We start from the raw sequence: 576,716 nt of genomic DNA on the forward strand, positions 1-576,716 counted from the left end.
CATATACTTAAGGAATAAGAATTAGTAATTCTTTTAAATATTTTGCGACTCTAAGTATTACACATTATGAGATTTTTCTTTTAAGAAACTAATCAAATTAATCTCGCATTTCAATACAACTTTTTTTTTTAATTTACTCAGCGTGTTAATGATAAATTATTTAATTTAGATTAATTATTAGTACATTATTATTTTAGAACATTTGCGAAATATACGTTATTTTTTATTTTCTGATTTATTATTACTCATAAAAGTATGGCAGGTTATAATTATTTTTAAGCAGATACTGTAAATCCTGTAATAAATAAGTGACAGTAATGGATTTGATAAAAACTTCACCAATTATATTTGATGTAGCACATTTTAATATTTTATCATTCACGAAAAGCTCTCATTTTTAAAACAAATATTTATTTAGAAGTTAGAGTAATGACATTTTTTAATCGACTTTCTATGGTATTCTCGTCAACTCAGCGGCTCTAGACAACTGCCTTAGTTATCTAGATGGATAAGAGTGAATGGATAAGAGTGAAATTACATCGACTTGTTAGACAAACTTTACTCAGAAGTTAGATATAGCAGAAATTTCTGTTTAATGCTTCCATGACGACATATGTATCCAATGGAAACAACATATGTATGCTATTAACATAATATGACTTAAATATCTGTCATTAATTTTAAATTAAAAAAAAATCTAGGCTAACCCTTATTATAAAGTTATGTATAAAGATTTAATTGAAATTAAACCCCAATATTTCTCATTAGCAACTAATCATCACATATGGCTGGTTTTAAAATAAGGTGTCTACAATTATAATAAAAATCTATATATTTTAGGAATTTTTAACATCTGCAGTTAACTGACAACAACAGATTTTAATTATATATTGCTATTCAAGAAAAAAATTCAGTTTTAGGCAATTAAATTTCTTGTTTCTTAGTTTTTTATATAAAAAAAGATTTCTCTCTCTTTCTCTCTCTCTCTCTCTCTCAATCTATATATATATATATATATATATATATATATATATATATATATATATATATATATATATATATATATATATATATATATATATATATATATGATTATATATATATAACAAAAAAATGATTTATAAATTCATAATTTTGTTTGGAATCGATTATTTGAAATCAATTTATAGTTTTGTAGAAATTTTTCTGCAGAATACACAATTTCTACAAAATATTTTGTTTAAACTATATTGCCAATTTTTTGTCAGAATAATTCTACGATGCTAAAGCGTAACGTAAAAATATGGCTTTTAATTCAGATGAAAATGTTATTTTTAGCAATTGCATGTTTAATTATCTTTTAAAATAAATTAGTGAAAAAGGCACTAATTTACATATTTAGTGAAGCAATTATTGTTAAAGAGTCATTATCGTTGCAAAATATAAACGCTGTTTCATGTTGAAATTAAAATAAAATGTTTTTAAGCGCTTCATGATAGTTTACACAATATTTTTTTAAGGATTTTAGAAGCTAAATTAATAAAAAAAAGCGTGGGTAGAATTTTTATAATCGAACACTTAATAAAATTAATGTGCTTAGATATTTTTAATTTGATTTTTTTTGTAAATGTTTTTGTTGAAAATTGTGTAGCATAAAACATCTATTTGCTTTTGATTCATGTCTAGGATAATGCAAAGAGAAATACAAAAGAATTACTTATTAAACACTTTTTTTGAACATGTTTAAAATATCACCCGTTGAAACCTGAAAAAAAAGGCGCTTTATTTATTAAGAATTGAGAGAAATAAGTCATGTCATTAGATGAAATTGATTTCAAAGAGTTGATTTCCAGAGTGTTTTCAAATATTTACTCAACAAGAAAAGCATTCGCTATATGCTAGCTTTTCTAAAGCTTTACAGCAGCAAATAAAAACAAACTAATTTTGAATTTCTGATCTTAGAAAATTTAGAAAATACATTGAAATATTTTATATAAAAAATCCTTGGCACATTTTAAAATTAAATAAGAAATTGATTATATGGCTTAAAAGAAAGCTAAACTTCTTTGAACTAAAACTCCTTTCATGATCTAAATTATTTTTCTCCGTTTACAGTAGAAATTGGTTTCTAATTTTGTATGAAATGTTTGCAGATGTCCTTCTGTTTGTTCAAAAATGCAAATATTTGGTTGGGAAGTCTTGTAGAACTCATGAGGGTCTGAAATTCTCATTTTTTCATCTATTCTAGTCATAGAGAAAATCCTCAAGGGTTAGAAGTTGGAATCTTATGATGGCCTCGAACTGGTCGATAACATTCTATAAGATCTGAATTATAAAAAGGATCCTGCGCTGAACAAATATTTCAATATAAATGGCAATTATGTCGCAAATTAATAAATTGTTAATATTTTCCTTTCTTTTTTATATTGCAATTCGTTGATTTTTTTATTATTGTGTTTAAAATTATTTAATATATATAAAATTATTTACTATATAACTTTCAACAATTAATTTCAGCCGAACATAAAGATTGAATTAATGCACTATTTGGATATATTTCAACAACAAAAAGCCCCTATTGGTATACGAAATGATTGGAAAATTACGTTTTATAAATATTTACCTATTTCTCGGTAAGAATTAAATTTTCTTACTGCTTATATAGTATTTTATACTGTTTTTAAGACACACCGCTCTCTTTTAAAAAATGTAAAAATTGAATAAAAGTTTTCAACATCATAAAAACAATTTTGTTGCAAATAGCACTTTTATACCCCGATTAATAAATTTTATATTTAATTTTAAATTTCATCTAAGTCATATTGGTATGCATTGTAATGATATAGAAAGAAATAATTCAGATAAGTTTCACTTAATCATTTCACATAAAATCTAATTTGTTCTATGCAGCCCCCCCCCCTCCACCCAAAAAAGATATTTTTTGGAATGAAAATTTTAGCTACCTTAAAACACTACATTTATATGCCTGGTGCAAATTTTATTTAAAAAATACATAAAAAATTTTATCATATAAAAAATAAAAACATCTCTATGTAAATCTTTGCTATATTTCTTTTTAGATTCCATTTTCCTGAGCAAAGATATCAACCGTCTTGAGCCATTGCTTTTCGAAATGTCCACCCCAGCCATGTCCAAGTGAATGACGAATGATGTATTTTCTGAAATATATCCCTAGTTTGAATTTCATGGCTGGGCTTTCTTTTAGGAATAGAAAATAAGAACAACTGCCATTGAATTCTCTTTTAGGGAATTTCCATGTACCTAAATAAACATAATAACAGCTTAAAACTATTTTAAATCTTATGCATAGGGAATATTTCTGCATTGTTCCTTTTTAAATGCATTTCAAAAGATTTACAGGGTGTGCAGTCTTATCATGGTCCAATAACCGATTTCTTAAGCTTTAGAGATTGGTACATATATTCAATTGAAATAATATTTAAAATATCTAAAAATGGATATTTTATTTTATTTGAGCCATTAGAAACTCTGATAATATTTACAGAATAATTCTTTGATTTTGTGCAAAATGTAAACATTTTTAACATTAATAAAAAAATAACAAATTGATTCACAAGTAATATAAAGGGAAACTGACTTTTACGCTAAGGACTATCTTGAAAGTATTTCTAATCAGCATTGCAAAAATGAATCTAGATATATTAATATCTATTCTATATTTTGTTCTATACTTAATTTCAAAACCTTTAGATACAGAATAATACTTCTAGTTGAAAAAATGATGGTTGATTATATTTCAGCTTGTTTGAATCAATAAACTTACCAAAATAAATAAGAAATCTTACATTTCATATAGTATTCTGGTCTTATTAAAATTTTTCATAATATGTAAGTATTTTAAACAATAAAGGATACTTTTAGTTAATAGACTAAAATTATATCCAATGGCTCAATATTAAAATATCAATATTTTAGACAATTTTTTAATTCTCCTTGGGAACTATTAAACTGATTCACTGATTTACAGAAAATAAAGAAATTCTAAGTTTCATAACTAAGTCAAATTTAGAAAAGAAACACCTGAATTTTATTTTTATTTAAAATGTCAGTGCCTCAAAATTGTTTCCCTAATTATAGTTTATCGGATCTGGGACTTTATAAAAATTTAAATTTCGTAATTTTTAGATAATTATTTCAGTGAAAGATTTACTAAGTGAAATGACATAAAATATAATTGCTCATATTATTTAAACCCTTTTTCCTCTTTTGAAGTACAGCTTTATTTCCGATGTTTTACAAATTAGCTGCAGAGCTCTATTAGAGCAAATCTGCTGAATAATTCATAATCATTTGAAGTTCACTAGCATACAAGCTACATAATAACATTTATTTGTCAGATGGTTGAATTCCTCAATGTTTTTACTTGGAAAGTAATTTAATGTTATGGATACACTTTAATGTTTTATGTGAATAAAATTTAATATTTTGAAGCACATGTTGAGCATTTGAAAATTGCAAAAGAAATAAATATTAATATATGACTATTTATAATTCTTAGTTCCAGTTTGGAAGTTATATAATGAATAAATTAAAACTGGTGTCAAGAATTTACAATATTTCAAAATTTTGCATCACATATGTTTCAGTCTTTCCTCTCTAAAAAAATATTACTCAATGAAGACAGTGTAAAAGGTCTATTTTTGTCGAAATAGGATCAAATACTTTTGAATGTTCAGTCTAGAAGCTGCCGGTCTTCAACTTTGATCTTGCTTGCATGCCATTCCGTTTCAAGAAAATTCTGTATTAAATGTTTATACAAGTGATAAATGTTATTAGCTCTATGAATTTATAGAAAATATTTGGAAACATTGAATACTGAAGCAAGCTGATGGATTTAAGATATTATAAGTGATATTTTCTGTTTACTTTAATAGTTACTACATATCCTTTCATTCATTTATTTACTAAATATTTCTTGAATTTCAAAGGCATTACTAAAATTCTGTAGTTTCTTTCAAGACATAAAACAAATTCTGATTTCAGGCGAATTGATGCTTTTTATACTTGCTATTCAAACATTGGATGGCATGCTAAAGTTTGTACGTCTTAACAGCTTAAGAATCCTGAAACCAATTTTTTTTTCCTCCTTGATAAAACAGAATGTAAGAGTGCATAAATTTTCATTTACTTTTAATCAGTATCTGAAATTTTACAACAAAGTAAAATGATAGACTGTTGCATGAAAATATTTATCCAGAGCTTTAGAGGAGAAATATTGTAAAATCAATAGAAAAAAAATACTTTGAGAGCAGAATTTATATTTATAATGTATATAGGTTTAAATAAGTCCTCGGAAAACACGAAAACATTTTGATTTAAATAAAATAGTCTTTTTGTGAAAAGCTGCTAAAACGGTATGGATTTAATATAAGAAATAATAGCTGCAATTTATTTTCAGAGATTACGGACAAAATACAACAAGCGCGAAACTGAAGTAAAAGTATTTTATCTAATAATATCGATCTGCATTACTTTTTTTTTTGTTATGAACGTGAGCTTCATTGGGAATTGAATAGCCACCAACTAAGAAATGTAAACTCCTCTTCGGATTATAAATAAGAAAAGAATAAAGTTTGAAAACAAATATATATGATGAAGTTACTTCTGGTCTTGCATATATAATTTCACATGTATAAAAGTATTGATATCTATCTAGTGAACTTTACATTAGATATTTCATTGAAAGAATGCACTTTTTCTATGAACACTTCTTCATAAAATGCATCAAAATTTGGAAATATAAAATACTCATTTCGAAGAACCAGTGAAAAAGTATGCCGACTTATATTATATAAGGACACAAACATGAATGATGCTTCTTTTTTACATCTACGAAGTTTTACTAATTAATTTCTACAATATTTGTGAGTAAAATTACATTTTTAAAACAACAAAGTCTGAAATAGGAAATACATTGTCTTCCATAACAAAATCTGTGAAACGATTAAATATCATTGTCATTCATAGAACATACTCTAACGGAAAATGAAGCTTTGTAGACAGTAACATGTAAATAATTTTCAGTTACTATTCTAATATAAAAGCCTTGAACGACTTCATAAAATATTTCTAACTGAAAACATTTTGTATCAGATATTTAATAACAAGGTTAGTAATTTTGAAGAAAGTTTGCTATTTTTATATTAGCTAATCTAAAACGGTATAAAGAATACATGCGTTTTCAATAAAATAATGTATATTTATAATGATGCAACTAAGAGATATTAAAAGAAACCATGTTCACCTAACAACTAGAATATGTTGCTTCTATATCATACGAAGTATTTATATGGATAACAAAATGGCTATTAATATTTCACGTTTGACTGCTGATTTATTGCAACTTTTTTGCTCACCAGTTTTTAGAATATTTCTGATTATTTCAGGAAAATGTATTGACGCAATAAAATTTATAAATATCATTATTAAAAAAAAAAAAATCTTATGAACCAAGTTAAACAAATTTATTGTATAAGAAATGTAGAGAATAAAGGAAACATTCAAAATTTGAAAACTAAAAATAAATTATAGTACAGTTCCTTCAAAATAATAACATAATCAAAACGGACGGCTTATTTAAGTAGATAGAAAACAGATAAATGCAAAATTTCATTTTTTTTTGTTATTTATGCAGTTTTGCCCTCTCTATGAAAGGATATAAAAATAAAGCGCATATATTTTTCAAATAATGTAAAAAAATATAAATTGTGGACACCAAAAGAAAATTTTTGCTTGCTTTCATCCATATGCGAAGAATATTTTTGCTGCCTCTTTTCCATTCAAATCTCAAATATCAGTGTTCTCTTAAAATCTGTAAAACCAGAAACGAATAAACCGAAGAAAATTTCGAATGCATTCTTGGACAAGAAATTGTGCAAAATCAATCATAGAATAAGAGAATGTGTGTTTCATTATTTTCCACCTCTGCTTCCTTTCTATTCAAAAATCAAGCTGCCAAATAATCCACGAATAACAAGATACTTATTTTTTTGTAGTGAAAGGGATGATAACAACATACCTTTGAAAGTTACACAGATTGTTATATTATGAAAAATCTAATAAATATAATCAATGCAACACTTCCAAATTTTAAACACATTACGATAAATAAATGATGATGACTCCTAGAAGTGTTCCTAATAAAAGCTATTTGACAGTGTTGTTATTATATATCCTTTATTTTAAGTAGTTTTATTTAAAATCATATTTAATAATGCTGTTTAAATTTCTAGTTTTTTTTCATAATTAAGTAAAATCAATGATAATTATGTATATGAGTAGATTGGTAATACTTTTTAAAATACGTAAAATAATCTTGTAGCAGCTTGTAGTAATTAATGAATTATTTTATGTCTTGCTTAGTTTAACTGATATCTTGAAACAAACCAGGGTCAAATTTTAATACTAGAAATGTCAAACTAAATTTTCTTTCAGACACTATATAGCAATATCAAAATTATGCTTAAAAATATAAAAATATTACGAAATAAAATATAAATTTAAATTTAAAATTTTTCAATAATAATCATTTCTCATTCATTTCGTTTCTTTTTCGAGGAAAAAAAGTCGGTATATTTACCTAAAATAAGATTTCTTTACATCAATCATTTCAGGTCTTCATTATTAACAAATTAATTAATTTAATGCTAAAAAATTACTATTAATAAAAGCTCCAAAATTAGAAATTACTAAAGAAAAGTAAAATCACGGTTGAATGATGCATGACTCAAAAGGTTATTAGTCACATTAATAAATATATTTCTGTTGTGGATAAAGAATGAATTTTAGAAAATACCAAATAAAGATTTGAAATATCAATTCCTATTGTTTCGGTTAAATTGATTCATAGATATATCTACACAGAGTTCCTTGATTCCTGTTATTAATTAATATTTTAGAATTAGGGAAAAAAATCTCGAATAAATATTAAATTGAATTGAATTTTTTTTCTCATTTTTTTTAAAAATTAAGAAACGTAATTTATGAAACTATAGAAATTTACATTTCAAATTTTTCTAAGAAGGCCTGTAAAAGACCACACTAATATTAAACCTTTGACGAACTTAGTTTCAAATGCTAAAGTCTCTACATAAAGGAGCGAAAAAATTGGAACACAGCACGAGATGATTTTTATATTCACTCTAAGAGGTGATGAAATTTCATTAAGTGAATGTAAATCCAGACGTCAAAATGAAAAATCTCAATTTTTAAGTTTGGCATCATGGAATCTCCTATGCAGGTACTGCAAAAAGGACATATGAGACATTTTTATTAAAATTTCTTTTTAAAAGATAGGGAGGAAAAAAAATCAATAAACCTGACATGGCGATTTCTTTTTAAATGAAGGAAACCTCACAACAGGAGTTCTCCAATTTAGCTGGTTGCAACAATCCTTTATAAAGAAAAGATCACATCCCACAAAAGTCTTTTATTAGTCTTTATAAAAGCGCCATCTATGTGATAGCTCGGAGGCACATAGATTATTTGTTTAGAGTAACGAGAAATGTAGGATGTTAATTTAATAATAGAAGTGCGGTATTTCATTACTAAGATTTTCATTTATTTTTCTGATGAAATATGAGACGGGTAAAAGCAAGAAATTCAGAAGTACTATTAGAAAAAAGATCTTTGGTGACATTTCAGACATAATGAAAACCGCAGGTTCAAAAAGCCTGTTCTTAAAATATGATTAATTCAAAACATAAAAAATTCCAAGAAAGGCCAACAGTTCATTCATCGAAAATAAGCGAATGAGTAACGGTCCATGAATATTTATTGTGTTTACAAAGTTTCATGGAGGTATTGGGAATTCAGCCGAGTGACGCAGGAAAGAAAAATATGTTTTCAGCATATATTTGAAAAAAAAATCAAAATATATAAAAATATTACCCTTTATAGTCATTTGATGGGAATGTTTAAAATGAATGCATAATTATTTTTGTTATTAAAAAGTATACTGGATCATTAATTTCTACTTATTTATAATATAAAGCATATTTAACAAAAAAATCACCAGAGTGATATATTATGAAGGAAACCAATAAACAAAATTCACTGAATAAACCTTTCTTATTGATTTATATAATATTCCAAAACTACAATGAATAATAGGGTGATTTTGATTAAAATTATTTTAACAGTTATTTGAAAACATTACTCAAAATTGAAATATTTAAACAAATCAATAAAATTCTAAAAAAAATGTGCATAATTTTTGGAATATTTTTTATTATGATTATTTTCTTCTTCATTTCTCTTCTTTGCCAAATAATTTTAAATTTACTACATATGCCAAGAAAATATGCGTTCCAAAGGTTTTCTTTAAGGAAAAATTTGCAATTGAATATATATTCGATTTCCACCACAATCTTTTAAAAATAGTTTAACGACTAATGCATTTTTTGAATCCAGCTATACGCTTTATGATTGCATAAATTTTAACATTAATCATTCAAACTCAAAATCTTCTTTCACATTTTCCTTAAAATATTTTACATTAATTATCCAATAAATTTTACGCATAACTATAAAAATTCTCTTTTTATATAGCAAATAAATATTTGTAACCATAATAATAATTATAATAGTTATAACATTTACTAAACCATTACGGCATTTCTTATTTTATTAAGTAATATAGAAATGAAATATTTTCTTTATGTTTATAGGAATTAAGGAGAATTTATTTTATTTTTTACAATATTTTTTTATTGAATTTGAAATATGAATTTTAGTAAAAGTCAATTCCATTGACATTTAGCAGATTAAATCATATTTGAAAATAAAACCTTTTGCAATGAGAATTTAATAAAGTTCCTGCAGGAAACATTCCTGCATTTTACCTATTTGTTAAATTATCCATACTGTAAAAATATATTTTACATATCACGATCAAACACTTTACATATTTTAGGATTGGATTTTTATTAGCAGTTACGAATTTAGCTCTTGCACTATGAAATCTTAAAGGTGCAAAATAAAATAATCAGCATTATATTATGAAATAGAAGAGCACAAAATAAAATGAATAATTTTAAATATAAAATTTTTTCGCAGCGAATGGATATGAAATGACTCAGTTTTCATAGTAGAAATGAAAACGTAACAATGTTTTCTCCATTAAAACAAATTTATTTAGTAGCTTTAAACTATCAGATGCTTTTGCACTCGCCTTAGCTACTTGTTACATATGATAAGACACTGCTCAAAAATTATTTAAATAGGCTCAGTAAGCCATCTTCGATTTTGGGAAGCTGTCGAAAGAGTAACCATATTTTTCCAAAGGATTAAATTTTTGGACTTTGTTTTCATAATAGAAATAAAAATGTAGCAATTTCGTCCCCATGAAAACAGAGTTCTTTGGTAGCTCAAATTGTATAGATTATAGTAGATTTACACTATCCGATCATTGAGTATTCATCTTAGCTACGCGTTACATAGCATAAATTACTGCTGAAAAATATGTAAAAAAATGGTCAATTTGTAGTCCTCTATTTTGAAGCTAAGCTGTTAAAAGAAAAAAAAAACTTATTTTTCCTAAGGACTGCAGTTTTTCCCAAGGAAATCAGAACTATTTTTTAGCGAAATTTATATTCAAACTATCATAAATATTTTTGCAATTGCCTCGGTTATGCATTACATAACTTAATATACTTCTCAAAGTACTGATTACAAATATTCTACGAGCCATCTTCTATCCAGGAACTAAGTTATCAGATAAGAAATCATATTTTTTCTCTATACCAAGAAACATTTCTGTTTGTCATATTCGCCCATATCGCCACTAATTGTACTTCTGCTGTGAAAGGTATGGTTCGTCCTCTGACAGTTATGCTCCTTAAATGAATTTGCTATACTGGGCATTTAGAAACCGTTTCTCCACTTGGCTGTCTAATCGTACACAATGCACTGTTTCACCAACAGTAGATAAATTGATTATTTCATACTTAAATTATGAATTCAATGAATTCCAATTTCGTGACAAAATATAATTCAGTTCCATTCCCATAGTTATCGGTAAATACCACTTTTTATCTTCATTCATTTGATAATTATTGGTTTTTAAAGTTTCTCAGATTTTGAATCTTTCTTTATATAACGTAAAAGACTAGAATTTCTGTTGTGTTAAAAAAAAATCTTTAAAATGATCTAAGAAAATCAATACTTACATAAAATGCCAGACAACTTAATTATGCAATGCATAATCTCCAATAAAAAATTGTAGAAATTCTGGACAAAAATGTTAATCTTCATAAATTACTCTTAATTTCATTTCTTTTAACTATTGAATACTAAACGCATTTCCATAAAGAAAAGTAAATGATGAGGATAAAAATGGTAATTTATATCATCATTATAACGGATTTAATACATTGTGGTTTATATTCTTAAACAAAGACTGATTTATAGCTGAAATTAAACTAACATTGAAAGAATATATTATATTTAATTCATGAAAACAGAATTTTGCAACAATTGTTTTTTGATAGAAACATTATCATTACACTTTCCATCGAAAGTTGTTAATTTGCATATTTTAAAACACGGATCAGCTTAAAGCTACACGATAGAAAAGATATCTTCATGTATAGTAAACACGTGGATATAATTAAAATACAGAAAGAGGAAGTAAATTCTCATTTTCAGACATTAATTCTAACTTTAAAACTTAAAAAAGTCATTTTGCTTTCATTTCTTTACTAAATTCTCAGCTTATTATTTCTGAGATACTACTAGTGGGCGAAATAAATGTTTCATAATGGAAGCACAAAGAATTGAGACATAACTTTTAAAAGTTTGAATTAATTTCTCTACATTTTTCGCATTAACGAGCATAATTTAAAATTTCATTTCAGGCGCAAACATGAAACCAAAACCAAACTATTTAATTATTTTTTTTCTATAAATTTGTAAGATTTAATTTTCTTTTTTTCCTTAAAGCATCTGGTAAATATTATAGAGTTTGTTTTATGTTTATTAGACATATTTTTACTATACAGTCATTTTTAATACAAATCATTTATTTTTTTTATTTGAAATAACATTAGTGGACACAATTGAAAAATTATAATTTTGTGGTATATTAAACGTTTTTCAAATTTCGCGAACAAAATAAAACTATGAATGAAATTGAAGAAAATTTTTCTTCACTATAATATATTTTTCAAAAGCTCGTTACACTTAAGTAATTTTATAAAATTCTAAATGGATAAAAATTTAAGAACTAATATGAAATCACATACTTGGTAAGTAAATATTGACGAAAAATTGTAATTTAATATAAAAAGATGGTGAATTAGGTTTTTATTATGAAAGGAAATTGTAATCTGAATCGATATAAGATCATAGAGAGTTCGACTCAGTGAGTTTAGAAAAATTATGACAATTTTCTTAAGATTAAAAGAGAAAAATATATAAAATTAATGAGTTGGTAAAAATTTGGTAAAAAAAAAATTTCATTCTATTCAAATAAGAAGAAGCTATAAACATAAAAACATCTAGCTTTGTTCTAAATATTTACAGGCATAGGATAAATTATGTAGATAATTGTTCATAAAAATAGCAATAGAACATTTTTTAAACAACATTTGGAAACAAATAAAATTACTTTTTTTTCTATTTTCCTTAAAAGTCTTCTCTAGTGGATTTGTGTATGCATTCTTTTTCAATTTTAATATCTCGCATTTTTTGCTTTTTTTAATATTTTATTATATATCTTTATGTGTTTATAACTGTAAGGTATTTGCTAAATATACACATACTTTTCGCTAGTCTAATCTTTTAATCTAAATGTACCCACATTTTAACCAAATTATTTTATACTATTACTTTATATACTCCCTTTCCAGTTGAATAGGAATTCATATAGTCAACCAAACATTTCAACTATGATAGAAACATGTGGGTGAAATGATATTCAATTCACTCACAGCACACGGAGAAAAATTTATTATAATATATTTTATATCCGTCTGGGCGATCATGGATTCAGCTGCATGTTATATTTTTCACACCAAATAAATTTCTTATATTGATAAAATTTCGGATAAAGTTATTTCAAATTCATATTGTGAAAAACAATAGCATCTTACTACTTTAGAAGTCATATGTTTATAGCCCGCCTGGTCGTCTCTCCACCGAGCTGCAAATTGTTTAAGAAAAAATAAAAGGCATTATTTTAAGATATAAATCTATTATTTCCCCGCATGCGATTTGAAACTTTATTAAAAATGAAATGGATTTAAATCGAATTAATCAACAGTATGTTAGCTTTACTGAAACACTTGGTTATGCAATTTATCATATAGTGTAAAGCAGAATTCAGAAAGAGTTTTTTTAAATTAAAATTCTGGTGAGGCCTTTTAAAAGAGAAACGCTTTGGGGGAACTCTTCTGAACTTCTCTGATTTGTTCCTACATTCTAAAAACAGCATATCCAAATGGATAAAATACAGTGTTAACTGGATCGAGATAGGCATATATGCAATTTTTCAAATATGTAGGTAGCAGAATTCAGAGATAAAACTTTTCACATTTTTAAATAATTAAATACCAATGATAAGTTTCAAAAAATAACTCTTTGGGGTACACGGCTCTACTTTTAAATGCATTTTACTCTAAATGCTGCTGCTAAAGTTTAAAAAAATCATCTTGTAAATCACTACTCAGAAAATATAATCTACATATTCGTCCGCTCGAAGAAACTTTTCAAAAACACATGTGGCATTTCAAGTTTTTATATTGTTCTATTAGATTTAAATGTAACTTTTAGATTTTAAAAATAAATATCAATACAGATAACAATGCCAATAAAATTTAAACTAATAAATTCATTATCTCTTGGTGATTCAGGGAAACAATTATCCCTTTAAAGGGAAATTCTAGCGTGCATTTTCCCTATCCAATTGGGAAATTTCAGTCATTGAGACAGATTTCTTCAAACCTATTGAGTCTGAATTCGGCGAATTACCGATTTGAAATGGATTTGGAATTATTATGTCTATGTGTTTGAAATTTTTATATTTTCTTAAAGCATTGTGATGTTGCAATAAAATATTTAAAAATGTATAAAGGACTTATTATTTAAAATGCATAAGAATACCACGTGCTAATACGTGTTAAATACGTGCTAAATACCACGTTAACTGAGTGTAGAAATTAATATAATAAGAAACAAATATTGTTATGAAAAGCTGCTACGCTCTGAAGATATTTCAACATTTTATTTAACAGGGTGAATTGGGGTTATTCTGAAGTAATTAGATTCTACAAAAACATTTATTTTCAGTTATATTGAAAAAAAAGTGACAATATCTTTTGGCATATTTATATTGAATAGAGGTGACATTATCTTTTGGCATATTTATATTGAATAGAGGTGACATTATCTTTTGGCAAATTTATATTGAATAGAGGTGACATTATCTTTTGGCCTATTGTATAATAAATGTATTTTTCTTTCCTTTAAATATTATCTTCTTCTTGAAGTGAAATATTTTAAATATGTTCTAACTGTTATTTAGTTTATAATTTCTGCAATGAGAAAAAATTATACAAGTTTTTTTAAAAAATGAATGAAATACATTTTTTTCCAGGCATTAAATATTTACAAGTAAACCGGAAAGAAGACTGATGCCATTGTAATCAAGGAAGCACATGGAAGATCTTGAATGAAAAAATTATTGCTGTTCTAAGAAAACATAAACAACTCCTGTTTAGTAGACCCAAAAATAAACATTGCGTCAAATTTTTTTTATGGGTGCAGATGGACTGTAAAACTTTTTGATATGTTTTTTCTACCTTCTTTTCTATTTTTCAGTTTCTATCTTAGCTAATTCTGAGGTTTTGTGCATTCATTTTTATTTTTTATTATTACGAAACGAAGAAAGAGATTACAAAATAAAGATATCTTAAAAAAACTTTGGCATGCCTTCCTTCTTTATTTAAATCTTGTTTGCACACATTTTTAAATCAGTTTAGTTGATGCATGGATATGCGCAGGGTTTTGACAATAATAATAATAAAAACAGTGTTTCGAGAACAACATCTGAATGTCTTGAAAAAACATAAGAATATTTTTACAAAAAACTTCCTTTTGTATAACTTTTTGAAAATGAAATTTGTTTTTAATTAAATATAAAAAAAGGATTAAATGATATGATTCGAATTTCCACCCATGGCCAAAAAAATATCTATAGTAGGCGTGAATTTGGTTTTTATAACATATTGATTGTTCAGAGAAAAAATAATAAATCCTTACATTAAATATTTGTAAAATAAAATAAAGTTTAAAATTCTGGAGGTTCCAAAATTACTAAAACATTTTATTCCATCAGGCAAAAATTCTTTTTGGAAGTCATAAAAGACATTATTCGAGTAGACATGATACTATTAAAATTTAAATAATTGTAAATAATTTGGAATAGCTAAAATTACTTTCGACTATTTACTAGTAAATATTCTATGTAATAAGTGCCACATAGAAAATTATAAAATATTATTGATTTTCAATAAAATCAAGAAAAACTAATTACAATTCTAGTTTAAAAATGAAATCTATATAACTTATTCTTATAAGAACAAATTTTCTAGCATTAGAATGCTTTTTAATTTTATAATTTTAATTACGATTACATGGATTTAACTTACAAAGTTAATTTAAATCCTATTAGAAGTTGCCCACTTTAAAATGAGATATGATCCCTTTTACTCACATTAAAACGGTGGAAGAAATTTCAGATATAAAAAATATTATTTAAGGAATAAAGTGCTTTAGCAAGCGGATTATCAATAAAAGGTATTTAAATTCCTTTCAACTGTCGGCTTCGAATACAGAATAATCTTCTTAGTTAGGCGGTCGAAACTACATGATGCTACCTATGGAGTTATTTCTAAAATTTCAATCAATATCCTTGTTGAAATACTTCTAAACCTGTTAGGTCTAAGGATAGTTTAAAGATTTCTTCTTATAAGGATTAAGTCCTTTATTTTATTCTTTTAGGACACGAGAAAATATTAATCTAATTACCTTAGAGTTTAAAACATTAGCATTTAAAGATAATAAGCGAATTTTTAACATCTTATCAAATCTATGAATTTTTAAGAATATATTTTAATGAAATGTTGAATATATATAAATATGAATAAATTTCTTCATGGTTTAATTTAAAAACTAAAAAGAAGTCAGTTTTGCACTTTAGAGGTCTTTAGTTAAAATATGCTGGAGTTCGTTATTATTATGTATATCGCTATTAAAACAACAATTTAAGCTTAATATAGAAAAATTATTGTATCATTTATTAAATTATGCAAAATATATATTTTTACTTTATCGTCCTATTCAGCTTTTATTATAGCTTATATATTTCTTTTTCCTTAGAAAAAATTCTAATTTATGATTCAGAATTTACTTTATTTATTTTTTTATTTACATTTATTTTTATGTACAGAAATAATTCTGATTTCATGTTTAATATTATTTGAATTTGAATTACAACCGTATGTCTTAAAATATATAAATATTTGTTTATATGGAATTTTTATGTCTTACAAAATGTATAATGATTCTGAAATTTGTATTATCCTTTACATGCAGTAAAGTGTTTTTATAATTAAAAAAATAGATAAATATGAAAAAAACAAAAAATATAACTAAAATTCACGAAAAAAAAAACCCATTTATTTCCAAAGTGTAATATGTTTATGTGTGAATATGTTTTGATATTTGATTGCTTTATCATAAAAAAGATTTTAAAAAGCAGCAATTTTTTCCTATAGTTGTCTCAGTATTGTTCATTTTATTTTTCAAGAGTCACTGAAGAAATAATTAGTTTAAGTTAAATATTATAAAACCCACTTTAAATTTTATTAAAAAAGAGAAGCATAAAATTCTGTACATTCTACATACAAGAAAAAACTTTGTGAAATTCCAATTCAGCAATTAAAATTTGTAATTATATGAAAAATTTCTCTAAAGACAGAAGAATCATAAAAAAATTCCTTCATGTATTCCCCTATTTAGGAAGATATCCTTTGTCTGTGATATTATAATGTACTATTATATATACTATTCATAGTAATTATCAATAGTTTAAAATAAGTAATTTTTAAAATATTTATTTTTGATAGAACCAAAGTTAAACTGCCAAAGATTTGAACATATAATCAAGAGAAAAATATTCGAATAGAGTTACTTAAACTAATAGGATAGAACATTAAGAAGTACTTTTTCTGAAATCTGAGAAGTTCCTTTTCATTTGATGGTAAATGGATCGATCAGAACCATTTAAGCTTTCCCTTGATATTCAGCAGTTTTAACAAGATTTCATTTTTATTAAAAATTCTAAACTGAAAGCTGAGGTCAGAAATACTTTTGGGGAGGATTTTGCTGAAAGCTACTTTAAATTCCAAAATAACACTTTTTAAAGTTTTGCTTGTCTTTTTACTTTCTGAATCAGAAACTTATTTTGCGCAATTTCCTTTTTTTGGTGCAACGCTTTCCGGACGCTTGGTAATTAAACACACAAGAAGATTTTTCTCTTGGCTAGGGGAATTTTCAAAAGCTGCTTTATCTTATAATGTTTGAATTAGGAAGCGGAGTCAAATCTGTTTTTGAGAAAGCCAAAATTAACATTCATTCAGAAAGGGAGTTCCTCTCTATCTATCTAAGAAGCTTTTAAGTAAGAAAAAAAAAGGAAAATTGGAATATAAAATCGTATATTAAGAAAATTAAAAGTTAAAAATGTTGTGGCAAATAGGCGGAGAGAAATGAATAGTTTAAATTTCTTGAAAATTACCATAAAAATGCATGCATTTTTTTTTGCTGAATTTTAAATTTAATTGAATTTTAGAAGCGAATAATAAACCTTGTTATTTCCCTCAATTATTTTCTAATCCAATTTTGTTTCTAAAATGTAACTCTTAGTTCAATTAGAACAAAATTTAATTAATAAAAAATGAGATTTTTGTGTAAATGCGAAAACTATTATACTGTAAAAAATACTGTTTTCGAAGTCACAGAGCTTCTAGTTAATATACACAATTTATCTTTGAATTTTAATAAAATTTTAGAAAACTTTTCAAATTTATAAAATTAATTTTTTACAGACATAAACGTTATTATGGCACAATTACAAATAAGCTATTTTTGTTCATTTAAAAATGTGGATAATCAATTCTATTTTAATCACTTATTTTCTAATTAAATCTTCAATTTGACATTCAAAAATAATTTTTTCATGAATTATAAATCAAAGAACAATATAGCATGATACATTTCTTCCTTTGCATTGACCTACAGCAAATCATGTCTTTCATATATTTTTTTTAATACATAGACAATTTTGTCATTATTTAGACTGCAGTTTACTCTTTATGCTTTATATATATATAAACATTTTGTTTTCTTTTTTTAATAAGTTCAATGGGCTTTGTTTTATGCTTTATGTTTGTGAGCTTTATATATTTCTTTTTAAAAGGTTCCCCTATTTCAATTCTATTTTATTAAAATCTCTATTTCCCTCTGAAAAATCTTGTGTCTTTATCCCCATTTTCTATATCGACACTTTTTGATTTGTATGCAATCTTATTTTTTTTCTACTTTAAGCATAATTTGACCCATTGATTTATGATTTGATTGTTATTTCAAGCCTTGTGGTACATACAAGACGTGATATTCTTGATGCACATAAAGTATTTTAGTTGGAATTTAAAAAAATGCATTTACATTTCATTGTACCATTTGGATTTCCAATTTATTTATTTTTTAGGTTTAGAAATATTTTTTTATATGTGTTGAAGTAAAATATAGAACGTGATATTAGTAACAATAAAAATCTGTCATTTATATAAAAATATTGTTTAAACTAATGCAGAAAGGATAAACGTCAAAAGAAAAACGAAACCTTCAGTATTTCAACAAAACTATAAATGTTAAAAATACGATTTTATTTTCCAAACTGTAACTACGTTACTTAAAACAGACAGCATTATAAATAGTAGCGAAATAATTTTATCATTTCCTACATTTTCAAGGATAAATAAATATTTATCTATATATAGACACACACCTAAGTGAAAGCCCTTTTAATCTCTTGTTCGAAACTTGGCTTGCAATCCTAAACCAAACATTCTTATAAAAACATCGAGATCTCCACTTGCCGACGAGCAAAAGTAGGCATAAAAGCAAGAAAGGTAGTAAGAAAAGCGAATAAAATCTTCAGCAGCGGTTATTTGAGCTGCGAAATCATTTGCTCTGATGAATCAACATCGCACATTCAACAGATGGAGTGAGTCCCACCAGGACCAATAAGAGACATTTGTCCACCTTAACAACTTCTACGCCGCTTGGTAGGACCCATTAAAGCTCTATATAGGGGAGGGAGAGGGGTCATTTCTTGTTCAGCGGTAAGTACCTTCGTATCAGACAGAGAACGAACTAGGTGCTCATGATTAGATAAGATTCCATGAATGAGACTCCAGAAAATGGAGGCTTTTTTTTTTCTATTTGGAGTAAAAAACTTTTTCTCCTCTCTATCGCACCCTCATTTCAGAAGATTCTTAAGGAAAAGGAAAAAATCTATACTAATGTCGAGAAAAGAGCAATGTCACTATTTTGAAGATGCCGTTGTTGAATTTTGAGGACTAATCAAAGTTTTGAAATGAACGTATGTTAGTCTTCCCAAAGCGGTTTTATCAATAAATCACTTCTTTAATAAAATTAAATATCATGAAAGTATAGAAATTTTCTGTTTTGAGAAAAATTATCTTTTCTTTCCCTTTTCATGTGAGGAAAAAAAAATGCATATATCTATTTTAATGTCGAAAAAATGTCCACGCTGATATTTCAGACATCAAGAAAAATAATATTCAATTCATAAATAAGAAAATTAAGATTTTTTTTTAAATTTTTGAGTAAAAGAGCAATTTTTAAATATTTCCCTCAAATTGCTTTAAGGAAGGTAAGTCTATTTTAAATTTAAAAAAAAGAAACTTATTATGATTTCAAGCATGCTCTTTTCTTCATTTTGCTGAAGAATTAAGGATCTAAAGTTGCTTGAAATACTTTGTATATGAAAAATAAATTTCAGTAAATCCCAAAATATCTCCAAATTTATATTTTATCAGAAAACGCATCCTTATAAAAATTAATATTCAGTTGAAATTCATGAAAATATATATTTTTAATTTTAACTATCAATTTCTTCGCTTTCTCTTTTGAGAGTAAGGAAACTTACCAGAAAAATATCTATATTAAATAAAGTTAAGATCAAAGTTAAGATTTCGCGCATATAATTGCTTGAATTTTAATGATGATTTAAAATTCCTTAGAGTTATCGCATGATGGATTAAAAAATAAAACGTGGGCCTTCTCAAAATATATTTTTCCAACTGATTGCAATGGTACTACACTTAAAGTATGATGTTGTTAACTTTTTTATTATGTAATCACTTTTAATATTTATATAGGAAATAAAGAAGATTTGAAAATTTTTCTCACATTAAAACGTGAAATTATTCATTTTAAATGTTTATCTGAGATCGCATATTATTCTATATTATGAACTACTATTAATTTTTTTATATAAATGATTAAATTCCATATTTTTTCAACAAGTTAAGGATGTAATGAGGGTATGAAGTTGTATTTTAATTTAAGTGCAACTGATGATATAAATAATTTAAAATACTATCAATATTTATTATATAAATTTCTATATTATTTCTGCACAGTATTAAGAAATGTGTAACACCAGAGTTATAAGATAATTTAAAATTAAAAACTACTAATTATCAAATTTGCATTCAATATGAATCAATATGGTAATAATAAAAATACATTTTAATTATCTACTAATGAACTATTTTTTTTCTACAACATATTAATATTTTATTATTTATTAAATGTCATAATATTTTTATATTCACCAGATATTATTATATTAATTTTTTATTATTTACTAAAACGAATAGAATATATACTTTCTATTTTCATAAATATGGAATTGCACAAGCAAATATATCATATTTTTAATTTATCAAGGAATTGTAATTGTAGCGAATAAAGTATATAATATAAATGAAATGTATTTATATAAAATTATAATTTTTTTATATAAAATTATAATTATTATTATTTATAAATAATAATAATAAATTATTATTATTGATATTAAAGTTGTTTGTTATATATAAAAAAATTCTGGACCCTGCTTATAAAAACTTTGTTTATTGAAAAAACGCAAGAAAATTATTTTATGGATATTGTTATTTATGGATTCAAATCTGAACAACACTGTAATAAAAGGAAATATAATAAATTTAGATATAAAGGAATATTTTATTATTTAATGAAATATTATTAATTACTTTATTTGTTGCACAGTAATATGAAATTAAAGTCTATATTAACCTTTTCATTAATGATTTGGATGTTTTCATGTTCAGCTTAAGAAAATTCTTTAAATATTATTAATTAAATGAACAGAAAACTACACGTAATTATACATTAATGTTACATTTTATTATTAAAATTATTAATACACGTAATTAAAGAGTGTTTTAATTATGAATTTCATTTAACGAAAAAGTATTATTTAAAGATATTTCTGAGAGTAAAAACTATAAGTAATTGCTAGGACCATATAAACTAATTCAAATGAAAGGCTAGTTTCTGTCACCAAAATAACTTTCTAAATATTTTGACAACCTTTATACTAAGATTTTAAATTTAACTATCACAATATTTCAAAAGTTAGGTTTTATCATCTATGGTCAATTTGCTATACTTCTAATATGCCTTTGGCGAAAATCTAGAAATTTCATTATAAAAATCACTGAAGTGATTATTTTACTGATTCTCATTTCATAATATTAATAAGATTTTATAGAAAAATAATGAATACAGAATAAATTTAATGAAATATGGTACATTCAGTAAAAGAATATTATTCTAATTTTAGATTTATATAGAATGTAACGTTTACTTATGCCCAAAAGACTGAAAATTCTATGCCCAAAAGACTGAAAATTCAACTAGATAGATTAAATAGCTCTTTCACAAAATAATAACACCGTTAGTGAGTTGGTTGGTATTTTATGCTTGACTAATTTTATGTAGATCTCTTCATAATAGTAATCGAAAGATTTTCAAATAATAACTTATTAAGTTAATAACGCCTTTCATATTATTACAAAAGATCTGTTATCGTAAGGCGAATCTTATGAAAACCACATAGAAATCATATTGTCTCATCTACACATCATATCACTTGATAAAATTTAATCATCATTACATCTATAAATGATTCTCTGAATCAGATCTGGATTTTCCATTTTTGATGTCCTTTTTTCAATCTACAAAGGATATATTTTATTAAAATATGGTTTATTGCACTTTTATTACTAAATATAGATTTTTGACAGCAAGAATATTGCCTTTCTTGTCTAAATTGTGAAACTAAAATATTTTCAATTACATTTAAATTCCATTAAAGTTTCAATGACGACAATTCCACAAATAAATGTGAAGAAACTACACGGAATTAATTGATATTGGAACATTATATGATTGCTATATTGCATGAGATTTATTTTGATATCTAAATTATCATCATTTTCACCGGATATTATTTAGTTCTAATTATAATTTTTATCGAAAGGTTTTCAATGTAAGTAATATATTTTAATAAGACTAATGTCTGGTTTTATATTGTTATGCAAGCTCTGTATCGTAATGTTCCATATTTTTCCGATATTTATGGCTGATATTGTTTTCAAACCTAATTGTATGTCTAATATATAGATCATAAAACATGAGAATGCATACTAGATTCAATTATCTTCAGATCATTCGATGATTTAGGGAATCAAATTTCAAATCTGCATGTTTCTAAGCTAAATTGAGCAGCCTTCTAAGGATCTTTTTGGCTAAAAAAAGTTTTCCCAAGTATTTTTTTTTTTTTAATCGCACTGTCATTTTGACAGTAAAATCCTTCCACTCACATGAGAGAAATTGAATTATTAAAATGTGGAAAACAGAGAATATAGAATCTGTGTAAAGTCTTTTTTCATAATTAGTGAAAATGAATTAAGTAAAGTATCCACACTTGCAAAAAAATATGAAATTTTATAATTAAGACAACTTTCATTTATTTAAAATGAAGAAGCTGAGAGTCATTTATAATGTTTCAAGAGTCGAAGATTAATATCTTATTTGTCTTGGAAAAGTTTAGTGTTTCAAAATTTCACTTCTTAGCTGTGAGCTATTCTTCATTAGGATACACAAAGGATAATGTAAATAAGATGAAATAATATAAATAATATAAAGGAGCAATATAAATTTTAAAGTTATATGAATAGGAGAAAATAAAATCGATGACGTAAATGAATAAACTTGATAAATTTTTTTTTTTTTTTTTGTGAAAATATTGAAAATCCTTCATGCTGCCTTTAGGATGGATTAGAGGCAAATAATTGTATTCCACAAGATATTTGAAGTATATTTGGGCATGGGGTTTTTGGAATATGACGTTGATGATAAAGCATTGTTCCGCAGGTGCGGCGGGGAAGTTTGGAGAGACAAAGTATGATTCAGGTGCCATCCAGTCTTTCTAACCAATGTTCAAAATGCTGAAGAAATTCCAACACTTCATCGTGTTGTTTCACAAAGGATTGCTAATATAATTAAGATTCAGAAAATTAAAAAAACTGCAGTGTTCACGAGATTTTCTTAAGGAAAATAAAATCATAGAAATTAAAATGGAAAGTCAAAATGGCTTACATTTTATGCACACATTGCTGCTAAAAAGTTAACGTATCAAAAAATTTAAGTATTATATATTGCTTATAATATAATACACTTTTTTTTTCTTTCACTGCAGAGTAAGCGGTATAATAATTAAAAAATAAATATTTTTATGCAAAATATAATAAAAAATGCATATTTCTTTCGCCCAGTTTGAAAGGAATCATATTTTTTATTTACTATATTTCTTGAAATAAAAAATATCTCTTTTTTAATGTAAGAATCATACGAATTTTCAGCATACAAGCTAAATTAGAATAAAAAGTAAAGTGGTTTTCTTATCTTATTGAAAATTAGAAAATTATTGGTAGCAGCTGTTTATCTGATAATGATAATAGCGAACTAAAAAAAATATTTTTTTCATAGATTATTCAGTCAATCTGAAATTTCGTTCACTGAAAAATTGCATCTTAATATTTTTAAAGTTTTTTTATTCACTTTTAAACACTTTTTAATATTATTCAATAAGAAGTTTTGCTTAAGAAAAAACTTTTATGATTTCAAAATAAGATTAACAAAAACTGAAATATGCTGAGCACAAATAATATTTATTTTTAAAACTTATAACTTATAATATGCAGAATATTTTCATATAATTTATAATATGCTGAAAAGTTTTATTAACAGATTAAATTTTGAATTTAGAACACTTTTCAATCATTGATTTAGATTTTAAAAATCTAAAACTTCCTATTTAGATGGATTACAAATCATAAATAATTTTTCTAAGGTTAGTTTGCAGTTTATGAAAGATATTCTAAGGGTTGTTTATGTAACATTGGATTATCGCAACATATAAAAATATTAACACTATTGTTTTCTGGAAAATATTTATTTTCCAGAAAATTCTTGTTTTAAATGTATGTTTTAACTCTTCATCCCTAGTTAAACATAGGAAAAAGGTGAAAGATTGTCTCCTCAGTTTTTTTTAATACTTTTTTTTATAAATAATATAAATATTATTTGTAGTGAAAATAATTTCTGAGGGTACAAGAAAATGGAGCTATTTAAAATACAAAAAAACTAGGTCTAAAATGTGATTGCAAAACTTTGTGGATATTTTTTAGAAAGATCTTTTATTTAAGAAAATAATGTTTTCATGAAACTCAACAATCTAAAAATACTTAAAAATTCATAATGCCTTCAATATTTCTAAAATTAGGTTTCAAACATAAAAATGAATAAGCTTACTAAATAAATAGTTTAAAATTTTATATCTTTGATATTTATTAAAATTTATTTTTATTAAAGGTATTGGTTTTATTATTTGGATATCATTTAACTTTATTTGAAATGTTAATAAGGAATGTTGGAAAATAATAATAATAACAGTACTAATGGCAAAAAATAAAACAACCAAATTTGAAGATCATTGATTAGCTGTTCATTGATTAGAATTAAAATCATTGATTAACTGTTCACGTAACAGGAGATAATCACAACCAATAACGTCCCAGTTGAAGTCAAGACCAGAAATTTAAATCCAACATCCATAGTTCACGTGCTGAAAAAAATATTCTTCTTCTCTTACATGTGCATATCGGTATACCTATCTATGAATAAGGATACACATAAATATGGGAGAGAAAAAAAAATAAAGATATTTCTAATTAAAAAAAAATACTTTCATTAACTTGTTCTCTTTTTCTTTCTTTCTTTCCTTTTCTTTTCTTTTCTTTCGTTTTTTAGGAAGGAGTCTAGAAAAATATGTGAAGAGCACATCTCCCCACACGTGAATTTAAGTGTCGTCTTAGTGTATAATACATTTTCAATACACTGAAGGATTTTTGGATTTACTGACGTTAACTTTAACTGATCCCTGTGTCATTGTTCACTTATCACTCTTGGTCCAATGTAGTCAGTTTTCAAGCCATTGGTTATGGTCATTGAATTTTGTTTTATATTCTGAATTAAAGATTTCATAGGTAACGCTGCGAAATTCGACAACGTTTAACTCTGTCTATTGCGTCTTGGAAGTGTTTCCTGATTTAGCACTGTTATGTGATTCTGAGCGTGAAGCATTTGTGCTGAAACACTCTATATTAGAATTTTGATAACATTTGATTTTTAACTGATACATTCTGAGTTCAAAAACTCTTTATTCTGAAGGTCGGAGATGTTTTAAAAACTGATATAGTATGTGTAAGACCCGCTCCTCCGCTCCCAACGACGAAGGTTGCAAAACCAGTCAGGAGGGGAAAGGTCACGTGGAACCAGAGGGGATGAAAACCAGGAGAGAGGAACAGGAAGTGACTAGATAGACACAGATAAGGACGAGGGGCGACGAGCGAAGGTGGTGTGGTTCGCCATGAACAAGATACTTGATTCACTTTTATGTTTTACATTTTAATCCGTTACTGTAAATAATATAATGATCTAGAATATGATGGGTTCCTGTATTTATTTCTACAAAATCAACACGACTGAACCGGCAATTGCTAAGATTGAACTGGATATAAAACGACCACTCAGGCCTAGACGTAGAATAGGTGCCAGCCGTTAAGGGAATAACTACAAGAAATACACTTTGGATGTGTAAGGAAACTTTACTGTATGAAAGAAAACTATGATATTGTGATATTTTTTTTTTTTTTTTGCATTATAATCTGTGTGCTATTAATCCTAAGTAATGTTTTGTATTTTTTTTTAAAATGTAAGTAATGTTTTGTATTTTTGTAAAATGTAAGAAATATTTTGTATTTTTTGTAAAATGTAATTAATGTTTTGTATTTTTGTAAAATATTAAGTTTTAATTTTGTAAAATGTAAATAATGTTTTGTAATTTTGTAGAATGTTTTTGACTATTTCGTCTATGCTAATATAAGACAGAATATCATCATTAGGCTTTTAATATTTTTCTTTAATTTCTAATACGAATTTTATAAAATATGAAACTAAAATATATTTCCTTCTGTATCTATATCGATCTAAACATTACAATACTATTAAGCTACATTTTTTTCAAAACTACGACGTCAACGTCACTGCTGCAGAAATCAATCTATACATAACTATTGGTTTCTATATTCCATCTCCATTTTTCAAAGCATAAAGGTAAAAAGAAAAACATTTTTCAGAATAATATTCTGTCTTAACGAATTTCCAACTATTGTAAAATCATTTTCTATACTCGAATTTCATTCAGATTTTGAAAAAGAAACGATTTAGAATGCATTTTCGTTTAATTTTCCATCATTTCCATTTCCTACAAAAAAATAAATAAAACCCGCAGACTAATGCGTTCTTCCAATCGAAACGTAGGATGAAATAAAAGCAGGAAAAAAAAACAATTTTTAACCTAGAGCAAAAACTTTTTTTTTCATATCATGAAACATTTTTTTTTCCTAATCATCAAAGAAAATGTATTTTGAAACGCTTACAGTAACCAGTAATTTGCATAAATTTATAAATTACAAATAATGATTTCCATGATAGGATTGTTTTTAAAATTACCTAAAATAAATAGTTGCCTGATAAAATTATTCTTTAAATTGTGTTTATAATTTTGTGGTTTCAGGAAAGAAATGAATAGCTTAATGATTCGAGAGGTTTTATTTTTAAAATAGATAATTCCTTTTATTTTGTAACACTATACCAATGTTAAATTTTATATCGGATTCATTTTTATCTCACAACATGAAAATACCTAATCCATATTTAGTTAATTTTAATTTGCTTTTTTTATTAATAATAATACCTAATGTATGATCTAACTAATTTAATAGAAATTTTTATTCATAAGTTGATGTGGACAATTTCGATTTCTATTGCATTTATAATATATACTGATTACTGCTTCAGAAAATATATACTGATTCAGATTATTGATATCTGCTTCACAAAAGAATATAATTTAAACTTTTGCTCTGCTGAAGTTGAAAAAAATTTATTTTAACAAGTTTGTGTTTGAAATTTTATTAAATGCTTAAATTTTCGAAACGAAATTGTAATACCTAGGTGAGTTTGCAATCTACTTTCAAAATAAGGGATTACTTTTAGTAAACAAAATATCACTTTTAATTTTTGGCATTTTGAGGATTATTATTATGTGTCTTTTCTTTTTTTATTTTATTACTTAGGATTTTTGTTTACTGATATATATATATATATATATATATGATCACTAAGTTTGCTTATTTGTGCATTATCATAAATTGAAGCCTCAATTAATTTTTTTCAGTCATTTATTATTATTCTTAAATTATTTTTTAATCATAACATATTTAGTTTACAATTTTGTTTGGATGAAAAAAAATTAATAATTCTTTTATTTGTATTTTTTTTTATTAAAATGTCACTTTGTACATCTAAGAACATACCACACTGCAATGCACTTGTGTCGTCATTTCAAAGTAATTAGATTAATCGTTCAAGAACTAAGCTCTATTTCTTAAAACCTCTAAAAGTTTATTTTTCTTTAATAATCAGAATTAGAATTGTTTATATTTGATCTAGTTAAATAAATAACATAGAAAAAACCATCAGCAGCTCAATAACTTTTTAAAAGATTAGAAGGTTGTGTTGCAGAAAATTCCTAACTATTGATTTACATATTTACTAATTTTAGAGCTAAGTTTTTATTGGACATAAATCCTGATTTCATTTTAATTATCAAGCTATATTCTTATTTAAACAATATATTTGACCCTAATTCTCATTACTCATTTCTAATCATCATTAGAAAATATAATACATTTGAATTCAATATATTATGTAGGACTAAATGTAGTCTAGTTGCTTAAGATGAATTAGAATTTATAAATGTTGTTAGTTATATATTGATACTGTAGACTGAAGAATGATATTAAGTTAATTTATATTTTACTTATTATTAATCGTTAAAATGAATCAAATGCTATTAGAAATATTTATCGATATTCTATATATTCATCGATATTCAATATTCTATTTTATAACCAGTATGATTATAAGATGTCCAATGTTAATTAAATAATCAATAAGAATTTGAAAAAAAATTATATAAATTAATATTTGTTTGGATATTAATGAAAAGTGTTTTATAAGTATTAACTGATTTAACTTGTGGAAAAACAAAATGTATATTATTTTAATATAGAATGAATGAATGGTAGCATTAAAATTATAACAGTTGTAAATAGAAGAAACATTAAAGAGGAAAGCTCATTGCTTTCTGTTAAGAGCAACATATCAATGAAGTTAATTTAGAATGACACAAGTCAAGAAATTTTGCTACAACGTCTTCAAATTATGAAACAAAGAATCCCCTTTGAAAGGAAATCATATAAGACTTGGAGCTAAAAATCAATATGACAGACAAAGTGATGTGTGGCATAGAAAAAGCGTGAAATATCTAAGCGTAAACTTAGGAGTTTTATGGAAAAGCATAAAATTCAATCAATGAATTTTAGTAGACCAAGGACAAGAAGCATGAAAAATGTCTCACAGAGCTTAAAAGTTTTGAGAGAATTTGATGCAAGAAAACTGAAAAGTGGTGTAAAGCATAGATAAAGGTAATTTCAACTGCTTTTAACAAAAAAAGCCTTACAAAGTGAGCAAATTTTTGGTATTCCTTGTAAAAAAGTTATTATTTGATTACAGCATATTTGCTTTCCTATTTATTTAAAAATTATAATTTTTACTTTTCATTCTTTAATTGCTTCCGTGCATTGAAGTTAAAATAATTTTTATTCAATATTAAACTTTGAAAGAACTAGTAATCGTATTTCGTCTATAGCAATGAAACATTTCATGGATGTATAGTGATGTCATATGAAAGATAGAAATTTAGAATCATTCCAGTGTTTATTATTAGATTACCAGACTTTATTTTCAAGCAGGGACATCAAATGTCATTGGATAAAAATTTTTAAAAATTGAATATCAATCTGATTACTTTGACGAACATTGATTCCAATAATTAACAAAATCTTCATTCTATTTTTAAATATGAGTCACTGACCTAAATTTCATTACTATAAAAAAGTATTCCCAAATCGGAATTTCATTGAGTGCAAAAATTCAAAACATTTATAACAGATTGATTACTTTGAAAACATAAGGTAAGTACATTATTAGATAAGTGGAAATGAATTAAACTTGAACGCGTCACTATAACGAATGTGAACTACTTTGAAACATGTCACTACAACATGAATTCTTTATTTATAAATAACATAAAACTGTATGCATGATAATAAGATATTTTGTTATATTTTTATCCTGAGAATGAAAGACGGATTATGAATACCTTTATAAAAGTTTTTTAGATTCTCCCTAAGGAAAACTAAAATGGAAATTTTTTAAGGTGATAAAAGACGTCATAAATCTCAGCATAAATGATGAGATTCTTAATTGAGAGTTTTTCAAACGTTTTGAAATCAATTTTAAATCTCAAATTCGATATCCACGAATTTCAGGGAAGGACCAATAATTTAATAGCAATGACTTATTAGTCATTGATAACAGTGGAACATCGATAACCAAAATTTCCTCTTATATATAAAACAAGCTAGAAACTCAACCTTAAACCATAATCGCCTCATTCCTGCCACAAAATAGAACAATGTCAATAATATAAAATAATTTCGTAATCTTTTGAAATGTTATCTATCTGTGTGCTATTCACCTTTTTGTACAGGATTGAATGCTTCAAGTGATAAACTTCCACTGAATTCCTGTATTCCATTGAATTGCAAATTGTTTGAGAATTATTCTTTTTTGGATTAAATGAAAAACAAGATGTCTCTCAACAAAATGATTGTTTATAAAATAACCTTAAATTCGTGATAAGGTATTAAACGACTGTATAACAGAATCGAAATGAGCAGACGATGCTCAGTATTGTTGGTAAAAATTTAGTAAATACGCAGACCACAATGATTTTTGAAAACAAATAGTAAGTGCTCGGAACTATAAAGGTCGTATTTTTATTAGAAATAAATCCTTTTGTCAATGTTTAAACAATAACAACATTAGCATCCGTCTATTACTACAGAACACTATTTAAAAAGAATATGATACCGCTATGTATTTCATAGTTTTCAAACCATCTCTTTATTATTGCTTCATTAACCCTTTAAAGGGCCATTTTTTTCTAGTCATATTATGTTAAAATATTTTTAGGCTTGGAATTAAAATAAGAAAAGGGATTCATTTAGCTTATTAGATAAATTTCATTTGATTCATTAATTATTTTGGTTAATTAATAATTAAGTAACAAATCAAGACACATCATTTTGTCTGAGATAAAGAACTGCAACATCTAAGTTTCTGACTTACTAAAAAAATTTGTCAGAACTTATGCCAACCTACATAATTTCATACAAAGATTGGTACATTTGGTGGGAAGCATACTTCCCACGGTCCAGAAAGGGTTAAAGAGCAATTTCACAAGGAAAACAATATTCGTTTTTCTATTCCATCATTATACATGCCCCCTGGCCTTATTTTTAGACAGTAGGGGCCAGTCAACAATATTTTTAGAGGATTGATGATAATCTTCCTTAAAAAGTAAATGGACTTTCCATTCTTTTATTTTCTGCTTCTAGCTGTAAAGTTTTGGTTTATACAATAACAAATTATTTGTGTATAAAATTAAAATAGCTTTTACTATAAATTTTAGCAGCATGATGATAATATATATTTATAAAATATTCCGACATTAAACTGACCTCTATAATTTACTGTTTCCTACAATTCCTTATTTTGACGATAGTTTAATTATAAAGTAACTTTATATGTGGTATCAGGTAATGTTCTCTAATAATTTAAGTGTTATTGTAGATGACATAATTTGTCTTATTTTCTTGAAATTGAGATGCATGTGCCTTGCCATAAGCATTTTCCTTAATTTCTAGAAACAAAAGAGTATGAATAACTTTTCGATTTTTTTCAAACAATTCATTACTAAAATAAAATTGCAGTATTTAAGATTTGAGTTTCTACGTATTAAATTTTAAAGATAAAGCGTATGTATCTCGGAAATTTATTGTGTGTTTATCTTTTGATACTCGATTAATTGCAATAAACATATATTGCGAAATTATAATTATTATTTGGCAATTACGTCACTTAAGGGTATTAAAGTTATATATTTTTCATAAGTATTAATTATATAATTTTACTACCTTTTCTATGGTTATTACCATGCCAAATCTAACAGGAAAGTGATCAAAGATATTACACCATTATAATCCTATATAAAGGAATTTAAAGGTTTAAGAAACATCTGGAAATGTGAACTGTATTCCTAACGAATTTCTTTATTTCTTACTTAAAATAATCCGTGAAGTTCTCAGAATATTAAATTTAGGCCATATAGTGTTCTTATTGAAACAGCTAGTATATATTCTGCATAAATATACAGATATTTCTGTTGTTGAAGAACTGTTATATTTTATGTCATATTATTTGTTAGATGCATTAGATAACTGTTTATTCAACGTAACGCTGAATTAATATTCTTAAAGTGTGTTCAAGCATAGCAAAATTCGATAAATATTTCTATAAATTATTCGAAGTCATTGTGCTACACATAGCACTCGAACTATAATTAAAAATCCACATTACATTCATTTTTATTTACTTTTGAGGAATGTTTCCTTATTGTTAAATGGTTATCTCCGAAACTTTACGGAATTAGGAAAATTTAAATTCTAATTTGAAGTTAATAAGAATTATATAATATTCTTAGAAATTATTTTCAGTGATCATATCTTTAATTTTAAAACTTGCTTTAGTTTACTCTCCCTTTCTTATCATCATTTAAAATTAGTTTTTAATTAACAATTCAATACTGAATTTGCCATTATTTGGATATGGATGACTAATTAATTATTAATTAATTAGGATAGATGCAATGATAATATTATCTTAGGAACTTCATTTTATGCATTTAATGCAGCTTAAAATTCTAATAAAATAAAACAAAAGTTTTGAAGTTTTGCCCAGTATTTTATTTACAAAAGAATTTTGCAAGAACCCTGATGAATTAAATAATATTTAACGCAGTATGATTATGAGAAATCTGGTTTTTATAAAAAAAAATCATTTTTTTTATGTTTTTCTAAACTTTTAAACGTTTTACATTTGTCAAATAATCACTACCATTTGTTTCTATTAATCTCCTGTTTTATATTCTTCAGAGGATTACTTTTACATAAAAAGGAAAAGATATTTAAAGTTATAGTTAAAAATAATTCTTTATTAAATTTTATTTTTTATAATATTTTTCGAAACTTATATCACTGAGCAATAATAGTTAAAATATGGACATTTTTATTTCCATTTAGGTTTACAGTTAAAAAAAAACAGCTTTGTTCCAGAAATCTCAAAAATGTTAACATAGTAACATAGGTTTTATTTATTCCGTTACATAATATTTTATTTTCACATGAAATGTTTGGGGAGGATTTTTTTATGATGAGCGTCTATAATAGTTTTAAAAGTTTATAATTTCCCCATAAGGTAAACATATTTTTTTATACTTTATTATAAGCACTTTTTCGGAAAATGTATAATGTCTAGTATATAAAGTTTTGCTACATATGATAAAAATATATGACATAAGTGAGCTGATGCTAAAGTTCTGCTACAATGCGCATCCGGATAAAAGTAAAAATATAATTTTACTTTATAATGATATAAAGTAAAAAGTATGAATTTATTAATCAAATTTTATTACATCTCCTTCAAAGTAATATCCTCCATTTGCAATGCATTCTTTTCCTTTTTTTTCCCCTTCTTATCATCAAAATATGCCTTAAATTCGAATTTTGTGAAATCTTTTCAGAATTCGTAGAAAATTTCCCCTCCTCTAATTAATGAACGCAGAATGGTCACCTCCAAGAGGTAATTAGTACCGTGAAAAAGAAAATGTCACACACTGACATGTCAGGCGAATGCGGAGCTTGTAGAGCCACATTTAATGATTTTTTGGAAGAAATTGACGGATAATAATGACATTGTGAATAGAAGCGTTAGAAGTTTGCAAATTTCATGATTTATTCCTCCATAGTGTTCGTTGTTTAATATATTTTCTGCATAGAAATATGTCCAGTAATGCCTCCAATTGTTAGTGATGAAGCTATAATTATCTGATCTGATCGATGTATTGATGATGAGATGAAGTGGATGACCTTTCAGATTGTGATTTTATCTATAGCAGATTCTCTACCTTCTTTAAACATCATACGAGTAACGGATATTCCATCAAATACAATGCTTAAAGAACACCTTCTTTTCTTGTCTTTTAAGTTTTCAGCTATTTGGTAATTTACATTTTCAGCTACTTTTGTCACAATAATTTGTTTGGGAAAATATATTTTAAAGGATATTCTTTACTAAATTACATTCGCCATTTAAAAAATTTAAATTTCCTATCTCTTTAGAAACAATTTTATTTTCAAATGATAAAAGGAAATAAATTCCTGACTGTTATCATCTGTTAATAGCAGTCCAAAAATGTTTGATAAAAGTTGGAAGATCGTGTGTAAGATAGAGGTGTTTTAAACTAGCTATTCTGAAAAAATTTTAATAACAGTATTAATTCTTATAAATGTTTCAAAAATGCTACTTTTTCCATGCGTAATTTCTATCTACATAAAATAATAAATATTGCTCGGTCCTATTTATAATTCATGCAAAGATATCTTTAAAAAAGTGGTATTTTTGAAGTAAATTTCTAATATTTTATTTGGCAATTAACTTCTAATCTGTTATATTGTTAAAAAATAAACTATTTGTTTTACAATATTAATATGCATTAATGAATTAAAGAATTTATTAAACAAGTAAATATTAAAGAAAATATATTTTCTTCTTTATCGGGCTTTTGTATAACAGTCTCAATGATTTTGTTTTTATTGAAGATAATTTTGAATATTTTTTTTGTTTATTATGATATATTTATTTTATGTCGGTGATTTTTCAAATGATTAAAAATAAATTACACTCTCCTTTTTTCTGGATTTTAATGAATTAAAATATAAAAAATAAATTTCTTTGATTATTTCGCATTTATTTCTTACCAGCAGCTGTTGATTCTGTCAGAAAAACTGAGTTCTTCTTCTGGATTCAGTTTCAAATATTCTCAAAAACTGATTCTCTCTATTTTTGAATTCATTTTGAAATATTCAAAAAATGTAGCTGTTTTTCTGAATTTGAAATATTCTGAAAAACTGAGCTTTTCATCCTTTTCAATTTACATTGAATAAATATTTTATAGAAAAAATTACAGTCTGCATATGTTACAATGTTTTTACAGTGACTCACAAACATTTAAAAGCAATTCTCTTGTCGTTGGATAAAGAAACAAATATTTTGTAATATACATCCAAAAATTATAAATGGGGAAACATCATACAAAGTATAAACATTTTAATAAATTTTAACTTCTCTTTTAGAAACAAAATAGCAATTATTTAAATTTCAGATTAAAATTTTTAAAAACATAACAAGAAAAAAATAATCGATAAACTTATATAAAAATTGGGATTTCATATGGAAAAATTATAAAAAATCGTTTGGCGGATAAATAAAATCAACTTTAGTTTCTTCAAATTTTGTCAAAAAAAATATTTATTATTCCTAAATTATCTTAGAAAAATAATGCAAATATATATATATATATATATATATATATATATATATATATATATATTTTATCATACAAGAATTATGGCATAAAAAAATTTCGAGAGAAACCTCCCACGCGCAATATATACATCATCCCCCTCAAAAGAAATTCTCCACAAACAAATCAATCAGCTTCCCGCTATCATAAAGCTCAGGAACGCAAACTAATAAATAATTAACAGCCCAACAAACCTTGAAGGGAAAAGAAGATAGGTTATTAATATACAGCCCTACTAAACAGTCTCCGCACCCGACTCTATTTAAAATGATTTTATTAGCTTCCCTCTTACTTCCGACGTAATAACCATTTAGATATAAATCATTTCTTCAGCAGTGTTATTGGCGGCTGATTGGCGTCATTATTTTTATTGGCGGAATTCGCAATTAATTTTGGCAAGATAGCTGCTGAGTAAGGCGCAGTATACGACTTAGATGAGCTAAGAAATCTCGGGGGAATTCATAAAAATTTTGAAGTCAAAGTAGATCAACGAATTAAGTTAGTGAGGGTATCGAGTATTTACTTATAATTGGATTGCTTTATACATTATTAAATGTCGTTGTTGCAAATCTGATTAAAATGTTTATTTTTAATGTGTCCAGCAATTTATAGCCAAGTAAAAGTTTAGGGGTTATATTTTATTCCTACTTTCTTATTGTAGTTTATCATGATACAGATAAATGGATCTATTTATGGATTTATATTTATAGGAGCAGAATTTGAAATGAAAAAAAAATATGAATATTATATTGTCAATTACAAGACTAAACTTATGATTGTATCCCCTTATATCACCATAAATATAACCAATTTTATAATTTTATTTTATAAGGAAAATTTTTCAAAATGCATACATTAAACAATACAGAAAGAATATTTAAAAAATGATTACATATTTAAAATGTAATTGGATTAATTTAATGAGTCATTATTTTTTCATGTCTTTAGGTCTTTAATTCTGAATGTAAAATATGCTTATTTTGTATTCATGACTAAAACTTTGAATAGATTTTAAAACGATATTTAACAGTGAAAAATGAAGAGAAACACATTATTATAAGACTTAGATTAGAAACAAAAATATATATTTGTGAAAATAAAGGACAGTATCAGCATTATCAGTAAAGAGTTTTCATTGAATGACGAGTTTCCGACTATTAACAGTTTGAAGAAATATTCATATAAAAATAAAGATTATATCATGACAATCTTCTAAACATATCTATCCTTTCTATTTATGGGGTCATGATAAAATATTAAGAAATTATAAAGTTTGTAGAATATGGAGGTTGTTGATAAGGTATAAAAGTAATATTTCGTACTAGCGTGTTGCTCTTCTGAAATTGTGGATTGTGGACATTTTAAGACTACTAATATACCAACATCTGGTTCCAAAGATATCCAACTTTCTTTCTTTTGAAAAACGTATGTTTATTGGAATATTTTATCTTAAACAAAGAGTCTTATAATATTGAACTAAACTCTGGGAAGAATTAAAATGATGCAAGAAAACTATATTACAGCTATTCATGTACTGAAAAAAAATGAGGAATCTGAAGCGTATTGTGCTTCAAATCATTTGTGTATGCAATATTATAAACAGAAGATAGTTATATGAAAGAATCAATTGTTGAGAACGTATGTGAATTTGAAGCTTGTCTATTTCTTATTTATTTTCTTTATTACTATTATGCGAGTAAAATGATTTGGAAATTTCTGAAATATTGCGAATTTCTGAAAACGCAACAAGAGACAATTACATCGAAAATTAGAATTTTTATACTTTTATTTTGTCTGAAATATTTCAAGACTTATTTATTCTAATATTTAAGATTTTAACTTTCTTTGAAACTTATTCAGTATTTAGACCTATGCGTTTAAAATAAATTTAATTTGGGAAGTTTCAATCATTCACAATTTATATTTGATATTAAAATAATTTTGATGTTTTTATTGGTTGTGACATTTATAAATTATTTCAGTGGTAGAAAAACTGGGCATATGAAGAATATATTATGAGTTAATAACACCTTTATTTGTTTAAGAATCATGATGTCCCCTTGAATCGTAACAAGTTTTATGAAAGAAAATTAAAATCTTGATCATAGTTTTTCAAAAATATAGTTTCTGCATTAATTTGCAGTTTCTTTTATTTTGAAAATAAGAAGAGATAATTTTTTCAGAATTTGTTAAATAAAAATGTATGTTAAGCTAAATTTAATTATAATTTAAATAAAAATCTATTAAATATGAACATTTTCAAAATGAGCCATGATGTAATAATCGACCCATTGTACATTTTGAAATATTCCTTGTTACAGCCAAAGAAATTCGAGGCTCCTTCATAATATTGATATTGGTTATTTGATGCATTCCTTTGGTTATTAATGCTAAATATTAAGGAAGTTTGAACAAAGCAATATGTTATACATTTAATGGTACGAAAATTTTTCAGGCTAGTAATATATCATTAGCATTTTTCCTAAATATTGTAAGAAGAAAATCACACAGAAGAAAGAAAATTATTTTCAAGTAAACACATAAGTTTTGATGTAACATCTATTTCACATAAAATTCTGCAAAGACATCATGATAAATTATGAAATATATTTTAAATCTGGCTTAAATTTGCATTAAATGCTAGGAGAAATTGAAAAAAATATGAAAGATGAGAAATTGAAAAAGTAAGATACAAAATTGCATATGAAAAAATCCGAGATTATCTAAAAATGAAGAATAACTAAGCAGTATAAAAGAAAAACTAAAATATAATTTTATATAATTCCCAGATCCTGCAATTCATAATTAGCAAAACTTTCTTAAATCTGTAAAATTTTAAACTCAAATGCTCTTTTGTAACCAAACTGGTGAGCTTTGGAGCTCTCGAATATCAATTTTTAGCTCATTTCAATTATCGTTTAGAAAATAATCGAAGAATCACATAATGAAGCGGTCTCTCATTGCTTTAAAAATGAAATTCAAAATTTTATAACTCAGTCAGTGTTAGTCTCAACAGAAGAAAAGTGTTTTACTTAAAATTTTAGTCTGTCAAGAAAGTTTTACTGAATGTGATTAATATGTTAGAGTAGGGGTATAAATATTTAGACTTCACGATTTTTTTAATAAACTATTTATTGGGTTAAGGAGCAAAACATAATAAAATACAATTATTACATTTTACTAGGCATTTTTTAAAATTTGAAATGTATGTTGATTTCTCACAATTCATAAATTGATATTGATGCCAAATTCGATTGTGCATTCTTTGAATAGTGTTATGAAAATAAAACTATGATTCAATTAGCATTCGCATTATCATATTTCAATCAACGCAATTAGTATTATCAACTTTTTTAAAATTATCTATTTATTATGAATATATGAAATCATGGTATCGATTTTATTGATTAAATGAGTTTCTGTTTCCATGTGTATTTGCATGATGAAAGTAAAAAAGCTGGCATAAGCAGTAATATGAAAAATTAGTTTTAATTTTATTGAAAACGATTTTTTTTCTTCCTTTTTAGCAAGAAGTAGTTGTCATTTCAAAAAATGCATAAGCAAAAAAATTTCATTTGTTAATTACTAGACTTAATAAGATTATCTTTAAGATAAGCAAAAACTTCTGCACCAATTTCACAAAAAAATAATAAGACAAATTGAAAATGATTGCGGGGTCAGCACGGTCCAAAAAATTATCCAGAAGTAAAGTACAAGATGACAACTTAATTGAATTTACAAACAAAATGAAAGGAATTGATGAGATAGACAAACTGAAAAAAAATGAGGGAAAGATATTGAGCAAAATTCTAGAAAGTAAAAACTAATTATACCACAATCAAAGATCTACACTAATGGTAATTACGAACAATACTTTATAATTATTATAAAAAATTCTAGTTCTATGCGTTTATTATCTTTTTTTTATTCTTAGTAATTTCTGATATTAAACCATTTAAGTTAATTGTATGAAACTATTTTAAGGACTAATTAAGAATCTTTTGATAGGTCTTGAAAACGAAAAAAATATCTACTGCACGACAAAATTTTTGAAACATAGCCAAGTTTTGAGGAAAATTGAGTTTTGCAGAATAAATATTGTTGTATATCGTTTGGCTTTTTTAAGGCGCTTCTTAATTCCTTTTTTTTTACCAGTACTTTAAAACATGAATGAAACTTAAAAATTATCCAATCATATTCATCGTATAGAAATTTACGGACAGCATAAAATAAGCTGAAATATTAAGACTGAAAATCCTCAAGTCCATTCGCTTTCAAAATAAATTTAAAATGAAAAATATATAATGTTCATTTTTCTTAACAATGATCTTTTCAATATGCTTTTCTTATTTTCAATTTTCTTGGAAGAAGGATACAAAAAAAATCTTTACAACTGTTTTTGACAAGAAAAGAAGAAAATTCTCTTACCATATCTCAAATAATTATGACAAAAAAAAACACAGCAAATTCTTTAAGTTAGAGTTTTTAAACGCTATTTTGTATTATTCTTCTAAGAATATTATTGAAGCAACTTTAATAGGCAAAATGTAAATTGTTAATCAATATGTATTAGCATTTAAACTATAAAATTTGAGATCAATTTGAATTTTATTTTACTAAAATTGAATATTTCCATTTCCATTTGATTTTCTTTTATAAATCTGAGATATAATGCAATTTTTCAAAGTTTTCAAATCTAACTACCATAGAATTTTTCTTTAACTCTTTTTAGTTTAAAAATTTACCAAGCAAATTAATTCATTATTTCAAAATTCACATATAAAAAATATATTTGTTCAGATGTAGTAAGTATTTCTTTCTTTCTGAATAGACACATATTACAAACGTTAAACTGTATCATAAATATAGATTATTTTTTGATAACCACTTGTATTAAGGCTTCATAGAAAGTTTTCTGTACTAAATCTTTTCAACTTTACCAACCGACCAGAATACCTTTGTCAAAATTTTATTAAACCTCAAATGCATAGATCTGAAAATATGCAGAATCTTTATCTTTCAGAAAAAATTTGAATAGACTCATTATTATTTAGAAGTTAATACTATAGGTGATATATTTGGTGCAGGCAATAGAACTTATTTAAACATTTAGAAGAATAGTTATATAAGCTAGATTAACTGTTTCATTTTGTCCAATTAAACAAAATTACATGGCATAAAAACAATTGAAAGACATTATTAATGAAAAAAATATTGAGCCATGATTGCTTCAGTAAATTCCCTGAATATATCATGAACTATTATCTTCAATAATATTTGTTTTTACGTATTATAGAATATAATTTTATGTTGAAGTCGCAAGCATGATCACGGGATAAGTGCTCATTTAAACAAAAAAAAATTAATTTTTTTTTTAAATACAGATTTTTTTTATTAATAAAAAATTGATCCAATACCCTATCAAAATTATAAAGGTTGACTTATTAAAAGAGAACTTACAAAAGAAGTTTTATGAATGGAAATAAAAAAACTGTCCCTATATAGTTCAAAATCGCACATTTTACATAGTAAATTCTTGCAAGAATTTAATTGGCGTTGTCTTTGATGGCCATCTGGATTTGTCACTAATGCATTCTCACGATTTAGGATTCAAGGAGGTGAAGTTCTTTGTTATTTTGTAGCATACCTCTTCGTCTAATGTTTTTTCTCGAAATTGTTTCACCAAAGTAACTTATTGTTACTGATTTGCGAAACGTTAATAAATCGTACATATTGTTAGAGAAAAATAATTTTTATATTTCCCAGGCTGAGATGAGTGCAGTTTCAAAGTAATTCACGAAAACTACACAGTACCACTTTTTTCCTTGAATAGAAATAAAATAATTTTCCATATGATTGTCTAATAAGTCAACTCCATTTTTATATTTCATATAGGAAGTAAGACAAAATGGTACATATTCATCCTTTCTGCCTTTTTTCACACGATGCTTTACTTTGCTGTGCACTTTTGTAAATTTGTAAAATAATTTGTATAATAATGTAATAATTTAAATTTCTTAGTAGTGCAACTACACAGTTACCCTTCCAGCTATTACGGTTATCATTCAACAACTGTGTTAGTATATATATATATATATATACTAACACAATCTATACATACATACATATATATATATATATATATATATATATGCTGTGAAGCCGGATTTTTCACAACAGAGAGCAAAGTTTCCATAACAAGTTGAAAAAAGTTCATGAACATTTCTTGAGAGCACCTTGATTAGGAATAATATTTAAGAGATATCCTTTATAATATGTCAAGATCCATAACTTGTATCCAAATTTCACATTTCACAGGCTCATTTTTCATGCACATCTTACAAGCGTGTCTGCTAAAGTAGTATACCATTCTTTCATTCATTGTTATATTTTCTTAAAATAACTCAAATTGTTGCAAAGCGGTTCCTCTTTTTTGATGGCCAGATTGTCTTTCAAATGTCAGTTAGGTATCTTTTTATGTCACTGTAACGCTTCATGGACTACATCGTTTCTATTCACTACGGTTTTGTCTGTGTCTGAAGCAATTTCTCAATCTATTTTTTTTCATATGTTAAAATATGAGACTGTAACCACTATAAAATAGGATGCCTATAATCTTTTTAATATAACTTTCGTTGATATCAATCACTCTTCTTCACTGCCTATCGATTAATCTTTGCATCTTTATGCGATATCATATTATTAGCTATCATGTGGAAAAGTTCAAAGGAAGTTATACTTGATATCATTTCATCTGCAATATATTGATCTTGAAAAGAATAAGAACATAGTTAGAGCGAAATTTCTGGTTTACATTCTTTCCATTTAAGACATTTGACAAATCCTCTATAGTTACAGAAGTGGTCCGAATTTAAAGATCCCCACATGTTTCAACTAATTACAATTTGTGAAACAATCGTCTATTTCTTCTTCTTCACTCACCGGATTTGTACTGGTGGAATAATTATCATTTGAGGCTCTCAAATTCTTCATCGGATAAAGAACTCATATGTTCTAGAGTTTCCACAGTTGTCAGAAATTTCTTGGCCATTTTACAACAACAATGACAGACTCGAAACCACAAAATAAAGAAGTAACTGAAATAATGGAACGATAAGAATGTACTCAAAATTAGTTTCAGAGCCATATGTGCAATAGCATATACAAAAGAATCATTTGACGAAGGAGACTGATATTAAGAGATATTCGAGAACTTTCCAACCTTTAGTTGCTCCCCAACTCCTTGCAAAAAAAAAAAAAAAAAAAAAAAAAAAAAAAAAAAAACGAAACGAAACGGTTGCATTGTTTCCTGAATTCAAGGAATGCGATCTAGAAATATGGATGATTTGAGAAAAAGGTGTGTATTGGGTTGTTATAGGACAGTTAAGAAACATGTGTCAATTGCCTGTAATATTTATTTCTTCATGAGCATTTTTAATGATTTCAACAACAATGATGATCTACTGAAAAATTGAATGTGTTTATATAAGAAAAAAATATTTTTATAAAATGGGTTAAAATTGTGACATTCTTTTAAAGGTAAATGTAAAACAATTTGTTTTAATTCTTTTTTTAAAAAATTCCTTTTTTTCCAATGAATTTATTAATTTTTTCTATTTATAATAATTTACGAAAGGTTTTATGTAGATTTTTATTATTTGTTTTATTAAATTCAATTGTCCTAAAAAATAGGGAGCTATTCAGTATGGGCTAAAACAAACACACACGCATATATATATAATCCTTCCCATGTTATAAATACTAGGGCTTATAATATTTACAAATATAATGCTGTTAAACATAATTCTGTTCACTTCTGGCGATTAATACATTTTATGATGGTATTTATAATAAAAAATATCATATTTTTCAGTCATTCGATTTATTTGCTATTCAATAGTAACTTATTTTTATTTTAAGTGATTTAAAATTGAAATGCATTCAAGGAATTGTTGAACGTGTTTCTACATATTATACTAATTTTTATATGAATTCACATAGAAGATTGTTTTAAAATCTGAATATAATCTCTTCTTGTTATATAATTGTAGATTATTGCCGTAGAATAGTTTCGATAAGCTTTTAAAAATAATCATATTTTAAGACACTAATACTTGTATACATTTTTAAAAAGAAAATAAAACACTCCTAAAATACTAATTCGAAAGCATCATATATTTTTACGGATTACATTGTATAAGGAGTAAGTGGCGTTTTATGTATTCACTTTCATTTGTAGATATTATACACTCTTTCTTGTACATTGCTCATTCCTGTAAATTCCTGGTGCAATTTACGAATGTTTCAGAGTTCTGGTGTTTTCCGTTGATAAAGAGTAATATGATTTGCAGAGAATGAGTTATTTACAAATATGCTTAACTTAACTTCTATTGCAGTTTTTAATTTGAAAATTTCTTATTTACAATTGAATTACCAAGAATTTTCGTTTTCAATTTTTTTTAATTGAAAAATCAAGGTTTGCGTGAATATAGTTCTCTTATCAAATTGTTCAGTTATTAGAGAAGAAAAATGAACTGTAAAATCCTTATAACTTCAGCCCCGCTTCCATAATCTTCTCAAAGTGCACACATAAAGTTTATAAGTTTGTAAAAAAACTGAGATCAAAAACGGAACTCTCTGAGAAATCTCAGATAATCTTCGAATACTACGGTGATTTGAATTCATCTTATATTTTACTTCAGAAAAGCAATCTAAAAATACCCAGAAAATCTGAGAAGTCTTTAAAAACTCAAAGATTTCTCATGAAATCTCTTTATTGCTTGATTTATTTTACAATCCAGAATTTTCTGCCAAACTAAAACACATAATTGATCATAAAATAAAACTGGAATGCATAAAAAAATGTATATCGAAACTTAAAACACGTATTGTAAAATTAACCTTTTGGTGGAAAAAACAGAACTGAGTTTTATGCATTTCATTGATTTTTTTTTTTTGCTCTTTCGTACATCTATTTCTAAAGATAAATTCCTAATCAACGCATATGCTTACATTTTATCGAACAAGTAGCAGAACTTAGTAGAGGTATGGATCTAATCCAATAATGACCAGGAAAAACAAGGGATAGCTTGTTCTCATTAATTACGAACAATTATTAATATATTTCCCACAGGTCTTAGGTAATTGAATTACTTTTAAATCGATATGCACTTAATTGCTGTGAGTGCTTTGGTATTTTATTATTTCATTTTTCTCCATACATTTCAAAAAGCCCGTAAATAAATTTGCTGTGCGTTTATAAGAGATTTAATTCTTTGAAATAATTTTACATTTCAAAAAATAATTTATTTATTATATATGTCTAAAAGATAAACAAACAGGGTTTAAGCTAATTATACAACTGAACATCATGCAAAAAAATCCTTTGAAAAAAATATGTTGTAATGTGACATACGCCGATATTGTTTTCTGATTATTAATCCTGGCTTGAGTAACAATGTTTGATTTATATTTTATAGCTTTAAATTAATTAATTCTTCCGATGGATGATTGATAATAAACATATTGCAAAAGTAGTAGATCGAGATGAATATATTAAATTATTATTTTTGGTAGTTTCATGTTCTTTTAATAGATAAAAATATTTAGTGCTATGTTTGTATTATTTAATTTCATTTTATCATAACAACAAATATTTTGAACTGCCACAGTTCATAATAATATATATTTGAGATATATATTCTTCTTTTCCTCCAAAATTGAAAGAAATACAATCTGTATACAGGTGTTGTCAGATGTAATAAAAATGCCAGCCGTTGAAACTGAGAATGAATAATTAACAGAAGAACGCAGAAGTTAATACGAAAGAAATGTTATTCATCATTTTAAATCTATAATTCATCAGTAATAAAAACAAATATAACTAACACTCACTTTCTTGGAAAACTTATATTGGATTTATGTGTAAAATATTTGCAATTAATAAAAGAATTTTACTGTTTTGAAAAGATTTACTTAAGACAAATGTAAAGTAGCGAAATTATCTTCCTATTTTAAATATGTCGATTATATTATAAGCGAAATTTGTAACATACACACACACACATATGCACGCAGGCACACACATATATATGCACAAATACATACATGCATGCATATACAAAGAACATGACAATGAATTTTCAACCCCGCAACTAATGTAGACTGAAAAGACATTTAAGTTCAAAAAGACGATTTTTTTTTAATGCAAGAATAAAATAAAGAAACGGAGACATGGTAATGTATCCCATATAATTACTAGATTTGAAGTTCTTGAAAGTTTAATGGGAAAAAAATTGTTTTCGCTATACATTCAAACAAAAGGAACGTGTTTTTTATAACTTAAAATTAAATTTACAGCGGGTCGCAACTTAAGAAAATTATTCCTTGACATCATATAATTGACTCAACAATCAAAAAGCGATGGAATGAGAGAGAAATAAAATTGAAGAGTTTCCCTGAAATTTTAAATGGTAAACAAATAATAATAATGTGTATTGAAATTTTTCTGGTTTTAATTATTGGTCAATAAACTTTCATTATCAATAGAGCTGTCATCTCTTAAGTCAGTTAAGAAAAACAAAATTTTGTTTGTTTGTTAGTTTAATGGCGCAGAAACGATATTTGGCCATAATGCTCCTATTTAAAAGTGAGAAAGATTCAAAGAAATTGAATCATAAGTATTCTCAGACATTATGGTATGAGACAAGATAATATTGAGAAATATTTAGCTTATAAAGATAAAAAAATAAATTTTCTCTGAATTTTTCATATTTTTTTAAGGAAATTTAGGGAACTAAACAATTTAAGATAAATATTACTATTTTCATAAAACTTATAAGTTTTAAAATACATACTTTTTTTGCATTTCCATCTTCATTTATATAAAAAAAACGAACTATTTACATTATTCATTTTTCAGACAATGTATTCGAAACACATTCAGATTTCACATGCTAATTAGCATATGAATTGAAAACTCAGCAATCCTGCAAAGACTATATGTATTGAGTGAGTTTTACAGTTTGTTCTTTATCTGAATTACGATAACAAATCGGGTTATTTAAAGAATAAAAAAAATTTGTTTACAATATTTTTTATAAAAATGTAATTTAAAGACGATAAAAACGAGCTGAAGAAAATAAGAATATTTTGTCAGCAAAAAATTGTCTAGATGGATGTAGAAATTAAAATTTTTTCAGTTCATATCGTTGTTTAGTCATTATATGAATTATTGTTATTTAATATGTTTATTTAATTACATTAGTTTTGTATTAATTTTTTCGAAATTAATATTTTTTTCTGACAGATTTGCTAGATTTAACACTTGATATCAATCCACAAAAAAATAATTATCTCAATTTATTGAGAAAAAAAACTGTCTTTAAAATTATTTTCCAGCTCCTGTTGTTACATTATGTGCATATTTCTAAACTATACTAAATGAAAAATGCATTTTTTTTCTTCGGAAATTATATAATTAGTCTGAAACAATATAAAGTTTTTTTCTTAAAAAAAAAGAGAAGAAGAATTCTAAACAGCAATTTATTAAAGACATAAAAACAGTAATTTATTGACATAAAAATTACCAAAGTTGAATGTGCTTTTTTAGACTTATAAAATAAAAAAATAAAAATTTTCGGAAATATTTATTTTTTATGTTTTTAATGTATATTAATTTGACGCTTCAAATTTAGGCTTTTATAAGATAACATTTTAAAGGTTATTTATTAATTTCATGCATATTGCTTTGTACATTGAATGACCACTTACAACATTAAGTTAAATTACTCAATTTCAAGATTTCAGATCATGACATCAAATCGTGAAAAACTGCTATGTCAAAAATGTATATTATTTTTTTATTTTCAATCGTAATTGCTTGAATGTTCCTTTCTCTTTCAGGATAATATTATGAAATATTCTTACTATTACTAGTGCACTATTTAAAGCTATTACGTTCATTGAGATTAAGTTTATAGTCAAGTTTTGCAGAAAACCAATAAAATTATAGTACTAACTGCCTGTTAATAAAACGTATTAATATTACTCAGATTGTTTTTTCTTCCTCCTGTGTGTTCCATCAACCCATTACATTACCGTAATAATATGACTGTTGTTTGTCGAATATATTTTACAACGAAATACACAAGATTTATAATAAGTAGATAAAGGAGAATTGTAGAAATAATGAATATTTACGCAAATAATAAGGATTTATGATATATCTCTGAAAAAAAATGTGGAAATTCTGCTTTCAGGTAAGGAAAGATCTGAAGAAGATGTCCACAGATTCCCTATAAAGCAGACCTCCACAGGCATTCTATAAAATGGGATCTTCTGGGACATGTTATTATACACACTTGAGCCATATATTTTTTTTCCTTTTAAGTTTATGCTATATTTCTTAAGAGTTGTGAATTTGAGACTTGAACGCAACGGAATTTCATCGCCGCATCAACACATGGCGTGATGGTATGATTATGGATATCAATTCCATTTTTAAATGATTCTTCGAGAATAATGATAACCGTATAGTTAAATTAGAATCCACTACATACCCCATCAGAAATTCTACGTAATTTGATTTACATTGTAGCCTGATATGGAATTATTCTGGATATTCTTTAAAAATTATACATCTTAATATGTTCTTTACTATGCATATTCCAAAAAAAAAATGTTTTCATTCCAGAGCCTCAGACATGAAAAAAATATATTAACGTAAGTACTTTCGTCGAAACTGGTTCAATGTCACATTATATAAAAAAGCTCACTGTCAGAGGCAGATTTTCGCATAGGCAGATATGGCTGAGAAGAGTCCGTATGCATGTTGAATAAAAAGTTTTATTTCCCTACTTCGTAAATAAATAAATTTGTAAAAGATACATATTGTTAAATTATGAAATATTAAGATAATATTAACATTTTATATAGAGTATAATTGGCTAGATTCCTATAAGGTTTCATAAAACTCACTCAGTTATCAGAATACTTGCAAACACGGAACATCTGTTTTAATAATATTGAGTAGAAAGGAGGATACCTGCAAGAACTGAGTCAAAATTGGTAAATAAAAACTAATACATTAAAAAAGAATATAAAAATATTAATTTAAAAGCAATCATTAACGTGTTACAAATGTATAGAAATACGAAACTAAATTTATTAAAAGACTTACCCCTGAGTTTGCACTATTTAGGACCAAAAGATTTCTAAAACCAATACTGATTTTAGAAATTATAAATTATAAATACCTCGCTTCTTTATTTAGAAGGGCAATTTAGAACAGGACAATTGTTTCAGTGATAATGATACAATTTTAATGCACTCTCAAATCTTTCTTTTTATAAATAGCTGAAGTAAATAGATTTACGGTCATTTACGGATTTTGCTTTTCAGAATAATTCTTACTTTCTTTTATTAATTTATTATATTATTATCTTTGTCTGTTGTTGATCTCATTTCTTTCAGATTAAAACCATACCTGAATACAATAAGCTCCAAGGCTCTCAAAATTTAATTTATAAAACGTTTTTCTTCTTTTTGGTTCATTTAATTAGTAACTCTGACATTTTCGAAATGATTTTTTCATTTCCCCTAATTACCTGCTTTGATCAATAGGACAAGAAAAATTGGTTATGAGAGGTACTCTTTCTAACCCCACCCATCTATCAGATCAGTCCACCTGAACTAGTCGATAGGCAGAGGGGTAGGTTAGTATTTATACTCATATGAATGGATTTGCATGAATGTTGTTCGAAATACATTTCCAAATCGGGAAAATAATCACTTTGGATGATAAAACATGCTTCTTACCTCTGCATGGATGCATCATGTTTTACTTTCGTATTTACATGAAATTGCATGTGAAGAAATCTTGAAGTTTGATAGAATTGAAAACCTCAATAAGAAAAAAAACTGATATAGTTTATGAAAAAAGTTTTAAAATGTAATGAAAGTTGGAATAACGGCTTCAAATACGTGCTTAGGCATATTATCGTCAATTGAATACTATTATTTTTTTCGCTTATTTGCATGTCATGTAAATTATTTGTCCGACAGTAACTGATCATATGCTTGAAGTAAAATTAATATTAAATATTTTGGAAATAGCGATTAAACCAAAGGGGTTTTAAGGGGTGTTTGCGGCCAAGGGCCCAATATCAGATTTATCATTTGAGCAAAAAGAGAACATGCATGGGGGAAATTCTATAAGAATTGGTTTGAAACCCGGATCCAAAAGCCACATTTTTCTTAGACAACGGGACACTCCCTACAAAATGATCGTGAAATATAAAGCCACATAAAAAAATTGGTCAAGAATAAACGTAAAAAAAATTAATTAATCTACAAAAAATTTGTCAGAATTTTTATACTTGCATTATTAATTCTCAAGAACCTTCCTAAGAAATATTCCAAATAAACACAAAACGGACATAAACTATGCAGTTAAAAAATATTCTTGAATAAGGCGCATTAATTTTCCCTTGAATTTAATAAATCGATTAAGCCTAATTTATAACGAAGTAAAGAAAAGATTTTCTAAAAATTCTCCTTTTCATGCTAAATAAGAATATTTCATTATACTAAAACAGTCAAAATGATTAAAAAAAATCATTTATATTTTTTGTGTTTCACAGGAAACACGTTAGGAAAGTTGCAGACTCAGATTAAGGGTAATTAAGTCATGAGTAATTAGAAGCAAGAAACTTTCTTGTAAAATCTCTGAAGTTATATTCCATTAAATTTGCCTTCAAAGATTTATTTTTATAAAAGAGTTTAGATACTTTTTTTCATTAATTACTCTATATCGTTAATAATTATTATAAAATAAGAAATTTCCCCCTACTTCTTACAAATTGTTCCTGGATGAGAAAAGTAATTTTATCAGAAACATGTTATTCTTTTGATGAAAAATTTCGAAATAGTTATTAAAATTATGTATTTGATACCTTTTTTTTGTTTAAAATTATTGCTTGCTAAATATTTTATGATGCAGAAAGATTTCCAAGCAATTTATCTCAAATAAAAAAAAATTAATCCTGTGATTTTGCTTCTATTAGTTCTTTATAGAGCTTCAAAATGATTTAAAGTTTAAAAAATGCATATGTTTTTATTTTAATATGTATGTTCTTCCTTTGCTACTTGAATAAGTTTTATTAAAATCCCAGATTCATATTCTCCATATTTTCTTTCTGATAATACTTGTATAATGTAATATAAAATAGTTCACAAGAACAAACAATATTAACTTTATTTTTATAATAATAAAATAAGATTTATTTTATTTTACATTATAAGTATATATTTTATTCCAGATAAACAATATCAAATTTGAATTCTCATATGCATTTAATATATGCATACAATTTCAATTATTTTAGACTTATAAATTAAACTAGCCGCCTTTGGCGACCAGCCGGTTCGCCAATCTTAATGTTCGTTAAAATTTTAATAATTAAATATTTTATGCAATTCCAACTTTAATAGATTCTTCAGCAAAATATTTTAAAACTTCAAATTTTGATAGTCATATAATTCACTCATAATATTATAAAGGCCTTTAGTCATAACGTGATATGTATCTCTCTCATTTTCTGTAACCCCTCGTAGAATGTATGCTTTAAATTAAAGTGTAAATGATTAATCTGTAATTAATATAATAATATTTTTTTTTACTGAAACAAAGCATTTTTTTAATAATATTATTACTGATAATAGAGTCACTGAGCGTTTAAACTTTATGGGCACTAAAGAATATCTTTCTTAATTTATGTAATATCTCAAGAATTTGTCAATAAAATTTTCTCAGATTCATCATGAACAGATCGATTCATTAACAATGTTTCATTTTAAATGCATCAAACACTAAGAAAATAAAATGAATCGTTTAAAATAATCGGTCTAAAACAGGTTTAAAAAAACTACTTAAAAAACGATGTACTTAAAACTATAAGCTTATACAAAAAATATATATAACTAACATAAATACAATTTAATTAAAAAAAGCATGCAACTAACCTAAAAATAATTTAAATCATTGAAAACAGGTTTAAAAAACTACTTAAAAAATGATGTACTTAAAACTATAAGCATAAACAAAAAATATATAACTAACATAAATACAATTTACTTACAAAAGCATGCAACTAACCTAAAAATAATTTAAATCGTCCATTCATAACGGTTGTCATGGCAACAATCAGAACACAGTGCGCATGCGTGAATTTTCTTCGCCAGTTACGTTAACACAAATGCGTGAATTTTCCTACGCCAGTTGGGGTAACGCTATGCAGATTTTACATTTTTAATTTCCTTTATTCTGTGTTATTTTAATTCAAAAGTACTTTAGAATGAATCTGAAACATGGATTAATTAAAAATGTTTAATTTTAAATGCATCAAACATTAAGAAAATAAACAGAATCGTTTGAAATAATCCGCCGAAAAATATTAACCCTAGCCTCATTACTGTTGGGAGAAAATAAAACGGAAGCCTTAGTCATTTGGCGGTGGAGAAAATGGAAGATTTTTTTGGCGGAAAAGTTGGCAGTGGGGAAAATGGAAGATTTTTTTGGCGGGAAAGTTAGTTTTTAATTAATAATTAAAATTCTAATTAAAAATTCGAAAAAAGGAACCCCAGGTGCACATTCCCGACCTCCAAGGTATACATGTACCAAATTTGGTAGCTGTAGGTCAAACGGTCTGGCCTGTAGAGCGCCAACACACATACACACACACACACACACACACACATTGAGCTTTATTATAAGTATATAGATAATATAAATACATTAAATATCAATCATTGATGAACAATAAATGATGAAAATAAAATATATATATTTTTTTTTTCAAAAATGCTTTTTCAATAAAATGCTGGATTTTTTTGAATTATCTCTACTACTTAAACTGTTCTTCAGATATTACTTTTAAAAATATCCGGACTCTTGCATACATTTAATGTATCCAGAAAAACTAGTTTAAGAATATATAAAATAAAGGCAATATTGATTTTTAAATTTATTTATATACAAAATTACTTATTTGTAATATGTTTTTATGCAGAATTATTATAGGTATTCAATTTATGTTTGCTCCCCTCAGTATAATAATAAAATAAAAAACACAAATCTGAGCTATCTAAATCTATTTAAATTTATTAAATGTCAGAAAAAGACATAATTTCAATATTTTTAAGGAAATGTTTTAAGTGTATTGAAAATATACGAATTGAATATTACGAATGTTTTTCTAAATGACAAATAAACAAATAATATCAATCTATTGTTTTAAGAATATGTATTAACATCATGTAACTTAGCCATTCTGAAATGCCAAAATAAATCATTCTTTTTCCATCTTTCAAGTTATATGAAATTGTAACACTGTTATATGAACTTTGATTTAATTTTATTACATTCAGAAAAAGGATATTGGATATCTTGTAATTCAACAATCGTCTTTTAAATGCATTCACTACCATTAAGATTGGACGTAAATCTATCTACGCAAATTATATAAAACTTTAAAAGGATATTATGACATTTTCGCCTTATAATATTGGAATGTTATTTATCTAGCAAGATTAGTTGGATATAGTCCCATGAACTAGAACAACAAGATCTGACAAAATTATTTAGTTTTCCAAAAACCATCTTAAGAACGTGTAATGAACAAACGATAAAATATATTTAAGTATAATAATGTTTAAGCAAATAGAAAAAAATAGTTCCATGGTTCAGTTTGGTAAAAGTATATCAGTACACTAGGAAAAGTAAATTTAACATAACCTTATAATTATGCTCGGGTTTACATTTAACCAAAATTTTATTGAAATGCTAATGAAAAAAGACTATATTTATTTCATAATTTAGTTTAAAGAATGTTATGTTATTTCTCTGAAAAAGATTTTCTTTTATATATATATATATATATATATATATATATATATATATATATATATATATATATATATATATATATATATATATATATATATATATATATATATATATATATATATTTGCTCTAGATTAAAAAAAAAAATCCCTGCCCCAGAATTATGGCGTGTGCTATTAAATAATTAATGTGCAAAAGAAGGCCCATCTTAACTAAATGTTACCAAGCAAATGTATTCTTGGACGTCCTTTGAAAATTCACAGAATACCTTCCTGTCTCTAAAATACATCTGAATGGGCAAAGAAATCTCCATAGGCATTCAATCAATCACATTTAAGCAAAAGCGGTGGAAATTTTGAAGTGATATTAAGGGCCCCAGATGTCAGCCGTAGTTCTATTAAACGGGCGTTTGGGGTATTACAGTATTGACAAATGTAAATACATATATTATGCATTCCGATTCTTCAGCTATCCGTCGACTTTTCCTATTTTTGTTTTCGAAAAATTAATATAGCGATTCATTAGGAATTATTGAGAACTATATTAATTGCTTTCGTTATAATTTTATTCAAATAAATAATAACGGAAGATAAACAATTATAGAAAAGAATATTCGATTTATTGTAGTGAAAAATCCATCGTGGTATTAATAACTTTAAATAACTTATTTTGTCTTACTCAATTGAAATACATATACTTTTAATTTTTTCTTGCCTTCAATTATATTTTTAATCTACACTAATAAGTTTGTTAATTCCCCAAGACGTTACACAACTTTACAAAGGGTATACATTCAATGATCAATTTACCTATTCAAACTCTTAAATACCAAATATTAAAATAATTAGTCATGTAGTAAATATTATATTTAACAAGCACCAAGCAGTAATATATCTTCCCTAACAGAATAAATACTCTCACGTGATAAGAATTATTTAGATATGCTATCGAAAAGATATAATTTATCTTTGACTTGACATTTTCATTTACTTCGAAATATTCGTGACTAGCACTAAGGCATTCTCACTTTCAAAACACAATAGAGAATTCAGTATAAGCATTCAGAAACAGATAGGAACAAATTACAAATTTCGTCTAAATTCCACCGCTGTTACTTGGGATTCCTCATTAACTTCGCGCTATTGTGCTAGGTGAACGAGATTGTGGTCTATACCCAAATCTCATTTATTCATGAATTTGTGAAATTTTTGATGAAAAGCACTAGTCTGTTATCAAGATGAGAATCTTCTGTTATTTTCGTAAAGCTCAGTCTTCATTATTCTCCGCGACAACAGACGAAGACTTTCACATGTAAATTGCATTGTATATTTCAACCATTTCGCATTGTGTATTCTTTCATAAATATGGTATCTCTAGACTCTTTGAAACAACTCGTGCCTTACTCGAAAATAGATTGTTACTCCCATATTCCAGGTACAACACAGAACATTATGCATAAAGTTAATCCAGTATTAGCAGACGTTAATACATTTTCAGTATTATTTGCTAAATGAGAAATAATTCTTTATGTATGATGAATAACGTACATTTTTCTCAATGTGCTACTTTTTTGAAATTAAAAGCTCTATAAATAACAAAAAAAAAATATATAAAAAAGAGAAAAAATTGAATAATTTATGACAGAAATTAGAGTAGCACAGTAATTACTTATAAGGAAAAAAACAGTCTCGAAATTTTAACATAACCTATTTTGTATTTAAAAAGGAAAATATAAAGGTACTGTAAAGACTCAGCTCAATAGCCCTGAAACCCTGGTGACCACTGTGGCGTCCCTTTTTCCCACACTCGATAATTAGTATTTCCAGCTAGCTGTATCATCAAGGTGTAAAACTCCCACAGTGTTGAGTGCCTCCAGACTGCCAGATGGGGGATCTCCTTTTAAGTACGGTCATCTGATCAATTAGTGTGAGTCCATATAAGGAACCACACATGCGTTTTCCAGGGAAATAAATCGTGTCTTCGAAAGGGGAAAGTGTCAAACCCTTTAAATGTCAATCTTCATTTTTCCCATTATGGAGGGTGGATCATCAACGGACATTCCCACGGTTGACCGGAGACCATTCAGGTTTGTTCTGAACGGTGATTGGGTATCAGGGAGTCCAAGTGTACCAATGTGGACATGAGAAGTAAAGTCTGAGAGAAAAATAAAATGCGAGATTTTTCAAAGGAAAAAGGAGAAGAGACGAGGAAAGGAGAGAAATTTCATGTGAATGGGACTTCTGAGTAAAATTTCACCCGAAGGAAATTCAGTGGATTCCGAGAGCTACCCCTTTAGTAGACTGAAACACCAACAGCCTGTTAGATGTTCTTGTGATGTTGCTTTCTCCGAAATTGTTCAAGGAACTATTCTTGTTTAATTTTCGTGTTGTAAATAGCATCATTCATTTAACCTGGATGAGAAATAGTTTTTTTAATGTAAATAAGGCTGTAAATAAATTAAATTGTATATAAACGCTACCCTTTATTTACATAAAGCATTAATCAATATCTCAAAGTGTTCAATTCATTTAAAATGTGATTTATGATGAAAAGTTGATGAGAGCATATAATGATTGATTAATAACTCTAATGGAAAAACCTTTATATATATATATATATTTATATTCGGTATTCTTAATTTATTCACATAAACCTTATAATCCATAAGTCGGTAAATTGTTTTAAAAAATTGATGAATGTGATGATTGTTAAGAAATTTGATGATGATTTATCAAATAAATTAGATTCACATATGTGAACATTGTTGGGAATATTGCATATTTTGTCTTTTAATAATAAAATATTTTAAATTCTTTTTCAATTGTTTAAATAACCTAAAAATAAATATGAAAAAATTATTGTTCCATATGAATAAGCTTGTAGCGAATGTCACATAGAATATATGATTTTTTTTTCTATATAGTTTAAAGCACCTTTTTTGGTTATCATTTCCATTTTTGATAGATATTTTTAAAATTTTGTATGTCATGTCTATAATGATTTTTTTTTTTTTCATTTCTATTCCCTGTATTAAAATTCTGTGTAAAGGCAAAAAGCCTGATTACAAGAGAGCATAAATTAATAAACGTTTTTCATTAATTTTATCAACCCAGATTTATCAGTTAATAATAATGAATAGTAAATGACCAGAAATTTTTATAATTTTCAATAATATAATTCTATCTTTTATTATAGTCAAATAGTCGAAAAGTTTTTACTGTATAAGAAATTGGTTTCAAAGTTAATTCACTATTTACACAATACATCATCTTTATATAAGGCTACTTTTTAAAACCCATTTTTATTTTTTTCTAGACATATTTCGAATTATGTATTTCGCATTTAAGATATTTTTGTCATTGCTGTTCGCATTACTAATATTTTTAAAAAAATAATATAAAACATGATTATAAATATTTCACATTTATCGAATAAATTATCTTTGCAGAGAATATATTCTCAGGCAGCGCAGCTTATTGCACAATACTGTATAATATTATTTAATATTTAATAATATCATACAATAGTTTGATTATTTGATATCATACAATATTGTACACTGTACTAGCAGGGTTGCCATGTCTATTATCATCATGTAATATATGCGTGAAATAAAAATGTTCTGGCATTTTTAATTGTCTGGTAGTCTAATTAAAAGTTACTATATCAGATAAAAACTCTGATCACCAAAAGCACATATATAACGCATATATATGTGTTTTACACACACACACACACACACACACACACACACGCACACACACACATACACACACCCACACACACACACACATATATATATATATATATATATATATATATTCTTTCTATGGCATAAAAGAGTTTTTTGAATAGCATTTTATTTCATAGACACTTTTCGGAATTTGAATAGTAGGTCTTGTTATAATTACCATTGCTGAAATTCTCGAATAAAACACGGATAGAAAAAAATTACGCGAAACTCGCACTAGAACGCAAAAATTCTAAGATTCCAAGCTGATGCAACCTGTCCTACATTGGGTTTTTTCGGCATAAAATCATTTATCAAAAGTAAGTCACAAATTAGATTTCAGCACTTTAGAAAGCTTTTACGTGCTTGTTTTTTCGCAGCTGCAACAGACATAGTGTGATATATCAGAAGAGAGATATATTTTTTTTTTCTTTAGAAGTAAATTTTTTTATTTCCGCATTTTGTAAAAGCTATAATTTTAAACTGAATATACGCATGAAGGAAATAGCTTTATTGCTACTTAGTGGAGTTCCATTATAATTCTTTCACAAATTTAAAATCTAATTCCGACGTCGGAAATTTCGAAATAAAAATTTTTTTAGAAAACTCATATAAATTGAAAGTGAAAAATCAAAAAATGTTAACAAAAAATTGTTAATAAATATCTAAAAAATGAAGCAATAGCAACATACGAATAACAAAATATATCTCATACTTCTTACATTGTTGAATATTAACCTATATCTTTCCTATATCCAGTTTGACTGCCTGAATGCATCGTTTTCACATTACGCTCGGACAATGATTATTTTAAAAGTCGTATATTAGCAAAATCTTTCATATTAAGTTTTATTAGTTATAAAAAACCTACAACTATTTCTGAGATTTCTGAAAGCTAAAAGAAATCTTTATACTCACATATATATAATAAAGCATCTTATTATAAGCAGTGAATCTAGTGATATCTTATTATAAGCAGTGAATCTTCGAAGTGATAAGAGAAAAATTAGCAGCGAATTCTTTATTATCAAGTGTGCTAGTAATTCCAAAAGTGAATTTTGATCATTTTATTAGGTAATATGCCCATTTTATGCATGAAAGGAACAATTCGGAGGTTGTTTTTTTTTTATTTCAGAAACTATTTTATAAAATATGACATAAATATATTTTTAATGAATGAAATACAACTAAAGGTATACCCATCGAAATATATTTTCTTATGTAAAATGTAAGGATATTTCATAACAGTTTAGGCTGGTAACGTGAATATAGCAATAGAAAAGTTTGGTATTTTACATGCCTTAGAAAATGTATAAAATTTTTTGGACATGGTAAATGATGGCATAATTAATTAATTAGCTGAAATATCAATGATAGATTGTATACACCAATCTTATAGTTATAACATTCACTATGCCTTTGCATAAAAAAATCAGAAAAAATTATCATATAGGATATAATAATTTTATCAGTACTTTTCACAAATGAAAAATATATTTTCTATATTTTCTCAGAAATGTGAAAAACCTTCAACAATTTTACTGTGCATCTATGATTCATACTGAGTATTTATATTTTTTACATTTTAAAATACTTATTTATTGACGCATTTAGATATTTAAAGTTATTCGGAATAATATTTAAGTATTTATTTAAATATATGTACTGAATAATTATAAATGTACTTTATTTTCTCATTGATAACAGTACAAATCAATGCGATTTTCATTTGCCTTCATCATGTTTAAATTTTCTTTTCCATTCTTTTATTGTTATTACGTATTATTTGCTATTTTTTTTAATATAGCTCTTTGTTGCATTCGACATTACCCCATAATCCCAAATCTAATGTTTATTATGTATTGGGCATTGTCATGACATTATCACTCAAGTTTAAAAAAATATTTGTATGTTTTCAAATTTTTATATGTATATGCTAAGTATTATCATTAAATTAAAAAGGGGAGTCTATTAATAAAAAAAGGAAGTTCAGCTGTACCGAGTGTATCGGAAATAGACTTAAATTGGTAAAATACCAAATTACTTAATACGTCCCGGAAAACATTTCAAACAATATATATATATATATATATATATATATATATATATATATATATATATATATATATATATATATATATATATATATATATATATATATATATATTATTTTTGAAACATTTTTAAAGCAAGTAAATTATTATCATTTAACTCTAAATACTTTTAGCAAATCTGTTTGTAGAATAGCTCAATTAGCTAGTAAAAAGTTAATGTTTATAGCTACGCATTTTACAAACATCGTTCCATTCGAAGAAAGATTAAGATCAAGACTGAAAGTTAAGTCATATTTTTAATAGAACGATGGAAAATAAAGATTTCAAAATCAATCAAAATCGAGTATATATATTTCATCATATTTCTTTTAAATATTTGCTCTCTCCTTTGGCTTAAATATTTTTTTTCATATTATAGATTACTATATAGATATTTTAAATGCACAATTTGCTTTTTTACAGAATGACATGTTATATTATCACCTGCATTTTAAAATAACATGGAAGTTATATTTACATTTAAATTAAACGAATTTATAATGATTTAAGACGTGCAGAAAAACATTCCAACACAAGTATATTGAAAAATATCAATAATTTTTAATGATAAATTTTATTTTGGATCAAGAAACTTTTTATGGAGGTTGGAAATCAAAATTAAACATTACAGCATTCAAACCTTATTAATAACCTTAGATTAAATCAATAAAAGTCTTCCTCCAGATCATAAGGGGATTGGCATTGTTGAAACTCGTAGATTCAATTTGCATATTAGGGAAATATGTAGTAAGACACTGGAAGCCGAAACAAAACGATTTCATCATATGGATGCATTTAATAAACATATTTAAAAAGAAAAAAGAACATGGACTTTTGAATTTATAATTTAGAGAAGTTAGCAAATTCCATCCAAAAAATGATAAATGCTAACTCCAGTAAATAATTGCATTTATTTATAATGAACCATTCATAAAATCCAGGATAATTAAATTTATCAAAGATCCAGTTAGTATATAATATTTGTTACCCGAAAAAAAGTTTGTAAATACGCAACTCGATATTTGCTATCATGCTTTACGCAACGACGTCAGACATCAATTTGGAATATTTTAAATATATTTTATCGTTTTGTTTTTGTGCAACAATAAGTAGTGGTAAAGGTTTTTAACATCTTAAGGGAGGGTGTTATTCTGATGTATGCAAATAACTTCTAAATTTTATTTATAGTAAACATATATCTTATTGGCTATGTAGTGTTACATTGGTATCATATAAAATTATATAAGATATTTAATTATAATGAATTGTATACTATTCGATAATGTTATGATTTATTGTTAATATATAAATTTGAAATGTGTATTTAACATATTTTTAAATGGGCTTGTTATATATATGTTTAAATTTATGGGCATTTTTTTTGGTTATATTGTATTTTCTTTATATTTATTGTATCAATGTGCTTTGCATTAGTCTCATACTTACATAGAGAGTCAGAAATTACTTTTGATATACAATACGGCTGACACTTGATCTAGTAATTCATTTACTGGAGATATATTATAAGATTATCGTCAACAGAAATATAAAGTAAATCCCTTATTTGATCCTCAGTTTAATGTCTGTATTGCTGATGGAAAACAGAAAATAATTGAAATTCGTGTAAATATAGAACTCGAAGGGAAATTAATATCTTTAACTAGTATCGCTTTCCCATCAGCTAAAGGTAATTGTTCTATTTTTGGAATTGATTTCTTTCGCAATGTAGATCCATACGTTCCATTCAAAGGAAATAGTTGTACTTAGATGATAATTCATGGAAAAGATTCTTTAGCCAGTAGGAAGAAGACATCTAAGTTTCAAAGCAATATTACTGAACCAGTAGGCGGGAAACTGCAACAGAATATATAAAAAAAATGTAATCGAGACCTTTGATTATTTTCGACCAGAAAATGCCATGTTAAATAGATTGAAATTATCCAAGTTTATGTGACATAGATTACTTTGATTTTGCGACCTGAACCACGAAAAACGCCATTAAATTTTGAAATATTCTTAAAAATGTGTTGACTATAAGACATCATATCATATGTCACGTAACTAGAAAGAAATTTTACAAGTATGATAAAGGATGTGATAAAAAGGAAAAGCAGAACAGATGATTATGATTGTTATAACATATAGTCAGAAATTTTCAAATTTTCAACAGAAACAACAGCAAATTCCATGACCAGTAGGACCAGGTTTTATTCAAATTCGTATAAAGAGCAACCAACTTCAGGTATAAAAATTATAGTTACGCATTTAAAATATAGAATTATTATTTAATAAAATGAATCTCGCAATAGAAGCGTATCAATTAACTAGTTTAAGGAAATTTGACAGTAGGAAACATTTACGATTTTTTAATTAATAATATTACTTTTCAAATAGGGTGACATCTGTGAATGATAAGTAAAAAAAATCAAATTAAATCCTGCTAATAAAAAGGGATTAAGATAGGAAATTTTTTGTATTTCATTGGCTCCTAATGGGAACAGCTTTTTCAAGTGTTTTATCTAATATTTTTCTGCCTTACTATGATAAAATAACAATAAAATATAATATAATAAAAGGTTAGTGATAGATTGAAGATTTACTTTTGATAAACATAGATAATGCTAATGCTATTATTGATTACTATCCAAAAGAATTAAGGTTAATAGAAAAAAACGAATATCAACATAAAACTACATGTTTCGATTTAAACATAGAAATTTGTAATGGAAAAATTTGGTGGATATTTACGACAAAAGGGATGAACATAACTTTAAATTAATTAAACTTAGTAATTACCATTCTAATTTAAACTCTAAATTTTCAAAAATTTGATTTTCTTACAATTCAACAGGATTAAAAAGAAATCTGTAAAAACAAAAATTTTTATATAGAAGCTTCAAACAATCTCATTAAAAACATAACTTAATGATTTTCCAAAAACTAATGTAATAAAGAATTTTAATAAAATAAGTGTATCTATTTTATAAGCTATATTCTCATATTTTCACAATTAAAGGCATCTTGCTTGTTTTTTTACAGCTCAATAGATGGCGCTGAGATCTATCAATTTATTTCATTTGGAGATGTGGCACCTTGGCCAAACGTTGTAGGCGTTTCATTTTTAAGCGCGGGAAAGTTGAATTTAGTTTGATGTAATTGTTTATAGTGATAAGTTTAATTTTCTTCATAAAAATATTTTGGAATTCAACTGGTAAGTTCATTGCTTTTGTGTTTTATCGATGTTTTTTGGTTTTATAGTTTGATAATGGTCTTGAAGTGGTTTGTTTAGATTCAACTTTGCTGTGGTCCTGCTTAGATTCGAATTTTGAAATAAAACTTTGCTTATTATTATTGCACTATTTATTATAATTACTTTATTGATATTAATTCTTGTCTTAAAAAATCTCAATTTCTTGGAATTTTCGGGTCACGAGGGGGTCAATAATTGGATGCAAGTCAGACCCCTCTCAGAAAGAAATCCCTGGTTTGAATCCCTGGCTTAGTGTGATCTTTGATAGAGTCTTCGGGCCGGATTCTCCGTTACCTTCTCTCTTTTATTCCATTTAATTCAAATTATGTTTTAAAACATTTATTTCCAATTTGAATAAGTTTATTTCTGTTTTAGATGTAGCTACATTAGCGAGCTCTAAATACAATGTATATCTCTTTTCACAGTTTTTTACTCAGAAAGTATTTTCTTTTAAGTTAGTTTCATAAAAATTACTTTAATTTTTGTTTGGTAGTTTCTTTTGAAGGTAAATAACTTCTTAATTTAATGAAATCAAACATATGAGTGTATGACTTAAAATACGTCAGATTTGAAATTATTTTAGTTAATTGGGCTATTCGAGAAAAATTTTATTTAGTATATATTTTATTTATTAAAAATATTTATTAAATATTAAGATATATTTTATTTATTTAAAAATATTTTTGGTAAATATTAATATGCTCCCATATAAATGTTACATCCTGAACAGCATTCTGGGAACAAACATAAAAACTTACTGTATCTAAGCTTATTTGTAAAAAAAAAAAAAAGAAAAAAAAATTACTGTAAAAACAAAATTAATATTTCCTAACTTAATTTTCCATTACGAAATCGGCACATCATTCTTATATATTGTTTTGTATTGGCAAAACTGTTGTACCTTGTTCATAGTATATCTTGGATCACCAGCCCTAATATCGATATACGATTTCACCTTCAAACAAATACTTTTTTTTATCTCAAGAAATATTCCCTAATATTTGCTAGAAGTCTGTTGATATTTATCATTCAGGTCTTGTTTATAAATGTAGTTATGAAAGATATATATATATATATATATATATATATATATAGTAAATTATTTATAAAATTATATTTTTAAGTTACAGAATTAGAGGATCATTTAATAATTTTAACTATATTCCAGTTTGTGACTTTGATAAGTTAAGACTAGTTTGTGTAGCTTATATAGCTCCAGCATAATCTGTAAAATTATATAAGAATTGTAGCTATTCACTTCCTATATCGTGGGTTAAAAATACATCTTGCATTTAATAACGCATTAGATATCTATGGAAACCTGTCCAGTGAAACAACTGTAAGAAAATAATTGAGACTATTTTTGAAAATATGCAAAACTTATACACCAGAAAGACAGAAATGAAAAGTTTAAGGACAGTAGCTTTCAACTTTATCGATATTAAAATCTTTTATAAAACATAAGAGACACATAATAATTATGTTTTTATTTTTCATCCAGAATCAAAAGGAATAAAAAAATAACAATAAACACAAAATAATATAAGCTATAAAATGGTGTAATGTTGGCTGCAGGACAATTTTATATCACGCATCACTTTGTATATGAAAAAGAATTTTCTTTTTAAATTAATTTCCATGTTCAAATTTGGAAATGATGAAAACTAAACATGAGTATTTTTTTGAAAGAAATAGCAAATCCATGACTAAAATGAAAATATTAACAATCATTTGTAATTGCATAATGGAACAATTTATTAAAAGCATACAATTACTCCAAATACTTATATTGGAATTAAATAACCAAAGAATAAATAATACTAAACTATTTTCTCTAACATCAAATAAGTTTCCAAAACTAGTTGACAGAAATCTAACTTTTTAAATAAATATTAGTCTACATGAAAAAAAAATATATCAATATTTTTTCCAAAATGGTTTTAGAAAGGCTGTGAAATTTTTATTTCTATTGATGGTAGAGTAGAACAAAAACTTACCCTTAGATGAATGAGAAATATTTTAAAACCCACAATCAATTTCTATTGCATAATCATAGAGAAAATTTAACTCGGCTATACTTTTCTTATCTTTGTTGTAATTGCAGATGATTACAACAAAGAAAAAAATGCTACCCATACTAGATTAGGAATGTATTATACACATCACGCAATATTTTAAGACTATCCAATCAATTTTAATACTTTCTTTGTTTAATTCTTTCTTCCGTAACGATAAAATTACCATCTTTACACAAGGAGGTTCGTGTTGCATAAAATATTCATCATTGGTTAATTAATAATACACCTGCATTGTGACTACTCACTGAAAAATGAGTACACGCCTTTGTAGTTTCAAAGTAGAGAGAATATTAATGCAAGTTGGACGAATTTTTGTTGAGGAGATAGGTTTAAAGTTATGCTTTCACCTCTCAACTGATTAAGTATTAAATTGCGTAGAAAGGTCCATTAACATATTTTTAAAAGAAAAGATTCTTCACTGATAACTTTTTTTTATACGAAGGAATAAGATAGCTGTTTTGAAATGTGCGAGTTCTTTTCTTTTAAATTCTATTTGTTTGAAAACGTTGATTAAGTTCCGTTTCTAATCAATGGCACTTTAAGTCTGATCCGTTCTTTTTGAAACTTTTGCTATGAAAGAAAGCTGCAAAAGTTTTTTTCGAATGCGCCTTTTGAAACACCCTTTTAACATTATACGAAATACAAAAAAATAGACTATACCCAATCAAGAATAAAAATAACCGATAGTATTGTATTTTAAGCATTGGAAAAAAAACGCTTGCTTTAAGCTATACATTTTACTTTTATAATCATGATTAATTTGAATAGTTCATTTTCATATTTTATAAACTATTTTTAAAATACGTAACTGGTACGTACTGTATTTTAACGATTGGAAAGAAAACGCTTGCATTAGTCTATACATTTTATCGTTATAATCATGATTCATTTCAATTGTTTATTTTTACATTTTATCATCTATTTTTCAACTCTGTAACTGACATTTGGGCATTACTTTTTATAAATAATCATGGGATTATTTTATATTCATATTTTATAAACTGTTTTAAAATACGTAATTGGCACGTACTGTATTTTAAGTATTTAAAAGGAAACGCTTGCATTAGACTATAATACTTTGCTTTTAGACTTTGCTTTTATAATTATGATTCATTTCAATAGTTTATTTTTATATTTAATTAACTATTTTTAAACTCTGTAACTGACATTTTAACATTAATTTTTATAAATAATCATGGAATTATTTTCCATAAATTATCCACTAAGCTTTTCAAACCGTTTCTTATTTAATAAAATTTTTCAACGAAAATTATATCTATAAAAAGTTAGTTACACACTAAAAATATATCATAAAAAAATTCCTAATGGAAACCTCGGGACAAGAACTCGTTTTAAATTTCAAAATAAATCCCTTTACCTGTTAAAGTAATTGTGTCAAGATTCACTGAGTTTTAAATATAAATATCTGATTATTTTCGGAATAACGAAGCCTTAAACTTAAAATAGCCTTAAAAAAGCAAATGCATAGGACTTTAAGCTTTTGAAGTGATAATATGGATTTGTGTAATGTTGGAAAAAAATATTCTCAAATCAAGACACAGGAATTATTTAAGCGAAGATTTAGTTTCTTTCTTATTATCAGTTCTCTTTATGACAAAAAATGACAGAAACGAAATACATTTATCTTCAGAAGTTAATATTGATGCTCATTAAAATAGCTAAATTTCCTTAAATCTCACTTTTTTGAAAAAAGAAAAAAATGCATTAATTTCTCATAAAGTCTTCATTATCTTAAGAAAAACCTATTGTAAGCCAGATTAAATGATGCGTTCTGATAATACTTTAAGTCTCCTCAATTTGCAAAGGTATTATCGGCAAGTGACATCTCATGGACACCTCTCAAAACATTAAAAGTGTTGAAATGAAGATTGCGAAGAAAATAACCAATATAAATGCATGCATTTGTCAAAATCTACATAATCTGATAAATCTATAATCTTCTGTTTCTATTTTCGATAATTAGTCTTAATTATTCTTCCGCAAAAGATATCAAAAATATCTGAATCGAGGACAACAAAAAAGAAGAGATACATTTATGTGCATATATACTAGCTAGTTTAGAAAGGCTGATAGTGTAATTTAAATGTCATACCATGAATGGTTATAATACAGTACTATTACTGTTAGTGTTATTTTCTTTCTTTTCATGAAATAATTTTGAAGTGATGATTTGAATTCAATTAACATTTTGTTAATGTATTTAAAGAGTTTGAATCATTTTTACTCATATCCATTCTATTTGCATCCTTATGATCGAATTTCACTGTATTGTCTATTATTTATTTTTTGTTTTATGCTCATATAGTTTAAGCTTTTCTATAATATGATTTAATTTTTCATATATTTTCAAGCAAACAAAGCTTTAAAGGCATGGACATTTTATAAAAATTTTAATTGAAACAAAAAAAAAGCGAAACTTCATGAAGATTGAAATTTCTTTAGATATAAAGAAAAGAACCAAAGTGAAAATTAATATGTATTATCTGTGCGACTAGTTAATTATATTTCTACAGTATGTTGAGTATCCCATGTAAAACAGTATCATATCATTATTGTAATTTTTGTTAGGATTTTTTTGTCAATAATTACAATCAACACCAGGAAAAATGTATTTCGAAATATTTCATTAATGTTTGATTGTTAACGAATGGAAGTGAATGGCATCCAATTTGAAAATCAGAGAAATAATCTTTCATTAATCAATATTAGGAAGCCTTGGCAATGTGTAACATTTTCAGTTTGTTGATGTCCCCTGTGGACACGCTATCACATCAGCTAGATATATTATAAATATATGCTTCTGGAATTTATCAACACTTGGTTTCCACATTCACTAAAAAACATTTCGCTTCAATTCTTGCCTAAATTTTAGAATTGTATGTCTCCAAACTCAAAATTTTTTTATGAAAAATCTGCACTTGCCATGAATTAACAGTATATAATTTTTTCATATCTCGCTTTTTATAAAATATAATTTTAAAAATAAACTCTTATATAATATTATTTTTCAAAATTTAATCTTTTATGAATCAAATTATGGTAATCAAAATTCAATCGGTTTATCAGGTTTGGATTAAATCAATAGACATTCCAGAAAACCGTCTCTGCAGCCGTTGTAAATAGCGTACTATAACTATTTTCTCATAAATTTTAATCACATTTTTATCCGACAATGTTCAGTCAAAGTTTCAACAGAAACTTCTTACACTTTCCATAAAAATCTGTTAAATGAGTAAGTTAGGGAGTGGGGGTAAATAATTAAGAAGTATTTGGAATTCCTTTTAAACAAAATTTTTGTTCAATATATCATGTTCTTTTCGCTGATGCCATGCTTGAATATTGTCACCTATGTTTAATTCAAGGCTATTTTAGAATTTCACATTCATATTATGGATATATGTAATGTCTATGAAACTCGGATAAGTCTTTATTGTAAAAATATTGCAATTCAATTTAAGTATTTTTAAATATAAATATATTCAATTCTGAATAAATAAACAACCTTTTATATAATGTCACAATTGAAATATATGAAATGAACTTGCACAAGATTAAAAGTAATAAGAATGAAGGGATCAGAATTTTAATATCCTTCACAAAGGAAAATAAACTGTTTCAGAAGCTTCTGCTGAATAGTTAAGGTGCATTTTCTTCGATGATTTTTCCTTTCCATGATTTAGTTATTACTGTCTTAAATGAGAAATATATGGAATAGAATTTTCAAGCTACATTTTCATCATTGTTGTATTGTCATCTTTATTTAGAATGATATTATAAAGATCGATTAGTTTTCTTGTATTCCAGTAAATTTGTCTTCAACAGATGTTCCTTTGTTATTATTGGTAAATTGCTTGCCCAAGCATTTTAAGCTAGTAATCAGTTTAAACCATCATAATAACAGATTTAGAGAAAGAAAATGATCTAAATAATGTTTATGGCTATTAACTTCCTCGAACAATTTACATTATGGGACTCTTACAAATTAATGAAAGTAAGTTTACGTTATAGACAGCAGAAATTGATCTTTAAATTTTCTTATCTTTTAAATTACCAGAGAAAAATAATCACTCCGAAAACAGCTGGTGTTATTTGTTCATAAATTAAAAAGAAGTTTACTTCTAATAAAGGGAGGTTCAACATTCAAGAAATCAAACGTGCAAAAATTCCACTGAATATTCAGGAAAATAGAATTGTATAACATTTGATTTTTTTTTTATTAAATATAAGGAATGTGGGCAAATGCCCTATATTTAATACATTTTACATACTTTCTTTCTGAATATGATTGCAAAGAATTTAAGAAAAATTTTGTATATATTTTTTTAAGTAATTTACTTACAGAAAAAAATTAATATTATTTCTACTTTGACATTATTCCAAAAGCATCGGTGATAACTAATATTTTAGTTAAATACGAATCAATGCATTTTTAGTATTTTTCGCTTGCATACTAATTCACAAACGTTGTGATATTAGTGTAAGATTTTGTCTAGTCTCTATTGAAGAACCGTATTAATTCAGAACTATTTCACGAATCATAAATTAATTTATCTACAAATTTCGTATTTATTTTAATCTAAGAATCAACAGAAATTCTATTTGTAAATATGATTGTTTAAATCTTCAATTACTGCAATATTAGTGTAAGATTATACTCTAGATTTTAATGAAGAGAAGTAACACCTTTTGAAATTTTTTACGAACTCTTATTTTAAAATTCAGTCAAAAATTATCTAATCTAGAAAAGAATAGTATTTACTTTATTCTAAGAATCCATATGAATACTAATTATAAGTATGAAAATACAATAGTGCAAAATTATTAGAATAATACCTTTTAAAGTAAGAAAGTAAAAGAAACAATAGTGTTCACATGTGTATTTCTCATTAAAACATTTCAAATATGAAATAAATATTTAAAATAAGAATCTTAATTTCATAGATAGAAAGAGACTGTAAAGCATTGATGATATGCACTGATGTGATGGATGAAAGTATGAACGTAGAAACGAATATAGAACGAACATACTTTACTGTTCTGAAAGTATTTGGCAATTTTTTTCAATATTAAAATATTTTAACATAATGTTCATATATTGGCAAATTTGAGCATGCTTAAAATAAATCCTGTTATTGGCTGCGTTGGTATTGGATTACATTCATAAAAAGTTGACATTCAATAATCAGAAGAAGAATATTCAACTTTTTATTTTTTATTTTTCATGAGCCAAAGTAAATGCAATCGGAGAAAAAAAAAAAAAAAAAAAGAACACTAGCAACTGATAACGGATTTTTATCTTCTATAATGATAGATCGGGTATTTTGTCATTGGAACAGAGGAATATGGTTTCATAACTAAAAAGTTTAAATAAAATAAAGCATGATCGTATGATCATACTTTGAAAAAAAAAAAATTCCGTTATAAATATGTCAAAATATGTTTTTTAATCCAAAAGTTAGAAATTTTTCTCTTTTTAAAGTTTTTAAACTGTTGTTTATCAAGTTTCTGAAATAAATATTTAGAAGAAAAAAAATATTTTCTTAAAATTCTTTCAAAATGTAATATCACAAAGCTTTGATGGAGCCTCTCTCAAGCCAGACAAAGAATTGACAAAACTTCCAGCAAAGAAATAAAGGAATATATATTTAGTGGTATAAATTTCGTCAGGCAAAAGCAATATAGTGAAGAAAAGTTAAGAAAAAGAAAGAATGGATCAAATTATCGAGTTTCTTGTTAACTGGAAATGAAAACAATTCCTTCGAAATATAAGAATTGGATTTTTTTGGAGGATGCGTTTTCTAAGGTTTCACTATTACTGACAACGGTTGATTTTGTCTCGATATCGTTTACCTTTTTTCCTGCAGTTTTATCTTAAAATTTGGTACAAAATATTTCCGCTTAATTCTGATAAATAAAAAAAAAAACTGGTAAATAATACAATGTATTTACTCCAAAGGACTTCAGTGTAAAAGTTTTGCTGTTTACTTCGTTTTTTTAAATTTCATATTTGACTCCTCATTTTATTTTATAAACAATTTTTAGAGCATTAACTAACAATTTCAGTTTCATGATATACATTAAACATAAGAAAAAATAAAACAAAATTATCAAAATGTTGATAAAAAATATTTGATGATAATAATTCACTTAATAGTATAAGAATATTATATAATCATCTCATAAATGCATGGCAATTATTAATATATAGACGATTTTTTAATAGGACAGGGAAATAAAAAAAAATATTCTAAAGTCAATTTGATGACATTGTCAAACCTCGAATCTCTATCATGAGGAATGAGACAAAATATTCATACGCAATAGATAGAATTCAAAATATTCATACGCAAAGATATTTGAAAATTCTGATATTAATCTCATTTTGATATAAAATTTTGTTCTGCACATTTTTTAATGATTTAATGATTCTTAATAGGACATTGATGATTTTTCAATTGACAAAATGTTGACTATTTTTTGATAGAACACAAAAAAAATGTTCTAAGGTCAATTTGATGACATTGACATCATGACATCAAATCTATAAGTCTTTATCATCAGGAATCAGACAAACAGAATGATATATAAGAATCAAAATTTCAAATGAAAGGATATTTGAAAATTCTTATGTTCATTTTATTTTGATATAAAATTTTCTTCTGCAAATGTTTTTGATGATTTCATGATTTTCAATAGGTATTGATGATTTTTTTATTTATATAATTTTGACGATTTCTTAATAGGGCACGGAAATGAAAAAAAAGCTCTGAAGTCAATTTGATGAAATTTGCAGTCCTCGAATCTGTAAGTCTTTATCATCAGGAATGAGATAAACAAAATGATAAATAAGAATGAAAATATTCAAATGCCAAGGTATTTGAAAATTACGTTGTTTATTTTATTTTGATAAAATATTTTCTTCTGCGAATTTTTATCAAAGAGGAAAATAAAATTGTTCTTTATATAAATTGTACTAATTGACTCAAATTATAGTTTTTCGAAATTATATAGGGAAACACATTTTATCTCATAATACATAGTCACAAATTAATTATCTGCTTAGAAAGGTATTTTATTACATTTTCTTAAAAGAATGTAGATTTAATTTGTATAGGAAAATTTATAAACCACCAGAAAAATAGTTATTTAAACATGGCGTATTAAAAGTACTTCTAAATAATAAGACTTTTAAAACTGCAATTAAATGAAACATAATTGACATTTGTGTAAAGCGTTTTAGTAGAAAATTACATTGTATATTCGATTTTTGACGAATATATTAAATCTTGTTATTTAATATTCTTAATTTGTGAACAATTTTCTTTATAAAATAGTTCTATTTTATTTCTACGTTTATTGCTTGAAAAGATTCATTCATTTTTACAATTGCGTAACTTGTGTTTTAATGATATTTTCTCACATTCTAAATTTTTGTAGAATCGTCCGATAAAGAACATCGTACATTAAAATGTAATTAATATTTTTTGTTCCCATTTCGTATAAAGCATTTCCATTATGTTTTATATTTTCTAAACAGAAGAATAAAGAGTATCTCTAAATAAAAAGAATTTTCTGTTACTTTAATGTTTCATAATTATTATTATGAATTAAAATATCCATGTTATTTATCAGTCCAACCCCACTATTCAAAGATTCGATAGAAATTTATCCAATTTATTATTTCTCAGTTTAATTAATGTATCTCTTAAGTCATTTGTAAGCTTTTAACACTTCATTCAACAGATACTTAAATTAGCAGATTTTTGCTTTATAAATCTTTATAATAAACGAATACTATTCATAAAACACTTTTGGCTTTTAATTGCCACATTTTTGTTTTATAAATGTTCATTTACCTGCTTTATAAATAATACAAAAATATAAAGAAAATAATAATTTTTCAAAAATTTCATTCCAAAGATATCGCTTAAATTGAAAGATGTGCTTTGTACAAATGTGTGATATGAAAAATGACTATGACTTCAAATTTATTGACAATAGACTCTTGAGTACACAAATTTAACATATGGTGAGACAGATTTCCATTAATGTGTATTCATACAAAATCTGGTTTTTTATCCATAATTAATGAAAGTATACAGCATTTTACTTAGTCAAAATGGATGTCTCTTATGTACATTATCGAATAGATCGTTCAATAATGTGTATAAGAGGCATCGTTGCATCCATTTTGTCTAGGGTATTGTCAAATATAAGAGGATGTTGCCAAATTTAGACTATCTAAATATACTTTTAATGTACAATGATAGTGAAGTAATTTTAATGAAAATCAGGGGCTTTTTATTTTATTAATTCATAAAAGAATGAAATTGATGTTTTAGAAGCTTTTTAAAATCGAAACAAAGCATAAAAATTTTGTATACGGACCAGAAAGAAAATGTTTTATATATACAATTAATTTTCTATAAACAAAATTAGTGCAAGAGTTTTGTTTGGTTACCAAATTCACATCAACGCAGAATATGTGGACAAAGATAGGATAATTTATGTCCATAATCATTTTCTTCTTTCTCCTTTGTTTCCTTACATATTATTAAAGAAAGAAACATCATGACATTTTTGTTATTTTTAAATAATATATTTGGTATTACAATGTCTTTTATTTCTTTTCCTTTCGGTAATTCATTTTCAATTTATGAAAAATGGTATTGAGTGTTTTCTGGATTAAACCTCTAATTCAATTCACTAATAACTACAATCCTACTGATTCTAACAGGTAAATTACTCAACATAGTTTAAGTCAAAAAATGTCGGTCAAGTCTGGGTAAATTTTTCACACCAATGAATCAAAATTCTAAACATAAATTTAAACTTAAATTGTTACATTAAATTACAATTACTAAACAAGTTTTTTCATTGAGAATATATTAGCAAATATTTCAGTATTGCTCATTCATTATTTACATATTATTAAAATAAGGATAATTGACGTTGATTTTTAGTCTTACTTGTATAAAAAGTTTATATTAAAATAATTCATTTTCAATTTTATTACAATTATTTTTTGTTTAGGTATAATGAAAAATATCGTTTTGTGTAATTATATTAATGATACTTTGCTGACAACTAACTACAACTAACTGTTAGAGCAAGAAAGTAAACAACTTACAAGAATGAATTTATGTAGATACTGAGTTGAAGAAACGAGTTAAACTTGAAATAATTTAAAGAAAAAATTTGGCTTTCTGTATAAATTCCGAAAACTATTGATCTGTATTTTTGATTTCTGAATAACAGGAAAAAGTGTATTTGACTTGCTTTGCTAGTTGAAGTTTCAAAGAACTTGAACTTCAAACAAATTCTTTGAAGCATTTCGGCAGAAAATATGCAGTTCAACTTGAAAGCAAGAAGGCTTAATTCTTAAACATGCTCTGTATACCTAGAATTCTGACATGTTTATTCACAAATGAAAGATATCATTTGTAATTGCATAGAAATCACAAAAAATTGAACAAGAAATTGTAACAAATAAATAAATAAACTATTATTTAATAATTGATAAGAGAAATTATATAATTAGGCGCACTTTATTAATTCCAACAGAAATTATTGTTGAATGAAATTAACATATTTATCTCCATCAATTCATAGTAAATACTTTTAAGACTAATTATAAAATTAAATATTTTGCCTAAAATTTTTTAATTTGTTATTAATGTAAACAAAAGATGCTGCAAACTATGGAAATTAAAAAGAATAAAATACCAGATGTTTGTTAATTTTACATTTTTAGTGATTTAACGAAGATTTTCTTGGCAATTTTCATTAATTAATACTTCTTTCAAAATTATTCATACATAAATTGTGTAAATAATTGTAAAAAGTAGAAATAAAAACTCCCTGATACTTCAGCTGTTATGTTACTTAATTAAATTCTAAAACAAAAATATTTGTACCTCAACTTTATTAATTCTTTTTAAATCATATTTCAACCAACAGAATTTAACCCTATGAGCTCTGACCTCCCGATATCGCCCCGTTCGACATAGGTCTGAATCAGGCACTTTGAGGTGGTAAAATAAATTTAAATGAGTTTAAATGAGCGCTCGTCGAGAAATACCTTTCAGCCCTTAAATTCATTTAATTTTCCCAAAGCGCCTAAGATAGGCTCCTGTCGAACGAGCGATATCGCGCGGTCAGGGCTCATAGGATTAGTACAAAAGCAAATGAAGAAATTTCTATTCATTAGCATCATCCCTTTATATAAATATAGATTAATACACTATATTAATGAAAGTAAATGGAATAGAAGTAGTATAAGATAAGAAGTTGCAAGAGAAATAAACATCTTACTTTATTTGTTGATGAAGTTCCCTCCATTCCAATGACAGAACCTACCTCCTAAGGGATAGTTGAAACATAGAAGGGAGTACGGCTGTTTCATACGAGCCCCCAAGGATTCTAAATTGAATCCTTAAATTTAGTCCCTAAATTGACTCCTCCGACTATCGCTACTAAGTTATTTTAGATTACTCTGTATGCCTAGTTATGATAAGGGTAATTCAAATATAATTTGTCATATGCACAAAATGCTTTACTTCAGATTTATGTAGATTTAAATAGATTACGGCCTCACAAATTTAAAAAAAAATATAGATCTAACGTCATGTTTGTCCTCAAGATTACATTACTTAAATTAATGTCATATTTATCAGAGAAGAATTTTATTTGGTAAAAACTTATATCTGAAGAAAGACTGAAGGGCGCAGTAAAATATCTGGAATATCAATTTATCAATAACAGGTGTTTCTTGATGCTGAAGGGAGTGCGGCGGTGATACGCTTCTGAATTCTTAACGGCCTCTCCATTTATCGGTTTCCTGTAATGAAGTAACCTTAGTTAAGTATATAATTTTATAGATCCATACAAGTAGTTTGGACTTAATGAAAATACAGTTTTTCTAACTTTTATCATACTAAATCATAAGTGTTCTTCAATAAAATCAAAAATTCTATGATATTGGAAAGGCATCTTTAAAAGCAGACTTCACATTAAATATTTAAAACTGAACTCACATATTGTTTGGTTAAGTTGAAATTGTACCTATTTGAGATGCATAAAAAATTCTGAAAGAAAGGCTTGCGAGAAAATGAAATACATTTCCTAAATATTGGCTTTATTTTTTAAAAATTGAGATATGACAAAATATCAATTTCAATAAATCTGAGGAACGGTTATGATGAATATAGGAAAAATAATGGATTAATAAATATTTTTGTGTTTTCTGTTAATCTATATATATAAAAAAAAACTACAACTGATATATAAGGAGTGTTCAAATGAATAGGTACGAAACGACTCTGTGGGTATAAATGAAGACTTTATTTAAAATATACACCATAGGCCTGATCACAATGATCCCATTGATTAACGAGCCGATGGATTCCTTGTTCACAGAATTCCTGTGGCCGTGACGAGACTCAGTCCTTCAGAGCATCCTTCAGTTCGCCGTCCGAGTTGAAGCGCTTCTCTTTCAGATGTTTTTTCAGGGGACCAAACACAGGAAAATAGCAGGGCAACATGTCCGGTCTCTAGGTGGTCGAGCTGTTCCCACTTGAACATGGCCAGTTCTGCGTGGAAACGTGTGGACACGCGTGGACAGCTGGAAACGTGTGGACAAGCGTCTTCGAAGTGTCTTACAGTGCACATTGGAGTTAATGGTTCTGAAAAAAACATCTGAAGGGGAAGCGCTTCAACTCAGATGGCAAATTCAGGGACGCTGTGAAGCACTGGGCCTCGTCATGGCCACAGGAATTCTGGGAACAAAGAATTCTTCGGCTCGTTAATCAATGGGATCGTTGTGCTCAGGCCTGTGGTGTATACTTTAAATAAGGGAACTGGGTGTTCTCAACAACGAAAACTGGCAAAATTTCAGTTGTAAACAAAGGAGATTTTTTCCAAGTAAAAATTTAAACTAAATTAATATATTGTACAAATTGAAGGAGTGTAATGATGAAATTATAAAATAACTCAAAAATAATTATTTCTTAAAGTATTTTTCTTTTAATAACATATCGAAAATGAGTTGTGTTGCCGTAATCTTTACATATATATATATACACATTGGTACGCTCGTAAAACATATTTTTGTCTAAAATCATTCCAAAATTAGTATAATATGTCAACAAAAGGTCTATAATTGCAGTGAACTTATTCTCATTTTAATATATTCAAAAAATTAAAAAAAAATATTTACGATCACATATGAGGAAAATCTCAAAAATACGTGATAATTTTTAATAAAAAATATCACCTAAAATTAATATTACTGCTCAAAAATTTATAAAACAAGGTTTAACATATGCCTAATGGTTATATATATCATATTAGAAAATTTGATGTATGTGTAATGTAAGAAATGTTTTCTAAGCGTACCTAAATTTGGAAAAAAGATGTTTTGAGAAATCAGCAAAAAACTTATATTTACATGTAAATTAAAATATTTTCATTTTTAAAACTTTCCTGGCCCATACTCATCTTGCTGTAGCATTTCTTGAGCTTCAGATATCCTTTTTTTATGTCTTTTAAGTGTTCTAGCTTCTTTACTTTTTGGTACATAATTTCAGCTTCTTTAATGCGTAAAATGACGATTTTTTCAAGGTCTCACATGTATTTCTTCCAGGTGTAATACCCAAGTGTTTAAGGACTTCAATTCGACTGGAAACACCATCGTTAAAACACAGCACGGCATCCATAACTTCTATTTTCAAAGTATTAATCCCTACAAATGTGTTTTTGGGAATTCTTTCCCATATAATTCCCATATTTCACCATTATTTGATTTGTTTTTGCATGTGAAGCAATACTTTGATAAACATTCAAAGTCAATCACTTTCCCTGCATCCAATGATGTAGCTATGATGACACCATTCATAGATGAATGACCACTTTTTTTGAAGGTACCATCTAATGCCACCGATATATCACGAACATTATCATTTAATGACATAGCACCTTCAACAGCTTTCATCATTGATTTGGAACAAACCTTTTCAAGTGCAGTAGACAACGAATTGTAGAAACGTTCAAATTTTGCAGGTGGTGTAGGCAGATTCATTACTTCACAAAATGTACTAGCAGCAGTTTTGCCCTTTCCAATACATCTAAATGCATACACTAAACGAGTACTTATATCATAACCAGTCGCAGACATATTGGAAGTCATTGCACTAGTGGAATAACCACACTATTTGCAAATATAATGTAAAGTAACAAGTCCTTTGCGACTGTTTACTTCCTCAAGAACATCAAAGCGATTTGAACTATTACATTGCTTACATTTTGAAATTGCATTCAAAAGTTTTCTCTAAATATTTGTCTACTATGACATTTGTATTTTGTTCATAGCATAAATAACCGCTGTTCTCCATCTTCCAAAATCAAATTTTCACCGCTATTCAATTTTCTTTTCGACGTACTTGCATTCAACAACTCGCAATCAGTAGGCATGACATTCTGTTTCTTTTCAGAAAACTGATTAGGGTGCAATTTCCGCTTTCCAAACTGTTTACGTCTAGGCATCCTTATTACTTATGTTATTTGAAAAACAACTAGAAATATGCACGTAATTTGATGGAAACAATCAAGGCCAAATAACGTAAGAATATCAAAAACAAATGAAAGTCAAAACAAAGAAACAAGCACGATGTAAACAAAATAGAAGTTCACGAAGCTTGTAAACTTCGAAGTTACTTTGTTGAGTAATTAGTATCCTTCATGGAAATGTAGAAATTTAAAAAAAAAAATGTCAAAAAACCCAAAATAATGCCTTTTTTAGCGTTCTTATCAAATGTAGTCCCTTTAAAAAGGGACGTGGCACCTTTGTTTACATTTTTAAAAATTTAATTTATGAGCTTTCTATATTTCAAACCTTTACATATTATACATAGCCGGAATCAGCACAATTTACTCTATTTTTAGGGATAAAATTGAAAAATCTATTTTTTTAAGGTAATAACGCCCCAGTTCCCTATGTCTTCATTTATACCCACTGTGTCGTCTCGTACCTTTTCATTTGAACACTTCTTATCCTCCTCGCAGAAGATAAATTATAAGAAGTAAGTATCATTACTGCTTATTACTTATAATTTCTCGTGGAATGATATACCACATTATTTTACGACTATATAAAAAAAAAGTTATGCCCTGATATATGTAAATTAGTCTCCTGCGATACTTGCACAGTCAAATGTTTTTTGGTTGTGCAAGAATTTATTATATGAAGACATATATATATACTGGACTTTGCATGTTACTGGCAACGAATGCACATCACAAAGAATCATTCTAAATCATTAATTTATTCCACATATTTTTAATTTCCATACTTGCTACACTTTTTTAAGCTAATATTCGTCCCATATTTTGCATCTTCTGATATGAAATGAAATTTTGAAACGATATATTAATAGAAATAATTATTACTTATACAATTATGAGAATAATTATTTTCTTATGAGAGTAATTAATAATAGGATGCATTTAGGTAATATCCAGTTTCATAATCCAAAATTTATATTAGTATGTGTAATTTTGTGCCGTAAAGTTTGTAATTTTTGTATTCATTCTTAAAATCTTAAATTTCTGTCAAAAGGATCTAATAGCAATGCTTTAAGAGCGCTGAAACAAAATTATTTGACTAATCGTGTTTGTTCATATAATTGAGTTCAAATGAAAAAAAAAAAAAAAAAAACGACTTATAATATATTCTTAAGTAACGGATCTTTCAAAACAGTATTAACTTAAAAAATATTTTATACGAAAGTAAAAATTCTGAAATTCTTGGAAATTTTGAATTTTCCTTATTTCAATATGTAGATGGTACCTTATGAAATTTTAATAGTTTTTTAATTCCTTTCGATTGATATACTTTATGCTAATGATGCCAAAATAAAGCTAGATGCTCCATTTTTTTTCTCCTTGATTTACTTTTCCCACACAATTGTCTATTGCTTTTGTTATTATTGGCATACTGAAAGCAATAAAATAATATTTGCTTTTCTCAATCAAATTTCGAATTTTAATTATTTGGCAATTATTATTTTTAAAATTTTTAGATGCACATATTATATAGGATGTATAATATAATTTCGAAATTTTGGTTCATTAATTTAAAATTAATTAATTCGAAGAAATTTATTTTAATTATTACGTGTATGAAGGTATGTCAACCTATAGAGTCGTAGATCTCCCATAAGAGCTAATTAAAACATATGTTGCTTCTGAGCAAATGTGCCAAATAAAGAGATAAATAATGTTTATGCTTTTTTCTATGAATAAAAGGTAAAAGATAAAACTATTTTAGTTAATCAATTTAATAAATTGAAGTTTTTTATATCAAAAAGAACATTAGGTAATATTTTAACTAAGAGATAAATTATATTCATTTGTGTATTTTATATCCTTTATGTTCTTAATTTTTTCTATTTCTGAATTTAATCAAACAGTCTGAAAGTTACATAATACATGTGATAATTGACATATATTTCATATCAATGCATTATTCGGAAATGAAGCTATTACTTCTCAATTTAACAAAAGCTTCAAATCAATAATAATTTTTTTAATTCCCTATTTCATTTTGTATTTGAGGAAATATTCCTTGTAAACTTTGTCCACAACATTGCAAATCAGATTACATCTGTAACAGTTTTGAAAATTGTTTTCCATTAAATATGGGATAATTTATTACAATTTTCTTGAACATTTATTTAAGTTATACTCCAATTTTAACAATTTTGGGGTAGTTTCTCTACAATAGTTTTTTCTTACTTTTTGTAAATGTAAAAACAATAAGACTTATTTGATATCCGCAACAGTCTAACTGAAAAGAAAATTTATATCGCAAAATAACACTATCAGTCTTCTTCTTTACATAAAATGTATTCTTCTTAAAAGCTTATTTTAGTACTTTTTCTCCGACAATTTATCTATAATCCTTTATTTTCTGTAATGTTATTTGCATAACATATAGACACCTTAGTTTTTTTAAATATACAATGTAAATAACATTCAGTTTAATTGATTAAATTCTTGAAAATGTAATGTGGTGATTCTTCAAAGACTATTTTGTATTTTATTTTTCTCGTTGTTACAAAACATGAAATTCAGACCAAAATAAATATTATGGAATGGAATCTATCTTGAATATTATCAATGAATTGTTTGATATTACAAATAAATTAAATTTTTAAAATGTAATACTCATTACTAAAATCTTATTTGACAATTTAGTTAAATTTTGTTTACTTAAGTTTACAACTTTACTTTACTTTTGTTTACTTTTCAACGATTTTCTAAAAAAAGAATAACTAGCTATTATGTCAGAAATTTGTACCATTTTAAAAGGACATACATCTGTTTGGAAATTGTTATGATATTGAAATTGCCTTAAAGCAATTCAAAGATCTTTCGAATTCTGCAAAAAATAAAATATTCAAAATACCATTATTCGAAATTTTAATAAGCTTTGCCCTTTCGATACATTCACTCATAACAATTCAGGAATTTCACTTACAGGTAACATTAAGAGATTATTTCTTTATAATTTAAAGCCTTCAGGAAGTAGAATCGTGGGTGGCCTGAAGCTGAAAGCCAGTGAAGTGTTATTTTAATAACCTCACGAAGCTCTAATATTATATTACTTTCCTGGTCATACAATGAAGATAAACATTTACTTTACCATAATTAACTTACAGATCCAGTGTAAAGTCATGTGCAGCGGAATCTCGTACATTTTAGGTTCGTTTCATTCTTTAGTTTCTACTACGTTGAATTATATGAGGAAAATAATAAAAAAAAAATATTCAATGCAAAAATTTCAAAAACAGGAATTCTGAAGTTAAGAGCATAAGGAGATATAATTTTGACTTTTCAAGTATTTTTTTTCAAAAGTAAAATATTTTGATCCAAATTGATTGAACAAATTTTAATAAAAAATTTCTAATTTACATGAATTACATAGATATGGAATATAGACATTCAATTATTTTTATTAATTTATATTTATTAAATTCCTGAAGCATTTATCATTTTAACAATTTTCGAAGTAAATATTAATTTAAATCTTTAATTAGAATAACAGTATTAATCTAAATCAATTATTTTGTTTAAATATTTACTATTTTTCTATTGAAAAATTTCCTTTGAATATATGTTTAATATATATATATATATATATATATATATATATATATATATATATATATATATATATACATTCTTATATCATATGCATAATATTCACTCAAAACTATTAAGTTTTGAAATATCCATAAATTTTTAATTTAAATTATATGAATTTAAATGAGTAGAAAGCTAGAATTTTCATAAAAATTAATTACGATCTAATGTCGAAGCCTTCACAATGATTTCAAACAGTACAAAGCACACTAAGCAGGATAATAGCAAGAAAGAAAAATCATAAAAATATCGATATGTATATATAATATATATAATATGAGTAACATATAAAATTATATAAGTTTTATCATTCAAATGCTAAAGAAACTCGAAACTAAAATGATAATGTTTGAAAATAAGAAATGCCGCTGAAATGAAAAGTAATTTTCTTCCTCCAAACTAAATAACTGTTAAAATTATTTTTGACAACTTGATTAATTTTTATTTTCATATTGAAATATATTTGTTTGCGAAAACAAAATTAGATTTCTTATCATTCTTTTATTCTTACATATCAGTATAGTAAACAGTGTATTACAAATCAGTATAAAAAAGTATAAATTATTTAATTCTTTTAAGAAATGAATAACCAGAATTCTGATCATTCATTCTATTAACAACATATGAAAATTAAACTATCACACAAACTTGAATAGATTATGCATGTGTGTGTACCATCAAAATATGAAAGTTCACTGAACATTTTCTTTTAAATGCAAGAGAAACATCATTATTTTAATACAAGTTAATCATTTCGATATATATATAATTAAATAGCTTTCAAAAAATATTTATTTTCAAGAAAATTCAAAATTTCAGCCTATATTATAAAATTGGAAATAATGATGAATAGAATATGATTAAATAATGATGAATAGAATATGAAATTAGAAAATACAATCATTGCTTCAACTATAATGAAAACAAATAGAATTTGACTATTCCAAATATCTTAAAATTGACACCATAAACACTTTTCTGTTTAAAATTCTTCACAGGAATCAATGTTTATTTACTTTAACTCTAGGATATGGATATATCATTGCCCCGCATTGACGTATATTTCGTTTTCGAAAGTCAGTCAAACTATACCAATAATCTAAATTTGTTTTCCTATTTCGATATGCCCTAGATTTAAAATGGATTGCTTTAACATCAGAAATTCTTCCTTTAACAAACAATATTAAACACATTTCTGCGGTATAAAATTTTAGTTTTTCCTTAAATTGTGAAATTCGTGGATAGAATATGAATTTAAAGTAAGCCGACTGCATTTTGATACCTTAAGAATAAGGTTTGAAATCTGTTTAATATTTTATAATGTTTTGAGGAAATTTAATGTTCTCTATTTCTCAGTTAGCTGAGAGTTTTCATTTAGCTATATAATAACTGTTCAACTTGTGGAATTTTTCAATCTCATTACATATTACTTTTTATATGGATATATTGAAAGACTTTTTATTATTCTAATTGAAATGTTTTCATATGTTTAAATAATTGACATAAATGATAAAAGTAGTTATCTCCGAAATTTTCACACATAATTTTAGAAACGTACTTGTGCAATATTAACCGCATGCCAATGGTGAACAATACGTATGAAAGAGCTAATTATGTTAAAATCTTTGGCGACTAACCAGTAGGATACCGTTAATACATAAGTACCAGAAAATCGAATATGTATGTGGTGATCCAGATTGATAGAAATCGAAATTTGGCATAGAACTGCAATTGCAGTTACAAGATTTTATATGAAATTTCATATATTTTAATAGTTTGCTTCGCGTGTATGTACTTGTAAAAGAACAGAAAATCAAGCATTCAATGCATCTTGAAAGATTCGGTTTTAAAATTGCATTTATCTACATTTTTGATGTTGGATTTGTGCCCTAAATATTATACAACCGGCTCTTTTAGTTTTAAAATTATATTAGGACATATAGACTTTTTCTGAATGGATCTCTCTCAAAATTTGATAAGCTCATAATAGAGATAATGTTCGTGTTGTATTCTGCAGAATATCAGAATGGTTGTTATATTAGGGAAATCCGATAATATTATAAAAATATTACAGGCATATAGCACAGTGTTGAAGCGAATTGCATCACTCAGTACTTTTTGGAATGTAAAACTATAGACAGAAGAGTCGCTTCTTTCAAGATGCAATTGAATTTATTTGAAGCAAAGAAGTATAACATGCCTCATATGAAAATATACTGAAGTTAACATACAGCTATCAGATTTTTGCACTCCAGAAGAATGATTCGGGGAGAAATTTAAATTCAAAATATATGTGTCTGTGTGAAAAGCACTCTTTGACATGTTTAATTTCTAGATAATAAATACTGTAGACAAGACGATCTTGATGAGATCTTTTAACTGAACGAGGAACTTTCAGTTAGACTTAGAAACAAGTTTCTTGATTTAGGCTTAACAGCATAAAAGTTTTTTAAAAATAATTATTTTTTCAAAATATGTAGAAAGCTGGTAGATGAAAAACTAAAGGAAAATATTTACAGGGACACCAGTATGTGGAAATGGAATAAATGAAAAGTTTCTGATTCCATACAATTTCATTTACGACATAAATTAGCAAGGCTTGATCATCGATCAAAATGAAAAACTAAGTAGTTCAAGTCAGTTCAGTGGTACAGTGAAATTTATGCCTGACATTCGGCAGCTTTATTTCCATTTTTATCGACTCTTAATAAGAAATGTATTGAGAAGCTTGAAAAATATTGTACAAAGAAGAAGATGGCTCAAAACTAAACTTAAAATCACACACAAAAAGAGATAAAACAGAAAGCTAAATTCATGAAAACCATGACAGTACTAAAAGACAAAGAGTAAAACTTGTTCAAGGAAATTTAAAGATCAGAATATCTCTGAAAAATTTGCTGATATTTGTTTTCCTCTTACATCTTCTATTATATCAAAGAACCAAAGGAAAGAAAGTGGTCCAATTTCCATTCATTCCTGGAGTTGTTCATGAAATCTTAGGTGCTTTTTACAACGAAATAGACTATGTCCTATGTCCTCAATTTCATTACAAGCATCGCATTTGAGTCAGACCAAGACTATACAGCTGTTCATGGGATGGAGAGGTGCCAGTGCGAGAGCGTGTGAGTAAGACATCTATCTTTCGATTGGGAAGATATCAACGATGTCTTGATTTGGTGCTTTCCAATTGATAAAAATATTTACTATCGTTATTTTCTTTCCATTCTTGGTATTCTATACAAAGAATTTCCTTTTTGGTGTACCGGAAGATAATTTCGGGAGACATCCATCTCACAGCTACAGAAGTTTTTGCTTTTTGAGTTAAACTATCCTCCTTTACGTTTTTGTGGGATACAAGCATGAGGTGGGGTCCAAACAAGCTCTAGATATTTAATTTGATTTACAGAGAGAAACAAATTTTGCTGGAGAAGAACAATTAGCCAAAAGGATTTGTTATTAATATTCATAAGAACTGATAAAACTGATAATCCGTGAGTAAGACATAATAATGCATTTCTACAATAAACTGGGAAATTGCAAGAAATATTACTAGACAACGCATGCAAAAACACTGTTAAGATTAGAGACTGATCTGTAAATCTGGTGCCCTGTTGTCGTAGTGATAGCTGTCAGTGTAGATAATTCCTTGCTTTTTGTGCATCCGTTTCAATTAAAACTTTATTAATCCACGCAGATGTTTTAATGAGCTTGAAAAAGCTTTCTTATAGCTTCATTCTGTAAATTTTTATTTTGAAGTAGTAAATCGTATGTGATCTTTAACAACTCTTCTTGAAAAGGAATGAACGGAATGATAGAGGCATGAAAAATTTTAAGATTCGAAAAAGGAATACCGCAGAAATATTGAACTGAAACTAGTTTCTTTAATATGGCGGGTTGAAGAAGATGGGTTAAGACTGAATTCTCACCAAACATAGAATGTTTAATGTAAAATTGCAAAACTAAAATTTTGAATCTATGGTTTAAAGCAATTTGAGCGACCTCTCAATACAGTAGAGAAATTAGTATCCAACTTGTTAATCTAGTGTCAAGTCGAAGTCCAGATCAATATATAATTTCCAGAGGAAGAAAATTTGAGTTTGAGGAAACACAGAGAATGGCAAAATTAGGTAACTGATTTTAATTTGAAAATTTAAATACACAAAGTTTGCCAAATTCGTCAAAATAATATATATATATATATATAGAGAGAGAGATAGATAATAAAAATAAAAAGAAATAAAATAATAATTCCTGTGACATAAAAAAAAAAGTTTGCTACAATTAGCTCAAGAGCGTCGCCACATATTAATATTAATTGTCGTAATATTTCTAGCAATTAACTATGCCGGTTGAATTTCTTTTCATCTCTGAACCATGCTTTTTTCTAGAGTATTCTTTCCTGTGTGATATCTATCGCATTTCTTCTTGACTTTTAGATATTTTTGGAGCAATTTTGGTCTTGCAGTAAACGGTATTGTCGAAATAGTGAGTCTTTTTACGAAATAATGCACCATAAATTTTGACTTTGGTGAGTATAGCTGTCTAACCAAAGTGTATAAATTCCTATTTCATAGAGGATAAAACCGAGCAAACGATGTGTTTGCTATAATATTTCGCAAAATGTTGTTTACAGCATTATAGGATCTGTTTAAAAGTTAGTTCTTAAAAACCCAGATTCTATATACTATTCAATATTCTACACTAGAATATCAAATAGAGTATCTGCACTAGATAGATACTCTATTCAATTTTCTACACTTACTTAAATTCATCATTTCTTTTGTGCTCAATCAACAAAAGACTGCAACAATGATCCATTTCGCTGATGATTCCTTCAGCCGATCCATTTACGTGATGCTCAAATCTGTTCTAAATTCTAAAGCAGCCAGCGTAATCTAGCAGTAAGATTTGAACTACGGTATTTATGCAAATTTTATGGAAAAAAATATATTTTGGTTCAAAGAATAAAGGTAGATTTATCTTTCCAAAGCGGTCTAAAAATAAAAATTGGCATAAAAAATGAGTTTTTTTTTTAAACAAATTTTCTCTTAAATATTTATAAGGATTGTTATATAAGTATTCTTACTCTCAATTAAGAATTAACTTTGAAGAATGCTTTTAGACATAATATTTCTAGTCAACGTATGCATATTGATAATCTAACAGCATTTAATTACTAAACATTTAGTAGCGCTTGGCAGGATACTTGTTCTATGGTTTTCTTTTTCCCTTAAGAACATATAACTATCATTTTCAAGCAGATTTCTTAAATTTAGAATTCGAAGTATTAAATAATCTATGTCTTGTTATTTAAGATGAATAAACATCGATAGATTTATTATTGATAGATTCATTGGTAGAGTATCCAATATTTCTTTTAAAACTAGAGAAGCATCGTTTTCTATAGATTATTTCGAATCAGTATTAGAAAAAAATAATTTGAAAATATACTCAACTGAGAAAAGTGTCATTATAAAAGAACAACATATTAAAATATATGCACTAAATTTTGTTATACATTATATTAGATTTATCTTCTCCTAGTAATAATTTTCTTTTTAATGTTAATAATCTATAAATACGGCTATAAATACCAGACATACAAATGGGACTTAAGCAATGTTGGGACAACTTTTTCTTCTTTTACTCCATGTACGTAAGCAAGAAAAGTTGTTTGGTTTCTTTAACATTTTTCGCAGATACACAAAAATTTTTATTATTAATTTGTATATATTTCATTCTTTCGATTTTTGTAAAACAAAAAAAAGTATTGCTTAATTTTTTAGGGAGTGGTTTTTAAGGAGATAAATTCCAACATTTTAACAATAATTCGTTGACCATTATGATGTAAATAAACGTCTTTTAGAGTGATCACAGGATATTATCTTTCTGACAAACAATATTCCATGGCATTTACCACTTTCTACTTTTTTCCGGTTTTCGAATGGGAAATGTGTTTTATATTTATAGTATCTTTATATATAACGCCATATATTATGCAAATAAATTAGAAGATATTACTTAAATGTTGATTAAAATTTTTAAACAAGGCTCATAAAAATTAAATAAAATTAATTTAATACTAATGTTTAAGTTATTAAGTGAGGATTATTTTCAAAAGTGCAAAAAAATTATATTTAATATTTATTACAGACTATTAAAGAAATATTAACATTTTTATCCTCTAAATTTTAAGCTTTAATTTGTAACTAACAATGTTTAAAAGAATATAAATGATTCTTTAAAAAAATCTTTCTAATATTTGTTTGCTTTAAGGTATAAGAAAGTAATAAATGTCTTCAAACGATTTTTTATATTAAAATATTGTCAGGAAATAAAACATGCATTTTTATTTTGAAAGAAAAATACAAAAGGTCATTTTTATAAAAAATCTTTATGCCTTGTTTTATTTAGTGCAAGATTCTGTTAAAAAAAGGAATGAATTGTTTGAATAATTTTTTTTTTTTCATTTTTCTCTCTGACAACTATAAACTATAAGGACAAAACTATAAACCAAGGAAAAGTTTATCATATTTGCGTCTCTCCAAAAAGAATTTTCAGAGTGCATAGAAAAAAATTCTTTCTGGTTTCCAGCGTCGCCTGAAGTTCAATTTGCAACGTGAAAGTTTGTTTTTGGCTGTCAGAAACAGAAGGCTGAATTTTCCCTAAAAATGTTGGAACGAAGTTCTTGTGTTTTGCAGATAATAACAGTTTAATATAAATGTTTTTCGCTTCACTACCGAAAAAAAGGAAGTTAGTGATTATCTCCGAATAAACATTGTCAAAAGTTGAAATTTTCACTAAAATGTTTGTATATTGTCACTGATATCAGATTTCGCACTCTTTATTGTTAAATAATATCTCGTAACATCTTACAATTAAAATGCAACTTTATAACTAATATGATATATATTTAATTAAGATTGAATTACTCTAGCATTTAAGAGAAAAATATAAATTTGATTGCCGAAAAATATATAGATTGACTACCAAAAATGATATGGTTTGATTACCAAAAAACAAGAAATTAGTGATTATCTCTGAATAAACATTGTCAAAATTTAACATTTTATCTAAAATTTTTACATTATATCAGATTTCATCTTTTATTGCCAAATAATGTCCCAAACATTTTATAATAAAAATGCATCTTTACAAATTATATGAGATATATTTAAATAAGATAAATATTCAGTTACGATACTATTTAATAGAAAAAAAAATCATTGATGCAATATATATGTGAATTATTTGAAATATACAATCATTATCTCAAAAATACATTAGTTCTCGATACATTTTGAATTAATTTGCTTCAAATACACATTTTAGAAGCAAATAATAAAGGGATTTAGCCAGTCTGAAATGTGCAAAAAGTGCCTAAGTTTCTATTGTGCCACTAAAAACTTGACATTTGCAGGAGCTTGCATTTGTGGCTTGTTAAGATTATACATCTTCATAAAGTTGCGAGATTTTTTAACCATATTTGTTCATCAACATATAAATGCTGATCAAGAACAACTTTTTTTCTAGATTTTGTTTATCATTTCAGGAAAGGTCTAATTCTGAATTCCCTATCACGATCAGGATGGGGAACAGAGAAGTTTCCAGTTTGTTTAATGAAGGAATCCCCAAAATCATTCAATCTTATTCACATACCTATCTTATTGATATATTATTGGCACATCAATAATATCGGAGAACGTAATGTTGTATCTAGATCTCAAATTTCTTGTGGCACAATTCCTGTAATATTTCACTCTTGGAAGATGAATTACCGACATGAAATAAATAATGCTAAAAAACTATTGAACATCTAATATTATTTCAACAAATGGTGCATTTGGATTTTTCTGAATTTTTACAAATTTGCGTCTTTTTCTGATGATTACAAATATTCGTGGCTTAAAAAATGAAAACAAAATGATTTATCTAGATCACAAATTTCTGGTAGTAACTTAATGTCATCTAAAAATAAAAGTTGCTTACCATTCAAAATCAAATTTATTTTTCTGCATAAAATGACTGCTTCTTCTACAGCTTTTTTGAAATTGAATGAGCATGCATCATTGATATGAATATGAGCATGCATCATTGATATATATATGAGCATGCATCATTGATGGTATCTAGAACAATAAAGGAGAGCCTTGGAACACTTTCATCTGAATAAGAAAAATTTACTTTTATGCTAGAAGCTGTTCTGATAGGAATATTGACCAGTGAATCTTGTTGACATTTTCTATCACCATCATATGAATAGTTATTTGTGGAATCACTTTCATCAGTTTCCAAAAAATTGATCGGCGCTATAAAATTTGAATCCCCCAAGTTATCGTCGATATTTCCAGTTCGTCTTCACTGTTTGGCTTTTTAAATAATATTGAATTTCTTTAAGTATATGACATCTAAGTCTGAATACCATTCTAAAAAATAAATATTTGGCAAATTTAGAATAAATTCAAAAATAAAGTTGATGAACAGCATTATTAATAAGCAATAAATTGCATGTTTTTTCGTTTAATAAACATACAAAAAAAATTTATATTTCTAATGCTAAACATCTCTTAAATCTTCGTTTTTTTATAATTTATTTGCATTTTTCACATATAAAAAAATAATTATATACACATCAGATTATCTTTTCTCTCTTTACAAAATTCAAACACTGAAAAAATTACTTTCATACACCACATAGAATTAATTTTATAACTTTCTTAATGAATATTTCAAAACCTTTAGTTGTAAGGAAGCAATTACCTTATGTTAAACTACAACAAAGTGAAAATTACATAGCTCCAATATGTTTCATAATTTTTCCTATAAATCATCTTGATGCAAAGAATTATAATTTTATCTTTTTGAAAAAATATTATTTTGCATCCTTCCAAACTTTTTAATTTTCCAAAATTTCGCAGCATTTTCAAGAAAAAGCACGTCGTGATATTTAAGCCTTAATTGAAATTTTGGGCTTAAAAATAACTTTAGTAGTGCGAACTATTGGATATTATATGAATGATGCTTGTTACTGTAACATGGCAGAATTACAGTAACGAATGATATTAATTTGAAAAAATATTATGAAAAGTACTCTGACATAATGAGTTCAGATTCAGAATTTGCCAAAAATTTATTTTTTGTAATATCTTTCGAACTTTTAGAGAACCAGGCGAATTTTGATGAGATAACTTTATGATCATTGAGGAGATAATGAGTTATATGAAAATTTTGAAACTCTGTATTTTGACTACGGAACACTACTAGGTTTTTTTTCCTTTTTAGAGAATGTTCAATAAAGTTGTTTTTGATCTTTTTCTCAAAAATATGAGGTAGTATGTGACTGATAAACAATGACTGATTTAGGGTTCCAGCAATCGGAACTGTGAATGGAACTCGGGGATAAGTACTTGAATTTTTTCGATTATTTTAAACATATAGATGAATTTTTATTTTTTATACCAATAATACGCACATTGTTTAGATGAATTTTTATTTTTTATACCAATAATATGCATATTGTATAAATGAATTTTTATTTTTTATACCAATAATATGCATATTGTATAGATGAATTTTTATTTTTTATACCAATAATATGCATATTGTATAGATGAATTTTTATTTTTTATACCAATAATATGCATATTGTATAGATGAATTTTTATTTTTTATACCAATAATATGCATATTGTATAAATGAATTTTTATTTTTTATACCAATAATATGCATATTGTATAAATGAATTTTTATTTTTTATACCAATAATATGCATATTGTATAGATGAATTTTTATTTTTTATACCAATAATATGCATATTGTATAAATGAATTTTTATTTTTTATACCAATAATATGCATATTGTATAGATGAATTTTTATTTTTTATACCATTAATATGCATACTGTTTAGATGAATTTTTATTTTTTATACCAATAATATGCATATTGTATAAATGAATTTTTATTTTTTATACCAATAATATGCATATTGTATAGATGAATTTTTATTTTTATACCTATTATATGCATTTTGTGGAAATTTTTATGCATGTTAAGAGGATTACTTGCTTCATATCATTATCATCTAAATAATATTTAGAATTTCTAAATCTTGTATAAAAAATATCGGGTTTTTTAGCATTTTATGAAAGTTGAGCTTATTAAATTAATTCATCATTTTACTTAAGATACGCTGAAATTGAGTTGTTTTTCTTTAGAGTATCTGAATATATAAAATTGCAAAACAAACATTACATTAATGAATGTAAATATTTTGCGATATCATCCAATATTTGAGAAGTATACATTATTTTTATTTTTTTTTAATAAGAAAGACTTCAAAATTAATTTTTGCTTAACTGTTTTGTTGAGAGAGATATTAATATTTATTTGGCTTTCGCTTTCTTATACATATGTATTTTTCGAAGTCACTTTCCCCGATGCTCAGCGTTACAAAGTAATGTCGATAAAAATGCCCAAGGCAATCTTAACTTACAAGAAGTGTAAACCAAATATGTGCTAGACGTCTCTAACTCTGTATACGAGGTGAGATCCTCCGAGATTTGTTATGAATAAAATGCAAATATTTTAAACACGGTTGCTTCGTATTTTTTATGAAAATTCTTTTGTACGAATATCTATTAATAACAGCAGATATATTTCTATTCAAATAGCCTGAAGATAATTTCCTTTACAAAATGCGTGCTATTTGAAGCTTTTTTACTCATTTCTGCATTATATAAATATCTTTACTGCTTTCTTTGTAAAAATGCACGAAGATATTTTACACTCGTACATTGGAATGTCGGATGGAATTTAATATTTTTGCGGATAAAATCCATATCGAGAGTTTTTTGCTACTGCAAGCATGTAACAACTCAACCAAAGTTTGATTTTTTTTTTCTTTCGGACATTTACAAGTATAAAACGAAAACGATAACATCCGTGTTTTTAGTTCTAAGAATGGTTGCATAAAATAGTATATGGTGCAGGCAGATTATTTAAAATCTCAATGGAATTGAATGCATGATATTTTTACATAGGTGTTTTGCAAAATATCTACAGTAATGGCCAACAAATGTCCATATTTGTATTTTTTTAGAATTTGGCAATTTGTATATAAAATAAGCAAGTAATACTATTAGAAATAAAATAATGTTGATCGGTTTGCAATAAGTGGGCTTGATAGAATGCATTTGATATTTCTTCTTTCTTTTAGTGATTATTTCAACTTCTTGAAACAAATATGGAAAATAGTGTAGTGTGTTAATAATGACCATTCATAAATGCATTGATTAAAATTCACTTCACCTTTCACATATAAATTTAATTTATCATTAATTTAAAAAAATATATATATAAAACATTTTGGTTTGGGAAGTGACTACCTGTACTTATGCAATAATTGAATTATCATGAAACTTCAAATATGCAGTTTTATTCTGTATAAACCTTATGCAAATTTAAATTGATATTTTTAAAATTCTTAAAAGTACAACTTTTTAGTGTGTCTACTTACTGAAAATTAATAGCAAATTCTGTAGGTGATTTTTAGCTGCAAATTTTTTTGACATTCGCATATACCTTCAGTGTAAACAAAAAACACAGTGCATTTCTTTTTAAGACAGAGACATGAAAGTTCTGTAATTTTGCAAGTAAATTTTGAACTCGGGTATTTACAGGAAAGGGAAAACAAAACAAAATAATTATTAAATTGCTAATAAGCCTTTTGAAAATAAACCTTTGGAAGCCTTATAATAAAACTTCTTAAATAAAATTAATTTTGAAAGCTCAAAATCTTTATAAATTATTTCAAATATGCATATTTTACTTTAATATGCAAATAGAAATTTAAAGAAATTATTAATATTACACAGTAGTAGTTCATTCATTTCTTAATTAATGTTTTAAAGCTACAATATTGTCACTACTACTGTCAATGCAAATATATTCAATTCTCTAAATATACATTTAAAATAATAGCTTCGTAGATTCTTAAGTAATAAATACATTATGCATATTATTAATTAATACTATCTTGTAATCTTTATATACTGTCTTTTTGCCTCGTCTGTGTTCTTGCATGCTAGAGCAAAATTAGGAAGCAGGAGTTTGGGTAATTATTATGATTTTTGCTAATTATCTAGATAATTAGCAACAGTTCAATTATAATAACCTTCAAGATGTACATCAAGGTGTTTTATCATCTTTTATTTATCTTGCAATAACTATCAACTAAAATATAATCCATTTAACGTAGACTCCCATTTTGCGACAGTCTTTTAATATATTTCTTTAAAAATAGAGAAATTTATAAAAAGTAATGGTAAAATGTACAGACCACTCAACAATGATCCGCTTTAAAAGATACCAAAACGTCTCTGTCTCTAATGGAAACGCATTATTTCGTGTAGAGACTAGAACTAAATGCTTGCATGGAACGCAAGTAAATATTTCAGGTATTGTATTTCAACTGTGTACGAGTTTCTTTTATGTGTCTGTATCTTAACTTCAAAACTGTCAAAAGAAAGGACCTATTTTATTTCTTAAGTTATTGTTGTTAAATATAGATAGAGAACTATTGAACGGAGTCGTAACTGAAGAGCAGAGAAACATATTTTATTTAAGATACAAAAGAAAAAAGTAGGCGTATTTCTTTTTTTTTATCAAAAAGTGTTTTTGTTAAGTATCATCACATGCGTCATATCTCAACTTGTTATTCACATGCTTTTTTTTAAATGTTATTCGAAGAGAAATTCATTTTAAAAATACAGCAATTTTTAAATAAAAGAATATAATTATTACATTTTTATGATAATAAAAATAAGTAAATAATTTTGTATCAAATAAGCAAATATAAAATAAATTACAATAACAGTCTAATACCATGTCAGTGAGGCGGTTGGGCAATAACTGATCACATTCCTACCTTGATAAATGTATATTTAGGAGAGTACTTAGAATATAAAGCTAATCATTATGATTAATAGTAAACTTGCATTCCTTTTTGCATAATGTTTAATAACTCTTTATACTAATGCTACTTTATTTCAAAAATGATACATTAAATGAACACATTAAGCTAATATAGATTTATAATTTGACTTTGTTCTTATATGTATGTTATGGGCTTTATTAAAACATTCATTTATTTTTCACACCCGATGATGTAAGAAGGTAAAATATTTTTGTCTGTGTGCAATTATGATACTTTGCATCGCGATCCCTTAAAATCCTTTATCAATGGCATTTAATCAGTAATATTGGTCAATCTTTACGTCATTTCTCCACTTTATTTTCAAATTATTGCATGTAATGAGATTTGACATCAAAGAGGAGGTTTGTTTATTATGTATTTCAAAAGGTGTATGAAATTTTATATTTTCAACAAATATCTATGTGTGGCAAGGAACAAAAATAAATACTTGAAACTGAGGCGATTCTGGTGTTACAGATTATAATTATAATAGTTTGTAGTTAAATAATAATGTCTCTGTTATGCTAAATTTAGAATGTATATCTTCTTATTCAATTTAACTGATAAAATATCTAGATTGATTTGGCCTCAGCTAAACTAATAAAACTTAATTTATTAAAATTGTAATAAGCCATATTTTTCATAGATTCATATTTATTTGGATATTAGATATGAATTTAAAAATTACAATCTAGTGTAATTTACACTCACAAACGGGAGTATTTTTCGTGTATATGCTTGTGTGTAGTGTTCTAATTAATCTGTAAAACTTACAGCACTAAAATTTAGTACACATGCAGTCCTAATTATGATTCAGTAGATCTCGACATCCGAATTTAAAATTTTAGCCTTTTCGACCCTAATGTGCATATTCGTCTTATATGATAGATAAAAAAACACGTAAGATTGAAAAACAGTCATAGGAAGGAAATAAATTTATTTTAGAAATATCTAAAGAGACACATGTAAAGATATCTTTTCGAAATTTAAAGAAAATGATTCGAAAAGTGAAAAAAACTTTTTATTCCATTCTATAGTTCGATTTCGTTAAGTTAGTTTTACCTCTCACTTTAAACCAACTTGTGTTCCATTTTTGGTACGAATCTTGTAATTATGAACTGTGTATTCGTCACAATTTTCTTCTGCCAAAGTAGTACCAAATGATTTCTTACTCAGTTTATTGTTAACTCTCTAATATAACCATTATAAAATAAGTAATAGTACATTTTCAAAGCATATAACTTATTTTGTGGCTTGTATTATGAATCAACACCAGAATTAGGAATATTAGAGGCAAAATGATATCATTGTAGAATGAAAATTAACGGACATTAATATTATTTTCTAAAGAATTAGGTAAACTTTGTTTTAACTATATCAAACCACCTTAATCATAAGTTTTGCATTATCAAATAAATAAATAAATGAAATCAAATATTTGGAATTTCAGCCATAAATTATTTCACATAAATTGTATGTATTTGTACTGAATGTAAGTTATCCAATATTCTGTAAAATTCCTGATGCATCTCGGAGTACCTCTGCACTTGCATAAATACCAGTACCAGGTTATTCAACAATCTCCATCGTTGTTCCTTACACTGCTGCTTTTATATGTCGCTAGAAAACGAAAAAAAAAGTATGATTCTTTGAAAATATAAATAAATAATATACACAGTTATATAACACATTAATATATATAAATAATATACGCAGTTTTATTGTGTATATTATTTATAAGTTTTGAAATTATTTTTATTTCTTTTTTTATTTAAATGATAAAAAAAAATCCTTAAAATTTCAAATCATAGATTAAGAAAAGTTACGTTTATTGAAAATTAATTTTAAAATGTCGATCTTAAAAGTAACTTGTAAATTAAAAGTATAATATCTTATGTAAATCAAAAATATAAAATCATATGTAAATTAAAAATATGAAATATTATGTAAATTAAATGTATAAGAGTATTTTTCCATATTCCAATTAAACAATTAGTTTCAATTAAACAATTATTTTTATAGAAAAAGATGTAAAAAAATATCGATTTTTATTGATAGTTTTCTAGCTATATGTATACAATACATTTTATAAGCTAGAACATATAGTGATAAAAATATGTTTCTTCTAGGAAATAGCTAGTGTAATGAGAATAAAATGAGATTCTTTTTGACATTTTTCGAATTTTGATTGAAACGTTCTTATCTCAAATAAGCAGTTCGGAATAGAGCCATGGCCAATGAACCTTCAAGAGATAGCAATTTTCTCAAGAGTCTCTGACATTTCAAACGACAAACGATCTTAATAGTTAAGCTACAAGAGATGAAATTATTATGCAATCTTCTGCTTTATTTATGTTTTGATTAAATAACGAGTTGCTTGTCATTTTTGTTTTGACCAAAATATTATATTCCTGATATTTTAGAAAAATGGATATGTTTCCGAATTAATATTTTAAAGGTAAAAATTGTTTTTCTTAGCTTAAAAATATTTTCGATTTTTCATTGCAACAAAAATGTTAATTAAAACTGATTTGAATAACACTATATTACGTTCACGGCATCTCTTATTTCTTTTTTTTTACATAATGATGAATGATTAAAATAATTGCTAGTCTTTTATGAAACCTTATTTACTTATAAATAAAATTATTATTTAAAAGAATAAATGTATACTTAAATTCAAGCGTGTTGTTAAGCGTCCAAATAAATAAAAATTAATATGTAAAACCAAATATTTGTTTCATAGAAATATAACCAAATATTTGTTTCATTAGAAAAATATATATTATTATCAATATAAATTTGACTTTATGGATTTAAGTATAATTTAGATTATATAAGAAACTCCGTACAATAAAATAAAATAAGTCTGCACCAACGCAGAATCATTATGCGTTAGCATAATTTTAAGAACAAAAGTGATATTCTTGCCAAAGTTTCATAAACTTCTACAAAGAAATTGCACGTTATGTCCTTGAGCAAATTCCAACTATTGTATAAAGTAATATAAAGAATGCATCCAACTTTTAAAGTTTAATCAGACAGCTTGGCAAAGTAAGGCTTCTACTGATTAAAGCTTAACTATTGGAAACCTTAAAAAATCAATCAGAAAATAATTATATGCATCGATAATTTTTAAAGAGATGTAATTAGAGTTAGTAGGGATAATTAGCGAAGAGATTTTCAGAAATAGTAATCTTATTCAACTTGAAACGTTAATAGGAGGCGGGTTTATTTAAAAGGAAAATATAATATATTTGTAAAAAACGACATGTTGTTTGACCTAAAGTAACACGGGTCATCATTTTCCAGGCAGAAATGTTAAATCTAGGATGAAGTCAGACAGCAATTCTAAAGTGCTCATATAAGCCTCTAATAGAAATATTTGTGCAAAATTTATTACTGAATACAAAACATTTTCAAAATAAAGCATGTCTAAAACTGAATTTTTATTAATTATTAATCATTTATATCAGAAATAGAACATCATAGTAACTCCCATTTAAAAAATGCTTGCAATGTAATTAGTTTCTTCCATTATTTTTCCATCGCCTTAACTTATTCAAATAATCACAAATTATTTCTTTTTCTCATGCTTAACTTCTAAAATTAGATGTGAAGTATTCTGACAGTGTGGATTGTTAATACGTCTTTGGCATTAAATTAAAAAATGTAACAAATAAAATTTACAAAAAAAATTTCTTTGACATTTTCATCATATGATGCATAATAATTTAGTATCATATACCTCTGCATTTATTTCTCTTATTGCAAATATTCACAAGAATATGTGATTTAATTACTTATTATAAACCAAGAATTATTTGCATTGATATATTTTTCAAGTAAAGAAATTGCAAAATTTATCTATCCCATTTTCCCTAAAAAATTACTTCAAAAATATTTCTAACATTTTGGTAAAATTGCCAGAAAGATAATGAAATTAAAAAGAACTTTTATTACATGGTAATACTTTAAATGTTAAGTGGAACAAAAATGAACAAAACTTAACTGTCTTAATATGAACATGTATTTTTATTGAGTATTGTTTCCTTTTTCACGTTCCTTTCGTAAAACGATCAGTTTTCTTAGCTTACAGAAATACGAAATTTTTGTATATCATCATTGTTGTTTTTATCTCCTGATGGATAATTTTGACACATTCGTTCTGAAAAGACGAGTAAACCCATCAATCTTTTCATTAAATTAAAACTTTTTTGCTACATTGCTAAAAGCTTTCCGACGTTTTACCAAATGATAGGAAAAAAAAATCAGTAAATGCTAGAAATGATTAAAAAAAATAAATAAAAAAAGGCAAAACAGTGATGACGCGTATATTCTATAAAGAAAAGATAAATTGATTTTATCGAAAAATAATTATTGAATGCAGTAATTCCATTTAGCAAACTAATGAGATAAACTAGAGATAGAAATCTGATGGCTAGATTTCTTTGAGAAATACAATTATATTTTTTTTTCACGCAATCATAAATGACAGTGATAATTAAAAAACCATTACGCTTTTATGTTTCTGTGTAAGTAACTAATTCTATATACATTTATATATAAAATGCTTATTTTTAATATTGTTAAGACTAATCAAAGAAAAAAAAATGTCAATAAAAATAATTCTTTAAAGAGATAATACTGAAAGAATTCAAAATGTCTGTGTATAATACCAACAATTTAGAAAAAATGAAAAGAATTATATTTAACAGAAAAATAGAAGAATTGTGAATTCTTTAAACTCTCATATAATTTAAAGTAAAAATGTATATGCATATTTTTATTTTTAAATAAGCTCAACTAAAACTGACTTCAACGACTAAAACTGACAAGGTTATAAAGATCTGAATTCCATTAGATGCAACCATTTGAATGATTATTTGGAATAAACTCTTTTAACGGGTTATATTAAACTGCTATTTTGCATTAATGAATTAATAAGTTTTGTTTTTATTTCGATTACTTGGCATCAAGAGGCATTAGATAACTTTGAAAAAACACCTATTATATCATTACGGGGTATTTACTAATTTATATATATATTTGTTGATAATAAGATGCAGGAAGACAATGAGTGAAAGTGTCGATTTTAGCACTTTTATTTATGGAAGCACGAGGAATATTCATCTTTTGTGAATTAAATTTTAAGGACTTAATCATGTTAATTCCATATTTAGGGAATTTTTATTTTAAATAGCATAGTCACTTAATCTATGGGATATTTTAAATCTCTCCTGATATTAAATGAGAATGTATGTTTGTTTGCCTGTGGGCCCTCTGTAAGACCATTTAATTTGGAGTTATAAATTTGGAATAAATATACTTGAGAGGGTAAAAAGTGCATACCGAAAAAATCATTAATATTTTATTGGTTTAAAATTTAGAGATTTTTATCATTTTTTTAATCAATTATGAAATTACTATTATATGAAAATAATGTTTGCTCAGTTTTGAAATTTACAAAAAATATCTTTGAATGATATCAATTTTGATTTTGTAATTTTTTTCTTAAATTTTGACAATCTTTATTTTTTTTGGGGGGGGGGTATGCTTTAAATATCTATTTCATTATTGCATAGAAATTCAGACTATCGTCATTAAATTTTACTAATGTTATTTTCTTCCAATGTCGATAGTTAAAGAAGGATTCAGTTTGATATCTGTACACCTGACAAGTATAATAAGAAAATGATACTCGAGTAAAGCAAAAGACTATGTGGGACTGGAGGACTGATTACTTGGAATGTTATATTTTAGTAGTACTGTGACGTCATGGAATTTGACTCTATTAAAGTGGTATACATCCATAGTAATCAAAATATGAATAAATGTATTAAAATAGTATATTTTTCTATCTATTCCTATTTTATGCTTCACAAAGTTCGTTGATGGAATCATGAATATCAATTTATACATACGAAATTTAATTTAAATCAAATACAACGAATATTCGTGGCGAGTTAGAGGCTAAAGCTTATCCTGTGGCTATTAGAGAAATTTTGACATATATCATTGTATTATACAAGAATGTGAGGAAATCCATTGTCGTCGATTAAAATTGTTTGAATCTAAAAGTATCAATTTAATAGTTAATTTAATGTTAATTATGTACCCATTTATTATTGTTGAAAATCCCTCATATTGTGCACATATTTCAAATATGTAGCTATATTAATATTTTGTGTAGAATATTGAAGAGTAATTTTGTTAGGGTATACTTTATCTTCTACATAATGCGGAACTATTTTATGCGGACCATTATCTGATTAGTGGGAGGAGTTCGTTTTCCAACGGAATTTGTCAAGAATGTGATTTTAGTATGACGGAGTACCAGTTCACTTAGTTTCAGTGCGCGTGTCCTTGGGCTTCTTAAATAGAAGGTATTCTGTGTAATGATCGAATGTTTAAGCTTGGACAATGAAGAACCATAATCATTAAAGTACCGTGTTCTTGTTCTGGCTCAAGATTATTTTGTCCATTCATCGCGTAGTTGTAAAATATGATGCTGATTCATATTATCGTGAGTTGTAATCATTTCCTAGAAGTACTCATCAGGTATGGGCTATATTCCTATTAACAATATCTTGGATATTATTGTCACACATTAACAAATAAAAGTTAAAGCAGAAAATTACAGACACAACTGTAGAGTGCTAAAGATTTTTTTACATATTTGTTTTCCATAGCAATTTAGATTCAAATGTATAAATACATAAAATATTTTGTTTCCTTGCAATTTATTTTATAAACATTCAAATCAAAACCAATAACTAAACTCCAGTTGAAACTAATAATGATTTACTAACAGGAAATGCCAATTCAATGCCAAATCTATACTAATAATAAAGATGAAAGTGTGTTATATGTGTGTTTGTGACGACTTAAAAGCCAGAGATGTATAGATACCAAACTTCGCACATGTAGCCTTGGAGAGTAGTAATGTACACCTTTGAAAGATTATTTTGAAATTTTTATTAGAATTTTAATTAATTAAATGTTAAGCTGAATTTCGACGTTTTTTTCGCCATTACTTCCCAATATTTTCTTTTTAATGATGCCGACTTAATAATTGTGGGAATGTTTGCTGAATTTTAGGATTTTTTTTTTAATTCCCCAATTTCCACCAAAAAAATAGTATATTTTTGCTCTGAAATTCAAACCATCACCATTGTTTTATCAAATAATTAATCCCATGATTTTCTTCCATCGTTGAAAGCTAAAAAAAGAAATATTCTGTTTAATATCTATATTTGTGTAGTTTACAAGACAGATAAAAAAAATGAATTTACATTACATTGGTATATCAGAATATCAATTTATGAAACTCTTAAAGACATCAGGGTATCATGCATATTGATAACTCTCAGCAAAGGAATGGACTTTTTTCAACACATGCTATTTTTTGACTAATTTATTTGAAACAATTTCACTATTCTGAATCTGCTTCCTCTGATTTGGTTTTAAAAAAGTTTAATGTCATTAAATCATTACTTTATTGAGATAAAAAAAAGACAATACATCTGAAATTTACATTGGAACGCATTTTACTTATTCGTGTAGATGCCTCATTTCAATCTTAATTATCTTAATATATGAATTATAAATAATTATGAAATCTTTTGATAATAAATACCATTTTGAATTGAATAATTTTATATTAATTATAATAAGTTATCTAAAACTAATTAAAACAGACTATCTTAAATATGAATATTTCATGGCTAATTTAGACAAATATTATAATTCTTTAGATAAATTGCATAATTAATAATACCGCAATTCTCCTGAAAAAAGTAATAAAAGGAATAAATAAGAAAATAAAATTAAACTTCTTTTTGTTCTTACTGTGACAAAACAAAGAAATAGTTCTTCTGATTACCATTTAAATTTTCCCATGCTCTATTGTATTTTGATGTTTCAGAAATATAACTAACATCGTTTATAAGATAAGGAATTATCTAATATCAATGAAGATAATTTCTTAACTATTGACTTAAACACACTCAACTTGAAAATTTTGTTGGTAAATATATCTAACTTAATTCTGACATCATGAATCTAAATTAAAAGAAATGAAAATATTAACAGTTATATAGACAGTAAGTCTAGTGTAAAAAAAAATCCAAGGTATGTTCTTTATTACAGTTTTTGAAGTTATTGTGAATTCTATTAATTAGTGTGAATACAACATTGGTTTTCAAGATCGCCGAAAATCCTAATTTATCGATAGAGGCGATAGTTATTTTATCTTCACATTTATATTATTTAATAAGTTCATAATTTTAAACAATGCACACTATTATATACTCAAACGTAATTATCATGAATGTTTTTTTTTCTTAAAAGCATTAACAAAATCATATTTAAACATCTAGCCATTATAAAATTACTCAAATGTTTGAATAACATTAAACACGACAGTGTTTTTTTAGAATCTGAAAACCTTAAACTGCCATTACCATGAAATAAAATTCAGAAATAGAAGTCATTAAGTTTCCTTTATTTCTTTAATTATTCAGTGAGATATTTATGCAAAATCTGAAAATAAATCGAAGAATGTGTTTCGCCATATCAAGAATTTTCTAAGTAAACAAAATGCTAAAGATCAATGTAATCAGGATCTTGCTCCACTATACTAATAATAATAAATGAGTTCTTGTAATTATATAAATGCACCAGTGGTTGTAAGAAATGTATTTAAATCCACATATTTAATTCATCAAAAGAAAAATATATATATGTATTTACTATTTGTACTGATATGTCAGACCCTGTATGACTTATATATGAATCTCTTACACTGCAATTTTGTGTATTCTAATTTTTATTTACTGAATACTATTAATTCCTATATGATTTAATAATGGAGAAATCCTCACTGTAAAAAGTACAAAAATTCAGTTATTTTCCCTTTTTAATGAAAATTACAAGCAATTTGTATTTTTGATTTAATATAATCAATGCTTTATTACACAAATTAAGTCCAAAGAAAGGTAGATGTATATGCATATAGAGAAATACGAGTTATTTTTTCCGTAATTACGTTGCGATGGCACTTTTAAATAATATATCATCCTTAAAATTCCTAAATATTTAAGATTATAGTGTTTAAAAGGGAAAGATAACGTCCATGGGAGAGGGGGAAATCGAAATATCTCGAGTAATTAATAACGAAATATAGCATTAATAAAATATTAAAGTTTGTTTTAAAAATGTAAATCTGCTTAAAAGTATAAACTCATATAGCATGTTTACAAAAATGAAAATATTTTTCTCCGTATAAATTGTAAAAGAAGGGATTTTAGACCTTTATTATAATTGGGAGGAAAGAATTTGGGTTTGCATAGTTTCTTTTGGTAATCAATGTAGTGGAAAGATGGCAGCACATGTTTTTCGGAGCTGTGAAGGAAAAGTTGTATTACTGTAAAGATTTTTTATTTTGCCACATACTTCCGCAAGACCTCGATGTGCAATAACATTTAGACCTGTTTTTAAGAGGGAGGAGGGAAGAGGTGGACTTTGATTTGATTTATTAATTTTAAAACTACTTTTAAATTTATATATATATATATATATATATATATATATATATATATATATATATATATATATATATATATATATATATATATATATAATATAATCTCATTTTATAAAATTTATCAAACAGTAGCATGACAGTTTTAATCTATTTAACCAAAGATTTCCTACATACAGAAATTTCTCATCGCTGTTCTTTAAGCTGCAATTATTATATTGTCTAAAGTGCTTCAATATCAAACTGTACCTTATTTTTTTTTATCTCTCTGTCTTTTTAATGTTCGTTTTCAGGTTTGATGCTATTTGAAAATGTGAAATAAAAAAAGAAAATAAACCTTGAAAACATTGTCATTTTCAATTTGAATTACAGAATTTTTCCCTTGCAGTAAAATTTTCAATTTTTGCATTTATCATCTTTCCAGTTTATAATCTCTTGCTTGGATTTCTGTGTGTGTGTGTGTTTTTTTTTCCGAAGTCCTTACAATAACCTGAAGAAATTAAAGAATAACGTTTAATATCTTATGCTAATAAGTTCTTGATGCTACTATTATATTTAATATTATTACAATTATAAATTTGATTGAATGGAGTTTTTTAATGCACTTAAAACTGCAAACATTATTCGCTTTAATTACAAGTTACCCTTGCTGAGCAACTTGTGATCTCTTCCAATTTCACAAACAAATGGTGAGCATACTGACATCTTCATTTCGAGCATTATTTCGAATTTAATGACTTTGAAAAATTATCGAAATGCTAATTCACATGCAAGCCACGTTCTTTATAATATTGAGTTACACAGAAGTTATTCACACACACATACACATTTTTTTACAAACAAATATTTTAGAATTTTTATCATAGATTGTCTAATATTAATCTTCTTGCAGTCATACATAATTTTATTAAGAATTCAGTATTTTTGTGAACATTTTTAACTGTATTCTCCTCCTAATAAATTTTCTTTATTGGTTTTTCAGATAAGGAATGGTGTTTTACAATTATTATAATTGAGTCCAGGCTTCATTTTGCTTTCTCTTATCTATTTGTAGTCAAATCCTTTTGTAGGTACAACAACAATCACAATATATTTCTTTCACTTAATTAGAGCAAATGTATTTAATATGAATGAGTGAAGACGATAAATAGTAACCTACCAGATCTTGGAAACGGACTTTTATCTTAAATTCTTATGCTTTGATACAGTTGAAGTAATTTTTTCTAATATTTCCACCAGATCTTCGCTTCTAAAGGAACATCATTTCGTAAGTAGTTTTTGATAAATGAAAAACAAATGTAACTTATTACAAAACTATTGTCATTCCACTGATTTTATTCATTTATAACTAATGTAATAGTTGGTTTTATGTTAGACATCTTCTAGTTGCTGGGAAATTCTAGGAAAATTATATTATATGCTAGGACAATTATATTAGCAGGCTAGGGCTTGCTTAATTATGTTATACCTAAACATTTCTGTAAAAAAACGAATTAAATTATCCCTTTTAAAGCATTTCTTTTTAAAGCTACAGGCGGTTTTATTTTAGAGACCTTATGTTATTTCGAATCGAAGACAGCAAAGATTTCTGACCAGGAAAATTATTTACATTTAAAGACTGAAATTTTGTTTTTGAAGCATTTTTTATTGCATGAAGCATGGTTTTGTTGTTGCCGTTTTAAGATATTGTACTACGACCATCGTTTCTATTATCAAAAAGAATGAATGCACTCACTAGAATTTCTGTAATAGTTCCCATACAAAATTCTCAGAGAAGTAAAATAATATTAATAATGAATTTGCATTCTTTCAATCAGTTATAAAACTTATGCATTGTACAGAATGCATTATCAATATTCATAGATATCTGATTTTATCTAAGATAATTTATAGAAAAAAAAAGCTATATTCCTCGATTGTATATGCCTTCGTTAAGTTTAAATTTCTCATTTATAAGTTAAATTTAAAAAACAATTTACACAAAAAAGAAAATTTCTTTATTCAATCCAAAAGGGTACTTTTTTATAAAAAATAATTTTAAAATTAATGAAATAATTATAAAAATACATGAAAATAATGAAAAATAAATAAAATATAATAATTATTAAAATGTGTATAAATAATGAAAATAATAAATATAAAGTAATAAAAACTAATTTTTGAACAAGAATTTTATATTTTATGATGAATTCTTTTCCAGGCATGTTATCATTTCCTCCGAGGACTCAAAACTTCTTTGAATGCAATTTTTTCCCACTAGGCCATGATAAAAAAAAAAAAAAAAAAAAAAAAAAAACTTTATCACAACACTTACATAGCATAAGCAAAAAAGGCAATGTGTAATAGGAGAAATTTCAATGAAAAAAATAATAAATTTTTTCCATTGTAAAAGTTAGGCTTCTACTCTCCTTCCTAATTTACTTTTTCTAGAAATAATCTCAGTATTATTTACCTTCTCAAAAAAGAATTTTTCTCTTAAACTAAGAGCTTTATTAATTATTTTTTTTCAGACTCCTCACTTTGTTCAAGATTAATTAATACGTTACGAATCAAATTTCTCAAATTTATGATTAAGGTTATATGAAAAGAAATATTGCAGATGTGACTTTGCTTTCTGTCAACCAAGAAAAATATGGTTCTCGCCTTTGATATAAAAATTCTTTTCTTTAATATTTTCTATGCGACTTTAGAGCTTTAAAAAACGATCATAAACAGTATGCAAATATATATATATATATATATATATATATATATATATATATATATATATATATATATATATATATATATATATATATATATATATATATATATATATATATAATATTTGATTTGAATTTAATTAAAAGATCGTTCAATGAAATTTTTGGCCAATTTTAAAATTGCTTGGTAAAATTTCATACTTATTTAGAATTTAACTATCCGAAATATTTTTATATAAAAACATTTTGACTGAAAGATTTTAAAAGAAAAGAAATTAAATGGAATCTAATGAAAAAAAATCATTTTTAGTGTCGGTTGTTTTGTGCTGCCATCTATAAGTGCGAGGAGTAACAAAATGTCAATATTCCAGTTAACCACATATTTCAAATTATTTAATATTTTTCAAATACTTTGAACAGTTCGAATATCATTTTTATTGACAATAATTTAAGAGTTGGCATTTTAGAAAAATTTTACAAAGTGCCTGCTTTATGGGAAGTAATTGTATTGATGAAACTTTTGACATTTTCAATAATATAAATGTTTATTACTAAGAATGTGCTGCCATCTGAAATGCAATGCAAAAATCTTTATTTCTTTTCTTCATTTATAAATCTGATTTTCCTACATACTCTTTGCAAATATGAAGTTTATAAAATATTTTTTGACTAAACAGATTGAAGTTTTGATTTTCTCAATCGTTTATTAATCTGATTTTTTTTTAGCATTTCTTTACAAACATAAAATTATGAAAATATTTTTTTTTTGACTAATCAATTTGAAGACATTTACAGAATAATACGTATTTTTTTGTACCACAGAATAATACATACGTTGTAATATCATATTTTTAAGTTGTTCTGTTGTTGTACTCCAGCCATATCTTTGTTTTTATAAAATTTTATATAACCTGTTTTATTCTATGATCGTAAATATGCAATTTCTTATTCGATTGTTTGCTCTGATCTGATTGTGCTAAAAGAAATATTTCATTTTTCCGTGCTAAAAGGAACTTCATTTCTATGATTTATTTTCGTTAAAAGGAATATTTCATTTGTCATATCTACTTGTGCATAAACGAATATTTCACAACTCTAACTCATCAGATATGTTAATAATATTATAAAATATTGTAAGATGTAAAATATTACTTTTAGTACAAGTTAACCTGCAATTCGTAGCAATATAATCATGATATCATGCCGCATTCAGAATATCTGACGACATTCTAGAGATCGTACAATATAAACTCTTAAGAAAGATGCACATTCAATAAAAACAAAACAATATTCATTTCTAAAATTATTCATTCATTTATTAGTTGAATAATAAATTAACTATATTTGCTTATTAAATATTTCGAATTTAGGGTACTGAAAACTAATACTACAAAACCAATAATAAATTTGTGTAATCTCATTACACACTGACATTTCATTCATTTCCACATTTAACTAATAATCATAACAATTATCAGATTTCATTAGAATATTCAATTAGAAATTTATGCTGAATGCTTAAATTTAATTTCTTATTTCATATATGATCTTTGTATAAAAACCACCAATTGTGTTTTAGAATATTTCACATATATACAATTAAAAATAATTTTTTTAAACAAAATTAATTTTTTCACATTTAGGTTATTTATTGAAAAACGTAATAAAGGAAAAAAAAAGCTTGAACCCCATAATAGTTATTTATTAATGTGATTAATAGATTTGTATTAATAAGGACTGGTAAAAGATATTAATCGATTTATCACATTGAACTTTCAGTAGAAATAAATATTGATACACATTATCAATCCTTTTATTATATTTACTGGCTAATATTAATGGTAACCAATTAATTCAATTGACCGTACACACATATATAACTTGTGTTCGAATAATTCATCATAAGCTTCAAATCGAAAAGTAGAATAAACTATTATTCACAAAATGTCAAATATTGTTACATGATGAACGGAGGAATTGCCCTTAATTATATTTTTCAAGTAAAAATAAATAAATCACAATAAAGCGCACCCAAACAAGTAATACATAGGAAAAAACGATCCCTTGTATGAAAGTGATTAATGGATTAAGATGATAAAGGCAAATGATAATGGCAAATATTAAATGGATGAAAAATACCAAAAAATCTATCCTGAATTCGAATACTAATGTATTAACCTATTTCATTTGTAAAATTCACGATGAAATCTAACCAAAGCAACAATTTTGAAGAAATCCACTCTTTAGAGAAAATGCTTGCTATCACGGCTGATTGCTTTTAATAAAGATGTTTGAAAAGCAAAAGTTCTAGTTCTCTCGTGGATCGGAAATTTACTGTATTAAGATTAAAAAAATCATATAAAATTTTTCACCAGACCGGTCTATAACTCTATGCTAGGATTTACCATACACTCAAATTATTATATAATGTCTTTTTATTTTAAATGACATTACTGAAGAAAAATTACATTTTTAACATTCTATATGTTGTTGATGGAGACTCATTATCTGTCTTTATTATGTATTTTATCCTTTAGTGGGGTCTACCGCCTTTTATTAATCCCCCTCTTTTATACCACTTTGATTGATGGCTTTAAGAAAAATCACACTCCACAAAATAGAATACGAGTCTGGCGCCTCTTCTGTTAGCTTGTGCAAGAAAAGAACAATAAAAACGGATACAGTCATTTCCTTCAGGATTTTCTCTATAGCCGTTTACTTTTATGTCTACACATAAGTTAAAAATAAATGCAGGGTTGTATAATGTATCTACTCACAGAGCACATTCTAAAAACCCAGCGTTCATGAATTTATATAACTTTCAAAATCATCCAAAATATTAAAATTATATATTAAACTAAAATTTTTATTAGAAAACTGTGTACATATGTTACAGAATCAGATTTTTTTAAAAGAGTTTTCAAGATTATCTTAATTATCTTACTGTAATTCAAAATTAGTTGTTTAAGTTGTTTCCAGTATGTTTGTTTGTGTAGGTAACATAATTTATTCTCTTTTTTTTTTTTTTAAATATTAAGGATTGTTTGAATTCTAAACTAAATTTGAAGTTTTATAATCAAACCATTCAATAAAAGTTGCATTTTATATATTCTAATTTTTTTTAAGTTAAAAAAATTGCATTATTCTACTGGCCTTCTAAATTTTTTTTTTATTTATAACAGTGCTTATTTTGTAGTCCAGATAGGCTGTTTTGTAGCATACCACAAAAGTATGAACACTGGCTTGATAATGCAGATATTTTCACAGCGGATTTCACTCTGTTTAAATTTATGTGCACACAAATAATAATCATACGTCCTGTTTATTATCTATGCTTATCTCGATTCGCCTAATAATCGACATTTGAGATACAATTTAAAGTTTAATGCTCATCAAGGCCAATGGGGAATTTTCAATAGTAAAGAGTTCCAAAATCATTTTGATAAAATATGAATGTCAAATATTTGTCGTCAAATCATCGCAACACTCTAGATATTATAAAAAAAGGGGAATGTATTTATTTGGATAAGAATAATCTATGAAAATATTATCATTTTGGGAAAACGAGATGCTAAAAGAATGATGAGTCATATTGGTTGTAAGCAAAATGTCTTTTGAGAAACAACTGAAGAATCTCCAGAATTCACTTTCAAAAAGTTCTGAAAAATAGTTTGGCAACTTATCCTTTGAATATCGATAAGCTACAATTTACTATCGTCCATTTTTATATTTTTAGGGTTTCTTATGAAATTCTTTTATTTTCTTTTATGCGTATGCTATTATAATATTATATGAATATTATTATTGAAATTTCAATATAATTAGAATATTTGAAAATAGTTATGAGTACATATATCATCGTTGAGATATTTTTTTAAAATTTTTAATTTTTAACTTACAAAGTTTTGGTTTATTTCTTAATTTCGGCATAAATCTCGAATTTGCACTTTTTCTTTGCACATGTCTTTGAAGCTTTGAGTATAGAAGAATATTTGCTTTTAATTTAATCTATTCAAAATATGAAATCTAAAATATCATATTTTTACTAACTTCCACATAGAAAATGACTAGAGAATTTTTATATGATATTAGCTGAACAGTATCTCAGTTTATCTTTCACTATAATCGAATAATGGGTATCAAATACTGAAGAGGAAGCTTGTAGGGCTTCTATAATCTAAACTATGGCCAACTTTCCTTCCCAAATGAAAATTTGATGTTATGTTGAAAAATTTCATTTTTTACATCTATGGATTACCTTTTTAAATATTTCAATTTCAATTAGATTAAATATGGTATTCATCAATAATTTCCAGAGTGGCCGATAAAGGCTGGATACACTACAAATGTATGTAAACAAATAACTGTAATAGAGATAGAAGTTTGATATCACGTATCACTTATACGATAACTAAAATTTTGTTCCATGCCATTGATGTTCTGAAAATCCGATGGATGAACTGAGAAGTAACCTGATGAGGACTTTCAAAATTTCAATTGATTGTCATGTTATTCTTAGAATGAAAGGCGAATTCCATATATCTTGGATTTTTTATTTATGTGAATATGTCCAGAAAATTATGCGCATCAGGTGCATTGATCTAATTTGTAAGAACTTAAACAGCATATTGTAGTCAATCCATAAGTTCTTGAATGATTAGAAGTACATTACGCGAAATTGGGTTTCACTTTGATATATTACGGACAACTGAGAATTTTCATATTGATATTTATTATTAGTCATACTGATATTATTTATTATTAATTTACCATAGGTTTGGAAAAGTATTTTAATTCTTTAAATTATACTTTTTAATATATTATTATGTAATTTGTTGAAAAATTCTCGAACATTCTGTATATCACATAAAAACTTTTTTAAAAATAATTATTACAATATTATATAAAGAAAATGGATGGAATTAAAATATCACTTCTGGCATTTTAATACAAATTTTCTTAAAAGAAAGGGAAAAAATGATACAGAAATAATCTGTATATATTAAAGTGAATTAAAGCAACCAGAGATATGTCATTTCAGAGACTTTAATTACCTGAGTTAGCATATCAATTCCCTTAGGTAAAATAAAACCAAATTACTCTTAAAAGAAATGGATAGATGATTGCTTCAATAGGTCTTTACAGCAAAGGTACTAAGTCCGTAATGAAACACGTTTTACAGTTCACTGCAATTTAAAGCATTGCAGAAAAGAAATGAGTTTGTCTAATTGCCTTCAATAAAGACGAAATAAGAATCGATAACCACAGGAACATTTCGGAGAGAAAAATAATGTGTTTCATTTATGAAAATTGATACATAATATTGTATTGGTGAATTCAGAAATTTTAATAATAATTTCAATTGTTCTTTGAATTCCTCGGTAATTCTGAAGATCTTATGTTGTTATTTGGCATCAATCTAATGTTATTTGCAATCAATATTTTATTATTTAGAAAAATAATTATGTAGCGTATTTTAAACAATTAGTCTTTAATTTCCAATGTATTTTGTGTTTTTTATTAACAATGGATTAATTATTTTAAAACAAATCAATACATCCTAGACAGTATTAAAAAAAATGGCTCTTACATAATTTAAATTAATTCGAAGCAAATAAAAAAAAGAAATGATTTTCCCAATCATTAAATTAATAATAAAATTTAAAAAAAATATTTTTATAATTGTTTAACTAATATAAAGCCAGTTTTTCGAAATCTCCGATTCATTTTATAACCAAATCCGGGGCTATTTTCAATCAATTTCATAAGTTGAATTGATCATGAAATATTTATTTGTAATTTAAGACATCTAGAAATAGGATGAAAAATTAAATTTTACTTGGAATATCGAAATCAAATAAAAATTAAAAGCCATTTAAGTAATTATTAGTTTAAATTTTTCCTTTATTATTTCCAGTAGCATTAAAAATTATCGTATGCATAAATCTTTGCAATAAACCTAAGATGTAATGCTTTCATAATTTTTCATGTCAAACGGTTAGTAAACGTCGAAATTTATGGTACGATTACGAACGTTAAAATTATGATAAGAAATTATACGGGACTAATAAATGGCACCCGTATTTACGACTCCCTCTCGACATTTATCAACATCCCGCTTCTAAGAAAACACGAACAGATAAACTGGGCTGAGGTTTAATCCGGTATTGTAAGGATCTTAGAAAAATATGACTGAAATCTGCTAAGATTAGAACTCATTGGCTTGTTTCTTTTAGGAATTTATGCATTTTTTTAAACTTCTTAGGGAAAAAAGTTTATTGCTTTTTTTTATCTATTAAAATTCTTGCAATACAGAAAAAAATATTTTATTGCTTGTCTCTTTCGACATTTATCAACATAAATGTCGAGAAGTGTTCGTAGAGTTAAATGTCGAGAAGTTCAACATGAAAGTCGATATGTTCATGGAAGGTAATTACATTCAGAAATATTCTTTTACGGCATTTTTAAACAATAATTTCTTTGAATGAAATTGTTTGTTTTCTTTGAATTTAAGAGAAAAGTGTTAAATTACTTTATAAGGAAGATGAAACTTATTGTTATATGTATGTAGTTGCCAGTTAATTATAATAATCTTTTAGATTTGCGAATATCTTTGGAAAGGCTAGATGAGTTTTCCTTGAACTTCATTTGTATAGTTAATATATTCAATCTCACATATTATAGTAAATATTCCATCATTAGAGCATTTAGGGAAACTACCAGGAATTAATAGAAAAATATTGACTCACACAGTTTCACTGAAAGATCATGCTGATTTACTAAGTTCATCAATGTATTTTTTTGTAACGTTTAATGCTTACAAAAAATTTTGTAGTAAACAGCTCATGTCTTTGAAATGTATGAAAGTCTTTCTCTCTCTGTAAACGAGATATGGAAGTCTAAAATCATTTTTTTTATAATATGCTCTTTCTAATAACATGCGAAATTTCCACCAAGTCATACGAAAATGATAAAATATTTTAGAATATTCTAACAGAGCATTATTGTGAAATATAAAGTAAATATTACATATATTTGAAGGGAAAAAAGCATTAGTCAATTACTTTAAACTAACTAAATGCTCGAAATTGTTATTTTTTCTTTTCATAAATTCAAAGCAAATAAATAGGGTAGCTTATATAAGAATTCATTTGAAGCTTACATAAGCTTAATTTCATCATAAAAAATAAGAAAGATATAAAAATTATAGAAAGTTGGATTTCAGTTGCGAAGACGCGAAAGATCTGATTCTAAATGATACGAGTTTTACTATATATTAATATTTTTTTAACTTTTTCTTTTAATATCCAAAATAAATGATTTAAGTGAAGATCAAGAAAAATTCATCGAATTTTTGGGATATTTTTTTGTTATTTTATTGTTCGACGTCAATGCAACTGTGTAGTTCGCTATTGTGAGTTTGTATTCCTTTAAACCAGTACTTCTGCCATTATACTATACTATGGCATTATAGTGTATCATTTCCGTTTTGATTAATTCATTAGCAAATATACCCAAAATGGAAATGCTGTCGTCATTTGTGGTGGCTACTCCATATTCGATTTCAAAAATGAACAATATGTCTTCGGATATCAATTGTCGTTCACCATATTAATAATATTAACTTAATCGTAATTTTGATATCATTTTTTGAAACAAATTAAAATATTTTTTTTAAATTATGATTTCACATTAAATACAGAACATGCTGTTTGGTTTATTATACTTTCAAAAGTACTAAAATTATTTGGTGGAATCTGTCTTGTTGCTGAAGATATGTTTTCACTCGGAAACGAAAAGCAGAAGAGGAAGATCAAATATTCATTGACTGTCTTGGTGTCATAAAAGCTCATGCGAAATAAATGTTAATAAAATTGGATCAGTGATTAGGATTAAGGAGATGGTCAATTTATTAAATATTCAAAGTAACAACAATCTGCGTTAAAGAGGGTTCCGATGCCTCAAAAGGTATTTATTGGAGTAATGGGAAATTTTCATAAAAATCTAATATCATATTTTCTTTTGACTTTCAATGACTATGTACTCAAATTCATTTAAACTACAATCAAGGACAATTTAAATTTTAGAAAAATGTTCTTTTAATGTTTTTCAAGTTTTCGAATTTATCGACAGAATAATATAGTCCAATCTTTTCCGCTGTTGACTGACTGATACACTTGCCAATCGCTTCAGCCAATTTTGTATTAGAATACTTAATTATATTAAAATATGCTTTGTCTTTTTGTAGCTTTTTATTTGAAGTTACATTTAAATTTAAAATCCCAATGTTTTAAGGCATTACTGAATTTTGTTATCTTGAAAGTAATAATTGCTTAAATAGTAAGCCAATAAGCAGAAAAATTGCAATCATAGAAAATTTCGAAACTGAGGTTTAAATGATTCTGTGTGTTCCAGACCTTCATTAGTTTAAACATCCGAACATCTAAATTTTAAAACTAATTTATGCCTGCGAAAATGATAATTGTTTAAAAATATAGCTAGATTCATGAAAAATGGCATGTGGTATTTATATTAAAATAGATTTAAAATCTAAAACGCAGAACTTAATCAAATTTTGAATCAAATCTGTCAAGAGATTGACTATCTGTTAATCTGTGCATTTCAAGGCATGTAAACATTATAACTCTAAAATGTAACAATCAATCTAGTACACAGTTTTAGCATCTAAATAGATAATTTTTTAAATTTAGAATCATACTTTCAAAGAATTTACTATTTTGAGGGAGTCTGTATTTTTGCATGAATATAAATTCGATAATTCAAAAGAATAAGGATAAATTGAATTTAATGCAAAATTTAAGCGTCCAATGCATAGATCAGTAACAGTTTATGCATGCATTAAAGTTATTGAAATGTTCCTAATCATGTTAATATGACACATAAAAAATTACATTTATGTTAAAAAATATTAACATGAACTTAAATAGCATATTTATTACAGCTTATTGTAATCTAATATAATATATTTTCATTACTTTGAAGCATTCAGAAAAGGCAGAGAACTTCATTTCTGCATTAATAAATATTCTGGATTGGAGTTATTTCTAATTATTGATGCAGGTGAATTTCCACGAAAGGGAATGGTAATGTAAGGTAATGTAAGGTAATGCTGATTGTAAGGTATGTGATTTCAATACCCGAGAGAGAATCGAACACACTATAATCTGAATTAATACGGAAATTTTGAAATAATTGTATTTTTGAATCGATCTTTATAATTGTATTATTCTTATTTGAAAAAAATGAGAATATTTTGAGCACTTTATTTATTGTTGTATGGTTTTTTTAGGTAAATATAAGTTATTTTAATTCTATTTTATCTTAAGGGAACGGCAAAATTTATTAGGCATTTTTGAGAATTATTCATTTAGATATATGAAATGTTTCATGCATATATATGAAAACATAAATGCGTCAAATATCTTAAGAAACCTGGAACATTTTAAAGATATGTAAATCCAATTAAAATACCGTTTAGAGTAAAAGTCGCTAAAAATATATTTATTCCTATAAATCTTACGAATATTCATTTTATTAACATAATGTACATCTTAAAATTTTACTTTAATTGAAAATAACCGTATACTGTATTTGATGAAACAATAAAAAATAAGCTTCATTTATTTTATTTTATTTTATTTATTTATTTATTTTGCGATATTTCAAAATATCGCGTTTATTAAATTATGTATGTATATATATAATATAATATAGAGTTGCTCAAAAAATTGAGAGCACACCTTACTTTTATTTGATAAATCCGACTTTCAATATAAATAACACATTACTGTTAAGTGCAAACATGTTTTTATTTTTACACATAACAAACGGTTTAATTTAGAGTAAAAATAAAGAAAAATCAACGAAAAACTTCTAAGTTGAAAAGTTTCAGAAGCATTCTAAATAAATAGGCAAAATGCGCAGTATTTTGCCTCAAAAAATTGAGAATACACCAATGAAATTTTTGCAATATCACGCATAGAAACAAAGTGTCACTATTAAGTTGCATATCCTTTGGCTCTTATAATGGCCTCTAAACATCATGGTACCGATTCGACCCATTTTTGGTGGTATCTGAAGATATTTTACCCCATTCTTCTTGCAACACTTGTTTTAAATGGGTTTTGTTTCTATTTTTGTTTTTTGAACCACTTTTACGAGTATGGCCCACGAATATGCAATGACATTGAAGTCGGGGTAATGTGGTGGTGTATGTAACTACTTTTTACAATGAAACAGACTCCATATTTTGACGTCACGTGCATTCTATTTGGGATCGTTGTCCTGCTGGAAAATGGAATTTCCCTCTAAACCCGAATTTTTAACACTTTCCTTTAGATTGGTCATATCTATTTGAGGATATGACCATATGGTTCAAACAACGTGTTGCAGAAACTTTTTAAATGATAAGCAGAAGTGTAAATGCTGAAACTGTGCGAAATGTCATTAGACAAGCTTGATATAAAAGTCGCATTGTTAGAGAGAAACCGTTCATCAGCTTGCAAATTGAGATAAAGCATTTGAACTTTGCAAAAACTCATCAATTTAAGACCAATAACCTTTGGAAGAAAGCTATATTTAGAAATGAAAGAGAACTCAAAATTTTTGGCAGTGATAGCTATCGTACTGTATGGAGAAAGCCTAATACTGCTTTGGATCCAAAAAATTTACTTCCTACAATTAAACATGATGGTAATTCCGTCATGATTTGAGGTTGCATGGCTTCATCAGAGGTAGGAAATTTAATTTTTATAGATGACATTATAAACATATGGTTTACTTGGATATACTTCGCAGCAATCTAGAGGAAAGGGCTAAAAATTTGGGTTTAGATGGAAATTTCATTTTTCAGTAGGACAACGACCCCAAATAGAATGCACGTAATGCCAAAAGATGGTGTATTTTTCATTGTAAACAGCAATTACACACACCACCACAGTACCCCGCCATCAATACCATTGAATATCTGTGGGCCACATTCAAAGCAATGGTCCAAAAACACAAAATTAGAAACAAAATAATTGAATATTTATATTTTTATAGTATTTAACAATATATGCACTAATGTTACACTGGAATTTGAATAGATATATTTGTACAAGTATCAGTTCACTATTCAATTCTTCAATTAATATTTGCTTGAGTGAGAGATAAGCAAATAATAGAATACGTTTCCCAATAAATGATTCACAATTATTTTTTCAATTAAACTGAAGATTTGGATCCTCTAATTGAAGAAAAATGGTATATATCATCCATTTTCAGAGTTAGCTCTGAATTCTAGTTTCATTTTCAGAATTTTTGTTCGCTCTATCAATACAACATAGATGGATAAAAATACAAGAAATAAAATTAGACAGAGAGGAGGGATAAGCAACTTATTCACATAATCTTCAAAAACTCCTTCTTTTCCGTCATGATAGGCACAATAAATCCTTTTCTTTGTCGTATTTATCAACCTCAATCCAAATGGTGAAATCAAACAGAGATTATAGTTCTTGACAACTTTAATGACCACAAAGCACCGGGACTGTACCTTTGATTATAATAAAGCATTAGCGACAGGAGATGAATTTTCAGTTTCCATTTTGATTGCATCATGCTGATGGACATTTGAGGATAAGATTACGAGTTTTAGAGATATGGATCTATTATACCTTGTTTTAAATATGCAAGAGCATGTAAATTTATTAGTAGTTATATAATATTTTCTTTTAAAGGTTTTGGAATGTCTAATATTTGAACCATGCATTTTCATTGCATCCATGCACAAATATCTATTCGGGAGACATTTTAATGGATTCATTGCTTTCTACTTTTGTTATGGAAATGACGGATTGTTTTAGAAAGTCAATAAATGACAGGGAATGTCCATTTGGCACTACTAAAATTTCAAAGAAATAATTTATAGAAATTAGCATTGGCAAATAAGTCAAATAATTTTATGAAATGAATCAAGATGATCATATTTCATTTAAAATAAATTATATATCTTTGGCAGCTTTTTTTTATTTATGACCAAAATACAGAATTTCTCTTGTTTTGCTCAAATAAATGGCAAATAATTTTTAAGGAATTACTTTAATAACCTGAGTTAGATTTAAATCAATTCTCGAAAATTTCCATAATTTACTGTCGCATTGTTATCATAATACTCAATTTAAACCGAAATGGCAAAATACCGGATATTCTAACAAATATTTTTTATACTTTTGGTAATTTTCTTATTAGCTTTTCTATTAAAAACCAGATAATATGAGTCTAGACTACTTGCGCAAATCTGACGTCATGGTCTAAAAATTGACAAACAATAAAATCAGAATAGAAAAGTTCGCATAAATTTCAATTTTGTAAGTGTTGTCTTATAATTGATATTTCCATGAATACATAATAGTTTTCAAGGAAATACCTCAATATTTGCTTCTTTTTTCTAATATTGGCTTCTTTTTTCCCCCTTTCTTTTCCTATCTAAAATTAGAATGATGCATGTCTCGACATTCAGGAATTATTTTTAACTTTGAATTTTAATTAACATATTTTATTATAAAATCATGATAATAGAACTGCTCTTAAATATAAAAACAAATAAATGCTATGAATTTATTAAGAATTTATGTGTATTGAAATTCGTAGATTTAATTTACTACTTTTGAAATGTTGTGCATACTTTTATCTGTCAAGCATACTAAATATTTTTGCTGCATTATCAAAGTAAATATTATATAAGTATTTAATAATAAAATAATTAATTATTTCAAATTGCAAAAAAATCTAATAATAATAATTGTTTCGTTAAAAATGTATTCAGTAATTAAAACTGTATTGTAATTATTCAAGCAGAGTAAAAGTATTTAAATATATAAACATAATTATGAAAAATTTCTAGAATTTTCTGGAATCAGATTTTTTTTTATTGAATATGAAGATGGTAGAATGATTTGGTTGCTAATGCAATGAAAGTATACAGTGCATTTTGAAAGCGCTTCTATTTTCAAAATTTAGCACATTTTCTGCATTTGAATGCAAGCTTCTTTAAATGACGTGTGTTACCATATTTTTAATAAGAAACTTTTAAGATGAAACAATTTTCATTGCTTCTTTCGATGAATGATAATTTGACACGGTCATCAAAATTTTCCAAATAATTAGATTGTTGTGCATTATTTAAAAAAAAAAAATATTTTTAATTGTAAATACCTTAGAAATCCATTTATTAATTAGATGAATCACTACTTAAAAATTATTTTATATATTGCTATTTATTATTAGTTAAATAATTAATTAAAATATCTATTTTGCCTTCAACTGATATCTATTGCCTATGCTTCTAATTTTTACGAGTTCCTTTAGGAAATGTGGTCATTACATGAAACTTTAAACTTTTGATTAATACGATATTTTCCAGTATTTGGATATAGGGATTAAATAGGTCCTGAAATTGCAAGAAAAAAGACAATTTTCAATGTAATTTATTCGGCAGTGTTGAAAAATTTATAAATGTTTTATCATCTTATAAAATAATTTTTTAATTAGGGAAAAAATATTCTTTTTTCTGCACCCCACATATAAAAAAAAATTATGAAAAATATTTAGTTTTCTCACAAAAAGAAAAAGAAAAGAAAGAAATATCATCAAGCCTTACTTTTAAAAATTGTTTATCCAAACAAATTCAGAACCAATTTAACAATCTGTGTGAAATTCTTTTAATATTATGAGAAAAAATATGAAAAAAATAGAAATAATCATTTCTAATAATGATAGTGAAAATGTTTTTTAATTATCGAAGCATAATTAACAGCATTTAGCTCCGAGCTATGAGTAATGCCTTTTTAAGGGTAATGAAAAATTAATTTTCCTCACAAAGTGCAAATGCATTTTTATTTCCCTCAAGAAGAGAGAAACTTAAATTTCTTGTTCCTATCTAAGTCTTCCAGCTGTTTTAAAATGAAAAAGAAGAACTTTTAGAAATTTGCTTATAAAAAAGATAGAAAAGAAAAAAGAAATGTCCAAATGACAGAATTTGAAATCGATTATTTTAAAGATCAAAATTTTAAATTTGTTAATGATAAATTAATTGGAATGATTCCATTTATCAAAAGGTAGTAAAGAATGTTTCGTTGATCGTAGTATATTTTCATTGTAAAGATGAAAAATGAAATATCTTTATATAGTAAAACAAAATTTAAAAAAATAACCTATTAAATTAAACTTAACAAATAAAAGAAAAGAATTTTTTTTAAAAAAACATTGTTACGAAAGAAATTGAAACTTTTTTATGTGACCGGCATATTTTTGTTTCAAAAATAATATTTGTATATAGCATTTGAAATACTTAAATCTGAGTGATTAATTTTTTTATTAAATCAAGGATTAAGAGCCCTTGCACGAACATAAAATATAACTCTTAATTAAATTTATACTTTTATTAATATATAGCTTAATATATAGTTTGTGTAGAATTAATATTTTATTAATATTATTTGAAAGAGAAATACGCTTTAACATAGAATAATTCTGATTCGAATTTAGCGATAACTGATGTATGATTAAATGAAAGTTAGAACGCAGTATATATTAAAAAAATATATATTTTTTTTATCATCTGTTTCTTGAAATGAAGCTCAGAAATATCAACAACTAGTGAAGACATTTCTACTAGACATCAGGTAAATAAATACTTTCTCATTTCCGGTACACTGAAGTATTAAACTTATTAAATTTCGCCTCCAAAACAACGTATGTTTCAAATGTATTTGCTTTTTTTTTCTTTCTGTAGTGGATTTTCGAATGTACCCCTGTTTCTTTGGATGAAAGTATGGAACTTTCCATCAGATGTGTATTGGTTTTTCTCTGAAAGATACAGAGGTAAAAAAAAAAAAAAAAAAAAAGAAATCACATCTAAAAATTGTGTAGAGTTCACGATCGTTGGTAGATAAAGGAAAAATATGTAATATTTATTGACTTTATTGATTTCCCTTGCAGTATATAACGTCTGAGTTCTTCTGATACTATTAGTTTCGCTACAAAAAAGATGTTACAAGCAGTCATTTGAGATATTTTGGTGTCATTTCTTCCTCTAACTTTGGGGCTTTGAAATTTATTGGATATTTTTCTTTCTTTTTCCATGTCTAAATGATGTTTGAACCTTTTTTTGTGCTTTTAATACCATTAGCTTTTCTGGTCACTCTTGAGAAATAAACCACAAATTATTCCATTCTTTTTTATAGAATTTTCTATTCCCATGTTGGGTGTTTGTACTCTTCTGGGTTTTCTTTCCCGATGAAATTATTTTATTTTTGAGTAGTTGATTCTACCAATGATAAAAAAATTCCTTTGGCAACAAATTCATATTTATAATGGTTATAGCAATTGCCCTTTGTTGATTATTTTATTCATCGATCAAAATGTATCACTTATTGAATCAAAAATCAAATTTTAATATCAGAGCAGCTAAATATTAAAAAATGTTGTGAAATAATAGATTGTATTTTTTTAGGAAACTAAATTACAGTATATTTAAATATCATGTTATGAGACCAATGGAAATCACTACGTTTGCCGATTTCGTGTGTTGCATACAAATACATATGAATTTTACATAATTGTAAACAAGGATTTGAACAACAGTTACTCATTGTAAAGATATGCGATAAAGAAAATTTTTCACATATATTGGTAAGGTTACTATAAAAAATGAAAAAAAAAATATTTCACAAAATAGCATTATCTTATTGATGACTATCTAAATGAACAAACTTGTTTGGAGATGCAAGAACACTTTCATTTCATAAAATTTAAACACAACTAATTAATAATAGATTCCTCCCTTGTTTGTACATAAATCATTTCTCATTAGATTCTACAGTGTTGATTCTAATGTGAAAATCTTTTTTGAAGTGAATCTTATCCTATTTGCAATTGACTTTTACTTTTTGGTAGAATTTGGACTATAGTGTTTTTGGATTATAGGGATTTGTTTGTGTACACCTAAGAGCGTATTGGTTTCATTCATGTATTATGCAAATCCGAAAACTTATTGACATCATAATCATACTTCTAATATACAATTTTTGAACAAATTCTTAATTGGATGGTGATGCAACATTGGCAAGTCTTTCGCATTTGCTGACTTCCAGTTGTGGTTCCTGTTAATTTTTGAAACTGAATATACATAGTTTCTTTCTACCCTAAAATTAGGACTAATATCATATAATATAATGGAGAAACGTATGAAAATCTTGGGAAGGTAATGAACCATATGATTTTGAATTCTAGAAATTGGAATAATGTAAATTTAGGGGTTTTATTGTAATACTTTTGGGGCTTATAATAAGGCACATTATTTGTTTTCCCATGTGCTTAACATTTTTTTTTTAAATCTTAAATAAAGCTTTTTTTTATTTTCTGGTAGTTACTTTATCGCAACTTTCCACCTGACACTTTCAGTTGTTTTGTTTCCATGCTATGCATTTATATGTAAATTGTTTTCAAAGAATGGAAATTAACCAACTTATTCTAATCCAAGAGGTAACTAAATTTTTAAATATCGCTTTTTGAGGCTATTAAAGGAATTTGATTTTGATGTGCCAACGAGTTATGGTATACATTTATCAGTTCTTAAAAGTTGTTAGGTTATTTAGGTTATTCATATTAGTGCTTATCAGTTCTTTTTTATTATATATTGAAGATTCTCAGTTCTACCCAGTTGTTAAAATGTTCATTATCACATGATTACTGAATGCATTTGATTGAATTGAATACATTTTAAATATGTAACATATACATCTTAATAATAATTAGTAAAATAAATAATTCAGTAATTAAAAAGCACACATTTAGAAGTTATTGTTGATACCTGTTATAATAAATATAGATTTGATTAAATTAAAAAAAATAATTAAAAATAGTGTTTTAAATAAAATGATAACGGTTTTATTTATGATTAGGAGGAAATTAATACAATGAAAAAAATAACAAGCCAAATCCTTTAAAACCCTCTTATCAATAAGGTAAAACTATATTATTAAAATAATCATCATTATCTATTACATAGATTATTAGAATATAATCTCCATCATTATGATAAATTCAAGAAGCCACAGACATGATCAAATCCTATTTAAAATTTATTTTTTCTAAATTTTAAGTTGTTTATATATTGCTGCAAACTTACTTGACCGCGTGGCTCCTTTGATTTTATTTCAACAGCAAATCTAATCATTTAAGATAACGTACGATATACAAAATTGCGTCTTAATAGCTGCACTTTCGGAATATTTAATGTAAGTCGTTAAGATTTCTTATATTCATATTCAATTAAGCTTTTAAAAGCTGCAGAATTTCAAATGAAAGTTGTCTTTACCTTTTTTTCTTTTGGTATCTTACAAAATATTTGAGAAGGGTCAGTTTCTCGAGTTTCTAGCTCATTTTAAAGTCGAATTTTTTCCTCGCTTCGTAATTGCCATGCAAATTCTTAAAATGCATTTTAAATACAAGATGTGGTAAATAACTGAGAATAATGTTAGAAAAAAATGAAAGTTTATAAATATTCAAGAAACTAAAACAAAGCGGATCATATATTAAATATGTAATTCCATGATTATTTTATTCATTATTTATGGTTTAAGAGACACTAGAAAATAGCCTATTTTATGTTAGAGAATAGCCATCCACTGTAAAGCAAACGATGAAATGCTTTACAGTGGAATAACTTTTTTTGACTTTACGTGGGATTTAGACACAATCTTCATATACGGTAAAGACATAATTACAAAGTAAAATTTAAAAACGAATTCTTATATTGGAATAAAAGGTGGAAGTTCTTGTTTCTTTTTGCTATATTTTAACTAATGCAAGATTAAAAAAATATGGCATGATTATTTCATTCATTAAGAGACATGTCTTTGATAGAGAATAGTTTTAGAAAAACAAGGATTATAAATGATGAAACTCTTTACCATAGAATAGTTCTTTGATTCTACGAGGAATTTAGAACAGTCTTTATATATGGAGTACAGAAATAATCCCAATAATTTTATTCAAAGAAATCTTCGCTTATTATATTGTAATAAAAAGAGAAATAAGTTCCTGTTGTTAACTGAATTTTTTATTTTAACAATGTAAAATCAAAAGTATTTCTATAATACCGTCTTGTCCTATGTAATATCGAAAGACTAATCACTTTCTATATTAATGAAAACAAGACTATTTAGTTTATTATCAAACAAAATATAAAACTATGAATTGAGGAAATGAGATTTAAATTTAAAAATAAAGAAAAAATAAGATGCTAGAATCAGTATTATTTGTTTATCATTTATTAATTTATTTTATAATCCTTTAAGCAAAAAATTTTAAAATAATTAAATTAAAAATTTTATTAAAGCCTTTAAGGGATTAAAAAATGTTTAAGGAGAATGAAATTAGATTTTATGTAACTTGTGAATAAATGCAGGAAAACATTGAAGATTAAATGTTTATAAAGTAAGTTTTTATATGTATAACATATGCATTTTTTAAATCAAATAAATGCCTTTAACTCCAAATAAATCAATGTTTCTTTTTGCAATTCATAAAATTATGTTGAGAAATCACTTATCTAAAGAAAGTAATAAGATTTTGCTAAGACTATATCATTATTTATACCAGCAATTCCAGTATTTCAAAAACAATTCTAATAATTAAATTTCAAAAGAATAAACATTTTAAGAAAGTAATCATACGTCAAAAATAATGATGGAAAAGGTGAGAATTCGGAATAAAAATGTAACTGTCAATTTTGAATCCTTTTTCCATTTAAATCAATTCCAAATATTTTGTTATCAAAATCATATACACATTAAAAAAGCAGAAGCGCTAAAAATAAGATGATGGAATGAAAATATAAATATATAAATAATAAAAATTCAAAACCATAAGTAAATAGATATAATTCAAAAAGAGTTCAAAATAGAAATGAAAGAGCATTTTCAGAATTTTTTTTTAGTGTATAAATTTTTTGCATATTTAAATCTTTTTCATATATACAATTATATGTTTCGAAAGAATTTTGTTTTCTGTAACAATTTATTTTATGTTAATGCCATATTTATATAAATATTTCATCAAGATTTTACAATAGTAAGTATTCTGAAATTTAACTGACAAATTATATGCAGAAACTGCCAAAAATTAATTAAATGCAATAGCCTATTTTATATATAATCATTTATTTCATGATGCGATGCATATAAAACATTTAAAGTAGCTTGCGTAAACTAAATAGAAATCGAACTATAAAATATATACCAAAAGATAAATAAGGAAATTGTGAAAAATAAATTATAAAAAACTTAATTCAAATGATTAATTGTAAGTATATATATATATAATTTGTAAAATAATATTACAAATTTTAAAATGCTGTCAGGGAAGAAATATTTGTGTGGTACGAACTTCAAATATTAAAGCTGAAACTGGGTCTCTAAAGATTAGCTGGATTAAGAAAACTTCAAGATGGATTTTTAATATCAGTAGCTAAAAGTCAACAAAATCTAGGAATGTACTTCTGTCAAAAGGAAAACGAAAAATATTTTAAGAAAGTATCAATGGAGATTTTGGAGACAGTTCTTTAAAGTGTATTTTTTATGGGAAAAGCACAGCTTTAGCAGAGTATATAAAAATAAAAAAATGAAAAATCAAACTGGAAACAAATTATTAGAACGCATTACCGAAATATATATATATATATATATATTATAAAATAATGCTACACGGTAATGTTTCAAATAAGTAGAAATTAAACTTATTTAACTTCATATTATAAAAATTAAGAAAAAAAATTATATGCATAAATATTATTAAACATCGAAAATTTCATCGAAACCTAAAAATAAAATCATATTTCCATCTTAAAATAGATCTCATCCATTTTTCTGATCACCTTCCCTTTTCTAGAAATATCCTTTCTTTTCTTTTTTTTTCAGTTTTATGTGTTTTAATTTTTTGCAGCATTAAAATTATTGCAGTAGTAAATTTTTTTTTGAAAATTTCCTGTTATATATATCAATTATAATTACAACATTTTCAAAAAATGTTTTAAATATTTAAAAGTAAAATTGTTTGCTAATACAAATATAAATATTTAAATATTTTTCTTAGAAATTAAGCGCACATATATGATTAGGTTTATTGTCTTTTTATGTAAACTAAATGAACTATTAAATGCCAGTAGTAAAATTAAAGATTAAGAAATATATTGATTAAAATATGATATAATGTTAAGCATACATTAATTAAGTTGATGTGCACTATTCTTTGTTTATATTGTAATTTTACTTAGAAATATATTATAATTATTGAAAGAAATTATTTCCATGAATTTTATATAAAGGGACTGCTGAATGGAAAATATTTTATTGTCATTATTGTTTCGAATGAAATATCTACTAACATATTAAAATAACAGTTTTTAAAATTCTTCTTGGAATATGCATCCCCCCCTCCACGAAATGATGATTATTAGTTGTTATTTATCCATATATATATATATATATATATATATATATATATATATATATATATATATATAATATGATTGATTGAAAAATTATTTAATCTAGCAGTTATTGAGCTCTATATATTTAATTTTAATAAACTATATATTCAAGGTATATATATTCTATATATTCAAGAGGTATCTTTTTATCACTTTTTAATGTGTTATCTCTTTCATAATTTTTCTGTCATGAAACAATTAGAAAGAAAATTTAGTTTGAAATGATTTTAGTTAGATTTAATTCATTCGATTTAAAATTCAATTGTTAGCAAATAATTATTTTACTTACCTTTAAAGAAGGCATATTATCAATTGCTTTCATCTTTAAAAGGAAAATGATTCAATACGAGAGATTTAATACGTCAGTGTCATCCATAAAAATACGTGTATTGGCTAACTACTAGCGTTATAATTTTTATGCTTTATCGTTACACGATATGGCTTTTCGCATTTAGTTTACGACTATGACATCGTTACATTTTTTTATCAAAAACACACAAGACTAAATGACTGTAATGAATCACTCATGGGCTATCTTTAGCCATTTGAAGCTTATTATAGATAGTCATGACCAACATTTTATAAATCCATCAAAGCCTTTCATATGTTTTATAGCCTAATAATTCCTTTCAGGAATATATTTAGATATGAATCATAATTTAACTCTTTATATATCATTGGCAAAAATATGTAGAGTTAGAAAGACTAATTATTGTATTTAATATACAATAATATATTTATCATTTCTGTTTCTTCTATAATTTTTATTGATAATTTTCATGAATTCTATAAAACCCTTCCAGCTCTGTTTCAATGAACAGCAATTTTTTTAATTGAATTAATCATGTTCCCAGGAGTCAATGATACAATTTCGGAATACAGTCATGTGATACAATTTCGGAATACAGGGTCGTAAAGGCTGATAACTTCCCTAGAACATCCTGCATTGAGACTGCAAACATAGCTGGAATGTCAAGAAAAAAAGTTTGGATTTTAAATAAATATTTCAGTTTGGTTATTCATTTAGTTATTTGGCGAAGAACGTCTCATGTCCCTTTATTTAGCAACAGCTAAGATATTAACATGGCAAGCAAACAATATTCAAATTCGTAAGACGCATTTTAGTATTGTTTCTTTGTCACTTTAGTATCATCACTGGAAACTCATATTTACAAATATGTAGCAATATACAAATAAATCTATACATGAGCAAATTAAATCCGTTCCAAATGCAAAACTCTTTTTAAATAAATCAATATCAAAAGTGAGAACATTTTGCACCTGCTTAGTAGGATGAAAACGAATTAAAATAATTTTTAAATAATAACTGTTTGCAATTAAATCTCAAGTGCTACAATAGAACTTTTATGGATATTTAAACTGATATACTAATATAATTGCTGCCAGAAGTTTTTCGAAAATTTTTATTTGATCATTCCTTTAATCTTGCACATTCAAGGAAGACAATTTGATTTTATTTTTTTTCAGATGCTTCTATGGCCCAGTATGAGGAGAAATATCATTAAATGTGAAATAAATTGCAATTTCTGTCAACAATTAAAAGCACATAGTCATTCGAAACCACCTCTGAAACCTTTCAATTATCATATATCAATGTATCGATGCACATATGTAAGTATTAACATATGTACATTGGTATAACAATCATTTGCCTTTATCATGATGAGAAAGTTAATGTCTGATCGCCGTGGATGATATCCTATCGAAGTTGTGCTAACTATTACATAATTGCAAAAATCATTTATAATAAATTGTTAAATGGTTGGGGTTGACATTTGGATGTCCTTCCACAGTTATAGATCAAGTCGAATAATTAGAACAATCTTTCTATAAAAAATTCTAAACTCATGCATCTTCTTGACGGGATTCAAATCAGAACAACTTCATACCATCCTCACGCAAGACTTTCAAGCTTCCTTACAGCCTGGTCAGAAATTTCCAGTGTACCATGAAATGTTTTTTAAAGAGTAATACACTTAAATGGGCAAAAGTATTTCCAGTAAACTTTATGTTAATTAGAGTCGTGATAAAATTAAATCAAATCTCACAATGTTGATTCTTTTCGAATTTTTAGATAATTTTTGATTAGAAATTCTTGATTCCTTCATGTGTTTTTGTAAAAATATTTTTTTAAATAAAAGCTGTCGCATTAAAAATTACCTAATATCAATTCTGAGAGCTAGAAAATTTTTTGACAATCTAATTTTTTAAAATATAAATGGGATGTTTTCTTTCGAGTGGCCAAACTACCCTGCCATCTGCCCTGTCATATACTTTATTCATGAGAACAATATTTTGAAATATTAAAGCAATATTAACAAACTTGATTGGAGAAAATAAATATTTGCTATTTGATAAGGTAATACAGCCTTTTTTAAATGAAGTTATTAAATTTCAATTGTGCTCAAAATAGTGCTGGTGACTAAATTAAATATGCGTGTTTCAAAAAGTTATATCACTAAAGCCATTCGACACGCACAATTTAGTAAACGTTTTTAATAAAAAATAATTAATTTACTTTCTTACCTCTTTTGAAGTAATATACAACACATATTTTTATTTCTTTTTAATAGAAAAAATTATCATTTATTGATGTTTCATAAAATGAAGAAATAATATTATTTTTTTATATTATCAAATATAGTTTCCAGATACTAACTATTGCATATTTCAATATATGCGTAACACTATTTTTTTTGCAGTGTATCCTTTTAGTATTATTGAGCATTCAATTCATTTTATACTTATGTAATGCAGATACATTCTGATTTCTTTATGCAAATATATCAATATACTAGTAATAACAATTACTCATTTAGAGTACCATTCTATCATTTATTCGCCTCATTGTGAGAGATGCTAATGCAGTGAGTGGATGGCAATTGATGTCATCAGCAACATTAAAGGATATTTTTTTTGTCATTCACAATACAATATATTTATGAATGTAAATATTATTTTAAGTAGATGCTTCGACGTGTTAATGAGATACAATACTATATTTTAAATCATTGTTTTTATTTTTGCAAAGTTTCAAATCCTTTATATTATTTTTATAAAGGATAAAATGATAGTATTCTTTATAAAGTTTGAAATGCAATTGAAAAAAAGCAATAATTATCTATAAATCATTTTTTAAATATTCCTTTCAAAGTTTCTGGTAATCAGTAAATATTAGTAAATTTCTTCTTCATTTAAGTTGGTAAAAATCTGACAACATTCGTTGCCATTATTTTTAATATTATTCGCATTGACGTAAAGAAAGCAATTTTCTTTTCTTTTGTCAAAGAAAGAAAATTTGAAGAAAACTTTTTTATAACTAGAATTTATTATGTCTTTTATTTGTTGGATTTATTTCTACATTTTAAACAATCACATGTGGATCACATGTAATGCATCTAGTTTTGTGTTTCCAATTTCTTTTTTTTTCTTTTTCATCATTAGCTACATTTTCAGCTGGTATTCTGTTTATCATCTTTTCATTGCATAGTTTTCCTCTTAGAGCAAATGATAAGTCTGCCAAAAACGTTTTTTGGGTATGATAATTATACATATAGCCAACTAACTCAAGGAATAAAAATTCCTCACCAAAGTTTACTTCGCCAGAAACTATGTTGTTGAGGGAATCACAGACATGGCAAAAGTACTGCATATAGTGCTTTAATTATTGATTACAGGATCTGAATAGCCAAGAAAGTACACTAAATTCGTTTCAGCATCTCCTCTAATTGCTTTTGTCTTGAATCCAACAAATTGAATTGTCTTTCTTTTTGATGCTAAAAATGGATATGGATTTCCTGTGTATGATAAGTATTGTCCTGCTTCATATACACTCAATAGAAGTATTTCAAGAATTCATGGATACTGAATATAAGACAAAAAAGGAAATTATACGATTATTTTACCGTATAATTTTCTCTTTTACTCTTACATGGAAACAATTCAGAAATAGAAAACATTTTATGTTAATATTTTCATATTATAATTTCATTGAATATTATAAAAAACTATTTATATTTTTTAAAATTATCATTCAAGATAATGTAAACTATTGAATGTGGCAAATGCATTTGCAATGCTTTTATGGGACAATCTTTTTTTCTGCTTGATGCACTTTCGAATTGATAGTAAAAGTTATATTTCTTTAAAAAAACAAAAGAATAAATTTATGGCTAAACTTTCTATTTTTAAAATCATTTAAATAGTTTAAATTGCTTAACAAAGCTGTAATATTTTTATATGTTACATATAACTTATTTAGCATCAAAATTTTTACAAGTTTTCATGTACATATTTTAGGTATTAAACGATTTAATTTTATACTATAAATCTTTTAATTGTGTAATAATTTGCTTTTTCTGAGTCACTTAGGTGCACTTTGTTATTAGATTTATATGTACATATGCTCTAAAAATAAATTCAACACATTAGATAAAGTAAATATAATTTTAAATGCATTAAATTTTATTTTCTCTTACATTTAGGCAAAACATATCATTTGACAATAAAACGGCAAAATTAAAAAAAAATCTTTAAGATAATTTTAATCAATAGCATTTAACTGAGGTATTTTCAAATTAAATGCAAAATATTTTTATCATTGAAGTTATTTGAAAATTATGGACATCATAAGAATAGTAGGTAGAAAATGTACTTCGGTATTTTAATGGTATTGTTTTAGTTTAGATTTCTTCGTTAAGACATATACGTGATTTCTTCAATATTGCAAAATTGAATAATATCTAATGTAGTCACCGAATTACATCCAGTATTTATGCAAGGAATTTTGATATATATAATTGATACAGAAATATATGAAAATGCCTTTATTAGTAATGTCTGATTTCCATTAATAAAACAAGAATTTAAGAGTGATTTGGAGATCAATATTCACATAAAAATTCTTGTTTCACTTCATTTATCTGCGAAGGCTGGAGATACCTATTAATCTAATTATGGATATGAGATTTTAAGGATCAAATTTGCAGGCTGAATACCGCAAAATAGTCCATTTGAGTATTTGAGATGTGTCACATTTCTTCTGATGTTTAACTATTATATTGGCCCTACTATTGAAGAAAGTGAGACATTTTTTTAAAAAGGCAAATAATTGCTTCATCATAAGCAATAAAGTTTCCATTTAAAATTATCTGAGATCGGCATAGTTTCCAATTAATCGATATATATCAGCCACTCCATCCAATCCCCTGCAATTTAAATTTGGTATGTGATATCTAGCAAGTAATCGCAGAAAATACCTTTTTCATAAAACATTAATTAGGAAAGATAGAAAAAAAGAATGTTGTCGTATGAAGTTAGAAGTGGAAATGATGATTGTGGAGGCATGAAATGTTCTTTTATTTATTTTTTCTTGCTATTGAAGATAGACGATTTGAATAATTTTAATTATTGCCAATTAGATCAACAGTTTTACTAAAATATCATTTCTTAATACTTGTTATTCTTTAAACTGGATATCTCGATACCTTCCTTACGTCAATATCTTCTTTCTCCCAACAGTTATTAATTTCCAACCTCTGGCTGGAAATCTGTGATATTCACAATGTTTTTACCACTTATCAGCCCAGTAGCTTCTCCATGTAATAAATTAAGAATGTGATGGAAGTAGGAATGAAAATATTTGCCACTCTTTAAACTAGAAATAATGATGGCTTCTTTACATCATCTCCTTCTTCGAATAGCTATTAATTTTCAAACATGTTATATATTATTGGAAATTTGTGAGTATTCGCAATGTCTTTTACCATCGCTCAGCCAAATAGTTTCTAAATGTAATAAACTGAGAAAGATGATGGCAGGTGGGATGAAGTTTATTACTTATTCATACTAATGGAGTATGTTGCTTTGCAAGCTTAAAATTGTTCCATGAGATGCTGCTAGTACCAATCAATCCATCGAGTTTAGAACTCTCATGTTTTCCGATCGGTGCAACAGAAATGAAGGACCATTTGATATAATACTTTTTTCAATGACAACCGTATTTGGATCATATATTTGCCTTTAGTAACTTGTAGAGTTTCCGTAATATGTAACGAACAATGAGATCAAGTTTAGATGCCTAGAAATTGCTCATTTTTATGAAAATAATATCCTAGAAAGTTTCATATGTAGTTATTTATACCTCTGAATATTTAATAATATTTTTTTTAAATTATTTTCATGTTAGTAAATGTTATTTTTTAATTCTTTTAGTTAGGAACACTATATTATAGACATTTAGGTGCTGATTCTCTTCCAAGACAATGTGATACTAAATAGATAGTATAATGTTAACCTTATGCTGATTATATACGTATTAATTCAGTTCTAACCATAATTTAACCTGTCAAAAAAACCATGGTTTGGCACATCATAGTCAAATCTATCTCTCTAGCGCCAAAAAACTCCAAACAAAAAACAAACTAGCCTTAACATCATGATAGATTATCGTTTCTTTCTGATTTAAGGGGAATTGAATCTTGTACTTGCAGTTTGGCAATATCATAAATTTCCAATACTAATAAAATTAAATACAATATCTTTTAATGAATCACTTTCCCAAAGTGAAAGAAAAAATGTCCAGTGACAGAAATCATCTAAAATATAGTTTATGGCCATGATTATGGAGGTGAATTTTGACGTTCATCTTCATAACTATGGGTTTTTTGTTGTTGTTTAATTAATATTTCTCTCATTTTCCCATCTATCATATTGAGTAGATTTATGAAATCTTGCACAGTTATATGTTTTCCATGACAAGATGCTAAATAACTATTTTTCAGATTTAAATAATCAATTGTTTCAAAAGTAAATTTGAGTATTGTTTTCATTCGAGTAGCAACGCATAGTAGTGAATCTGGAAGGAAAGTGATAACAATATCCTATTATATATCAAGATGAATTATAATTAATTACTGGGAAAATATTAAAAATCAAAATTTTATTTTTCACTAAACTATTATGGACTTTTAAAAATGTATTTAATTTACATCAACAAGATAATAAATTATTTACAAAGATAATAAATGCTTTCTTTCTTCTCGCTATTAATACAGTACACATAATTTATTTTATTATTTATAATAATAAAAATAAAGTTAAAAAATTATTATCAACAAGCCTGAATTATTGAGATTTAACTAGTGAGTCATTTTAAACTGACCTTAACAACTTTTTTATTTTTAATCGTAGGATAATTTAAACTTGCTTATTTAGATGTTGTTTTCGATTTCCTGTCACTTAAACAACTAAAAGACAGTAGGAAAGAATTCATTATCTCGCGATTCTAATTTCCGTTTCTTTGGACAGCCCGCAATTTTCAGCTTCCAAGTGGAAATGTTTACCAACTAAATAGATTTTAATTTTGTTGATTTATTTGGTATTTTTAGAAAAACTAATTATTTAAATACTCTGTTCCTGTTTACTCGTTCTAAATGAAGATCAGCTACAAAATTTTAAAATTAAAAAATCTGTATCTTTCGCACTACAATAAAATCGAGAAAGGATAAAAAGAAATTTTATTTAACTTCTTTTCATTTCAGAATTTGAATATCATTCTGTCGACAAAGTATTGCCATCTACGTTACATAAATAAAACTTACTATACCTGACAATTATCTTCGAATACATTTTATATTTATTAAAGTTCTATAAATAAACTTAACTTCAATTACTATTTATTCAGCCGTGACCTTTGGAAAATAAGAAATTTTCTTTGTCGTAAAGGGAAGAATATTCATGGTCCTTGTTTTCAAAATGGCTTAAAATATATGGTCTTTAAATTCACAGGAGAGAACCCGGAACATAAATCAGAATAGAAAAGGAAATCTTAAATATCAATAATAGATAATATCACTTGAAATTAATAAACTTTTGATTAATATCAAAATTAATAAATTTTTTCATTAATAATGTGTAATGGAAATTCTCGCAGAAAGAAATGGATTTGGAATAATAATTTAATAAAAAATCTAATTAGAATGATAATTTATTAATAGAATTTATTTTAATAGTTTACTTGCAAGTTTAACATTAGTTTTACTTAGTTTCATAATTTTATTTTATGCTTTGTGGTTATGATTCTCTGACATTTATCATGTCTTGGGCAACACCGTAGCGTTCTGCTAGTATATGATAAGCATAGCTCTAATGATTACCTTTAAATTATAGCTCGTTTTATTTCACTAAACCATGACATAATGTTCGTTTTTCATCTGAAAGAAGTGAATTTGATTCAAAAATTAATCTGATCAAGCACACTAAATATGTTTTACATGCATCAATGGATTTCTGTTCAAAACACAGTTTGGAATATCGTAGTTTCTTATAGTACATTCTTTAAACTTTTAGAATAAATAAAATAATTTTACATATTTAATCACATTTTTGTCTAATAGAATACAAGATAAATATAAAAGAAAGATAAATATTAATATAATTAGCTTTAGGGTGAAAAATGTTTGAGAGATCTTATTTATTAACATACAAATTCGACAGACTTCAACAGAATTGATAGAAGCATTTGAATCTGCAATTAATCAGAGGCATTTAGATGCGGTAATCTTCACACATTGTAATCTGGCAATTAGGGAAACAGTTATGAAATGCATTTCTGAATTAATTGGGAATTTCGAACTAAATTGTTGAAATAAAATAATCTATGTCACGCGTGCTATACAGAGCAAAGTATTAGTGGAAAGTGTTTGTGCTGCTTAAGTAATTATCTGCGTAGCGCATTAATTGGCTTGAATTGCAAAGGAGATAATTTTTATGTAACGCTTCCAGTAATTTTCCCAGGGGCTTTGACTATTAAGCAGTATAATTTAAAGGAAGTCATTTTATTTTTCTGGGCGAACAACTCATCGGTAAATTCTTTCAAGCAACACCTAAATTAAATATGAATTTTTGGATGCAGTAAGTGAATAAGAGTCTTTAATAAATGGAAATTTAATTTCCATGCGTCATTTGCAATAAGCGGAATTTCCATACATGTTCATATTTAAAGAGAACTGTATATTTTAGTATATGTGCCAAAATTTTTCCCAAAAATAATTTTGGATGAATATGTTCAATGCTAATTAAGACTTTACTTATATATATATATATATATATATATATATATATATATATATATATATATATATATGTATTGAAATTGCTGATTATTATTTTTTTTTCATTTTTATGCATCGAAGATTCATAAAAGAGAGAAAATGTTATTTAATGATTTAACGTAAATGGAAATATAAACACAGTAATTTTCTAGGTATTCATGCTTGATAGATATTTAATTTAGGGTTTTGAAACTTACGATTAACAAATTATAATGCAAATATTAATTTGAATTTAATTATATTATTATGATTTTGTTTTTCTCCCCTGTCAAAGCAATGAAAAGTATTTAATAAATTCTTTGAAATCAGAAGATTTGAAATAAGTTTTCTAAAACAATTTTGCGCATTAATTAAATAAATTTGGAATAATTTGTTAAACAGTATTGATTTTTCTCTTACCGAAAGAATATCAAATGAATTGCAATATTTAATGTTATACTTTCTGCATGAGTATTTATTGCAGCATTTATTGCTATTCTTTATGTATTGTTCTTGTAAGTATTCTTAGAAGGCACGGGCCATAGTGTTTATTGAATAAATATTATAAGTATTTTTTTAAACTTTACATATAAAGAAAAGAATTAAAGAATCAATTGACATAAATATGGAATAAAGATCTTTATCACAAAGAGAGTTTAAAGACAAAATATATTGTTAAATGTCTACTCAACTGCCATCTACCGAACATACTGAGAACAGCGAAGCAACAATATGCATAGAAATATATATAATCTTGCATACAAAATGTACGATTTATATTCAGTTAGGTTTATTTAGATAAATGGCACAAAAGTTATGACTATGCTATTCCAAATATGTGATAGAAGGAAAACGAAATTGCAAAGCATATGTTAGAATTGAAATGGATGGGAGTGATGCATATGTAACTAAAATCATATATATTTAATCAAAAAATAATTATGATATTCATAATATTATGAAAGTTAATAATGTAATTGAAAACACTCTTTTCAAAGCACGTTAGTGTGAAAAAGTCAAGAAGTGTCCAGAAGCAAAAACCATTAAAAAAATAAATCAAGCATCAAGCAAACAGAGAAATAAAATTGCAGCCCTTTAACTTGGTGTATTATTTTAGAGTTTCTTGTCTCAGACGGAGATACTTAATTTCGAATTTAAGAAATAAATAATAAAATAAGTTTATCGAAAAGATTTTTAAAAATTTCTACTTAAGTGCAGTTTTATCAGAATTGCAAAGTTTATAAAAAGTTATTGTTATTTTTACTTTTTAAAAACAGGTTGAATTTCTTCAATAGCTTTCTAATATATGGTTTTCAATTATAGGTGATTCAACTTTATTTTCCTTTTTATTATTGGGAATATAGTTTATTAGCATAGATTCCGAATGCAGGAGAATTAGTTTCATGAAGAAGTTTTGAGTGATTTGCCATATATATTGTTTAGAAGAATAATCGATCTGCATAATAGCAAAATTTGAAAAGTATCAGTATAAATATAGATGTTTATTTTTCTGAATTCGATTCCCTTTGATTTTTTTTTTTTCAAATTAAGGCTTAGGATCCTTTTTAGCAGCCTATGAATTAGAAATATCACAATCTGAATGTGTTTTAAAAATATATATAAAAGATATTTATAGCAATAAAATCGTTTCTTATGTTTAGCGGTTTTGAGTTCTTATCTTAGTAAGTGCATCCAAAAATAAGCGATTTGACAAGTTTCAAGATTTTAGAATAAGTAAGAGCTTTTTTAATATTGTGCTGATTTTTTTCTAGTTTTCAGTGAACTAAGATATGAAGTATATGTACATAAAGAATTCAAGCATTTCTCTACAGAATTACATTGAACACTGTTGCATTTCCTGTAACGCCGATGCATGTCAGTGTCACACGGCAAGAAGGATTTGACTGTCCGATGCTTTGGCATTTGAAACAATGAAGTGGTTCGGAGATATACAATTAGATAGAGTGATTGCACCCTATTTTTTATTATTTACTTAGACAACTTCATAGAATTTTATCTTAAAATTAAGCGCTTAGAAACAGATCATTTATTAATATTGATATATATCTTATCTTACTGTCTTGTCATAAGGATTTATTTGTATTTCTTAATAATTTGATTTATTTGGATATTATAGTTCTTAATAATTTGAATTTCCTTTTAAATGGGACATTTAATTTTCCTCAGATATAACCTTTTGAATGAATTCAGATACATATGGGAGAGATGGTTTTTTGAATATTGGAAATTTTCTTAAATTTGCTGAGATTACTTTGAGATTATACTTTGAAAAGTAAGTCACCAAAATTGTTTTGAGTGCATGTTACCTTTAATTTTTTTTTCAAAATATATAGTCTTCAGATATGGATGCGATATGCGAAATGAAATCACACATTTATTATCGAATAGGCATGGAAAAAAGTCTGAACTGCAAAGTGATGCTATGGTGATAATTTTCATCAAATTATTCTTGGTTATATATTCTCTACTGTTGAGCAAATTCATTCACGTATTTATAAAATAAGATTTGAATCCACGGAATTCTTATTCTGATTCTATGTAAATTTTAAACTATTTGCTTTGTTCTTATAAATAAACCTTAAAAAATCAACAGTCGATTGACTATAAGTAAACATTATCCGAGCTCTATATACATTATTTTTTAAAGATTTTCTTTTTTCAGCAACACGTTCTACAGTCAGTTCTGTGGTAAGAAGCAGAAAACACATTCAACGATATATATCTTTGTTGGGTTTTTTTTAAATTAGTATTACTATACAAATTTAGAAATATGAAATATTATATGTTGGAAATATGTCAGATGGTCAAAATTGTCTTTTCGTTTGTATAGTCAATCAGTCTTTCTGAAATATGTCATTTCACTGCTTTTGCATCTGTAGGGCACTAGAAGTAGTTAATATTTAGTTATAAATAAATGAATTACTGATCTATATCGAATGCAATTTTGATAAATGAAACAAATGACCGTCTGGTAATTCAGTATGCCAAAGCTAATTAATAATAATAATTGAATCTAATCCTTAATGCAATGTTTCAACACCATTTCTTCTGTTGTCACATATTGCTTAAATAAAGTCAAATGCATCTATAATCTGATGTTTCAACATGTAAACAGAAGATGCACACATTTTTCTCTAACATACAATGATATATTCAATTTCCTTTGAGAAAATAACTTAGAACACAATTTCTACCACTTTAGAGAATCAGTTGAATTGTTTCTTTTATTTGTAATTACAAATAATTCACATTTAGATTTTTAGAAGTAAATTTGACCTAAAATGAATTTTTTTCAACTCGGTGAAATATCCTTTCAACTTTATTTTATCATTTTGTACAGTGGCTGCATTTTTAATACAGGAGAGTATTTTTGTTCAAAAGTGATTCTCATTCCTTTAGAAATTATTCATATAAAATTAGCTGTATTTTATCGAGATATGTTTCATGTATTATAAAATATTTCCTCTTGTATGATAGATGCAAAATATGATGGGAAGAAATGTTTTTAAAATCAAATAAATAAATATTTAAAAGAAATAATGATTTTCAAATACTGAAAAATTTGTAATAAACTAAGAATCACTCGAATTTGAAATCAAAGTGAGAAGTTAAGTGACTAGAAAATATGTATCATAAATAGATAACCAAAGCATATTTTCTCTGAAAAAGAATTTGATTTCTCCTATTTTATCATTATGAAGAAATAATACAAAATAAAAACCTCTACACCGATTTGCAAATTACTTCTGTGATGATAAATAAAAATAGTACCTTCTTATTTTTAAATCCAGTTAATGAAATAATTCTAATGATAATCATAAACCCTCTTCTTTCACCAAATTTCTTTTTTTTTTCGCTGAGAATGATAAATTAGAAAACTGTGATTATCTTTGCGAATAATACCGATAAATATGTGCACAGTTCGTTAATCAATTTTTTTCTTTTTCTTATTGATCGGAATATATTTTTCTTGTGTATATATTAGATTAATATCATCACTTTAAATTGTTTAACGAACCAATATGATGAAATGATATCTTCCACTTAACTGATATGGCATTTTTTTTTTTTTTTTTTTTTTTTTTTTTTTTTTTTTTGCTAAAAGGAAAATGACAGTTATATATCTTTATGCATGTTCTGGTTATAATTGATTTCAACAACTAAAAGAAAATCAATAAAGGGAAATTCAATTCTTTTTATTTATCCTACATTAAATCATTATTAATTAAAAAGTATTACTGGAGATCTACTTTATTTAAGATTTAATGTTATCAGTACTTTCATAAGTAAATCATCAAAATCAGCAACACATACCTATGATAAAAGAACTGTCTGCTGAGAATGTTCTAATGTTATTGGTTTTAATTTCTCGTACACGAATTATACAAAAAATATGTTAATTCTCAAACCTGAAATCGAACCTTTATGAATCCCCACGTTTCGTCCTTCCTTCAGTTTGATAAGCATATGTTTGGCATTATATTTCTCTATCTGGGATTGTTAAAAAATGCTTTGAACTAGTCAGATGAAATTTAGTGCATGGAGTTTAGATCAGATTTGAAAATTCTTATGTAATTTTGAATAAAATCCATTGAGAAGAAATTTGTCTATCTGGTTGCACAAATACAAGTCAGCTCAATATTTTCAAAAAGTAAGGAAATATATGTAAAGTTTAGAATAGAGGTTTAGCATCCAAAATGTAGATTATCACATTTGAGCTAAATAAGTGAAAGGCTTGACTCTCTATTAGTCTGTACCTCAGTAGACACGTGGAATAGTGTAAATAAAATCAAAGAAAATAGGTTTGTGATCTTTTAGCTATAACAACAGTTCCGTTGGAAAAACTGCATATAAAATACATATACGTACGAAAGATTCATTAAATATGCTAGATCCAAGCTTTATATCTCTACTACTCAAATTATACTCAGTAACATGATAGCCCATATGGGCCAAGGCCTACAGTACCTATATCTGCTTTCTTGACTTAAGATGCAAAGCATATGTCTCGGTTAGGTCTTCAGCTTAACGCATAACACCCAGAGTTTAGTTCCTAAGCATGCTTGGACTTCAGTTTATCGACCCACTGAAGGGATGAAAGGCTGAGTCGACCCTGCCTAGCACGAGAATCGAACCTGTGCTTTGAGAGCGAGAAGCGCTACCATTACGCCACCTCGCTTCGCCTTATATCTCTATTTCATTACTATTATTTACCAACCGCATGCAAGACATTCGTAATCCTGTTCAATATCCGCAATTTCTATTCTATTAGAGGAAGAGGATTCTTTATTGGAGAATGTGCGAAATAATTACGAAGAGACTATTGCTCTGGTTTATATTGAAAACAGGGCCGCATCTATCTTATAATCATCCATTTATAAAAAAGCCTCAAAATTTGTTAACAGTTTCATCTTAAATCATTGTTCTGAATGTTTCGGACAAAGGATTGTTATTCCTTGTTTCGAAATAAGGATTTTTAGGAGCAAGAAGGTATTTTATAAATTTCATGTATCATACATTTCATTTAGAATTAAGTTGCCAGTGAATAAAGAATAAATTCACGAAGGTATTAACTAAGAAAGAACCTATTATATGTAATGCTAAGAACGGAGAATGTCTGCTTGAGATGTTCTGCTCTTCTATTCTGCAGAATTAGATGACTGCTTTGTGTCAGATTGTATCCTTTATCTTTTTTTTTTATCTATGAAATATTATATTCGCATTTTTTTCGTATATTCGTATATTTAGCTATGAAGTATTATATTTGTATTTATAAAAAAAACTATATTAAGGTTTTTTTGTTTTGTTTTTTTAATTTCCAGATTCTGCTTTAATATAGACTGTACACGTCGAGCATGTGTCACTTCACCGATTTTCTTCTAGTACATTTGAGAATATACTGATAAAATATCATCAAAGGGTCCTTCTATATTCTATGAAAAAATTGAATGTTTAATTTTGTTGTGGATTTAAGAGGCTGAATCACATTATTCAATAACATATTATCTTTTTTCTGTTGCGATAACAATTAAATAAAATTTGGATTAAGTCCAACATATTCAATGCAAGAAGCAAATTTGCCCCTTTCGAACAACAATGAGTAGCAGGAAGGCAGAAAACCACATTGATAATTGATATTTTTAGTACATGCGATATAAAATTTTTAAGTCTAAAAAAAATGGAAATTATAACATTTAAAAAGACCCCTCATCCTTGACCTAGCCTTGAATCCGATTCCGATCTCTCCAAATGTTCTAAGACGAAGTAATCCTTTTTGATGATTTAGATACAATGGCAAAATCCAAAAGAATATAAATTTTAATTAAGTGTATGCCTCTGGTAGCGATATAAAGAATTTTCACTTGGCTAGAGTTAAATGTTTCTGGAAGAGTTTGGAGTTTCTTTAAGATAAAACATGATCTTTATATTCCACATTTAAAGAACAAATTACTGCCTTCCAGCATCATTTTTCTGGTGATAAAGAAGAAAACAAGTTCTATCTTAAATTCAAAATTATATGTATCTTGAATATAAGATAGAACTTAAGATAAAGAACTGGAGAGTCAAATTCACCTCATCAATATAAAAGACGGAAAAAAATGGGAAAGTATGCTAAGTTTATGAACTTTCGAGGAAGGAATTTTAATGAAAACTACCAGAGCAAATTAATTTAGGGTGTAATATTCACATAATACAGCAGCTTAATGTTGGTCAGTTAGTTAGTTACATAAATTAAGTAGTTGCATAAAGTTACAGAAATTAAGCTCTTGGAAATGTGTGAATGCTAAAGACCTTTACAACTTTGAAGTTAAAATTAAGATGAGTTTTAATTTTTAATTAAATAATATTGAATGTAATTATATATATTTTTCTATCTTTGCCATTGTTTTTTTATCTATTTATCTTTCCAAGATCTGTATAAACATTTTTAATTAATCACTGGCTGTTAAGTAAAATCTCTTTTTGTATTTATTTTCAATAACTTAAGAAGCACATGATATACCAGGCATGTCAGAAAAAATATTTTGAAAGCTTTCTTGAAAAAATAATTTTTTTAACATAATGACATCTTGCCATTTTATGCAAAAGAATAACAAACCATATTTTACTGCAATTATTTAACATTTCAGAAACGCTATGTATGCATAGATCCAAACAGCAGTATTTTTTACCTGGTGTTACGGTAAAAGAAAATGTAAAAATAAAATTGTTTTTTACAAAGAAAGCACTTAATGTCCTTTTGTATAACTTTCTCGAGAAACAAAATATTTAGTAATGGACCAAATAGGAATAAGTATTCATGTCACCATTAGAGTACGTAATTATGTAACATGCTAATTAACCATTGAAAAACTCTGATGGTAAAAAAATTTTTTTTTAGAAAAAATAAAAAAATCAGGATTTTTTTTCGTACGCATATATTAGACAAGCATTTACAAAACATATTTGTTTTGTCACTTGTTTTAAAAGAGCTTAAAAGGTAGCTTGTTTATTTACAGAAAGTTGAATCCAGCATAATAAATTATCTGGAAAACAGATTCCATTTTATATTTCTAGTATGTATATTTGTCACATGTATTTTGTCCATAGCTAAATATATCTGATATCCTTTCCTATGTTATATTTCGCTAATATATATATATATATATATATATATATATATATATATATATATATATATATATATATATATATATATATATATATATATATATATATATATATATATATATATATATATATATATATATATATCTTGTTGCCTTTCTGAGTGCATATGTCATTTATTATTGTTATATTTATAGAACCTAAATGCTGATTAAATCTACCGTTTTATATGCAATCAATATTATTATATACTAGGGATTATAATCGTTTCAAATGTCATTTAATTTGATAGGATATTAACTGTTTTGTATTCTTCTGACTTTTCTTGTTCAACAGTATTTACAAATTTTGTATGGCAATCTGTGTTTAATTTTAAAATTTATCTCAGTACATTCCTTTGCACGCTACATAAGAAGACTTTATTAATGGCATTTGTATTAATATTTTTGAAAACCTATTACATGCATTTATGTATATAAATAAAATTTGTGAAGATATTTAAAACATTTGTAAACTACTATGTATTAGTTTTTTACATGTGTGTTAGGTATTCAAATTATTGTTGATAGTCTATAAGGATAGTTAGGGTTTTAGAAATAGTCCTTTTTACGATACAGAATTAGATCACAAAAAAGTGAGACCGACTGCTACAAGAGATTCTTTATCATTGGACTAATTAAAAGGACTGCAGATAAAATTGTTAAGAGAGTTTAATGGGTAACACATTTACAACAGGGTGTATGTTTAGCTACAGATAAATAAAACCGTTTAAACGCTGCCTTTAAGGTCCATGAAAGTTTGTTGTTAATATCGCAGATTACTTGCCAGTATTCCGCAAATATTAGAGAAATACTGGCTAGATTCGAACACTGGCTATATTAGCGAATTATTATTTCTACTTATTATTGGCAATTCTGTTGCTGCTTAATTTTTAATTTTTATTCCATTTAGACTTTTTATTTTATTCTATCTCACTTGATTTACTATAAACTTTTATTTTCATTAAATAATTGACATAAAAAAACCTGTTGCAGTCGTCCTTATGCATTTATGATTTTATCGTAAAAATGATTAGTTTACTTGTGTATGGCCTAGCCTTTAAGTTTGTAAATGGATCTCTTACTTGCCTTTTTACTCGCGGAGTTGATTGAATAACTTATTAATTTTTACTTTGATGACTTCGAAAGCTGAAAATATATGTGATACAAAGTTTCATCGTGTAAAATTCATATTTTGTAACTATTCATCATATCAAATGATTGAATTTTATTAGAATCGCATTTAATTTTTCAATCCTATTATTAATATTACAAAATACCCTACAATATTGTTAAGACATCTTCAAAATATTGGCCTGTATTTAGAATACTGAACGACATCGTAGAATATATATAACAGACTCCTAATGACATTTTTTTTATTTTCAAATATATTTTATTTTAATTCTGAGCAAAAGCGTTCAAGAAAACAAAACATCTATTTATAATGTATCTCAAGATAAAAATTTAGACAGGGCAACTTAACCTTTATCAACTAAATCCTGATAACTTTTTTGATTTTTTACACTTCTAAAAAATCTAGATTAGAATCGAAGTTTATAGGAGAATTACTTTAAATTAATTTGATGGAACAAAATTTTAAATAAAGTTATTCTTCGAGCAATTAAATTACCTTTAAAAAGAACGAAATTGTAAATAAAGTTATTCTTCGAGTCATTAAATTACCTTTTAAAAAAAGAAACTAAAGAATTATAGGAATCAAACGAAACACTATTTATAAATCACTAAACTCTGGAATATAAAGTGTCTTACAATGCAATGTTTTAATAGAGTTTATCAAGCATATTCCCCAACATTCGAATTCCTTATAATGAGTTATTAAATAGTGAGTTATAAAATAGTTATTGATCATATCACTTCTGCTTCCATTTTTGAAGTCGAAATTTCTTCTATTCTATTTACAATTTACGAGAAAATATTTTTATTAACTTTGAAAAAATTAAGTATGCTGTAAAATGTGTAGGTCAATTTTTGAAATGAAGTATGAAATATATTTTATTAGAATCTTGTCTTGTTGATTGCGTATTACAAAGACATAATTAGAAACTAATAATGTCATTATCAGTTATTTTAAAATTATATGCATAAGTAAAATTCAGTAACAATTTTTTTTATATTCTTTTGAATTCCTTGGTAGTCCCAACAATGTACAATTGTGAAATCATTCTAGATTCACCGAGAAAAAATGTATGAATGTATCTGTGATTGAAACTTAAACTTTCGAATCGGAAGCAGTATCTGTTATTGAATTTTAATTGTAAAATATGTTTGCAAAATATTTAATCTTGTATTTTAAAAATGAATTTTAAAAAATCAAAGTGTTTTAATGTCGGTCTAAATGAAGCATATAAGAAAAAGTCAAAATTATTTTACAAAAAATGCACCTTATTAGAGATTCTGTTTATCGGCTGCTATATTATCTTTAAAGATTTTCAATTAAATATTTTATCCTATTTTGGCATAAGAATTTAATTGAAGTCTATTATTCAAAACCAAATTGTTTAAATAAATATTTTTTTCCTGTCAAACTTTATTATATTCGTTTTAACTATAGCATTAATTTATGGATATAAATTTTGTTACAAATTTATTAAAGTATTTTCTTCATTGGGAATTTTATATATATATCTTCTAGATGTTTAACAATGTTTTATAAATTTAACAAATCTTTGAAACACATGCGTGTACTTACATTTATTGTTAACAACTTTCATACTTATGAATCACATATCATGGAGCTTTCATGGCTTATTTGATAGCAATAAGTATGTTGATAAATAAATATTTATTGATTTTAGTTACAAAACATCTATATTAAATATTATTAATTTTCATAATTTGTACAATTTCACATAAAAGATATGTATCATAAAGTTGTTGATAAATGGGTATTTATCATTTAATGAATAAATAAGATTTAGATCTTTAACAATAACATTTCATATTCTTAACACAAACTTTTACAGACACATTTGAAAATAATAATATTCTGAATCAAACTTTTCATATACAAAACAATCATTCAACTACTTTTATTTCCGAATTGACCATTATAAAATATTTCTACAATGTGATATAATGGAACAATAAATAGATTCCGCAAAACAAAGTAAAATTAAAAGAAATTTAGAGAAACACTTTGTAAAGCATTCTGATTTGAAGAATGCTTTATAAAATAATATATAACCGTTGATAAAAAAAATGATAAAATGATGAATATTAATGAAATGAGGAACACAAATATAAATACAAATAAGATTACTAAATATAAAATATCACCACATTGTAAGGTACTTTGGAAGAACCAAACATACCTTGTTTTATGTATATATTTATGCAAATAATATGTATAATATTAAACATAAAATATGTAATTCTATAATAAGTATACATCCGGTGTTTTCAACTTAATTCCGCTTGCATGACAACTCAAATATTACAATCTATACAGCAAATTTTCCTTCCCATTATTTCCAATAAAATATTTCAGTGACATAAAACTATAAAAATTTTGTTGAAAAGCACATATACATTTCAGCGTATGATCAAAAATAAACAAAATCCAAGAAAATAAACAATACTATAAGAAGAAATAATACTCGACTGGTTATTTCAACACCAGCTTTACCATCTTTAACACAACAAATATACGTATATTTCAATGTCGACAAATATACATTCATTTAATTTTGTCTTTTCGAAAAAATTAATTGGTTAGGCAGCCATAAAAGTTTATATTCCATGTACATAACTGAAGAAAAACTTCTCTTTAATCTACGTAAGGGGCCTTGTGGATTGATTTCCAGTCCACTCTGAGCATTTCCACTTCTACGACCGCTTAAGGTATTTTCGCGAACTCCATTTCAGGACCAACAGACCGTTTTCCTAATCCAAAGGAAAACCTTCTCTTGATATATTCGTCTATGTCATCGTTAATAGTTTCTCGCTTTCCTATCCCTTGCGTAGTCTTCATGGGAATATCTTGCTTCTCTAGATTGGCGTTAAATTCGTTCTGATCATCATTTTTCTTTCCCAGACCAAATGCAAATCGGCTATCACCATCTCTTCGCTTACCGAGACCAAATGCAAAGCGACCACGATCATCTTCTCGTTTACCAAGGCCAAATGCGAATTTATTGTGATCCTCATCACGTTTGCCTAGACCAAACGCAAAACGATTTCCTTCTTCACCTCTTTTACCCAAGCCAAATGCAAATCTACTGTTATCCTCAATATCTCTTTTACCAAGACCAAACGCGAAACGGTTATCTTCTGCAGATCTTTTACCTAGACCAAAGGCAAATCTTGAATCCTCTTGTCCTCTTTTCCATGGACTGAGTTCAGAGTCATCTTCGTGTATATCCCTTTTTCCAAGACCGAACGCAAATCTATCTTCAGGCCCACGTTTCCCTAAACCAAAAGCAAATCGGTCTTCTGGTCCTCTTTTCCCAAGACCAAACTGAAATCTATCTTCGCGTGCTCTTTTACCTAAACCAAATGCGAATCTATCTTCAGGACCACGTTTTCCAAGACCAAAAGCAAACCTGTCGTCAGGACCTCTTTTCCCTAGACCAAACGCAAATCTATCTTCAGGACCACGTTTTCCAAGACCAAATGCAAACCTGTCTTCAGGACCTCTTTTACCAAGCCCAAATGCAAATCTGTCCTCGGGTCCTCTTTTGCCAAGCCCAAATGCAAATCTGTCCTCGGGTCCTCTTTTGCCAAGACCAAATGCAAATCTGTCCTCGGGTCCTCTTTTACCAAGGCCAAATGCAAACCTGTCTTCGGGACCTCTTTTGCCAAGACCAAATGCAAACCTGTCTTCGGGACCTCTTTTACCAAGACGAAATGCAAACCTGTCCTCGGGACCTCTTTTACCAAGACCAAAAGCAAATCTATCTTCTGGTCCCCTTTTCCCTAAACCAAACTGAAAACGGTTTTTTTCTCGTTTTCCTACCCCAAAACTAAATCTTGCCGGATCAGCTCTCTTTTTACCTAAACCAAATCCGAATCGTTCAAAATTACCATCTCGTTTTTCTTCATCGGACTTGACCTCATCCTCCAATGCTTCCATAATTATATCAGCTTCAATGCCTACAGGTTTGTTTTCTGTTTCAGAATAATCTGTGCTCTTTTTTCCCAAACCGAAACTGTAGGACTGAGGAACTCTCTTTGATTGTTCAACTGTATCAGAATAGATGTTTGAAGAAGGTTCGCCTTCATGATTATTGCTGCTCTTCGTTGGAATCTCTTTCGTCGTGTCGGCAATATTTACAGATAAAAGTAGGAGTAGGCAAAACACAGAAATAACTTGGCAGACGCTATTCACAAAGTATGTGTGACGCCTGAAAAATAAGAAAAAAAATTAAGCTTTAAAACATATTTAGTAATCATATTAATATATCTAAAAATAAAAACTATATTTTAGTTTTAGAAAATTATATGCTTGAGGACTAAGAACTATTCCAAATCTGGGTAAGTCTATTTTTTTCTTTCTAAAATTTATGATCTATCAGATATTGATTCTAAAATAAGATAATGAATATGTTTCATAAATATTTTTTTGTATATTTATATGAAAAAAAATATTTATATAAAATTATTTTATATAAATATTATAAAATATATATAATATATATTTAATATTTATATAAAAAACGGCTTCACACATTTTTTTTTATTATAAAGTGATCGTTCAAAATCCGAGTTTCAGTCATAAGCAAGCAGTTAAGAAGCTTTGGTCAGATGTCAAATGTTAATTTTGTAAAATTAAGGTTTTTACTTTTCACGAAATTTTAATGTAAAAAATGGTTTGGTTATCAAGAAATGATTCTTGTATCTGATATGATAGTCATTTTCAGTCTTTATTTCGTATTTTGCCGACGAAGAATTTCTAATCCGTAATCTTAAAAGTAGCTTGCTTCATTTTCGAAAGAATAATATTTCGTTTCCAAGGTAAGTGGCAGTTCATTTTTTTGTGGACATAGTGACTTCGAATAGTGGTTAGAGCATGAGAATTACACCTGATTTATAGGAAACTTCCTTCGCGAATTTCAACATTAAAGATTAAAAAAATCCACCTCGTATTTCCATTCTTTCAACCATGAGCTCGTTTTAGTTACGAGAAACAGCTGTGAACCAAAGTTTTATACCGATAATTTGACCCACTCTGTACCTAAATTCAATCGGAAAGTTTCATTGTTCGATATTAATATTTTGTAATTGTTGGTCACAATGACCTCAGAATTAAAATCATGGTTATGGTGATATCTTTTCTTTATTTTGAAAATAAGAAAAGAGCATTATGATCTAATAACATTAGATATTCAATTTTAAAAAAATCATTTATTACATTATAATATCATTCTATTAACCGCAATATTCCAAATTTATATTATTAGATCTTAAACACACTCTAGGTCATTTATTTTAATCAATATAAAAATGCAAAGTACTTGTTTGCAATGTATTCTATATTTCCAATACATATTAAGGTAAAAGTGAATTTTAGTGTGCACCCAGCTGCGCCAAAAATGCCAAGTCGCCAATAAAGATGGCGGACAAAATAAACAAATACTTCCGCGGAACAGTTACGGTTACTATTTCCCGCCATCTAATTAGAACTTCTTACTGATAAGTATTTTTTTTCATACTGCCCGGTGACTTCGGCATCTGTAGAAGGCACCGGGCAGAATTTTTTAACTTAAAAAAACATCCTACGGCTTCGCTAGCAGCGGGAGCGGGAACCTAGTAGCTTCGCTAGCACATTGAACATAAAGACTGTGTGGAAAACAGAAACAGTACATAACCAAGAGAAAAGAAAAAACGGTGAAATAAGCAATCGGGACATTCTCCATACAAAATTTCAAACAAACATACTTTCCCCACCTTCATCAACTTGTAAAAAAATATATTCCACTCACCCTCCATCCATTCTGCCGGTTCAATATCAAACCATTCTCAATACAAAATTTCAAACAAGCATCCTTTCCTAATTTCATTAACTCGTAAAATATATATGTATGCATATTTAACTCGACCTTCATCCATTCTACAGGTTCGAAATAATCCCGACATAACAAATTATGAAGAGAACCAACCGTTATAACACCAAAAGAATTACGAGAACTGCGAAGAATTCCATTTGCAGCTGTCTTTGAAAGTGAGAGTGCAGACGATATTTTTAAAGCGAATACTGACAATTAAAAATTGCAAAAGAATAAATATTTTCTGTTCGTATTCACATTAAAAAAAGAAAGAAGAAAATAACTTTTAATTATAAGCTTAAATTTCTTTTTTTTAATAAATTTTAATTATAATAAAGAACAAAAGTAAAATCTTTAATCGATATTTTTTTAATATTTTTAATTTAACAATTTCATAATTTAATTGTAGTTTAAGTACAACTCAACCATTGCAAAAAGTAGTAAACAAAACAGCAGTACGGTTGCTATAAGAGGGATCCGATGGGTTGCAATATTGGCGACAATCGGCTGGTGCACACTAATCTTCACTTAGGCCCATATTAAATTAATTTCTGTTTAAAATACGTATTTAAATACTAAAATTGATTAGATTCTCAGAATACATCAACAGAATATATTGCCGACTGGGTGAAATAAAAAAAAAGTAAATGTGAATTCATGTAATTTATTTCAGAGAACACAAAATAAAGATTAGTCCCTCAGAAAATTATTAAAGAAAAGAAGGGAATACGTGAAATGACTGTTTTACGGCATTCGAATTTAAATATTTCCCTAACGATTTTGAAAATGTGAATGCATTTAAATCAATTTCCATACAAAAAAATTGCAATTATAGGAAATTTTAATAATATGAGTGAATTCATTTTACAGGTACTTGTGCATTTTTCATCACATTACTTATGATCATTAAAAAAAAATACTATAACGACATACAGCGATTAACTTAAACTACCCCATACCACCAATATAATCCCCATCATCTTTGTTCTTCCTCCGATATAAAGTCATCAGATTTTATTATTATCAAAGGAATTGAACGTTTCTATTTAGGAAGCAATTAACTGCGGTGTTACTGGCGTTGCGTTTAATAAGCTGCAGTTGCTTCACCTTCTTGATTATGCATAACGACCACATAAGGAAGGAGATATTAAGTTAGTTTTATGATCTTTATCAATGCTGGCTTTATCGCTAAGCAGGTATCTGAAATGATATCTTACGAAACTGGAAGTTTATGGCTTAGACATTATTTAAATGACGGTTCTATATTTGACCTTCCTGCATTTAAAAAATTTCAATCATATTATATTTTAAAATTGCTTTAACTGATATTTTAAGATTACAATTTCTTACCGTAATTGCTTTGCTTAAAACGAGCTATGAATAAAAGGTTAGAGCATTAAGATGTGCTCGTATGAGAACAGATTAGATAACAAACTAAATCGCTATTTAGAAGTCTGGATTTCTTCTCAAATATAATATTGATTCTTCTCAAAATAATATAACATTGATTGTAATATCGTTTTATTCTCAAAATAGCTAGTTTTAAAGGGTTTTTATTGCAATATTACGAATTCTGGAGGGAAGGGGTTTCAGCTTCGATACTTAAATCCATCCAAAATATTCTATATGAATGAAACTATGGCTTTATTGCTTATGATTAAAAATTAAAAAAAAAAACATGGAACAGCATTCACGCTACCTCAAATTAGCATTCATGCTACTTCATAGTGAGAGGTTAGTCAACCAAATCAAAAATGAGTAAAGCAGTTTGAATATAAGAATTCATGTTTAATTTCATATAGCAATTAATTTATAATCGAATGAGTGAGATTAGTTTTTTGAATTATTTTCATTTAAGTTATAATAAATAAAAACATTTATTCGAATTCAAATTATTCTTGCACTAAGAGATTCTGATATAATTAATAAATGTATAAAATCCTTTCAAACTGCTAGCATAGATCTATTGGATTCCTAATTATATCAATATGGAAATATTGATGTTATTATTCTGTGTTTCTTTACTTAAGCCTGAATGTGAAGAAGTTATATTTCTATATATTATGATCGGAGAAACAAAAGATCAAATTAAATCCCGGATCATGATTTCTTCAAAAGATTTATTACTATATGTGGGTTTGCAATTGAGATTCTGTCTATTCATAAAACCCGGATTGTGCATATGCGGGCGTAGAAAACTATTAGATCCTTAAAATTGCTTTTATAGTGTTACTTCTGGGAAAATAAGATTACGATTCTGAAATATATTCAAGCCCTTTTGATGTTTATTACAACAGTGTGGCAAAAGTAATCTCGTTTCATTTACCAGTTTTATATATTCTATAAATCTCTGAATTCACGGGTGTTCGGATAAGGTATTGTAAACTCACTGCTTCAAGACTAGGTCATTTGCATAATACCGAGTCTATAACCGATCTGAAATTTGTTGGACCTAGTCCATATTAACTGCGTGATGAGAGACAATATTTTCTATAGTGGGATGCATAAATTTAAAGGAATGCTAATTTAAATAGATTATAATTACTTGCAACCCCCCCAAAATAGCCATTGAGTTATTTCGAAGTGGAACGTTAACCCTTTGCATTCTGTAAAGTAATTCGATGCATAATTCACTTATTAAAAGGATTGGTTTATTGCTACAAAAGTATAAATATATAATTATTTTAAGTCAAATTTCTTTGAAAAATTTATCTTCTGACCACTATATAAATATTTTTTAAAATCTAAATTTAAAAACAAATTAAAACAATCAAATGTCAAAATGTTTTAAATAGTTAAACTAAATAAATTATATTAAAAATTGCTTTATAAAGAAAACTATTAAAATTAATAAAATCATTAAAAAGTGGATAAAAATTATTTCCATTTATTGTAACGTGTTACATATTATGGATTATACGTTATATTCGTTACAAATTGTTAGACAACTCTTCCAGTGAGAAAATATTTAATCCTGTACAGCAGATTCATTTTTAGATATGGCAACATTTCTTTAAAAAAATCTGTTGTCTGGTCTATAAATAATTCAGAATGAATGGAATAGTTAGAAGAAAGCTTCATTTTTCTACATTTTTCACATGGATAAGCTAATTTTACAGCGATGGTATTCCTTTCTCTGCATTTTTTACAAGGATTAGCGAATGTTACAGAGAAAGTATTCCTTTCTTTATATTTCATACAGATAAGGCGAATTTTAAAGAGGAGGTATTAAAATAAAGGAGAAAGGAATTTTAGATTTTTTTTTACTTGTTCCGATACAAACATATTTCATTTGATAACCATTTTAATTTAGTACACATTTAGACGGTTTCGTCTTCATATAAAATAAGTAAACAGTGCTTTATATGACAAGACAAGTTTAAAATTTGCGAATGTGATATACCAGTTATTAAGTGTTAATGAGACAATTTTAAATCGTTTAAAAAGATTAAAATCCATAAAATATGCCAACCATTCTTTTATATTAAACTTCTATCGAAATCCACAATAGTTATGAAATAAAAAAAAATTAAAGATTATTTTTCAAACCAATTTTTTATTAATTTTAAGCTAATTTATTAAAATATATTTACTTTCATGAAAGAAATTCTTCTTTAACTATCTAAAAAAAAATCATATATGAAAAGTGCATGGTAAAAATACAATTACAGTAATCCTCAAAAGATTTATTTCCAATCAGAGTTTCAAAGGGCTTTTCAGAAGAGCCATTTCCTCTTTCACATGATGTTTACTTAGAACTTCAGTGGACTCGAAAGAATTCATTTTAAAGAAAAAATATTTTCCTGTACCATTTACGGGAAAAATCAATATTTTCCCATTCGATTTTTTCCCTAGCATAAAAAAAATGGCAAACTACATTTCTCAATATACAATGGAATGCAAAATATTTTTGTTATCTCAGAGAGCCAATAAAAACTTCAAGTGAACACTTTTGAGGTGCAGATGATTTCATTTTTGCTCAATGAATGATTCTTCAGTTTAATTTTTGTTCAAGAGAAACATAAATATAGCATTTTTACATGCTGAACATTAAAATACATCGATTAATTTGCTAATATGAGCAATTAATATTTTTTCAGTGATAGCATCGTTTCACCCATAATCCTTTATTTTGTCCTGTACTTTTAACACTTTTGAGATGCAGATGATTTAATTTTTTGCTCAATGATTGATTTTTTTAGTTTGTTTTAACTTTTGTTCAAGAGAAACATAAATATAGCATTTGTACAAGCTGAACAATTAATATCTTTTCAGATACCATCGTCTCTTCCATAATCCATTTTATTATGTCCTTTTATTTATAAAATTGAGATTGTTTGATTTTTCTCAATGTTTCCGATATTAATATGCAATCAAAGAATGACTTGCTTCGAACTCATTTTCATAATTTTTTTATCCCTATTATCATTTTTTTACCTGATTTTTTTAAGCCATAAAAGAAGTATGTCCTAAATCATGCCTGCATTCAGAGATTTCAAGAAAAAAATTATATTTTGAAATCAGATAAGGAAAAAAAAAATCTTCACATAATATATTCTGAGATCTTTACACGTTTGCTTTCATCTATGTATTTTTTAATGTTAATGCCTATCATAGAACAACAGAACTATTATAAAGAAAAATAAAGCATATATTCTAATGTACAAAGTGTTCACTCTAATCGTGATTCAATAGCTAATTTCTGAACCTAAAGACAATCATATATTTTTATAGGTAGAAAAATACTTTGGATAATTTAATGGAATAAAAATTGTGATAGATTTAAATAATTATATTTTGTTTCATTATCCGGTAATTATATTTAGTGTCATTTCTGTCACTAAATACAATGCCCTATTTTATTTGGTATATTTGGTAAATTATTTTTGTTTTATTTTTATAACTCTTCTATAATTAAAATTGCCTGGGCTATGAAGCTTTGAATTTCATTATTAAAGCAATCACAATTTATCGTACAAAGGTTGTCATTTGACTGGATAAGCTTCCTTGACTACGTCACCAATCTTGAGTAAAATAGTGATGCTAAAAGCATTGTAACTTGGTCAATATAACTTTTCCTTATTTAAAATGGCAGTTTCAATAGTATGATTATTAATTCAAGCAATATACACTATAATTCCTTCTAACATTTACATTATTTTCCTATTAGAACAATATGCATATCTCTAACGATTTAAAAATTAGTGATTAGGAGATAATTAGTGCATATCCGTATGTTTATAAAAATTTATATAAATCTGATTAGAATATTTTCAATTATTAACATCTTGATTTATTTTGTTTATCTTTGTTAATTGTTAGTATATTTTGATGTTCTAGAAAATCGCCAGTAAAACGCACTTTTAAAGAGACTGTTAGGACGACATTCTACGCCATTCAATAAAATCAAATAATACTCATAAATTTAATTATTTAAATTATAATTAAACAATTAGTTTTAATAGTTATTTAACTATAAAATTAAAATTATCAATGAATTTATTAAATGCATGTTGGTAATTATTTAAATAATTTTCTGTAATCACGAAGAAAATATGTCAAATGATTTCAATGACCAACCAAAAATATTATAATATACTGTTAATTCGGGTGACTTTGATTCGAATTCATCTTCAGGAACCGATATTTGGATTACATTTTTTTATTAATAACAATCATACCTCTTTTTTTAAAACCAATGTAAGAAAAAGACTAATGATTGTGCCTAATTCATTTCAGAAATAATTCTGTAATATTTTGATTTCAAATATATATAAAAAAATAAGTGCACTCAAATATTAATATTGAAAAATAACACATTAAATAAACATTTAAATAAGGCTCCAAGTAAGTTATTTTTTATCTGAAATTTAAATGCAAAATGGGAACTTTAATTTCCTTTTTACTTCGATAACAATAAAAGAAAGATATATATTTTGTGTAAACAATATTTAATATATATACTATTCATTTTTTTATGATATTAAAAGTAAAAAGGAAATTTATAACCGGGCAGATTAGAAAAGAAAACTTAAAAAAATAATTCGCATTCAAAAAGGGTATATAAAGATTAAAAAAAAGTGCATAGTTTCGTTTTTATACTGTACCAAGTTTTCATATATTTTAGAACAATAACTATAAAACAATTTTTGTAACGTACGCTTAAATCGATTTTCCAACAGTAGTATTAAAAATGTAAATGAAATTTTGACTTTTTTAAAATTTAACTCTTTTTCTTTCCTGTCTATGTTGAAACGAACAAATTAATTTCTGTGAAGCAAAAGTTATTAATATTAAATAGCATTAATTTAATATTTTTATAATTTATATTATTTAAACAAAAAAAATTTTAACAGCACAAAATATATGCATATCTAAACTTCAGAATAAGAGATGTGATTTTTATTTACTAGAATTGTTTGATAATTACCTTTTTATTACTGTTTAATTATATTAAACTGTTTTGTAAGTATATGAAAATCGAAATAAAAGTGGTCTAATGATGCTTTAAAAACAGATTTTTTAAAAATTTTAGTCTTTTTATTCATTTGTGAATTATATGGCCTATAAATAGTTCCATTCTGTATAATTTTTGAAATTGGTTTTCAAAATCATTTTATGTCGACCTATATCAGAGAGCGAATAATTTATTATATAAATTAAATTCTTTTTTGTTTAAACTGTAAGAATATTTTTAATTTATAATTTAAAGTTTTATGGGTTATTCGCATTTTAATTTTTGTTGACTAATTTCGTGTTTGAAATTGTGGCCTTCATTTAAAATAAATATACTTGTATCATTTTTTTGTTGTTGAAAATTCAATTCAATTATGAGTATATTTTTTGTAATTTTTATAAAGAAAATGCACCCAATAAAATTTCTCCCAAAGTATTTGTGTTTAGTTCCCATTCCGAAATAAAAATTCGTAGTGTATTTATAGTAACAAGCTAAATTAAAAGAAATATAAACGTATTTGAAAAAAGTTTTTTTTTTTTTTTTTTTTTCATTCTTAGAGTATTTTTATCCTATTCATGATTTTTTAATACTTTGAAGATTATGATGAAATTTTTATAATTTTATTCAGCAGAATGAAGAATATATTAATTAATGATGTATTTAGTTTTTAATTCAAGGAGGATTCAGTTCTGGTATATTTTATAAATCATTAAAACATTTTATAAAAATATTAATTTGTTTGATATTTCATTTTTTACAGTATATAAGCTTTATTCAGTGCTTAAGATAGCATATAGGCTTTTTCGGAAAAAAAAAAATTATCTTCTATAAAAAAGCATTTTCAGAAAAAAAAAAAAAAAACTCGATTTAGATGTTAAATTTTTTGTGCTAAAAGTTTGTTTAAAGTTTAAATATTTTCAAGAGCTATTCAGTTTTTGAAAATATTTAACTCATATAACATACTTTTCAATTTCCGTTCGAAAATCAATCAAGTATATATTCAAGTGTATTATATTATAGTATTTGTTTTGTTTTTTAAATTTTTATAGACATTTAAATTATTTGGGGCATTTAAATTAACATTGGCATTTTAAGGCATACAAATGCTCTGAAAAGTAATTTTTGGAAGTTCAATAATGCTGTCAAATACTGAATAACGTTACACATTTTATAAATTCCTGAAATGTATTTAATGAAACTTAAAATCTCAAGATTTAAATTATGTTTTAGACAACTGTCTGCTGAAATAATGAGCCTTTGCGATCAAATTGAAAATAAAAATATACATATAAATGCATGTCTTCTGAATATTGATTTAGAATTTTATTTGTTATGAATAGGCTTGTTGAAGGCATTTTTCGAGCACCTCTCAGAAAAATCTCACAACAAATTAATTAGGCAAGATTTAATTAATTGATTAAAACTGCTAAGCTTTTGTGACATTCTAGGCAAGTTTTCTTTAGTTTCCGTGTTCGATATAAACCGATACTTCAAGTAGCTGTGATAATATTAATAACTTGCGGCTACATTCCCATGAAGTGTTTTCCTTCAATGTTAGTGGAAGGGTTTATGAATTTTTAAAACAGATATACAGGAATTCGTAAACTTTTTTGCTCGTACGATGACGTAAAGTATAAATTTCTATGACAATCAGTTAAACTGAGTAAAAGAATGCATTTTACTGTATTTAACATAACAGGATATAGTAAATTTGTTATTAAAAAATTTTAATTTAGTAAAACTTAATTTCTTATTTGATTTATTAATTCTGAAGAAATGATTATTAAAAGTATGATTGTACTTTGTTAGTCTTTTTTTAAAATATATTATATTTTGGAAATTTAAAAAAGTTTATTTAAATCCTTTATTTAAGAAAATTTTTTGGACATATATCAATTAATTTAGTGACTGAATAGAGTTCTTGTCAAGAAGGTTCTGACTTATAATATGATTCTTTGGTCTTCTTTTTTCTTGTATATTCATATATATTTAAGATTGCGTGAAAATTGAGATTTAAAAAGATTTAAGTTCAGACTGAATTTATTTCTCAAAAAACATGTTGTTATTAAACCTTAAGTTATATGATATAATATCATGCATCATGTAGCTCATCACTAATTTTGAAAGGCCATACTTGTACTGTTATAAAAATATGCAGCACATTTTCTAAGATACACATTTGCCACTTTGAATTTACTTTATTAGAAATTATATTGCCTCAAGAAGCATGTTGTTTTAAGCAAATCTAAAAGTTTATTATTTGTATAAATAATTTTATTATTTGATAGAAGGAGAAAGATTCTTTATCCAGAGTTTAAAAATTTAAACAATAAAAAATATTGTATAATGGTAGTCTGGAATAATAAGCTTACTTCAAACTATGATAGACTCTTTTGTTTGATTTGCTATGAAATTTCTGCGCGTTCTGAAATGAGAGCTCTAATTTATATTTAGGAGTAGCCATCCTATATTTATGAATGAATAACTCCATTCAACTTCCATTTATGTGAGAGCTAAGTCGCACGCTATCTATGAACTTTATAAAATATTCTCAATTAAGTTAATATAGAGAATTTGGATGTAGATGGCCAATTTAACGAGTAAGTCACGAAATCCATTGACGATAACATGCTTCTGCGCATCATTTGAAGTATTCATATATTTCTCTATTTAATTATACAAATACTGTGTATAAATTTCATAAATATGCGTACAGGATAATCTTTATTATTTAATTAGAAAGCAAGTATATTTATGACAGATAAATATGGAAATATATAAATATTTTATTAAAGATATAATGTAGGTATTAAAATTCAATACACAAATATTTTAAAGTAGCACAAATAATTTTTTAATAGTTCATTTATAGAAAATCATAAATATGATTAGTTACGATTTCGGGTAACTAATAATTTATCGTAACCCCACTTGATATAATATATCCATGATACTAAGGCTTACGCCGAAACGATAAAATGGCGAATCCAACTTGGGACATCTAGATTCTTACTGTGGTAGAGATCTACTTTATTTCTCTCATTTCTAAGAACGTTCGAGTTCAGATTCCTCAGAATATTAGAAAATTCGAATTTTTCTTTCAAAGATGGGACAAATTCCCTACTCCTTCAAACCCGCAATTACAACTCATGCTCTTAAAGAGTTCATATACAAGTCCTGATTTAGCTGCTGACAACTAAGTAAATACATGTTCGGTCATCTTTTGAGGATTCTGAGGAAACCTGTCTATCCCCTAAATAGATCTGAGCGAGAGTCTTTAGCGAAACAAGCATGTACCACGAGTAATCAATCGACACACTTAAGGAAAGGAAAAGAGAAATTTTGCAAGGATATCCAATTGTCTGGGGTCAGCCGTAATTTCTTTGAATGGCGTTTCGGGTCTTTCAGTAATGATAGAGTTAACTCTCATTTATACGAGAATATTTTACCATCTTAAAGAACATTCAAAGAAACTAGATAACTTTAATGCTTTGCATAGACAGAAAATACGTAAATGTTCAGAATTCAGATCCATCTTGACGAATAATTTATTGTTAAAGCGTGCACTGATCTACTAATGATGCTGATCAAAGTATAAGTCCCATAACCTTCTTTATATTCATAATATAACTTGTCTTAAGCCATTAGTCCATTGATGAACATAAAATAAGAAATGCTTGCATTAAATAATAAGTTAGAAATAACATGAAAAGGAAATTGCGAAGCGTAAATCAACAAATTGCGCTTAATTTATAAAACCTTTTACGAAATTCATGGAAGTCTTAAAAAATGCAAGAAATCAGAGGATAATGTTGCATAAACATGTTATATCATATGCCTTAAAATTAAATTACGAACATATTTAATGATAATGGGTGGGTCGTATTTTACCATGGCTGCTTCAGAGGAATGCAAGAACCTAAATACAACTGGATATTGTGTGCATCGGTTAATAAAATCATGCAATCTATTATATTTAATTGTATGTAATATTGAAATGAGAGGAATGATGATATACGAATTATTGACCAGGAACACAAAAAGTCAAATTAGATTGTGAACAATTATTTGCATATGAACTTTTAGAGGAATTATAAAGAATTCATGGCCGAACTCGTAATAATTTACCAATATATTTGAAAATGACAACGGCTTATAAACGACAAATTTTCCTTATACTTTTGGGCTATCATTGCGTACATTTAATCAATATCATGTCACACTGGTGGTGGTGAATGAATTTGATCATATGTTGTACAACGATTTACAGCTATAGAATATCTGTTACTACATGATAGTTGCAATTTATGATATTTTCATGAGGATGGATAAACATAAAAAAACTGAACGATATCAACTTTTCTTGATTTTAGCCATATGCTGCACAATGTCTTACAGCTATAGAATATCAGTTACTGAATGATTGTTGCAATTTATGATATTTACTTGAGGATGGATGAACATAAACTGAACGATATCAACTTTTCTTTGAGAAATCTACGTCTTCCAAAAGATTAGAACACTTTAAATCATTTCTATATTTTTATCTAATGTAGAATTTATGTGTAATTTATGAATTCTAATTTAAAATGTTATATTTGAATTAAAATTTTTATATATACAAATATATGGTATCTCGTATGACTTCTAAAATTATGAAAGTGATCATCACAATATTGGTTACAGAGATTGTATGGTCTTTAAATTGTATTTGCCATATATGACTTTTAAATTATTTAGTTATAACGTAATATTTATGTCGAATTATAAACCGGATATCCTTTATGATCATAGTTAAATTATAATGAGGTATTACTTTTATCTATATAAAGTTATAAAAAGAGATTTGAAAATATCATAAATTCTGCTAAATGAAAAACTAATATTAAACTTCAGATAAAACAATTACTTTGCTGAAACCAAATACTAATCATCTAAAAATTACCCATTTCATAAAAAGTACTGGCATTACATTGCTTCGAAACAGTACACTTGAAAAATGGTTTTTGGTTTGTTTATAATTTTATTTTACATTAACTATTAAGGTATTCTGTCAACAACAGATGTAGAGGCTTGAAATTTCATGAAGTGTTTACTCTTTTATTTTTAAGTATGACGTTTCGATAACAGAAATAAATTATTTAAAAAGGGTTTTTAATTAAGGATTGAAGATAGTATAGTGAATATATGAGGGGAAAATGGAGTAAAAATGGGCTTTCTTTTCATGAAACAACTTTTTTGAAAAAAGGGTGTTTTTTTTTAAATGCCAAAAACATTTTTTTTAGAAAAAAAGAAACGAAAGTAAAAAAATGCATTTAAGGAAGAAAAAAATGAATTTCTAATGACTTCCATATATTAAACCCATTACAGAAAATAAAGTTTTTTTTTTCGCAAATGTGTAAAAGACCAAATTAATCAAGTCCTCCTCAAATTTAGAATTAACTATCTGTAAAAACATTAAAAAAAAGTTTTTAAAATATGCAATCGATCAAAACGATCATGAAACAATATTTTTTCAAGTAATAGAATATCATCTCAAAATTCGATTCTTCTTATTTTGCGGTACAATGCCAACTAATCTCGAAGCAAAACTTTTTTTCATGACATAAAATATGTAAAAACAAGTCTTATTATAATAATAAAATATTTTAAGTTATGTTAATAAGAATTAAATTTTAATAGTTAATTATTTTAATTCAGCGAATGTTATGAAAAAGTGAATTTTATCATAAATCTGCCCTAGCGAATAATAATTGAAATTAAAAATAAAACTCTTCAAATAAGTCAACTGAATAGAACTTGATACAATTTCGAATAACATTTTATTTTCATAACAATGGCATTATTTATTGAAATTCTTAGTCTACTTTGGAAAATTTATTTCAAGAAAATTAATATGCAAATTGTCAAAAAAAGAAAATGATACACTTTTAAAGGATTAATTTTAATACAGTTTTATCCTAATGTAATTAATACAAATTAGTATCTAAGAAAAATTGGGTATTTTTCCTATTTCTTGCAATGTTATAATTGAAAACTATTCTGCTTTAGAAAGATTTTTTCTTCTTTTTAAATGGAAAATTATTTTTTTAATCCTCTAAATTAATTTTCTATCAATTTTTTTGAACTGCGGAGAGATTAAAAGGGGAAGTTTCTATATAATTACAATAAACTCGGTTCAAGATTTTAAAAAACAGCGCCATTCAATACTAGATTAATGATTGAAATTATAATTTTTTCAATAAATTTAGCATTAAATAATTCTTTTCATAATTTTTTTCAGAATTTTTTTTTAAAACTAATCTCTCTCAAAATAGCAGCTTTAAATAATAAAGTTGGCATTTCTTACGGTGAAATTGAAAAATGGTTATAATTTTTTAATTGAATGTTAGAATCTCATCTTATTAAGTTCTAGAATATGTTAAAGGTAATTGTTAAAGATACGCTTTATAGATTGAATTTAAATAATATATGCTACAAACATAATGCATTCTGAAATATATGCACAGAAATTACTTTTATTCATTAAATTCTAATTTAATCTTAATTTTAAATAAAAAAATAAAAAGTAATAATTAGATTAAGTAAATTTAAAAAATAATTAATTTAATTTTAAAATGCAATTTAATTTAATTTAAAATTTTAGTTTAATTAAATGTTTTATTCATTAATTAAGTTCATTAAATCATCATTGCATTAACTACTTCAAGTAAAGAAGTAATCATTCTTCACGAAACTATAAGCATTATGCTTAGCAGGAGAAAAAAAAATAATTGCTTAGAATGTTTATTTACTGTGCCTAATTAATCTGCAAATTAATAACTAAATATTTACTATTTCCAGTTTTGCAGTGGTGCTTGTGTATGAGATCTACGATTAGAATGAACGTATAAAAAAAGAAGATAAACATTAGCATTTTCTTTCACTTTTCAAAAAGAAAATTATTGATTTTTTTCCAAAAGTAAAATGTTAAATAATCAATTTTAATTCATATAAGAAGAAATGTAGAAAAGTAATTTTTTACAAGTATCCAGTACTAAATAGCGCGCCGTTTCACAATAATTCTATGGTGCTATTTATTACTCAAACAATTTTTGCAATGAAAAATAGTTAGTTATCTACAAATAAATTCCTTCAATATAATTCTAATTGGGGAAAAGCCTTTTCTTGCAATGCGTAAAATAAACTTCCTCAGATTGTCTTATTTTTTTAACAGCATGATATCTTTTCATTATTTAGTCCATAGTAAGAAAAATATTGCCTATTAATCAAAGATAACTGCAAAATGTAATTGAAAAAAAAATTATTCATTCATTTATCAACATTTAGATACTGCTAATTGTGATTGATGTATATTTAGCGATGAGGAATGAAATATAAATTATATTATCAAAAAAGGCCTCTTCATTACTATTGCGAAATTAAAAACCGTATCCTTTGTACCAAACAGGCAAGAAGGAGAAAATGCCGATAAAAGTTATGATTAAAGCAGTCTATAAATTTTTGAGAGCATTTTGCTATTTATTAAATGGGAATATGTTACTCAAACATACTGAATTATTATTGAGACCTTTCAAATTAATAAAAGGCATAATATTGATTACCAGAATTCTTCAATTATAAATCAATAATTAAAATAAAATATGGTTTACAAATTAGATTTTTAAAAATTGTAATTAAGAGTATATATAAATTAACATATTCAATTTTTCTTTCATATATGTTAATTTAAATTATTTGTTAATGTAACTGCAGGGGGGATATGCACCTCAGATGCTGAAATGAAAAGTTAAGCAAGAGAATAAACAAGTTCTTGTATTTTTGGAAAGCACAATAATGGTGGTATTGCTTGATGACCCAAGGATCTTATTTTGAAGAATCGTACTTCTGCTTGAATGGTAGGCATAGAAAATGCTAATATTCAGAATTAATTTACATCGAACATTGAGTCCTTTAAACTTTTACTCAAATACTCAATACTCCAACCTTCGGATTTCCACCGGATGCATTAATAGAACGGGAATTGTATTTTTTTTATATTTACTCGAAATATTAGAATATTATTTTGCAAAGTACGAGTAGTTAACTGAAATTTTTAATGAAGTAAAGTCATTTATAAGGAACAGGCTTTATTAAAAATTTAGCAAAGATTAAAAAAATTAGCTAAAATTAAAAAGCGCCTCTAAAATTACCGATAAGTATAAAGTCCACATACATTTATTGCTTGCTTACACATAAATTTTATAATTAATTAATAATACATTTCCCACGATTTTGTTATTAAATGAATATCCACTTCAGATAAGAATAATTAAAATCCTATTACTAACTGCTAAAATTATGCATGTGGTCATTTCATATCATATATGATTTAGAAAACAATCGAACTTTAATTAACAGTTAATCTTTTATGTAAATGATTTGATCTTTACAAGTGAAATTTATTATTGAAACTTTTATAATTAGGCTTTGCAAAGAAGCATTCTTTTCAAGTGGAAAATATTATTACAACTTTTATAACTAGGCATTCTAAAGAACCTTTGTGAAAGCTCTGTAAATAAAGATAAAACAAAACAGAAGTTAGCTAATCTTAAAGAACCGCGTAGCGGAAATTGATCTTGAACTAGATCGATAACAAGTGAGACAACAGAAGCAGGAAATAAGAATTTATTTTCTTACATTCGATTAATATTTGTTAAAGATGAAGAAGTTGTTCAAAATGTAGGTTGTTCAGAATGCTGAGAGATTACAAGTTACGTATGTTGAAGGCCTAAGGATGTAAGTAGATAGATAACAATGGCATCTATTTTATAGAGATCACTTATTTCATAATGCAGTTAAGTTATAAAATAATTCAATTTCATTTGAAAATATTTTTTAATATTTACTTGTTTTTATTTGTATATTTAAACTTCCATGTGAGAAGGTTTACTCATTGAAATATACTTGTTTATTATTACATTAAGAAAATGTGTTGTGAATTTAATCATTAATTGCATTGGAAGCATTAATTATATTATTGTTTTGAATTTTCTCTACCCTATATTGCAAGATATTTCTACAATGTTTTTCTTATTCTAAATGCTGTGCTATATCTAGAAAATATTGTATAAAAATACTGTTGGAAATTTAAGGATCGGGCTTTATTAAGAAACGTAAAGAATGGCATAATGCGAAACACAAAAAAAGCAGAAATAAATTATGGTTGAATGAAAATAGAAATTTAATATATTAGTTTAAAAGTTACATTTTTGAAGCTGAGACGATACATTTAGAAACACCATTTTTTTTTTTTTTTTCCAAAATGAAAAATCTAAAATAAATCGGATTCAAATTTTCAATCTAAGGCAGCAACGCATCATTTAAATCAAAACTGATTTCTGAAAAAGTACTTCGAGCTCTAGAGAATGAAAACTGAGTGATTTAATTTAAAATTGGAAAAAAAATATTGAAAAATAATTTTGAAAATTTAAAATTTTATTTAAAAATTTGAATTACATTTAAAAATAATCAAATTTATTACAAATAATTTAATTTAAAGAATGATTAAACACCTTCTTTTCACTTATACATGAAATTTTATTTTGAATCAATAATTTATAAGTATGAGCATGTTGAAAAAAGTACATATAAGATCAAAAACATTTAAAATGATTTAAGAAATGAAAATCCATAAAAATATAGAAATTTACTATAGTGTCTTTCATAAGAGAAGACTGATTATGCTGCTGAAAGAATTAATTATTCGTTCAGAAAGAATTCTACATTTTGAGCAAATAAAAATAAATGACTTTCTTCCTCCAGGAAAACTAATGAATTGGAAAAATGATACATAATCCTACTTTTGAAGAATCAACACATTCTTTCCGGATTTTGTTATAATTAAATTAGTTACATTCTTTATCATCATAAATTTAAAAACCAAATGCATCTTCATGATATATTTTTCATTCATATTTCTCAAGAGAAAAGATATCAGTGCATATTTTGAATTTCTTGTACTTGATTCAAAAACTTTTATTTCTGAAATTCATCACTATGCATTAGTTTTAAAATTAATATTTATTACTCTTTCTATTACTGCTTGGTAATCATGTTAATTTGAGAGAAATTCTGAATATTAGAAGAGAATGTTTCAATTTGATAAATTAAATTATGATAACTTATTTTCAAATTTATATACATGACTGGTTCAATAAAGTAAAGTTGTTTATATTTTCTACTATGGCAGAAAAATTTATAAGCATTATGAAAACTGCAGATGAAATGGAAAGAAATGCCAGGATTAAATAGTAATTGTATACGCAATAGTTCTTTGAAATTAATAATTTTTTGCTATACTACTAGAGATACCAGACATAAAAAATAAACAATTGCAGGATGAAATTAAGATTTTGTATTATTTATAAAACACATATATCGTAATTAACATTTTTAGAAAAAAAAATAAAGTTTTAAAATTATAATAATAATTTCATACATATATGAAATTTCTTTCTTAGATTTTCAATTAAAGCATTCATTATACTGACATGTATATTAAAATATCATTGAACAGAAATTTTCTGAAAATTACCAATACAAATGATAAAACCTTAGAATAAAAAAAAGAACTTGAAGCATTAAATATATTTACTTAATCAAAATTGTAAAGCAAACTGCATGCGGAGGTAAACTTCAACGAAGCATTAAAATAATAATTCTCGTTAAATTTCAACTTCGTTTGTCATCAGTATGATATATTTAATTATTTATAATTAATTATTAATTATTCAGAATGAATTATTTAATTCAGAATTATTAAAGATTATTTATAATTAATTAATTATCCAGAATAAATTGTTAATCAATTATTTAGAATTCATTCATTATTTAGAATTAATTATTAGTTAATTATTGTGAATTAACTAATGGTTAATCAATTATTTAAATTCTTCATTCATTAATTTAGAATAAATTATTCATTCAATAATTATTTAGTGTAATTATTAACTATTTATAATTATTATTCAGTTAATTAATATTTAAAAGATGCAGTTTCTTTTTGAAATGAATAAAGCAAAATGCATTGTTTGTAGTTTATATATTTAAAAAAACGTAAAATAAATAATCACAAGTCAAATTTACAATGATTTTAAAGAACAATGCATTTTGCTAATACAGCAAAATCATTAAAATAGAGTTTTTTCTAGTTTATTTTTTATATTACATTTTTGAAGTTTTCACTATATGTATGTATATAATGAATAGCTAATATATATAAATATGAGAAAGAGGTCTTATAACTTATGTTTCACTTCAAAAGATCAATCTCTTCCTTCATTTCAAAACTAAATAACTTTATTTCATAGATAAATACTAAAACCCGTCCTCATGGTGAAGCAAATGAATAAGTTTTAATCATAAATGCAAAGACTGCACCTATGATAGAAGTTACACTGCCGAGAAGAACATATTTATATCTTCTTTATTTTCGTAATTGTGATATGGAAATCAGGTAACGGAATTTTTTTTTAAAGTTCACCCTAATTCGTAACGAAATAAAATTAGCTATCTAAACACAACCTTTACTCGAAACAGCACTTACAAAAAATAATTTCGAACTTCCAAATGGTTGAAGGAGTAATAGGAAAAGATTTAACATCATTAAGCGAATTGAAGTAACTAAATAGACTTTAAGAGAAAAACATAAACGATATCGTGATTCTCGAGACAGTTCATCGAAAATATGGTTCACTTAAAGAAAATCCATCAGGATAATCGGTCTCAATTGCTTGAAACTGCTGGAAATGATGACTTTTTTTACGGCTGTAAAGGAAAATACAAATTGTACCAATCGATGAAGTGATTCTTAAAGATACTAAAAGACGTAATTAAATTAACATCTTCAATGATTGACACGTTTGTGCATAATTTCATTTTTGTAGCCATATGAACATTTAAACGTGGAGTATTTAATTCAAAAATATGGCTTTTAGGAATCTTTTTGTAAATTTGTTGTGTTTTGTTTGATAAATGTTTTGTTGTTTGATTCTAGTAAGTTTCAAACGATTTTTCCTCTTGTATGTAATATTTATTTTTGTTGCTTCTTAACAAAAGTATTTATTTCAACTGCATTTGGAGTTAGATCGTTATTTTCAGAATTTAAATATTTTTTGAGGCTTTGATATATTATTGGTTAGTAAAACTATATCTTAAGATTTCAGTTCGCCCATATCTCTAAGGTTTTTTTTTTTTTTTTCATGAAATCGGTAAATGAAATAGTGTAGTTATCTGTCAAGGTAAAGGTCAAGTATACATACCTGTATACTTGACCTTTATGAAAATATTAATGTGCATATATCTATATTACATTAGAGGACTTAAGAAAATTCATTATTTTAAAACTTAAATATTTCTTAATTATTTACAAGGTAAATTAAAATTTCAAACATTATACTTCTTCGTTATTTCTTTATTTAAATTATAAACTATGAAACATAAAAAGGGGCTAAAGAATTGCATATTTTGTTTCTGAAGCAACAGTAATATTTTTGCCAATTTTTAAGGTAACATTAATTGTCTTTACATTATTTATCTTTATATCATTTAAAAATAAGTTAATAAAAAAATAAAAAGTATACATATTAAAAATAAAAAGTAACTGGTAATTATTCAATAATTATTAAGCAAGATTTTTTGTAAATAACAGAAATAACTACATTATATTTTAAAACATAAATATATTTCTGTAAGAGCTCGCTTATATTAAATAAAAAAATAAAAGAATATTAAATTGAATTTAAATATTTAAATTTATGAAGCCTGTTAGCATTTCTATTCATATAAATTTTAAATTAGAGAAATTTCGAAGGTCGAAATTTTTTTTTTTTTTTTTTTTTACTGTTTACATAAAACATAAGGCAAAGCAAAATCAAATCAAATGTTAAAATAATGTAGGTCAGTTATTTATATAAAACAATACAAAGTCTAATAAATGAATGTTAAAATAATATAAATCATTAAGTATTGAAGTTGAGAAAGAGAAAAATGTAGATTTTTTAAAGGGAATTTAAAATAATAAATTAATAAAATTCAGTCTTAGTTCATTACAAGCTTATTCCAGCTTGTCCAAACTAAATCCCTATTCATGGGAACCCCTTGCCTCAGGTCTTCATTAAAATTCCTATTAATATTCATAATCATAGTAAAGGCTTAACTTACATGACTAACACATTCCAGCTGATCTAGTTGAAAGTAATTTCACATATATTAATTAAAGATTTTTTTTTTCTAATCATGGTATCAGTATATTGAATTAACTGTTCTAAGACTTTAATCTTTACGAAATGAGATAGAAATCCCTTATAACAGAGAAAAGTGGAATATTATATTTTTCAAATTAATGTATAAAATGGGATGACACGTATTCTTTTTTTTCATGGGAAGGTGTACTAAATATTTGATATTGAAAGAATGTAAATGTTGAAGAATGTAATGCAATGTACTGAAAGTTATTAAAGTCTACTTACATATAATTGAGAAAAAATTTCTTCTAATACAAACATGATATCAATATATTTTGAATATTTGATGTCGATATAATAAGTTATATAATTTGTATATAGCCAAATAATATTTCTATTAAATATATATACAGAGTTGGATATGAGGAATTGTCTTTTTCGCAGAAACCTAAACATATGGTTAGGATATTGATAGAATTTAACTATAAATCTTAAAGGATGATATTTAATTAAAAAGGAATGGTGCGTGGATGCAAGAACCTCTACATTGATCCATAAAATATTTAGTTCTAATTTCTTTGACTGAAAATACTTTTTTTAATTAATGTTTAATAATTTTTATACTGACAATTATGACAAAACAAAATGTTTACCAAAATGCCTATCTAGATATCATTTTTAAAACATAAATATAAAAAAAACTCTATTGCATATTTTTTGTTTGGATTAAATCAGTGAGTATGATTTAGTATAATATTAGTCACTAATCATCATTTAAATGAATTGAAAATATGAAAAAAATGAATCAATAACGAAGGAAAAGTCAATGATAGTTTTAAGTCTTTTTAGTATAAATTTTGATGTTTAACAAAAAATTCTAATTCATGAAAAATTAAAAGTTTTAAAAGAATTTTTATTTATTAAAATTATGTTATTAACAAACATAAAATTATAAGTTGTGTAACTGTGCCATGTAAAGAAGACAAGTCAAGAGTTGTCATTTAATTTCGGTGTGAATATTAAAGAGCGACGTTAACGTATAACGCACAATTAATTTAGTTTTTTTTTCCTTTAATAATTTGGCTACGACTATAAATTGTAGTCTGAAATTTTTTTTATTAAGTATTATGCAGAAATTATTCTTTTTTAATATAATTACTTTTAACTAACTTCAGTAAAATATTGAATGACAAATGGCATTAAAGCATGAATCCTAAAAAGCTGGAATAAATGAAAATACGATTTCTATACTCTGTACATAAAAAAATTCTTTTTAATCTCTAAAGATCCGCAAAACATTAGAAGTTACAATTTTTTTAGAATATTCAATAATCGAATGAAATTGTCATGCTTTTTTTACAATCAAAATTCCATTCGACTTTAAGTAAGCATTTCATTTATTTAAAACATTTAAAGTCAAGTTAAAAATTATGGAAATTATTTAGATATAAATAACAATAGAAAGTAACTTAGCCTAAAACTAATAATACACATTTATCTAATAAACTTTAATTGATATTAATGTCTTCTAACGTGACAATTTTCTATCGGAATCATTAATTTAACAATTAAACACCTATTAACATCTTAAATAATAACACTGTTTCAACTAAATATTTTAATTTTATGAAATATCAATTTGATTTTATCTATATTGTCCGGATTTTTGCGTCTTTAAAATCAATGCCTATTTTTTCATTGCAACTTATTTATGGTTTTATAAATTATCAAATCCCAGTAAAAGGCTAGATTAAATAACTGAAAAAAATTATCGTATTAAAAACAATTATTTTATCTGAAAACATGCAATTTATTGCATCAAAATTAATGTTCTTACTTTTGAAAAAAATCCATTTTTATGCTTTTATTATTCCTTATTATAATAAAAAAAACAAATAAATACCTAAAATTAGGAATGTTTTTTAATTCTAAATATTTAATTGATATTTTTCTTTTAATCACTTTTAACGCTATCAAATTAGAAAAATTATTTAATAGAGATTTCGTTCAGTAAATGCTTACAAATTTGGGAACCAAAAAGAATATTGTGGCCTTCAGAAATCAATTCTTAAGTATAGGTAACTTCTTGATGCTTCTAGTAGAATGAAATGCATTATTTAGTATTAAACATAAAATTTATGGCCTAAATAGAAACTGCCTAGAATAAATTAAATGCAGATTGTTTCCATATTCAAATAATTTCATTTAGTTCAACAGTTAAGATTTATGGTTCGAAATTAAGCTGAAATATGAGCCTTACAGATGTTCCTTAAAGAGGTTAGAATATAAATTCGCTTTTCTAACGAGGAATATTCCTTTATGTGGTCATTATGGTAATTAGAAAGTTAAAAGTATTGGAAGTTAAAATAATCTGGTACAATATTGAATAGATAATTTATGGTGAGAATTATGCTGCTATTTTCATATTCAGTAGGTTGTAATTTCAAAATTATGAAGCTTCTATAATTGATTAATCAATAAAAGTGGAAAATGAATATTCACACCTTAAAATAATTTTTGTTTGAGCCAAATAAACTATTTAAAATTAACAAACGGATCTGTCGAAATTGAAAAAAATTATCTAAGCATATTGTTTTTGTGAAAGTAATTATGTTGATAGAATATTTTATAAGCAGAAAAGACATCACAAAATTTATAGCATCTGATTTATCAAACAATAAGTTTTGAAGTGATAATCACATTTTGTTCATATTTTTTAAAGACTTTTGACTAGGAATCATATTATAAGTAAAATGCATTCTTTTCCGGACATATTATAAAATAAAGAATTTCATTAAGTTATTTTTGCACAGTTTATTTCTTCGATGATAATGAATGCATTATTGATTTCAGAATTAAAGTCAGTTTATAGTAAAATTTAAAACTAAATTAAAAATCATAAACAGTCTATTTATAAAATGTTTTCTTAGCTTTCGTAAATACATTTTTAGAAACACAATTACATAGACAAATAGGTAAGCGAATTATAGCATTATATTCTATTTGTAAAATAATTTTTTATCTAGAATTCTTTCTGAGCTTTCCTAAATACATTTTTTATAAAAACAATTCCATATACAAAAAGGTAAATGAATTTTATGATTATATTTATTCACAAACTTTTCGAAATATTGATATAGTTTCATTTATGCACAAATTTTATTACATAATTAAAATAATAAAAAATAATTTCAAGTTTCATAATAAAGATAATAATTTTAAATTTATGTTTTTCTTTATTTTTGCTCTGTAGGATAAAAATCAAACAATTGATTGAAAAATTATAATATTAAAAAAAATTTTAATTTATTCAAATATTTCCATAAATTATTTTCTATATTTATTATTGCTGAGAACTGTGTTCATGATGTTTTCTGCACATTTAAGAACACAGATTCTTTTTGCCATAGACAACGAAGTAATAGTAGACAGTCAATGAAGAGTGTGAAGAATTTTTCTGGATTATGAATTTATTTCCTAATTATTTTTGAGCCAGTATGATTGTTGGTCTCATTTTCACTTACAACATCAAAATTTTCTTCAAAACCAATAATATTTCAGGAAAGAAACTGCATCAGTTATGATTTCGTATAGCGGAAGCTAATTTCCAGCGCACACAATAGATATACATTATTAATATTTTATCTCTCTCTCTCTCCCTCTCTCTCTCTCTATATATATATATATAATCAATGTATGAAAGAAATTATAATTTGAACTAACATCTGCTTTGGTTGGTATATTATATGGATTCAAGAATTAACAAAATAAAATCTTGAGTATTGAATATTTTTTAAAGGATGTCCATTAGCTTTGCGATACTACTGTATAATAATGCCTGGTTTTTAAAGTATTGATTGCGAACAAGTAACATATATAGAAAAGTTATACATAAATGGAATTTGAAAAGTGGTTTTTCTTGTTACTAAATTGCTACTTCCGTTCGAAGTTCAATTAATAATACATGAAGCAAAGAACAAGGGGAAATCTCCAAGTCCATCAATTTATGGTAAACTTTTGCTCTTTCAAGACGGAAATATTGTCATATAGTATTCATGATTATTATATATCTTACTGTAGTTTTTGTAATATTACCACATCAATTCAGAACAGCTGCATATCAGGTTCTACACAATTATTGACTTCTGGCGTAGCGAATAATCGCATTTGTACTCCATTATTGTATCGATTCATTTGCTAGAAGAAAAACCTTATTTATCGATTTTTTTTATATTTAAGGTCAACTGATTTTCACATAAAATCAATTGTCCAAAACGTGACTTTATAGTACAGTTTTCTTGTAGCAAGTTTGAAATTATGAAATCATGATTTTCATACAGAGAGACTTCATAAAATACAATTGAAATTATGATGTTTTACATCACATACACTTTATAAATAATTTTTGTTTGTTTTACTTGTTCTGAAGTATCTGTAAAACTACTGGTAAATTTGTAATTAAAAACTGCTATTAGATTTTTATTATTAGTTATAAAATTTTAGTTGAAGTATATAGTTTAAAGAATATTCCAAGAGAAATTTCTCTTTATTACTTTTACAAATAAGCACTGTTCAAAATAAAGAGCTACTTTTAAAGATTTTTTAGTAATAATAATTAGCCTATTATTACAAAAAATAATTAAATGACAAAACAAGCAACAAAACTGGGAAATATCTCCCTTCATATTGGTAGTTTATTCTACTTAAAACTCAAATAACTTATTTTTCATATTTTTTGAAAATGTGGCTTATTTTATTATAAAAACTGTCATTATATTTTAGAGGTGAATTTCTTTTTTCGAAATAGAACTGGCATAATGATAAATGTTTGTTTGTAAAAATGCAGCCTCCTTACAAATAAAATTTATTTCGTTTATTAAAATAATTAATTCTTTTGAAAAAGATTTGCTTGAAATTTTATTTTGATTGGTAGATTATCATTTTTTTTTTAATTTCCCTTTGAATACCACTGCAGAATAGTTCCGTTAATAATAAGTTTATCTTATTGTCATGAAATTCTAAAATAATCCTTGCAAAGTTTTGTAAAATTACATGTTGAAATCATAAATGAATATCATTATTTATAGAAGAGTCTAGGCAGTTATATTTATCGAAATAATCACGAAGACATTACAGGACCAAAACAGAGTAAATAAGGCTTGAAGGAAGAAAAACTTTGACAACAACAACAAAAAATGTTTTTAATCATTATAATAAGAACGAAAATACTTTATTCTTTCTTCCCTTTAAAATTTGTTCAAAATCGTTTAAGCAAATAGACTCTGATGTCATTATGATCAAACTATTCATTCCAAGTAGAATAAGATTATTAAACTACTATTCTGATCCAAATGGGCTTTCTTTTTGTTTAAATGCTGGTCATTACGGAAATAAACGAAATTGAATAAGATTGCAGCTAGATCAAAGTATTTATTCGTTTCATTTAATTGGTATCTTCTTTGGTATTAACCTCCATAATGAATTGTGTTTAAAACAAACTTCTGATTCCAAAGTCAGTGAATTCTCTGTTTCAATATTATACCGAAGCCATTTCGAACCGAAATTAACAGGGATACTGGATAATTAAAGAGTCCGTATAATAAAGATGCTTTGAAATGTTAGAGTCAATTGAATTACCCGTGAATGGCGCCATCAAGCACACATTTTATTACAGTTCTCATAGATGTGAAAAGGCTGAATTATAGGTTAAATAAATTTTGATACGGTAAAGGAATATTCTTTGAGCGATCATTTTGAGTTTGACCATAAATGCCTGATTGTTCGTTCTTCCCATATAATTTGCATGTTTGAGAGAGCCGAAATGCCAGACAGAATTGGAATAAGTATAGTTGTGAAAGGAATATGAAGCCTTTCTAATATAAGAAGAATAATTGATTTCGTTCCGTTTATGTGTTGATTCTTTTAATATAACATTAACTAATATTATAATATTAACGATGCAAACAGGATATTACGTTATCTGCACGTTATGTAAAAGTAATCAAAAAATTAAAAAAGAATTAAAATCGTTAAAATAGAACGTGTTTACAGGCAAAAAATTAAAAAAGAACTGAAATAAAAGAAAGAAGGAAAAACTAAAAAACTATGTAATAGGAACAATAAAACGAGAAAAAATAACGGAAAAAAGTTTTAATTTCTGTCAATTTTATGCATGTGACTTCTCGGATAATACTTGAAATTAATAACTATTTTTAGAGATAAAGAATGATATGAGTAAGTCAAAAATAAATGTAATCATCAGCATAATAGGTAAAAATGGAAAAAACCTATAGATTATATATAAAAACATCGAAAGCATGAATTAGATTCGATGCCGGAATTAATTTTTGTCGCATAAAAATTCTAAAATTGATTCTAAAATGCAATTTAGTAAAGCTTAAATAAATATTGCTATAATTTTAAAAAATAAAACTAATTTATTTACTTCATATTATGAAATTTATAGGATTCAAATCTCTATTATTATTACTATTGCTATTATCAATGCGTAAATGCAACGACAATTATCTTAAAAATACTTTTTATTATGTCAATAACAGAAGTAACTTTAATGAGACTAGAGGGACAAAAGTAATTTCATTGGCAGTCGTATGACAAAAAAGTAATTGCAATCATAATCATATGATAAAACTAACTTCAATGAGAGGCATATGATAAAAGTAATTGCAATGAAAACCATATAATACAAATACACAGCACATGAGACATGTCTTATAACAATTGCACGTTTATTGAGATTTTAAACATTTTTAAAGAAAGTTTGATTGAGCATTTTGAAATATATTCCGTAATGAGAGGGCATGGAATCGCTTCCATTACTGGTAATGAACTAATTTGTAAGAATGGTATGTCCAAAATATTATGTGATTATTCATTTGTTTTAAAATAGTTATAAATTTCTAGAATTTTCTCCGAGCATCGAACAGGTGAAGTTGACAGAATATCTACTGAACTATTATCGGGCAATTTATTTATTTCTTCTTGCTGTTTCGTCATTCAGCGTGTTTATTTAGTAAACAAAATTTGAAAACATGAGTAATTAATCACTGCGTAAAATTCTTAATTGAAGTACTTGTCTCTCATTTAAATTTGATTATGTGGATTAATTTTTATTTTATTTTACAAATATATTTAATGTATTAAAGGAAGCAAAAATTCTTTATGGGTTTATTTTATTGAAATAATTATATAAAAATAATCTTTTAAACCTTATTAAAATGAAAGTTTTGAAAATACTTCTGCATATAAACAAGCGTTTTTCTGAAAAAAAAAGGTATTCTGAGTAGTTATGATCTTAAATGGATTAAATATATTAAATACATATCATGACCAATCAATAGTTTTCTCATATCACAAAATTGCATATTTCTAATTACTAAATACCTCGGTTTTCATGATGGCAATCTTAAAATTTGCTCTGTATTTATTTTTTGTTTCTTTTCCCTTTTAATTTCCACATATTCTTACATCTTTTCAATTTTAAACTTCCTTCCATATTTAATGAGTATTGAATTGAATTTGGGAGCCTTGTGTTGCACTTGTTGGGTCACAAGTAATCTTTACTTAATTTCAAAAAAAATCCCATCATTTCTGACTTTATGTATGGCATTATATTCTTGGAAAATAATTTGATACTTACAGTAAAATTACAAAGCTTCATAATTAAAAAAATTTCATAATTATAAAATTTTATAATTTATTTACATTTTTAATTTTTAAAAAAAAGTGAAAAGAAATCATGTTTTTTTATTCCATCTTGAAATAAAAGGAGCTGAAAAAAAAACACAGATCATTTGGATTTTTAATAGATTTTTTTAAACTTTTTTTACAAGTGTGAAAGCATGTAGTTTTTCTAATAGTTTACTCTCCCGAATTGTCTCTGGAAAATGAAATTGTTTGTCCACTATATTCGATGATCATTTCTTTGTAATATCTTATGAATCACCTGTGTAGCTTTCGCTTTCTTAGGCAATCGCCTATTTGTTTACTATTTTTCAACATAACTATCCTTACTTATCAAACAGTAGCTGTTCGCTCAATCGAGCAAAGAGCAAACCTTGCATTTCCATCTAACCCAAAAGCACCCTAAAAGAACTAAATTGAAAAGGTCAGTCAAAGCAAATTGTATTATATCCTTCTAAGTTTCGTGTCGATTAAAAATGTAACTAAACAAATCATATTGACAAATTCTGCTAAGCCCGAGTTTTCTCGGAATAGTAATTGCTTGTAGTATATACGATCCCGAAATAATTCGGGATAATCACGGAAGTGGTTAATAATGAAATATAACTCCATGAAATAGTAAAAACTGAATTTCCAAGGTCAAAACTGCAAATCATATTCACAAATTCTTTACTAAATTCCCTTACTAATTAGCGATATTGGAAAAAATAACTTCATCCATACTTTTTAATCCTTTAAGAATTCATCCAATCAGACGTATGAATATAGTAATGTAAATTTATTAACGTATGGTATTGTAGTCCAATCAAATTCACAATGAACTATATCTCGTTAATTAATATTAAAATAAATTATTCCATTTACAATGATTGAAAGTCAAATCCTTGGAAATGCATGAAAATCAAAAGTCAAAGTCAATTGAATGTCAAAAATGTTTTGATCCTTCGGTTTAACCATAATATCAAATCTACATTTTGAATTCGTAGCTACAATAGAATGGTATATTGTAATTTCTCTATCTGTTTGTATAAATAGAAAAACGTTTTTGCAATTCAAACATTTTCTGGAACTGTACTCATGTATATTGTATGCATCATAATTGTAAAACCTTAGAGGTCTGTGCAATCTATTCCTATGTACAAACAATCTTTTCAAATATGGGCAATTTTCTTCAAGCTTTTTGCAACATTTTTATAACCGCCATTTTCCTCTGAACTTTATATTCTAGCTACTTCAGAGCTGGGAGGTAGTAAGCCAGGAAGAGCAAAACCTCCGATTTCCCGGATAATCTTCAGAGATCCAAACATACTCAACGAGGATTCGGTTTGCTTGCTAAGCTGTTATCTATGCCACCGGGATATTGATTTTTGACCTCGTCGTGTTAGGAATGGGGTGTTATTCCCTTTCTGGTATGTACAAGATTCTTATGAAAGTAGATGGAATAGATAAGACAGATGGTGTAAGATAGATTATGCAAAAACTTGTTTTGATCGAAATATTCAAATGTTAGCGTTTTTCGCTAAATTTGTTTCTTGATATTTCTGAGGAAAATCTAGAATTCAAACGTAATATTTCTAAAAAAATATGAAATACAAAAAAATATAATAAAATTGAGAAACAGATATTTTATATCTTAAAATATCAGTTTATTTTGTGTTCTTAATAACATAACCATATTTAAAAAGCAATGCTAAAAAGAGATTTTTAATACCATAATTAAAAAAAGAAAAGTATTCTTGCACGAGATTGTAGTTTTGTGTCATAGAGATATTTATAAAAATGGGAATTTTAGAATTGTGTATTTTATATTGCAATTGAAGATAAACTTCATTATCCTTATATTAATTCGGATTTTTTTTAAATTCAATGTAAGATAGTTTTAAGAATTTTCAACACTTCAATTAATTTCGATTTTAATTATTATAATGTATTGATTATTATTGCATGAAAATGATATTAAGTTTTTGATATTTCTAGGGAAAATATAGATTTTAAACGCAATATTAAAAAAAAATCAGAAAATAATGAAATTTAAACAATTCTAATAAAATAGGGAGACACATATTTCATATTTTAAAATATAAATTGAATTTTATATTTTTAATAACTTCGCCATATTTTAAAAAGAAAAGTTAACAAGGAATTTTTAATACCAAAAGTTTAAAAAAGAATAAAATATTCTTTCATGAGATTATAGTTTTGTGTCATAAACGTATTTATAAAAATTTGAATTTTAGAATTATGTATTTTATATTGCAATTGAAGTTAAGCTTCATTATCCTTATATTAATTCACAATTTTTATTCTATTTAAGATAATCTTCAGAATTTTCAACTTTTAAATAAATTTTAATAATTATGAATGTTGATTAGTACTGCATGAAAATTGTATAACAGACTACAAAACTATTGTTTAGTTTATTTTGAGACAAACACGTTTTAGAGTTTTATATATTGAAGTTATATTTCATCATTTATTGAGTAATCATTCTAATTTAGCGGTTTGCATTTTATGTTGAATTATTTTTCTTTATTAAATGCTTGCACGTTTTTTGAACTAAGCCGAATTGTGAATTCAATAAAAGAATTGTAATTTTTTTATTAAATAGCATTTAATCATTATTATTTAAAAAAATATTACCAACATTATACTAATGAATTAAGCAATATATAAATTTAATATTCTTTATAAAATACGAATTTGAAAAAATTTCAACAAACACAAAAATCATTAATAATCATTAAGTATATAAATAATATTGTATCAATGATGCCGATAAAAAATAACCTTTTTTTATTTCAACGAAAATTAGCTAGATAAATTATTCGTTTCACATCTAAAATATTTCCGGTGATAAAAAATTAGATTAAAACAGTTGATGAATTCCACGAAGCATCTATTTATACGTAGAAATCAAAACATTCCAAATAATAACTAGAAAGAAAAACTATGTCGAACTGAGAGGTTTTTCGACAGAAGTTTCGCTGACACGCGTTATGTACGTAACCCTTTTTATTCCACTAACTTCTTCCTTCTACTTATCGGAGAAAAAAATACCAACAAAAAATGATTTCGAATGAAAAGTGTTTATCCCGCCATCCCCCATCAGATAAGACAGCATGTGTTATCATCGAAGATTATTCGTTGCGACTTGTTATCAAGACGAAGGCACTCAATCAAATCAGACGCGATCACACCATATTGAGTGATAACAAAGCAAACAGAAAGTCGTAATTCTCAAAATCTTATTCTGACCTTGATTACTTAATCACAAATCGCGGGGGTATTTGATCCCGATATCTGTGAAGCCCGTATATGGTGACAACCCGTATTGGATGTTGTATTTCTTCGTAGTTCAGTGACTCGGCAGCTGCAGAACCAAATGAATGAGAATTAAATGTGTTACTAATTCAATTTCAAGCGTCTGTAACATTGGCCAGAGCAATCGAGGCTTTTCATTAAGAATGATGGGATATACTATGTGGGCGATGGTAAATGTTACCTAGCTCAAACTTAAGGCTAAAGGAAATGGTTACAAAATGCATACTAAGTAATTAATTTAAACCAAAATAAGCTCTTTTGATCGTGTTGGTATATGGATTCGTGTATAATAAGAAAATATGAAATTGAATTTTAATATAATCAGAAAATGGCATTAAATTCGCTCTTATAAGTTATCTTACAATTTTCTCGCTTAAATAAGTCTAATTATTACACGTTAACTTCTTTAAATTTGATATTTGAATAAATAATTTATGATTTAATATAATTTATTCAAAGTTGTACAGGTACATGCATACTGATATATGAATTTAAATGTACTATATAAATGTATAATTTGTCCAATTGCAATTGTACAATTATGGATGAAATGTATTGAAAAACATCAAATAGGGCGCTTATTTTGAATTAGATTATTGATTGAACTATATTAATTTTTAAAAAATATTTTTTAATATATAACCCTTTCAAATCATTTATTTGATGAACGAAACTTGTTGTCGTGACTAAATATATATTTTTTTCATTATATTAATATAAATTTATTTTTTAACTCCATCTATTGGTAGAATTTTAATATATTTTTATTTATAAAACACAACCGCATCATTTTGATCATCTGTAGTTCAAATTTTTCTCATTTCGACCAGTGGAAGGCATTTTAGAGGGAACTTATTTCTTACACACGGCATGCATTAAAAGTAGAGTACAGTATAAAATCTATTTCAATGTCTCCCTAAATGCGATAGTTAAAACTACCCAAAATTCAAATGTAATCTTTAATAACAAAATAGCACATATTTGATTCTCAACAGGTCACATTTATTTCAAATTCTCGTATATTTTATAAAACATACATAATTTTTCTACTGAATATATACATAATTTATTTTATAAATTAATTTATTACATTATGATATTTCTAGACTGGAATCTCAAATTCCAGGATAAAACTGAGGATGATCCTTCACTTACTACTAAATTAAATTTTATTTCCAAAATTTGGACATATGTTATTTATATAATATTTAATAATCATAAAATTTCCTGTCATAGATTCTGTAGGAATTCATAAAAAAATTAAAAACTAAAATGTATTGAAAATGTTTAGATATCGCTTCGTATAAAATACATACACTTGTATATTTTATACGAATACGTATACGTATAAATATAAATATACGTATAAATATTGTATATTTAAGAAAGATAAAATCGAAGTTTACATAAATCGAAGTTCAGATATTGAATATACACTACTGGCAAATTAAAGCACATCACTCTTGATTTTTGTCATAATTTCTATGCGATAATCTCATAATAGCAAAACGTATTCTCATAAAAGTATCTCATAATAGCAAAATAATAGTGTAAAGTAGACAAGTATTCCAATCACGAATCGATGAAAGTTATACGATTATTATACAAAATAATTTGCTTAGTTAGAACTTATGTTGCTCTATTCTTAATTTCTTATTGGTAACATCTGTAGAAATTATTTATGTGCAAAATTGTTTTAAATGTTGACAAAAATTGTAGTCAAAATGCGAAAGGTACCATTAAAATTGCAAATGGCTCTGCGATTATAAATTGGGATTGGGGAACACCTTTTTTAACATCCTTTCACCCCACCCCTCCAAAATAAAGGAATAAATACATCTGTATGGGATACAGCAATTAATGTGAAGGGGAAAAAACGGTATATCCATTTTTTATCCGTAGGTTTAAATGATAAAAATGCACAAAACAAACCGCTCTATCTCTATATGGAGGTATTAGGAGGAGGTATTTTGTTTTGCTGAAAATACGAATCACCAATGTCAAATATTTCTTTAGTTTATATTTATCATTTTGGGAAATAAAGTTAAACGTTAAAAGTTGCAAATATATATAGAAGAAAAGAGTAACTCAGTAGTTCGAAAATTGCCGTCCACAAATAAAATCTAATCAAGAGGTGCTGAACATTGTAATTTTAAAGAACAACTGGTTCTCTGTGTAAAAAATATTACTTTTTAATTTAAGGAATTTGAAAAGAAAAATCACAATAAATGAAAAATTGCTCTATTAGTACATTTCCCAATCTTTAATACCTGAAAAAAATTTGCATTTGCATTAATTAAAACGAATTCTAAGACTCTTATGGATATCACTAAATGTTAATATATTATTTTCTTAAAATATATTAAATAATTTGAGAAAATATATTTTTCCTTTCATAAATTGTGTAATATGCGAATGTCTATAAATCTTATTGTTTTAAAGAGCATTTTCATAATAAAAAAGTACAACCAACAACCTTTAGATATGTATGTATTTATTTATTTTTATGCTTATTTCATTATCTAAAGTATTATAGCTCATTAAAATAAAAAAATGCATATTATAAAGTTATAATCGCATTTGCTTTTATTTAAAAAAATATTCTATTTGATTTTAATCTCGTTTTTTTATTTGGAATTAGATGCTATTAAAGATGTTATTTCACTATTTTTAAATTAATTAAACAACAAAATTATTTAAATTTTCTATCTTTTAGTTTTAAATTTCAGAATATTTTTAATTACTAATTATAATTTTACAGTTTTGGAAATTTTAAAATTCGAACAAATAATGCTAAAATCATCTGGAAGTTTATAGTTCTATCTGGGGATACATAAGTCTTTACAAACAAAAACTAACCAGAAAAACATTATTTTCTAAAATACAAGCAATATTTTTTTTTATTACTAGAATTCTTTTTTAACAAATATATACCCGGGATATTTCTCACAACAATGAATTGCAAAAAAGGAAATAAAAATACAGAAAATTCTTTGAAACTTCTGCTTAAAAATGTGCAAGGTTCAAATGTTTAAGCTCGAATGTTTCGAAAAAAATCATCAGACTAATAAGTTGTTCTATCACACCGTATATTTAAGAAATTCTGAAGAAATATGACCATCGGAAATTATGCTTTCACATGGAAGCACGCATTTTCCGGAATTATTACGAAAATCCTTTTATTTAGAAGCCAAATGAAATTTTACAATAATACAGAGAGTCAATAATATTCCGTGAAATAGCTTTTGAAATCAAATTTAGGGATGGAGAAAACCATAATAGTAAACACATGAATTGGATGAGTTTTTACCTCCTTGTTTTCCTATTCAAATTCAAAACGTTCTGAATATCGATTTTATTCAAATCTATTCCAGAAAACAGATTGAGTTTTGTATTATACTTATATTTATATGCCATTTATTTTAAAATATTTATTATTTATTATTATTTTTATATTTATTAAATATTTATTATTATTTTGATATTTTAAAATAACTAGCACAGATTTAGATTTATAATTGAAAATTTGCGTATTTAATAATGCAATTACAATCTTCGTTTATGAAAATAATTTCGTTTGCTACATGCTAATTTGAATATGCATAAATAATTTGCAAAAGAATTTTCTATTCACCAATTTGTATATTGTGTTAGATTTCATTAAAAAAAATATGTGAACAGAATTTAAAAAAAATACCTTCTTCTCGAATCGCAGCATTCTTTAAGGTTATTGGTTTTCTTGAAATTTGAGGTAGATGAATTCATCATATTTACATAGATATACTTCTTTCAAATATCTTACGATTTATTCTATTATAATTTTGAATTATTTAGTTGAAATTGAAGCTTAAAGAATTAGATAATTTTATCAAATTTTGTATTCAATTATGCATTAGTGATTCCTAGGCATGTTTAATTGGGATGTTTTTGAACTAGATGCTTATTTTTAAATTGTCGATTTCCATTTTATGAATGCATTCGATTGTAATATACATTATCGATTTAAAAATATTTAAATATCTTATGTATTAATTATTATCAAACTATTTATTCAATAGTAATATGCATTATTATTTATTTATTTTTGATTTTATATTCAAAAAGAAAAGTTCGACAATACAATTGTGTCATCATTGTGTTAACAATATTTAATTTGACTAAGCTACTTATTCTATAATTCTTACTGTATTTATTTTAATGATGAGTTAATGTGTATATATATTTTTATGTAAATAAAGCGCACTATGTTTTCCAAATTTACCAAACATACCAATGAAGTAAAATTAAATATGAAATGATAAATAGAATTTCATTATTTCTTCCTTTAATGATTTATTAATTTTATAGTGTCCTCATAGAATATTTGTATTCATTTTCTTAAAATTTTATTAGCTTATTAGCATATAAAAATACATGAACACATACAAGATAAATTGCAAGAGTTATTTTTTCAAATCTGTGCTCTTAACCAAGTGACAAAATTAGTGCTCGCCAACATAAATTACATATTTTACAACATGTTGATAGTTAAATTCAAATAGATGGAAATGTTTATTTCTTTTTTTTTATTATTATTTCAGGATAAGTTTTTAGAAATGACGATGCTTCAAACAATATTTTCACAATAAAAATAATTTTAATAATATTTTACAATCTCATGATTTGTTAGATTTGTTTTACTTCATATAATGAATAATGCTAGGGGAGTTTTGCTCAAAATAAATAAAATTTAAAATGGGCTATGTGGTTAATATAAATTTTGAATTCTAATTTTTAATTATCACTCGTTAGACTTTCTTATTAAAAATAAACAATTTTTTATTTTTTTCTGACATAAAATTGTTTTAAGTTATTAACTCATATTTATTTAAAATAGTTGTTCAATATTGTTACATAATGTTCTTAAGAAAAGAAACTTGATATTTACAATGAAAGAAACGCTGATAATGCCTTTTTAAATATTTATTTCAGTTGTTTATGACGGATGTCCAATCTTCCTATGTGAGGATAGATTTTCAATTTATATTCATTCATAATAAAAATTATGATTATCTTATAGATAATCCACCAAGTATGTTTAATTCAGTTCATTAAGCACATCTGAAGCGTTATGTGTGATTAATTTCCAAAAGTTCAAGGAGACGAAGTCTTAATTTCTCTTGCGAAATATGACAGGAAGGATTTAGTGTAATGTCATAATGCAAAAGATATTTTACATTTTTGTAAAAGTAGTTAACGAATGAAAATACTTCAAAAATTTAAAGAACATTTAAAATAGATTTTGAATACTAAGATTATTTTATATTTTTAATTTAGTTTCAGTTCTTTATTTAAAAGTCTAGTTAATACTTCCTCTTTAAATACCAAATATGTCTATAGAAATTTTATTTATTTTGTTTGATTTGGTATTAATTTGATTTGTAGAAAACATTTTACAGCTATAATCTCTTTTGAAATTCAGTTTTTCATTTTTAATAAATGTTTTCATTTTGAGTAAATTGAGGGAATTGTTAATGTAGAAGTAGCTATTAAAAGATTAGTGGCTGTAAGATTTGATTCTTTGATATTCTTTTAAGGAAAATAGAATTTAGAACAAAGGATATGTAAAATTATTTGTTTAACTGTTTGAGTTCGCTTCTACTTAGATCATATATTTGGACATTTTGTCACATTTATTGTTGCTGTTAGCATTGTTGTAATGTAACTTTTTATTGTTACCATTTTAATTATTGCATCCTCACTTGATGAAAAATATTATTTAAAAGTTATATTCAATTTCAATATTGAACATAATTGTCTCAAATGAAGTTTTTAAATTTATCTCTTAATAAAACAATTAAATAACGCACAGCAGGAAAGATTTAATATGAGGTACTTGAAATATTAATACGAGTTCTTATTTTGTTTTATGAGTAAAATTTAGTAATTTTTTATATTTTTATTATCATTTAGTCAGATTAATTTATTTGCAGATTTTATATCGTTCGAAAATAATTGGATAAATGAAGATAAAATGTATATATTTGAAAGAGATCCAGTCTATTGTTAATAGTTTTCTATAAATGCGAACCATGAAATTCGCAGTAAGAAAAACTAAATTGCTTTCATAAATTCTTATACTTTCAACATATAATAAATTATCGGAATCAAAATTCAAAGACATATATATATATATATATATATATATATATATATATATATATATATATATATATATATATATATATATATATATATATATATATATATATATATATATATATATATAATATAAATATTGCACTTGTGGAAAGTATATGATGGAATATTAAATCTATATTCAGCATTTTTTATAGTTTTTTTTATTAAGTTTTATACAAGATATGTCTGAAAGATTAAAAGGCTAAGTCAAAATGATTAAAATCGGAAGTTCAAATTGAAGACGAAAATGGCGAGGTTTAAGAGATCAAACAAATGAAAGATATGAGCAGGGGCTAAATAAGAAATGCATTTAACATCCAAGGAAACAAATATTTCAATTATTAGACGACTTTCTATAATATTTGTTAAAGAATCGCTACCGATAAAAGTACAAAAATCACAATCGTTACACATTAATATTTGTATGTTAATAGAAATGGTAAGCATATCACAAAAAGCTTTAGATAAACTGCCATTCTGGTAACTTAAACTTCATCGCATTCAATTTTTTGGAACTATTTTACCAAAATCCTAGGCTGTAACGATATAGGCAAATAAATAAATATGACTCGAGGACATTCGTAGATCATATTTTAAATGTTCCCAAGAATAAAAAAAAATCATTAAAGGGAAATCTGTAGATCGTCTTTGCCATTAATTCTTCTTGCTTTGTCTTGTATAGACAGTAAATTGTATTCAAGTAATTTCTGACTTTCCTACTCAGCTGAAAAATAACTCCATTGGGCTGAAAATGCACCCAATAAATTCAGTTTGAAATTTGAGAGGGCATTAATAATTAATGACGTATTTACAAATATGATATAAAAGTGCATTTTGCCATTTCAACATATATTTTCTACTCACAATTTTCTAATTAATACCAAAATATGCTTTTTTCAGGAGTTTTTTTACAGTTATATTTTTACCAAATGTTTTTGGGATACTTTGTAATTTTTGCAATGTGTATAGTAACAATTCTTAATAATCAATTATTAAAATAAAATAGCTTTTAACTTAAAATGATTAAATTTTCCTTTTTTTACATAAAATAGGGTTTTTTTAAAGTGGAAAATACTTTATGCAACTTTAAAAATTAGACGAATAAACCTGATTTAACTGGTTTAAATTATAATTTCAGAAACGAAATTGATTTGACTTAAACCTACATTTTGTTTGGGATTCTAAAGCTACACAATAGTTAATAAAGTGTAATAATAAATATAAATTTCAAAATGATTCGTATCATTCAAAAAAGGTTTTTGTAAAAAATTCCAAATTGAAGGATTTAAATAAATAGCCTAGATTACATAATCAAAATATGATATTCTCTTTCAAAAATTATTTTTAAAAAAATTGTAAAAATGAATGTTATATTTATTTTCTTCTCCTAAATATGCAATAATGAAGCAGTATGGAAAGAATATTAATAAGCTGAAAAAGTTTAAATTAAATATTGTTTTTAATGAATATTATGAAAGTTCAATTTAATGGCAGCAGCTTTAAAAGCAAAAGAACCTAGCTCATTAAAAGAAAAAAAAAATGAAAATAAGAAATATTCATTTACAGATTAATATTTTTATTTTCAGAAAAATGGTACTCAATAATTTAAAATTTTCGTGAAGTTAATACATTCCATGAAAATTTTTATATATTTTTTATAATTTCTATTTTCCAAAATTCTTTGAAGATTTGCAGTTGTTCCAGTTTATAATAGCATTAAATACAATATAAAATCGTTAAGATACATATCGTACCATGTAGAGAGAGTTTACAATCCATGTAATTGCTACCTCTGTTACATTACATTAAGGGAGAATTTAAAGAGACACGAGCCTACTTATATCCATTATTTAATATTTTGTCATACATTTAAATAAATATTTCCAATTAATAATTGTTGTAGTTTCAGATTTGCAGTTCTAAGAATTTTCTCTATAATGAAAATGAAATGGTTATTTTTATTTGGATTAATTAGATGTATTTTCTTTGACGAAAATTGGAATGTATTTATAACTTTTTTTTATCATTAAATAAAGAGTAGCGTGGTATTAATCATCATTTTTCTGAACTGTGCAATTGTCTTTTTCATCATTAAACCTATTTATAATGTCAATAACTATAATTATTCTAAAAGAACATTTTCTTTTTGACGGGAAATTAATAGCAATTGTAAAAACTTTGTAATTTAAACTAATAAAATAGCATTAGTTATTTCATTAGAGTTTTAAACAAACTTTATTCTCATATATTATATCAGAAATTATATGAATACAGGCAACTAGCGCAATAAAAAGAAATTGTTAGTTGTACTTTATTTTTTTCTCTTAACAATATGAAATATAATTAATTTTTAATAGCGTATACAGTTACTAAAGTTTTTATCAAATAATTCCATTCCACAATTTGAATAACTGAATGTGAATCATTATTTCCTTTTATACTGATAAAAGGATATGTTTGAGATCAGACAAATCTATCGTATAACCATAAAATTTATTACACGGGTAGTCATAATGGTGTCTCACTTGAAGCTTGAATTTTAATTAATAGTTAATGATGGTTTTTCACGCATATGTTATCTAAGTATTATTTCTAATGATAGTAGAAAAAATGATTATTTGATATTAGAGAACAGACAATTGCTGATATAAAATGATTTTTTTAATATATCCGATTTAATTTACTGAATTTTGCAGAAACCAATTTCGAAAATAGACACTTTAAAAAAAAACTAAATTATAAAAGTTGAGATTAAAATTTCTACAACCAATATCCCAATTCCGTTATCGATTAAAATTTTTTTGAAATTATTATTTTGAAAATTTGTCTTTAGCTTAAAGCAATAAAGCCCAAAATAAATTTTATTTTTGATTTTAATTAATTTTTTTTATGAGCTTAAGAATTTTCTTCATTCATGCACTCTGAAATCCACGCTGTTAAATTTACTTCTTCACAAATTGAAAAAGAACCATAAAAATTATCTCTAGATAATAAAAATTATAACATTATCATTCGAAACTGATTTTCTATTTTCTATTTTTTTGTTGTTGTCTCTTTCTATTCGCTATCTCTTTTTAGAGCGTCATCATTTTCAGTTATTTCTTTTGAATTCTATTCTCTGTAGTTCAACTGATGATATCATTGATACGAAGGAGAATAAAAGTTTAAATTCAATATTAATATTTTACTACATTTTCATTACTTTATTTTATGCCATTGGAATTTTAATTTTTCTGACATTTACCATGCAACCGTCTATCCATGGCATTTACTATGCTATGGGTTTTATCAATCTATAAGTGTTTTGTGGAAAATATTTAAAACACATCTAGTTGAAACGCGTTTCAGGAAGGGTGGTAGAATTTTATTATTCAAAAATTGTTCAAACTGATTTTAAATTTGGGATAATCAGCCATTTTCTGATGTTTTAAAAAAATCTGTCTATATACAATTCAAGTTCTGAAAGAAGTTTTGTTCTTCGAATTTTTTCCAAGCGTTATCAAATGATTTTTTCAGAAAATCGATGAAAAATCTTACCAACTATAAAACAACAATAAATTAATCAACAAATATTTGCTGAAAGGATGGACAGTAGGAGCATTTTATTTTATCTTCGTGAAGTTTTATACTTCGTTATCCTATAGTTCTTAAAGAGTTTATTCTTCCTTATCATTATATTAGAAAGAAAAGAATTTCGCTTCTTTCTGTTTAGTTTTAATGTTTTAAAACAACAAACTCTTTGTTTCAAGCTCGAGGCTTTCAAGTATTTTTTTTTTTTTTTTGCTTGTGAACTGACAAGATTCGTTTTCCTTTTTTAGAACAAGAAAAAATATAAAGATTAACGCTATAAACAAAAATATAACATTGTTTGCAGCTTCATCTCTTGTAATAATATAGTTCAAGTTTACACTCTTTTGACAAAAGTTTGTCTGATGTTTTTTTCATTTCATTTTATTTCTTCTAAAAACTCAAAATTAAATCTATCTTTCTCTGATAATCAAATTTAGCTATAAAATCCTCATTAGGTAAACATTTAATTGCTTTTAGTCGGAGTTCAAAAGAATCTACAGAAAGAACCCGAAATGAGTAGAAAAGAAGTTGAAATTACTAAATAAGAACAATTATTTTTAAATTATATGTGAATGCAGTTCGTATGATAACACAAAATGCTGATTATCATGCTTCACCTTATCATAAAGAAAATGATGAGTTCATTTTGGATATCTTCCTTCCACCTTGTATATTTGATCTTTAGTCATAGATCTTAAGATTCAACGTCTAGGCAAAATAACAAATTTAATTTATCTAGGTAGTTTCGTTATTAAATTATTATATTCACAAACATAAAAATATGCATAAATATGCAGACGAATGGAGAACCACTTTTTTGACAAATACGCTCTACAATTTCATATATGTAATGATATATCTTAATGTAATTTAAATCCTAATTATTTTCATATTTTTTTATGTTAATTTAGTCCATATTAACTTCATTCTAAAATATTCTCTTATATCTTGATCCAATTCCTATTTTTTTTTTAATTCTACACTCGATCTGGAAAAATGATGAATTCAGCATGTACTCACACTCTGAGCGAAGGGATAAAAATCCCTAATGTTTACATATTCTGTTAAATATACCTAAGATTCCCTTTCCAAAATTGACACGTGTCAAAAAAAATCCCTCTCAAAATCTCATAGTGAAATCATTGAAGGAAAACACTTGTATCCTTTGCTCTTAATCGCGATTTTGACTGATGCATCTCTTCCCTCTTTTTATCTGTACAAATTATACCTTCAGGAAGAAATAATTCGAAGCTAGACATTTCAAAAATCTCTTCTATTCCACGCAACTCCTGAAATATTTTTACATATATATTGAAAACCTAGATAATTAAGCCATTCGATAATTCCATTCGTTCGCTCATTTTTTCTAATTATTGTGTTCATATTCATATGGAGAAGAGGGGAGGCAGAATAAGCTGCATATTGTTTAAAATCTAACTCAAATATTCAATATTTATTGCAATGGAGACTAAGTAGATTTCATTGTATTTCTTTAATTTGCTGTGGTTTCATTACTCGTATTCACAGTATGAAATCACAGCGAATTAATTAATTTCGTATTCTAATTAAATTCGCATTACTCGTATTATGTCTATTTGAAAGTCCATATATAAGTGGAATTTCAAATAGACATAGTTCCATGTAACATTTTTCTGATCCAGAAAGATTTAAAGCATAAAAATTCATCATACCTTTGGGAACGAATTGGGTCTTTCTGCTTGTAACATTATATAAGATAAAATAAATATTTTTCATGCGTAAATTGAGCTTCGTGAATATTCAAAAATAAGTCCTAATTATCATATTCACTTTTGTTAGATTTTTTCCCGTTGTTTTTGAAATGTGCAATACTTCATGAGAGTTTTGTACGCATATTGGAATCCAATATGCGTTTAAAATAAGTATATTTCAAAAATCTGCGTGGGTAATTTTATAAATTAAAATGTGATAAAGGTGCAAGTGTTCAAGTCAAAACTGTTTTAATTTTGAATATTAAAATGATTCAAAACTCAAAAATTATCAGATGATCCTTTTCTCCCAAATGGTCAAAGCAACATACGTTTATTCACATTTATTTGCATTAGATTACAAAGTTTTATTGAATGAGAAAAATAATTTCTCTTCTTTAATGAATTAAATATTTTTTTTTTAAAAAAAATAGACTTCAACTTATGCAAAATGCAAAATAAAGACTTTGCAGCAATATATTTGAGGACTTTTAGAATTTTAAAACTGTGACTGCCATCTCAACGTCAAAATCATAAATATCATTATTTCTTTAATAGAATTCTTCATAAATTTTAATTAAATTTTTTTCAAACATGGATTAAAATGAAAATTAAACATATTTATGAATTTCCAAATAATTATAAAATTACATATGAATGTTTACCTTGTATTGTCATAAATCGGGATGCGAGAGTATTCTTTTATTATTTTCCCAATTTAAGAATGACAGTACAGTTTGTAGTACTTCATATAAGTGTGCTATTAGTAAATATTAATTTCAATTATAAAAATTTCAACAGTAAGTGAAGGATTTTTGTATTTAATTAGCTTCCTAATACTAAAATATGTTTAAAGATATTTCGTCATTAGAAATAAAGTAATTTTAGTTTTTAGATGCTATAATATTTATTATTTTATACTGTTATGATTTATAGTAAAAGAACAACAAGTCCAATACTTAAAATTTTTTTATATGAATTGAAAGATACCTGTCTCATACAAAAAAAAAAAAAAAAAAAAAAAAAACATACCCTTTCACCTGAGCTAATAGTGCGAGCTGTGTTCATATACAATTCAAATCCAATTAATTTTCTAAATGAAATAATTGTTTTATTTTATTTAATATTTTCTACATTTGAAGTTAGAATAACATAGTTGCTATGGCATCTGAAATTTCAAAAGAAATATTTGTTCAAGGATACTGGTGAAAAGCACCGTCAATCGTTGATAAGAGATATTATCTGATTTTAAGATGCGAGAAAATCGATAAGGTCGAGCGGAAAATATCGCGCAAACAGTTGAATGAGGGGTTACTGATGTGTCACTTCGTGTGTGTCAGGACTTCCAGAATTATTAATTTCAAAAGTGTTTCGCAACATTCATGCAATTTTGTCGAGTGGGCTGAGTTAATTTGGAAAGCGGTATTCGATGCATCTTATCTAATGGGCACTGACTTCATCTCAATTTAGATAATGTTTGAGAAGATTCATCAATTGATGAAGTGATGTACAAAGCTACTATAAAGTAACTAATAGTATCTAGGTTAATTGTATTCTTATACTTTATTATTTGCAGAAAAATGTTGCGGCTTCTAAGTAGATGCAGTGTGTTTAATGAAAACATAAATACACGATTTTCATAGAGAATGTGTTATTCGTTATTCGAGAATTTTCAAATGATTTTTTTATTAATTAATTTTATGTTTTTATTTATTTTATATTTTTATTTCCATTTTATTTTTTGCTTGATGAAAAGTGATTCAAACATGAGCTCAAAGCTTGCAAGGAATTATTAAACACATATTATATTTATTATTTAAAAAAAAATATTTTTTCCGATGTTTGACATTATTAACCAATATATCTTTTATTAAAGGCTGAAATAATTCAGAAGTTCAAGAGTTATTTTTTCTTTTAAATTCATTTTTATGATTTTAGCACATCTTTTTCTTAGGATGGAAAAATGAAAGATAAAAAGAAAATTTAAAATGTAAATTGATAAAGAAAATTACTGGAATTAAAGGATTATTGGAAACCAAAAAATAAACATGTTTTCATATTTAAGATCAGTTTTACGGTAAAGTTTTTACAAGGAATTTAAAATCAGTTTTACGGTAAAGGTGTCCAAATACGCAATAGTCATTTTACTATTATTAAAACAAAATTCTGAGATATTTAAAAACTAAGTTTTTTCGATTGCGATTCAATTTATTAAATATCTAAATAAACATGACGTAAATCTTTGATTCGTAACTTTCATCAAATTAGTTTCGGAATAAATGTAAACTTTCAAAAAATAATAAATCCAGAAATATTTTTTTAAATAATTCAATACTGAAGAATTAGAGCAAAAAAATGAAATATGTCATGAAAAACATAATATACACATTGAAGGAAGCATTCGTTACCAGTCATAACGTCTGTGCATGCATTGCGACATCCAGAAAAATTAACTGCTTCTTTATTCTCTCCATATTTAGGTATCGTTTGAATCTGACACAAAAGAGAAAGTTCCATATTTGCAAAGTCCTTGTAAAGGCTTATGACACTCTAAGAGTAAACAAATATTAAGATGCTTTTTCGATATACTTAAGATGTGTTTGTTTAATTTAAAAGATTAGATAAGAATGAATTCTACAATTGTTATTGATATATCGCGACTTTGCATAACTTTATCTAACAATTGGATAGTAAATATTGCCTGAATTTTGAAACACAAGAAAACTTATCTGAAACTGGCATCTCTATTGAGGTTTCTGAAAAATAGAATCACTCCGTTTTTGGCGGGAATTTTAACCTTCACCTTTATGCCTTATCATAATTATAAATAAAAATTCATGACTGGTAAAATCGCTCTATTTTAATGTAATTGATCTTAAGCAAAGTTTTTAGTCATTTTTATATGTCATAAAAAATATTAATAAATATTTTATGATATATTTTGTAAGAAGCCACAGGCTCTTTTATTGTCGCTCGAGAAGTTATGAATTATATTAAAGTGGAAATGAAGTTGTAATATAAAAGTATTTTTTTCTTGAAATCTATTTTATTAATATCTAAGTTTTTCTGAATGTTTCATGGTATCTTCAATTCATCATTAGATAGCTATTGAATAAATGTGTTCACAATTTCCTTATTTCTTTGAAATAATTAAAATTAGGAATGAATTTAATAATAGGAAAACGGGATAATCGAATAAACTATAAAGTCTGCTTTAAAAAATCAAGATACATTAAATAAATACCGTTACATTTTTAATTGATTGTCACTAATCAATATATTTAACTTTCATTGTATAAAGAGTGAAAAATCACAAATCGCTTTAATAATTATCCAATGAAATTATATTAATTACGATTATTATATCTAAATAAAACTTAATACTATAAGACTTTTAAACAATACTTTAAAACAAGTACGGCATTTTACAATAAATGTAACGCCAAATTTAATGTATTAATTTTAAATTTGTGAAACATGAAATCTAGCTTGCAATGATATCTGGCAATAACTGTTGATGCTTGGAAATCATTTAATATTCATTCTGATTTATTTCAATCCCGTTGGAACAACGAGCAATTAAATACTTTAAAACGAAGCCACGTTTTGTGGTCCTAAAATTGTGATGTGATTAAATATTCCTCCCCAAGCAGAAAATATATGAAATTAATTAAATATTAATGAAACTTTTCTATTAAATGCTAATATATTAATATAAACATAAGAGTAAAATATAATAAAGTTTTATGAAACCACATTTAAGGTTATGATAGCTTTATACTATGGAATCTAAACGGAAAAGAGTGAATCACATTCGATTTTTAACATACAATTTTTAAATTTCTAATATAATATTTAATACTTGGTGTTTATATTCTTTTTAATTTATTTATTCCTGAAATAGTCAGAAATTAAATATTTCTAACAGAATCACGACAAAGATTCAGAATGAAAACTAAAATATTGTTTGAATGATCATTCATGCCAACTAAGCAAAATAGAAATTCAATAAACAAATAAATTTGGATTTGAAAAAAAAAATTAAGATAATGATTTTTTTAATATGTCCAGATTCATCCTGGATGATTTAATCTCTAATAGAAAATATAGTTAGTATAAGAGAACAAAACAAGGAGTATATATATATATAGTGTGTGTGTTTGCATTCTGCTAGGCAATTGCTAATAAATTGCAGTACATATTTAGTTATGGGAAGGAAAAATTTACTCTTTTAACAGACATTTACAATTTTTAAATAAATTTCAATTATGTAACAACAAATGTGCAAACTTTAGGTAGATACTTATGGCAAATATTATCCATAAATGTATTTCTTCACAAAAAAAATTAAATGTCTTTTTAAATAATATCAGTTTTATTTTTTTTAAATTATCTGTTGTAATCAATAAATTTTAAAAGTAAATGCTATTTAAAATTATATTTTCATTGTCATAATATTCACTGTCAATTTATTGCATTATTGATATTTCGCACCATTTACATTTCCTTATCAAAGTAAAACCAACTTTTACTTATCCGAAGATGGAAACGAAAAAATGTCTCCGCATTTATTGTTTAGACATAAATATAAGCGAAATTCAGACAAAATAAATAGTTCAGATTTTTAAAACTCTTGATACACAAATGTTTCACAGACAACACAAATTTCACCATGAAGGCCATTAAGTGCGAGTCACACACAGAGTTCAAACATGTGTGCTGACGCACGTTTAGTGATATTCAACAGATAAATTTCTATTGATTAAATCAGCACTTTCTTCCTTATGCGAAAGTGGTTTTTCTTTTGATCATTTTCTTATGTCTTATCTCCCAGTTGTGGGAAAAACGAACATCATATTATCTAGTTTCTCTGAGATGAATCTAAGCTATTTGATTTGTTCTAGATAGAAGGCAGACCCACCGCGGATCAATGACGACACACGTTGTGATGCAGTTTATGCTATGTGTGAAGACAATGGAATTTATTCTTTAAGAAATTTTGACCAAAATCAATAGATAGATCTGGAAAAAAAATATTTATTACTCTTCAGAAAGACGTAAAGTTATGAATATGTGAACTTGTAGATGTATTGCTTATTTTAAGATTAATTTTAGGTATAAAATTTAAAACTAAGTTCAAATAATAGAACACTATGCAGTTGAAAAAAAATATTTGAAAATTTATTCAAATATTGAAATTTTGTAATTAAAAAATGAAAAACAAAAGGATAACAAAAATAATTGTCTAAAAATAAGTTTACTTTCCCAATGTTCATTTTCTTTTTAAGTAATGCAGAAATATTACCAGGTGTATTAGAAGATTCACTTATTTGAAGACATGACACTAATTTATTTCCCTAAAGAAATACAATTAATTTATTCGTTTTCGTTATTTTTTTCTAGAAATACTTAATTTTGAGTTTTGTTTTGTTTTGTAAATTGAATACTTTTCTTTCAAATTAATCAGTTAAATTGGCAGTAGGATTTTTGTATCGTATTTTTCTGTTTTATTAACCCTCAATGTTTTATTTAAAGTAAATATACATTTTTTATTTGTCTCTGAAATAAATGCACATGAAATAAATTCATTTCTTTAAATGGATTTTAGCTTAATCTTTACTTTATTACAAAATTTATATTATTTACAAAATTTAGCTTAATCTTCACTTAATTAAAACTTTTTAAAATCACTCCAAGAGGCACATACTACGCTCTAAGGTTTATGTGCCAAATTTGTTAGCTATAAGGCAAATTATTTGGCTTGTTGAGCGCCAACACATAAATATACACATTAAACTTTTTTATTGGTATCGACTAATATTTGTTTCAGTATAATAGCATTAAAAACTACTCAGTACTAATTGAAAAAAAGGGCATAGTTTTATATAGAAAATTATCTTATTTTTGTCCTTATAAATGCTCAAAACGTTTCATAATACCAGTTTTAAAAAAAATCTGCTTTTCAGTAAAATACATTTGCATATTTCTTTTACCTTCCGAAACTCACCAACTCAAATACACGACACTAAATAGGTATCTTCTAAATTATGTTATTAAAAACTTGCACTACTTGTTCAGTTACCATAAGCATTGTGAAAAAAGTTCTTTCTAATCTAATACCAGCATCTAAATAATAATTAAAGCTCATTTTTTTTGTGTTTTTTTTTTCATTTATTCTATGACTATAATATTTATACCTTTATTTATTATTTTTTTTTTCAATTTCTGCTAACCTGAAGTATTTGCATTGCTTTAGAAAAATATTTACTTAATTTTGGAACAAAATAAATTAACGTGTACAAATATTTACTTCAACTTCTTTCAACACATTTTATTAATAGATTTATTAATAGGAATATTAAACGGTCTATAAAATTTAAAGCTTAAACAAGTAAATTGATATATAATTTCTAAGTCTTTCGTTTTACATTATAATATTGCTTAGAATATTGAGTAAATAATCTACTACTATATTTTATTAGCATTAATAAAAGTTAAATGTATACCACGTACATTCATATATATGTTATATACATTGTGCACAATTTAATATTTTTTAACTTGTATTTATTCTGGATTTTTCTGAATTTTGATATATTTTTCACAAAACAAAATGCGTGTATGATTTATAAATTTTAATAGAACTCTAATATCGTACATAAATTTTCCCTTCTTTTCAATAATTACAGTCACAGTTTTATGATGAATTATTTAATATTCAAAAATAGAAGAATAGGAATAGAATATAAATAAATAAGAATTATTCATAGAAATTGATTTATAGTTCGATAAAATAATGCACTGAATTCAATAGACCAGCTCGAAATCTGAAATCATGCTTCGAATTTTGAAATATTCATCAATTATGCTCACCCAATTTTTGTTGCATTATCTAAATTATCGATTGGTATTTTCTTGGAGAAATATTAAATGCAAAGAAATGTAAAAAAAAGTAATTGATTTATAGAATAATAAAATAGTGCATTAAATTAGACGAGTCAGTCAAGAAATATCAACGTAATATAAATGGTATAAACTAAGACGTTTTGATGCATAATTTCGAAATTTGATTGGTAATTTAAATGAGGAAAATCAAATGTAATAAAATGAAGAAAATCATAGAAATTGATTCAAAAAATTAGTAAAATAATGCTTCAAATTAAAAAGATTCAACCCTTACAGAGTTTTTAAATACTTTTTTTTTAATTCATAGATACTTTTTTTTTGCAAAAGTCTCTGCAGCTGGGTAAAAAAAAAAAAAAAGCAGAATGAGACAAATCTCTTCCAAATTTTTGCCGAAACGCAATCAAACACTCCCGGAAGTTTTAGTAATTGCTTACTTATACCATTTTGTCAAAGTGAATGAATGATTTTTTTTTTACCATTCACAAAAAAATAAATAGTTAAAATTGTAATTTTATATTTCCTATAATTAATCGGAAGAAAGCTTAACTGAATAGTTGATGCTTGTTCAGATGTTTCTTCCATTTAAAACACTCAATTTTATGGACGTATATTAAAATCCTTTCCAGCTCAATATTAAAAAAAATTATCTTAGTTGTAGCTATGTAATGTTATTGAGGCCTCATTTATATAATCTCTTCTGCTGTAAAGCTCAGGAATTTGAGATTTAATTTAAAAGATTAACTTCTGCATTTAGCAATATTGTAAAATATTGTTTGATATAAATAAGAGCACTAGAAAATGCTCAACCATTTAAATTTCTTTAAAAATATAAACTCTCATTTTGGATTTAAAAGAAATGATTTTTCTTCAGATATATCTTTGCTTAGATATATCAAACATCAATGGGCTATTTTTGCTCAAATTATTAAAAATTTAATTTGCATTTGATTTTGAAATTTTGAATCCTATTTCAGAAAAAATTTCCAGTGAGCATGTAATTACTTCTCTAAATGGTTTTCCTTGAAATTCGGTTGAATGGGATGAAAACTTTGTCAGGCGAAAAGCCAAAATTTTCTATTCGTTCCTTATTACTAACTGGTTATTTTTCAATTCAAAATTTAAATTAGTATTCACAGAACATAAGCTTGTGAACTACTTTTACAGGTTGGATAAGTTTTATCTCCTTATACAAAGATGGTACATACCATGTACTTTACTGTTTGCTATATAACAAAAATTCTTTTATTTCATTAATCCCAGCGTTGGAAACGCAACAAGTTGGAGCAAAATATTACTCAAAATTTAAAAAAAAACCATGACACAAATAACGAAGAGCATGATGTTGTTCCGAATGAATGATAACATTATTAACAAAGAATGACATCAAATGCCTTCAATTATCGTAAATATATTTATTGTGAAAATTATCAGTGCACGTTAGATGTTATCTTCCTTTCAGCACAAGATATTTTCCGATATCTCCGCGATGTTCTTCGATATTCTGAATCGCGGACAATATTACGAAAATATCGTAACATGCTGCTGCGCATTTGGTGCAAATAGGCTTATTTTTCATGTGAACTTCCCTCTTATTTCTTAAATTGTTCTTTACAGTGCAAATGTGTTTTTTAAACCATAAACCTCGATTTTTTCCAATTGTTTTAATGATAATAATAATAATTAGTAAGTTTTTTTCTATTTTTTCTGGTTTTTAAGGACTGATATAATTTAAAATCACATGCTTTAACTAGTGTTTACTTCTACGAAATAGAATATATATGGATTGAGCCAGGAAACAAATCTTCAAAACATGGCTTCTTTGCTATTTGTAAAAGTACCACGTAACGTAACCGAACATTTCTTAACAGCTGTTCTCTTATTTAACATACTGCGTTGGAATACCAAAGGAATTTTATTTAAATAGACTAGCACCTCAGATGACAATTTTATTGCATCTAACTTTGTGACGCATGACTTTGAAATAAGATTCTCTGGAATTGTGTAGGAGCCTTGAAAAATCTCTAGTCTTTTTTGGAACTTGTTCAGAATCATTGTTTAAAATACAATTCTATTTTCCTTTTGGTTTGTAGGAATCCTGCTAATCTCTCATACGAATCGATCAAGAAATATCGAGATATAAAAAAACAATGTAGTTTCTCTGACATTTTTTTCTGAAAACACTTATATTTCTAATTTAATTTGATGCATATAATTCAGTAAATATAAAGCAATGACATGTAAGAATATCTGTGATTATATTTCTTAAATTCTTTTTTTCTATTTCGAATGTAAAATTAGATTTCCTGAACTATATTAGTTATTCTATTCGATAAATAAAGACCTGATAGTTCAGAATTTTATCCGAAAATATCAGTGAAACATTTTAAAGTAAAGTATGTAAAATTAATTAAATAAAAGAGGGTATGCATTAAAGCATTCAAAGTTTTATGTGTTCATCACTTTTGGAGGGGACATCAGTTTTTTATATCGTAATGATAAAGCAAAATATAGTAAAAACAAACATCAATATTAATACAATTTTCAAATATATCTATAAAAATTGTTAGTTAAATTTATTATCAAACTGCTATTGTGTATAAATAGCAATGCATTTAATTTTTATGCAGTTTGTGCCATTTTCAAAAATGTTTTTTTTTAAAAATTTGTCAATTTTTTTTAACTTTCAAAATTTTTTTCAAGAGACAATGTTTGTACTTAAATCTTCACAAATTTATAGGAATAGTTAATTAGTGAGATAAACTAATCAGCTTATTCAATACAATCCACATATTCTTAAAAAAGAAAATGTTTTATTAGCTTTAAGCTAATAAATCACGTTTTATTAATGTTCAGAAATTTCCAATAACAATGATAATAATCTGATACAAAAACAGATGTCGATCATCAGAAAACACTTTGAAACAAGCCTTCCTTTAATACACGTCTCAACCTCAGCTATTGACAAATTTACAATGATGTCATCGCCTTTCTGCTTCAAAATGATAAAAAAAAAATATATGCTTACATATATTGAACATAGTATGCTGTAAAAAGAGACGTTGAGTGAAGAAAATAGTGAAAGATTTTACGCATAGCTTTTAAAAGGTTTATTAGATAAAACAAGCGAGAGTGACACTAAGTATTTGAAGCAAAAAAAAAATTGTTTCTTTGACGCTGCTTTAATCAATCAAGAATACTGGTAATAGAGCTTTTAACGTTAATTAGTGGTAACTACGATGGTTTAGGGGAAGGTTATATTTTTTTAAAATTATTTGTGAAAGATTTTTATAGCATTTAAGGAAGTGTGAAGAATTTCAGCTCAAAAATAACTCGTCCAATCTTTCTTAGTTATGAGATTTAATATATATATATATATATATATATATATATATATATATATATATATATATATATATATAATATAATGAAAATAATTTCTCAGTTCTCCCTCACCTTCAGCTTTCTAATTTTCTAAACATTGTTTTATTACATACTTGCGGGGAGATTAGACTTGAAAAACAAATATGGAACAATAATTCATGAATTAATGTTGTTATTTTTATTGAAAACCAATCAAAACAAGACGAGAAAGTGTTAGAGAAAGTATATTATTTATACTAGAGCAATTTAAGAATTGAAATTGATCTGATGATCTATGGATATGTCGTTTGATAACATATAATATGTCCCCACATTAATGCAAGATTTGAATTCTCTGCCATTCTTTCGGTAAGGTGTTGGCAAAACCATTTGACAGCTGTTAGTTTAGGATTGGTAAAAATGAAGCATTGCATGGCAGAGCACTGGGGTTTCATTGCTGAACAATATTTCAAAAATAATGAAAGTCTTCAAAACTTCGAAAATTTGAGAAATGGACGCCTAGATTGAGTGATTTAACATCACTGGATATTTCTTTTTGTGGGGTTATTTGAGGTCAAAGGTCTATGCCAAAACCCCACAAGAACACCTGCATTGAAGAAGAAAATTCAACGTTGCATCAACGAAATTCAACCACATTTATATAAACTGGCCATGGAAAATTTCGACAAAAATGTGTGTACGTGAAGCAAAGAACTGGAAGCCATTTGCCCTATGTGTTATTCCATACATATTGGTGCAGAACGGTCAAATACGGTTTCGCACCATAAAACCAAACTAAACCTAATCCATACATAATCCTATCCGTTGTACTTTACGATTAAAAATAATAGCAATTTAAAGAAGAAAAAACTGTGGTATGTTTTATTTCATTCAAGTTTTGCGTCATCACATCGTTCTACCATGTAACGCTTCATTTTTACTAACCCTAAATATAATCAGTTGTCAAATGGTTTTTTTAATAGGGTTGCCAACATTTTACTGCACAAATGGTGATAAGTTCAAATCTTGCGTTAATTTTCGGACACCCTTATTACTGTTCAAAAGAAAAATTTCTTATTTTAAGCCTGGTATTTATTGCGCGTTAATATAAAAAAAACTATTATTTAAAACGTAAATTATTAAAAACGATTTGGATTCAGCAAATGAAATTTATATCTTTACGTGTTCTAATAATTTATCTTTTTACTCTTCTTACTGAGAATATAAAAAATTTTGAATTTGTCATAGTGAAATAATAAACAATTTTTCTGTGCCTCAAATTAGGAACTGGAATACTTATCAAAAATTTCCTTCGTTAGGATTACTACCATTGCTTTGGTAAATTTACATTAAAATAAATCTGCTTGCAAAATTTTGAAATTTCATAAAAATTAAATTTCATAAAATTCTTTAATAAATAACAAGAATAATGTCTAGATTTCGCAATTGTTACTTTGCATTTTATTTAATTTACAAATGTTATTTAAAGGGGCAGTATTCGTTTAAATTTAGTCGCACAAAAAATCTTACCATCAATGGAAGCCCCGAAAGGTTCAATAATTAAAAACTTTTATTAAAACATCTTTTAAAGAAGACATAAAAGGAAACTCTTTGTCTGTTTTTCGTATATTTTAATTCACCAAGATGTAGGTGTAACAAAAGAAAACGTTCGCTTTGTTTTACTTTAGGCGTAAAATAATGTGTTGACAGTATCTAAAGATGTTTTCAAATATTCATCATCTATTCATAAATCTTTCAAGTGATTTTATTATTTAAACAAATAATGCTGAAGCCAAAATAATGATAAAAAAGAAATTTTAATAAAGCTGTTAATGCAAGTAAACGAAAATAACTCTTCAAACTTCATTATTTTTTAGAATATTCTCTTAAAAGTCAAGCTTTCAGAAAAACAAAATATTCATATTTCTTTTTGGAAATTGCTTTGAGGGTTGCTGTTATAAGTACTTACTTAGTATTTATAAAAAAAAGTATTTATTTAAAAAAAATTCATCATATTACAAAACATTTTCGGTTTATCGATAATGAAAAAGCACTTTTTTATTCTATAATAAATATATTTTTATGCATTATTAATTGAGATTTTTTATGATTTTTTTTCATATTTTTTTCATAACTTTTTTTTAAAAAAAATAGAAATTATCATTTAATATAGTTTTTGTAGATGTACTTTTTCAAAGAGTCTGAAAACTTTTATTTAGATATAAAAAATTGGTATTTTCACCAATTAATTGATAAATCAAATAATTTTTTCCAAATTTACATTTAAAGTTGATCCTTTTTTTTACCAACATTTCAGCCTGACTATCCCCACTTTCACAGATAGTAATTGCAAACTTGTATAAATTATAGCAGATACTTTTAATCGCTTTATAAAGTTTAGAATCCCTTATTAAACTAAAAGCCTTCCATATCTTAAAGTTTTTAAATCTCAGTGTGCTTACGTTCATTAAAATTCAGTAAGGAAAATTAAAAGGAAAGGAAGAATAGCGCTTCATTAGTTGGTACATTGTTATGTTTTTAATAACCGACATGATTATTATGAGACAATGGCTTTAGCTATTCGAATTTTTAATCCGCAGTTTTCTTTTCATGTCATCCTCTTCCATTAATAAATAATAGGTGCACTGACACTGCCATTTGAATTTAACTAAATTTTTCTGTAGTTTGTTAAATGATATTTGAATAATATTCTTGCAATTTAAACAATGATTTCTTAGGAAGTTTATTGTATTAACAAAATAGACTTTTCATCTAAGATAATCTAATTTTTTTTTGAATTTAGAGCTCGAAATAATCAAATTAATTTTCAAATATAATTCTGTAAAACTTTTTTAAACTTTTCAGTATTTGGGCAATGAAGATAACTTTGTTATAGATATCTGTTTGTGGCAGTCTTAAAATAATTTCATAGCAAAGCTTTTTGTTTCAAAGACAAGTCTTTATCGCAATCGCTAATGCGTTAATGAAATTAAACATTTCTTTTGCAAAAAGAAATAACACAAAACGTGAGTAAAACTATAATTGAATAAGGATAATATATATAATTATATTCTACAATTAACTGTAAGAATATTGAGTAAATAATTATTCCAAATTGAGTTATCATCAGCTAAGAATATTTTCAAACTGTGACCTAAAATATAATATATATATATACTGCTGTCATTTTATGGCAGTCTCAATGCAAAAATGTTTGGTACAAATAAAAAAAAATGTTTAATAACAGAAATATAAATAGAATTGAATGTTTTTAATGAAATGCAAAACGTGTAAAAACTATAAATCAATAGCCATAATGTTCTATAATTATGAGAATACTATGTAAAAAAATGTGTTAAGGTGCTTTATCATCTGCAGCAATATCAGCATTCTCTTTTAGCTAAAATTATTTTCAAGTGTAACTTAAAATACAACCAACTACTTTTAAAACATTCTCGAAATTATATTATTACTGAAGAATGAAGTCAAATAGAGTCTCTGTAATGACTTTAACGAATCTGGGCATCCGTACATTTTATCATTCATACAAGGATATAATATTCGAATTATGTCTCTTTTACCATCTCTTACAGTTCTTCCATTGTTTCACTTCTTTGGAACTTGCGAATCACTGTCTCTTAACACTTTACCGACCGGCCGTCGATTAATCGACGTTTTGTTCTTTGTTCATACATAGTATGTTCGAACCGCTACCGGTCGGTAAAGTGTTAATCTAATATTTCTGCCGGTTAAATATTCACTAGTGAAGATATCAGGAAAGTAAGCTGGTTATGGCTATAAAATAAGCTGGTTAAAAAAAAAAAGTTAATTTAAAATTTGTAAAAGTCACCATATCATAATTACTCGGTCTTTTCAAATAAGGGATTTTTTTAAAATTATGTTATCAAGAGCTTGAGCTGCACATGCGCAGTACTAATTTCAATTGGATAAAATCTATTCTGGCTCTTTGATTACATGAAATATTTCATTTGTTTTCCCAGTAACGGCATGAACTATTTTAATTTGTAAATATTTTGAATGTTGTGCAAAATCTTTAGCATAGTAATGCAACTATATATTTAAATAATTACTGTGATATAAGGGTTAAAAAAATATTTTTTTGGTAAAACATTTATAATTATTAATTACTTGCTTATTGAAATTTAAAACAATTAAGAAGTAAAATCTTCTTAAGTATTTCGAAACTATGCTCTTTTCCTTATATTTTAAGAAATTTTTGAAAATTTTTAGCATAATTTATAAATTTTATCTAGGTAAAAATATTACAATTTAAAGGATTCCGATGTTATATTATCTAAGTAAGCAGAATAATCAAATTGTGGCGGCAACTAAATGTAAAACTGAAATATTTAGTAAAATATCACTCTATAACAAAAATTATGACAGAATATATTTTTCCATTTATGCAGTCTTTAAAAACAAAACTGCAATGAAGTATTAAAGCATCAGCTGGAAGGACATAATTATAACTTTATCTCTTTAAAATTATGATTATTTTCAATCGCATATTAAAATTAAGCTACTTTAGCAGGATCACATATTTAATTCCTCAAATTTCCCATCTATACATAATGTGACAGCTATACCAAAAGTACCTTTACACCACAAACCCGGCCAGTTAAAAGCAATTTGAGGCGAGTTTTGAAGCTATCCATCTTTGCTTGGCATTTCAAAATCTGCTATCACAAATTTTGCCGCAGGTCTAATGGACATAAATGTGACGTTTTTCTTTAAAAGCTTCAGAAATCCATTTAATAATTTTTTTCTGGCGAGAGTTTTTTGTTTTTTTTTGGTAAGTTATATTAGTCGACAATTTTTTATACCCACATAATATACATTAAATGTGTCAAAATAAGTTGTCGATTTAATTTATTTTGAAATCGTGTGTCTTGAAGAAAATGACCCTCTTATATATGTTGATAGTATTGGTCTTGTATTTTGGTCATATTAAGCTTGATTTCAACAGAATTTTTTTTTTTATGAAACTTAAATTTAAATTTTGGAAATTGCTCTTTAGATTTCTTTAATTAATTTGTTATAATTAATTTACAATATGTTTAATGCACAAGTAAAAATTCTAATTTTTGAAAAATTCTTTTGTTTTTCTTAAATGTTGATAAACAAATATTTTCTTTTTAATAATTATCCATTCATATAATTTTCTCCTTCATTTATGTAATTTTTCGGCATTATTACAGGCTTTTAAATTAGAAATCATTTAATTATTCCTTAGATCGTTTAATTGTTTAATTCCTCAAAGAAAATTCCATATGTTGAAAAAAATATTTTAGTTTCAAATAATAAATGTTAAATATAGTTCTGCGCACTAAGTATTTGTTGAAAAATTTTAATTGTCAGTTTGAAAATTTTGACACAGAAAAGTTACTGTAGATTATTCCAGATGTTTTATATCTTTCAAAATTATATTCAGAAATAATATTTAATTAGATTAAAAATATAACTGTTTTTAAAATAACTAAAGAAAAACTATTTTTAAAAATTATCAAAACTACATTTTCAAAAAGAAATGAAAAAAGAGAAAGTTTCTCTGAATGAGAAACACGTTCAATAAATTAAGAAAAAAAACTATTAAAATTAGAAGCTATTGGATAATTTGAAGATTGCTATTATGTAATTACGAGTATTTGAATATTAAACAGAATATTAAAAAAAAATACAATTAACTGGAAAATAAAAAATGATATACTGTCTTAATTAATTACTCAATATTTTCAATCGCTTATGAAATTAAGCTTTTCATCCACAGTTTTTAAAGGGAAACAACAAAGCAGATATCAGTTAAAACTCAAACGTTGGGAAAGAACAGTAAAGCAGTGATGCTAAAGACAATTAAAGCACTGGAAGAATTTTGTTCCAGCAGTCTGATAAACGAGATTAAACTCTTTTGAAGGCAGATAAATATTATATTTACATATTCGAATGCCACTTCGATGTTTATCTGCATGCATAAGTTTATGCTTTAATGAATCAGCCTATGTTTATTAGAACTGAGATTTAAGGAATCAAATGCCCATGTTGACAAGAATTCATTCGTGATAATATTCTGATTTAAGTTTTGATTTGATAATTCATAAAACTTTCTGTGATGCTTACTTAATTCCCCTCAATGGAATTGCGTCACGAATACTGAAGAGAATGGAGGCCCCTATGAGGTCTTCAAGGAAGAGAACTTATTGAGAATTGAGGGAATTATGTGTTTGTGTTGTTATTTCAAAAATATATTAGACGCATAGGGGCAAGTAGTGAAATATTATTTTAACTATTTTAAGTGAACTAGAGAAATATTTTTGCATTGCTAATGTTTACAACCCAATAAAGAAGAAAATTAAATATATCTTAATATATATAAATTACGTGTCACGTTGTTTGTCCGCGATGGACTCCTAAACTACTTAACCGATTTTAATCAAATTTGCACACCGTGTGCAGTTTGATCTAACTTAAAAGATAGGGTGGCTCTTTTTTTGAATTTTTAATTAGAATTTTAATTATTAATTAAAAACTAACTTTCCCCACCACCAAATGAATACGGCTTCAGTTTTTTTTCCCAGCAGTCATGAGGATAGGCTTAAGATTTTTTGGCTGATTATTTAAAACGATTCTATTTATTTTCTTAATGTTTGATGCATTTAAAATTAAACATTGTTAATTAATCGATCCTTCAGATTCATTCTGAAGTACTTTTGAATTAAAATAAAACAGAATAAAGGAAATTAAAAATTTCTAATCTGCATAGCGTTACCCCAACTGGCGTAGAAAAACTCACACATTTTCGTTACCGTAACTGGCGTTGAAAATTCACGCATGCGCATTGTGTTCTGATTGTTGACATGACAACCATTATCAACGGATGATTTAAATTATTTTTAGGTTAGTTGCATGTTTTTGTAATTAAATTGTATTTGTTAGTTATATATTTTTTGTTTACGCTTATAGTTTTAAGTACATCGTTTTTTTAGTTTTTTTAACCTGTTTTCAACCGATTATTTTAAACGATTCGTTTTATTTTCTTAGTGTTTGATGCATTTAAAATTAAACATTGTTAATTAATCGTTCTGGTCATAATGATTCTGAGAATATTTTGTTGACAAATTCTTGAAATATTACATAAATTTGGAAAGATATTCTTTAGTGCCTATAAATTTTAAACGCTCAGTGACTGTTTTCAGTAATCATATTACAAAAAAATACTTTGTTTCTGTAAAAAATATTATTATATTAATTGCAGATTAATCCTTTCCACTTTAATTTATAGTATAAATTCTACAGGAACTAACAGAAAATTGGAGAGATACATATTACGTTATGGCTGAAGGCGTTAATAATATTATGAGAGAATTATATGTCTATCAAAATTTGAAGTTTTAAACTATTTTGATGAAGAAGCTATTAAGGTAGGAATTGCATAAAATATTTAATTATTAAAATTTTAACGAACATTAAGATTGGCGAACCGGCTGATCGCCAAAGGCGGCAAGTATATATATATATATATATATATATTTCTTTTATGTTCAGAAATTATAACTACTTTTCAAAAATATATGCGCGGTTTTGAACTAGTTTCTTTTTTAAATTGTATTTCATTATATTTAGATTTAATTATTTTATTTTTAATTAGTTCAATTTAAATAAATTGATTCAAGCAATTTTGTAAACAAAATTTAGTTTATGATATCTTAATTTTAATAACTATTTAGTTTTGGTGAATATTTTTAAAGTTCAAAAAATGTTTCTTCGAATGAATTTCATAGAAATTTAATTCATATGAATTTTACTGTAAATAATTGCTTTATTTCTGTTAAAGTATTGCTGGACGCGAAAGATAATTTTTACGATAACAATGCTAAATTCTAGGATATTTTAAAAAAATAATTTTATAGGAATAACTTTATATCTGAGATATTCCTTATTTTAATTAATAAACTAATTAATCAAAATCTGAATTCATTATCCTAAATCGTAAAGTCTTCAAAATAACTTGCAATTTGAATCAATTATAGCTCTGTTCTTAGTCTATACTTTTGGGAATAAATTTGACTAAGAATTTAATTTTAAAAATTTAGATTTTCCTTATGGCAATCGAGAAATTAGGTAGAGAATGGATTCATCAAAGAATATGGAGTTTTAGAGAACGTATATATGAAATTTTCTAAAACTGATGCAACATTAAAGGTTGGATGTGGTATTGTGGCATTTTTTGTATTATATTCAAAACAATTTGAAATTTTATTGGTTGTGAGTGTAACAAATTTAAATTTTTTAGTTTCTTCCAACAGCTCTTTCCACATGATTATACATCTATTTAGATTGAAGAAAGTATTTTTATACTTCTCTGGGCAGTGCATATTAATACAGTTATTTCTTTTCAAATAAGTGCAAATCATTTTGAAAATTCAGTACGTTTCTTGATGTTCATCATTAAATGTGTAAGAAAATGAAATTGGTTTATAATTGGTTAATAATAATAATAAATAAATAAATAAAGGTGGTAAAGCAAGAATGCAACAATAACATCTTATTCGTAAAATATCAATTTTTCTTTTTAATTATTATTTTAATTATTTGAATTGAATAAATTAAACACATTATTTAGCAACTTAAATTAGAATTATTTAATTTCAAAGTTGACTCAATTATTAATCAACTGTAGTTATTAATAGTTAAGCTATTGATTCCCATGTTTATAAATTGAAAAAAAAAAACTTGGATTCGGTGCTTATTTTTTAGGCATATTATGTTTACGAATTATAGTTCATTTTCTCTGAATTAAAAATTCATATTTTGAAATTCTATCTAAATTCAATGCGTTTAAAATTTATTTTTTAGCTAAATCTTCCATTTTGTGATATAGCATTTCAACAAACAATATCATTCTAATACGAAATAATTCTACATATTTAATAATTTGATTTAACATCTGCGAGTAAAAAATGTTTTTTTTTTTAAATATTTAATCCATCTTTTTCAATAAAATAGGAAAAAAAATGTCTCATCAGCCTTAAGCACTACACGTGTTTTACGGATACATTAGATTAGCTTACCCAAGTTCCCCCTTGTAAATAAATGAACACTTTTCCTATTACCCTTAATGTTTGCTTTTACTTAATTACTTAAGAAGATGTCACAGGCAGATTATAAAATTAATCTTGAAAGGTTGAGCTAATTCCTTTGTGAACAAAACATCGAGTCTTAATTGGAGGATTTTTGAACTTTTTTTTTTCAATTGAGTAGTAGTTTGAAGTAAGTTTTAGAACGTCTGTAGGCAGTTTAGGTTTTAGTTGTTTTCAAGAAAAAAAGTCTATAATTTGCTAATTTATAAAAGATGTGAGGATTATATGAAAATATTTTTTTACTGTTGAAAAGGGATTTAAAAGAATTAATTTTTAAAAATATTTTCTTTTTTTTCCGATTTCTATTTTATTTTTTTCTTTCATATATTTCCATATTTCTTATATGGAAATATATTCCTTCCTTATTATATGGAAATATTTCTTTCATATATTCCTTTCATATTTTTTAAGTTATTTTTAAAATGTAATCCACAATGCTTTTGGAAATAATATCAAACTATAAATTTGCTTATAATAATCAATAGTTAATTTTACTTACAATCATTGATGTAATAGTAACATAAATGAAACGCCCATGTTATAGCGTAAATCAGAAAAAAAATTTCAAAAATTTGATACGATTTTGAGAAATCGTAAGAAATTTTAAAAGAAATATATTTGCATAGGTTTAAAAATTATACTTTGAATTATATTTTCCTATTTAGTTTTGTATAAAATTTGAAAAAAAGTAAATCTTTTGATCTTTTATCGAAATTTGCAGACTTTTTTTGGAAGGAAAAATTTAAGTATTTAATAAATATTTCCTTTTTAATTTCAATAAAGATGTGAAAATTGATATAAGTAAAGTTTTTTGTGATGTAGAAATTCTCCGAATTATATTTAAGATGTAAAAATTTCGAATGAAATTTGTAATGCTATATTATGTTGAGACTTTCTTTCTATATAAATATTTGCTAAATTTGTAATTGTAATGTAATAAATTTAATGTTTATTAAAGCGCTATGTATAAACTCAGCCATATTTGTAACTTTATTATTTAGATGAATCTTTCAAAAAGTTTTCTTAATTAGATAACACGAATTATTAAAATTAGAATAAATGACCGGTTTATTTAAAATTATTATTTTTTTCCTTTGTCAAAAATAAAAATAAATACAAATTTGTGTACAAATGGGCATACCTATTATTAATGTGAATATCGTTATAAAATATATTACAGTCTAAACTTATTGCAACTATTTTCAGAATTGCAATTAATAATAACCATGTGCAAAAATAATAATTATAAATTATTCCATTTTTTTACTATAGCTAAGACCTTTAGATGCATATGGAAGTTTTTATTTGTTATATAATTATATAATTATAAGCTATATAATATGTTATATAATTATATGTTAGATAATTATATAATTATAAGCTAGAATGTCTTGCAACTCAAAAATACAATTTAGCGCTCAATATAGTTCAGTGTTAAATTAATAAATAAAAGTTTCATTAGTAAAGATTGTTCATCAAAACCAAGAAAACTTTACTAAGAATTATATCTGAATCCCAACTCGAAGCTGCATATTTATTTATCTTATCATATTTATTTACTCGAAGCTTTCTATATTTATTGTGTATCTTATAGGATACGAAAAAAGTCAAACGATACATTTTGTTGCTGTATTAAATGGATGGAATGAATCTTGTAATATCTTGTCGTAAATATTATTCTGATAACAAATACTCTACTGTCAACCATAGCTGAAAGTCTTCTCAGCCAAGTAATTGGGTTCTGATGAGATATACATTACTAGAGTATAAAATAATATCACAGAAATGTGAAAGAATAAGAACTTTCAATCCTGAAAGATCAAACATTATGATCTGTTAGAAAACACTAACACTCAAACTTTTAGAATAGTATAATTTTAGGCACGAAAGTATTACAATAGTTGTATTATTAATATTGCGCATTATTTAACAAAAGAACAAGGATTTCAATGGAGGAAAGTTTCTCTCAAGAAACTTCTCAGAATATTTCAGCGAATTTCATCAATTTTATCCCAATTAACACCATTAATATAATTTTTATTTACGTAAAAAAACATTTGATAAATTACTTCTTTAAGTTATCAACAATGAAATTTAAATACATTCCAAAAACGCTTGAGGTAAAATTCTTAAGATTTATTTCAAAACAAAAAAATGTGCATTATCATTAATACTCTTAAATTCTTTAAAGATCGCTTTTAAATCTTGATTATCTCTTCTCAAGATTACTCATAAAATTCTTAAAAATAATCTCCGTCAATGATTTGTTTCAAATTCTATTAAAAATATTTTAAATGAAAAGGCAAATAAAAGTTAGTTTATCTTTTTATTTAGAGAGACCCCCGGTACAAAAATCAGTTGCTTCAGTACATCATAGAATTATATAGATTACAATTGATTTTCATAAACGCATTAATCTTTTAGCAATATATTTTATAATTCTTGATTGCGAAATGCATCATATGAAAAAAATTTAACTAATGCTTAATTTTATATATATATATATATATATATATATATATATATATATATATAAAATTAAATTTTAGGGATATAGGATTTAGCAGCGTATTGAATTTGGTATGATTCCCCTCCCAAAATTATGTTTTAGAAAAATATAACTAATATATAAATAAAATAGTTTTTTTCGTAAATGAGAAGAGAAGAATTGTCTTTAAATAACAACATTATTCTTTTCATGATTAAAGAAATGGTTCAATTTTTTTAGTAGCTTCCAATAGTTCTTTATTAAATTCATGCCCAATTAGAGACAAACTCGCCACAGTAAAGCTAGAGTAAGGAAAAGGGAAATATATGACAATGCATTCGACATTTATATTGCTTTAAACGGGAATTTTACCAAAACTTCGCTGAACAACCATTTTTTTTCAACTGCGTGATATTCTCGTGATTTTGAATAGTTAAAGTTAAAGAATTGGGACCTTGGAAATATGGGATAGATAAATGCCCACGTAACTCAGAATTTAAAATGGTGTTGAAATTCTAGTGGTTAAATTATAATTAATTTTTAGACGGTGGATAAATTGAATTCATTGTTTAAGTACACGTATTATATATATAAAATACAGATTGCATATAGGAAAATTATCTGAACCATAACTGGCAGTATTAAATAAACCTTCAATTCAACTTGTAAGACAGTCAAATAAAATATAGAGATACAACAGGTAAAATGTGGGCTGCTTTATGTGTGTAAATCTGCTAATTATATATGTAGGTTATTTCTGATGTATGTTTATGTATGGATTTTTATCATTTGTCTAACTATCAAAAGTGCACTATCTACTTAATGTCACTAAATGAGGCAAAACTTTTTGGTAGTATTAATTTCATTCGGAATTCGAGAATTCATGAGAAAGGAGAAAATAAAATTTTCCTTTACCAAGCCAAATTGGCCCGCTACAATTATAAGGGTATTATGTATGACATGAGTGAAACCTTTATGAGAGTTTATATTCTATACAATAATCGCATGAGCTTATAGCCAGCCACATTAGAATCATATTGCATCTTGTTTCATAAATATACTCAGTCTTTCTTTTTTGAAAATAAGCTGCTGAATGAATAATTTTAAAGATATAATAGTTATGAAATCTCCATTTCGTGCATTCAAACATGAAACTGAGTACGACATCTGATTTCCGATCTTTCAACTCCGTTCATTATATACTCACCCTCAATTGTTCAAAAAAGTAGGACAATTGAGAAGGATAGGACTTTGTCCTACTAGGTCCCAAAAAAGTAGGACAAGTATGAACAAAGCAGATTTCACAAAAAATGATTGTCTGTTTGGCATAAATACTTAATTCCGCTCAGTATTTCTGTAACCACGTCAGGAGAAGCATCAGTCTTGGAATCATAAAGAATCTTTCTTGGGATGTCGGCATCTAAACAAATGTTGCAGTTTCATACATTCACTTTGATTATCGGGCAAAAGTCTTGGAATTTGAATAAGGTGCATCTTCTTGGATTGAAACTTAGAATGTTGTTTTTTATACAAGTTAGTAGTAGATCTAGTTTAAGAAATATTTTGTGAAACCATTTCAGCTTTCGTAATGAATTTTCTTTTATCGAATTAATGGATTTAAAACGACTGGCGGAAGAGACAATATCAACCGTTTAAATGAATAAAAGTCACACAGCTCCATATGAACTGAATACAGATCTTGTGGGACGGGATTTGTTGAGCGTTTGATTAAAATTCTTACGCCATATTTGCATTGTGAGAAGGTACATTAGAGTGATGAAAAATCTCCTAAGTTCTCAGACAAATTTCAGGTCGTTTTGCTTCATGTAATACTCAAATAATAAGCTTTATTTGTCGTCTATTTATTTGGTGGTAATCCATATGGAAAACACCATGGAAATTAAAGAAAGCAGTTACTCTCTTGACGTTACTTTCAATTTTGAGCAAAATTGACGTGGACATTTCAGGCTTACATCAATCATTCCTGAGTTGTTCACTTGAATGTTGAGATTTTTATTTTATAAAAGAATATATCCAAGTTTCATCACTGATAAAAGTACATTTTAGAAAGGATTTGAATAGAGAAAGAATCTCTGTTTGCTTAAGCCAATTGCAGAATTTGGATCAAATTCAAAATTCTTGAAAAAACTCGATCGAAGAGTCTCAATTTTAAATGAGCTTTTAAAATTGCTTGACAGGTATCAATTGAAATAAGAGATCATTCAATAAACACCCTTTGTGGTTAAAGGACGATTATCCAGCACCAATCAAGGATTCACCTTATCGGTATTTTGGTCATTATTTGAAGTGGATTATGTATGAGATAGCGTACCAATTATGACGGATTTTTTTTTTTTTTTTTTTTTTTTTTTTTTACAATTTTAAAATATTTTATAACTATTAAATATTGTTTTTTTTTATTTGAAATTCATCTTTTAATTCTTTTTTTTTAATTTTTCAAATGGTTTTGAGCAGAAATTTTATAGTGATAAATTTTAATTCGTTTTCTTTGCTTAACGTCTATTTCATTTCGGAAAATAAACAGAATGGGAATTCTCATCTCATTAAATACAAATTCATTTTCAGATAACTAATTGAAATAAATTACTAATTGTTGAAAAATGTTTTAATATGTCTTAAAATATTTAATAAAAATTGCATATAATATGTAACATAGCTATGCTTTAAGCGAAACATCCTGGATTTTTTTTGTACCACAATAATATAATAATAATTCACCCTCCTCTAGATATATGCATTAACACCCTTAAGCACTTCTAGACGACAAAATTGTTCATATTCAAGGTATATTTTCATTATAAATATAGCAGCTCTTATGTCTTTATTCTATATTTTCTATAGTGAAATTATTTTCATTAATTATTAATTGAAAGCCAAATATTTTATTGGAATCAAAAAAACAATGATCGCCAATACCAATTCTATTCATTGTTTAAGAAACAAAATATAAGTTGTATGATTACTTAAAATTAAACGCATCCTTAAAACTTTTGATCCAAAGTGAAACTATTCAAATGACTTTAAAGCGTGTTTCCTTTAATCAATTTTTCTAAGAAAAATAATTTTAGTGCATTAATGATTACTTGCAGAATCTCGAGGGTGTCATCACAAAAGAAGTATCCACCTAATTAATTCTGAATGCTTAAATAATATGAAAATACTTTTCAATTTTATTAAAGAATGCTCCTACGAATTGCAACAGAATTCTCCATTTTACTCTTTTGCAACTTTCGGTGATACACCGGAAAAGGTAATTTTAACAAAGAAAAATAGTTCATGCTTTTAGAAGTTGTAGTTTCAATTTAAATTGAAAACTTTCCTATGATTTTATTTTTTATGTTTCTCAAGTTGCTCTAATTATTCCGATGTTCAATCTTCTAAATTAATGGCGATTTCACGAATCAAGAATTTGATTCTCGTTTTTTATTATTTGTGTTGCGAAGATACAAATCAACAAAGCGTAAAAGTCAAAGCGGCGTAAAATCTAAGTAATACTTATACTTGAAATATTCAAAATGTATTTTTTTCATTTTTAATTATTTGCTTCTAGAAATGGAATCAAAAGACAATTTTAGAAATTATTGAATGGAAGTTAATCATTAAGATCAACGATTACCAGGGTGATCATCTTTCGTTATCCAAAATTTTGATTTTTGCATTCAGCAAATTTTGAAATTTACAATTGAATCAAGATTTTCAACAACGAATACAGTTACCCTAAGATTATTGATTGATTTTCTAATTTTTTAAGACTTCTATTTTGCAGACATTTATAGTTTCTGTAGTCTTTCTTATACATGAATAGAAAAAATCGATAACAACAATCAAACTTTCTTTCACAGTTTTATCACCTCTGAAGTTTTAAAATTTGTCCAGATGAAATTTTAAAGCAATACAATTACCCTGATTTGCACACATTAAGAACTTTTAGAATTAAATTTTATAGAATTTGGAAAATGTTTATGCGCATAATAATTTTTTTGCAAAATGAATAACTAATATGTATATATATATTCCTATTAATAAAGATTACCTATACATTAGATAGTTAGAAAAGTTATAAAACTATAAATTAAAATAATGCATTAATTATCCACACAATTAATACGCATAAAATTTTGTAAGAGATATTAGAACATAAAGTTAAAAAAATATTGAAATATGCAAATCTATAAAAGTTTGGGAAAATATATTTTTTGAAATAAAATATTATTACGTGTCTTAAAAAGGATTGAAATATTTATTTCTTACTAATTGAAAATATTTTAGTAAAAGCGAGAACTGTATTTAATTATGATTTTATACCGCTCAGAGAATCTTTTATTTTAACTTTGAAAAGTTCATTTCATTGCTTTCTGAACGTATAAGTTTTTGGCTTCAAATAATAGAAAATTTTCAGATGGGCTATAAATTAAGGAAACGGAATGCGTATAGCACCACATGTATCATGATTCGATCTTGCATAAGAATCAACATATATAAGAATTTTGGAGAAGTGCCAAATGAGATTTCATTATCGTCATCTGAGTGGTGATGAGGTGTCACTCTAGTCATCTGCAGTCTAAAACTGAAAGTTTTCATCTGAAAACTATTTTCGATCTTTTTCAAAACTGAAATTTATAGGATTAACTAAATTAGTTTTTTTAATACAGTTTATCACTAATATGTTTATAAGGTACGATTACTCACAGTGAGCAATAATGCACATGCTAATTAATTAATTTTGATACGTTTTGAATCAGTCATCAAAAGATACTGAACCTTTTTAATTCTAGGGAATATTTTTCAAAACACAAAGAAATATCATTCCCAACGTTTCATAGTGTGACTATTGAACTGCATGTTATTTTAAGGAATTTTATATAATGTGAAATCATATTCATAAATGATATATTTTCTTGAATTATATTTATTCATTTGTAATAAAAATTATATTTAATCATTTATCAAACATTATTCGTGATCATCAAGCAACAAAAATGAAACAAATCAGAATAATTTATGCAGGCTGTTGATAGTAGAATATAAAACTTATAATTTAAATTAATTTAAAAATCATTAATATTTATACTGACAAAATTTAGAAATAGTTTACAGATATTTCAGATTTCGGCCATTTTTATTTCCAATTACAATCTAGAGCATATAGATAATTCATTTTAGTAAATTTTCCTATAATTTGAACCATTCGAAATTAGAAGTGAGTATTCAGAGCTACCGCATCAAATAACATTTGATATTTTTATTAGAGAGCAAATGAAATCTCAATATATTAAATAATAAATATATATTAAATAATTATCTAATAAATATATATTAAATTATTAAATAATAATCTCAGTATATTAAATAAAAGCTGTAAATTAAATGTAAATAAATGCAGTGTATTAAATGTAAGCTCACATTGGGCTTAGGCACTCGATATACTTTTAACCATAAAATACAGATCTCCACTTCTACTTGAAGTAATAATATAATTCTCTGATCAACGGGATATCTATGATTACCATACGCTAATGTGGACTGTCTCTTGGTAATTATGCACAATTGTATAATGGTGTCTGGACCCGCATGTCTCTAAAATCTTTGCCGATGCATCAATGTGAGCACATACACGCATTTAGTATTAGCAAGTAATAAATATATTAAATTAAATCAAGATTCTGAGTCAGCAATTCTATGTGACTATCTGCTTCTGTGTTGTGAGGTTCATTTGAAGAAATGAAATGAATAAATTCCTGGCTAACTCACATTTTGAAATATAGCTGTATTGACGAGATAATGTGAAAGAAAATGTCAATACTTCATTTCACCAAGTCTACACATTTACTATTAGCAAATAATAAATATATTAAATCAAATCAAGATTCTGAGTCAGCAATTCTATGTGACTATCTGCTTCTGTGTTGTGAGGTCCATTTAAAGAAATGAAATGAATACATTTCTGGCTAACTCACATTTTGAAATATAGTTGGCTGTATTGACAACGTATTGTGAAAATGATTCATAGATGTTTTCTTTTACAAGATTAAATAAAAACCGTGTAATATGAATTAGTGTAGTGTAAATTTCAGCTGCCAATTGTCTGACTCCGAAATCCGGAAAATATTGTTGATTTGGTAATTGCATATCTATAATTGTTAAACTAGGATGTAATAAATGCTCTAATTAATGATTTATTAACTATGCAGAACTTAGGAATAGCCTTGTACATTTATGTAGCATTTAGCTAAATTCTACTAATACAGATACACATGAATATGCCACATAAAGCCTCTCACCATGCTGAAACAGCCGAAATGCTCCTCCAAGCAAAATACGACGATCGCTCGAATATCATTGCGTAGAAATTGGCTCTGCTTGAATGCGTTTTGTTTGTTAGAAAGGCTTGACTTGTACGAAGTGCAGACATAGTCTCAATGTACAAGCCAATGCCTTATCTATGGGTTAAGTAGTATCCTCTTCTGTAATCAATCCTTTACGAATTAATTTTCATTGTTCGTTTTGAGGATTATATGGAATTTCTCATAAACTTGAAAGAGAATTTTGAATGTTTCAATATTCTGAAATAACAGGGCTCTGATCAGAGGTTAATATGCAAAATTAATTTCAACAATGGGAGGATTAATATGCTATGTTTTATCATAAGATGATGTTTTAAATAACATTCCTTATTTCTTTCGCATAAAAAAAGCCTTTATAACATTTTTTTAGAAAAAATATTTTATATTACTACAAATTCTTTCCAAATAAAATATATAATCAACTTTCCAAAATGTTACAAGAAACATAGAAAAAAATAGCGAATTATTGGACGTATATGTATTCTTCAAATTTGCAATATCATGTACTTGAGATTAAAATTTTTGAATTGCGTTAGGAAATAAATTTAATAGGTCTTGCGCTTTCAGACAAAAAGGTTAGTTGACACGATTTTTCAAAGTTTAATGTTAGTGTTTATGCCACTCCAAGCATACAGTTAAAATTCAACTATAAAATTCGTTGTAAAGTTTACTATAAAATCAAAAGCAAAGAGCAATATAAAACACATGACAATGTGTTAGAAACGGATTAGTCATTTTAGAGAAAATGGCATATAAAAATGTAAAGACGCTGTAAAATTTAAATTTTCGAAAGGATACATTATCATATTTCGTACAATGTATTACCATTTCTTCAGATTTTGCATTAAATAAAATTTCCAAATAAAATAGGGGAGAATCCTTCTTTGGTTAATAAAGTAAAAGTTAGCTTTAATTTATAATATGAACTTTTTTTTCTTAAAAATAATGAACATATAAACTTTATTTCAACTCTTAAAAGTACGTCTGAAAAACTCTGTATATTCATAAATTAGAAGTTTCGATTCTGAATTTAAGTATTGTTCATTCTTATTAATATTCAGGCCATTATACCTAAAGCTTAATAGTCAAGTCGTAAAGTTTCAGTTTCCGAGTCACAGGTTCGAAGAACATTTTTATCGAAGGTCCGACTAAAATATGATGTTGCTGGATATTTAATGTTCTTTATTTAATCGCCACTCCTCATGTTACTATGGATTATTAAAAAAGGAGAATGTGAGAATGGCACAGGTATAATACCGACATCTTATCAACAATTAGATCTTCATAATCTGATTTGATTTGTTCCTAAAAAAGAATTTAACTTTTTGGGGTGTAAAGGTTTTATTTCAAATCTCAAATTTATGTTTGGAAATTATATGTTTCTATTTTTAAAAAATATCTATTTATAAATTATATTTGAAGATTTAAAATTTAAAATTAATTCCCTGTTTTGATTTTGAATCGCAATGGCCTAATGGTAAATTTCAAGCTTCAGAAAATATATGACCCCAGATTTGAGGGGCAGGTTCGTCGACGATTTGCCATGAATGGGATTTTAGTGAGCATTTAATCTTTTTCCGAGGACCGCATGTTCAAATATTATTATACCTAAAAAGAATGGATAACGTGATGCGGGTCAAATATTGCATCTGTAATTTCACAGCGGATCAAATCTATAAGGTTTCGTCCCAAAATAACTTAAAAATGAGAAGTTAATCTTTCTGAGCTATTCTGTGTCAGATTTCTGATCTTTATTTAGATATAGAGTTGGCTAGTACCTTCAAACGCTTTAAAAGCGAAATGAATTGTGGGTAATACGTTACATTTCGAAAATATAACTCAACAGAATAAAAATATGATTTTAATTAATCTATCATAAGGTAGTCCACGAAGTAGTATAGAATATCCGAGGTGTAATTTCGAATTAACAAACGATAAATTTATATAAAATTCGATATAATTTAACTAAAAGTATAAATTATGAATTTCCTCGATACATAAAAATTATCTGTTTATAATAAAGGACAATTTGTTTATTACAGATTTTTTGAGTTAGAGCTTGGTAAAGGCACCTTTTGGGGAATAAGAATATATAACTATGGAAGTTTTTGTGGTATTAATTAATTAAAATTAGATGTTTAGTTTTTTTCTGAATAACTTCCGTTAGCATAATATTTTCAAATTACATTTTTCTACTATTTTAAAATTTAAAAAAAAGTCTTTATGCTTATATCAATGCATTTAAGGAGCGTATTTTTTCTGATTTTTTTAAAAATAATAACATATTATCATAAAAAAAATAATGAAATATTATCATAATAAAATAATAACATATTATCATAATAAATAACATTATATTAATAAACATATTATCGCGGTATGATTTTCAATAATATCTTTCATTGTGGGAATGAAATTTGAATTATTTCATTAAATCTTTAATCCTGGGATTTTTTCCACATTGTTATAAGTAAAAAGTGAAAGATCCTGTTTATTTTTTGAGCAGTTTACATGACAAATCAATGACGTCCCATTATCACGAAAAGCAGTGTGCGATTTGATGATGCATGACAGACAGCAAGCATATAAATATAATTATGATATGGGGCATCTCTTCATTAAAAAAGCTCATTTATGCAACAAAAAAAAACAGACCATGTATAAGGATAATAAAATAACACAACTTTTATGCATGTCAAAATTTGAAATTTAAAAATGAGGGATTAAGGAACATAAGCCTATATATAAAATATTCAATAGAAATCGCGATAAATAGCCAAAGCGAACCATCTTGTCATCATAGACGACGCATTAAAGATAGTAAATGGCTTTTAATTCGATTTTAATATTAATAAAATATTTTTGACTGAATATTAATAAATCAAAGATTTATTTATTTAAGGATTGAAAACATTACTGAAATTTCTATAAGAATAGCAATAGTTTATATAGAAATGTTATTTATTTTAAACAACATATATAGCAAAAATTTCAGTCATTTGATTATTCGAAAATAATTAAACATATGTTATGTTCTTAACTTCAACCTTTCATAACTATTTGCTGGTGAATAAATTGCTGGGTGAAAATATCCGTTGATTTCTACGTCGCTATAACCTATATGTATAATATGTATATATCTACTAATAATAAAGATGAATGTGTATGTGTATGATGTTGGCGTTCTACAGGCAAAACCCTTCCATCTGGAACTAACAAATTTAGTGTATATATAACACGAACGGTAGAAGTGAGTGCGTTTTTCTGAAACTGTGTGTAGAAATTTAATTACGATGAATTTTATCGCTTTTACTCTATAACTTCTGAAAGTATTATTGTGAAAGAATAAATTATACACCATTCCAAACTTTAAAAAGATGCATTTTAAAGAAACCGATTTAATGATTGTGCAAATTTTGCCTGAATTTTGGCATTTTTTTAAGAAATATTTCTTTCTAAATTTCCAACAATATATTTCCCTGAAATACAAACCGTTTTCTTTGTTTCATCAATTCTAGTTAACTTCTTCGCAACTAACAAGATGTATTTTTAAAAAGTGGAGTTACAATACTGCGAACTTTTGATGAAACTATATGTCTACAATTTTAAGAATTCTACTATGTTATGGAATTGATTTTCCTTAGAAAGGCTCATATACTCTTTGGAGAGAAAATGTATAAGACAATTAAAATAAAACATATTTAATGCTCGACAATTTGCCGAATTCATAATCATGAAAATATATACAAATGATTTAAATATAGCCGATACATCAAGCAAACTTGCCGCTTTGCCAGGCATATTGATTAAATGTAATATTATATTAGTTATCATATACAGGATAACTTTTCCATGCAACTTTGATGTTTTTAAAATATCTCAAGAAAACTTTACGTCTCAGAATCTCTTTAAAATTGTAAAAATGGGAGAAAATACCATTTCAAAGCATAAAATCTGTGAATGCATGTTCCATGTTGCTTTGCTTCTAGATATCGATAATGAATATGATTTGGGTATACTTAAATTCGTTTTTGGTTCGTTCTTTAATCGTGGGAATGTTATATTGTCGATGCTAATTTTTGTAAGTAATATAAAACTGCTAATAATTAAAGTGAAGGACATTTACAGTCATGTTTTAAAACATTCGGTTTTTGAAATGAATATTTTGTTGGAAATATCAGATCAGATTTCATGTATAGAATTCTTCTTGTGATTTTTTTTTTTTTTTTTTTTTTTTTTTTTTTGAAAAATTTACTTTATTATTTTGAAACAATTTTCATTCGTCGTCGAAAATGTAAATCTCCGAAACTAAAATATCCAAAAAGGAAAAAAAAATCTGCAACTTTATTAGAAAATTGTATTATAGAAGAAATAACATATTTCTGCTATCTTTCAAAGTTATTCATTCAAGGCTGACTGGAACACGAAATAGTTTGCGTGTCAGTCATGTTATGATATATGCCTGCTATAGAAATTTAAACCTAAAAAGTATGCAATTAAAGTTCCGTTTAGGCTAAGAAATGAACGAACTTCATCGGAAGTTGAAGAAACAAAACTAAGAACTCATTTTAATATGGTTTGTCACGCTATCTGTTACATCTCTCAGCTTAAAACAAAATAAATCAAGTCACTTGACTTTTTTTCTTCGACTAATGCTATTCAGTATACCACGTTGATAGTTCTAAAAATTTGTACGACTTTCTCTGCATTTATTCAGTTTTCAATATATACATATGTATATAATATAATATTGTAACATAAAAAAATGCAATATCGGCATGCTAAAAACTTATTGTTATTTGGGAAATTTCTATGATAACATTTCGCCTTTCTTACCTAATTTTTACTGCGATACAAGTGTATATATTTAATTGCTGGTAATGTAATTTTAAGACAGAAAAGATGAATATGTTAAAAACATAATCAGGAAATTTATATGATAACATTTCACTGAATTTATTTATTTTTGTTTTATAATACTAATGAATCGGTTTGTGTGATTTCCTGGAAAATTTGAGCGATAACATTTCGCCTTTCTAATCTAATTTTTACTGCAATACAAGTGACTATATTTATTATAATAATTGGTGCGAAATTTTGAGAGAGAAAATATCAATATGTTAAAAACATATTCAGGAAATTCATGTGATAGCATTTAATTACATTTATTAAATGTTTTTTTATAATACTAATGAATTAATTTTTCTCAATTATTTATAGTGTATTTTAAAAGGTTAAACATAATTGCTAAATATATAATTTTTAATTTCTTGAAACAATAATTTGTATAATATGTTGATAGTTATTGGCGACTGTTCAAATTTCTACGTCTCCGGATTATAAAAATTTATCAGCTGACTCTAAATTTGCTATAATCATAGACATTTTTTTATTTTTTATTTTACAGGTTAAATATAAAAATGCTTATAACAAAGATAAGAAAAGCATTCTGATAATTTTAGAAATGTAGGAATTTGTTATTCCATATTAATTAATATAGAATATAATAATATATAATATATCACTGTATTATTATATTTTCTAAATTCTTTAAATCTGATTTTATGTACGACCGTGGCAAATGAAAATATTCTCTCATGAGATTAACCAGGAGGATTTGACAAAGTTACCATATGTTCATCTGTAGAATCTCAAAAATCTGAAAATAGTCACCGAAATTTATTTCTAATCCTACTTATAATGGAATTCAGTAAGTTGATAATGGAAATAACATTAAAATAAAACTGTATTGCACAAATAACTGCATTTTCTTTTGGAGTTTGGTTTCTGAATGTAGAACTAATATTTTGTTTTATACGGAATTAAATATCACAATATCTGATTTAATATTTTAAAAAATGATTAATTAAGAAATTAATTATTTCACGTTGTGTATTTATTAATTAGCTGATTTGAGAATATATACAAATTTTGGAATTTCACGGAAGTTATTAATTATGTATCTAGAATAAACGATTGCTATAATAATGTGAATATTACTATATAAAAAGTAAACGTTACTATTATTGCCATACATTTATAAAAATTTAAATAAAATATCCGTTTTATTTCTAACATTTTTAGCAGATATTATTTAATTTTAGCTGTATTAGTTTTCTTATTTAAAGACACGATATTATATTTCCTAACAGAAATGAATAAGTTTACTCACCATTCATAGAATATTTTAATTAAAATCATTTAATTAACTTAACATTGAATAAATAGTGTTATTTTCTTAAATATTATAAGAATAATAACATATTATAAAGGTTTGAAGATTTATTCAAAATAAGATACCAGGAAAACAGAATTATCTACACTGTCATTTGTATTAGGATTCCTGAAAATGCATTCGTTTTCATAACAGAATACATTTTTTTAATTAAATATCATATATTTATATTCTTATTTTATTAAACAATGTATAAGAGATGGGATATATTAGAGAATAAAAATCGTAGCTTACCTGTCAGCCATGCCTAGACTCTGGGTTAATTTTTAATAAGAGAACAGGTTGGAATCAGTGTGGCGACAGGTTGTGCGACACTTTACAAGCCTCTCTCTTTCCAAGCCGAAAGCCCGAAAAATTGCGAATATGTGAACGCGAAAGCTTCGTGCCTCTAACTTTTAACCTGACTCTTCTTCGTGATTGGACACAAACGAGCGGCTGGGCTCTGACGTTGCAAGCCTGTCAACCAATCGCAGAAATGTTTTAGAATTCAGAATGGGATCGTGGGTGACGTTCGGATTTTTCTTATTTATTTGTTTAATTTTATTCCACAGTGTGTTTTCTCAAACGTTTTATTGAATCATGAGAAATATTTATGGCTTACCAGATAAATCACAGACGTTTATCTCAAGTAGGAGATAACTGATAATTTCTTGGCGAGATTTTATCTTATGGTTCTTGTGAAGTGCCAGAAAAGCAGAAAAAGAATATTCATTAAATTACTAGCCCAATTACTTTCTACCGAGCATATTTTTTCCTTGTTTTCTTAACTATTACAATCTATTCTACTATAGAATATTTTAGTAATTAGGAGAAATGCTTTAAATTTCTAGAATTTATATTTATATGCAACTGTTTATATTTTATTACCATTCATAGATAAGTACATAAATCTGAAGCTGTAATATATCATCGAGAAACTGGATTTGTATATAAGCGTCTGAAAAAAATCTAAATTATATATTTTTCAATTATCATAGAGTCCATGGTTCACTCTTAAATAATATTTATATTCAATAATAATTTTTTTGTTGAAAACTTTACAACCTTTTTTTGAAAGGATCTTAAAATAAGTCAAAGATGTAATATAGGAATCTAAAGAAATCAGCAGCAGTAATGATATCTAAGTTTTATAAATTAACTTCTAGTTTAAAAGCTAAGGAAGAAATATTTTGGAATGAATCTCGTATTTTTTCTGACGACGATCATATTTAAGCCCTTCTATCCAAACTTCCATGCCAAATCAGTCCAGCTTTACTCTTTCTAGGGCTGTGGGAAGTATGCTTCGCACCAAATTTATCAATCTTTGTATGAAATTTTGTAAGTTAGCATAAGTTCCGACAATTTTTTTTTAGAAAGACAGAAATTTAGATGTTTCAGTTCTTTATCTCAATCAAAATGATGTGTCTTCATTTGTTACTTAATTATTAATTAATCAAATTTAATTTATCTAATAAGCTAAATGAATTCCTTTTCTTATTCTAATTTTAAGCCTAAAAATATTTTAACATAATATGACTAGAAAAAAATAGCCCTTTAAAGGGTTAACATACACAATATCCACAAATTGTGGGTGAAATGGAATTTCTAACACGTTATCTTCCAAAAATAAAACCATCGTTGAAAGTTAACTTATTCTAAGAACAGAAACTTATCCTAGAAAGATAACTTATTCCACAGCTCCTCTAAAAATAACGGAAATGTTTTATTTTTGGATTTTCTCTAAATATCATCTAACAATGAACAAAATTTTTGGAATGGTAAAACTGTTTTTATTCTTTTCACATTGTGACTTTCTTTATTATGATTAAATATAATAATGATCTGTAAGTTAAGGATTCGGCAATGAACTTTACATAGATATAGTATTAAAGATGATAGCAATTATAAGAATTCGTTCTGGAGATTAATGAATTGAGAACAAAAAGTTTGTAAGCATTTTAATTCATTTTAATGTTAGATGTTGTAACAGTAGCTGTACAGTAGCTGTGAATCATAGTAACTGCAATGGAAGTTCAAGTATAAGCAACTCCGAAGCACATTACGAGATTAAGAGTGATCTTATACAACGAAGCAAGAGCTGTACTGTACATTAATGATTCAAGATATTTTCCAGTTCCACAAATGTCTGAAATTTTCCTTTTCGTCTCATGTATGAATAACCGTACAGATTGAGATCCGGAGCTTATGATAAAAAAATTACTTATAAGTGATTTGCACCTTATTCAATGTTTAAAAAAATATTTTTCCAGGATGAGAAAATCTAAGAATCAATCCAGTGAAGCCTTGCATCAATTTGTGTAGGCCACACTTAATCGGATAAATGGTTCACTTTATTTGTTTAAGGTTCCTTGAAGGAAACGTACTAACAAAAATCCTTGAATTTACTTATTAATCGACATAAGAATAATTTATAGTTAGTTTATTTCATTTTAAAACATATATGCCTTTTTCTGAATACTTTGTATATTAGTATAATGAAAGCATTTTTAAGCATCATCGTTGACGGTGATAGAAAAATGTTATTATTGGCATAAAAAATCACTTCTAAAATATATTTCTTGTATCAGCAGGGAAATAAAACTATAATAATTCATCAGATAAAAGAGAAATGTAGAAAAAAATATTGTACATAAGATACTCATTATTTGTTTAGAAACCTCTGTTTTTATTGATAAAAAATAATGTTCTATGAACATGAAAAATAATTACTAAAGAATGTTCTTATCAATGCTGTTCAAATAGGCTACTCAATATTGGAAAAAAATCAATGTATTCAAATAATTGTTATTAGAATACGATCCGTGGACGTTTTTGCAATGCAAATAAGGTACAGTGAAATATACAAAATTAAAGATATTTATTCAGTAAATTAAAAAAAAAAAGAATACTCGTTTTTTTCACTTCGTAAATTTTTCATGGTTTTGATGACATATTGACAACCTCTCGACTGCAGTGTCGGTGGATTGAGGTTTGAAACCCGCTTCCATGAAAGATCCTTCTAGTACAAATCGGGTTTCAAAATTCAAAATTATGAGAACCTCTAATTTTGAGCATAATGTCCGTGTGATGTAATACTCTTCTATTGGTGTCATGAAGTTATTTGGAAGAGGAATATCTATAAGCGTCATCTTCATCATCTAATCAAAGTTCAAAATTGCGCAGATCATCGTTAATATTTGGAACGATATATTAGCAATATTATTTGCCCAGGGAATATTAATTAAACTTAACCAAATTATCTTTAGTGCTATCTTTCATTGATAAAGAAAAATTATATAAGTAAACATTACTAAAGTATAATCCATCACCATATGATGCAAATGTTCTGAACCTTTTTTTCTATTTTCAAGATTGCCCTAACACTATTATATTCGTATCAATTCTTTTTACCCTCAGAAATCTAATTAAAAGCTCTACAAACTAAGCATTCAGTAAAGTGATTTGAAAAACAGAATTTTTCTCAATGTTTTTTTTAATTTGAAATCTATAGTTTTTGATTATGTTATAAAATTTTGAAATCATTAATGAATGGTGGCATTAAATGGTGATGTGTAGAAATCAAGTTTTATTAATAAATTCATTATAATTAAAATTTTGAAAATACTGAAACATTCTTATGGAAAACATGTGCATACAAAATTGAAAAAAAAAAAAAAAAACGAAAGCATTTCAGAAATTGAATGAAAAATCGATTTCCGAATTATCACTTTACATATATGATAAATCTATAATAAGGAGCCTTAAATAGAAATGAGTAAAAATTAATAAATGCGCTCTAAAAATTGATAAAAACTGATCTTTTTTGAGAATTGAAAATGACATTCTAAGACACTTCTTTCTAAACAATTGCAGTCACTGAAATGATGATCAATTAGAAGTTGCTCAAAAGAAACTGCTCGCTGTGGTGAAGTAATAACTACTCTTGTTTCAACTATCTTTCTCAATTTTTTGGTTGTTAAGGGGAAACGATAATTTCATCTCTTAACCGTTTCCAGCATCTTAGAATTGTTTCATCGTCCCTTACTATGCATCAGTCGATGTTTAAATTCGAATCAAAATGATTTTATTTTTAGTATTACTAAGATTTAAATGAGTGATTTAGATAATGATGATTTGATGGAAAGAGTATGCTGTTGAAAGAGCATACTAATTTGAGGAAATTCGTATGGAATCAGTTATGACTTTACCTGCAATTGTATTATAGATCGTTGACTCTCCAACCCACCTGAAGGCACGCGGATAAATAATACTGAATGACCGCAGCAATAGCAACACTGGCGGGAACTGAGGTTGAGTCCTAAGGGTCCGTCCGCGGTACAGCCCTTCCCGAAGGAAGGAAGTACGTCCCGTCATCGATGGGAGGAGCTAGATCCCCCCTCCCCCTTTGCGTACCCTCTAGGATGGCGAAATCCAACCACCATACCGGAAGCATCTCATCCTCTTTTCGAGGTGCCGACCCCGGAGGTTTAGTTGTAGGCAAAGAAGAAACATTGCAAGAAATCAACAATCCATCTCTGTCAGTAAACAATGGTTATTCTAAATGATACAAATGCACTAAATCTTATTACAAGTTTTTTGATCTGGTTACCTGATTAATTTTAGTATAAAAAGCCTTACTACTGAATAATATCACTACCCAAAATTTCCATAATACTGTAGATATTAATGAAATATTTTTAAAAATAGTGTCGAAAAACTAAGACAATCCTAAAGTCAACCACACACTTCTTTCATAATGATAACTATTTCGCGAAAAAGAATATTTATTTTTATCAAAGGAATAAAAGGCCACTGTAGAAATAAATATCTATGTAGAAATAATGCCGCGTCCTGGCCTGGGGGTAGTGCGTCTTCCCCATTATCTGGGGGTCCCGGGCTCGAGTCCTGGTCCGGACATGGGTGTTCTATCTGTGAGGTACGTGAAAGAACCCTCCTGTAAGAAGGAGTTGTGCAATCGACTATGTGTGCATTGAGTGCTCAGGAATGTTTCCCCTCAGAAGCTACTGAAACCCCCTTTCCGTTGTAATGCGGACACGGTGTCATCATCATTGAAATAAAGCCTTTATTTCTCTCTATATATACAGATATATATATACATATACAGATATATATATACATATACAGATATATATATACATATACAGATATATATATACATATACAGATATATATATACATATACAGATATATATATATACAGAAATAAAGACCGTAGACTTAAGGAGTACTTAAATTTCAAGAGACAATCATAAAATGTAAAATTTCGTGTAAATGTGATTATGTAAGCCATAAAAAAATCATGTAAACGTAAATTTTCACTGAGGGAGTAAGAGGCATTTGTAGTTTATTAACTATATAATGTTTAATATAATATCAACACATGGATATTATATTAGTGCAAATTTTAAAAAAAAATGCATCTACAAAATATAATTTCTTTTTTTCAAAACATATAGACTATTTTCTATTTCAAAAAATAATTGGATTTTGTAGAAAATAACATATTTCATGGCCTATTAAATATAAAATGCTCATAAAAATTCACCTACATGAAATTAATAAATCCTTTGCATTTTTGCATATTTTGTTTAATAATAAATATTAATTAGACAAATATCGAAAAGGAATTATTCAAGAGTACATTTAAAATGTGCATGGCTAGAGTAATTTATTTTGTCCTACTCTTCGATGACTTTTTTTTTGTTTTAAAAGAAATGATAAAATAAAAGGAAAAAAAATAATAAAGGGTAATGTATTTTCTATGAGTATGCAGGTATTGAGTTCATTTGATCTTTTTTTTATTAAAATAAACTTATTTTGCACAGGAAATGAAGCAGATGAACAGAAACATTTCACTTAAAAAAAACTAATATTATTTTCACTCAAGACATTTTAATGAAAATCAACAGACTGCGAAAATCAGATTTCCTTCCGAATCTTTTTAAATTATCTTTCGCTTTACATGTTAGAATATTTCATCTCGGGTTATTGCAAAAATGTCGTTTAAAAATAAATTCAGTTTTGCTGTAGAATATTCTTTTACTTCCTTGACTTTTAAGAGCCAAAGAAATCCAAGAGATTATCCAATATTTTATTTGGTGGTGTTTTATCTAAGAAAAGAACGACAAAATTTTTCAGAAGGCGCTTTTTATGTCAAGCAAGGCAATTTATCAAACAAATTTTTTTTAAAAAAATTGTAGCATTTTTCAAATATTGATGTAATTTGTAGAACATTTTGAAATACATTCACTTAAAATAATACGGGGAAATATTTTATCTTAATTCCTTCTCTTGACTTTTATGTCACTTGGTGGATTTTATTTATACTATTACTGTTAAAAAAATTGCGAAATTTTTGCCAAAATTCAGAAGTAACTAAAATAAACGCATACTTTTAAATAATAAAGAAAAAATATTTGATCCTATCTATATCCTACTACTACACAACAGAAATAAATATAAGTAAAATCCTTTAAAATAATATTTCAAATAAAACTTATAATTCCATATATTTAAAAAAAATATTTAGTTATTATATAAAACAACTTTTTATATTAGAAAATTACATTATATAGTCAAATAAATAATAATATTACATATTAATAGAAAATAATGTTAAATCTATTTTTGCACGGTAATTGCTTTATCTTTTAGGGGTTATTTTCCTCCGTTATGGCCGTAAGAAATGAAAAGTTTCTGGACATTAATCTTAAATTAGTTATATAGTTTTAAAACATCCTGTGTTGTATATAATTGTACATTCATCATTTTTTATATAACATTGGCCTTTAGGGATCAATTGCCTCTCAGGGAATATTAAGTGCTCTTAATCTCAGTTGATTCATATATGCATAAATAGATTATATCAATAAAATAAATATTAATATCCATTTGCAATAGCGATTAAAGAGTGTTACTTTATAGCTTTGTTGTTTGTTATGTCCTAGAATTTCCTCATAAAAACTAGTCCTGAAAATCCATATTGGCAATAAAAACATAATTAAAAAAATATTCATCTTCTAATTTTATGTTATTTCACAAGGTGCTGCTAGTTTATTATTTCCTCATATAAACTGCATAGATAATAGATAAATTCTTTTTTCTTCCTTTTTACTTGTATCAACGAAAGAATTTCACAAGTTTAAATGTTTAATAAAACAATGACAACGATTTCAATTTCATTATGTCAGTGAAATTATACATAGAATTTTATGAGAATGTTCATGATTTAGAAATATCTACATAGCAGAGATATAAGTATCGTAAAGAGATAGAAATTTGAATTTTTAAAATTATATAAAAATTATTTATGCGAATTAATGTTTTCAAAATATATCGGGGAGAACATCTAAATCTCGCATATTATTTCCTCTACCGACAGAGCATTTGAGAGGCGCACACACGAACACGCACACATAAACAAAAACACACATAGAAAGAGGCTAAGAGAGAGAAAGAGATATTTCTTTTCTAATTAAAAAAATAAAAGTAGATAGATTTTCTTTTATTGAATCCAGTAGATCTAGCAAATTTCCTAATTTAACGCTACATAAATTAAAAATGAAAATTAATCAATGCTACATAGATGATTTGCATCATTTTATTTGTTCAATAAACTTTCTTGTTTTGTGTATCAAGTTAAAAGTAGAATATTTTATAATTTTAAAAATATAAATTGCATATAAACTAATTTATATTAATAACCAAACACCAATTTTAAAAAAATATCAAAAACTATGAATATAAAAGATAAAAATTTAGCTCAATCAACAAATTTACTTATCAAAATTAATATCGGTTTTTATTTGAATCTATTTATAGCTCTAAAAACTGAATACAATAAACTGATAAAATAATCTGTAATTTCTATATATATATATATATATATATATACTCATTTTTTAAACCATAATAGTAAATCTATATTTGTTGATATCACATTGCTTACAAATCTAATAGCATTTGATTTTTCCTTGTTCCATTAAGTCCCATTATATTTTCTAAAATATTTTATGGGTATATCTGTTTGCAATTTTATATTTCCTAATATACAAGATTGTTAGAAAATATAAATAAAGAGCGAAAAACCCTTAAAAATTTATAAATAATGCTCTTCTTAAATGATCGAAAATTATATTTCATAGATAATTTGTATTTTTGGATAAAGTGCATTTTTGTAAATAAGTTGTACTTAATTTATTATCTGCAATTATCTATTTATGTTAGATAATTTGTATTTTTTTATTGATCATTTTGATTCATTGATTTGTTTTTGATTTTTTATATTGGTTTGTATTTTCCTAGAAAAAATGCATATTAAATATCGCACGTTATATTAAACTTTTAATCTTAACAAAATACAAAACTTAATGATTGATAATAAGGTTTCTTAAACGGAATAGTGACTAATAATGATATTAAAGACTAGAGTTAGAAAACTATAAAAACTTAAAAGATTGAGCCATACATTCCATTACTTAATAGATTTAAAACTATTTATATGTTTTAATGAAATGAACAATATGAAATCTTTTAGAACTTTAAAAAAAAATCCCATCATGCCAAAGTATTGTATGTGTTAATTTTTTTATCGGCAACCATTCGATAAAAAAATACTTTTCGTCTTATGAAAAAGTATAAAATCCCAAATTTTGCTGTACTGATCGGAACACAAAATATTTGAGCTCAGCAAATGAAATTCAAGGAGGGAAACTTTCATAGTGAAGTTTAAAACTTAGGATCGCAAGGAATGTGCATTTCTTCTGGCAAAGGAACACGCTACAATTGCAGCAAAAGAGCCGAGGGTTGGAAGAAACGAAGCATAAGGTGAAAAAGCGAATCCAAACAGCTGCTGCTTCATGTCAGTGCTCCAGGCGGACATATTTCTTCACGGTTTTCTCGCTAAGGGTTGAACTGAACTTCTCGCTTTGCAGTTCACCTAAGAGCGCTTTTTCTAGGCTTACGTGAGTTTTAAATTATCTTAAGGGATTTCAATTCAAGTTTGTTTGTATTTTCATGTTTTCTAGTGTACAGAATGAATTTTAAGAAAACAAATCCTTCGAAATTGCCGATTAAATCCTTAATATCTTCTTTATCATTAAATATTATTTTTAGCTACTAATTTCTTTTGAATTCAGAATAATCAATTGAGTTAAATCAGGCAGTTGTTCTCATTCATATTGATCTGCAAATCATAAGATAGAAATTTTCAAGTTCTAACTGATGCTATTTCTAAGAAATATAATGAACTGTCTAATCTGTCAGCATTTCAGGATTGCCGAATTTTTTCAATTAGAATTTAATTTAGCTAGTTATATCGATATAGGTTTTGAAACAGTACTAGGATTATTTGTAACTGACATTGTAAGTTTGATTTGAAGAATAAGGACAATGCCTGAACTGACATCTCTCTCTCTACAATTTTACACCACACTAACAGGAAGAAATTGGACATACAATGTCATATTTAACGTGTAACTAAGCATCCATTGAAAAATATAAATACATATGAGATCAGATTTTTTTTTGAATCTGTTTAGATATATATGTGTGTACTAAGCACTGTGATAAGAATCATAAAACCCACTGAAAAAATATCAGTCTAATAACACAGCCATTCCCCCCCCCCCAAAAAAAGACTAAAAATAATGTGGGTTTGTATTTTTTAATATTAAAACATCTTTAATTAAAAGTATCTATTTAGATATATGTGTCAAAACAGCAGGCCTACAATGAATTTTAATTTTCACAAAATTAATAGCGATAAAAAATATAGAATAAAAGGAAGTATATGGACGTACGGACGTACGATAATTTCACAAACAATATATTATTATTTTATTACTTCGTTTGGTAAATTTACCTGTGTAAAGACAATAAATAAGAATTCAAGAATATTATATCTCACTTCATACAAAACATTTGGCTAATGTTTAATATGCGCGACTTTTCTATTCCCATTTCTGACTCATTTTACAATGAAAAATGAGGTGATATTTTTTCTTTTCATTTTCTTTTTAAAATAATATTTTCTGTTTCTTTTAAGGCATTTATTTGAAATGCTATTTATACAATAGAATTAATATATATAATGTAATGATTTGAGAGGACACAGTAATGTTCACTTTTAATGATTTAACCAATAAGACTTTTTTTTTTAAATATGCAGTTTACTTTTACTTGAAAGGAATTTGTTGAATATTCACCAAAACATATATTTTTTGTTATATAGTTTCATAATCATTTGTAGAATTATGATAATTCTAAATAATTATATAAGGTATCATATCCTTAAAAATAATTATTTCATTCTCAGATGAAAAATAATTCTTTGTTCATTAATCTGATTGGATAGTTATTTTAGAAACATGATTCTAAACCTACTGCAACATGACAATATGACAATGAGGGTTTCAATTTATTTCTGAAATATCAATATGTTTTGTTAATGTTAACCGTTAACTGGGGACGTGCGGTCTGTGAGACCGCTAGCGATGGATTTTCTGTCACCCCTATTCTATTTTAAGCTCAATTGAATGGGTTGCCCTGTAGCTTCCTGTTTTATGACCTTGAATACACGTGCACTTTTTCAATCGATTTCAGCAGATACTTTTTTAAATAATTCAGTTATTTCTTCGAGCGCGGTCTCTAAGACCGCATCTCCGTGTTAGTGTCCCAGTGATATACAGGGCTTAGCGGTTGGCGCTAAAACTTGGGCCCCAAAATATCATCCAGTTTAATGATCCTATTATGAAGCAGTACTCCAGATACTTTTAAATGAAGCAGAAAGTGATTTTAGTGATAAGAAAAATTGTACAGAAGAGTTTTTCGATTAAAGTTCACATTCAACTGATTTTAGTATGTATGCTCAAACATAATTAATTTTTCTAGTGATAATGTATTTTGAAAAATTTATAAAACATATTAATATACCAAGAGATATATATGCAGAATTTATAGGTTGATTTTTATACTAGTTCTTAACCTGCATATTTTAAATGCCCTAGAAAACTGTGTTATGAAAATCACACAAGCCGATAAAAAAAAGGGCCAATTTTACCCATTGTTAATTTTTTTTTCATATAATTGTTGAATTTTACATTATATTGTCTTCTATATACCTTCATATACTGTAAAAAAAATATGATTTAAACAGTAAAAAGTAATATGCTTTTTCTAGAATATTATTTACTGTAACATGCAATTTTAGAAGAAAATGTATGTTCCAACGCATTTGCTTTTTTTCAATGATAATATATTTCAGAAAATTTATAAAGCATGTCTATATATCAAGAAAAATGTCTGCAAAATATATTGGCAGTTTTTTATACTAATACATTCATTAGAAAATTTAATTTGAATGTAAATGAAATGCGGTCTTGTAGACCGCACCTCCCCAGTTAAACGTTGAATTATGTTTGTTAATGTTAATTAAATTTTGTATAAATTTAATCAATATATTAAATGCAGACTTTTTTCTTATAAATTCGAATAAAATTTAAAATTAATATAATAAAAAAAGGAATTTTTTATGATTTTTTTAAAATATCTATAATCAGGTGTCATTATTTAAAACTAAATTTGTGGCAAGCATAAATTCGAAGCAATATTCTACCTTTTGTTTATTAAAATTATATACTAATTTGCTATACAATATTGGAGATCGATAAAACATGCAATGTCTTATTAAACTTTTTAAAAAAAATAACGTCACATTTTTACTTTATATCTATTATTTTAAAAAAAATAATAGTAAAATTAATTAATTTTCGCTAAGAAATACTCTATTTTCCTAAAATTAGATGTCATATTTCTCTGTGCTACATATTATATTCTAATATATAATATTCTAAAAATATATCAGAGAGAATTCGAATTCTATCAAAAATTTATTTCTCGTATATTATTCGGTTAAACGTAACATAGTATGCGGAATTTTCCTTTGATCACCTGTAACCCGGCAACGAAATCGTCATGGTTTTCCTGCTTCATCAAAATTTCACGCAACAGAAATGCACGATCAGAATGAATCGCAGAACAATGTCTAAATCCTGGTATTGTATTCAACATTACTGATAATATATGGTTTCCATTAAATTGTTGAATCGAAAGCAGTGGAATGTATTATTGTTAATTTCACCGAATCCATGATATTTTTTCTAATACTATATGTAAATATGTTAAAAGTATAGTTAAGAAAAAAAAATTAAAATATATCTTTTGATTTTTCCTTGTAAATCTACTGTAGTCATTATAAACTCATGTAAAGATACTTACAAATATTTTTAAACATAAAAAGTGAGTATATATTATGATTGTTCATTGTAAATTTTTCTTGCAACATTTAGTTTATATTGGTATCAAAATGCATTTTCCTTATTTCTGTTTAGACACTTATACCCTCTTAATTTTTGGCGCCGTTTTATATTTTTGTGTATGAAGAATTTCTGAATATATATAAATATCTTCATTGTGTACTTATGGCAAAGTCCCGGCTTTGTAATCGGGGGGGGGGGTCAATTTCGAGACCCAATTCCGCAAACGTTCTTCAGAGTTTGTGACTGGTGTATAACAAAAGCCATAGAAAATGAAATATCCTTTAGTTGTAATGACATTGAAATTTAAACAACGGGGGCTCTTCTCAACGGACGTTTTCTTTAATTTATTAAAGCTATAGAAAAATCTGATATAGCTTAAAAATTAACCGTTAATCTAATATGACTGAAAACTTTGTATATATAAAAGAATCGTCACTTGGAAATGTAGAAATATTCATGTTCTGTTTGTTTTTTTATTTAAGAATAATTATAATCTAACAATAAAATATTCTCCCAGTTTTTTTTAATGTAAAAGTATAACGAGCGTTTTATTTCATTAACTATTGCAATTAGACTTATATTTCCAATTGAAAAGTTTCATCAAATAAGACAAGGTGGAATTAAATTTTTATACGGCCTCCGTAATGAAAAAAAAAACCGTCAAGTAGTGAAACATGCATCCTACATTCATCCATAAGGAATCCTTCCTGCTTATATCTCTAAAAATTAAAACGAAATGAAATTTGGTCGTATTTAGACCATTTCTCTGTATTTTTGACTAGGGTTGAATCAGTCTTTTACTGTAATTTTTAAGGATGATTTATGTATGACAAAATATTATTACAAAGACAGAATCATAAATTAATAACCCATTATTCAACATCTGTGGAAAGTTTCATTATTTAAACAACACTTGTATGTATACTGCCCGATTAATCACTTGTGACATAAACACAGACTTCCTGAATATGTTGGCAAATATCTAACGAACATGTATTGACGAAAGGCACTCATAAGATCTTCAGACACAATGCCAGCAAAAATTACCTGGAAACATCGATAACCCTTCAGTATACTGTATTACAAAATGTGACCAGTGAATAAATTCCTTAAAACATCACATATTTACAGAAAATTACCACTTTCAATGAAACTCTTGAATGAAAATGGATTTTTATCGTTACAAAAGCGATCGATTTGGAAATTAATACTTCTTTAAGAATTAAACGGCATTCATCCAAAATACATTTCTAATTAAAATAAAATTTGATTTTACCTGAAAAATGCCTAATCGTAAAATTTGAAATGTCGATCTTATAGTTGTCCATGTAACTGTTTAAAAATAAATAGGCTCTGTGATTACTGATGGATGCCAGCTGTTAAGTTGAAATATTCTTTACTTTGTATTTATTTAACTCTTAAATGATTTTTCGTATTCCATCATGAGGGACACTAGAAAAACAAGCCATATTTCAATTTCTGTGTCATTTTTATAACGCCCCTTCCACCCCAAAAAATCCTCCCCTTTCCACTTTATGAAAGTAAAGATTCAGAAATGCATTATCACTAAACTGATTTGAAAAGGCACTTTCTAAAGGATTCTGGGAATTCAAAAAATGATGCTGGCATTTTTCTACATCGAGGCTAACATTATGATTACTTAAGCATAATTTATCACCATATGCTAGCAAAGAATTTTATTTTCGTATTCGGTAATTTGATGCAATAATTCAAAATAAGAATACTATAATAATTAATGGAAATTAGAGAACCTGTTTGTGGACCAAAATATTGAACTGACGAAACAAGAGACAGTTAAGATCTGACAAACATTGTATAAGTTTAATCAAACTCTCATTATCTATCATTGCTTTATATATTTCTTTTGCATTTTTAATAATTTATGTCTTCACTTTTTTTAACCAATGCTAAATATAAAGTTATAAAAACTACTTCTTATATGATGCATATGGCATATATATGATGCAGAATACAATATGTTTATATTGACTGCAAGGAATAAGTAATTAAAAAATATAAAGCTCATAAATATTCCTTGGCCAGGAAAATCATAATTATTTATTCTAATAATTTTTCCTAATTATTTTGTGAGCTTTACATAATAGTTGGTAACAAACTCTTAATTTCAAACAAATGATCACATATATTTTTTTTTTTTTACATCTTCTTAAAAAATAAATTTATAATTTGTTTTCATTCAATCTTCCAAAAAATTTTCCATTACAATTTATAATAATATATTTGTTTAAATTAAAGCAATATCATTTTATATAATGAAATGAAGGAGATATAATTAGTTTCTCTGAATTCTTGAAATCTCTACTTTCAAAATCGAATATGAATTTTTTCAACCCTAGTTTGGAGCAGCATAGTAAAAACCATGGCTCTTGCACCAGAAAAATCCAAACAAAATCCAAAACCGAAAAATCTCTTAATTTTTCTTACAAAAAAAAAAAACAGAGTTCCAGAATTTGCATAAAAATTTAATACAAAAACATATTCCAGTTTCATATCTAAAACCTAGCTAAGTAATTGTGACTTTTAAATATTCTTTATGGAATTTTTTTAAACATCTCTAAAACCTAGCTAAATATCAGTTACTTATACTACCGTTTGTCCCAAAGTATGTTTGCTTTTCTTTCATATAAATACATAGTTATGGGAGATAAAAATATTTAATAATGAAAATCAAAAACTAAATTTTTGCAGTAGAGGATTAATATATTTTCTTGATATATTTCCTAAGATATTCTTGTTTTCTATTACTAAATATTATTTCGTTCGGAATTCATACAGGTTTTGCATAGATACGTAATATATCAAATACGATCGTAGAATAAAGAACATTCAATACTTCAATGGTAATAAATAAAATAAATGCACCTGAAAACAATGATCATTTCATATGAAAAAAAGGAGAATTTAAAAATACCAAATTGAAATACTCATCCAAAACAACAATTCAAAAGTATATTTCCAAAACAAGTAAAAGTTTTGTAGAAAATAACGCTTCCTTGAAATCTTTAGCACTGAGTTTCTGAACTTCATTTGTATTGCAAGTTTTCTGGTTTTATATTTTGCATAAAAACAACTCGCAATTTTTGAAGAGAATTTATTGAAATCTATAAGCCTTCCTTTATGATTTTGATGTTATTATGCCCAGTATTATGTTGATTCTGTCTCTGATTTTTATATATTTTTTTTAAATCTAGCATAAAGAAGGGGCCAATTTAAACTCAGATCTTTACTTTAATAACATTTCACTTGATATTATATGAGGATATCTCACAATAAAAGCAACTGCATAAAGCATATTCTGCTAGTGATTTTTATATTTACATTTCCATTTATTTTGTCAACTAAAATCTAAAAGTATGAATTTGAGTAGTATTTTTGAAAATGACATTTTTGGATCCCATTATATTGATTCAAAAGAAATATTTGAAAAAAAATAAAGAAAATGTTAATATTCAGCTCATTTTAAAAACTTAATTAATTTAATCCTCGTATTGTGTATTATATATGCCATGAATACAGTACTAAAATATATTTCCATAACTTGTAAAAGACATCTCCGATTATGTTATTTCTTTTAGTTTTAAAATTCAAATAGTAAGTAAAAGTTTTCTTTTCCAGCACATTTCTTGAAAAATTGAAGCATCTCCCCTAGACTTATTCCTTTCATAACAACTGTCACAAACTGATATTTTCACACAAAATTCCGTTAAAAATTATTTCAAATGGTTGAATTAAATCGTTTGCATCCTCCTTAGTCGATATCTCAAGCTTTACATTTTATGAAAAATTCTAATGGAAGGATAGAGTAAGATGTGACATATTTAAATCCTAAACTAACAGTGCAAGAAAAATTATCCGAATGAATTACAGAGAAAATAAACAATATTGAGAGAGGAGAGCAAAAAATAATCTCGATGCATATGCATGAAGCGATAAGCATTTCCACACAAGATGGAAAAATAAGTATTATGTTTGTTTGTCTTACTTTGTTACCTTTGGATTCATATTTATTTTTTGATAAAAATACGACATAATTTTATAGGAATTTTTGTCGACATAATCAGTTTTCAATTTTTTATTTACTTTGATTAAAAGTTGTAAGAGTTTCTGAAATGTTTAGCTAAATCTTCTTCTTAATTATGTTGTAAATAATGTAGTAAATGATTTCGATATTGATTTTGAATTTATATTGAAAATAAGGGAGATGCAAACATCCTTTGTTAGAGCACTTAAAGAAAAATTGCTCATCAAATCATAATCTCTTTATAACATGTTTTGAGTGTTTAAATTTATTGCTCCCATACGTTATTAAGAGCCATCACTCATATATTGATTTTTTTTCATTTTTTATAAAAATACAATGCCGTTGAAACGGATAAAAATTTTTACGGTTTGAATGAGAATAAGGTAGAAAGATTTCGAATACACGTAGATGATGTCGTCCAAATATCAAAAATATTCAAATCCACATTTATAAAATTGGTTTTTCTAATGATTAAAATCACCATTTAAATTATGCCTTAATTGATTCATATTGTAATTGTCAGCATTTGGGATAAACGTGAATTTGAAACTTTCATTTGTTGAGAATTTAACAAGGAAATTGCTTCATTAACATATCGGTCAGGAATTAATAACCAAAAATTCAATAAAGATATTGCCTGTCAAATAATGAAAATTAAGGGAATTATTTTATTTAATTTAATCCTAAATTAATTTAAGAAAATAATTAACATATTGTTATGGAAAATTTCCAAAATCGGAAAATTCTTTTATGACTATATCTGGTGGGCTCTAGACTGTTTATTCTATACGAAAATAGGTCACCCGGACAACAAAATGCATTAAAAGTGTATACACAATCAGTACTTGCTGTAAACAGCACCATTTAACCAATAATTTAGCAATAAATAATCGTAATAGAACAAAACTGTCAGAGAGAACGCGCAGGACGGAGACAGGACTCACGTCTTTGATTTACTCTCATCTGACTTAACATCAGTTCTTGTTCGAGGCGTTTTGTAGTTTCTTAATAGTGCAAAAACACTTATAAAGAGGTCGCCGAAACTCCAGTTCTTATTCTAACTATCGCCAAGGTTCCTGTAGTTTCTGGAATCTTCGATTTTGTGGTCAAAGTTGCAAAAGTTTTCTCAAAACGGTTTCTTTATTGGGCATCCATTGAGCATCCATCACAGCTGTCTGTAAAACTGTCTTTCTTACGAGGATACTTACTGCACTGGGAAGTAATATTACAAATCCGTAACATTTTGATGAAACTTGATAAAACTTGAACTGAAATGGCATATGGAGTAAATATTTACAGGAACTAAGCAGTAAATATTTACAGGAGAATGGAAAATAAATTTCAGGGCGAATTTTTCGTTTATTTCATTTTCTTGGTCAATGATGTTAACTTTGTTCCCACCACCCACTTAAGATTTTAAGGCACTTACTGCATTCTACATTCAATTCTCAAATTGATTTGTTTTCCTTTTTAAAAACTTTGGTATTTACTAAGTTTTAACGCTAAAAATGTTTTAGTTCTTAGAAACCTTTCCTTTCCAGTCTTCAACTATAATGTTTACTGCATTTTTGATTACATAATAAAATTTCCTAGAATTACTCATTTATTTAGCTCTTCTGAAATTTCGCTTTATATTACAAAAAAAATATTTTTTGAAATTTCATACCGCGAGCGTCTTTCGTAAAATATATCACTACTTTTCTTGATATTCTGTTGGAGTCTATTTGATACGAAATGATCAAATCGACTCGTCTGCTTCTGCCAGTATGAAGCTACGTAAAACATCTGGATATAGAATTAAAATACTATTTATGTGATAGTAAAATTTCATTCTTTCTAAAACCGTATATTAATGTTGTGAATGATCCCGGTCATAAACTGAAAATACCGAGGCTTTAGAATAGTTGTTGATCTAATATTTAAGCTTAGAGGGCATAATAGAATATAATATAAATTTATGCATACTGATTTAACTTTTTCTAAAACGAAATATTACTATGTTTGATGCTATCAGAAAAATAAATCAGAAACTTCTGATCAAATAACAAACAAATGCATAACTTAAGTTTTTACTTTACAAATTATTTAACAGTTTTGTTGGTATTAATGGACACTTAAAATTTGAATGAAATCTCATTTTTTTTTCTACGAAATAACACGTTTTCTTTAAAAGCTTTTTAAAGCTTCAAATTTTGATATTTTAGAAGCCTTATACTTGTTTCTTCACTGATCTTCCTAATTTTCTGACATTTCATCTGAAATTTAAATTTAAATCGGGAAATAATTCAATTAATTTAATAATTTTCCTTTAACAGAAATTATCAAAATAAGCACAGTCATTTAGTATTAAAAATTTGCGCACATTAAAGAATTTGTTTCATAATTTATACAATGTAGAGTGTTATTTAATAAAAATTTAATTTAAAGTTAATAAGAATTTAATATAATTCAATGGAATTTCAGTTTATAGAACAAAAGTATATTTTTTGCATCTACAAAAAAAAAAAAAAAAAAAAAAAACAGTGTTTAAAAATGGATGAACTTTAAAATGTGTTCGCCATTGCTTATATTTGAAGTTAAATTTTAACTGTAAATAAATAACTCAACTTTTAAAATGATATTAAAAGTATGCTGTAAATAGAAACATTCTCAATATGAAAAAAGCCGATTTTTCATTAGCCGACAGTGAACTTAAAAGATGAAATATTTTCAAAAATAAAATGTGAATTTTATTACAATAATGAAAACGATCCAAATTTTATTATAACAATTAAAACGATCCAAATTTTATTACAATAATGAAATGTATTATTGTATAATATATTTAAATTTGAAAATTAATTTATATTTGGCACTTAAAATTAATATAACTATATTCTTCTAATTGAAAAGACTTTTTGTAGTTTATAGACTGCGTATTTTATTATGAAATAATTTTATTGCGTATTTTATTTTATAAGAACTCCGTATTATATTTTATAAAGAATTTTATTATTTATTATGTTGAAAAGTTTCGAAACTTTGCTTAAGTTTTGCTTAATGCCTTAATAAAATTACTAAATTAATTTAAATTATTCTAATCAAAAACACAAAACTCACTTCGACAGTATATATTTTAAACATTGCAAACATATATATTGACCAGTAGAGCACCAAAACAAACAGTAACATTTCCTTTTATTATTGAAAGAAATAGTTAAGATAAAATATATTTTTTAAAGATATCTATTTCAATAGAACTTTTATAGTTCTTTCAGATTCTGATTTATATAAATTCAAATACTTCAGAAAAAATAATTGAAATATCTCTTGCAGCATTCATTTCACAGATGAAGGATTCTCTGATGATTTTTCATAAATAGTAACGTACGATGATTTCGTCGTATACTGCTTTCATTCAACGCGAATCATTCCTCGAACTAATTCTTTTCATATCCTCTTTCATATCTCAGATATGTTTTCGTTACAGAAATAGGGATTCTGTTTTTGAATTTACAATCTCTGTTTTGATAATATCCAGCATAAAAGCAAACATATCATTCTTATATTCTTCTGTTTAATATAGGGTGGGTTTTTTTTATGTTTTAGTAAAGTTCTTCTTTTAGTTTCTTCTTTTAATATCGATGAAGACAATTTCTTCTATATTTTTATAAAGTATATGATTGAAACATCGATTTGTGATCAATACATAGCACAAGATAGCTATGTATTGATGCCTTACATGCCTATGTATAGAATGTTTCATGCAAAATAATTTCAAATTTTACATTCCTAAATAGATGTTTTTCTTCTGTTGTCAGAATGACAAATAACATTTTATAAACAGCAGTGTTTTAATTCAGCAAATTAAGTCATATTAAATTACAAATAATACATATGTAGTCTTTTTCCTAAAAATATCATTTTTATTCATTTTAGAAAATAATTTAAAGTTTAACATTTTTTTTTCTCCTTGTATTCAAAATAATTTTTCTGATTTACATCGATATTTATTCGTTAAATTGAATTGCACAGATACAATTTATGTCAGAAAACACACATAATTATTTTATTAAATTAACATCTCATATTGACTTATCTCTATTTTCAACATAAATGGGACAAACGGCGTGTTTCGTATGTACTTAAAGTAAGTGATCAATCAAGATATAATCAATCTTAACCTCGAAAGGGCAATTCATTATCTGATTCACAAAAGCTCCCAAAACTTCTTTCGATCGATTTTCAACTTCACCTGACCCTCTAATCTTTGTTGGCTTATCGCCTCCTTTCAATTGTTTTCCTAAAAATTCCATGTGTAGCCTAGCTTTTCAATTTTTAATTCTTATTCTTCTATTTACATTCAAAATACTAATACTTTACTTACTAATACAAATACTAATACAATAATTTACTTGCTAATATAAATACTAATACAAAATATAATACTTTTCAAGAATAAATTTTATTACTCATGTTTGCTCTAAAGTTTTTCTAAATAATTTGTTTTTGAATCATTTTACATTTTCAAAAAATTGGCGGCCGAGGTACATAAAGGATGTGGGAAAAGCGAAAATGACGTATGGCAACCAAATCTAATCTATGAAAGAAACATATCAGTCTTGAAACTGAAAGTCAGTACAGAATTGTACCATGAAGAATGCAACAGTTTATATATCTGTAATTGTCTCCATGAAAATCATATAATAGAAAAAGTAGATAGAAACTGCGAAATTTCGCAAAAAGGAGGGGGGGGATGAAACCTACACATTAGTTGATTGCTCCATTCGATAATATGACAAACCAGAGTAGATGAAAAGATCTATTTCGATTTGTGTTATCGCAGAGAGAGAACTAAGTCTCCCTATGTGACTCTGTGAGGAGATGGACGTTACCATGGCAATTTCCTGAGATGTGTTAGAACCATGTATAAGATGTATATGCTAAATTAACCGCAGGTTGTCAATAATCCTCACAAAAATGACCAATTTTGCAAACTTATAAATATTTTGTTTATTAAATTTGAATTTTTGAATTTGTTTGCACTTGGTATATAATAAAATTAAATTTAATATAAAAATTGAGGTCTATTTCTTTGCTAGGTGGATTAGAATAAAGTATATAAATAATTATTTCATTAATTTGTGATAATTCAATTATAAAGGTGTTATAAATTTCTTTGCACAGTATTGCCTTTATTAATAATTAGAGATCATAGTAAAATAAAATTATACGATATGCTACAATATTCCTAATTTTATCAATTATAAACAAGATAGATGACTAATACTTTCAAATTTCAATCATGCATATATTAAATGCATTAAAAATTTTAATCATGCATATATTAAATGTATTAAAAATTTTAATCATGCATATATTAAATGTATTAAAAATTTTAATCATGCATATATTAAATGTATTAAAAATTTTAATCATGCATATATTAAATGTATTAAAAATTTTAATCATGCATATATTAAATGTATTAAAAATTTTAATCATGCATATATTAAATGTATTAAAAATTTTAATCATGCATATATCAAAATGTGTAATTGGAATATTTAATCTAGATCTAATACCTTCTTCTGTGAAAGAGTTATATCAAATAGGGCATACCCAAGAGTTAACCATGTTAAATATGCAAATGAATAAAATTAAAACTTTCACAATAATAATTACTCAACAATCGTATATTAATAACACTTTACGAAAAAATGTCACTGACTTCATGTGTAAATCGAAAAACATGTAGATGTATTTAAGATGAGTAACTTATTCTCTCTAATATTAACCTAATCCGTCACAATACAATGCTCTTAATCGCCCGCAATATATCACTGCAATTTCTTATTCGCAGCACTACAGATAGTCTCAGCAAATATTGAAATATTTATAGATTTTCATTTTTCTTGGAAATGTGTCCTTAACGTGTTGGGAACAGAAACATGAATACGACTCTCTGATCAACGAATACCAAGCAGAAAGGAAATAAGTAATTTTAGGCGCAGAAAAAAATTTACTTTTTTTAAATATATTTTTTAAATAGATATAAGTTATGGTAACCTCTTTCAGTCGATCACATCCAGCAATAGTAGCTAAATAAGCTGAACATTTACGTTTTTATGAATACGTACTTGTTAGTTTAAATTGGAAAGACGTTGTTGCTGAAAAGAGAAAATTTTGATTACTTTATAACATAAAAGAGAAAATATGCTTAAGAATTAAGAAAAGAGAGAACATTTTGATTACTTTATAACATAAAACAGAGAATATGCTTTAATCTTCGTTTTTACAATATCGTCATTTTTTAAGCATTTGCATCAGGCTGGCATATAAAATATGACGTCTATGTGTGTTCATTCGCTTCCACTTACTTCTTTCTTTGAAATTTATCTCTCTCTCTCATAAAATATATGAATTCAATATCATGTCTCCAACTGCGCTCAAAAGCATACCTTCTGCAAAACCTACTTCGACATGAAACAATAAGCAGAATTTTCATATATTGAACATCAATTAATCAAAAAAAAAAAGACTCCTCCAGGGTGAAATATTGTTGTCCAAAATAAAAATGTTTTGAGTTTTATTCAACCTCTAAATATATTATAGTAAAATATGCTTAAACTATTTTTAAATGATTATAAAACCCAGAAAAATAACTACATGACAAAAATCTAGAATCATTGAGAAGACACTATTTTAAATTTTACGCTAATGTAAAAAAAAAAAAAAAAAAAAAAAAAAAACTATTTTTGCAACAACAGTTTCCTAAATTTTTGCGATGAAACATCAAAATTTTGCTTAATTATTAATTAAAATTCCAGTGAAAATTTTTGAAAAATGTCCAAAAGTGCTCATTCCCGTACTTAAAATTACATCCAAATCAAATGGCCTGGTCTTTAAAGCACCAGTGTACATATTTTCTTTATTATTAAAAGACTAAAAGATAACTTGAATAGCACTTTGCATTTCAAAGCTTTTAGTGTACTTAATATTTTAAAAATAAATTTGAAATATTTTTAAATTTGAGAGCTAGAAAATAATCTCAAACTCTAGTAAACAAATAAAAAAAATGCAAAAATTGAGAAAGAATATTGACTCTTTAAAGAGAATACTAGAGCATTGATTTGAGTTAAATTTGCATATAATACTTTATATCCGATAACTAAAATAATGAAAATGAATCTAGTTAATTATTCTAGAATATATTACTGTTTAGTGTAGTTTAGTGCAGTATCACTTGAGGTACGCTAATTTATATTCCAGTATTAATAGCAAAACTCTATCTACAGTCGAATGTTAGTGATTAAAATAATGCATATCCACACATAATAGATATGCATTAAAAAAATACTGCTGAATCCATGAGCATGTTATTATGTTATACATTTCCGCGTTGTGCAATATAATACCCTCATACAAACTGCATATTGTATTTGTTCTGCTATTGTAAAGTTAAATAATAGTAACAACTTTTTTGAAAAATAACACGAAGCTATTTTGGAAAATACCTTAAAATTTTTAACACTGTCAGATGACGAGGACGATACCTGAGCTGCCACTTCCTCTCTAAACATCGACGCTTCAATAACTAGAGGCATTTGGCATATAACAACGTATTTTACATGAGCTACTTCATGAGAGTCCATATTCATGAGAGTTCTTTCATAAAATTGATTATTATTATATTATTATTAAAATTGATAAGGTATTGATCTGAAGCCCTTCTTTCACGAGACAGAGATTAAATAATCAGGACTGGCAATTGAGAAAAGATAATCATTTTTTTCATAATTCGAAATACCCTTCTGCTTACTCTAGTACAATGAAAATAAATTTGGAATCTTGATTTCATGCATCGATGAACATAGTTCATAAATGCAATTTTAAAAACTACATTAGAAGTAATTACATATTTATAATCAGGAATAAGTTTTCTTTCGAATTTTACATTTAATTATAATTTTTATCATTTCAAATATTTAATTATAAAGTTAAGGAAATAAGGTCAATATATTATTGCAATAATCTTTTTTTAATAACTTACTAAAGTAAACTCTCTTTTAAATATTAAACATTAAAGAATTTTTTAGGATTCACACCTAAAATATTAATTAAAATTATTAGTATAATTTTTTCATTTCATTTATCAGATATGTCCTCAAAAGCAAATTATATAAAAATTGACCTGGTTAGTATATTGTCATTTTCATTATTCGAAAAAATTATCATACTTTATCAGCAAAAAATATTTAATTAAATATTAAACTTTTTTTAAGGAGGTATTTCTAATTATTTCATCGATTAATTGAAATTTTGAAAATCAAAAGTAATATCTTGAACTAATGTAAATCATTTAGTCTAATTTCTTCGCTTTAATAATATTTACTTACAGATTATCTGTAGGGAGACTTATTTCATATAGATTTCATAGACGTTTTTATTTACGGGGGATATTCAATAAAACAAATGTTTTTGAAAGTATATTTACTTTCAAAATGTATTTAAGAGATAATTAAGATCAGAAAAAAATGAAAAATACTGGAACACTATATTATTATTAAATGTAACTAAAATAACAGCAAATCATAAAATTCTAAATTTCATAAAAGTTTTATTTGACTCTGTAAGAAACTGAATGGTATAAAAGTTCAAAATTTAAACACCATGATACTTAATACTTTCAATAAATATTTGGAATATGAAATTCTTTATTTCTGCTCACGTTTTATTTGGCCTTCTTCTAAATCTTAACGGAGCAAATGGCATATGTATATATGTTTATTGTAGATAAAGTGAAGTTTATTTTTAATCTTTTTGAGAATATTTAAAATTATTTTCTTCTAAATATTTAAAGAGGTAGCTCATAAAAAACGAATTTATGCACCATGTTCAATTTGGCTACCGCCAACGCCTCAAATGGTTCTTTATTATAATGATATATAATATAATTTAGGAGCTGGCGAACTTTCGACACTTGAGTAAAAATATAGCTTCAAATTTATTGGTATGAAAATAAATCCTATCCACCATAATAAACCTTGCCCCAACTTTTCAAATCTATTTCTTCTTTCTGACACAAGCTTTAAAGATAATTTATTTGGTAAGAATTCATGCCAAAAAATACAATTTCCAGTTATTTGAATACAGCAATTTTACAAATACTTGTTTATTAAAACGGCTTGCCATTGAATTTTCAAGTCAATATGAGAACTAAGCAAGAGTTGCATAAAATTTAAAAACTCCATGTTTTACTATAGTCCTTCTATTTACATTATACGTATTTAAAAATCTTTATGAATCTTAGTTAAAACATGATTTGTTTAACATATTTAAAAGGGGATTTTGTTTCATGAAATTATTTATAAATCACCATAAAAAATTTATAAATTCTTTCAAATTGCGATATTTATATCCGAACTAATTTCATTTCTGCTTTCCATGTTTAAAGTTTTAAAAACAAATTTAGAAAGATAGAAAGTTTCTTTAAAAATACTATCGCTAATTAAAGTAAGTATAGAGTTTTAAATAATTTTTTGCTGTGTATAATATTGAACATAATGTAACTTTAAGTTTTACAGCATCTGATATCTTTAAACGAGTAATTGTTGTATATATTGTTACAAAAATTTTCTTCTGCTACAACAAATACCGCCACTCAATTGTAATGACGCAGCGCATTTAATCTCTAATAGTTCAGCAGCTTGCTTGCTGTCTGATCGTCTCAAATCTGTTTACTCGTCGGCGACTCCGACCACTCGCACACACCATTTCTGACGATACACACGACTTCCTCTTCAAATTCAGATTGCCTGTCTTTTATAGTTCCGGGAGGCGGGGCTGGAATCTTCAGACCAATCAGGGCGTACATGGCTGTATCTCGGGTCTTAGTGGATGGATCGTGAAAGTTCTCGAACTTTCCAGTAGTATCCATTTAGTCGCCAAACTCGACAAATTCGTCGCCAAATGGTAGCCAAGCTCACAGGTCATTGACGCACAGGACAGATCTTACAAAGGGTCTTTCTTACGGTGATACTAGCCGTGATGAGAAGCAAATTACAAGTTTGTAACAATATATATATATATATATATATATATATATAAAAATTAATTCATTTTGTCTCTCTCAAAAACGGCTCTAATGATTTGGATAAAAATTTATACTTAGATATTGTTTGCTTTTCAAGTTTATCTATATAGGTGTCTTTTCTCAGAAAACGTAATTTTACTAAAAAAAAACACACATTTTTTTTTTAATTACTAACTTTGAGAATAAGTATATTCAACTTCCGCTTCGGAATGCGGATAGTGCAGTATAGTGATGAAAACAATAGGAATGGCGTGAGTGTTGCGGTTCGAGCCGCGTTTTTTACTTTCTTATTTTAATATTTTTTTATGTTTATTTATATAAGGCGTGTTTCTTGAAAAAAAAATAAGATTTTACACAGAAAAAAAATCTTTTTTTTTTATAATTAACTGTTAGTCTTTTTTCCATAAGGTCTCATGCTGATCATGTGATATAGCACCATCTCTTACCAAATGTCAACATGGTAAAACTGAGTATTAGTTAAAATATAAGTAACGATAGTGTAAAATGAATACTGTAATATACCTGATTGGTTTGAATAACAGGTTAAATTAAGTGCATTCATGATTTTTTTTTGTATTTAAATGACTAGGTCATAGGTAGAGATTGAAAAAAAAATATTTGTATGTAATCAGTATTTGATTCGTATCTAAATATTTTCTCAAAGAAACACAATTTCATGCGCCACACACACACACACCATCTGAGTGAAGTTTGGTCTTCCAGATATTGATATGGTAAAACTTGAAACGTTCATAAATACTTAAAAATTCATAAAATTATTATAATCCATCTATTTACAATATATGTAATTTAAAAACACTATTAATAGAAAGATATTTTTAATTATTAATTTACACTGAATAATTTATTTTTAAATTGAGAAATGAATTCCACTTTAATTAGAATTACTATTTTTGCATGATATACAATTTCGCCTGCTTACTAACGTTCTAAATACATTTTGATGTAAATGAAAATCTTTGCATAAGTATTCTTTTTCTCGGTATGCAAACCGTGCATTTAAAATATGTCTAATAAATGTGAAAAACACAATTCATTCGTTTAAAATCGAAATATCCAAGAGTATTCCAGAAATTTAATACTTCACATATTCTTCGACATCTATTTAGAAAATTAAATTTTTGTTGATTACAATAGTTTTTTAGACTACTTGCTATGTCAAGATCTCACACTTCTTATTGATATTTTCAATAAACCGCATTACATTCAATGAAATTAGTTTAATTATTTAGGAAATACTTCTTTTTGCTATCTAAAATGACGGAATACTTGGTATATCAAAATCTAATATTTCTTATTGATATTTTCAATGAAATAAGTAAATTCGTTTCTGGTTTTTGATTTTATGCACTATCCATATCTATACTTATAATAAAGCTCAATGTGTGTGTGTGTGTGTGTGTGTATGTTGGCGCTCTACAGGCCAAGTCATTTGACATACAGTATCAAATTTGGTACATGTATACCTTAGAGGTCGGGAATGTGCACCTGGGGTCCCTTTTTTTGAAATTTTAATTAGAATTTTAATTATTAATTAAAAACTAACTTTCCCGCCAAAAAATCTTCCATTTTCCACACCGTCAACTTTCCGCCAAAAAAATCTTCCATTTTCCCCACCGCCAAATGAGTAAGGCTTCAATTTTTTTTTCTCCCAACAGTAATGAGGCTAGGGTTAACATTTTTCGGCGGATTATTTCAAACGATTCTGTTTATTTTCTTAATGTTTTATGCATTTAAAATTAAACATTGTTAATTAATCTATGTTTCAGATTCATTCTGAAGTACTTTTGAATTAAAATAACACAGAATAAAGGAAATTAAAAATGTATAATCTGCATAGCGTTACCCCAACTGGCGGAGAAAAATTCACGCATTTGCGTTACCGGAGCTGGTGGAGAAAATTCACGCATGCGCATTGTGTTCTGATTGTTGCCATGACAACCGATATCAACGGATGATTTAAATTATTTTTAGGTTAGTTGCATGCTTTTGTAAGTAAATTGTATTTATGTTAGTTATATATTTTTTGTGTATGCTTATAGTTTTAAGTACATCGTTTTTTAAGTAGATTTTTTTAACCTGTTTTCAATTATTTAAATTATTTTTAGGTTAGTTGCATGCTTTTGTAATTAAATTGTATTTTTGTTAGTTATATATATTTTTTGTATATGCTTATAGTTTTAAGTACATCGTTTTTTAAGTAGTTTTTTAAACCTGTTTTCGACCGATTATTTTAAATGATTCATTTTATTTTCTTAAAGTTTGATGCATTTAAAATTAAACATTGTTAATTAATCGATCTGTTCATGATGAATCTGAGAAAATTTTGTTGACAAATTCTTGAGATATTACATAACTTAAGAAAGATATTCTTTAGTGCCCATAAAGTTTAAACGCTCAGTGACTCTATTATCAGTAATCATATTATTAAAAAAAAGGCTTTGTTTCAGTAAAAAATATTATTATATTAATTGCAGTTTAGTCATTTCCATTTTAATTTTAAGCATAAATTCTACCGGAACTAACAGAAAATTAGAGAGATACATATTACGTTATGGCTGAAGGACTTTATATTATTATGAGTGAATTACATGACTATCAAAATTTGAAGCTTTAAAATATTTGATGAAGAAGCTATTAAAGTAGGAATTACATAAAATAATTAATTATTAAAATTTTAACGAGCATTAAGATTGGCGAACCGGCTGGTCGCCAAAGGCGGCTAGTATAATATAAGTTAGGGATGAAAAGAAATCAAGCAGACATATTTAATTTGGGATATTAAATGAAATAAATATCATTTTGGACTTGAGACTAGGTTCAGAAATATAATTCAAGATTTTAAATTTTCTTATATCATCACGATTAGTCTTGCATAATTTTTTTTTTGTTTCACATCCCCAAAAATGAGATTAATCAATATACTTTATTATTATTTAATGGAAAAGAAACATTTTGAAGTTAAAATATTGTGAAATGTGAAGTATATAATAATATGTTGTTTAGGATAAACTTAGTAGCCTTAATTTATAATAATATTTAGAATGAATATGTGTCTATGACTATTAGTTCATACAAAATAGACTACGAAACTAAAATAATTTTGCAGGAACTTACTTTGTAGTTGGTGGATGCCTAACTATAAATGATCTTTTTAATTTTTTTAATATTTTTTATATACTTAAGATAAATTTAAATATTATCACTTTTGAGACGATATTCAAGAATAGTTAATCATAAAATTACTTTTTTTTTCATAATATTAACATTCAAAAAGTTACTTTCTAAATCTCATAAATTTGGTTGCTTTGGAATATTTTTTTCTTAATTTTCGCTAGAGTTATTTCCCAAACAATTACTTAATTGTTTTCAAACAAACAAGTAAACTTTGTTACAATACAAAAGTTAAAAATAATTTTTAATTTGTTTCGCAGCAAAACGTTTAGTTGTTTTAACAAAGAGCATTCCTATTCCATTGTTTTGCCGAGTCAAGATTTCCTTTTGTTAAATAATTAAATATAAACTGCACCCTCATATTCAACGTATTCATCTAAAAATGTTATTTTTTATTAAATTTATGAAATAAATTTGAAATTATGCTCCAAATTTAAGCATTTTATTAAATAATAAAATTCGTAAAATACATATTTTTTTAATTATAAAATATTATTCTCTTTTGTTGCTTTTACACTTTATTTTAGATCTATACCTTTATCTTATAACTTGAAATTAAAATATGGAACTTACTGTATTTCCTCTTTTCCTGCTTTGCAGCAGTTTTAAAAATTTCTTCTTCCTTTGATTTATGAATTCATTTTTTTATCAAAACTAAACTTGTTTTTTCTGTACTACTGCATGATAAATTTTAAAGCAAAATTATTCTAATTCCTTAAATTGTTTACTGCTTAATTTTGTGATCTATACCAGCTGTATATTATTTAAATTTGAACAATCCTTTTCTTTATATATATCCATTAAATCCCGTATTTTCATAAAGCCCATCATTATAATACTTTATGTACTGAATTTAAATGTCATAATAATCAACTGTATCATGGCTCGTCTATCATTAGTTTGCTTTATTATTCTAAATATATTGTTTTCATAAAAAGTTTGAAAGAAAATCATACGCGAAAAAGAATACATAGAATGGTATATGAAAATTCTGAAAGAATACAATAGGATATTGCTAAAAATAATTTTCTATGTTGCATTTTATTCATCATTATTAATGTCTTTACAATCAGTATCGATACAAATACTAATATAAACACTAAATGAAAATTCAGAACAGTAGAATTATGCTTCAGACCTTAATATTTTTTTTAGATTTTGAACCGGTTTGTATATATATATATATATATATATATATATATATATATAAGAGAGAATTGCATTTTTATTATCAACTGCCTTAGGGAAATACAAGGCATATTTTTATGTAAATTTTTAATATATTATTTTGAAAAAATCAACTCGACTATCCGCAGAACTACTAAATTCATTCATGATTAAAAAAATATTAATATAAAAAATATTAAAATAAAAAAATATTAATTATATAACTTTTTGTATTTATTTGTTTATTTTATCCCCTCTCAATTTCAATTTAGAAGCTTATTGATGAATTATGGATTAATATTTGGAAGATAAGCAAGTATAGATAATCAAAATTAATAGATTCATGCCATTGCGTTAAATTTGTTTATAATCAAAAAATATCTATTCCACCCCCCCCCCTTCCCTTTGGCACATGGATAAATCTCAATGAACTTCCAACAGTGACATCAGTTAAAATGAGCTCATGAAGACTATATTTCCTATACATACACGAAAGTCTTTTAAAATATTTTATGGGATTGCTATGAGCAACAATATTTTAATTGGATAATTATAATATTTAATGAAAAAATATTTGATGGTTATAACGCATCAAGAAATGAATCAATTGAAATTATCTAATCAGATTTGAATAAATGATTTATCATTTACATTGCCTTGAAAGAGGTTATTTTTTTTATAACTCAATTAATAAAATAAACTATTAGCATAAACATTAATCCTCACCAGGAAAATAAAGTAATTATTTGAATCAATATATCGTCCCATAAATAAAGCAAAAATAAATTTTGCTTTAAATAAAGCAAAAATAAATTTTTCTTTGATGCATTTTTTTTGTTTATTTGGGAATTCTTTCATGAATGTCAAATTATTTAGTAATGCATATATGATCAACATAATATAATTTACCATTTTAACGATAAAATTCGGTACTATATTAAATTTGAGCACCATTTTCAATAAAGGCTAAACAAAAATATATTTCTGCAAATCGTATTTGCAAATAAATTGACATTTTAACATTCAACATTGATTTTGTAAGAGCAATGAATAAAAATACTTCTTAGCACTGACTAATCAAGTCTGTCTTTCAAACTTGTTACTTTACTGAACAAGAAACGATAAGAAATAATACTTATCCAAAAGAAACAATAGTTCTTTTTCACTTTAAGTCTCAAATTGAAGAATTCCCAGGATAAAAATAAAATTTGAGAAACATTTTTCATTTTCAAAAAAAATCTAGCTACATCTTAAGAATGTCCAATCTTCAATTTCGATGTACTCTGTTGAAGTTGTATGCAATTAGTTTAAAATTATTAAGCACATTTTCTCATTTTATCTTATCTTTACCCCATTAAAATCATCACGTCTGCTTTACCTTAAAATGGAATTCTTCTATTTCGAATAGTTTTGATTCTTATCAGCTCAAAAGAAATTTTAGTAATGTTGCTTTTTTTATAAGAGTGATTAGAACACCAAGTAAATTTGCATGATTTTTCTCTTCAATTGTTTAAAAGTTTATAATTTAAGATACCAATTTTTATCAAATGTCTCGAGTTTTACTTTCTTGTTTTTTACCAATCTTTAATTTGCTTTTGAAAGCAGAACTCCCTTTATTTAAATACTTTAGCTCAGTAAACTCTTTCAAAATTATTATTTTTTAATCCCATTTAATTTTTTTTTGTTTGCATTACCTGTCATGAGAATTTCTTTTTTTTAATTTACAAGTCTGCAATAAACTATTTAATACACTTTTTAAGTTCTAAAATAAGATTCAAAGCATTGCATATTTTATTAGATTTTTTATCAATTAAAGTTATTTTAAGAAATATAATTTTTATTTTGAACTATTGGAAATCATTTATTAGCAGTGGGAACGGATAGTAAATTTAATTCAAAATATCTAAAGGGAATAGAAGCCAAAAACACCGAGCAGAATTTTATTAAATTTATTTTATATATATTTTTCTTTATTATTCAAGACATTTAATTACAAAGAACAAATTGTCCTTTTTCAGCTTCCTATTTTTGCAAAAAGTTTAAAAATGTAATTATACATTTTTCACTTAATTGAAGTTTATTACATGTAAATGAAGTTAAATTAAATATATTGAAGCACTTTGTAAAAGATGTTCGGAAAATTTAGTTAAGAAAAAGAAAGGAATTTATTTTCTTATATATGATAAATTTTCTGTTAAAGAAGTTTATAGTTCAAAGAAATGTTATCTTTTTAAGGCTTTCTTGCAGTACATTTGAAAATTTGTTCACATAATTTGTGTAAGTATCTCCTAGGATCAAGGTCAGGATTTACAACTTAGCCAAATTATTTGATTTGTAATAAACAAGAAATACTCAAATACATAATTTCTTCTTTAAATTTCAAAATGTAAAAATATATAAACATAAGTATATTTATATAAGCACAATTAAGTAATGTATAGTTAAAGTAATACATAAATCTTAGCAGGGAACTCAATTTTAAAAATTTAATGTTTCTAATAAACTTATATAACCATTTTCAATATCAATACTAAAGAGATGCTTTAGTGGCAGCATTTATAAGTATCATATACAAATTGATTAATGTAATATCTAATATTGTTAAGATATATCTACAAAAATATTAGAATTATTAGTGCATCTGCAAAAATGTATACCAAAAATTTCTAAACAATTTAATGAGGAAAATAAGTAAATAATAATTTTTAAACGAGAATTTCGTCAATGTGAAAATAATTTAACCAAGACAACAAAAAATGTAATCATATTTTAAAGATTATTTTTCAAAATATAATTTTCACAGTTTAATGCGAATAAGGAAAATTTTAAGTTGCTAGTGAGTTAATGACTTTTTTTAAAATATGCATGAATATTTATGATTTAAAGAAAACTGATTAACAAAACAGAATTTATAGAAAAAAATTTATTACATTTAATAATAGAAATGATATAATGTAGCTGACATCATTTAAAAATAATTTCAAGCCATTTCACATATGATCCTACTTTTATTTATATAACGCATAAATATGTTACAAATATTTTTTCTCTTTAAAAGGTTTCGCTCTATATCATCTCTATAGCTCTGCAAAAATCAGTTTTTGTATTGAACAAAACAGAAATATATTAATTGCAAATCTTTGAGTCAGTCAGATTATTAATAAAAAATATTTTATTGCGCTTAAAATATAGATTATTAAATTAAATTTATCCTTGTAAATTCTAATTTGAGTATTCGATATTGTAAGTTTATCCTTATTTCTTAATATTTCACAACTGAAATCGATCCGTTCTGAAATTTTAATATCGATTCCCTGCGCACTCTCGAAAGAAGGAAGACAGATTTACAGGTATTTTTAATGAATTACCAGTAAATGCCAAGTCAGTTGTCCCTCATGAATTTGGTAATAATAATGAAGAATTGGGTAGCAAACATTAAATTCTAGAAAATGCTGGAATTTCGACGTAATCTCTATAAGTAGCCAAAATCTAGAAATTCTACAAGAAAATTCTTACTCAGTTTTAAAAAATATAAAATTCAGAGTATTGAACTTGAATCAAACTTTCTAACTACACAATTAGCACTGGTGAGCTTTTGTTGTCAGGGTTTGAAATGTATAATTCTGACTTTTGGTATCACTGTATACATTTCATCTGTGTTTCTTTTTCTATGTGTTAGTGCTTTTCGTGGAATAAAGTTACAGATTACCGAAATAGTTGGACTTCTTTCATCATATAACCACCAGATAGATTTGCTAGTCATCTCGTTATTCAGAACGTCATCGCAACCTAATACCCCCAAAAATACATTTAATTAAATAATAATAATAATACGAATTATTTAAAAATTTATAAATTATTTTTGAACTCATTCATTTTCGATTTGCTTAGAATTGGACATTTTAATTCATTTTGGTTGTAATTAATCGATTACTAGCTAATATTTAACTCCTTTACATGATAGTTCCTGCTTCAAATTATCATATTTAAAAAATTTCATTCTCAATATTACTTTTAAACGACGTTATTCCATTTAAAAATTGAGAATAAGAATGATTGTTTTATTTAATAAGGTGACATAGGAAAATATATGAGAATTAGGTGCCAAAAGCAGTGGTAGAATAAGTTTTACCTCTTCATCGTTTCTTTTATAAACAAATATAACTATTCATTTACGTTTACTTTACGTTATGCATAACGTTACATTATGCATTTTAACTTCAGAAGAAAATATCTGTAAATTCCTGTCACTATTAATTTTGAGTTTTTCAATAAACTTTTTTAAAAAATATTATAAAAAAACTCTTTTTACTGAGGAATTTAGTTTTTTCAGCAGTCCTATATGGCATGAAAAGACCAATTTTGCTCTTTCAGAAAGCGAAGCAATTATGGAAATAATGTATTTGAAATTCTAACCTTAACAAAAAGTTCTTATTGATTAAAGACGATTTGCTTGGTAGAGCATAGGGTAAGATCAAAGAGTTCCGTGTCACATTTCAGACTTAAAAATCTGAGAAGTTAGTTATCTATTCCTGCTGAGTGAAATCAAAGGAATGTATTCTAGAGAATTTCATTCGACTAGGTTCCATATATTCATGAAATGGCAACTAGCACATCCGAAAATACGAGAAAAAAATTAGTTAGGTGGTATAATGATGTTGTATTGATAATCAAGCAACGTAATTGTACAGGTTTTGAGTGCTACATCATTTCAACTCATTACTAATAGCATAAAACATAGCGATGAAGAATAAGATTATGATTGAAATATTTATGAAACAAAGAAATTATTCGATTATAGAGTATTGGCTATTGAAAAAATAATGCTCTAATAGAAATACTAAAAGTGCATGATGGAACATATAAGTGAATAATAATATTTTTTGGCATATTCAAGCTCATTATGCCCCAATATGCGATTTTATCATGTACAGATGTAAGAGAAAAAAATATATTTTCTGTCAAATTTAGTTCTGGTAGATAATGTTTTATAATCAACTCAAAAGAAGATATTTATGCATATCTCAAAGGATACTTTTATAAAATAATAGCATTCCAATCATATAATTAAATTTTCAAATGTGATTTTTTCCAAATATAGATTAATTAGTACATACATTCTTGATAAATTTTAGATAGTTTAATTTACATTCTGAAATACTATTTTAAAACTACTGCATTCGTCAAATATTGCACTTAATATTATTTTAAAATCATCATGAAATTTCAAAAGTTAATTATGATTAAATTAACACCAAGATCAAAATTTAATGTTGCAAAATATAACGTTCCAAATAACAGCCTCAGTTTCTCGGGTGATTGCATTTTTCTGAATATTGTTTCAATTTTTTCAAAATATAAGGGCCTTATCAATGTTTAGAAGATTTGAATATTTCTCTTAATAATATTTTGCAAATTAAATTTCATATTTAAATTTTAAAAATAATATTTAATTTTAAATGATGAAGGTATATATTCCTTTCATGCCAGTTACTTTATTGAAAAATATTTTTGTGTTTGGGTAAATATTTTGGTGGAAAATACACAGGAAGTATTGTTTCAATAAGAAAGTGTATAAATATTGTGTAAGAAATTTAATGAATGCATATAAGTAAAAATGTGGAGAAGGTAACATATTCACATGCTCATTATATTAAATTCATTTAATCAATTTTAATAACATTAAAATATCTTGAGGAAATTCATTAAAAGCAAATTTTAAAACCTTTCAAAAGGCATTTCTTCCTTTATTTTTATTATGATTATTTTAGACATTTATTTTATAAAACGTAAAAGTGAATTCTAAAAATATTAATACATTTAATATAAATCTTACAGAAAGGTGTTTTTTTTTTGAAAGTTTTAAAATATTTATTAAAATACTTTTATTACATATATTGATTACTCTAATAATTATTTGTTTGTCTGCAGAAATATTTCAGCACTATTAAAAGAAAGGCCTTTTCTTTAACGTCTTGTAATTAATATTGAGCATATCGTTACAGAATTAAAATATCTTAATTTTTTTTGAAAAAATGGAAAACTTTAAACTGAAATTCCGAAAACGAGAGTTTTTAAAATAAATTCAGAAGAAAGTGAGAACATTGGCATCTGCTTGATTAATGATCTCAAACGATGAATTCTTTTTTTCTTTTTGAGAGTTAAATTAAATTTCAGAAACATCTAGCCCAATTAAATTTTAATAATTAATACGAAAACATAATACTTACTATTTTTTTTACTTAAAGCAGTTTCACGAAATGGATTAAAATCTTTAGAAAACAAACTTTTATAATAAAGAGTACATCATATTAGGAAATCTGGTGAAAGTCTCATGCAATAGGTTTTTTAGTTGTTGTATTTTTGCTATGATATTCTAAATTAAATACAAAATAATTACCTTGCAATTTTTAGTGTTTTTTAATTGTTGATAAAATGTTTTGATATCAGTTTATTTTATCAAATAAAAAGACTACTTTAAGTTTGTTTAATAATCCCTGCTTAAGCATAATAAAAGAATTATTGATTTAATTCGTTTTATGCATTTTTAAATGGATTCGATTTCAAAGAAATTCTGTAATCCCAAATACATAGAAGCAGTATCCTGATTTGAAAAATTAGGATACGGCTAAAACAGAGATTCTTTAAAAGATTTGCTCAATAATTACTTATTTAATCATTGGTTTACGTTTGAATGTGAGACTAAAATGATTCAGAAACTATGCTTTCCTGAACTGTCCGTAATGTTACTGTTTCTCTTCCGCTCTGTTAACAATCCATTTTCTGTTGCGTGAGTTAACTGAGTCGGGCATGGGCAGACAGTGATAAGGTCAGTGATTACAAAGATATATAACTTCAATTGGGAGAGGACATTTTAATCGTTTATTGATGTGGCAGCTCACTAAGCTAATTCATTAGCAGATGTCGTTCTGTAAACTAAAGGTTTAAAAATACATCGACGATTTCTAATACTGAATTAGAAATCGTTAACGATAACTTTTATAGGCTTCCATTAAGTTTCACAATTTAAAATGATTCATTTATTAATTCTAATAATTGATAAATTCAATCGGATCCCGAAGATAATCTCAAGCGCTGTATCAAACCTGGAATGTCAAATTTGGCGTGATGGTGGAAGGACATAGACAGAAAAAGAATTCATATTAACTTCTATTAACAAAAGTAAATATCTTGTTTTTAATTAATGTTTCTTTCATGTACTGATCAGACCATGAAATGGAGATTGTAAGACAATTTGGAAAGATAATTCTAATTAGGCTTCACAACAGATTGAATAATTGTTTGAATGAATGTTTCTAATTATGAGCTGATCAGATCATGAAATGTAGCTTATAGGTTAATATTTCTTCAAATATGCAAGAAGAAAGAAATGAATCTGATGTCTAGAAAGATAGGATACTAGATTTGGCTCCACATCAGAGTTTTCATCTAGCCTTAATTGTAATTTCATATATTTTTTTAAAGATGTAAAATGATTATATCCTATCCACCAGTTTCCTTTTTGATTCAATATTTTTTTTATTTCATATGAAAGTTTAAAAATTTTTATAAGGATTAATAATTGTTATATTCGAGAAAAAGTCTTTAAAAATTGCAATCTACTTCTCTATACAACTTTGTGCGTGCACGCGCGTGCCTGTGTGTGTGTTTTTATGTATTTAATGGAAAAGAACAATATAAAAGTTCGCTTGTCCCAATCATTATATAGATTTTGCATTCTTTCATTTCACTTGACAAATGACATTTGGTTGTTTTATTATTGATCGTCCTGGAAAATCAAACATATGGAGTAACTTAAACTTATAGGAGGAATATATACATGATAATAACAAAATGCCTGAGGAATCCTTAACATCCAGTAACAGTATAGTCAGGAAAAGAAACAATATAACCTAAATATGTATTTTCAACCTGAAAAAAAACCTGTTAGATTCAAGAAAAAAAAAATATAATGTGTCAATATAGAATGTGTACTTGCAGGTGGCAGTAACATTAGTTATAAAATAATTAAAATATTTAGTAAATATTCACAACGCAATATAAATAATACGCAATATAAAAAAGCTTATTTATATAAAAATATTATAAATATTTAATTGTGATTATTAAAATAGTAATAAATATTACTTAGATGTTTGTTTATTTTTATTAATGGGACTGTATATGCATTAATTAAACTTGCAAATTTCATATTTCTAAAGGAATTCCTCCTTGCTTTTCAACAAATGCAATATAAAATCTAAATAAGGGCTAATATATATTATATATTTACTTCCTCTAATTTTGCATGCTTCAATCAATATATAATAAAAATGATATCAATTGAAATGATACCTAAAATTATCCAAATGAAATCTTTATAAGTATAAACTTATATTATTAGTGATTTTATATCATACAATGTAAATCACTGAGATATAAATGAAAATGTTATTTTCTTGAGAAGAGAAAAAGGAATTATGATAACTGCAGTAATTATGATCGATTATGATAATTGCAGTAATTATGAGATTCTTTATAATTATTATTACTTTATAGTATACTTATTATTGTAATAAGTATAATATAAAAACACATATTTGACTGAATTAACATAATTATGTCAAATCTTCAATGCGGTTTATGAACGAAAATTTAAAATGCAGAATACATCATAAGCTGCACGAATACCTTGCTTATGATAAGATTAGAATCTGCTATGAAATCATATCTTTGAGATTATAATATACAAGTTAAATCAATATTAATATACTTTATCTCATGAATACAAACATTTATATTAATTAGTCTTATTAAAATGTTTACATACGTCAAGAATTAAGATATCCATTCAGTTCTTCATGTTAATTTGATAAAGTGTCTCCTTCTTTGCATACATTAGATTTGTTAAATAATAAATCTAATGCTAATGTTTTGAAATATAGTTTATGGAGAAGTAATAAATTACACAAATTCTTCCCAATGTATCATAATTACGTCTTAATCTTTAATGAAAGTTATAAAATAAGTTATAATAAAATTTAATATCTCTCTCGGGTATGAAATAAATAAATTGGTTAATTTAATTAAATGAAGAAAATCTTATATAGCCTATCACAGTTGATTCTGCTTAACACCATATTACTAGTATATGATTTCATTAAAACACTGTTCTAGAATTGAAAGAAACTATTGCAGAAAAGCGAGGAGTAGACCGATCAAATTAAGGCCAAGCATGGCAATGATGGTGATAGAATTCCAGGAAGGTGACTGCTTCTTCACCTCATCATGGTTAAATACTACAATTGTCTATTTATTGGAAGAGAGTAGCTAAATCATTGAAGTTGCGTTGGTATTTCCGATTTCGACTCTTATGTTATTTCAAAATTAGACTTAGATTTAATGAAAAAGTTCGAAAACAGTTATATTTTAACTTGTGAATATTAGAGAAACATATTCTCATCACAGGGCATGAACCAATAAGGAATATAAACGCGTAATGAAGAATTTTTTTTCGAAATTACCGAGATTTGTATACCCCAATATCTGTTCATGGCTAAATATTTATTTTGTTGAAGTTCAGGATCTTTAATATTGAATAACATTCAAGATGCGTTGTTGCTTCGGATTTTATATGATGTAGATTTACCTTAAAATGTAAACCAATTTAACACTAATGACAGTAAAAATGTACGTAATTCGGACAAAGAATTATTTAAGACTATAGATTTTACTTTATAGACTTTATTTTATATTTAATGTGAAGTAAATCATATATTTTGTGAAGTAAATCATATATTTTGTGAAGTAAATCATAAAACAAAATACTGTATATTGCAAAGTTTGTATAATATTAATGGCCGTTAAAACATGCATGCAATACAAACTCCGTTTTAGTACAAATATTGCATTATTTATTGCGAAAAGGTTAGCCCCTTAATTCCAGTGTTCAGTCGTTGCTTAGAGTTTGCATATTGAATTATCGTAATTTTAAGCTTTGTCTATCTTCAATTTGTCAATCACTAAAACAAAAATTTAGTCATTAATAGACATTATAATTCGATATATATATATATATATATATATATATATATATATATATATATATATATATATATATATATATATATATATATATATATATATATATATATATAATGTAATGGATTTCGAATCCTGTCGGCTAAATAATATGTAACATTATTTTGGTTTAATCAGAGTGCAGGTTTGAAGACATAGACGAGACGTTGTATTTTTAATTTCGTTTTATTCTCTCTTTAATATCCATCTCGGGAAAACAATTTATTGACAAGCAGATGCAGCGCGGCACAAAAGCAGAAGTAAAGAAGAGCGAAAAAGGGACGGGCAAATGATCACTAGTCTTATATAACATAGGATTTCCAGTCACGCGCCAATTCAATACGTATGTTGAACTTTGACACCTTTTCAAGGGCACCGAAGATGTCACTTTCATTTGATACGTAGTACTGATGGAGCATTATTTTTACAAAAGGAATAATTAAACCGAAAGTGGAATTGGATCACGAAATCCGAGAATTTCTTACTCTAGGCTAAATTAAGATAAAGCTTTGGAAATTAATTTGGATTAAATTAAGAGTTTAAAATATCATTACATATATAGTGTGTGTGCGTATATGAAGTAATACACAAACATTTAAAGTGTTCTATGATTCCTTAGTTATATCAATACAAAGCCTACTACCAAAATCGAAGATGCCATTTAGTTAGATAGAAGAGAAAATAACTCATGTAAAAAATAAAATCTAAATAATTTATTTCATTGATAAGACATAATTATCTGCATATTGAATAGCTCTTTCCCGAATCCAAAAAATGTAACCAAAAATCCTATCTTAAATCCTATGAAAAATCCAAATTTGGAAATAATGCTTTCATCTTTCAAATCTTCTTAAAATTATTCCAGTTATTACAAATTATGTAAATTTATAATATAGAAAAAAATTTGAAAGAACGAACAATTTATATACTGGAAAAGAAAATGCTATTACTAAAGCTAAGCAACGATTGATGAAAAAGATATTTCGTATATATTATTATATATATTCTTCTGCTGATAACTTGTTGAACACACGTATTCGTCTAAAATATAAAGACAAATCAGAATGATAATTAAACCCTAATTAATTTTTGAAATATTTCTTTATTTTAAATAAAGCAGAAACTGTAATTTTACGCTTATAAGGAAAAGATAATGCACAACTTAATGTAAAACGTAAAATGCACTTCTCTAACTGAAAATAGATATCAAAAGATATTTTGCGCAGGTGAATTTCTTCCCACACATTGCATATTGTAATTATTGTAATTGTGACTTTCCATAAACTGCGTGACTCGTAAGAAAGGGAGGGCACAGGCCTCGAATCTCTTGTTGGAGGACCCATTCTTCCGGCCTGGCGACCTCTTTCGTGCAACCACCCTCTGCGCTTCCAAACGGAAATAAATGGAATTGCACTCGGAATGAGCGCTGTGCACGGATATGATTTAATTGTCATCTAGTTTTCTTCTCATGATAGATTGATTAACCTGCAATACAAGGGCACAAGATTAATATAAATATTAAGAGCTCGCGAAATAAGTAATTGCAATGTAATTGTCTTAATAAAAGTTACTATTAAAAGCCTCTGAATAGTAAATTGCTAATTTAAGCAGTTTTATTTGCAAAAAAGCGAGAGCAAAAAATTGCGCGTTTCATGTATTAAAAAAAACTATAACAAAAATTGTGCAATCCATGTATTATAAAAACTATAGCAAATAAAAAATATTTAGAAGAATAGGAACATGGAGGCAAGATATCTTATAGCCTCTAACTTCTTATAAATTAATTACAATAAGATCTACCATTTTGTTACTTATACAAAGTATGATAGGGTATTCCGTCACATGATGCTCCTATAAAAATTATTACAAAAAGTATATGCTTTTATCACATTTTCCATGCGTATACATTATACCAGATCTTTAGAAATATCTAAACGAATAAAGAATGAAATTTCAAACTGAATTTCGATAACATGATTATTTTCTGCCAGTTTATATTTTGTATAAGAAGACAATTCTGAAAAATAATATTAATGTTTAAAATGAATAATATTGAAGAATAATTTAAAGTTTCTGAAGAATATTTTAATTTTTAATGTTTTTACATATTTTATGCATATAAGCGCATTTTAAAATTTGAATTTAAATTCAGAAAATCATTAGGAAATATTAGGTGATTAAATTCCTTTAATATATTAGACCTGAATATGAACTAATAGTTGAATTTATACAATTAAAAAAATCCTTATAAAATGAGGTTTTTAAAGTGGAGCTTAGGAGCAAATTGGCTTTATGTTAAATACGATTTTGTGGGTGTAAAGCGAAATGTTTTTCGAACTTGCTTATCTAGGAAATAAGATACAATAGAATGAAAATAAAACTTCGAAAACGTATATTAAGAAATTATTTATGTACCAAAAATAAATGTTTTCTTTTTAAATTTTCGAATTTTTATAAAGTGCATAACGATTTTGGATTACAATACAAAATGATATGTTTTGTTTTTAGTTTGTACTGTAATGACGCTTATATTAGTCATCCATGTTTCATCTCGTAACTAATGTTTCATTCAATATGATGTTTATTGAGCAAATGCATCCAAGGTTGATGTATAAGATCCTACTGCTAATCATTAAAAATAACCGATTTTTCTAAGTAATCGCTCAAATCATCATTTCAATTTCAGCGGCTAAATTGCAAAAATTGCAGGAGAAATTGCAAAAATTAAGAAGATAATTATAGTAAATACTTGATGCATTTCTGATAATATATTATAATATTTGCAATTTATCCTGCAATTCTTGATAATGAAACCTATTGCACACCGTTTTGAAAGATGTTTTGCTTAACTTGCACAGAAACTGAAATACTGTGATGTTATATGTATTTTGAAATGTTATTAAAACTCTTGCAGTCAAATAAAACATACTTAAATTAATAATATGTATACAGTTATAACATTTAACATGTTAGAATTTATCAAATTTCAAATCACCGATTCCATGAGGCTAACTTCAAATTCGGCTAATTATCTATCCAGAATTTTCTTCAGATGCCTTTTTATTTCAGATTTTCTGATCATAGAATAAACTATATTTCTAGGAAACTGAAAACTTTTACAATTAATATAAAAAATTTATACTGGCATACCAAAATATTTATGAATTAATCTGTAGAGAAAGCATTAGAAGAAGAATCTTAGCAAAATTCATCATCAAATAACATTTATTAATGGAAGGGTTTATTAATTTTTTAATCCTTTCTATAATTTTATTTTGTGGGAAAGTGCATGAAAATAAAGGCAATCAATCAATTGTAAAATATTGTAATTAATAATTATGTACAATAATAATATTTCCAAAAATTTTAACATATTTCTGTCTCATATTACTCAAAAGGTATTTCGATAGTTATTAACTTAATAGATCCTTCTTTAACTCCTACCTTCACTTTTTAAATAACTACTTGTGTGAACGCATGTGAGTTCAATGTCCTTTCAAAACGTGGGAGGTATGTATCCTGAAAAGGAACAAAAACTTTTTTCTAGCTATTCAAAATTTCTTATAAAGGCCCAATCAAAATTATAATTGCATTTTAAGAAAACAAAGAAAGCTTGTTAAAGAATGTCAAAAATGTTTCAATTCAAAATAAAATATTGATAAAGAATTTTTATAAAAAAAAATAAAGTTTGTTTTAATTAATGAACCTTTTTATAAAAGATCTCTTGATGAGAAAAGAAGTTGAGCACAAATAATATTTTTAAATTCTGTATTGATCATCGATATAATGGATATAGAATTTCACATGTCTATCTGAAGATGTAGCTATATATAGAAATAAGTAATTATGCTTGATGGTTAACTATTTTTTTAAAGTCAGTATATATTTCTGTAATCCATAACTACTTCACATGCGGGGTATATAGACAAATAATAGTTTAATGGAACTGAAGTATAAGAAAATGATTCAAAAACTCGTTAAATAGTAAATAAAAATAAAAATATAGCAAATTCGATTTATTCCTTTAAAAAGATGCTTTTTTTTTCTTTTCATTGATATATTTTATTTATAAATACAATATGATAATAATAAATAAGAAGGCTTTAATATTAATATTTTTAAATATTAGCTATTTTATGATTTATTTCTTAACTCATTTTTTGACTTCCACATTTTTTAAAAACTATCTTTATGTAATATGTCATTTCAGTAGAAAACTCGTAACTGGCAAGTAAATTACATTTTAAACCAAAATGAATTTCGAAATATTTTCTGGAAGATAAATCATGAAAGTATTGTGTGAAAGTCTGCATATTTGCCCATTATTTGTTAAATTGCATATACAATTCATATATTAATTTCATCTTGATAATCATGCATTTAGAATATATTTTTCTGCTAGAAATTAGAAAAAAAAATTTATCAAGCTTCAGGAAATAGTAAGATAAAAAGATTTAAAAGTATAAAAATGTCTTAAGCAGAAAAATACATCTTTTAAAAATATTAGTGAGTGGCTAAAACTTTTGTTTAAACAATAGTTTCTAGATGACATAATGATAGAGTTAAATTCAAAATTTCACATCAATTTAGAATCTATGGCATATTTTCAATCTTATAACGTTTAAATTCAATCTTTCGAATACATTTGACCTACTGTTAAAACTAGGAAAAATACAGAGAAAGAACTCTAATTCTAAATGTAGCGATGTCTCCAATTTCTTCGATGTGAAACATTCCCAGTATACAGCCTACCCATGTATGGTAAATTGTCATAAAAAGAGAAATAAATATTTCGAAATAAAGAAAATAATATTTGAATTTAAGAATGCAAGAAAATAATTTATTAGCTGAAATAGAAAATCCGGGAAAAAAATAAAAACATACTAATGATCAAAGTGCAATAATTTATTCTTGTTGCTTAATAGAAAATAAGTATTGATATAATTACTTATGTTTTTTATGTTTGGGAAAAAGAATGTGCTATTTTAAAAATATTTTCTTATCCTCTCTATATGATTTGATAAATATTTACATTAAATGTGCTTTATAACGTCGAAAAATGTGTTGCCAAATTTGGAGTTTAAATAATAAAATTGTAAAAAATTATTTTATAAACCATTGACAAAATCTGAAAATTCAAATACATAATTAACTAATGTGAAATCTTGCAAATTTAAAAAGAAAAAATATTTAATCAAATATATTTAAAATTTTAATGAATCTCGAAAAGCAATGTTTATTTTAAAATTCATATTTAAAACAAATTGCTTCTTTTTTAGAAGAGAAGTTTCAAGCTCGATTTTTTTTTTCTTTTTGCGTTGTGCAAAAATATTGTATACGCAAATGTAAAAAACTTTTATGAATTCTTACTGCAGTACAGCACTTTTATATTTCCTGAACTTAATTATCCGTTAATTGTTCAATTTAATCATACTTTGAATCTATACGCATGGAGCCTTCTGGTAAAGAGTTTCATGAAAAAAAATAACTTAAAATCATAATAATTATAATTATAAATTATATATTAAAGAATAAAAACATTTAAAAATTCACTTTTCTGTACATTAATGTTACATGGTTTCTTTTATTAACTATTTTCATAAAATTCTCGACTTTATACTACATAGTGTGTAGTATAAACTTTTTTATGAGTTGATCTCTTTAATGACATCTAGAGATCAACCCATAAAATTTACCTACTTATACTGATGGTTTATTGATTCTAAGTCTTATTATTTAATAAGGAAATTAATTACAAGGAGTAACAAAATAATCTAATTAGTTAATGAATTTTTAGAAAAATCATTAATGGACAAATTAATGAAAATAATATTTATCAGTGTAGATATAAAGTAATAGTTATCCCTTGAAGAAATTCTGAATAGTATATTAAGCACATTTAAATTTTTATTAGTGCAATCGTTTTCAATTATTAAAATCTTAATCTGTCCGTATCACGCAGGATTTCTTCAGTTCTTTTATGAAAAACCTAAATATATTTTCAAAATGAACTTTGGAACATTTCATTTCTATAATCATGAATTTTCAACATTTTCGTTTAAGTATTCAGATTCCATAGATATTATATAATTCTTGAAAGTAGGCAAAATGAATTCTAAGACTTAAAGTTTAATTTAATTTTAAAAAAATTCGGTGGTTAAGTAAAATCTATGTATTATTTAATAATGAAATTTATCGTGAATAACATTTGATGATTAAAATTCGACTTATGTTGATTAAGCATGCGAATTCATTTTTTAAAATTGGAATCCTTATTAATGTTTTACAACGGTCTTTTCATATTTTAAAATATTAGAAAGTATCAAGAAAGGCAATAACACGATCATAATATTTTAATTAACAATTTTAATAAATGTTTTATCTATACTCATTTCTTTTAAAAGCTTTTTTAAAAGAAATGCTAAAATTAAATGTAAAACAGTATCAAGGCTTTATTATTAGAATGCAAAATTTTAAAGAGAGAAAATATGAACAAGTGATTTTTCCTGATTAGAAAACTAATTCTTATTGATTGCAATTGAGTTACATTATACTGTTGACAGAGTCGTAAAATTGGCTAGATATAAGGGAGTTATGCGCACAAACTGTGTAGCTATTATATCAATTGTTTTGAATATACAACATTTTTTATATAATATAGAAGGTGGTCGTAGCTTCAGGAATGTAGAATCAAATAGAGAAGATTTGAACCTGATTAAGTTAATTCAATATTGGTTAAACAGCAAAATATCGATTATATATCTTATTTAACTCTCAGTTTAAAAGAGGAAAACAAGATTATAACCTTTATCTTTATCATTTGGTCTTTCATATATATTCAGTAATCCTGGTCTGACGAATGTATATTCATTTTATGGATATTGATAATTCAGATGTTGATATTAAAATAAGGATTTTTAATTAAAAATCTGATAAGAAATCAACTGTATGCAAAACATAGTGGATAATTAATGCTTTTTAATACGTTTCGAAATAAAGTTATACTAAGGCTTTTTTATTCAGCCAAAAATTTTAAAAGATAAGCACATTTTGTAACACTAACAAGTTTATCACTTGTGATTCTATTTACAGCTTTTGGAATTTAATATAGTTCCAATAAGGAATGGTACTATATTAAATTTCATTTTTTTATTCTACTTAATAAATAACTGAATTGACTTGCTTGATATTTCAATAATTTAGCAAATTTAACTGAATATGACATCTGATTGTTCAGATGATGTATTGTTCAGAGATAATGCATACATAATGGGGATGTTTCCTTGATTTATCTAATTTTAATATATTTGACTATGCTATGAAATTTTTAAAATTATGTAATAAAATTTAATATTTTCAATTTATTAGTTAGTATTTAATTATGCATTAATGTTTTTCATATTTTTTTTTTTTTTTTTTTTTTTTGATTTTCACCTTGAAAACAGTCAGATCGTTACCATATGTCTAAACATAATTTTAGAATAAAAACGAACTGAATAATAAATGCTAATTTCAAGATAAAATTATTTTACAAAGTAAAAAAACGATGTGACTCCTTCTAAGATAGATTATTTTAAGATGTTTGGAAAGAAAACTGTTACCAAAATCTAAGCGTCTAAATTTTCCTCTTTCATCAACCTACATCACCCCAACTCTACAATAAAATCTGTTGTCAATGGAGTTACTTAGTTGCAAAGCACAGTATAATTGATGGGTGTGACACTTTTTTTTATGAATGTGATGTTTGATGGTAACGCTCCAAGTCGAATGACTTTGATTAATAGCTCTGCCCATTTTCAACGGAATTTCTTTGCTCACAAACAATTCATCGACTTTCGAATGTAGCCGGGGTATTTTTATTTATGCTTAGAAGATGATTATATACACATCAAAATTTGTTTTAATGAGTAATACTGGATTAACTCTACAATACAATTATGTTGCATTTATAATAATATGCTAAAATGTCATTCGTTTTTAAATTCTTAGATTTAAAGATAATCAAGTTTATGACTTCATTTACAATTGAACGGACTAATGGTTAGTATTTTCTTTTCTTGATATACTCTTAATTTACATCTGAGGATGTTTGGCATTTAACCCCATAATATATTGCATATAATTAAACAATCACTTTTGACATTAGCAATGATCCATTAAATGAAGATTTAATATACATCTTCGTTTTTGACATTCATATATAATAAGGAAATCCATCTGTTTAGTTTATGATATGTCTGGTCATCTAGTAATTTCATGAAGAAAATGGTGATGCAATTTTCACATAACAATTTAGCTTGCATTTTATATCAGTATATTTATCTTTCAACATTCAATTTTCACACTCCCATACGCAGTCAACAAAATATTCGACTAACAAATAAAAATTATGATAACCATTCGTCAGTTTATAAGTTCTTTTATTAGATAAAATCGTCTAATGCAATTTCTAAATTCGTTATTTAGCAATTTTTGGTATGGCTATAATTTTCTTATTAACATTTATTTAATACAAAGGAATTTATCTTTGTATTTAAAATTAATTTTAAAATGAACTAAATGTATAATTTTCCTTAATTATTAATCTTTAACAAAATGAAAACTCATGAATTATACTTTCGAGAAGATTTCATAATTATTCTTAATTTAATTATGGATAACTTTTATTATAAATAATTACGAAACAAAACATTACAAGATTGAATTTTAATTTTAATTGTATATACTTTATATAATTATTTTAAATATATATAATATATAATATTGATATAATTTTTAAGTATCATCAAATCATTTCAAAAGGCTTCTTGAGTTAATTATTAAACTTATAAAGTATATCAGAAGTTCTATTTAATCATAGAATTTTTTATAAAATAAATTTAAATCAGAAATGATTAAATTATTATTTGATCTCGTTTGTCTCAACAAAATATATATTTAGATTTCCTTAGTCTAAAGCAGAAACAAAAATACACAATAAAATGATAAATAAATAAAGCAAATTCTTTAATGTGTCATTCAACAAAGAAAGAAAGCCCTTGATACGGAGATGCAAAAAATATTTATTTATTTAAATATTTATTTTTATAAATGTTTAAATAAATAAATATTCTCCCTATAGAAATAAATATTCTTTTAAAACAACAATTAATATAAATACAAAATTATTTCATTCATAAATTCTTAGCATATTTCCTAAAATTATTTGTGTTATCCTTCTTTTTCTTGCAATTTTAATTGCTATAAAGTATTCTTTGCAGTATTCTACGTTTAATAAAATATTTGTAGTATTCTACGTTTAATAAAATATTAGTAGTATTCTACGTTTAATAAAATATTTGTAGTATTCTACGTTTAATAAAATATTTGTAGTATTCTACGTTTAATAAAATATTTGTAGTATTCTACGTTTAATAAAATATTTGCAATTTATTCTGTGTTTCTGTTAATACTTTGCAGTGTATTCTAAATTTAATGCATTCTTTGTGTAATACCAATCATTTAATACTTCTTTTACAAAATCATTTAGTCAAGAGATGTTTCAACTTTTTCCAGGTGCAAATTATAAAGTTATTCAATATAATATGATGATCTATTCCTACATTTTGAATTTTCAGAACATTATACTAACCTTTATGTCCGCCCTCTTAGGCGTGTCTTGTCGTCAGCACTCCATACCTGTACACTTGCTGTCTTAGAATTACCCTCTTCATATAAATAAATCAACATCCTATTCTCTGTTTATATCTATATAAGCTCCCTTCGTACATTTCTTAAAATCACATCTCTTATTTTCGTATACTTACCATTGCATCCAAATGTGGACCGGACGAAATGTAATATATGACGGCTGCCCGCTACCGTTAAGAGATTTATTTCGGTCTTCTTTGACTTCCTTATGTTATTACTTGGCTTTCCTTATTTCCTTATATATCTCTAGGTCTATAGTGGACACCTTTCTTGAGCATTTCCTCTGATTGCAGACAGCTTTAGTTATGTTCAAATTTAGTTCAGAACTGATGCATGAAAATTCTTTTTAGTGACGTCTATAGTTATTATTAATTACTAATAGTTATGTTTAAAATACAATTACTGATATTAAAATATATTGAAAATATTTGAAATATGCAATACTGAAACTGTGGTGACAATTACTGATTTTAACTTCATAAATAAATATTTTTTGCCCTGACTTAAAAGTAAAAATTTGTTTAAAGAAAAATATTTTTAAAATTAGCAAGTATTTTTATTACTCAATTTTTGAGTAAGAATTCGTCGCCTACAAATCAATAGATTTGTGTAATTTGAAGATTTAACCATGCTTAATTGAACGATACTTTAAATTTTATTTTTAATAATATCTTCTGGAAAATGTAATTTCTTACTAGAAATTCATATTTTAAGGTATCTATTATATTCTATACTAAGATAAACAATTCAAATTAATATTTCAATTTATTTACTGAATGAAAAAAATAGTTTCCCTGTCGATATTTAAAATATTCCAGTAATTATTATAAGATATGATTGAAAGGTTTTGAGTTGTAAGTTAAAAGCAATAAACTATTTCGGTTATAAAGAGAGGATTTTTTTAAATATTTTCTATTTTACTATAGTATAATTCTTTAAATAATACTACATGTTTAAAAAAAAGTGGTGATCATTATTAAATATTATGACACTATAACAAATGTTGTAACATTTGAATAAGTTATCAAAAAAAATTTCGACTCACAATCATAAAAACAAAAACAAAAATCTACTACGGCTTGCCCTATTTGAAATGTTATTCAGTTAAAATGTCTATGGATTATCTAAAATTCTTTAATATTTTCATCAAATTCATACCTCTGTATGAAAGGGTTGAAATTGCAATAAATTAAGAACAAATAATTTATTTCATATAGTTTCAAATTAGTTTAAATATTGCAGTTAATTATCATTCATAACAGTACAATGAGCTGAAAATTTTAAAATATCAGATTTTTTGGTACTGGTTTTAAGGTAGCCACGGGATGATTTATAAGTCTTTGTTTCTTAATCAGGATATTTCAAAAGTGAGGACGTAAATTTAAAAGATTAGTTTTGCATGCAGAAACGTAGTACTTTTTCAATAAAAAAATACCTGTTAATGCAAAAGAGTGGCTGATACAAGGATTCGTTTCCAGTGAATTAAGTAAAAGTAAAGGCTGTACCAATAAAAATGTACAAAGATATTTGAATAGCATATAAATTCATAATAGTACAGCATACATCTATCTATAAAATAAATGGCAATGTTGTCGTTTCATCTTGAAGTCACTGTTGAAGTAAAATGTAGATTAAAAATTTTTAAGTGACAGGATAAGACCAGAAGGAGTAGATTAAAACTTTTTTAAATGACAGGATAAAACCAGAAGGATGTTAGAAAACGCTGATAACCTTATGCTACCTTAAGAATGATAGTTTTTAATAAAAACGATTTCATGGATGAATTTCAGTGAGGAAAACAAATTCTCAAGAATTTTCATTTAGCATTAGATATTTCATTATGATGTTTTTTAATGTGTATTTTTTAAAGTAGATAATGACTCTGACTTCTTTTTTTTTATTTTACTTCCATTCACCCAAGATTATCCTACATTTTTCTTAGAACCGTTTCCAAGCATTATGATTAATCTTTCATTTTTAGAATATAATATGTTCCTGACTGTATGTTTCTTCACTTATTTTAGTCTCAGTCTTCAAAATGTCTGTGAAAGACGCAAATTGTTTAGTCGTTTTAATCAAATTCACACCCTCTTCTTTTCTCCATAATTTTTATGATCAAATATTTGTGTTTCTTTCCTCTTCCTTATATCAGAATTATAATTTTTCCTTCTTTAAAAGAGTGATTTATTCTAAAGCCTTTATTTAAATCTCTGAATTCTTTCATCTGATTTAAACATAATTTCAGTTTTCCATAAAGTCTACCACTAATATTAGGAATGGAAATGAGTATGTGTAAGTTTCGGCGGGGCTGTACTATCAAATTTCATACAAGTATAATTTCAAGAGAGATAATATGCATCTAGTAACTACAGTTTTAAAATTTTACATTAGTTAATTTAATGTTAAGCTAGAGTTAATTTAATATTAAGGCAATTCTTAATATAATGATGTGAATATATTTGCCATGCAATTTCCAAATGAATTTTCTAAACTTTAAAAAATATACAATATTTATTACACTATTATGCTTATACTATATATATATGTGTGTTTTAGAATTTTCTCTTATTTCCTGATTCAATTCCCACTTTTTATTGAATTATTTTTAACACGCTCTCTAGAAATCTGATGATTACACGTTTCAAGCGAGGGTTTACAATTCCTAATGCTTACCACATTCTTTTATAGATACCCAAGATTCCCTTTCTTATGTCTACACGTGTCAAAGAAATCCCTATCAAAATCTCATAGTAAAATCCTGAAGGGGAAAAATATCTCTTTTGCTTTTATGGACTGATGCATTTATTGTTACTTGATCTCTGTGCAAATTATGCCTTCCCGTATGAAATAAATCGAAATTAAAATTCCAGAAAGCCCTTCTTTTTTTGGCCACACACTGTTAATATATATTTACAAGCGTGCGCGTTTTGTTAATGATAACATAATTATGAAAGTAATAAAATTTCTAAAAATATATTTATATTCCTGATTTACTACGTCTTCGTAACGAAAGAATTTTCTAATCAATTTTTTAATTATTTCCTATTAAGGTAGTGTTCTGAATTATTGCGCACTTGTATATTATCAATAACAATATATTAATTAATTCCCTGTCTGTTATTGTGTTCATTACTTAATTTGATTAAAATTTTGATTCTTTTCAATAACAAATATATTGCATTTATTTACAAAATAATTCAAATTTTTCCTAAATCCATTGTTGATAAATTTATAGGAAATATTTTATCTCAAAAATTCTATGATATAATTCCTAATGAATTTTAAATTAAAATCTAAAAATTAGAAATTAATCTAAATAAGTATTGTAATTTTTTATGCACAAATAGAACTTTGTATTATTCTTTAATCATATTCCTTATTTAAATTAATAGATAGTTAAATTAGTAATAGTCATTTTACTTATTAACCCCCACATATTTATTAACATAAACTATTTAACACCCACATTAACGCAGTCTAACTAATGGGGAATCAAGGGCAAAAAATATATTTCATTAAAATGGCACCAAAAAATGCTCTAATTGATAACTTAATGCAGCAATAGCTCTAATTATGAAGAATTCATTTAATAATCAAAAAATTAAGAACTTAACTTCTAAGAGAAAATATTTAAAAATATAAAAAACAGGCACAAAATTTACATCAACTAACACAGAAACACGTAATGGATAATAAATCATTTTTAAAAGAAATATTTAAAACATTTGCACCGAAAGGGCCACAAAAACAACACACAACTAAAAACTCAGATAACAATCAAAGTCTTAAATCATTTTAAAGTATTTAAAATTTTTTAGACTATTAAAATACTTTTATAATATACGATCCACTCGATTGTCCAAGCTTCCAAGACCACGGCATAGTAAAAAATAAAGCACGGGTACCAAGAAGATCCTGAAAACTGTACCTCATGAGGCACACAAGAAATAGAATTCATGATACCCCCAAATAGAAGTAGGGCATAATCGGGTTTATCCGAATTAATTAGAATTCTATTATTCGAAATGCATGTTACCGATGAAATGTCTTTAAATTAAGAAAAGAGAAAGAATTCAATATAAGTAACATTTCCCTTATTTGCTTTAAACAAGAATGCAACCTCACAACAGAAATATATCTGTATATAATACAAAAACTTCACCTACAGTTAATCATATTGTATTTTGTATTGTATCGTATTGTATTCAATATGTCTCAGAAATTATTCAACTGTGTTTACAAAGTTCAAATATTCAAATAATGCAAATTATGGTTCTTTTAAATTGTAATGCATTGAAAGAAAACATGTCTGTCACCACGTTTTGGATAAATAATAAGTTATGATAAGTCATATTTCGGACTGTTTCTTCTTTTATATATCCCTAGTACACTAGTGGCAACCTGGAATTCACTCAATATTAATAGCAACTATATTTTAATAGCAATAAGTTTTCAGGGGAAAAGAGAAGGTAATAAAAAAATTTTACAAGAATTTTTTCTCGTTTGTTCCTTCGAATATTTAGGGTTGAAATCCAGCATACTTTGAAAAAGAACAGGCGATTACTAGTTTAGATAATATCATATTTAATATTGGAAATGTCTTTTCAAAAATTGCTGAAGGTGAAAAAAAGGCGAAAATAAATTAAAACCACGCTGTGACAAGAATTTTATCTTGAACTGCAATAGATTCCGAGACATACCTGCACAATATCCGAGTGTTCGAAGTAAAAGGGAAAAAAATAAAAGGTTACTATTTTTGATACTCTTTGATTCAATATTAAAAATGTCTTTTACAGAAAAAAGTAGAAGAATGCATGTTAGAGTAAATATATCCCTGCACTCATACAGGACATTTCTTTTTACAACGAAAAGGCAAAATCGCAGATTTCATTGCCAGAAATAGGAACGAAATATCTCTACCTCCAACTTCGATGAGGTGGAAATTTCAATATGCTATTTTCATAGATTATATTTATTTTCAAACTGAAAAGAATATTTAGTATTTTGTATATCCAAGACATAGAGTACTGCATCAGATGCCTCTATCAATCCGAATGAAATACTGCATGTGTTATTAAAATTCATAAGACACATCACAGGAAGGAAATATTATATGTCGTGTAAAGGTTTCAAATGCCATATCAGTCTTTTTACATTCTCGAATGCGAAGTACAGAGAAAGTATTTTAATCGTCAAAAAAATTCCGATTCGAGAAATTGTCAACCCCCCCCCCCACACACACGTTTCCGACCTGCTTGAGTTCGAAAAAGAGAATTTTGGCATTATTTCTGCTGGTCCATCTATCTGCCTGTTAACACGGGGATTCAAGAAAATTTGAGGTAAATGAAATTTTACATAGGATATCTACTCAAAAATGTGAAGAATTCTATCAATTTTTTTGGAAATCCATTCAGAAGAATTATATCTGTCAGGCTGTCCAAAAAATATTAACATGATAATTACAGCGAAGAAATCCAGATGGATAAAATCTGATATGAAGATTTAATATCTAATGTGTACAAAAGTATCATGTCCGTCTAGAAGTTCACGTTCTGTCGATCTGTACTGTCATAAATAAATGCGAAAGCTGAAAAATCATGATTTTAAAATATTGAAATGTGTTACTACCATTGTAGTTCTTTATCATAATTTAGTTATAAAAGTTCGGAACAAAATCCAAAATGCTTATTTGCACGATGTATAAAATAAAAATGCTAGAATCACGCCAAAAATCAATATTTAGTAAATATTGCTCGCCAATGAGATACAAGACATTAGCGACCTCATTCAGTATCTACATTTTTATGCAAAGAGAAGACAATCACATGACATGCACTATACCTTGAATTACATTAACTTCTCCAAGATGCTGATGCGATATCGGAATGTTCAGGGATAAAGAGGTCGCCATTTTAGATTCGCTTTATTTTAATATTCTTTTTATTGGAGAATATGCGAAAAAAATTTAGGAATGACCAGTCTCGTTGTTTTTACATCTAGAAAAATGTTTTGAATTAGTGTTAAATTATTGACATTAAGTACATTTTCTTTACTTCATTGCAATACTTTTTGTCAAATCTTGTCTTTGAATACCTTTCACATACTTGCTTCAGCTTCATCATTTTTCGGTGATCTGAATATCTGATAATTTAATTTCTAGTGCATCAAAAAGTGAAATTATATTTGCTCAATTTGTGTAGCGTTTGATAATTATAAAATTATAATCCATTATGTCCTTCACAAAATTTCATAACTTACTGAAATTTTTTCCTTTTTGTAGACAAGTTTAAAATAGAGTCTTTAATTTTGGACACCTTGTATTCAGAAACTATATTGTTATTTTACAATGCTTATTTTATCATTTTATTAAATTACACATAACATTTTTCACTTTTCTTATGAATGTAGGTAGCTCTGAAGAGGGGAACTATAATCTTTATGATGGTATAAATTAAAACTGCCCTTTGCTCATGTAAACACTACAATCACAGTGTAGTATTTAACTTCAATCAAACCATGTGACTTGGTTTCGACTGATGGGTATTTGGATGGCATGATGAAATCTCAATAAGATTTGTATTTATGAGGAAAACTGTATTTTCTAGTGTGTTTGTTTTTTTAATTATCTTTCTTTTTCATTTATCCATTCAGATTTTTATGAACCCATTTTAATTTTAGACTCATGTATGCTCATAGAGGTGTCTTTAAATATTGCAATAATAAAAAAAAATTATAAAAGAATAAAAGTAAATAGAAATATTATCACTTATACAAATTTAGATAAGTTACAAAAATATGAAAATAAAATTAGATTCTGAACCCATTTTATTGTAATAATTAAAATTTATTTATCTATAATTTAATCTATTTATTCTCCTCTTCTTTGAGCTTCTACTGTTCTCCCGCTGGTGTGGTGTAATGTGGAGAGGGGGGTGCCAGCTCAGGTGTCGCCCTCGTCATCTGACCGTGGTTCAAAATTACGAGGTCCGTCCCAAAATAGCCCTAGTGGTGTTTTACAATGGGACGTTAATATAACTAAACTAAACTAAACTTGAGTTTCTACTTCAGAGAGAATCTGGAAGAATGTTATATTAACCAATTAACTGCCGAATTTATTTTTTAAAGTCCTTCAAGTCCCCCTTTTTAATGTCAAGCGATAACACATGTACACATCGAAGTAATACAAATGGTTGTATAGAAATTTTTGCAAAATAAATCATAATAAATTGAGTAAGGTTTAATTTTTATTAGATAAAAAAAAATTGCACATCACGCTAAAGTGATTTAGATTGAAGTGTATACATGCCTAATGCATTTAAATAGTTAAAATTTTTATATAAATATTACTGATTAATTACTATATTAAGCAATTAAACATACATAGAAATTATATTTATTTATTTATCAGTACATGATTATAATATTAATGCATTTTAATACAAATATAAAGTTTCGAATACTTTTTAAAAAAAATTAGTTTAGCCATTCGTTTGATAAGATTGAACGCACAAGTATCAGATGTATTTTTATTCGTCTATAGGATACCTAGCGCGGAACTCCTCAAGATTGTACGTTAGTCTTTAGAAACTCGCTGTAGAAAAAGACGAATCTTTGCCCCAGACAAACTGTGATAGTGCCCTACTGTAATAAACAACATCTAGGTATCCAATCCATTAAAAATCCATATTATAAGTTATGTTAAAACATTAATAGCCGAAACTCGATTTCATTTCTTTCAAGACGGTTACTTTTGCCTTAAGATAATAAAAAATATATGCTGCCTTTCAATGAACGCATGACTGTAAATTAATAATTCTTTCCCAATAGAACAAAAGGGTTTCCTGTAGAGGGTTCACTAGATGAATAAGTCATTATGGAAAAGTCCAAAATATAAAAAAAACCTAAACAAATTAACAAAAGGCACTTAATAAAAGAATACATTAAAAAGAAAAGAATGGAAGTGGAACAGACTAAGGATAGCATTAAAAATAAAAAAATAAAATTGCAAAAAATAAAAGAAGAAAAAAGAGGCAAAGAAGAATTAAAAATAAGGAAAATAAAAAAACTCTCAAAAATTTTTCTAGGTAGTTTATTAATGCATGACAATTCAAAACTGTTCAAGTCGAAAAACAATAACCGTTAATTAAAAGCATAAATTTTACTATTAATATTTATTCGTAAAGAAATATAATATAATTAAGGGAACAAAAGCAAATCATACAACAATGGAAAAAGAGACAAAAGTAGTAAATTATCGAATATATATATAATAACAAAAGATTCTCACAATGAAGGGTGTACATTGACATAATAAAGCAAAAATTTTATTCCTGAACAAAAAATAGTGTAAAAGCATTACAAAATATTTTGAACATATATTCTAGTGAAAAATCAAAATGTAATAATTATGTTATGTTATAATTATTATATAAAACAGTAACAAAAAGGATAGCACGGAATGAAGATATAAAATTTAATGAAATAAAAATTGTATGGAAGTTAAATCAATATTTAAAAATATTAAAGCAATTAAAATATTTTTACTCTCCCTGACAAATAAATAAATCATTAAGAAAATTAAAACCCTTTAGAATAACTTTAGAACTAAAGATGAAATCCAATCTCAATATTCTACTAACAGAACATGAAAAACATATTCTAAATGAAAAACAAATAAAATCAATTACACTAAACTGAACTCTTAATCTGGAATTCCTATATCTTAAAGTTAGTTGTGTATAAAACAAAAAAGATCTCCAAAATTAAACAATTTAAATAAACGATAAAGAAAGTCATATAAATCCAAGGATGATCCGAATTCCATTTTTTTTACATGTTATTCCTTTCATAAATTTCTGTATTCGAAGTATAGAAAGAAGAAACAGTGTAATCATGAAGCATGCTAACTCGATATTTCATTTGTATCATAGCAACTATTCAATTGATAATCCAAAAGTTGATTGCTAAGTTGGCTGCAAAATGTGAAATACTGATTTAATATTTAGATATTGAAAGAATATTATCATTGTAGTACTTTGAATTTGAAATAGGCCAATCCGAAGATGAATATTCTTATCATGGAAGTATTAAGTTTCCAGCATTGGAAAAATGGCCAATGAAAATTAAATGCTAACTGAAAGTGACTCGAGTCGCTTACAGTATCTGTCAACAACGGGGTTGGCAAACGAAAACGAGCTGGGGTTGAAACCTCCTAATATATATCTATATTCATATCTATGTATCTATTTATATATAAAATATAATGTGTGTGTGTATATAATGTGTATGTGTAATGTAATATGTGCGTATACGTTTGTGTAATTTTCTACTGTTATATTTTCCTTTCATTTTTTATTTATAAATTCCAATTACGTGTTGTTTTTTTATCAATTTTTATGAATATGCATACGAAATGTTGAGATTCTCACATTTTATAGTCAACTGAAACTCATTGTATAAAAAAGTAATTTTAAATGAAAAATAACTAAAATAAAGCAGGTGTTAATAGGGATTTGTATAATAAAATGAAAATATGTTGAAATTAAACTTTCTCTCGCTTAACGAGATTAAAATTTAAAGAGTAAAAATTTGCATTGAGCATTTTTGTGAATAAATAACTGGTTTGTTTTTTTTATATAATAACAAAGTATTTTTTTAACGAGGTGCCTTTCAATGTTCCTATATATACGCTGCAAACTAAGAACAATAAATAATGAAAAATAAACTACTTTGTTGCAAAAAGAAGAAAATTAAAAAATTAAATAAAACATTTTTAAGCCGATAAATGGGTTAATATTTCTCTTTTGGGAATAGTATCCATTAGTATAATAACTATTATAAAAAGTGTTTAGCAAACAGGAAAAATAAAAAAAAGCATATTCTAATCACAAAAAAAGATATTTTAAAAGGATTAATTCATTTCCTTTGTATAATGACTTAAATACAAAAGGTTAAAATAAAAGAAATATTTTTGAAATGGTGAATGCAAGTTTTTATCCTCATGGGATAGCTTATGCATTTATTAGCCTATATGTATTAGAAACATTTTTTTTAAAAAAACAGATCCAAACAAGCAAAATGAAAATATTAAGAAAGATTTAACGAGAACCCACTTAAAAAGTGTGAGCTGGCATTAAATTGAAATCATTTAAATGTCTAATGTATGCTGAAAACCTCGGTAACAAAAGCAAACAAGTTGTCAAAGCTGCGTAAAAGGAATTATATTAGTAAAAAATTCAGTAAAGCAGATGGCATTTATCCACAAAAATAAAAAATTCTGGAAAAAGAATTAATAATATCTGGAAACAAAATATTATCTTTATGATTTTCAAGGTGTTCAAGTTGTGATAAATAAGAAAAAAAAATCATTTTAAAATAACAACCCCTATAAGGAATGAAAACTTTTATAAGCTTAGTATAGACAGCTTTTAAATTTCCTAATCTAAACGTTAAATAAGAATTAAATTTAATTCCCTTTCACGACATTAAATTCTGTAAAATATTTAAATATATTTATATAACTAATTTCCTTTAATTATTAAATTTTATTCTTTGTTATAGCTATTTGAATATAAGTATAAAATATTTTTAAAATGACTATTTTCTTTTGATAATAGATTTAATAAATTTATGATACTTATTTTTATATAAATTCCTGCTTTTTACTTTATTTTTTAAATTCATTTCATTATATTATATAATATTAAAATTTTAAACTCCTCATAAATTAATTTAGAATATATGATATTTTTAATTTTATTTCAAATATATAATAAAAAATAACATCTTTTTAAGAATTGAAATAAATGTTCCAGACATCTTGGATAAAAGATTATTATTCATAATGGAATATTTGTTATAGAATTATTGCTTATATTAAGAAGAAACAGTTATAGATTTATTCATTAAATAATAAACTATTCATTATAGAATTACTGATTGCATGAAAAAACAAATCCTATAGCTTTCATAAATTGTATGAAACCATTTGTAATAGAGGAGAGCCTATTGGCGATTTTCCCACAATTTTTGCAAAATATTATCTTTTAGGTTTGGTAATAACACATATAAAAATATTTAAACAATCATATTTTGTTTTATGGATAGGGATTCACCACGCAGGATTCAGATATCAAATTGAAATGAGTGAGCAAAAAATAAATCGTAATTAACAAGTCACTCATTCATCTCTCATTGAAATTTCAAAAGTTAAATTTTTAAATCCTAATATTCGCTTAATTCCTTTCAAACAGATTTAGGTACTTTGGTAGTAAAATATAAATGATTTTGTGAAACGCTTCCGTATTAGTAAGTGAAAAAAGTAAGAAAAAGGTAGAAAAGTACAAATTTGAACTGAAAAGATCTTTCATCAGAAATGGGATGAAATTCTATACAATTGTGTTATTTTTTACAAAAGCTAGTAATAAGCCTTAAAGTAACATTTTTTTCATGTCGGATGACATCTTAGAACCCAAAGTATTTTGGCAAACTTTTGATCAGTTTTAGTATTCTCTGAATGAAGTATCTTCTGGAAAATTCGAATTCCAGAAATTTTCGCCATCTTTAACATTCATTCTAATTCTTATTTTTAGGTTTCAAAATCATTTGCTTGGAATTCAAATTAAAAAGAAATTAAATTTTGAAAATTAAAAAATAATTTTTGAAAATCACTTTTCCAAATAATTTAATTTCTTTTTTAAATTTTATTGCTTTTCTAGTCCTGAAACAAATTATTTTTTATTGCATTCGGAATTTTTTATCACTTGCATTTGTTAAATAGGAAATCTTCAGAAAACCTGGATATGACTTAATTATACACAGTACAATTAAACTCTGAATTTTCATATATCAAAAATGTTATTTTATTTAAAGGGATATAAAAAATGCAGTAAATGTAAATTTAAAATTTTCTCTCCAATTTATCATTCCTATTAATTTTTAAAGACCGTGTTCATAATAAAATTACCTACATATACTACTTATATAAACAAATAATAATTTGTTAACATAAAAATACGATTATAATATTTTAAATTGACTTTTCTTTTTACAGTACACTCTTAACTTAAACGTAATCACACATCTACTCTTTGCACCCTTGGAAATAAACACAATTAACAGAGTGGATATTTAAATCCCTTACATCTTCCTCTTTAACTTTTGAAAAACAGAATTTATATTCCTGAAAGTGGTGTCAAAGTATAATAAAACTTGCAATATTCTATACGCTGAGATTGCGTACAGGACTACCTGGCAGGAAACTTCGGAGTTAGTGTTCTTAACTCGAAAGCAGAACATGTTAGGGAAGGATGTCAATTATAAATGTCAGAATGAATTAATTTAGCCCAAAAAAGCATTTAATAAGAAAAAAAAATTGAAAATATACCTGTCAGTTGTTTCTTCTTCCTCCTTTGTCTCCTTCACCTCCTTTGTTTTTGATTTGTACGTTATCAAATGTATGTTAATGTACGTTATCGATTTAGTACAAGAAGTACATCGATAATAGTGCCTCTGGATAACTGATAATGTTCTGTGTTTATATATGGTATTACCCTACATAGTATCGTATGTACCTTATCTACTACCGGTTCTAAAATAAGATCGTCAACTCCAAAGCTATCTGTTAGATGCCGTTGTAAGCAGTATCATCACGTAGTGTTTAGTTATTTTACTATTATTTAGATATTATTTACATGATTATAAATGTTGTCTTCAGAAGGATGTTAAACGGTCACTCTAAATAACAAAAGTAGATGTTAAATGATGGTAGATATTTAGATGACTAAAAAGATGGAATTTGATCAAGAAAGAATAATATTTGTGTGAACGGAAGCAGAGTACAATTCCGTTTCTTATTACACAACAGAGTAGTACAATTAAAGTATTTTGAGAAAAAATGCGTGAAACTCTTATACATTACGTATACGAAAAGTAGATTTATTAAATAAAGAAATTACAACACAGTTCAAAATAAAATACAAAATTTAATTCATATCACTCAATTCAGTGATAGCTGATATATCGTTGATTCATCATTTAAATAGCATTAAAACATTAAAAGTAAATTATTTTTTCAGTAATTGCATAATAAAATAATAAATCACTTATAATGCACAGTTATACTAATTATAATGAGCTATTTTTCAGAAGCGATAGCTTCAATTTATTTATTTGAAAGTTTATCATGTATTGTCGACATATCTAACAACACTGAGGTTCCAGTTAAGACAATTGTTTATCGAATATGATTCTGATTCTGAACTGCCAAGGGATATAATCACAGGCTATAAGATTTCATACTCGCGGTGGATTTAACATGGAAATGTATGTAGATCTTCCAATGGGAATCAGAATATGTTGTCTAACTTTGTCTTGAGATCGCCTAAATATGCGAAAATCTTATAAGTATTGTCCTAAATGCATTAAAGCCATCGGCAAATTCATATAAATATATATGCATATTTTTATCCATAAGTATAAATCAAAAATTTTGCCTGTACTTCTTTATAGTTATTTAGTTCATATATTATCTTCATTCTTTATACTCTAACTTTAAATATATGTTTTTTTTTAAATTTAGTAATTGTATCAACAGATTGAGGCCATGCATGAATCCAAAAATTGTTCCTGTGGGAAATAAGAAGAGTCTTACATTTTAAATTTATAGTTTTTAATCACATTTTTTAATGAGACTCTATGAAACAGTAGTTTATCTAGTTGTTTTTCGTCCTTTTTTTAATAGCTAGCATTATCTGTCTATATGATGAGGCGTGTTTGTTGTGTGCGTTTCAACTTTTTGACGTTTGTTCCCATTTTGAAATTGTAGATTTACTTTTATGAATAAGTATAATTCTATCAAAAGGTATATAGGAAAAATATGTCATCGTTTTTATTTGAATACTGTTAATTTTGATCTCTTTATTATAAATTAAGGAAATGTACAGAAACATGTAAAAATCGGTTCATTAAAAACGAATATGTTTAAAATAAATAGTGAATAGACAATTGAAGATTTTCCATATATAAAGTAATAATTTGCTGTAATTACCTTTTATAACGCAAGATAAATTTAACAAATAAATGACGATTTCATTTTCTAATTTTGTAAATGATAATCAATTACCTTCGAAATAAAAGGACAAAGCTGACATAAGAGAAATCAGATAAAAATTTTTAAAAAATATTCAATGATATATGTAATTTGTTAATTTAGTATGATATTAAATAATGTAAAAAGAATAAATTAATGAATTTAAAACCGTAAAATACAGTTCGTCTTTTGTATATTTTGTCGCACATTTCTTGTTTAACTTCAAACTACCAGATACAATCAAAATTGCTTGAAATGAAATTTTAGGATTTATTAGTACAACAAACATATTTGAAGATAGGAATTGAATGAAAAATATTATTTATTTGAAAAATCTCCTTCAGACAGAATGTAAAAGTTCTTAACTCTGCCTTGGAATTTTCAGATAATTATATGTTGTTGGCTCATAAAGCGGTCAATATTATTGAACTTATAGAACTAAACTCAACTTCCGACGTCTAATACGCGATCATATCTAATTTCTATCATTCTCCGTAGAGAAATCAGATAGAGAAACGAGATGTTAAATCTCTAGTTGCATTTAGAAAGATGTTTCAAATTTCAACTGTAATTACATGCCAGGTTGAAGAGATAGGTGTCTCTTTCGTGCCATAAAATAGAAATGAGATCTTTGGAATCGTTATAACGCAGCTTACCAATTAGTATCAACGCCTTAAGGCATGTTTATGGAATGCATTCCATTATAAGGCGTTTACTGAAATGATATGATTTAAGATATAATACCACAGTTTCTCAAATTGTTGGCATTTAGAGGCCAATAACTTTCAAGGATCTTTCAATGAATATTTCCTTTAAATAATAAATCCTATTCAGCAGCTATAAATTTATTTTAAATAAAAGGATAAATTATTTAGCTATTTTTCATTTGAGTTATATTTAATTAAAAATCTTTTTAGAAATATGTCTGATGTTAAAAATTACAACTTTTAAAAAAATTATTAATTTGAAACTTCAAAGTATTTTTCCCTATATTTTACTTTTTCATAAATTTTTACGAAGGTAATTGATGAATTAAAAAAGTTATGAAATTCACGAACAATATCAGCAGTTTCTGTTAACTTTTCAATTATTAGTATGCTTGCAACTTATTTTTAAAGAAAAATATTGTATTATTTGTGAGGAATAAGGCAAATAATTTCAGTTTGATTACCATTGATATGTTTAGTTATTATTTTTTTAAAAACCTGAACTTATATTCAACAAAATGAAATAATGTTTTTTCTTCTTCTTTTTTTACGTAGAGCGTTCTGATTGTTGTAGCTTTAGTTTTTTTTTTCTTTTTTTTTCGTTTTCTTTCAATTAACCAGTGATAATAGCTTATATTTAAATTAAATTATGAGTGTCTATATAAATAACATCCAAACAAAGCACACATGTATTGTGAACTAAATTGCTTTATTTTTTTAAATTAATCAATATAAAATATTTTTCAATATATAGCATTACTTGTGTGGAAATTCAAATTTATTGATATATTCACTCCAAAATTGCTATATCTTACTAATCATATATATTAAAATTTTAATATTCAAGATCAACTTAATATATTTAAATTAATTTTTGGATGATTATATCAAATATAAATTTTTAAAAATTAAAATTAATTTAAAATTAATCTGTTTTTTGTATATTTTTAATAGAAAATGGAACTTTGCTAACAGTGCATTAATATCTGTTTAATTTCTTTGTGGAATATATAAAATATAATTGAAGCATAATACAGAAAAATTTCGTAATGATAATCAAGCCAATTTAATAAAAATAAGTATGTAAAAAACCATGCTATTCTTAGTTGTTAATATTATTAACAACTTTTAAAATCCAGTTGTTAGGTCAAAGTGTTTTATTCTAGAAATAATATAAATATGCTATCGTCAATGTGTGAAATCCGGCATTTATTTCTGGTTTCACTAGGCATTTTATATAATACCGAAAACAGGCCAGCAACTTGGGAGACATTTAAATATTTCAAGTTCTTACTAGGTATACTATAAAATTACAAATGTCAAAAGGCAAAGAGTGAAAATTTCGAACTGATGTAAGAAACAAAAAACCTTCTTCAAAAAACATGGATGGGATGATATTCGATCATGTAATAAACAACATCATGTTAATATACTTACCCAAAAGATTTTGATTTCTGCTATTTGCTGTACATTATTAGAAGGTTCTTTGTCTCTCGAAAGTTGATTGAATAAAAATTATGTACGTTCTTGCACTACATAAATTTTTTCTACTACATACACTTATTTCTACATAAATTATATAACTATTTATAAATGATATTTTTAAAGGCTCTAATTGAATTAGAAATATAAAGTAAATTATTTTTGAATATTTAAAATGCACGATTTGACCAACAAAAGCTAAGACTTTTTCTAAATGCTTCATATTTAGTTTCTAATAGCCGTAATCATACAAAAAAGAGATAATTATTAACCATCAGTCAGAATATTTAAAAATTTGTATCAAATAAACAAAGCAAAATGAAACAAATAACAGCAACTTTCAGCCCTGTCAATAGATGTAAACATGCATTCAAAATGTTTACAAATAAGTTTCAGTCAATCGGAAAATAAAATATTTTCTTTTGCACAGCATTTTTAAATCTCACTGTTTCCTGATAAAATATAATTTTATATCTAAAAATATATTTTATATTTTCTAGATTTGAAACTGATTTTGTTACGGTGATGCATAGAATATTTATCAAATCAATTTTAACTTCAGTGAAATAAGTTAAATTTCATTATTTATTTTTAAAAAATTAAAACCCTTTATTTGTCCTCAGGAATGCAGTTATTAAACTTGTACTATAATGTATTAATAAACTAAATTATTGATCTTTTTTTGTATTGTAAAATTCATTTTAAAATATGTGGATCTATCTTTCTATTTTTCCGCAGGAAATATAAAATTAAACTTGCTTGAAACTTGAAAGCATCTACGTAGGATGATAAGGAAATCACGTATAAAATTTAGGAAAGATTTATTTAAATCTTAAGCTAACTTTTAGCGTTTGCCAGAGATAATTTATTTGTATGTCACTTCTAGAAAATGTATTTTAAACTAGTTTATAATTTATATAATAATCTCAAATAAAACAAATCTAATCGTGATCAGTTCCATTAAATTTGTCATATTTTTAAAATAAATATTAGAATATCATTTAAAAAATTATTTTCATCAAGATAATGAAACTTTTCCACTATCTCAACAAAATTTTAATCACGATTCTTTTAGATCTTTAAAGCTTCAGAAAAAAATAATTCATTTATTATTCCAAATGCAAATTTTCTTTTTTTATTTTACTTTAAAGTCTGAATAAGCAGCAATGTAGATGTTTTAAGAAAACTTTATTTTACAATAAAGAGTTGATGCATTTTTTTTTCTTTTACGAGAGAAATTTATTTCAATTTTTAATGCTCTGCGATCTTTTATTAATCACGTTTTATTAATTATCAGGTTTTAATATTTTCATTTGCTGTAGCGTTGTGTTTTCCTTAACTGATTTTTAAAAAAATTTAGTTCTGTGAGATGTAAGAATTTTTTTATTACTTTAGGTAATTTATACTTTTGAAATTTTTTTCACTGTATTATGATTCTGAAGAGTTTTCTAGTACTTCTTTTAGAAATAATATTTTAATTCAACTGTCGATTATATTTTTATTTCAAATAGAAGATAATATCTTGTGCAAACTTTGATTCAGTTCGAATGTTTATTTAATTCAGAAAATTAGAATATTGAAGGATTAATACTCAACCATATTATCTATTTGTTTTCCGTTCTATCATTCTTTTTTGTGTATTTAAAACTGTAAATTTACGAGCTGTTTAACTTCATGGAAGCATTTTTGTGCATGTTTTCCTAGATAATAACCTATTTTAAGAAAAATTTCAGGGCTTTATTTTCAAGTTTTTGATTTATTTAACTAAATTGCTAATTCAACTTACACCATTCTGAAGTGAATTTGATCATATTTTATTTCAAAATTTTATACAGTTTAGAAAAATGAATTATAAATTAAGAACAATATGTAGAAAATATTTGAAATTAAAGGAAATCTGATAATTAGTACGCTCTTAAATTTGTTTGTTTGAAATCTCCTATATCAAGCACAATTGTTTTGGAAAAAGAACATGCACTAATTTGACATCAGAATCAATTTGAAAACATTTGAGACAGACTAATCAGGATAAATATTAATATATCAAGTCCAGTAACAAAGAAGTTTGAAGTGATTAGGTTAATAATGATAATTGACTATAGAGTTGAGTGTCAATTTTGGAATAGAAGGAAAATGAAACCAAGAAAAGTGATCATCATCAACTCATCATCAAAGGAGACTAGTTTCAAATAAGAAAGGAAGATAGCAACATTTCTTTTGAATCCTTGTTAAACTATTTTAAAACCTCGATCTCCCACGGAAATGAATTGGATTAATTGCAGGTATTTGTCTTTTTGTTTGGAACATTTTCATTGTTTGATTTTCCGACTGGAATAGAAAAACAATTTCATAGAACACTTAGAATACTTGAAATTTCGAAAATATCATTCTTATGTTTAATCCCTTTATGAAAAGGCACCAGAATGAGTATATTACATTGAACTCAATTTTTTTTTAAAAGTTAAAAGTAATTCAGTACATTAGTAATCATATACAAAGAAACATATCTCTACTAATAATAAAGATGAATGTGTGAGTACATGTGCACTCGAGCAGGTTTGTGTGTGTGATGACCTTATACAGGTGTCAGTCATTTTGACATACATATACCAAATTTCGCACACACACAAACACACACACACACACACACACACACATATATATATATATACGGGAGATTGGGAGATTATAAAAGTATATCCCGATATATGAGATTGTAACTATGATACCGTTTACAGAAACAATTGAACATGTGTTGAAGTATGCGTTCAAAAATTAGATGCAAAACAGTTAAACTCTAACAGTTATGGTTACAATGAAAATATTTCAAAACATTGAAATGTCAATGTCTGTTTTTTATTAGATTGTGTTCTCCTTTGCAAAAAATAATAAATGCTTTAGAACAGTGCCTGTAGTGCGAAACTCACCAATGCTAAGTTAACTAAGAAGAAAAGAGAAAGAAATTCCTCTGGAAATGGTAAGTGCTTCGGTGCTAAGCACCATCTGACACATGCAAAATATCATAGTGAGTGAAGAAGTTCAAGTACAAAATTTGTGGAATTGTATTGCTTTCTATTTCTTTCTCTGCTCTTATTGGTTGTTTTCTCTTCTTAACCTGTATAGCGCTGGTGTTTTCGTCCTAAGGTACCGTTATAAAGTTATTTACTGATTTTTGCTATGTAGAACACACTTCAATAAAAAAAAATACATGTTGCCATTTGAAAATTTTGAAATTTTGTCACTGTAACTGTAATTGTTAGAAGTTAACTTTTGTTTTTCATATGTTCATTATAACTGTAACTGTTAGTTTAACTGTTGTTTTAACATGTTCACTCTAGTTGTAAATTTTAAATCTTAACTGTTTGCTTTTCACTGAACGCTTACATCAAAATACGTTGAACAAAAATTTTATTTCGATTCTGTGAACTGTTTGATAGCTACGGCCTCATAACTAGGATTAGATTCTCTAGAATCACCAGGTATATATAAATACCTTGGAGGATGGTAATGTGATTCTAGGAGGATTATTTTGAAATTTTAATTAATTAAAGATTAGGTTGGATCTTTTCTGCGATAACGTTTGAAAATAAAATTACGCAAAAATGAATTTTTGTCTTTGATTTCATACTATTTGAAAATTTACAAGATTATGCTTTTAATGATACCATTTAAATCGTACAAATTGATAAGAATTTTTGAAATTCTGAGAAAACTCATATTTTTTACTAATATCTAGCAATAAATTAAATTATTACCTTAAAACTTCAAATCGTTTTCATTGTTTCAAGGAATATTTAATCGCGAAATATCCTCTCACTGTCGAAAGCTCTGAAATAAGAATTCTGTTTAACAGCTGAGTAGTTGAAAAAGCACACAAAAATTTAATTTACATTATCGAGAAATTTAAAACATAAATGAACCAGATATTTTCGTTTTTAATGCGCTATGATTTCATCGTATACTTTTTTATATGGACTTTTTATATAAAAAAAGTCTATATGTAAAAGTCCATATGTAGTCCATATGGCTTTAGTAATTGCCAATTTGATGAAATCATGGACATGGAGTTTTATCTAAATTATTTATCTGAAATTAAGTACAACCAACGCTCCCAGTGAACTAGGTGTTTGCTAGAGGTGTTTAATATATCAATTTTAGTTAGGAAATTTTGGATTTGATATTTTGTTCGATACATATCATAATCATGTTTATTTTGCATGACTTCTAATGTAGTGTATAATTTTAATATTTCCCAAATTTTCTATTAATTACTCAATAATTTAATAAAATTTTCTTCACATTACATTTGCATTAACTTTTATTGTTTATTGAAACATTCTGCATTTTTTTCTGAAAAAAAAAATAAGAACTAAATAGACGATAAAAATTGAGGTAAAAATATTGATTTTCAGAACACTATTGAAAGCTTATTTTTAAGAGATATTTAATAAATTATCAGGTATTTAAATTTCTTAGCCAAATAAAAGATTAATACATGTTAAAAAATTAAAATACACATCCAGATTAAGCTAATATAATATTTAATAATATTAAATACAAGATTTTCTGTGCCACTGATCTATTATTTATTTGCGTTTAAAGGTTATTTTTATAAGAAAAATAAAGCTGAAACTAAAATTGAATTTAATTAGAACTGTCGTAAATTCTATTTAATCAACTTAGAAATACAAAAGAAAGAAACTATTTTTCAATTGCTTCTTTAGAAACTTCAATTTAAAATATTGAAAGAAATAAACAAAATTACTCTTATACAAACTTTCTCTACCTTTTACTATCAATCTCTATATTTCAAAATTATTATGCGGAGCAAAAAAATTATTATATAAAGAAAACATTATGCATGAAAATATATTTTTAATTATTTTAATAATACATAAATGATTGAATGATATTGAGAATAAACTAAAATTTTTAAAAAATTATATTGCTTATTGAAATGGTGAAAATATAAATAATTAAGAGAATTATAATGTCAATTGCTCAGAAATGTTTTACATTGCATATAAAATAAAATCCAAACTGGCCATTATCTAATAATTCCACATTTCTTTCGTATACTTAAAGATCTTTTAAATGAAGCTAATTGGATTGAAATGTTTTATAACGCAATAAATTCATAATATTTTAATAAGAATTAATAAGTAATCTATAAATTTAGAATAAATTATTCTCTGCTCATGAAATTGGCATTAATTATCATTCTGCAAGTTAAATAAAGTAAAAAAAAAATTCTAAATGCGCTAAACTTATATTTTAAAAATGCATAACGAAGAAAATTGAAAATTATTTAACAACTAATTGAATATTTATATAATAAAAGAAGCTTTTCTGTGATTTAATGAAACAATAAGTTTAGAATAAGCTGCATTAAATATTCATAAAAAGATAAATTAGCTGAAACATATGGAGAAACATTTTCTATGATATATTCAGACATCCGCAAGAAATTTTTTCGTTCGATCTGGGAATAACTAAGGGGATTAAACTATTTAGATTTACCATATTTATTTTTAATGGACTATTTAACTTAAGATCGAAACAAATATTTGTTTTTCAGTTTATCGATATACATATTTAAAAAATTAAGTGATTCGTTTTTTAATTAATTAATTAATGGAAGAAAAAATTAAAATCAGGGAACTAAAAAAAAACGGTCGGTAGAGATTAAGACGAATAAAGGATAAGTTTGAAATAGTTTTTTTAATTTCAAATAGCAATTTTTAAAATGTAGCAAAATGAAAAATAAAAAAAAATTTCAAAAATGAAACATTTTTTTTTCCTTTCCCGAAATAGTGCATTTTTTTCTAAAACTGTGATGAGATAAATTATATTTGATTAAAATTAATTTATTAATGCTTATCTGATTAATTAGTTTTTTTTGTTTCGTATCTTTTTCATTATAGTGATTGAAATAATAATTTAAAGGATGAATTTTATTTATTAATTATTAATTTATTAATAAAATGCCTACTTATTTTAATACTTTTTTAATGCTAATACATTATAAATATAAGATACATGAAATCGTCGGTTCAAAATCTGATTTTTTTAATCAACACGATTTTTTTTTCTTTTACTGCACTTTAAATTTTTTAACAATTACATGCTCTTTAAGTAGCATGATACAGAAATGAAGAGAGTAGGGCACCTAACTCAAGATTTTCACTCCCATATAATTATGATTAAAATGTAAAAATTATGTTCAATATTTCCGAAAGGCATTTTTTCTAACTTTTTAATCAGTCCTAAAAACTAGAACAGATATTTCATTACACTTACCTCTATATAGAATAAATGTATTTTTTTTCATCTCTTAAGTATAATATATAATTCTTTTTCTATTACACTACGTTATATTTTAATAATGAAATCATAATTAAGCCCGTATGCAGAATTTATTTATGACTATTCGTATTAGAATATTAAATGAAAGATTAACGTTTGTTCAATATGTCAAACTAAAAGATTATTAAGAAATTAAGAAAAAAATGTCTGCTAAAAATTTATGTAATTTTCTGTCTTTTAAAAAGGACAAATTACATTAATGTCCCTGTAAAATAGATTTCAATCTTTTCTTTCAAAATATTATTTTAAGTAATTTATTTTCTAATATTGAATTATATAATTCATATTATTTAATTTTGAATACAAAACGAAAGCATAAATAATAAAAATAATTTCAGAAGTTCTTATTTAATCTGAAATTTCTCCATCAGTTACCAAAAAAAAAAAAAATTAGTATTTAAACAGTGTGTATAGTAACTAGAATATCATAACACATTGGAAGGTTTTAATTAAATTATTGGTATATAACCAATGTCCTATCAATATTGTTCCGATAATATATTACATCATTTATATAATACTTTTGCTGTATTACAAAAATAACAATTTTAAAATCGATTGTATCATCTAATTATCGAAATCTATATTTCACTGGATCTCCAATGTTTTAAACCATTGGCAAGAAAAGCTAAATATAAATTGGAATATCTTTTCTTAAAACATATTCTAATTTATATTTTGCATAATATTAGAATATGCATATAATACCGTTATTTTTAATCTTTCTTTTATTTCTTTTTCACAATTCACTTATAGAACTCAAATATCAGTTTCATAATGTGGAATTAGTTTGTCCATAATTTTCCATAGATTTAATATATTACATTTATAAATAATTTATATATTATTTAAATGTAATACATACATGAATATTTCTGCCTTTCTTCCTTTGATTCATTCTCTATGAATGATTTCGAAATAACAATTATAATTCCATTTCTCTGAAGGAAATTAAATCACCTTTATAAGTAGTCAAATCGTAGTTGTCCTAATTTAATGATTAAAGAGTCCAACCCACATTCTGCTTCTGTTGATCTTTGTGTCATATATTAAGATAGGATTGAGAATAAATAATTGATGTTTCATTTCAATAATGAAATTAGAAAATTAAATTGGTCCTAGAATATCACTCAATCATTAATATGAATGAATCCATGCAATAAGGATTCCCTATGCTTGTGATGGAAATGTTACGTGAAACAATTTGCACAATATTGTAAAATTAAATTTTTAATCAGAAAGGAGTTCTGATATCTGAATCATATTTTATGTTACTTATAAATTTTATTACAATTTGTATTCCAAATGGAATTTTTAAAATACTTATTGTTTTTGTCTAACTTTAATATCCTTTCTAGAGCTATGAGAATTATGCTTACCATAAAATTCATCAATCTTTGTATGAAGTTATATAGATTGGTATATAAGTTCAGACAAAGTTTTCGATAAGACATAAACTTAGATATTTCACTTCCTTATGTCACTCAAAGTGTTGTTTTTTTGTTAGTTAGTTATGAATTAACCGAATTAATCAATAAATCAAATTAAATTTATTTAATAAACTAAACGAATCCCTTTTTTAAGTCATTCTTAATTCTAAAAATATTTTAATATGCCATAAATAAGAGAATGACCTTTTGAAACATTAAGATGTCTTATTACGATATTTAATTTTTAAACAAAGATGAGTAATTAAAATGAGTGTGAATAGAAAGAAAAATAATTCAAAATTTTCAGATCGAGCGTGTTTATTAATTAACATAGCATTCATAAATTGAGTGTGTTCATTAAAAAAACGATATATGTTCATTGAAAATTTCATTGCTTTTTACCTTTTGCTTGAAATCAAATATAAAATAAATAAATTAGTTATTAATTACAAAAAAAAACAAATATAAGTCATTGCGCATTGAAAGATCATTGAAAAGTTTTAGTGTTGTCAAAAGTGAAAAAAAAAATGTCCAAATTTTTTATCTTGAATTTGACTCTTCTCCTCTAGCACCTTCGATATGAGGTTAAGAAGTTTCAGGTTTGGTGATTGGCTCTCGTCACTTAGTTAAATACATAAATAGTGAAGGGTTGGCTACCTTCTACCGATGACGGGACGTGTCTCACAATGGAGCGGTTGTACCGTGACGGTGACAGCACTTATGACTCAACCTTAGCTCTTGCGAATGTTGTTGCGATGGTCTGATCATTCAAATCTTTCCGTGTGCTTTAGTGGTGGGTCGGAGAAACCAGTGCTTGGTTATCTTGAATCTGAAGTATATGTAATTTCAATAAGAAAATATTGCGAAGACATTTTCTGTGTCTTTCAGTTTTAGAACAAATAAGTGATTCTATCATATTTAATTTAAGGAAATTTTTCCTCTAAGGAAAGTCAGGCTCGATATTTATCAACAGTTTAACCCTATCAGAGATATTTTAAATATGTGAGCATGAAAAATTACCAGTATGGCAGGCTCTCGCTTCCCTGTTGGATATATTGATATTATGGTGTATAATAACCTTTCTCACTATGACAGAATATACCTCTTACGGGAGGGTTTTTCATCGTAGTCGATGGTTGCTCTTAAAACTCGATCCTAATTTTCGTTCCACAGGCCGCGATAATGGTAATTCAGTTAACTTCGATTGCCTATGCAGAGCAAAAGTTAATTCCGATATAATCAAAAGTTCAATTTAAATGTATCAAATTTTTAAATCATGCTCAAATAAATTTATAAATATTTTAATAACTTTAAAAAATATCCATTCATTGACGCAATATCTCAAATAGTTGGAATTTTAAAATATCCTATGTATATTCTTAAATTAATAATCAATATTTCTAGCTGTTATATAATCTTTAAATATTCTAACAAAACTGCAATTGGTCTTTAAGTTATTTTACAGAGAAAGCAAATTATTTCAAAATATAGGAGAAAAGAAGAAGAATGTTAAAAAACAAAAAAAATAAACTTTCATTCATTACTTTGAAAAATTCCTTTATCAAAATGTTTTCAAATAGCATATATATATATATATATATATATATATACAAAAGTATTAAAATCAAGTTAATAGGAAAGTCAAATAAACCAAATAAGAAATAAATCAGGGCGGATTCTTTTTTATTTGGTTTGTTTGATTTTCCTATTAACTTGATTTTAATACTTTTGTGTCAATTCATCTGTGTTTTAGAAGTAGCTGCAGTTGCGCTCTCTAAATATTATAAAGTTTCTTTCCTTTTCTTTTTTTTGTTTTAGTTTGAATAGGTAATAATTTTTAGTTGCGATTTCGAAACTGTTTTGTTTCGTTTTCAAACTATTTCTTACTTTAGATTGGTTATATATATATATATATATATATATATATATATATATATATATATATATATATATATATATATATATATATATATATATATATATAACCAAATTATAATAACAGGTGTAATAATAATTAAATTAAATTGAATGAACCACCTCTACCCTGAAAAAAAAAGATATCTAAGCATTCTACTGAAAATTAGGAAAATTATAAATAAAAAGCTCATAAAGATTATAATACTATTTAAAATTTTCCCGTTTCGATACTTTTAATGAGAAAATGAATACTTTTAGAATTCATGAAAAAATATATAAGAGTAAAAGAAACGTGTTGCTAAAAATATAAATCTAAAATATTCGATGGAAAGTTGTCTGAATTTTCAAAACAAATAAACTCGACTGTCATACCGTGGGTCTCCTATGCATTTATTAATCTGTTGGCTGCCCTACGGAAACAAAGGGATAATCCTCCGCATATTTAAAATCACTCTATGCCTCAGAAAAGGGAAATATCCTCTACATCTCTCTGTATTTAGCTTGCTGTTCGTGGATATGCATTGGACTATTCAGGTTCTCTTTCTAATGCAGATATATATACTGAAAGGTTAGTGCTGAAACATTCAGCACTAATTCATTTGAAAGGCAAAGGGTTTATTTTCGAAACTTTGATCACTTCTTCAGATTTGATATTACGATTAAAAATGTATTGGTATCTCAAATGAAAGTTGGAATCGACATTAGGAAAAGTACATCCTAAAAATAATTAAACAAAATTAATATAGTTTCCATAGCATGAGTTTCGAAAAAGTACTAAAATAACATATATACATAGAGCTTAAAGATCACTAAAAATTTCCATTAAAAGGATTAAGATTGGTATATCAAATATTTATTTTTCATTTAATTTGATTTGTTTTAAGTTTTTTAGATGGGAAACTTCAATATATTCTTTGTTTATTTTTCGATAAGGTAAAAGTTCTGTGCATTTAAATATTCCCAATGGAAAAAACTGTATTTCAATAATTTCAAAATTCTAATAACTCTGAATGATCGATTTAATTTAAATTTAATTCCACATGAACGACGCCGTCTAGATTTTTGAAAAAAATTCCAAATTCTTTAAAATTTATTATATTGAATTATTAGAAAACATTAAAAATAGAAAATATTTAAAATAAAAAATAATATATCTTCCTAATATGCTAATAAATTTATAAATTGTGGCTTTTATAAAATTAAATATTTCCAGCTTATTCGAATAAAATTCAATAATTTGTAGAATAGAAACCAGCTGGAATCGCCTCCGAGAAATTTTCTCACATGACCCTGTTAAAAGTATTACCCCCATTTCGCATAAAAATTTTGGAACTTGGGAAAGGCTTTGAATGTTACGAATTCTAAAAATTTGCTTTTAAAATTTTGCAAATGAAGAATTTTATATTTCGTAGTATTGTATAAAATCGAATATAAATTTTGGACGTCTCGTTTGTAATTTAGAGGTTTTTTATTCGATTGAAGCCCAAATTTGACAGATAACTCCAATTTTAGTAACAAGATCGTATACTAAATTTCATTTAATGAAATTTGAATGTCAATATTCTTGTTAAATGTAAATTATTTATTTTATAAATGCATTTTTTGAGTGGATTTTTGTTCTGTTTTAGTAATATTTATTGCGAATTTGCGACCTTAAACAATTCTTCAAAACCCTTTATCATCTACATTCATTTTAAGACCAAATTTACAAAGTAAAAAAGTATGCAAATCTGTAATTTATCGGAGATGTAGTCGAAATAAACAAAAATTCATACACAAAACGCATGACATCTTTAATTTAGAACAAACACATGATATCCAGTCAGTTTAAAAAAAACTAACAATATATTTCCAATGAGTTACTTAATCAGTTAGTTTATTAATCCTAATAAGCTATTTTTGTAGCACTCTTATTAAGAGAACCGAGAGTAAAACAAAATAAAAGTTTGAAATAATAATTTAAAAACGAGTTTTTCATAAATTAAATAACTGAATTTATGGAAAGCTGTATCCAAAAAGAAAGACAACTCACCTTTTATGAAAATAATTTTAGTGAGAACACAGTAAACTCTTTTCGCATTTTTCAATAAATTGGATAGTACAATATAGGGATTATTTCATCTAGTAATAGATATTACTGTCTTGCACTGAACAATAAAAATTTAAAATATACAAAAGCTACTAAATCATATATGACTATTAAATAATTTTTGACTGACCATATGAATATTATTTTTTTTAATTTATATATAACAAAAAAAAATCATAATTTTTTTGTCAACTCGTATATCAAAATTTATAAGTTTATTACCCTGTATATTTTCATGCCTCTTTTTATATATTTTATCGGCCTAAATTTCTTTTTTACATAATATTTAGTTAAGAGCATCTCATTTTAAGAAATTTGAATTTAAACTAAAATTAAATTAAATCGATTGTTCTAATTTTATTTCATGAATAATAAATCAAGTGCTAAGAACAACACATGGCTCATAAGGCTTGTTGCTTTTTCATAAATGACTTCTATTTCAAAATTCGAATACAATATTTTTTAACTTAATTTTATGAGCATTATTATTGAACAATATCTGTTATTGCATCTCGTTTGCAAAACTTTTACATTATTTTTGTGCGGTAATTTTGGTTCGATGTATTATTACTGAACAATATCAATTGTTGCTTTTAATTTTCAAGACATTTAAATTAATTTTGTACTATAATTTTGGTTCGAGATATAAGAATTTTAATCGCTACACATAAACTGTATTACTGTTGAAAAAAACCATGAATCCTGAAAAACTTCGGTATATAACGAATATCCGACTAACGTCTGTATGTAAACATACTCCCAATCAATCTGGAATGCAAACAAAGTACATGTCAAGCTGTCTTTAACCGTCTATACGAATTTAAATTATTGTTGTGAAATAATAAAGATAGTTCTTCCAAAATTTGTATCCGCCAGTTTCAATCTTTTTTATTAGATATGGACTGTATATAGTTTTTGATTGATTACCCATGGAATTTTCAACTTCCATAAGATACATCATAGTTGAAAGAAGGAATACAAATCAGAAAGATTGATCCTAATTTGTTTTAAAGGCTATGCTTATGCCCTCGGAGTGAAGGAATAAATCGCTGAGCATATATTAACACATTATTTAAGCATAACAATTCACACTCAATCAAAAAAAAAACTATTCGTGTTTTTGTAAAAAAATCCATGTATCAAGAATTATCTAAATAAAAATATCGAATTCTTTATTTTTTTTTATATAAATGGAATATTAACATGCAAACTATAGTGAATAAGACGCTAAGAACACCTTTTATGTCAATGTCAAATATAATGGAGATCATAAGAATTGAGTTTTATTAGCGAAAAAATATGATTAACAGCAAACAATTAGTAACGCAGGTTCCTTATAATATAAATAAGTATTATTAAGAAATTAAGTAGGAAATTTTGTTATTACCAAAGTACATCAAATTGACATCAAGTAAGGAACAATACTTTATTTTTTAATTCCTGGAACATCTATTTCCCCTTATATTATATTCAGAAGTCATTGATGAAAAGAATGGAAAAATCAATGCATAAGTTTAAATCTCTCAATATTCTTCCTTTGATTACTCATTCTTGATTTTTACTCATTCAATTATTTAGTTGATTCATAATCAATTACATATGTTTCGTCAAATGTAATAAACTAGTGATAGTTGATAAATGGTTATTAAGCATAATTACTAATAAGTTTAGTTTTATTATGAATAAACACAAGCAATTTTAAATATAATAAATTGATTCATCATATTTATTGTAAGATATACGCCATTAATATTAGTTATGTTTACTTAATCATAAGCTCATTTACATCTTCACTTTTGTATGCCATAAAAAAACTCAAATATTTGTTGAAATTCTTTCATTTCCAACCATAAATATACCAAGAAAAATCTATATATCATTAGTGTCCTTTTTATATAATCAAATCAGTAAAACAGAGAAGAGTTTTCATTTTATAATAGGAATTTCATTCAATGAACGTAGTAGCACCAAGGAAGTATATCTAAGGTAAGTATAGTGGATTTTAAGTTTTTCCTAATGCGTGGACTTCATAAAACACTTTATTAAATATATCCGAACAATTTCAGTTTTGCATATTTTTTCCAATGTATCTAGAACAATTGAACGAAATACCTTAGAACTTGGATCTTGTAAAAATTGCAATATAATTCATACTTTATTGTGACATTTCATTGATGAGGTTATTTAGCTATATAAAGCAGATACAAAACCTTCAACGATAATTTAATTTTATTTTAACTAATTTTCATGTATTTTCGTGAATATCGAAATAATTTTTATAACATTTTATAAATTGTTTTTTAGTTAAATAAAACGAAATTTACAGAATGTATGATAAAGTATCATTAAAGAATTGTATCGAAATCAGTAGTGAATTCCATAAATATTCGAGGAAATAGAAGTAATTATATTAAGAAAATTTTAACTTTGCATATAAGAAATATATCACATTTTTCATTTTAAAATTTAAAAATCAAATGTAAAGAGCAACTGATATAAAATTAAAATCAAATGCCATTAAGATTCAGAAAGGAAAATACGATGATTATATATCATTCCACTATCATATCATTTACCATTTTCATAATCAAGAACCGACATTATAATAAGTACTAGCACGCTATTAATAATTGGATATTGTGGAATTCTTGAGTTTTATAAATATCCATGTTTGAATACACTCGGAAATAAGTATAAAAATTACTCCCATGCTTAAAAATATTTATAGGTGAGCGAAATTATTTACTTTTGAAAATAAATCAATCGTCTTTCAGATCTACAACTGGTAACATTCACTTTGAGACAATATTAAAAGTATTTTTTGCAAGCAATATATCCCCCTAAGCAGGGAAAATGATGAAAAAAAATATTTAAATTTGAAGAAGAAATCATTCAATTTACTACTACATTTGTTCTATTTTGCATAATATTTACGAAAAAAAAAATTACGTTTCTACAAAAATTGAAGCTTTTTGATTTTCTGTGGCAAAAATAAAATTAGACTTCGTTTATTCGCTTAGACTGGTTTTGAGTATGATACGGTTACAATTCGCATATCATCATAAATTAATCATAAATAATCTACACTTCATTTTCGATCATATATTAAAAAAACTTCAAGATAAACTACAAAAACAACGAAACATGCTCACCGCTAATTGAATATAATTAATATTCCGATTTTAAATTCAGAAAAAAATATTGTTTAAAATTTTATACAATACAGAGAACATTTTAGAATAAATTATAATGTTTTAGTTCATAAAATGTTATAAAATCGCTCATAATAAATAAAGAAATAATAAGAAATATTATTTGAAATATAGATAAAAATGATAATTCAATGAATGCATAAAATAAGTTTATTTGTTATAATGATAATAAAAATTTTAAAAATAATTTTTAAAAAAATTATCATTAATGATTTGTTAAATTACTGTAAAAAATAAACAACAAACAAAACTTTTAATGCAACTATTGTACAGTAAAAATTCGTAATTATGTACCGATTTTTTCCAGATAAGCGGTGCGATTCTCATCTGATGTGTTCAAAAATTTCTAAATATTTAAAAAGTATTTCATTGCCACCTTGGCTGATAAGATTTCCCTAAAAGTAATGCGTGATGGATACAGATTAAATAAATATATAACAAATAAAATAAAGACATCATATCACATGTTTTAATGATTACTCTGAATTATATATGATATTATATTAAAAAAGAATTCAAGAAATCACAAAAAATATAGCATCCCAAACGAATTCGAATTTAACAAGTTCGGATTAACTAAGTTTTGATTGAACTAACTAGTTTCTAACGATGGTAACGTCATGTCGTAAAAGAGCGTGCATTTCATATATCAAATTTAATACGCATGCCAGCTTTTAGGTGTTTCTACGAACAAGACCATAATAATCATGGGTATGGACATGCCGAAATCGGAACCTTAACGAGCTCATTGATTCTCGAAATAGCCCAAAGGACTATCATCAGGTACGATGGCTAAACTCACAACCCCCCAACAGCGGTATGAATTGTAAATGAAGTTGGAATTATCCGTAATGACGCAAAGTCTATGATCATGGACGTTTCGGGGATTTAAGTCCCCGTCTGCTTGAGCTGCTGTACACCACCATCGCAAATCCAGTCATTAAATTTAAAAGTAAAATTTTGAACAATGCGACATCCTGGTATTACTTAAGAAAATAACCGAAGCAATTAAAAGGGTGAACTTAAAAGCAGTATGCTTGAATAAATTTTGATTATTCTTCTAGGGAAATTTTCAGCTTCATTTAAAGAATTTCATTATATTTTCTGACAATGAAATACTCTAAACACAATGTTATACATGGAAATCTTAAATATTTGAAAATTTGGATGGTTGGATTTAATTGCCTATTTACCATTTTAACGGTAAGATTAGACGATGTATTTAAAATCCTTAGAATTTGAATGAGAAACAGTAGTATTTTAAAAACTGCATTTTTGATTAAGTTTCGCGGTTGAATACTTTTAATTTTGCGCATCAATAATAATACTTCAAAATTAAAAGTCAAAGAAATATTTGTACCTCAAGAATAAAATGCCACGAAAAAAATATCACCGTGATATATTTTTCACTAAATCTAATTTCATTATTTTCTAAATTTAAAATATGTTTCTCCTGTTTCTTTATGTATATTTCGAAAATTAAAAATTCAGAGATTCAGAAATATTTATAAAAAATTAATTCTTTAAAATATTGAAAATATTCCAAAATATATAATTAAGATTCATTTTCACGTTATTTAACTTATTACCTGAATTATTTCCTAACATTAAATCACACTTGCATTTATTTCAAAATTACATTGATAAAACACTGCTAGTGATTATACTGATAGTTTTTTGCTAACACAGATTCAGTATCCATTTAATAAAATACTCTATTTTTAAAATTATTTAAATTTATATTTATTTCGAAATAATTAAAAATATAAACTGGAATTGAAGAAATTATATGTATGAAATATTCGTTATTAAAAAATTAACTTCTTTGTTCGTCATAACTTTCAGAAAAATATGATTAAATTGTTAATTCCTAAAAATGCTTTCTAAATAATGCATAGATATCATTTGAACTGTCTAGCTTTTTCATATTATATTACAAAAAAAGATTACGAAATCAGTTTATTCATTTTTGTTTTTGTTTTTAATTTTTAATGAGCAAAAGAGAAATATACAGATTTTGTGATTACACATTTTTTTTACAGTCTGGAAGAAAAAATTTTTTTCTCCCTGATTTTTATTCAGGTTTCGCTAGAAAACAAACGATTGTGGGTTTCTTTACGACGAATAAAATCAAAGATAATAAAATATCGTTTGGCAAATAATATTCTTACTCTGCCAAACAATATTTTATTGTTAGCTAAATAACGTTTCATTTTATTTTTTACTATTCCCCTAAGGTTGACAAGGTAATATTTTTACATATATTTAATTTTTCCAATTAGTATCAACATTAGATTTACTTTGTATTGACGTTTCATTAATATCAATTCAAACGAACATTTAATTATAGATAGAATGAATTCATTAAACGATAAATATTCTTAAAAACAATCTGATACGTTTTTGATGATTTTATTTACAAAACTCAATTTCAAAGAATACATAAATGCATTTTCTATTTTTTTAATCTGTATTCATTTTTCTTATGAGTAATAATTAAAGAATTAAAAAATGAGCAAATTGAAATAAATTTAAAATACATGCCTAGAATAAATTGGTTTATAGATAAAGACAAGTAAAAAAAATGCTTTTTTTAAAATTTAAAATAGCATTAATTTATTTTAAAAAATTGCAATAAGATTTATATACTATAAAAGCTATATTTTATATTAAATCTCTGCAAATCATTGTGAAGCCTTTAAAAAACGTGACTTTTTTAATAATAACCAAATTTGATCCTACTCAATATAATGCATATGACACCTGGAACTATTTTTGGAATTAACTTCAAAAATGCAATAATAATAATTAAGAACAGAATATAATTCTGATACTTAATTAAATATCACATTTAATTTTTTTTTAAAATTATATTAATAAACACAATATTACGTTATGAAGTCTAAAAAGAAGTTATCTCAATATAAAAAAAATTCTTAGAAACTGTACATATAATCAAAAGGGAATAAAATTCCACAAATATTAACAAGTAATGTGCTAACTATCAATTCAACTAATATTTTTGTAAAAAAATAATAGAAATACATTTTAAACTATGTGAATGATCTTCACCATTTTTTGAAGCAAATATAAATTGCTCGAAATATTTTCTGACCTGGGAAAAGTAATTTTCCTGAAATTTGTTCGATTCCATTTATGTATCATATAATACTTTTTACTTATAATCTTGGAAATATCGATAGTTTTCAAAAAAATATTAAATTTGCATTGATAGACAAATACTCAAAATACTTTGCTTCTTCCATCCTAAAATTTGCTAACTTAATATTTAGTTGGATTTTTCCCATTTTTAAATTTTTTGCTATTCTATATAGGGATGGACCTATCTGAGCCATTATCGGCACCTGAATCAGAATCATCGTCTGCCATAACTACCATTTTCAGTATATCCACTGAACCCAAGGGGAAACGGTTTGAGCTAGAGGCACATTTAATGAGCACTAGATAGTACAGACAACAGATATTCTGCAGATTCAAAACGTCCTAAAACCACATGCGATTGCCTGATTTGGGTTTTTAAAAAAAAGGCAAGATATAATAAATTTTTCTGGGAAGTTGTGCTCATTTTTTATTATTATTATTTCTTAAATGCTATAAAAGACGTGAGCAATTTTGTATTTAAATATTGAAACAAAATTTATTTCATTAACTATTAGAAATTATATACTTCAATAATAAATAAGACACATAAAGATCTAAAGTTAAAAAAATATATTTTAAAGGGAAAAAAATGGAAAAACGCAAAATAACTTACATTTATTAAAATGATAGTTTCATAAATTTTTGAAATTATAAATATTTTTTCCTGATCTATCTCTCCAGTTTTGAGCATAGGATAAGGTTCAAAATTTTGTGAATTTATTTCTAATGGAAGACATTTATACCATTCTTTTAAATATTGATTTCATCGTACATCAAACAGTAGCCATGGTATTGTTATTCAAGAGCAAAAATCAGCTACATCAGTTAGTTTAAATAAATAATAAGGATTTGAAAACTTTTACAGTTAAAAATTTCCTTAAATATCATCGATATGTTGAATATGGGTTCTCAGATATTTCTGAATCATGTAATTTGGATGCCATCAAAGCATTTAGCAACTTCAAATCAAACTTCTCAATTATAATTGGAGAAATCTGTATACTCATTTAGGATAAATCTAAATTTTTAATCTTAACATTTAAAACTGTCCTTAGAGACCTTTGCTGTATTTGCCCCTTGAGTAGAAGTTTCAAATGGCTTTAAAATGTTAAAAGCAACACTACGGTATCAATTGGTTCCTGATGCAAGACGAATAACTTTCCGGATGAAAATTTCAGTAAAATTGAAACGCTTGAAGTGTTTCGTTAATTTACGCTACAATGAAACAGTCGAAGTTGCGCGTAACATGATATCTAAGGCTGAAGCATTAAATTTAAGTTAAATGAAGTTTTGAATAATTTTTCGAGAAATTTTATTATATTTGTCTGTGTTTGAAAAATTTTAAAGTAGTGAATAAATTTAAGTTGGATGCTCAAATATTCTTGATTTTATAGAAACGTTTACTTATACATGCTTACAGAATAATTGCTGAAATCCTCTCATAGATAATTGTTACTTGTATTAAACAGGATTTTGTTTCAAAGGCAGCACCAATCACATCAGACAGCTTACACTTTCATGAACAAATATAAGGAAAAAGGAAACATATGTTGTTGTTTTTTTTAATTATGCATTTTAAGCAATACTTAAATAAAAAAAAATTGCAACAAATTCTTAAAAGCAATATTTTACTGAGTTTTTTTTTAATTTATTTTTTGTGAATAAATAAAGCCTAGATGTTTCTTGATAAAAAAATATAATGATGCTTATTTGTAGCAAAATACTTTCTTTACAAGATTTTAGATTATTTATTTTTAATATAATAAAGAAATTAATTAAACTTAAGTCCTTCCCGCTCTAATTTCAATTCCCAAACTTTTTAAATACTTGATTTTCTCAAAATTTAACAGGATTAAAAAAATTGTAAAAAAATTATCTTAAATTTTCTCATATTAAGACAGCTAATAATCTTATTAAAGACTTAAATTTTTAAGGATTTTCCTAAAAATTATTGCAATATAAAAGTTTTAATAAGTGAGGACTTAAATATATTCCAACATTTTTCACAATTCAAGATATGCTTTCTACTTTTATTTTCCATTGATATTTTTTTTCACTTTGAATTTTATTTCAGCTTCACAGATGGCGCTGACATCACACATTTTATTTTGTATGATGACGATCGCTTTGATCAAGTATTGTAGGCGTTTACCACGTTAAACGCGGAAAAATTCAAATTTGATAGTTATACCTGCATCCAGGAGTAAGTTTAATATTTTTTTTTCTGTTGCATTTTATTAAAACTCCTTTTGGAGGATATTTAAATTCAACAACAATTATATTTTATTTTCAAACTTATTGATGTTTATTCATTTATGGTTTAAAGCTTATTGCTTGTTTAACTTTTTAATAGTATTTTGACGTGGTTGTATTTCGCTTTGCTTGTTTAGATTGGAAATAATTTGACAACTAAATTAGCAATATTATTTTTTAATGGATGATGTTAGTGTCAACGTATTGTATATACTTTTAATGTCAATATATTGTATATACTTGTTATTGTCACTGTATTGTATATGTTTATTTTTATCTTCCAAAACCCTCAATGACTTGGAATTTTTCGGGTCATGAGGGGTCAACAATTGGGCTAAAACCAAACCTCCCGCAGAAAGAAAAAATCTTCAGTTTGAACCCCTTCATTGAAGTTAAACCTTGATAAAATCTTCAAACCAGATTCGTTTTTAGATCATATTTTATTTTATATTATTTTATCTCGTGCAATTCAAACTTAAGATTATTAATAGATTATTTCTTCCTTGGTTCATTTTTAATATCTCAACAATAAATTACTTAATAACATATTAATGAACTGGATGTTTCCTATGTTGGGTGTCAAAAGATAATTTTGTTTTGTAATTACTAAAAAATCCCAAATTTATGAAACTGCATTACAAAAGTTAGAATACTTATTTTGTAAAAATAGTGCTTTCAAAAATAATTATTTGCAATGACTGCTGTAGAGTGTTTTATATATATTTTTTCAACGTAGTTGTGGAAACAATTTTAAATAATCTAAAAAAATAAATATTTGTATCTCGTTAATGATCAGGTGCAGTAAGTGCTTTAAAGCACCAATATGTATATATCATTTATAATTGAAAATAGATTCTTAGAAATCATCGTAATATTGTATATCATAATGTGTTTAATATCATTTAGAAAACTCAATATTGCACTCTTGACGAATATTAATAGAAATTAAGTTATGTATTTAGGCATTTACAATTCAAGTCCAGAAGCATGTTCAAAGTTTCGTAGAAACTAGATCAAGACGTCTACGTCTTGAATGTGAAATTCAGGGTTTAACAATTATTGTATTGACAAAAGTTTTGAAGTTCAGGGTAATAAGGAAACATAGTTAGGAGTTCAAAATGAATACTCAATTATTAACGTGAAATCTCACCTTTCAGTTCTGTATTGTTTGGAGTTTATATCCTTAAAGCACTTTAGCTAACGTAATATTTCAAGTTGAGACAACTAGTAGCCTAATATTGCTGAAATTAATATATTGCTTAAAGCGTATTTATTTGAAACAAACAAAACATCTTATTCTATATTTTACATTATTTAACTAGGGAAATGAGAAATTGATTTCTAAATTACTTCTAGGGGATTAAGTGGAAATAGACCAAAATATACTTTGAATATAAGACTAACACTTGATCTATCGGAACACTTTCCTTTTTTTTTAAATATGAAGAGATTGCAATATCTCAGACTTTGGTAAATTTAAAATGTTGAAAATCTCGTTCAATGTTTTGAATTATTCAACTATAGAATTTGTTTAGAAGCAAACATAAATATAAAAATAGTTTTATAGCATTAATTGTATTGAAATGAATTTCACGGTATAGAATCAAAAGTAAATAAATAAATGAGGATAAATCGTATGAAAATTATGACATCAAAATAATAGAAACTGAAAGAAATCAAGATATATATTTTTATTTCATAAAGGAAAATTCACTTCCTCATACTCCAATAAAAAGGAAAATTTAATTTCATTAATCAGTTGGTAACTGGAAATAAATTTTGCTCATATCTTGTCAAGGGAATAAAGAAAAGGTTAACTAAATTTCCTTCCTTCCACTGTTAATTATTTTTAATTATCAACTATCACTGATAATGAAGAATAGTTAATCTACTCTATTCATTAATAGAATTTTCTTAACAAAATGCAGTGTAAAAACAAACGAAAAATTATATTAGTACATTATATTAGTAAATTATATAAGTAAAAATTATATAGGTTTTATAAACATAAAATAAGATTCTTCAACCAAAATAAAGAGGCTAAATAGTTTTCACGACAATTTAAGCTTATATTAATTAAAAATGTTATTTAAATATTATTTACAATTCATTATTCAATAACTTATTATTTACTATCTCCAAAATGAGAGAAATTCGAATAGGAAAAAATAACCCTTATTCTGTAATTATCATTCGAATCATTACTATTCTTGAAATGAATTTGTTTAAATCCAAACTTTGCTTTTTATTCATTTACCACTTTTATTTGAAATTACTTTGTAGTATACATACATTTTCATTCAGCAATTCATTTCTATAAAGCTGCACTGCATCTTTTTTTGCTTCGTTTTCATATAGCAGAAGTTTGTGAGTCGAGAGTCAATTTTTGATAATCGAGACAAAATATTGAATGCATATTTATCTTCCAAGAATTTTCCAAAAATTATAATGTTGGCAATTATGTTATTGTGAAATTATTTTTATTGTTAATTATTTATTTCTTCACAAGTGTTTCTTTTTGAAACATAAAATCGATCTTCGGTAAGAATGTGCGTTGTTCGTCTCAGAAGAATTGAATGTTCTGAAGATGAAGATAATCGCTATTCGATTTATAAAACTATGGATCGCAATATTTTAAAATTTTACGGCCTTATATATATAATAAATATTATTTCTTTAAAAAGAAACATTTTCTTCGGCTTTAAAGTAAAATTGAAATGCGTGTGAAATTCAAAATTCTTGTTGACAATGTCTTTATAATAAATTCATAATATAGTCGGTATAAAAATTGTTTAATTTAAAATCTTAATTTTTTCGATTACTATTCAAATAATAACTTTAATAGGAAGAAAGATGTTTGCATTATCACAATTTAAATAAAATTCAAAATTCAGAAAACATAAAGACATCCTATTTTTCTTTTTTAGTTCAATATAATTATTTTTATCTCCTATTTTATAAGAAATCATGTTTACATCCATCTTAGCTCCTTTTGCATCTTATTTTAATAGAATTTTGGTAAACAGGAAAACGTATTTACAGAAATTGAAATAGCGAAGTGACTTGTTTGAAAAAAAAAAAAAGATTTGCTTAAATTAAAATTTGGTAAAACATTAAAATTCTTAATTCTGAGCAACAAAAATAGATTTAATGTTACTGAGGAAACACAATAGATAACAAATTTTATATATATATATTATATGCGCCTAAAGATTGGTTAGAATTGTTTCTTCGTGACTTCACATTTTCTCCCTACTTAAACAACGTCATTAAATCGAACCAATTCCCTGGAAGAGTTCTTTGATGATTTAATGATGTAGATCCGGCTATGAAATCAACAGCAAAGGTTTGAAAGTTGAAAAAAGTCAATTTCCGGCAAATTTGTCTTTAATTTGTGAAAAGATGAATACATATGCTTCTTATATGGTTAGATATTACATAATAGAAATAACCTATTATGAAATAATATAAGCCCTTATCTTTGAAGTAATGCAAGTATATTTTTGGCAAAATGTTAAATAATGAAATGCAATCCGCTATGGGATTTTTATATATAAACAGGTTCTCGAGGAAATCCTTCAAAACTTTCAGCATTTTGTTAATATAAATTTACTCAGTGAATGAAATTACAAATATAATTACTTTGAAAATGGTGTAAGTTCACTTTCCACATAGTACTTCTCTACTTAATAATGATAAATAATATTAAAATATAATGTAATAGCCTACAACGATATGTTTACTGCACATTTTTTTTGATGTTGAATTTAAAATTAGCTTTAATGTTGCTTACAATTGTACAGTCTTCCCAAAATGCCAAAGAAATTATTGATCACTCATTTTTTATATTTTGGACTTTCTTACGTATCAAATGATGTCGATTTTGGAACTATCAATAGAAGAAAAATAAATCCTGTATGTTTCCATAGATATTTTTTATATTCATTATTCTTCATTTTATATCTTCTTTCTGAAACATTTAACGATATGATTCAACTATTACCTTATATTCCTTTAACGCACCATGATTACATTCAGTAACCTTCTCATACTGATAAGAATTAAAAATAGTACACATTTATATAAAATTGTAATAATTAAAATGTTATTAGTTGAAGAAATATGAAAATAAAACCTTATTTTTTTTTGCATGTTTAATAAAAATTTCATAAAAGAATTACTATGATTCAATCAAAATCCCATATTTAATATTTCACAAATGTATAATTTTCACGTTTTGTTGACTTTGAAACTGACGTAATAGCATTTGGAACTATCAACAATATAAATTTCTTTTAAATGATACTTTAAAAGTGATTACATTATAAACTTCAATTAATTTAATATTTAAAAAACAAAGAATGGTCATATTAATATATTCCAATGTTTTTCAAACTATTAAAATACAAATCTTTAAATATCTCCAAATAATATAAAATTGTCTTACACCCCTTTCAAAGAAAATGGCTCATATATTCCATGAAATGTGAAACATAAAATTGAAAACGCATGGATTTAAATATATTTTGGTGAAATGCCCAACATCTGATTAAATCAAACTGGAAGATGCTAGTATTTTAATCTTTTAATTTAAATTCTCATTTTTTTATATTGATCAGTGAAAATGATGATATCTGAATTAGCTTTCAAATTACACATGAGTGAAATTTTAATAAAGACTGGAAAAATAAATGCATTTATGTTATGGCGTAATGCCTAGTTTAAAATGTAAAGGATTCCCTAAAAATTTAGAAAAACGCTTTGAATATTCCCTTTCTGAATTGGCTTCTTTTGATAAGTTTTTCGATAACAGAATACAAGAAAACATTTTATCGAGAAATGTGTTTCCAAAGTCTCTGAAGAACGTTTTGTTATTATTTGAAAAATATGTCTTCGAATGGACGATTTTGAATCGAGGTCTAGCAAATATGCAGCTTCTAAAGAAGTCGTTTCTTTTGGGAGAATAGATGCGCTTTCATATGTTATCACTGCCATCAAAACTAAACGGAATCAATCATAGAAGCCATGGAAAGCAAAGCAAACAGGTCCCTTTTTGAAGCAAAGATATGCCGAGAACTGTATTGCCGGGTCCCCTACCTTCTTTTGCAGCTTGCAGAGGAAGCCTTTTAACATTCTGATATCAGCAGAGTTCAAAGAATTATTTCACAGATGCTGGAAAAATTTGTAAAGATCTTTTATGTTTGTGGAATTCCTTTTTCTTATAAATAGTCGCCCACAGATTCAATGGAAAATTGTGCGAGAATTACAACCTAGTTTTTCTTTAAAATTCAAGTAAGCGAAAACAGATCTTGTATTGGAATGAGTTTTCTTCTGAGTCCATACAAATATAGATTTATATATGTGTGTATTTTTTTACTTAAATATTGACATTGTAAAGATCGAAAATTTGGATGAGGTTTCTATAACCTTCGACATTTATATTTGTAAGTACAATAACCATGGCCTTCTCAACAGTTTCCATAATTTAAATGTCGTTTTTAAATTCTATTTTTGTCCAGCTGTGCTCTCAGCACAAAATAATGCAGAAAGAAAAGTGGCCCGAATTTAATTTTCTTTTGCTTTACTTTTGATTAATTTAAATGTTATAGATTATCATATTGTCTGTAAAGTGTATCTTTGTTATATAAACGATAAAAAATCATTTGAAATTCTCTACTTATATTCCTATTGGATTTATAAATGCTAAATTAAGCACTTAGTTAAGTGTTGTGCAGTTCGAACTTGCTTAGGAAGAATTTTTCATAATCTTATTTAGATTCTAAATTAAACTGTCAATATTTTAAAAGGGCTCCTTAATATCTTACCTGTATATTTTTCCCAAAAACTTTTTTAGACTATTTAAATTTTAAAAAATATCATTGATATCTATTTTATATACGTATATTTTTTTTCTAATTCTAATAAGCTTTTATACATATTAATTACCCAGCAATTATCTTCATATTTTCCAAAACTATGCGTTTCAAGGATATTAAATACGTTTTTGAGTACACAGTATTGGTACCGCGAAATCAAGATAGATTTTAAGATGGATGACGTCAAAGAAAATATTTTTTTTTTTTTTTTTTTTTTTTGCGAAATGATCATTTTTTTAATATTTTAAATGTTTGAACATGCTTTCTTATAAAAACTTTACAATACTGTTTCGAAATATATTTGTAGAGTTATACTGATTTTTACCTTTACATTGACATACGTTTTAATAACTTTTTTGCTTATTTAAATGCTATTTTCTGAAATTCATTAATCTATTCATTTAGAATTATTTTATATTTGTTTTAATGTTCCACAATTTAAAAAAATGAAAACTTTGCATTATTTATCAGTCGAACCCCAACATTTAAAGAAGAGATAGAAATACAAATGACATTTTAGTTCAGGAAGTAGATAATATATTTCTTAAGCTGTCTGCCAAATTTTAACAAATAATTTGATAAACCTCTAAACTGGATAATTGTTGCTTCGTGCCTCCTTTTAGCCCAAAAGCATTTATTTTTCAATTTTTAAATAGCTTTTTGACACTTAACTGGTATATTGTAATTTCATAGATGTTTTTTCAATAAGTTATTATGTAAATATTCAGATATATAAATGTAATTGAACGTTTTGCAAAAAAATCCTTCCGGACATAGGCACATGCATTAAGATTAAAATAAATGTAGATAAATCAAACTTATAATATGATCATGCAACATGTTTCTATTAAAGATTAATACATTTTTAATTTTTTAAAATTCCTAATTACATTTAGGTAATGTTACAAAAAATTAATCAAAATTTCTATAAAATTATATTGATTTAAAGCTGTAATTTGGTATTAGTTTTCATATAAGATTTTTTAGTCTTATGAATTCATAAAAATTAGATGCATCTAACAGTTAAACATTTCATGCATCTAACAGTTAAACAGTTAAACATTCATTTCTTTTAAAATTATTCTACATGAATTTCGCTCACCAATCAGAAAATATGCAAAATCAAAAATTATATGATAAACAGAAAAGATTTTTTGTAGAATACAAGTATCCAAGATAAGGAAACCAGATCAATACACAGTGGATATGCAGATAATTTATAAAGGGAATACGAATATGAATTTAATTAATATGAATTAATAAGCATTGTCTTTCCCTTTCTCACAATCATCTAATAAAAGCTATCAACATCTAAATTTCAGTTAGAAATCATATTTCTAAGGCATAGAAATATTAGAATTAATAAAATTTAATCTTAGAATGTAATATTTGTTTGAATTAAGTAGCGAATCCCAATAGTAAAAAAATGTTTATAAACTATTAGTTTGAGTTAACTTGTTAATTACCTACTAAATACTTTCGAGAAATAATTTTAATGATTTAATTTGTAATTATATAATCATATTCTGGATAATGTTGTGTCATTATGGATGATCATCGCCAATTGCACTTTGTTATAAATGGTATTATTCTAAAAGAAAAATTCAACTAATGCTTTGAAAGTGTAACTCTGGCAATCTGCATGCATCCTTTTGTATTATAATGTTATTTTTGTAATTGGAAAGATAATTCGTTTCAAAAATGAGCCATTATGTAACAACCAATCATGAATACTTTCCGAAAATAACCGAAAGAAACGCTTATGTGATATTATATTTCCCAATAACGAAGCAGCAGAAACTTTAAGATATCGATCTTGCAAAGGGAGATGGCCGATAATTATGGCAATTAGTCACATTCGTGTTAATAGAATCACTTAAACAACTATCCTCTAATTATTAAGCGACACTACATTCACTTACATCAGCGAAAAGGTACAAAAAATGCAGCTAAGTACTGTAACAATTAAGAGTCAATTAACAAAGGCTCCTAATTGGAAAAGTTAGCTTCGGTTCTGACTCACAATTGCCGAGGCAATCTAGTTTGCTCTCTGAGTCTTTCTTCTCGCTTCTACGGTGCTTAACCCTGAAATAAATCCAGTTGGAATTGCCAATTTCAATTACCATTGTCTTGAATGGGATTGTGTTTAACGTGCAAGTGCGAAAGAAACAACGGTATTCAATGCGAAGAAAAAGAAGTAAGCAATTTATTTCTCGTATTTCATGAATGCTGGTATTCTCGAGGTTTGTGCTGCAGAAGATCTGTTGTGTTAGGATATATAAAATGTGAAACAATGATTCTCTTTTGACATATTTATTCACTGTAAACGGCAATGATTTAATTTTAAAGTAAATTAAATTAGCAGCACATTTTGTTTTCAAAAAATAATGACGTGAAACAACTATTAAAATTTTGGTAACAACTGTGATCTAATGGATTTTTTTCTTGTTCGCATTAACAATCATTAGTTAGGTGACTAGATTGCCATGCAAAATTTATTCCTTTCAAACATATTGTAAAATTTAATACAATGGTTAATTTTGGGGCAAATTTAGCTTTAGAAAGTTTTCAATAATATTTAGCTCAAACAACTTAATTATTAAATGTGTATTTGAAACTACTTTAATACTTATAATCAAAAAACGATTTCCAATTTGAAAAAAAAAAAACTATGTGAATAGAAATTCATTATTTTTTAAAAAATCTCCTTTTTTTGTTTTCAAAACATTTATAAATTAGATGAGGTATAAATTTTTAAGAGATAGGTATTATACATTAAAAAAACACTATTTATTTTTAACTTACATCAGGAAATTATTCGCTAACAATCATTAAAAGTTTTTTGTTCTAAAGCAGTGAAGAATAGCTTTTTAAAATATATAACCAAAGTCATGGATATGTATGAATTATATTCATAGAGGAATAATTATATATTTGAGTTATTTTGTAGAGTGAATAATAAAATAATCAACCGTTGTGTTAATCCAGCTGTTATATTGCTTACGTTTTAAGACTAATGTTTGGGAAGTCAGCAAAGTTTCTATATAGTATTTATTTAATAGAATAGGGGCTGGGATAGCCTGGTACGTTGGATTCGCATCCCTTGGGTTGTGAGTTCAAACCCCCCAGTCGAAGACTCTCCGTGTGTGGTGGTGGCTGGAGCACGTATAATTCTGTCGTGATCCCAAAGTACTCCATGTCGAGATTAATACCACTGGGGGTACTGGATCAGATGTGATCGTTCTCTGGTTCAGGTCTAAATTACGATCTGTGGCTGAATGAATGAATTGCATGAATGAAGTCCGTCCCGTAAAAAGGGTTGTGATGCGTGAGTAGCTAAGTCGTATTCTTGGCCTTAGATGGTGCTACTAAAAAACAAGAGACGCAAAAATGTCGGCTTAAATTCGCCTAACTTAGACAGCGGGGCTTGCCTATGACAAGTGCCATCAGAAACAACAACAATTTAATAGAATCAACAGAAAAATAAATTTCGATGAAATAAAATAGTTGTATATTATCTAAACTCTGAAAAATATGCAATTTCTCTTATGCAATAAAATTTTTTTTCTGTAATTTCAGTTTACAAAAAATAGATATATTAACTATGTAAATTGAAAACATTTTAAAACACCGTTTCATTGAACGAAATGGAAATTTAAAATTTTCCCAAAATTATGATTTCTTTTCTCTCTTAAAAAGTATTATGCTAAATTGTTTATTTAATCATTAATTATGGAACAATTAAAAAAATTAAATTGGCTAAAGTTTAAAGTTGTGCAACTCAAATTATCTTAATTAGAATGACTTTCGAAATGTCTTAAAAGATTTTAAATTGGTTATATGTCTTTAAGAAAAGCATAATAATGGGGTTTTTTTCGCACATTTTCGTGTGTTCTAAGGTAAGACTTAAGGTGAAAAAAGAGCAATAACTTTTACACTTAGGGTGAATACAGAGCAATAAAACTCTCATCTATTAAAGAAAAGAGAGCATATCTATAACTTCAGTAGTATTTAAATTCAGAAATTATCAATAGTCTAGATAATTTTAACATATTTTTTATTTTTTGAAAAAATATGTTTAAGAAATTATAAAAACAAATTATATTAAATTAAATCAGTTTTAAAAATAAATACGACTTTTTATGAAAATCCTGTTGATTGTTTGGAGAGATACCTTTAAGAATAATATGTTATTTGAATTCAAACACAATTTGCCTTCATGGATAAAATAGCATGAAACATTGTGTGAGGATAATTGCAGGCTAAAATTAACTCAGTCATTACATAAAATATATTTCAAAGGAATAACTCTACTTTTATATAAACTCCACACTCTTACATAAACACAGACTACAATAGCGAAAGTATTAAAATCAAGATGATGGTGACAAAATATTCACTTACAAAAAAGTAATTTTTAATTTTTTTTAATAACAATAAAACAAATGGTAATAATTCCAGATTTTCAGAAAAAAAAACTTCAAAATTTTCATTTGGTTTCTCAATTATTAAAGGACAGAGATATGCAATATATCTCAAAGTAAAACCGCCCCACAACACTTTTCATTACGCGACTGAATGCAAATTAAAAAACAGGGAACAATTTAACGCCTTTCGTCCTATTCCACAATAAATACCATAAACCGTTAAAATTCTGGAGGTTTCCAATATTATCTATTTTGTCGCCAAATTCCCCGCCAAGTTTGTAGCTAAGCCCTGCGATCACTGATTCGGTATCCGATCAGCATCCAACAGAGCTGATCGTAAAACGGCCTTTCCAGTGAAAGAACCAACCATGTTGGAAAGCAGGATCACAGATTTGTAACACTATTGATTGAATACTCATGATTAAATCCATGCAACATTTTATTTTATTGTCCTGTTTGTGCCTATTTGATCCAAAACCTTTTTGAATTATTTCCAAAAAGTGTCAATACCAAGTTATTTTACAGATATTTACTGACTTGGTTTCTGAAAATGTTATGTTATTTATTTATTTTGATAAAAGAATTTCATTCATTTATTTATTTTTCTATAATTTTTTGAAATTATGTATTTAAGTTATGATCCGATACTATTTTCTATCAACTGTATTTAAAAGCTTGCACTGTATATTACTGACTCAATTATGAAGAATAGAATATAATTCCATCAAAATATTTGCTTGGGTTATAATTCAGTTGGTAAAGTAAGAAATTACACAGATAAATTTTCTTTTATCAGGAAAACATGGTCGGAAATTAAGCCAAAATTATTTTATCTGTCTGAAAATGCTGCGATGGGTAAACAATTAGTTTCTTTCGAGACCAGTGAAAAATACATGCCAAATAGCCTATCAAACTATAGATTTAAAATATTGTCCTCATGTAATAGTAAAGCATTTATTCTAAGTTACACATACTGATAAAGGAAATTCTGTAAAAGATTATGGGTCAAAATTAGAAAAATTCATGGTAGCTAGTTGTAAGTGCTCTAACATATAATCTTAGAGGACACAAAGATCCATGTGATAACTTCACTTTCCATAAATTGGATTAACTTTTTCTAAAACTATATATTACTATGCTTAGTAGTGTGAGAAAAAGTAAACAAGCACTTCTTGATCAAATTAAATGATACAGAGTCCAAATTTTTACTTTTCAGATGATGCAACTGCTATAAATTAGGTCACCCAAGAACTTCACCCTTATGCCCACTTTGCATTATGATAAATCAATTCCCAGATAGCACAGTCTGTTGCCAAAATATTGTACAAAATTATGCGATATTTAATTATAATAATTAACAATATTAATAATATTGAGAATTATATTTAATATTATACAATATATTAGTACTATTAGAATTAGTATCAATGAATACAAAATCCAGGAGTGTTATTAAATTACTACAACAAAGAAGTAATTGAATCTCTCCGGTAAAGTATTGTATAATATGAAAAATAATATTTCAGATTATTTTTCATATTATAAAATATATGTGTACTAATAGAATTAGTAACAATAAGTATAAAAGCCTGGAATGATGATAAATTACTCCAGTAAAAGAGCTGTAGGTATTCATCAGATTTTGAATACGTACAATTAATTGTAAGAAAGAACCAAATAATTTTCCTGATATATTTTACTGTAATTCTTCTAGCAGTTCTCCTTCTAATGATTATCTGGACATCTATAGATATAAAAGTAATTAAAAACAAGCTGACTAAAAGAATATTATTTATAAAAGAAACATGAAATTATTAAATACTGTAATTTTTCAAACACTATTACCTCACAATGATTAGTTTCATAATATAGTCGAAAAATTACACTGCAAAATATAAAACGATTTATCAAAAAAAAAAAATCCCACAATCAGTATAATGAGTAATAATTGTATACGATTCCGGATATGCCCACAAACAATGATGTTAAATATATCATATAAAAATAATATATATAGCAAGCTCCACAAATAGAAAATATAAATATAAATTTTTAAAATACATGTTTTCATTCATTTTTGTTTTGTTTTTTGCGTCAGATACTTAAGTTTTATACTTAGATATTTATTGCATTATTTTTCAATTATATCATGCTTATTTTATTAAAACAATTCTTTTTCATTTTTAATATTTTTCTTATAGCATCACGAATAGTATCACCGACTTAATATTGAATATACACGCTATTGACCCAAATGTTGCAGTCGTATAGTAAATGCAAAGAAGGGTAAGTAAATGAATTATATTTTACAATATTTTTTAAAAAGGTGTTTAGAAATAAATAAAAAAAAAGTATACTAATATACAGTATGAGTAACAATTTAAATAATACTTGTATTTAATTAATTGAAATACGCTGTGGCTTTATAATTTTTAATAATCTTTAATCCACATTTAATTATAATTTACGTTGTTTTTTAAAGGTGTTTAAAAATAAACAAAAAGTATGATGTGCCACGATCCAATTAATAAAAATACTTGTCTTTAATTAATTGAAATACTCTGTGGCTATACACATTATAATAATATTCTTTAATCATCATTTAATTATAATTTGTTTTTTTTAAATAGACAAAAAGTATGATGTTCCACGATCCAATTTAAAAAAATACTTGCCTTTAATTAATTGAAATACGCTGTTGCTATATAATTTTTAATATGCTTTAATCACCATTTAATTATTTGTTGAAAATTAATAAAATATGCATATCTGTAATTATAGTGATTATCAAATATGAAGGTAAGACATAATTATGTTCAAGGTAAATATTTGATGAAATTTCTTATATCTGTGTTTTCCTACAAGCTGTGTGAAATTAATAGTATGCTTCAACTTGCGAGGAGTTTATCGTTGCATGGCGAACCATCTAATATGTCTTCAGATCTCATTTTGTAATTTGATTTATGACTTTCAAAACTCACTGAACAGATTTACAATTGCATGAGTGAAAATATATCGATATTAATCGCTTGGAATCATGCTCATTCAAGTCGGAAGAATTCTCCCGAAATCTTATATGAATACCTTTAGATTTAACTGATAAATAAAGTTTTATTTTTACTTCATTCTTGCTTTAATATATTCTTTTGTTTAATGGTTAAATTAATTTTTTTAATGCCAATGAGGGATTGTTATCAAAATATTAATAAAAATTAAATTCGTTTAAACATGTCACAATCGGTATAATTCTCTCTATTAATAAGATCTATGAATGCAGTACCACATATAATGCACGGAACATAAAAGTACTCTTCTTGTACCAATAGTTCACAATCTTGTTTTCAATTCTTTCTTCAAAATATGATGTTTGAAAAGCGGCTTACAGTATAGGCTTGGTTTTTAAACCCATTTTCATAAAAAAAATTTAAAAAAAAACTATATTTTCTATGACTTGTCTGAAAACTTTTGTTTTATATTCTTAAAAATGATTTTATTTTATAATCGCGATAATTAAAATTGAAATTTAAAGTTATTTTAACTAAACTTAATAGCTGAAAAAGGAGTTATAATCAAAACTAGAAAGAAACTGTTTCCCATTGTTTTTATTAAGATTATTTTAAAATTATTGCCCTTTTCTATTTTCTTTCTTTTAACATACTAGATATTTTCTTTTATTTTACCATGCTTTTTATGCTAGATATTGTTTTGGAAAGTTTTCAATACTAATTACTTTATCTATTATTGCAAATTTAATTAACATTCGTAATAAGTACATTATCGAATTTATTACAAATTTATAAAAATAATTCCAGGTTTTTTAATATACATTTCAAATTAAGAAAAGCTATAGAAGTATCGAAATCTGGTCATATCAATAGTTTAGCACTTCAAAATAGCACTCATTAGATAGAGAAAAAAAAACAATGAAAAAATTTCCAAATTTGAAAATTGAAGAAATAAATTGCGTTCTAGAAAGAAGGAATACCTACCAATCTTAGGAATCTTATTATCAATCTTTTCAAGAAAAATTATTTCTTCCTCTCATCGAAAAGTAGAAATTTTAGGCTCATTTTTCTCCAAACGTGTTTTTTTTTTTTTTTTTTTTTAATTTTCAGTTTTTAATCACGATTATTAAAATGCTATAAAAATTATCAATGTGAATATATATATATATATATATATATATATATATAATGAATATATATGATTATTGATATGCATTTAGTTTGATACTTTTCTAGGGAATGAAACCCAATACTATAAGAGCAATGATGAGTCAATGTAACGTTATGCACTTTTTTAAGTTTAAAAAATGTAACAAAAAATCTATGATTTTGCACAAAATATCTAATAAATTTTAAAATTTTTGTGTTATTCCTAAACATTTAAGTCCCCAGCCAATTCATGAATGATTAAATTACCTAAGGAAAAGCCATTCCGATAATTTGTTTTTCATAGAAAATGTTTGAAAGAAAACCAAATTTAGTGCAAAAAATATTCTTATTCCCTCAAATATTTAAAAAGTAATTAAAGTATAAAATATTTTATTCTATATATCGAGTATTTATAAATTTCATTATAAAGTAGAAAAATATTGTTATTAATAAAATGGCAGTTGAACGTAGTTGGATTTCTTAAGATTTTGATTTAGTTTTGAAATCGTCATTTTGGTTGGATATAAGTATTGAAATTAAATAAAATCTCCTCTTAAAAAATTAAACCTATTTAGAGATATTGCTTGGATTTAAAATGGAAGGGTTTCAAAAACTATTTTGTTGCTAATCAGATTCTAAATCAGTTGACAATTATATTCGTAATACTCGTAATATGCGTTGCAGTTTGGTTGAATTTTTAAAACTATCAAAATCAACCAACCCAACTCAGTACTCACAAACAAGTTTTGATTGCAAAATATTCATTTCAAAATGTGAAAATATATGAATACAATTTCAAAATATATAAGGTTAATATGAAGTTTCGTTTTCATCATCAAATTCGAATAAAATGGGTATTGCAGTATTTATAATAATCCGTGGCAAGGTTTACTGCAATTGCATTTCATAAAAGAATATTTGACAGAAAATTTTTAAAGAGGACATATTGTATATAAGATTCCCGAGTGTAATATGAACAATTTTGTTTCAAATTTAAATTGAATTGGTTATAATAATGTTCATTAAAAGGAAAAACAGGTGGTTATGTTTGTAAAGAGCTTTAATACCCATTTTGATTCTTACTTTCACAATTTTCACATGGCAGCTGTTTTTGAAGTTAACCGTGTCAAAGTAATTCGGCATTTTCTTTCAATTTTTCGCGATAAATCTATTTCAGCTGAGTTTTATTTAAATCAAACAAAAGCATGATGGCAAAAGGACACTATTTTTTTTTATGAGAATTTATTTCTATTCGAAATATTTATATATTTCAATGTAAAATTTCAAACATACCAAAATTTTGTCAAAATACGTTGGATGGAAATCCAAGCTCTCAATCACCAAAAAACAAGAGAAATCGAGAAATTAAATCCTTATTTACAGTGTTTCAGCAAAACAGTTGCTGAATTTTGAAGAAATGTTTCAAACAGATTTTATTACCATTAATGATTTTAAGTTTCTATAGCTGTTCTTTCAATAATAATTAGAGGAAATTCTTCACACATTATTGAAGATAATTTAAAATTATGTGTGATGAAATTTTCATCGTAATTGAATCCATGATCATATTTTTTGTAAGTACAAGTGGTGTTCAAATGAAAAGGTACGAAACGACACTGAGGGTATAAATGAAGACTTTATTCAAAGTATACATCATAGTCATGAACACAACGATCCCAGAGACACACCATACATACACGCGGCCTGAATACAACGATACTATTGAAGAAGGAGCCGAAGGATTCCTTGTTCCCAGAATTCCTGTGACCGTGACGAGACCCAATTCCTCACAGCGTCCTTGAGTTAGCCGTCCGAGTTGAAGCGATTCCCTTTCACATGTTATTTCAGGGGATCAAACACATGAATATCCAAGGGCGACATGTCCGGGCCGTAGGGCGGATGATCGAGCTTCTCCCATTTGAACTTGGCCAGTTCCGCGTGTGTGACCCTGGAGACGTGTAGACGCGCGTTATTATGGAGAAAACCCACACCTTCCGTGAGTAGCGACGGTCTTTTGTTCTTTATGGACCTGTGTAGTCTTCGGAGTGTCTCATAGTACACATCGGAGTTGATGGTTCTTCTGTGCTCGAGGAATTCAACAAGTAGTGGACCTTGAACGGTGATCTCAAGGACGCTGTGAAGAACTGGGTCTCTACATGGGCGCAGGAATTCTGGAAACAAGGGATCCTTCAGCTCATTTATCAATGGGATCGTTGTGCTCAGGCTTATGGTGCATACATACTTTATTCAAAGTTTTCATTTATACCCACAGTGTCGTTTCGTACCTTTTCATTTGAATACCCCTTGTATGTTGAAATCATTCACCATAAAGAAACGCAAGTAAAGTTGCATTTCAATCTAAAATTAAAATATTTTAAGCCGGTTTTTTTTTTTTTTTTTGCTGCTCTTAATTTTCTCACAAGAAAATATGTCCCTCAAAGGACTTCTATATAACTTGAAAACCTTATGCCACACTTGTGGCAGTTTGCTTCTACTCATTTACATTAAGAGCATAAAAGATATATTTCCTATTGCATTTTTTCAAGTGCCTGAAAAGTATTTGTAACTTTGATAGCAATACAAAGATTTTCTCATAATCAACTCTGGAAACTGACAGACCGCTATAGTATTTTGACAGATGTCAGCCTTCTTAAAAGCTACAGATCAAAGCTGACTACCCGCATTCCGGCAATAAGTTTTTATTGCCCTTCAGGGTTTTTTTTTAGAACGGCGGAAACAGACATTCTTTGTCCAGGCATGTATTTACAACTATTCAATTCCGATAAAGAAAGCAGATTTAAAAGCCTGTTATTGGACACTAAATTCAGTGAAAATGTACTACTGAAAAAAAAATCTCCCCTCCCCCAGTTGTAAATTATGCCACAAAGAAAGACAATAAGCATTTCCCCTTAAATATATTCAGGAATCCACAATACTATACACAATAATATATACTTTGAGAAATACGGGTAAGATTTCAACAATAGCAGAAACGGGCAAGCTCAAAGAAAGTCTTGGACTTTTCGAGAACATATAATGCTTTTTATTCAAAAAAAGAGTTGAATGAAAAACTAAAAAGTTGATTTTGCATAAGCTGTGAAGTTGCAACAAATAGGAGTGTCTTTATTTTTGCAATTCCGGGAAAAGTAGCTTCAGGTTTGGGACATTTTTTACAAATAAATGTGCTTTTAGAAGTGATATTTTTCTAGTAAAATGAATTTATTTTAATGTGCTATAAAATATATTCATTACAATTAAAATAAATCAAGAAGTTTTTATTATACATGTAATCATTTTTAAATGTCCGATTATAATAATTTGTAAGAATCCACTAAAACGTTATATGAATAAATTAAATATATGATAAAATCAAATAAAACTAAAAGCAATGGATCCATAGACTCATGTACTGCCTCCTGCATACCAGTAAACTTTTGAAGTGAGGAAATGCATATTCTATTTTTTCCCCTTCAGTTTTAGTAATTGATAGGGATATTGCCTGTTTGATGATTTGACGAATGAGTTTGTATTTAGCATATTTATTGAATTTTAAAAATTTGTTTTGCCTCAAACTTTTCTTCAGAGAGGCATTTTCTTAAATTTCAAATAAATATTTTCTATATCTGAAGAGGTATGACTTTAAAATTATTTTTTGAGATGTTCTAATTCTAAATATCAATTGTTTTATAAAATAAGAAATAAACAGTTATCTGCTAATTTTTTTTTGGAAAATAGCAAAAATAAGTCCATTAAAACATTATTAAAAGATTGTATAAGGGTTGTCCCACCACCTATTAAAAGGTTCATCTGCAGAAACAAAATATTGCTTCTAAGTGGTGACTTTTGAGAAATATACTGAATCGAATTCCTATCTTTTTACGGTTTGCCCAATAATGTATTTGCTCTTTGAAATAACTATTCAACCATTCGTTTTGAAAATATTGAGATCTGAGAAATATTTCCTAGTATTAAGCATTTTTCTAAGAAATTTCTATTTAAATTTTTATAGGAATTTGTATTTCAGTTATAATATTTAAAATATAAAGTCGTTTCTGATGAATATTAGGCGATTTTTTTTCCAAATGAAAAGATATACATGTACATAAAATGTATTAGAAAGTGCATTTGAATATCTACATACATTTGAAATTTTTGTATTTATTCTACAGTACAGTATTTTATCTATTAACATTTTAAATATAAGAAAATGTGAAAAGAGTTTCAAATCACATTAAATGAATTTATTTGAAGTATAGTATTTCGAGTATTTGGTATAATTTTTTTTCAGTATTCACATTTCCATTTAGTTTAAGAGGTTTAATAGAATATGAACAGATGTATATTCATATGTATCTTTTCATTTATTGGTGGAATGTTCACTACTAAAAACATTAATAAAAGCTGCTTTTCAATCATTTTTCTTAGTATTTGGTATTTTTTAAAAAAAAGAGAATTTTCCATCTCAAAGGCAAATACATTCATTTAGTGAAACCTAATAAATGTATATTTCATTTCTCGCATTTCGATTTTGAGTGAGAAGTAAAACATTTCTATCTCTTCTCGGCAGAATTCCATCAACAACTTCAAAAAAAAAAAAAAACTTTTTCGACTGAAAGTCTTCACTGCATGAAAGGATCACTTTCTTTGAGTAAAAGTAAAAAAAAAACCATCAGTTATTCAGAAATTCGGTTGCGCAAAAATAGACCAAACTATACCTCTAAGATATTCGATTCAAAATCACATTATTATTTACGCATCTGACAGAGTTCTTTCAGCAAAATGCGGGGGAAATAAAACGACGGGAAAAAGTAAGTCTTCTTGAAAAAAAAATACAAAGAAAGAAAGGGGACCAAAGAAGTCCTTGGGTTATCGTTGCTTAGATATGCTTAAGGATTCCTGCTAATCCGGAAAAATATAAACAAATGCTTATAGCATTGATAGATATCATATGCTAGAGAAGGGGGAAATACTTAGATAATGCGCTTATATAGGCAGATGGTTTAACACAGCTAAAGATAAGAGCAAAAACGATGGGTATTAAAAAAATCCATTGACTAATCCGAAATTCCAAAGATAATACTTAAAAAAATTATGAAAAATTTTACATAAGGTGATGAAAAAATTTCCTGTTTAATTGTTGAAAATAGTTTTTCGTGTGGAACATGAAATAAACGTTCCTAAATGATTTATAAAATATTATTTTGTACATTTATGTTTATTATCAGACAAAATGTTAACTACTTTTAAGAATAAAGTAATATGAACACATTAATTTATGTTCTTATTAAAATCATTAGGGTTCCAGAACGTTCTCGAGCTCTAGATATTAAATATTTCATTAACAAAAGCATTGATCAAATATCTTCATTTATAAGTAAATAGGTCTTTTTGGTGGCCAGATTGTTAATCAGTAATGATGGTGCTCCAAGCTGTTCTAATATTATTATGGAATGCATTTATTTAAAATTATTAATAGCAATATGAATAAAAGTAAAAAAAATATATGAATCGAATGAAATCGCTCTTCTACAAATCACTCTGTGATGTTTGGCCGCCATTGGCGATGTCTGCGGAAACGATTGGCGAGATTTGCCGCTGCCGTTGAATTATTGTTTTTTTATTATATGATATGATTAAAAGAGCTTGTGTCGCGGAATGTTGGTTGTGCTTTTGATTTGAATAGGTAATATTAAGAAAATTCTGAGTGCTGCGTTTTATTTGAGATATGTGTTTTCTTTAAGAATACGCTCGTGTCATTACACTCTCCTTGTGAAATTTAAATACTCTATACATTACAATATAAATTTTAACTCCATAAAATTTTATATATATATTTAAATGTTGTATGCATTTTAAATATCTGTTTCATATTGCTCTTTTTTAATATTTTCCATTGAAATTATTTTATCTCTGTTTTCGCGCATCATAATCAATATCGTAATTCTTACGCCAGAAAAATTCGAACAATCCAATCTACTACTATATAAAAGTTGATGGGAAAATCCTTCTTAAGAAATAATGTTTTAAAAAAGTAATTTTTATCTCAGTTTTAGAACATATAAATATATATGTTTACCAAATTATTTAAAATTTCAAATGTATAACGCCTGCGCGTACCATCAACTGTTTCATCGGCAAAACTGTGATGTATCTCAATGCTAATACACTAAATTAGGCTTATAAAAGAAAATTCTAAACCAATTAATATAAAAATGTTTAATAATTGTTTAAAATATTTAAAAATTCTTTAAAATACTTATGTTTAATATACGGTAAATTAAGAACTTGTACTTATATTGCACTTGTATGCTGTAAATGATGGTATTTAAATTTGCATATTCTTCAAAAATAAAATGAAATTTTAAAAAAAATTGATGGACGTTTCTTTAATATTATTATTATTTGTCTTCAATTAAAATAGTGAAAACTTAAATCTGTACCTTCAATAAAAATAAGTATTTTTCTCGTGAATCGTCTACACTATTTCTAGAAAATATATTCCGAATTATTAATATTTATATCATTATTATGTTAGAAAAAAATTCAATTTAAAGTGTAATGTGTAAAGCTAAAAATCTTTGACTTTTATCATAAAAGAAGATGAATCGTCAAATCTTGCATAACATTTACAATTGCAATAAAATTTGCAAGCAAGGTAGTAAAATATATTCAAGCATAACTCTTCAAACACCTACTGAGAAAGTGGCGTATTTGATACGAAATGAACTTTAAATCAATATGACTGTCCTCTCAAATCCGCCGCCACAACTTGGCCTAGAAGTAAATAAAAAATTAAAAATATGGTGGCAATGCTTTCAGACCACCTACTTGGGTTTTCTCATGTTTCGGTTTTCGGAATACTCTGTTTTATTTTTCTAAGATTTTGCTTCTTATAAAATAAATCTTGCAGTTTTAAATGCAATTTTTCAACATTTTTTATAATAATAGAGTTGAAATTTACAATTCAAATGAATTTTTTGTGGGTGTAATTTTTTTCTGAAATAAATAAATGTAAAGGAAAGTAAGGGAAATATTAACTTCAAACGTCTCAAAGATTGCTTCCTCCATCTTTTTAGGTCGTATCTAAAATTTCAATTATTTAATCGGAAGTAAAAAAATAAGATCTTATAGAAATGATGTATATTTTCAATATCTTGAATGTAATTGATATCCAAATGTTTTTATGCAGTACAAAAAGGAAGGCTGGGCTTTGATATATTTCAATTTGTTTCATAGAAACATTGTAGCTATTTAAGTGATGGACCTTGTAATTTCAAAGCTTGATTAGAGGAAGAGGGTGACACATGAGCAGGCACTCCCTTCTTGAAATTTTCGAATTAAAGTAGCAGGAAAGTTTTACACTTAAATAAATTTAGCAAGTATCAGGCCCATTTCCGCTGTAGTTCGTCGCTATATTCATGTTTTGAGCTTTGAATCATTCAAAAGTCGAATAATTACCACTGTGGTGAAAGTTTATAAGCCAGTTAACAGCTACGCTACACGGGCAATTGCTTTTGTACTGTGATCATGTTACTCGGCTGCGAACCACAAGGTCCCAGGTTCTATCCTCGCTCACACCAATACGCCACATTGGTGACCTTCTTACAGCTGTTGTGGCGCCATCTACCCGCAGCAACCCAAAATCGTCAGACTCACTTGGTGCAACTGCAACCACTCACACACACACTCGCCAACTCAAATGGGTACAGGCGCATTGCACTCAACAGTTAAATACATCCCCACTCAAGAGCCATATCGTTCATCTCACTTCCGACTCACTGGAGGCAGACTCTGTAGTGAAAGCTTATAAACCAGTTAACAGCTACGCTACATGTGCAAATGCTTTTGTATTGTGATCATTTTACTCGGCTGCGAACCACAAGGTTTCAGGTTCTATCCTCACTCGCACCAATCCGCCACGCCACCAAGCCATCACAGTCAGTGCAAAACATTAGAAAAGTGGCAGCTTATATTTGAATATAATTGGAAAACGTTTTAATTATATTCTTAATTAACATTTTAAATAACAAAAATAAGATGAATGCAAACTTTTCATTTTTTAATTATCTAGAGCGAAAGAAAATTTGGTAAAAAAAATTCTCACAATTAATCTCCAAATTTTTAACTAAATTATTAAGCTAAAGCAGCATATCTTTTTTAGTGAAGGATATGTAAGGGAGCAAATCCTTCTTTGTGATTCTCACTATTGGGGATGCAGTAGATGCCCTGAATTTATTTCCAATATCAAAATTAACTGAATTGTTGCTGAAAGATAATTTTATTTAAAAAAAGGCTTCTTAATAAATCCCCTTAGAATTATTATCTATACATATATAATTCATTTTGCATTTCATTCATTTCACTCTCAAAAATTATTGCAATTAGTTCTAAATCAATAAATGGCAGAGGTAATAATTAATAACAATTTTATAATAACCTAACTTTGTATAACTTATGAAGAATGATGTACTTAGAATTCAAGTAGACAGATAAATTTTGATAAAATTAAGTACAAATTTGTTGATTTTCTATAGAATTCTTCAAAATTCTTTCCATTAAAATTTTGTAAAAAATTCCCCTTTATTTTTGTTAAACAACAGTATGCTAATAATTAATCATTTTTAGAAGCACTATTTTCTTAGTTTCTAGACATATAAACAATTATTCCTCGTAATGACTATATAAGAAAAATATATCCTCAAAGTAGAATTCGTCTGAAAAGGCGATTAATTTTAATTACAAACTTTTAAAACGTGCAACTCTGAAAATTATAGCAAAAATATTTTAGTAATCTGAATTTGTAATGTCTCCTAGCCTGTAATTAACCGTTGTTTTTGCAATGTTTCTATATAATTTTTTTTATTATAGTTTATTCGAATAAGTCATTGAAAATTATGAAAATCGCCCCCCCCATCAGAGTTCTTATTAATGTATAAAAGTCCTCCCCCATAAATCTGTAACAATGCATTGACTTAGAATGTCTTAACATGTTGTTAATTCAATTAATTTTGTTCAAAAAATATTGAAAAGTCCTGCAAAAAATATTACTTTTATAAAGTCATTTTTTTGTTATTTTGCCTTTTACATTTTTGATAATTGGCTCACTAATTTTCTATTAATCCTTCCGGGAATTTTCAATTTTCTATAAGCTTCATTTAAATAACAAATTAAAGCAAACACTAATTTTTCATTCTGTTTCATTCATTTTGATTTGATTCAATTATAAATACTTAACGCATTAATTAATTTATATTTCTTCCTGATTATTTTCGTTAACATAAGTTATTACAAATTCTTACATATTTTATTTCCAAATTAATTCTTATCTTGATAATATAAGTTCTATAATATATTCTCTTAGTCTAATATATTCTCTTTTATTTTATTGCTATTATGGTGAATCATACATTGTGTAAAAATTGCACCATTTATGCATGTACGCAATCGATAAAAAATAGTTATGGTCCCCTCAACGAAATAATAAATTTGGGGTTGTTTTATATTTTCGTTTCGAATATGAAATTTTTAAAGAAAAACGGATAACACTTAAAATACGATACATCAATATAATAATTTTGTAGTGTTTTATATTTGTATCTGCAATTTTATTATTAAAAACATGAAATGAAACATATCCATCAGTTTTATTTTTTCTTTCGAATTTTATTAATGAATTAATTAAAGAAGCATCCATGAAGACATTAAATTACACTAAATCATTTTTCCTAAATATGACAAAAAATATTAAATGCAATTTTAAAAATGGAAATCTATTATTACAAGTTTCAAATTATCATGTGAGAACAATTTCATTTGATAGTACGAATTTATAGAATAAAAATTGAATATTTAAATCATTGTTCCTTCCATGAAATGCATTGATAAATAGAAACATCAAAATTAATTTTAAAAAAAGGATTAAACTTCACACCATGATCTCTCTTGCTAAGATATTTTTAATAAATCTGTTAGATGGTTTTGATTTAGAAACTAATCTGAAAGGTTCGAGATTCGGAATATTTTCTCATATTTCTGGTCCCTATCAGAAAAAAAAAAAAATTCCTTCGATTTATGATTTCAAGAAAATCATTCTTAGTTTTTCTGCTTAAGCATTTTAAAGCTTCAAAAACCCCTATTCAAAGCAACATCCAGTTCTCACATGATAATAATTAATTTTTACATCACATGTAATTTATATTTTAATTTTTATTACATTGTTAAATTTATTACAAATTCATACAATAAAGTATTAATTATTATAATAACTTTTATATCACATTTTAATTAGAAGTAAAAAAAATGTGAATTTTTTTAATTTGAATTGTATTTCGTCTGTACTGTAAAAGACAAATAATGTATGTTATATTACTTTTGGTAAATTCTCATTTAAAGGCTTTAAAAACCCTTAACCAAAACATCATGTTTTCACATGACAAAAATTTATTTTAAATCTAAATAAATGCGAATTTTTTAAATTTTAATTCTATTTCTTCTTTATTATAAAATGTAAATAATGTATGTTATATTACTTTTGAAAATATAAATTGTATTTTTAAAAGTTCAAAATTTCTTAAATATTTATTATTTTTGTGTATAAATGTTTTTCGTTTTAACGTTCTTCCATAAAATAGGAATGCTACTTACGGCTATGGAATTACTATTTGCTTGAGAAATTAGAAAATAAAGTTGAGAGCAAGTTTCGTTCATTATTTTGTGGATATTGCGATTGATAATGTTACATTTCAAAAAAAACATTTTCTGATGTTTCACCTAATAGAAATCTCTGGAATGAGTTCAAAGAAACTAAATAAAACTTTTGATTGTAAAGAGCCTAATAATTTATTTCAGACAAAGCGATATAATTTTTAATGCCCTTCAACACATTATATCTTTGAGAAACGTGATTTCCAGTCATAGTTGATAGTTAAAAATGGAAATCATTGTTGCTTCAAATATTTATTATACAAATAAATGAAAATAAATCCCTGCAAATCGAAACTGTTTAAATGAAGTAAGCTCATTCGTGATATTAATCTTCATCACTAACATTTGCTATTGTATATTGTTATTTTTATTTTAAATTGTATTAAAATACTATTTATATAGAGCAAAAAGTATATATAATTTAGTCACTAATATTTATTATTGTGTATTGATGTCCTTATTTTACATTTTATTAATTATATATATATATATATATATATATATATATATATATATATATATATATATATATATATATATAATATGATTCTTTGTTCATTTGGTACCATATTTTAAATTTTTGATAACATTAAATATTTAAAATTCCCATTTTCTCACAGAGTTCATTAAAGGATTCGTCTTGAGCACTGAATTAAGATACAATCGTAAGAGTTGACTTGCATAAGCACTCAAAAATCTTCTACGTAAAATTAATTGTGGTACAGAAAATGAGGATTATCTATGCGGTTAGTTTCTCTATGCGGTATTAATTATTCGATGTAGGGATATATTTTCATCGCTATTTAGATGAATAGAAGGAAATAACTGTTTAGTTGAATGGAAGCAAATCACTATTTAGATTAAAGGAAACAATTTTTGTGCTATTATTAATCAACATATAGCTGATAATTACAAGAGTTTACTTTCAAAGCATAATTTCTAGCATATTTTTAAATTTATGATTCACAATGGCAGTAAAACGATATCAAGTGAACATGAACATGATTGGATGCCAGAAATCGTATAATGTTAGAAGCCGTAATACTGTTGCATATAACATCGGAGTTCAGTAGTGATGCCTTAACAAGACTTGTGCAAAGAATCCTTGCAATAAGGCTTTAAGGCCAGCGGCCATCTTGAATTACAAGTGATAGTGCTCTTGTTTGTAACATCGGTATTCAATGATGTGCCTCAACCAGAATTGTCACCGCATTGGGTAATGAATTTTCTTGGTTGATTATCGAGCAGAGTAAATGTATTGTTATAATCAATTATTGAGTCTGCCTTCAAAGATTCCATAGATGCATTTTACAGATAAAATACAAGATGAATTTCTAAGACATCTCACACATTACTTTCAGTAGAATATACTTTGGAGCATAATTTATGTAATAAAGTAAACTAATTTATGTAATAAAGTAATAAGCGAAAAGACAGCAACATAATATTTTTAAAATATAAGAATGATTGTCGCGTTCTTGCAAATCGCTTCTCAACGAACGAAGTGTTTCATATTTTTATATGAAATAATAAGCAAATTAATAAAATTTAAAAGGGTTATTGAATTATTCACCATATATCTAATAATTACAATAATATTTAATACAATTCCCTCACATAAAATGTGGACTATGACCTTAATAATTTTTTTTTTTGATTTAGGAGAATTGTATAATGTGTCTAACAATGAAATAATTTCAAATATTTTTTTACGTGTATAATTTAATATTTTGAATTTTTTCAATCATACTTGAAAGCTTTTATTAAATTATTATCAGAATGATTTTTACAATTATAAAATTGAATTCGTTTTAAGAGAATAAACTGATAAAAACGAAACATTCTGTAGCTACAATGCATATAGTATACATTCGAATAAAAACTACAATAAGTTAATTTTACTTCTCAAGTTGTACTGAATAGCAATTTACTTTTTCATAAAGAATTCTAAACAAAATATGCATTCTAAATAATGTACTGATATTTTAGAAAATAATTAAATATAATGTGGATTGTTCAAGGAAAGTAATCGACGTTTTAAACATTATTATTTCATTATATCGAATGAAATATGTTTTAAATATTTTGCTGTTAAAAAATGCAAAATTATAATAATGGATATTGAGTATATTAAACATATTTTTTAATGAAAATTTTTCGAATACTAGGAAATAACGGTAACCAGTAAAGAGTTTTATTTTTTAATGAATAGATAAATACTACGTGATTAAAATAGGGTAATTTTTGTAAAGTACTTTCCTTATTAAATAAAATTAATAAATTAGAAATATATTAAAATGGGTCTTTCTATTGTGGAATAATTATGTAAAACTTGAAGTTATCTGCATCTTTATGTGAATTGTTTGTTGCTGCGTCCTATTTTATGAATTTCTCATAAAAAGATATACTTTATCTAAATCCCACTAAAGAAAGATATCATCTTATGGCATGCAATCATATAGAGTGAAACTTCTTACATAAAACATTGAGAATCTAGTTAGTTTTAAAATATTCTATATGGTAAAATTTTTTAATAAACTCTACTAATAGTAAAAGCAAATTCCTCTATCTTTCTCTGCATGTATATATTTGTGTGTGTGTGTGTGTGTGTGTGTGTGTGTGTGTGTGTGTGTGTGTGTGTGTGTGTGTGTGTGTGTGTGTGTGTGTGTGTGTGTGTGTGTGTGTGTGTGTGTGTGTGTGTGTGTGTGTGTGTGTGTGTGTGTGTGTGTGTGTGTGTGTGTGTGTGTGTGTGTGTGTGTGTGTGTGTGTGTGTGTGTGTGTGTGTGTGTGTGTGTGTGTGTGTGTGTGTGTGTGTGTGTGTGTGTGTGTGTGTGCACCCTTCATGATAGACCGTTAAATTTGAAATTTTTTGACCGTTTTTGAAATTTTTCCGTTAGAAATGACTTAATTGTCAGGATTAATTTGTAAAATGTTCTCAAAGTACAGCACATATATTAGAAGTGCGAAACCAATTGTTATCGTTACTATTTCCTGTCTTCGATACAGCAGATTTTTTTCTATATTTATTTTAAAAAATTGTGGGCAAATGCATTCCAAAACAATTTACGGAAACAACACAAAATATTAAATACATTTTCTGTATTTTATTTTACTTTGAAAATGCAAATAATAAAAGCTCATTAAGATTAGTGATTTACGTATAAAAAATAAATTTTGAGAAATATTAAATGGTAATATCTTATTATTCTATCTGCTTATTCTTACTTGAACTTAATTAACTTAAATCAAAATAAAATATCGTTAAAACTCAATTTAATTAATGATAATAATCGAATTAACAATTTATCAATACTATTATATCAGCATTTTTTAAAAATAGTAAATTCATTTGTTTCCTTTTCAAAGTTTATAATAGGGTGTCTATTTTCTCTGAAAAAATTTTCATCCACCTACTACCACCAACACATATGTGAAAATATTCAATATTTTTTCTTTACATTCTGGCTTTGAAATTCGTAAGTAGAAAAATAACTTGTGAAAGTATGGGACCACAAAATAATAAATTATATTACTCACTGTTATCAGAACTTTGTTTTTCAAAACAAACCGCTCCAAGTTTTGGTTTTTTTCATGGAGGCAATAAATAAATTTATTTTCTTCAAAACACATTTTAATTGATAAAGAACTTCTTTATATGTTCTGTAAGTAATATTCTTAAATGTTAGATTAATTGAATTTAAATAATACCTTTTTAATTTCCTTCCAATATCGAAACAATTGCTTTAAATGCGAAATATTTTACTGCATATTAAAATATATGCATTTAAATATAATATCTACTTTCTAGAAAATGAAGTATAAAAAGAAAAGTATTCTTAATGTCAAAAAATTCTACCATGAAATTTACACAAATCTTCACATTTTAGCCACTTTCAGTAGAAAATACAGATTCTTCGAATTATACCTGTCTATGCTTTTGAACATATTTAATCAAAACATTTTTAATCAGACAGATGAATTTTTTATGTGGTATTTACACCAAATGTGCAGTCCTTCATCATATTTGGAACAAGATCTATAAACAGCAATTTTTTTCTACTACTACCCTCATTTAAGTGCAGGTTTGCATAATAACTACAAAATGCAAAAAGTTAAATGAATAAAATTTGGCATATAATTTTAGTACTAAAATTGCATATGATTATAAAACATTGAATATAATTTTTTAAAGGTTATATCAGCTTTGTAAAGTGCATTTGCATGCATGTTGATGCGGTAACTAAAACATAAGACGCTACATAAATAAAATTTGGTATGCGGTTTTGTTAGGAAATTGTTGGAATGTGTAAAATTTTTAGTATAACTTTGCAAAAAAAAAAAGTAAAGACTCAAAATGCATACTCCATTTTCTACACTATACCAGGAAGTATTAAACGTTCATGCTTGAGACTTATGCATATAAAAATATGAGCACTCGTTGCATTTGCAGTCTTTGCCTGAGGTCCCTAAATTTTATAAAGGTGGGAAGAGAGATAATCCTTTTATTATGGAATTTGCAAGTAAATTTAGAGGTGGTCACTCCTTTTGGTATATTCTTGAAATATAAATTTTATAAACTTAAAAGAAGAGCAAAGTTTTGGCATTGACAAAAATGTGGGATCTAAGTTTTCAAACAACGATTAAAAGAATTATTTTCTGTGAATGATAATATTAATAACATGAACTGAATTCTCTTGTCGGCCCTGTTTCCTAAAATGCATCATAATACGAAATGTTAAACATTAAAATGACCTCGAACTGGTGCATCATAGAAGTTCATAAAGGGACAAAGACAGTTGTCCAGTAATGTCATTCGCGTAATTGCAGTCAATGTTACAAAATGTATCCCAAAATAGCTCCCATGTTGCTTCAAAGGAGAACAGAAATATTATTAAAATTAAACCCAAATGTTATTAAATCGTTGCGGAATGATTTATTATATTGTTGCGAAAGAGAGAATCCACGTAGCTATTTACTAACCAAACGCCTTATATTCATCACTGTTTCATCGCTTTAGCAACACCCAATTGCTGAATCACTATTGTACGATTGGCTAGTCAACACACGAATTAATGCTGCTTTAATCCTTGTCACCAAGATTCTGCGCATTTCTCAATTCTTACTGTGCTCTAATCTCTGGAGTTCCACTCAACGATTTCAATTCGCTGGTCTGATCTAACTAATTCATCGCTGACTCAGCACACACTAACTATACGACGGCTTGGACTGATGGCTATTTAAAGCTTCCGAAGACAGACACAGAAGGTTCTCGAATAGTCAACATAATTCGCCTCCTAATGGTCTACCGTTAAAATTCTTGATGATTCTAGCATCATAGATATTGTTACCAAAGTCACTAAGTTCTTCACCAAATGGTAGCAAGTTTGACGCCTAAACGGGAGGGGGGGGGGGTCATCGATCCGGGATCTGATCAGCATCTAGTAAACTGTCAGTAAAATTTTCTTTTCTACTATGGAATTATTTGTGCTGGGAAGCAACATTACAAACTTGCATCATTATGTAAAACATGTTAAAATTTTGCTGTGTAAGCAAAATATTAGCGTTTCCAACTGTGATAAGCAACTTGCATTTTACAGAGAGAATTTCTATTTTATCTTTATCTTTCGTATTTTTTTGCTTTAAAACGAATCGCAAAAAGCAGCAACTGATTACAGAAAAATGATAGTTTTCTTTATTTTCCATATTTTTCTGGCAAATAAACTCAATCCTAATTTCCGTCTTTGCCGAACAATCCTAATTTCTACCAAAAGCAAGTCTTCGATACGAACAAATATGTCTTTCTCTCTAAATTAAAATTCCATTTGTAGCTCGAAATTTAAAAATTGAATTCATGAAATTATTTTAATGATATCAAAAATATAACTCTGCGAAATGCTATAACTTTTAGCTTAATAACTATAGATATTCAAATTTGGATTTTAAAAAAGTGCATAATACTACATTTCGAATCTGTCCTTAATGCGTACTCCGTACCCAGAAACCGATTCGCGCCGTTCAAAGTTCCTCTAAACGAATGAGAAAGATATGGATGAGGCAACCAAAATATTCCGTTTGAAATCTCAAGATAAGTTACAATTAGTGTAATAAGAAAACAATGTTTAGCAAAAAGTAACGAATATCAAATAAAAAGTCGCCAAGAAGTGCTGTATGAAAATAATATAATTTGTGTTTTGTCGAACTCTAATAGGTAATTGGGCTCAATAAAGGGCGTATTTTTAATATTGAGCCAATGCCAAGAATTTTTGTGCTGTACAGTATTTGGAACAAGATTCTGCAAAATAGACTCAGTATTGTTCAATACTGATATTTAGTACTGATCATTATAACAAAAATCTTACATTTTTTTACTATTTCAATTCTATAAAGCAATATTATATAATTTTTTTAATCTTTCATATCTTATAACTTTAAACGAGCAATTCTTGTATTATATAAAAATTATTTCATGCATCCGGAAACGGCACTAAAATTAGTATTTAAATAAGGTTTTGCTTTTTATGTTTATCTATATAGGTGTCTATCTTCAAAAAACGCAATTTTATACAGAAAAAAACATTTTTATTACTAACTATTGCAGCCATTTTCTATCTGCTCTCATGGTGACAATGCAATAAAACACATCTCGAAATTTTGTGTGGTATTTGCATTGTTGCCATAGGATAATAACTTACCGCTACCACAACATTTTGTAAAATGAAGTAAGATTGAAAAATATTCATATGTGATCAGTATGTAATTTGTATCTAAATATTTTCTCCAAAAAAAGGCAGGATTTTACAAAGAAAAAAACAACATAGCGAAGCTCGGTCTACCATATATTTATATAATGTAGTGCTAATTAAATAACTGATTATTTTTTTAATTAATCATTAATATTGTGTGAAATTCCAAGCAATATATTTAAAAACTTTGCAAAAAAATCTTCCAGAATTTAATTTAAGTTAAAGTTAGTTACTGTCGAATTTTATAGAACTTTTCTGCAATTTTTAAATACATGCAGGAAATTAAGAAAAAAAGTTCTTGTCTTTCTTAAAGCTCTATTGATAAATCCGAGTTCTATTTTTTCAGTACAAATCTACGAGAAATGAAGACAAGAAAAATTCTCCTCCTCTTAGAGTACGTTTTAGAAGTAAGTACGGAGGGTTAACTCGGAGATTGTTGAGATGGCAGTTTGTTTGGAAGGCACCGAGCTTATATAACTCAGTCCCTTTTTGCGTATGTGCTGATATCTTTTCTCGAAAATTACATGAAAAAGAAAGAAAAGAAACGCCTTATTTAAAATGTCTTTGTAAACAAAAAAAAGGCAGAAATAAAGCAATTTGAAAGACAGAAATGGATTGTAGAAGCTGTATTATTTGAAAATTTCTTGAAGTATAAAGAAAGAGCGAGAAAGAAAGAAAAAATATTGTTAAATATAAAGAAAAAATATCCAACCCTTTATTTCTTCAATATAATATAGATTTAATATTTTTTTTAAATATTTTTTTTCAAATCTTTGTGATAATAATAATGACGAATAATAATAATAATAATGACGAAGCACAAAAATACGGAAACGTACTGAATCTTTCAAACTTGCAAGATATTAACAAAAGGTGCAGTGCTTTCATATAAGCTATGAATTTGTTTAAGCGTAGGACTATTTATAAAATAATAGGTGAAACATTCACCAATTTTATATGTTTATCGACTTGTTTCTTAATATGTATACCTCCTTTAGTTCAAATTTTCACTGTAATCAATATTTGGGTTTTATTGCATTCATGTTTAAATCTTATGATTTATTCATTGTCAATAGAGAGGATATTAATGCCATGTCTGTTTTTTCTCGATGCATTAACGAATAATAAAATTTCAACAATTTTTTATTTCTATTAAATTAATTTGCAATGCTCACATTTCTTCCAGCTGCAGCTATACTTTTAAACTGCTGAAAAGTTTGCAGCAATGCAGGTGAATTCCGCTCATCCTTTCCTGATCTTCATAACTCTGACTGCAATTGCAGTATTTTCGCGTTAATGCTGGTAAACAGCATAACAATTCTTTCTTAAAATTACTTTTTAACCCTTTCTAGGGCCGTGGAAAGTATGCTTCCCACCAAATTTATCAATCTTTGTATGAAATTATGTAGGTTGGCATAAGTTCTGACAAATTTTTTTAGAAAGACAGAAACTTAGATGCTTCAGTTCTTTATCTCACACAAACTGACGTGTCTTGATTTGTTACTTAATTATTATTTAACTAAATTAAATAATTAATTAAATTAAATTTATCTAATTAATTAAATTATTCCCTTTCCTTATTCTAATTTCAAGCCTAAAAATATTTTAACATAATACGACTAGAAAAAACGGGCCCTTTAAAGGGTCAAATAATTTTTCAGTAGGATTTATCTTAACCAATTTCTTTCATTTTAAGGATTACGTTTTTAATGGTATATTTTTACACATCATTTTAAGAAATGATTACATTAACAATTTTATAAATATAATTCCATCATGTAAAATTACTTTTTTATAACGAAATATGTTTTTAGCTCTAAAAGCAGCAAAAAATTACTTAGTGTTACTTACTGAAACATTAATTTCAATTAAATTATTTTTATTTCCTTTACGCATATAATTTTGAAGAGACACTGTTCTAAATTGAAATCTATGAATTAGCAAAAGCAATTTATATGATTTAAAAATACGACGGTAGCATTAAATGTACTTTTATTAATCTGCATGACATGAGTCGCAATTAATAATCGAAATAAAAATGTGTATTGATTTTTTTCTTACATTTTTATTAAATTACGTAGCACCAAGATGCTCAAATTAAAATATTAAGGTAGGTATTAATTCCCTTAAGTGCGTGACTACTAATGGAAGCTTTTATTACTTGTAAGATTTCATTTCCAAAAAATTTATATATTGAAGATTATATAACAGCTACATAAATTTAGCATAGATACATTCAACTTTTTTTTTTTAACTCACGTAATTAGAACTCTTAAGTAACAGTTTTATTAGAAGCTGGAATTATTTTTCTTTAAAAAATATCTTTATATATTTTTTACTTAATTTATATAAATATTTAATATTGACTAGCTAAAGCTAAATAATGCTTAATTGAGAAGAGAACCTGCGTACTTCAAAATGATTTATTTCAATATTATTATTTCAATTGAATTACGACTACTAAATTAATTTTCAAATCTCTATAATGTATTTAAATAAATAAATGTGAAGTTAATTATTGATACATTTCTTGAGATATTTTGACAGAAACATCCAGTTGATAAATTATTTTTCTTTGGTGTCTTAATTCTTGTGAAGAGTGATTTTATTCATTATAAGTTAAAAATTAGTTAAGTTGCATCAAACATTTCCTTTACTTGCCATGTCCTATCTTATTTCGCATATCTTTTAATACTACGATTACAAATTTATTTTTTAAATTTAAATTTTAGCCATATGTTTGCTTTTTTATTATATAATTCCCATGAAATCTTATTTTAGATAATATGAAGGAAACAATTGAACTTAACAAAATCCTTTTACTTTTATCGTTCGGCTTTCCTAACAAATTAGAACATTTGGAAAAAATCAAATCGGAATGATGTGTCTCTTAGAATTATTATTTTATAATCTAAATCATTCTATTTTTAAAATGTATGAAAGAAAGTGAATTTGTAATGTTCATTTAAAGTATTTCAATAACTTCAAAAAATTCTGAGAGGAAGTAATAATTTCATCGTTTTTTATTTACAATAAATTATTTGTACAAAGCTGTATAATTCCTTCTTGTATTTTTCGGCTCATTATTTTTTTCTTTTAAATATTTTGAATAAAATACAATTTGCTTCAAGCATTCTATTTAAATTTTTAAAGAATAATATTTGCATCTTATTTTTATTTATATGTGAATCGCAGAAACAAAAAGCACCCATAATCATTAAAGCTTGAAATTGAATTTTGCCTACAGATTGGTTCAGTTCAATGTAAATGGTAAGGATAAATATTATGAATAAGTGATTAATCCCTTTATTTTATTTTATCGTGTTATTTACCATTTTTATAGAAATCAGAATAATTTATTTATGAAAGAAATAACAACAGAAACACTTTAATTTGTATCGTTTGAACTTAAAGAAAATGCTCTAAAAATTTTATTAAAAGCTCGCCCCTTTTAGTGACAGTTGATTCACAAAATTAGATTGTCTTTATTTTCATTTAAATCTCTGCACTACGTAAAACTCATGATTTTCTTCAGAGAATATTTTTAAACATGAAATTGTGAAACAATTTTAAAATGTGGTATTCTAATAGCTTTACTACTGCTCAGTTCATTGAATATGCGAACCTCTGTAATCGTCCTATGACATCGCAATACTATTAGAAACGTATCTTTACGTATAATTCGGCATCTAACTTTCAAAATAATGCAATTTACTTTTCTTATTCCTCATTTAAACTACTGAAATTTTAAACAAATTTCTTTTACCTTTGCTTTCAGCCGTGGAAGCCCGAGATGTTTGAGCAATCACAAACGATTTGAATATAGAAAGAATAATGAAATTTAATCTTGAAAATTATGCAAAATAATATTATTTTTTTAAAAATTGACGAAATTCATAGAAAAAATTATAAGAATGAAATTGATATACTTTAAAAGACATCTTTTAAAATTTTAAAAGGCTTTAAAAATCATAATGGTAGAAATGGCTTGATACATCAAGATAAACGGAAAAAACATCGATATATTTTTGAATAATTAAAATTAGAAATTAAAAAATTCACTCCGATGAGCACTCAAACATTCTAAAATATATCTGAACCAAATTTGGTGTCTTCTGTTTTAAAGGTTTGTCTTATATAATGCCAACATTCACAAACAAACGGACATTCTGCTTTATTTTCAGTAGAGATTTTATTTATACTTTTTCGAATTGTATAGATATATAGCTTTACAGTTTTATTATATAACAAAAGTATATTTCAATAAGTGAAATTCATGGTGATTGAGTATTAAAATTCAATGAGTAATATATCTACTCAATTAATTAAAAAAATGTGAATTTAATTTAATGTCAACTAAAGGTAAAATTTCAGAAAAATTAAAAAATAATAGATTCTTTAATATTCGGAATAAAAATTCCTTCCAGACTTTAAATTATTCTTGCTGTCTTTCTTTCGCTACCAAACTTGGATTTGTATAATAAATATATCATGAAAAATATAAGTTATAGTATACATTATTTAAATATAGTGAAAATGTTATTGAAACAATAGTCCTAATTTTCTTCAGAGCATATTTAATTGTGAAAGAAAGCTGAAGACGACGAATGATGAAAAGTATTGAGTATTATTATGTTATTTTCCTGTATTATAAAGCATTATTACTAAAGAATATCACAGTTAGAAAAGCCCTTTGATTCTACAAGCTGATATTAACCATATAATCTTTTCTGCATTTTATAGCCACACATTTATTGTTATTTTACAGAATGTAATACTAAAAGAAAATTCTTTTACTATTACATTTATTTAGTATCTCAGCAAAATTACGCTAATATTTTTCAGATGATACAATCATAAAATTGAATTATTAGATCGTTTTATTTATAAAATTGATATCCTGTCGAATAAAAGGTATATGGCGATATATATATATATTATATATCAATTCTGTATTCCCTACTGCAAATAATATTTATTTATAAATTCGAAGTGTAAAATAATACAGCTTTGGAATAATACTACAAAAGTAATAACCATAATGGTTCCATAAGTTGAATACTTCGCGTTAAGCCCAGAATATAAATATGTGGCAATATTTTTAATCCAAATATTGAATTCACCAGTTTTGAAAAAACTAATATTTTATCGTTCAATTTGAAAATTTAGATATAAAATTAATGATATTCGATCTCGTATTATTGGCTTCTTTATATATTTAGTTTATTGAGTTGTTTTTATGAAAATACATTAGCTCATGAAGTAATATATTTGAAAATATAGCTCGAGATTCTTATAGCTTTAATATTTCTAACTTTTTACTCATTTCTCTTTTTTTCAAGTCATTTTTTTCACTCGTGTTTTTTTTTCTTTTTTAAGTAATAAACCGAAGACATGAAACAGCTCAATTTATTTGTAAAATATAGCTTTAATTTTTTGAGCTTAACAGCTCACACACATATATAGAAACATAAAATGTTAGCGCATATATATATTTTAATGTAATAATACCTTAAATATATAAAAACATATTTATTTAGCCATACTTCTGTAATTTATCAAATTTTATTTCACCGCAGATAAGAGGATAAGAAGTTGTCGTGTAAGTAAGCAGATTCTCACTACCTATGATTGTCTTGAGTTTCCCCGTGCCGATGTCGGGTCGTACTCGTTCATGGATTTTGTACATAGAGGCTACACCATAATAAGGTCCATTTTGCGTTCATCTGAATGTCTGATTTATTTCAAGGCAGCCTGATCTTTCAGATTACTCGGATGCTATGGCAGGAAATGGGTAGTTTTTTGTTGATACTTCCATAATTTTGTAGTTAAAAGAAGTTCCACGTTCTGAGGAAAAATTTGATTACTGATTCAAGATCCTGCCCCATCATGTCCTTATATGGACATTAACTATAAATCTTTTTTTAAAAAAAACTAACATCATATCATGTAATAAAATTGTGAAATTAACAAGTTTATTTTTTAATTTTTCGTTTAATTTATTTAGTTACATAATGTGTGATTTGAGAAGCATGAATATTTTGAAAATCGTTTGCTTTCGAATGTTTTACTAAGGTATCTTTATTTTCAGAATTTATTTCTAAAATAAATATCCCTGCTTTGGTTAAAAACGTCGCTGATAAAAAAAAATAATATGCACTCTAAAATTCTTTACATGGCGTTTATTTATAAACCATCAGATTTCGATTTTTCCATCAAACCGAAATTTTATCATATGACTAGTACGTAATTCGTAACAAGTTTTCCCAATTCCCTATTTTATCAAACTCCATATTGTAAATTCAAGTTACATAAATGTTTTCAAAACCGATTATTTCACCTTTCTGCTTCATTTTCAGTAAACTCCTATAGGAAGACTACGCTTTTCAATTGTTCTCATGACAATACTTCAGGAAAAATTCTTCAGTTCTTCACCAGTCATGGTCCCTAGAACCCAAAACTACACTTCGTTAAAAGTATATATATATATATATATATATATATATATATATATATATATATATATATATATATATATATAATATGCGATAACACTTTTCACTTGTTATCTTATTAGAGTAATTTTGTTTGAATTTTAATTGTCTTGAAATATGTTGTTAGAAATGTAAAAATCTCGAATGAGTTTGTAAATGGCCATCTAGCTCAAAGGGGATGGATGGAAATTCATTTCGCTATAACTTTCTTAATATTTAAGGTAGAAAAATAAACCCACCTATCCAAATTAGCGCCTTATTCAGAGGAACAACTTTTCTTTTTAAATGTTTTCGACAGCTGCAATATCTTAGAAGTTAGGAGCTGATTTTCACACACTAATTTGACTTTTTATAATATCAACTATTATTTTGTCAGATAATAACTTAGATGCAAGACTACCAGTTTTTTTTAATTGCAACAACATGATAAATAGAAAATATGACTTTTGAAATTAAGTCATAATTTCAGTTTATAATATATATGCAAATAGAAAAATTTGCTACTTTTCCGTTTTCAAAATTGTGTCTTATTACTTAAGCGAAAATAAACTTATGTGTTTAATTCCCAAGCGCAGTTTAATACAACAATAATTATTTTCAACTGATAAATGCTTTTATAGAATAAATAAATGAAAAGAAACAGGGTATTCAGCAAATAATACTTTGATAAAAGAAACAAATGCAAATTAATGAGTTACACGAGAAATTTGGGCACTCCTTTTATACATTCTTTCTAATTTGAGCTAGTCGCTTTCGGCGGCCAGGGTTTCATCCGGACTCATATTTAAAAAAATTGCAAAGTGAAAAAAAAACAGCCATAAACACTGTATCGATTACGACAATTTTTATTTCATATAAATTATTGCCACTATGAATTCCTTTTCATATCAAATCAATGGTTCTTTTTCTTAATCAATATTCATCGTCGAGAGATATTTAAAAAACAATATTTCACTTTATTTTCTCATTGGGGAAAATCTTCGACATTCTTCACTAATAACAGACACTAACTAAAATAGATAATTCATTGATATTGTAACCTTTTTTCCTTATGAATGCTTAGGAACCTACATATATCATCAATCCCCAATCTCCCAATTTACCTCCATTTTCGACGAAACTCTGTAGAGCAAATCATAGAGCATTCAGCCTCATTAACCAGACCAATTTTTGCTTCTCTGTAAGCATTACTCACCAATCTGAATATTCCATTTTACCATCCTAAGTTAAAAAAATATTACTTTTATTTTTTAAAACCTATTTCATCAAAATTCTTTGACACACTGTATTACTATTGTACTAATTTTTGATTGGATCGATTGCATCAATTTTCATTCAAATTAATTAATTTCATCAAAATTCTTTGATACACTGTATTACTATTGTACTGATTTTTGACTGGATTCATTGCATCAATTTTCATTCAAATTAATTAATTTCATCAAAATTCTTTGACACACTGTATTACTATTGTACTGATTTTTAACTGGATTTATTTCATCAATTTTCGTTCAAATTAATTAATTTCATCAAAATATATTAAAGTTTTTGTTAACATTTTAATATGTTTTGTTTTAAATATATTAAAGTTTGCCAGCGTGAATATATTAAAGTTTTTAATATGATCGCCAAAGACGGCGCGAGGATTTTCTCCATCCACATAAAAATTATGCGCCTTGGACAAGGCTTCGTAAGCCACGAGTGTCCAAATTTTTATTCTCAGACATCCATCCAAGTGGGTTTCGTGCTTTGTAGTAAACTGAGAACGCATTCTGTATCGATCGTATCTAAAGTTCGACACATAACTAACATTTTAGAAGCGAATTCACGTATAAAATTATATTTGTCTGAGCCTTCCCATTTTTGATGCAAATACATAGACTGAAAGGTGATCAACCTGTTGATTGATTTGAGTCAAAATGATGTGTTCTTTACTTTTCGCATGTTACAACAGCGTATATATTTATACTTGGGGCAAATTTTTATGCTTTGCATTGATCATGCTCACTTAGACTCAGACAGAAGAGCAAACTTTCTCTCGTGGATTTCGTTCAAACTTTTTCAGAAATCTGCGAACTTGGTAAGAAGACCATATACCAAATTCCATTAGCTTGGTTCAAAACATTCTTTAATAAGCGTGTTTTACAAGCAGAAAGACGTGATTCAAAAAATGAGTTTTTTGGACCCACGAAGCTCTGAAACATTGTGATGTATCAAAATTTTAAAGTCAAATTTTTTGACGATTATAATACACCCTTTATGAATATTTTCTATACAAGAAAGTAAAAAAAAAAATGGTTAAAACATTACACTACAAACATCAGTAATGAAAAAAAAAATGTTCAGGTAATAAATATGCTTTTGAAACACAAAATTGATGGAGAAAGTATGCAATCAAATACTTTCCACATAAGAAGAATTACAGCTCAATAATAAATGTAACATAAATATTTAACAATTTTCCGATTCTGATGATGAACAGGAAAGAGAAAGCGAACTGATTTTAATGATTCCCGAATCGATTCGAAGAACCAAAATGAATATCAATCGAATTACTTCCGGCGACGTTTTTTATTGCATTACTCTTATGGTCCACCCTCCCTCCCCCTCGATCTCTTTTTATATCAGCACTGAATTTTTCATTCAAAAGATATAATAAGATTCCCAAAACAGGAAATTATTTCTCTAAAAGTGGTGCGAAATATTGCTCATCTTTTAGGAAAATAGGTTCACTTACCTTCTGCTGAAAAATTCTATTCAATACAAAATTCAATTGAATCTCTTTTCTTTATACATTGAATAAATAATTTTGTCGGAGGAAACTACTCATTTATACATCTCCCGATGTATAAACACCATCATGATTACTCCCCCCGGGTGGTTTGTGACTTTTAAAAAATACTTAGGGGAGAGAAAAACCTCATTCGATCAATCAATATATAAGTTTTATCTAATAGCGTTCACATATTCTTTTATGAAACGTTGTATTCCCTATTTTACGGCCCAGAGGAAAGAAGTATACAAAACTTGCCTTTTTGTACGTAAACATCGATGCCGTCCTCCGTCGTTGACAGAAAGCATAAAAGGATATTGCTTTTCAAAAAGGAAGCATCATAATAATCCTCTGTTGTACACTCTTTATGTGCCGGCTCAATGCGTCCCCTTTTTGAGCTGTTGATCTATCAGCAAAGTGCGAAACATTAAATATTTATCTTCTGTAATATGTCTCCTCCTGAAAATGCCAGAGGAATACATTCTTTATTTATTTTTTATCTAATCATTCTTCAAAGCTTCTGTGGAGATCCAAGATATGGAATCATTCTTTATTGTCTGTTTGTTTCACATTTCCCATCGTTTGTTTGTTTTTTCATCACATAATCCTTCAATAATCAAACATTTTTCAAAATATTTATTTGTTTTGAGTTTGTGTTATTTTAGACATCAAATGTAAAGAGAGTCTATAAAATAATATTACTTAACCTTGATATTATAATAGTTTACTTCATAATATCGATTTGAAAAAATATACTTTTCTTATTAATTTAATTTAATAAAACACATGGGAAAATTTTATTTTTCTTAATCGTATCTTCAATACTTTTTCCCCCTTTATAAAAAGAGATAAATCTTGGTTTTTTTTTGTTTTTTTTAGTAAACACAATATTAAATAGATATATTTTTTTATATTTATCTTTATTTTCAATTAAAGCTTTTACCAATTTTAGAAAGTCCTTTACTAAAGCCACTGGCAGTAAATTCTAAAAAATTTTCAAAGACAGACCATTAAATTATATCTTTTTCCCTTAATTGCTATTTTTACAAACATATAAGTATATCATATAAGGTACAAATAAATGCTAATTAATTTCTTTAAAAAGTTTTCATTTGTACTACAGAAACTTTTAAATTAAATAATATATAACTATGCAATATAATAATATATGGCATATCATTGCTGTATGTTATTTCGTTTAATTTTATAGTAGTCTTTTTCATAGAAAAAGAATTTGACTATTTAGAATTTATACAGTTCGGAATTTAAGATAAAAACGGTCTCAAAATTTAAAGGGTGTTTCGTTTATTTTCAAACTAAACAAGAGTTGTTGCTTATGTATTTCCTCAAATTAAGAAATTCGGTTTCTAACGTTTAAAAGTCTCAGTATGGTATAAAGTATTTTTATACGATGTCCTTTTTTTTTTAACAATTTTCGTGTTTGAATTTCATGCATATTTACATTTATAAAATTTTTCCAACATAATTTAGAATAAAGTACAGTATTATAGCATTTAGTTTGTAATCAGTTTTAAAATTTCTTGTGCTCACATATTTAATCTTAGATTCATGTTTTGACTCATTTGAAAGAACAATTCTTAATTTATATTACTCACTTAGATTAATTATTGATAGAATAATTCAGTGCTCATCTTCAGCTAGTGATTCCCTACTTGCTGAAGATAAGCCAAACTGACACATACAATTTATCAATTTCATTCATACATATTTACATATATGAAACAAAATAATTGTTTGTAATTCGATTTCATGCCATTTCACATTTCACGAGACATTTTTATTCATTTTTGTCTCTTTGAAACTAATATGCAATTACTTTTTTAGTTTTCGGGTCTTTCTTGCAGTTTTTATTCATTTGTTAAATACAATTTGTGAAATAATATTGCAATAAGTTTACCCTTATGATTTCTTTTATTTATTAAATTCATATCATTTGCGATATAAATATAATGTTCATAGTGCAAACAAAAATCAATATTTTTACATAAATAACATTAATAGCAAAATTATATTGATACTTAAAGTTGCTCGTAAAGAGAGATTCCGAAACTATGGTGCTACTTTGTAGTAGAGTATTTGACGAAGTTGTATTTGTTCTACTCTGTCAACATTCATTAAACTTGTGGTAGGGCCTTTAGGCATTTCGCACTGTGGTGGTCGGAAGTGTTCGTATATTGTCCTTTTGGAAATGGTGTGGGATTTAAGCACGTTAATCATAACCGTGTACAATTCTCCCATTGAAGTACAAATGTTATCGACAGCTAAATTATGCTGTTTCTCATATTTCCTAATTAAAAAAAAATCTAACTGTTGCTTCATCTTCTCATTGTTAGAAATCTAATTGCTCCTTCAAAATTTCTTTCTGTTCGAGTAATTTTATTTCAAAGTGGGCTTTAATAGACACGATTTCGAAAAGCATTTATTTCATTTTCGATTTCGAACACATAGGTTTTAAATTATTGCACACAATCAAATAAATGTCCTTAATATCAAAATTGCTAACTCACATTTTTAAGCAAGTCTGATATCATAAATATTTCTTTATAGAATTAAATTTTAATAAATTCTATCCATTATTTTCTACTCATATTAGAAGAATTATTAAGTAAAAGAGTTAAATTGATTTATAATGTTGGCAGTAAAGTGTTTATAAGAAAGCAGCTCATTTCGATATAAATGTTAAATCTTCTAACTACAGGAATTAAAATTTATTATTACAATTCTAAGTAGCTTTAATGTGTCATATTTATGTATTTACTTTAATTTTCACAGTAATTTTACGTCGTAATTTGTCAATTTAATCAAATTTTAATATATTTACGATCAGTTTTTATTGATCAGTTTATTAAAAAAAGCATTATGAAAGTCTATTTGTTCTATTTTCTGAAATATAATTAAATATATAGTTTTCACTGAAAATACTTTATTTATGACACAAAAACGTTGAACTTTCTGTTCAATTTTACGTTTTATAACAAATTTTTTTAATCAATCAAAAGAAATAAAATTTTCCTGTGTTATATTAACAAAATGTAATAAAATTGTATTTCTTTCTCATTAAATGGCACACTTCTTGTCAAATAAAAAAATACAATGACGGATTAAAAGGAATAATTAATTATTGGAAGATTAGTTAAAAATAATGAAAAAAAAATATTTAGCATTAATCCCCACATTAGTTAGGATTATTCAAAAAATTCTAATATTATATTAAATAATAACATAGTATTCATAAAATAAAATGACATGCAAAATAGTATCACTTAGTTTATATTTTTTTTTAGTCTGTTAATTAATACAACAGAGAGAGAAATATAAGTCTCACAGCTTCCTTTCTTTTACTTTCGAAGTATTAATAATTTTTTTTTAAATATTGCCTCTCTTCTGAGTTTTCATTTTTCATTTCACGAAGATTATGGATATGCATTTTACCGTCTAAAACTAAGCAATCTAAACTCTCCAAACCAGATCAGTTGGGTGTATATTTTACGAATATGCTGGAGCATAAATTCAAAGATTGTTTTGCATGCATGTGGCTCTAATAATTCGTCTGTATATCCGAGAAAGATTTAAAGCAACATTCAACTAACATTATTCAGTTAAATGAGATTACTTTCATTCGTTTTAATCCGAAGCTATAAAATTTTTCAGTTGAATTGCGATTTTTCATGATTAACGGGAAAAAAATTCTTCTTTCTTCTGGTTTTCAAATAATAACATGTCTGGTATCATTATTTATCTGGATTCATTACGCAGATGTATTTTCCACTGGATTGTCGAAACAACCATCGAAAACACTGGTGAATCGTCTCAAAAGTGTTGACCTATTGTTGAAAATAGCAGTAACAACTAAAACGAATCTTCTTTTGACAATGAATGAGATATAAGCCATTTGTTTCCTTACATTAATCAAAACATTTTTAACCCTTAAATGGGAAGGTTTGGTATCTCAGACCACTAAGGTTGGTCTTTCGGTCACCCTTATTCTATTTTTAGCTCCACCCTGTAACTTCTTGTTTTGTGACCTTCACTACATGTGCACTTTTCCAACCGGATTCAGCGGATGCGTTTTTAAATATTCTAGCCATTTCTTTGTGCGATGTCTGTGAGACCGCACCTCCCTTTAAGTGTTCCAGTATTATACAAGGCTTTAGAATATAGTTCTAAAACTTGGTACAATAAATATCAAACAACCTACTGATTCTCTTTTGAAGCAGAGCTCCAGAGACTTTTAAATGAAGCAGAAAGTGATTTTAGTGATGAGTATAATTGTACAGAAGATTTTTTTTTTGATTAATGCTCGCATTCGACTGATTCCCATATGAATACTCAATTATAATTAATTTTTCCAGTGATAATAAATGTTGAAAAATTTCAAAAACGTATTAATTTGCTAAGACAAATATCTACAAAATTTACAGACTGACTGATTTTTATACTTAACCTGTGTGTTTAAAATGCCCTCGAAAACCATAATACAAATGTTCACTAGTTTCTACGTAGAAATGATGCCTATAGAAAAAAAAAAGTGTCAATTTTATTTATTGTCATTTTTTTTTCCCTTCATACAATTGTGGAGTTTTTCATTACATCGTTTTTTTTTTTGTATACCTTTGTATACTGAAAAAATAAATTTGATTTCAAAAAGTAAATAGTAATATTTCTTTCAAGAATATTATTTGTTGTAATTTTTAATTTGGGAAGAAAATGCATGTTCAACGCAATTACTTTTTTCAATGATAATATATTTTGAAAAATTTCTGAAACGTATTTTTATATCAAGAAAATTATCCTCAGAATATATTGGCTAATTTTCATACTAATACTTTCATTAGAAAATTTAATTTGAGTGTAAAGAAAATACTGTATCGTATACCGCACCTCTGCTGTTAAGTTCTAAATTTTTACTTTTCCAGTTAAGGGTTAAGACAGTCAAAAGGCCAAAAATTAAATTATACGATTTCTTTCAATTGAAAAAAATGTTGCTCTTGACGAATCCTTGCCAGGATTAATACTAACCTTATTCCTTCTGCTTAAAAATGATTCTAAGTTCTTGATAAGACATTTTAAACGTTATTTAAACTTAGAATATTCTGCATATCTGTTGTCTTAACTACTCTAAGAGTAAATATCCTTTTCATTTTATCCTTAACTTATTCAAATCTGTTGGGATAGATCTGGTTCTCAAATTTGTTAAAAATTCTGACAATTTGCTACTTTTTAAAAACATTTTTTTTAATATTCAGAACTTATTTTACATCTTTAAAACTCTTTTAAAGATTTGACTCAATTTGTTAAAAATTCTGAAAATTTGTTACTTTGAAAATAAGTTAATATTCAGAATTCAATTTACATCTTTAAAGCTCTTATGTGCATGCTTACATTGTCTTCTTAAAAGTTATTTCAATGTATGAGAAAAAAAGGATGATGATGATTGGAAAAAAGGAAATTGATGATTTTTTTTCTTATTAAATTTCTCAGACACGTATATCTTTCTCATCTTTTATATAATGGTCTTATATAGTAGTTTTATATAGTAGTCTTATAAGTTTCAACAGCTGATTGTAATTCTTTCATGAATATCTTGCAAAATATCGAATACATTTTAAATTACATACACATGATATACAGGATTTAATTAGCCATTATAATTTTATAGATTTATAGATAAACAAATGAAAAAGTATACCCTCAAGTATACTCATGAATTAACAAATTCTCATTACAAAATACATCGGTAGCTTAATTTGTGATTTTCATGTAAGTTGAATATTTTATTCCTATTACAGATTATTCATATAAAAAAAATACAGAACATAATTAGAAAAGAACAAATTGTGACGAATAAATATGCTATTTCAGTTTATCCTTATAATTTGCTTGGCAATGCATTAATGTTGATCACAATATTTTCTCTCTCAAAAATTAATAAAACCAAAATGGGCTTCTAATATAAAATACCAGAGATACATATTTCATTAAATGATCCTCTGACTTTATTAGTTAAATTATTAGGAATGTCTTATATTTTATATAATACTTCGATACCGAAATATTCTACAATTTGTACTGGTATTTCAAACAAATACTTACTTTCTTTAAGAAAGTTTTTGCATCATTTGAGCAAATTTTTTCAAAGGATTTTTATTTGTCAAATTAAAGTTCACATTTTAGATGAAATGATCGAATATTAGGGATATACTTTGCAAATTAAATGAAACGGCGTAAGGTTTATAAAATATGTAATATATGCCATCCAAATTTAAAATTTAAAAATACTTTGCTGAAAAAGTTTTTAAGACTAAGTTACTTAAATAATTAAAGGAAAACCTTTGGAACCTTTTTTTCCCTTTGCGAATCAGCTAGTCGCTAAATACGGTTTGTACAATAATAGCAAAAGATCTTAACTGACACAACATAGTTATTTGAAACATTTCACGTTGAATATAATGGTATACTTTTAAGCTGAAATAGCGAATAAACGTCCACAATTCACTTTTAAATTCCACTTGTGATTAGAATTCAACAATGTGCTTTATTTAAATCAATACTATAGTTAATCCAAAAATGTAAATTAACTTATTCCTTCTCTTCAAACAATGACATTCCCTTACTGCAGTTTATTTATAGGTATTGACAAAAGTATTGGGCGCTTTCTGGTAGCTAAACTGCATCAATAAGATGTATCGAATATCCCTAGAGGATCAAGTCGAGCAAAAGACTAATTATGCAAATACTTCCTGGGTATCAAATTTAATCAGCTTCAAAAGGCTTATCTTACTAGGCTTCTTATATGCGTTAAGACTCCCTATTCTTCATCAAATTTGAATACTCTTGGAAAAATTCCAAGTGTGCTTCCATATTATTCAAATGCCGAAAGATAAAACATACAGAAAACTATATAAACGGAAGAATTCTTAAATTACATGAACTACATTCGTAACATATAACACATTTCAGTTTTTTAGAACAAGGAAAATGTTTATCAAAATTCGATGGATGAAGAATTTTCTATAAAAGATAATCAAGTGGAAAAAAATGGTGATTTTTAGATTATTAGATTAGAATTAGATTATTAGATTAGATTAGGAAAATAAATATTATATATTAAACAGAATTTGTATCTGACGATATTTAGATATAATAGTTAAAAACTTGTTACATTATTTCATTTTTTTTCAGGTAGAAAATGCTATGTAAATATCCTTAAGAGTTCAAATGCATGTTGAGAGATTTCATGTTCTAAATAAATCCCTCAACATGACTGTTGAAGGATTTCTTTTGTTTATAGTAAATACAATTATTTGTATCAAAAAGAAAGAATACGCATATTACTAAATTTGACATAATTATTATTTGAGTGTGAGAAATTAATTTTTTAAAATTTTAAATGGGAATGTAAGAAATTACTTTATTTAAATTTTAATTGATTAATTTTTTTGAAATTTTAATCAATTAAAGTTAATTAAATAGTGTATTCTTATAAGCATTTGCGAAATTATTATTGCATGGGAGTAACATTTACACCATTTCAAAATTCACAAAATTGTATTTTTAGTTATACCAATATAATTTCCGTGAAATTTCTTATTTGTTTTTTGTGAGCTTAGTCATAATATTTTTAAATTAATTTTCATCAATATATTTCGTTGTTGTTAAGGAATAACTATTTTCATTGTTTCATAAAATATTAAATTGCATGATTTTTTTCCATTGTTGAAAACTTAGCAAGAATGATTATTTTTTAATATGTATATGAAATAAGTGTATGTAGTTTATATTTAGATTAAGAAAGTGAAATTGCAGTCCTTTGATAGGAAAATAGATGTACTGGACATCAGTATTTTAACAGCATTATAATGTCATGGAGTTTGACTCCAACAAAATAGCTCTTATGTAATGAATAGAATAATTGTAAGACTATTGCAGAAAAATGGCATCTATATCTATATAAATATGATGCCCAAAAACATTTTATTGAATAAATTATAAAACAACAAATTTTGTATATAAGATTTAAATGAAATGTAACCTATATCCTCGGTGAAACAACTAGTCGACAAAGGCGGTAGTATACGATAGGTGGTACAAAGGCGGTAGTGGTAGTATCTATTATTAGAATGAAGTTCTATGATAAACAATCGCAATCCAGCAGTGTCTCTGTTGTTGTTATATTGGGTTTAATGAAGAATTTCCAGATCTGGCCATGCTGCGCCAAACATATGGTTAGAGATATGAACGAGAGGTAAAATTCTAAATGTCAAATTACAGTGATTCTGGCAAAACATCACCTTTAAGACTGATTGATCTCAAGTTCCAGAGTAATAGTTACAATATACATTTGTCGTTTGTTATTTATATCGTTTGTCATTATGGAATTTAATTTTTAAAATTCTGAAATTCACCTGTTGTCAAGGAATCGGAATTTCGAAAGTGAAATAATTGATATAGGAATCTCTTTCGTTATGTGACCATAAGTGTGAAACTTTAAAGTTTATCATAAATCTTTTGAATAATCTCAATAGGAGCCATCTCGGATGTGGGGATGAGAATTTACCGAATAAGTAAGTAGGTTCTCGCTTTCCCGATGGACATAGAAATGGAGTGAGGTTGAGTTGCTTACATATCGATTTCAAGCCGTATATCCTTTGTGAATGTTGGGCGCATGGATTGAAACGTAATATGGACTACTGTGTATTCATTTTAACGCGGGGAATCAGTCACATCAAACGCAATAGCAGGGAGATTTCTTTCTAGTTATTCCTTTTCTAGTTAAATTAGTTGTCTGCAATAAGGCGCAAAATATGGCTAAGCCAGGCTACTAATCTTTTCTCCTAAAATAGCTTCTATATTTGCTAAATAATGGAACAAATAAAGACGAAATACACCATTTCCAATAAACAAAGGTTAAACACATCTGATTAAAAGTATATTTATATGTTTCAAATTTACAATGATATATTTAACAAAGAAAGATAACAATTAATTCTCATATAAGGGCACAAGAATTTAAATTTTATTACAATGAAAGGCAGATTTATTTCCTTTCGCAGAAAACTATAGACAGCGGCAATGGTTGGATTATAAAATCGACTTATCGATCAAGTCGAACAATTTATCTCCCCTTGATAGTTAAATGTCACAGGATTCATGAAAGTAAATTGAGCGAACACCATTCATTTTTCTTAGTTTTCGGATCCCTCAACGAAGTTTTGAAAAATATGCTTTTTGAAGGTGAGGAGTTCATGTATTAAAATGTTATTATTCTATGATAAATCATTACACTGTGATTAATCGTTTATATTCGATCAACCATATAAATTAACAATTATTTAATGAAGCAGTATCTTCTTGAGATTAAATACAGTAGGTTACTAAGTATCTGTCTGTCGCTAAATCTGTCAAATTTCTTTGCATATAGAAGTGTTTTACTACGTTAAGTAGAATATTTTGCTATAAAACTGAATAGTATTTAAAAATTACAAAGTTTTGTTATATTAGGGAAAAAGCCCGCCAACTCACAAGACTATTGTCATGCAAAATCTGCTTGTTTCGCTTGCTATGATGAGGCCACTGAGCGTTTTATCACAATTATTTTTTTAAAAAATAAACTTTAACTTTATTTATTTGGTTTTAACTCCAGCGGGGGGTGAGTACCTCGAAATGAGAATAAGATACATCCGGCGTTGTGGATGGATCTCGCAACTCTGGAGGGTACACAAATAGGTGGAGGATCGGACTTATCCCATCGATGACGGGACGTACTTCCTTCGGGGAGGGTTGTACCGTGGCCGGTGATGGCCTTTAGGACTCAACCACAGTTTCCTCCAGTGATGCTGCTGCGGCGATCCGGTCATCCAGTAATTTTTCCGTGTGCCTTATTGGCGGGTCGAAGGTCACATGTATGACTTATTTATTTGGTTTTGATGAATAAATTAAAATAAGCCAATTATTTGGTTTTGATGAATAAATTAAAATAAGCCAAGAACATAATTTTCTGGTTTTGTAGTGATTTATATTTTGACTTTGTAAGTTGTTTTGATTTTTTTTTTTTTTTTTTTTTTTTCGTATAGAAACGTACTTTCGAGTGTGAAATTTCGAAGCTGTCGGTTGCGCGCTATGTTTCTGCGGCTTAGTCAAAAGCAACAGATCCTCGGTTTAAAGCTGGTTAAGTCAAAATCCACAAATGTTTATTTGTTTTTTATGCTGTTGTATTTCATTTCTTTCTTCGTAATTATTTATTCAAATGATTATTATTATTATTAACTGTAATTATTGTTGATAAATGTAACGGTATCTCAATTCTAGAGGGTTCTAGAAGCTTCTTGTACTGTTTATTTCGAGATATATGATTAAGTTCTACTAGTTTACTTGCTATAAAATTTCAATCTCAAGTTAAAATAAGAGTTTTATTTTCATTGTAGCTTAACTTACAAACTCAATTTACTAATTTACGCTGAAATATAAAAAATTATTTCAGAAATAAAATAAAAACTAATAAATAAAATTATAGAAAATGCAAAAATGATAAAAGAATTTGAAAAAAAAATAATTTTAATTTATTAACAACGAATTTGTAAAGGTCATTTTAAAAGAATTACCATAAAAAAACAATTTTATGCATTAAATGAAATCAGATCGTTTTTTTATTGATACTTTCGCCACAATCAAGGCATAGTAAAATTCTTTGCCCATCTTGTTTTCTTTTTAATAAATAAAAATATTATGAAGACATATTCAACAGCCAATAAAACTAAAAAAATAACATAAATATCAGAAGAGTGATAAATACTAAATTTTTAAGGTAAGCAACATGTCTGAAGTTATGTAAATATTCAGCAAGACATAAAGTCTGAGAATTTTCTGGATCGATCCAAATGCATTGAAAATAGCTAATGCAATCGCAATTCAATATGTAAATTGCATGTTGTATTTCCTCATAAGGATTATATTCATGGTCAAAGTTCCTCATCTTAATCACATCATACAAGCATGGTGAGAATTTTGAATCGAACTGCTTTATAAATACCCTTCAGAACATCTTTCAATGATTTATCTGCATGTTGAAATCTATATCTTTCATTCTCTCCATAACATTCAATAACACAATTGAATGTCACATTCAACTCATAGGAAAGATGGCTCAAACTATATCGTACACAATATTTACGTTTGAAAAGTGAAATCAGTTAATCCATCAATTCTATGAATTTCATCAAATTCTGAAGCTAAATAACATGTATATTGGATAACTGTTTGAGAAAAATATTTCTGTAATGCCTTCTGTCTTAAATGTAGAGCGTTAATATCCCCAATATAGTTTTTTCTTGATATTGAAATCTAAATTAAAATCAAAAAAGAGTATCTTTAAAGTTTACATAATTGAAGTTTGCATCATAGATATAATGAAATACTTTATTCTTCAAATAATTTTTGATTGCACCTGAGTATAAAAGAAAATGTAAAATAAAGTAGGAATCTATTTTAATTATGTTATTATTTTCACAAAATATTTAATTTATGGACAAATACATTTAACAAGTAAATTCATCAGATAAATTTAATTTGTTCTTTAAAATATTTTGAAATATTTCTTATTTAAAGATACTAAATGAACCTTTTTTTTATATAATATTAATAAGAATGTTGTTTAATAATTATTAATATTTCAAGAAAAAAAAGCATTTTGTGAGATAAGTAAAAAATACTTTATTCTACTATATTCAAAGAATGAGCAATCGCTAATTATATATTTTCCTATCTGACCTTCAAATAGCGAATGTCCTCCAAGAAAAAGTGCTCAAAATTTGAGGTTATCCAACATTTCTGTAATTGTTGAAGTGTTGGTGGGAAAGTGTGAGACATCGATGAAACCAAATAGTAGTCTGAAGAAGCCAGGTCTAGTGAATAAGGTGAGTGAAGCAATAATTTCCAACTTTATGTAGAAGTCGTGTCTCTATCACTGTGTGGAATAAAGGCTCTGTCTTGCTATGAATTCACCTTTCCGAGATTTACAGCCCAATCTAGACGCTTTTCGATTAATGGATGGGTCAAATAGATCAGTTATTGATAGTTAACGGTGTTCATTGTTTTACCTGATTTTAGACACTTATGGCACACCATTCCATTTTCATTTACCAACTTCAAAGGTGAGGAATCCCTACTTTTCAAACATCTAATCAAAGCATACTTAAGCCTTGCATTAGGGCATTGTCACTATATTGCACAAAGATGAAGACTTGCAGACACATTTTCTTTTGAATGAATTAGAAAAATAAAATGTTCAGCACATGTTCTTGATTTGATTAAAAATTATATATATTTACCATACATACACAATATCACGGAAACTCGAAATTATGTGCATCAACAGTGTTTTGATAAACTATCCTAGCAGGAAACTCATATAACTATTAAGACTACAACCCAATCTTTGTTTCAAGCGTTTACAAGCGAATAAATTAAGAATTATTAATCAACATATGTAGTATAACTATTATTTACAATCTAGCCGTCTTTGGCAACGAACATTCTCATTCTCCAAGATATGCATATATGCCAATTCTGGTAGGTGTAAATCAAACGATCTGGTTTCTAAAGGGCCAATGTGCATTCAAAAAGATGCGCATATACTCATTCATCTTAATTGTTAGTAGAAATATTAAGTATTTATCCATTCCAACATAGTCAACCCGAAAAGTGTAAGGGATGTATCGCAATATGTATCGATTTTTTTTCGTACTTTCTTTTGATAATAGTAGTTTCCAGACAAATTGAATTGTTTTTATAACTTAATGAATAATTTTAATCAATATAATTTTATTAATTTATTATTTCAAAAATATATATGTATTGCAAGTATTTAGTTGCTTATGTATATTGCTGTACATTTATAAATGAATATTATTTCTTAAATCTGAATTGCACTGCGTTTTCCTTAAATTTGTCTAGACACCAAATTACGATTTAATACACCTTTGTTTTACAATAAAAGCTGAGTTTATATTATAAAATATAAATTGTTTTTAATTTTATCTACATAATCCTATTTTTTTAATGTAAATCAAAATAATTAACATCTTAGACTCTCATGTTATGAATTATTCATACTGCTTTATATTAGAATGCAGAAGTTCTTTTATCCTTTTTTCTCTGTGATAATGTTCTAATAATCTTTAATACATTAATTTTATTCTGTTTATGAATATAGTTTTCTTCCTTCTGAACTTGATGGCAAGTTACATATTTATATTAAAGAATTCCATTTTCTTCCTTATTTATTATGCTTTGAACTTATTAATGAAGTTTAATTATCTTCTAGAAAATTTTAGCATAAACAATTTTATCCTGATATTCTATAAATTGCAATTTCAATATATAGACTCTAAGCTCCATTATGTGAGTGATTTCTCTCTTTTAAAGTAATTGGGAAACAAGCAAAAAAATCAATTACTAAGGAGTAATGAATATATTTTATGGTGATTAAACTCTAAAATTTTCCTTCCAGGAATTTTTCTTTTAAAAAGAGAGAGTAATTTAAAAATTCCTTCATTAAAATTCAAAAAAATATCATTATATTCTGCCTTTTTAAAAAAATAAAAGTCATTCGTATGGTAATGAAAAAATTGTTTCCTTTAAACAGGTAGTAGTGTATTTTTAATCTGTTTAGCCCTCGTAGTTTTAACAGTATTGACTCAAAAATGTGATTTTTTTTTAATAATTACCTGAACTAAAGATTTTGATAGAAGAAAAATAAAAAATATGAAAAAAATTGTTAAGGTATTAAAATAATTATAAATTGTGTCTTTAAACCTCTTTTATTAATAAATTCATTGCAATAACCAAAAATAAAATATTTAAATGTTATTCTTTTTAACCTCTTAAGACCCGAAGTTATAATAACAATATTATAACTTCGGTTATTCAATAGTTATAGCTGCTAAATTCAGTTATCAGTTCAGTTATATAACAATTATATTCCGCTATCAGTTCAGTTATATAAGAACTATATTCAGTTATATAACAGCTCTTTCATAGCTTTCACGCACGTATTGTTACATCGCAGATCACACACACACATAAAATTCTGTAACCGATATTTTAGGAGCTTGCAATTTAAAGTTTGTATCTGTGAAACTTCAGATCTCAAAAAGAAAAAAATTACCAAATGATTAAATTATTTAAAATTGGTTTAAAATGGGTCAAAATATAAACACTAGCATATTGAATGCAATAATAACTATTTTAATTTTTATTAATAGGGATTTATCAGTTCTTCAAAATGTGAAGAACAAACGTAAAATTGAAACGAAATTTTAAAGATTTTTATCATCTTGTCGACATTGATTGGCATTAATTTAAAATTAATAATTTGTATGTATTGTATATGACATTAATTGCAAAGATTTTATGCTGTATTATGTTAATGCTGATATATTATGAATGCAGTTATGTATTTTTATTTATATTAAATGTATTTCTATTCTGACTTAAGCAATATTTAATCTTTCTCACTGTATTTTTTTCACTTCTTCATTTTACTTTTTAAACATTTAAGAAGAAAAGAAAAACTGAAAAATAAACAAATCGTTTTAATCAATTTTTATTGAAAACATGTGTTTCTATATTTGCAATCTTTGTAATTTTAAATATATAATATGTGACACATTCCTATCATATCTAACACTTAGAAGAAATATATTTATTTGTTTGGTAAACATTGTTTTTTTAAAAAGTTTTCATAACATAAAAAGGAAAATGATTTGAAATAAAAAAAGACCTAGGGCATGAGTTCTGCCAAATTGAAATATCTATAAGCCCTCAAATCACTTTAAAATGGCATTCTTACCATAATTAAACTTTTTTAATATTTCCGATTTTCAAGGAATTTATCACTTGACTTTATTTTGAATGCGCTTCTATGTTACAATTGGACATTGAGAACAATTAATTAATGAAAGGAAATTAAATGTTGAAATATTCTTCTTTCAGAGAAAGGAAAATTAATTAACTTATTTTTATTTACATCTCTTATTTCTGTCAAATTAAGACTTGAAAATTCGATATTAAATTGAAAATCGATTCAAGAGAGATTCGCAGACGAAATTAAATTAATCGTAGGAATGTAATAAATCTTAAAATCTGGAAAACATTGCAACTTTTGCATAGCTCGTTTCGTAGATTTTTTTCCCCTGTCGTTATGTCAATACACGTTGCATCGATATCCAATGATCGTCACATCTTTTCGAGAAGTAATTAAATTCAGAGTCAGTCGTTATGAAAATTTATTCATTATTTTTGTTTTTCCTATGACATTTCAGCGAGAGACGCAGATGCATGGCACAAGAAATTTATTATTGTGTTTTAGTAAAGGGAACGTGTGATTTCTCTTGTAAACACGATTTTATTTGCCTTGTCAAAGAAAGTATTGGAACAAAGAAAAGTTCTCTGTACATGGAAATTTCATTTAAAACACGTTATCGTTTCCGATTATATTTTGTCTTATATGGGGAATTTAATTGTATGAAACTTTGATAATTAAAAGAAAAGCTTTATTGTTTAATACTGGTTTTACTGCTTTTTTTAAAGAAATGTTTTTAATTTCATTACCCATGTAACTTTAAAAAATGTTTTTTATGCATTTTTTCGCCATTATCCAATATTTAATTTGATAAGTTAAAAGTAAATAAATGGTAATTGGAATTCTAAATCATTAAACAATATTAAAAATCCGCCAAAAAATTAAATACTTTTTAAAAGATATTAAGAACATAAAGATATTATTTAAAGCTTCATATTCAAATCTATTTATAAAATGATGATTCCAGAAAATGTTTTAAAATTACTTCTAAAAATAAATGAAAGAACGGCAGACCTTTCGAATGCTATAATTGTTTACATGTGTACAAGGAGTGTTCAAATGAAAAGATACGAAATGACACTGTGGGTATAAATGAAGATTTTATTCAAAGTATAAACCCTAGGCCTGAGCACAACGATCCCATTGAATAATGACCCGAAGGATTCCTTGTTCCCAGAATTCCTGTGACCGTGACAAGACCCAATCCTTCACAGCGACCTTGAGTTCGCCATCCGAGTTGAAGTGCTTCCCTTTCAGATGTTTTTTCAGGGGATCAAAGACATGAAAAACGCAAGGCGACATGTCCGGGCTATAGGGCGGATGATGGAGCTGCTCCCACTTGAACCCGGATAGTCCGCATGCGTGACCTTGGAGACGTATGAGCATGCGTTATCACGAAGCAAAACCATCCCCTCCGTGAATAGCCCCTGTCTTTTATTCTTGATGGACCTGCGTAGTCTTCGAAGTGTCTCACAGTACACAATATTTTGCAATGTGAACACCATCCTGTATTCACATGCACTGCCACGTCAAATGGACGGCACTCTTTGTAAGAGCCTCTGCTCTCTCCTGCTCATGCGGGCGCCTGCGCATGCTCGGATCTACGCCGGAGACTCCAATCGCATCTCTAGATGTTTCGCTACAATCTTCCATAGCGGTATGAGTAAATATGTCAACGAATATGTTGTTACGACGTTTCATACCTTTTCATTTGAACATCTCATGTAGTATTATTTCTTTATCATTTAATGTGTCTAAACTTTTTTACATATTTTCAAATCTGATGATACACAAAATTTCAAATTTCAGGACATAATAACATATAAAATGTCTGTTTCTCTGAGCATTTGTATATTTCACTTACACCAGAAACACATAAATAGGAATTACGATGCGGAAATTACATATCTTGAATATATAAAATGAATTACTAAATCAAAAAATAACACTACGATAAAAGTTTGAAGATCATATTTTGAATGAATTTTATAAAGTATATAATGATATCAAAATATTAATTTGATAAAGCAGGCACAGAAATCCTTAAAACTAGGGTGATGTCATATTCAAAACCTGTTTTTTTGTCTAGTAGTGTTTAGGAAATAAACACGGTATGTATTTGTGTTTTTCTTTATAATCCTGCCCCCGACATTTACTGAAACTGAGAAATTATTCCTTTCTGAGAAATATTTAACTATAAATATTTCACGCAACTTATCCTAAGTGATTTCTTGTTAATTTTAACAACACAAATTTTATTCAGGATTAATTTGTTTCGTTCATTTTAACACTAAAACGTCCATCGGTGTCGATTGGACACCGAGGCCTGTTTAGTTTGGTCTTCTTTCCGCATTTTCAAAAGGATTTTGAAAACATTTTGGTGACTTTTAATCATTTTCCATGGTGATTATACAGAAAAAGTTTTATGGTTCTAGCTTAATTAGGAGAGATTTTACAACTAAATATACCTAGAACGTCCGCTGGCAATTTATCATTATAAATACATGTCATTCAACAAACAAAAGTTCACTAAATAAAGCAAACTTCCCGAAGTACTATCACACATTTGTTCGACCTTGAATGCTGTGTCATTGGGTTCACAGCAGAAATGAATCAATTATTCTAAAATTGTTGAATCTATTTCGTTACACAGCATTTGCTTATCTGCTCATAAGAAAAATTTCATTCGATTTGTGTACCTTGTGCAGAGCAGACACCCTGAAACGATGGCTCATAGAAAAGGTCTAAGCTCTGATGAAGTTGCTAATTTGTTGCGAGAGATTTCTGTAAATGAGTCGGATGATAGTGAAATGTCTTATTCTAATATAAATTCCGATGATGGCACAAGATTGCGTGAAAGTGACTGCGAAATATCTGAAGAAGTAATTTGTAAGTAATATGTTATGTTACATGTTTTTTATAATATAAAGGGGCATAAGAGATGACAATTACATGAAATAATATTAAAAAGTCTTAAAACTAAACTCTATTGAAAAGTTGTTCTGCACTTATTTAGTTATTACAATTATTTTATATATTTTATATATAAAATAATTCTAAAAACTATTACAATTTTTTTATATAACGCTTAAGGGAAATCGAAATCCAGAACGTTCTAGTGTTAATAAGTTTTAATACATATGAACTAACATTTTTATACAAGATTTTGCTTTTTTAAAGCTTTTAAGTAAGAATGAGATCATGGAATTCAATATCAGAACACCCTCTGAAAAGGGACTGCTAAAGAAAAAAAGTTAACCTCAATCGAAATTCCGCATCAATCTGAGAAAGGCATTCATAGTTATAGAGTTACTCCTCAATGTCCATTGTAACTGTTTAAAAGAGGACCAGAGACAAAAGATTGTTGAGCTTCAATGGAGTACGGGCCTGGAATCCAAATGAGAGTTCTCTTCGCTTTATTCTTTAGACTCAATAAAAATCAAGTTCGATTTGGTCGTCTCAAATCTTAAAGCTTTTTGTAACTTCAGGGGTAGGTGTCTGCAATGTTAAATAAAAAGATGCTTTTTGAAAATACGTCTGAAGAGGTCACTTTTATGCTACGTTCTAAATAATTTGAAGAATTTTGGAAGGTATGTTTTTAACATAAATAAAAATTGTGACTAATATGAAAATAATATTACATTTTATTTTTATAAATTTATATGCAAAGGTCGTTGTGGTATTCCTACAAGAAAGTTATTTATTATATATTTATAAAATAATTTGTGAGTGATCACACATCACAAATGTCAAAAGTATGAATTAATGTACATTAATTAAAATGGATGTTTAATAGAAGTTCAAATTCGTGTTAAATTCTTGTTTATGAATTCAAATTTGATAAGGGTTATTTTAACATAAAATCTCCATAGAACTCTCCTGGAACGAAATTAAAATTTTATTAAAACTCTTTTCTTATCGTAAAAAAGTATTGAGATAATTCTTTGTAACAGATGTTTTTTCTATTATAGACAATTACACAATTAAAAATGTGAATCTTATACAAAAACAATGTAAACACTGAAAATGGAAATATTTTAATAATTTAATTGTTTTTTAATATTTAAAATGCATCAGCTTTAATAAAATTCGAATAGAATAATTTGGCCCACTATAAAGGTATATAATTATATATAGAATAGATAGGTAATTAATAGTTTGCATTTATATAAATAAATTATCTGAAGGTAAATTTTCGCCTACCTCTTTTTCTCTCTGAATTTATGTAAATCACTGTTGTGATTGAAGCTATAAAAATATATTATCTAATAATCAAAACATTTAAAGTAAAAAATATCTGCTCTTCTGCGTTTCAAATCGCAATACATTTATAACGTATAAAAGCAAAAGATTTCGTTTTACAGTCTAAACTTTCTTCCTTCACGGTAAAACTTTTTTAAAAAGCTACTTAAAAACATAAAGAAATTGAATTTTAGAAAAAAAAATCATTAAATTATACCATTGAAAAAGAAATTAATTCATCTTAATTCATTTAGACTCTTTCATTATTTGCTTATTCTACTAGTTTCGGTAATACATATACTAAAATTTAAAAAAAATAAATCTATTAAAAGGATTTCTTTGTTCGAAAATTTTTGAAGTTTCCATTCTTGATTAGAAATAGAAGAAAAGAGAAATAAAGTAAATCGTTATTTCGGCAAAAGCTGCTTTTGTGCTTATTGCATATGTTTTTCCCGAACTATTCATAAATTTCTTTGGTTTTTGTTCACCTTATAACTATTTTCGCTATCAATATCAAAATTTCTCTATTATTTTATAGGAAGTGAATAAAAGATTCGCAATTAAAAGATAAATTCACGCCAATTATATTAATACATATATTTAATGCATTCATTTTAAACATATGTTTCTACATTGGTTTTCTAAATAAAAAATAATGGGGGAAATCTTCTTCTTTTTCTTCTTTATTTTCGAATGTCAAATAATGCGAAGCACTTTATTCTACAATTATTATTTTGTAATAATCTTTAAATCATTTTATATGTTCTTTTCTTTTCGAAGTGGAAATGGTTACCTTCAGAATGTTTTTTTTTTTCAGTGGTTTCTATTAAACTTCGTATTCTCGATTAATGAATTAATTTGGACTGAATTTTAGTTATCATAATGATAGACGTGATCCATAATCAGTAAAATTTCACTTCCCTTTCTAAATTTCCTTTGTCACTAAACAAAGAATTTTATTTCTGCTTTTTCATGCAGTCATTCATTTGTACATTTCAGAAGCATTCATTCACTTTATGAGCCTACATAAAACAATTTATCAGTAATGACATCTCTTAAAAGTTTTGATTCACGCGGATAGAGAATTAAAGACTAAGTTGAAAAGACAGTTTTTTGAGATATGATGAAAATTCTTTTATTTAATATTTTTAATCTTTGAACAAGTTTCTTTATAATAACCATACGAATTCTAAGTTTACTTTTTTCATAAGTTTCTTTCGTAAGTAAGTTAAGTAAGCTCGTACTTTTGCCTTTACATTTATATGTGTTTAATGCTATTTTAAATCTTCATATGCTATTTTCTCAAATTCTGTCTTGGTAGAATTATTTTTACGAAACACTCATAAATTAATGTCTTATGCATTTTTTTGTTCAAATTTGAAATATTAATTGTCTTAATGCGTTCTGCAATTCTTGAACTAAATAATAAGAAATCTATTCATTTAGAAATATTTTATAGTTGTTTTAATGCTTCAGAATGTGAAAAAAAATTGAAAGTTTCATGTTATTTATTAATTGAACTTCAATATTTAAAGAAAAGGTAGAAATAAAACTTTTTTTAGTTCAGGAACTAGATAATATAATTCTTAAGCTATGCAAAATTTAAGCAATTCATTTGATAAACTTCTAAATTATTAAGATTTTTGCTTTATACCTCTTTTTAACCAAAAGAAAACCCTTTTTCAAGTTTTTATAAACTTTTACCACTTAATGGTATACATCGGTTTCATAGATGTTTTTTATGCAAAATAGTTTTTACTTTTTATGTCATTTCTTAAAAACTTCATCCTGAATGTTGTTGCATACCTTAATGTAACTGCAGGTAGCCAGTAAGTGTTATTTTTTCGATTTCATTTTTAATGAATTTATATATAAAAAATTTTTTATGTATTCTCTAAACTTGATTCAATGGATTAACTCCGATTTCTTGACGATTACGTTTTAAAATGTTTATCATTGTTCGATGCATAGTATTATTTTTAAAAAGTGAAAATTCAACAATACATAAGCAAGTCAAATTTTAAAGAATATGTGGTTTTCTACTTAAAAAAATCATTTGTTTTGAAAGGTTACAAAATTGGCACATTGAGACTTATGACAGAAAAACTGGACACATTGCATGCGAATGTTCCAAGTACATACTAATAAGACAAACTTTCTCAGAGTAACTTCGAACTAGTGTAACGTCTTGTTCAAAAATTGCTCATAAAAGATTTTCGAATTATATCTGAAACTTTGTAACATTTAACTAAGCATTTTTTTGATGCATTGAGCAATATTATGCTTTCTTAAAAATTCTACATTTAGTTATCTGCTTATTATGACAGATTATTTGGGCGAATTACTAACTCTGGACTTCACAAATAGCAATGAGACCCTTGGATAAAATATAAGCAAATTTTTCAACTAGAAATTAATAAAAGAATTAATTTCGATTAACTAGAATTAATAAAGAATTAAGAAGAAATACATTAATAAAGATTTTCCAAAGAGTTCTGGAATTTTTGAAACTAATACTTCACAATCAAAGATTAAATATTAAAACCTAAGTTAAGGAAGAGATAGTTAGGGTTAACTGAGAAATGATTTTACCGACGTTATCATTTTCTTCGTTTTAAAATGCTATTATTTGAAGGACAATTAATCTTTAATTTGAGTGAATGGATAATTATATTCTGTAAGGCTCGTTAAAAAATGACCTTTATCCAAATTAATTTATTAAATAACCAATCTCAGTTACATCAACCCTCATTATTATTATGGTGTGTTTCCAAATATCCTAGCTACTAAAGGGAAAGTGCGCGTGATTTTTCTTGTGGTCGCATTAATGACTTAACTGAAGAGAATATATTTATAATGAAAAGAAACTATAGTTTGTCTCTTCAGAAGTTACTTTTCCACTCAAATACTATGTATATTTTTTTTCAGTAAATAAACATATTCTATGACATGAGATATCAAACATAAACAATCATATCTATTTAATGCATTGGATTTGTAGTTTACAATCATTTTATACTCAGTTTTGTGGAAGGATGAACATCTTTTTGTTTTATTCATCATTCGCTTTTTATTCATTTTTAACGAATTAACTACATTATATAAAAAAATATTTTAATATATCTCTATTTATACTTTTTATTCCAAAATTTTCATTTTCATTTGTATGTTTAAAATTGTACATATTCATATAATTTTATTATTTCTAAATTTGATTTCACTTTTTATTAAGCATTGCTTTTTGTTTTATATTGTATTTAAACATCTAACAAATTTCAGCTTCTGTCTTTGTTAACAGAAATAAAAAATCTAAAGCAATTGCCCTAATGGAAACTTAACAATTAAATCAATAGGTAATGAAGAAAACTGCATTTAAATATGTCTTTTTATTTACTATCAACAAAATATATATGTTCCATTCCGAAAATATGATAATATTTTATCACATAGCGACTTTTTAAAAATAAACGACAATAAAAAACAATTTTCTAATATGGTAAATAAGGATTTTTCTAATAATAATAATTTAATTACGAAAATTCATCTTATGTCGAAAACTCCTTATTCAATAATAAAAAAAACCCTATGCTCATGAAAATTAATCATGTTATTCCGGCTATAAGATCAATAATCCTGATGTTAATGCTCATTCATTAATTTAATATTATTTTTTATTTATAATCATTTACATTATTTATTAATTTTTAGAATAATTATAATTTGAAGAATTCCTAAGAAGCAAAATATATTGAAAATTATCCATCATTTGTATTCTGAGGAAGCAAAAACAAAACTATAGCGTTTGCTTTCAGGCAAAATATGAAGGGGTTTTTTTGTAATCGGTGTTTCCTTTCTACCTATTGAGAAGAAAAACACTTTTCTACAAATAAAAATCAATCTAAATAAGCAAACTTGCTTTAGGCAGTGGCTTAAAATTTGAATATCTTTATCTCCAACTACTGAAATTCATTAAGGCGTCAATGTGTTTAATATGCAAACCACATCCATTGTTTATTAATATGATAAATTTAGATTTTTCAAGCTCAAAGACTTTAGCTGAGACATTTTTGATGAGAAACGTGTCTTTTCCGATGAAAATTATTTTTAGGTTGCTGCTATATTTTCTTACTCTTTTAAGTCCTTGAAAATATGATATCGCTTTTTTTAACTTTTCAAGATCTTCTCATTGAATATAATGCATAGTATTTACATCAGCTGTGAATCTACAATTCTTGGGGGGAGGGGGACGGTTCCCATTCCTTTTTTATTTTCTATTATTTTTTTTATAATAATTTAATGAATTTTTACTTGTTTTATATTTTGAAGATATATTTCTTTCTTGCTTTGTTTCTAAAATGAAAATTGGAATTTTATCGTCTTCTATAATTATAAAAGAAAAATCAATATTTGCAAAGCAAAATATTTAAATGACCCTCATAATCGGTCAGTGACAATTTTTGATAATATTGCTTATGTATCAAAGCTAATCTGAATCTGATTCTTTAAATCAAAAATTTTCTTTAGGATAGTTTTATGATAATTTTATATTCACAGATGTATTATTTTACCAAAAAGGTAAGATAATAATCTATAAATATATATTATCTATATCTATATATATATCATCTATAAATATATATTATCTTAAATATGAATTATATGTATTAAATCTTCCACCAAATTACTTTTTGAGAATTATTTTATGAAAAATTCTAAGGCATTTTATAGAAAGTTCCATATTCTTTCACACAGGCTATATAATCGAAGAAGCGCACACTACCTTTAGAGTTTTGATTGCAGAGTAAGCTCTTTAAATGTTTTGCACTAAGCTCTGTTGTTATTTAATTAGCTAATTACTGCCTACTAGTGGTTAGTGTCTACAAGTCAAGCTCTTTGAATACATCTTGGCTGTGTTTTTGTCATATGAGCTCCATATTTTCCAGAATTTTCGTTAAATGCCCAGCGCAACCATTATCCAGTATAGAGATTTTCTTTTTTTTTTATATACATTAAACAACTTCAGTAACAATATGTAACATATAAAGTGCGCAGAATTCACACTTAAAGTGCTATTTTCATTGTACTATTATGTCTTAACATTGTTACGGAACTTTCAAATCCAATACTACTAAATCCGTAAATTCACCGGGTTCGCTTATAATAGGTGCATGGTGTGAAAACAATCAGCAGGCATCAGTAGGAAAACAACGACGATGTTTATTAAACACACTAAGACGATAAATATGTACAGGCGAGACGAACACACAGAAGCACACTACAACAACCAGTATACCACAAATAGTATTCGGTAGTAATAACAAGCAGGGTACACAAAACGGCCAGAATTCAGCAGGAGAGGAAATCCTCATAATTTCACTCTACGGTCTCTCCAAATGGCTGCAATTATCCTGTCTCCTCGCTTTGGCTGTATCCAGCTGCCGACACACTACTACACGACTGGTTACTCCTCACAGGACTCACAGGATTCTGCTTCCACAATAAACACAAAGACCCGGCACACGCTGGACTATTGTGCCGCTGTTTCGTTATCTTCTCGACGACTCGTTACTTGTCCAACTCGGATAGACTGCAGCTTGAGACTGCTGGTCTTTTATAGTTCCCGGAAGCGGACCGAGAAAGTTCTGGATCAATTAGGCGTATCTCAGTTTCTATTGGCTGGATCAATAAAATTCTTGAAGTTTCCAGTAATATCTATTTTGTCGCCAAAGTCATCGTCAAGTTCATCTCCAAGCACTGAGATCATTGATTCGGTTCCCGATCAGCATTCAATAGAGCCGATAGTTAAACGGTATTTCCAGTGATTGAAATAACCGTGCTGGGAAGTAACATTATAGCTTTGTAACAATATTTAATTCTTATAGTTAAACATTTAAAATGTATTTATTGGTTTATGTATTAACTACATATCTTTGGTACCCAGCTCGTTTGTCAGGAATACTGTTCGTACTTACTTTCAATTAAATCTTTGTCTATACCTTGTTGTTCATAATTCCTTCAATAAATAATTTTTAAGCACCAAATTGTGAGAGATATTAAAAGCATATCAATTTAATTGAATAACTCTCGGTTTACTGTACAATAAAGTTAAGTTCTATTACATTTAATAATAAGGATTTAAGGTCCTGATAGTCAATTTTCAAATTAATCTTGGTCTTTCATAGTTGAGAAGACTGGGACAAAAATATTTGGAACGATATATGGGCTCATGACTTCTCACTGGCCGTGTAGTCTCAGCCCTGGTTGCATTGACATAATGGGACCAGTTATATGAACCATGCTTAGAGAAAATTTTCAAAACAATTAAAGAAAATTTGGTGCTGAAAGAGAATTCTGAAGATGAAGGTCTTATCTTTTCAGTCAGAAACGAGTATTGAGCAATGGGAGAAAGAAGCATCTCGAATTAATCATCTATATATATATATATTTTTTAATAAATACGTATACATTGAACTACTGCTCTCAAAACACCAGAATGAATAACAATTATTCGTTCATCTGAAGGATTCATAGTTCAGTTGAATATGTCAGGTTTGAAGAGTGGCAAGTTAAGATAAGAGATAATTAAATTAAAATTTATCTCGGTTCTTAACCATAGCTATAATTGTTGACTGTTGGATAAAAATTATACTATCAGATTCTATCAATGGGTAAATTACTTCAGGCAACGTAAATGTCAAAGAAAATTGGTTTAACTTGAGAGTGAATCCATTGGAGATGAAAACTTTATTTTTTTTCTCGTCTTAAAATACGCTTCTGAATCTTATATATTTCCTTTTCAAGTCTCATAATTTTTAGCCATTTCTATTTTAATAAAGATTTATTCATACGCTTTTTTCGATAATGGATAAATTGATAAACTGGGAAGAGATGATTAAAAATTTCTTTAAATCAAATATGTTAAATAGTTATGACAATTTTATACGATATTCCATGAAACAAATTTTTTCATTTTAAAAAATAATCTGCACTTTGTAACATTAGGGAATGGTCTGTAAAATATATTCTGAAACATTAAGCTGTAGTTCCTTAATTTTGCAAATACATTCATTTTAAATAAATTGTGATCTGAAGTCAAAATACGTTTGATAAATTGCTCCTTATTTTCAGGGGAAATTAGGAGCATATTGAGGTAATTATGAGTGCTATCTTAACTACGACTGATTAATTAATATACTAACTTGCGAAAAGATTTTTTCTCTTATGAACATTTTAAATCAAAGAAATCGACAACTCCTTTAAAATTAGTTCCCAATTATCCTAATTGGCCTATATTTTTAATGAAAGAAAGTGAATTCGGTAAGATAACTCTATTGAAACAAATTAAAATTTTATGCATTTAAATCCTTTCATAATATTTATTATTTATTAAATCATTAATTGAAACATTGAAATAATCTCCGGAGTAATAATTAATAACTCGAATGAAAAAAATTCAGTTAAACTGAAAAATGATATTAGTAAGTAATGCTTTCCCTAGCGATCAGTATCAAAGTAATTAATTTTACATGTGATTAAAATCTCACCTGTTTTTTAATGTGGGAGCTTAATTAACTATGTTAATGCTTTAAGCCTACTATTTGTGCAACAGATCTAAGAATGTTCAAATCATAATATTTAACGAATGCGTCAACCCCAGGGTATTAACCTGCTATTTTTTTCAAAAATTAATAAATTTAATCTTACATGATGGCAGCATTAAAAAACTGTCTGAATATTATTAAAATGATTCTTCAGTTACAGAATTATTTTGAAGCTTTATAGTTGACGCAATGGTGGGAAAAAAATTAACACAAGTTATAAGCTTACCTAAAAGCTACTCCTATGTTTAATTGATGAAAAAATATTTTAAAAAGTATCATTTCAAAGATATTTTTTAAGCACTTCGACTGATCCGATGAATATCGCTGTAATTAAAAAGGCCTTCATTAATTTATAAAGGTTTCGATTAAAGTATTAAACTAGGTCAGAGATATGAAAGCCTAATATATTATGTTTTATATATATATATAATATAAGCAATCCCTTTAGGTTTCTAATGAGTAAGTGAAATAATAGCATTATTGTACTTTTACTTACAAAATAAGAACATTTTTTTTCAAATATGGTATGTTTTAGTTAATTTATTTTTTATTGCTTAAAATACATTCAATTTTATTAAATTTTTTTGTTATTGTTGTTGCTTGTTTTGAAATAGGAATACTACTTTAAAAAATGTTAATTCATATTTCAAATTTGGCAATTCAAATTATTTGAAATAAAATTATGAGCCAAAGCGATGAGAAAAAACGTGACTTTATAAGATTTTCCATCTCTTCTTGTTTTTCTTCTTATGTTTTTAATCTAATCGGAAACTTCATTTAGCTATCCCAAAGGCCAATTTGAAATTTGAAAGTAAATGGAAAATATTAATACAACAAATATGGTTTAAAATTAATCAGAATATGTTGTAAAAATTCAATTACTTTTTTCATATGCTAATGGTTTTTAATATACATTAGTTGTATTTTTTGATATAAATTTTCTACTGTACTTCGTAATTATGTTGTATAATGGTGCAAAATATATTGTTCAATACTGGAGATATTATTGACATTACATTTTTAGGACATTAGATTTTTTTTATTGTTTCAGTTTTGTTAAAAAAAAAAAAAAAAAAAAACCTTTTCATATTTCCGATTTTGTATTGCACACGATACTGTAAAAATCGAACAATACTATTTTCTCAATATTATTTCTCACACAATATTATACAATATTGTATTCTATAAGGAAAAAGAGTGAAAAATAAATTTCAAGTTCATTGTGACATTTCTCGCGTTTTTCTAATTTGTGGCTTTAAACAGCTGATTTGTTAATTCGTCAAATTAATACATCGAGTTACTTATTGAAAATCTATACTAGCATATAAAATATGATCTAAATATTTTTTTTCAACAATTTAGAGAAAATTTGAGATTTACAAAAATTTTCCGGCTGGAAACTTTGGTATTTATTACATTGAGTTGAAAAAAAAGCTTTAACATTGAATGTCATTTCCAATGTTTATTTCCTTAATAAAGAAAATATTTTAAATAATAAATAAATAATTAGTAATGAAGCAGGGAATTGAATGGAAAACGGCGTTTTATATAAAAAAAACACTTTTTATAAAATATGAACTATTTTCAAAGTCACCATTATATGCCGAATAGAAATTAGAGAAATCGGAACGGTGAAAATAAAGCTTTCAGTTATATTAAGTTATATTAAATATAGTGAAGTTTCTAAACTTCATCATAACTAAAAACTTTATTTTCACGTAGTAAAATATCTAAATTTCATTAGAGCCTGAAATTACTTTAAATGTATTAAAATTAATTCTTTATAATTACTGAATGTTTCAACTAAAACAAATTTTCTAATTATTAATTGTTAAGTTCTTTGAAGTATTGCATTTTAAACATTTTTTAGCCATAAACATTATATATCTACCATATCATTAAACATCTCATTACCATAAGTCACTCGATAGCATTTGTACGCATTCTTTAACTATAAAAAATCTATTCTACACAATAGTCATTTCAGTTAGTTAATTTCATTTCTTTATTACTGCTGGACATATCATGAAAAAAGAGGTGCTCCTTCTCTAGAAAAATTTAGCCAGATTTATTTATTTATCCTTATATTACGAATATCCGATTATCTATTAAAATTATTCTAGCGCTTTTCATTAAATATTTACTTTTATATGCTTAGATATTTTTTTTAATTCCATAAAATCTATGTCTACATTTTGCTCCATTGAATTCAGGGCGAACGAAAATTACAGCATCAGACTTTACTATTATCTCTGTTATGTAAGATAATGAAATTTACAAAAGATTGAAGGAAAAAAAATTAAAATGTGCAGCAGATAGTAAATAAAAGTATAAAAGAAATTTTCTTTTATGTAATCAGATATTCAGTTTTAGTCATAGGAAATTATTTTCTTTATGACATAATTTTAGCCTGAGTAAGTCTTTCTTAATTTTAAAATAAATAATAGGGTTAAAATCAAAAAGAAATTGAAATGTACTCTTCATTTGTATTCTGAGGTAGAAAATGAAACAAAACTGTGGATTCTACTACCAAGCCAGACAATACTCTCGGTTTTTTTTCTCTTTTCTTTTAGAATTGGAAAACGTTTTCCTTTTCTTTTTCTTTTCTTTTCCTTTATTGCAAAGAGGGACAGTTAACAAATAAAGATCAATTTGAATAAGCGAAGCTGTTTAAAAGAGTGACTTAAAATTTGAATTTCTTCACCTCTAAATACTGAAATTCACTGAAGCATCTTTGTATTTGGTATGCAAATCATATTCGCTGCTGATCGATATACTAAATCAAGAATTTCAAAGTGGGAAACACTTAACTGAGACATGTATTACGAAAGACATGTCTTTTCTTATTCAAAATTATTTCTTCGGTCATTGTCATAACTTCTCACGTTTTAGATTCTCAGAATAAATTGTTTCTACTCTTGAACTGTCATGTTAAGAACAGTTCGGTGAAAACGATCTCTAGCATTTTAAGTAGTTCTAATTTCAATTTTTTTCTTTATTTTTTAAAAACAACTTAGCCACATTATAAAATTTTTTCAAAAAGCATTTTTATTTTTCATTTTTCCCTTTATTGCAGCTATTGCTCTTTTGTTTTAATCTATTATTTTTCGCTCATATGGTTACAGCATAATTTTGCATTAACATAGATGAAATATTTTAAGATATATTTTTATTTATGCTTTCCATAAAAATTATTATAGATTTTTTTGGTAATACAGGTAACTAACTGCAGTCTTCTTTAATGAAATACTTGTCTCTTGGGTTAAAGGTGGATACCTAAGTTATTAGAAGAAAAAATATAATGAAAAATATCCTGTTTTTTAATCTTACAGATCTTGTAATTTTGCAATTGTTTTCCTTGCTGTTGCATCGGAAGCAATTAAAATATTAGTTAGAATTTTCTTAAACCCAGCAAGTTAGATTAGATAGATTTTTCTTCTCATCCACTTTATTATTGTTATTATTATTATTTCTTATTAAATTATTGTTTATTTTAAAATATTATTATATTAAATTATTGTTTTTATAATAAATTATTGTTTCTGTACACAGAGAATCATAGAAATACATCAACTTTTAGAATAAATAGGTATTATTCTTCTATTTCATTCATTATAATTATTTATTTAATTTAAAATCTTTACTTATTTTCCCGAATTTACAAAAATAAGTAAAAATTAAAATAAAATTAATAATTGCTATCAATATCTTAGTCTCCTAAAAAATACTTTCCTTCTTTTTTTTCCAAACAGCATTTGACAAAAAGATTTATATTACTTTAATAGTTACTTGAAATATTTTAGTATTTAAATTTGGCAGGGAACTTTCTTTGGTGTAATAATATTAACAGATAATAAACTCACATGGACGCTCCTTTTAAAATCCTTGCATTCCAGGACTTTAGAATTAATATCAAACTTTAACCGTATGATATATTAAGAATGTATAGAATTTGCCCTGGAAATGAAAATATTTTATTCAGATTATAATTTCTTGCCAGGAGCTACGATTAGGAAAATAAATGTTAGATTAACTATCATAATTATAAGATAAACGTTAACTAATTGAAAAACTTTACAAAAATTGTCTTTTTCACCACTTTAAAGGTATCTTCACATTTGTTCACCGTCTTATAATGGATAAAGGGTAATTACAAATTTAAGATATTAAATGTGTAGATAGATTGATATTTAGAAGTTTTTTGTAAAATCAATGCCCGCGAACATTTTCTTTTCATTCTTCACAAAAGAATGAATTTCAAATAGTTTAACTTGATATTTGTTATTAATATTGAATGTCTAAAAAAATAGTTCAAATATTTGAGTTTAAATATCTTAAAACCCCATCATACCATCATTTCAAAAGATGGCTCCTATCCATTTAATATAATTCAATGTGGATTTCATTAACATGGAAATAAAATATATAAAAAACTACTTTGCATACCCTTTAAAAAAAATCAAAAATGCTTAAACGACAATGCTGATGCTTTCAAAACAGGTAGCAAAATCATATTATTAGACGAGTTTTTCTTTCGCTTGCAGCAGAATGCTGGAGTCCTCACCCATCCACAATCAATATTGATTGAAATGAAGTTGGTTAGTAATGCGCTTTTCAGTTAAAATTATATTAATATGAAAACCTCTGTATATCATCTCACCCATGGGTGATATAAAGAAAAAGAAGTACGTAACAAACTACACTGTTTGCCAATTGATAATAATAGAAGTTGGTTGATAATGTTCCTTTCCCCTAAACTTACATTAATATGAAGATTTCTACATATCATTCCACCCATGGGAGACATAAGGAAATATTTGTCAATGTATCGCCAAATGAACTGCTAATATATAATATGTGCATTTCTCTAGTTTTGCACCTTAAAAGTTAGGTCATACTGTAATCAGTTTTCCATTTATTTATCAAATTCATTCTAAATGGCTAATCATTTAAAGCAAAACAAAATTCTTTTTCCACTGTGGTTTATAAATCTATCAAATCTGTTATTTTCCAAATAATATATGTATAATATAAAATCATTTATATTTTCCAAATAATAATTTAACAATTGTGAATTAATAAAAAAGGAATAATACAATTACCTACAGAATTGTGCAGAAAAACCTTTAAGTTATATATCGTAATGTGGTATGCATAGTTAAAAGGATAGGCATTTAAACAATCTCGATTTATTCATTTTTTAAATTAAACTTTATATAATTTTACGTCACAATTTTTGAAGATTTGAATACATTATGGAGTAAAATAAAAATCATTCAGTAAAATTTGCAGATTTTTGCCTCCGGCTAAAACTGATACAAGTGATCTTTTCCTTCTTTATATGTTTAAGAATGACGTAATGATAGATAATTACCACATTTTAAAAAAATCTCAAAATGCCTGTTTAAATCCATTGAATTTTCTGTTTTAGTTGATACTTTTCAAAAAGTGTTCATCACAGTCAATAGTGTTCCAGAAAAACATAAATGAATGCTTTTCCTATGCTATGAATCATATCGTCTATTATTATAAACTTTAAGTAATTGTCAAGGATCATCTATATATACTTACCCAATTGTAGCATGATGTGAGCCTATATTAATGGTAGATTTTTATACACATCGTAGTATTTCGTTTTTCTGTGTCAATCAAGTTGTGATACTTCGCCCTACGATATGCTACTGAGTTTTTGTGAGCTGCGCTTTTTGCTTTTAGGAAATTAAATACATAGAATTTTAAGAGATGAAATAGGTAATTTATTCAAAAAATATACGTAAACTTTTAAATTTATAAGATCCTTGAAGTTTTATTAAATATCTAAATTTAAGGGAATCTAATTATCTTCAAATTGTTACGTCAACAACAAAACATAGCAAGCATAACCAGTAAATCATGTTGAAAAATAAAATTTTATGATTAATTCTATTTAAAATCCCTTGTGTTTTAAAGAAATAAAGTTTTAATTTAGCCATTGTTCGCTTGCCGTTAGGGTTTAAATACTTGTACTAAGAATTAACTAATTTAGAACATGAATACAATAAATTAATTAAAACTCTCTAGAGTTCTATTTAATTATGAAGCTCACTATTTTACAAATCCATTGAAATGAATTTTTTTTCATTTATCATGTTTGTTTTGTCTTATTGATACTGTTTTTTGGGTTTCTTCCTATTTTCTCTTTTATTTCCTCCGTTTCTATTATTCGACCTTTTCATCTACGTATTTAAATACATCAAATAAGAAACATATGATTCCAAAAGTTAATGTGAACTAAAATACAGTTTTTTTCCCTTATTTATCAATTTAACGATGAACTGTTATTTACTTCTTATTTCACAGTTAAATCAATATACCTTTAATTTTTCTTAAATTACATCAGCCAAAAAGTGAACTTTATATAGTTTGAATTCGTACAAACATTAATTTTTCGTTTAAATTCCCATTTTACATTCAATTCACTATTTACTTGAATTAAACTGTAACTTTCATTGCACGGAACATATCGAAAGAACTGATATCTGAATTTTTCATGGCAAATTTCTATATTGTATGGAATAAAATGCGACACACGTATTTTTTCAAATTTCTAACAAAAAAAATTTTAAACTTTAAAGCCAGTTTTTTTATTTTATATTTATTTTTGCCCAGAAGAGCATTTGATAAATAACAAATAAATAAAATTCGATGAATAATGCATTATTACCATTTTATAATAAATTTCATGAAACTTATTATACATCACATTTTTGTTAGGTAGCATTCCTTATTCAAAATGTATTGTAATGCTTGGTGATTTTAATGAGCATAGTCATTTGTGGAGTACGGAAAAGACGAATATTCGTGGGAGACAGATCGAACAGTTTGTTAACAATAACTGTCTCTGTCTGCTGAATAATAACGAGAAAACATATTTCCATGAGCCCACACTTACCTTTCATACTCTTTATTTGGCCTTTTGCTCCCCTGAACTTCTACCATTGCATGATTTCATGGTTGAAAGTGATCTAAATAATAGCAACCACTTTCCCATAATAGTATCTCATGCTGGTAGGGGGGACACAAATTTCCCCACGTTACCTTTTCCAATGAGCAGATTGGGTGCTTTTTCCCGACTGGCAGAAATCATTAAAACTATGGTTAGTCTTGAAAACATCACAGAAGTGGTACAAAAAGTAATAGACTGTATAATATTTGCTGCTGACAATACTATTCCAAAGTGCTCTCTTCGTCCAAGTAAATTTCGTAGGCCGTGATGGAATAGTGCATATTATGACACCCATACAGAACAAAAAAGGCGGTGGAATATATTTCGCCGGTATTCCACAATAGATAATCTAGTTGCTTTTAAGCGTGCCAAAGCTAATGCCCGTCGCACTCGTCGGCAATGTCAGAGGGAATCTTGGATACACTTTCCTTCGACATTACATCTTCGACATCTAGTGCACAAATTTGGAAGAAGATTAAAGCTGCGAATGGGATATACAATGAGTTTTCCTTTCCGGTATTAAAAACCGGAAGTATTCATCCCCAGCAGATATAGCCAATATCATTGGGCACTCGTTTGCGAAAGTGTCATTCTCAGACTCGTGTAGTCCAGCTTTCCTTGAGACTAAGAGATGCGCTGAACAGAAGTTTTTAAATTTTGAAACCACCAGGCATCTTCCATATAATTCGCCATTCATGATGTTTGAATTGAAGAGGGCTTTAAACGACGTTCGTGATACTACTCCAGAACCTGACGGAGTTACATACAATATGCTTCGCCATTTGAACACAGCTTCTCTCTCTAATATTTTACACCTTTTCAACAGAATATGAACTGAAAAACAGTTACCTTCTCAGTGGCATGAAGCAATTATTATTACGATCCTCAACCTGGTAGATTCGACCAATCCTTTAAACTACAGGCCGATTGCTTCAACAAATTGCATGTGTAAAACTCTAGAGCGCATGATCAACGCCCACCTTATTTATAAATTGGGGATATGCAATTGCATTCCTCCTTTACAAAGTAGTTTCCGTTGGGGCCGGTTTATAATAGACAATCTCGTGCTTTTGGAAACTGAAATACGTAATGTCTTTGTAAGACGGAATCATCTTGTTTCAGTCTTCTTTGATACAGAAAAGGCTTATGATCGAGCCTGGCGTTATGGTACTCTTCGATCACTTTTAAAGTTTGATTTTTATGGCGATTCACCGATTTTTATTCAGAATTTTTTATCCTCTCGCATTTTTAGAGTACGTATTGGTGATTCTTATTTATATCCTTTTATTCAAGTTGAGGTTGTCCCCCAAGGAAGCGTCCTCAGTGTGACACTTTTTATCCTTCATCTTAGTCAGATTTTAGACCAATTACCTCCATCTGTTAAAGGCACTTTGTATGTTGATGATCTCCAGATATCTTGTCAAGGCTCTTGTATACATTTAATTGAGCGACAGCTTCAACATGCGATGAATAAGTTAGAGATATGGTGTAACGAGAATAGCCACACTCTTTCTGCTGAAAAGACCCGTTGTGTCCACTTCTGTCTTAAAACGGGTATATATGCAGATCCTATAATTCTCATTGGTATTGTGGACATTCCTATTGTTGCAGACATGTCATTTCTGGGAGTGATATTTGATAAGAAACTCACCTTTCTTCCACATATTTTAAAATTACGGAAGAAATGCGAATCACTTCTCGATACCCTTAAAGTTCTTTCGACAACGACTTGGGGTGCCTGTCTGTTGAGGATTTATCAAGCAATAATATTATCTCGCCTTGATTATAGATGTGCTGTGTATGGCTCGGCTCGACCCGCTGTTTTATGCAAATTGGATACTGTACTCTGTTGTAGTGCCTGAGACTCTGTTGTAGTGCCTTCAGAACCTCGCCCGTACAAAGTATTTATGTCATCTGCCATCAGCTACCACTACACTTAAGACATAAAATGCTCTCAGCTCAGTACTATCTTAGGACCCAGTCGGTTTCTAATCATCCACTACGGCAAATGACACTTCTCATTGGTCTTCTCAGACTTTATAATGCTCGTCCATTCAATATTCCCCCCTTTTGTAAGAGAATTCAAACGATTATTGCTGATGCAGGTTTTAGTGGCGTACAAATTAAACGGACAGAATTCTATATATATCCACCTTGGAATGTTCCTATCTTTTCATACATCAACCCCTTTTATACATTCGATAAGCTTACTACAGTACCTGTCTTGTTTCAAAAACACTTTGCCTCTCACAAGAATCAATTTTCATTCTACGAACCTATTTTTACTGATGGCTTAAACTCGGAGAGTTATGTTGGCTGTGGAATTAAATTTTTCAAAACATCTACAGTTACCGTTTGCACAACCTTGCTCGGTTTTGACTACGGTACTTGTAGCAGTTTTTTGCGCTCTTCAGAAAATTGCACTTTCTTATAGGCGAAAATTTATTTTATATATAGACAGCCTAAATGCTTTGGAGATATTATCCCACCTTGGTAAATGGATGCATCCTGTGGCAGTAGATATTTTATATTGCTTGCAAACACTACAGGCCAAAGGTTTTTTAGTTTCATTCTGCTGGGTTCCTAGTCACGTTGGAATTTCAGACAATGAAGACGCTAATTGCGCTGCTAAAGCAGCTTCTAGTTTATGGCAGATATCAATTCCATATCGGGATCCAAAACTTAGAATTATTCATTATATCCATTCCCTTTGGCAGGAGTCTTGATATCTGGAGACTCATAATAAGCTACATTTCATTAAACTGCATATCCATTTGTAGTCCATTGTTTCCATAAGAACAACCGACGTGAAACTGACTCGACTTCGCATCGTTCATACTCGTTTCACTCACAAATATCTATTATTCGGTGAGAGAGCTTCTAGATGCCCATCATCTATGCCCATGTTTATTTTACTGTTACTCATATCCTAGCTGAGTGCCCCAATTTTAATTCTCATCGCATGAAATATTTTAACTTAACTTCACTTAACATACGGGAATTAGTGGGATAACCTCCCCATCAGTACATTTTTAACTTTTTAAAAGTTATTGGGTTTTATCATTTTATATAGATTTTCTTCGATTATAAACTTGTTTTACCTAGCTAATCTCTCATGTTTTGATTGCTGCTGTTTTACTGATCTGTTCTTTTTAATGTACTTTATCTATTTAAACTTCTCACGTGATATCATCTCAAACCATATGATTGGCGCGGTATAGCCTACTTTTGGCTCTTGCGCCATTAAACTTGTACTAACCAACCAACCAACCAACCAACCATCCATATTCAAAAGAAATAAATAAAAATTTAATATTATTTTTTCAAATTTAATTGGTTGTAATTTAAAGTATCTCTTGAAATTTTGTACAGCATTTTAATCAACACATTATGGGAATATTAAATAAAAATAAGATAAATTCAGATAACACGTGCTTTGATGTATTCTGTATTATAAAAATTACAGTCTATCCAATGAAATCTTGAATTACATAGTAAATTTTAAATCACATATGAGAAAAATGAGTGTTCCTATGGGAGTCTATTTAGTTACCAGGAAATTATTTTCTTTCAATCAGGAAATATAACTATTTCTTCCAAAAAAGAAATTTATCTCGCATTACAAAAGGATTTATGCATCATATTTTTAAAAATTTTTAGTACAAATAATATTAAAATATTTAAAGAGATAATTGATGAACTTCAAAAAAACCAAAGACCTGTATTTTCTGATAGTATGTTACTCTAAAACGATTAGTTATATGTAAACCGTACTATAAATTTTTGGAGGGTTTGCAATATTCAATAGCCACGCTATACTATTATGACAGTAATAGTTATATCCTCGTTACTGCATTTTGGCAACTGTTTATTTCACATTACAGTTCAGTTGAAAGGTACTTTAACATTTTAAAGAATACATAGTAGTTAGATTATTAATTTATGGATTTGAGTTGATTATTTAAAGTAGGCCTGCAGATTTGCAGCAAGATATGTTACCAGATAAGGAGTATAGGAGTGTTGAAAGTCTTAATATCTGCTTTCCAAGTTCCTGAATTCTGAATTATATACAATTTTGATCATTCAGAATTTACAATTTGTTTTCTTTTTAGAAAGCCTAGAGGAATATTTTTGAATGATTTTCAGACATACTCTAAGCAATTTTCAATATGTGAAAAATTAAAAAAAAAGGCAGATCACAAAAATTTTTGGAATTCTGAAAATTTCGGAAAGAAACAATTTAAGAAATTGGAAACAACTAAAGCTGCATGAAGAAATAAAATTGTTACTTGAAGCTGATAAAACTGTTGTTTCAAGTTTTAGAACTCAAACAGAACTAACACATATATCATGGCAAATGGTTAGCAACTAGTAAAAAGATCAAGTTACATTTATTTTCAAAACGCGGAAGTATCGCATAAAGGGATCAAAAACGCACATTAATAACCGTCTGTCTTGGCCATAAGAACGCATGCCAAAAACCACCAATGATGCTCTATCACATTTTCTGATAAGAAATATTTAATATAGCGATCTGGAAGGTTACCAATACTACCTGCATTATCAAACAAATGAACAAATTTATTGAGCTTGATATATGGAAAAATGAAGATTGATGATCTGGCTAGTAATTGAATATGAAAAAGCCTGAAACCGCATTGTAATGGGCATTTACCATGAAGCATTAATGCTTTAAGATTTCAATATTATATCCCTTTTTATATTGCTATTGAAAATAAATGCAGAACTTTTTAGATATTATTAAAAATATTAAAATAATGAAAACTTCAATAGAAACAATTTCAATAAAATGTTATAAAAATATGGCTTTCTAACTTCATAAAAGTTTTATAATATGACAATTCGCAATATTTATTTTTGCTTTGAGATTCAAAGTTAATGAATTGAAGCTGTATAAATACAGTCAAGAATTTTCTAAGTAATTGATAAATATAAATACATTCAATTTTAGGATGCGAATTAAAAGTTAATTATTTTGTGAAATATTTTCTATTTCATGATTTTATACGAAATGTCAAATGAAAGGGGTTTTTTTTTCTTTATTTTTAATTTTTTTTTTTTTTTTGGAATTACATTTTTTAATGTAATATTTAATTAGAATAACATTATATCAATTCGTAAGTAGGTGTTAAAGGAATTGAAACTGGCATTAATATTGTTTAAAAATCTAGAAATATATTTCTAGTAAGTTCAGTATATGCGCTAATAAATCAATTACTTTGGCAGCATTGTAATTAAGTAAATTAAAAATTATATTTATTCAGCAATATTTTTCAGTTATATAAAAGTAATTGAATTTTATTTGAAAGACATTAATAAATGGTTTTTTAACTCTCCAGATATTGAAATAGGGAATTCAATTTAATATTTAAAGAAATTAATAAATCATCAGGAATTTAATAAATTTTAAATAAAAATTAAATCATTATTTATAGTGATGAATTATACTTGCATATACCTTCGTTCTAATCTTCAGAAAATGTGTATTTTCCATCAAAAAAATTTGTCATCTGAATGACTTCATTCCGGTTAGTTAATTTCTTTTATTTAGTTGTGCTAATCAGCGGACACAAAAAGAAACAATTTTTTCGGAAAAAAAAAACACATTTTTTTTCCATTCGCAATGTCGCCAAAATTTCACTTCCTTGTAAAAGTTGTTCTTCAAGATTTTTTTGAAATCGTTTTTCCTTTGCCTAAAGGGAATTGCTCATTGAATTGATTAAACCAGGGCTAATAATAAATATTGTTTTATTTGCATGACGAATGATATATTTTATTCAATATTTGTTTATTTTATTTCTATCTTTTATTTCAAATGATAAAAAAATCAATTAACAATGTAAGAGAAATGTGAATTATATAGGGGGATAAAGGGAATAGAAACTGAATAAATGAAGCTGTAGAAGTTGATAAACATTGTTTTTGCATCCTTTAAAATATCATGCTATTTCTGAATTCAATAATAAAGACAAATCACACTTTAAAGTAAAATGAATTTTTTAATCAGATATTACTTAGATTGATAAGCATGTTTGCTTATACTTCACCTATATAGATTTCTAAAGCCAATATATTATAATCTTGCATGAAAACATAAAAAGATTAAAGAAGTTTTGCAACATTAGAAAAAGAATTACGAAAATAAAAATACTGTTTTTTTTTTTTTTTTTTTTTTTTTTTGTAATTAGAGCAAGAAGCTGAAATGAAATGAATAATCAAAACAAAATATTCAATATTTTTTTTCTTTTATAGCATTCTTTCTTTATTTATTTTAATTTTATTAATCTTATTATTATTGAAATTTCCCTCTATTGAGAAGATAAATGGTTAAGTACAAATCAAAATCTATTTAAATAAACTAAGATTCTTTTTAAGTAAGGGATAAAAATTTTAGTTTCGAATTTAAAAGTATTTCATCCTTTAAATATTTACTCTTTATCGGAACGTCAAACCTACAGTTTGAAAGTAAAAAGCAATTGCCCGAAATGTGATTTATAAATGAAATATTTACTTTTTGGGAGCAATTATTTCTCCACCTATTATCATATCTCCTCATATATTTGATTGATAGAAAAGATGATGTAAGAGTCAAAAAATAAAAAAAAAATCTAAAATATTGAATCAAAATGAGAAACCATGATCGCTAAAATATATGTGTTGAAAAACGTAAATATTATTTATAATTTTGATAGGAAAAAATAAAACAAACAACTGCTTTTCAAATTCTGAGAAATTTTAATACAAATTAAATAAAAAAAATTGAATGATTCCAAAATTATTCTTTCATAATATTTGAATTTACTAAAACTTTAAATTAAAATTATGCAGTAAATTCGATGATTGTATTAAAATCTCTTACAAATCTTCACCATATTCATAATGAACAAGTCAAATAATTGAACAAATTGTTTCCTCATCATCATAAGTTTTATTTTTCTTTTCATCTATTTGTATGCTAGATAATAAATACTGTCTTTTGATGTTTAATCATTACTTCATTATACTCAATATTTATTTCTTTTACGTCCTGTCTACAATTTAAAAGTTTTTATCATGAAAGGCATTTTTTTTTCATGTTTTAAAAATGTAGTTAGTTATTTTAATTAGATCCGAATCGAATAACGAGAACTTTGAGCCAGAATAAATAAGATATGGTACAAATATATTTTTATAAAAGAGATATAGATTCTTTAGTTTTAAAACAAAATAATCCTTAGATTTTTTTTTTTTAATTTCACCATTTATTTTTTTATTTTATTTTTAAGAGTGTGTAAAACTACATTTTACATCTGGTATTTTAAAATAGCTTAAAATGAAAATAGCTTTTACTTTTTACACTTAGTTAATTCTTATCTGCATTTACTAACTATACAGTCTTTCCATAACATTTTCAAGGCGTTTCATAGGTTATTCTTTTTTTCGATGCACAACTTGGCGATTAGTTTTCTAGAAATCGATAAACTTCTATTAAATCCTTAAAAAATCGTATAAGACGTAGCCGTTTAAATTGTTGAGATTGTTGTCCAGTTGTTGTTTTCTCTTTATTGCATTATGTTATGAATTATAAAATCGAAATTTGATTATGACTAACAATATTTGTTATTTAAACTTAATATAAACAACAAATTAAAATTACCTTGAACTATGCAGAAAAATATTACACCAATTTATCAACAGTTTGTAGTAGTTCGAAAAAATGTAGAGTTGCAGAAAAAAATACTAATTTAGTAAACAGTTTTAAAAATACACTTTTAAAATTTGCTAAAAACTATTAAAACTTGTTTAATAATTTGATTCCCACTTGTTAGTTTTTCAATTATAATTTATTGTAATATGTAAAACAATTTTTTTTTTCAAATTCACTTGCAAATGATTTTTTGTGTTATGTTCTGAAAAATGAAACTTGTGCGCAATCATCGAGAAACACAAAGGAACCTTTTTTCTATATTTTATTGTCATCAGAAAATGAGTGAAATACTGATGACAAAATTTAATCTTTACAAATTAAAATAAATAAAGTTAAATAAACGAAGAATGAATAAAGTTTTAAAAAAATTATATATTTTTTGTAAAAACAAGTGAGCTTGGTTTTTATTATAATGAATTGTACTTTCAGGTATTCCATTTTTAACATTTTGGTTTGCATATTTCTTTCAGTTTATTAAAAAACTAATTCTGTCAGAAAAATGACTAAACTAATTAATAAACTAATAATTTTTATTTTAAAGATGAATGTATTTATGACGGCAAATTAAATAAAATATATGTGCAAATTTATCTCAGCAAAAAGGTGCATTAAATATAATTTCACCAAATACAAATTCATCATAATATTTCCGATAGCATCTTTACGCTCTCTTTATTATTTTAAATTTCTTTACAAGTAACATTTGCTATTACTGATTACATTTCAAATAAATATTTTTCTGTTGAAACATGATTTCACTTTAATATAAATCTTATAAATCTGTTGATACAGATCTTTCGACATTAAATGACACATAAAAATTGCATTTTGAATTAATACTGCAACCGCAACTGATGTTTTTATACAAAATTGTTATTTCTTGGATAAAATACATCTCTCGATCTTCGATAAATATTCTCTCACAAATTTATAACAACTTAAGATTGGCACATTAAGTTAAACTATTTTTTGAATATAAATTTAGTAATTCCATGAAAATCAGGAAGCAAAAAGTATTTGATAAATAGAAAAAAACTTGAAACAAGTATTACTAAAAACATCACTTTCCCAGGAAAGCAAAATATTTATAAAAATTGATAATAATATTAATAATAATTTATAAATAAAGAACTTATATAATAACAAAATATAAGTCCTTTAATAACTTCAAATATTTTAGTATTTAACATACATAAAGTGTTCTTAATTAAAAATTTCAACCATTTTTAAGATATGTCATATAATTTATGAATAATTTCTGAATTTAAAATAGTAAATATTAATAAAAACCATAAAAACAGAAATCAGTATTAGGAACTATCTTCATTTATCATTAATAATAAATTATGATGAATTAAATCGGTCTTTAATTTCTTTTTTATTTTAACCGAAAAGTTACATCTAATTGAATTATTATATCTTCGACGTCAAGTATTTAATTACATATCCGAATCTGGAATCAATTAAATGCAGAAAATGAATTCAATAATTAAATGTAAATCTCAGAGTCTTTGGTATTATGGAAACTCTGTCTTCCCAATCTGTATAATTGAATGTTTCGTCGTATCCTAAGTATGATTTGACTTCTTAACATTGACCTTCGATTTTTCTGATTTCCTGTTAAAGATAATATAAAAGTTCCAGTTTCAAATTTCAAAGAATAATGTCTCCTTTTTTCATTTCTTGTACGTTAAATAATGCAAATTAAAGTATTATTTTGATTTGATTTTTATATTATTTTGCTTATATATTAACTATATTATGTCTATATTAAATATGTCTAATTAAATCATTTTCAAAAGTGTAATGATTTAATAATTTGTTTTCAAAACACAGTTGAGATTTTCTTATGTAAGTTTAAATTTGAAATTAAATTTTCTATTATTTTGAAAATTTAGATAATTACATAACTGGACTTTTTTTTTTAAGTAACAGCAGTGTTTTATTAAAATACAAAGAAATATAATGCATAAAAAGATGCAAAAAAAAATTAATAATAATTAATATGAGTAATTAAACTTTTAATTTGTGCTCTTTCACATAGACAATGGTTATCATTTTCTTAAAGCAACAATAACTAAATAAGGTGAATATAAAAATTTCAAAACGAGAAATTTGAAATTATATTAACTATCAAAAGAATTATTCAAACCAAAATGAGATAAGATACATTTTTAACATAAATATAAATTTTTTTTAAGTAGATAAAAATTGTCTCACATAAAATACATAATTATATTAATTAAGTAAATTAAAAAGCATAATTGGAAAGTTAATATGATAAAATTTTGTATCTGTTACGAATGCAAATCTCTTGAAAAGTGCAACATTTGGTGCTACTTAGTGTAATAATAGAAAACCCAAATCTATGCACATATACCTATCTACATAATTCTGTTTCTATTCAATTTATTTAAAACAATTTAATTATACTTTTCAGGAATTTCAAATTGTGTTCATAATAATAAATTAATAAGATTGTATTTTTCAATGTCATATATAAAGAATGATTTAACACTCTCAAAAAAGAACTGTATCAAATTAATAAATGCATCCATAATATATGAATTCAATTTTCTCACAGATTCAATTCAAAATTTCACATTTTATTATGAAATTTGTCAAATGTGTATACGAAAAATGTTCTCAACAGACTTAATAGCAGTATACAACAGCTCATTCCATGGGTATTCCAGATAACAGCTAATGAAGCAAAAATTTAAAAAACAACAACGATATCTTGTAAAAATCTTCGAAATTAAATACTTTCCTTATCATTGGGAGGGCTTCCTTCCACTGTTTCCTATAGTAAGGTCTCGGCTTCGGAAACTAAGGGTTTCAGGTTCCAGACTCGCTTCCACCGAAGAACAGTCGTGTAAGTGGATATGGTGCACATTAAATCCGTCGGGGCTAAACGTCCTCCAGCTGATGTTGTGCGGACGTTTGGAGAAAGGTTGTCAGCTCAGGTGTCATCCTCGTCATCTGCCCGCGGTTCAGAATTACGAGGTCCGTCCCAAAATAGCCCTAGTGTTGCTTTAAAACACTATTATACACTAATATAACTTACCACATTGAAGTCCCTACAAATACCAGAGAATTAGGATAATAAGATTTTGATATCCTAAAGTTTTTATTATTTTTTTCATGAACGTCACCAAAACAGGGAGCATTGATTCGTATCCATTATGAGCTACTGTAAATTTCTCTTTCCTATATTAAGACTAAAATGACAGTTAAACAGTATCATTTGTTCATCACATAATAACACAAACAACATAGACACTTTTAAAAATCATTTCTAACTAATTCAACATTTGCCTTTTTTAAATGCTTTGCTATGATGGTAAATGATGATGGTACTATGATGATAAATTAAATTTAAATAAATTTGGTTTACTTTTTTTTTTAATTTCCCAAAAAGCTATTCTAAAAAAATGATATCTACAGTAAAAAAGATCACCTTGAACATTTAGTTTGATTATTATTACTTCGTAATAATAAATTAGTTGCTAGATTTTAATAAGTTGTTTCCTTTATTATCAAAATATTGATTAAAAATCAAAAATTAAAGAAAATTTAAATTCAGGAATGCAAGCTTTATATTATATAAATGATTAAAAATGCTATTTTTAAAATTTAGATATTAATGCAGCATTTTGTTTAAAAGAGTAATCGTCTTTTAAAATTCGTAATAATTGGAACCCTAATTTTGTATAAAAGGATAAAAGTAACAAAAAATCTTTAAAATCCAGCAGATTCTTCTATGCAGAGAGCTTTAGCACCTTTCAAGAAAATGTAATGATCCTAGATATATTTCTCAACCGAAAAAACAAACGATACCTCTCTTGAGTGTTTACTCGATTTTAATTTTGCTGTGAACCTTAAAGTAATTAACATGTGTTTCAATTCTCACTCGTTCTTAAACTGAATATTATTAACTGCGTTAACATTTTAAAAACTTATGTTTGAGTAACAAAGTTAAAAGTATCATCTAAAGAAAATAAGAATCAAAGCTTATTAAAATTTATATTCGAAAAATATATTAAATTATTCATAATTGATGACAGCATAAAAGCAACAACACAATGAGAAAAAGAGCAGCATCTTAAGTGGTTATAAGTAAAGTTACACTTTTAAACATCTGTAAAACAAGAATCGCTGTCCAGAATGACCTGATATTTCATCTGAATATACGTGAAGCAATGCGAATTTTATTAGAGAAACAAAAAATCCAATCGTATACCGATAGATGAAAGTATACTTGTCACAAGGCGCTACTCAAAAGACGTGATCTATCGCTGTGCCAATCTTTGATCGAAACCCAGCCTCAGTAACAAGGTGGTGGCATGACGGATAGTAAATAAGTACTAAAATATCTGTCGACAAAAAAAAATCATCGTAAGAGCAAAACTGAAATCGGTTTTTAATTGTCCCTGTTCCAAAAGCCTTAGAAAAAGCAAAAACTGATGAAACTATGAAGAAAAGGATGTCGGTGAAGACTTTCTTAAAGAATGATCATAATGTTGTCCACCGTTTCCTCGTACAAACTGAAAGTGAAAAACAGCATGTTCCACAACAAATCGGAGTATTTCAGTGATAATATTGAAAATGTGTCACGTAATGCGTGTTTTCAATTCACCCAAGTTCACAATCGGACATCCGTACACATCATCTTTAGAATAACGCCACAAACAGAAATTGAAAGAGTTCAGAGAGTTCAGGTCCGATGAACGTGACAACCAAGCTATTGGAAAATGATACCTGATAATTCTGTCGTTTCCAAAATGCAGATTCTACAGCTTATTTACGGGTATTGCAAAGTGGGGAGGAGCTCCAGCTTCCATAAAAATTGTACAATCTACACATCCTCGCTGTTACAGTGCTGGTGTGAGCAAGTTATGAGAAATATATTCTAATGACTGCACAGGTTAGAAGGCCTGAAGGATGATGAATACTATCAACGAAAAATGTCGCCTTAAACACCCCTCACATAGCGATATTTTGAGAATGAAGAAGAAATTGTTGTATTTGGAATGGATTCTCTCTTGCTCATATACTGCAGTTCTTAGCATTGATAGGGTCTTGGAGAGGGAAATGAGTTTCAATTGTCCCCAAAATGTTCGTCGGTGACCTGGCCTAGAGGTAGCGAGTTTTCCTCGTGATCTGGCTGTCCCGGGTTCGAGTCCTGGTACGATCATAGTTCTATCAGTGAGTTGTTTGAAAGAGCCCCACGCCTGCAAGTGAATGTGTGTGTCATCTTCATAAGAGATAGCAGTCAGACTTCTGCCCTCGGGTGCTCAAGGGCCTTAGCCTCAGAAGCTACTGCACACTTGGTTTAAATCGAGAACTTGTTCTATAAGTAACAGTAGCAACAAAATGTTCTGTGGTCATGCATTGACCACTTCTATTCAAGCAAGAAATTGCCGTATAGATCAGCAGAAAGCAATCCCTGTATATGGGTAATTTTAAATGAATAATATTACACGATGTTCCGTAAAAACTTATGTGATGATAGGCATATCTAAAGTTCAGTAAATTCCCCGCTTACTGGATATTCTCACAGCTTTACGCTTCCTACAATGCTATATCTACAATCTCCATTGACGACGAAGCGATTGGTTCCCTTCTTCTACCACATTTCACGTCAAACGTTACCTCTGAAACAACTTTTAAGCTTCAGAATCCAGATAAATAACATTGTTTGGGTCAAAATTTAATAATAATAATGAAAAACATAAACCCAGTTAACAAATTTATATTTATAAATTTTTTGGTACAATATTTTTTTATTTTTACATTTTCCTGACAGGAATCTCTCTATTTTTTGCAATCCAATTTTGTATGTGTTTTTTTCAGTCTGCCCAAAATAATTTACGAGCAATATATTATATTACTACATCAATTATATTATCATGATATGATATTATTTACAGCAATTACAGTAAGTTTTTATAGGAATAAAGCATTTAGCATCATCAAAATATCAATTCCACCAAAACCAGAGAAATTATCTCTTTTTTAAAAAATGATCACTATTGGAAATCCTTTTTCTCAGAACAGGTCTTTAAATTAAAGATTTCTGAAAAGATGATTTTATTCAAACGATTTTTTAATAAATAGTATTTTTTTATAATTTTATTTTATTATAGATTAAAGGCGAATGAATCTTGACATATCGAAGAAATTCTGAATATGACACAATATAAAACATTTTTTGAAATAGAACAATTGGTATGGAATCAGCGGGTTGAAAAAATAATTTACTCATAAAAACGATCTGGTAAAGTCAAAGCCATTGCAAGAGATCATATAAATCAAATTCACTGAGTTTTAAAAGCTTTATACAAGAGGTGTTCAAATGAAAAGGTACGAAACGTCGTAACAACGTGATCGTTAATATACTTAATTATGCCGCTATGGGAAAACGTAGCGAGATCGGAGTCTCCGGCGTAGATCAGAGCATGCGCGGTCGCTCACATACGCATAAGAGAACAGAGGTTCTTATAAAGAGTGTCATCCAATTGACGCTACTTGTTGAATTCCTCGAGCACAGAAGAATCTTTAATTCCATTGTGTACTGTGAGACACTCCGAAGACTACGCAGGTCCATCAAGAACAAAAGACCGGGGTTGTGCGGAGAGTGTGGTTCTGCTCCACGATAACGCGCGTCCATACGTCGCCATGGTCACACACACGGAACTGGCCAAGTTTAAATGGGAGCAGATAGACCATCCGCCCTTGTCACCTTGCGATTTGTCACCTTGCGGACATGTCACCTTGCGATTTGCAGGTGTTTGGATCCCTGTAAAAACATCTGAAAAGGAAGCGTTTTAACTCGGAGGGCGAGCTCAAGGACGCTATGAAGGACTGGGTTTCGTCACGGCTACAGGAATTCCGAGAATCCTTAGCTCGTTAATCAATGGGATCTTTGTACTCAGGCCTATGGTGTATACTTTGGAAAATGTCTTCATTTATACCCACAATGTCATTTCGTACCTTTTCATCTGAACACCCCTTGTATTATCCATTATTTCACATCTAAGAAATTTAATTTTTCGATTCACTCTAATTGGCCTTTTGTTAAATAAAGCACAGTTTCATGATTTTTTGTTGTTACGAGTACAGGAAAATTTTAGGTGATAAGTTCTTTTTTAAACTAATTAAATCAGTTTTCTAATGAGATTATTGTTCTTTCGTTAGTGAATATTTGATTATTTTTTTGCATAAGAGTAACACAGAAATGAATTCAATATTTGAATATAAACTTCTGGTGTTTCTTGTAAATTCAACTTGAAATTGTTCAATTTAAATTAATTAGGAAGCCATTGCCTTAATAATGAGTTTAGTTGAATCCTAAAGCATTTCATCTATCGAAAACCTTGTTTTAAACTTGTAAGATTAAGAGATGAAAATTAATATAATAACGTTATTTTCTCTAGAAGAAAAGCCTTCGTTTGTTTAAAGAATGCCTAATTTTTTTATTCAAAATATTTTCAAAGGTATATATTGTAATAAAACAAAGAATTTAAACATATTTAGCTTGTAAAAGAAATCAGCTCTCTTTAAAATATCTGATTTTTTACTTAAACTACAAATTTAAAAGTTTTCTTCTGCTTTCAGTTAGATACATCAAGGTTTCCTCATATAAGGACCTTTAAATGATATAGCTATAAAGAAAGAAGATAGCTAAATCCACGAATTGTACATTCTTATAATCAATATAATCAAAATATAATTTTTTGTATATTATTCTTTTTAAAAAATTCTATAAAATCGTAATTATGTATATTAAAAGAGAAAAACAACAGTATTATTTTTCTATTAACTTGCTTATCTTAAAAAATATCCACTTATGTAACCAAATTTGGAGCATTTTTTATATAAAAATTCATTAAAGAGTTTTTTTTATTGCATACTGGACCTCATCTCTCAAATACTATTTAAAAGGGAAAGCTGAGAAAGGTCAATCCTCTTAATATTTAAACAAAAACTCAAAATTTCAATTATTAGCGCTTTTAGACAATAAAATGTAATCTTTTTAAGCCATTGTTTAATTTGACTCTGTTTATTTCAACTCTTTTTTGTATAACTTGAGATCGGCGCTAAAATAAAATTAATATTTCTAAAGCAATATTTTTAAAAGGCATAAAAAATTGTTAAAAATCTGGTGGACTTCAATCTCGTTGGAAAACATCAAAATAATTAATTTTGCATGCGATTAAAATGTCACTCGCTTTTCAAATAATGTTTAATTAACTACATTAATTCTTTAAGCCTACTGCTTGACTATCGAATCTTAAGAAATGCGAACTCCAAGAGTATTAAAAAATTATTTCAGCAGAAACTTACAAATTTAATCTTACATGATGACAACATAAAAATTCTAAGGATAATGAGAAAAATTATCCCTCAATTACTAAAATGCTTCGCCATTTAGAGAATTATTTGAAGCTTTCATTGTTGTTGTAACAATGGAAGAAAAAAATAAAATAAATCATTTGCTTCGCTAAAACCTTCGGGTATTTTTAATTGATTGAAAAGAAATTAAAAAGTGAATGTTTTGAACAATTTTTTTAATTTATTTTTGTAGACAAATTCACTAAATATTACTTTTATTGTTATTAAGCTCTCGTTTATTAATTAAAAAATGACGGAGTATTTTCAATTAAAAGGTCATACCAAGCTAAAAATGGTTATTTTATTCATTTTAAGCATAGACGTACTTATCCGCTTTCTAACGAAAAATTCAAATAAAATAATAAACTGTTTTATCAGCTAATATATCATTCTGTATTCAAATGGCTTCTTTGTGTTGCTTCTTTTTTAATTCTGTTTTTGTTTCAGGTTGAAAAAAAATTATCTTTAAAACAGTGAAGTCCTTTTCTATCGCCAAAATTTATTTAAATCAATTAATTTGGATTCGAATAAAGTTATTATAATTAGAAATACATGAACTGTGGTAAATGAATTTTTAGTAGTTTTATTGTCGTTGAACAAAGGATTCTATTCTTGTCTTTTACATCTTAGTTTTATTCAATTATTTTTTAAAAGATTGAATAGATTCCTTTTCTAATAAATATATTTTTTAGATACATAGCGTAAAAAATGATGTTTTACGAAGAACTGTTCAAATGTACAATAAAATTCTTATTTGCTTATTTCTATCGCTTTAAATTGTTCTTTTTAAAATGTCATACTTCATTTAAATGATATGACATAATTGAAACAATTCTAAGATGTAATATTTTTTTCAGATAGATATTTAGGATATTCTTTATATCACTTAACATTTAGATGATATTTGAGATAGATGAATGAGATAGATTATTTAAATGAAGAATGACATTTTAAAATGTAACATTCTAAATCGACAGAAATAAGCAAATTGAGATATTCTTTTTAACAATGAAGACATGGAAATTAATTTTCTGCAAAATAAGGCTTATTTCTAATAAGCTGATTTTTATATGCGTAATTATCGCCAATAGTAAGCAACGGGGGTGCTGGATTTATTGGTGGTTAAAATTTCCAATTAAACATTTTATATAATTTGGTCTTAATGGAATTTTCAGAAAAATATTTTTAGACTTTAAATTATTATTATATATTTTATACTATTTTAGAATCTTTACACTATTCGGTTTATTGTATTATGCATTTCCTTAAATTTCTATTCTCTGAATTTCTATTTAAATTTCCCTTAAAATATGATATTTAATTTGAAATGGAAATGACTAAACTTCAACTAATGCAAAAACATTTTGCTGAAACTAAACATGTATTTTTTTAAAAATATGGACGAAGAAATCGCTCAGCGTTGAAATTTTATATGTTCTAAAGAATATCTCGTTTTATAATTTATGCTATATTTCAAAGGATTATTTAATGAAATAACCGATTATTTATAAGAGCGAGATCATAAAAATAGTTGCATAATAATTATTGGTGGGTTTTTTTTGACAAATCTGTAAAAATAATGTTTTTGAACTTAAAGCCATTCTGTCACAAGCAATCTCCTAGATTAAATCAGTTAAATAGACCGGGAGAAACTACTTGCTTCAAAACACAAACATACCTGTTTTTGTATTTTATTCGCAGTTGCATTTTATTAGCAGTAATTTAACATGATATGGAATTGTCCCTACCTCAAATTTTAGTTTAAAATACAAATTTTTAAAATCTTAAAGATGTGTAAGTCGTTATGGCAAGGAAAAGGAATGCTTTCTAGAAAATAACAAATGGTATGCACTGACCATTGATTAATAATTCCAGGGTTCCATTTATGAATTTGAAATCAACGATTCACCATCAAACAATCAACAGAGAATGAAAAGTAATTCACAAAAAAGAAGAAACGTAAAGGCAATCAAAATATTTTGTTCTGTATATTAAATTTTACGAGTTATTAAGCCTTTATGTGGCTAATATGAAAAAATAATGGGCTGAGGATTTGAAAAAAAAAACCCGTAAAGAAAGAGAGTGCCATACGAGTGATCAGACAGTAGCAACAGAACATTTTGCTCCGTGAATTTATCAAATCATTCTAAAAAAAAAAACACGGACGATTCTAGAATATCAAGCAGCTAGCTGGTCGCTCATCATGGTAAATCTGTAACTTTAGAAAATGAATATTTAGGTATTTCAAAGAAGTTGCAGACATATGAGTAGTTTCAAAGGAACATTTAGGCCCATCTCACATCACGTGTGAATTTTTCGAAAAGGAGATCGGCTGTTCCACCGATATGACAAATCTCTGAACCCACACAACGATTATGTATTTTTTATGGCCCAACAAAATTTGAAGTAACGGCCCTCATATTTTAAACATCATATCATAATCAAGGAAAACTATCATTAGGAAATTTTCAGGATACAATAATACTTTTAACGACCTACTGAGAATGCAAGCAACTTTTTTTTTATCATTTTAAATGAAATAATTAATTTTTATATAACTATTGTTCTTCTATCGTTTGGTATTTAATTATTTGTACACATTTGGAATCCAGCTGAAATTGAAAGCAAAAAGAAATAAACTCAAATATTTAGAATTTTCTAAAAATTATGGAAGAGTTTTCCTTTTACAATGAAGTTGGATAAAAATGTGTTATTTTAAAAAAATTAAACCGTAAATATCGATTTCTTTTTTTACTTTAGAACCATGCTATTTGAAACAAAACTGCTAGGCAGTAATAAAATTATAAAATTTTCTTTGGAAGTAAAATATTTTTTTCTTGGAGAATTACTATTCTTACGTTTCCATTTTTATTATTTTCTGTATAACAGCTGTCATGGAAGACAAATAATTAAGAATTTTTTAATTAAACGTCAGTCTATACAATTGTGCGTGAGATCTCAAAATAAAATAAAATTTGGATTTCTTATAAATTTTTTCTATGATAATATTAATTGCCAATTCTTTAAAAAATAAAATAGAAATTAAAATAATTTACTAAGAAATATTTTAAAAATACTGAGGAATCTTCACATTTGATTTTTATTGAACTCCATTTGCATTTCCTATGACAAATGAATATTTATCAAAATTACAAACATGGCGATAAAATGTAATTTTTATGGGATATTTGCAAACGATTTCACTAAACAATTTTAATTTTTTTAAGATGCAAAATTCTTTTAATTCCATAAATTCATAAAATACCTACTTTTGATCTATTCATCTATTTTGTATCTTTTCTAACCTGTTGCTTTTATTTCAATCGAGCATTAAATTACAAAATAGTATAATACCTCGAAAATGTACGTTTCTTTATAGAATCAGTTTAAAAAAGTTTATATGTATGTTTCTTTTCAAATAAGAAAAGATGAATGACTTTGTTATAAAAACTGTTTTAGACTTCAAAACAATTTATTCATGACACTTTTGAAACGATTTATCTTAAGCAGTTCTGAAGTATAAAAAGAATTGGATAACGTAAAATTTAAAGAAAGCATGTAATATTTGAAAACAACTATTTCTATAACGATTAATCACTTTAGACGTAAACTTTCATTATTTTTTATTTAAAGTTTTTAAAAATGCTTTTTATCCTTTTAGAGGAATTTCAAAATTATTTTACTTTTGAGTTTTATTAATATCAAATTTAAATTAGACAAATTTATAAGGTTTGACAATGTTTTTAAGGAATGAATTTTATATTCTCCAAAATATTTTTCGTGAAATTCTAAATAGCTACTTATAATGAACATATTTATAAAATGTCAATATATATAATGTAGATTTTCGTGGACTTGAATAAAAATGGAATTACAGCTCAAGAATTGTTATAATGAAAATATAAAAATATATTGACAAACGACACCAGTTTTTAAAAAGATGCTATAATAAATAGCAAAGTTACAAAGGTATCTCATATTTGTGGATGACTGTACTAGATGCCATTAGATTCTTTTTCTTTAACGTAGAAGAAAAAGATTCATTTTGAAGCAAATTCCGACAAAGCAATAAAATTTTGGACACGGTAAACACAGCTTTGTTAATAGAAAATCTATTTTTTTCGCTCGCACAACAAACTGCCTTAAAAATATTTAGTTTTTGAAAATATTGATGACTTATAATGTTAAATGTTCACTCACGCTCTTAGTAAATTATTACATAATGGATTCATGGCTACAAAAATCAAAATTTTCAATTTGGGAAAAAAGTGATACTTGAAGAATTTTTTTGACTATTTTTCTTAAAATCAGCATCAAAATTTAAATCAGAATCAGTTACTGGTTTCTAAATATTTTTAGTTGTAGTTTTCCGTATTATTTATGTAATAGTTATTAATCCTATAAATACATTTTTTATTTCATAAAGCAATTTGGTTTCTTCTTATTTTCATATATAATATAATATTACGAATTATCTTCCTTTTAAATTTCTAGAAATTTTGAATAAATATGTTAAGCGACAAATAAATCAGCGAAAATGGTAAACACATCATTTTAAGTATTTATCATGATATTTCCAAATTGCATAATCCTTACATTAAAAAAATTACTATACAGAATTATTTTCGGTCTTGTTATTTAATTGCATTTCTTCAAAACTTTTGAACAAATCCCAGAAAAACAAAATCCTTGTAAAACCGAAAAAATATATTTATTCATTCATCATTCATTACAAAGTACGTGTTTAGATTGTATTTCAATACTTCTTAGAATATCACAGCTTTCTTAAGAGAATTACTTTTACTCAATTCCATATGGAATATAATAAGAAATCGCATCTTTCCTTCATGAATAAATTTACTTATTTTATTGTGTCTGATTATTTTCTGTTTTCATTTATTTCAAAGTATATAATTTGCAGAATAATAAAGAATGAAAAATATTCCAGTTCTTTGTTAATCTTGAAAGTAATTCTGAGAAGTTGGGAGCATATTCTTTTACTATTCCGAAACGTAGTTTATTGATTTATCATTGCTGTAAGAAATTTATAATTATTTACATTTTTGGAACACTGAATACTTAGAATAAGAGTTATATATGTATATTTATATATATATATTACATGTACTCTTTATTGAAAGGCTGCCTGAATTACAGTAATATAATAACTATTGTTATTATTAGTATTAGTTTACTTTTAACGTCATAATAATAGGATAAAGAAGTTTGAAAAGTGGCATTGATTTATATTCTGAGGAAGAATACCAAAACAAAAAAACAGTTACAATTGTGTTGATTCAAAGAATACTAGTGAATGATTTCTTACTTTATGCAAATGTTTTTTTACCTTTTGTGACAAAATAATAAAAAAGTAATCAATATAGATACAGAAATCAGTAAAATTTTGAAATTCCCTAAATTAAAAAACTAAATTCACTAATCTCTATGTTTGGTATATAAATTGTTGATCAATATGCTAAATCTAAAGGTTCAGGGTTGAAGATTTTACCAAAAATTTGTTTTATAAGAAATGTGCAATTATTTTTCTATTATTGGAATATTTCCCCACATTTTCGCCTATCAAGAGAGATAGTATTTCACATTAAATTCTAGTTCTAATGATATGTGGCAATTTTAACATATTTGATTTTAAATATATCTCTTTTTAGTTTTTCAGTTATGAAATTATTCTATATTTTGATTATTATTATTATAAGATATTTATATGTTTATTTTTTATTTAAATGTATTTTATATTATTATTTTTGCTTCAAAATAGAAAGTAAATGCTATAATAAGAATTAACTTCGAACACGTATGCAGTATGACAATACTAATTTTGCTACTGATATCTTAAAATAAATTAGTAATTAGTAATTAAAATAATCAAAATTAGTAATTTTGCTACTGATATCTTAAAATAAAATTATAAAATAACAAAATAGAACAGCCGTTAAATGAAAATAAATCAGCAATATAAATGCATCATCAATAAGTTATGATATGAACTTAAAGGTCTTATAATTTGCCGTCCCGGTTCCTATTGCATCAATTGAAATGATTTGACACTTTCTTCAACGCAGTAACATAAATTAAACTTTTCAATAAACTTCCATCACTGTTATTTTATATAATACTTATAGTATGAAATGTAATAAGAAAATGTGTTAAATAATTGTAAAGATCTTTTTTAATTATATTTCTTTAATTTTTATATTATACACATGCTTATCATTCATATATCAGTAAAGATATGTCTAATTTTATTTATCTTGTTTCGTATATTTTATGTAATTTGTGTAAGCAAATTAGATAAAATATATTGAGTTCAAATCCATATAATATAATTAAGTTCGAAACCCATCAATGTAAGTAACCTTGTCCTCGAATTATTTGCATGCATTAAATACCCTTTCGACAATCAGATTTCCTGTTCTTAAGGCCTTCAAGTCGATATACTTACATCAATTTAGAAGATGGCACTACAAATATCAATATATGATTAAGATATTGGTATTAATATTAATAAGGCGGAAATACCTTCAGTGTTAAATGTATTTCCTGGAATGACTTCGAAATCACCATATGGGCCTTATCCTTTCTTTTTTAATATATCCTTTATCATTTATTAAGTATTTATTAACTTTTCTAACCCTTATATTATACTTATTGATGCAAAGGATGCCTTTTAGCATGATAATATTTGTAGATTGGCGCACTATCTATAAGTTGAGACATGTATGATGCGGCATGCAGGATGAAAGGATAGTTCTATATGCTCTATAGGGCAGGCAGTTGGATTTAGAGCTACCAAATTTCTCCGAAGTTACTCCTTTGATATTAAATATTATCCAAGGAAGAATGTACAAATACTTCTATTTGAGAATTTCAATTAAAAATTAATCAAGAATTTTGGGTATTTACTCTGTTGCTTTGAGGTATTTTGAGGTATACAAAAACCCTTTTTACAACACTTAAAAAAAATTCTCTTCGGTAATATCTGTTTTCTTTCCGTACAATTTTCTTTTCATGCTTTTTCGCCTATTTCTTATTCTTAGTAAAATATATTTAATTGTATATTACATAAATATTTTTTCACTGTTTTTGATGTTTGATTTATACACATGTGTGATACAGCTATAGCTTTACTGGATACATTTTACCCTTAACTGGGGACGTACGGTCTGTGAGACCGCTAGCGATGGATTTTCTGTCATCCCTATTCTATTTTTAGCTCAGGTGAGTGGATTGACCCTGTAGCTTCCTGTTTTGTGACCTTCAACACACGCGCACTTTTTCAACTGATTTCAGCAGGTGCTTTTTAAAATAATTCAGTTATTTCTTCGAGCGCGGTCTCTAAGACCGCATCTCCCTGTTAGTGTCCCAGTGATAAACAAGGCTTAGCAGATGGCGCTAAAACTTGGGCCCCGAAATATCATCCAGTTTACTTATCATATTATGAAGCAGTGCTCCAGACACTTTTAAATGAAGCAGAAAGGGATTTTAGTCATAAGAATAATTGTACAGAAGAGTTTTTCGATGAAAGCTCGCATTCAACCGATTTTGATATGTATGTTCAAACATAAGTAATTTTCCAAGTGATAATGTATTTTGAAGAATTTATAAAATATATTAGTATACCAAGATATATATATATACAGAATTTATAGGTTGATTTTTATACTAGTTCTTAACCTGTATGTTTAAAATGCTCTAGAAAACCGTGCTATGAAAGTCTCACAAGCCAATAAAAAAAAGGGCCAATTTTACCCATTGTCATTTTTTTTTTTTCATATCATTGTTGAATTTTACATTATATTGTCTTCTATATACCTTCATATACTGTCGAAATAAATATGATTTAAAAAGTAAAAAGTAATATGCTTTTTCAGGAATATTATTTATTGTAACATGTAATTTGAAAAGAAAATGTATGTTCCAGCGCATTTACTTCTTTCAATGATAATATATTTCGAAAAATTTCTAAAACATATCTATATATCAAGAAAAATATCTGCAAAATATATTGGCAATTTTTCATACTAATACCTTCATTAGAAAATTTAATTTGAGTGTAAATGAAATGCGGTCTCGTAGACCGCACTTTCCCAGTTAAGTCCTAAAATTTCACCTCTCTAGTTAAGGGTTAATGGGTACTCGTTGTCTTTATTATATAGTTGAGAGCAAATTTTAAAAGTAAATTTGAAACATACGAATAAAAACTGAAATATTGTCATGATACGATGCTTTATAGTAGAATTGTGAATATTCTTCAATTTTTTTCGGAAATTATGGGCAAAAAATGTGAAAATTAAGTATCAAGTTTAATATTTAATAAAACTGACTTGAAATTAAGATTTTTTTCAAACCACTGAACAAGATTTGAATATTTGTTGACGATGTTAGATCCATGAGTCATTCATTTGCATTTGGAATAGATTTTAAAATAAACAGAGCGTTTCTTTTGCAAATGAATTCCTTATTATAATAATCTATTTGTCATTCAGTTGATCATTAATATATTTGCTAAATAGTGTGCATTTTTGAAAAAACACAGCATTTTTTTGAATATTCCCTTAGATCGAGGGCAAATAAATTTTACCAATTCGATGTGATGCTATTGGTTACAAAATTGATATGAAAGCATTTTTCTGCTTTGTAGACATGATGTTATATTCTTAACAACACAACTTTGAATTTTTCTTTATAAGGTATAATTTATTTGTTTTCAATATTTCAGAAATTCAGAAAATTTTGACTACTTTAACCATCCATTTATTTTTTCCAAGCATTAAAAAATTTCGGATAGAAAAAAATTTCTTCCTATAATAATCTCATGTGTTGAATCAACCGCTTTATTTGTAAGGATCATTTTAGAAAAAAAATGAATTAAGAAATTTAATACATCAATAAATTTGAAATAAATGAAAGATCTAAATTTTAGATCTAATTATATTTCCAGCTTTAAAAGAGATACTTAGAGGGGGTTTCTTATAATATTTTTAAGAGCTCAATATATCTTTAATACAAAATAAATACAAAAAATTCTCTTCAAGCTATTTTTAAAATTAATTTACAATTAAAAATAAATTTCTTAAAAATATTATGAAAAAAAGAGGAATTATGCAAAACGACTCATTTTTTTTTATTTATTAAATGTTTTATAGTTTTCAATATTATATAAAGACAAATCTATATATATTATAAATAAATATTAAAAAAAAATAAGTCAAATAATTCCCAGATGCGCTGTTTCTCATCGTCTTTTTTTAATATTTCTATCATTATATTGCTCATTGGAAGGATTTTATTTTCAAATTTTCAATCAACGTTTCAATTTCGAAACGTTTTATCTAACTATTATATGACACTTTAATGTGAAATTTTGATGTATTATAAAATGTTTACTATACAAATGCATTTAAAAAAATTTATCGGCCTCAAAATTTTAATATTTTTTTTTTTAGTTTCCATTGAAGATGCATGTTTACCAACTTAATGAGATTCAAAATAACACACATATAGAAATAATCCTACATAACTTCAAGCTAGTGCATCAATAGTCAAATGGGACCGTGCCTTTTCCAAAATATAATCTTGGTAACTGGGATACCAAACATAGGAAAGGTTTCGTTATAATATTGTAGGCTTTTATTCGTTTTTAATTTTTTCGAAGCTCAAAATGAATTTTCATGTTCCCAGGCATTCCTTAAATTTAAATCTGAAAAAAGAATTGTAGGCGTAAAACGAAAGTTCAAGTTTAGCTCCTTGTACTGAATTCTACGATTAATCTTGATAGCAATTTAAATTTCCCAAATATTTTTACTTTCTCGAATTCTAAGTGCACAAAGAGAACGTATTTTATGTGTTAAAGAATCAGACCACCGATATTATCATAAATTTCTACATTTTAGTTCTCCCTTAGTTCTCCCTTCTTTTTTTGGTGGTGGTGGGGGGGGTATGTTGTTTTTATATCTGTCCATTGATCATGATACCTCGAAAAGGTGCTGAAGGTGAGCGATGAAGTTTGATATATAATCTTAAAATTTAATTTGTAGATTTCTATTAAAATTCGGACTAAAATACCGTTGAATGTATTTACAGTTTGTATGTATTCTTGGGTAGAATACCGTTTGTATGTATTCTTGGGAACACGATATGCAAGAAGCTATGCGAATGAAAATATATTACATATTTATTGTTGGAAATTTTGAAATTTTTTTAACTAAACTGGATTTTGAATCCGCAGTGCATAGTGTCTCTGTTTTTCAGTTATTCCAGCCATGATCTCAAGCGATTCGAACCCGAACTGCACGTGTTTCATACTGCAACTGACAACAATTCAGACGAAATAAAGATTTATAGAGGCTGCTTTTGTGGAAAAAGGAAAAACGCTTACAAGATCGAGGTTGTTTTGAGGTAACAAACTATATATATTAGTTAATATACTTATTGTTTTTCTTTTCTTTTCTTTTATACCCCCGGGGGGTGGAGGGGCACCTCAAAATGAGGATAAGAAGCTTTCGGCATGGTGATTGGTTCTCACCACCTTGGAGGGTATACAACAAAGGTGGGGGGCTGGCTCCTTTCATCGATGACGGGACTTACTTCCTTAGGGAAGTTTTGTACCGTGGCCTGTGATGGTCCTTAGAACTCAACCACAGTGTTGCTGTAACGGCTGTCCGGTCATTCAGTATTTTTTTCCGTGTGCTTTCGTGGCGGGTTAGAGAGTCGGTTATACGACTTAATTTACTTTCAAAGTGATCTATGTTTTATTTTATTGTTATTAAATTATTTTTAAAGGAAAAACCTGGTATCGTATTTGAGCCACATTTTCGACAGTTGATTGTGAACTAACTATGCTAAAAGTTGTCATGGACAACATTTATCATCAGAGCGATGAAAGTATATGAAAGTTTTTGATGAAATCTATCAAAGGAAGGGGCCTTCTGTTTTGCCTGTATATGTGAACTAATAACTCAACATTGCATCTAATTAGATGTTGGTTTTAGATTCATGTTGCCAAAATAATAAATATGTGTCAACTTATTGATCTATTCGATGAAACGGAACAGGTCCACGAATCATTTATAATTTTCCTCATTTATATTATGAAGCACGAAAGGTGTCATGTGTCGTCACTATACGCAGAGGTCGAGAAGAGTTGAACTTAAGCATGTAAACTGTTGGCGCTTTTTATATCATGAACTCTTCCCTTATCAAATTTCACTTCTTCTGTACATTTAGAGAATTTAGAGAAGAGAAATAAAAAAAATGTTAAAATGTCTGATTATAAGAAAAAGTCGCAGAATTAATATTCCCACTGGTTGTAAGTATAATTCATGAAACGAAAGTTAAAAATTGACTTCATTCTTACGTAATTCCTTCTTATCTCCATTTCTACTACTAATAAAGATGAAAGTATATGTGAATTTCTCTATCTAATTTTCTCTCACAACTTTCTTTTAGCAGTTTTAAAAAAGAAAAATGTTCTGTAAAAAGTTCCCATTCATTTTTGAGATTTAATATTCCTAGAACTTTAATTGTTAATTTTAAAATATTTTTCCCGAATAAAACTTTATGCATTTAGTAGATTCCAACTTGTATTGAAAAACATTTCCGCAAAGGCTTAGCACAAATGTTTTAAGCTTAGTTTATATAAAGATATTGCTTAAAAGTATTTTTTACGAATATAATCTAATTATATTGCCTTTATAAAAAAATTTGAAATTATGAAAACTCCTCTGGGAAATACTATGCACAATAGACAAAATAGATTATGTATCCAAATCAAATTTAATTATCTTACACAAATATCTAACAAACATTTAAAAAAATTTGTTCAGATATGATATGAAGAGAAAAATAATTCCTGCTTGTAACTTTATATTACTTTTTTTCCCATTCTATAAAAAAATTAAGTGTTTTAGCGCTGTATGTATTTAAATTGGATTAAAGTTGTTGGTAAAATATTGCAATTGAAAAAAGACTTTATTACAATACATTGTGTTATTTAAGAACATCATTCAATTTATAAAAATGATCTCTTAAGTGAAATTATTAATTAAAATGACGATTTTTTAATGAAAATAAATAAAAAAACGTTTCTAAAAATGTAGCGGATTTACTTTCCTGTAGAAAGCATCCAAATAATTAATTTCACTTGCGATTAAAATCCCTCTCGCTTTTCAACTAAAACTTAATTAGCTATATTAATGCTTTAAGCCTACTGTTTGACTATCAAATCTAAGAGCGTCACCTCATAATATTTAATGAAAAGGTGAACCCAAGAGTATTAAAAAGTTATTTATTCAAAAACTTATCAATTTAATCCTACTTGATGGCAACAAGAAATCCGCAAGGATAACGACAAAAAATGTCGCACAGCTATTAAAATGTCTCGCCGGTTAGAGAATTATTCCAGTTTCCACTGTTAATATAACAATAGAAAGAAAAAAAATAACATTTGCTTCGTTAAAAGCAATATCTGTTTTTTAATTTACTGAAACGAAATAAAAAAGTGTATGTTTTCTCATAATTGTTCTCTATTTTTTTTATCTCTCTAGACACATCCGATAAACATTCCTGTTATTAATATCAAACTCTCATTTATTAATTAATAAAAAGTAATTGAAAGATTTTCAATTAAAGGATTATACTTAGACAGAAATAATTATGTTAAGATTTCATATTTATTGTAATCCTTTTAAGTGCAAACATCCTCTTTGGATTTCAAATGAATAAGTCAAACAACAGAACGAACTTGTTTCTCAATTATTGTTCTTTTTTTTGTATTTGAATGTTAGATAATAAGATATCTTTTTTATCGTAAAAATCATCATTTTGTTTAACACAATATAGCACTTATTTTATTTAGTTCTTCTTAGTTTGGTCTGAAAAAAAATTATTTTTGAAATAGTTTGTTTTTGTTTTCAAAATATAACTAAATCAATTAATTTGCATTCAAATCGAGTTATCATAATGAGAAATGTCAGCCATAATCAGTGAATTTTATTTCGGTTTTGAAGTTTCTTTGTTTTTGAACAATGGATTTTATTTTTCGTATTTTCTTAACTGCATTTTTTTTTTTGAATTTCTGAATTTTTTTAATGAGTCTGTAAAAAATAATGATAGTATTGATAAGAAATAACTAAAAATAATTACATCGCATCTCCAAGATTTCTAATTTCAGCAATTTGAACTGATATAATATCATCTGGATTCTTTTTCTTCCGAAAATTAATATTTCATATTTTATTTTACTTATAATATTTGAAATATTTCAGGCATTTTAGTTTGCTTTTAAATGATAAATAACCAAAATAATTACATCACATCTCCAAAATTTCTAATTTAAGGATTCAGAACTAATATAATATCATTTGAATTTTTTTTTCGAAAATTATTGTTTTAGATAATATTTTACCTATGATAATTGAAATATTTCAGGCATCTTAGTGTGCTTTTAAATTGTAAATAATCAAAAATAATTTAATCACATCTTTAATATTCTTAACTTAACTAGTCAGAACTAATATAATATGGAAATAAATTTGATTTGAAATTCTATTATTACTACTCTAATCAGTTATATAAGTTTAAATAACAGTATTTATTATAAATAATTAAGTATGGCTTTTTTATAAGCTGAACATTATTACTTTCTTAATATATGGTGCAAAGATACAACAGCAGACGATTATAAAATAATTTACGATTTAACGTCCTTTTCTTTTCCACCCAAATTGGCAATTGAAGTGAAATTAGGGAAAGAAACGGAATTTCTCGGGAAAAAGACTGGAAATATAACTTGATTCTTAATCGTGAGCAATACACTGCAAGTCTAAGTACATGATAAAACAATTCACTTCGCTTATAATCGATTTAATCAATGAATAATGATAGTTTTGAAAGTTTATTTTCATATTTTAACATAACTTAAAAAACAAACATTAGAAAAAAGTACTAAGAAATGGACACATATTGTTCATCTTTCTTTGTAGTGCTTTAACGAGGCGCATATTTCCCACATAATTAAGGCTCATTAATGCTTATTGTAAATATCGCTCCCAATTACCTTTCTTAATAATTTAATACTAATTCAACAATACAAAACAAATTTATGGCTGTAAAATCATAGAAGAAAGAGTTTAAGTTTAGAATTAATTCGACTATTTACAATGTTCCATAAAAGAACTCATCATCAAAACAACTATTTAATGTACTTTGAAGTTTTTAATAAAAAATATACATTTACTATAAAATTTTGTTTAATATACTATGGAATGTTTGTAGGGTTTCAGCAGTATTTTGTTAAACACAGGCTGTTTTTATTTAATTGACGGTACTGACAGAGTTCTGTAGCTTGAACTATCAGCCGCAAAGCCACTAAATTTTGTACGGCGACTATTGATGACATGGGAAAAAAGAATCAGCAAAAAAAAAAAAAAATCGGAAAAATTGCCGATAGGGAAAAAGGTGCGTTTTTTATCTAAATTTTAAAAGTTTAATTGCACGATAAAATTTTAAAAATCCAAACAGATAATTGAATAACAAAGAATTAATTTTTCACAAATGCGCTTTATTCGAAATATGACTTCTATAAATGGTTACAAATTTAAAAAAAAACAAAAGAGGAGATTCTATTCGACTTCCTTTTTATTCTTTTGTTTTTATTCAGTGTAATCGTTTTCCCGGGGAAGGCTATTTTAGGCTATTTTCAATATGACTTCCATTTTCTTCGACTAAGCATTGCATTCTGTACACCGTACTCTCTACAGCTGAATGCAACATTTCAGGAGGCATGTTTATAACAGTTCGTGTTATGTTTTCCTTAGAACTGATAAATTCGAGACTCCACCAAGATAAACCTTCGATTTCAAATAGCCCCACAGAAAAAAAGTCACGTCGGATTAGATCCAGGGAGCGAGGTGACCATGCAACACGAAAACAGCGACTAATGACTCTTTCTTCTGTAAAGTGATGTCACAACAGTTGCTGTACGAATGTACCGATATGTGGTAGTGCTACACCCTGCATAAAGACAATTTTATTTAAGCATTGCCTTTGCTGAAGTTGTGGGTTAACAAACTAGTCAGCATATCATGATGTCTTTCAGCGTTTTATGGAACTGATCTGCGATCCTGCTCGGGTAATAGTCTCAAAAAGGTATGATTCGATGATAAAATCTGCTGTGCAACCACACGAAACAGTTACTTTTTAAAAATGGAGTGTGATTTCTTGAAATGCATGGGCTTGTTCAGATGCCCAAATTTTAGAATTTTGAGTGTAAACAGTATCATTCAAATAAAAGTGGACCTTATCACTCCGGAGAATTGTCCAAGGCCAAGCCCCGTCGACATCCATCCTGGCAAGAAATGTCAAAGCAAGGGTTAATCGAAGATCATAATCTGTAGGTTTTAATTCATGCAAAATGCTAATTTTATATGGATAAAATTGAAAAAAATTTCTTAAAACTTTCCATACTGTTGAAGCACTAACATCCAGTTCTCGGGCAACTCCAAGTGTGCTGCTATTACCAGCAGTGCTCGTCCATATCTTTCAAAGATTGCAGTCGCAACATCTGTGATCGTATCCTCCGATACCGGTTTCCGTCCTCTACCAGGCCGAGTTGAGAGAGAACCTATTTTTTTTTTTCAATTTTTTAATCATTGCTTTCACTACATTAATTGGTAGAGGTCATTTACGTAAATTGTTTCAACTTCTAAATTCGCGAAGAGCGGCCGCTGCATTGGATTGATTAAGATAAAGGAGCTTCACAAGTAATGCACGCTGTGTTAAAGTGAGACGCATTTTACAAATCAACTGATACGTGAAATGATTTTCAGTGCCCCGCTTCTTTTTTATAACTCAAAATACTGGCGCTGGTGTCGACTACGTAATCGGGATTTTGCATTTTGCAATTTTCCCCCGTATTTTATGCAAAATTTTAGCTGTCTTAAAGTATAAAGCGCCACATTTTCCCCCTATCGGCAACTTTTGGAACTAATTTTTTTTCACGTATTCCTTTTTCCCATGTCGTTCATAGTCCCCGTACAAAATTTGATGGCTTTGCGGCTGATAGGTCACGCTACAGAGGTCCCTGAGTACCGTCAGTTAAGAAAAAAACACCCTGTATAATTTAGCAGGAAAATTTATGAAACATTTTTCATATGAAATCATTAAATACGTCAAACAAAAACAACATTAACTCTCCTAATTAGTAAGATGTTAAAATAATTTCTACAGAAATTTCTGCATTCTGGTTAAAAATATATTTTTCTAGATTTCATAAATTTGCTTACAGAAAAATTTTTATTTTAGTGTAAGGTGTTAATTTTTTAATTTTTTTTTCCATGTTCTATTTCTAAATTGTGGAAGCTTTATTTTTACAATAGAAACAAATGTTAGCAATGTTATGTTTAAGTTATGTTAGCAATGTTAAGCAAATGTTATGTTTATTCAAGTTCTTCATTTATTAAAGTAGAAGAAACATCAAAGGCCATTCATTTAACGGAAAATATAATGAAGGATTTCAACATTTCATGCTTAAAAGAAGTATTCTTTTTACATCGAGATAGCAATAATTTTCAGCTTATTTTGTATAGAAATATTAAACAAAAATATACATAGGAAGAAAATTCGTTCATTTCATTGTGGCAAATATTCGTATAAAAGAAAATTTTAGACAATTTTTATTTAAATTTAGTGATTTTTGCTCTATATTTTTGAAAACACTTTGTTAGATTATGTATATAATTAAAATTATTAGAAGAATCAAGAAAATACGATAGATAACCACAGAGCAGATTTCGCCTATTATAATTTTATATTAAAGCTCGGGTTTCCTTAAATATGCCATTCAGTATCTCCTTAAATATGCCATACAATTCTCTATTTAGTAGAAAAAATCTTTAAAATTCTGTTTAAATATGAAATCATAGTTGGAAATAAGCACAACAAACACTATTCCTACAGTTGCAATGATAGCACCGATTTTGTAAATTTGTATTGTATTTGAAAGCTCGTGAAATTTAGAAAAGAGATTAGTGATTATTTCCTTTCCCCTCCCTCAATTCCTTTTATACATGTCTGAAATAAATTTTAATACAACCCTAGCTTCAACATCTGGATCAATTTTTCAAATTAATAACTCTGTTTGTTACAAGAAGCTTACGAATTAATGTTTCTAATATCATGGATAGCTGGTCACCAAAGGAGGCTAGTATGATATAATTATCAAAATCACTTAACTGCGCTTAGTTAGTTCTGATATGACAATGAACGAATTGAAATTTCTTAATATTGTTACTCAAATGCGTATTGAAAACAGGAATCTCATGGATTTTTTTCCAAATTGAAAACTATTTTGAATTTATTTTAATAAAATATATATATATTTTTTTGCCAATTCTTTTAAGAGCTGAATTAATGCAGCATAAGAATTATTGTGTTGCATGATATTTAGCATTTAATATTTTCTCATAGTACTCAGAAATGTCAAACATATTTTTAAAATAAAAAATATATATATTACATATATAAATCGCCTTTTCAAACAGTAAATTTCAATTCTCAAGGCCTGTTAACGCATATAAGGAGAAATTACTATTAGGAAGAAAACATTTTTGAATTTAATAAATTCTTTTAATAAATTCATTGGACATAAAAAAATCATATTCCAACAATCTATATCAAATAACCTTTCTGTGCCCTCAAGAGGAATACAAGGACTAAATTCCATAAAACTTTCAATAAGATTTCGATATTTACTTCATGGGTAAGTGAATTGAATTTCAGGTAATATTTATCCTATTTCATAAATGTGTAGTTTTGAGACAGATAATGAAAAACGAGAAAAATCAGAAACCAAAAATAACAGTTCTATATTGTTTGCATGAAGTAGATTACTGATTCATTTATTATGATCGAAATAACACTTGATATATGTATGTATTTTTTAAACAGCGGATACTTTAATAAAAAAGACATATCTATTTAATACTTAATGGAAAACAATAATTTTGATATGAGATTGTGTAAAAATAATTGGTTAACCACTTCATTTCGTATTCCGAAGTAGAAAGCAAAGCAAAACTAGATTCTAATGCAAGCCAAACAATACTTCAAAACACTCTTTCCTTTTTTAATTCAATGATTTCTTTTTCTTTCCGTTTGTTGAGAAGAGAAACAGTTAACTTCAAATAAAAATCAATTTGAATAAGAGAAGCTGTTTAAAGCAGTAGCTTAAAATTTGAATTTCTTCACCTCCAACTACTTAAATTCACTGAAGTGTCTTTGTGTTTAGTATGCAAATCATATTCACTGTTGATCGATATACTAAATCTAGAATTTCTAAGTCGAAAGCACTTAACTGAGACGTGTTTTAGGATAAACGTGTCTTTTCTTACGCAAAATTATTTCTTCGGTTATCGGCATATCGTCTGACACTTCCGCTTCACAGAAGTGTTGTTTTCTCTCCCCCAATTGTCATTTTAGGTACACTTCAACAAATAGTTAAGTAGCTCACACAAGATCTCTGTTGCCAAATATTTATTATTTGTTCTTTTTTGAAATTGATCAGTTTGTTGTTTTCTTTAAAAACTTATTTTCAGTGTCGTTTTTCCTATCTTATTTTCTGATAATTGTTTTTTTTTTCTTTTTATTATTTCAATTTAATTTTTCTTTTATTACAATAATATTTAATTATCAAGAAAAAATCAGTGCAAATAACATTTTATGAATAATTTAAATGGATGTGTTATTTTGTAGCAAAAATTTCGCCTTTCTTAGTTGTAGGCATTTAGTTATAAATTTCAACATACGATTTGATTCAATTATTTCAAAAATAGAAAGAATTGAAAAAATTATCTTTAATTTGAAAAATAAAATTTTTCAGTAAATTCAAATATAGAAGAAAGAAAAAGAAAAAATGTAGAATTGTCAATTACCTTTCAATTTAAACAATATTTACAAACATGAATATTTCTTCATCTTTATCATTACATTCTCATGGATATTATATAAGTTTATACCATTTTATGAATTAAAATTCTATAAGTATTCTCAAAACATTTACTGAAATACTCTAAAGCCCATTTTTATATAATATAAACTTCGAGTAACGTGCTAAAACAGTAGGCCTTAGAAGTTTCATATTGTTTAAATTATCATTAAGATCTTGAATATTTTCTGAACTTCATTCTTATAACGATAGCTCAAATGCTATATTAATAATTTATTATTTCTGTAAGAAACAGATTAGTAGGACAAAAAACATTATTTACATATACGAAACCATCATTTCTTAAAACATTAACTACATTTAAAATATTTTCAGTACAAAATATTTTAAATATAATGCATCATTTAAAAAATAGCTCGGCTTTCTAATTACAAATAATTCAGTCAGCTTTCTGATTAAAAAAATACATTCATCTAAATAAATAACAAATAAAATGTTTTTCGGAAGATAATAAATATTTATTTATTGTATTAACTTATTTCTTCAACAACAAAAAAAAATCTGAATCTATTTGGCCTTAGAACGTGAATACTAAAAAAATTAAGAATTTTCATATTCTTAAATTAAAGAATTGCATAATCTTATTCATATGAATAAGATTATGATTTCTTTCTTTTGCAATAATTTCTCAAATATCAGAATTATTTTTTTTTACTTGAAAAAAAAATTGTAACCTTGCATCGAAATATCTTTGCCTTTTCCTATAGTTACATATTATCTTTACTTATTTCTTATAGTCTGTTTATTTATTTAACACTTTATTTATTAAATTGTGTGAAGCTTTGATTTCTTATGAAAATTTACCCAAACAATATCCGTATGAACAGATATGGAGTTCTTCCATGCATTATATGAGTTAATAAAAAAATATACAAATTTAGCTAATTGGAAAATGTATGCCTTGAGAAAGTAGAAAAATGTACATGATGGTCAAATCAAAACTAAATGGAATTCGAAATATTATTTATGAGTTACAAAAGAAGGCTAAGTGGAAAGAATCAGAATAATTCACTCCATAGTGTGGATTTCCTTAGATAGCTGTCGAAACATATATTGGAAAGAAAATCCAGTAAATGTGGCTCTATCTTTGTCAGACAATAAAAAAATGTCCATCTTGAGAATGAAATTTCTTGTTATAATTCTCATCGTTCAAAAGAGAGAATTACTATGTTAATGCGTCAGCTCAAAAATGAAATTGAGATTGGACCACGCTCCCTTCCTCAGAAACAACCATTCCTTTTTCAACATCTATAAAAGTCTCATGAGACCCCTGAGCAGCTTTTTCAAAAAGGGTAAACACGGCAGATCAGATTATGGTGGAAAATCGAAAAGGCAACCCAGCTCCATTCATCAAAACAAAAAAAGTGATATAAATAGTTCCATATAGTTTTTCCTAAATGTTCTTGTGATTAGCAATGTGAACTGCATGTATCTGCGATGTCTGTCAAAGTATATTCCTTTAAGAACAAAACAGAAAACAAATCTGGAAATTTCCTGCATGCGTGCAAAAATGATTAAATTTCATCTGCATTAAATCAGAAGTCGATGATTGCTAGTGATTCCTATTCAAACATGAATACAGAACCCTCATTGATAACTTACGAATAAATGTCCTGAAGATTCGTATTTGGTATTTAAATTATTCCCATCTTAATTACAAATATGAATCAAATGTCGATCTTTAAAAATCTTGAATTATCGGTTTTGAATCATTTTTTCTGTTGACGGTAAAGGGCATAGATAAATATTTTTAAATCTGCAGAAATTACTCATTGATTTTTCGCACACTTAATCTTTCCCATGTCCAAAACTTTGCTGTCATATTGTTTTTTCCCCTACCCTTTTCTGGATTTTATTTTTGTGTGTGTATGAGAACAAATTTTAATGTAGACTGATCAAAAGGTGAAAATATTTGTTTCTGATGCGCGACAACTGTTAAAGACAAATGCAATATATTATATAAGTTTTATTTTATGTATACGGATAACCTCGGCGAAAAATACACTGTTGTTTGTAGACGAAAAATTGTTTGTACTCAGAAAAGACTATTTTGTATACTGCATTACGCAAAAAATCAATCTATTATTGTAGCACAAATTACTTTAAGTTGTAAATTCAAAAAAAGAACCACTTCCATAAGCATATATTCAGTTAGGAAACAAGTCCGTAGAAGATAATTGCTACTACAAAGAGAAAAGTGATGGTCATCTTTGCATGATAGTTGATGTTGAACAAATCTAAATTGCTTTTAATAAGTCCTTTTGGAGGTTCGTAAAACACAAATGCATATCCTACTTATGCTTGAGACTCAATACCAGTATGATCGAAATGTTACAGCAATTAGTTAAAAATCAAGGCTATATTACTTCATGCATGGCAAGAAATAGACTTTCGATTTGATGCTTATAATATAAAAAATGGAGATCTTGCTCAATGTACTAAATAAAACTCTGACATTTCTTCTATCCAATGATATATTATATATGTCTCTATCTACCGTCGTTCAATACAAATTAATATTTTAGACCTGCTCCTACTTTTTGAATATCTTCCTATTTTAGAAATTATCTTTTACTCTTTTGTTGTGATACTTCTGCTAGAGGAATAGTTGTTCTTTAATGTTTATTGTTGTTGTTGTTTCTAACGGCATTTGCCATGAACAAGCTCGTTGACGAAATCAGCGATTTTCGGCCAACGGAGCGTCTCTTGTTTTAGTAGCGCCAACCAGGGCCTTAGCTACTCACTCATCACTTTCGCTTGCACAACCCCTTTTTACAGGAGGGGGGGGGGCACATTTACACATCTCACAAATAGAACAGAAAAAGAAGAACCATGCCCGAACCGGGACTCGAAGCCAGGACGCCCAGATCACGGGGAAGGCGCGCTAGCTCTATGCCAGGACGCCGGCTCTTTAATGATTTAAATATTTAATAATATAGCTGCACTAAATCTCAAAAGGGCAACTGACGATGAAAAACTGTTTCCATATTTAAAATCTGCACATCAAATCAGCTAAATCAAAATCAGCTAAAACTAGTGGGAATAGTTTTCACTAAATTATCTAGCATATCCTTTAATTAAGCGCTTGAGTATTATTACCCACACTCCATCGGCGGACTATAGTCCTTCGCGATTAATCACTGAAATGTTTTTTATGTACAAATACCTGAATACTGGATGTATAATTTAAGCATCTGTTTTTTCTTAACGACTGATATTAAAATTTGAAATAGAGCTACAATTAAATACACAACATTTTTCATATATTTATTAAAGCATTGCGCATTTTATTTATCTCATTTAAATGCTAATAAAAGTATAGGTTGAAGAATAATAAATCCTTTAAGAGATGTGGTTAAAAATTTGATAAAAAAAATCTATACTTTAGATATTATATCTGTGTCTAAAATTTCATTTACGTAAGTTCTTAGACTTTTGAATTATGGGTTGATACGCATGCTAAAACACAGACCTAAAATGGTCAAATCCCTGATGAATATATTTTTAAATTTGATGCATATCTATGTATTAAATGTTAAATACATGTACCAAATTGTTTCCATCTAGATCTCTTTATTTTTTAACTATCTTTTTAACTTGCATTCGAAGAACTTTCCTCTGAAAGGATTTTTACTAAAAAATTAATAGAAATTTTCAAATTTGGTTTGAAAAACAGATACCAAATTTCAGATATCTATCTCAAAGTATTTTTGAATTCCCTCGTTCACAGACGGACAGATGGGCAGCAAAAAAAGCATACTTCTTCACTTTTTTTTTCACTCGGAGATATCTGAAACATGGTAAACATTTTTTAGCATTCACAATATTTTCTCCTTTTTCTTCTTCAATATTTTCTCCTTCCTCTTCCTCAATATTTTCTTCTTCATCTTCTTCAATATTTTCTCCTTCCTCTTCCTCAATATTTTCTTCTTCATCTTCTTCAATATTTTCCCTTACAATATTCTCTCCTTTTTCTCCTTCATTAGTATATTTCGTATAGTATAGTTTAGTATTATTGGCAGCACACAAAAATACCTTTTAGTGGGCTTCATTATTTAAATTAAGTTGTTATTAATACTTTATAAATCTAGTCATGCTGATATTTCCGCATCAGATTTTTTAAGTTCTAATATTACAAAAATAACAAATTCAGGTTAACCTAAAATTAGACAGCGGTAAGCTCAGGTAAGCTGAACTCCCACACTGATATCTTACTACAGAGGAAGCATGCTAAAATTAGATCCATATTTAAGTAACATTTTAAGCTTAACTGTTAGATTTGATTAGATCAAGTTTTAGGTTAAAATTAGACTTAGATTTGAAGTTTACCTTCGACTTTTGTGGGCGGCGCTCATTCATGTGAATTATAAAGCTGATTGAGTTTCATTCCTGGAACAAGTAAACATGATTTTCAGCTTGCTATTTACAAAATTAAGATTGCCTTTAGGGTAGAAAGATATAGAAATTTAAGTTGTAAAATTAAGAAATAAGAGAGGGTATGAATAAGTAATGCACATAATATTGTACACACTAAAAAAAATGCAATACATTACAGTTAGAAACAGAAATGAAAGTATTGCCAATTTATTATTTTCCGGCATAATATTAAAGTTGAGATTTTTGTTCCAGCACTGGGTCTCATAGAACGCCCTCAATCCTTATGAGATCGTTATAGAAGTCAAATTTTTAACCAATGAGGAATCACTTCATGAATTTAAACAGATGAAAATTTGAGACTGATAAATCGAGAAAATACAGTGGGTGCTCCAAAATTTCTCAACTGAATCCTTGCAAAGAGCTGCAGTGGCCTGATAGCAAGGTCTTGACTTCGGAACAGGAGGTTTTCAGATGTGAGAACCAATTCTATCGAAGAACTGTCATGTACGCTTGTCTGGTGCACATTAAATCTGTAGAGACTAAACGTACTAACGTTATTGAGGCGTGGAAGTTTGTAGAGGTGGGTGCTAGCTCAGGTGCCATCCTTGTCATCTGACAGAAGTTCAAAATTACGAGGTCTGTTCCAAAATATCCCTAGAGTTGCTTTAAAATAGGGCGTTAATATAACTAAACTAAACTGAACGAATTCTTGTAGTGTGATACGAATAGGCAGACGGTGTTATATGAGATCGCGATCTTCAAACTTTTCCATCATTGGGGTAAGTGCCTCGACATGATTTGCAGTTATGCAAAAGGTAATAAGACGATAAAACTTTTATTTCCGTTTCATAGTGTAAAACATTGCCTTTTTTTATTTTTATTTACAAATTTATGGGCGCACTTATCGGTACACCTTCGTATTTGTTTGGAAAATACATATCATGACGTTAAGAATCAGTTAATTTGAGAAGAAAGAAAATCGTGTGCAAAGAAAAAAGTTAAAAAATTCTTGAATGAAAAAGTAGACATTTATTCATTAATGTGCTAAAAAGAAAAATATGAATGACATAAAAAAAGCAAAACGAAATTTGACAGTTTAAATTAAATGAACGAAGGATGTTTTTTTTATTATTGAATAAGTCTATTCGTTCTAAACTGCATATAATAACTACCAAATATTTCTATTTTTGTTTTCTGTAGATTTTTAATATTTATATATAATATCTGTTAAAAATTTTATTGCACAAGTAAGAAAAGAAAATTAATTCTTCCAATTTAATACGTTTTAGTTTATATGAAAACTTCTTTTAACTTCAGTTTCATTTTTGCTAACTTTCTTCCGAAAAGCAACGGTGATTTGTTTATAAGGTACGTCTTCGAAACTGAAGGGCAAAAGTTGGAGACCCGATTCCACCAAAAAATTGTCATGTAAGCTGATTAAATCCGTTGGGACCAAATGTCCTCCCGCTGGTATAGTGCGGAAGTTTGGAAAGGGGAGTGCCAGATCAAGTGTCATCCTCGTCATCTGACCGTGGATAAGTTTGGAGAGGTGGGTGCCAGATCAAGTGCCATCCTCGTCATCTGGCCGCAGATGTAAATCACGAAATCCGTCACAAAAATAGCCCTAGTGTTGCTTTAAAACTGGACTTTAATATAACTAACTGAATTTTCTTACATTCTCTGGGCCAGAATATTTCGATGAAATTAAATATTTTTTCTATCACAAGCATTTAATTCTCTTTAGCGTTTTTTGTTGAATTGATTGGGTTTTATGACTGAAAAGTTATATATAATTATTTTGTACCACACTAGTTTTCATATTTGTCTTATATATTTTTTTCAATTACCAACGGATAGCGCAGTCGGCCACCTCAAATAATATCACATACTTTTCCATTGGGCTAGCTTGTATTAAATGAACCCTTTTGGACAAGTTTTCAGTAGGTTAAAGTTTTCTATAAGTTATAAATCTTACTGAGGAATCAAATAGAAACTAGGCATAACAAATATTTATATCACCAAATTATATTTTTGAGTAATTGATTTTGTATATATTTTATTAAAAGTTACATATAATATACAATAATTATCAGGGAATTTTTTCTTATATAGCCTCTTTCGAATTATGCAGCATATATCGTGTCATGTTTAGATGACTAATAGTTTTAGTGATAATTTTAACTAGGGATCATCAACTAATTTTTTTAAAAAAATTATTCAAAATTCTAAAAGTTAACATAAAAAATTATTATTATCTTTAATTTATTATTATTTACCATTTGAAAAAAAATTTTAACAATGACATATTGTAATATTTTTGAAATTTTGACTGATTTAAAAAGAAAAGTCCATTTAGGTTTTTATATAGATATCAGTGCTAATAAATTTCATTAATTACAAATTAATTTTAAAATCCTCTCGGTTTTTTCATGATTTAAGACAAGAAAATTCGGTTTCTCTCCCTTCTAAAAATTTGGCGAGAATTTGTTTCCTTCCTTTCAGCGTCAAATGATGCTACGTTGCTATCTCATATAATAATAATATTTCATAATTTAAACATAATTAATGGATTCATAATTAAGAGACAACAACTATAATAAAAGGTGGAAAATAATTTTACACGGAGCTTTATAAATTGATAAATTTGAGAATAAATACATTCAACATGTATATATTTGCCTGTTCTTAGAAAAGGTTAAAATGGTCAGAAATAAACAAAAGAAATAGCATGATATTTACAAAAAACTATTAATCAAATCACTTACTTTTTAAATTTTAAGCACTTAACATAAAGACCCATGAGATGTAAAAACAGTTCAAGAGATGATTTATATGAAACTCAATTAATATTCCTAATCAAGCATGTAATATGTTAAGTTTTTGGATAATTTAACCTGGCCAGATTTTTCGAATTAAAAAAATTAATTTCCATCGATCAGAAATGTTTTAAAAATAACCTAATACATAATTGTATTGAAAGAAAAAAATAATTGATAGGAAAAAAAAATATCTTATTTCATTTGCAACCAAAATATTTTTTTATTTGTATTTTAATAATTACTGCCATATAATCTTTAACGAAGCTAAAAAAATTCTGAATGGTTGCTTTATTTCCAAGAAATGTATAGCTGTCATTTAAATATAGAACATTCAAAATACATTACCTGAAATTACTACCTAAAGATTATGTTGAAATTTATTTTTATACAAGCAATCCCAGCCTTTTATTCAGGTTCTTCAATTACCCGATAGTAATAGGAGTGATTACAACAATTATGGTAAGAAAAAATATAAGATTTACCATAGCAAAGTGGGATGAGATTTTGCAGAATAATTAGATTCTATTTCTGATTCCAAGTATGAAATATCACTAGTTGCTTCAAATAATCTCTTCAGAATATTTGATCTAAGTTTTAAGTAAAATAAAACAAGGAAATAATGTATTCCAATTTTAACTTATAAATATCAGATCCCTATTCGGATATTAAAAGCCATTCGTGTTGTATGACTCACTAAAGTAAGCAGTAACTTTTCTTCCAAATTTTCATTATAAATACTTTTTAGTTTACCACTTTATAAATATATAATTGAAATCCAAATTACAATTTCCTGCAGTCTATGCTGTTTAAAATGTGTAATAATTTGTTGTGCAATAAAATATTGGTCTAATAATTCCTATTCCTATGATGTGGCTCATAAATTAACTGAAATTATCATGAAGAAAATCTAAAAACTATCTCAGAAAATGAATCAAGAAAATAAATTGAAATTCTTCTAGAAAAATGATGTATAACTTTTTTCATGACTTATATTTTGAAGAAGTTACCTTTAATCCAATCGAATCCCCTGGAATATTGGTTCTGTTTACTTTAAACTAAATTTGTTATGCAAAATTTTATATTTATAATTTTCTTACGAAAATATTTTTAAGTATAAAATTGTGATAAAAATTATAGTCATATTACTTTAATAATATTATATATGTTTTATAATATAGTCAAGTCCCATGATACTAAAGTTTTAGAAACGAAATTGAACAATTTATTTAACTTCTAATATTCGCGGTATTGTAACTTGACTTTCTTATTTATCTGATTCAATGAAATATTAAATATAAATTTTCCGCCTTAGCATTTAAAAATTGAAGATTGTTTCAGGATTAAACTTTTGTCGAAAGAATGGACAGAATTGCAGTAATAGCAATGCAACAATGTAGTAAGTTGCTAAAAAATCAGGTAAAAAACATATTTAAAAATCAGAAAAAATCTGCATGGCTATTAAATTGGTTTTGGTAAAAAAAATGTAATTTTTTTGAAGTTAAAAATTATGTAAAATCATTTATGTGCTGTATTGTTTTCAGGAGTTATTGAGGCAAGAGGCAAATATTTGCTTATTTTTTAATTAATTAAAATTTTGAAATTTCAAAAAACCCTTTGTAATATACATTCTCACTTTCCAAAGCCTATCTTTGGCGAATTTTTTAGCTGTTGATCTAATGGCCTGTCCTGTAAGAACCCTAACACACAGAAGGCACGAATATACACATTCATTTATCTTTATTATTAATATAGATAGAAATTTCCTTGAAAAGAAAAGATTTATAACTTTTAGAAAATATATCAACTTTTGAAAATCTCTGGAAAGGTTAACTTTAAAAGCAATTTTTCTTGAGATTTTAATACTACAAATGTAATTTAGCTAGATAAATGTCTGTTTTAGAGCTGTTTGCTCGAACTTCGTGATTTTGAACTACTTTTCAATAAATTGATGAAAACTATAAGAAGACTGAAATCTCGTACACCACAAACGCAGGCATCTGTATTATTATGGCATTCGATCAAGGGACATTTAAGCAAGGCGCATGACCATGTAGTTATATGCAATAGATCTTCCTACGGAAACAGAATGTAAAATCATGAGAAGAAGCAAATGAACATTTAATTCATAAAGTCACATAAATTTATAAAAGGTAAGTTAGTCTAACTAATTTGTATTTTAGTGATAGAGGAAAATTTACGAGTAATTATAATACATAAATAATTTTATTTGTCTTTATTATACAAAAATGAATATTTAGAAAAATAGCACAAGACTCAAAGTGGATTTTTTATAATTATTATTCCAATATGTTCCATATTACTCCTGAAAATTGGCTAAACATTTTAGTTAATTTGAATTTTATAGCACAGAAAGCGTGTTCCTAGAAATTTATTGAAATCATTTAGTTTTTAAAATGGAAAGTTATTTTTTAATTGTCAATGCACACACACACACACACACACATATATATATATATATATATATATACATAATATGAAATTTTTTTTTCTTTAGATACTAATTAAATTTTCTCATAGAATCGTTTGATAATAACTGTGTTCAAAAATTTCAAGAAATTCTAGTGATAAAAATTAAGAATGGGTAGCTTTCAAAATGATCTATATAATTCCATAAATACAATTATAACAGATGGTTTATGATATAATTTCACCTAATAACTGATTGATGATCTCTTAATCGTCACTTATCTAAGTATTTATTTGTCATATATTTCCAAACGAATACAAACTTATTAATTTTGATGTTGAAACTTATTATATTTCAGGAATTTGAGATGTATTTAAAGTTTTTGAACTTTCAATAGTTTTAGAGTGCATTATTGATTTCTAGAAAGAAAGAGAGAAAAAGTAAACAACTCAGTACTACTGTCAATGGCTGAGACTTAGAAGTATAGAAATTATTTTGATTCAAAATGTGTCTTTTCTTTTTGCTGCTGATTATCACGAATAGAAATATATCGCTTCGATACGATTAAGAAAGCGTTCGCACCTCTTTTAAGTAATTAATCTGTTTCAGATAACAAAGAGCCTCCATTTAGTAGAAAGTTCTATTTCCGTATCTTTCACAAAGAAACAAAAGAACCTCTTCCACTGACGATGACATATTTCGAAAAGGGCCTCAGTTCTTAAGAGAATTAAATGCATCTCCAAAGAATTTCGTAAAAAGTACTTTTTTTAAAAAGTAGAGAGTATTGGATAGTCTCAGAACTGCCTCAAGGCATTTCTCAAGGGACGTATTCTTTCGCATTTCTATATTTTAAAAAGAGTGAAGAGATTTCGGCAAATTTACAGTTAGTGGTGTCTTGATTTGATTTGAATTGTATGAATGGGATTTTATTAGATTATGGAATTCTAAGTGTATCGTGAAAGAAATCATCAGAAAGAATTATCAGAACAAGATTATCATTATCAAAAGAATCGTTAATTGGAGTGATATTTAACAGTCAAAAATAAATATATATTCAATCATTTATGCACAATGGGTGATAATAATATGAGTCTGCACTTAATGAACAAATAATGAAATTTCTAATTTATTTCATTTTCAAATCCACTAAAAATGAAGAAATTTCGAAAGATATATGTATATATATATATCTTCTAATTATAAATATGAACGCGTGTATGTTTATGTATTTTTCTCTCTCTATGTAAGTAAGTTGATCAATACATCTGATTGATAGCCTATAAATAACTATACACTATTTCATAGCATTGTTTCACAACTGAACGTTGCTGTAATATTGTTTCATAGAAAATTTCTTAATTTTATTTTTTATTTTAATTATGCTTATTTTAGATGTATCTTGAATAACTTATCCTTCCACAGTAGATCAATTTTTTTATATAAAGCACATCGTTAAATGTTCCCCAAATTTTCTAACAGTTTAAATTATTAGTTGTCAGGCTTTAAGCATTTAGGATACGGATTTTCGATAAATAAATTAAGTTGTTCTTTCTTCCTAAACGCTTTTTTGGATTTCTATCTCTCTTCAAGTAACTTTTTAAAATTTAAACCTCAATTAATATAAAAGATTATTGCCTTTGTTGGAGAGGGGACACTCAATAGACCATAAAGTTTGACCTAAAGCTGCCAAACTTGAATGTACTATTTTTCGTATAAAAAAACGCTCGGGCCAATTTTTTTTTTTGTAATTTTAATTAATTAACTAATTAATTTAAATTTTGAGGTTTTACTCCATAACTTCTAAACATATTTTTACACACAATTTGAGTTTTACACCTTTCCAAAATTCAAAAAGAATTATCTTTTTAATATCAGTTTAATAGTAATGCAGATTTTCTTGATTCTTCGCAATTTTTCTGTACAGTTTTTCAGCATCAGATTACATTGATAACCTGAACAAACCGTTTTCCTTTTTTCATCAAATATTTAATCTTGGGATTTTTTCACCATTGTAGAAAGCTAAGGAAGAATGATTATTTTTAATATCTGTATAGTATACAAAAATTATTTCCAATGCCACAAAGATTCGAAGAAAGATGACTCGGAAAGTTATGTATCTAAAGAACTATAATGTAATAGGGTTGGTCACAACTAAGAAAGTTCATGCACACTACAAATAGCAAATAAGTAACTTTGCAAAATTATGATAATTTTGTGCCTGACAGTTTGATAGAATCATGGGCATGAAATTACATCGAAGTGAAATAAAATTAAATATAACCAGTATTCGTGGCGAACCAAATTATCACTAAGTCGGCAAATTCTTTAAAAAATAAAAATAAAGATGTAAACTAATTAAAAACTAAGTATACCGCTCTATTGATTCGATTTAATCACTTTTTTATTTCATACGAAATTTCTCGATCCCTTGATATATTATCAATGATAGCTTGTCTCATCCATTTTCTATTTTCGAAAAAAAAAACCTAAAAAATACTGATTCACTGCACATTCTCTATTGGAAAGAATAACACGACAGAGTTGACCTTTTCAGGGTACTAATTTTGCCATTTTTTTATTTCATATGAAAGTTTATGGCCCTCAGATACTTAATCAATAGTTTGTTTAGTTTCCATTTTTTTTTAAAGATATCACAAGATAAATCTTCGTACAGCTCTTTCAGCATGAACAGTTAAATTGATTTACTCGATTTTACTTACTAATTAATTTTGTGATTTTATTAGTATAATTGTCCAACCAGAATTTCTAAAATCTATTGTGCAAGTTTAATTCAAAACAGTACTTTCAAGTAGCATATTCAGTAAAGTTGATTGATATTATTAAACTTATACTAATATTAATATGGTGGGCGATCAACTGGTCGCTCAAGGCGGTTGATAGAATTAAGTACGATACAGAGCAGAATACGTTTACGGAATAATTTCTTATAATTTTTAATTAATTTCATGAAGGAATAAATAATTTCCTTTAAACTGCATTCATATGTTGAATAGCTGTTGACTATTTAATCAGTTTCACTCTATTGAATGCCTTTTAATGCAAACTGAAACTATATTAATCTTATATTATATTAATATAGTCGATCAAAGCGGTTAATGCAGTAACAGTTGCAGATTACTGAATAATTGTTTATGATCTTTTTAAAGTAATTTCATGAAGAAATAAATGATCTACATATTTCATATGCAATAATTTTTTTAAAGAAACTACATTTCATATGTAATAAATTAAACTGTATTCATATTTAGAATAGTTTGTGATTATTTAAACATTTTCTCTCTATTGAAAGCCATTAAGTTCAAAATAAAATACATTTGAAATGTCATGAAATAAAATTCTAATTAGAAAATTGTTGATTGAAACTAAGCATCAGGAGAGTTGATTATCCTGATTTAGCCAGCAACTTAATATAGTTTATGATATTATATTATTTTATAATTCCAAATAGCGTCTTAATGGTTCAAGTTTCAGGTCAATTCAGATCGTATGATTTGTTAAGATAATTGTGGAAAACATTTCGATTCTAAATCCAGATATTCATTTGACACGAGGTTAAATTCTCAGTAATGATGTCGGTTTAATTTCATTACAGCTATAATAGTCATCGTATGATCTAAAATCATATTCACTTAAGCTGTACTGAAGTGTTATTTCCGTTTTTCGTCTTGCATGATGCGTATTGTATTACGCGTCTAAATTAGTGTAAATACATCTCCGGTGCACGTGCGCGCAAGTTGATCTCTATATATGTGGGTTGACTAATGAGTTAGGAGTAACTGGCTCCAAAGTTTCTTAAAATAGTTTCCAATAATCTGAATACGAAACCGCGATAGGAGACATATATAAATATATATAAAGCTGAATCAAAACTAATGTCTAAAATTATCGGATGTAGATTTTTTAAAATGTAATAAACCATGAGTTTTTCTGCTGTATTTTGAAAATTTTCTATTGTTAGAACATAATAATTAAAATGTTGTATTACATTAATAACAATAAATTAAGCATGAAATTAGTAAAATTCCGAATGCTTTTTTGGTTTCATGAAAAATATATTAATCTAACTATTTTTTCTTCATTAAAATAACAACTGATTGATTTTCAAGGAATAAACTGTTCATAAATTAATATCACGCTGCATTTATATCGTAGTTCTTCTGAATTTTTACTTTTAATAATATCTGAGTACTTTTTTAAACAGATAAAAGTGAGAAATTATGTATTTAAAAGCCTCAATTGTTTATAATTCAATATATTTTAAACAACGTGGCCGAGAAATTTTGTAATTAAAAAAACAGAAATTGTTTATTTTGCTTTACATCAAAATTACTCATGTTCTCCCCCCAAAAATCTAATGCTTAATTCTTTACCATTGCATTCTTTAAATTTGTAGAATTCATACTATGTCATGGAAATGATTAAATGTACTAAGTAATACGAGTTTTACTCTATTACCTCTACAAATGAGTAAAAATTGATTCGGTTCTTTTTCCAAGTTTAACTCTATGAAAACTGAAAGGCCTCAAATGCCTATTCAAGGAAACTATGACAAACGCCCGGGACGCATACAATTACTGAAAAGTTTCTTCCCCACTTCCATTAAGTACTAATGGTATTGAAAAGCCAAGATCCTCACTTTTTTAATGAGAGACGCTCTCTCAGATGAATTTGAGGGATAGAGATGTTACCTGAGAACTCTCAAAGGATTTCCAAACATAAAAGTTTTCTTTTCGTTTTCACTAATAATTCCTTAAGAACGCGGTTTTCCATTGGGGCTTTTGAGATGTTAAGGAATTTTTCTTATCTTTGAAAGGGAACTCAAGTTTCTAATGTAGCTTACCTCAAACGATATTAGGAACGAGAGTATCAGATTGAGAATTTCTAAAACTTTAGTTTAAGATGTTGCAATAATGGTATTCTTCATATTGCTACGATGTGAATGAAGACGTAAGTTCCTTTGTTTGTTCGTTAGAAACGGTCGTCCAGGTGGGTTTAAAGGATAGGCAGGCTTTCTGGAAGCTATTAAGGAATGTCCGAGAATGCGTTATTTTAATAAATATTTTAATAAATATTTTAATATATATTAAATAACTCTTTAAGAACATGGATTGTCACTTCGGAATTTGAGGGTGTAGGGAATATATTTTTTATCTTTAAAACAGAAATTCAGGTATTCCTGTTTTCTAATATACATTAACTGAAATGATTTTATGAATGTAAAGCTTAAAATGAGAATTTCTAAAACTTTAGTTTAATATCATGTAAAATTTTTATTTTTAATACTCCTACAAAGTTCATACTTTTTTAATAAATTTTTCATATTTTATTGACTTTTTTCTTTGTGTGTAAAGATGAAATTTTATAACCAATTTTTTAAGCGCATTCTGGTATGCTACAATTTTGAAATTTTGTACAGTCGTATGTTTTCAAGTGGCAATATAATATTATAATAATTGATCATTAATAGATTAATTTCAGTAATACATATTATTATTCTATATGAGGAGGGGCTTTTCCTGGTGAGAAAAATTCCATTAGATGATTTTATAAAAAAAGGTTACAGTAAATTATGAATTGCATCAAAAATTGCAAAAGAAATATTAAAAACATTTTTAAAATCATGTTTTTAATTAAAGTAGTAAAAAGCACGAAATAATGCAATTCTAGAATCTGGAAGTCCAAACATAAAATCGACAAAGAGTATAATATTGAAAACAATATGGAATTAAGGTAAGGGAATTAAGCTGCAATTGCATGACATGAATATTCTCAACAATAATTAAAATTTTTATAGATCATGAGTGCATTTAAAAAATTATTTTTACTTATACTGAATATTTCTTTCAGTAAATTACAATCTTAGGATTTTTTAAATCTCCATATTTCTAATAAAAGAAAGCAATCCCTTATTTTTAAAGTTGTTTTTTTATAAATTATTTATTATTTCATTTAATAATGGGTAAAGTTTTCAATGGATTTTAAATCTTGTTGGCAACTGCATAAGAAAATAAATCCTAATTAACAGTTCAAATATACTTAAATTCAAAAAGTGAAAATTTCATTACGATTTTCAAATTATGATGTTTTCCGGAAAAAAATAAACAATTCATTCCTTTTATCCTTAATTTTTCAAAAATACCGTGATTTTAATTGCATTAACTTAACAAAATCATAATTAACTGCAACCTTGACGAGATAAATTATTCATAAGCTATCTTGAAATAGTACTCAGAATAACAAAAGTGTGTCTATTAATACTTATTTTTCTGTAAAAATAGTAACTAATTTACCAGCAAAAATGCACATAAATATATTTAGATTTCCCTTAAAAAAATAACTGGACATTTCCAAGCGCAAACATATTTCCCTTGCAATTACCTATTCAATCTTATTTCTTAATAGGGAAATGCAAGTTTCATTACATTCAGATCATCTGAGAGATTAAACGAACATTCTATTTTCGAATTACAGAATATGAGATGTAAATAACATCCGGTTTCTTGAGAGATTCCGTGACTTTCGTTTTCAGTAGGCGTGTAGTTATTTACATTTTGAGTGGAAATCCATAGTTTGCTTTCCAACTGTATAGACAAATGCTATTATCTCTTTGCCATTGAGTTATTTCGTAGAAAAATACAAAACTTATTCAATAATCGGGAAAAAGTGGACCATTTTCAGGTATAAATCAATAATTAGATGTTATGCTTATTTTCTAAAAAAATATTTTGATCAAAAGAAACGTTTGCATACTGAATAATTTGAAAAAATAAATTTCGGAATTTATATAAAATGAGGTAAAAGTTAAAATTAATTAATAACGGTTTCATAATTTATTAATAAAGATTTTTTTTTAAATCTTAATAGAACCTTGGTTTAAATTCTTGTATAATAAACTTAAGTATCGTAAATTAAAATACAAATTTTCGTAAGAAAAAGATACAAAATTTTGTAAACTCCATTAAAAGTTCCCAACATTTCAGTTTTAACGAGGGTGATTTCTAAAAATTCATTTTTAAATTTTCACATAGATTCTATGTACAGAAACTTTTAATGAATAAAATGTTCTTTTGTCGATTATCAGTGATTGTAAACTATTTCAGTATTGTATTAGAGAAAGATTATAAGTGATTGTATACAAAATTTCCAAACTGCATTATAAAATATCAAAAGATTATTAAAGAAATGATTTAAACCACATATTGAAGCCTGTCCAAAATTAAAGAAAAATCATGACGTTGATACATGGATCTTACACTAATAACTAATTCCAAGGTTTTCTAAAGAAATAATGTTGCTACCATTCTAGAATTTAAAAAAAAACGGCTTTTGTATTTGATTTTTATAACAATTTCTGATTATCGGTGGAAATTAATGGAAATGAATGTATGTCGCCAATTCAGATAATATTTGAACATTCAAGCAAGCACTCTTGCATTGTTTTTGCGTATGATTTACATCCATATTCCCACATTTGATTTCGAAATTAATCTTTCAAAATTTAAAATGTTTTTTGGAAAGTAAATTTGTTAGAGTATGGTAAAAGAAATTAAAGACTAAAACGAAATATTATTTTTAATATTTCATACTCACAGTGTTCATGAATTGATTTTTGATTAAACATACTAATACAAAAATTTTGAATTCAATTTTGAATATAAATATGTCGTCTAATTAATATAGTATAGGCACTTTTCCTCTCATTAAAAAATAGCAAATTTTTAATTTTTCGAAACCTTTGCATGCATAACTTGCGGAAATGTTCTTATGAATATTTAATATCGTTTTCTTGTCATAATAATCTCATGGTGATAAAGGAAGATCTACAAAGATTTCTAAATGATGTTGAATGAATGATTCAATGAGGTCCGGGATAGATTGGTTGGTAGGGCATTGGATTTGCATCCTTTGGGTTGTGAGTTCAAATCGAGCTGACCGAAGACTCTCCATGTGTTTGGTGGCTGGCTCACGTATAAATCTGTGGTGGTCGCAAAATCTTCCATGTAGAAAGTAATACCACAGAGGGTTCTGGATCAGGGGTTGTCGTTCTCTGATTCAGGTCTAAATTACGCTTTATGGATGAGTGAATGAAATTCATGAATGAAGTACATCCCGTAAAAAGGGTTGTATCATGTGTGAAGCTAAGTCGTACTCTTGGCTCTGGATGGCGCTACTGAAAAAACAAGAGACGCACCCTTGGCTTAAAATCACTGACTTCTAAAGTCAGTGGGCTTGTCTATGACATGTGTCATTAGAAACCACAACGACATTGATTCAGTGACCCCTACTTTAACAATAATTTGGGAATTAAATTGAAGACTCTTTAAAATGTAAGAAGAAATCTACCGAATTATTTTTACATTTTGCAGAGTCTTTATCTTTCTTTACAGATTTCAATTAATGGAAGAAAACACGCGATTAAATATTTAATGAAACAATGAAAATATTTTGAATTTCATTACAGCAATGAAATGTATTGTAAAAAGCTTATGCGAAAACAATTTTTTTTAAATTTCAAAATTCTGGAAAACTGAATTGGTATTATTGCAAATATAATTTTCTGATTTTTAAAACTACATCAAAACCACTTCTGAATAATAAAAATTTTTGAAATTCATGCAAAAAGATGCAGGAAATTGATACTTTACCAGAATGCTTAAATTTAAATTATTTAAAAGAAAGATAAAAAGCAACTCTAAAAATGATATAACAATCAAACCATACTCCCCAGAGTCAAATTTTGGTACTCAGGTCTAAAATAATTTTTCTTCACCCAAAATATCGAGAGTGAACACTAGATTTAAAGTGTTCTTAATTTAATATGTTTTTATGGTTTATAGTTTTCAATAAAAAATTTATCTAAAACTTTCCCATAAATTATATCATTTAAAGGGTTATAATTTAAAAATTTATTCTTTGACACCTTAATTAATGTTGCAAATAACCATTTAAGATATATTAACACTAACTATATATTCTATGAAAGCAACAAGCAACTAAATCTTCATCTTTTCTAAAGATGATATAATTTCATTACTGATAACCTTATAGTTCATTTTAAAGAATAGATAATGCCTTTTTTTCATTAGTTTATCTAAGAATGTTCTTTATAATGAAATTTCAAATAGGATTGCGCTTGTACTTTTATATCGATTTTTTCTAGACAGGCATTAATGAAATTCCATTAAAAAATTAAACTTTTTCTCTTTCGATAGTCTTTTTTAGTTCGTAATTTTGACATTCTGTCAAATTAATTATTCAGAATTTCAGAAATAATCAGAGGAGAACTTCACAAACAATTTTGATTAAAAAAAAGACGCTGCTTTTGAGCTAACAAAAAATTCAGATATGCTAATTTGAATTTCTAAATATTTTTTTTTTCAGATTTCTACAACATTTTTTACGACTTAAAAAACGCAAACATGATGCCTTTACTCAATCAACGTTATTAATATGATTTTTTAATTTAGAAAAAATCAAAAACAGCCAGAATCAAATTGTCAACAATTCCGGTATGTCTCTATTCCAATATGATTCCAGTATCCAGTATATTATATAATAATATATATAATAATTTCAATATACTTTGTCATAATAAAAAATACTTTCTGCAAGACATGTCATTTGATTCAGAACTTAGATACTTGAAAATTGGCGATGTACACCTCGATATTTCAGAAATTTCATGGAAAAATTAAGAGAAAGATCCCTTATTTTGTTCACAGCTTCATCGGAATTCCAATAAAAAGTTTTGAAAATTTTCTTAAGATTTAAAACAATATTTCAATAATAATATTAGAATTTTAATAGTTACTCAATCTTTCCTCAAATTTTTAATATTTTCGAAATTTATTTTTAAACATTGTGTAGAAAGAATCGTTTTTTTTTTTTTTTTTTTTTTCATTTTTAAGACCCGAATTTTAAAGAAAATGTTTATATTTTGTATAATTTGAAAGGAAGATTATTTTTAAATATTGTTGATTTTCAACTGTGCAGTTGTTATACTAATGTAATTACATAAGCATTAAAGGATAAGGCAATTATTTTTATTTCTATTTCTAACAAAATAAATGAAAAATAAATTAAAAATTATCAATCTCAACATTATGTTTAAGTTATATAAAATAACTTTTTTCATTTTATTTATAAGCAAATTTCACTAAACTGTATTATTAAGAAACTGTAATATTGCATTTCTGTGCATTAGGTCTTACAATGAGGATGAGATTTTATAAATATTTCTAAAAGACGCATGATCAGTAAAGCCCGTCCTTCACCATTTTTATCACAAAACCATCTTTTAATGACTTGGCAATGAATTTAGATACTTTAGTGATAAAGAAAGAAAGTTCTTGAAAATACAGAAAACTTCTTGATATTTCCAATATTAGCTAAGATACGGGATCTTTCTAGAAACTTCCGTACTCTATCGTGGAAGATATATCAGCAGAGATCCACATATGAGAATCAGTCAATGGGTTGAGTAAATCCTTTCTTGGAATTCTGATTGAAGCGCGAGTTTTAATTGTTTTGTGCTGTGCAGTTATTTAATTAGGTAGAGTAAATTATCATCATTATTTATTATCGAGTTGGTTAGACATCATGCCGTATATAATGTACCCAACAATATAATGTACTCAAATGGAAGAAAGGATTTTTTTCTCTTCAGTAGAATTTTTTCTCCTGTATATAACTGTCTATATCAGAGTAAACTCATTATAAAAGGGGTGTAAGTGGTCATTTTTGAGTGGCACAGAAGAGACGGAAGGAAAGTCGTCACATGTATTCATCAAAAGGCAATCACCTCGTAGAAATTGAATCTTACCAGAAGAAGATGTAAGCGAGACAAAAAAATCACAGTCGAATGTATAGGCCTGAGAATATGTCATAAATGGAAATTTTCTGAAAGTTCAGTGACTTTTGAATGATTATAACTAACTTGGTCATGGCATTTCGACTGACTTCTCTAATCCGTAATTGAAAAAGCAATTACTTCGGAAACGGTTAGCGATGAATAATAATGATGAATGATATATAATGATATATCCACTTTTCTAGTTAAAACACTCATTATTCTATCTAAATGTTTAGAATCTTCAATTGCTTTGATGAAAAAAATTGCTAAAAAACGGAAAATAGGCGTATGAGCAAATAGTCGCAATACAGTTTTCTTTAATGCTTCTTGAAATTTTTAGTAAATACGCATAATCAATTTCCTTTTTGTACCAATTTTCCTGCATTCTGATAACTGTTGTTGAACTGCAAATTCTATGTATAATTGCATTCAGATCGATAATGCATCATCATTAAAAAGATCATTTTAAACTGAATGAATTTATGATAGCTAAAAATGGGGTGAAAGGAAATTACCATAAATCTGCAAATAATACATTTAAATGGTGCTAAGCATTTATTATTCAGCATCAAAATACATATATCTTAATCGCTGAAGGAAAATTCTCCAAAGACATTCAATGATATGTGTAATAAAATAACATATTTGTACCTATCTCGATATACTTTGAAAACATATCATATATCAACTTTTGCTCTAATTTCATGTTTAAAGCAATATTTCATAAGATTTTCGGACAAATTACATTTTAAGTTTCATTAATAGAAAGAAAAAGCAAATTAAATTTAAATTAAATCTACGATCGCAAATTTCAAGTTATCATGTGAGAACATTATTATTTTAAGTCATTATTTGTCTTAATTAATTTTAGTCATTAATCAGTTTAAACCGGTTTGAAACATTCACGAGGCTTCTCTCTCTCTCTAATATATATATATATATATATATATATATATATATATATATATATACAAAAGTATTAAAATCAAGTTAATAGGAAAATCAAATAAACCAAATAAAAAAGAATCCGGCCTGAAGACTTTTTCAAGGGTCACCCTCAGGCAGGGACTCAAAGAAAGGGATTTTTCTATGAAGGAAATCCAGACAAAGGTCGCAGGGATTCAAAGAAAGGGATTTTTTCTGTGAAGGAAATACAGACAAAGGTCACGAGGAATCATTATTAGACCTTTGTCTGGATTTCCTTCACAGAAAAAATCCCTTTCTTTGAGTCCCTGCCTGAGGGTGACCCTTGAAAAAGTCTTCAGGCCGGATTCTTTTTTATTTGGTTTAATTTTTATTTGGTTTATTTGATTTTCCTATTAACTTGATTTTAATACTTTTGTATCAATTCATCTGTGTTTTAGAAGTAGCTGCAGTTGCGCTCTCTAAATACTATGAAGTTTCTTTCCTTTTCCTTTTTTGGTTTTAGTTTGAATAGGTAATAATTTTTAGTTGTGATTTCGAAACTGTTTTGTTTCGTTTTCATTTTAGTTTCGTTTTCAAACTATTTCTTACTTTAGATAGGTTATATATATATATATATATATATATATATATATATATATATATATATATATATATATATTTATATATATATATATATATATATATATATATATATATATATATATATATATATATATATATATATATATATATATATAAATTTTTATTTTCAATTTTTAGACATTGACATTACTAACTGCTAAAGAAAAAAATGTAGCGACTAGTTTCCATTCTCAGAAAACATAAATTTAGTGAAGTTTCTGCTCTTTAAGATTTCTTTCGACTTGATACTTTCTATAGCAATGCTCGGTACCAAAATTTTAAGTTGAAACCAGAATTTATTTTTATTATTTGTTAATTTCAAACATTGCAAATTTATTTAATAGCTTTAGGGTCCGGCTTTATCCAAGATTCATTCAAATTCCTTTTTATTCTTTATAATTAATTTCATATTATTAAAATCATAAATTATGTACTAAATTTTACTAATGGGAATAAATATGAAATTCATAGGCTATCAGATGGTAATGACATAGACATTATGATTATAAATTATAACCATGTGACTTATAGTTGAATATATTTTTAAACAATTGTGAGTAAGTGTTTTTGTCGCTTCAGATTCAGAATCAGCTTTCATGATATTTCAATCTCTCAATGAAAAGAACAAGATCTTGAAAGATAATGAAAATAAAAATAAAAATATGATGAAGGAATTAAGTTACTTCGGGTAAAAGCTTACATGCGGCAAGCAAGAAAGAGGATAGTTGATGAACTTGCAAAGATCAGTTTGAAATACGTATTTTTAGATTAAGCTTTAAAAAAAGCTAGTGTTTGGGAGAGGAAGATGATCTAATTCTATAAATAGTAGAATTACTAAAAATAGTTTGAGTAAGTTGACGAAACGGTATTAAAGATTCGCTTTTTCCTGCTTCAGATTTTTACTGAATATGCAATTTTGAAGACTATCACAAGAGATTCTTGAATGAAAACGTGACGTGTAACTGTAAAGTAAATGAGGTACGATACACTTTCTTTTAAGATCTGTCTTTCTCCCTTTTAAATGCTCATATATTATTATGTTTCCTATTAAATTATTTTCTATACGTGTTAAACGCTTTATATGCTTTAAGATATTTTACGTAGCATGTACAAGGTTGAAAGATAGGTTGAAATCATAACCATAAGACTTATGGTTGATTGTGTTTTCGAATAACAATGAGTAAATACGTTTTCATTAGATTTTCATACGTTGTCCGCAATTTTAGGTTAGAGACTAAAAATGACACTAGCTATTTATATATACGGCGATACTATTCTCTTTGTAATCTGGTATGAAAAAAATAAAGAATTATAGTCAACAAAATGAGCTCGAGGTTTTGATGAATTTCTACTTTTCAGACTTTTCTCAGTCCTATAAACACATTTTTCGAAATATGTCTCTCGGTCAGAGAACATGAGAAATCAAAAACGATTTGAGCAAGACGCGTGGTATTTTGTATGTAGTCCTTACGCCATAATTTAAATTTCTATCAAGTTTTGAATGAAATACATTCACAGAATCTAATCGCTATCTAAATATATGTCTGAGTGGCTGTCATAGAACAGTAATTTCAAAACGTAAAGAGCAAAATGAATAAAATTTTGTACACACATTTAGCGTTTTAATTATAGATCCATATCAAATTTTGAACCTAACCCGACAAGGAGTTGACCATCTTTTGATTTGCACTTTTGTATGCATGGAACACAATGACTCAAAAATCAAATGAATTAAATAAATGAAATGTGTATGAGATTTTGTTAGAAAAATTACAGATGTGTCTGCGCCGGGATAGCTTGGTTGGTAGGGCGTTGGATTCGTGTCCCTTAGGTAGCGAGTTCGAACCCCACCAGCCAAAGACTCTCCGTGTGCGTGGTGACTGGCGCACATATAAATCTGTCATGATCCCAAAGTCTTCCATTTCGAGAGTAATAACACTGGGGGTACTGGATCAGGGGTGATCGTTCTCTGATTCAGGTTTAAATTACGATCTGTGGATAAGTGAATGAAATGCATGAATGAAGTCCGCCCCTTAAAATGGGTTTGACGTGTGTGTAGCTAAGTCATACTCTTGGCCCTAGTTGGTGCTACTGAAAAACAAGAGACGCACCCTTGGCTTAAAATCACTGACTTCTAAAGTCAGTAGGCTTGTCTATGACGAGTGCCATTAGAAACAACATCAACAGATGTGTCTAATTTTCCTTTCAGTCGATCGAAAAAGAGTCATCCAAATACATTCTCAGTTTTCTTCACTATATCAAAACTAAAGCACGTGACCGATTCTGTGCAGTATTCTGAAATTAAAATGTAAGCATTCGTGTGGTTCACGACTTTGTCCAAAATTGTATACGGGGTTGAGGAAGTAGGCTTACATCTTCATTAAGGAGTTTGCGAGAAAGCTTCAGTGAGACCATTCCTGCTTATTTATTTTATATTATAGATTTATGTGTCTGTATTTCGTATACTCATTAATTATTATTACTCGTCAAAATTTTTATATTCCAATACATTTTTTCTAACTCCGTCTGACTAAAAGCAAAAAGGATTTTGTCAACAGGTAAATGCTTAAGTTCGTAGTTACCACTTACATCTTTTTACTTAAAAGTTTTTGAAAAGATTTTATTTGACTGAAATTTTTCATTTAGCAAAGATGTTTATGAATGGCATCTAAAATTGAAAAGAGATGATGCATTGTATTATTATTATTTTATAATTTAAGAAACAAGAAAAAGGTCGATCCAGCTTTTCATTTTTACCAAAACAAATTAAATTTCAATAGAAAAACCATTCTTTGCGACTTCATTCACTCTTGAAAAATTTACTTCATTTATATTATTAATAATAATTGCATAATGAGATATATTGTTCAAATTTTGAACCTGTAAATAATCTGATATAAAATGCATGGAACATGTAAACTGTCCATCAATTGCAACATTTTAATTATTATTTATTTCATATAGAAAATAAAAAAAGACGGGATATTTCCACATTTCAGGCCGGAACAGAAATGTCAAATTCTATGCTTAAAGTCTTATACGTAAAAAAAATCAATATAATTTTAGAAAATGGAAAACATTTGGGAAATTAAGATTACACTTCTTCAACAAATGTTAAGCCATCTCAATCCTTTATGTGAAAATAAGAGTAGAAACGAGCGTCAATTAGTTTCCTGTCTTGCTTCGTATATAATGAAGATCATTTAAAACTAGAAAAACACTTAAAAAAGCACTGAAATTTGAAGTGCAAGCACATTTGTTTAACGACATATTTATATAATTTTTAACTCAAACAATCAGCTTAACATTTTTAGTAGGAAAATCTCAGCTCATTTTACTCGATTATCCCCTTTGAGAATGTAAATACTTTTAAGATAGGCTAAAATGAAATCCTACCCATTTAGAAAAGTAATCGTCATTTTCTTAAACAGCAAAAATAATCTGAGAGCATTTCTAAATTAAATGGATATTTCTTGACGCATATTTGAAATTACTCCTTTTCTTAAGAAATGGTAAAAAATATCTTCTTTCTATTTAAAGTTTTTTTTTAATTTGTCGATTATATAAGTATACAATAGAGTACTATCTGTAATTACATTATGTAATTTAATATACATATTTTTGTAAATTTTTTTTTAAAAATCAAAAGTTACGTTTTTCAAAAATTAATCATTGAATTCTAAGTACTGCATTATAACTTGGACGGTTGAGTTTTGAACAGCAAATTCCATACTTAAATACAATTTGCAACAATAATCTCGAAATCTATGTGAAGGCAGTTGATTCCTGATTTCATAACTCGACCATGTTCTTTCAGATTATTCTTTAATTATTTCATTACAGTTGCTTCGTTAAAGATTATTTCAATTTCACTTAAGAGTGTACGACTTCTAGAAAAAACTTATCTGCTTGAATATGGAAAAAATAATACTGTTTTAAATAATAATTGCAAATTTTACCATAAATAATAATTATTGCAGTTTAAATTCATCGAAATGTGCATCGAATATATATATATATATATAGTTTTATCTCCTAAGAAAATAATATATTGCTGCTACTACAATAGAGTTATTAAAATAATAGAGCAAAACGAATAAGATCAATAAAATTATCAATGTGAAAAATATATGTGATGCATAAATTGTCACTATGAAAATCAAATTACGATTTTGGATACATATGAATATTAATGTCCAGTAAGATCATACTGTTATTCATGCGGACAATAATGGAAATTTTCTTGTTTGGAATATCCAAAGCGAATATAAAACAAGATATCTAGAACTTCAGATATTCTTAAAATTATACGCAATGAAGATCTGATTTTATGAAGAAAAGTTTTTTTAATTGTTGTTTTGAATATATTTAAAATATTCTTTTTTATTTGCTTTTATTTAATTACCTGTGTTATGAAAATCAGTCCATCCCACAAATACAGACACAATCGAAATGTAGCATTTCCTTAAATAAATTAGTTAGTGTGATTTTAGTAATTAATATTATTTCCTAATATATATTTTAAAATAAACACCCAAAAATTGATATTTAATTGAAGAAAATTATAGATATTTTTCCAGAAAACTTATACTATCACATCGCTTAAATAGATGTCTCGCTTTAAAAGTATCCATGCTCTTGAGCAGCCAGCTGACACAAATAGAATTCTATATTTACTACAAATAGCAAAAGCAAAATTCTGTATTTTCTGCAAATATCATTATTGCCATATACACTGCAATTGGCATCATGGCTGACATATGCGATGGTCCAAATATTAACTTAGGTGTTTTGGAAGGTGAAAAGAAAATTAAGATTTTTACTGAAAAACTGAATAAATCATATAGTATTTTTAACAATATGACTCGAAAAAGACCTGCCAGTAAAAGGCAAAAGGATAAGTTTGATGAGTAAAAAATGATAATAATGAGTTTTTTAATGATTGTAAAATCTGATATTTTAATATTGCCTGATGATGCAGTGTTCAAGATGGCTTCCGTTCAAGAAAATGGCGCTAATCAGCAGAATAGCTTTATGGTACTGTTTATTGACCTGAAACGTGAGTTCTCATCATTCTGTTTTGACATAAATACTAAAATTGGCCACATTACTAAACACATAGCCTCTGAAAATATTGCCAGATAGTATGAGTATCAAGAGATTGACTTGCATGATATGCTTGTGAAAGAAATTTCTAATCTTGAGATCAAAACATTCTGCGGCTCGAAGCAACTCAAGTGCTGTAAAAGGAGTCAAAACCCGACACAAAGTAATGGTGCCAGTAAGATATCGACGTTGAAAAGTGTGGGTAAGTTACTTAAAAGAAAAGTTTTTTCTTTCAAGATTTAATATTGATTCTACTGTCAACGAAGTATATCAATTTCTGAATCCTGTAAAACTAGATCATCTTTTGTGACGAAGAATTAAGAGTAAATTTAAATCTTAAACTTCTTTTCTTGTAGAAGTTTTCGAGAGTGATTTTTATCACTTATCTGACGCATCGGTTTGGCTTGAAGGTTGCCTGGCTACGGAATTTTTTGATAAGTAGAAAGATCATATTTATCACTAGGGAAACAATATCAACCCTCCACCTTACATATATATCGACAAAAAAGATTCAAAATGACTGTTTTTGTTTTATCAAAGTGTTCGTGGTTTATGCTCCAAAACTGTAGAGTTGTTTAGTTCTGTGGCTTCTAGGTAATATGATGCGATTTATGTTACAGAGACATGGCTTTTTGGTGCAATAGTACCTATTTATCATAGTTATCTCGTTTCTCGAAAAGATCGTGGTTTTTCAGCTAATTCTTGCAGACGAGGTAGTGGTGTTCTTGTGAATATCCAAAAATGTCTTTTGCTCCATAAATTGGACTTTCCTGGTTTGAATCTTGAAGCTGTTTGGATTTCAATCAAGTTAAATCACAGAAAAAGGATGCTTATGCTTTTATGTGTTGTTTATTTTCCGACTTCCTCACATGTGGACATGTAAGTTAATTTTTTTATTATTATTGTTTTGAAGGATTTAGTTCTTATGATAAAATAATTAATTCTTGGTGATTTTAATTTACCTATATATGATTATTTTTGTGAAAGCAACAATCCAATTGATTATGAACTGTCTAATTTTAAGATTCTTTCCGATTTGAGTCAATACAGAAATATTCGTAATTGTAGTAATACATATCTTGATTTGATTTTGTCTGATGTGGATTCAAGTGGTATTTCTGTCTGGCACAGCGACAGTCCAAAGGTACCTGAGGATAAATATCATCCGGTTCTATTATTTCTGTATCTTCTACCTCAATAAGAAAAATATGAATGATTCTAGATTTGATTATAAAAAAAAATTCTAGATATTAGATATTTCTAGATATTATTTTTTAAATGTGTAGCATTTGTTCCGTGAGATTTATTGGAATTTTTTTACTTGGTTTTAATGACGTAAATGCGGTGACATGCGGTTTTTAGTTTTTTTTTATAAATATTTAGACAGTATTTTTAGCATAATTGTACCTTTTAGGGAAACTTGAAATTTCAATTCGCGTATACAACGAAATCCAAGAGACTCCTTAAAAAGTAAAGCAAGGGTCCGTCAATTAGCTTTAAAGGATTTTAAACATGTTTCATTTAACTAATTTAAATGTTTCGATCATTCGTCAAATATAATATCCAAAAAGTTATAATTCATATATCTACGTTTGACAGAAAGTAATTTAATTTTCAATCTTGAAAAATATTGTTTAATTTCAAGGATAAAAGAATTACACTGTATTAAATATTTCTTATTTCAAGGATAAAATATCTATACTATATAAAATGTTGGTCTTATTTTAAAGATAAAAAAATCGATAAGTGCTATATATTATAATAAGGTAAGTTAAGAAAATGATGGTGATATCATAAATACTTTTACTACTTATTTTAATTTTGTTTTCTAACCTAGTACGGATGTTGACGGCATTGCTAAATATATACACAACATTAGTGATCTTATTAAAATCAACAATGTAACTTATGATGATATGGTTTTTGGCTACCAAGGAATTAAAATCTTCTTTAATTGTTCGTACTGATAACATCATACCCTATATTATTCAGGAATGTGGGGAGTTTTTATTTATCTACTGCTTATTTTGTTTAATTCATCGTCGAAAACTAATGTATTTGCTCATATCTGAAAGCATACATAAATTATTCCTGTTTTTAAAAAGGAAATTGGTAAACTGCATCTTAAATTCCAGGTCCCTGTGATTCAAAATTATCATAATGTGTAAATAAAGCTTCATGATTAATTTTTTAAAGCTATTTTGCTGAATTATTCTTATCTTGAATTGTAATTATAAACAAGATATTTTTTTCTTCATCACTTTGGAAAAAAATTTATCTTGATTTCGAAATAGGAAATTCTGCGTTTAATTTACTAAATTAAATGCATTCATTTCTAAATTCATATTTTTACTATAAGATTTGAAGCATTGTTTTGAGCTAGTCACTTCACCTAACTTCGAAATACATTGGTATTTAGTCGAAGTTGTAGAACTTTGTACATTAATCGTGACTGATATGTAGATCTACTAATATTATACAGTGAGCCATAAAATTGAGTATACACCTCTAAAACTTTTAGATTTCTTATAATTACAAATTAAATATTGATTTAAAATATATAATTTTTTTTTATCCTAGATACTTTAACCTCTGCTTTACCATCCTATAATAACACAATTCTATAGTTAACTTATTTATTACGAAAAAAGTTATTCGATTCGAAGAAAAGATAGAAAACCATGCCACAAAATTGAGTATACACTTCTTATATTTGTAAATTTTGCCACCACTTTTTTTAGTTTCAAATTTTCTTTAAAGAGTTTCAGGAGTAGCTGCTGCTTATAACACGTGCTATTGCACTTCAACGCTTTTAAATAGTATTTTTTCCTCATTAAAAATCGTAAAATGGGCTCTCGTAGAGAAACTACTGAATCTGAACATTTATTGGTTGATAATGGTCGAAAGAGGGCAAATCTCTTCGAGAAATCGCTTCGCTGATTGGTGTAACTCATGGTTGTGTCCAAAAAAATACAACAGAAGTATAAAAAAACTGGATCTGTGGCCAATATTCCTGGAAGAGGACGTAAAGAAACACTGAGTACTACAGCGAAGAGGAAGATCATTCACTCAGTAAAGAAAGATCCGAGGGTGAGTGCCTCTAAACTAGCTTTATCGATGTCCTCTACAATCGGGAAAAAGATCTCAGATGAAACAATTAGACGTACCCTTCACCAATATGGGTTTCATGCCCTTACACCAATACGAAAGCCACTCATCAAGTATGTGAATAGACAAAAGAGAGTGATTTTCTCCAAAGAACATCGTATGAAGCTTATTTCTTTATGGAACACTGTAATATTTTCTGATGAAAGTAAGTTTAATCTTTACGGAAGCGATGGACGATTTAAAATATGAATAGAAGCTGGGAAAGCACTGGCACCTAAAAGCACCATTAAGACAGTCAAGTTCGGAGGTGGATCTGTCCTCGTTTGGGGTTGTATGTCGGCTGGAGGAGTTGGAGAGCTTGCTTTTATTGGTGACAAACATGTATATTTGGGGATTTTAAATGATAACTTGAAAAAAAGTGCCAGTAAGTTGGGGCTTGGATCAAGCTTCATATTCCAGCAGGACAACGACCCCAAGCATACAGCGAAGATTGTGCAGTTATACTTACTGTACCATTGCAGGAAGCAATTACACACTCCAGACCTAAACGTTATCGAAAATTTGTGGTCGCAATCAGAGAAAGCTGTACATGAGCACGAAATCACAAGCAAGGAAGTTCTCAAGAAGGTTCCAAGAGAAGAATGGGCTAAAATTTCTGTTGAAACCACTAAAACACTAGTAGAATTTATGCCCAGAAGATTACAAGCTGTTATTCAAGCAAAAGGTTATGCAACAAAATATTAATTTGTACGTTTAAAGGAAATTAATAAAGGTGTATACTTATTTTTGTGGTGTTGTTTTTCCTCTCGTCTCAGATCTTTTATTTTTTTTCGTAAAAAATAAATAAACGTAACAATTTTATTAGTATAGTACGGTAAAGCATAGACTAAAGTATATAAGGTAAAAATTTCAATCATCTTAAAGCAATATTTAATTTGTAATTGCAAAAAGTCTGTAAGTTTCTAAGCTGTATACTCAATTTTGTGGCCCACTGTATGTTTGTCTTTACTATTTATCTTTAGACTGGGTAGGTTTTTGCGGCTGTAGATGCTGTTTATTAGTGGAAAAGCCTTCTGACGTGACGTGACGTGGCGTGACGCGGATTCTTGAAAATTTAGCCTTTTCCCATTCGCATTACTCCATGCAGTTTGGAATGGCCAGGAATAGTCGATGCGAATTGAGAGGGTAGGTGGGTGTGAAAGGGTGACTTGTGAAGTATCCTAGTGGGTGGTGGTAGTCTGGTATGAAGCAGTTGCGACATGGCCATTAGTGTCTTTATTAAACAGATGCGCAAAAAATAAATTTGCTTGGAATGGGGAAGGATCTGCCTTTAACATTTTTATTTAAATTTACTTGTTTTATTCTTATAAACATTTATTTCGGTAATCGATTATTCATTTATTTTCTGGTATGGTGGAATTTTGAAGTTTTGTGCATGTGCCCGTTTCAAATTACAATGATCTGTTTATAAATTAATTGTCAATTATCGATTAATGAATTAATTCTGCTGTAGCGTTCCCACTTAGAAATAAATGGGGAAAAAAGAATGGATTTATGCTCTTATAATAATTTTATTAATGACTCATAAATAAATAAAAAATAAAATATAAAACTAATTGAAACAAAAAAATTTCCACTTCCTAGTATACTTTAACCCTTTCTAGGGCCGTGGGAAGAATGTTCCCCACTAAATTTATCAATCTTTGTATGAATTTATGTAGGTTGGCATCAGTTCTGACAAATTGTTTTAGAAAGACAGAAACTTAGAGGCTTCAGTTCTTTATCTTACACAAAATGCGTCTTGATTTATTACTTAATTATTAATTAAGTAAATTAATAATTAATCAAATTAAATTTATCTAATAAGCTAAATGAATCCCTTTTCTTATTCTAATTTCAAGCCTAAAAATATTTTAACATAATATGGCTAGAAAAAAAATGGCCCTTTAAAGGGTTAAATGATGCATTTTTAAATTAATTTTTAATCCATTTAAATAATGCTTGCTTTATAAAAATGCATTTTTAAAAACAGTTTTTAAAAAAAGATATTTTTATTCTTTTACAAGAGAATATAGTCCTTTGTGACCTAAAAATTTTAAAAAATATGCTTAAAAACTTAACAAACGTAAATGGTTTCTGCGAAACTTTCACTCATACTCCCTAATTTATATGTTATCCTCTTTCAAAAACAAAATGTCGGTCCTTGGAGAAGGATTCGAACACAGCAGGTCCTCAGATTTTTATTCTCATACTTGAGAGATGTGTGCTTCGTAGTTTAATACGGAAAACTGATATTTGTGTATTAATTGTATGCTACTGACGAAAAATAATACGAAAGATCGACATTTAGCACAAATCTAATATTTTTACGATCTTTATGCGATTTTTCTTTTGCACTTTAATACATAAATAATAGAAAATCATGTACTTTCCACTTCTATCCTATAGATCCAAATAAATATTAATAAAGAGTTAGAATTGTAATCAAAATATCGCAGGTCAAATTTCATTTATTTGAATCACTGCATTCTTGAATTTTTGCATTTGCACGCATACAAAAGTACAGACCGACAAATGATCAATCCTTTGACAGATATGATTCAAAATTTGATAATGATTTACATTACGGATACTGCACCAGATTATCATTATTTTATCTAGCATTTTACGCTTTATAGTAATCATGCTCACTTGTACTCAGACAGCCAAACAGATAAACTTCTAAAAGGATTTTATTAAAAAAATTGTTTGGAATTTACAAGATTGATGTAAAATCCGTACACCAAATTTCATCCATCTAGGTCAAAACGTTTCTGAGTTATCGTGCTCACAGAGAGATGGACAGACAGATATATATTTCCTAAAAAAGCGTTTTTCGGACTTGGAAAGATCTGGAGCATGGAGATTCGTCAAAATCTTGTGTTCAAATTCTTTGATGGCCACATTAATTTCTCTTTGCATATTTCATTTATAAGGAAATAAAAATTACTCTTCGGAATATTTTAGGGAATGCTGAGACAAGAAATGAATGTAAATATTTTTAAAGTTTTGGAATTCTTCAGTTGTAGTCTTAGCTGAAATAAATACATGATAAGAAATACTTTCTCACCTGAAAGTAACTGTTGACCTACTTTATTTGTATCAAGAAATAGGATTAAACTATGTTTAAAAATTTCTCTATAATCTTTAACATTCTACTTATAAATCCCTTGGAATTTCGAGCCCTTAAATCACAAAAGATCCATAGGCAACTTTTAACTGTGGTCTTTGTAACCTTTATATAGTTTCATTATTAAGTAATATGAATACCTCTCTGCATTTTATGAACTCATCTTTCGAATACTGATAAGTCCCTTTTATCATTGTGAAACATTCGAAAACTGTTAGATTTTTCTTAATAAGATTTTCGAAAACACCCTCTTTGGTATCTTTCGTGCATAAGATTTCCATGATGGTTCTTTTCTCCAGATGATATTTTCAATTAAATCTGCAATTGTGAAACAGTTTCCAGAAAATTGCTTCAAAATCTGAAATGATTTTGAGACTTTTATTACTTTTTACAGCATTATTATTTCCGCATTTGAAAATTATAGAATCTTATTTCTTTAACAAAAGGACTTAAATACCTAAATTTTAAACATAAGAAACAAATTAAAAAAGGAAAACTGCAATCATAAGTTGATGTCTTTGATGAGTATTATGAAAAGCGTTCTGTGTATTGAAAAGTTAAACAACAATTTTCATTTCAGAAATGTATTACTTTGGAATTATTTTAAAATGTGTATATATCAAAAATTAAATTGTCTAATTTTAATTCAGTACTGTTGAAATTTCAATTTTCTTTGCGTTTTAAGTTTATAAATTAAAATTTTCTTATTATCATAGTATTTTTATTTTCTTATTATAGTATGGTTAAATAATACGCCTTAATGTTATTTTAGATACATATATGAATAATATCTACTATAAATCTACAAATGAGTCATAGATTCATTCATTTTATTTTTTTAAACGTCTAATAGAAGAATGTATTAGGAATACATTGCTCGAATTTCTGTGACCTCTCATTCGATCGGCAAAATGAATTCCTTAGTGTCAGTAAGCCATATGAATTCCAAATATTTTAATGCCCTAATGACTATAAAATTACAACTGAACTTAATGCATATTTAATCTGATGAACTTTTTGAATTGCAGTTTATTTCAATTTGGTTTAAATAAATTATGGTTCCATACTACTGCTGTTCACAAGATAATACAGGCAACCTCACTCAACATTACTGATATGTTCTTTTAGTTCTTTTCTACTAAATTAAATCTAATATGCAAAAATATGGTCACTCACAAAAAAAAATGTTGGATTCCAAAAACTAAAAAAATACATTCCTTTATAACTTTATAATGATGTTTCTTAAAATAATTGCTTTTTGATAGCAAGTGGGAAGATGCGTTTGATGGGATTTTTGTGAAAAGAATTTTGTGTAGAACCATCTTTAATTCAGCGTTAAACACGAGCAAAAGATTCAATAACTGCAATGCACTTTTTCCTTTCTCTATATTTAAAATTAATTTAGTAAAGATCAAGTAATTTGAACTTTTGAAAAATGCCTGATATTGTGGAGGATTGGGATGAGCGAGGATGGAACCTGGGACCTTGTGGATCGCAGCCGAATAACAAGACCACAAGACAAAAGCAATTGCCCGTGCTTCGTAGCTGTTAACTGGTTTATAAGCTCTTCACCACAGTAAAAACAATTCAATCCGCTACAATATTCATTTCAAATAGATTATTAAAAATATGTTATTTTTCAGAAAAAGAGATTTTACATATGCATATACTTGTATTTATTTTAGTATAAATTTATGCAATAAAATTCCTTTTATATGTTTGCATTAAAATGTGATTTTTTGAGTAAGGTGCGAAAACTTTTTATGCTCTTAGTTCCATTTTTAAAATGATTATTTAACCATTTTAATCTAAATTTATTATACGTCTCTATAATCAGTGAAATATCTTATATTTTATAAAGCAAAACTGAAAAATAAATCAATTTTTTTCCCAGGCATTAAACAGTCTTAGTTCCCAGAAGCATCTTTGTTAAATCAATTCCCATCAAAGATATCGCATAATAATATATATCTGCCGCCCTTTTCCTTTAATAAATTTATACGCCTTTTGGTAGAGTACGGCCTGACACTTGTACTACAAAATTCAGTCAGATCCAAACCATTATAATCTACTCTAAAAAATGGGTTCTTACTTTCTATCAAAATCAAAATTGATTTCATATCCTAATAAACGTAAAATATATAATTAAATACGATAAAATGTCAACTAAATTAGAGTATTTATGAATTTATTCACATTGATTTCGTTCTCTGATAAGCAATTAACAACTTATATATTATTTTCAAAGTTTTCTCTATATTCCAAATTTCTCAGGAATCTCCTATACTCGTATCGCGCAGAATGAGATAAATCTAAGACCAAAAGGACTGAGTAAATTATTTAGCTGAAAAACCATGTTAACAGAAGATTTTGAATTGAAAAATAATATTTGCTATAAAGTACCGTTAAACAATGTGTTTTAATTATGTATTATGGATACATTTTTATAGTTTAATTATTGTTATTTCTGGGTTTGTTACTGCATTTCGCCTTTGAGGTCAATGTAAGAATTCTATAAAACAAACCCCTTGATAACTTTTTAATATCATACAATTCAGTGCAAAACTTGGAACAAATCCACCTACAACATATCATTGTGATAAGTTTCCAGTAATAACAGTACTCCTAGAAACATTTTCATCACAGTTTCAAATGTTGCAACATCAGTTTTCAACATAAATCGAGATACATTCACTGATCGGTATTGTTTCTAAATTCGTTGCAATATAGCTTTTTTATAACACAGCACTTTTATTGACTAAGAAGAACGAGGTCTTGTTTTATGTAGGCTACTATACATTTTATCTGTCTGTAAATTTATTTGTTACCTAATAATGTCCAAACATGCTGTTTAGATTTCAGATTAGGCATTAATATCCTTTAAAATATTAAAAATATCTCAACATATTTATAAGGATTTTTTTTTAAATTCTTTTCAACTTGGAAGCTCATTTTAATAGTTGAGAAATTTGGCCCTATTCAAACATCTCAATCGTTTTTTGTTGAGACATTTAATTCCCATTTTTCTAATACTGATAAAAGCAATATTTAATTTAAATTTAGTTAATTAAATGTCTGCTTTTATCAATGTTAAAATTTAGTGAACATTGATAAAAACAGATATTTAATTGAAATTTAGTGAACATTGATAAAAACAGATATTTAATTGAAATTTAGTGAACATTGATAAAAGCAGATATTTAATTGAAATTTAGTAAACATTGAGAAAAGCCAATATTTAATTGAAATTTAGTCAACATTGAGAAAAGCCGATATTTAATTGAAATTTAGTGAACATTGATAAAAGCAGATATTTAATTGAAATTTAGTGAACATTGATAAAAGCAGATATTTAATTGAAATTTAGTGAACATTGATAAAAGCAGATATTTAATTGAAGTTTAGTTAGCATTGATAAAAGCAAATATTTAATTGAAATTTAGCAATTAAAGTTTTATTAAATTTGTTAAAGCAGACTTTTAACTGAAATTCAGTTAATATTGATAAAAGAAAAAATTTAATAAATTTTACTTAATACTGACAAAAGGAGACATTTAAAGTTTAGTTAATACTGATAAAAGAAGACATTTAATTGTAATTTTTAGTAATGATATAATAAGGCATTATAGAAACAGTAAATATTTGATTTCCTTAGGTGACATCCTTGGCATTGAAGCACTGTCTTCCTGGTCCAAAAAATCGAAGGGAAGATGTTGTTTTGACCAGACTAATCAGCAAACCAGGATTGTTGAATCGTTTTAACCTTCAAAATGATCCCCTATGTCACGAATGTAATAGCATTAATGATATTGAACACATAAATATCTGGTGGAAAAAATATACATATCATAGAGACAAATTGTGAACTTTTCTACAGTTAGATAAACAAGATATATTCTTCAAAAATGTTTTGGATAAAATAAACAAGACCAATCTGCAAGTTTCTCTTCAAGCGATGAAGCATTTCAATATCTACTAACTTTATTGACCACATTCTGTTGATACTTTTTTTAGACTCTTTTATCACCATTCCGTGTTGCAGGAACTGTCTGCCTTTTAGTATCTCTTCTTTTCACTGGAACTTTAGAATCTCGAATATGAACTAAATCACATCATCGGAACTGCTTTGTTACTGTTAACTGACTGAAATTTCATCTGGAAACAGGGGATAACGGCAGCCATTGTTGCTATAAATCCCAATCTCTTACTTCTTTCAAGTCTAATAAGGCATTAAATTGTAGTTTTGCTTCATTTAATAAAAGCATGCATTTACTTGTAGTTTTGTGAATATTATATATTGTGAATTATATTTTATTTATTGTGAATTATATTTTATTTATTGTGAATTATATTTTGTGAATATTTGTGAATATCAGAGTCATTAGTGGTAAATGTTAAGGTATCATTATTCAACTGAATTGATTGCTAGTTTGCTCTTTCGAGAAAAGAATTATGTATAAGCTTTTGCTTCATAAAAGTATCATTCGATCAGTAATTATGGCATTCAAGAAATTACAAATGTTTCAAAACCAGCAATTAATGCGAATTAGTGTGCAAGATTCCTCTATTGTAAGTAAGATGAAGGGTCTTGTATAATTATCTTAAAATTAAACATGTTTTGGACCATATCAAAAATGTAGCAGCCAAATGTTTCCAAAATTTGCTATCTGCCTGTTTCGCAACGAACCTCTCTACAGTCTTTCTGCTTATGATATTATTATCTCAGGCTCCCTAAAACGGTCTTATGCTACTTTGAAATATACACTCGATTATTTTCCATTGGTTAAGTGCAGGCGTTTCTTTTCAAAAATGAGTTAAAAATTTAAATGGACTTTTCAATTTTTCTAAATTATTTCCACAATACGCTCAAAACGCAATGTGTTTTGAGCATTGCAACTATTTAGGTGAACTCTTGATAATCAATTATCCAATAACTTTTTCCTTTATGTAAAAAAAACAAAACAAAACAAAACACGCTTTTTCCCCGTTAATATTTAAAAATTAAATACATTTCTTCCTCTTCTATAGCAAAACTAAAAACCAAATCTAACTTCATGTAATTCTAATGAGGGGATACAAGATTCCCTTTAAATTAATATTACACACTATAGTTTGATTTCATTGTTTCGCATATGAAATTTACAAAGAAACAGTATTATAATCAGCAAAGAACAATTATTCATGAAATTTGAATTAGTTTCATGTTTTATACCTATTCAATCCGCAAAACACAATTTTGGAACATGCCTGTCTATTTGTCTATGATCAGGGCAACTAATAATAATAATAAACGAATTGACTTGGAGGAACGGAATTTCGTGAGTGATCTTCGTATCAAATTAGGCCGCGATGGCCTGGTGGTAAGGTCTCGGCTTCGGAACCGGAGGGGTCAGGTTCGTGTCCCGATTCCACCGAAGAACCGTCGTGTAAGGGGGTCTGTTGCACGTTAAATTTGTCATGACCAAACGTCCTCCCTCTGGTGTGCCGTGGTGTGGAGAGGGGGATGCCAGCTCAGGTGTCGTCCTCGTCATCTAACCGAGGTTTAAAATTACGAGGTCCGTCCCAAAATAAACCTAGTGTTGCTTTAAACGGGACGTTAATATAACTGAACTGAACTGAAATCGTATCAAGTTAGTATATATCTATTAAATTATTGTCGAAACGTACCAAGGGCATGTCTAATAACACCATATATTAACCATGTTTATGTTAACACCATAGCTTTAGATGTTAAATCTATGAACTGAATCTTACTTATCTAGCTCTCTTTGTTTTGCAATTGTGTTAATTTATATTCAAATAGGTAGACAGGCGAACTTCCTGTCAATAGATTTTACTCTAAATTTTATAGAAATCTGCAAATTTAGTGTAGAGACCGTATATTGAATTTCAACAGTCTAGTTGAGTTATCTTTGTCATAGACAGATATACGATCATTTCCAAAAATGTGTTTTTCGAACTCAGGCAGGTAAAACTTGGCGATTCGTCAAAATCTCGAATTCGAATTTTTTTTGTCAATTACTGTACTATTATACGAAAAAGAAATAAAGAAAAAGATGCTGCAAATGCTTATGACGATGATAGAATTTTTTGAGAAAATGGGCTTTTATTTTATCAACAATAACAACGCAGATAAGTTTCCAAATAAGATGAACTACCTGTAAGTTATTTTAAAATGTCAATTTTTCTATAATTAATTCGAAGGGATTTAATGATCCGAAAACTTTATCCTTCATTTCAATTATGCCGAAAATCTTTCCTAACATCCCTCTTAGTACATTCCAGTAAGAAAAAGATGATAATAGAGTTTCCGAACTTCTAAACTTTACACTCAGAAGAAGAAGAAGAAAAAACTTAAGAAGAGTAAAAATGACTAACCTAAGGGTAATCTAAAATTTAATTAAACTTTTTAACGAAACTCGGGTTAATTAAAATTGTTCGTGTAGTGTATGTCAGAATCGCCAAGACAGTTCATTTCTGACTTAATATGGAATCGTAATTCTGGAAAAACCAAAAATAATTGAATTAAATGGATAGTAACGTTTTTTTACAATTCTGTTTAATCATAAGATAAACAAAGTTTTAGAAAACATTCCTTTGATCCACATTTGATAATCAACAACTGGAAAATTAAAATCGTTAATATTTTTAATTATATCTTTCAGTCATGTAAACAATGAATTATATTCAATTTCCTAATTATAAGCATGTTACATAAATGTTCTTTTAAACATTTAAAGTTAACCATACGAATAATAATTAAATACAAATAACGAATGGAAAAAAAATAATATAATAATAATTCACACTTAATTTTTCACTATTTTTTGTGCCTTTGAATAAGAATCGTTAATTAAAATTTTCAAACCTTCACAGCATGTTTTTAATTTTTCAGCCACTATTCGGTAAATCGATATAAGTTAATGTAAGGAATTTAGAAAATTATTTGAAAAATTAATTTTATACGTACGTTTATAATTAATATTTTATTAAATGTTGAATTACTTAATTAAATTTCTTATTCTAAAGCGTTTCCTACTTCAATTGAAAAATACAGTGAGCAAATAATTTTATTAATGAATATTCAAAATTGAACTTTTCAATTTAAAATAAATATAAATTATGCATGCTTGTAATTTCTGAACAAAGTAGAATTAATATCAAAAGTATTGCAGGAATGCAGATCGTAGAATAAAAATGATTTACAGAAATAAAGTAATAATAAAGTGTATAAATATAAATGTTTGTGCTTATAATATACTTAAAGTCTCTCCCAGTTCAAATCCCAACCCGGCATAAAATAGTGAAAAATGCTAAATTGAAAAATATGAGATAAGAATTCTGAAAGAAATTGTCGAAAAGGATTAAAATAGATTTCATAAACGTCTAAAAGATACGGATATTTACAAACTACATTTCATGTCTTGAAGTTCATTTCGTCTTGATTTGTTTTTAAAATTCAATATAAATAAAATAAATTGCAGAATAATTATTATATATTTATTTATAATCAAAAAATATCAGATTAAATAACCAAACAGAATGCCAAATTTTCAATTTGTTTATTTATCAACCTAATGTTGAAACTTGCACTGTTTTAATGTGGCTAAATAATTGATTTCTTGAATTTTCTTGATTAATTTGGGTTTATTTTAGAATCTTATAATCTCGAAGCGTGTTCAGATGATAAGGAGAGCATCTAAAATGGCACACTAAATTTATATCGTACCAATTATAAGTATTCGCGGAAAAAGTACCTCCACTGGTTTGAAATACATTAGTTAAAATCCTAAACTAAAACACCAAACTTTTTTTCTCCGAAATAACTTGAAATTGCATATTTGGCTATTTGGTAAAGCGATTTTTTTTCTTTATTGAAAGCATATATTTTATAATTTTACGTCAGCTAGCGTGATTTACTAGCAATACGATGAGAGATAGACCTATAAGTATAGTTTATGATGACCTATTTCCAATTTAAAAAGAAAAAAAAAACCTTTTAATATTGTGGAGAAAACATTGCTTGACTCTTCCGGTCTAAAAATTCAAACAAAAACATAAAATTATCCGCTGGAAATGGAACGTTTTAATATTCCATTAAAGCATTAATATTAATCAAATACGATAAATATTTTTTTAAATATTAAATGAGAAAATTATTTCAATTTTTTTTAGTATCTTTAAAAAAACAAATTATTTTATAACAGAATAATAATATTTTTTATTTTATTATTTAGCTAAAAAGAATAACCTTTTTTAAAAATATAATAACCTTCAAAAAATCGAATTTATTGAATGTACAAAGGTGAGCTAATTAACTTTTCCGAAGTTAAAGAGTAATTTAATAGCTCTTTCGTATTGTTTTGAATTAATAATAGAAAAACACTCAAAGAATATCGATTGTAAGCATTAAAAAAAAAGGAGATAGTACACAATGGGGAATTTCTTTTTTTTTATTATTATAAGAAAAAAAAGTCTTTGTGAATTATACATTCTTTTTTCAATCAATGCACTGTAATCATTACAGCGTTCTTATCATTAGACCTAACAATGGCTAGAAATTTAATGATAAAGAAATTGAAGAGTAACTATAAAAATTCTCCTCATGAGTAAAAAAATAATGCATAATTAAAGGATAAAATAAATAAATATATGTACTTTTTTAAGACATTTTATTTTTAAAAAAATGAAAATACGAATGAATAAAAATTTACTACGGTACCTTTCTCCACAACTTTAGTTTTCAGACAATTAAATTTTATTTCTACAGACTTTGCCTACAGTTTAAAATTTAGTCTTTTAAAGACGAATTCAAAAAAAAAAAATATTTTCTCTGTAAATTATGAATTTTACGAAGAATCTTTCAGAGTCAGCCATAAAACTGTTTTCGCAATTACGACGTTGCTGAAGGTAATGTTCGTTAAAATGAAATGCCTAAAGATTTTAGCAGAAAAATATTTATACACCCGGAAAAATCCCTTTTCCCATTTTTATCCCATAATGACGGTGGTCACTTGGAAGTTTGTAAAAAAAAAAAAAAAAAAAAAAAAGACACGGTATGAAATTTAATAAAATAACACATAAAATGTAATTATTAACATTATATCGCAATTAATTTCTTACAAATACGTGGTTTCTGCAAAATATATCAATATATTTTTTTTTTTCGAAGCACTTTCCTAATGGTCTGTTTACTGTGATTTTTAGAAAATGCACATTTCAATTTAAAACTTTTACAGTTTTTGAAATTGCTAGCCTTTACAAAAAAGAATCCATCCCTTTTACTATTGTGCATTTGTAGATTAGTTTACAATATAATACGACCTAAAAGTTCATTGAATACGCGATATTACAAGTCGTGGAGGTGAAGTGTTGTTAACAGCAGCCTTCTAAGTAGATAAAGGACGAAGGCTTTGGAACCGGGGGATTTCCGAAGAATCGTTGACCTTATTCCACCGAAAAATCGTTGTGCAAGTGGGTCTGATGTACTTTAAATCCCCCGGGACTAAACGTCCTCCCGCTGGTGTGGTGCAGAAGTTTGGAGAGGGAGGTGCCAGCTCAGGTGTCATCCACATCAGCTGATCGTAGTTCAAAATTACGAAATCCGTAATAACCATAATTTTGCTTTAAAACAGGACGTTAATATAACTAAACTAAATTGAATTAAGTAAATAAAATAGCCTCTGTACCTGCAGCTTCGGAAGCATATAATTGCCCGTTTACGTATACAAGAAAAAACAAAATACACATATTATTATTTCATACAGTTTTCAATATTTTATATTAAAATGTTTAAAATGTTTTAGGACTCTCAATCCTAATTAATATTAGTTAATTAATTACTACTCTAATGTTTTTGGATAATATGCATTCTCAGCTTCATAGTTAGGTGCATATATAAATATGAAGTTAGGAGTTTCCATTCTAGAAGCATATATTTCCGCGTAGGATAAATTTTCAAAGTTGATACTGACAATTTTTAGCGACTGAATTTTAGTTTAATTAAAAATTTTAAGAGTCGTCAACCTAGAAAATTCTTTGGTCTGAGATACTTAACACTACATAGTGTCTGCAGAAGCTGCATTTTTTTCCTTGACTTATGCCTACTAATTATATTAGTTTCCTAGTTTTCGCCCTACTGAGAATCATTGTATGTGTACAGTATTCTTTATTGAAAACCGTTTCACGAGTTATTTAAATTAAAACATATAATATTTTCAAGAATTTTAATTTTTAAAAAATGGAATGAACATCTCTCCCAAAAATTATTAAAGCAATATATTACATTTCTTATATAGAAAAAATACCGGGCTTCAAAAATTTCATAATAATTCTAGGAAACATTAAAAGTTTAAACTCTTTACAACACAAGTTAAATTATGTGAACTATAGAGTTTATTATGATCTTTGTCAAAAACTAAAAAAAAAAAAAAAAAATCACTAACTAATTAGTCTTTTTTGCATAGTACCAGAATGTTGCAGCATAAATAGTAAAAATAGGTTGATTAACAAAGTTTTAAACAAAAGAAATCGCTAAAATATTATTTTAAATCTTCTTTCCTTAATAATCTATAAGAAATTACTTTTTCTAAAATAAATAAATAAATAAATAACTTATGCTTTTATAATGAATAAAATGTTTTTTAAATCTATTTATTATTAAAAATAATGCCAGATATAAGATAACTAATTTAATTATAATAGCTCAAGTAACAAATAACTGTTTAACTATTACAATTAAAATGCAAAAAATTGCAAATAATAATCAATGATTAATTTTAAAATTAAAAAATCAATTATTAGAGTTTAAAATAAAAAAAAATATTTCAAATAATCTGTCCTGGTTTGAGTAAATTAAAAAGTTTTAAAACCTTTTTAATATTGAAATTCGCAATTTTTTGCTCAACTCTTAGGCTATCTTTTTGAATTACCTCAAAAAGTTTGCTTATTATTGATTTTAATGCTTTGCGTTGATACTTTGTTTGTCTTTTTGCTTACCAAATTTTCGTCTAGTTCCTTTTCTTCCTACCGTTTTTTCTCTTTATATTCTTCAGATTTGGCTCATGAATTGCTGGCAATTAAAATCAATTGCTTTAACAGTTTAAAATTACTTATTCCTCTATTAGCTTGATTGCTTTCATAAGCAATTCTGTCGTTGTTTCTTATAGTACTTGCCATGAACAAGCCCGTTGTTATGAAAACAGCGATTTAAGCCGATAGGGTGCGTCTCTTGTTTTAGTGGTGCCATCTAGGACCAAGAGTACGACTTTGCCACTACATACGTCACAACTCTTTTTACGGGGAGGACTTCATTCATGCATTTCATTCACAGATCGTAATTTAGACCTGAATCAGAGAACGATCACCTCTGATCCAGTACCCACAGTGATATTACTCTCGACATAGGAGACTTTGTGACCAAAGCGCACTTTGTTTATACGCGCCAACCACTACATACGCAGGGAGTCTTCGGCTGGCGGGGTTCGAACTCGAATCCTAAAGGACGCGAATCCAACGTCCTACCAACCAGGCTATCCCTGCCCCTTGCAATGAGTGCTTATTTCTTTCATATTCTCTCATAGACAAATTTTATTGACCGAAAATTCTCTCCCAACATTCCCGTTGCCAAGAGAAAGAATCATTATTACCTTTAACAAACATATAGAAAAGTTTCGAGTTAAAGCAGCTTGAACCAAAACTGATTCATTCCATCTGAAGTGAAAAGCGATGTTTCCAAAACTTTGGTTAGGGTTGCTGTAAGCAACATTCAAGAGTTTATCACTCTTTTAATCATTGTTAAATTTCGAAAAGTTGCCATGCTCTTGAGAGAAAGGTGTACCTAATTGATGTTGCTATGATCGTTTTGGCGGCAATAAATTTCAGATATAGACAAATGAGAGTGCAAAATCGCTATTCACTCGCAATCTTTCCTTGAAATGCTCTTGTCCGTAATTTTCCTTGAATTTTAGGTTTTTTTTTACGAATTCCTTGACTTTTCCCAGATTGATAAAATTCACTATCATTTCCCCTTTCTACCGCCACCTTGTATTACCTTGATTTACAATGACACATAGGCATCAGATTACCAACAGCTTTCTATTACATAAATTTCGTAATTCAAAGTACACTTAAATATAACCATATATTTTTGAGAAAACATTTTTAATATCCTACATCCATTTTTATCTTTGGACAAGCATTATTTTAAAATTTTCTTAAGTGTTTAGTAAAATATTAGTTTCAATTATATGCACTAGATTTTGAATAAACTTGTTAAACGAAATAAATTTTTATTCAGTAAGACCTAGATAAAACACAATCTTTAAAAAAATACATCTAATATACCAAAAGAGAGCATTAAAAATTTGAAAGTGCTAAAATGGTAAAACAAAATTAAATCCAATATATATTTAAATCGAATTTAAACTTATTTCCTGATCTAATTCCAGCTTTTTTATTTAATTATGGCTTCATGAGCTCTGTAAAACTACTCAAATCGGCAAGTTCTCACACTCCGAGTAAAGGGATAAAAATCTAAGCGAATACTTTTAAAAGATACCTAAAATTCCCTTTCCTAAATCGGCAGGTGTAAAGAAATCCCTATCAGAATTTCATTTATATAATCACTGGGGATAAGTATTTCGGTCTCCTCTGCTCTTGTCTCGCTTATGAGCGGACGTCAGTTCTTCCTCGTTTCTTGTACATAAATTATGCCTACCGGGATGAAATAAAGCGAAGTTTAAACAATTGAAAAGTGTTCTTTTTTCGGCCACGAAACTGATTAATATATATATATATATATATATAATATAAAATTTGAAAAGGAAGTATTTAAGGGTAAATTCCTGCGCTTGCTCGTGTTTCAAAAGGTACTTATACTAAGAAATATAAGCAGAAGTTCCAGAAGAAAACTTCTTTAACTTTTGTAGTCGTACGTGTGAAATAGATGTAATTAAACATTGAATAATAAGCTTTATATTTAAACAAAAAAAAATCGCTGCAAATGGTGTTTAAATTCATTTTGAAAAATTTATTAAAATTAGAGAAATAGTCTTGATGGTATAAGTTTGGTATTATGCAAAAGTATTTCTTTTATGGCGTTACAATAATTTTTGTGTGATGGTATGCTCCTAAATGACGTAAAATCGTTTCACTTCCATTTCACCCCTTTATAAAAGTCAATCCTTTCCAACAGCACAGTTAGTTAATCTTGTCGTTACTAAGGAAAATAAGCCACATATTTCGTTCGAATCAGTCGAAGGGTGTGGAAAGTTATAAAGAGACAATTGTTAAGTAATTGATATATTGAGTAAAAAGTTACGGGTATATATATTAAATTAGGGAGAGAGATCACCCTTACTATGCAATTTCCAGTAACACATACTAATACAACACGCCACTTTTAACCGCAATGCATGAGAATATATTATGTTATACTTAAAAATACCGTTTATATTGAGAATGACAAATCATGGGATGCAAAATCAGTAATATGCAAAAATGCAGATTTTAAGTAGTATCGCGTATAAAATCTGTAAGTGGCAATGCATTCATTTGTATTTAAGTGATTCACGTGAAAAGGTTTTTGATGTGATTATGGCAGCAGGACGAGAAATAACCGATTTTGAACGTGGAATGATAGTTGTAATGTCTCATGCTTTTAGCTCCATTCCGGAAATTGTTAGGGAATTTAACATTCCGAGATTCACAATGCCAAGAGTGTGCTGAGAATACCTAATCTCGGGCATATCCTTCCGCCATGGATAAAGCTTCAGCCGACCGCATGCACTTAATGACAGAGAGCAACGACGTGTACGTAGAATTTACAGTGTTAACTGACAAACAACACTGCATGAAATATTCGCAGTGGGGTGTATGACGTTAGGGCACTGTGGCGAAATTTGACTTTAATGGGCTATGGAAGCTGAAGACCGACTCGAGTGCCTTTACTAGCCGAATGACATCGCCTCTCCTGGGCTCGTACCTATATTCTAGATGACTGGGAAACCGAGGCTTGCTCGATGCACCACGATTTCAATTCGTAAGAGCAGATGGTAGAGTTCGAGTGTGGCGCAGATTTCAGGAAACCACGGATTCAAGTTGTCAACAAGGCAATGTGCAAACTGGTGGTGGTTCCATAGGGTATGGACTGGGTTCTCTGGTCCAACTGAATCGACCATTGACTGGAAATGAGTATGTACAGCTTCTTGGACACCCCTTCGTGTGCCTAAACAATGATAGAATTTTTATGAATGACAATGTATCATAATTGTTCGCAATTTGTTTGAAAAGCATTCTGGGCACTTTCATGGAATGATTTGACCACCTAGACCGCCCCACAAGAATCGCATCGAGAGGACATTTTGTGCATAAAACACTTTCGTAATTATGGACGTCTATTGAGGCAGAATGGCTTGATATTTCTGTAGGGGACTTTCAATGACTTGTTAAGCCCATACCATGCCGAGTTGCTGTACTTCGACAGGCAAAAGGAGCTCCGATACATTATTAGGAGGTATCCCATAGTTTTCTCATCTCAGTGTAAAGTTACATGAAATATAAGTACAATTCTGCTGGATTAAATATTATTCGACAGTTGTACCCATAATTGGAGAATGCAAAATATCTTGATTGTATTGGGTATCTCATACTGCACATATTCTTTGTTTCCTACAGAAGAAGAAGAGTTTTGTTATATTCACAATCTCCTAGCATCAGATGACAACTACATGTGTGTATGTGTTAGGAATATGTAAATAAAGTCTATATAATCTTTCGCCCTTCTCTCTTTATAATGCTTGGAACAAAGATATTTTAATTCTAGCCAACTTTTATATAAATAGTGTATGCACAAATAAGTTCTTACAAAAAATGGTAGAGCTTTTTTTAAAACTTGATATGTCTATTATAATTTTTTTAGGTTAAATCATAAAGCCATTTAACTACAGAAAATTTATAAAAATTATCAATTTTTACTTATTAAGATATTAAAAATTTTAGGTGAAATGTTTACTTTCATTATTAATACTATGACTTCCTGCTTGTGATTGTTGAATGGCTTACAACATGAATTCCTTTAATTACATAATTTACCATTTCTGTTTATTTGAAAAAAAAAAAAATCTTACATATGTTATTAGCAATGCCTGAAAGAAATCTTATATAATATAAAATTATAAAATGGTAAAAAAATTAAAAACTAAAGTAAACCAATATTAAATATGTGATATGTATATTATATCGCAAAAAACATATTAAGTAGGAATCTGATTCTTTTATCAAATTGTTTACATAGATAGTAGGATAAAAAGAAACAAAACACATAATAAATAATATCTCAAAACTATTACAGTGAAGTATTTATTGCACATTTCAGTATTCTATATATTTAATTACAATGGAAATGAATAACATTATGGCACTAGAAAAGAATCATAAAACAATTCCTCCCAACTTCTGCATGCCTTTCGGAATACTATTTGGTCCCCCAAAGCAGCTATTATTTAAAAAAAAAATTTGCTATATATTTATTATATGAAAACTCCTGCTTTTTATCCTTTACAACAAATGAATGCCATATACAAAGAGAACAAACTTCTTATGAGATTCATTGCAGAAACGGCAATTAAAATTTATATAGCAGAATGTTGGGATAAAATCTAAATTATGGATGTATTTAAAATTAATCAAGTAACATTTTGCAAAATGTTTATTAGGATGATTTAAATGCAGTTTAATAAGTTTTCATATACTATAATCACTTGAATATAAAATTTTGAGTTTTACAACTTTTTAATACAATCTCATCTAACCAAGCACAACACGGAATAAATTTATAGCATAGTTAAATATTTAAAAAATAATCCAGAAACATGAATTTAAACTTAATAGTACAACGTCAATTTAGGCATTTAAAAAAAAAATACAGACGCAAAATATTCTACTCAATAACAAAAGATGTTATAATTCTTTTAGATGCATCAAAAATCACAGAGATAAAATCATACATAAACAAAAGAACAACACAATTTTAACATAACAATTTTTGTTCTTTGAGATAGTTAAAAGAAAGTTAAACATACATGTTTCTCAATATAATATCACTTAACATGATGTGCATAGTTCAACATGTGCAATCTTTGTATTTAGTGTACACATAAATAAAATAAAAAAACTCACCTAATATAAAAAAGTAACACTATTAATTATAAATAACATAAAAACAAAAATTTATTTTTTTAGTGAACTACTTTTACCAACTGAACAATTGAAATATAAAAATCTACATGTTTTACATTTTAAAAACCAAGTCATAATTAATGAAGAAAGTACGAGATATTTTAACTATAACTATCACTGCAAGGATTTTTGCCAATATCCCTTTATTTTATTTTTAAAAAATAAATGAGAGGCCCATTTTGAGACTTAACTCTGTATAATTAACAATTCTTTTTTTAAAGACAGTATGTTACTTACTACTAAACGAAAATGATTGACATACATTTTGCATCTCAAGAGACACTTTTTCGAAATACAATTAATAAACAACTGACATCAAACATTTAAGTTTCTGACAACATACTACAGCACCTTTTATGAAAGACCTGAATCAATTGCAAAAGAATAATTTTTACTATCAATAAAGTATGCCTTGATTAGTCAACATAATTAAGGCCATAAGAATTAAAAATTATCTCTGACAAAAATTAGAAAATAACTTTCAAATGAAATTATTATTAGTAATAATAAAGGATTCTATTTCCTCTTGAAAAATCTTTTGAAAGAAATTAATAATAACTTATAAAGATCCAACTGACTAGAGACACAGAAATATTGCTTTATTTTTAAAACTAAGCCACAAAAAAAAAAAAAAAAAAGTAATAACTTTGGAATAAATATATTGAGTATACTGAAGTATAAATGCTTTAAATACATGAATGGAATCCAAAATTAACATGAAAAAGAGAAACCATATTTTGAGATAAAGAATTTCTGTATTACAATATATGAAGACATAAAGCACAGGAAACAACTGCAGCAAAAAAAAAAACTGATGCAGATAACAAAAAATCTACCCCCCCCCAAAAAAAAGGAATTAAACAGAACATTTTGTATTTAGTTTTCTGCAAGATATTTTTTAACAAAAAAAAAAAAAAAAAAAAATTAAGCCAAATTAATTTAACTATAAAGTAATTATAAGAAAAAAATGACAGCCTGAAGGCACTTTTAATTTGGGATGATAAGATTTTGATGGAACTTAGATAATTTATGCTTTGGATGCAAATGAGTAGTAAATAATTTTAATGAAGACATTTTTTAATAAATTTTAGAATTTAATTGTTTAGTATTTTTAGGACAATTTATTTTTTTGCAAATAAATAATTTTACCTGGATAGGGTAAGAGCTATACATGATAAATGTATTGGTTCAAATGAAAAGTTTGCAAAATTTTAACCTTCTCTATATAGTCATCGATTTTCTAGACAAGACAAAAAAAAAAAAAAAAAAAAAACTCTTTTTAAAAATATTATAGCAATACATAAAATATAAATTAAATATATAATAAATTTATCTTGAATAATAGTTAAAATTAAGCTGTCAGTTTAATTAAATAACACATATTGAATGACCATCTAGATAGTAAAATAAATGCCAGTAAGTGCAAAAACAAATTTGTTCCCAAAATTTAAAAAAAAGATAATATGCAAAAATATTTTATACAGAACAATGTGCAAACTAATATTTTTTATATAAAACCATAATTAAAAATTAAAAACAAAACTGTAAAATTTGTTCAGTTAAGCATGTATATATAGATACACAAACATAAAACTTATAATCTTTAAATTAAAAAAAATGCATCAAATTAAATACTTTTCAGGAACAATTCATGGCAGCAGTTTTTGCACTAGCTTTAAATTAATTTCATACAATTCCATTAAAAAAAATAAGACTTGCCTCCTTTAAAGCATTCCTTATTGAAAATTCAATTCAGGAACTTATATTTATACAAAATTTGGAAGAAAAAAATGACAATTATTACATTTTTATAAGATAAATTTCGATATTATTTACATAATCTAATGGATATTAAAAATCACATCAATATGATGGATATAAACAATTGCATGTGAAAAAATAGTGATCAACTATGAATAAACTGATGAGTAATTTAAATAGAAACATTATGTCTGTTTCGTTAATACAAATTGTAACCATAGTGTTCATAACTATGCCTAATAAGAAAATATAATGTAATTAGAGCCATAGTGTCTGCATCAAATGGACAAGTTACCTGCTTTATTTGACAACAATTATTCAAACTCGTAATAGAAAAACATTTAATTAAAGAAATCGTCAATTTCTTCTTCCAACTATTTCAAGTACTATGTATAAATAAATTCTGTTAACTGCAATAAAAATGTTAAATTCTTAGGTCTTTTTATAACAAATCTCTTTATATATTATCAAAATAATTAGAAATGGAAACTTTTTAATTCCAACTATACCATTATATAATATACATTAATTTTCCCCCTACGTTTACAAATCTCCAAAACCCTGATAAGAAAGGTGGCATTATGAAAATCTGATAAAAATATTTTTGAAAAAAGTATCTAAAATTACAAAAAGACAAATTAAGTTGTAGTAATCAATATAATAAATAATCAATAAAATAACTTTAATACTCAATAGTCTACAATTAGAATATTAAAATTAGCCATCTTCATTAATAAAGCTTTACAATGAGAATCTAGATGGCACACCGAACATTTGAATTTCTCTTATTAGCAAATCAGGAAACTTGTCCGAGATATTCAATCTTTTGGTTTTATGCTCATTTCTTATTTAAAAGATAAAGATTAAGGAAATTTCTCTAACATTAATTTAATGGATTTAAATAATATGAAATGTCCTGAGAGATATTACTGTATACCCAATGGATGTCAAAATACAAATAAAAGGATATTTGAATTTTTACATCCATAAAATATAAATAACAATTATGTTTTATAAAAAAATATTTTCATAGTATAAAGTAACTATTTTCACAGATGGAACATGATATAATCAGCTTATTATTAAAATCACACCATATTTCAACAAATTTAATAAATATGCCCAAAGAACATTTTGTACCATACATACAAAGGTTAAATAGTGCAAATATATATTGATTGGCAAATTTTTTTTAAATAAAAGGTGGAGAAAATGCTTTTTGAGAAATGAATAACTTAGCATCACATCAAAGCTTAAAAATTTAAGAACATTGGAATTCAAATTATAAAGAAAATATTAACTGCCAATGAAATTCTATCCAGTTACTTTCAATTTTAAATTGCTTTTCTATACCTTTGAAAAAGAAACGGATTAATTACTCTAAAAGCAAAACTGGGGGAAAAAAAAACAATTTATTTTTAAAATGTGAAAGTTTTTTCAGCCCCTCCTCTTTATGCAAAAACCCCCCCCCTAATTTTTACATTCTAACTGGGGGGGGGGGAACCTTCAAGATTTATTTTTTACACTTGTTTAAAGAGGAGTTTGAACAGATTCATGCAAGTAACAAACACCAATTTTAGGATGATCAAAACATATATTATATATATATATATATGTATATAATTTTGAAATCATACACATATATATATATGATTTTGATTAATTTTCACTGAAAGTTAACATTTATTTGCTTAGATTTTTTTATACAGTTTGTATAAAAAAAAAAAAAAAACTGCAAATTGCAAACACACATATTTAAAAATAAAAACCAATTAAATTTGTAATTTTACACATATGTGGAATGTTTTTATTTCATTTCATGAAAAAAATTAAGTACTTTTACATTTTTCATAGAAATGAAAAATCACATTTTAATTCATTATTCACTGAAAATAGCTATGATGCAAGTTATAATTGTTAAGAGAAGCTATCTAAACTGAATAAAAATTCTAAAAGCTAAAATATCTATTATCTATTACTTTCAATGAAGAAGAATGTATAGGAAATAAAAATATGATGCAAAAATGATAGAAAGTCATCACAAATTGAAAATATGGAATATAATTTCATATCTTTCAAAGTAATATAACTATGGCTTCAATACAGCAAGCATTAAATTTTAAAACAGTTATAGAGCACCTAAATAACACCATATTTATAAAGTTTTTCAACATTCATAAAGTAAGAGAGTAACCAGATGCCAAGGCAAACCATTTTTTTAGACATAAACAACAATGTACAGATAATTAATATTTTTAAAGATATTTTTCTTGATGTAAAAAAAGATTAACTTAATATCACAGATAGAGGAAATATAAACATTTACACTTTTATGAAATTGCTGCTCATTGTAAATCAAATTACTTCTTGAAATAAAATCTTCCCCTTCAGAAAAAAAAGTACATACTATAAAAAAAAAAAAAAAAAAAAAAAAAAAAAAAGCACTTCTATGTAATCCTGCAACATTTAAAAGCCTCAAAACATACACAAACTAAATTTCTACCTAATTTCTTTTATCTATCATATGTAATGTAACTTTTAAGAATGTGCTTCTTTACACACTTTCTTTAAAACATTCAACTGGAATACGAAAAACATAACTTTGAATTTCACACAGCATGCATTTGACAATACAAAATCAATAAGAGTGAAATACATAACACTGAAATATCTGACTTACAGATTGGATATGTTCATTATTCTAATCTAAATCAAGTACTAGTAAACATATACTAGAACAGCAGTCAGCAGAAATATGTATCTGTACATGCTATTGAAAGTACAAACATCTCACCTATTTTAGCTGATAATAACAAAAGCAATAAACTGAACAGCAGCTAATTTATCTGTAGTTTGTCAGTTAATAGAAAAGTGATTTTGAAATATGGTTTCTTTTTCAGACTATTTTCAAATTAATGTATCAAAAATTTGAGGGGAAAAAAAAACCCCATGAAATTCAAAGATATAGCTCCATTTTCTAACTGGTCTAAAAAAACAAAGGGTTGATAACAGAATCACTAGTAAAATAACAAATAACCAACAAGAAAAAAATCTTTTACTAAATCAAATTTTAGACAACATTTGGTTTATTGGGACATTAAACTATACTGCTGAGATAATCATTAATAGCCAATCAAAAATTCCATACTAAAATACATAAGAATCCACGTGATGAAAAAACTTTTGATTTTCTTTGGTATTAGGATAAGAATTTTTTTTAAATATATATATTGCAGTCTAAACACATTTTCTTACATTTAACAGTATAAAAAAAAACTAAGTGTATAACTTAATTCAGTTAAAAACAAAGCAAAGTTATGCAATATGATTAACAATAAAAACAGTTATGGCTATACAAATGACTGAATGACTGCAATTTTTGCAAGAAAGCCTTCAAGTAAATTATCACAAAATTTATGAAATTAGATAAGTAAAGCACACCACTTTCTTGCCAAAATACAAATTTCAACTATTTACATATCAATAGGTTAGAATATTTACCTTTTCAGGAATTTTAAAGAACAATGGCTCTAAAAACCTTGCAATTAATAATTTTAATTGATATAGATTATTTCTTTCTAGGACATATTTAAACTCAACTAAAAAAGTTTATAATACAAGTAAATAAAAAAAAACAGATAAAAAATTCGAATTCTACAAATAAATGTGAAAATAATTAACAAAATGAATAAATTGAGTTAGCATGATGAAAATTCAACAGAAAAAAATCATATCTCAAATTAACTAATAATTTATCTTTGTCTTCATTATCGAAGATGAACAGAACAGTTTCAAATGATTAAATGCACAAAAGTTGTATTATTTATAGGAAAGCTTTAGACTACTCATTTATAAGATGTGAATTTTCAAATGAATTACTATTTACAGTACATTATATTTCAATACAAATATGCTTAAATTATCAGAATAGTTTTTCAGTTGAAACAAGTTTATTACTTTCATGAAATTCTAGTAACAAACTAATGTCAGCAAAATGCAAGCAGCAGAATTCACATAAACATATATATTGCTTATCCAACGAAGAAAAAAAAATGCAGAAAATAAAAAAATGAAAAAAAAAAAAAATATTTTGAAAAAATAAATAATAAGAGCAAATTATTTTTCTTAAAAGCACTTAATTTTTATTTTATAATTATGACAGAATTTTTAAATATACAGTTAAAATATATTTTATCTAATAAAAAATTAATTTACTAGATGAAATATATTTGTCTATCCATTCAATTAAATTACTAATAACAAATGAATAGGCAATTTGTATTTTAAATTATTTTTTGATGCTTTTTGTTATGGATATGATGTAGATTGTTGCATCCAATCTACATCATACACATAACAAAGATAAATGATTTATCCTTTCTTTAATAATGATATGGCTATTCTACAACTTTAATTTTTCATAAAGCAACAAATAAATAAGATTTATAAATAAAAAAAACTGTATTATTCTTCAATTTTAACAAATAAATGCTACAGTTAAACTACATAAGTAAGGATTTAAAAAAAAAAAAAAATGAAATAGGCACACTACTTTGAGGTTATATAAAGAAAATATAACAAATGCCTTAACAAATATATACTAAATTCTTGAGTTTAATTCTACACTTTTTAACGTTATTTCTATCTATCTATTCACTTATCAATTTAAAATTCTATTTGAAGAATGTCTCTTAATGTTACTTTATGACACAGCCAGATATTAAAATCAAAACACCTTTTTATCAGAAATTTGTGAAAATTAATAATGGTGGAAAACATTTATTTGAAGTTTTCTTTAGCAAATGAGGATTATGCATGAAGTGAATATATAAATAACTTAATATATGAACACAAAAGTAACTATTCCTTCTCAGGCTGCACAATTAATTAAATTCAAATCAAGTATTTTAGAGTCATTGCTCTAGACTATAACACATACATAAAATCTGCAAATGTAACAGTTTTAATATACATTATATACATTAAACATGTATTGATTTACTTAATACTGATCTGTATTTTGTCACCTAACTGATAAATTTTTTCTTTCTATGACTGGACTAACTTGCAAGTGTTCTGCTGAATCAAATATGCTTTGTGGAGACCTGCAATGCAATCTTCGAATAATTGTTTGCAAATTATTCCTAGGGAACAAAATTTCAAGTATTCCCTCTAAAATTACATAGGAAAATCTCCGGTTTAATTCAGGACGTTGAAACATTTCAAACACGCATAAGATTCCTTTACGAGTAGTCTCGCTACCTATTACATGTTTCAGTTCATCTAAAAAAAAAAAAAAAAAAAAAACATAACCTTTTGACTTTTTAATTACAATAATTATATTAATTATAATAATTATTTGGCATCTTAATTCTTCACAATTATGCAACAGATACAAATGAACTATACCTGGTATTGAACACAACATGAGCAACTTAGCAGCTACTCTTGTTCTCATTTTTGTTTTGATTTCTCTGTCTGGTGTAGGTACTGCAGGTGATCCGTTTGGCCACAACGCCTCCCTAACAAGGTTATGAAAAATAGACATTTCAAATATATCAAATATATATAATTTTAATTACACACAATTAAATTTACAAAAGTGTTTACCTAAATGCTTTTATGTATTCAGCCATTTGTTCTGCAGATGTACTCTTCTGCACAAAATCAATAATTTTCCTAAAGTAAAATATAATACAAATTACACAAAAAATTATTGTAAAATACATTTTTTACAGGGAAAAATGTTTAACAGCTAATAAGAGTCAATAATGTTTACAAAAAGAGTATTTAAGGACATATTTTCTTTGTTTCAATAAAATGCATGAACTTGGTACATACACCCAAATGAATTTAAAAGGGAAATTTTCCTTATATTTCACTGAAAAGTTCAGTTTAAGCAAGCCACTATATATGGGAAAGACATTCAGAATGAAAAATTCATTGCTTCATCATATTTCAATTTCCAAAAGAAAGATATTGCAATTATGCTGAGTCTGGACTGACATACTCGAAAGTATACACTTTAAAGTATAATATCAGTCACTCTTTTATATCATAATTTAATAATATTAAAATCTTTCTGTCAAATTTTAAAAATATTATTCCTCACTTAAGAAGTAAAAGAATACTGAAGAATTGCTTCCTGATTACAAATAATAAGAGTTTTTGCTATGTAAAAAGTTGAGTTTTTTAAAATCCTGATTGTTAAAATTATATAATTATTCCATAACACCATGATTTAGGATTAAAGATAGAAAAATTAAATTATTAATTGTTGAAAGTCATTTGAAATCAATACAGAAAGAAAATTTAATTCCTTTATGATTATTTTTTAAACTTATTATTTTTTAAAAACATATTTTTTTAAACATATGTTTGGTTTAAAGTAGAATAAAAATATAAAAAAAATTAAAATGCCCATTTGTAAGAAATTTATCTGATTCAAAGTGACTTTATAAAATTAAATTGCATTAATCAAATAAAATTTTTGCCTGTCTCTAGTTAATTTCTCATATAACTGACAAATTCAGATTCATAAATTATCTGCTAATTAAAAATCTGAATTGAAATCAGAATATGAGAAAATTCAAATGTACCCATCTAATGTGACACTGGAAAAAAAGGGGCTTATCTTTCAAATGCATATTGTGCATGAGCATAATTATTTCATCTATCAAATACCATATATAAATGTCTTTGACAAATGTTTTCTGTTTAGCCAGAGACAACATAACTACATTTCCATTACAGTTTATTATCTTACAATTATTTATACATAGTACATATTTCTCATTAGTGACACTAAAAATTGCTGCTTTTGGCAACGATTACAGCAATTGATAGATCACCTGATTATGTTTTCCAAATGTAAATAATATAATTTCAGACTTTTTCTATGAGTTAAATATGAATTCCATCCAAGAAATTAAACATTATTGAAAGAAGGAAAGGAAAATTAATATGCAAATGAATTAATGAAGGAAGTTTTGAAAGACATTCGGAAAATAACATGTTTCAAGATTTTCAATCTGCTTGCATAATGCTGTTTATGAAAAGGTACTGTGATCACAAATATAATCCTTATGAGAAAGCTCAATTTTTTGTAGTTTACATGACTATGTTAATTTTTTAAATGTAAGTTGTTTTAGAAAAATCTTAGGCATTTGAACACATTGATGATTTTCTAGATATTCTTAAATATCTTTTTTCTGTACTTTGATCATTTCAATTGATCATTGATTTCTTCTTTTCTAAATATTTTAAAAAATAAAAGAAGGAAAAAGAAAAAGAAAAAAAAATGTATCCTAAAAACGTTTTTTCCCCCTGAGATATTAAAGGCCCCAAAGGCAAAATTATAAGCTCAATCATCATACATTTATATTTAAAACAATAACTGTGTGATAACACCTTCATAGCAGAAAGCACAATGGGCAAGATTTGTGCAAAAAAACTTGGAAAAATTGCTTAGCAATTTGCAAATATTAACATTTAGTCAGGCAAACATTAGCAAATAAGAGTGCATATGCACCTAGTTAGTATGTTCTTCATTAAATTTGCATTATTTGGTTCACATATTTCGTACTCAAATTTCATTATAGATAAATTTTTGCAAGATTTTAACTCTTTAGATTTAATAAAATTACTGGTTAAAATACTTTTAGAAGTGACTCATATTAGAGAAATTTTCATATATATATTATTTTCATGTAACAATTCTAGATGAAATTAAAATAAAGATGAGCAGAGAAAATCAATTTCCAATAACACGGACAAAAAAGAAACATACCGATTTATTGCATCACCATAAGTAGCATTTATAATTTGCCTCAAAAGTATAACTATTCTTTTTCTGAACCACTGGTCTTTACTTTTTAAATCAAATACTTCATCCATCAACAGTAACAAAATGCGAAGTGGGATGTTATCATCACCCTAAAAAAAATTAAATCACTTCATTTTATTAAATATATATATATATATATATATATATATATATTGTAGTTGAAAAAAAAAAAAAGATTTCAACTCGCAAACAACTTTAGATTTTTCATTTGTCAAATAGTAAAGAAAATATATTAAAGAAAACAACATTTTCTACCTCTATATCTAGACCAGCTGCCACTTTACAGCTTTCAGGAGAGGTTTGGTTAATCGGAGAAGTGCTACGGCTCCCTAAGACCTTCACAATACCATCTTTTAGTCCATCTATAAAGCTGTCAGGTACTGTTTTAACCATATTTCCAACAGACTTCATTGATGAACATAAAGGATTTACAAATGCATCAACCTTAATATGAAATAAAATTATAGCATTAATGCCTATTTTACATAAACATGAATAACAATTTAAAATGTGGAAAAGAAATTCATACAAAATTTCAATGAATGCCAAATTGAAAGGTAATAAAAAAACTAAATAACATAATAAACAAAAAGTTAAGATAAATTAATGCCATGGACACTTTCACCATCACACCATGCTCCAAGATCAATGTCACATCAATGTGAAGAAATTCAAATATTTATATGAGATTTAAAATCTACTAGGCTAATATACATGGTATATATATATATATATATATATATATATATATAATTTGAGGAATTGGATTTTAAATCCCTGTTCTAAGCCAGGATTTTATCAAATTTAACATGGTCTCCAGATAAAAAAAAGCACATGTTTAAGAAATTAAAAAAGAGCATGCTTCATGATCATGGAAATACATAAGTTAAGAAATGTAAGATTTATGGCTTTGTATTATATGTATATAAATATATATCAATGCCTTATATAATAGAAGAGGAAAAATTATAATAATACTAACGAAAAATCTAGTCTGGTAATCTAGAAATTACTTTTAGAAAAATGTTGAATATCTAGACTTTTTTAAAATTACAATCACTTTAAGACAAAGAAAAAATTACAACAGATTAACTTTTTTCAAAAAGTTCTTTACCCCTGCTCATTAAAAGATAATTGCTACATTTTTTTTTTTTTTTTTTGCCCCATTTGCCAAAATGTCAAAGTATGATTCATCTAATAGCTTTTAGTAATCAATAGAATGCTTAAGCACTAATGATGATTAAAAATATTAAAAGAGCAAAGATCAGATGAATATATAATTAGAGAATTAAGGACTTTTAAAAACTCTTTTAATCAACAATTTATATTATATATATATATATATATATATATATATATATATATATATATATATAATTATTATTCTAACTAAAGTAAATTATAATTTAAATATTATTAAATGCTTTTATATAATACATAATTATTTATTCCAGAAAATGGATGAATGGGTCAAATTTAAATATACAAAGTTTAAATTTATAAATTAAAGAAAATATAAATTTCTCCACAAAAGAAAATTATTCAATATTATAAAGATTCCAAAATTCTTGAGATAATATTTATATTTCCTTATTTTTAACATCTCACAAGTATGAAAGAAATGGAAATAAGTTGTAGTGTTCATCATAATGTTAAGTTTCCTCATTTAAATAGCCATGATGTTTAAGAAAAAATTAGTCAAATTAAATGCACACCAAGAAAGAAAAAAAGACGTCCCAAATTATATTTTTTTATTTGACCTCACATTTCATAGCGAAATTACTTAGAAACTAAGGAAACAATTTTTGTAATTGCAAAGTATAAAACACATAAAGCTAAAATTACAATAAGATAAAAGAAAAATGAATAATCACCTTTTTTGCCAGTGGTTTCCTTCCTTTTTCATATACCTTTGGTTCTAAAAATTGCAATAAAATTGTTTTTAAGCCAGCATTCTTTTGCATAATTTCAGGATTAATCAGGCACTGAAGATATTCACATAACTGACTTGTGCGCTTTTCTAAAAATTGAGGACTTAGATTATTAAAAGTTTTCTTTCCAGGAAACTGCAAATAGTTCAGATGTGGGAACTGGAAAGATGAACAAACATAAATAATAATATACATATATATATATATATATATATATATATATATATATATATAGATTAATTCATAACCTAAAAAAAATAATTACACTATTTCTAAAAAATGCATGCAAAAACAAGATTTATTAAAATATTTTATTACCATATTAAACAAAATAAAGAAATCTAAGTTCAACTATAAGATGAAAAAAATTCTTGAGCAACTATTCTTGCAGAGAAAACTGAAAATGACATTTCTCTCTTATTTGCATTAGAAAATATTAATGCAATACAATAGAAATTTGCTGAAAACATGACATTCTGAGTATTTGTGTAAAGATTTAGAATTCTTAAATAGATTCTTTTTTAACAGATAACAAGTAAATAAAATACAACAATTATTGATAAAAGAAAATTTCACCCAAATATTTTTGTTGCTGTTTTAATACAATTATCAGAAATGTTAAAAATTTTATTTATATGAAAACCTTTCATATCTCCCAAGTAATTAATTCAGAAATATTCAAAAATAATATAAAATCATATTTTTAAAAACAAATAAAATATATAAAATATATATAATAAAAAAGGTTATTGATATAACTGGATCAAAATCAATTACCATATTTATAAAGAGAGATATGAATCTTAAATATCAAAAAAATCTGTATAACAATGTGCTAGACAATTTAAGAACAATTTTTAAAAAAATGTGCAATAATCAAGATGAGTTAAGTCTGCTAATAATATCAAATTTTGCATCTTTTAAAAGGATGCAGAATGTATAAAATAAAAATTTTGAACTACAATATATATATATATATATATTAAATTGAACTAAAATTTGATAACTCAAGATTGTTATTTTATTTAAAGTTTGTATGCTACCAACTTCAAAAATCAAATGTTCACAAACCTGTTGAAGAACCGCAAAATGGAAATCTCTAAAGTCACTATATCTCCTAAGAACATTCCATTTATCTTCAGAGCCACTTGAATCACGACGAATGACAGCAATGGCATATACAGCAAATGTAGAACCAGATTCATTTGTAATTCCTAAAATTCAAGAAAAGATTCAAGCACATTATACATAACTTCACAATTTTTTAAAAATTTAACTATTTGGAACATTTTGTGAAAAATGCATCTTTATTATTCACTATGAAATTAATGTATTAATCTAAATTCTAAAAAACATCTAATTATGATATAAATTAGTGAAATTATGTAATAACTTTATATATTATTTATATATATAACTTTATATATTATTTATATATAATATATTTTTATATATTATTATGTAATAACTTTATATACAATCACAATTTATAAAAGTCAAAAATCAGAATAAAGCAATCATTTGTTTGCATCGTTAGAATTGCAGGACACAAGCAAAAATAATCCTATTATAAATACTCAAATCATACTTGGCATACAATCAATTTTAGCCATAATTCAATTAAATATGTAAATAAAAATATATTTGGAATGCAAAAAATTTTCATAAAGTAGTAAAAATTTTATTCATTAAAATGAAATTTTTATGAATAATTGTATTATTTATATGGTTTCTTTTATAATAAGATTTAAGAACAACAACAAATATTTTTTTTTATATTATTACATTAAAAATGTTGAATTAGAAAAGGACTTATTCTTTTTTACAAGATTGAAAGTTTACAATATAATAAATAAAGAATTGTATAAAATCATTTGGACATAAAACCTGTGTTATAGATCTGAGCTGAAATTTCGCATTCTTCTGGATTAATTTCCTCTACTGTTGGAGGAAGAAGAGTATGAGAAGTATCTGAAACAGGATAATCGATCCCATAGTCCTCTTGGTCAAGAGAGTTAAGGCTAATACTGTCTGACAAAGATATATCATCAGGACTCTGAAAAAAAAAATATACTTATTTTACATTAAACTTCATAAATATATTAAGAATTCCTTTTTACAATAATCAAATTTTTAAAATGCCTCAGAACTCAAAATATTATTACTAGTAATTTAATAAGTATAAACATCATTGTCATTTCTAATATAAAAACATAAAATAATTTTATCTCAAAAGTTCTATAATATAAATAATTAAAAAATGATTCAATCTTACCCCTTTATTTCCTAATTTAGGACTGCAGAAAACATCTAGAAGGATAAAGATATCTTATAAACAATATTGCCAACAACTAAATTGCACAATTATGCATATATACATAATGATAAATCATAATGTATTTAATGTAATGAATCTTCACATAATATTAAAAAAACCTGGTATCACTGATAAACAAATCAATGAAAAATTTGAAATAAAATTATTATGTATTTCAATTTAATCTTTAAACAATTTGATTATATTAAAATACATTAGATTTGTGTTTTTTTTCCCTTCTTTTTTTTAGATGCCTTAAAAATACTATTTCCTTTAATGCAATAACAGAAGATGATTAGCTCAAAGGGTCTACCTAGTATTATGTGTAGTACCTAATATATTTTTAAAAAATTTAACATGAACAAACAAGAGAAAATATAAAAACATCTTTCTAAAAGCAGACATTTAAATGCAAATCATAAAAACAAAGAGCAGTAAACAAATAATATATAATTTAATGCTTATTTGAAAGTTCAAAGATTAATCCACAATTTATATTTTTCTCAAGAATTATCTCTAAGAGATGATCAAGAAATTAAACTACACCTAATATATTTCTAAAAAGTTTTGGTTTCACAATGGTAGAGAGGCCATTCAAATTTTGTAGACCTACTAACTCAAACAGCAGGAGCAAGCATACCAGTCTGACAATCAACTAAGTCTTTAAAAGACAATATTTTTTTAAAGTTCAATGTAAATTCCATCTCACTTTACATTGACCACACAATTTACAGTAGAAAGGAAACAATTTCATTACAAAAATAGATTCAGAATCGTGTTAAAAACTGAACATCAAAAGTAATATGCCTAAAAAGGCATTTCGAACATTTCATCGAAGGAATTAAGGACATCAAATCAAAGTAGATTTTATTCCCGAGGCTGAAAAAAATTCTACACTAAAATGAATAATATTGATAAGTAAGTCAAGTTATCAATTTAAGTATTTAGTTTTCATCTATCTATTCCAATGATAAAAGGGGAAAAAATGCAAAATACTCAATTAATGCAATAGTAACAGAAATGAAGACTTAATAAATATTTTTTGATGTTTTAAATATGTAATCATATCAAGATCATAAAAGAAGTAATTCACTGTTGACTAATATACTCTAGTTGGCATTATTTCAAAAGTAAAAGGATGTTGATTATTAGAAGTCAAAATAAAACAGTTTAAAGAAAAATAGTTTTCCATAGAAGTTTACTTAACATAAAAAATTCACATTTAAATATATATATAACATAAAAAATAAATAAGAATGAAAGAAGTATGAAGGAATAAAACTGCTTACTATCTTCCTCAGCTTTTGTATTTCCTTCTTTTAAAAGATCTAGTTCTGCTAAAAGCTTTATGTAGTTTTGACTTTTTTTAAAGGCTGGAAAGAATTGATCTTCTTGCATTATTTCATACACCTACAAAGAATAGTGTAATCTTAAGCATGGGAAGCATAATTGCAATTACAAAACTCAGAAATTTACCAAACTTAATAATGATAGGATATCACATATAAATGTTAATAAAATAATGAAAGAGCCTACCTTCATCTGTGCTTCATCAAACCATGCACTGTTAGGTATTTCTGTGCGTATTTTGCATAAAAGCTTTTTTAAAAGAGATTCATCTAATCGAACTCTAAGAGTAGCCTAAAATAATCAATAAAAAATATTAAATGCATAAATATAAATTCCAAAGAATTAGTATCAACTTTCACACAAAATATTAACAATGCAAACTTAACTAAAATGTATAAGACTTAAGAAAATTTCCACTGAGTAGTAAAAATTAAAAAAATAAATTATTTAACTTGCCTTTTCTGATAAATAAAGATCAAAGATGTGCATAGCAGCTTCTCGTAAACATTCAAGATCACTAGATGAAGAAGTTTGTGTTTGTTTGATTTGTGAAAGCATTTGTTCAGCTGATACTTTATAACTCTGAAAAATTAAAGAAATGAAATATAAACAAAAACATCATTAAATAATTTCAATCAAATATGACAGTCACTTACAACATTTTTTTTAAAAAATAGGTGCTTTTATTTTAATAATTAATAATTTGAAAATTCCTCCTTTTGACAATTATCAGAATCTAAATAAAAAATATCTTAATAAAATTGCTTTCAAAATTTTAAATTGTGTACAAAAAAAATCACTAAAACATCATATTAATGCATTGAAAATGATCCGTATATCTTAAGCCTCACATTATTTTATATGGTAGTAATGCATTTAAATTTCTATAAGCACTGTAAATATACAAAAACAGCAGGAAAATTAATACAATAATATAGATGTCATAATGAGGAGACGAAATTTAAATATTTACACATGCATGTTGAGAGAAACTATACAAAGTAAAAAATTTAAATTAGAACAACAGATATGGATACAATTATATCACTGACAATAACAATCACAAGTACATCTCTATAATTAATTTTAAAAAAAGGAATTTCAATGGAAAGTGATAATATGGTTTCTGAATAAAAAGAAATTCACTAAAAAATAAATGTATGCAGTTACACTTTATGTCCACACAGACTCTTTATGAAATACATTAATAAAAAACATTTGAAATAATTGTCTTACTAACTATTACAAAGTATTGTATTTGAAAAGAACATCAAAAGCAGCATTATATAATTAGATGCAGTTATGCAACTAAGAATGGACTTCAAAGGAAAATTGTATATACAATTGTTTTCATTTATAAAAAAAAAAATCAAGAAAAAATATAATACTATATTTATTAAAAAATTATAATTACTATATAAATAGTCAGTTATGTATGGTAAGCTGTTTCAATTTTGCAAAGCAAATTTTAAACACGACAGAAATTTGTGATAATGAATACAAAATCCATATGGTAATTGTTTCAAAATTGTATTCAGTTTATTTTAATTACTTAAATCAATATTTTTTCATTTAATATTAACAAGCAATAAGCACATACACATTTTAACTTACCTCTACAGAATGATAAAAAAAGACATAACCTTGAGCTGTTAATGAAGTCATAAAATCTAAAATGAAAACAGAGAATTAAATACACAATATTAAAAATTATTTTAATGCAACAAAATGTCTCAATAAAAACATTTTTATGCTTCAAATTTTATAATATGCTTAGCTTTATATGGATAATAGTGATGAGATAACATTATATATAATAGCATTATAGATAACTCAACTAAATAACTAAAAAAAGATAACTAAAAAAATAATTACTTTTAAAAAGTCAATAATTGGATTTTAATTACTTACACTTTTGTCACATTCCTGAATGCTAAACTTATCAAAGTTATCTATTTATGCCTAAGAATGACTACTTTTATTCTTGTTTTTAATAGTAATTCCTTAAAATTCTAAGGTTCTTACAAGACAAAAATCAGATCTTTCATAAACTCATTCCTCTTATAAAGCTCTGCTGTAAACATATTATGTTATCCAAGCGGGCATATAAATCCGAAAACATAAAATATTAGAGATTCATTAATTTACTCTGGATAAAGAAAAAAATTATAGATGGTTTGAAGAATTATTTTAGCTTCAAAATTTATAAGAATCAGATATTTATATTGTTGAATTAAAATATAAAATATTTCATTTGGAACAAGGACAAAACAAAAAATATGTCAGAAACAGAAGCTATGTCAGAAAGTATTATCACTTCTTGATAGTCACTTCTGATATTCTTGTTGCTAATCTCCTTAGCCTGACTAAGTCAGACCAAATCCAAAAATCCGTTGACAAGAAGAAAGTCAAAAACGAGGAAGGGAGAAGAATAAATTTCTCCCCAAAGAAGTCCTAAAGAGTCTAGAATATGTTCAGCAGAGGCCTGATATTGGCAGAATTTCGGATATTCTTAATGGTTATCACCATGAGTTTTCACTATACATAAGCTGCACCATTTTTCATTTAAAGAAATTATACACATGTAAATACATTAAAATATTACTCCATTTAAAAGGTTTCCAAGACAAGGAAAATGAATCAAATCAAACTGTTCTTTCAAGTTTTCTTCAGGGAAGGCAAGAAACTAATTTTTAAAAAAAAATACTTAAGTAAATATTGTAAATACTACTTAAATCTTTTAAAGAGTAAAATGTAAAATTTGCCCTATCACTTCACAATCACTTTTTAAATAATTTGAAACATATTTCCTTCTTGTTCCAAGTTTTCTTCTTTTCTTCCCCCCCCCCCCCCCAAATAAGATAATAACAATTATTTACTATCTTTAAAAAAATTTATTTCTTTAAAAAATTTTAATAACAAGATGAGTCATTATTCCAATGCTAACAATATTTGCATATATGTTAGAGCATGAAATCTACTATCCCATAGAATACAATATGCTATTTCATGAAATAATTAGAAATTATATGAAATAACTGATATATCAAATTACAATATATCATTAAATAATAAGGAAATATATATAAATAACTGATCATATGATGAAATAACTAATATTTCAAAAGCAGCATATAAATAAAATTGTTAGGTGATTTCTTTATGCTTCTTTCTTTATCCACTATAAATGTTACACTGAAAATTTTTGAATCTTTCAGTTTGAGGTGAAAAAAAAAAAGATTCATCTCTTCAATATTAAATATTTTAGTTAGTTCAAACTCTTCTATCTTGAGAGGAAAAATTTTCATCTATTCATCCACTGATTCAAATGGAAATATTTTATGTTTTTAGTTATGTGATTTTTTTTTTTTTTTTTTTTTTAATAATATACAGAAAGTTTTGCAACTATCCAATGAAAAACCTATTTTCATGTTCAACTTCAATGTGAATTGCTAGCATTTCTTCAGCTAACACTGTAGCATTAAAAGGAATACTTGAAGTTCAGGATTGATTAAAAAAGTATTAATAAAATATCCTCAGCCATGAAAAATTTTCCCTTTCTTAAATAATCTATTAATATTAACTTTCCTTGAATATTTTCATTTTGTGAGTACTGTCTTTTGCCTTGTCAACAGCGCATCTAATCTATTAACTATTTAAATTATTATAATTTAGCATTATAATCAATTACTTTAATATATTAATTTGTTTTTTTTTTATTATTAATATTGAGGACATTTTGAAAGCATGAATTGTAAAAATATTTTTTTTAAAAAAATCCAACATAATGTATGATTGTAACAGTTAAAAACATCCAAAAATATAACAAAAATAAGGAGGTTCAATTTTCCTATGAGAATTTACAAGAAAAATATACAATGCTAATATGAATTAGTTATAAGAGGACACTCACACTGCTAATAGACAAGATACAAGATGACAATACAGTTTTCTATTTTATGGATGGTCTGAAACATATACAAAAAAACTAAAATATATATATCCCAAACCACAAATTGCCTCACTCTATTTTTCATTTGGTTACTTATTCTATACAAACTAAGAAATCTTAAGTTGTCTGATGGTTTTTAGCAAGATTTATTCTGTTGAAAAAGAAACTTTTTTTTTATGTGATCTCAAAATGGAATGATTGATATGTAGGAAGTTTGATGTAAGAGACCAGCTACAAATACATATGTTGCTAAAGATTACAGCAAGGCAATAGGAATGCATACAAAATAATTTACTCTGTAGGGAAAGATACTAATGATGCATACAGTAAATTCTAAAGTATTCTAGAAAGAAATAAGATATAAAAAAAATCTAAAGTCTTACCAGTAAAGTAATGTAAAGCAATATTATTAGTAAGTACAACATCAAAATGTAAACTAAAAAGTTTCACTCCAGGTTCTGTCAAAACTTTCCAATCAATACCCTAAAGATGAAATAATCCAACTTTTACTACATTTGATTTTAAGCAAGGATCATGACAGTTTTGGTTGCAAATAAAAACTTGTTTTGTAAGAGTTAAGAATAAGAATTTAGAAAAATTGAAAAATTACTTTGCATAAAAAATAATATATGTTAAAGAAGCTGCCAGATATAACAATTGTGCATTCAAATTCATTTTTCTGAACAAATAAAAAAAAAAAAAGTACGACTTTTCAAAAATAAGTTACAGCAGAAAAATCAATATGCAAAATCAATGCTACATTAATAAGGAAAAAGATTACAACTGATATTAATATAATAATTTAATCAATTACATACCCATTATTTTATTTTTTAAAAATTATTTTTAGAAAGTTTTATTTAATTACATATGAGTATTCAGGAATTTAAGTTATTCAAACTAACATTTTACTTTTGGGATTTTAAAATAGAATTTTCATTTTACTACTATTACAATCATAAAACAATTAGTTTTTGAAAAATGCATACATACCGTTGGCATTCCAGTTGAATCGGTATCAACAGTTCCCTCACTCAAGCGCCGCATCTGGGTTTCAACAATTTTGCGAACATATGATAGACTACTTAGCTGCTGCTTTATCTCAGCATCTAAACACAAAGAAAGAAAGCATGAGATCAATATTTTATATTTTAATTTTGAAATGTAATGTATCTTGGATAAACTCCAAATATGTCAACAAGTTGCATACAATTCTGCAGCTAAATAATATATACAAATGAAATACTAGGACCCTATGCATTTTAGTAATACCCCAAAATCAAAATTTCCATCAATGCATGTAATAATCAATTACATCAAAGCAACTTTTATTTTATTCTTAATGATTAAGGGTATGTTGAAAATATTTTTTTAGCATTGAACAATAAAACAGTGTTATTTTTAAATAATACAAAAGAAAATTTACAGAGAAATAGCAAAATTAGCATTCTTATAATTTATACAAAACATTAAGAAAATCTAAAATAACTCTTTGAAATAGGTAAACCAGCTTTTTTCACTTTCAAAAGCAAGTCATCGATGATTATACAATTTTTTTTTTTTTTAATATGAAGGCTAAAAAAATCTAAAGATTTTACATATTCCAATGAATATAAAATTACTCTATTTATTCACTTTAAAGGCTAATTTTCTAAACAATAAAACAATTTGTTCAAAACAATTGGCATAAACAGGATTAAGTTGTATCAAAAATGAAAGGCACATGTTGCAGATTCTTAAAATATTCAAACTTGCTTTCCTTCATACATATTTTATAACTGAGTTTATGAGTTATTAAATCAGTTTTACTTTAAGAATACTCCTTTTCTAAGTTTCATATCTGACTAAATTACTTGCATTTTTTTTATTTATTTCTGAAGAGCTTTTCTATGAATTACCATTTGTATAAGAACAAGAAATTGAATACCATTTTTATAAGAAATGAAATTAGACATTTGTTTTTGACATGCATTTGCTTTTAGAAATTTTATACACATAATATATACCAATTGTTGAGAGTATGTTGCAAAAGATTAATTTCTGAACTTCAGTCCACCACTGAATGAACTAATTAATTTTCTACACATAATTTTACACTTAGTATTTTTTGAAACAGAGTAGAAATATTTATCAAATAAAAATATTTCAATAGATATGCTTTAATTGTAACATTAATTTGTAATTAATTGCTATTGGGTTTCATTTCAAAATTCAGTTTTATTTCTTTTATATAACTTAAACTAACATGTTTTAGAGATTTAAGTAGAATAAGCATTTGCTCTTGAAAGTTTGAAATGAAATGATTACCACCCCCCTTAAATGTTTCAATATTTTTTTTTTCCATGTCCAAAATATTAGATTATATTTATTTGATATTGATACTGATTTATGTTGAAAAATAAAATGCAGAATTACTTTACTTCAACAGAAACACAATTTCATATAAATAACTAAGCAATTCTAAGTGAGAATTTTTTTTCTTTCAACATGTAATTAAATCTTTTCTTAATATTTCAAGCAAATACATAAGTTACTTAATTCCAGTCTAATGAAGAAATACAAGACTGGAAAATAGGAGTCTAATCTAATAGCTCTAATATTTACTCTGCACTCTAAACATTAAATTATTATTTTTTTAAGGAAAATTGTACTTTTCATATTATAATTTACTATATTTTAAGCATACTGAAAAAAAGTTTTAAATTTCCATACCATCATCTCCTCCTGTATCTTTAGATCTCAATACAGCAATTTCATGGTTTACCATTTCTTGAACAGCTTGAAGCTCACTTATGTTATCTGTACATCTTATTACAAGCAAGAAACCATCACTAGTGACAACTGTTTCTTTACACTGAAATGTTAAGTATTTTAATGTACACACAATTTTGAAATTTAAAATATACAGTTTCTTTATACATGCAATCATTTAAACCTGCTTGATTGTAACTTACTTTATTAAACAAATTGAATCTAATCAAAAAACTGCATAATAGATATCAGTTATACAGCATTTGTTTTTCAACCAAACAATACAATTTTAAATTATATACATTAGACTGAGGAAATCTTCCAAGAAATATTTAAAATCCAATTAAATTTAGTTATAATGTCATATGAAGATGAAAAAAAAACTTTATATCAAGATCTTTATGCTTAAAATTTAATTTTAAAGTAACACTAAAAAAATGATTAATTAAAAACACATATTAAATGCTCACATACTCAAGTGCTACAAAAATCTAAAATAAAGAAAAACAAAGTACACTCTATAAATGTCTGTTTACATATTTTTAAATATTACACATTAATTTAACAAAAAGCATATTAATTCCTACATTATAAAATAAGCAACATGTCTGAAAATATCTAATAAATTTTATATAGCACACTGCATTAAAAATAAAATGGCTTCATTAATAATAGTTTAGTTCCAAATAAATAACATCATCCCTGAAAAAGTGTTCTAAAAAAGGATAAAAACCGTTGCATCCACTCTGAATGTTTATATTTAAATTTGAAATGAATCTATACATAAAACAAATGCAGAAAATTCTTTTATCAGCAGACGAAAATTTTCTGGTTAAAAATATTATGTACCCTTACCAAATTCATTTTCATATCATGTCAGGTTTGTTAATGTTCTAATGCCAGTGGATAATAAAAATACATACAATTCAGAAAATGTTATAAATACAAATTACTAAATCATCATTATTATGATACAAGAGCACAAAATTAATTGAATACAAATGATGAAATACTTTGGTTTCCACAAAAACAAACGGAATTTTCATTGACATATTACTCCTGGATTATTAGTCACTGCTTCTATCAATACATAAAATAGTTTTAGTTATTTATATCTTTATATTAGCTATAAAATTGTTACAGGCACTTTTACGTACAATTTTAACATTAATAAATATTTTTAATTTTGATTATTAATATCACACATTAATATATTTTTGCTTAGTTTGTATTCTTCTCTAATATTAATAATTATTTTTAAAGTATTGTTAATCATGCTTTATAAAAGTATCACATATTGTTTATAATTGTGTCAAAAGGAAATAAAAATATTTTGATATTTTAGATATAAATATATATATAATGATTAAAAGAACAAATGTTCCACAGTACCTTCTCAGAGACAAACTTAATAAAATAATCAAAACATATAATACAAAATTAAACCAGATATTAAATGCAAACATGTTATACAAAATCAAATAACAAACAAAACATTCAGAACTGCTCTGTTAACAGTGTTATTTTATTGCAATTTTAGCCTCTTTCTTAACACTGTTACTTTCTATATATCCTCTCCTCTCATTTTTGCTTTCTGCTTTTGGAGAAAGATCCCCCCCCCATCCATAACTGAAAATTATTTAAAAAGTCTTATTTGAGAGAATATATGACTTTGAAGTCAATGTTTGCTTAGAATACTAAATAAAAAGTAAACCAATGTAAAAATTAGTATCAAAGCTGAATAAAACAGATTTTTAATCATTTTCAAAACAGAAATTGAGTTTATAAAATAAATGTTCATAAAAAGCAAGTTCTATGTTAGAATAAATGCTTACAAATAGAATTTTTTTAACAATAGAAAAAAAACAGCATTGCAATTGAAAAAAATATATATAAATAATTAACATTAACAACAATAATAAAAAAATAAACACAGTATTTGTTATCTATATATTTTTTAAATAATACCAAATGTTTCAAATATGACAAATGAATGTTGCCCTTTTAACATAAGAAATACTTTCAAGAATTTGATCAGTTAAGGCACTAGAGGGATGCAATTTCTAAATTAAGATATCACAATAATTTAGTCAGATAATGCAGTAAAAAGAACTGAATTGAAAAACTTATTCAAAAAAGCACAGTTTCGAGAAAATAGCATAGAACTCATGATTTAAAAGCTTTTAGCTGTCATAAAAATTTATAATTTATTAAAACTGTATAACCCACAGCTATTTTTTTTATAACAGGAAACAGAAAATCTAATTTATAATGTTTCCAATAATGATTTACAAACACTTTAGCAATTGCTTAATAATTTATAGCAGAAATGAACATCAAAAGTTAATAATTAGCTATTTAAAGAGAGTAATATCAATAATTAGCAGTTATTTTATAAATGCACAACCTAATTCGTAAATTAATTTAGACTCAAAATAATAATAAATTAAAATCAGTGTGTGTACATAAACATTTTTACAACAATACAAAAAAAATGCATGAACCTTAAACAAAAACTAAAAATGCCAAAATGTATAATATTGCTTTTTATTATAAATACTTAAGTGCAATAAAATTTCTGAAATCAACATACCAACCAAACAATAAGTTGATTTATATAATCAGGATCTGAAACAAGATTGATGACTGGCAAAACAGCAGCATTTAAAATGATCTCCTAAAATGTAAAATAGAAACTCAATATAAAATTTTAAAAATTAGTAGAAGAAAATGATTGAATTGATCAAAAGTCATTTAAAATACAAAACAACATATTCAATACAGACATATTAAATTAAACAAAAATAAAAACATTTACCCTTAAAATAAGCCGTGATATCAGGTTTTGAAAATCTTCTGAAGGTAAAACTATGTACATAATAACTTCACAAAGCTCTTGCAAATATTCTAGAAATAAATTAATACAATGAACAAGTAAATATAAGAAACTGTCCTGTCCAATATACGTTTTGTAAAAGAATATTTTACAAAACATTTAACAAGCTAACAATACCCAACACATAATGCATATTAAAAAATAAAAGTAATTCACAAAATTTAGAATGGTCAGAGTATTTTTCTAATCTGCATAAATTACTTTTTTTTTATTTTAAAACTATTAAAATTCATTATCAAACAAACTAGATGGTATCTTAATTTAAATATCTAATATTAAATATTTGTACACTTAAGATATTTTTAGCAGATTGTCAATTGAAAATTTCATAATATTTATTGAAAATTTACAGATATCTGAAACTACAATTTACAGTTTTATCAAAAAATTTACAATAAATTTGATTAAGAATATTAAAAAGGAGCTAGAGATGCATATTTAATTTAGAAAAATTAAACTGTAATAATAATAAAGAATTAAGTTGATTATATTGACATATTTAAACATAAATTCTGCCACAAAAATAGAATAAAACAGACATTCAGTTTGATTTGAACATCTCATTCCTTCTAATATAATTGTTAAGAACACTTAACTTTCACTAAAAATGATAAATAATTGAGCTTTTATGCTTCAGTTCGTTAGACAGAAATCTGTTTTGAAATTATATAAAATTTGTTAGTTTCTAGATTTTGTAAATTAGAAAGATTATGTTATTTAAAGTATAGGTACTAAAAAGTTATTTTCAGCTGAGGCACAAGAAGGTTGCTGAAGAATTTCAAAGTGATATAAAAATGTTATCATCAAATAATATAAAATCAGTGGTGCTGCTAAATTGTATCAACATAATTATTTCAAATTTATTAATCTATCAGTAATTATAAAAGTATATTGTAAAAATAATTTTATTTTTATATTATTATACAGATGAAAATAAAAGTTATAAATGTCTAATAATATTATATGTACTGCAAAAAAAATTCTTACAAAATAAAATATTCTTCATATGTAAAATTAACCCTTTGCACACGGATGGTGCTTCACACTCACCATTCAAGATGGTGCCTAATTTTGACGTTTTATTTATTTTTCAATTTTGATTGTTAAAAATGCCTACAGAATGGTAAAAGGATGTCGATTAATTTTTCAGAGAAATTCAACTTAAAACAATTATTTATATATTTATATTTTGGAGCAATAAACAAGACCTAGTATTAGATGAAAAATTATGCATTGAATTACTTTTCCGAGAGCAAAGGGTTAATATGAAGAAACTCAATACAAGCTAAGCAGATACTTCAATTTCAATGGTTCAATCATACATTATTAAAAGCATTTCATATTAAATAAACTAAATTAAATATATTACTCAAAAAACATCCCACTTACCCAATTCATACTTTTTATTAGTACTAACTAAACTACGACTCAGATCATCTTCCATAGCAGTCTCAAGATTAAAGAACAAAGATAACAAATTTATAGTAGAAGCAGGATCTGTAAAACATACAAGCACATAAATTCAGTAAAAAGGTATTAAAACTGTTGAATAAATTCATTAGAAGAATAATATAACAATTCATACACAGAGTAAGAATTTAAAATACTGAGCACTTCAATTTAAAAGTTCTAAGCTCTTTCTTCATTGATAAATAGGAAACAAAATTCAAATATATTTAAAGTTTAGTTAATATTATTAAATTAACCTTCAGATAACAAATTAGAATCTTCATATCTCTATTATAACAAGGATTTTGAGCAAGACATAAAAAAAAAAAAGAGGGAAAGTTATTTTTACTTTTTATGTGTCTTCTAAGATGCACCTTTCAGATACCTATAAGATTTATTTTTGCTCATGTCAATAGTTTCAGTAGAATCAATTAAAATTATTAGGAACAAGGCGTAATCAGATGGTGACTGCAATACACACTTATGTAACTTTAAAGAACTAAGAAGTTGTGCAAATCTAGAGGGAGGAAAAAACCTTTTCCCCATTTTTTGCAGTGGCATTTTCCAGAAATTGTTCCACTTTAGGTTGGACTGTTTTCAGAAAAATTTAAATTAAACTTTTCAAGTTTCAACGTTCATTCTCTATACTGTTAGATGCAAAATAAGTTATAAATTACTTTTACTTGTAAGATAAAGTGGTTAGAACAAAACTTCAGTTTTTGTTGCCGGATTTTTCTTCTGAAAAACAGGTTATTGATTTCAATTACTTCTTATAATTTTTATTGTGAAATAGTAGAGAATAAGTTCTTAATATTATTAAAAAAAAATTTCTGCATTTGAAATAATTCATTGCAAGACATGAAGTAATATTACATTAAGGAATGCAGTAATTTTTCAATCCAGCCAATATAATTTATTGTCTTAAGTTTTTTTTTTTTTTAAATTAAACTGCGATTTGCATATATATTATGTTTCACATGTAACATTTGGTTGTCAGAAAAGATTATAAACCATTTTATGTTAAGTACAGAAGGAAGCAGAGGGATAGACAATGAAGAAAATGCAATGCTGACAGAGAAATTTAAACAGTATGAAAAAAATGCACCAACAAAAATATAAAATTTCTGAAAAAGTTCTAGAAACCAAGAACAAATTATCAGTTCTTGCAATATTCAATTGGTATATGATTCTGATTGAATATTCTTCATATTCAATCAGAATCATATACCAATTATAAAATATAGTTTGTCACAGTATACATGGCTATTCAAAATATAAGGTTTAAAATTTTTTTACAAAGAAATAAAAATTCCCACAAACATTAAAAGAAATAAACTATATTTTTATAAAGTTCTTCACAGAGCTTATGACAATGAAGCTGCAAGTACTAATTTCTTAAATTCTTTCTCTTTTCAAAAATCGAAATCTCTTGCAGTTTCAGCAAACCACACTTATTTTTATGTATAATAATTAAATAATGTGATCTTATTTACATTTTATGCAATTATTTAAATGAAATTCCCACATATGAATACAGTTAAAAATGCAGTAAATTACATAACCTTATGAATCATATTTACAAAATAATGTGCTGACTAATTTCAAATGATATAGGTATAAAACAAATAGACCATTATTCATTCAAAAATATATAACCTATGTTAGTAACAATTAAATCAAAAATAAAATGTTTTAATCAGATTTCTGTTTCAAAATTCATCCGTAAGTTCACCAGTATAAATTCTTCAATACAATCATTCAAAAAATAATAAAGTGTAAGAATATTATTATTATTGCAGGATTGCCATTTAAATCTAGATTAAAAAAAATTGTTTTCCCTATATGTATATGCAATATAAGAGAAAATTAGTGAACAGCACTCATGTGTTAGTCATAACATAATAACAATATACCTTCATCTTTATTTGTAAAAAAAGCAAAAGGCAAAATGCAACAATTCAATATTGTCTAAAATAATGTTTGTAATACAGAAAAAGTCATTTTATTTATTGCCTAGACTTCAAAAAGAAAAAATTCACATGCTAAAGGGAAAAAAGAATGTAAATGGCTTACCTAATGCTCTCTAATTTAAAGTAACTCAAAATTAAGGGCCTGATTAATTAAATTAAGCGCACAAAATAACATTCTTGCTATCCTAATTTAATGATTACTTAACAAAAAAAAATTACCAATTTTTAAAAAAAAATCTGCTAATTCATATATTTGAGCATTAATTTCTGCAACTTCAGTAGATTTTTCAGTCATCAGTTTCATTTTTTCCTTTAGAAACAAATTTAAATTGCAAAGCTTCTTTGCAGTTTTTTTTATCTCTGTCTTTTTCCCCCTGCACTTTCTTCTATTTTTCTAAAAATGTTTCTAATACCTAGCTCTAATTTTGCAAGCAGAAAGAACTTTCTTCAAATCGGAACATTTAAGACACCTCGATAAAAGATTCAGGCATCATGCATAATTTTTAAGCAAATTAAAGAATCTTTCTTAACTTTTTGTAGATACTAAATCTAGTTTCCACAGCCGCATTTACCATGTGACAATACAAGAATTATATTTAAAACTTCTCAAAAATCAGAAAATTCTTTGGACTTTAACCTTACAACAGAAATGATCTAAACAAATCCCTTTATTAAATTAATCCAACTGTTCCTTGCATTCATTTTTTTAAAAATTAAAATTGATTCTTTGCATAATTTGAACTTGCAGAGAAAATTTAATTTTCAAATAAAGAAAATGAAGCAAATCAACCATTCACTTTTCATATAATACTCTCTTGTATTTCAATAAATGTGAATTTAAACAAACTTTGAAATCAGCAAAATTTCTGGTCGTACATTCATATATAATATATATATATAGTATTAGTAATATAGAATATATATGTATATATAGTATTCTTTTCAAATATAAAACTCTGCTAAAATGGAAATTTTTTTTCAGTTTCAATAGCTGCAGAAGTAATCAAGTAGCTTGTAGTCACAATTCGAATTTTGGCATTTTTTTTTTCTTTCTCATTTTTGTAAATTGTTCTATGCAGAAGAGAGTAAACATAAAAACGCCACTCTAACCTACCACTAAGGCACATAGAAAAACAAAGTAGAAAAAGGATGAACTTCTGTATTTTAATAGTCATAAATGAAGTTTTCTTTTTAAAGTACCTGCAAGAATTTGTCTATTCTTGCAATTTTTAAAGATATTGGAATTTTTTAGATAAAAAACTAAATAAAAAAAATTTAAGGTACTTTTCCTGTTTTTTTTTTTTTAATGTCAAATTTTACTGCTTTATAGATGATTTTTAAATTTCTTATATCTGTCCAATATAGATCTTGAAACAAGAAGAAAAAAAAGAGAGTGAGAGAGAAAGACAAACTGTTCTTTTCATATTATTAATGCTGAACACAATTTTTAATCTTTAATTATTTATTTTCTCAATGCAAGAGAAGTAAAATAAGACAAGTAATAAAATAAATATTACATGAAAAAAGAAAAACAAGTATCTGCAGAGTAATTATAGAGACAAATTAGTTTTTCAAGAGCACAGAAATTTTAATTGTTCCGTACTACAATAGTTACACATGCTTGTCTATTAAAAAAAAAATTATTTTAGGTACCTATCTGAGTGGCTACTAAATACTGTAATGAACAGTTGAAATGAAATAGCTTAATTTAAAAACATAATTTTTTAAAAAAAGATAAATACACCAATATAAAAAAATATTAGATTTGAAATATAACTAAAAATATTATTAAAATCAACAGACATCATTATCTAAGAACAAATAAAATTTCATCCTACTCCTCTTTTGATTGTGGTTTGAATCAGAATGAAAGCTAACCTGCCCCCTTTATATGATAAGGAAATTTCATTCAAGTTAAAACTATCCCAATTTATTTACTGCTTAGCATTTACTCTAGCCTTTAAAATCCACCAGACACAATAGTTTAGAAGATTTTAAGCCTGTAAAGATTGTATCCAATCTTCTTACACAATAAATTTCAGATAACTGAAAACAATCTAGGCTGCTATTGATTTACAAGAAGTAACAATGGAAAATCTTTTTGAAATATTTAATTATTTTGAGAATACAATGTGTTAGCATGTGGCAATAAAGGTGTAGTCTTTATCTTCTGTTTGTAATATCCCCCATTGATATATTTTTTTTCTTTTAAATCGATGAATTTTAGTGGCAGTTTTCCATTATTTGACATACAACCCAAACTATAATAAGATCTCCTGTTGTGAAATCATTTAACCATTCAAAGAATTTTTGAAGCAAACCTTTACAGTTGTTCTTGATGCTACATAGTATCATTTTTAGTGTTATAATATTATTTAGAGCAAATTAGTTAACATACAAAGTTAACATACCTTTTTTCTGAGAAGCTTTCAATTTAGATTGAGCTTGCCTAAACAGGCGTAAATGAGAAGCAAAATCATCCACTAATTTTGTAGTCAAGAAATGAACCCATTCAACTTCTTTGAATCTAAAAAGAAGAAAAAATTAAAATATAAATAGAGAAATTAAGGCTCTCACATCAAATTAATAACTTAATTTTTTTATACCTTCCAGAAAATGCAACAATGACTTTTCTTACAAGATCTTTTAAACTAAACAGGAAATCTTCATTATTTGAAATACTGCGGTACCAAGTACTAATATAATCCCGAAATGCATAATGCAATACCTAAGAAAAAAGATTCAGATTTTGTAAATTTAAAATATTAACATGAATTTAATTAAAAAAATTAATACAGTAAAAATTAATAATGTAATAATAAAAAATAATAATGTAATAATAATAATTAAATAAAAAAAATAATTAAATAATTAATACAGCATATTTTGAAAGCATACTAATACTTAAGAGATTTCTCCCCAAAACATGGAGATTTTAAAATCACTTTTGAAATTAAAATAATAAAAATAAAACATTGAAACATATTTGAAAATATTTCTAAAATATATAGAACTAAAATTGAAATACCTCTTGCAATGGATCATCAATAATGCTGGATCCAGTAAGTCTTGTATCAAGCTTATTAATTTTATATCTATCATTCTGACGTCTTAACTGAAGAATAAGAATTTTAAAGAAAATTATTTAAATTTGATAATAAGAACAATATAAGATATACAAAAGCAATGTTCAATATAAGATATACAAAAGAATATGCAACGTTCAAATTTGCATGAATATCAGTTCTTTAGGCTTCAATTAAAAATATGTGTATTTTGTATGCTGAAAGAGATTTTGTGTATATTTCAGAAATGTGGTTGCATTTAATCCACTCCTAAATGCTATCAAAAGAAGTACTATCAATAGTGCTTTGATATTACCCACTACCCAGAAGAAGAAATTAAAATATGGTTAATCCAATGGGTAGAATAATACATCAGACCATCACATTTGATCCATTTGTGACCAAATAAGGCATTTAATAGAAACAAATATAATGGATGAAATGGATTATTAGCCTGGAATTGCAATAAATAATATTTAAAAAACTTGCTACCTTAAAGTTCTAGCAGCATTTGATATAAAATTTAAAATTGATCTGGTTAGAAAATAAGAAATAAAGTTAAGGTTTGATGATATGCTTGCCCATGATACGACCCTATCAATTAACAATCCAAACAATTATGAGTTGTATGATAGCCTGTTTACTTAGATTCCCCATGTACCTTTTTCTAATACTGAGCCCCCTTTACTTTTTAATTATTTTATTCCAACCATAAATATGTCATGAACACAGGAAAACAGATTCAATATATATCAACATTAAAACATATAAAAGTAATAATTTATACCTATTTTTGTCCCTTTTATATACCACTTACAAATTTAGCAATGTTTTTATTGAAACTGAGAAGATGTCCCATCAGATAAGGAAGACATGCATTCAGCCTCAGGTAACCATAGACTCATCAACATGTCAAATTTAAGCATCCTGTGAATTCTATCTTAATAATCTTAATGTTAAAAGGACACTGTGTCATTGAACAACACAAAGAGAAAAAGAAGACCTGTAATCTTTTACAATAACAATCAATGTGAAAAAAGAATCCAAGCATATGCATGTCCAATTCAATGCTTGGAAAGATGCAATGATGCAGATGTTTTTCAATAGAAATCGAAATTTTTCATTTTAGGATGGAAAATTTTGACTTCATGAGCTATTGCTCAAGTACTCAAAGTATCTGACATATCAAAATATAAATATCATATCTTACATTTTCTCCCTTGTATATTGAAAGGAAAAAACACTGGTAAAGTTTTTGAGTGCATAGAATGCAACACGTATATCGTGAATGTATCAAAAGATTTGGCTAGTTACTATGTGCAAACAATTGGCACATTTGCAAATTTTCGAAGTGAATGCATTATAATGAATAGGTGAAGCTCATGAAGCAATGCAGTATAATGCACAAGACTTAATAGCTATGCTCACCATACTTTTCACATAAATATTTCTATCTCTGTATTTTAAAATTAATAAGAACTATTTATCATTCTAGAAATTAAAGACAAGAGCCAGAGAATTGAATTCATAATAGTCATATGATGATTCTTATTCCAAATAGCCAATTTATGACATAAGAATATAAATCCCATGGATACCTCAAAACCAGTGATAAATCTGCTCAGAAATTAACTATTATCATCCGTGTCTAATAGATTTCTATGTAACCCTAAATAGACCATAAAAGTAGTATATGTTTACTTTCTAGATGAGTGGGACATATGATATATCAGACATTAGCAATCAAATAAGCCTAGATTATATTAATAAGTATCTGATATGAGAAAAAAAAAAGAGTTAATAACAGCTAACTGCTATCTATTCCAGTTGTATTTCAAATGCATTAAAAAAAGTAATTACAACTGTTAATTTAAAAATTATATTTTATAAATATCTCATATAAATCATTTACCAAACCATGATGATAGTAAGGCAATATACATAAAAAATCCACTAAGCATGATTTAATATTTTAGTCTTGGAGGATACTCTACAAATGAATTGATACCAAATATTAATAAACATAATACAGTGTGTGCATTTGTGTTTGTGTGTGTGTGCATAGATAGATAGATATATCATATAGCAAAAATTCATAAAATTAAAATATGAAAAGCAAGCACAGAGATGCAATATAGAAAATAAAATTATTTAAGTGGGCAAAAGAAATAATTTATAATTAGTTCAAATGTAAAAATTACCTTTAAAAGAGCTTCCGGATATTCTGTTTTCAAGGCAAATTGTTGAGCACAGGTTTTTCTGCAATAAACTAAGGAAACCACAAAAATGCTGAAAGACAAACATACAATCAACAAGAAATGAAATAAACCAATTTAAATAGCACAAAAAAGAAATTTACAATTATGCAATAAAAGCATTTAGGTAACAGCATCACAGATAGATCACATATAAATTGTAGTAGAAAATGAAAATGAAAGACACTAATTTTAAATCAGAATTTAGAGTTCATCATTGATTTAGTCAAAAGAGTATCACATAACAAAAAAGATAATTAGATAATTTATATAACAATCACCTAAAATAGTAACATTATTCTAAATGTAAGAAAGTACAATAGTCAAGAAAACCTAATAATTTTTTTCTGGTAAAAAAGAACATATAAAGAAAAAAAAAATACATTTTTTTTTAAGAACCCGCTCCATAGTTTTGAAATGTGCATTTATACCAGTTAATACATATATGAAAATTAATCTATATACTTTCAAAAGCATTTTTCTACAAAAAACATTGGAAAATATTTATGGACTTTTATATAGTTAAAAAGCATTATTGAAATTTCCAATTATATCTAAAAACTAGAATTTATATTTCATAGCAGTGATTATATGTACAGACACACACACACAGAGAGACAGAAACGATTTTCACATTATGTGTTTATATCTAAAAATTAAGATCTATTTTCAAAGTATTTCCTTTTAAAATTAAAAATATGCAGTGAATGCTTAAAAGAAATCCTTATAATACACAGCAATCAAAATTTATTTATTTACCTTAAGTGTATAAATCTATACACTAATGCATGCCAAAATAAAAATATTCAATCAGAATATTTAAATATGGGCAGGCATGTTATGTATGTAAATCAACTAAAAAGAAATTAAATTACAAATTAATCTTCAAGGAAGAAAATATAAATTTTTACACTGAAGCAATATTATATATATACATATATTAGCAATATTATAAGGCAAATATAATTAAAATAATTACATTATATTCTTGAACACAAAGACACCAGAACTTTTTCAAATTCACATGCTAAGTATTTAAATACTTCATATTTTTTTTTTTTTTTTTGAAATAGTATAATTAAGACTCATTTTTTACATAAATTACAATGCTCGAAAATCGAGAAAATTGTTTTAAAATAATTTTAAAAATAAGTAGATGTAACTTGATTTGTGAAGTGTTCTTTCTATTACTGTCTTGCTGCATTTCGTCTGGGCATTAAAATAGTAATTTAAAATAAAGAGAAATTAAGTAAATTAATTTCTATTTCTATATATTTCTAGTCCCTATTAAACAAAAAGACTTGATTTCAATATTTTAACTATGAATATTTGAATTAATCAAAACAATTACAATCTAAATTAAAAGCGCAACTAAAATTCATAACAGAAATATAAACAGGCTAAAATATAATGATTCCAAGTAAATTTTCTTTCGAAGTATCAATGGAATAAAGTTGCTCTTTGGAAAGACTGAAATTATATAAATAATAATTTTAAAGAAATGTTTATTATAAATCTAACTATATGGGGATAGAAATGGAAGGAACAAATATTCTTAATCTTCCAAACAGTCTAAATAGCTTACTATTTTCTTCAGATCAGCCTCAAAAACAGAAAATTCATGCTTATCCTTATACTAACAAATAATTCTAAGTATAAAATATTTATTGATTTCAAAATTTTCAGTCAGGAATTAAAATTTATCTAATTCATAAAACTTGCTTTCCAGACATTAAAATAATTTGGTTGAAATAAATGCTCACTTAGAATATTAATAATTTTTTAATCTCTTAACCATTCATGTACTGAAAACTGAAAAAATGCTGTCACAGAATATTATATCACATGCACTGAACAAAATTTTAACACATAAATTGGTCAGAACTCTAGAAAGAGTAAAAAAATATTTTAAGATAAAAAATTTCTAATGAACACATATTAAAAATATAGTAAAATATTTACCTTATTATAAAAACAAAAACACAAATTATTGTAGTTAGAAATGTAAGAGAGCCAAAGGTACCAATAAATAGAGCAACAATCAGCCAAATCCAACAGTTTTGCCAAATCATCTAGAATTGAGAATAAGTAGTAATTGTTTAGGGACCAGTTAAAATAAATTGAAGAATATTATACTAAACATGCATGTTTGAAAAAACAAATGATAGATAATTATATATCAGTACTCAATATAAAATTATTCATACAAAGTAAATCTAATTTCATATATATACACATATAACAACAATATAAATGCACAGCAATATATTTTGTTTATCTAAATGGATTAGATAATCAATACCAATTGCATCCGGAGATTATTAATAGCGAAATGTTATGTTCATTCATTAACGTTATAAATTAACTTAATTCATTAACGTTATAAATGAACTTAATTCATTACTTTACAAAGAAATCAACTTTGATGATTATTACAATATTTCAATAGAAAATATGACTTTTTAAATGAAATTTAAATCAAATATAATTATGTGATTAAGAAAAACTATTAAAAATATCGATAAACGGAAACATTGTTGATCAAGATTAATTACTGATAAAGTATAAAATATATATTTTGGGTACCACGTACTGATTTGAAGCAGCGAATTATTGCACATTTTCTTTAATAAGTTAGAACAGTACATATAATTAAACATTTTTTAATAAAATAACAATATATATGTAGCAAATGCAGTTTAAAAATATGTCTTATTACCATTAACTAATTTTAATAATTTCATCAGATAAAAACCGACAACATACGTAACAATAAGAACAACGCTTGAAATATCAATACGAGGAAATGCAAAAAATAGATTTTGTAAGTCATCAACATTACTATATAAGCATGACGAAGCAGGAAAAGATTAAGAGCAAATAAATTTATTAAACCATAAAATAAGTTTAAAATAAAACGCCTACTATACCGTAGCAAGACATGCTGGTGCGCGTTCACATGATATGTACAATATTGACCCACGAGCTTGTCATGCTCGTAAAATAAAGAAAAAAGCATTTTGAAGATACTGTTAAGAACATTATTTTTTAACAACAATATGACAATTCGTCTGAATGAGAGAAAATTAATACACAATAAGCGTAAATAAGAGGAAAGAGACGAATGTAAACAAATGATGGTGGTTTCGGAAGCGAAGTAAAGATCGTTGCCATCAGTGCATGATATAAATTTGTAAGAACGAGAGGAAGACCATCTTTCATTTCATTTGATTAGATGTAAGGCACAAAAAACAACTATAAAGTAAAATCTAATTTCAACTGTTTAATTTAATTTCTTCCTATCTAGCAATATTTTTAGAACATCAAACAAAGATAAGTATGTTAGTAAGTGTTTTCAATTGTTGTAAAAAAGTTTTTTTTTTTATCAATTAAAAATTGATTGCATGTTTGTAAAACAAACAAATATTCAGATGTATGAAATTTTGAAACAAAACGAAATGCCCTATTAAAAAGGGTCGACTTGAAGCAAATGAAATCCTTAAAATGATAGTCTTTACAAAAGAAGTCACTTTGTATATCCTGATCCAAGTACCACACTATAGTGCATAGCATTGTATTATTTGGAAAAGCAATATATTACAATGCAGACGAAGTCACTTTATGTTACTCCATCAGAGTAGCGTACTATATAGTATACTATCGCAATGTTTGGAAGAAAAGTATTTTACATTTTTATAACATTGCAAATATATAAGACATTGCTTATATTGGTTTCAGCATTATAGAATATACTCTTCATGTTATTAAATAAATTAGTTCATTCTATTATAAATATTTTCTAAATCATTTGTAATTACTTATTAGTAAGAGAAATATTTTAATATTTTTATCTCATCATTTATTATTTTCTCTCTTTTTTTTTTCTTTAAAGTTGTTTTACCTTGAAATTCAAACATGAGATGGGGCCCGTTATTTCTCTCAAAACGGTCTTTTTTTTTTTTTTTTTTTTTTTTTTTTCCCCACAGGACCAGCGAGACCCTAATATGAGACGGTAAATTATTGTAATTGCTTGTTTGGTTCGATAACAGAATGCACTTCTACATCAAATTTGGTCTCGGATAACTTTTTTTTACAATTTCACTTTCAGAATGTGATTTTAAATCAAAAAAAAAATTTCGCTAATAACAAAGAGTTTCTATTAGAGTAAATTAAAAAGCTTGGTTAAAAAATTAAGGGTTTTTAAATATAAGAGAATAAAGAAATAATTATTTTTTTTTAACTATTCATAGTTTTTGGCTTTGATTTAGTTTATGAAAATTAAAATTTCAATATTAGAAAGAAAAGAAAAGTTTTCTGTAAAACAAGAATTGCTCATCAAAGTTCGCGACAGTTTGTTTAAATATAATAATTTTCGAATATTCTTTTTTGTTGTAAAGTTTGAATGAAACGTCTGTCTTTTTTAAGACAGATTTTTTTTCTTCATTATATAGAATTTATTAAAATTGTTAAATTATAAGAATGGGGGAGCTTTGGTAATTTTAATTTAAAATTCATCTTTGCTTTTGTTACATTTTTAGAAATTTTCTTAGTTTAATGTTTCGGATTAACGAGCTTTAGAGGGAGTTTCAAATTAGGCAAGCTCTGCTCTTTTTATTATTTTGTATAGCATTTTAGTGCTATTTGTTTACAAAAATATAATTTGTTTAATAGATCTAAGATATGTAGTTCTGTAAATATGTAGAGATACAAATTACTACCGGATGTTCATGATGAAATAAAGAAATTAATAAAAGGAAGACAAATATTTCAAAATTCAAATGAGAAATAAGGTCGACTTTTTATTTTAATGACATAGATGCTATAATAATGAATGGGGTGAATTGAGTTGCTGAATTTTGAACAAACTTTTTATAAACACTAAGAAAATTATTTTTAGTCTTTTATGGCAATTTTGATGATCTACAATAAGACGATTTATCTTTTTTCTATAAAGTGATTTAAATAGTAATCGCAGTTTTTATTTAAATCTGGAAATCCTTTAATTTTAAAAAGCATGCTTTTGATATTTAAAACTTATTCCTCTTTCTAATTTACTTAGTAAGGGAATTTCCAGTGGACATAATTGATAAAATGTTTTTCTTTATAATAGAATTCTCATTCATTTCTTGATGTGTGAGAGTTTTGAAACTGTACGCAATTTTGTATTCTGTATGACAGTTTTAATATTTTCAGAATTTATTTATGAATTGGTATATCATTTTGCAAATTTCAATGTCCTGTGGGTGGTACCAACTGATAGTCAATTTGAAAAAATTCATTTTAAGACTTCATAATATATATAATACTAATTAATGATTAATAAGTAAAAAAGCAATTAAAAAGAAAAAAATATCTCGATAATATACGTTTTTTTTTTTTAATTTACTAATTTCTTTTTAATATTTTGAGTGAAAGGTGTCTGGGAATAAGATTCTTTTGTAAATAATTCCGATTGGACCTTGCTATTCCTAAGCCCAGACATATCATCAGATTTTAAAGCCATTTTATTTTAATTGTCTTGCATATGTCCTCTGTATTAAATGCATGGATCTTTGTAATGGAGATTAGTCCCATGGCATCAAAGTGCTATTAAAACATAAATATACGCCTCATCGATTTTTTTTAAAATCTGGGGTATTGTAAATTAACTATTTTATATGTCTCTTACACCATGAAGATTTAATCAGAATCTTCCTTCTTTAGTTTTCAGCAACGGAAGGAAATTGCGCGTTTAAATATTTGTTGAAAAGATAAAAACTATTTGAATTTCAGAGCAACCATATAATCTATTGTTGAAGGTTAGATAAAAAAAAATATTTTTAAAAAATTGCCAGAATGCAGAAATAATCTGTCCGATTATTAATTTGGTATCAATAAAAAGATTCCCGGCATATTCCAAAGATTTGGAAGAATGTAGGAAAATAAATACATTCGTGTAGGAATCGGTACTGTTTACCACTATTTAAAGGAATGTATTGAAATCTCGGAGCTAAGTAAAAACCTGAAAATTGTAAATAATGACTTAAGTACAATACTGATGGTACCAGGTAATCTTAAAACTTCCAAAGACATGATGACAAAAATTGTCAGTTTTTTACCAACTGTTTGAGAGTTTGAAAGTATTCTGTTTTCTGTTGTTGTGTAACGAGATGTTGAAGAGATTTTTTGAATTTCGCAGAGATTTTCTCTTAATGATAGCCGTTTCATTTTTTTATAGGTAGATAAGGAAGAAAAGCAGTAATTGACCACTTTGTGGATAATTACCTCGTAAAGAATATCAGTTTGACAAATCGGTCAATGCAAGAATGAACAATGTTAAAGATAGCAGTTGGCCACAACAAATCCTGTCGATACTGCTACGTTGTGTGGTTGCGGGGTGGTCGGTTGTAAGCAAGAAGAAGAAGTTATCAGTAAAAATAGAGTTTTTTAAAATTCAGAAGATTATTTTTGTGGGATTTTTTTTTCTCCCACTTCTTGAATCTCGGGATAAAAGGATTTATTTTCCCCTTTTAGTTTGCCGAAAGTCTCTCACTTTTTCAAACCTAAAAATATCCCTCCACATATCATCACCAGAGAGGAATATAATATTTTTCTAACTGAAGCCTTCACCCACTGAGACAGAAAAAATTCTGCATTCAAATCCTTTTAAGCAACATAAACCGGTGCCTTTTATTAATTCGGGAACTTGGTAAATCTTGATCATGCAGATATAGGTTAAAATCATATCCTGAGTGAGTCGAACGGCTTCTTACAAATTTTAAGGAGGCAGGTGACTACAGAAAAAAAAAGTTCATGCAATAGAAATTGGGATCGGAAGCTTAATGAGAAACTGCAAAAGGGGCTGTTTTCAATAGAGTTAAGAAAAAAAAGAAGGCAATAGTACCATAAGCCTACTTATACAGTACACAACTGGATAGATAGGATAATGGCATATAGAATTCAAAACCAATAACAGAACTTCGGTGTATCTGAAGTATTTGTTCAAAGAACTTGCCATCTGATCCTCTACATGCTTCTTACTATGCAACTGAGTTGCTGTGATGTCTGAAGTTGGAGTTGGTGAAATTTTCCTCTTCTAATATCTCGGGATAAAAGGACCTATTTTCACCTTCCATTTTGTCGAAAAGAATATGTTTTTTATCTGTTAAAATTTCATTTTTCATTTTATTTAATTATTAATATTTTTTTCATTCACTATGTTTATTTTATTTTTTATCTATACAGAAGAATGAGGTACTTACTGCAATTATTCTATATTTGCCAGAAAAGAAGAAAATTGAACAGAAAAGTGCTTTAAAATATTAGGAGATGGAAATATTTTCAAAATTTTTAACTTGCTGTTGCGAATTTTCTTCATAATAACACTAATTTGAAAGAAATTTTAAGGAGGAAAATTCTCATGTTTTCTATTATACTTTCGTTGTAATTCATTCTTTCCGCATCTTTCGACATTTGTGATACCATTGTAATTTTTTTTCCTTATAATTACACTGCTCAGACTTATGTAGAGCCCATTCTGTTTGGCGTATTTCATTGCAAATTTAGTTTATGTATGATATGGGAAATAGAGAAAAAAAAAGATCAAGAAATATAATAGTTTAAATTCTGTCGATTAGATGGTTCTTCATATAATGTACATGAATTATTAAGGAAATTAAGGTTTAAAAATACCAGTGGTCAATGCCGTATAATTATTTGTCACTATGCCTTTAATGAAAGATCAAGATCTACTGATCAAGTTATTTATCATAACTGAAATAATAGTTTAACTACCCTGCTTGTTTTAATATGATTAAATTTAACTTTCTTCTGTTGAAAAGGGGATCTTCATATTATTCTTCAATTTTATTTTATTACATATTGCATGAGAGTGGAATTCTGTAAATATATAAAATTTCAATACAGTTACTTAAGAAAGAAATATGTATTAAGTGCTAAAATCTTTCTGATTATATATTTATAAGATTTTGGTATATATAAGTATATAGGAATAAGATAGTAATATATTAAGTATAATTAATCATCTATTTAATGTTTGATGAAAAGAATATTTCAAAAAAATTTCGATCTTTTAAATATCGAAAATGATTTATAATAATATTTTATCCAAATAAACATGGCGACAGAAACTTGTTATTTTATTAATTAAAAAAAGATAAAAATTAACATTATATATCCATAGTTTACGAAGAAGAATTTTATTATTAATCATCATTCTTTTAAATCATATTTTAGATTAAATAATTAACTACCTTTTGTAAAACTCTTTAGACAAATTAGCAACTATTTAATTGCATGGAAATTACTATTATAGTATGAACTAACAGTTAAAAGAAAGATGCAATAACATCGTAAGAGCTTTTTGAATTATGAGAAGCTTCAGTTTGTCAAAAAAATAAATAAATAAATCAGATTGACATTCAGTATTCTGGTGAATTAAAAACTGCATGTATGTTGAAATAAACTATGTAAAGGTTAGAAGGGAATTATTCCTTTTGAACTTGACGCAATCTTCTGGACAAATCCTGAGAATTGCATAAAGTCGATAATGTTTCCATTTCTGAAATAAATTTCTTAATCTGAAAGCGAAGCAAGTTTCCTCAACTATTAAATCATTAGAGAAAAGCGACAGAAACATATAATTAATCCATTTCAGTTTAACAAAAAAATAATACATCACAAAGTTCACCAGCCCATGACGTACAAAGAAAGAATATATCCCTTATGAAACGACACGAACGCCTACGCCATCATGATTAGCGAAGCGTATAAAGTTTATTAACTTCCTTTCACTTTATGAAATCGTCTGTTTCTTTTGCAATCATATGTGTAATAGAATAAATAAAGCCAAAGGCAAGATGAAAATAAGCAATGCCTTAGCAAGCAAAGCTATAAAAGAATCAAATGATTTGCAATCACCTTTAATAAGAAATTCTTTTTTCCAACGATTTCTTATTTCATATAAATATAACAGAATTTATGAAGTTTCAAAACAATTTGAAGAATGCTGAAAATTCAATAAATGAAGCCATATTATTCATTAAGCATCGTGACATTCATTAATTATTTAATATATATATATATATATATATATATATATATATATATATATATATATATATATATATATATACATTGTATATTCTTGTGCATAGAAGTGATATTTAAGGGGTTGGAGAATAAAGTATGGAAAAGCTAAATTTATTTTAGTAAACAAATATTTATTAATTATGAAGAATCTTTTATTGTTCTTTCTTACGATTGTATGAGCAAAGTAAATGGATCTATAGTTTTTTAGAGAAGGCAGATATTTACATATTACATAGTACAAGGTGTAAATTATTATTATTTTTTTTTACCCTTCCATTTAATTGGAAGCTTTAGAATAAAATGATTGAGATGCAAAGAGAAAGAAGGTAATGCACCCAAAAAGAAAATCACGTTTTTGTCTTGTAAATATATCCAGAATATTAAATAAAGATTAAATTTTTTTATTAAAATAGCTAAATAGCAAATGAATAATATTTTAATTTATAATTAATAATTCTCTATAGTATTCTTAAAACTGCAAAATATTGAACACATAATAATTTCCAGCTGCAATAGATTACTATATACATATACAACGTAAAATTCATTCTTTATTCAACTGTTCTTTATTATTTTGTAACCAAGTGCGTTTTTAATTAAAAGCTTATAGAAGATCCTGCTTTAAAAAAACTATTTTATAGCATGACTTTTTTTGTACTAAAGTTTCATAAAATATAGAAGAGTATGGAGAGTAATTAACTGAGCTTAAAATATTGTTACGAATCTGTGATGCGGCTTCCCAGCATAGTGGGTTCCATAGGAAATCCCAGAGTTTGGAGACAAACTTGGCGATTATTTGGCGACATGGCGACGAATTTGGCGACTTTGGCTCCAAAATAGATTATACCCGAAACATCAAGAATTTTCCCGATCCGTCCAGTAGGTACGGAGATACGCCTCGAACGTTCCTGATTGGTTCAGAGGCTTCTAGCCCCGCCTCCTGAGACCTATAAAGGAAGCACCCACAGCTGCCGGACAGTGGTGAATTGAGTAGTCGGAAGCGACAGAGAAGAGTGGTCGTGGACCAGTGGAGTCATCGTAGTGTGGACCGGTGGTGAGTCGAGCGGTGAATTGAGGGGAAGTCGGAAGGGACAGAGCAGAGTGAACCAGAGTCGTCGTGGTGAATTGAGTCGTGGACCAGTGGAGTCGAAGAGTAGTCGGAAGCGACGGTGAAGAACTCGTCTTCCAGGGACTAGCGGAGCAGCGACGGAGTAGAGCTGCTGTGTATACAGTTGTATGCTGCTGTGTATACTGTTGTATGCTGCTGTGATACTGCTGTATGCTGCTGTGTATGTTGTTGTATGCTGCACGTCTCGGCTGAAGATAATCGTCTTCTGTGCTGTATATAGTTGTCGTCTTTGTGCTGTCCTGTGTGTCTTCGTGTAAATAAACATCGTTGTTTTATTTTCTACTGCCGCCTGGTGATTGAGCGTTCTTCACACCATATAACTTCCCCTATCCAAACGAACCCCGGACAATTTTCGTAACAATATCTATACTGCTTTTTTGTATCTGAAAATTCCAAAACTGTATAGAGAATCTCGCAAACAATCGGAATAGTATAAAAGGTTGTTTTGAGCTATATTAATGTGTTCTTTGATATAAATAAAATAAAATTTGTCTTAAATTCCTATTAATTCATTACTATACGCATTAAGTTTTAATTAGATTCTACAAAACTGCAAAGATAAAATAATTAAATAGTTTTCATTAATATTCTTGGAATGCAAGACACTGTTTTTTCCACGAAACTGAAAAAAATAAAATAAAAATAAAAGTACAAATACTATTTAGTTGCTGCAAAACTATGCGCTTAAGGGAAAAAAAAAAAACATTCTGCTTATCGTGTTAGAGCTTATCTCTATCTCTATGTGCACTTTTACTTATAATTTAGATGAATGTATATATGTGTGTTAGTGCTCTACAGGCTAGACTGTTGACTTAAAGCTACAAAATTCGTTATATACATAATTTGGATGGTGGGAATGTATACCTCGTCATGATTCATTTTTGAATTTTTAATTATAATATTAGTAATTAAATTATAATATTAGTTAATTAGAAATTAAGCAATATTTTGACGTTTTTCGGTGATAACTTTGGAAAATATAATAGCGACAAATTGATTTCTATACTATTTTGAAATCAAAAAAATTATAATATGATAGCAATGATAGTTGATTATGATAATGATTCAATGTTAGCAATTTTATTGTAGTTAAATTATTCTTTTTCTATTTTATTTTAAGCATATTTTTCAGCAATATATTTATTTAATTTAATCAGAAATAATACTTAATTTGCAAGATTACGCTACGCGTGTAAGAAAAATTAAACTTTTCTAGACATGATAAAATCACGTTAAAATTAAAAAAAAAAAATAGTTAACTCTTATTGTAAGATGAACCTAGAAAACTATAATTTTCAGTACATGTCTGTACGCAATAAAAAGATGTGAAACAGGTTATTTTCCAGAAAAACAAATCCAACAGTGCATTTTCTGAGGTTTTTGAAATTCTTATATAATTAATTCAATAATTTTGTATTATTTAAAGCAATCATTGTTCATATATACATGATATCTACTCTAATAGGAGCTCAAAAGGTAATTTAAAAAAGATTAGTATTAGGTATAATTTAACAGGGAATCTAATAGGGAAAAATAATAAAGAATAAAGAAATTAAAATAATAATGTCTTACGTAGTTTGAGTCAATAAATGTTCTGTAGAATTACGATTTTTAAATTTTTATATAGACACTCAGTTAAATGCGATATTTTAAATAAAAAAAATCCACTCGTTTAAGATTATAATTGAGTAAATTAAGAAAATTTTGAATATCATTATTTAAAAAATACACTAGATTTTAGACCATTCCATTTACTATTTCGTTGAAGATACTTATCTAATGAGAGCTAGAATTTCCTCAAGATTGATAGGCTTAAAATAATGAAATTTCTCATTGTCTTAAAATACTGGTATTTAAAGCTTCATAATTCCATAGACTTGGTCACAAGAAATTGATATTTCTTTTGATTTAAAGATAGAGTGGCAAGAATATTTTTCTGAATATGATTCATAGTTCGACAGATTGTATAAAATTTAGACTTCGTAATTTTTTCAGAAGTACATTTATTGATTAAAAGGAAATAAAATATATTTACGTCATTTAAATCCTGTTGAAAGTTAACTGAAAAATAGGTTTTGTGTTTTATCAGAAATTTTTTTTTATTGAGTAATCTTTCTGTTACTGTGCAAAATGTATTTTGTAATGCTCATGCGACTTTAATGCTAAACGATAAATTCTCTGTACTCATATTTGTAAAAGACATGTTTGGATTTAACAAAAAAAAATTCTTTATTGATTTAAGTTTAATTACTCCCATTTCTAATTAAAGTTCAAATTTTAGGTGAAATAACAGAAAATTACAGAAAAACATAGCAAGATGAATAGAACGTTTCAGACCTTCAAAAATAGTATGAGTGATATCACTATCAAAATTTGAAGCTTAAAAGTATTTTGCTGAAGAAGCCATTAAGACAAAGCTGTAGGAAATATTTGATTCAAAGTTTTTTTCAAACATTAATGCCAGTGAACCAGCTGGTTGTCAAAGGCGGATAGAAGATAATGAAACTAGAACAATAGTAGTTCATTTAAGCTGAATTCTTTGGCAAAAGTATAAGAAAAGATATAATTTACGCCTTGTTATTTTACATTGTTGGTTCATGCAATGTGAGGATAAAAAAATTATTTTAAATTTATAGAAGTTTGATTGCAAAGTCTTGATAATTGTAAACGTTATAAAATTATTATTTTAATTATAGTTTTTTTTTGTTGAAAATTTACCTATCAACAATACTAGAGTAATCTTGATACTAAACAAACATAATGAATGAATTATTAAAATTATTACCAGAACAATGTTTTCAGTGCTTATAATAATTTGTGATTGCCAACTTTTAAACAATTTACAACGTGATAACGAATATAAATGTTTGTATCACTTCTTAAAATATAATTTTCCAAATTGTCATAGAGAAATGTTTGCTAACATATTTAATTGTAAGCAATTCTTTAAACTATCTCTACGTTCTTAAATATTTTGGCAATAACACAGTATCCTCTTTCTGGATAGATGACTTCCAGAGGGAAATTTGGCAGATTTCCTGCAGTTGATTCATCGAAAAGGGAGAAAAATAATCATATATTTCATTTCGCTTCACTTCCAAACTAATTGAGAAAAGCCCCTTTAGGTGTAGAATACTTCAAAAGAGCAACTGTTGTATCCTTCACTTTTGTTTCCACAAATCATCAGAGTAGTTTTATCCCTGGGGCATATATAAAGGGGAAGCAGAGACAAATCTCAATGCAATAAAAAATGAGCTTTGAAGAATAACTCCTAAAGGTAATCTTTGAAGCGTGTATGATCTGAAGTCGATATATCTCTGTGAAGTTTAGTAAACAGTATTATTCCAAAGTGTTAGATATGGAAAAATGTTTTCCTTTATAATATTTATCCTAGGAATTTCAAAGTACTTTAAATTCTTTTGCTTCAAATTATACTGTGAATATCTAATTCACAAAGTCTGAAATGTGTATTAATAAGCAAATTTAATTTTTATAGCAATAAAAGTCTGTTATTAAATAATAACAGACGCATTTAGATTAGACGCAGAAGATTTATTTAGATTCATAATAGAAATAAACAAATAAAATTTGTCGACTTAGCTAACATCAATCGTTATGTTGAAAATAATAATAATAATTAATGATAAATATAACTCCTTTTATGAATGGAATGAAAGGAAATTCTTAAGCCTGTAAAATTTGAAGGGTAAGATTTAGAATTTGCATAGTTTTCTTAATATGCAAACTTCTTTCTTCTGAAAAATTGAATTTCATTGGATATTCAGTTCTGATTTTTGTGTCTTAATTATGCTTAAAGATAACAATAAACTATAAGTTGACAAAGAGTAATTAAATAAATTTATGCCTAAGAAAAGCTTTCCAAGAACTGTAAATTCCAAGAAATGCTTTTATCTTTTGTCAAATTTCTTATATCGAAAAAAATGTTTACTTTAAAATCTTTGTGTTTATAAAACATTGAAAAACAAAAGAAGTTATCTAAAGAAAAATTTCTTTAATGTAAACATTGCGTTTTTGGAATATAGAAATATTTCAATGAACGTTGCTAACTCGGTTAAATTAAGAAATCTTTCAGTTTCAATTTATTTCTAAGCTCGATAAAAGTTTGTTGAAAAATTGAGACTATATTTAGATGTTTCAAAGTTATAGCTGTTATGTATATGTTTCTCATAGAGAGGCAGTGATTATCAAAACATTGCCAAAACCAATGTTTATAGCGAATTCATAGTTTTTGTCAATTCGAAAGAGAAATGTTTTGTGTGCGTGTTTGTAATCCTAACAGCTAAAACAATTTTATCTCTAGACAGTGATATAGTCATTTAACTTTGAAAACATTGAAGAATTAAAGGCTCGTTAGACTTTTAAGTTGAAATAGAAATAGAATTGATTCTATTTTTAAGAATTAAGTGACGGTAAAGAGAACTTATTTTAAAGACACAGAAAAATCTAATATAAAAAAAAATATTTGAGTATATTATTTCAAAATTTATATGATGATTTAATTTATATAATGGTCTTAAATTGCAGAATTTTTCGAAAAATATTAAATTTTATCGAATTATATACTGTTTGACAGTTGTTATTATATACTGTTAATTATATATTGTTTTGAGACTGTTTATGAAGTAATTTACTTCATAAACAGTCTCAAAAAGTTTTCCTCCAATATTGTTTGCTTTGAAAACTTTTGAATTTGTCATATCAAAACCTGCATTTAAAGCTTTAGTCCTACAGCTTTTAGTATATTATAAATTACTTAATTGGAATTACTCTAACTCAAATTTAAATTCTAAATTTATTTTAAAAATTTCATTAAAAAACCTGATTGAAAATCAAAAGTTTCAATAAGAAAATTTTGCTTAAATAGTTTTAAAATAAATTAGAAACAGCTGCAATATAATTTTGAAATTTTTCTGAAATAGCTATTAAAACGATATCAATAAAAGGCTGAACAGTATCTTTTAAATGTTATTTTAACATTGCTTATAATATCACCGAGTTATGCCAATTTTTCTGTAAAAGGACATAAAATTGATGGTAAATTCATATTTTAAAATTTTTTTGTAGATATTTTTTGTATTGATATTACAAAAGTCAAAAATAGACATTAATATTAACATAACATGCTCGTGTTATTTCGATTCATTTATTAAGTAACAGTAATAATAATATTACGATATTGTAGCATTTCTAAAAAAAAATTCCTAGTGATTTTTATTTGAGTTATGAATTAAAATTTTAGTTTTTGCATTCTAAGCAACATAATTCAATTATTTTCGAACTTTTTGAGTGTTGATTTTGAAGAAATACCAATTATTATGAAATGTGAATCTGTTGATAATGAATAATTAGCTAAATTACTAAAAAGTGCTTAAATTATTTTTAGCCAAAATAATTTTTTTGAAACTGTAAATTTCGAGATATGCAATCACTTTGTTCACAGAATTCAATAACAATTAAATTTATTGTTGCAAAAGCAAGATTTTCTTAGATTCTTATATATTTATAAACATTGGGAAACAAATATATGAGGTCATTATTTCTATCCAAGGTAGATCATTAATAATTTATTATACCTAAACTATAAATAGAAATTCTACAAAATCTTTGGATTATTTATTTTCCGAAAAGTTATTTGTTAGAATGGCCAATTAAAATACATTGAAGTCATGTTTCTTATTTTTCGTCAATAGTACGACAAAAAATTTAACGGTGATTCAAAACTCTTGTCCGTAACATCGCTTTCATACTTGACAATTTGTTTCAGTTTATGCTATTTTAGAAATAATGATATAGAACAGATAACATGCACTATAAAATAAATTGTGTATCCTCGGAAGACTCATGAGTAAATAATATAATGAAAAGCATTGTTGTAAAATACCCTTAAAAAGAATTTCAAAGAAAGATATTAAGATTAGAGTGAAAAATGTACGAAAAAAACTGATAGTATTGAAAATTTCATTTTTGAACTTTAAATCGGTATGACGGTATTCCGAATTATTCTAAATTGGTATTAAAATTATTCTTTGTTTTTAAATTAATTTTTAAGTAAAAACTTAGTTTAAATTTAAAAATAAAAACAATTTAATTGACCACGTATTACTCAGAATACGTGGCATTTAATAGTTTTAGACTCTACAGATTCTATAGAATATTTTGAAAGATAATTTTATCATTCATGTAATAGTGTGCGGATATTATGGCTGTCTGTAAGCGTTATTATCTTTAAAGAGCATGAAAATTACGCCAATTAAAAAAAAATTAACATAAAAATTTAGCAACAAACAAATTATAAAAACAAAAATAATTAAATAACATTAGTTAATAAATAGTACAAATACAAAGCATTTAATGCTTTAGTGATTTTTTTTTGGTTTGCTTATTAATGCATAAAAAATTTCTAATAGATAATTAATTTAATCTATCTGATTAACTGAAAAATTTACAATTCTTCCTTTTTAAATGTGCATAAGAAATAAAGAGAATTATATTAGTACCTAACCACATAAGAGGAATTACAATTTCGAAGGTTTTAAGACCTTAATTATCTGCGGAAATAATGGTTATTGATTTCACTAGAAATTAAAATATAAACGAAGCCAGCTCGAAAATCCGGGATTTCCAAAATAGATTTATTGGGTAACTAAATACAGTTGGAGAAGTTCTATGAATGAAACAAATACTTCCTCAAGTTTCCTGTAACTTTAACTATCCAATAAAATTAAAGGATATGGGGACCGTAATTAGAATAAATGACGCCGGCCGTTTCCTCATTCCAAAATGAATGATGTTCCTAACTTTGAATTCTTTAGACTGTGTGAAGATACAAAATGATTCTAATGAAACATATGTAATTGTGTAAAAAATTGTCAAGCAGTTTCCCAGGTTTTTAACAAATTATTGGTTTTAATCAAGTGATAGTTACTAAGATATCAAAAATAGAACAATTTTAATTAAAAAATGTGGATTCGAAAAGTACATGAAAGCATGGAAGAAAGATTGCCTAGCGAAATTCAAAAAGTGAAAATTATTAGAGCAGCGTTTCTCAGCCTTTCAGAATTCGTGGTCCAGTTTTCAATCATAATTTTAATCCCCCACTCCGCTAAGAATAAAAAGTATGCAAGATTAATGTATATTGAGTATTTTGTATTCTGTTTTTAAATTATTTTTAACTAACTGCCAAATAAAAGAGTAAATGCTAGCCAACATTGGCGAGAAACCACATCTGGCATTTTGCAAAGCGAGCAGTGAACGGATGAAGCGAATGAAAGAGGGGAAAATTTAAATATATTTGAAATGAAAGCCAAACAGGGAGATAACGTTAAAAGAATATGAAAGTAGAAAAATTCGTTAATGAAAGGTAACCTAGATGCGGTAAGCGAAATTTAGAAACTGGGAATACATTTTTTCGAATAATAAAAGAAATAAAACAGAAGCATGACTAAACAAAAGAGAAAAAAAAAAGTAATGTTTGTGGAAGAGAATCCACACAACCGATGCCGTCTTGAGCATGCGCAGATGTTTTCTCACCGGAAGAAGGAAAAAGTTTGATAACGCAAGTTTCAATTCCAGCCAGTCTCATTCGAGTCGATCCTTCTATCGCTATCGAATCTATCGTAAATCTGTATGTTATATATGTTTTTGTGTTAATTACAATTCACCATATTAAATATTCACGACAGCAGATTTGTGCAGACTCATGGATAAATTTTTAAGCGGAAGTAAGCCAGCATTAGATGACAATCAAGCATCAACAAGTACACAGACGAGCGTGGTTTCGAAAATAAAATCAAGAAAATATTCTCAAGAATGCTTAAATTTTGGGTTTACCAATATTCAAGTAAATGAAGAAGAAAGGCCTCTGCGTATTATTTGCTCAAAAATGTTGGCCGCAGGTAGCATGAAACCTAATAAACTTAAACGACGTTTGGAAACGCTTCATAGTGAGTACGTCAACAAACCCATTGAATTCTTCGAATTAAAATTAAAATCATATAAAAAGCAAAAATCATTTATTAAAGAAATTTTGTGTGTGAATAAAAAAGCTTTAATTGCATCTTACAAAGTTTCATATAAAATAGCCAGATGTAAAAAACCTCACACCAATGGTGAAGAGCTTATTTTGCCAGCAGTAATTGAGATTGTAGAAACTATGTTTGGAGATAATTTTTCAAAACAATTGCAGTCCGTACCTGTTTCAAATGATACTATTGCTCGTCGAATTTGTGATATAGCTGAAGATGTACAGTGTCAGCTTTTCTCGAAGTTGCGTGCCAAATTGTTTTCAATACATCTTGATGAAGCAACCGATATTAATAAAGATGCTCATTTAATTGCCTATGATTTTGTGATAATATGTCAGTAGTAGAAGAACTACTTTTCTGCAAACCAGTAGAACTCAAGCCGGCGTCCTTGCATAGGGGTAGCGCATCTTCCCTGTGATCTGGGCGTCCCGGGTTCGAATTCTGGTTCTAGCATGATTTTTCTTCATCTATGTTCTATCTGTGAGGTGTGTAAATGCGCCCCCCTATAAAAAAAGGGTTGCGTAAGCGAATGTGTGAGTTTCATCTCCATATGAGCTAGAAGTCAGGCTTCTGCCCTCGGGACACACGACATCATCATCATCATCATCATCCTCAGTAGAACTCAAAACAACGGCCCTCGCATTATTTGCTATTTTAAATGATTTCATGAACTAGGCCACCATAGAATGGAAAAATTGGGTCGGAACGTTCAATGTCTGGAAGATTCCAAGGTATACAAGCACTTGTAAAAAAAATATCGCCTCAGTGCGTCTGGACACATTCATGATCCACTGAGAAGCTTTGGCTTCGAAAGAAATGAGTCCTGGTCTGAATATTGTGTTAACTACGGTTGTAACCGTAGTAAATTATGTAAAAATGAGACCCCCTGAAATCGAGAATCTTTTCCGCACTTTATAAAGACATGGGTTCAATACATTCAGCGTTATTATTTTATTGCGAGGCAAGATGGTTATCACGTGGGAAATTATTGCTACGTGTTTATGAATTAAGAGAAGAAATCGTCATTTTCCTAGAAAAAGAAAACAGATCGGAGGCCTAGAATTTTCGCGATGGTCTATTTGTGATGAAATTGAGCTTCTTGGTCGACATATTCGAGAAATTAAATAACTTGAATCTTCAACTCCAAGGAGCAAATACACATATGTTGGACACGAGTGATAATGTTAATGCTTTCTGTGGAAAATTGGAATTGTGGAGCAGAAATTTAAAGCAAAGAAATCTAATAATGTTTGCAAATGTGGATGATTGTACTAAGATGCTTACAAGGCTGAAGAAGAACATGTAAAAGTTGTTTTTGTAACCACTGAAAATCATTTAGCCATACTGGCAAAGAATTTTAAAAGGTATTTTTTTACTGACGATAAACTGATATCAAGTTACGAGTGAGTTAAGGCTCCATTTCATAAGACTCTTGAAGGACTCTCAATTGATGAGGAAGAAAAATTCATAACTTCTCGAAAAGTGGCGAAACTAGAAGACAATTTAGTAATAAATCACTATTTGAATTTTGAGCAGGGGTAGAGGATGATTTTAATTGCACTAAAAACAAGGACATTTCACATTCTATTACTATTTTCAACATTCTTCCTTTGTGAAACTGGATTTTCTGCTGTGGCTACTTTGAAGGCAAAATATGCATCTCGGCAGAACTGAAAGTGGCTATTGCTAATATTAAGCCTTCCTTCGAAAAACTTTGCTCTGCAAGACAGACCCCAGGAAGTCACTAATAATTATTAAATTTGTTTTAATTTAGTATGTTTTAATTAAATAAGGTTTGATTTAGTAAATTGTTTTACTTTAATAAATTATTAAATAAGTCGAAATGTATTTTGTTTTCTATGTGTATGTGTGCTTTCCTTTCAGTCAGTTAATCTATCTGTAAATAATATTTTCTCTTGGATATTCTCGCGCCCCCCTCTAGTGTGCTCGCGCCCTCCTAGGAGGGCGCGCCCCATAGGTTGAGAATCGCTGTATTAGAGTGTCCCAGCTTGAGCTATTCGATAGAGATAGGCTTTTAAATACCAAAATCATCGGGATCGAATATTTTGATATTTAAAAACTGATACAGTAAATGGCATGCTTTGTATGTACGCCTGTTACATTACAAATCCTAGCATTTTAGCGACAAACATCTTCTGTTTGAGTGGTGTGGAAGTTTGCGTCTTTAAATAAATGAATTTTTCTATTTTTGAAGTTTTGGGCTCACAAAACATTTAAGACTCTATGGGTTTAAACAATATTTGAATGTGAGATTCCAGTTAATTCATTAATTTTTATGACGTTATCAACAACTGTATCGCGATCGTAAAAAGAAATTTCAAATTTGTGAAGATATTTTTATTGCGAAATACTTATATAATCCAATTACCTTATTTCTACGCATAATTTTAGGTTATCATTCAAAAAGCATTTTGGAAACTTTACTTTACTTTATTACCTTTTTTGAAATAGATCGACAAGATATTCCAAGATCAACTAGCATAAGCCCTTTCATATGCAAAGTACAATTCGAGCATTTTGAAGTAAGTAAATGCTGTAAAGCTTCAGTGTATGCTCTTTTCTCTCCTCATATTCTTCTGTTCTTTTTGGGAAGATAGTATCCAGCCGCTAAAGAAAAGGAAACGGAAATGGAATACTTTGACTATTTTGGCCATATTGCTGAATAAAATAGAACACTATTTTGAAATGCGTGCAAATAGAATTGAAATTTTATCAGCGAAGCGGATATAGGTCGCTTCTTTTTTATTTTTTTTTCAAGATTTAACCGAGTGAAGTGTCACAGGAATCAAAGATACCAAGAATATTTTTTTTAGTCTATCGCAATGGATAGAAAGGGTCGAATATTCTTAAAAAAATCACATTTTAGGTGAAGAATATCTTTTTTTACTGATGCTAAATTTAACATGATTTTGTAAAGTATAAATTTAAGTAGCAGTTTTTTTGAAAAATAGATAAAGAAAAAGGAATATTTTGTTTTGAAATATTTACCCATTTTTCATTTGTTGCCAAATTTATTTGCCTGCAGAAAGCCAGTGGACTAAGATTTCTTGTTTCACCAAGTTTCGATACTTTTGATGAAAAACGATATGTTGAAAAGATTTCCTGAAATCAATGATATATATTAATCATCTTGCAATAAAATAAATCTCTCTTTTTGTGCATATTGAAAAGAGGTATTTGCTTTTATAAATGTTAGTAGCTGTTTGTTGTTGTTTCGTTATAAGCAGAAGACAGATGATCGTTTATAATACCATTTTTTCTTAGCATACGTAAAGGCATAAAAAAAGCACTAAAAGTAAAAGATTGCAAAAAAGCTTTGTTATTGCGTTAATAAAATGCCATTCTTAAAGATAAATAAATATATAAAAAAATATGAGATTTAATTGGATATTCATTATTTATCATTAGCTATTTTAGATGACTAGGCGGCTCTGTCGGATTAGAGATTGCTAAAAATCTTAATTAAATATTTTGCATAACCATGACTAAATAGCTTCCACATCAAGATATTTTTAAACTTCAAATTTTGGTAGACATGCTATTTTAGAAGCTCCACACCGTTATGTTCATTGAATAATATATTTCTGTCAACAACTTTAAGCATCCTAATATATCACAGGAAAGATCAACGTTGTTTAAAAATAGATGTACTTAAAAAATTTTCACCATTCTTGTTTCAAAATTTAAATCTTAATTGCGATATTTACTGAAAGTATACCTTATACTGAAAACAACTCAAAATGGAATAGAAAAACCGAAAAAAGGGATAAAAGCCAAGATGAAATAGTAGTTGTAACAATGAAAATTATTTCAGCTTCACTTTAACAATGAAATATATTGCTGTAAAATATGATTGAATTATTTTTAATAATTGATTAATATTGGAAAAAATGCGTCAAAAACATGCCACCATACAGATACATTTTTTTTTTGTTTTAAAATAATGTAAAAGTAATTTTGAGCGGAAATAATTTCCAAAGTTATCGCGGAAAAACACAAATATTTTACTTATTTAATTATTTATTTAATTTTTTATTCATTAAAAATTGCAATCATAATAAAAAAAAAATCTTTCCAAAGCACGCATTCCCAATTTTCAAATTATTTATGTGCTATGGGTCAAATGGTATAGCCTATAGAATGCCAACAATAGATTCTCTAAAATCAAAGGATTTTCATTGTTTTCGTCAAATATTTCTTCCTCATGTTTTCTTACATTTCTGAAAATTAAAGAAGAAATATTCTTTTTAAAAATATAATAATTTACTTTGAGTAATAACAAATGAATAATAAAATAAATGAATTTACGGTGCTGCGAATATTGTCAGTAATAAATGAATAATGTCAGTAGATGAGCTGAAAACAAGGCTATAATAGAATGCGATGGAATAATTTAATGCTTAAAAACGCCTTTTGATGGAATCATTGACATGCAGATATGTTTAACAGTTATGCAGTTATGTTTTTACAGGACATGCAGTTATATAAGGACAGTATGTAAGGACATGCAGTTATATTTTCACTGGAATGTATAACAACGAATATCCATGGCAAATAAGCTGGTCGTTAAAGGTGATTAGTGATATATAAAAGAAAGCTCAGAGGAATTATGTATAAAATTTGCTTAAAATCTTACAATTAAAGTCGACTTTCTCTAATGCTATTTTTTCGATTTTATATTGGAAAAGATCACAGAAACGCATGTCGTTAGGTTGTTTAATTTTTTTTAATGAAAATTCATTTGTGATTGGGTTCTATAGTTAATTAAAAATGCATTGAGACAAATATAAGACACATGGAAGCAATGTTCCTTTCATTTGAATTAAGAAATAAGACTGAATATTATGCCTACTATTATAAGCATTAAAGAAAGCAAAAAAATTGAAAAGCATATCGCAAGCATTATTAGCATTCTTAAATGTGTCCCAAAAGTTATTTTGTAATTTAATCCAAGTGTTCCGCATAACAAAATATGCACACATATAATATTGATGAGGAAAGATCCGTTTTTGTGAATGTGCTGTAAAAAATATAGCAAGTATGGGAATGGATAACGATGCTTTATTTCACAAGAATCGTAAAATCTCAGGGCGAAAATAAAGCCAAAAAGTGCACACAAAAACTCACTTGCTAAAATTAAATCTATAATCAGTGACCGCAACCCTAGAAAGCATTTTGAGAGAGCACCCAGCAGATCACCACTCCAAGGAGAGAATTCGCTCTACTACTTCTACTAGCTCAAAGAGAAGTTACTAGAAAGATCCTTTATCTTGGCTTCTAAGAGAGATTACTTCAAAATTTGTGCAGTTTCAAGAACTTTTGTTTTTGACGCAAAAATTGCCAACTTCGTTCCAAAGTCACAAATGGTCGCCAAATCCTGGGGTTCTTGACCTGACGTTAATTTAGTATCCATTAAAATATCCGAAAAAACCTTCTCCTTTACAGTGAGACTAATTACGCAGGGAAGAAGTATTGCAGATTCATAATGATATGTTTAACTATTTATGATAATCAAAGAATTTCTCAGCGAAACGATAATAATTTCCAATGAAATAGATATTAAATCCTTTAAAGTATTTTAAAATGATTTAAAACTAAATATTTTTCTAGTGATTATCCAGTAACAGTGATATAGGAAATGTTAAAAAAAAATAATGTCAAAACAGAATTACAAAAACGATTTTTATCCAAGTATTTTCCGGATTTATTCCATTCTTCTTCTTATTTTTGACAAGATAACTCCTATTGATTTCTTAGAAAAAGAAAATAAGCATTATCTATAGTCACATATAAGCAGTAATTTCATGAATTCCTGTCTTTCTTAGCCGATTAGCATATCTTAGTCTTATAAAACAAGTAATTAGAATCAAGACAGCAAAAAGCGAATTTCCTTTTCGTTTCATACCAATTTAAGTTATGTAATTAGCTAACAATGGGAACTAATTATCAAGATAGCTTTTTTTTAAAAAAAAGGGAGAAACACTCGTTCCTTTTTTCTTTGCTGGATGTTCTTTTTTTTTTCTTTTAATCCTTGAAATAGCATTCTAGGCAGAGGTAATGAGCTTTGTTTTAATTTGTCATTTGCTCATTGTTTAGAGCATAAAGGTTTACGACTTTGTAATTAAGAATCAGTGATGCGTTTAGACTAAACACTCATGGTTTATGTTTCATCTGTTTTCTTTTTCGAGTTTGTATCTTTAAAAGAGGTAGTTCTCAAAAAAAAAAAAAGAAAAAAAGGTTAAAACTAATATGATTTTACAGGCCTTTGTTAAAAAAATCAAATCTTAAATGTACTAATAAATGATTCTTTCTCAGTCGAAGAAACTAAAAGTTAATTTCGTTAATTTTTATTTATTTCAACTGATTTTAAAAATAAAATTTTGAAAATAGGAAGAATTGAGAAAATTAAAAGTTTTTAAGGAAATTAGTGACTCTCCACTTTTTATCTAGATGCATACAGAAATGGATGTTTATTTATATATCCATAAGAGAATTGGTATAATTGCTCTTGAAAACTACAGAAAGGTAGTCAAGTTTACAAAAGCTCGAAATTTAAAGACTGAGCAAGTGATTGACGTTTCTCAGCCTATCTTCTTAAAATGTTGTCTTAAAAAATGGATTTTGCATTCTTTTAAAGCACAAACAATTATCTTTCTAATTTATGGAAAATTCATTTTGTATCATTTTTCGAATCATATTAAATTTTCAGAATTTACTTGAATTTAAAATCTATACCATGTTTTATTTGTATAACAAAATTCAATCTAATTTCACTGCTTCGACAAAATCATTCGATCAAGAGCATTTGTCAGTATTAAAATTGAGATAATTGCTTTCTTTGGACATTAAGTCCAATGGAAGATTTCGGAAGATTTAGTTTCAATTCCCACATATTACAATTCATAGTAGAATGATTTAATCAAATTCATATTTTTAATTCTTATCTAGGTGAAATTTTAAATAAATGCATTCTACATAAATAGTTTAATAACCAGAATAGTAGAAATAGGAATAAGTTGGTTATCAATGACAGCTAGAATAAGAATAATGTACAATAAATAAAATAAATAATTAATATATTCAAACGAGAAGTTGTAAAAGAGTTTTCTCAAAATTACACTTCATGCATTTGCATGTATATTTAAAAAACACCTTTCGACATAGCTTCTGAGGGAAATATAAATATCATTCATAATAAGAATTTATGTTACAGGTTAAAAAAATATTGGAATCTATTGCAGATTCATTCCACTTAGAAAGACAGAAATCAATTTTAGCTCAAGAAAGCATGAAATTTTAAAGAAAATTAAATAAGTAAAAAATAAAATGCATGCCACAAATTTGAAAATATCTGAGCAAATTAAAAAAAATCATTCACTTCGTAACGTAATTTTAAGTGTTAGTAATTGTAAAATATATAAAAATTTGTAACTAGAAAAAATGGAGCATTAAAAAATTTCTTTAAAAATAATTTATTTTCAAAGTTGAAATTTTTTTATATAGTATATATTTCAATTTATATTATATCAGATTTCAGAATTTTGAGTTAATAAATTTAAACGAGCTTAAAAGGATCCATCTTTTCCGTTCTTATATAATTAAATACTAAGTTAAGAGTTCATTCAATTCTTTTTCATAAGGCACCATTTTCCTAATTTTTATAGAATAATTACATTAAATAAAATGCTATAAGAAGATAGCATTTTATTTAAATAATCTCTAAATATATATAAAAATTTTGTATGCAGTAACAAGTATTTGGTATTAGATGAAAGAACTAATTTTGATTAACAATGTTGATCATTTACTGTTTTAGTGCTGGTTTTTATGACTTTTTTTTACAATTTTTCATAATTTTAAACCATTTGAAGCTTACGTTTTTTTGCATATAATTCACGTTTTATATTTTATATTTATAATCTTAAATTATCTTAAGGAATTTCCCAATAAAAATGCCACAAAATAGTTTTTGCTGCGGATTTGGTTTGGTTTGATTATATTAGCGTCCCGTTTGAAGCAACACTAGGGCTATTTTGGGACGGACCTCGTAATTTTGAACCGCGGTCAGATGACGAGGACGACACCTGAGCTGGCACCCCCCTCTCCACACCACACCACACCAGTGGGAGGACGTTTGGTCATGACGGATTTAACGTGCAACAGACCCCCTTACACGACGGTTCTTCGGTGGAATCGGGTCACGAACCTGAAACCCTCCGGTTCCGAAGCCGAGACCTTACCACCAGGCCACCGCGGCCCCTTTTGCTGCGGAAATTCAAAGTAAATACTTGATTTATGTTCTCACTAAACAACATATTAACCAATTTTTAAAGTGCAATGCTATGAACAAATTCTGACTTAAAATCATTGATTGATATAGGGCAACTAAATAAAGTTTCAGTTTAATATAAACGTTAACACTTTAATTTTTTTAAACAAATCGAACAAAATACCTTGGACTCCATAATTTTCTATAAACTACTTCAGTCTTTAATTTTATAAATTTTCCCGATACCATTACAACAGTGTTCAAATCGTAATTTATCTTTCTTTCTTTGATTCATTTTCATCGGACATAAACAATTTTAAATCAAGGGAAATTACAATTTTACGTAATTGTAGCAAAATTAATTCTAGATAATAATTTATAGCTTTAGTACATAAAAGCAAAACTATCACTTCTTCAAAATTAAGGTCAATTATTTGTTAAGAAGTTTTACGAGAAGTATTTCACTATCTAACACTTTTGCTTTTTATTAATGCTTAACAGAAACTTTTCGGCTTTTTCATATGCATAAAATTCTGTAGTATCTGAAATCGATTTCACGGTTATACTTTAAACAAGACAAGTTACTGATTTTATGAGCACACGGAAATGGCGGGGTTTGGTCTTAGCCTCGTAAAATAGACCGTAATTTATCCAAAATTCTATTAGAAGATAATACTTGCTGAGTAAATAAAATGGATAATTAAGTTTCATGCAATTCCCATATAGTAGTTTTTATTTATAAAAGAATTTTAAGCAAATTTAGACAAATATAAGATAGGTTCTATCATACAAAATGCTGACATACTTTTCGTAATCGTTAGGTAGAATGAGAAAATCTTTATCTCATTATTTTTGTAATCTTTAGATAGAACGATATTTAAATAGTGTGGTTAAATTATTGTCACTTCATGCTCGTCATGTTAATAAAAATCAGATTGTAAGATTTACATTGCCACATATTCAAAAATTTTAAACATATTGCTCGTATTCAACTCCTCAAGTTTATCAAATAAAAATAACTGAACTTTCTTTATTCTTGTGGGCAAACAGGTTACTTCATAAATTAAGAGGTTTATTATTTCAAAAAGTAAACTAATCTTATATTATACATGTTTATATATGAAATAATGCAATATAATAAGCTCTGTTTCATTATTTTCGTTATCGTTAGGTAGAATTAGAAAATCTTTGTCTTATTATTTCCGTTATCGTTAGGTAAAATGGGAAAATTTTTGCCTTATTATTTTCGAAATCGTTAGGTAGAATGAGAAAATCTTTGTCTTATTATTTTCGTTATCGTCAGGTAGAATTAGAAAATCGTTGTGTTATTATTTTCGTAATTTTTAGGTAGAATGAGAAAATCTTTGTCTCATTATTTTGTAACCGTTTGGTAGAATTAGCTCTATATCATCGTTTTCGTAATTGTTAGGAAGAATTTCAAAATCATCAGAAATTAAATTCGAGTTTTATAGAAAAATATCATCGTATCATTTCAAAATCATAATCATCATATTTTAAGGGAAAGAAAGATATATTTAAATATCATGAAGGAAAGAAATTTCATTAAATTTTGAAACACAAGAAAATGCACGTAAATGTTCGGCAAATCTAATTTAATTTAAAAAAGAAAATTTTACAACATATATCTAATGAAATTTAATTTAGTCGATTCTCGGAGTTTTTACTTCTTTTTATAAGACTTTGTATCATTAAAATATTTAAATGGAATTTCAAACAGATGTAATCAATCATATTGTTATAAATAATTTAATTTTACATTGTTATGGTACTTTCCTGAAATTGCTAAAAGTGACAAACATAGTTAATATAGTTACAAACAATTGAATTAATGAATTGAAATTATTACACACACACATTCATATACAAGCTCTTACATACATACACGCACACACACACACACACACACACACATATATATATATATATATATATATATATATATATATATATATATATATATATATATATATATATATATATATATATATATATATATATATATATATATATATATATATATATGTGTGTGTGTGTGTGTGTGTGTGTGTGTGTGTGTATGTGCAATAGTTTTAATTTAATTGCCTTTTTAGAATTAATTATTTTTTAATCACCTGAATACAATTTTCGCTATAATTATTACTTAGGAGTTGTCAGATTTTTATTTTCCACGCTCTATGTCGAAATGCGCATAAAATCTATACTTTCTAAATTTATAGAAAATTCCCACCTGAATCTATAAAAGCACGGAATAAATTTCCATACCTTGTTTTTCCTGCTTTCTGCCTTTCTGTTCGGTGTAAGTTGTTGCTTGGTCGTGAATTTAACAAAGCATTTTATAAAAATTTTTTTTTTAAATCTAACATGTTCCCTAATAAGCTTGTAAAAATATAAAGAAATTGTTTTAGAGAACTTATCACTCAGGTCATATAAGATATACGTGTATTAAATATTTGAAGTTAAGAAGAAGATTATTAATACATACGTTTTTAAATATTAGAAGTTCAGATGGCAGGTAGAATTACTTATCAGATATCATTATAAACACTTAAATATTATAGTTGTATAATTTTCAAGATTTTCAATCTGTAACATAGTAAAAAGTACTACATCAATAAATGGAAGAATCATGAACACGTTTATACATCTTTACAGCTGTCAATGCTGACAGTAAGTAAGTAAGATGCATTGCAGCTCTCCCATAGGTGTAAGTCAACATTCTTAGAAAAGTTTTCTGAGGTGTTGGAAATGAAAGTACATGAGGGCATATATGCGAACATATATATCTTTTGTCTTCTCTGTAAAAACAAACAACATCGAAAGAGGACATTAACTAAAAAACACACACTTTTAAAAAGTTTTTTTTTTTTTTTGCATTTTGTGATATAAAACAAATAGTGACAGTCTCTGACTCGAAATGGTATAAAAATGAACTGTAAAGAATGTATAGTACCTTATCTTTTGTATTTTTTTGGAAATATTTTTCGAATATAGTACCCTTTGCATAATATTCTAAATACGGATGTGTGGTTGAATGTTTGTATAATTCTGATATTTCCACTATAACATTTTTGAATTATCAATCACTTCAATAAAACGAATATTTTTTTAAATCTTCTATTTTTGAGCTCATTTGCATCAATAGTGTAGATTATGTTTTTCATTATAATTCATAAATCCTTTATTAAATAAATTCTTTTTTGAACGCAACCCATTTGAAATTAGCTTCAATTTATGTCAATAGTCTGTTTCATTCTTTTTTAAATGATTCCTTATTTGAAAATGTGTTACCAGAAGAGAGTTAATTGGATGATACAAGTATTTTTGAGAGTTTTAAAAAATGATGCGAAATATAACAGAAATAGCAACATTATTTTAAATATTGAAGGATTTAATAAAGTAAATCCATTCAGTAACAATAAAAATATATTCAATAACAATGACATTTACAATAAAGTAATAAAGATGTGAGGTGTGACTAATTAGAAAAAGCAAATATACACAAAAACTGGAAACAAATATTCTAAAATAAAATTATTGAAATAAAATTAAAAATCTGCATTTTAATGGAAAATACAGTAATATCTTCAAAAATAGATTCATATATTTGATACCAATACCAATATATTATTTTACTGATTACCCAAGTTCCTAAGTTTTTTATGGTAATATTTTTTGGATCAGCTCACACCATTTTCAAATGTTACCGATTTGGGGCACGCAAATTATTTTAAAATGCCTTTATTGAAATAACTTAAAAAATGAATTATATTATCTGCGAACAAAAAAGAAATGAATGCTGCATATTTTATTTTCAAATAACAGAATAGGAATAAAAATATTCATAATCATTATAACATGAAATCTTCTTTAAGTTATGCATTACAAAACAATAACATTAAAAGCAAACTCATGTTCAAATTCGTTATTAGCAATAGAAATTTTATCTTTTTATCAGGACCGACACAGAAGTTTATAAAAATATTATCAGAAATTGGTATTAAATCCCTCATTGGGGATTATTCAGCGCTGAAAAGTGTCTTTCTCTGTCTTGATTGTCCCATTCACAAACATATTAAAAGTGCTTTTAATGTCGGTCCTTCTTGTTTTCAAACAATATATATAAAATTTTAAAATCAGCCCAAATCATTCGTTCATTGTAATGCCAAATTTTGTATTCGAATCGCAGGTCAGTATTTTTACATGCCACTTTAAGATGGGAAAAGTAAGGGACGTGACACATTTTGGAATGCCATTATTAAGCATTAGGGAACCTCTTAAGTATTTCGTGCTTGGTTTAATGAAGAGATTTCATTCTTTCGTTTAAATTCTTTTTCTAGAAGTAGCAAAAGGTTTTGTGAAACATTTCTGGAATTTCACATTATAATTCATTTTTATTTCTTTCTCACTCTTTTCTTAATTCCCCAATACAAAACTAAGAGCTTTGGGGGGAATCATTATTTATTCTAATATAGTAGTTTCAAATTGGACAAAATAGACCCTTCAACTAATGAGATTAGATGTTGTATATCTTTTTAATTCATGAAGCGTCCATAAACATAGCAAAATATATTATGAAAGTTGAAATGAATCAGCAATCTCATATATTTTCCGAACTTTTGTAGAAATTTTGAATTTCAGCTTTTAACAATAACTTATGCCTTTCTCTTTGTCTTGCACTTAAGAATCAAAGCCAAGACATAGATGCATTTTCTAATTTCATGTAAAAATGCGTTACAGAGTGCAGAATAACATTTTTATTATTATGAATTAATAATTTTATAAATCACAAAAATAATGACATTGAAGCTATAAAAATATGCGTTTAAATACGTTATTTATCTATTATTTTTGTCTTTTCATTTTTTCTAAATCCATGCAATCTTGCTTAGAAACTATAGCACACGTTTGTATTTGTGTTTTTATTTTCTAACAAGTTCATAGAATGCTTATTATATTAATACATTTAATTTTGTAAATCCAATATTAGGAAAAGTATACTTAAAATTATATAGTAAAAATATATATTAAGGTTGTACTGAAAAATGTTAACTCACAGGCAATAAAATTTAGAATATTAATAAATTATAAAAAGCGAGGAGCCTCTGAGTACATATTTCTGCTCATGAATTCTATATGTAAATATAAAAATCAAAATAAAATCATTTTTCAAACTTAGAAAAGTAAAGACTACTAAAAAAATTTTTTTTGCTCATTTTAAAAAAAATATTTTTACTTTTTAATCTTTAATTTATAGTTAGCATACATTATGGAATGCGTTAATAAATTTCAAGATTCCATAAAATTTACGAAATTTTTTTAAAAAAAATATCTTTATCAAATTGCCTCACAAGTTCAGAAATAAATATTAATTAATTTAAATGATTAACAAATAAATAAACTTTAAAAAATATTTAAACAACACAATGTCATCGAGAACACACAAGTATTATTATTAGTAAAAAATCTAACATATTAAGAATTGAATGCAAAATCAATTACAGAATTCCATCACTACAAACATGGATCAACTGGAACTAAATAAGTGTCTCAAAGCAAATTAAAGATGAAAAGTACGAAATAAAGATAAAAATCTTTATTTAAGCCGATAAATAAGGTAATATAATGAGATGTCGCAAAAATATATTTAAGATCGTACATCAAACCACATCATTTATAGCTCACCCATTTGATTATCTGAATAGTTAAGCCAGTATTATTCTGCAAATGATCGCTTCATCTGCATTCGAGAACCCTCTCATTTTACACTAGACTTAACTTTAATTAATTGTTCTCTATTAGGAGTTGTAGACGTATTGGATTACAGATATCAAGTTCGGTGAGAGGTTTTCTGAAAATGTAAAATATTAATTATTTCCATTCAATTTGTGCGTCAATTATTTAAGACAACGTATCTCTAATATTAAAAGGCTCTTAATTTCTATTTAATAAATGAAATATCGTTTGGTCTTTATATAAGTTGAATTGCATAAATATGTCTACACTTAATTTAATTTTAAACAATTCTTTCATCCCCCCCCTTTTAAATTCATTTATTTTGGAAAAAATTCACTTTCTTAGATTAAAGCAGTTCCGATGACGAAAGATTTTTGAAATGTCTGCGGAAATATTGAGTTGGAGTGGCATAAACGACTAAATGACATAAAGATTTTAAAGTTTTATTTTCAAAATTTGATAATTTATAATTTAATTATTATTTAAAATCTCAATTGTTTTATTGATTTAGTATGAGGCATAAATATAAATAACTACAACTAAATCTAATTTTTTTTATTTTCTGTTAATAAAGGAACCATAAATATATTTTTGTAATTAAAAGAAATATTAAATGATGGAAGGAGATAAGTCAAACTTTATTAATATTCCAAATTAATTGACAATTTTTTTGAAAAGAAAATTGAACTTCTACTATTCCCATTAAAAATTAATTTTCAATAAAAAATCTATTCAGTATATATAAACTTTTCTGCAACAATATATTTCCAAATTTTTATAATTTATAATTTAATGACTATTTCAAATCTTAATTGTTTTATTAATTTCGTATCTGACATACATATCTACAGCTAAATCAAATATTCGGTATTTTCTGACGATAGCAAGTTATATATATATATATATATATATATATATATATATATGTGTGTGTGTGTGTGTGTGTGTGTGTGTGTGTGTGTGTGTGTGTGTGTGTGTGTGTGTGTGTGTGTGCAGAGAGATTAAGAGAGAAAGAGAGCACGAGGAACACATGGACATATTCTGTGCATAGTTCAAAATTTAGCTATAATTAAATGAACATACAAAAAATTTATAAAGGCTCTTCGAATAAGAATGATAATTTTTAAATGTGATTATAAAAAAAATCAAGTATAAAGGAATAAATGGCTTATATTTTATTGTTATGAGTAATTATTGTAACTTTTATAATTGATCAAATAAACATTGTTTCACTTTCATCAACACCAAAAATAGATGTGACACACTTAAACGCATTGAAATATTGTTTTTGTCAAAATTGTCAGAGACGTCCACGTGAAGCTTATGAGGAGTCCGCTTTTCTTTGAAGCTAGAATGTGTTTGGAATATTTAAAGGAGGAAGGTGAGACACTCAGTTTCAAAGCAAGGCCGAGCCGGAGCTTAAAGGACGCGATTCCCTCAACTGTATACATGAGAGTGATGGGAAATAGCGGAATCGCATTGAGGGACCTATCAGAAAGACTGAGCATTTCATTGGGTCTCATTCACTCAGAAGTTATTCACTGAAAAACTGTATTTAGTAACTGTATTCACTGAAAAACTGTATTTTATTAACTGAAAATCTGTATTTATATATGATGGTTTCGTGGTATTTCATCGTTATCACAAAATTCTAAAAAAATTTCTCCTATAAAATTTATCTTTTACCTACAACATCGCTAAGTCATTAAACTTCATTAAAGTTTTAAATTTTATCTTTTAGTTATCTTTATTGATTTGAATAAAAAATAAAGCTTAGACACATATTTTGGACTATATATATATATATATATATAACTGATTGAAATATTTTTATATATATTTTTAGCGCATTTAAGTAATAAATACATGTATGATGATAAAAAAAATTGTAATTGAACTTACACTTTTAGAAATTAAATGTTTAGAAGTGATGCAAACGAACAAAAGATTATGGAATAAAAATATTATATTAGTTTGTCTTTAAATTCCTTGATAAATATACTCATTTAAATTTAAGTTAAATAATATATTTAGCGGAAAGAATTACATTATTAATTAACATTAGATGAATTGGTAAGAAATAATGATATTATATTTTAAAATTACATGTGCAGGCATTTTGTTTTCTTTTGAATTGAAATGCATTAAATAAATCGAAGTAAATGCTTTATTACTAACTGTAAAAAGTATTTCATTACATTCTTATTTTTCTACAGGTTAAACTTATTGCGTTCTTTGTGTGGTAATCCCTTTATTTTTAACTTTACCAGCATTTGCTCTTGTTTAATGTATCGGAATACAGAAGCAAATAAAAAAGAAATAAATCCTTATTGCTTATGTATGAAGGCTGTAGTTTTGCACCGTACCAGCTTACAAATTGCCTCATCATAGGTGGCGCAGCTCGATACGGTAGAGTAAACATCAGGTTAAGAAGCTGATTGAGTCTCATCTGAATTTCCTAGTTCTAGTCATAAAGAACATATTGTTATTGATTTCATTTTTTTTTTCCTAAATTTATGTAACATATGAATCTAGAAGTTTTTTTTTATATCAAATGTTTGAACAGATAAGAAGAATTTTGCTTTGATAAGGTTTGGTAAGAAAGAGTATTGTGAGAATAAATTGCCAAAGTTATTGCCTGCATTTACAATTGCAGCAATTTTTTAAACCTGTACCAACTGAAAAAAATTTCAAACAATTTTGCATTTTGACATTTAAAAAAATAAATGATTATGTTTTAATTATAAATTTCTCGCTACACATATATTCCAAAATTATAAACTGAGAACTTATTTTTATAAACTCTTGAAAGTTTTGCAATGCATTTTGATTGCTGTTAGAATGGAGTAAAATCCTTTTTCTGAAGCTGTTTCCAGTTTTGTCAAAATAATAGTAAAAAATTACCTTTGAAAATCATAACACTGAAAAGCATGAATATTGCGAAAGGAATAAAAAAAGAATTGTTTGAACAGTTCTTGAATCAAAATCTATATAATCTGATGCATTGATTTTGCAATGTCAAGAATACTGAAAATTTATCTTTTTCCCAAGAACTGTTTACTCTTTCATAGTGCGAAGATTGAAAGAATTACGTTACATGTAGTAAATTTGCACTCCGTTTTATTTTGTCATCACTTTGCTGATGTAATTGTAGAAGAAATAACGACAATCTACCTGGACAGTATGTCTGCATTCCAAGAAAAACTGAGATCATATAACTAATCTTGATCATAGATTTTCATATGCGATATATCAACATAATGCAAATGTCTGGCGCATCTTACGTCCTAAATTTAATATGTTAAATATAAAACAGAAGATTTGGATATCATCTTTGTATTACCAAAATTATCTGCAGAAAAAGGAAGAAATCTTCGCCATTTCGACATTAAGAAATAGTTATTACTGAATTATTATTAGATAATTATATTTTCTCTGTAGTTTAATTCTCTGAAAAATTAAATCTGGTTTATAAGCAGATGGTAGAAGATTTACTTAGATAATATAAGCCATAAAAGAGAATTTGGTTTCTCGACAATTTTAATACCAAATTAATTGGCTGCAAATTAAATCTAGTTTATAAATCCACTTTTGATGGCAGGACTCGAATGAGAATGATATGCGCATGTTTCTGCATTGAACCCTCCAAAAGCAAAATGATTTCAGTTTATTTAGGTTTGCAAGTCTATTTTTAATGTCTACTTGAAAGACACTTGACACTCACATTGATACATGTGACATTTCAGACATTTATTATTAAATGAATAGTACTTGGAAAACCGGACTTCACTCGGCATTTTTTTTTTTTTTTTTTTTTTTTTTTTTTTTTTGTAAATTGAGGTTTTTTTAGAGAAAATATTTAGATACGGTAATGTTACTTTTATGACAGTTTTTTTTTTGTTTGTAAAATTGCGGTTTTTTTAGAGAAAATATTTAGATACGGTAATGTTACTTTTATGACAGTTTTTTTGTTTGTAAAATTGCGTTCTTTCTGAGAAAATATTTAGGTACTGTGATGTTACTTGTTGATTGTTTAACACAATTATTGCATATTTGATATTGCATCTAAGTCAATCGTATTCGGTTAATGTCATATAGCGCCCTCTCACAAAAGTTTGAGGTACCAGTAGATTATCATCCTACTGCAACAATGCAAGTACCACAAAAATTTACAAGATGGCGCTATATGACATAGTCAGCATGAGAACAGATAGAAAAAAGCGCTAATAGTTAGTTATAAAAAATGTTTTTTTGTGTATAAAGTATAATTTCTGCAGGAAAGAAACCTATATTGATAAGCTTAAAGAGCAAAACCTTATGTAAATATAAAATTCGATCCAAATCGTTAGAGTCATTTCCGAGATACACGATATATATATATTTATTTATATATACAAGAATTGCTCTTTATAAAATGTTTCTTTTGCAGATTTGCTGACAAATTAAATCTGGCCTATAAAACCACTTAGGTTGATAGATGATATAGAAAGGTAATATAAACCAGGTAAGTGAATTTGGTACTTCAGCAATTCTGATAGAAAATTAATCGTTTGAAAATTAAATCTAGTTTATAAACACAGTTTCGATGGCAGGAAATATAGAAAACACATTCAGATCTTGAATGAGAATGATACGCTTGTGCTACTTTTAAAAGCAAAATTATTTCAGTCTATCTGGGCATGACAATCTATTTTTAATGTCTATTAAAATGGTTCTTGGCTATACTGATATGCTAGCATTTCGGATATTTAATGATGTAAATATGATTTCGTTATGTGAGAAGATTTACTCTAATAATTATCATCTCATATTGGCATCAAACTATAATGTTTGTCTCTAATTAACTTCTTAAAAACTGAAAGCAGGTGCTAAAAAAATCAGTCAATTTAAAAATTCTTATTATTATGGAAAACGGTAAAACATTTCTAATAAAGTATTAAAACTATAGCGAATGTTCTGCTTTCAGGAGATTCTAAAACAGCCCTGAGCAATTTATGAGACTTTAAAGTTTTTATTTTAATATTGAAATCAACTTGAAAATATTATTTATTTCCTAACTAATTGCAATCGATTCATATGATCAAGACGGACCACTATTGTGTAGAAGAAATTACAGAAGACATTTTTTGCATCAAAAATTATATCAAAGATAATATAATAAATATTTTATAATTTTAAAACGATATGTATTAAAATTTCAAAACAAATTTCAAAAAAAAAAAATTGAATTTTGCATTTCATCCAAATGTCATTAATAAATGCTATTACAAATTGATTAACTATTACTGAATGCTATTACAATGTGATTAACTGAAGTCGAAGCATTATTTAATTGATTAATTGACGAATACATTAAGAGGTTATTAATTAATTGAAGGTGAAATTTTTAATTATTCTGTGATATTAATATTCAAGAACAAAAAGTCCATTAAAATATGAAATTTTCTGAGAGAAACTACTTTCAATGTGGAAATGTTATTAAAACTTGTATTATTATAATAACATTTTTACACAATTTTTTTCATATTTAAATTTATACTCACTATACAAGTTTAAAAAGGAATATTTAAAATTTTTTTTTGCTTTGTTAGTATAGTGAATTAGCGTTCAAATATATGCAAGTTAGGAAAAAATAAAAGCTCTGACAAGAATTAAAATTTAAAAAAGAGCATAAAGAACTTAAATATTTTAGATTTCGTTATATAGAATACATGTCCTATTGTTTAAAAATATACGCGATATTTTCCTTTAGGAAAAATATTCTCTTTTCTTTTTATATATGATGTTTTTTCACAATACACGCATAATAAAAGAATAAAAGTCTTAGAATACAAGAGATATTAATGCGTTTTTGGAACACATCTATAAATCTATACGGTTGTCAATGCGGACTGTAAGTAAGATACATTACTGCTTTCCCAGAGGTATAAGCCAACATTTTCGGAAAAGCCCCGAAGAAGTGTTACTTCGAGATGTTTCAGGTCAAAGAAACGAACATTTTCATTTGTTGTCAGGCTTGTCAAAATAAACATAGAAGTTTTGGTTAAGAAAACTAAAGAAAAATAGAACATTTTTTCAGGAAGGATTGATGCTTATTTACAGTGTTTTTACGCTCGTCCGAAACCAGAAAATGACAGTTTGTTTCCCAAAACGTTATAAAATATGATTTGTGGACGACGAAAAGTGCTTGTCTTTTATATTTTAGAGAAATATTATGCAAAATGGTATATCTGTTGAGCTTTATATATGCTGTTATAGGTCAAAGGTGCGTAAATGTGATATTTATGCTTATGCTATTTTTTTTTAACTTTTCTTGTTTATCGGTATACATTATGGGAATCAAGCGAATGTTGTTATCGACAAACTGCTTTAGTTACTTTTTATAAAACTATATTTTGCACTTCCTAAATAACACTAAATTTAGTGTTAGAAAATTTATTTAACCAAACTTATTTTCCGAGATTAAAACTTAATTTTGTATGAGGCAAGAGTGATTTATTCTTTTTTTGGTTGGTCATTAAGGTGTACGTAGACACTTGAAGATTTTTTTTTTAAATTTTGATGTTAAAAATCCAGTTTTTTCACAGTAGGTTATTAATATATGTTTAAACTCATTTCAGTGAGCAAAAAACCATATTACACTCATTATTAATTAATTAAATAATATTTAATGAGCTAATTAGACTATTTTTTGAAACATGATATCTTAAATTCTAATTTGTACAGACACACAATTATAGTTGGAAATTATGTCTCATATTAGTCTTCATGTTGTATGCCTCAATCAAGTTATAAAAATTCATAGTTTTTTTTTACAATTTTTTCATCAACGATGAATAGAAAAAGCGAGATTTTTTCTGTAATTTTAACATTTAAACAGCTATTAAAAATTTATTTCTATCAATATAACTTTGATTGAGGCACAACACATCCACTATTTCATACAGATTATTTTGATATATAAATAACTATATTTGGTTCATTTCTTGTTGAGTTATGATTGTTTGAATGAAGCAACATAGTGGAAAAATATCATTCTTCATAAAATGAGTTTTAAAAACACCGTAACTAGAGTTTTCAATGAAAGCACCTCAAGAAAAATAATTATAACTCGAGAAATATTTGGAATATTGGCAACATCTTGATATCGTTTGAAAGCTAAAGAATCAGAGAACATTATTAAGCAATAAAAAAATATTCGATATTTTGAATGATTTTCGAAGTTTCAAGTGTGTACATACACCTTAAGCAATTGGCATATACTAGAAGAAAGCACAACATGGATGGTTCGAATTTTGAAAATTTTGGAATAACTACAACAATATTTTTTTTGACGTACAAACGTACAAAAAATGTTATTTTAAGAACCTATAAAGTTTTGAAAGATGTTTCTTATTATAATATATATTTTTTTCAAGTAATCTATACGTTTATTTTTGATATAAAAATATGACTTAGAAGTATGTAAGTGTAATTTCTCTACATATAACCAAATAACAAGTCATAATTACTTTAAAATAAGATTTAAAATATCAAAAAACTAACTCAACAATGGATATGATGTTAACAAAATGGTATTCCCAATAACTTTCCGCTGGTACTTGCAAAATTTATATGACATTTTAAAGTATTCTTTATGTATACAAGATGTCAGGTTTTTCAACAACGATTTTCTGACGACTTTAATATTGGATCCAGCTTTCTCTAAATAGAAAAAAATAATAAACAATTTTCTTATCTCTACTAATAATAAAGAAGAACGTGTTTGAAGCTCTATCGATAAAAAAAAGAATATAAAAATATATTTTGGAGGATGAGAATATACACCATGGTGAGATTGATTTGATGCCTTAATTAAAATTTTGAATAATTAAGAATTAATTAAGCATGTTCTGTCAGTTAATTTAAAATAAGTAATTTAAAATTTTTTATATCATATTAAAATTAAAAAAAAATAATCAGACTTGCTAATCATGCATAGGTTTCTTGAATTTTTACTATTTTTTTTAAATAAATATTTTATGGCATAACTTTCAATAGCATGTGTCATTATTTCGATGAAATTCGGAGGCTGGTTGTAGGTTATAGAGTTTCTGTTGACTCTGATTGCAGAATCAGCGGTCATCTTTTAGATTTGGCCGATCACAGATTATTCTTTTTTAAGAACGGTCAGTTTTTCTCTAAGATATCTCATGCTTATTGTTTGGTTTAAAATGATTTAAATCTTATAGTATAGCCTTTTCCTTACTCCTTTATACTGGTTGCTACTGGAATTATCAGTTTGGTCAATTATCTCATTGACAACTGCTATTTATTTTTTAGAAAAAGCATTTTTTTTCACAGTTTATCTGTTTGGATGATGTTTATGGTTGCAGAAGTCATATTTAGTCAGGCTGCTAAACATCTCGTTTATTACAGGCATTCGATTTAATTAAAAAATTTCTTGAGAATTTCTAGCAATGCAATCTTACGAGTAAAACCATCGTGTTTTCTTTTCCAGTAATATGTAAGCTAACCAATTTTAAATATTTTCTCTAAATTGCAACCATAATATCCGTATACAGCAAATTTGACTAAAAATGTGTGGCTGTAAACTTTCAATTATGGCATATATGATAACAATATTAATTATCTTTAAGCTTTTAAAATTTGAATGAAATATTATGCATAGTAATATTTGATAACTGATCAGTCAAAACGTTTTTATTTTTCATTTTAAATTTGCTTTTTTCTACATTTTATATTGATAGCTACATAAATTCAATTAAACTGTCAATGCTCTTTTCTTCAAAAAAAATTAAGGTTTTAATCTAAATAAATGTCTCAATTTTTAAAAATATAAAAAGGCACCACATTTTATATATTTTCACTTCAATCTCAAGTATTTCAAGAAAAGGAAAAGGAAATAGGAAACGGTCACTTTTTTGACCATTTTCCTGAATAAACTAGAAATACTATTTGGATAGCGTGCAAATGGAATTGAAACTTTATCAGAAAAGCCAGAAAAGATATATATTTTTTTAAACGTTTTACCGAGTGAAATGTCGTAGGAGTCTCAGAGTTTCCAATGTTACCAAAGTTAATGCGGTGGAAAGAAGGAGTAGAATATTCAAAGAATTCAAATCTTACGGAATGAAATTTCCTTTACTTCAAATTTCCATTGTAATAGTTGATAAACATCGAAATTCGTCTATCTCTGAATTGCATAACATAGCTTAAATTGAAGAAATGTGTATAAAAAAGCATTGCAGTTTTAAAGAATAGAAATTACTTTCTAAAAAATAAATTGCTTGCGTGTTGTTTATGGATTAAAATTATCATGTAAATATTATCTTGCTGCGGTATTCTATTACTTTTCTGAAATATCTTAAAAATTAAAGTATGTTTTTTTTTCTTTATAAAACCTATATTAAAAGTGGCAATCAATCAAATAATAATAAAAAAAAACATTATGCGAGAGTAACAAATGTCTTTTAAATCATAATGATTGGATGATATTTTACTTGACAAATATTTATAGATAACAGCTTTCCTATATTGAATAAACTGACATTTCTAAAAAAAAGATTTTCATTAAATTTTTTGATTAGTCTATCTAAATTTAAAAATAAGCATATCGAAACAAATTTTGTAGACAGAAATGTGAAAATGTGAGTGTTATTTGATAAATTCAAAAGAAACATTTTACTAATTAATTACACTGTATTTATAAACATTTTATACGCACAGTGTAAATACTTACTTTTACACTGTATGGATAAGAGTTTAATTTTTTTCGTATCAACCTCCACAGAAACTAAACTATTTTCGTAAAATTTTTCTACCTTATTTAATGAAATTTCATAACTGGAAAAACATGTCTAGATGCAATATTTCGGAAAATGGAAGGTTATTCCATTTCTTAATGGAAACCCTGTATAAAGCACTCATAAGGCATTCAAAGCGCTATGGTTTAATATAAAATGCATCTTACAATGGATATTGGTGATAATTAGAATTTTTTCTTCCAATTTTTCATTAAGTTAACTGAATTGAAGATGGTATATGTAAATAACCCATTGATATTCTAACACGTTATGAAATTTTTATTTCCTAAAAATGAAAACTGTGCAGCTGAAAAACTGAGTTCAATTAAGAAAAAATAGTCTTAAGAACGAAATAGTCAAAGAAAATTTTTTAAATACTGCGTGTAGGTTTTATAGTTTTTACTTATTCATATTTGGAGGGGAGTGGAATACAGAAAAAAGATATATTAATAGTGAAAAGTTAAATCTAGCAAAGGAAATCTTTTTTACACTGAGATTCTTTCTTATCAGAAATTGGCAATTTCGTAGAATATTTATTTTGCTCCTAGAGGAAATAATTTTGCCCCTATATTTTTTTAAAATACAGCAACAAGCCCGCCTACAGTTATCTATCAGCGATTTAAGCCGAATGAGCGTCCCTTGCGTTTTCAGTAGCTCCAGCTAGGGTGAAGAGTGCGACATAGCTTCTTCATGCGTTACATTCGTTTGCACAACTCCTTTTTACAGGGGGCACATTCACACACCTCACAGATAGAACACAGAAGAGGAACAACCATGCCAGAACCGGGACGCCCAGATTACGGAGAAGACGCGCTACTCCTATGCCAGGAAGCGGAATTAAAATAATTATAATATATTAAAAATTTTTTCAAAATTTGACTTAAAATCCTGAAGAAATTAAAGAAATCCAACTTCCAAGAAATAACCATGAAATATAAACATATCGAAAGCATGGTGATTTTGTAACATGACGTTTTGCTTACAAACACACAGCAGACATAGGGATAGAGAAGAGGTAAAGAAAAAAAAATATATATATGTTTAGAATTTTCATTGAAGATTTTAATTTGCTTTGAATACATTTTCAAATCAAAATTTAATCTATTTGCTACAATTGCATTTCTTTTAAGTAAATACATTTTCATGACGGTTAATCTAAAGTCAAGGAAAATTCGATTGATTGGAAAAGATGTTTAAATGTTTAACCAAAAAGGATTTTATGAAAACGGGATATGAAAAATTAGTATAATTTATTCTTTGAGATGTACTTTCTTTTTTATTTTTTGATAGAAACAAAAGAAGAAATCAGATCAAAATACGAAATTAAGTGATTCTTAAAAATATACTTAATTGATCGCATATGTAAATGTGGAAGAATGTGAAGCTATTTGAACTGTTATATAGCTATTAAATATTTATAATCATTAATAAAATTTTCAATTACTCTAAAATCAACCAGATATCTGAAAAAAATAATCAGTTCAGCATGTTATAAAAATAAATAACCTTTCAATTAAGTATTCGGTTCTGAAAAATGTAAATAGCTTTAAATAAAATATTTCCATTTTTAAATCAAATTATTCTATCTCAAACATAGACTGTGTTAGATAAAACAGAATTTATTATATTTAAAAATAAGGAAACGTGTTCTATCATTATTTTATTCTTCTTTTATCGCAATATCTGTCTTGCCATTTTGCAGAAAAAGAAAAGAACCAAGTACCGTTATATTTAAATGCTGATATAATGGTTTTGTTTTCTTTAGTAGGAAAAGGTTTTATTCTTTGAATTCCCCCCTCCCACCGAAAAAAAGAAAAGAATCAAGAGTGCAAAAAGCAAAACTCTAGTTTAGTTCCAATGGTACAATCAGCTAATAATGAAACTCATTATCATGAGGGTTTAAAGAAAGCAGAATATCTTTCTTATAGGATCGAGTTTCCATTTTTATGTTTTAATCCGTGAAATGGCTTTCCGAACAAATATAATGGTTTTTATTTTAATTTGTCATTTCCTCATTGTTTGGTACGAAAGAATTCCTAAATTCTAATTAAGAATCAACCAAGTGTTTAGAGTAAACAGTCGTGGTTTATTTTATGCAACTCGTTTTCTTGCTTCATCGAAAATATTTATAAAAATGACTTGGTGAAAAGTGAAAAATAAAATATAAGGCATGTACACGCAAAAAAAAGTTAAATTAAAAAGTATTTTAAAATGATTGCCTCTAAATAAAAATTGAAACAAATTGTTAATGAATTTTATTATAACTGTCAAATATAATGTTTTTAAATCTAAAATAAAAAAAAAAACCAATACATTCATAAATTTTTAATATTGAAAATTTGAGTGGAAATAATTGTTGGTGCATAAGGAATTTCTACATATTTTGATTTAAGTTGAGAAGAACTGTACACTCCCGATTATCCGCCCTAATGTGGCGGAAGAGTAAACCGGTTAAAAAAGCCGGATATGCCGGTGTTCTATGAACTCATTTCTTTGTCTACTAGTATCAGAAGACAAGTTTTTATACCAAAATTCACTATTACAATAGGTATTTCCTTACTTCTTAGTGAGTACTAAGACCCATTTATCTTATTGTGAGTACTTACCACAAGAGTAAACGCGGTCGCGACCAGGTGAATTATAGAAGCAGTTGCCGGTAACGTGTTGTATTAAGGCTCTGCAAGGTAGTAGTGTATATGCTGTATTGGTAGTTTATCTATGTTTATATACTGCACTGCACGTTTCAAGAATTTATCGGAGAAAAAGTAAGTTAAAGGATATAAACTATTTACATTTTAACAAAAATTATGTAAAGTCTAATTTAAATGCAGGACACATAAATCAAACGTAAATCATAGGCCTAATTCTTTAAAAAAATTGACTCAAACTGATTTTATTTTTCACTGATAAATTACACAGAAAAAGTAACCCTAAAATAAGTCACAGTTTTCAATTTTTGAAAAAGTCCATAATAAACGTCTGTTACACACTGACGAAGCAATGAGCAACGAGCAGAACCCTGTTCGTTTCCTGTCGCAACTTGTATTTTGCACACGATACGCAGAAGGCTCGTAGCAGAAGCCCGCTTCCAATGCCTGGGCAATGCTGCCAATACAACGCCTTGCATTCCTCATTTAATTACAATAAAAAAAAAACTAGGCCGGATAGTAAAGAAGCTAGAAAGTCACGAATCAGATATTCATGAGTTTACTGTACTTAAAAATTGTTTACACGTTCCAGCTAATTAAATTTTCAAGATATTTTTTATGAGCGTTTTTTAAAAATGTTTAAATAGGTGCTTTATGTAATTTATTAAAGTAGTTAAAAGTAGTAAGTAGTAACAGTAAACTTTAAAGTAGTTTTCTGTTATTTCTTTATGTATACATATAATAAAATTGTAAAAAAATTCTTTCATTTATGTGTATGCTGTTTGGAATGAGATTTAAGATCTTTTTTTTAATTTTAAGACAAACAACTTGAAAATTGTCTGTAGATGATTAATTTTTCTTTTTAATAAAATTGCTTCACATTCTTGTGAAACGGATTTACATGAAACTGATTTATTCCAAGGCAAAATAATTTTGAAGCAATAGTATCTGATGAGCAATACATCACTGCATAATTACAATAGGGCAATAAATATATAAATAGAGCTGTTTTGTTTGCATGCATTAGAAATATCATAGACTTGGCATGAAAACTACATGAAAAATGGAAAAAAAACAGGAAAAATAAAAATAAAAAGATATAAATGTAAAAATGAACACCTGAAAAAAATATTTTACTCAATACTTACACATATTTTTACAGTAAAACCCCTTATGCAACTTAAACTTATTTTTACCAATAATTAGACAGAATGTATGTTTGTGTGTTGGAGGTTCACAGGTCAAACATTTTAATCTATATATATGTTTTGGAGGATGATAATGCGTATTTTGGAGCGATATTTCCGAAGAATTAATTAAAACTTTAATTAAATAAAATTAAGCTGAATTTTAAAATTATTGCACGATAATTTTCGGAAATAAATTTTGCACTTTTCAAAAGTTTAAACATTGCCTTTTAAGTTATTCTAATTTAATAATCGGGCAAAACATTTCTTTCTAACAACAGATTACATTCTTTCCCCAATTTTCGAACTGTTTTTATTAGTTCATTACATATTCAATCGCGTGATTTTCTTCCAATGGTGAAAACTAAAGAAGAATAATTTTGTTTAATACCTGTGTAGTTTAAAAGACAACTAAAAAAGAAAAATACAGCGAAATTCATAAGATAGATAAAATGTACATTTACGTTTTTAATAGCACTATGACATCATAAGATTGATGTCTATTAGAGAAGTTCATGTACAGAATAAACAGATGTAAGATAATTAAAATATAGGGCTTTAATGCTATCACGGGTATAGCGTCAAAAATTGATTCATATTATCCACAGCATTGGGATCAAAGGCAATGCGCTGATTTGGATTAAAGACTCTCTAAGAGAAAGAAAATTCTCTGTAGGATTCAATGGCGAGCTTTCCAGGACACATAGGATGTGGCAGCAGTCCCTCAGGGTTCAGTCTTGAGTCCTCTCCTCTTCCTAATCTATATGAACACTATACAACCCTATATCCACCCTAACGCGAGAATAGCATGTTATGCTGACAATATCGTAGTCTGGCACTCTCATAGATACAATACAGTGTCGGAGAATATCCTGAACAAAACTCTGTAGAGTATCGCTACATGGGCAAACGACTTAAAATTATCCATCAATGCAAGTAAGACTAATTATTGCATCTTTTCTACTTATAGACGTCGTAGAGGCACTTTCGAATTAAACGTCAAGACAATTGAAAATATTATTTCCCCTACTTACCTAGGTATTATTTTGGACCCAGAACTTCGCCTTACGAAGCCCATTGAACACATTTCAAATAAAGCTTTTGGGAAATTAAATATTCTTAGGAAATTATATAGCACTACGTGGGGTTCCAGATCTCAAACCTATAAAAGAACATACTGCACTATTATTAGACCAGTGCTCTAGTATGCCGTCCCAGTCTGGGCTACGGCTTCAATTTCTATTAAACAACTGGATTCCGTGCATCATAGAGCCTCAAAAATTATAATTGCCGACGTCTCCTCTATTAACAACGAAAAGGCGAAACAGGAATTTGGCCTACCCCCTTTAGAGAGTAGACGCACCTTTGCCACCATCAAGTTCACCAATAGACTTCGCTATAATAGCAACGATCATATCTCTACCAGACTTTTCAATGATTGTAAATGTTCAACTAGGCTTAAAAGATCCTCAACTCTCTAGCTGGATAGACATATTAGAAGATTGACCCAACTGGAAAATTCACCCCTAAATTTCCTTCTGGAACCTCTTTTTTCAACAGAACACCACCGGTGAATACTAAGATTAATCTGAACTTGCTTCAACCTTGCTCTAAAAAAGAGGACCCCATTATACTGAGACAAAAAGGTCTAGAAACCATAGAAAAGCTCTCCCAAGAGAACCTGGCAGTTGCTTCCACCGACGGTTCTTCAGATAAATCTCTCAACAGAGGTGAGCAGGCATCCTCTTCATTCTTCCACATGTTGAAAAAGTTAATCTTAAATTTAACACAGGTTTGATTGCCTCCAACTTCACAAGCGAACTTTTGGCAATCAAAGAAGCCTTAACTTTTTACCTGACTAATTCTCAAGCTATGGACCTTGCTGAAGGACTGTTTTTTTTCTAAGACTCTAAATCGGCATTAGACGCCATCGGAAACAGAGACACAAACTTCATCTCTACTATAAATGACTTACTCTATCAACTGCATTGCAAGAGGGAATCTTGTGTGCTGCAGTGGATACCCGTACATGTAAACATAGAGTGTAATGATTGTGCGGATGCTTTGGCCAACGAAGCAGGAAATCTTGTCCAACATAGTTCCACCATCACACTAAACAGATGCGAACGCTGTGTACAGATGTAGACTTATAAATTAGAGATCTAGGAAGCCTTTAATCACTGACTTTGATTTCCCAAAAATGGAACAGCTAAATTGGTTAAGTTAAGAACAAATCACTATAAGGGAATGAATATTTTCCCTGACGGGACAAGAACCTATATTTACTGCAAGAACTGCCCGGAAACTCAGCTTACACCGAGACACATCTTCCAGTGCCCGTCTATTACCACAGATATATTAATGCTTGGCTGGTTGCCGCTGATGGATACACTTCGAGAGATCCTTCACACTTCTGAATCACCAACGCTGGCGGCAGTGGTCCTCCGGATCTTTGCCAATATCTGAGACTTTCTTTTCTCACTTTTTACATTTTACACGATAACAACAACAATGCCTAATAGTTTAATGGAATAATGGACATGAAGCTATAAGTAAACGATTTAACTAGAATTATATGTAACCAATATCTCCTTGAAAGGCTAATCACCAAAAGTATTAAATAGAGGGATTGATATTGATACAAAGGTAAGATATCTATAAACAATAATATCCCGAATTTAAATTCCTCGCTTGAAAACAGTTCACGAAAGCATGTTTAAGAGAAAAAAGACACTTTTTTTATTTCTCAAGGAGCAAAAAAATATTTAATTTAGTGGACTCAAAGTTAGCTAGCTACATAAGTGCACTGGCAATACAACTTAGATTATACGGTGATAAATGAACATATTTTTACTGCTGAGGAGAAAAAAAATTCCGACCAATTTGATTTAAGCATATTGTGAACTTTCTGTTTTTGGACTGAATTTGAAACTACAATTTTCAATCAATCTCTCAAGAGTTTATCTTGGGTTTGCTTACATATCAAGCATATTAAAAATAGCTTAGTAATTTGTCGTACCTACTTCTCTGTAGATGTAAAAGTTATAATTGATGAATATAAATTTATGGAAATTGATCGAAATAGGAAACTTTATATTACCTAATCCAGTTAGTAGAACACAGGATCACTAGATATAAAATTACACAGATTTCACAACCGATTACTCTTTAATTCTTTAGAATTTGCAATCCCCATAGAAATTACTTTCACAAAGTAATTTTGACGAACTATTTGGAGAGAGGTTAGATTTGAAAAGAATTTTGATATGAGAATAAGAAGCTTCAATGACTGGTTCTCACTTCCCTGATGGGAATTCTATAGGATCGAATTTTCTAGACTCTAATGAAATAGGACATACCTCCTGGGGAGAGGGCTGTATCCCGATCATTGATGACCACTAGTATTCATTCTTAGTTCCCACCTCCATGCTATTGCTGCGAAAATCATTGGAATGCTTGGCAAGGGGAAGATGACTCTCATATTGTATAAAATGTTTCCGGATTTGAAAATTGATTACTGATGATATTGAACTGCTTATAAAGCAGAACACCTTTACATCGCGTTGTTAAGTTATAGAAAGTTTTGCTGCTAGCAATTACAGGCGATTTTGAAACCCTTTCATTGTAAAATTGTCAGATAATTTTACTTGGAAAAGTGAGAGCCAATAGCAGAAATCTTATAGCAACCAATACAGTATTTCAGTCTGTTAAATATATATTATTTCTTTCTTACCACCAATTCTGTAAAATCTGATGTATACTTTTGATTATCTCTTGTTTGTCCAGACTTTACTTTGAAGGACACAATTATCTTTCTCCGCTGCTTTCAAAGGCTTGAGATAATTACTACCATTTATTTTATTTATGCTTCTGCTGATAATTGCATTATCTTCTTTTTACATAATTAGAAGAAGCATCACGATTCTTCAAAATATCCTTAGGTACAGTGTAATTGAATTCAATTTTTTGTATCATAAATTTTCATTTTTCAATCCATTGTTCAATATTTCCTGTAAGATTACCAAATAAAGAACGAGAAGTCTGGAAAATTTTATAATTTCTGGAAAATTAAATTATGTTTTTAATGTAATAAGTTTTGTTCGATGTATTACATCGATCTACAAGAGACAATTTTTTTATAGCTTTAAAACATTTTTTTCAAGGAAAAAAAAAAAAAATAAAAAAAACGTTATTAAGGTAGTAAAAATTTCTCAACCTCAGCAAAGCATGATAATTACTTTCTGATAATAATTTACAAACTCAAAATCAATTATCAGTATTTCGAAGCAAAAATTATAAGCTTCCACGGGTGCTTATGGCCATAGAAGGGATCGAAAATTAATTTCCGCATCGAGTATCATTTTCTTGAAACTTTCATTAAAGTGCGAAAAAGAAACTTTCATTAAAAATGTGCCACGAGGAATATAATTCTTTCTGATGTATCTTTTTCGTCTTTGGTAATATTTAATTCTGATCTAGTTAAGAATACTTCTTATTAAAAATAATTGACATTTTTTATTGCGTGTTGTTCAAATCCTAATTTGTAAAATCATATGAATAAAAATTATAGAATACAGAACTAGAATATAGAGTGTTTGCGAAAGTAGGTGTTGCAATGGCAAAGAGCTCATTAATACTTGTTTTAAATAAAATAAGAAATTTTTCCAACAAAAAAAATGAGCCTTGTAGAATAAAAAAATAACACAAAGAGGTTAGGCAACATACAGTAGATGCAAAAAGGGTACAAAAAATGGAAGAACAAAAGAAAAAATATGTATAAAAAATTAATGAAATAATAAAGAATTAAAAAAAAACATAAGAAGAAAAAAAATAGAGGAAAGGAAAAGAAAAGAGAGAAAACGAAGAAGAAAAGAAAAAAAGAAATAAAATTATAACATTAATAATAGAAAAAAAAATGAAAAAAAAAAAGGATAACAAAAATTAAAACAAATAGAATTAAATATTGATAAAAATTCAAGGTAAACTAAGGTAGTTTTCGCATCTAAAACCCAAAATTGAGTGGCTCAGACAACAGTTGTATTTGTTGAACAACTTGAGCTACTTGATCAAGTTCTAAATCATCACGTTTTTATTCACATGCAAATAAATTTGGCAATATGAAAATTAGTAATTAGTTCCAGCTATTGCTGGAAAATAATGGAATTTAAGCATCCTTTAATAGTTGCATCACAATAATGAAGACAAAAAAGTGATTTTTTTCGTGTTAGTATTTATTTTCTTAAAAATTCCTATCAGAAATCTCGAAAGACTCGCAGAAATAATACAATACACTCCCGAGTATCCAGTTCGCGACTGTCTGGCTTCCGTACTATCCAGCCAAGTGTTCTTTTATAATACTTAAATGAGAAAGGTAAGACTCGCATTGACAACATGGCCAAAGTGATCTGCTACGATCTCATACGTGTCGTGTGCAAAATTCAAGTTGTTACAGGAAAAGAGTAGAACAGAACGCCGTTTCATACTCCCGTATCCGTGACCATTCTGGTCACTGAACGGTTTGGTGGGCATGTTACGGGAATTTTATTTAATTAACAAAATATTTACAGTAGGAAAACGAAACAAAAATAACTATTTACAGAATTTACAATTATATAAGAAATTATATTATGATGAGACCGTTTACATAATTTTTCAACTTAGAAATATAATTTGTAGTAATAAACTTAGAAATATAGTGCTGAGAGATAAAATGTGTAAAAATATACATATAATCTGTGTTCACTTATTTTTTATGATATAGTAGATCAGGATGCAGTTAAAAAAATCAGATGGAAAATAATTTGAGAAATGGAAATGAAGACAATCTCGGATTGATTGAAATGTGTGACAGGAGACTGTGGTGATTGTTTTTTCCCTTAGTCTTTTTTGGTATGAGACTTGATGTTGAGAGGTATGGAGGCAAGAATAGGTCTCTATTTTCACTTATAAATTTGATTATACTGTGGATTTTTTTGCCTGGAAAGGAAGTTGCTGGCGACTCTTTTCAGCCATTCCTATTCATGGCTTGGTGATGGTTTTTTTTATATGCCAGGAGATTGTAAGGATGCATTCCGTAGCATAATGAAGTGCGGTGCCTATTCCACCACAACTGCACTGGTCACTCTCAGACAGATTGAACCTTTTGAGGTAAACAGGAAAAGGGCCGTGTTCTGAGAAGAAAATAATATCCTCTCTGATCCAGTTACTGGGATTAAAGTTGACTGAAGGCAGGATAACAGGAAAAGAGCAGCATTCTGCTCGTTGTTCCTTTCTCCGTCAGTGTGTAACAAACCTCAATAGATGCCGCTGTTCATAGTTATAACTGCACAGTAAGTACAGTATTCGTAAATTGTTTTTGGAGTATGCTTAATGCTTTCTTTAGTGTACCACAGTGAAGATTTAAAAATAGGTAATAAAAGAGAAAAAAGTTGTAATGAATATGAGGAGAAATTACACGCTATACATTTATTAGATTCTGGTGTAACAGCAAAAAATATAGCCTTTGAGTTAAGAACTGGGAAGAAGTGCAGTGCTGGACTGGAAAAAATTCAATCAGAAATTGCATCAGCTAGTGGAAGCGGAATAGAAGTATGAAAACCATGAATACTCGATAAGAAGTGAGAAAATACGTATTATAACCTTGACGTTTAGTATAAAACTTTATCTTCTGGTATTGGAGGACAAATAAATGAGTTCACAGAACTTTGGCCTATCCGACTTGCCTTTCCGCCTCATTATGCCAGATGCTCGGGAGTGTATTGTACACATAAAAATCTTTGAGAAAATCTTTTTCTCAACACGATATGTTTTATTGATAAGAAATATAAATTTTGCTTTCATAACGATTAAGTTCTAAAATGCTATCTTATAAAAACTTTTTGTTGTAGATGTAGTCAACAATGATAATCACTTTAAAACAGTTATATAGATTGTACATTCAACACTTAATACGTTTTGTCACAAGTTTTGAGTGCATGATAATTCACTCTTTTTTTACTGATTACGTTATGAAGATGACCTTTTAAACTTACCTGTTACTGTTGTTACTTTATCCCTACTATCTAATTTCAAAAATAAAGCTTCTTTCACCATTCCAAAGGTTTTTATTGTTAGAGAGTTGCATTATACTTCGAGTGATAATTTATAGCATAAAAGATAGAAACTTAAAATTGCTAATTCTGCAGTTATATCCAGTTCAGCATTGGTATTATATTGGTATTTCTTTCAAACCTTGAAAAGAAGACCCACATATTTCAAATTCAGCAGTTTTCCTTACAATGCAAGGTGTTTCACCAGCAGAACTGTTAACTTCTAGGAAGAGCAATGTATAACCAAGATGACTCGGAATCACATAGTAGTTTTGAGTCGGAAATAATATGTGCTTGCGGGTAAGCAGAATACATACTAAAAGATAGAATACCTTATAAATGAATATGTGGGTTATTATTAAATGCACAGTAAAAAAAGTGATATAATCAATTATCGTGATATATCACTTTTATATTGACATTATTATCAACAAAAGTGATATAATCACATATTGCTCGTATTTCAGGGGTCTAAAGCCCAGATATTCTTCAAAGTTCCGTGTTTAGACGTTTCTAACAGTTGCTTCCATACCTGTAAACATACTCTTGGCAAAGTCAATCCGTCATTGACAGGGCTTTGACTTGGTATGTCTCCACAAGTATCCAACATATGCTAAGTCTGTCGATAGTTGAGGCCATTGCATGTCATCACTAAGTACAATCCACAGGCAGCCAGATGTGGCGTTGAAACGGTTACATAATGGACTGAACTTCATCAAGCTTGATTACATATTAAAAGTCGTATCGAAATTGAAACGTGTTCATCGTACTGTAATTGAGGTAATATTTCCTATTATTTTATATAATTATAAAACATATTAAACTACTTATATTTTATCGGATTCCGTTTTATTCTTATACAGAATACGATCACCCGGGGTGTACCTGGTAATTGAGAGTGAGAAGCTTCCGGCATGGTGGTGGTTCTTACCACCCCTGTTGGTACACGAAAAGGTGGGGGTCTGGCTAATCCCATTGATGACGGGACATACTTCCTTTAGGAATAGTTGTACCGTGTCCGGTGATGGCCCTTAGGACTCAACCACAGTTCCTGCCAGTGTTACTGTCGTGGCAGTCCGATCATCCATTTCTCCTTGTGCCTTTCGGCAGTCAGTCTACGACTTATACAGAAAACGAAACTACAAAGCAATAATATAAATTCTATAAAAAGAAAAACCAGAAAACAAATCGATGATTTTTATGAATATATCGAAAGATATTAACAGTCGGAAAATGAGATAAATTTTTATTATTTTATAGTACATACCAGAAATAATCTTAGAGAATAGATTTTTATTGATTTGAAAATAATGCAAAGCTCAACTCAATAACGAAATAGTGGAATTTAGTGTCTGTGAATCAAATATTATTCACCATATAAAATATTCCAGGAAATACCGACGCAAGCAGTATGAAGAAAAGTGTTTTTTCCTGAAAGTGTTTCAAAAAAGAATTAAGAATACCTGTTTCGAAACTTTAAGAATATATGCTAGTCATATCTTATATGGTTCATAGATTCTTTTCAAGATCTATTCTTCAGAGCTATTTTAGTACAGTAAGATTTGCCTTTTTATCCCTTTTCTATCCCAGCACCTGTAAGGCTAAAACTGCCCAGATGGACTGTAAGAAAAAAACAGCAGGAAGTAAGTCTTGACTCTTGACGTGTGCATTTCTGAAACATTCTAAAGCAATGGGAATGTTTCTGATTGAATTCGTTCGAAGAGAAGCGATGCTAAAGTTGATTCGATTCCATTTTTTTTTTTTTTTTGCCCTAGGATTTACTGGGTGAATAAGTTTTCTTCTCTGTCACGCTAGAAGTACTAAATAAAAGTTTTTCTAGATGAATAGTATAAAAGGGAATGAGTATTAAGAAATAAAAAATATATTTCTCCTAGGATGCGTAAAATGAATGCAATAAAAACATGGAAATAGCTCTATTAACACACACACACACACACACACACACACTCGAGGAAGGGAATGTGCAACTCGGAGCAAACTTTTATCAAATTTTAATTAAAATTTAAAATAACTAAATATCAATCAAAATATTGATATTTTCCTGTGATATTTTCCGAAAATACTTTACTACAAAAATGACATTTTTACATCTATGTAAAATTCAATAAAATATCTTCTCAAAATTTTTCGGATAATTTCTTCAATTTTTCCCAACACACATATAGACACATACATATATTCGTCTTAATTATAATAAAGGGATATATATATATATATAATTAGTCATTTAGTCATAATAAACTCATTTATTTTATTATCACATTTTTTTTACTAAACCATCCATTCTATTTAGCATGACTTGCTTCAGTATTTTATTTTGAAAAAAATATTTTTTGAAATTGAATTTTACCTCTTTCTTTGATGCGGCAAAGTTTTGAAATTTTTCGCATCCATGTGCTTTAGATGATAATGCAGTGTTTTAATATTTTGAGACCTAATAATTTTGATCTTTTTAGTATAGCTTTACCTGATACTGAATTTGAAAAATATTTATTTCTGTTCTATATATATTCACAGAGACAAATAATAAACAAGAAACATTATAAGAATGGTTTAGAATAAACATTATAAGAATTTAAATAAAATTATTTTTTGTAAAAAAATAAAAGTCTTTTAAAAACTGTTTTTATCAAATATATTGTCAAGTATAACTAAAGAGTGTTGTTTTGATAATTAAATAGCGTATTTTTTTCGGTTTATATATGTGCAAATAAAAATAAATTTTATTCTAACACAAAAAGAAAATTATATTTTCGTATGCTCGAGACGGTAAATAGCAATTTCAAACTTACCCTGGATGCAAATGAAAAACAAATTGAAGGTTTGTTAAAGAATTTTAAAGAGAATACTTATTGGTTCATTGCATTTTGTTGCCGAATAAACATGGGAAACAGAAATGCGAGCCGTTTCCTTAGTTATCCAATCAGAGCATAAATTCCCATTTCCAGAGCTCTTTTTTCACCATGCTCAGAAAATAAATATCGAAATAAAAAATGCTTTTGAAAAGATAGTAGTCAAAAATATTGAATGAAAAAAATGTAATAAATTATATTCTTCTCTGAAATATTTTCAGGTTTATCGTTACAGCGTTTTAACGATTTATTTCTATTTTTAGATAAATTTTTGTCTTTGTTTTATCAAATTTTACTTGATAATGCTTTGATATTTTATTATATTTGAAATTATTCCAAAGAGTCAAACATAAGTGCAAAAAAAATTTCTTTAAAACTATCTGTGACATTAAATTACGTAGTTATGTATATTTTTTAGAAACTACATTCGGCCATTGCAGATATGCCGGAATTTTGCTGGAATATGCTGGAAAGTAAAATTTTAGTTGAATCTTTTGTAGATAATTTGTTCCTAATATCTACGTCAGAAAAGTATATTTAAATTTCTGATTTTAATAGCCATCTAATTAGTATATTTTAAATCTCTTGCACAGTTATGATCATGTGGATATATACATATTAATTCTCTATTCATTTCACATAAAATTTGAAGTTTTGTTTTGGAAAAGAAATACTTAAATTTCAGTTAATCCAGTAACATGCTTTCTGAATCGAAACGCATTTGTAAAAAAAAAAAAAAAAAAAAAAAAAAAGAAGAGCAGAAAGAAGATTCATCAACATTGAAAATTTGTATATATTCAACATTGAAATTTTGTATATATTTCATAATACGCTTAATGCTTTGCGCAATACATCAGAGGAGCATCCAATAAAAATATCTGCGACTTAATGAAAAGAAAATTGTTGTACTTTAATATAAAACCAAAATGTGGAGGTAAAAGAGATCTAATATAAAAGTCTAAGATTAATAAATTTTATCATCACTTGCTCTGAATTTAAAAGTTAGCTGTAATAATTATAACAATTAAAATTTAATTGAAACATATGTTTTTTCTCTTTTTTCAAACTTTGAAAAACTTATTCAATGCCGGAAGACAAGCCAAGTCTTCATAGTTGAATTATCAACAATGAAAAACAACAACATAGGAAGCGATATTAGTAAAACAATGAAAGCAGTTTTTATTTTATTCTGAATTATGTTGTAAAATTAATTAAAATACTTTTTAAAGTTAGCTAAATCTAGATTAAAAAAATGTATATCAACTCAATTCATATCGTAAAAAAGGTAATATAAAAACGGTGTTAAAGTTATTTTTGTACCCGAATATTTTTAAAAACTATTGCAAAAATGCGCGAAATTTCCGTTTAATTTTTAATTAGTTAAAATAAAATCACTCGAAGGTATATATAAAATATAATTGTACTAAATTCAGCAATTCTATGTGAAATGATATGACCTTTATACTGCCCACACATACATGCAGATATATACACATTCTATTTTATAATTATTAGAGATTAAATTTCAAGTAATATTCTTAGATTTTATCAAACAACAAAGCATAAAAACGTTTAATTAAGCCTAAAATTATATCTTAAAATTTCCTATCACTCTCTGTGTCTGAACACAATTTAATAGTTTGAAGCTTCAATGAGGGCATCAAAACTTGGTCATTGCTCTCTTTTAAAAGAAATAAAAAACAAACTGTTTCTTGTACGTAAAACCGTTGAAATGATTGATGATCCTTTAAACACTTTTCACCTGTATCCTTAAACAAAAAAAAGCTTTAAAACTACACTAGAAACGACGCATTGTTTCCTGATTTCATTAAAAAAAGAAATTCTGTAAGCTTTACATTAAGGAGAACGCAATCGATCAAAATCTATTGAGCCGTCTATGAAAAGTTATATTTTAAAGTAAATTAAAAAAAAAGAATGCTTGCATGTAATACAAAAGATATCAAGCGATTATTTTATACATATTTTATTTTTAGTGTAACATATTTGGATTTGTTGTTGTAATAACTTTTTCAATTAGATACTATTCATAAGAACACTATTTTTGTTGAAAATTCTTAAAATCAGTTACTTTAGAATGTTATTAACATTTCTTTATTGAGAAATATTCATAGAGATGAGATACTGATATTTATATATCAGCTCTATGGGAATATTAAACGAAATAGAAATTAAATGAGTAAAAAAAAAGTGCGATAAAATATTTTTTTTTTCCCTTTTTTATGTTTACGTGTTCTTTAAAAGGATTCTGAGTTTGTTCAAGAATATAACATCTTTTATAACGGATAATAAAAAGTATTTTTTGGGAATGTATGAAACTAGTGTAGAGTAATAAAACAGCTTTATAAAATTGCATATTTTTTAGCTAATAATACATTAATAAAATGACGTGTAATGAAAAATAACTGCAGTCATTACAATAATTTTGATTTTTAACAATGCTAATTTCATCACATTAATAACTCTTTTATTTTCTCTATTTGTCTCGCTTAACTATTAACTATGAATTTTATAGCAGATATAACATTGGTGGTGTAATTTGGCTCATCTTTCGATATATAATATATATATATATATATTTTTAGTTTCTATATCATTTTGGATATAAGACATAAACATTATTTTAATCATCAACAAATTCGAACAAGAGATTTTAACGAATCTCCAAGTTTCAACCCTCCCTAAATAAAAAAAAAGGATTATTTCTCTCTGCGAATGCAACTCTCAAAAACGCTGGGGGCCGCGGTGGCCTGGTGGTAAGGTCTCGGCTTCGGAACCGGAGGGTTTCAGGTTCGTGTCCCGATTCCACAGAAAAACCGTCGTGTAAGGGAGTCTGTTGCACGTTAAATTCGTCATGACCAAACGTCCGCTGGTGTGGCGTGGTATGGAGAGGGGGGTGCCAGCTCAGGTGTCGTCCTCGTCATCTGACTGAGGTTCAAAATTACGAGGTCCGTCCCAAAATAGCCTTAGTGTTGCTTCAAACGGGACGTTAATATAACCAAACCAAACCAAACTCAAAAACGCTGTGAATTAAATGAATAGAATGAAAAAAAAATTAAATAAAATCTGCAAATGTCTATTAAATTTTAAACAAAATATATTAACAACAGGCCTATCAGTTTGGATATCTGAGTAAAAGGCAACACGATAACTACAAAACATACAGATAACATTCGGCAAATACAAAACTAAAGTGTAGATGAGTGTAAAATTTGGAACTAAATCCCTCAAAAGGTTAACTGTCTGTTAGTCTGTATTTTCGCATGTATGTAAACACGATAATTAAAAAGTTTTACGATTTAGATAAAAAAAAAATATTGTTTTACAGTATTAACATCTAAAGTGCAGATCTTTTATGGATTTCATTCAAAATTTATTAAAGTAGTAACTGGGTTTTTTTTTGTGTCTTTCACTCTCATGCATGTAAACGCGATGATTAAGAAACGCCGTGACGTAAATAAAGGAAATCTGAAATGTGTTCTTAACAGTAAAATTGTGTGTAATTTGTTGTTGTTGTTGTTTTTAATTGTACTTGTCATAGAAAAGGCCCTGATGAAGTGATCGATTTTAAGCCGATACAACATCTCTTGTTTTAGTAGCACCAACTAGAGCCAAGAGTACGTCTTAGCTACTCACACATCACATTCACTTGCACAACCTCTTCTTACAGGGGTGAACATTCACACACCTCACAGAATTCGCAACCATGCCCGAACCCGGGACGCCCAGATCACGCGGAAGACACGCTAACTCTATGCCAGAACGCTGGCGTGTGTAATTTAATTTCAATTAATTTATAATAATGTAACCAAAATATATACTTGGTTTTCTTTACTATATTACTGAACACAAACCTTTGATACGCAGCAAAATTCTGAACTCGTGATAATCATGGCCTTGCCTACCTTAAAAATTTTAGGAGAAAAGGGAGATGATAATTTTATTCGAGAGAATGCGAAAAAATTGGGGAGAGGGTACTTCTTTTGGTTTAATTTTAAAACATCAAATATGAAACTTTTAACCTAACTGCAAACAAATATAAGCACTCGTAGCATTCATTGTCTTGCATAAAATCGACAATTTTCGGTGGAGGTAGGGGTAAATAAAACTTTTATAAGAGAGTATGCAATAAAGCGTCCGGGAGACCAGACATGCTGGTTGAATTAAGAATTGTCATGTTGCAAAGTTTGTGAGCAACTTCAAAATAAATAAATAAAGAAATAAAAAAGTAAATCTGAGTACTTGTGGCATTTAATGCTTTTCCCAAGGCCTGTAATTTCAGTTTGAAGAGGTGGAAATAACACCTTTATTGGAGAGTTTCAAATAAAGTTTCCGGTAGAATTACACCTGCTAGTTTAATTTAAAAACATTAGAAAGCAATTTTTTTTGAATAATGAAAAAGTAATAAATATTCTGATTAAAATAATCAAAATCTTGATTCTCCCAATTCCTGCAACCGCCTCATAGTGCGCTTAGTAGCCGGCGAGGGGGTGTACCTGGGCGGAACGGGCGAAGCATGTCGGGAGAGTATTCTCCGGGCAGGGTCACCCAAGGCGCGAAGACCGTTCCATTTTGCTCAGCTAAGTTCTGCAGGCATTCGAAGCTAAGTCAGTTTTCCAACTTCGGTGGCTCAGGTCCACGGACCTGTGGAAGCTGCTCATTTCCCTCTAACTTATTTTGAAATCTCCTCTATCAAAAAGATGGAGTCCTGTGCACTTTGGAGAGTCCCATCTGCTCACCCTTGGTACTTTGGTAAAAGTCCTGGATGGTGTCAACGCCTGAATATCTCTAGAAAATAGCAAACGACTCTCTCTCGTTTTTTGAGTGAACACACGAAATCCCTCACCTTCCAACACGGCCGGAGGATCTTTGCTGAATATCCTTGGTGCAAGGCAGATCAGGTCTCCTCCAATCACATTCTTAAATGTTTAAATTCTACGTTTTATAGATTTTAAGGAATTCGCTATTGTTTTTGGTTTAAGATAGCAAACAATATCTTTGGTTTCATGGAGGTGGTATAGCGCAGCCATACCACCTGGGATAAGAAACAACAACAAATCTTGATTTTGAAGATCAGTACCGAAAGATGTGAAATGTAACAATCGATATTTTTAATTAGGTACAGGTTTCTGAATTCGGGTACTGGTGAACAACATATAAAAAAAAGGAAAAACGTCATTAAAAAGTTATTATAGGTCTCTTAAATTATGAAACATTTTATATTTTTATGCAACTTTTCACAAATAATATTTCTAAAATTAGTAAAAAGGAAATTGTGCATTTTCTATTAAAAAGCTTTATATTTTTAACTAAAAATGGCGTAATGTTCCTTAGATATAGTATACAAAAGCCTGAAATGTAGAAAACTTTAATTCACATTATGTTCAGTTTAAAAAAAAAAATTCAGATTGAATTCTACCTTAAATACAGGCTTTTATTTGGGAAATTATCAATCTCTTTATCTTCCAAATTTTATTCATATGTTAGCTGAAATTTAAAAAATCTCAAATTTTATATACGAAAAAATTACCATGCGTACAGATTATATTAAAAAGTTTACATAATTGTTATGCACGCTTATAGATTATCTATATAGGTTGTAGTCTATAGATTATCGTCTGTCATTTCTCTGGAGATATTCAGATGAAATACAACAAGATACTAAATATTCGCCGAAAGTCCGCTTCGAATATAAAGATGTCAGTCTGCCATATGAATAAGCAGAACATCTTATCTTTTTTGTGCTATAGTAATGTATGTAAAATGTTTCTGCTTGATAGCATTTCATCACCGATTATTTAACATACGCCAACATAGATCCATCCATGAGATTTTTTATTTAATCTATTTTGCATAATTTCCAAATCTCGTGTTGTTATTTTGCAGAGATTCACTCTGTTTTTTTTCAGAGAAAAGTAAATAGTTTCAAGAATGTTATCTTTATCTTGAAAGAAAACTAATTTTATCGCTTTGATAATCTTGATTAAGTCAATGAATTTCTGTCCCGTTCATTTTATTTAATTACAGATTTCACTACTGTTTTATTTCAACTTCTTGGCAAAATCACCTTCCTTTAGTTTTCATAGCATAGAAAACAAAATAAGCATCTCCTCTCCAGCCTTTGAGCACTAATTTCCTTATCTTTCTACCAGTTGTATTTAATTGCTAATTCTGCTTTCTTTAGCTTGAATACTGCTCTTATCCTTATGAAGCAAGCTATAAATCATGGGTGCAAAAATATTTTTTCGCTGCATATAATTTTAGAATTTGTAATGAGCTTACAGTGAGAACTCATTATCACAAAGGATTAAAAAAATCCGAAACTTTCCCTTCTATTTTATTTGTTTGATATTTCATTTTTTTGTCTTTTAATCTAAGTATATCTTTAGAAGCAATCGTAATAGCTTTCATTTTGATTTTGTGTTCTCTCATTGCTTAGTTTGTAAAAGTTCAGAAGCTCTAATTAAGAATTTGTGATAAATCTAACTTCTATCAGCTTATTAGATAAAGTAGGGAAACCTTTAAGAAAGAAAACATAAACTTGAAATAATCAAACATGATTAGGAGAAGCAGGGGAAAAATTTCAAATAGTTAGAATCCTTTAAAAAAATTAAATTATAACATTTTCGACTTAATGGTGTTTCTTTTATTTCGCTTTAATGAATTTAAATTTGATTTCTATGGTTTTACTGCTGCATTAAAAGGTGCGATTCGTTAATGTTAATTGAATTTTTACTAAGATCATTAAATAGCCATTTTATGCCTTTCCAAGCCTTTTTTTATATTCATTGAATTTGAATAGCCTTACATTAAGAAAATCTAAATTTTTAATTTGAATATTGAAAACATTATCAAGGTAAAAATTTAATGAAGCTAAGTTTTTGAAGTCAATTAATATTCCTATTCATTTTTTTCAGAAACATCAAAATTTTATCTATTGGATTTATTATAATAAAATTATCCAATTAATTATTTTAATTAAAATTAACTCTAATTATCCAAATTGGAGAAATTTTAAAGTCTTTCAAGCTTTATTGTATTGTATTCATTGCTGTTTGTCATCATCGAAATAAAAACTTATATTTTTGACATTATTGACACCTGGAATTTTTTGAAATTATGACACGTATAATACAGATTTACGAAATGCTATATTCTTACATTAGAAGTACAATAACATATTCTCTCTGATGCAGCGTCGTAATTAGGGAGTCAAATTCGCATATCATTCTCACTCCTCACATTCATCAACTTGGAAATTCCTATGATATACGTACAAAAGAAAAAAATTAGTATTTACAACTTCAAGATGCTATTCGTAAATGTATCACAATTCCATTTATGAAAAAATACGATTTTTTAAAAATAATTACCAAACTTTAAATTACAAAGAAATTCTGAATTTCTAAACGCTAAACAGGATAGCGCGGTGATAATGGTTGGTTTAGACTATTCAAATATGACGATTTCACGCCTTTGGATGTGGCAGGAATCTTCATTTTGGAACGTGATATCTATGGTCCTCTAAAGTCAAGTGAAATAATGAATACTGTTCGCTATAATCTACAAATGATATGTCTAAACCATTTATTGATCGTATAGTGCCCAGATTGGGATACAAGACATGAAGAAAAGGAGACAAGCCTTCTCTCAAAAGGCGATGGGTGTCAAAAACATCCATTATGTACATGTCTGGGAGCTCTTGCCTCATCCGCTGTCTTACCCAGACTTGGCCTCTTCGGTTTATAATTTCTTTTCATCGATGTCTCATACACTTTCTTAGCAACATTTCAGCACTTATAAAGTTATTGAGAAATGGCTTGTTGACTTAATCACTTCAAAATGTGAATGATTTCTTTTGGGAGACATTCACTGTTTGAAAGATAGGTGGGCAAAATGTATAGCTCGCAAATAGGCATATTTTGCATAAAATATTTGTCACCTTTCTCCTAAGGTATAGTTGTTTTCTCTAAAATATATTAAGATTTATAAACCGAAAAACCTGGTTATATTTTTATGTTCTAAGTGCGATTTATTAGAAGTTTGAATTATTTTTTATATGTTATATAGCGAAGTCATGTATCTAGTTAATAATAGATAGAAATATAAAGAGCTTTCATACGTTTTCTTATGAAAGTATAATATATTTGATAAATTTTATACTCTAGATTTGCATTCAACTTCATTTCATAATTTTTTTATATGTTTACAACAGTATGTAAGTAAAAAAGTATTGTTTTTCTTTTCCTTGAAACATTTTCAAAGGGAAAAGTAATTTAAATTCAATAAAAGTTGCGATTTAGTCAAAGCATTAAACGTTACGACTTTGGATAATTTATAGCTTTGGAATCAATTTAGATGAGTTTACAGAAATAAAAATGACTTCCCAGGAAGTTACTTAAAATAATAAATGTGGATATAAATTTTTTTGTCGAGTATCATTTATTGAAAATATGAGCATCGTAACTTCCTTAAAAAAAGCTAAGCGCAATATTTCACTTTCTAACGTTTCATTTCCGTTTTTATTAATTTTTTACTGTAGTTCATTTCTTTCTCTGCACGACGAAGAAGTGCATATAATAAATTTGAAATCGATCTTATAATTGCACTTTTAGCAGCAGCAGTCTCAACTATTGAATTTTCAGGCATCCGGGAATAAAAGCTGTTCTTATAATTTTGTGGTTTCGGTGTCGTTGAAGTGATTGTAATTTATTCTTGCATTCAATAAAGGAGTAATTTTGTTTCGTAAATATAAATAAAGTTGAAAAATTAGCATTTTTTGAACTAATAGAATTCATTTTGCTTTTTTTAGGCATTTTGAGAAATTCTGTTTGTGAATATGTGTATTGCGAATTGAGTATTGTAGGGAATAGCATATAAGCCAGTTAACAACTACGGTATCCGATCAATTGCTTTTGTATCGTGGTCATGTTACTGGACTGCGAACCACAAGGTGCCAGGTTCTATCCTCCCACATACCAATTCGCCACAATGTATGGTAATTTCGAACAAAAACTTCAAAAAGCGTTTTCGATTAATTCGGTTTGAAGATAGTTTTGGCAGTTTGTCCAATTAAGTTTTAACCCTTTCAGGACGGGAGGTTTGTATTCTAGACGCACGCACGGGACAGAGCGTACACGAAAGGAATCGTCCAACAGGACGGGGGTTTTGCGTCGCCAAGCCTAACTTTGAAAAACAAAATCACAAAAATTGAAGTTTATAAGTCATAACTTCGTCATTTCTTCTACATTTTTAGACTATTAGATCCTTCATAATAGGAGCACATTCTTCCTCTGACAAATCGGGTTTTCTTGCCGTAATAAACCGAAATCATGGCTATCCGTAATAAAAGAGAGAGAAAAAAGAAGAAAAAAAATGTATCTGAAAGCTACGCAAAATAAACAGAACTGACGGTAAAACCCAAAAAGACAAATTATAGTTACACGGTAATAACAAAAAAGAAAAGAAAAAAAAAGAAAGAAAGAAAAGAATTCGGAGGGAGATCAGAATGATTCTATCAAGTGGAAATTTACACAACCAGCTCTGTTTATTTACATCAATCCTATCCACCACCGCTTCCAGCGCAACAGTTGAGGAGTGAAATACCAAAGACTGAATATGAGCAAACTGAAGGTCAGAATACTAAAACTATATTATAGTGGGGTATTGTAATTTTCTAAGGAACTTCTCGGTTTTAAATACATTATTTATTTCCACAAACACAGCTAAACTACGAAATTTACAAACACTTATTATTACAGACACACATAGAAAATTAGGTTAAAGAAAACAGTAGGGTGGAGAGATTCCACCGTTTCCAGCCGAAAGCATTCGGTGTTAGCGCAAGGGTTGCACATAGGGAAAAAATTAGACCTCAGGATGTAGATCTGCCATCCAATTAATTGTCTTCTGTTAAACGCCTCAAGGGGCGCTCTCTGCTCAAGGGAAAAAATAGGTGCTACAATATTTATTTCAAAAGTGATGGACATAGGGAGCCATGTAGTGGCGTTTAAAAATTGTCCCCGTTTAAAATGCACATATGCATCACCGTTCGATTTATAGAAATGCACGGGTGTTACGCCCAGATTTGAAAGACGTTCGTTGGTGATGCATATATGACACCCCCTTCGCAAAAGGGTTAAAGGAAGGGTATGTTCGTTATCTTTAGTTATTTTTTGTTTCCAACAAATGTTAGAATATTTTTGCAAAATTTCTTATAAAAAATTCACAGTTTGTTATGCAATTCTATGTACTAATTACTTGTAATTACTAACAAATCCCATCAATTTAGTAATTTAATGATAAATTTTTAGAATTGATTACTAGTATTAATGATAAATTACTAGTCGTGGTATATTGACGAATATTACTCTTACCAGTTTCAGAGAATTTTTTAGTAATAAGTAAGACAGCTAGTTATAAAATAATTCCAGTATAAATATAAAAGTTTCTGCCAAAATTAATAATTTTAGACATTTCTATAAAAATATTTTAATACTTTATTACTGAATAAATAGTGAATGTGATAAAATTTCTTTTTTAGGTTCATTTTATCACGTACTTAGAATAATGCATAAAATGATAAAAGTTACTCCTTTAAAAAATAAAATAATTGATTAGAAAAGTTAACGTCTGCGCAATTATAATTTTATTTTATGGTAGCATAGTGACAAACAATTGTTTTAATTGCATTTTAATAAGTACTTAATTTTTTTCCTGTGCATTAAGTTTATTAAGTTGATAAATTGAGGCAGTTACACGAGTTCTGAGATCATTAGCGTTTTTTAGAAGCAATTAAGATTTAATGTCAACATAATAAAATCAAGTTGAATATTTTGAACATAAATTTCAATTTTAAATAATGTAAGAACTTTAATTATAATCATGAAAATAATAATGTTAGCTTAGTGATTTAATAAGCAGTAAATCATTTCTTCTTAAAACTTATCAAAAAGACATACGATAGGTCTTATAAAAAGAAAATGCTTATTATATATAAATTTACTACTGTAAGAATTTTTTCACGCTGATTGCTTATTACTATCAATCAATAATTTTTAAATTATAATATTTGAATATGTGCAAGTAAATTATATTCGTTTAGTTCGTGATAAAGAAATTAATAATAATTAGATATCATGCACAACTAAATACTGCGCATTATTAAACAGATATTAATTCGTACAGCAACCAAAATGGTAAAGGATATGAAGGTATCAGAAGGTCATTTGTTTTGTAACAGGGATTATTAATATAATGGTATCTTCGAAGATATATTATCTCCGAAATGTAAAACATAAATAAACAATGAATGTTTGCGTTTAACAAACTCAAAGAGAAAAAGTAAACCAGTGGAGATAAAGGATAAGGTTATCAAATTACACACATGATCATGCATCGAAACTTGAATAAAAAGTAACATGGAATTCAAGAGAAATTCAGACAGTATTTTGAAAAGATATTTCAAGTTCCCCAAATAATGTATTGCAACTTTATTAATTTGATTAGAATTATTCTTTTCAGATGGATAGCTTTCACATTATATTGCATAAAGTAATGAATAATTTATCAGATGGAATAATTATACATAATAATAATGAACATTTAAACCTATTTTAAAGATTACAAATGAAAGTTAAGAGATAATATATTATGCCAAATATTTAAGTTCCTAAATTCGAATGTAAAATCAATGTCAAACAGTGAATGTATGCCATTATTATAGCAAGATAACTAAATAAATATAATTTAAGACAAATTTTAGATCATATAATGAGAGAGAGAGAGACGCGCATGTGTGGTGTGATGATTAGTTGTCACGATCGGAAGCTGGAGCTATCAATTATTGCACAATTGTACTTTGGAGGATGGAAGTGATGTCATTGTACTGGTCTCCATTAGATGTTATGCCCACACTACATAAGTAAGACAATTCATTTAATGTTACTATATGCCTGGCAATCAAGGATCTATCTATAAAAAAATATAAAACTAAATCCATCTAAAAGATGACAATCTGTCTGTCTAAATATTAGACACTGTCTATATATACGAAATTACCGCAATATTAAAATTATATCTAAACAATTTAACTTTATAACCAAGATCCCTGGCAAACTAAATGGTCGCCAAAATCGACTAGCATAACAATAAAAAAAAAGCTAGCGTATTAGTAAATTAAGAAACAAAAATTATTTACAAATATGAATTCTTAGAGATACCCTTTTTTCTTTATTTTTCAATTTTTACAGTTCCCTGAATCTGAAAAGCAGCTGCAAATTACTCATAATTCGGAGAATA

The 576,716-nt window shown here is 26.6% G+C and overlaps 2 protein-coding genes and 1 long non-coding RNA gene across 3 annotated transcripts; 1 reads left to right on the plus strand and 2 right to left on the minus strand.

Annotated features, from left to right (window-relative positions):
• Positions 1 to 146,982: 146,982 nt before the first annotated feature.
• On the minus strand, positions 146,983 to 228,343 carry LOC129966868 (buccalin-like). Its single transcript, XM_056081473.1, has 2 exons — positions 228,210 to 228,343; positions 146,983 to 149,640 (listed from the first exon to the last, which is right to left on the minus strand). Exons 1-2 carry the CDS (start codon positions 228,218 to 228,220, stop codon positions 148,134 to 148,136), a joined length of 1,518 nt encoding a protein of 505 aa, XP_055937448.1. The 5' UTR covers positions 228,221 to 228,343; the 3' UTR covers positions 146,983 to 148,133.
• On the plus strand, positions 166,384 to 462,962 carry LOC129966869 (uncharacterized). Its single transcript, XR_008784304.1, has 6 exons — positions 166,384 to 166,516; positions 179,897 to 180,077; positions 315,091 to 315,219; positions 327,774 to 327,858; positions 416,527 to 416,673; positions 462,362 to 462,962. It is a non-coding gene; the product is annotated as an uncharacterized LOC129966869 (long non-coding RNA).
• Positions 462,963 to 481,299: 18,337 nt separating this feature from the next.
• On the minus strand, positions 481,300 to 511,606 carry LOC129966932 (sorting nexin-13-like). The gene is made up of 25 exons (XM_056081546.1): positions 511,419 to 511,606; positions 510,451 to 510,560; positions 508,435 to 508,522; positions 506,197 to 506,283; positions 505,775 to 505,896; positions 505,580 to 505,695; positions 501,139 to 501,246; positions 499,672 to 499,760; positions 499,447 to 499,530; positions 496,815 to 496,956; positions 495,096 to 495,211; positions 494,486 to 494,585; positions 491,765 to 491,820; positions 490,607 to 490,732; positions 490,337 to 490,441; positions 490,090 to 490,210; positions 488,759 to 488,793; positions 488,371 to 488,539; positions 487,555 to 487,697; positions 486,427 to 486,642; positions 484,808 to 484,996; positions 484,496 to 484,641; positions 482,317 to 482,385; positions 482,116 to 482,228; positions 481,300 to 481,989 (listed from the first exon to the last, which is right to left on the minus strand). Exons 2-25 carry the CDS (start codon positions 510,558 to 510,560, stop codon positions 481,730 to 481,732), a joined length of 2,910 nt encoding a protein of 969 aa, XP_055937521.1. The 5' UTR covers positions 511,419 to 511,606; the 3' UTR covers positions 481,300 to 481,729.
• Between the last annotated feature and the right edge of the window lie 65,110 nt (positions 511,607 to 576,716).

Source organism: Argiope bruennichi, chromosome 4, assembly GCF_947563725.1.
Source record: "Argiope bruennichi chromosome 4, qqArgBrue1.1, whole genome shotgun sequence".
Taxonomy (NCBI): Eukaryota; Metazoa; Arthropoda; class Arachnida; order Araneae; family Araneidae; genus Argiope; species Argiope bruennichi.

Excerpts from the sequence above, each read along its gene's own strand:
- LOC129966932 (XM_056081546.1), bottom strand. The coding sequence starts at position 510,560 with ATGATTTGGCAAAACTGTTGGATTTGGCTGATTGTTGCTCTATTTATT. Across the intron at positions 494,586-495,095 it reads ATTCAACTGGAATGCCAACG|GGTATTGATTGGAAAGTTTT; the intron begins GTATGTATGCAT and ends TTTCATCTTTAG. Across the intron at positions 490,733-491,764 it reads TTTTTTATCATTCTGTAGAG|AGTTATAAAGTATCAGCTGA; the intron begins GTAAGTTAAAAT and ends TTAATTTTTCAG.